We start from the raw sequence: 576,716 nt of genomic DNA, 5'->3' as shown, positions 1-576,716 counted from the left end.
AATAAACATACAGGCCTCTGTGGGTATCTGAAACCCAGCTCTTGTGTATGGCAGACAGAAAACTTACCATTATGCTATAGACCTGCCAATTTTGAAGCATTTCAGATACCAGATACCAACCTATTTATTTTAGTGAGTTTTGCTCCATTATATTTTAGTAACATTAACTTTATGTTTTATACATATATATATATATATATATATATATATATAGTCAAGTTATTATAGGTATGTACAGGGAATTGTGTATTCTTCACATACATAATATTAAATAGTAATACAGTTTAGTAGCTGCTAGGTACTGAAAATCCCATTCCAGCATTGGAATGTTTATCTATAATTATAGGTAAGACTTCTGGCTTTTTTTCACAAAAGATATAGGGTTCAATTCCCAGTACCTACCCGTGGAACGCTGATTTTTTATTAAAAAAATTAAGAATAACAGAGCAAAACTAATTTCTATAAATGTGTTTTTGTAGCTTCCTTACTAATAAATATCATAAAAGAGTATTTGGTAGCCCTGTAATCATAATAACCTGTACAAAATAGTGAACATGGTGATCGGTAAACAGCTCAAATAAAAATAGCACACATTTTCCCCCCCTTCATTTAACAATAATAAAAGTTGATAGAAATGAAATTCTTACTGATGTCTATAGAAAAATTGGCCTGACGTAATAAAAAAAAGCTATGGCTGAAATGCCTATGAATGTGAGAAGGCTTGGAGGAATCCACATGGTTTGTCTGTATGGAGTCCTAAAATTCCTGATGGTGTGCATATACCATCTGGACTGTTATTCCCAATATTTTGTCCCTCTACAGTCAAAAGGCCCTGGAATCTTGAACCTATAATATGTATTGGGCAGCTGAAGAGAGCATAACATTATAATAATAATGTTGTAAATTTAAAGCCCTCACGAGCAGGGCCCTCTGTCCTCCTGTACCAGTTTGCAACTTGTCTTGATCATGCATATTGCAATTGTCTGTATTATGTATGTATACCCCTTTTCATATGTGCAGTGCCATGGATGGCACTTTAATAATAATAACAATGCAGATTGTGTTTTGATTTATAGCTTTCCTTGCAGACAAAGAATAGGGAATAGCTAGATCTTTGTATATGTCTGAAAAGCAATATATTTGGTAGATCCCTAGAGAGGAGGACAGACAATTAACTGGAGTAGCTAAGGCTTATGAAACAAGTAAGCCACATATTTGACCACTATAGAGTATTACTAAAGCTAATTCAGTGGCTCTTTGTAGATTGGTTACTGCCAAAAGGCTTTTTTCTACCCCTGTTGTGGACTTATTACCCTAGGCGTCTGACTATAATACCATCGGTCCTGCCTTGATTATAGCCTTGTTTACCCATGAGGTACTGACACGTTCGGGTGTAGGAGGGAAACATCAGAACCAACATAGGAGGGAAAGAGGTGAGGGAATAAGGCCTGGAAAAAAGGGAAAGGATATAGACACCTCCTAGTAAAACCCTAATCAAAGTCCTGACTAACTAACAGTATGAACAGACTCTAGAGGTAGGTGAGTTCATACACCGGAATACCTAGTGTCCTAACTGACCCTATAGGACCCTGGTACTAATGTTAGGACTGAGATAACCTGTTCCTCCAAAAGGAAGGAATAACCCAAACAAAATACAAAAGGGAAAGAAAACACTATATTTCAAGTGGCTATGGCAGCACCAGGAACTCAGCCGAGATCCACAACTCCAACACAAGCTATAAACCGCATAGCATAGTGGGAGAAATAATAAATAGAGAAGGTTAAATGACCATAATAGCCACACCTGAGGAAAGAAGTTGTGGCAAGCACCAGAAACAACACAGATGTCATTTGATCCAAAGGGAAAACATGTCAGATCAAACCACATGTTGACAGTCTCACCAATCTCCTGCCACCTGTTGTGGGAAAGTCCGTGGAAGGTACAAAGCCTTGCACTTAAACAATGTTTCCAATATCTCACCCTGTTTTAGTGCTGGTTTATATTCTAACTACCCTCACACCACAAGAAGTAATACAAATATCCTGGAGAGAAAGTTAAGTGATTATGGGGTGTGCAAACTATCAACTGACCAGTGCTTGGGCCAACAAAGAGAGTTTAGTGGAATCAACCGCCCCTTTACTGTTAGTTCCATTGTTTTAACTTTATTATTTTCAGTAGATGACACCTTTTATATCCCTTCTTCCAACTTCCCACTCTATTTTACATGTATCTGTTCTTCTTTACATGGCACCCATTTATATCATTGAGGGCCACTCATTTGAATCCTCAAGAGATATAACCATTTTATCTGACAGTGTGGGTCCTTAGCAGGAAATCCACGTCCATAATACCTTTACCCTAATAAATGTTGAATCTCATGCGTCTTTCGATTTTCTTTTATAGGGAACCTGTCATGAAATGTAGTAAAATCTGTGGACTGCATGATATAAAGCAGATTGATATATAGTTTTGTAGGAAAAGATTTAGTAAAACTTGCAATTTATACATCAACCTCTTCTCTTTTTATGCATCTGAATCATTTGTGTGGTGCCACTCAGCAACCGATAGTTAGCTCTGTATGACTCAGCATACAGAAATGGCTCCCAGTCAGCGAGTAGGACCGCCAACATGACATCGAGATGCATAGAAAGAGCATACGTTTAAATGAATAGATTGCAAGTTTTACTGAATCATTTCCCATAAAACTATATATCAATCTGCTCAACTCCTCCTGCTCTATAACGATTCTCTTTAAGTGCAGTTTTGAGGGAGATCCACTGATCTAATAGCAGTTCACAGGGAATCTGTCAGCTCTATTTACCTCTATGGATTGCAGTACTACATTTAAAGGACTCATGCGCTTGCATTGGGGAGGTTGTCTCCATTATGTGACTGTGAACTCATAAGTTCTGGCAGTGTAATCAACTGGAGCTTTTTGATGGCACAGCGGGGAAACATTGAAAGTACCAATCGGAGGTCAGTGTAAGCAGTACTGCTCATATATGTACTGTGCTTCACATTAGTACATCAAAGCATTTTGTCTTTATATAGTTTTACATTAATTTAGACAGTGAAAATGTTTTTCCTCTAATGATAATGTACATAAATGCAGAACAAACCTTTTTTTTTTAGTGTAGTACCTTTATCTGTGGAACATAGCACAACCACCTCCTGCAGAGTCGGCTTGCTTTATCATGAATCAATATTCCTCTTAACAAACCAATACCCTTTCCAAAATGCATTAGATTCACTTAGACTTCTGTGCTAGGATTATCCAAAGAATTCTGTCCGCATTTACATTTTAGTATAGAGTCTATTCTTTGTAATGCCGTTGTGCTCCTAGAATATGTTCTCAACGCAATAGGTAATTATAGAGAAACAATTTAGGAGGAGCTGAAAAGAAATGTATAACTTGGTTGAATTTAATTTAAAGAGGTATTTCCATCACAAACATTGATTACACATTGTAAGGATATGCCATCAATGTCAGATAGGTGTGGATCCCACCCCTGAGACCCACTTCTAACTCCAATACAGGGCCCCAAAGTGAAGGAGAGCACACTGTGCATGAGTGGCTACCCTCCATTTACTGCTATGGGAGTTCTGAAAATAGACAAATGCTAGCTCAGCTATTTTCAGAACTCTCATAGCAGGGGACAAAGAGCATTTATTTGCCTATACGACATCTTATTACCTGATCTGAACTCAGTCTTGCTCAAAATGACTTAGAAATCAAATGTTTGCAAACCGCAAGTTCGCGGTGGGTCCCATTATTTAATGGCAGGAGAACCTGAAAAACCTTCAGCTCATTTTTGCAGCCAAGAAATAATTACTAGAAGTGCACAAATAGTCCCACAACATGGACAGTGACATAACAGATGTATTATTCAAATTTGCGATCTCCATTCATTATTTTTTTCAATGCAAAATATGGCCAATATAATTTTCTCGTAAGCGCATGCGCACACCAATTCGAATTATTTTTTCTAATGCCGTGTGTCACTGTGTGTAGCACAGGGAACGCAGCATAACAGCAAACCAATGCTGCAGTACCCAAATGCACTATAAAGAAAGTATATTATTGGTATATAACACCCCGCTTCCATCAGTTTTTTTGGGGGGGCGACTGGTATTTCACACCAGTTATAATTATTTTTTCCAGTACCGTTTGTCACTGTGTGTAACAGAGGGAACGCAACAAAACCGCTAACAAATGCTGCAGTACCCAAATGCACTATTAAGAAATTATATTATTGGTATATAACACCCCGCTTCTATCAGTCGTTTGGGGGGGCGACTGGTATATCACACCAGTTATAATTATTTTTTGTAATTGCGTTTGTCACTCTTTGTAGTTGTAGTATTGCTGCAGAACCGCTCACCAATCATCACCACATGCTGCACAATGCAAATCCACTATAATAAGTGTATTACACCCCTCTGTACTGCACACCTATCAATAGTACACCTATACCAGTCCTTAAAAGGACTTTTGTGGCCCTATTAGCTAGCAATTTGTGTCACTAACAGTCTGTCCCTGCTCCACACAGCAACCTCTCCTTACACTAACAAAACACTGAATGTAAAATGGCGGCCAGATCAGGTTTATTTATAAGGTAGGGGGTATGTCCATGTGCTGAAATGTCTCAATTGGCTGTCCTGTACCACCTGATGGATGTTTCATGGGTCAAAGTTCTTCACAATGTAAAAGAATATGGCGGGCGCGAATATCACCATATGTTCGCATATTCGGCGAATCGCGAACAGGCAAAGTTCGCCACGAACAGACTGCCGGGCGAACCGCAAGGCCATCTCTTGCTATCATCAGTCACTATATCGTACCAAAAAAATGTACAAAAATGGTAGCACTGCCTGTGTTGGTGAATTAGAAGGACCAAAGTGAGTTGTATAGAATTTGAAAATGTTTATTGGCAGGAATTACGTGTTTCACGGCCCAATTGTCAGATTCGTAGCCAACATATAACCAGTACGGCCTTGAAATGCATAATTCCTGCCAATAAAGATTTTTCAATTCTATGCAACTCACTTTTGTCCTTCTGACCCACCAACATGGACAGCGCTACCATTTTCTACATTTTCCTGTATCTACAGCTCGGTCAGCAGCCGTGGTGGTTCTATTGATGGGCTGTAGAGGATGTGGTGCCTCTAACATAACCATTTTAGGTGAGCACTTAGGTTTACCTTCTCAGTGTCCTCAGCATCACTAACTGAGATTTGTGTAATATTTGAAGAGTTTAAAGTAAAATCCATTACTGTCCTGCTTTTGAGGTGGAATATCAATGTACAGACAGTAAATTTAAACAAATGAAACCAACAGAGTCAAAGAGTTTCATTAACAGGATTAATCTGAGCACAAGGCACAACACTAGAGAGACAAGAGGGTGTGACGGAATGCCACCATAGAGGTCAGGCAACAGGTGCTAAAGAGTCACCCTAAGAAATACTGCTGGCATTTTGTGTGGGTTTGAGGGAGGCCAAAGTTAGTCAGCACATCCTGTAAAATAAATATGTGCGCAAGTAAATGTCACCATGGCTGAAAAAAAAAAAAAGTAGATGCAAGCACATTTTAACAGCACTCTGCAAATTTAGAATATATAAACTAATGCTATATTCATTATATAAAATGGATATGAGATACTACTTAGCAAATATAAATGATCACAATCATTTTGTGTCCATCTACCACTGCAAGGTGAACTCTTTTGAAAGAAAACCCCCTCTATTTCACCTCTCCTTGTGCCAACTGGTCTCAAATGAAGTTAGGGAGAACAGGCTCCAGCTATATACTGCACTAACTAAAGACAGCATGTAGAAAATATGGGTTTGTTAAGAGTGCATGACCAAGATGGAGGCAGCCACATCTTCAAATGCACACTAAACACAAAAGATAAAGTTAGTCAGCACATCTGTAAAATACAAAAGTAAAAGCAAACTCAATGCAACAGCACCCTGCAAACATAGAATATATGAACTAATTTTATATTCATTATATACAATGAATATGAGGTACTTAGCAAATATATTTTGATCGAAATAATTTGTGACCATCTACAACAACAAGGTGACCTCTCTGAATGGGGACCTGCTCTATTTGTTCCCTGAGTACCTGCACAATCACTTTATTTAACAGTATGTGCAGACTAACTTTATCATTTTTTTTTCTGCAGTATGAATTTGGAGGTTTATCTGCCTTTATTTTTGGTTGTGTACTAACAAACTCATCTTTTCCAAAGGCTACTTTTAAGTAGTGCAGTATATAGCTGGAGCCTGCTATTCCTGAATTCATTTGAACCCAGTTGGCACAAGAAGCTGTATTATATAGAGTAGGTTCCTATCCTAAAGAGATTGCCTTGCTGCGGTAGATGGGGCACAAATGATTTTTATCAAAATATATTTGCTATATGTACTTTATATTCATTTTATGGAGTGAATATATAGTAGCATTTGGTAATAAATTCTATATATGCAGAGTGATATTATATTTGCTTTTGCTATGGCATTTCCTACTATACATACAAGCCATAACTTACTGTTTCCTGAAAATGTAAGCTTGGGCACCACCAAACCGATGTAAGACTTAGTATGAAAGTTCAATGTGCAGGACTCTCCCCACGATTCCCTCCATTATTAAATCGGCGATGACGACCCTTATAACAATGATACCGTTCATGAATCTTTTTTGAAAATGTATTAAATTTCATGCAGCATATTTATGACAGCATCTCTTTAAAAATAAAAATGAGAAAAAAGGTCATTAAATTTCCTAGCAGCTAATGTTTGATGGACAAGACTTCCACTGCTAATTTATAGTGAACATCTTTCTGCATTATGTCTGCACTTCAGCAGATAACCATAAAACAGCAAAATTCATTAAACAATACACATAACCAGTAATTCACAGAGTTTGTCAACAGTACAGAAATTGTAAGTTATCAGTTCTTTTGCCATCAAGCATATAGCAGTTTTCTCTGGAGGATTACTTATTGAGCCAGCACTTTAAAGAGCTTTATTTGTTTAGTGAACTGTAAAAGAGATACCTTGCATCAGAATCGCCTGAATTCTATTATGAAGTAGAAATAGGATAATAGAAAAAATATCCATACAAAATACTCATTAAGCTATGTCTAATATACTTTTCAAAATCCCTGACGCTCACATTTTCGAGGTTGTTGGCAGTGTTTTGGAAGATCTCTATTAAATATAGATAGATGGAAGGACTTAAAAAGCTGTCAGTGATGCCCATAGTGATATATGTAATAAATTATTTGGCCAATGCATATCATGGTGTCTTGCTGAGAATGTTTCAGGCTTAGGGTGCCTCAAGGCTTTGCAATGCTTTATGTGTAAAACATCATACATGGGTAAACTAGCTGTCATTGCAAATTAGGTCTGCAATGACAGCTGACAGAGCATTGGAGAATTAGTTACAATTATTCTAATGTATGCATCAAGGAAGCTCTGGTCATGTCCTGTATCTAAAATATCAAGTCTTAGGTCATTTTATTAGAACTTTTTAAATACGCCCCCAAGAGGAAGCGAGTCAAAACGCGCGTCGGGGTGGTTTCTCCCTCCAGGTCCTGGTCAGTATTTTATTTCCTTCTACATCCATTGAGACTTATGTATTGCCTTTGTGTGTTTTGGGCTAACCATGTGGAGGTTTCAAACTTATACATCCTGTAAAGTGAATATATTTATGTACAGTGGGATGCGAAAGTTTGGGCAACCTTGTTAATCGTCATGATTTTCCTGTATAAATCGTTGGTTGTTATGATAAAAAATGTCAGTTAAATATATCATATAGGAGACACACACAGTGATATTTGAGAAGTGAAATGAAGTTTATTGGATTTACAGAAAGTGTGCTATAATTGTTTAAACAAAATTAGGCAGGTGCATAAAATTTGGGCACCACAAAAAAGAAATTAAATCAATATTTAGTAGATCCTCCTTTTTCAGAAATTACAGCCTCTAAACGCTTCCTGTAGGTTCCAATGAGAGTCTGGATTCTGGTTGAAGGTATTTTGGACCATTCCTCTTTACAAAACATCTTTAGTTCATTCAGGTTTGATGGCTTCCGAGCATGGACAGCTCTCTTTAAGTCACACCACAGATTTTCAATTATATTCAGGTCTGGGACTGAGATGGCCATTCCAGAATGTTGTACTTGTTCCTCTGCATAAATGCCTTAGTGGATTTTGAGCAGTGTTTAGGGTTGTTGTCTTGTTGAAAGATCCAGCCCCAGCACAGCTTTAGCTTTGTCACTGATTCCTGGACATTGGTCTCCAGAATCTGCTGATACTGAGTGGAATCCATGCGTCCCTCAACTTTGACAAGATTTCCAGTCCCTGCACTGGACTTACAGCCCCACACCATGATGGAACCACGACCATATTTTACTGTAGGTAGCAGGTGTTTTTCTTGGAATGCTGTGCTCTTTTTCCTCCATGCATAACGCCCCTTGTTATGGCCAAATAACTCAATTTTAGTTTAATCAGTCCACAGCACCTTATTCCAAAATGAAGCTGTCCAAATATGCTTTAGCCCACCTCAAGCGGCACTTTTTGTGCTGTGGGCGGAGAAAAGGCTTCCTCTGCATCACTCTCACATACAGCATCTCCTTGTGTAAAGTGTGCCGAATGGTTGAACGATGCACAGTGACTCCATCTGCAGCAAGATGATGTTGTAGGTCTTTGGTGCTGGTCTGTGGGTTGACTCTGACTGTTCTCACCATTCGTCACTTCTGTCTATCCGAGATTTTTCTTGGTCTGCCACTTCGAGCCTTAACTTGAACTGAGCCTGTGGTCTTCCATTTCCTCAATATGTTCCTAACTGTGGAAACAGACAGCTGAAATCTCTGAGACAGCTTTCTATATCCTTCCCTCTAAACCACGATGGTGAACAATCTTTGTCTTCAGGTCATTTGAGAGTTGTTTTGAGACCACCATGTTGCTACTCTTCAGAGAAAATTAAAAGAGGAGGGAAACTTACAATTGACCCCCTTAAATACTCTTTCTAGCATACTGTATATATAGAAGAGAGACAAACCTGTGGCAATGATCTAAATGGCCAATAAAGTGTCTGGTTTTGGCACCCACAGGAAAAAAAAATCAGCGTGTCCTTCTCTATATACTTTTCCTGACCCTGAGATTAATGCAAATCTTGATTGTTTGCTAATTTGTAGTTCTTATGGTGATAAGGGGTCCTATATCGGTTTTTGAATTCCAGTAGCAAAGAAGGTGGTACAAACATGGGCTAGCACACATTAATGCTAAAATTAGCAGAAATTGATGAAAGGTGGTTGATGGTATAATATAGCAAAATAAGCATTACTTACCTATTGAATGACCCACCACGCCAGTGCCGCCTTTCCAGTTCTCCATGCCAGTTTTTGGGTATCGGACTGCAACACTGACATCACTTGATCAACACCATCCCTTAACTATGCCCCAATTTCAGCTAATTTCATATAACCCCATCAAAAGGGTTGTCCGGGTTCAGAGCTGACCTCGGATATATCCCCATTTTCACCCAGACAGGCCCTCTGATATGAGCATCTGAGCATTTGATGCTCCGATGCTCTCCGTTGCCCTGCAATTTTTTTTTGTACATTCACGCACTTCATGCACTTCACGCACAAGCTTCTACCTAGCAGTGTTCCCGGTGATGCAATTGGCACTGATGGGCGGGCTTTAGCGCTGCTTTCCTATTTTACAGGCTAGGGCAGCGCTAAAGCCCACCAATTAGTGTTGTTTATGTCACAGGGCTCAGTGTTCGTTGGAAGCCTCCACCTAGATTTATCCATGGAGGGCCCAATACATCACCAGATCTAGATTGGATCACCAGATTGGTGCATGAAAATCTCAAATACTCATATCAGAGGGCCTATCTGGGTAAAAAAAGGGGATATGTCCGGGTTCAGCGCTATACCCGGACAACCCCTTTAATGATCTACTGTTCTTTCATCCCCTATGATAGATGCCATGATTTATTCTTCAATAGACCATGCTGGTCACCGGCAATAGCATATACATCTATCACATTTTTCCATTTGTAAAATATCCTGGTGCATCCCTTGGAACATACAGCTTAATTATGAAATTTATCATCTCTTTCTTACTAATCTCAAGGGCTCCTCTTAAGCAAGATTACACGATTGTAGTCAGCACTGAGTCTCATAATTTGGTTTTCTCTTTTTTTAAAATCAATATATAAACTACCTTCTCTTTCTGCGCAGATGGGGTTTTTGGTAATGAAAAAAGTAATTCAAATCTGTGTCAAGTAGGTCAGCCATTAGGAGAATATTCCTACAGTGTATTTCATTACTTTTATAAGGTCCCTTGCTTGTATATGACTTTCAGACTTATTTGGGCCACGAGGTCCCAGTTCAAATTTTAGTCTCTTTGGTTATTAATGTCATTAATTTACGACAGTTGTGTGTTTGCCCTATTAGTGATGATGAAATGATTAAGTTATCAAATACATGTTCGGTGGGCTGCTGTTAGGCTCTTGGGGGTTATTTAATTTATATTTGCACCTGCCAATCATTCCTACAGTAAAATTGTTTTGAAATATGCATTACTCTATAGACAGGTCTCATGCATAGGGCAAAATGTGTGCATAAATCCTGCAGAGCAGCACACAGACTCCCTATGGCCTCATATTAAGAAACCGTACACACTCCATATGCCACTGTTTCATGCCTATGAATGATAATTCTATTGTAGAGTGCCTGCATAATACTGATTTTGATAGAACATAACAAAAGTTTCCTATATGAAATCTTTAGACAAAACTTTTGTGTCTTCATATGGAATCAGTGGTATATAAGAGGTAGGGTATAGCCCCATAGATTTCTATAGGCATCATACTACAAAGCTGAATAACACTAGTGTGTAATGCAAGTGAGATGTAATGGTTTTTAATGTTTAGAAGAACTACGCTTTTAAAGGGGTTATGCTATGATTTTTTTTAAATAAAAAATGAAAACCTGACATCATATAGTACATGAAAATACCTTTCTAACAAAGCTCGAACTAGCCCTGTACCGCAAATGGATCCAGAGATCTCCACATTCACTGATCCAATTGCTCTGTTAGATTATCTTCAGCTTTGCAGCTTTGAGAGCTTGTCCTTTCTTCTCAGCTTTCTCCCTGGAACTACCACAGCATCTAGGATGGCGGAACCCATATAGCCTGAAAAATTCTTCCTTTTTAATTAATGCAAATAAGGGTTTTGATGTATTGGGAGTGAAGCTCTGTTTGATGCATCTTTCTTCCTCTCCGTCATCACTACCAGTTCTGAAATCTCAGGGACTGACAATGAAAGGTGGAGGCCACAATGGATTTATTGGCAGAGTGATAATGCATCACATTGAGCAGCCCTACCCACAGGGTACAGTACTTTTTTTAGTTTAAAAATAAGAAGACACATTTCTCTGAGTTAGAGGACCTGATTTTCACAGGAAAGTTAGGATTATGTTTCAGAGCAACTATCCTAAATGGTGGTATGCTTACTTTGAAGCAGATTCTATTGCTAACCAACTCTTTTTTTATGGTACAGGAAACTTCATGATGTTTTTCATTTAAATGTGCCACATAGAGATAAGTGTATTGCCTAAAATTTATTATGGGTGGACTCATCCAAATTGGCCAAGAAATTTGATTCAGGTATGAATCGATTCTACCCTAATTGAAAGCTCTTTATATACCTGGAAAAGTCTCTGAATTCCCCTGAATCAAATCTAAAGAGGATTAGAAGGGAATTACACAGACTTGAATTTGCGGTCCTACCTTCAAAGGGTACCGTCAGAATACAATTTAGATGCAGAATATACTTTTATTAGTATACATTTCTAAGAATATTTCAGAATTTATTTGCATTGAATTTTGATTCTAAAGAATCAACTCTCTCACCCCTTCGCTGCAGAATCATTAATTTATTTCAAAGACTATATAGGTTATTGGATTGTTAATCATTAGCATACACATTTATAATCATGTTGCTAGCAATTAATAATAAAAAATTAAAAAAATGTAATGTTTCTTCAATTTACAGATTATTATTTTTTTTTTATGAATGGCTTGTACTGTAGTTCGAATATGGGCATTCTAAAATAATGATGTGCTCCAAAGTGAATGTAACAATCTTTATGGTTGCTCTTTTAATTATATTCTTAATATAACGTTGCTATTAGAAATGCTTCCTTTAGCAAACTGAGCTTTTTATAATACATATACCATATATAATACATATACACTCACCTAAAGAATTATTAGGAACACCTGTTCTATTTCTCATTAATGCGATTATCTAGTCAACCAATCACATGGCAGTTGCTTCAATGCATGTAGGGTTGTGGTCCTGGTCAAGACAATCTCCTGAACTCCAAACTGAATGTCAGAATGGGAAAGAAAGGTGGGCTACAACAGCAGAAGACCCCACCGGGTACCACTCATCTCCACTACAAATAGGAAAAAGAGGCTACAATTTGCACAAGCTCACCAAAATTGGACTGTTGCCTGGTCTGATGAGTCTCGATTTCTGTTGAGACGTTCAAATGGTAGAGTCCAAATTTGGCGTAAACAGAATGAGAACATGTATCCATCATGCCTTGTTACCACTGTGCAGGCTGGTTGTGGTGGTGTAATGGTGTGTGGGATGTTTTCTGGGCACACTTTAGGCCTCTTAGTGCCAATTGGCCATCGTTTAAATGCCACGGGATACCTGAGCATTGTTTCTGACCATGTCCATCTCTTCATGACCACCATGTACCCATCCTCTGATGGCTACTTCCAGCAGGATAATACACCATGTCACAAAGCTCGAATCATTTCAAATTGGTTTCTTGAACATGACAATGAGTTCACTGTACTAAAATGGCCCCCATAGTCACCAGATCTCAACCCAATAGAGCATCTTTGGGATGTGGTGGAACGGGAGCTTCGTGCCCTGGATGTGCAGCCCTCAAATCTCCATCAACTGCAAGATGCTATCCAATCAATATGGGCCAACATTTCTAAAGAATGCTATCAGCACCTTGTTGAATCAATGCCATGTAGAATTAAGGCAGTTCTGAAGGCAAAAGGGGGTCCAACACCGTATTAGTATGGTGTTCCTAATAATTCTTTAGGTGAGTGTATATGGTATCAAATTCTCACTGGAAGACAAAGACCCTAGGTTGCAGGGGCTGATTGGCCATAAATTTTATAGGGAAATTTCCTGGTGGGCCGATACCCCAGGGGCCACCGAAGCCCTCTTATTCATGCTATGAGAATTGGAAACTCATTTATCCTACCAGCGACCACACATTCCCTCCAAATTCAATTTCAAATCATCTCCTAAGGCTCCTGCTCTATATTTTAATCAGAGACAACTGAAAGAGGACAGAAAATAGTATTTATTGTTGTCCACAACAGGACGACAGTTTTTTGGAAAATATAATATGCTGCACTGTGGTATTTGGGTCTGCGGGGATGACATTTTGCACTAGGGTGTTGCCTTGTCTTATGTAAATTTGGACCCCCCTACAACATGGGGCCACTTTTTATTTTATTTTTCCAGGGCCACTTTAAGTTTCCATTACGCCCCTGCTAGGTTGCAGTTTTCATCAGTCTATAGTCTACCACTGAACTCCTTATTTTAGCTTCCATGTTCACAAATGCAATTCTTGTCTTAGTAAATATATTTTTCTTCCCGAAGTTAACATATAGCAGAAAATTACATCCAACAATATATTGCCTACAGTGGCCTGCAAAGCATTATTTTATGGCATATAAATAATTCCATTCTAGGTGATATACCTATAGCTTAATGAAATTTGGAGTTGAAAGAAGTAATTTATAATATAGTAAAATATAATTCATTACAAAAAAAAGCTAATAAATTAAGATGGAAATAGTAAATTACCAGCTGGCACTCTATTTCTATGCTGACAGCACACCATTGATGTGTTTTTGGATGGTACCCTGTTGTGCAAGCATATCCTCCACATGGAGAGATAAATGGAAAAAAAACAACATTTCCTTGCAGTGCTTGATATTAAAATGTCCCAGATTCCAAATAAAACAGCGGAAGCAACTAGTGAAACTAGCTTGTTGTCACACAATATTAGGTTATTGTTTCTCTTCTGCCATAACTTGGAAAATTATTATTTTTATTTCTCGTTGGGTCCAACTCTGTGTCCTCCTTCCTGGGAGGTGGGAAGACTAATAAGTATTGTCGTGACTTGATTTAAGATAAAATTGAATAGAAAAGAAAAATAGGTGAAGTTAGAAAATATCTTTTGATTTGTGATCTTTTTAAAAATACCAATAAGAGGACTTACATAAAACAGAAATATTTTGTCCCACGTTATTTTCAATAGATCCACTGAGATATACTGTATGAAAGCCTTGAAAGAATATAGGCTGCCATAGAATGGGCATGACTTTCTAAGGCATGGGTGTAATTTGAAAATGTATTGTTGTAAATGTTCCCATTTATGATTGCTGCATTTGCTGAACGTACAACAATCATACCTTTATTGGCTACAGACAGTAGTCAATAAAGATTATTCACACTTTTGAATTTTTTATCTATTGATTCTCTGAAGAACAAAAAAATCAACCAACTTTGTAAACAGTTTAAAGAAAAATATCCTACATTTCCGTGTATACAGTTCCCTTGTAGAGCTATGTCTCTCTGGGGTAGTAGACCATATACAAATCCAGGATTGGGCTAGCTCAGCCTTGGGTTCACAGTCTACCACAATAATGTACCTGAAAAGTCCAGCAGAAGATAACCTCATTTAGAGTCAATGGGTTATTTTTCTTATGGGTTAGTTGACTCCTTTATTAGAGCTAATTGAATATATGTGCAAAAATATATTTAAAAAAAAGTTTATTAGGCCATTAAAATGGGACATGGGCAGTGATGTATTCTGTATAGATGTCCCATAGGACTCAAGTATGACATTGTAATGGTGCTTTGTCCCATCTTCTTGCTTCCATGCAGCATAAGATGGAGCAATTGAAAAAGAGCATTTGTTTTCTTGAAAAGATGTTTTATAAAAAAAAACATTGTTTCAGCCCTATGTATTGCCCCTGCCCCGATTCTAATCTGCTTTTATTTATTCTCTTCCTCTCATGCAATCATTTGTTTCCAGTGACTGCTGTGAAGAATAAAAGTAAAGGTGAGTTCTTTCTTAGCATAGAATTAGTGTCACATAGATTGTCTAAAAGTTAAATTATTCATAACAATGCTCAGTTAGTAGTGAAGGTTTCATATAGTAAACCATAGTTACAAAATTATAACAGGTGCATGAAGTAGGAAAGTACTTTTAGAGGTGATTTCAACCTTTGTGGTAGTGTTCAAGCAGTGCTAGTTCCAGATGTACAGTATATGGCCCATAGAGGCAGATTCACAGTAAGTGCCCTGTCTACTGTACCCTTGTCTTCTAGACTATGGTACACCATATTTCTCTAGATTCCCCAAGACCAGTAATTTCTTGTTTCTGGCCAAGGTTTATTCTGGCCCCTTTGTTAAATAATAAAAAAATAAATACAAAGCTATATGTTCATAATTAATAGTTATACATATGTTCTTCCTTACCTTTCTAAAGGAAGGGGGTGCCAATGATTTTTTAGGGCAGCCCCTGACTGACATAAGCTTCGAGGCTGCCATCATAAAAATTCCAGGTCCATATAACTTTTACAAAAAAAGTCAATAATGCATCAGAATACATTGGTTCTATATACATTATTTTATCAACTACAAATCTGTAGTAAAAGTTCTTAAAGGCACAGAGCTTTAGAGCTTTAAAATGCATTTTATTCAATAAAAGTAATTATATTGCCAATGCCATACAATATATTTGGCATGTCATTGGTTAAATGTGTTTACTGATATAAACATATACAGATTTAGCAAAGTGTAACTTGATATTTAATGTGTTTGCAATACACAGTTGTAGCAAATGTTAATGACTTTTTTTAAGTGGCTGAAAATGTCAGGTTAAACGTTCCATATCTGTATTATATTTATAAAAGTTGGATCATTGACCATAGAAGGTTGAAATTTCCTAAAACGTTTAGCAGATTTACACAAAAACTTTGCATTTAAAACAAAAACCTGGTACATATGGATATGTTTATGATTTTAGCTATCTGTTTGCATGGAGGAATCAGCATGTTAATGCATGTAGAGTTAGACATTGTACAACAATGTACATAGTGCAGGCTGCATGGAGTAATCTGTATTACATGATGCATGGTGGCTGACAATGTGAACTGCTGAACTAGGATATGCCAGGTGATGTTTGGGACCATATAAATATTTTTGAATTTTCTTTTTGGTTATGGAATACTGCATTCCTGAAGGATTTAGGTGTTTTAAGTGTTAGCATCTAATATTTCTAATAGCTAATGTAGATGCTCTAGGTCAGGAAAGAGTTAAAATCATTCTTAGAGGGCATTGGGTCCCTGGTTATCTGAACCAAACTCAAGTTCTGTAAAAGGTTTTTACATTAGAAAAAAAAAAATTAAGTTATTACCCTAAGTCTCGCTAGACTTCGTAAAGTAATAACGTTGACTCATCGGAGCTCCGTACAGTATTCTAACAAAGTTTTATGCAAATAAACTTTGAATGTTTAATCTGATGTCCATCCGATGTTTAAAATTACCTTTTTTTATTTTGCTTAAAAATTTATTTACTGGTAACAGAAAATAATGCAGTTTATATCATTATTAAACAAGATTCCACATAACACTAATATCACCAGGTAGATAAACTCTGGAGACTAGCAATTAGACTGAAACTCAGATGTTTTTTTTTTTTTCTCTATTCAAGTTTTTCTCTATCATTCTTGAAGTAAACTTGTTGTCATTTATAAAAAAAAGTCATGACATTTCTCTTAGTCTTCTCTGGATACAAGATCATGCAGCTTATTTACTCACAAGTATTGTGACTGGGCCTTTAGACTCTGCACACTTGTAGGTTGCCAAAGCAGGTGTCCCATACATGCTCAATTGAGAATAAATCCGGTAACTGGGCAGGTCAAGGAAGTGTTATAATCTGGCTGAGACATTTGTGGGACACCATTGCTGTGTATAGATGAGACTTATCCCACTGAAAAATGGCAGAAGCCCCGCCATGAGACGCAACACATTTGACCACAGGATGCTCTACATAATTAGCTGAACTGGGGTGACCAACTGTAGTATGATTTTGTTTTTCAGACCAGCAATTAGGGCAGTGTATCACCCCATAGCAAAAGTTAGGTTGAAGCACTTACTGTACGACAAGGCCTCCTTACTCAAACCTGACTGCTGTTGGATCTCAAACAAAACCTGGATTTGTTGTTAAAGATAATACAGTTCCAGTCTACAGTAGTCTAGGTTTCTCGTTCATGACACCACTGTAAACAAAGGTGACGGTGGGTGACTGACAATTATGGGACATGTGATGTGCACCCAAAATCTCCTTCTTGAAATAGTCCGGGCACAAACAGTTGTGTGCAATGAAGGTGTAAATCATAACTGTATGTCGAGTTGCAGATGTCGGCATTTCTATCTGGGTATGTTATTTTATTTTTCTCAATGAGTGTATTTCCTTATCCTGGGTAACCAAAGCTAATAGTTATAAGTAGCAGTGCTAAGTACAAGTAGAAAAGATGGTAAAAAATACTGAGAATACTGATAAAATTACTATTAAAATAATCATTTTGAAAGCTAAGAACTCTGAATCATGCATATACAGTACAATGCCTACTATAAATATCATGCTTATAACAAACAAAGCATGTGGCCTTAGTCTCTTAGAGCCTCCTGCATCATGCATGGACCTTCATATGGGATGCCGTGGGCCCTAAACTGAGGGTGCATGATGAAGGACATTATAATCATGGAATTTGATAGGACAACAGAGCTATGCTTGATCATAGGTGGTAGGATGAATGCATACAGATGTTAATAGGTTATATTTATAAAGCAGAGTTTTTACCAAGTTAAACTTTTTAGCAGTGTGACATCACATTTTTTTCACCAGGAAAGCCTAAAGAAATTCCTGCTAAAGTCCTTAGATTGATTTTAGTGGTGGCTGTGAAAATCCATCAAATGGCACTATTAATGTGAGTTATTGCAGGTAGAGCTGGCCTTGCGGTTCGCCCGGCAGTCATTTCCTGGCAAACTTTTCTTGTTTGCGATTTGCAGATCTTGCGAACATATGGCCATGTTTGTATGCACTATATTCTTTTGCTTTGCACCGAACTTTGACCCATGACACATCCAGCAGGTGGGACAGGACAGCCAATTGAGACGTTTTAGCACATAGACACCCCCACACCCTATAACAGAACCATTTTACATTCTGTGTTTTGCCAGTGTAGGGAGAGGTTGCTTTGTGGAGCAGGGACAGACTGTTAGGGGCACCAAATGCTAGCTAATAGGGCCACAAAAGTCCTTTTAAGGACTGGTATAGGTGTGCTATTGATAGGTGTAACATACAGATGGGTGTGATATACTTATAATTAAGTTTCTATCATAGAAAGTATATTATAGTGCATTTCTACTGTGCAGCAGTTGTGTGCGGTTCTGCTACGATACAGCAGCTATATAGAGGGACAAGCATTTTTGGAACAACTATTTGCAACGGGTGTGATATACCTATTTCCACAAAATACTGATTGAGGGGTGCGATATACCTGCTTCTACAAAATACTGATTAAGAGGTTCTATATACACGCTTCCACAAAATATTGATTGAGGGGTGCGATACACTGGCTTCCACAAAATACTGATTGAGGGGTGCGATATACCTGCTTCCACCAAATATTGATTTGGTAAGTCAAACCTTACAATGGCAGATACAAATCTGTTCTGCACTCCATTCTTGACCAGTGCAAGTACAAATATTGCAAACGTTGCTGCCCTTCATTATGGTTACAAAGAAAATGCACCTAAAATACCCAGACTACTATTCTTCTGGTTACTGATAGCCTGTACAGAAAATAATGACACCAAGTATTTTACTAATTTTGACAGTTTTGAACCCTATCACTTTTATATAAATAAATGACAATTATATCCAAATCATAAACTGTATAACATGTTTTTAACATTTCCCATATCAATTTTCTAAGTGTCCACTCTCAGAACACTGATATCTCAAAATTGTATGCATTAATTTTATTTTCAAAGTTCTTTTTAATAATACAAACCGGATTCCAAAAAAGTTGGGACACTATACAAATCGTGAATAAATACTGAATGCAATGATGTGGAGGTGCCAACTTCTAATATTTTATTCAGAATAGAACATAAATCACAGAAAAAAAGTTTAAACTGAGAAAATGTACCATTTTAAGGAAAAATATGTTGAATCAGAATTTCATGGTGTCAACAAATCCCTAAAAAGTTGGGACAAGGTCATTTTCACCACTGTGTGGCATCTCCCCTTCTTCTTACAACACTCAACAGATGTCTGGGGACTGAGGAGACCAGTTTCTCAAGTTTAGGAATAGGAATGCTCTCCCATTCTTGTCTAATACAGGCCTCTAACTGTTCAATCGTCTTGGGCCTTCTTTGTTGTACCTTCCTCTTTATGATGCGCCAAATGTTCTCTATAGGTGAAAGATCTGGACTGCAGACTGGCCATTTCAGTACCCGGATCCTTCTCCAACGCAGCCATGATGTTGTGATTGATGCCTTATGTGGTCTGGCATTATCTTGTTGAAAAATGCAGGGTCTTCCCTGAAAGAGATGACGTCTGGATGGGAGCATATGTTGTTCTAGAACCTGAATATATTTTTCTGCATTGATGGTGCCTTTCCAGACATGCAAGCTGCCCATGCCACACGCACTCATGCAACCCCATACCATCAGAGATGCAGGCTTCTGAACTGAGCGTTGATAACAACTTGGGTTGTCCTTGTCCTCTTTGGTCCGGATGACATGGCGTCCCAGATTTCCAAAAAGAACTTTGAATCGTGACTCGTCTGACCACAGAACAGTCTTCCATTTTGCCACACTCCATTTTAAATGATCCCTGGCCCAGTGAAAACGCCTGAGCTTGTGGATCTTGCTTAGAAATGGCTTCTTCTTTGCACTGTAGAGTTTCAGCTGGCAACGGCGGATGGCACGGTGGATTGTGTTCACTGACAATGGTTTCTGGAAGTATTCCTGAGCCCATTCTGTGATTTCCTTTACAGTAGCATTCCTGTTTGTGGTGCAGTGTCGTTTAAGGGCCCGGAGATCACGGGCATCCAGTATGGTTTTACGGCCTTGACCCTTACGCACAGAGATTGTTCCAGATTCTCTGAATCTTCGGATGATGTTATGCACAGTTGATGATGATAGATGCAAAGTCTTTGCAATTTTTCGCTGGGTAACACCTTTCTGATATTGCTCCACTATCTTTCTGCGCAACATTGTGGGAATTGGTGATCCTCTACCCATCTTGGCTTCTGAGAGACACTGCCACTCTGAGAAGCTCTTTTTATACCCAATCATGTTGCCAATTGACCTAATTAGTGTTAATTGGTCTTCCAGCTCTTCGTTATGCTCAAATTTACTTTTTCCAGCCTCTTATTGCTACTTGTCCCAACTTTTTGGGATTTGTTGACACCGTGAAAATTTGAATCAACATATTTTTCCTTTAAAATGATACATTTACTCGGATTAAACTTTTGATCTGTCATCTACCTTCTATTACAAATAACATATTGACATTTGCCATCTCCACATCATTGCATTCAGTTTTTATTCACAATTTGTTTAGTGTCCCAACTTTTTTGGAATCCGGTTTGTATATAGGTATTGGAACATGAATAACAATACATCATAACATTATTACACAGAATGCACAGCATGAATTATCTTGTAACAGAAGCTTGCAGTCTTATTTGGTGCACAATGAAACAGAATGCGTGTAGCACTACTGTGCTGCATTCACTATAAAACAGCAGAAGTGACCTCTGAAGAGAATTGAGATGGAAAAGCAATTCTAATTATAATGTCTTCCTTATCCCACTGCACAAATAGTTGTCCATGACAGTTTGTAGTCGAAGACATAGTAAAACTAACCATAGGCTGTGTAAACTAAAGTATATTGTCTTTAATGGGTGGAGGCCACAGTGGGCTTGGAATTAGTGATGGAAATTTATATCCATCTCGGAGGAAGTGTCAACCACAACTATTTCCAATTACTACCATTTTACACGACATGGCCTTTTCTAAGTTAATTTTCCTCCGGAACATGACCATTGAAGTGCAAATAACGATCAAATTTATAATGACTTATGCAGAAGCTGCACTTTTCTAGTAACACTACCATTGTTGTCTATATACTATGCCTGGTATTGCTGGTATTGCATTACCTGACCCAGTCCATGAACAAAATTTGTGCTGTTCTTTTTAATTTTTTTGTACATTTTTATCCTCACCCCTTAAATTCTCCATCTATGATTTATAAAGTTTAAAACAAAAAGTCCAATATATACCCCAACCAGGGAATTGTTACTCAAAGAGTAATTAGCTGGCATAAGCCTATGGCAAACTACCACATTACAAAACCTACAAAGACTGCCAGGCCGCTTATGATGTATTAATACTTTATTACAAAATTACATGTATTTACAAACATGATTAAAAAGAGTATGGTGCAAAGACAACGTCACTGGAGGATAAACACAGCGGATGCATGTCCATAAATCAGTCCATCTGTATGATGCATTAAAGGATAAAGTGCAAATGCAAACATGTCATATACAATCCAAGGACATAGAACAATTACCTATGCTGTGTCTCCTCCAGGATAACTCCAACCCCAATGCACGTTTCGGCGTACCTTCGTCTGGGGGTAGCGTTATCACTAGGGGAGAATAGATCAAATACACCAATCAGCCAATCACCACATAAGAGATAATGATCCTATTCTACGTCATCCCTGTGACTCAGGAAGTGAGGTATAAACATACAGGCAGCGCCAAGGAAATACATGTGATCTATATCATATCACGTGATCGCACCCACTATCACATGAAGTATTGTGAGTCCATGTCTCCACCATCATAGAACCATTGCGCATGTCAGATCTAATAGATGATGTCATGGGAGTAAGATAAAGCCTCAATGATACTGTAAATATTATATAATGACAAACATAAAGAAAATAAAAATAATAGAGAAGGAAGGGAAACAAAAGGGTGGCCGCCAAAATTAAAATTAGATGAAAAGAAGAAAAAGAACATTGAGATTGGAATATACATTTTTATCCATGATTCGAAAAAAGCTGTAAAAATAAATGTTAGTGAAAAAAACATATATCAATAAATGATTATACAAATTATTGATACTAAAATAAAGATGTGAAAATTGTGAAAGAATGTGAAACATGTTGAAAACATGATGATGATACTAAAAGTGAGAACATATCAATAACTTTATGTGTACACATCCTAAAAAATCCTTTAAGGTGCCCTACTGACCCAAAGGACGGGGCACCTTAAAGGATTTTAAACACTTTTACTTATACAAGCCATTGTGAGGCTACTTTCACACTTGCATTCGGGGCTCCACTTGTGAGTTCCATTTGAAGGCTCTCACAAGCGGCCCCGAACGGATCCGTCCAGCCCTAATGCATTCTGAGTGGATGCGGATCCGCTCAGAATGCATCAGTCTGGCACCGTTTGTCCTCCGCTCCGCTCAGCAGGCGGACACCCGAACGCTGCTTGCAGCGTTCGGATGTCCGCCTGGCCGTGCGGAGGCAAACGGATCCGTCCAGACTTACAATGGAAGTCAATGGGGACGGATCCGTTTGAAGTTGACACAGTATGGCTTAATTTTCAAACGGATCCGTCCCCCATTGACTTTCAATGTAAAGTCAAAACGGATCCGTTTGCACTATCATGGTAATGTTCATGGTAATGCAAACGGATCCGTTCTGAACGGATCTAAGCATTTGCATTATAGGAGCGGATCTGTCTGTGCAGACACCAGACGGATCCGCCCTGAACGCAAGTGTGAAAGTAGCCTGAGATTGTTTTCTTGTGACACATTGTGCTTCATAATAGTCATAAATTTGAGTCAATAAATTTCACCTTTATTTGTGAAAGAATCCCAAATTTACCAAAAATTTTGAAAAATTCCCAAATTTTCTAATTTCATTTCCTCTACTATTATAATAGTAATAAGATAGTAATACCTCATATAATAGTCATTACTTTACATTTCCCATATGTCTACTTCATGTCTGGATCATTTTGAAAATGGCATTTTATTTTTTTGGGGATGTTAGAAGGCTTAGGAGTTTAGAAGCAAATCTTGACATTTTTCAGAACATTTCCAAAGCCCACTTTTTAAGTACCAGTTCAGGACTGAAGTCACTTTGTGGGGCTTACATAATAGAAATCACCCAAAAATTACCCTATTTTAGAAACTAAACCCCTCAAGGTATTCAAAACAGATTTTACAAACTTTGTTAACCCTTTAGGTGTTCCACAAGAATTAATAGAAAATGGAGATAAAATTTTAGAATTTCACTTTTTGGGCAGATTTTACATTTTAATCTTTTTTATCCAGTAACAAAGCAAGGGTTAACAACCAAACAAAACTCAATATTTATTACCCTGATTCTGTGTTTTACAGAAAAACACCCCACATGTTATTGTAAACTGCTATATGGCAGCACGGCATTGTGCAGAAGGAAAGGAACGCCATATGGTTTTTGGAAGGCAGATTTAGCTGAACTGGTTTTTAGATGCCATGTCACATTTGTAGCCCCCCTGATGCACCCTTACAGTAGAAACTCAAAAAAGTAAAAAAAAATTGGAAACTACGGGATAAAGTTTTATTTGTACTATTTTTGGGTACATGTGATTTTTTATTGCTCTATATTACGTTTTATGTGATGATGTTTTGGCACTGTTTTTATTTTTTATAACATTCAACTCATAGGGTAGATCATGTGCTATTTTTATAGACAGGTTGTTACGAACGCAATGATATCAAATAGGTCTACTTTCTATGTTTGTTTGTTTCAGTTTTACATAACAAAGCATTTTTGAAAAAAATTATGTTTTTGTGTCTCCATTTTCTGAACTGTTTTTCTATTTTTCTGCCGATTGTCTTGTGCAGGGGTTAGTTTTTTGTAAGAAGAGTTGACGTTTTTATTAGTACAATTTTTGGGTACAAATGATTTTTTGATCATTCATTATTACACTTTATGGGGCAAGGTGACCAAAAATGGGGCAAGGTGACCAAAAATGTGGTTGTTTTGGCAAAGCTTATATTTATTTTTACAGCGTTTACCTGAGGGATTAGGTTATGTGACTTTTTTATAGTGCCGATCGTTATGGACATGGCAACACCTAATATGTCTTCTTTTTCTTATTTATTTAAGTTTTACACAATAATAGGATCTTTAAAACCAAAATAATGATGTTTTAGTGTCTTCATAGTCTGAGAGCCAAAGCTTTTTTATTAGTTGACTTATTGTCTTAGGCAAGAACTCATTTTTTGTGAAATGAGGTGACGGTTTGATTTGTACTATTTTTTTGGGGGTATATGCCTTTTTGATCACTTGGTGTTGCAATTTTTGTGATGTAATGTGACAAAAATGGCTCTTTTTTGCACAGTCTTTTTTTTTTTTACAGTGCTTACCTGAGGGGTTAGGTCATGAGATACTTTTATAGAGAAGGTTGTTACGGATGCGGCAATACCTAATATGTTACCTTTTTTATTTATTTCAATTTAACACAATAATAGTAGTTTTGAAGCAAAAAAATCATATTTTAGTTTCTCCATTGTCTGAGAGTTATAGCTTTTTTTTTATTTTTTGACCGATTGTCTTAGGTAGGGTACAGTTTTTTGTGGGATGAGGTGTCGGTTTTATTGGTGCTATTTTGGGGGACATATACCTTTTTGATCACTAGCTGTTGCAATTTTTGTGATGTAAGGTGGCAAAAATGGCTTTTTTAAAACAGTTTTTATTTTATTTTTTTACGGCGTTGACCTGAGGGGTTAGGTCATGTGATATTTTTATAGAGCTGGTTGTTACGGATGTGCCAACACCTAATATGTATTTTTTTATGTATTACACTTTAGCATAATAATAGCAGTCTTGAAAAAAAAAAATATGTTTTAGTGTCTCCATGTTCTGAGAGCTATAGTTTTTTTTTATTATTTTGGGCGATTGTCTTAGGTCTGGGCTAATTTTTTGCTGGATGAGGTGACGGTTTTGTTGATGCCATTTTGTGGGACATTTACACTGTTTTTTTTTTTTTTGTTATGGTGTTTATCGGTCAGTGTGGCTCAAGTGATATTTTTATAGAACCGGTTATTACGAATCAGCAATATCTACAAACCGGATTCAAAAATAGTTGGGACACTATTCAAATTGTGAATAAAAACTGAATGCAATGATGTGGAGGTGCCAACTTCTAATATTTTATTCAGAATAGAATATAAATCACGGAACAAAAGTTTAAACTGAGAAAATGTACCATTTTAAGGGAAATATATGTTGAATCAGAATTTCATGGTGTCAACAAATCCCCAAAAAGTTGGGACAAGGCCATTTTCACCACTGTGTGGCATCTCCCCTTCTTCTTACAACACTCAACAGACGTCTGGGGACTGAGGAGACCAGTTTCTCAAGTTTAGGAATAGGAATGCTCTCCCATTCTTGTCTAATACAGGCCTCTAACTGTTCAATCGTCTTGGGCCTTCTTTGTTGCACCTTCCTCTTTATGATGCGCCAAATGTTCTCTATAGGTGAAAGATCTGGACTGCAGACTGGCCATTTCAGTACCCGGATCCTTCTCCTACGCAGCCATGATGTTGTGATTGATGCAGAATGTGGTCTGGCATTATCTTGTTGAAAAATGCAGGGTCTTCCCTGAAAGAGATGACGTCTGGATGGGAGCATATGTTGTTCTAGAACCTGAATATATTTTTCTGCATTGATGGTGCCTTTCCAGACATGCAAGCTGCCCATGCCACACGCACTCATGCAACCCCATACCATCAGAGATGCAGGCTTCTGAACTGAGCGTTGATAACAACTTGGGTTGTCCTTGTCCTCTTTGGTCCGGATGACATGGCGTCCCAGATTTCCAAAAAGAACTTTGAATCGTGACTCGTCTGACCACAGAACAGTCTTCCATTTTGCCACACTCCATTTTAAATGATCCCTGGCCCAGTGAAAACGCCTGAGCTTGTGGATCTTGCTTAGAAATGGCTTCTTCTTTGCACTGTAGAGTTTCAGCTGGCAACGGCGGATGGCACGGTGGATTGTGTTCACTGACAATGGTTTCTGGAAGTATTCCTGAGCCCATTCTGTGATTTCCTTTACAGTAGCATTCCTGTTTGTGGTGCAGTGTCGTTTAAGGGCCCGGAGATCACGGGCATCCAGTATGGTTTTACGGCCTTGACCCTTACGCACAGAGATTGTTCCAGATTCTCTGAATCTTCGGATGATGTTATGCACAGTTGATGATGATAGATGCAAAGTCTTTGCAATTTTTCGCTGGGTAACACCTTTCTGATATTGCTCCACTATCTTTCTGCGCAACATTGTGGGAATTGGTGATCCTCTACCCATCTTGGCTTCTGAGAGACACTGCCACTCTGAGAAGCTCTTTTTATACCCAATCATGTTGCCAATTGACCTAATTAGTGTTAATTGGTCTTCCAGCTCTTCGTTATGCTCAAATTTACTTTTTCCAGCCTCTTATTGTTACTTGTCCCAACTTTTTGGGGATTTGTTGACACCGTGAAAATTTGAATCAACGTATTTTTCCTTTAAAATGATACATTTACTCGGATTAAACGTTTGATCTGCCATCTACGTTCTATTACAAATAAAATATTGACATTTGCCATCTCCACATCATTGCATTCAGTTTTTATTCACAATTTGTTTAGTGTCCCAACTTTTTTGGAATCCAGTTTGTAATATGTGTGTTTTTTTTGTTTTGTTTTTTATTATAAAATAAGGGGAAAAGGACATTTTTTTTCTTTTTTTTTTTACTTAAAAACGGTATTATTTTATTAAAAACACATTTTTTTTTAACTTTTTTCTTTACTTTATTTATGGGCGTCTGATCCCCTCTGCAATGCTTTACAATACATCTGTATTGTAATGCATTGCCTGCACTACTACAGTGAGTAGTACACTAAAAGGTTGCCTAGGTGAGGCTGGGTCTCCTGGGCAACTGTAGAAGCAGGTCCCGATGCCGTGCAAGGCATTGGGCAGCCTCTGCACGGAATCAAGCTGCCTTCTGACATATTGAGTCCACGTCACAGCAGCGTGGGGACTCAATGCGCTCCCTCACCCGACACAAACCCCTTCTATGTCGTGGTCAGCGCGGACCACGGAATAGAAGGGGTTAATCCGCCGGCATCTCCTTTTGCAGTGATCCCGGAGAGTACAGAACGGGCATGGCTACCAGGGACTGCCGGGCCCCTGCAGTGATAACCATGTACCCGCTGGATCACCATGACTTACTATTACGTCAAATTGTGGGAACGCAGTGGCTTCTATGACATAATAGTATGTCATGTGTCGGGAAGGGGTTAAATCTATCCACCTGCTGTTTGCTGTTTTTATAATTTCTTTGTCCTCCTCACTGAGACAGAAGCAAATGCTCAGTACCTTCTTTCAACTGCCACCAGTTGCACTAGAAAGGACACACCCCAAGAATAGACATAGCTAATAGCATGCAATAAATTTAGAAGAACAATTGGGGAGATCTGTGGATCCATCTGAGGTACAGAGCTTGTTCTAGCTTTGTTAGGAAAAAGTTGTCATGTACTAGATTATGTATGATTTTCATGTGTTAAATTATTCATTGGATAATCCCTTTAATACCTTCTAAACAGGTAATATCAGTCACTCATATCCTTCATAAATAAAATAACCTAATATAGCAACTTGTCCATAAATACAATAACCAGCAGTGTGATCTGACAGATCAATATGCCGCTTTTCGCTTATTTCAGGTAAACTAAACTGAAGGTCAGCTAATTGGTCCTTATGACAGACCTTGACTTTATTAGGATACTTTCAATAAAGGATTGGGAGTTTCAATGCACAGGGGGACATAGGCTACAATAAGATAATATAAATCAAATCCCCCTACAGTATTGTTTTATCAGAGACTAATTGGATTTCTGCAACCCTCAAGATACACTTAGAGATGACAAAGCTTTCAATATTCTTCTGACAGAAAACACATTTATTTATTTGTACCCAATTGTATGAAGAACTTCTAAAGCCAGAACACTTACTGTTCTATATAATTTTCTGCTATGTGACCTCCACCTTCAGTATTACTGTAGTGTAGCTTCATTAGTCCCATAGGAGAATATTTAGAATAATTAGTATGACATTAAAGATGGTCCTTTGTCAGTAGAAAAAATTGTTTTCATGTTATAATAGTCAGCACTACATTTAGGTTAAGACAATACCTATCCATATGCTCTGCTAGGCTATATGGACATCCTAATATGAACAAAGATGGGCTATAAAAATAGTTAAGGGTCTTAAAGTGAATCTATCCCCATGATCTTGGACTGTTATGTGGAGTAGCACATTAGTAGGAAAACTGAAAAATAATTATTCTAAAGATTCTCCCATGGCACTACTGTAGCTACAGTATGGTCTTTTGCTCTATAGTTAAATTGTCTTACAAGGCTAGCCGTTTATCTGAATAGTCACCAAGTGATACTACATTCCCGCAGCAAAACAACCGCTTTGGGGCACCACAAAATATACCCAGGTTGATCAGTTCATTGCTCTGGAGCTCTGGTTGCCTCTAGTGGGACAACCCCTTTAAGATGATATGCATATGTTGATATTTTTGCATGTAATGTTCCTAGTGATGAACGCTTTCAAACTTGCATCCAAACTTGGCTTAGGTTCCAAGTGCTACCTCAGAACCGAGGCCAAGTTGGGACCCAAGTTTATTCAAGTTTTTCAACAAAAATCTGAAGTTTTGAACGAAGTGACTTTGGATCTGTGATCCAAAGCTCGCATCGCTCATCACTTATCGTTCATTCATGGAAAGTAAACATGTGTAGCCCTATATTGTACATGTGATTCTAAGATTCAAACTTCACTGTCTTCAAACAAGTGTCCTTTTTCCTCAAGATGTGGGTATAGAGCTAAATCTTGATAACACGCGGTCCAGCACAGAAGAGCCAACCTCTGCGGTTACTACTCTGTTATGTGCTTTCATAGAAAAAAAAAACCACTAGTTTGATGACAGCAATGCTCAAATCTTAGATACCGGTGAGGACTGGTTCCAAAGAGGTGTGAAAAAGGCAATTTATGTCAACTGGAAAAACGAAAAATTGAATAGAGGTGGAAGGGTGCAACAACTATTGACTGCCACTTACACTGCTGTTCTAATACCTCTCCTGAGGCAGTTTAATCCCACCTAATAGTTTAACCCCTTAAGGACACAGGGCGTACAGGTACGCCCTTGTGCCCTGGTACTTAAGGACACAGGGCGTACATGTACGCCCTGTGCATTTTCAATCACCGCCGCGCGGCCGGCGGCGATCGGAACCCCGTGCCTGCTCAAATCATTGAGCAGGCACTTGGGGCAAATGCGTCGGGGGGTCCGGTGACCCCCCCATGTATGCGATCGCAAAAACCGCAGGTCAATTCAGACCTGCGGTTTTCTGCGTTTCCGGGTTATTCGGGTCTCTGAAGACCCGATAACCCGGAACAGGATGGTGATGGTGGTGTGATTTCACTCCACCAATCACCATCCAGCGATCCTGAGTGGTGATGGTGACATCACCACTCAGGATCGCTTTCTGATTGGTCAGGGGGCGGTGCGGCGGCAGATTCAAAAGAGGCAGGCGCCCCTCTCCTCCTCCTTTTGTGTTCCAGCGCCGGAGGAGAGAGGAGCTGCCTGCTTGTGTCCACCATCGCTGCCAGCACCCCTGATCTGTGCCCCCAGGACCCGATCTGTGCCCCAGCACCCCATCAGGTACATAGGGACAGCTAGGGAAAGTTTGGGATAGGCAGGGAAAAAAAAGGGAAAGTTAGTTTTTTTTTACTTTTTATTGCATCACCCTAGTTAGGGTGTCTGGGGTCCACAGCACAGCTGTGTGACCCTAGACCCCCCAGGGGTGCTGCCACTTGCCCCCCCCCCCCCGCCACTTGCCCCCCCCCCCCCCACCTTTTTTGGGGTGCTTTTTTTTTTTTTTTTTTTTTGAGTTCGCTGACTGTGACCGGCACTTAGCGTCCGGCCACTGTAAGCGCATCGCACACCCCACCGCTGATCAACTTCGGACGGTTGATCAGCAGTTTTGAATTTTTTTTCCTCACTTTTTTGCCCTTTTTTTAGTTAGTTTTATTTATTTTTTTCTGTTAGTTTTAGGGTGAGTTCGTGAACACCCGTGCCCCCTCACACACGCACACCAAATAAAGAGTTACACACACGCACATATACACGCAGACACACACTCCCCTATGGCCCGCCGGACGTTCTCGGCCGAGGAGGCATACGCCCAGCTTGCCTCCGAGTCCGAGAGTCCCAGTGAGGATGAGGATGACCCCACATTCCTGTTGTCATCCGCATCCTCCTCATCATCTAGCGATGATGATGAGCCCCCAAGGCGGCGGAGACGCCGCCAGGCGGAGCAAGGGGACCGCCATGTTAGGGACCCTGTGGCCCACACTAGTACGAGCAGCTCTGGGGCTCGTACTGGTTTCCCGGCCCACCAGTTAAATCCACCGGAGCACCCTGCCGGTGAACTTGTCTGGTGTAGCCCAGAGCGATACGAGCCCGTGATTCCTGATTTTGTAGGCCAATCAGGAATCCAGATTTCCACAGTGGGCTACACTGAATATGACTTTTTTTGTCATTTTTTCAGTGACTCACTGGTAAATCTGATGGTGGAGCAGACGAATCTGTACGCCCAACAGTTCGTCGCTCAACACCCGGGCTCCTTTTTGGCCAGGCCCGGTGGCTGGACGCCGGTCAGTGCAGCCGAAATGAGGACATTTTGGGGCCTCGTGCTGCATATGGGCCTGGTCAAGAAACCCAGTGCCAGGCTGTACTGGAGTGGGGACGTCCTATATCAGACCCCACTTTACAGTACGGTTATGACACGCTCCCGGTTTGAGGCCATCAGGAAATGTCTGCATTATTCCGATAATGCAGCATGTCCACCCCGAGGTGATCCTGCCCATGACCGTCTGTACAAGATACGGCCGGTCATCGATCACTTTGGGGCCAAATTCATGGAGGCCTATGTACCTGGAAGGGAGGTCGTGGTTGATGAGTCTCTCATTGCGTTCAAGGGGAGACTCATTTTCCGCCAGTATGTGCCTTCCAAGCGGGCGAGGTATGGCGTGAAGCTATACAAAATTTGTGAGAGTACCTCAGGGTACACTTACAAATTTCGTGTGTACGAGGGGCGAGATTCCCGGATTCAACCACCAGAATGTCCCCCCACTCTGGGTGTTACCGGGAAACTCGTGTGGGACCTTATGTACCCACTGCTGGATAAGGGTTACCACTTGTACGTGGATAACTTTTATACCAGTATCCCCTTGTTCCAGTCCCTTGCCGCCAGATCCACGTCCGCTTGTGGGACCGTGCGGAAAAATCAACGCGGCCTCCCTGCCCACCCCCTCCAGGTACCCATCCCCAGGGGTGAGACCCGTGCCCTTACCACTGGAAACCTGTTGCTGGTCAGGTATAAGGACAAGAGGGATGTCCTTATGCTGTCCACAATTCATGGTAACGGCATCACCCCTGTCCCTGTGCGAGGTACCGCGGCAACGGTCCTCAAGCCCGATTGTATCGTCGCCTACAATCGGTATATGGGAGGAGTTGATCTCTCGGATCAAGTCCTCAAGCCATATAACGCCATGCGCAAAACCCGGGCATGGTACAAAAAAGTTGCGGTCTACTTGGTGCAGGTTGCCATGTACAACTCTTTTGTACTATCCCGAAGCGCTGGCAGCACAGGGACATTCCTCCAGTTCTATGAGGCAGTCCTCAAGGCCCTGATCTTTTCGGACCGGGAAAGAGCAGGCCGGAGTACCTCGGGAACTGTAGGCGCCCGGATCGTCCCTGGCCAACACTTTCCAGGTGTGGTCCCCCATACTGGAAAGAAGGGACGAACCCAAAAAAAGTGCAGAGTGTGTCGCAGGAGGGGTATACGGAAGGACACGACTACTCAGTGCGACACATGCCCCGATCATCCGGGCCTCTGCATTGACGGTTGCTTCAGGGAGTATCACACTTCCATGGAGTACTAAATTTATATCCCAATTTAGGACTGACATGGGATAAAAAAAAAAAATGGTTCTCAGACTTGAGACACCCAAAAAAACTAAAATAATTTATTAAAAGTAGACATAGGTATTGCCGCGTCTGTAATAATCTCCTCTATAAAAATGCCCCATGACCTAACCCCCCAGATTAACACGGTCCAGAAAAAAAAAAAAGGTGCAAAAAAAGTTTTTTTTTGTCACCTTACATAATAAAAAGTTTAATAGCAAGCGATCAAAAAGTCATATAGCCCCCAAATTAGTGCCAATACAACCGTCATCTCATCCCGCAAAAAATGAGCCCCCACATAAGATAATCAGATAAAAAAAATATTTGAAAATGACCCTTAGACTTTAGAGATACAAACTTTTTTTTAGGGTATCAAAAAGGATAATATAGTCTAAAACCTAAATTATTGTAAAAAAAAAGTTGACTTATTAGGTATCGCCACGTCCGTAAGAATCTCCTCTATAAAAATACCCCATGACCCAACCCCCCAGATTAACACAGTAAAAAAAAAAAAAAAAAAAATAGGTGCAAAAAATTTTTTTTTTGTCACCTTACATAACAAAAAGTTTCATAGCAAGCGATCAAAAAGTCATATAGCCCCCAAAATAGTGCCAATAAAACCGTCCGCTCATCCCGCAAAAAATGAGCCCCCACATAGGATAATTGGCTAAAAGAAAATTAAAAAAATTACACTTAGACTTTAGAGATACCCAAAAAAAAAAGTTGTATCAAAAAAGATAATATAGTCAAAAACCTAAATAATTGTAAAAAAAAGTAGACTTATTAGATATTGCCGCGTCCGTAAGAATCTCCTCTATAACAATATCCCATGACCTAACTACCCAGATTAACACGGTTAAAAAAAAAACAAAAAAACGGTGCCAAAACCGCTATTTTTGGCACTTTTCCATTTCAGTCCGTTTTTTCCGGTAAGAAAACAAGGGTTAACAACCAAACAAAAGTTAAAATTTATTACCCTGATACTGCAGTTTACAGAAACGCCACATTTGTGGTCGTAAACTGCTGTATCCGTAAAAGGGAGGCTGCAAAAGGAAAGGACCGACATGGTTTCTGGAAGGCCGATTTTGATGGCCTTTTTTATTGACACCATATCCCTTTTGAAGCCCCCCTGATGCCCCCCTAGAGTAAAAACTCCCTAAAATTGACCCCATCTAAGAAACTACACCCCTCAAGGTATTCAAAAATGATTATACAAACTTTATTAACCCTTTAGGTGTTCCTCAACAGTTAATGGCAAATGGAGATGAAATATCAGAATTTCAATTTTTGGTAACCTTACCTCACAAAAATGTAATATAGAGCAACCAAAAATTATATTTACCCTAAAAATACTCCCCCAAAAAATGCCACCTTATCCCGTAGTTTCCAAAATGGGGTCACTTTTAGGGAGTTTCGACTCCAGGGGTGCATCAGGGGGGTTGAAACAGGACACGGTGTAAATAAACCGGTCCATAAAAATCAGCCCTCCAAAAACCAAACGGCGCACCTTTCACTCTACGCCCCGCTGTGTGGCCGTACAGTAGTGTACGGCCACATATTGGGTATTTCTGTAAACGGCAGAGTCAGGGTAATAAAGATACAGTCTTGTTTGGCTGTTAACCCTTGCTTTGTTAGTAGAAAACATGGGTTAAAATGGAAAATAAGGCAAAAAAATGAAATTTTCCAATTTCATCCCCATTTGCCAATAACTCTTGCGCAACACCTAAAGGGTTAACGACGAATGTAAAATCAGTTTTGAATACCTTGAGGGGTGTAGTTTCTTAGATGGGGTCACTTTTAGGGAGTTTCTACTCTAGGGGTGCATCAGGGGTCTTCAAATGGGACATGGTGTAAATAAACCAGTCCATAAAAATCAGCCCTCCAAAAACCAAACGGCGCACCTTTCACTCTACGCCCCGCTGTGTGGCCGTACAGTAGTGTACGGCCACATATTGGGTATTTCTGTAAACGGCAGAGTCAGGGTAATAAAGATACAGTCTTGTTTGGCTGTTAACCCTTGCTTTGTTAGTAGAAAACATGGGTTAAAATGGAAAATAAGGCAAAAAAATGAAATTTTCCAATTTCATCCCCATTTGCCAATAACTCTTGCGCAACACCTAAAGGGTTAACGACGAATGTAAAATCAGTTTTGAATACCTTGAGGGGTGTAGTTTCTTAGATGGGGTCACTTTTAGGGAGTTTCTACTCTAGGGGTGCATCAGGGGTCTTCAAATGGGACATGGTGTAAATAAACCAGTCCATAAAAATCAGCCCTCCAAAAACCAAACGGCGCACCTTTCACTCTATGCCCCGCTGTGTGGCCGTACAGTAGTTTACGGCCACATATTGGGTGTTTCTGTAAACGGCAGAGTCAGGGTAATAAAGATACAGTCTTGTTTGGCTGTTAACCCTTGATTTGTTAGTGGAAAAAATGGGTTAAAATGGAAAATTAGACAAAAAAATGAAATTTTCCAATTTCATCCCCATTTGCCAATAACTCTTGCGCAACACCTAAAGGGTTAACAACGAATGTAAAATCAGTTTTGAATACCTTGAGGGGTGTAGTTTCTTAGATGGGGTCACTTTTAGGGAGTTTCTACTCTAGGGGTGCATCAGGGGTCTTCAAATGGGACATGGTGTAAATAAACCAGTCCATAAAAATCAGCCCTCCAAAAACCAAACGGCGCACCTTTCACTCTATGCCCCGCTGTGTGGCCGTACAGTAGTTTACGGCCACATATTGGGTGTTTCTGTAAACGGCAGAGTCAGGGTAATAAAGATACAGTCTTGTTTGGCTGTTAACCCTTGCTTTGTTAGTGGAAAAAATGGGTTAAAATAAAAAATTTGACAAAAAAAAGAAATTCTCAAATTTCATCCCCATTTGCCAATAACTCTTGTGCAACACCTAAAGGGTTAACAACGTATGTAAAATCAGTTTTGAATACCTTGAGGGGTGTAGTTTCTTAGATGGGGTCATTTTTGGGTGGTTTCTATTATGTAAGCCTCGCAAAGTGACTTCAGACCTGAACTGGTCCCTAAAAATGTCGTTTTTGTAAATTGCTGAAAAATTTCAAGATTTGCTTCTAAACTTCTAAGCCTTATAACATCCCCAAAAAATAAAATATCATTCCCAAAACAATTCAAACATAAAGTAGACATATGGGGAATGTAAAGTCATCACAATTTTTGGGGGTATTACTATGTATTACAGAAGTAGAGAAACTGAAACTTTGAAATTTGCAAATTTTTCCAAAAATTTGTTAAATTAGGTATTTTTTGGTGCAAAAAAAAATATTTTTTTGACTTCATTTCACCAGTGTCATGAAGTACAATATGTGACGAAAAAACAATCTCAGAACGGCCTGGATAAGTCAAAGCGTTTTAAAGTTATGAGCACTTAAAGTGACACTGGTCAGATTTGCAAAAAATGGCCTGGTCCTAAGGTGTAAAAAGGCTGTGTCCCTAAGGGGTTAAGTCATGCAACATACAAACATCTTACCTACATGCTTTCCTTGAACTTGTGATGTTTATGTTGACTTAAGCAGGATTCACCAGTATTTAATGCTAGAGATTTCTTGTACAAGTTATTCTAATTAAGAACGCCAGTTGGATGCTTAGCAAAATATTGTAAAGAAAAATGACATTATTTTTATATAATTGCAAAAAGAATAGGCACAGGTTGCACACAAACTTTAAATTGTGCCTAGTCATATAAGAGCATTCCCCCTATTGGCTAATGGGTTTAAATATAGTGATATATACTTCATATTACAGACAAATGCACATAGAGTTCTGCAACTCAGGCTGATGTTTGAATGTGGAGACATCTAATTATTTTTGCATTCATGAATAGTTTTTTTTTTGGGTACAAATTGTGCATTGTAACTATATTTTTTTTATCCTGATCTGGTCTTGTCTTTTTATTTTATTAAAAGGGATATTATCTGGTCTGTTAATTCATATTAGATTAAAGCTAATATCCAACTTCTTGAATAAGCTGAATTCTAGGCGACTTAAAACATGTGATATAGACAAAACCGAAAAAAAATATCTAGCTTTACTACAGGAATTCCACCAAGCTAGCATTTAAATAGGATTTATACTGAAGAAATTACTTGAAGTTCAAGACCAATATTCTTGAATTTATGATGCCATGCATGGTACTAATATCATGCAATTTCTCCCACTGGTAACAATGGGTAATATTGATTGATGCCTGTGTATTGAATAGCATTGCAATTATTAAGAAGGCGAAGGACAATCTTTCTGCCTCCTGTGCTGGGTTAAAGCCATGTGTGAGCCTAGATTTTGTACAAACATTATGTGATCTTTATTCATTTAAGAGGTTTCTAGGTCAGGAGCAAGAATAAGTACCTACTTCTAACAATAAATCCTATTGGCCTCCTATTGCTTTGGCAACATAATTTCATGGTTGCCACAGGGAACACACTGCAAGGCTTTTCTATTTAGCAGTATCCATCTTTTTCATTTCTCTCAATATTGAACATTTTATACATTCATTTATTGTAAATTGTGTTGCTGTTAGATCATAAATAATCAGATTTCTTTCGAGTTCTGCAAGTATATGTGTTAGAAATGTCAGCTATTTATTGGTATTGTGATCTGATTAGTATTTTGTGTACATTGCTTGTCTGTTTAAAATAATTTATAAATCCATATACATTTTGTCCACCTTAATTGTTTTCATATATAATAGGATTTGGTATATGACCAATGTATTTTTAGAAATTTGAAATTTTTCAATTGAGTCAGAATTGGGATTTCCAAGGGACTTCAGTTATAGTTGACTTTGTCTTTACCTTTCCTCTTAGTCTGATATATCCCAAAATGAGTTATACAGGATGGCAATCTTTTTAAAAAATAGGCATAACCCAAAATATATTTTTTTTTTCAAAGCTGGTCATCGTGTGTCATCGTGTGTCATAGGCAACTCTATAATCAAGAATGGAGCACCATCAATTTGTATATAGCCCTGTAGTGATATTTCGAGCCCAGTCTTTATATACTGCATATAGGTCTATATTTGGGCGAGGATCAACTATAACTATATATAGAGCCCTATAGTGAGATATAGAATGTGGGAGTTACAGATGTGTCCACACTTAACTGATCACTTATCTTAACATGTCCTGAGATGTGTGTCACGAAATGACGTTATATCTAAATTGGATAAATTGCAATACAACGTTTAGACAGCAGGTTTTGCTTTGTGTTACCAGCTATACAACGTTCAGACAGCAGGTGGCGCATTGTGTTACTAGCTAAATACCTGAACTTAAGGTAAAGACCTGGTAATGGAATTATAATTGTGAAATTTGGCTGGGTTCACATCAGGTCTTTGTCTTACATTTAACATATATAAAAAATATATATTGTATACATTAAACAAGCTCTGAGAGAGCTGTACCTGACATTCCTCTGACTGTTATCACCCCAGAACTGGCCGATTTATTGTATGCCACAAGTCACGGACAGCTGCATCGTTTTGCACAAGCAATCTTCCAAGATCATGTGCCCCATGCGATGTACCTGACCTGGGTCAAGACAGTGAACTTTGATGGCAGTCGGGAAAAGAGAGCTCTGCCCAGCAGCTTGAAGGAGGATTTTATTTTCCTGATGCCGGAATAGGTTCAGGCTGGGACTAACAGAGATTGGCATTATCCGTGACACCTTGAATGCCTTGCAACAGATGCCCAGAGTCCAGCCATGGAAAAGCCATAAAGAACTACTAGCATCCTAGCAGCCATTGTGACTTTTTATTTATAAATTTGACAGTCCGAGAAAGTTGCAAGTTATTAGAGTCTGTAAATTAACAGTTTTATTTTGTGATAAGACATTACACAATAATTTTTTGAAGCAAGTTTTATTTTTTTTAAACAAACAGCATTTCTGCCATGCTACATAAGCATTTGCCCATTGCAAATATAATGTATATTGTGTGGTAATACAGAATGTACTTAGATTTGTGTGATTATTTTTGCTTGCGTTTTTGTAAGTAAAATATTTTTTAAAACTAAATAACCACATGTATCTGTTGGGTTTTATATTTTAATTGTAAAGTAAAAATATGACTGCAGGTACAATGCACACAGAAGGACAATAAATAAAATAATATAGAAAAAGGTATATGAAATGTACTTTACAATCAGAAGTGTAAAATACAACTTTGGGATTGTGAGTGATTTAACCCTTTCCAAACCTATTCTATATGGGGAGGAGCAATGGCATTAGTGTTTGCTCCTCCCAATAGTATGAAGGAGATCGCTACATGTAATAGCAGCTGTCTCCTTCAATAACAGCAACGCAACGATTCCCAAGTAATAATATCACCATAGTGCCCTCAGTATTTATAATGCCGCCCCTGTAGGTTCCTATGTATTTCTAATGCCCTCTGCCCTCTGAAGTGTCTATATATATATATATATATATATATATATAAATACAAAAATTGGACTGCACTCCAAGCAATTCTTTGAAAAAATCTGTGTTTATTCACCCATCAATGGCAAAGCGACGTTTCGGCTCCAACTGAGCCTTTCTCATATATATATATATATACTATAGAAGAATGGCGGCACTGACAAAAAAGTATCTCACAGTATGCACTTGTTGTTTGCTCGAGAAAGGCTCTAGTTCAGAGCCGAAACGTTGCATCACATGAGTGAATAAAGAAAAACCTTTTCTGTTGATTCCAGGAGTGCTGTTTGTTTATATATATATATATATATATATATATATAGCCTGGTATGTTAGCATTTAGCATTATAGCTTCTCCCAAATTTCCAATCATCTAAGTGTTTAAGGCCTCATATTTACTGCTTAAGTCAAGGTTCCAGTCTCCATGCCCTGTCTCTTTATTAGCTGTTTGTTTGCTCTGACTATTCACCATTGTATTCAGCTGTTCTTTGATTAGTCCCTGATTAAGTCTGTGAAGGTTCTCATTTATCCACGTCATGGTATATCTGTAAAAAATAAATCAAGGCAACTGGACGTACTGTAGATTTCTTGAAAATGTTTCACTCGTTCTTCCAACGAGCTTTCTCAATTCTGAGTGACTGTACAATAATTTTCTGGGAATAAATATGTAACTGAATTGACATCTTGTAATTATACCCAGCATTGGGTAAGCCCCTCCTCTATTGTTCACACCTAGAAGTTTAAATGTAAGGCTTTAGTTCTTCTGAGACATTGGTTTTCATCCAAAATCTAAATTACTAAGTGCACAAAATCAAATTATTCCCGAATTGTAACTAATGAAATATACACTGCAAACAATGTTTCTGCTTTGCAGAATTATTACCACTATTTTCCTGCACTGCAAAAATCCCTGCACCCAGCAAGGAACTTCTTATCTCTCCCTCCATCTGACCTCCTGCTTATATCTGTTCCTTAACATAAAACCTTCCTCTCTAGAGGGAATTGTAAGAATGATAGAGACAGAAAAACCTGGGAATGTAAAATGAGCCACTGTATCACACATAATAGGATTAGATACGCAGCTCAGCAGGCAGTATCACACATGATAGGATTAGATCCATAGCTCAGCAGACATTATCACACATGTTAGGTTTAGAAACACAGCTCAGCAGAAAGTATCACACAGGATAGGATATTAGATACACAGCTCAGCAGAAAGTATCACACATATTAGGTTTAGATACACAGCTCAGCAGAAAGTATCACACATGATAGGATTAGATACATAGAAACATAGAATGTGTCGGCAGATACACAGCTCAGCAGGCAGTATCCCACACAATAGGCTTAGATACACAACTCTGCAGACAGTATCACACATGATATAATTAGATACACAGCTCAGCAAGCAGTATCGCACATGATATGATTAGATACACAGCTCAGAAGGCAGTATCACACACAATAGGCTTAGATACATAACTCTGCAGACAGTATCACACATAATATGATTAGATTTGCAGCTGAGCAGACAGCATAACACATGATATGATTAGATACATAGCTAAGCAGACAGTATCACACATGATATTTGGATTCTGGATTTAGTGTCCCATTATTCTCATGTGTTTGACTTTCACACATTTAATATTCACAATAGATCTCACCAAATCTAGCTAGGTCTGCTGCTAAATATCTCATATTTGAGGCTAGCTTCTCTGCAGCTTAAGCAAAAAGCCAAATGTGGAGCACTCACCGCCCAATGGTTGTGATGTGTATTGCAGCTATTTAGAGCTTAGTTACAGTCTCGCAATATGATGCTGTTTTGCTGTCAGGACAAAATTGGCACCACTTCCAGTTTGGAGATCAGGTAAGAGAGGACGTATCTGTATATATACTGCATTTTAGTTATATATGGAGCACTATTAGTACACATACAGTTATATAGCAGTACATATATCCCTATATTTAAACCCATTAGCCAATAAGGGAAATGCTCTTATATGACCAGGCACAATTTCAAGTTGTGCCCATTCTTTTTGCAATTATATAAAACTAATGTATTGTGTATAGGGACGAGGAGCAGTACCAGTGATACCACATAGCATACTGACTGATGAGTGTGGAGTTGGCTGACTTAATGATATCATAACCCGACTGTCTCACCAGGGTTTTTCCTTGTAGAGACAATGACCAATAAAAAATATGTCAGACACATTTTACTTTCCAAACCACCCCCAACCACTAACCATAAGTCACTCTACTTTCTGGAGGTATACTTTGTATATCAAGCATATGTCTCATAAAAAAAATAAAAAAATACAAATGTTTTAACCCCTTAAGGACGTAGGGCGTACCGGTACGTCATAACTTTAAATAGAGATTCCGGCCCCGCGGGGGTTAATCGCAACGGGATGCCGGCTGAAATCATTTAGCCGGCATCCTGTCACAACGCCAGGGCGGTCATGTGACCCCCCGTATCGGCGATCGCCGCAAACCACAGGTCAATTCAGACCTGCGGTTTGCTGCCTTTTCTGCAGCTTCTGATCCCCGCGGTCCCTGACCGCGGGGATCAGAAACTTTAAAATGCCCAAAATGTCGATTTTGCAGCCCCCCCTGCATCCCTGCATGATTTAATGCCGGCGGGTTGCGGGCGGTGCGGGAGGCGGGCGGTGCGGCAGGCAGAATTGCGATCCCCTGCCCGCCTCCTCTTGAAAATTTGTTGGCGTCTAGTGGTTATACCAGGGTGTCAGCAGATCTGTTCAGACAAAGTGTAAAGTAAAATACAGTACAGCACCCTATATAGAGTACTGTACTGTATTATACAGACATCAGACCCACTGGATCTTCAAGAACCAAGTGGGTCTGGGTCAAAAAAAAAAAAAAAAAAAGTTTAAAAAGTTAAGATAAAAAAACACATTTATCACTGAATAAAAATTAAAAAAATTAAATACACTACACATATTAGGTATCGCTGCGTCCGTAACAACCTGATCTATTAAACGGTCATGTTACTTTCCCCGCACAGTGAACGCCATAAAAATAAAAAAATGTAAACAAAATTTAAATTTTGCCCACCTTACTTCCCAAAAAAGGTAATAAAAGTGATCAAAACAAGTTGCATGTACGCCAAAATAGTACCAATCAAACCGTCATCTCATCCCGAAAAAATCATACCCTACCCAAGATAATCGCCGAAAAAATGAAAAAACTATGGCTCTTAGACTATGGAAACACTAAAACATTATTATTTTTTGTTTCAAAAATGAAATCATTGTGTAAAACTTACATAAATAAAAATAAAGTATACATATTAGGTATCGCCGCGTCCATATCGACCGGCTCTATAAAAATATCCTAACCCCTCAGGTGACCATCGTAAAAAAATTAAATTTAAAACGGTGTAAAAAAAGCCATTTTTTGTCATCTTACATCACAAAAAGTGTAATAGCAAGCGATCAAAAAGTCATATGCACCCCAAAATAGTGCCAATCAAACCGTCATCTCATCCCGCAAAAAATGAGACCCTACTTAAGATAATCGCCCAAAAACTGAAAAAAACTATGGCTCTTAGACTATGGAGACACTAAAACATTTTTTGGGGTTTTAAAAAATGAATTCATTGTATAAAACCTACATAAATAAAAAAAATTGTATACATATTAGGTATCACCGCGTCCGTGACAACCTGCTCTATAAAATTACCACATGATCTAACCTGTCAGATGAATGTTGTAAATAACAAAAAAAAAAAAAAGTGCCAAACAAGCTATTTCTTGTTACCTTGCCGCATAAAAAGTGTAACATAGAGCAACCGAAAATCATATGTACCCTAAACTAGTACCAACAAAACTGCCACCCTATCCCGTAGTTTCTAAAATGGGGTCACTTTTCTGGTTTCTACTCTAGGGGTGCATCAGGGGGGCTTCAAATGGGACATGGTGTAAAAAAAAAACAGTCCAGCAAAATCTGTCTTCCAAAAACCGTATGGCATTCCTTTCCTTCTGCGCCCTGCCGTGTGCCCGTACAGCAGTTTACGACCACATATGGGGTGTTTCTGTAAACTACAGAATCAGGGCCATAAATAATTAGTTTTGTTTGGCTGTTAACCCTTGCTTTGTAACTGGAAAAAAATATTAAAATGGAAAATCTGCCAAAAAAGTGAAATTTTGAAATTGTATCTCTATTTTCCATAAAATCTTGTGCAACACCTAAAGGGTTAACAAAGTTTGTAAAATCAGTTTTGAATACCTTGAGGGGTGTAGTTTCTTAGATGGGGTCACTTTTTGGAGTTTCTACTCTAGGGATGCATCAGGGGGGCTTCAAATTGGACATTGTGTCAAAAAACCAGTCCAGCAAAATCTGGCTTCCAAAAACCATACGGCGCACCTTTCCCCCTACGCCCTACTGTGTGCCCGTACAGTAGTTTATGGCCACATATGGGGTGTTTCTGTAAACGGCAGAGTCAGGGCAATAAAGATAAAGTTTTGTTTGGCTGTTAACCCTTGCTTTGTTAGTGGAAAAAATGGGTTAAAATGGAAAATTAGGCAAAAAAATGAAATTCTCAAATTTCATCCCCATTTGCCAATAACTCTTGTGCAACACCTAAAGGGTTAACAAAGTTTGAAAAATCAGTTTTGAATATCTTGAGGGGTGTAGTTTATAGAATGGGGTCATTTTTGTGCGGTTTCTATTATGTAAGCCTCGCAAAGTGACTTCAGACCTGTAGTGGTCCCTAAAAATTGGGTTTTGGTAAATTTCAGAAAAATTTCAAGATTTGCTTCTAAACTTCTAAGCCTTGTAACGTCCCCAAAAAAGAAAATATAATTCCCAAAATAATTCAAACATGAAGTAGACATATGGGGAATGTAAAGTCATCACAATTTTGGGGGTATTACTATGTATTACAGAAGTAGAGAAACTGAAACTTTGAAATTTGCAAATTTTTCGAAATTTGGGGTAAATTAGGTATTTTTTTATGCAAAATTTTATTTTATTTTTACTTCATTTTACCAGTGTCATGAAGTACAATATGTGACAAAAAAAACAATCTCAGAATGGCCTGGATAAGTCAAAGTGTTTTAAAGTTATGAGCACTTAAAGTGACACTGGTCAGATTTGCAAAAAATGGCCAAGTCCTTAAGGTGAAATAGGGCTGTGTCCTTAAGGGGTTAATATCTGCTTGTAGCATGTGCAAACTAGCAATTTCAAGTCAAGAAGGTGAACATGCTAAGCAGACAAGCCGAGTTCTGCCCCTCTGTCTTAATTGAAATCCCTGATGGCAGGACATCATCATCAGTAACCTCATTGAAATCCTGATTCTTTACAATTGTACTCTATGGAGAATATGCCTGTGGTGTCTTTCCAGCCTATGGCACATGCACAAAGTGCCGCTGAAGTCAGTGCAAGTAAAACCTGCTTCTTTAAATATTTGGAACACAAGGGCGCATTCGCAGGATGTTGAGGGAAGTGTCATATTTAAATATATATGTATATATGCCTTGACATATATACATATATATTAGCGCTCGTCTATGGGCTTGTCCAGGTGGGATCTGTAGATATGCACAGAGATGTAGGTAGGCCCCTTGGCGACATACATCTCTGTGTATATGTATTAATGGGAGTAATGTTTTTGCCTGGTGGGTATGTGTATATTTATGGATGTGCCCCAAACATCCATGAATGTGCACATATATGTGGGCATACTTTATGTTGAATATATATATATATATATGGATATATATATGTGTATGGATGTGCCCCAAGCATCCATACACATATAGTATAAGACAAAATGTGCCCCCCCTCCTCCTGCATCTCTGCAGAGGGATGAGGAAGGTCACCAGATGGCTGGACAATCATGTCCAGCCTCTGGTAACCTCAAAAGGCATAGGATCAATAGAGATCCGATGCCTTTTGGTATTTAACTATCCCCAGCTGCTGGGGATAGTCAACATAACAGAGAGGGGGAAACAAACATCCCTCCCTCTGTTATCTGCATACCTCCAGCGCGATAATCATCGCACCGCAGGGTATGCAGAGGCACGACAGGCGGAGGATCAAAGGAATCCTCCGCCTGGAAGCGCGCTCTGGGAGGCGCGGGCCGGCGCGGTGACGTCATATCGCCGCGCCAGCCCACGTGTTCGGGCCGGCGGCGGCGTGCGTGCGCGCCGCAGGATGGGCTGCCTTGGGAGCGAGCGCTGCTGGACTTAAATAATCCGGCAGCGCTCCGCTGAGGCAGTCCGGACCACCACCCCAGCTGAAGAATCATCCCTGGACAAACGAGCCCCCCCTGGGCAACGAGCGAGAAACCATAAGTATCTACCCTATACCACCAACGACCCTCCTCTATACACCCTCCTATCTACCCTATACCACCAACGACCTACCTATACCCTATACACCCTCCTATAATCCTATATCACCCTCCTATCCACCCTGCTCTCATACCTTCCCCTGTTGTATACCCTCACCCCCTGTACCCATTGTTTACCCTATTACCCCTGATTACCTACCCTTACATTGTTTTACCCTAGTCCCTGCCTTGCTGTGCCTACCACCCTAGCCCCTGCCTTGATACCCTTACAGTGCCTACCACCCCTGATTAACCCCTGGTGGTTATCCCAGTCCCTGTTACCCTTGCTGGGATAAACCCCTATATTGTGGTATCCCTGATTAACCCTGTTCACCCCTATTACAGTTTATGGTTTGCTTACACCCCTGTAAGACCACCGTTGACCCTCGTCGTACCCCATAGGGATAGTATAGAACTAGGTGGGTGGGCTGTTAATATACTTGGATGTGTGAATTGCATAGATAGTTTATGGGTGGAATTGGGAACGTGTAGTGTAGTTTAGGATTGTATATTTAGTGCTGTATTGTTAGTGCATTGCGTGCGTAGTGTATTGTAGTAATAAATACTGTGTTACTTGTAACTATCTGTGTAACGTGTAATTATTGGCGATAGTCAGTTCAGTAAGGCGCATGCAGCTAGCGTAGCGATTAGTGTAAGGCATAGCGAAAGCATTGTATTGTTGTTATATATAGGTATAAATAGGCGGAGTCATCAATAGACGGCTCCTCCTATTTATGAATATTAATTATTGAAATTTACATAAATACCAATAATTAATATACCCTTTAACATTGGCGAGCCAGGTAGGAGACAATGTTAAAGGGTATATAAATTATTGGTATTTATGTAAATTTCAATAATTAATATACCCTTTAACACAGGATATTAGCAAGACTGAGGAACATCAATAATAAGGTAGGTGGAGGCATTTAGCACCTACTTCCTTGACTTATCTGTTAATCAGACCTACTTCATTGACTCTAAACTGCTAATTTGCATATGTTGTGAACAGGCATACAAAGATGAAAAGATGTTGTTCATACATGCAATATCAGCACATTTAAATGTTCTGTATTGCTATTAGTGTTCTAGAGATCAGCTAGTGATCTGGCAAGATAAGCAACAATTTATCATGAATCTTTAGTCAATACTTAAAGTAAGCTTATTGATTAACTTTTTTAGGTAATTGACCATTTCTGGCAAAGACTGAACATTCTTAAATTCATTTATAAAATGTGAATCATAAACTTGATAGATCAGTTCACTGAACTCTATTCCAATATCACACCAAAGGGAAATACTTTTGGTTTGAAATCTGCTGACTTGCAGACTAATCTAGTATTATATCAAAGTGTATTTCATCATATTAGAAATACTTTTGGGAATAAAGACCAATAAAGGTTTTCATATGACATAATTAATATAATGGCTATGAACATACATTTGATATACAGTATAATAGTTGTGCTACTTTACTCACTGGTTAGCACTAGCGCCTTGTAGCTCTGGGGTCCTAGGTTCGAATCCAACCAAGGACAACATTTGAATGGGATTTTTTATGTTCTTCTTGTGTTTATGTAAGTTACCTCCGAGTACCCCGGTTTCCTCTCACAATCAAAAGACATACTGATAGCTCATTTGGAGACAGCAAAGAATGATGTCTGTAAAGCACTGTGGAATATGTCAGCATTACATATGTGAGTAAAATAAAAATAAAAAAAACTAGTAACAGGTCTATTGCTTTTTGTATAGATTAAAATAATTCAATACTGAATAGAAGCTTTTTAATGATTATAACTGATTATAACTTATCATATGGGTATAGACTATATGGTCCATGGTATACATAATAAATGGTTGCAACATACAAATAGTCTCAACATATGACATACATGACACTGCAAGGGGTTAATCTATCACTAAGTTTTGCTCTCACTTTCCACTTACATTGAGCATAAATTACACCCAAGAAACATACTGCCACCACCTTGGAAACTCAACACATACTGTGCACTCTGCTCTCTAGCAGTCAAATATTCTTAGAAAGGCTATGGATTATTTTGGAGAATACAAGAACCACATTTTTAAGCTATAATAGGAAAAGATCCTGGTACTTACAAAAAGTAAATTGGTAAGCCAAATGACATAGAAGAAAACATGCAGAACATTAGCAAATAAAATATAGGTATAATATAACAGTAGACTTAACTTTTCTAAGCTTTTATCTCTTCTGCTTCCTTGGGGGTAGAAGAATAAGGGAACACACTTAGTATTGCTTGACTTTTGTTAAATTTGAGATCCATGCTTCATTTTTTTTTAAATATGTTTTTCACTTTTATTCTGATTTTAGAACTACCCAGTAATGTATTAGAAAAAAGTGTTGGTTATTACTGAACAGGAGGAAATAACGGGCAAGTACAGTACCATAAAAACTAAATTCAGGATCTCTCTTTGTCCCTAAAATAGTAAACAAGGGAATTTTGGTTTAGATAAACACATGTCCATCTGCTGGTTATTGAGGACTGCACCAACCAGATATACAACAAACAAGTCGCTCAGCTCTCTTTCCTATAACCCCTATGATCTAAGCTGCTATAATAGTTCTGAGTCAGTTCACAAACAACCATGACAAAAGTATTCATGAACTTTGAACACATCTTTCATTACTATATATGTAAGTGTACAGATTCACGAGGATGTCTAAGGAGTCCTCTTTAGTTCTTATAGGTTTTAGTGGTTTTATCATTTTCTTTTATTTTCTGCATTATCTCTTCTTTTAACTATTTGTAAATACATGTTTAGGTTTGCAATGTACATTTTTAATGCTAAAATAAATATATTTTTGCATATATTTTTGAGTTTTGAACTTTAAATAATCTAGTTCATACAATTGTGTCCACATTTAACTTATAGCAAAGATCATCTGTTCTTTTAAAGGTTACATTAGCTACAGTTCCCTCATTGAAATTATTTTAGAATTTATATGTTTCAAGTTTCTTTACGATACATGTTCTTAAATTAGTTATGATATCTTCACACACACGCTTTGTTGCATATATTTCTATGACTGAAAATTAGCTTCATTCCTCTGAATGGGGTTGGGTTCACTGCAAGCACATATATTGCCATAAACCCCATTCAAATGAATTAAACTGATTTCTAGTTTCAGAAATTTTAGCAGCAAACCCTATTGTTTGAACCCTTATAATTTATTATAATTGTCATCAAAAAGATAGAATAAAGTCACAAACTTAATTCTTATAATCTTGTGTAACAGATAGAATCTGCCACGCTGTATGAAATGTTCCAGATTACATACTGCATCTAATACAGAGTTTCATAATTTGAGATCAGAAAATTAGGACCCCATGTGAATTAATAATTATAACAACGGTGTGCACAGTATGTCTATGGATAATAAACCTCCATATACCACCTACTGAAGAAATATAGAAAGTCACTTTTCTCCAGCTGCAGTGGACGTAAAACAAAAGTAAATTTGAGTTAAACAAAGTTTAATACAAAAAAAAGTGGCACTTTAAAATTAAAATATTTATTTTAAATAGTGCTTAAAAACAAACACATAGAAACATTGGATATATTGCTGAATTCTTCCTCACAAAAAAATATTAACAAAAGTTGTCTAGCTGCTTTGTAGATGTACCTTTAGCTTAGGTACTAAAAGTCAATGTAAATGTACAGTATACTGAAGAAAACACAAGCAATAAATATGAAATTGCTAGCTCCAGGATACTGCTCCTATCTATGGGAAAGAACAGCCTCAAAGAAGCTCAACAAAGGTTCAAAGGTATATGTAAAGTATATAACACATGCAGTCCTTCCTGGGTAGTGCTGCCACTCATAGGCTCTTGATGTTTCAGACTGCATTGCTGCAGTATCCAAGATCTGGTATATGGCTGGAACATATATCTCCTACTGCTTTCTGTATCCTACACTAATTGTTCTTTAAACCACAGGTTCCTTTAAATGTCTGTATAGATGGAGGCACCCCAGCCTTCAGTTCAACTAGCAGGTTCTAGATCAACAAGTGCCAATTTTATTGGGAACAAATTAACCTGTCAGAATACTTTTGGAGTGTGGGATAAACATAGGGAAGCACAATAAATTAAAGAAAAAAGCAGCAATCAAAACCTAGATTCAATTTTCTAGAACTGGTTGAATTAAAAGGGATAAATATAAAAATGGCTCAAAATGATTAAAAAATTAACTAATACCTCATTGATCCCATGCTGCACCAAGTATTCCGAGTTCCCTCTCCAGCATATACAGTGCTGCCCATAATTATTCATACCCTTGGGAAATGTTGACTTAAAGTTACTTTTATTCAACCAGCAAGTCATTTTTTGACGGGAAATGACATAGGTGTCTCCCAAAAGATAATAAGTCGATGAACAAGAGGCATTATTGTGTAAATAAACCCATTTCTGAGCTTTTATTTACATTTGAGCAAAAAGTGTCCAGTCCAAAATTATTCATACCACTATAATAGAATTTCCCTGAATGTTCTTATTGATGATTGTTATGGACATGAATATGGACAATGGTTGTGAAATCACTGTTCCAAGCAACAGGCTTAATGTTGGTCCAAACCCTTAGGATGTTATTCTTGCATCTCCACGGTATTCATCCTTTAATACCTGAACAGGAATGTGGCTTTTTCTGCTGGTTAGCGACTAGACTGCTACCTCCTAGGATGCTGCCAGCAGGAGTAGATTGGCCATAGACCTTACAGGGAAATTTTTGGGTGGGCCGATGCCCAGGGGGCGGCCTAAGCCCGCCTCACAGCCGACCAGTGGAAGTTTTGGGGGATGTATTTTGTGCTGCTGGTAGAAGTATTTTGTGATGGACTGTGGTATTTGGCTCTGTTGGGGTGGTTTAATGCACCACAATATGGTATTGCTGGCCCTGCTTTCCATCAGTTTGGACCCAACTGATGGAAAGCACAGGGACAATTTTAGTATTTTTTTCCAGGGCTACTTTAAGTTCCCAGTCTGCCCCTGGGTCCCAGTATACTTAGTAGCTAACCACTGGGGCAGTAGTCAGAAGATCTCAGAGAAAGGAATCAAGATGTCCAAGCAGTTAAAATAGGACACCATTTAGACTAAAGACCGATCAAAAGCAAGACACACAAGAAACATAAGAGATATGAAATTCCTCAACCAGGGCAGGTTATAGCACACAAGAGACATCCATCAAGCTGACACAGAACTCAAGACTGTGTAGCAGACATAACAAACTCATTAGTCGAACAGTTGCAGACACACACATAAGCAAAATTCAAACCAAAAGTAACCAAGACCAGGGCACACAATGCAGTGGCAAATAGCCATACCAGGAGATGGCCCCAAATCACTCAAGCAAGCAGCCGATGCTGGGTTGGATAGGACAATGGTACCACCATTGTAAAAATTATGCAATATAACCTAATTATAGATGAAATTGTTTGGTGTGCATTGCTATATATATTATATATGTACCTGTTAGAAAAATAACATTTAAAAGTTCTTTGGGCTCATTTAAATTCATTTGGTTCATTCCCTGTATTCTAACTACAAAACTTTATAATTATTTCAGTTTTATATCCAATCAAGTTTCCAGTAGGTGAAGAAGATAACTCTTGTGCTACATTTTCTGTTAGAACATTAAGGTTCCTGTAGATCATTATGCTAGTTGTCAACAAGTTTAACAGTTCATCAGTTCTTGGCATGAAAAAGGTGTCAAAATAGGAAGCCTCATTGAAGTAATGAGAGTGTACAAAAATAAACTTAAAAATGTATACCTCTGTGTGGTAATAGAAAAACAGTATTCTGCTCTGAATATGATTATACATTTAGCTATAATCATATAACAGATCTATTTCATACAGAGGATAGCTTCAAATTGAATATATAACAAGACCAAAAAACTCTACATTGGACCTAAAGTACGAGTCAGGGTGGGTTCCCATCTGCGTTCCGGATTCCATTATGACTTTCCGATATAACATGATTATAACGGAAAATAACGGAATCCATAAGATGGAAGAACGGATCCGTTATACTGCCCATAGACTTGTATTATGACGGAATGCAAAACGGAAGCCTTTAAAAGGCATTCTGTCTTAAGAGAAGTCTATGGGAATTATAACGGACCTGTCCTGTTTCCGTTATGCAGAACTGAGAAAAAAGTCCTGTCGATAGGACTTTGTTTTCCGTCTTGCATAACGGGAACCAGACGGATCCGTTATGATTCCCATAGACTTCTATGAAGACGGATCAAGTGGAATGCCTCTTAAAGGCTTCAGTTTTTTCTTCCGTCTTATGGATTCTGTTATGTTCAGTTATAACCATGTTATAAAGGAAAGCCATAACGGAATCCAGAACGCAGATGTGAACCCACCCTTAAAATATAGATTCATTGAAATTTTATTCTGATATATACAGGTCATTTGTATATTTATAACTCATGTCATGTAGCATAAAATACAGTAAAAAAAAAAACTTGACATGAGATGTTAGATTGATCTTATCCTAATAACTTTTTATTAGGCTAATGGCTTACCCTTCTTTTAGTTGATTCTCTCTCAATTTTGGAATTATGCCACTTTTTGTATAACATAGAGCATGTCTTACTTCTGTTCCTTGATGTTGTCAGGAATACATTAACTACCCATTAAAGCTTGGACTACACTCCAACATTGTCCATGCAACATGTCAACCAACCAAATATCACAGTATCAGGATGCTACCTCACAACATAATGAAAGTAAATATTTTAAAAAATGGCTTGCGTGATCCAGCTCCTTAGTGATAAAACTTTTTAACTCGGGCTGGAGGATGCCATGGAGCTTTTAATATGTTGAATTAAAAGTTATTGCTAAGTTCCTGGATCATGCAAGTCTTTTTTAGAAGTTAATCTTAATCCAAGGTCTGGGGACTGATCCAAGCTGCCTGCAATTAGTCAGGAGATTTTTCTACAGTCTCCGGCTTTCGGGTGAGCTGTGCAACAGTTTTTTTTATTATTTTTGTATAATGAAAGTAAATGTGTTTGTGTTGCAACCAGAAAATGACAGCAACACATAAATCATAAATCTAAAATTTTCTGCACTTCTGACAACTTACAAGTCAGAGCAATATTCAATCACATTCACTTTCAGTATGCTACAATATAGCATCACTATGTGGGGGGATATATTATCAAATATGAATTTTAGTACTGCAGGATATTTAATTTCATTTTATTTGTATAGTCACTCTTAATCCCCTGTATATATTGACAATTCATGCAAACGCAATCTCCACTAAATATTAAACCCAATAAAAATGTTTTGCATTTGAAGGCTATGTAAACCTTTGGGGGCATTTTTATTTATTATTGCATTGCACCTATTTTTAGCTAAAAATCATTTTTTTTATTGGTCTTTATTAAAAATGTGATGACCATTTTTCTATTTATAGCTGAGATGCTCTAGTAGCAGCCTCTGGAATTTCTCTCTTTTCTATCATTTGCAGAGCTGAGGGGCTCCTTATCTCTGCTCTCTGACATTGTAAATACTAATTATAGCTCAGATCTTTCTGATAAGAATGCGGCTTAAATTAGTGTTTATGACCTATTAGTAGTTTAGCGATAAGGTTTATTAGATGCCCAGCACAAAGTGAAAGCACCAGTCACACAGTTAACCTTTTGTGACGAAATGGCTAAAATAAATAAATAAATAAAGGTCAATTAAACAATATCATTTTTATGGCCCAAAATTTTGAAGATGCAATCATAAACAAAAATCGCCAAATGGAAAAAAACAAATGGCAGATAAACCAGTAAGGTGCACAAAGAAGAAATGGCTACATAAAAATGTTCAAAATGGACTCCCATTATGGTGCAGGTTTGACTTTTTATTTCTGAAGGGCTTGGCATTTTTTCCAACCTCTGCAGCTTTCCATGGTCCCTTGGCCCCTGCTGCCATGACCTTTGTTTGCTAACTGTTCTGAAAAGGTTCTCTTTACCCAGTTTTTAAGAGGATGGGACAAACAAGGGTTTAAATTTCTCTCTGCAAAATCCCCATACCAGTTGCATGGGCTGTCTTTATGGTAGGTATTCTCTTTTTTAAAGGGAATCTATCAACAATGGCAAACTCACTATGGAACTGTTTGCATGGGAAAATAGCTGTAGTTCACCTGATTAAAGTGCAGTTTTTAAAGTCCTATTCACCTATCAAGAACAAATATAACTTAGGAACAGAGCCTTAGATAAAAAAACAAAACAAAAAAACTAACAAACAGCATGTTATTAAGGTGATTCACAGCTATATACCATATTTTCCGCCCCATAAAACGCACTCCCCCCCAAAAAATGGGGGAAAATGCCCCTGCGTCTTATGGGCCGAATGCTGACATTTTAACATCGCAGGCTTCGATGTATATGCGAGCGGGGAGGAACTGGGAGGAGCTGGGGTCTCATTCAATTAAAAGTGATTAAACATCCCCCCCCCACTTTTAATATTACCGTACATCCTAACTGCTTCTGTAGAATGCAGTTAGGCAGGCCGGGCAGGCAGCAGCGTAACTCCCTGATGTCACGTTTCTGCACCGCCTACTTTATGAATGAAGCAGGCGGCGCAGGCAAGTGACGTCAGTGAGTGACGCGCCTGCCTGCCTTGCATTGTACAGGATGTACAGTAATATTAGGAGTGAGGGGGCATGTTTAATCACCTTTAATTGAATGAGACATTTTATATTTGTATACTGCAGCACTGGAGCGGTGGGGGGTGGGTCTGTGGATAATAGTTTTATGGGGAACATCTGTGGATGGCACAGTTAAGGGGTGGGGGGTCTGTGGATGGCACATATATGACAGTGCCACCCACAGATCCCCCCATAACAGTGCCACCCACAGATCCCCCCTGAAACAGTGCCGTCACAGATCCCCCCTGTAACAGTGCCACCCACAGAATCCTCCTGTAACAGTGTCAGACACAGATCCCCCCATAACAGTGTCCGTCACAGATCCCCCCATAACAGTGCGTCATCCACAGATCCCCCCATAACAGTGCATCATCCACAGATCCCCATAACAGTGCATCATCCACAGATCCCCCAATAACAGTGTCCTTCACAGATCCCCCATAACAGTGCCATCCACAGATCCCCAGCAATAGTGCCATCCACAGACCACCATTAGTTCCAAACCCACCAAAAGCACACCTTTTGGTTAAAAATATTTTTTTTCTTAATTTCCTCCCCAAAAACCTAGGTGCGTCTTATGGGCCATTGCGTCTTATAGGGCGAAAAATATGGTATGTGTCCATGTAAATAGCGGAAAAGGAGTTTGCTGGTAACTGAGGACCACAATAAACTTCTGCATAAGAACCACACCTATGTATAAAATAACCTTCAACACTAAATGCTTGATGCAATTCATTGTAGTTTATTTAATTGATTTTGCAACTGTAATAGTGTATTGTTCGGCCATATGGCCTTCTTTAGACTAATGCCGCTTACAAGAAAGGGAAAGAAAATATGGAGAATGAGCACTGTGGTTAGGCAGCGTGTTGTGCACTCCACACCTAGTAACTAAAATATTAAAGGGGTTTTCAGAGATTTTAATAATGATGACCTATCCTCACACAAGGGTCCCCCTCCTATCTGTTGTTTGAGAAGGCAGCGGTGCTCACACTAGCGCCACGGCCTTCTCTCAGCGTTTCCTAGGTCAGTGATGACACGTTTATTGATAACATGGCCTAGGCGCAGCTCAGCCTCATTTAAGTGATTTGGGCTGAGCAGAACACCAAACACAACAGCTTATACAATGAATGGTGCTCACAGGAGGACCAGTGCCTTCTCAAACAGCTGATCGGCAGGGGTCCTTGGTGTCAGACCTCCTCCTATCAGACACTGATGGCCTATCCTAAGGAAAGGTCATCAGTATTACAATCTTGGAAAACCCTAGTCCCATATAATTAGTTTGTTTTAAAATGCAAAAAAATTCCCTGTAAATTATTCTCTTCCATCAATGTAAAATCACTAAGATTCATTTCCCATGCATATCATAACCAAATACTTCAATTTTAATGCAGATAAAAAAAAAATATGTGACCCAATTTTCCCATGATAATATTATAATCTATGAATTTCAGATTTTAGAGGATATCATTTAAACATCATTCATAAAGCTTTAATGGTTCGGATATTGCTTCGGCTGGATATTTGAATAGATTACATTATAAAAATGCAAAATAAAAAAAAATAAAAATAAAAGAAAATACTAGAGGGAATAGTGAAATAAAATTAAAAAAGAACATTTTATCCTGCTGAAAGGGAAACACGTTTACATGCACATGATTCAATATAATAATATTAAGATATAAGAAATATTGGCACCTTTTTCATTTCCCACCTAAATGACAGTAAGCTGTCACTGATAATGTGATTGTGCTGCCATCTTTCTTTGTTCCACCGGGAGAACAGGATGTTACAAGGTCATAGCAAAGGTAAGTGACATTGAAATGTATGGTAAGAGGACAAGGTAAAACTGTTTGTCAATGGAAGAGTATGCTTTAGCTAGCACATTATATGACATACACAAATATAAAAATATAAAATAATTATTTTTAAAAAGCATATAATAGTGCAGGACAAATGAAATAGCAAAATGCACAAAATCTTTAACTAAGACTAATACTCAGAGCTGAATCAGTCTATTCACACACAGCAGGCACAGAAAAGCTAAGCTCCATGTTCAATAATGTCCACATGCCGCATTTATGAAGCAAGAGGATTTATAATGAAGTGCTATCACATAGCTTAGGAAAAACAGCAACAAAGCTTAGTAATAAAGCCTTGCTTACATTTCCAGATAATGACTGTAATGCATAACTGTAAATAGTACAGTTCAACAAATTCAATGTAACCTGAGACACAGGTGCCCAGAAATATATATATACATATATTTTTATATATATATATATATATATATATATATATATCCAGAAAATAGCAGGGCAGCACTCCTAGCTTCAAGTAGTTCACGTGCCAGCGTTTTCCCCTTGGTCCTGGGGTCCAAACACAATCCAAATAAATATAACACAGCACTCATATGCTGTGAAGATACGAGATGTGCAGCACCTGAAACGAAGGATACTGGAAGCCTGTGCTAGCATTTCTCCTGCGGTGTTGCTATCAGTGTGTGAAGAGTGGGGGAAGAGGGTTGCATTGACAATCCAACACAATGGGCAGCACATTGGACACATTTTATAAGTGGTCAGAAACTTGTAAATAACTCATGAAAGAATAAAGTTACGTTAAAACCAAGCACACCATTGTTTTTCTTGTGAAATTCCCAATAAGTTTGATGTATCACATGACCCTCTTCCTATTGAAAAAACAAAAGTTGGATTCAAAATGGCCGACTTCAAAATGGCCGCCATGGTCACCACCCATCTTAAAAAGTTTCCCCCTCACATATACTAATGTGCCACCAACAGGAAGTTAATATCACCAGCCATTCCCATTTTATTAAGGTGTATCCATATAAATGGCCCACCCTGTAGTATTGACCACAACCTATACAACCCCCCGGAATACTTCCCGGTATATTTCACACATGAACATTTGCATACATATACTCACATATTAAAGTCTCTCTGTAATAATGGTAACGATTAATATTATAAGGTAACTGAAATGGATAAAACCTGGATAAGCGGTTTCTCCCGTAGGTGTCCACAACTCTCAATAAGTAACTGCGGAATATAAAAAATACCATACTTAAGTTGCACAATCCTTATATCATAATGTATCATATACAATGACTCCAATGTCGCCAGACACCTAGGTTGTGGCACATTGTGGGCCACCCACTACATACCTCAGTTAATCATTCCTGAGGTCACCCTAAATTCTATGTTTAACCCTTTAGGTTTAAGTGTGTCCAAACGATGGATCCACCTAAGTTCACATTTCTTTAAGAGGGACACCCTGTCTCCCCCCTCTTTGGCACAGCAACATGATCAAGTATCATAAATCTAAGGTTCTGTTCTTTGTGTTTGTACTCACTAAAATGTTTAGATACCGGGAGGTCTTTCCTCTCGTTTTTAATACTGAACTTGTGATTGTTCAGACGTGTCTTTAAGTCTGTGGTTGTCTCCCCCACATACAACAGCTTGCTGGGGCACCACAAGACGTAAATCACCCATGAAGAATCGCAGATAAGGTAATGTCTAATTACACATTTTTCTGGGTGTACAAGTTGCTGGGTATACAAATTCCTTCCCTTTTTGCATCAATTTACACAATTCAGGCAGGGATAACTGCCATTGTTTTTGATTTAAAAAAAGTCTGTCGTAGGCGTACTTGTTCTGGAACGCTAGTCCTCACTACTCTATCTTTAATTTTTCCTGTCCTTCTATAAGACATTAATGGGGCCTCTTTAAAAGCCAACATATTAGGGTATCCACTCTGTAGTATACCCCAGTGCCTCCTAATGATTTGCTCCACCTTTGAACTGTCCTCATTGTATGTAGATACAAATGGTATCCGATTAGGACTTTACTATATATGCACAGTCACTTGTGTGTTTCACTTGGCTTGATAATGGCTCTGTGAGAGAGTTGAAACGTTGCCATGTGTTGAATAAATATCACTTTTTTTTTTTACTTTTTACTCAAGGAGTGCTGCTTTATATTTATTTGGAATATATATATATATATATTTTTTTTTATATTAATCCATTAACCCTTAGGATACCAGAGTTTTTTTAGGTTTTGTGTTTTCATTTTTCTTCCCTATCTTCCTTCAGCGATAACTTTTTATTTTTCCATTCCCTTAGATGTATAAGGGCTTTTTTTGGGCCAAGTTTTACTTTCTAATGCCACCGTTTAATATGGCATACAATGTAGTGGGAAGCGTGCAAAAAAATCCAAATGGGGTGGAATTAGAAAAAATATGCAATTCCTCCACCATTTTATGGGTTTTGTTCAAACAGCGTTCCCTTTGTGGCAAAACTGACCAATGTCTTTTATTCTCTAGGTCAGTACAATTATAACAATACCACATATGTATAGTTTTCTTATGTCTAAATAGTGTAAAAAATTTATTTAAACTTAAAAAAAAAATCTTTTTACATAACCACATTTTTTATTGATATCATTTTGGAGTGTGTGTGACTTTGATAACATTTATAACTTTTTAGGTGGGAGAACCAATGAAAAAATGGCAAATTAGCCTTTTTTTTTTTATAAATTCTTTATTTTTCATTTTTATAGAGTTAAGCAACATATATGCATTGATATGGCAAAAGAGAAAGATGCGTTAATGATACATATTATATAGTCGTATCTTTGCAATCAAAACATGTTATTCAATTACGAGTGCATGTACATACATGAGTCTGATATATCATCAACAAGGAAAGTTGGCTTCCTTCAACACTCTGGTACATGTGTAAAAAGCGCAAACATTCTTCACTTCAGAGTATCTAGGTTGCCTTTTACTAAGACTCTGTATGAGGAATAAAGTAATAGATAAGATAGTTAGGAAATCGAGAGCAGAAGAATGAAAGATTAAGATAAAGGTGGGGAACTGAGAGAAAAAGTGTGAGGAAGAGGGGGGGGGGGGAGGTTAGGGATATCGCTATTCAAGTCCTAGAGTTAAAGTAAACGTCGGTCAAGGCTCAGAGCTCACCTTCGCCAGAGATCTCCAAGGACTCCATATTTTTTCGAATTTATCATGTGTCCTTTCAATCCATCTGGACATTTCTTCGAACCTACAAATTTGAGTCATCTTAGCCATAATTTCTTGTTTGGAAGGGGGGTTGACATCAAGCCAATGTAAGGGGATCAATGCTTTTGCTGCCGCTATAATATGTGAAACCAGATTCTTCTTAGAAGGGGAATATTGAGACGTTGGGAGTGCAAGTGCCACCATTTCTAAGGTGAGATTAAAACTGGGGGATGTAAGTTTTCTGATTAGTGATTCTGTTTCACTTCAATAGGTCTTGATTTTCTGACAATTCCACCAGATGTGCGAGAGGGAGCCTACTCCATCACCACATCTCCAGCATTCTCTGGTAGGCGCCAGGCCCCTTTTGTACAGAAAGTCGGGCGTTTTATACCACCTTGAAAGAAGCTTAAATTGGTTCTCCTGCAATTGGGAGCAACGGGAGAAACCATGAGAGCTTCTTAATATTCGCCTTACCTCTGCATCGGTTAACACCCTGTTCAGCTCCTTTTCCCAATCTTTGATGTATTGAGGTCTCGACTGTTCACCCTCACCTCCAACGACCGGGTAGAGATTCGACACTTTCTTTGCAGAGGAAAGAGGCGACAACACTAGTTTTTCAAACTCAGTTAAGGACCTCTGGATAGGGTACTTCGCTGTCAACTCCCCACACACAGCTTTGATATGAGATTTTGCTAGAAAAAAGCCTGGGGATTCAGTAGTCGAGCACGGGAGAGCAGCTAAGATGGAAGTTTCCATGTTTGGGGTGATTTCACCTAATTTGACCAATGTTAGGGAATTCCATAAATGCAGCTTTCCTAGGTTGTCATGATTTAGGAGATCCGGTAGTAGGCTCACTGGGAGCAGAGGAGATTGGTCAGGGGCCAGTTTCTCTTTCAGTTCTTTCCAGATCTTACTGAGGCTAAACATCAAAGGATCTATTGTTTTGTCGTTATGTATGTTTCTATCTGGTAGCCACAAATGTTTCTGAAAACATTTTCCTACACTATAGCTACATATTGCTTGGACATCTGGTTGTCTTTTGGAATCAACCATTTCAAGCCACCTATTAAGCTGTATCGCTTTGTAGTATCTGGAATTTATCTGGTACACCTAGTCCTCCTTTCTCTTTATGTCTAGTTAGTATTTTGTGTGATATCCTAGGCCTTCTACCATTCCATAAGAACTTAGAGAACATACTCCTAATACTCTGTAGGTAAGACTTAGGAAGCCAGATCGGTACCAATTGCATGGTATATAGGACTTTCGGCATTACATACGCTTTCAGGACGTTTTTCCTTCCCATCCAAGAGAGATAGGAGAGGTTATAGGTGTGTAGCAAGTGCTGAATGTCCTTCAAAAGTGGAATGTAGTTGTGCTGGTATAGGTCGTGGGTACTACTAGGTATTGAGATCCCTAAGTATTTAACTGGCCCTTTGGTCCATTGAAATGGGAGTCGAGCCCTCAAGGGGGCAATTTTGGAATTGGGTAGAGAAACATTCATTATCTCTGATTTAGAGTGATTAACTTTGAAGTCTGATAAAGAGCTATATTAATCTATTTTCCCTATCAGCGGGGTTAATCCCTTCTTAATTCCTTGGATTTCAGGAGATTGTCTGACCAGTTGTAAGAGTGACTCTGCTACTAGGATGAACAGTGAGGGGGACAGGGGACATCCCTGCCTAGTTCCATTAGTTATGTCAAAGGATAGAGAAAGCGTGCCATTTACCTTCAACCTGGCGTATGGGTTTTTATATAGCGTGAATATCGCTCTTATAAAAACTTCCGGAAAGGCGAAACGTTGTAGCGTCTGTTTCATGTACAACCAATTAACTCTGTCAAACGCTTTTTCAGCGTCAATACTTAACAGAGCTAAGGGTATCTTCTTTTTATGTACCAAGTGTATAGCGTGGAATATCCTGCGGGAGTTGTCTTTCCCTCCCGGCCCTGAACAAAACCAGACTGTTCCTGTCCTATCAAGCCAGGTAGCAACTTGCTTAGTCTGCAGGCTAAAATCTTGGTCCATAGTTTTAAATCCAAGTTCAAGAGGTAAATCGGGCGATAGCTGCCGCAATTCAGGGGGTCTCTACCCTCTTTAGGTATTAAGGTGACGTAAGATTCAAGCGTCTGCTTAGGTAGGGAATGTCCCTGCATGAGCGCGTTACATACATCTGTGAATTTGGGGATGAGGATGTCTTGAAACTTTTTATAATATAATAGAGGTAAGCCATCAGGTCCCGGGCTTTTCCCCGGGGGGAAAGTATTTAAGGTGCTACTTATTTCTTCAGCTGATATTGGTTTAACTAGGTGACTTGATTCCTCTGGTGTTATAGACGGGAGGTGGAGGGATTCTAAGAAAGTTTTTATACGTTTCTCCCTCTGGAGTTCCTCTTCTGGGGCACCCGCTTGGTTTAGGTTGTATAGTTTTGAATAAAACTCTTTAAAGGCACTAGCTATTTCAGGGGTGTCATTAGTCAGGTTACCATTTGGCTGTTTGATTGCGGAGATGTGGGTGACATTTCTAGCTTTTTTAAGCAAGGATCACATCAGTTTTCCTCCTTTCTCTCCATGAGCGTAGACCTTATGCTGGAAGTTCATTATTTGCTTCGCTACTCTATGGCCAAGAAGGTCTCGTAATTTAAGCCTGAGGTCTGTCAGAGTTTTTTGGTGATCATTACACAATGAAGCTTTATGCTTCCTTTCAATTGTCGCTATTTCTGCTAGAAGTGTGTCAACACCTTTTTGCTGTTCCTTTTTTACTCTAGAGCCTAAAGAGATAAAGCACCCTCTAACAGAAGCCTTGTGGGCCTCCCATACAATAGGTTGTGAGCTGTGTGTGGAGGAGTTAAGTGCAAAGTACTCTATAAGTTGAGTTCTAACCTGGTCCAAGTGGAGTTGGTTATACAGCAGAGATTCGTTCAGCTTCCAGCTCCAGTCTCTTTTTGGTAGAGAGGTGAGGGTGAAGGTTGCGCAGCATGGAGCATGGTCAGACAAGGTGATATTGCCTATGTTTGCCTTCCTGAAAAAGGGAAGAAGAGATGCAGAGGTTAAGACATGATCTAGACGTTGGTACGTCTTATGGGGAATTGAATAAAAGGAGAAGTCTTTACTAGTAGGGTGAAGGCTTCTCCATACGTCTATCAGACGTAGGTCCTGAAGTTTCTTGTGGAGTTTACTAAGGAGCCTTTGCGTCACCTGGGATTTAGCTGAGGATGAGTCTACGGCTGTATTTAAGACTAGGTTTAAGTCCGCTCCTAAAATTATCTGCCCTTCAGCAAAGAGTTTAAGTGTGTCTAAGGCTTTTAAAAGCCATTGTACAGGAGACTTATTTGGGACATAAAGATTTGCTAAAGTAAACTTACGATCTGCTAATAAGCCTTTGACAAAGAGAAGGCGTCCCTCAGCGTCTGTGTGCTGCTGTAGTACCGTGAACGGGATGGACTGGTGGATTGCTATAGCTACCCCTTTAGAGGCCGAAGTTGGTTGGACACTATGAAACCAATGAGCAAACGGACGCTTAGGAATCTTTGGCATTTTCTTCTGGCGAAGGTGAGTTTCCTGAAGGAACACTATCTGTGAACCTAATTTTCTGAGGGCTAACATAACTTGACCTCGTTTCTGTGGTGAGTTTAAACCTTTGACATTGAATGTCGTGACCTTTATATCAGTCATCTCAGTATGCAAGAAGTTTGCTGCTGAGGCAGAATTGCAATCTGTAAGATCTCCTTATGAGGCTTTTGTGGGCCTAATAGAGATATCTACGAGAGGGAGGAGGTGTGAGGGGGGGGGGTTAAAGAAGAAGGGGGGGTGAGTAAGGAAAAGAGATAAAAGAAAAAGAAGCAAGAAGAGGAAAGAAAGAAGGAACAAGCACTGGCTCTAATAGGTACCGGAGTTAAGACCGGTGAGTGTGCTATCAGAACCGGAGCAAACAGTTATGTGTGTAGACAGCAGTGGGGGAGAACACAAGTATATATCTAGCCTGTACGTGGTACCTAGACATCACAGCCATGGGGCATAGTACAATATTTGGTGACCTTAATCAGTTACTTAATGTCTAGATCTTATAGTCAGAAGTATAAATATTGGATATAACCTAAAGTATTTTGTAGTTAGATGAAAAATAGGGCCAAGGACCTGCACTGGAGTAGCCAGGAGGGTGGGAGTATACGTATATTGGGCTTGTTACATCGGGATTGGCTAACTACGAGCATAATTTACTGTTTGTCTAAAGCTTGGTAAGGGGAGATAAGTATCAGCATTTGACTCCTAAAGGCTAATACTCAAGTCGTGTTAAAAAAAGGGGGTGACCGCTAGTGGTCACTGTCTATTCCACTTCCCGGTCAGGTTGAGCACAGAAGCGTTAACAGTAAGTACATTCCTGTTTAACCTCCTATCATTCGAATAATCAACCTGTCTGTGTCGGTGTCGCCTACAACGCCCAGCACAATCAGCGAGCTGAGTGCGATAAGGAACCAAGACTTGTTTGGTAAGTCGGAGGCAAGGGACTCTAATCAGATACATATCTCGCGCAATACTCTGATCGCCATCTCATGGTAATCACATGTTAAGTTTTGACAGGGCTGTATTCGTTTCCTGACCTCATGTGTGAGTATTCGCATGTTAGCAGATAAGATAACGTTCTCTAGGTAACTGAGGACCCTAGCAAGAACAAGATCTAAAACAATCTACTGAGACCATATATATCTGAGGTCTTGAAAGATAGACCGCATAATAGTCGCATAGCTTATCCTATGCGAATAAGGAACATAATATTCACTTATTGTACAATAAACATAACAGAGTGAACAATGAGTACAACTAAGTGTAAAACATTAATAACATGGTAGGACTACCGCTAACGCCCGCCATGTTCCATTGATACTAGACCCGGAATTGACGAGTGAGTCTCAAGGTGGAAGGTCCATGGATCCCGTCAGATGTTTAGGAGATTTCCCGGACTTGGTGCGATTAATTCTTTTCCAGGGCTCTAAGCGCGGTAGGTTCGGAAGCTTTGTCGGATAATTCACTGGCAGCCAGGTGGGTATGTCGATGGGCTGGATACCGATGTGCTCCCATGCTTTATCCAAGTCGTCCGGTGTATGAATGATGATACGCTTCCCATTCTTGTTGATGGAGAGACCGAACGGATACATCCAGGTATAAGGGATTTTCTTTCCACGGAGTGAATCCAACAGGGGCTTCAGTATGCGCCTTTTCGCTAGTGTCGATGGAGCAATGTCCTGATATAGGGCAATTTCCGCATCTCCATACATAATCCGACTTCTAGCACGAGCCGCCTCCATCATCCGTGCTGTGTCCACAAAGGACAGTAGGCCGCAGACCACATCTCTCGGTCTCTCGTTCGGTTTCGGTTGGGGTCTTAGCGCTCTATGTATGCGCTCGATAACAATCGACGCAGCCGAGTCAGATTCTAAGATGTCTGCAAATATCTCCATAGCTACCTTATGTAGCGATTCAGCTGCCCAGATCTCAGGGAGGCCTTTTATATGTATGTTGCGCCGTCTGCTGCGGTTTTCCTGGTCTTCCAGCAGCGAAAAAGGCTCTATTGAGTTCCTCAGCATGGCCGGTAAGACACTCAGCCACTCCGTTGGCATGCGACCCCAGGTCTTGCGTCACTTGCTCCAGGGCCTCCACCCTGTGTCCCACTTGGGAGATCTCAGTTTTGATATCCGCTAGCTCAGTCAGGACTGGTCTGAGAGCTTTATCTAGTGCTTGGCTAAGCACTTTAGTGAGGAAGGATTTAGATACAGGTGCCGGATCTCGCTCTTCAGTCTCACCGCCATGTTCGCTGTCTTCTCCTGAATCCTCAGCTTCAGTCTCCTTCATGCGCACCGCCGCCATTTTGGCGCCAGCTCCCGGTGAGTGTGAGCTTCTCTTTTTCAAGAATTTCTGCATGTCTTGCTGGCCTTTGTGAGATCGAGGGGTATCTGGGGGGTCTAGTCCCCTATCTCTGCCATATTTGACCATTTCTGGTCTGGTCACCGCAATTTACAAGGCTGTAGATGCTAGTACGAGGAGGAGCAGGTCTTTCACACAGCCATCCACGCCAACGTCCAGGCTCCGCCCCCGCAAATTAGCCATTTTTGATCCTCCTTTCTGTTATGCCATTCGCAGTATTGGAAAAATATTTTTTTATTTTAATAGTATAGGCATTTTTGGATGTGATGATACCCATGATGTTTCTATTTTTTTCATTTATGTATTTATTTTTTATTCTATAGAAAGGGGTGACTAAAATTTTTATATATTTTTATATATTTTTAATAGTTTCTTTTTAACCTTTTTATGGTTTTGAAGCTTGCATTTGCACCTCCAAAACCCATTTTTTATATTCTGAACCTTCATGAGCCTTTTGGACCCATGATGAGAGGAAAATTGCTTATTTTTCATATTAGCCTGCTGAACTGCTGGCCAAAATAAAAATTGCATCTTCAATACCCTGAGTCTTTTCAAAGAGTCCCAGAGTATTGAAACTGATTAGGTTTTTCACTTATTAGACATTGTGATCACACTTGATCATGACATCTATAGGCCTTAATGACTGCAATCAGCATTATTTCAACTTGTGATCATTGGCTGCCAGCCATGACATCGGCTGCACGCTCAGGCAGGTGCCATATTTTCCCTTTTCTCCAGGACTTTTCATGGAGAGAGATGGTAGTAAAAGGGTTAAAGTAAATTGTAAGACATATATAAATAAATAGATAGTAGAAAGAAAGAAAGAAAGAAAGAAAGAAAGACCATATTCTAGATAGATAGATCAATAAATAGACAGGCATGCATAAAAAGCTTGTGATGCACAAATATATGGATGCCTGTGGTGGCCATATAGTTACCTATGATGTGCAGGTGATAGATGCCATGACAAAGAAACCTATATAACACAGAATTATTTTTTACTATATGGAGTAGTGCTGTGCACCGCAATATTTCATACAGCAAAAAAAAAAAAAAGAAGTAAACTCCATTATATACCACATAAATGGGGGACAAAATAATATTCTTTTTACTTTCTTTGTGTGAATGGGAGCATACTATATAGTTAACATGTCAGGAGCTTCCTCACAACAAATGCTAAGCATATGCTCCAAATTCTGTGTGAAAGAAACATAACACTTTATATAGATTTAAAAGATCTGAACAAAAAAAGTTGAGGAAATAGGCAAAACAAGAATGTACATATGTACATGGAAACAATTAAATATATACACAAAATACTCTGATGTAGATAGTAATGTTGAGTAAATAGAATTATCCAAAATGGACTTTGATCAGATTTTTAGCAAAAATGTTATTTGTTATTATTAAGCCAAATTTTCTCGCGCTTTGTGGTAATGCATAATTTTTTTCCTAAAATGGTGGCTGAGAGAAAAAATTATAATAATCACCTCATCCACTTGATCGCAGATAGGCCATTCACTCCTGTCCTAAATTAAGAAACCTGCCAAAGCACCTTTTATTATAGTGGTGACATCATCAACTCGCCAAAGGTTCTTTGGTGGGTTTTCTTCAATCAAGACCAGAGCAGATAGGCTCTGCACGAGCAAGTAGATGAGGTGAGACAATTTTTTTAACTCCTGATTAACTACTGAACAGCTTAATGTGAGTCACAGATGTGGCGATCAGCATTGAACGTGGCACCTGAGTGGTTTAATGGCGGCGGGCATCATTTGCGCCCGCTCCATTCACTGGAAAGTGATTTGTGACAAATAATTAGCAAACTTTTAGTATTCTGAAATATGCCTAAATTAGGCGCATTTCAGGCACAGATGGTGCAATGGTTAGTTGCACCACTATCTGCGACTTCTCTGCGCTCACAACAGGTCTAAAATTGTGGGTTTGCCGTGGGCAGGGTAGGGGACTGGCTGGTAGGCGTGGAAAATGGTCTAAATATAAGACAACTATTTACACTACAGTACTGTGTACTGTATGTTTTACATTCTTGTGTGGAGATATCATTGATTAGGCATCCAAATTATCATCCACATCAAGGTCAGATATGGATATTGATTTGTATCTATATAATTTTTCTAACGGAAGGCCAAATGGGCAGCCCACAGGAAGGAAGTGTTATCAGAGCATTGCAGTAAAGGAAATATTCTAAGCTGCTTTTATTGGTTCTTCTCTACAGATAATTTGGTAAGCCATCTAACATCTGTAAGTGAGTTATTAACCGTAGATAGAATTGTATTTTCATCTATTGTCACTGCCCAGCTATAATAATATAGTCAACAGTTTTAATAATCCTACATTCAGCATTTGCTTTGCCCTAAAATGTAAAATAAGTAATAGGAATGATCCAGGGTGGAGGATCGAAGAGCGGTATGGTTGTTTGTTACAGATAAGAGCCTCAAGCTATGTATCAATAAAAAGGTAAGATAAGGAATGGGAAACGATGTGGAGCATGAGAGTCTTTGGACGAATGGTTACATACAAAATATTAGCGAAAAATAAACAACTGTTATCTTGTTGTTGCTCACTCACAAGAGATAAATGTGAGTTTATCAACCCTTAGCACTGTTCATATAGTATAGGTTCTCTGAAATAGAAAAACTGCTCTAGGTAGGTTATAAGTAGAGATGAGCGGATCAAGTTGACGAAGTAGAATTTGATCGGAATTTCAGGAAAAAATAGAGTCACACTGAATCCGAATTTCCTCACGCTTCGTGGTAACAAATCAAATTTTTTCCTAAAATGGCTGCTGCATGTGTTTAGACAATGAGGGATTACCCACAATGCCATGCATGCAGCCAATCAGCAGCCAGCCAGCCCTGTGATGTCAAAGCCCTATAAATAGCCTCAGCCATCTTGGATTCAGCCATTTTCCAATGTGCTTAGTGCAGGGAGAGATGTTAACAGGCGCTATGGACAATGGTAGAAAAGACTTTAAACTTTTATTTTGCTATACAGAAGTTCAGGGAAAGGATAGGGAGGAATCATTCCACAATATTGAAGCAGAACAGGTTTCAGTAGGGGAGGTTACAGCCTGGGTAATAGAAACAATCATATTACACCTTGCTGCACTGACTGCGGATCCAAATTGAATCTGTATTCAGCGCACTCTGTATGGAGACTAACTGTAGGGTTCCACCCCCAGTAGATCCAATAAAAGTAAACAGCAGCCTTAGGTACTGATGCTTAGGTACATTTATTAATGTTAGTTTAAGTTTCACATGCGACAATATGTATAACGTTTCGGCATAAGAATGCCTTCGTCAGATACTATAGAAAGAGAATCGAAAGTCATATTAAACCAAAGGAAAAAGAAAAACAAAACATAAAAGACATAATACATGACCAGCGATCATACAAAAAAGATTGTACAAAGTCAAAATTCATTATGGCAAATACATCAGACATTGCAGGGACATCTGCAGACAATGAAGGTTTAAGTAATTCATATATCCGGTGCTGGAAGCCGTATATAGGTAAATGGTCCAGATAAGCGAGGAGGTCTCTACATAAATAGAGCCTATTGAAACACATTCTGTCATTTTATTGTTAAGGGAAAACATACGGTCATCACAAAAACAGAGCAAATGTACATATATGATAAAGCTATATAGCCACTTACCTATGCCGCAAGGTGAGGAGGCAGACAGGTAGAAGGACACTTATAGAAAATAGCATGTGTATAACATGCTCAAGCTAGGGATGCGGTCTGGGGGTGTGAGTGGTGGCCAAACATTTAAAAGAGGCGGCTGAATGCACGTGGGGGCGACGCAATCGAAAACGCCGATGCGTTCCAGCTTGGAACGCATCAGGCGCATGCGCCGTAGCGGCGGAAGTGCGTCACAGGAAGTGACGTCCTAGAGTCTCGGCAAGTGAATGTAGGCCCAGGAGACGGTGCTTTCCAGCGTGGAACGCACCGCGTCAGGCAATGAATAGCTGGTGGCAATGCAGAACAGGCATTGCAATGCACAATCGGCAGCTCTCTTAATATGTTGGCCATACTATCGCTTACATAACAGTGAGGTGGGAGTAAGAAATAGGAGATTAGAATAAAAGAATAGAAAATAAGAGAGTAAGGAAACAGAAGAATAAAAGAGAAGGGGAGCCAGAAAATAGGAACCATAACGGGAAGTGATACACAGATAAGAGTGAATAGAATAAACAATAAGGAAATCAGAAAAGAGAGTAAATAGAATAAACCAATAAAGATAACATGAGAAAGGATAGTTTAGCATTTAAAAAGTACAGTTAACGAACTGACATAGATACAAGGTAGAAACACCATGGGGGTGACATCTTAAGTATCGAATACCGTTACTACAGTGAATATAAGGTGAATTATAACAAAGGATACCCATCTGCGGCATGGAAGTATTCTAATGCGCCTAAAAAAAGGAGGAACAGAAAAATTAGAACCATTTCATTATCACAAATACACAGTATATATATGTCCTCATGGTTGTATAATATTCACATATTGTATATTAAATAAAGCTCTGAATTTCATATTCACGATTAAGGCCGTTAGGTGTTAGACTATCCAATCTATGGATCCAATATGCTTACCTAATTTTCAACAAGCAGATTCGATCGCCACCCCAGTCGTGGTAGTGGCACCTGTTCTAACACCTGGAATTTCAATTGTGCGATATTATGGCACATTTGGTGGAAATGGGCAGGGACCGTGAGTAGTAAGTTATTGTTTCGGATTTTGGATTTGTGTTGACAGATACGCTCCCGTATCTTCTGTGTAGTCTCTCCGACATAGATAAGTCCACATGGGCATTTCAACATGTAAACCACATGATCTGAGTCACAAGTAAAAAAATCTCATATGGGTATAGATTCTCCCGTGCGGGGATGTGAGATATGTGACTCTTTTTGTACATGTGAGTATTGCATACACCGCAGACACGGAAACGTACCTTTCTTACGTGTTCTCAGGAATGTTTGTTGAGGCGAGCTTTTTGTAGAACCCTCATCTGTGCGGACCAATAGGTCCCGTAGGTTTTTGGGCCGTTTATTACAAGGTAAAATAGGTTCTGCCAAAGTATTATACTTTCTGTTCTGTCTATTTAACTTCTTTGTTTGGGTGATTTTGTTATATTCATACTGAATGGCTTGATGTCACTATTTCACTGCTGAAATGCGTTGCTAAGTTGAGTAAAATAAACTACATCCATTGTACCACTACATGGTATACCATCATTATCTGGTGAGCCATCCTGCTCTGGTCTCATTTTCTTCACGTACTTATCAGCCTATATGGAGAAGTCACATACTACCGGTTCGAGCCGGCAGATGCCTTGCCTCTACTGTATACATACTATTCTCCAGTGTTGTGCGTGGCTGACACAGCCACCTAAGGTAATTTCCGGTCTTTGGGTTCTAATCAAGTGCTCCATTTACCCAATGATCTTGAGCTATCAGAGCACCCTTATGCTTTTTTCTATACTGCAGTTATAACATACTATTAGCACAGCAGACAGCTTTGCTTGACTTTTTTCTGTCCAACCATTCAGTGTGGCCAAAGAGTGAAGGCAGAAGAGTGACTCAATTAAATCATCACTTATTAAAGCTTTTTTAAGGTATCTTTATCTAGGCTTGTCAAGAAAACAGTACAGCTGTCATACTGTCATCCTAAATTCTATATCTATTGTTATATTACACTCACCCATAGCAGCAGGTAAACTGATAAGGGGTTACCTATCTTCTGTATATAGGAGTTTTATATTTTTATGCTGACTGCTACAAAAGGACATTTATTGTATTTAATTTTGAAATGAAAATGCAAAACAGCTAAAAAATAATTCTATGAATTTTATTTAGTGTTGAGCGAATGGGGTTCCGGCTACAGTATCGGAATCCAATTAGTTTGAAAACGTAATTAACAATAGAGCCGCTGTACTTCTGTAAAATATATGGGCTCCGCGGAGGTCTTGCCGATCTTGCTGCAAATATTGCGAGATTTGTATTGTCTTGCGTCTATAACTTGATACTTCAGTTATGTGCATAGATTACAGTGTCAAAATAAGAAGCTGAAGAAAAGGCATCATAAATCAGGGGCAATTGGCTGCAGCTTTCTGCTTTAGTAGTAGAATATTTGAAGGGGAAAGGAGGAAATTGTTGTGCAGTTCTGAAGTAGCTGTAACATTTTTAAATAGCATCAGGAGTACAGAAGTGCATAGAGGTCATAATATAAATGTACATAATAAATGCAAGTTAATATACAAGACAATATAGCATGGAAAATGCAGACTTTGAAATATCTGGTAATTTAAAATGTCCAGGTCAACATAAAAGCTCTTCCTATATTGAAAAGTACACTTTTTACAAAAATATGTCCTTCCCCAAAATCCTTTGAGATTCACTTTGAAGTTCCTTTATTAACTGGAGAAATGATTTCCCACCGGTGTGCACTCGAACTCCTTTATGGTCTATTACATTGTGACTGGGGTAGGAGAAAATTAACAGTGATACAATAACATACATACTACAAAGGTGAAGAAGGATGACGACAACCAGCTATAACAGATCACTGGTACATCATCTCTCTACTCCTTATCACTTGGTAAAAAGATATAATATCACTGTAAAGATAAAAGACCCCTAAAGCATCCAGAAACCAAAGTATTTTGAACTTACAGTTATAACATGTTTTGGCAGAGGAAACAATCTCTTAAAAGTGACCCAGGGACCTTAAATCACAACTAGATGTGCTTTATGGCCTTTTTATGACCAATCTCACCTCTATAACCTCTCTTTCTCCAACCGCTCATTTTTTGGTCATATTTTTTGGTCTTCATTTTTTACAGATATCATATTATTACATAGAGTTTATGACATTTTAATTATGATTAAAATATTGACTGTAAACTATTATTGATTTTTTTTTACTCAAGATGAGCCAAAAATTCATTTATAGCACATACTTCTTATCATAATAAGATGTCAATTGGAAATCGATATTTTCTTGTTATGACCTAAAAAAACATTCCACATTCAAATTTGAGTGATGGTTGGAGACACATTTATTGAGAAAATGGTGGGGAAACATTAAATTTGAGGCAGGTAAAGTTTTTTTTAGTTTTTTTTGTTTTGTTTTTAAATTGAGGCCTGGGTAGCAAGTGAACTCTCTACTTTATGTAGATATGTTAAATATATATATATATATATATATATATATATTTTTGTTTTTTTGTTTTACCCAAATGATGCTAATGATACCAAATTATTGCTGCAAAAGGCCTGTTTCCTAAAGGAACAATGTACCTTCAAGAAGAATATATATCAAGACTGGCATTCCCAAACACCAGTCTTGATATCCTATGCAATGGAGTAAGATGCACACAAGGGCTGGCGTAAACTTGAGCTACGATTTAGGCCAGTTTGTGGTAAAAGTTATTGTAAATCTGGTAGGCCACAATACGCCTATCCCTATGCTAAGCCCACCCCTTTATTGGCACTGTCTAAAAATGTCAAGAAGCTCAAAGAGGTTGCAAATCATGGTGCAAACATGGCATCCACCATAATTTGTGACTTTTTTTTTTACCCTACAATATTGGCATAAACGTATTGACTACTGCTCCTCACGGTGTCCAAAATATTGCTCTGCTTTATGACGTTCTTTGGATCACTGAATATGTACTTAATTCATCCAACTGTTTTAATGCCAAATGAAAAATCCTCCTTAGATCATCTTGTTTGCATTACAATATTCAGCAGTGTAGATGGGAACTTAAGCACAGCATCATTGAAATACCAAGTCTGAAGTATGGGGGGCCCCAAGTATGGTCACACAGTACTACTATTCAGTGCCTATATAATACCATCATGTAATGTTCAAAAAATACCTCTGTACAGTATGTATATATGCCTACATAACATTGCCATATATTTCTCATATCAATACAGCTGTTTAATGCAAAAATGAAACTGTCCTATAACAAATGAAATTGCTAATACGAATACTTCTAGTTGACTAAGGCAATACTGGGTTATTACTGCACATTTATAGTAGTACATGCAGGGGTGTAGCTACTGAGGGTGCAGAGTAACAGTCACTTTGGGGTCTAGGGACCTAAGAGGACCCAAAGACTCATCTGCCACACTTGAAGATTCCAGCACATGGTAGATGAATCTACAGGTTACACCTCTGATTACATGAAATGCAAACTAGTTTTATTTTATTTGTATTGTTTCATTGTTTGATGGTTAGGAAATGTCTGCAATGTGAAAGTTGTTTTTGTAGTAAGCGCATATGGTCAATAGTCCGGTCTAACATTTTTAGCCACATACTTTGGGGTCAAAGGCCATGGATTTTTCACCATCCATATTGTATTATTCATGCTATGACATTAGAGATGTTTGATAAATTCACTTTTTTTAATTCCTTTAAGACATTTACAGATAGGTTTAGTAAATATCTTACTAGAATAAAACAGAAATCCAATTAAAACAACAAAAATAACAATTGTTTAGTTCATATATAAATGATTAAATTCCTTCAATGAAAACATAAAACTTGGCCCACTGCCTCTAACCTTGGCATGCTATACAACCCAAACCATACATAATTAACACATGAAATCCAAGCTTCTTTGAAAGTAAATGAAAAGTTACAATGTAAGCCAGCTAAATGCAGAGGAGAGATATTGTTTTTAATATTTAGCTCTAGATTGTAATAAATGCCTCTAGAATTGGTGTATTTTTCTTGAGATAGCTACCATATATAAGAGTAAGTTTCAAGTAGAAAAATAAACCTTTCAAAGAAAAATGGTAATCATGGTTTTGAGAGAAGAAAGTATGGTAGTTCTAAAAGCTTTTAGAGAGTTGACCCATATACTTGAGCCATTTATACAGCAAAATTAATCATTTATTTTGGGGCTAAGTTGAGGTGTAATAATGTCTTAATCTCTGTAGCATGTCTATTTTGCACAAAAATGTGCTACTATTGTGATTTTACAGTGGCTTTTGACAATTTTTGAAAAGTGGGAGGAAAGTGTGCTTGATTATGTATGTTAATTAGGTGCATCTATTTGCTACAAATTATAGCAATGCAGAATCAAGAAAAAATGACTTCAAAAGTCCCCTTTAAGATAAACTACTTCACCCCTTATTTGTTTTGTTTTATTAAAGGTGGATGGATGTTTTACTTAGTTGTTGTTTTTTTTTAATCATGATGATTAGTGCTGAGTAGGGATGAGCGAACTCGAACTGTATAGTTCGGGTTCGTACCGAATTTTGGGGTGTCCGTGACACGGACCCGAACCCGGACATTTTCGTAAAAGTCCGGGTTCGGGTTCGGTGTTCGTCGCTTTCTTCGCGCTTTTGTGACGCTTTCTTGGCGCTTTTTGAAAGGCTGCAAAGCAGCCAATCAACAAGCGTCATACTACTTGCCCCAAGAGGCCATCACAGCCATGCCTACTATTGGCATGGCTGTGATTGGCCAGAGCACCATGTGACCCAGCCTCTATTTAAGCTGGAGTCACATAGCGCCGCCCGTCACTCTGCTCTGATTAGCGTAGGGAGAGGTTGCGGCTGCGACAGTAGGGCGAGATTAGGCAGATTAACTCCTCCAAAGGACTTGATTAACTGATCGATCTGCAGCTGTGGATCATTGAGCTGCTGATCCTCAATTGCTCACTGTTTTTAGGCTGCACAGACCGTTTGTCAGTCTCATTTTTCTGGGGTGATCGGCGGCCATTTTGTGTCTTGTGGTGCGCCAGCACAAGCTGCGACCAAGTGCATTTAACCCTCAATGGTGTGGTTGTTTTTTGGCTAAAGCCTACATCAGGGTGAAGCTGTCACACCAAGTGCATTTAACCAGCAATAGTCTGTTCATTTTTTGGCCATATACAAAATCAGGGGCAAGCTGCGCCTGTCACCAAGTGCATTTAACCCTCAATGGTGTGGTTGTTTTTTGGCTAAAGCCTACATCAGGGTGAAGCTGTCACACCAAGTGCATTTAACCAGCAATAGTCTGTTCATTTTTTGGCCATATACAAAATCAGGGGCAAGCTGCGCCTGTCACCAAGTGCATTTAACCCTCAATGGTGTGGTTGTTTTTTGGCTAAAGCCTACATCAGGGTGAAGCTGTCACACCAAGTGCATTTAACCAGCAATAGTCTGTTCATTTTTTGGCCATATACAAAATCAGGGGCAAGCTGCGCCTGTCACCAAGTGCATTTAACCCTCAATGGTGTGGTTGTTTTTTGGCTAAAGCCTACATCAGGGTGAAGCTGTCACACCAAGTGCATTTAACCAGCAATAGTCTGTTTATTTTTTGGCCATATCCCAGTCTAATTCTGTCACTAAATCCATACCGGTCACCCAGCGCCTAAATACTAGGCCTCAAATTTATATCCAGCTAAATCTGTCCCTAGTGCTGTAGCTGGGCGAGTTATTTAGTGTCCGTTCAAGCACATTTCTTGTTCTGGGTTGAAATACAATTCCCAATTTAGCAATTTCATAATTTAGTGGTTCCTGCTATATCAGAGCTATTTGAAATCTATCCCAAAAAGGGTATATAATATTGAAGGTGCACATTGGGTCATTCAGAATAACTTCACACACACCCGCTACTGTGTATTTCCAAGTCTAATTCTGTCACTAAACCCATACCTGTCACCCAGCGCCTAAATACTAGGCCTCAAATTTAAATCCCTCTAAATCTCTCGTTACCGCTGTACTGTTGTTGCTGGGCAAGATATTTAGTGTCCGTCAAAGCACATTTTTTGTTCTGGGTTGAAGTACAATTCCCAATTTAGCAATTTCATAATTTAGTGGTTCCTGCTATATCAGAGCTATTTGGAATCTATCCCTAAAAGGGTATATAATATTGAAGGTGCACATTGGGTCATTCAGAATAACTTCACACACACCCGCTACTGTGTATTTCCAAGTCTAATTCTGTCACTAAACCCATACCTGTCACCCAGCGCCTAAATACTAGGCCTCAAATTTAAATCCCTCTAAATCTCTCGTTACCGCTGTACTGTTGTTGCTGGGCAAGATATTTAGTGTCCGTCAAAGCACATTTTTTGTTCTGGGTTGAAGTACAATTCCCAATTTAGCAATTTCATAATTTAGTGGTTCCTGCTATATCAGAGCTATTTGGAATCTATCCCTAAAAGGGTATATAATATTGAAGGTGCACATTGGGTCATTCAGAATAACTTCACACACACCCGCTACTGTGTATTTCCAAGTCTAATTCTGTCACTAAACCCATACCTGTCACCCAGCGCCTAAATACTAGGCCTCAAATTTAAATCCCTCTAAATCTCTCGTTACCGCTGTACTGTTGTTGCTGGGCAAGATATTTAGTGTCCGTCAAATCACATTTTTTGTTCTGGGTTGAAGTACAATTCCCAATTTAGCAATTTCATAATTTAGTGGTTCCTGCTATATCAGAGCTATTTGGAATCTATCCCTAAAAGGGTATATAATATTGAAGGTGCACATTGGGTCATTCAGAATAACTTCACACACACCCGCTACTGTGTATTTCCAAGTCTAATTCTGTCACTAAACCCATACCTGTCACCCAGCGCCTAAATACTAGGCCTCAAATTTAAATCCCTCTAAATCTCTCGTTACCGCTGTACTGTTGTTGCTGGGCAAGATATTTAGTGTCCGTCAAAGCACATTTTTTGTTCTGGGTTGAAGTACAATTCCCAATTTAGCAATTTCATAATTTAGTGGTTTCTGCTATATCAGAGCTATTTGAAATCTATCCCTAAAAGGGTATATAATATTGAAGGTGCACATAGGGTCATTCAGAATAACTTCACACACACGCTTCTGTGCATTTCCAAGTCTAATTCTGTCACTAAATCCATACCGGTGACCCAGCGCCTAAATACTAGGCCTCAAATTTAAATCCCTCTAAATCTCTCGTTACCCACCGCTGTACTGTTGTTGCTGGGCAAGATATTTAGTGTCCGTCAAAGCACATTTTTTGTTCTGGGTTGAAGTACAATTCCCAATTTAGCAATTTCATAATTTAGTGGTTTCTGCTATATCAGAGCTATTTGAAATCTATCCCTAAAAGGGTATATAATATTGAAGGTGCACATAGGGTCATTCAGAATAACTTCACACACACGCTTCTGTGCATTTCCAAGTCTAATTCTGTCACTAAATCCATACCGGTGACCCAGCGCCTAAATACTAGGCCTCAAATTTAAATCCCTCTAAATCTCTCGTTACCCACCGCTGTACTGTTGTTGCTGGGCAAGATATTTAGTGTCCGTCAAAGCACATTTTTTGTTCTGGGTTGAAGTACAATTCCCAATTTAGCAATTTCATAATTTAGTGGTTTCTGCTATATCAGAGCTATTTGAAATCTATCCCTAAAAGGGTATATAATATTGAAGGTGCACATAGGGTCATTCAGAATAACTTCACACACACGCTTCTGTGCATTTCCAAGTCTAATTCTGTCACTAAATCCATACCGGTGACCCAGCGCCTAAATACTAGGCCTCAAATTTAAATCCCTCTAAATCTCTCGTTACCCACCGCTGTACTGTTGTTGCTGGGCAAGATATTTAGTGTCCGTCAAAGCACATTTTTTGTTCTGGGTTGAAGTACAATTCCCAATTTAGCAATTTCATAATTTAGTGGTTTCTGCTATATCAGAGCTATTTGAAATTTATCCCTAAAAGGGTATATAATATTGAAGGTGCACATAGGGTCATTCAGAATAACTTCACACACACGCTTCTGTGCATTTCCAAGTCTAATTCTGTCACTAAATCCATACCGGTGACCCAGCGCCTAAATACTAAGCCTCAAATTTAAATCCCTCTAAATCTCTCGTTACCCACCGCTGTACTGTTGTTGCTGGGCAAGATATTTAGTGTCCGTCAAAGCACATTTTTTGTTCTGGGTTGAAGTACAATTCCCAATTTAGCAATTTCATAATTTAGTGGTTTCTGCTATATCAGAGCTATTTGAAATCTATCCCTAAAAGGGTATATAATATTGAAGGTGCACATAGGGTCATTCAGAATAACTTCACACACACGCTTCTGTGCATTTCCAAGTCTAATTCTGTCACTAAATCCATACCGGTGACCCAGCGCCTAAATACTAGGCCTCAAATTTAAATCCCTCTAAATCTCTCGTTACCGCTGTCCTGTTGTAGCTGGGAAAGTTATTTAGTGCCCGTCAAAGCACATTTTTTGTTCTGGGTTGAAGTACAATTCCCAATTTAGCAATTTCATAATTTAGTGGTTCCTGCTATATCAGAGCTATTTGAAATCTATCCCAAAAAGGGTATATAATATTCAAGGTGCACATTGGGTCATTCAGAATAACTTCACACACACGCTTCTGTGCATTTCCAAGTCTAATTCTGTCACTAAATCCATACCGGTCACCCAGCGCCTAAATACTAGGCCTCAAATTTATATCCCGCTGAATTTGAATACAATACATTGGGCCAAATAATATATTTGTTGTTGTGGTGAACCATAACAATGAGAAAAACATCTAGTAAGGGACGCGGACGTGGACATGGTCGTGGTGGTGTTAGTGGACCCTCTGGTGCTGGGAGAGGACGTGGCCGTTCTGCCACATCCACACGTCCTAGTGTACCAACTACCTCAGGTCCCAGTAGCCGCCAGAATTTACAGCGATATATGGTGGGGCCCAATGCCGTTCTAAGGATGGTAAGGCCTGAGCAGGTACAGGCATTAGTCAATTGGGTGGCCGACAGTGGATCCAGCACGTTCACATTATCTCCCACCCAGTCTTCTGCAGAAAGCGCACAGATGGCGCCTGAAAACCAACCCCATCAGTCTGTCACATCACCCCCATGCATACCAGGGAAACTGTCTCAGCCTCAAGTTATGCAGCAGTCTCTTATGCTGTTTGAAGACTCCGCTGGCAGGGTTTCCCAAGGGCATCCACCTAGCCCTTCCCCAGCGGTGAAAGACATAGAATGCACTGACGCACAACCACTTATGTTTCCTGATGATGAGGACATGGGAATACCACCTCAGCATGTCTCTGATGATGACGAAACACAGGTGCCAACTGCTGCGTCTTTCTGCAGTGTGCAGACTGAACAGGAGGTCAGGGATCAAGACTGGGTGGAAGACGATGCAGGGGACGATGAGGTCCTAGACCCCACATGGAATGAAGGTCGTGCCACTGACTTTCACAGTTCGGAGGAAGAGGCAGTGGTGAGACCGAGCCAACAGCGTAGCAAAAGAGGGAGCAGTGGGCAAAAGCAGAACACCCGCCGCCAAGAGACTCCGCCTGCTACTGACCGCCGCCATCTGGGACCGAGCACCCCAAAGGCAGCTTCAAGGAGTTCCCTGGCATGGCACTTCTTCAAACAATGTGCTGACGACAAGACCCGAGTGGTTTGCACGCTGTGCCATCAGAGCCTGAAGCGAGGCATTAACGTTCTGAACCTGAGCACAACCTGCATGACCAGGCACCTGCATGCAAAGCATGAACTGCAGTGGAGTAAACACCTTAAAACCAAGGAAGTCACTCAGGCTCCCCCTGCTACCTCTTCTGCTGCTGCCGCCTCGGCCTATTCTGCTGCTGCCGCCTCGGCCTCTTCCTCCGCCTCTGGAGGAACGTTGGCACCTGCCGCCCAGCAAACAGGGGATGTACCACCAACACCACCACCACCACCTCCGTCACCAAGCGTCTCAACCATGTCACACGCCAGCGTTCAGCTCTCCATCTCACAAACATTTGATAGAAAGCGTAAATTCCCACCTAGCCACCCTCGATCCCTGGCCCTGAATGCCAGCATTTCTAAACTACTGGCCTATGAAATGCTGTCATTTAGGCTGGTGGACACAGACAGCTTCAAACAGCTCATGTCGCTTGCTGTCCCACAGTATGTTGTTCCCAGCCGGCACTACTTCTCCAAGAGAGCCGTGCCTTCCCTGCACAACCAAGTATCCGATAAAATCAAGTGTGCACTGCGCAACGCCATCTGTAGCAAGGTCCACCTAACCACAGATACGTGGACCAGTAAGCACGGCCAGGGACGCTATATCTCCCTAACTGCACACTGGGTAAATGTAGTGGCAGCTGGGCCCCAGGCGGAGAGCTGTTTGGCGCACGTCCTGCCGCCGCCAAGGATCGCAGGGCAACATTCTTTGCCTCCTGTTGCCACCTCCTCCTTCTCGGCTTCCTCCTCCTCTTCTTCCACCTGCTCATCCAGTCAGCCACACACCTTCACCACCAACTTCAGCACAGCCCGGGGTAAACGTCAGCAGGCCATTCTGAAACTCATATGTTTGGGGGACAGGCCCCACACCGCACAGGAGTTGTGGCGGGGTATTGAACAACAGACCGACGAGTGGTTGCTGCCGGTGAGCCTCAAGCCCGGCCTGGTGGTGTGTGATAATGGGCGAAATCTCGTTGCAGCTCTGGGACTAGCCAATTTGACGCACATCCCTTGCTTGGCGCATGTGCTGAATTTGGTGGTGCAGAAGTTCATTCACAACTACCCCGACATGTCAGAGCTGCTGCATAAAGTGCGGGCCGTCTGTTCGCGCTTCCGGCGTTCACATCCTGCCGCTGCTCGCCTGTCTGCGCTACAGCGTAACTTCGGCCTTCCCGCTCACCGCCTCATATGCGACGTGCCCACCAGGTGGAACTCCACCTTGCACATGCTGGACAGACTGTGCGAGCAGCAGCAGGCCATAGTGGAGTTTCAGCTGCAGCACGCACGGGTCAGTCGCACTACAGAACAGCACCACTTCACCACCAATGACTGGGCCTCCATGCGAGACCTGTGTGCCCTGTTGCGCTGTTTCGAGTACTCCACCAACATGGCCAGTGGCGATGACACCGTTATCAGCGTTACAATACCACTTCTATGTCTCCTTGAGAAAACACTTAGGGCGATGATGGAACAGGAGGTGGCCCAGGAGGAGGAGGAGGAGGATGAGGAAGAGGGGTCATTTTTAGCACTTTCAGGCCAGTCTCTTCGAAGTGACTCAGAGGGAGGTTTTTTGCAACAGCAGAGGCCAGGTACAAATGTGGCCAGCCAGGGCCCACTACTGGAGGACGAGGAGGACGAGGATGAGGAGGAGGTGGAGGAGGATGAGGATGAAGCATGGTCACAGCGGGGTGGCACCCAACGCAGCTCGGGTCCATCACTGGTGCGTGGCTGGGGGGAAAGGCAGGACGATGACGATACGCCTCCCACAGAGGACAGCTTGTCCTTACCCCTGGGCAGCCTGGCACACATGAGCGACTACATGCTGCAGTGCCTGCGCAACGACAGCAGAGTTGCCCACATTTTAACCTGTGCGGACTACTGGGTTGCCACCCTGCTGGATCCACGCTACAAAGACAATGTGCCCACCTTACTTCCTGCACTGGAGCGTGATAGGAAGATGCGCGAGTACAAGCGCACGTTGGTAGACGCGCTACTGAGAGCATTCCCAAATGTCACAGGGGAACAAGTGGAAGCCCAAGGCCAAGGCAGAGGAGGAGCAAGAGGTCGCCAAGGCAGCTGTGTCACGGCCAGCTCCTCTGAGGGCAGGGTTAGCATGGCAGAGATGTGGAAAACTTTTGTCAACACGCCACAGCTAACTGCACCACCACCTGATACGCAACGTGTTAGCAGGAGGCAACATTTCACTAACATGGTGGAACAGTACGTGTGCACACCCCTCCACGTACTGACTGATGGTTCGGCCCCATTCAACTTCTGGGTCTCTAAATTGTCCACGTGGCCAGAGCTAGCCTTTTATGCCTTGGAGGTGCTGGCCTGCCCGGCAGCCAGCGTTTTGTCTGAACGTGTATTCAGCACGGCAGGGGGCGTCATTACAGACAAACGCAGCCGCCTGTCTACAGCCAATGTGGACAAGCTGACGTTCATAAAAATGAACCAGGCATGGATCCCACAGGACCTGTCCGTCCCTTGTCCAGATTAGACATTAACTACCTCCCCATAACCATATATTATTGGACTCCAGGGCACTTCCTCATTCAATCCTATTTTTATTTTCATTTTACCATTATATTGCGATGCTACCCAAAGTTGAATGAACCTCTCCTCTGCCTGTGTGCTAGGCCTAAATATATGCCAATGGACTGTTGCAGTGGTGGCTGACATGAAGCCTGATTCTCTGCTATGACATGCAGACTAATTCTCTGCTGACATGAAGCCAGATTGTCTGTTACGGGACCTCTCTCCTCTGCCTGGGTGCTGGGCCTAAATTTATGACAATGGACTGTTGCAGTGGTGGCTGACGTGAAGCCTGATTCTCTGCTATGACATGCAGACTGATTCTCTGCTGACATGAAGCCAGATCCTCTGTTACGGGACCTCTCTCCTCTGCCTGGGTGCTGGGCCTAAATTTATGACAATGGACTGTTGCAGTGGTGGCTGACGTGAAGCCTGATTCTCTGCTATGACATGCAGACTGATTCTCTGCTGACATGAAGCCAGATCCTCTGTTACGGGACCTCTCTCCTCTGCCTGGGTGCTGGGCCTGAATATATGCCAATGGACTGTTGCAGTGGTGGGTGACGTGAAGCCTCATTCTCTGCTATGACATGCAGACTGATTCTCTGCTGACATGAAGCCAGATCCTCTGTTACGGGACCTCTCTCCTCTGCCTGGGTGCTGGGCCTAAATTTATGACAATGGACTGTTGCAGTGGTGGCTGACGTGAAGCCTGATTCTCTGCTATGACATGCAGACTGATTCTCTGCTGACATGAAGCCAGATCCTCTGTTACGGGACCTCTCTCCTCTGCCTGGGTGCTGGGCCTGAATATATGCCAATGGACTGTTGCAGTGGTGGGTGACGTGAAGCCTCATTCTCTGCTATGACATGCAGACTAATTCTCTGCTGACATGAAGCCAGATTGTCTGTTACGGGACCTCTCTCCTCTGCCTGTGTGTGTGCTGGGCCTAAATATATGCCAATGGACTGTTGCAGTGGTGGCTGACGTGAAGCCTCATTCTCTGCTATGACATGCAGACTGATTCTCTGCTGACATGAAGCCAGATCCTCTGTTACGGGACCTCTCTCCTCTGCCTGGGTGCTGGGCCTAAATTTATGACAATGGACTGTTGCAGTGGTGGCTGACGTGAAGCCTGATTCTCTGCTATGACATGCAGACTGATTCTCTGCTGTCATGAAGCCAGATTGTCTGTTACGGGACCTTTCTCCTCTACCTGGGTTCTGGGCCTAAATTTATGAAAATTGACTCTTACAGTGGTGGGTGACGTGAAGCCTGATTCTCTGCTATGATATGAAGACTGATTCTCTGCTGACATGAAGCCAGATTGTCTGTTACGGGACCTTTCTCCTCTGCCTGGGTTCTGGGCCTAAATTTATGAAAATTGACTCTTACAGTGGTGGGTGACGTGAAGCCTGATTCTCTGCTATGATATGAAGACTGATTCTCTGCTGACATGAAGCCAGATTGTCTGTTACGGGACCTTTCTCCTCTGCCTGGGTTCTGGGCCTAAATTTATGAAAATTGACTCTTACAGTGGTGGGTGACGTGAAGCCTGATTCTCTGCTATGATATGAAGACTGATTCTCTGCTGACATGAAGCCAGATTGTCTGTTACTGGACCTTTCTCCTCTGCCTGGGTTCTGGGCCTAAATTTATGAAAATTGACTCTTACAGTGGTGGGTGACGTGAAGCCTGATTCTCTGCTATGATATGAAGACTGATTCTCTGCTGACATGAAGCCAGATTGTCTGTTACGGGACCTTTCTCCTCTGCCTGGGTTCTGGGCCTAAATTTATGAAAATTGACTCTTACAGTGGTGGGTGACGTGAAGCCTGATTCTCTGCTATGATATGAAGACTGATTCTCTGCTGACATGAAGCCAGATTCTCTGTTACGGGACCTCTCTCCTCTGCCTGGGTGCTGGGCCTAAATTTATGCCAATGGACTGTTGCAGTGGTGGCTGACGTGAAGCCTCATTCTCTGCTATGACATGCAGACTAATTCTCTGCTGACATGAAGACAGATTCTCTGTTACGGGACCTCCCTCCTCTGCCTGGGTGCTGGGCCTAAATATATGCCAATGGACTGTTGCAGTGGTGGCTGACGTGAAGCCTCATTCTCTGCTATGACATGCAGACTAATTCTCTGCTGACATGAAGACAGATTCTCTGTTACGGGACCTCTCTCCTCTGCCTGGGTGCCGGGGCCTAAATATCTGAGAATGGACTGTTCCAGTGGTGGGTGACGGGAAGCCAGATTCTCTGCTATGGAACCTCTCTCCAATTGATTTTGGTTAATTTTTATTTATTTAATTTTTATTTTAATTCATTTCCCTATCCACATTTGTTTGCAGGGGATTTACCTACATGTTGCTGCCTTTTGCAGCCCTCTAGCTCTTTCCTGGGCTGTTTTACAGCCTTTTTAGTGCCGAAAAGTTCGGGTCCCCATTGACTTCAATGGGGTTCGGGTTCGGGACGAAGTTCGGATCGGGTTCGGATCCCGAACCCGAACATTTCCGGGATGTTCGGCCGAACTTCTCGAACCCGAACATCCAGGTGTTCGCTCAACTCTAGTGCTGAGCAAATAGAGCTTTGAATCATAGATCCGAAATCGATTTGTTCTAATACTTCGGTTTTAATGCTGTACGGAGACCTGTCTCTGTACGTCATTAATATGTATTGCCTACGTTGAGGGAAAATTATTTTCACCTATAGTCGTGCAAGACTTCAGTGAATGAATTCAATATTCAATTCTACATCTTTAAAAACATTTCAAATTTGCAATCCATAATCAGATTTAGTGCCGAGGTACCAGCCAGTACCAAACTCGTCTTCTGATTCTGAAACTGAAATGTTTTTAAAGATGTAGAACAGAATACCGATGCAACTTCGGGTGAAATGAATTTTGCCTCAATGAAGGCAATAGATTTTAATGCTATATGGAGACAGGTTTCCGTATGGCATTAAAATGAAGTGTTAGACCAATTTGACTTTGGATCTATGATCTGAATCGCTATTCCTTCAACACTATTGATGATATGACATATAAATATTTTATTTTTCAACAGGGCAGTTGTCTTCCAACTATGCATAGTTATATTCAGCTGCAGCAGATAGACCATCAGGGCTTGGAATAATAATAAAAAAAATACAAGTGATAAATGCTCCTCAAGTGCCAAGTGCATGTTAACTAATATCAAATAGTTGAAGAGGTTGCACAGTTGACAAACTTTTTTTATTTTTAAAAAGGTCAGTGTACCTTAAAATGAACACTTCTTCTGGAGTTGGCAGCACTCCTTCATAGGTCTTTGTATTAAGTGCTCATCCTGGGTGTCTCACTGTCTGAACACAGTAGCAATCCAGTAGCATGTCCCTGCTATACTACCAGCTGGCTTAAAAAAGGGATCCACCTGAAACATTGACACATATCTCCACTGGTGTCTTAAAAATATGTGTATTCTACATTGTATCATATGTTAATATGTGATTTGATAGAGTTTGTATGGTCTCACTGTGCTTGTGTTGGTTTCCTACCATACTCCACAGACATACTGATAATGAACTTAGATTATAAGACCAACTTGGGATAACAATTAATAAAAATGTCTTAAAGGGTTTCTACCACTTCGGTGTCACATATTTAGCTGTCAGACACTAGCGATCCGCTAGTGTCTGCTCTGTCCAACCATCCTAATATAATTGCTTTTGGGGCAGCCGTTTTGATAAAAAAAGAACTTTTATTAATATGCTAATGAGCCTCTAGGTGCTATGGGGGCATCATTAGCACCTAGAGGCTCCGTCTACCTTCAGAAACTGCCGCCGCCCAGCGCGTCCCTCCAGCCCGCCCATCTCCTCCTGAATGCGATCCTCCTTGTGAGCGCCTGTATTCCGCGCATGCGCAGTGAATGTCTGACAGCTTCCCTGCTCAGACATCTCCACTGCGCCTGTTCCTCGGAGCACTATGGCATCATCGCGCAGGCGCAGTGGAGATGTCTGAGCAAGGAAGCGGACAGACATTCACTGCGCATGCGCAGAATACATACGCTCACAAGGAGGATCGCATTCAGGAGGAGATGGGCGGGCTGGAGGGACGCGCTCGGCGGCGGCAGTTTCTGAAGGTAGACGAAGCCTCTAGGTGCTAATGACGCCCCCCATAGCACCTAGAGGCTCATTAGCATATTAATAAAAGTTCTTTTTTTTATCAAAACGGCTGCCCCAAAAGCAATTATATTAGGATGGTTGGGCAGAGCAGACACTAGCGGATCGCTAGTGTCTGACAGCTAAATATGTGACACCGAAGTGGTAGAAACCCTTTAAAAGCGCTGAGGAATATGTCAGTGAGCAAAAAAAATAATAAAACATCAGACTCATATAAAAAAAATAAAAAATAATCATACTTGCTGTCCCCCTATTTAAAGATTTCTGAGTCCCCTGCAGGTCTCTACTTCAACACGGAAATATATCTGATCAACCAATCATTGGCCAAGGAAGAACTTATTTTATTTTTAAGTAATCTTTACCTTTTTTTAATAAAAATATACCACATGGACAACTCCTTTAATTGCTAAAGTAGTCTACACCATGCTCAGGCTGTTCCTGGTTGACACATACTTGTTTACTTTCCAAAAGATAAAATTACCCATCTCCATAGAAAATATAGACCAATTTTCTGTGACCAATCATAAAGTGGATATAAAACTTTTGAGTTAGCTTGAGTGAAAATAAAAACCAAATTGCAAATATCTAGTAAGCACATTCAGTTTCAAGCACCAACTAGTTGATTTAGTTTCAAAATGCCATCTTGTGTTTGTAGTCAAAGCGACATTTATTAAATAAAGTGAAACAAAAATGTACATTTAATTAAAATATGTCAAGCAAAAACCTAAATACATATGGGGTCATTTATCAAACTGATTTATGGTAAACTGGCTTAGTTTCCCATTAAAAACAGATTCCACATTTCATCTTCCAAAAGAAGCTGGAATTTTCCATGCAAAAGGCTACACTAATAGTCTTGTCATAAGACTATGAAAGCAATAGATGGCACTGTTCATGAGTAGTGCAAATTTGCATAAACATGGGCATATGGGAAAGACATGCGATCTACACTACTCATGAACAGTGGCATCTATTGGTTTCATAGTCTTATGACAAGACTATTAGTGTAGCCTTTTGCATGGAAAATTCATGATAAAGATTTGCCATTAGAATATTTGCGATCTACACTACTCATGAACAGCTCAATTTATTGGTTTCATAGTCTTATGACAAGACTCACCTCTTAATGCTGTTTCCAAACCATTTTGATGGGGTTTGCATCAATTTTGAACTTTTTTTTGTGAACCCGATACCCTCTTCTCTTCCGAGTAGGGGGTGCCTCGGGTTCTCCCATTGACTTCCATTGTGCTCGGTAGAGCACACGAGCATACCGATGTGTTCGGCCCGAGCACACAAACACTTTGGTGCTCGATCAACACTAAATGCCAGATGTTCATCACTGATGCCCCCTTATACACACACAATTGGGTATTAGCAATTTGATGTACAAAATACCAATGCATACAACAGTATTTTGTCCTTTTTTGCTGGAATTTGTGACCTGATGGACCTTCCACCACAGATGTGAACCAAGTCTTATATACATCTTCCGCAACAATCCAGTTAAATATTCAATTGCATTTCTCTGCAAAGAAAAACAAGTTTTGGGTTATTTTATACTTCAAAAAGTTTTTGAACAGAAAAGTATGAACTAAGATACCAAGTAAAGAAATAGGTAAAATAAGCTCAAGAGTGGTTTTCTTAATATTGATGTGCTATCTTAGAAGTGTCTGAGTCGTATTTAGCTTTCTTTGTCTTTTCTCTGTCTAGCCAGTGCTATTTACATTACAAGATTGCTTTATTCTATGTAAGCCCCATACTTATTCGCTCTTCCTTTATCTTGCTCTAATCTGTTGCATATCCTTCTTCCTTTATGAGTCTCAGCATTCTCTGAAGAGCTCTTTCTTGGTCACAAAGCTGTGTCACATCAGAAATAATTTCCTTTCCTGTCTTTGGTATTCTTCCCACTAAGCTTCTCCCTTTTTTTAGTCCTAATTGAAAATATACTAAATTTTATTTTTTTCAAATACAAATTACTGTAGAATAAGAACCAGTGAATGGAAAAAAAAATCAGAAAATAACTGAAAGTAATCCTATTGCATCTGCATGGTTCCTACTTTTGAGACACAGTGGTAGGAGATGGTATTTAATGTTTATTGTACCATTCTTTATATCCATATGTGATTCTTCTGGTTTGTTTCACATAAAAAAAAAAATTAAGCATAAAGTTACTATAGGAAGCATAGACATGTATGTTTATTTTCAAAACATTTCCACATTAGTCATACTTAGATACAAAATAAATATCGTAAATGAGGAACATACTTTCACTGAAACACAAATAAATAAAATATAATGCAGAACATGATATATATGTTTTTGTGGGATTTTATGGTCTCAAAAAGTGTAGTTGACTATATTTAGATACAGTTAAAAAATATTCTATGCCAGCCAACATATACTAAATGCATACTCTTCCAGCACACTCAGCTAGAAAAACCTATGGATTCATTAAGATATACAGTACAGACCAAAAGTTTGGACACACCTTCTCATTCAAAGAGTTTTCTTTAGTCACCTGAAATGGTCTTCCAACATTCTTGAAGGAGTTCCCAGAGATGCTTAGCACTTGTTGGTCCTTTTGCCTTCACTCTGCGGTCCAGCTCACCCCAAACCATCTCGATTGGGTTCAGGTCCGGTGACTGTGGAGGCCAGGTCATCTGGCGCAGCACCCCATCACTCTCCTTCATGGTAAAATAGCCCTTACACAGCCTGGAGGTGTGTTTGGGGTCATTGTCCTGTTAAAAAATAAATGATGGTCCAACTAAACGCAAACCGGATGGAATAGCATGCCGCTGCAAGATGCTGTGGTAGCCATGCTGGTTCAGTATGCCTTCAATATTGATTTAAGGATTGTAAATTGACACTACAAAAATCTAAAGGGTACGGGGGTTGACTTTCTAAATGTTGAAAAGTACAGTCTAGAATGTATAGTCCCAAATGTCTTAGGATGGGTGAATAGAACATCTATATTTATGAATGGTGAATTATAGAAAAGCTTCATATGCATATTGACAGGATCTCTAAAGGACTAGTTTGGATAAAATAAGAAAAATTAAGACTTTAATAGGTATCAGAGATATAAAAGCATCACAGAGGATGGTCCGAATATATTTTGCTTTCTAACACAATTTATAAAATGCTAGGTCTTAGTGATCATCCAGAAAATGTTAATGTTAGTATGACAAAATGCTAAAGACTATAGGAGATTCCAATAAATATAGCTAGAGCTAATATTTCCAAGATACTGTATATTCCTGCGTATAAGACTACTTTTTAACACATGAAAATCTTCTCAAAAGTCGGGGGTCGTCTTATACGCCGGGTATGGCGGGTGCTGCAGTGCCGGGACGCCCGAATTATCAACAGAGAGAGCCCGGGCTATTGCCTTGTATTCCCAGCAGCTGAGAGCTGCAATGTAACCCACAGCATATGCCCCACCTGCGCTGTACCTTGTATACCGCCTCCTGCTCTGTACCTTGTATGCCTCCCCCCTGCTCTGTACCTTGTATGCTCCTTGTACCGCATCCTCCCGGCTGCTCGCATCTCGCTCCTACGCATGTGCGAGATTTCATGTGGCGAGCGTGGATACACGGGATCCTCACGGTCGCTCGCTCCTGCGCATGTGCGAGATCTCCGTGCGGCGTATCTAAGTGCGGCGCAGATGTGCATATGTGAATGTGAATATGAAGAATAACATAACAAAAACATGTTCAGGGTATAGGTGGCACATGTTTAGGGTCTGGGAGGCAGGGAGGGAGGACAAGGAAGGTGGTGGGATGCAGGGATGGTGGTGATACCATGGGATGGCGGTGGTACCTAGGGATGGTGGTGGGATGCAGGGATGGCAGTGGTATCTAGGGATGGTGGTGGGATGCAGGGATGATGGTGGGATGCAGGGATGGCAGAGGTACCCAGGGATGGTGGTGGGATTCAGGGATGGCAGAGGTACCCAGGGATGGTGGTGGGATGCAGTAATGTACTGCTGTGTGTTGAAAAAGGGGTAGTCTTATACGGCGAGTATATACCAAACTCTATATTTTCAGTGTAAAAGTTGGGGGTAGTCTTATACGCCCAGTCGTCTTATACGCCGGCATATACGGTATTTAAATAGACCATTTTATTCCAGATAGACATTTTCTTTATCATAAACAAGTTATAGGTCTTTATGGATGCAAAGTGCTAGACAGGGTTAGAATAGAGATGAACAAATATTTTAAAATTCATTCTGATTCTAATGCATCTTCCAAAAAAATCTATTTGGGTCTAAATTTGTTATACCATATCAACAGTCCAACAGTCCAATTACCCTGAAAATTGGTACATGACATTCAGAGGTCTCAAAGGAATCATAGGACTCATTTTTTTCTCTTTTATCTATCTATTTTTATTTTTATTTTCCCACTCCACCTCCTTCAAGGTCTTTCAACCACAGATAGCAATAGTAAATGTCAGAGTGACACAGACATATATCGTTTTGGGTAAAGGTATGGTTGATGATGTTAACAAGTAGCCTGTTTAAAAATCCATTTGTTGGATGTAAAATATAAAACTAAAAAGGTAAAAAAAAAAAAATCCTTTATTGGAGGGAGATGCCTGCAGGTGTACACAGTTGCTTGTTCTGAACAAGCCATCCAAAAATGATACCTTAACGGTTAAGGTATCATTTTTGGATGGCTTGTTTCAGTGTGTTTGAGTGGGCGCCATCTTTAAAGACCCAGCCAGTGCCATACTAGTACGGTGTGGGTCAGCAAAGGGTTAAGGCTTAACCCTTTGCTGACCCGCACCGTATTAGTATGGCACTGGCTGGGTCTTTAAAGATGGCGCCCACTCATGAGCGTAGCGCGTGCCATAGCCGTCGGTGGCCTGCTGTTTCTTATATCAGCAGACACCCGCAGCTAATGTCTGCAACCGGCAGTAATGCAGATTGAGAACATTTAACCCCTCATCTAAACACATGAAACACCCGAAGCACGCACTTTTGGTGATGCTCCGGGTCCCCTGTGAGCTCAGCAACACCAAAAGATCTGAAAGACCACGGAAAATAACTGTGATGGATGACCGAAGAATTCTTTCCCTGGGGAACAAAAACACCCTTCACAGCAGTTGGCCAGATCAAGAACACTCTCCAGGAGGTAGATGTATGTGTGTCAAAGTCAACAATCAAGAGAAGACTTCACCTGAGTGAATACAGAGGGTTCACCACAAGATGTAAATTATTGGTTAGCCTCAAAAACAGGAAGGCCAGATTAGAGTTTGCCAAACGACATCTAAAAAAGCCTTCACAGTTCTGGAACAACATCCTATGGAAAGATGAGACCAAGATCAACTTGTACAAGAGTGATGAGAAGAGTATGGAGAAGGAAAGGAACTGCTCATGATCCTAAGCATACCACCTTATCAGTGAAGCATGTTGGTGGTAGTGTCATGGCGTGGACATGTATGGCTGCCAATGGAACTGGTTCTCTTGTATTTATTGATGATGTGACTGCTGATAAAAACAGCATGATGAATTCTGAAGTGTTATCTGCTCATATTCAGCCAAATGCTTCAGAATTTATTGGACGATGCTTCACAGTGCCAATGGACAATGACCCAAAGCATCCTGCAAAAGCAACCAAATATTTTTTTTTAAAGGAAAAAAGTGGAATGTTATGCAATGGCCAAGTCAATCACCTGACCTGAATCCGATTCAGCATGCATTTTACTTGCTGAAGACAAAACTGGAGACAGTTGCAGTAGAGGCCTGGCAGAGCATCACCAGGATGAAACACAGCGTCTAGTGATGTCTATGCGTTCCAGACTTCAGGCCGTAATTGACTGCAAAGGATTTGCAACCAAGTATTAAAAAGTGAAAGTTTGATTTATGATTATTATTATTGTGTCCCATTACTTTTGGTCCCTTAACAAGTCAGATGCATATATGCAAACTGTTGTAATTTCTACACTGCTCACCTGATTTGGATGTAAATATTCTCAAATTAAAGCTAGCAGTCTGCATTTAAAGCACATTTTGTTTGTTTCATTTCTAATCCATTGTGATGGTGTATAGAGCCAAAAATGTTAGAATTGTGTGGATGTCCCAATATTTATGGACCTGACTGTATATGCTACTGGTGATGCAGGGAAATATGCCTATAAAACACTTATGAACTCTAGAATCTTCGCAACAATGTTTTTTTGTACAACAATGACTACCTCCTACACATAAAACAAATAATTTACTGTCTCTTTAACTCTTTCATGATATAAATAAAAGACTGAAATAATCATGTAAATGCAATGAGAAAAGTTTTATCAAAGTTTTTTTTTATTTTTTTTAAGTAGTAAAACATAATAAAACTGATAAATGTAGTATTGTCATAATCAATACTCCTCATACATACCAGGTGATCTCCTTATAGGGATTCTCCAGGAATATAGATTTTTTTTTTCAGCAAGCGCCCAAATTCATACTTACCTGCTCCCTGCCAATCTGGTCATCCACTATGCTTCCACTGTGCCCATGTTCTGGTCCTCGGCATGTTTTCTGTTGGTGCTGCAATGACATGGTCATATGCTCTGCTATAGACAATGGCTTCAGTGGTGACATAGCCAAAAGCAACAAATCACCAGTCATTGGCTACAGCCGAGCATATGAATATGGGCACCGAAAAAAAAAAAAAATAGCTGGGGACACAGAGGAGGCATTGTGGCAGAATAGAGTGGAGGGGAGCAAGTAAGAATTATTTTTATGTTTACAAATTATATATATATTTTTTAAATTAAAGAACTTTGCTTGTCTCTAGTTTGAATATATTTAGGCAATGATGGATATTATTTATGTTTTTTTGGAATTGTATACCTTTGACTTTACCCTATATTGAGAGATAATCTTTGCGGACAAGGATAGGCATTCTTACAATGGATCCACAAAAAAAGGATGCCATACTGACATCATCCTTTTTTTTTGCAGGATCTGCAATTTTCGGACCACAAAACACATACGTTTGTGTGCATGTAGGCTAAGAAATAGAAAAATTGATGAATTTGGCTTATGGGCTGTAATATAACTATATAGCCTATTTGAAAAGTTAAATAGATTAAAGTCAATCCATCTTTCTATCTAACATTAGTGCCCAAATGCATAACCAGCACATGCTGGGTAACACCTTTGCAAACGGCTATAACAGTCTGTTTAATTATACCAAACATTCCATTCTTTTCTCTTTTCATTATGTCCTTATTAAACCGTAAGTTTCCTAACCATAATTTCCAACTTGACAACTTTAATTACATCGTTATTGGTCTACCTTAGACAATCAATAAAGCATGTTACTGCAGAGCTATTCTCTCTCATTTGGCTTTTAATGTAACTCATGTGTTTGTCATGGATAAAAGACAGAACATTTAATATTTTTTAAAACACTATTGGGCTGTGTATTTGACCCTGTGTTGGACATATTGAGTGTTACTCATCTCTAGAAATGGCAAATTATTGAAAATTATTTCTTAGTAAACTCTCCTTTCAAATAGTTTTTTTTAATGCACCAAACATCCTACGTGTAAGGCCTCTTGCACACGACCGTATTTATTTTGTGCTCCACAAAAACGGATCCGCAAAAAAAGGTTATCATCCGTGTGTATTCTGTATTTTGCGGAACGGAACAGCTGGCCCCTAATAGAAAAAAAAAAACTATCTTTGTCCGTTATGCAGACAATAATAGGACAAGTTCTATCTTTTAGTGCAAAGGATATACGGAAATACGGAAACGGAATGCGCATGGAGTACATTCCGTTTTTTGGGGGGAACCATTGAAATGAATTGTTCTGCATATGGACCACAAACGGAAAAATAAAAACGGAATGGAAACGGAAATAAAATATGTTTGTGTGCAAAAGGCCTAACAGGTAGTATAAGGATAGAGCATGGGAAATGTAACCACCCTATAGAGGAGTCTAGATTGTTGGATGAGCTGGGGCTTTAACTATGTCATATAAAAATATGGGTTACCTCTCAAACCTGCAATTTCTTTAAATGTGCGCCATACTCTTAAGTTAAAAGAATGTATAAAATAAAAGGGGACATCATGTGGGGGAAGAACAAAAAATACCTTTAAATGAAATTGAATCCTTCTGTAATATCGTAATATTACTTGCTGCCTGTCCCAGTTTTGCCATACATCCTGGTGTGCTCTTTGTCCTCTCATTTTTTTTTTAAGGTGACCCGAGGGCTTTGTGCTGCCTGACCCAGCTTCCATTCAAATTTTTATGTAGTCTGCTGAGGCTTTGAACTGCATGTGTATGTGTATGATACACCACTTGGCTGTGTGCCTCAACTTGTATTCTATTCATGCTTTTCTTGATGTGCCAGTCATGAAAATCTTTTCAGCAAGATTGGTGTTTGGTGTCTTTTATGGGAAGTTACAAAACTGCAGCCTAGCATCAAATGAAACATCAGTAATTGTTTTAAAAGGTACAATGTATCTGCTAGTTTCAATAATAGTTATTAGGAAAAACATGATTTATGTTAAGTAAAAACCCAATGGAAGAATATAAGACCATATGGAATTAATTTTGCTATTACAGCTGGTACCTTCAGTATTTGCAATGTATATGCAGCATCTACAGACCGTAGGAGCAGCATTTTTTGTGCTGAACCAATATTCATAAGGATATTCCCTACTAGCCAATAATAAAACTGAGGAATAAGCCATTTTGTGCGTAGCTCTGTTATATTAAGGTCCAAATATTAGACCCTTAAGAACCTATGACGTACATGCACGTCATATCTGAACAGTGACATACATATATATCATGCTGATTGGGAGAGTGCAGAAGCTGCGCCCTCCTGATCAGTGGCAGAGGTCCAGCCGTCACTGATAGCCATACCCCTGCTGTATACGTCGGCATTGGTGAAAACACAAAGGCCAGCACATTAACCCTTGCACTACCGGGGTCAGTGCGGACCACTGCACGTGCGGGATCATTCCTTGTGCGGGGTGGCCATTGGGTCCCCGCGCAGCTGTGATGCTGTGACGGGAACCCAATGGGAGGGAAGGCAGCCCAATGCCTTCCTTAGGCATCGTGGCTGCCTTCCGTGACAGCCTGTAAGATCCAACCCCCTGGATCGAACAGTCAAGCAGGCTGCAGTGTACAGTATTACAGTGTGTAATACACTTACAGCCAATGCATCACAATACAGAAGTATTGTAATGCATTGTAAAGGGGATCAGACCCTCAAAAGTGGAAGTCTCAGAGTGGGACAAAAAGTAAAGAGAAAAAAGAAGTTAAAAAATAAAGTTTTACAAAAAATTTAAATTTTCAAATAAAAAAAAGTGTCCTTTTCCCAAAATAGAGTACATATTTATTTATTTTTAAATAGGGGGAAAAAAAATTGAAAAGTAGACATATTAGGTATTTCCGCGTCCGTATCGACTGGCTCAATAAAAATATCACATGACCTAACCTATCAGGTTAACACCGTAAAAATAATAATAATAAAACTGCTAAAAAAAACATGTTTTTGTCACCTTACATCACTAAAGTGCAACACCAAATGATCTAAAAGGCGTATGCCCCCAAAATAGTGCACATTTAACCGACACCTCATCCCACAAAAAAATTAGCCCCTACCTAAGACAATTACTCAAAAAAATAAAAATATGGCTCTCAGACTATGGAGACACTAAAACATTTTTTTTATTTTTTTCAAAAATACTTTTATTGTGTTAAATGTAAAAAATTAATAAAAAAGTAGACATATTAGGTATCGCCGCATCCGTAGTAACCTACTCTATAAAAATACCACATTCTATAATGAAATAGGCCAATGAACGCTTTTGCCACAAATAAGTGCACAAGTGAAGTGCGTATATTTTTTTCCTTTCTGTGCGCTTTCAACACGTATAACCGCCGACGTGAACTGTGAATATATTTTTCTTGTTTGAAAAGATATAAGCCACTAAAGGCTTTTCAACATAGCACTTTGACCACAAGAACAAATTGCTGGAATTAGAGAGCTGCATAATGGCTATTTGAATCCCCAAATTATCTTTCCCTGAAGTTGTAAATTGTGTTTCTAGCATTGTCCCTAGCGCCTTCTGGCGTCTCTCTCTGCACCAAGATGCTGTGAAATGATTCCCCCCTATCCTTTCAATGCACTTATAAATCATTTTTTCCATTTTTATTTTTACTAAGATGTTTTTACAATTGCTGTCCCTAGCTCCTTCTCATGTCTGTCCCTGCACTCAGAATGCTTGAAAATGTCTGACTCTAAGATGGCCGCCATATTTATAGGGCTGTGATTGGCTGCATGCACTGGCATTATGGGTCAGCCCGCCTTCCCAGAGTTCCTTGCCCTGTGCCCTCACACCTGTAGCCGCCATTGTAGTCACCATTTTAGGAAAAATTGTGTTTCACTACCACTGAAGCTCGAGGAAATTTGCATTCATTGCAAATCAAATTTTTCCAAAAATTCTGATCAAATTTCACTTTGTTGATTCGATTCGCTCATCTCTAATCTCAATATATATATATTAAACAACAAAAAAATGAATTCTGTAGATTTCATGCTGGCCACTAAACCTAATCATAGGCGTCACTTCTTGGTCTGTACAGATCGCTTTACTGTAATTATCTGTTAATCTGTCATTTTATTCCTGCCTGTAATGATATCACCTCTGTGTATATATAAGACAAGATCTACCATTCACAATAGGTGATTGTTAAAGCTTATCTAGTCTTTCCTTGTATAATGACCTCTCCCCAGGTCACAGAGCATACCCAGAAAACTATCCTATAGAAGTAAATGAGGTCCCCTCCTAACCATTGTGTCTATGGCCCATATGATCTGCAATAAAAAATATAATAATAGATTAGAAAATAGTATAAGTGCTACTATTTGGTTTGAACTGGCAGATAGCATTTTTGGTGACACATTTCCTTTAAGGGATGCATGATCCTTGGGTCTTTAGGGAATGAAAAGCTCAGGGAGTTATTCATTGGAGATGGTAGACAGGACCCAGTGCATATTAAGCACCATACACAGTCCTGTAGGTCCTTCATTATTCAATATGTTAATGGAGGAACATGTGACATGACCACCCATTGATGAGGTCTCTCAGAATCAGATACTCTGTGTGCCCAAGTTTAACACCACAGTAATCTCAGTCACAGTCTCTCAGAGTCAGAGTCACAGCTCTAGCTACAGTAACAACCTAGTGCCGTTTGAACCACCTACGATACGGTTGGCAAATGTTGGCAGATTTTCCCTCTTGAATGATTCTCTCAATGTCTTTTCCACTTAGTAGCTCTCATCTACCACCACTATGTGTATACAGAGTCATTTAGGGTCCATTCACATGTCCGTAAGTGTTTTGCGGATCCACAAAACAGGGACACCTGCAATGTGCGATCCGCAATTTGCGGCCCGCACATCACAGACACTATAATAGAAAATGCCTTTTCTGGTCTGCGGACAAGAATAGGACATGTTCTATTTTTTTCAGGAACGGAATTGGGGATTTTGAAAAAACGGATCCAGAAAAAACGGATGCGGATCCCGGAAATGCGGATTCGCACCCTTTCCAGCCCCATTGAAAGTGAATGAGTCCGCAAATTGCGTGTGAATGGACCCTTATAGTGCTCCAGGGGCACAATTTACTTCAGGAGATCTGTCCAAACAGTACCCCAGTTTGATGCTTTTTTTTCCCCTTTTCTAGGCTCTTGGCACTTTGCCTGAACCTGCTGGCCATGGACTAGGATGGTTCTCCCAGTGTCTTTTTGGCTTACTTAATGATATACCCCATCTATCGTTTTTTCCCCTGCACTTTTCTTTGCAGCTTTTATCAGCTGCTCCACATTCCTGCCAATGTGTGACTTGTTTGAGCTAGCTCACTGGGGCCTAGAGTCTGATATATTGCGTACACAGACCTCATGGGCACTCCCTGTGGTCTCAGCCTCATTCTAAGTTATTTACTGCTTGCAGCCCCCTTTTTATAGTCTGCAGTGCTACAGTGACATCAACTGGCAGAAAAGTAATATTGCAAGTCAACATTCAACACATACAGTAGGATTACATTTAGAGCGAATTGTAGATCACAATGCAACACAGTATACATAAACATAAAAGGGTATGCACATAAAAACTTGTGCCAGGGGAATAATCCCCATGTTTACATATCTGACAACCAGAAAACCAGGTATTCACATGTGGTAGATTTGTTGATGAAACATCTGTGACTGATAAATCCATTCATTTCTATAACTGACTAGGCTTGTTTTTGCAGCATGTACAAGGTGCTTGGATTTCTGCAAACTCCATTCCGATGCATGACTGTAGCAAATATTTCTGAAATAAATCTGGTACTCGTGAATATACCCCAATACAGGTTATAACTCAGGTTCAAGGGAAGTAGTGCAATGTATTTTATAACCTTAGTGTATATAGCACTTACATATTCCACTGCACTGTACAGAGATTGTCATCACTCAAATCAGTCACTGTCCGCATCTAAATTTTGAGTCAACCAGATAAAGTGCTGTACAATGGATAGATAGATAAATAGTAAATAAAAAATTATATATAATTATATATATATATATATATATATATATATATTGTACATATGATTATCCACACATTGGCTGCACAAATTACATGCCAATAAAAGGCCAATAAATAATTTTTCACCATAATCTCCCCAGGTGTGAACGAAAGAAAAACAGGGGTCTGAGGTTGTGTCTGGCGCACACTATGGAGAAAGTGTTTTATTGCGAAGAAGTGTGTATGAATAGATAGAGAAGTTCATGGCTGACACTTCTGTGACCTTCCTAGAAGATGCCAATTCACAACTGATGACAACATTGAGCGTGTTCGAGAAATGATTCTGTTGGACAGATGAGTTGCAAATCAGCCATGACTATGCAGAGAAGACAGCGGTGCATTCATGGCTCGCAGCTCAGCCTAAAACATTTTTAATTAGGGAATACAAAAGCTTGTTGGCAGATGGACAAAGTGTATTAAAAAGCTGGGAGAGAGAGAAAGACAGAGATGATAGATGACTAATAGATAGATAGATTAAAATAGTGTTTTAGATAAATTTAAGATGGTGTTAAGATCACACTAAACTCTTTGGCTCATGTTAAGTTCAAAATCAAACATTGACTTATATTAAAAAGTTTTTAGAAAGTGAATTGGCTTATATACTTGGAAATTCAGCCATAAATAAAAAAAAATGGATATCCCACTATTTAATATGTTCTGTGGTGAAACATTGCACTTCATGTCATGTACATCCACCACAATGTCCGCGTGTCTAAGAAAAAAAACCAAAAACAAAAACTGTTCTAATTCAATAAATGCCACTCACCCCGGATCATCATTACCTAGCTGTCATCTCTCCTTATGTCATTCATTTTTTTTTAGCAGCTAGGAACTTAACCAATGTTTTCTATCAGACATTCATTGATAGTGACAGAACTCATTCAGACAGAAACAGCTTCTGCAGTCCTAATTTATCTTCTCACGATATTGAGTGGCAATCATATTTTGCATATGTACCGGTATGTTCAATAAAACTACACAATAAACACAGTGTGGTTCCGAATGATTGCTCGGGCATTTTCAGGGGCTTCTGTTTATTTGATCTGCTTTATTGTAAGTCGAAGTACATTTACCGTAGGATCGTGAACATTGCAGAAATGTAAAGGTCCGCATGATACTGTCTGTATAGACTTCTAGAATTCAATACACTTTAGAAACGGCGGTTCTTTAAACTGATTTGCAACCGTCATTGTATGCAGCGTAGCAAGAACTACCACATAGGTCTGGAAGTAGCACAGCTCAGATTAATGGCTGACATGGGAACCCTTCTGGCAGGATATCCCACAGAGTTCAGACAAGGGTAGCTCAATATGCTTAGGCAGTATTAAAGTTAATTAGAAAAGATTCACCTGCAGCTATCCAAATCCATATCTCTCTTGGGTATCAGATTAAGAGCTAGTCTGTGCATAGACAGAATCAGATAGCAACACTCAAGGCTTCAGTGTCTAATAGGAGTGTTCAGTAGATTCGAGCTGCCAAGATATCTGTTTATTTGTTCACATTTTCCTCCAGCAATAATGCTTTTTGGAATTCTATAACATATTTCTCCCCAAAAAATGCTGCTTGTTTATTTACAACTAAATGAAAATGCTAATTATAAAATAGAATCACTTAATAGCATCTAAAAAATACCAGATTGACATTTTCCATATATCCATTATTAAATCTCATTGACTATAATCGTAAGAATTGCAAAAGAACACCAAACCAAGAAGTTTCTGAGCGGGCAGTGAAATAAAACAAATCAATAGAATTTGGTTGATTTAGGATTTGGATAGATGATAATACATATGCTGAAAAGGAACGTATGCAGCTGCTAAAGGCCACATGGGGGAGTAGATCCACTCTCGGGTTGGTTAAATTCTGGTTCCCATTACGTGGTAAGAACCTGAAAATACCTCTCCAGCTCCACAGGAACTGTAATATTACCAGCACAATGTCAAAGAACTAGTCAATGGATCATGATGGCCTTGTCTCCTACAAAGAATGAGAAGATGGTAGGAGTGTGGTGTGTTTAGAACCAGTACCAAAGGTATACCTTTGAAACTATCAATTTTTCCGTGATTATGAGAACTAGTACCAGAAGTAAGTATTTACACTTGAAATCTCATTACAGGTAACCCTCCATTCTATCATGCGTTGCAAAATTTTAGTCACAGCCAGTCTCCAACATCTGGATAGTGGAAAGTTGAGTGACGCATATCCAAATAACGCTAATTGTGATGGAAATCGGCAAATAAAACATATAGGGACAAACAGTGTAGTGATAAATGTGCAATGTTGTCAACAGGCCACACCAGGCTGCCTTCAAATGATGACAAGGACAAACATTTGTAATGTGCTTTTCTCACAGGGACACAAAGCAGTTGTGTGGCTGGAGCAACTCCCTGGGAAGTCAGTGGCTGCCATATACTGTAGGTGCTCAACCCCAACACACACTAGGGTCAATTTCATAAGGAACCAGTTTGCCTATTTTGTAGATTGTGGAAGGAAACTAGACTACCCAGAGGAAAACCATGCAAACACAGGGACACCTGGGAACTGTCCCTACCTTCTCTCTGGGTTGCCCTGCTGTCACTGATAGCGGGCAACCCGTTCTGCATCTGCATGAATAGCGTTCAAAAACATCCATTCAGAGATAGAGATCCACCTCCCTGACGTTTATAGTCAATGGGTGGACAGGAGGTGGTTAAAGAACACATTTTTTTAACTTCAGCCTATGGGAGTGCCGTGGAATTTCTATTATATGTTATCTTTGGATAAAGGATTGTCTCCATAGCCGCTGGCACACCATCTACCTTTTTTCTGCGGTGCTGCTTTAATTTCTTTTTTGTATATATCTATATATCTATCTCTCTCTCTCTATATCTATCTATCTATCTATCTATCTATCTATCTATATATATATATATATATATATATATATAATCTATCTATTATCTATCTATATTTATATATATTATCTATCTATCTATCTATCTATCTATCATCTCTCTATCTATTATCTATCTATCTATCTTGCATCTACAGTCAGGTCCACAAATATTGGGACATCCACACAATTGTAAAATTTTTGGCTCTATTCACCACCACAATGGATTTGAAAAGAAACAAACAAGATGTGCTTTAACTGCAGACTGTCAGCTTTAATTTGAGGGAATTTACATCCAAATGAGGTGAACAGTGTAGGGATTACAACAGTTTGCATATGTGCCTCCCACTTGTTAAGGGACCAAAAGTAATGGGACATAATAATAATCATAAATCAAACTTTCACTTTTTAATACTTGGGTTGCAAATCCTTTGCAGTAAATTACAGCCTGAAGTCTGGAACGCATAGACATCACCAAAAGCTGGGTTTCATCCCTAGTGAAGCTCTGCCAGGCCTCTACTGCAACTGTCTTCAGTTCCTGCTTGTTCTTGGGGCATTTTCCCTTCAGTTTTGTCTTCAGCAAGTGAAATGCATGCTCAATCGGATTCAGGTCAGGTGATTGACTTGGCCATTGCATAACATTCCATTTATTTACCTTAAAAAACCCTTTGGTTTCTTTTGCAGTATGCTTTGGGTCATTGTCCCGCTGCACTGTGAAGCGCCGTCCAATGAGTTCTGAAGCATTTGGCTGAATATGAGCAGATAATACTGCCCGAAACACTTCAGAATTCATCCTGTTGCTTTTGTCAGCAGTCACATAATCAATAAATACAAGAGAACCAGTTCCATTGGCAGCCATACATGCCCACGCCATGACACTACCACCACCATGCTTGGGGGTATGCTTAGGATCATGAGCAGTTCCTTTCCTTCTCCATACTCTTCTCTTCCCATCACTCTGGTACAAGTTGATCTTGGTCTCATCTGTCCATAGGATGTTGTTCCAGAACTGTGAAAGCTTTTTTTAGATGACATTTGGCAAACTCTAATCTGGCCTTCATGTTTTTGAGGCTCACCAATGGTTTACATCTTGTGGTGAACCCTCTGTATTTACTCTGGTGAAGTCTTCTCTTGATTGTTGACTTTCTCACACACATACACCTACCTCCTGGAGAGTGTACTTGATCTGGCCAACTGTTGTGAAAGGTGTTTTCTTCATTATGGAAAGAATTCTTCGGTCATCCATGACAGTTGTTTTCCATGGTCTTCCGGGTCCTTTGGTGTTGCTGAGCTCACCGGTGCATTCTTTCTTTTTAAGAATGTTCCAAACAGTTGTTTTGGCCACACCTAATCAATTTTGCTATCTCTCTGATGGGTTTGTTGTGTTTTTTCAGCCTAATGATGGCTTGCTTCACTGATAGTTACTGTTCTTTGGATCTCATCTTGAGAGTTGACAGCAACAGATTCCAAATGCAAATAGCAGACTTGAAATGAACTCTGGACCTTTTATCTGCTCATTGTAATTGGGATAATGAGGGAATAACACACACCTGGCCATGGAACAGCTGAGAAGCCAATTGTCCCATTACTTTTGGTCCATTAACAAGTGGGAGGCACATATGCAAACTGTTGTAATTCCTACACCATTCACCCGATTTGGATGTAAATACCCTCAAATTGAAGCTGTCAGTCTGCAGTTAAAGCACATCTTGTTTGTTTAATTTCAAATCCATTGTGGTGGTGTATAGAGCCAAAAATGCTAAAATTGTGTTGATGTCCCAATATTTATGGACCTGACTGTATCTATCTCTCTGCACTGTTCTGTGGCATATACCTTTCAGGTGTGAAAACTTAAGTTAACACTATGCCACATGATTAAGAAAGGTGCCATCTATTTTGTATCTTTTATTTCTTCTCAGGTAACATCAGAAGTTTCAGTTATGATTAAGAACTCACATTGGCTTTATAATGCATAAGTGGTTTCTGTTCTTGATGTGCACATCATGTTTTTAGATTTGTCTATGAATAAGCTGCCATGATTTTATCATTTGCATATGCTTTAATATCTTTGGATTTTTCAGATATCACCAGTGTGTATCTTCAGTATGAGTGGCACATGCCAAAATAAGTTTGGTTAGACTCTTTAGATTCCTAATCAGGATTTTAGTAAAAAATCTGTCATGCGGTTAATATAGAGTAGTATTCAAAGATAAAGTAGGCATGTCTAAGTCTATTCAGCTAATACATTTTAACCTCTATGACAATTCGCAATTACATTTCTTATATGACTGATGGATTTGTCAGATAGGATCTGTCACTACATCACACCCTGCTTCACCTCCCCCTTCTTCTTCACCTCCCAACCTACGCCTTCTACTACACCTCCCATCTCCTTACGTAAGTGAAATGTGAAAATGTATCAATGTGCCAGATATGATTGTAATACAAGAGTGACTTCTCTACTATAAAATAGAACAGAATAGAAACACAATTCTGAATTTTACCGGTAAATAAATAAAGATTTTAATATTTTTTTTGTAGTTTGAAGGTTCATCTGCAAAGGAATTCAGTGGAAAAATGTTGCCACAGATCCTTAGTGCTACCTTGCCATGGAAACTACATGATAGGATCAATCCTGATAAGTCACACATGCATTTGATGCTAATTTTCTGGCAACTTCATGACAGATTTCCCCATATGCAGAATTCCTGCTGTCAAATCTACTGCCTTAAAAAGCTCCCTTGTGTCCTTGTATATCCACAGAAATGTCTACACTTACTTTCCCAAAAGCTGTCCCATATAACGTGACACTGTAATTTCCAAGGTGGCAACCTGGGTTTATCATTTGGCACAACTCAACCTATCATTTTTTTAAAGATTGCAAGTAAAACTATATTAACTGAATACATCATGATCACTGACTATGCATACAATACACACCTGCTTCATCTGTTCCTAAAGGCCCTATTGCATGAGCAGATAGGGCAGATAATTGTCGGGACGGAAGCGTTCTCTCCATTCAATTGCCTGCTCAGCAAAGGAGGAGACTTCTGCTATTACATGCAGCAATCTCCTCCTTATGTATAAGGCCTCATGCACACGACCGTTGTTTGGGTCCGCATCCAAGCCGTTTTGGCGGCTCGGATGCGGACCCATTCATTTCAATGGGGCCGCAAAAGATGCGGATAGCACTCCGTTATTTACTTGTCCGCGCTTTGCGGACAAGAATAGGCATTTATATTGCCAGCGCCCGTTCCGTTCCGCGGTTTGCGGACCGTAAAAAACTGCACGGTCTAAGGCTGGTTTCACACAGGCATTGCGGGAAAAGGTGCGGGTGCGTTGTGGGAACATGCACGATTTTTCCGCGCGAGTGCAAAACATTGTAATGCGTTTTGCACACGCGTGAGAAAAATCTGCATGTTTGGTACCCGAACTTCTTCACAGAAGTTCGGGTTAGGTGTTCTGTAGATTGTATTATTTTCCCTTATAACATGGTTATAAGGGAAAATAATAGCATTCTGAATACAGAATGCTTAGTAAAATAGGGCTGAAGGGGTTAAAAAAATAATAATAATTTAACTCACCTTAATCCACTTGATCGCGCAGCCAGCATCTCTTCTGTCTTCTTTTTTGCTGTGCACAGGAATAGGACCTTTGATGACGTCACTGTGCTCATCACATGGTCCAATCACATGGTTCATCACCATGGTGAGGGACCATGTGATTGGATCATGTGATGTGACGTCACCACAGGTCCTTAGCCAGCAGCTCAACATTACAGAAGAAGACAGAGATCTGCAACTACGCGATCAAGTGGACTCGGTGAGTTAAATTTTTAATTTTTTTTAACCCCTCCATCACTATTTTACTTTGCATTCTGTATTCAGAATGCTATTATTTTCCCTTATAACCATGTTATAAGGGAAAATAATACAGATCGGGTCCCCAGCCTGATCATCTCCTCGCGGATGCTTGCGATTTTCATGCGGCCCCATTCACATCTATAGGGCCTGCATTGCGTGAAAAATGCAGAATATAGAGCTTTCTGCGATTTTCACGCAACGCACAAGTGATGTGTGAAAATCACAGCTCATGTGCACAGCCCCATAGAAATGAATGGGTCAGGATTCAGTGCGGGTGCAATGCGTTCAACTCACGCATTGCACCCGTGCGGAATACTCGCCCTTGTGAACGGGGCTTAAGGGTGAGCAATCGCTAATGCATCACTCATCCTTATACTGTGTCATTGTTTTCCAGCAGCAGGGCGCCAATTACACGGGGAGATCTGCTGCCGGCAAACATGTTAAAATATCCTGTTTACCCAACGAACGAGCTTTTGCTCTTTTATCGGATAAACGGCGGCAGTATTACACTGCCAGATGATTGCTAACGAGTGTTCATGCGAAAGCTTGTTAGTGAGCATACAAACAATAATCTGCCTGTGTAATAGGCAATAGCCAAACATATGCATTCAATGACTTCACAGATACCAGTTCTGTGATTTATAAAATGTATTTCTTCCTGTAGCCATGTGATGTCTTCTAGATATAGGCCTGAAATATAGCAATTATATGCATTCTGTCAGCGTCTGTTCATCCGATTTCCTTCAATGTTCTTCCTGATAAGGAAGTAATCATTAGCTACGGTAACTTGCAACCTTAGCAACTGATCAGACTACGACAATCTTAGCTTACATTGTTTGGGATTTATTGAGCTCGAGCAGTGCTGACAAGGACTGAGAAATGCAGCGCTCATAACAACAATTATGAAAACATTTAATGAGTTTTAGCGAAAATATGAAAAAAGTTGAGCCAGAATTGATTATTTATGCTACAGATGTGTGTGGGAGACATTATGTGTGGCTAATACATTTCAAAACATATGCTGAAATGTCTATTTTTCCATGTTAAAAAATATCTAAAAAATATATTTTCAAATATATGACTTTGGAAAATATATTTACATTTTTTTGAATCTATCTTAAAATATAATTGAGTCAGACAATATATTGTAAATATATGTCACACATATAAATTTATTTGCAAAATATATTTGAAATATATTTCTCTTCCATATCGGTAGCATCTAAGGTTTTAGGTCAGTATTATTATTACAAGTGAGTCATCTAATCCCCATAGAGGGGTATCCACACACATATACAATGTATAGGACTGGGCAATGGCTGCTCACTGCTGTGATACATATTGCAGGTGTTTAGAGCAAGTTTACTAAACACATGAATGGAAAATTGGAAACTGGTTAATAATATTTATATAAGCATCGCACACTGATGAGTATACATAGATGAGAGGCGCTACAAGGACACGCTGATCTCTTTCTGTAGTCTGTTACACATCACTTCTGCAGAGTTTCTTCTCTGGATTCATCCACTGACGTTCAGTGCTTCGTACCATTAGAAAAAGAGGTTCTGCAGCAGCCAAAGTGTGTATGCAATTCTGAGCATATTATTCAGCTCAGATGGCACAGGCCTTACAAAAATATGAGGATGCTTCCTATTAAAGTAGAGATGAGAAAATTGATTCTATATTAATTGGATTCATCACAAATTTCACAAAATTCTACTACCAAGCAAATCTAAAGTTTTGGTGATTTGCTTCAGGCACCGTGCCCCTGCCGTTTTATATTCAAAATTCAATACACTAGCGAGGGAAAAAGGGCAAAGAAGATGAAGACAGACAATCACATGAACTCAGGCAGCGCTGTCAGGCCTACCCACAATGCTCTGCAGTCAGCCTGACAGCCAATCAGGAGGGAGGATTATGGAAGGTCTATCAGGCTCTATGTTAGCTCTGAAGCACAGACTCCATTGTGAGCTCAGCCGCTGATGTGAGATACATGTCTGCCATGTCTATGACAAAGCAATAAGACACACATGGAAGCCATTTTGTGTAGGGACCAGGAAGATATATTTAGTTTGGACTCATGCAAATGAGCATGTATGCCCTTTGCCCGTATTGTGGGCCACAAACAGCAGGCCCACAATATATGGGCACCGGTCATGTGCACTCTGTGTGATAGATGCGGATGTATTGACTTGAATGGGTCCACCATCCTCAAGGTACACAGAGTGGAGGCACGGATCGGAAGCCCACGGAAGCACTGTGAATGGCTTCTGTGGGATTTCAGTCTGTGCTATCTATTTGCGGTGCAGACCGTCTCTTGCTGATTGCGGACCCATTCAAATCAATGGGTTTTCCGGTCCGCATGACCCCCTAGGTAGATTGAACTACTAGGTCAAGAGTAAGGTTTTATCACTAAGGACACGATAGGGGCAGTTAGTGTACTGTGTCTGTAGCCAGGGCTGGAGCTGTTCATAACCTCATTTATTGCACTTTACTAGACATGAGCTTTTTAAAGTTCAGGAGACTGTTTTTTTTTTTAAAATAAATAAATGCTTCAAAGCTTCTACAATATATTCATTAGAAATAAACATATTTTAGCACATCAACAACAGTGTACTGTATAGTTTGGCCAAACTCATGGGGTATGCTATTGCTCTTTTGTTTGTTTTTCCCCAAAAAAATCGGTTGCAATTTCCCTACCATGTATAGGTGAGCAACTGCAACAGTATTTAATTATTTCCACAACATGGTGCTTCTAAAAATTGTGTCAGCTTTTTTTCCTTTAAAGTGAGCAATCTAAAATGTACTACCAATGATCTATAAAGTAAATGTACATTTTTAGCATGTTCATTCAATTTATACATTTTCAATTTCAGTTTGCCTAAAGGGTATACTGGCTCAAAAAAGTGTTGACAGGTTATGTGAATATTGTCTATCACTAATCAGAGAACCAAATGGAAACCATTAAAGGAGTTTATTTAGAAGTGTGGCATTGGCTGGGTGATGATAGAATTGTCAGATTTGGCTATCATTTGCTTGCCGGGTGTTACATTACCTCGATGCTTTAAGCTCAATAAGTAGAGGTAGATTAATAATGGATAACGTATGCAGATTTCTCTTTTAAAATGTCATATGCAATTAATTTTATAGCGAGAAAATTAAGATGCATAATTGCAATGCAACCTATAGAAATCTCACCATTGCCACAAGAAAATGAAGATTGATTGCATCTAACTGTAGGTAGATGACAATTTTGTTGTCTGCAATTCTTCTTGATTATGTTGTGGGATTGTTTGCTGTCCATGCAGGGTGAACATCGAGTTGCTTGTCCATGTCAAAACTGTTGGGTAACCCCATCAATAGGAATTTTCAAAGTCTTGTTCAAAAAGGTTCTACATACTGCCTCATTTTATCAAACAATTATTCCAATGTTTAATAAAATACATGAAACATATTTACCCTAGATAGAATCTTCTATCTTCATTCAGCAGGACCTGCAGTGATGTCACCGCGCACGCCATGTGGTGAGCGCGGTGATGTCATCGCAGGTCCTTTCATAGGTCCTGAAGAAAGAAAACCAGCGCAATCAAGGCTGCACGATCAAGTAGATGAAGTGATAACCATGTTATAATGGAAAATAATAAAGTAAAGTTGGGTCCCCATTGACTTTAATGGGGTTCGGATTTCGGGGTCAAGTTCGGGTCCGGAACCCAAACTTTGACCTGATGTTCCCGGCAAACTCAAACTTCCACGGGGTCGCTCATCCCTACTAATGTATGAATAATGTCAGGAATACATCCAGTCAAACTACTATGCATTGCTGTGTTATGAGGGTTACTATGCCAACCAGTGAAGTCCCAGCACCACAACTTGTCAGTGTGACTGGCCAATCAGACTTCTGACTCTGTGTACAACCCCAAAGCTAGGAGGAGGATTAAGGACTGCTGATTCCTGATTGAATTGTCTGTATTTACATTGGGATCATGGCTCTATAGTGTGTGACTTCTAGAGATGAGCAAATCATCAAATTTTTCCTAAAATGCCGGCTACAAGTGTGAGGACTGAGGACATGGGGCAAGGAACTCTGGGAAGGCAGGACCACCCTGATTTACATGCCTGCATGCAGCCAATCAGCAGCCAGCCAGCACTGTGATGTCACTGCCCTATAAATACGGCGGCCATCTTAGAGTCAGACATTTTCCAGCGTTCGGAGCGCAGGGACAGACGTGTGAAGGCGCTTGGGACAGCAATTGGAAAAACCTGATTGTGGGAAAAAAAGACTGAAGAAACTATTTATAAGTGCAGGGAAAGGATAGGGAGGAATCATTTCACAGCATCTTAGTGCAGGGAGAGACGTCAGAAGGCGCTAGGGACATTGATAGCAAAGCAATTTACAAGTGCAGGGAACGATTATTTGGGGATCTAAATAGTCATTAAACAGCTCTGTCATTCCAGCTATTTGTTATTGGGCTGCAAGTGTTATGTTGAAAAGCCTTCATTGCCTTATATCTTAGTATCTTATTCATTACTACAAGAAAAATATATATGCATTTCACTTCCACAGTTATTTCTGGTAAAAGCGTATAGGGGCATATTTCAGTAAACAAAACAATATACACCATGCACTGTTGCCATTATTTCTGTTGAAAGCATATAGGGGCGTATTTCAGTACTACAAGAAAAATATATATGCACTTCACTCTTTACTTTTTCTCAGGTCAAAGCGTATAGGGTTGTGTTTCAGTAGAACAAGAAAAATATATTCTCAGTGCATTTCTGCTGTTAATGCTGGTAAAGGCATATAGGGGTGTATTTCAGTAAAAATAAAAAGATTCCATTATCCTTTCGTTGGTGAAATTTTATTGGGACAAGCTCTTGTTTAGGAAATTTGATGGGTGAATGTACACTTTCTTCCGTGTCAACCGAATTCCGTTATCATTTTATTGGTCAAATTTTGTTGGGACATGCCCTTTTTTGGTAAAATTTGATGGGTGAATGTACAATTTCTTCTGTATGAACCGAATTCCATTATCCTTTTGGTGGTGATATTTTATTGGGACACGCCCTTTTTGGGGAAAATTTGATGGGTGAATGTACACTTTCTTCTGTATGAACCGAATTCCGTTATCCTTTCATGGGTGAAATTTTTTATTTCAAAATAGTTTTTTTTTGGGGTGGAATTGATGGGTGACTGCAAAACTCCTTTTGCTGTATGAACCGAATGACGTAGTGGTGAATTTTTTTCTTTCAAATTAGTTTTTTGGGCTAAAAATGCTGGGTGACTGAAAATCTCCTTTTCTGTTATGGATCAAATGACATTATGTGAGTTATATATATTTTGAAACAACAAATATACAAAAAGTGCATAAAAACAATGACAACTTCCTGATGCTGCCACCACCTCCAGACTCATTGTGCCACTCGGTGGCCTTCTCCTGATGCTGTTGCTGCATCCGCCACCTCCAGACTCTGTCATTGTGCCACTCGGCGTCCTTCTCATGATACTGCTGCTGCATCCGCCACCTCCAGACTCTGTCACTGTGCCACTCAGCGGCCTCCTCACACTGCCGCCACCTCCAGACTCTGTCATTGTGCCACTCGGTGGCCTCCTCATACTGCTTCCATCTCCAAACTGTCATTGTGCCACTCTGTGGCCTTCTCCTGATGCTGCTGCATCTGCCACCTCCAGACTCTGTCACTGTGCCACTCGGTGTCTTTCTCATACTGCTGCCACCTCCAGACTCTGTCATTGTGCCGCTCTGTGGTCCCCTCATGCTGCTTCTACCTGACCACTATGTTATAGAGCCACTCTGTGGACTTCTCATGCTGTTTCCACTCTCCCCACTTCATGACTGGGCCAATACTGATGGATTACTAAGCAAATGCTGACCGAGTGAAGATGGATGCTCCACAGACAGGATCTGTTTTTTGGGGGTTATTGTTCTGACGGGTCAGAGGAAGGGCAAAATAATCAGCGACGTCAACAGAAACTTACTGCTGACACCCTCTCCACTCTGTTGGGGGGCTATACTTGTATAAGTGTTTAATAGAACAGGTTCTGTAGACATCTATGTGAAATCAGCTGACAACGGTGTAAACGGAGTGCGCTTGTTCTTGATGCTAACATCGACCTGTAAAGCTCCATACTTTACTTATTTTCTCGCTTTTGGCCCCGTGAATGCCCAAATAAGTGAAGTGTTCAGTGATTCTAAGTGCGACGCCTTTCATCTGCATGTCATACTGACTCACAGTATTATTTCACTACCAAAGCAGACTCCCTATGCGTGTTACTGCAAGGCACAGTATTTTACACCCCTATAAAGGCTCTTTGCAGCCCAGAAATATACGTTTTTTAACGTGATTCGCCGCAAATGAATTTGGATTGAAGAGAATCTTTTCCAAAAATTTGGTGAACCGGCCGAATCGAATTGTGACTTCCTATTTACTTTTCTGGTATACTGACTTCTGGCTTGTTCTGGATTTATTTACTAAGCAATTAAATGTCGCTAAAATGTAACTTTTATTTGGTATATTTTAAAATAATTGGGGAAAAAATCTCATAAAATATATATTGTCCAATCCCACTTATTCTAGGATGGTTCACCTAGGGGGAAGCCAGTCAGAGTGTGGGCACCGCTATCCCCCCTAGGGGTCAAGGTTGATGTGAGGAAAGAGGAATGTATGAGCAGTTTGGAGGGCAAAACACAAAAAAGTGGCCAATACTTTCTTACCACGTTGTGTGTGTCTGTCACTGATTCTATTCCCACTTGGTCAGTGAACAATGGTCTCTCTCACACTCTACCTTTCCGGATGTTCACCTCCAAAGATTTCCCCCCACCAAATACACTATAGTACTAGCTATGAACACATAGATTCTTGCTGTCTAACATAAGCTGTTTGCCCTTGCTACTATTAACTCTCGCTGTTGTTGTTGTTGTCATTCGCTCATGCACTCTGCACTCTACGCATTTCTGAGGCTTCTAGTGTACATTTGCCTCTTCATCAGGGGCACTAGTTTTGGCAACAGAGAAAAACATACAGAGATGCTGAACGCCATTAGAATCACGCGTGCAGAACATAGAGACATAGCCTATGGCACTGGGACGGCCGTAGCAAGGCCGATCAATGTGCCTGATTATGAAGATCAGTTCCCGCCTCCTCTGGGCTGTGCCAGCATCGCGGGATCCTATCAATGTGGGAGAGTGTCATACTCGGCACTCCCCCGTCCCACCTCTTCATCGCTTTAGTGCCAGAGGATAGGTAGGTAATTAAAGTGACTAGAGGCAGCTCCTACTCAATTCAGTGGTGATACGGCCCCCCCACAAATAGCTGGAGAATCATCCGGGGGCCCTGTGCATACATGCAACTCAAAATACAGTAGCAATTAACTAATACTGCACCACAGGTAAATGAAGGGATAAAATTATCATTCATAAGACCAAGAAAAGCGTGGTACGTGTGTCAACACCTTATCAAGGGAGATCCCTAAACATATTTACCACAAGCGAGGAGAACACAAATCTCATAGGAGGATGTATATATATATATATATATATATATATTGCATATAGGGAAACATATCTACAGCCAGGTCCATAAATATTGGGACATTGAAACAATTGTAAAATTTTTGGCTCTATACACCACCACAATGGATTTGAAATGAAACAAACAAGATGTGCTTTAACTGCAGACTGGCAGCTTTAATTTGAGGGTATTTACATCCAAATCAGGTGAATGGTGTAGGAATTACAACAGTTTGCATATGTGCCTCCCACTTGTTAAGGGACCAAAAGTAATGGGACAATTGGCTTCTCAGCTGTTCCATGGACAGGTGTGTGTTATTCCCTCATTATCCCAATTACAATGAGCAGATAAAAGGTCCAGAGTTCATTTCAAGTGTGCTTTTTGCATTTGGACTCTGTTGCTGTCAACTCTCAAGATGAGATCCAAAGAGCTGTCACTATCAGTGAAGCAAGCCATCATTAGGCTGAAAAAACAAAACAAACCCATCAGAGATAGCAAAAACATTAGGCGTGGCCAAAACAACTGTTTGGAACATTCTTAAGAAGAAAGAACGCACCGGTGAGCTCTGCAACACCAAAAGACCCGGAAGACCCCGGAAAACAACAGTGGTGGATGACCGAAGAATTCTTTCCCTGGTGAAGAAAACACCCTTCACAACAATGAATGCTCTCCAGGAGGTAGGTGTATGTGTGTCAGTCAACAATCAAGAGAAGACTTCACCAGAGTGAATACAGATGGTTCACCACAAGATGTAAACCATTGGTTAGCCTCAAAAACAGGAAGGCCAGATTAGAGTTTGCCAAACGACATCTAAAAAAGCCTTCACAGTTCTGCAACAACATCCTATGGACAGATGAGACCAAGATCAACTTGTACAAGAGTGATGGGAAGAGAAGAGTATGGAGAAGGAAAGGAACTGCTCATGATCCTAAGCATATTACCTCATCAGTGAAGCATGGTGGTGGTAGTGTCATAGCGTGGGCATGTATGGCTGCCAATGGAACTGGTTCTCTTGTATTTATTGATGATGTGACTGCTGACAAAAGCAGCAGGATGAATTCTGAAGTGTTTTGGGCAATATTATCTGCTCATATTCAGCCAAATGCTTTAGAACTCATTGGATGGCGCTTCACAATGCAGATGGACAATGACCCAAAGCATACTGCAAAAGCAAACAAAGAGTTTTTTAAAGGTAAAGAAGTGGAATGTTATGCAATGGCCAAGTCAATCTCCTGACCTGAATCCGATTGAGCATGCATTTCACTTGCTGAAGACAAAACTGAAGGGAAAATGCCTCAAGAACAAGCAGGAACTGAAGACAGTTGCAGTAGAGTTCTGGCAGAGCATCACCAGGGATGAAACCTAGCATCTGGTGATGTCTATGCGTTCCAGACTTCAGGCTATAATTGACTGCAAAGGATTTGCAACGAAGTATTAAAAAGTAAAAGTTTGATTTATGATTATTATTGTGTCCCATTACTTTTGGTCCCTTAACAAGCGGGAGGCACATATGCAAACTGTTGTAATTCCTGCACCATTCACCTGATTTGGATGTAAATACCCTCAAATTAAAGCTGATAGTCTACAGTTAAAGCACATCTTGTTCAATTTATTTCAAATCCATTGTGGTGGTGTATAGAGCAAAAAAATTTAGAATTGTGTTGATGTCCCAATATTTATGGACCTGACTGTATATTCATACATGAGCCTCATCCATATATCAAAGTGATTCTATTTTGCACGGATTTACCCTGTGGCTACTGTTCCTGCTTATATTGATTCTCCTGGTGCTGACTTTGGTCTGCCTTTGGATCAAACCTCTTGTGGACTGCATTGACCGTGTCTGTGTCATCTTGTTTTGAACCTTCTTGCTTACGTCCCTTTGTACCTTCCTAGTCATTCTGGTAGATTTGCCACTATTGTGCCCACGCCTGTTTTCTGTTATCAACTCTACAGATGTATCCTGGGTCCCTAGGAGCAAAGTTCATCCGGCTTTGCTGCGGGCTCTGGTGAAGAACCTAGGGGTGCCTTAGCTTAAGACTACTTGGATTGATTTTGGAAGAATGGTTGCAGTTTGGCAGTTCACTGGCTGAGGTTCAGACAATGACCTTACTACTTCCTAACAAATCAACTGACAATTTGGTGTTGCCATTTCTATTGTCAAAGGGATATGTCTGTACACATTGTCACTGTCTCAGTAACATCTAGTTGTCTAATTACTCAGAAAATGTATGAGATATAACAGGAGCAGAACAAGGCAGTGTTCTAAGAAAAGGCACTCCAGAACTGTTATTGTAAAGAAGACACAATTGCTTTCTAAAATAGACACCGCACAGCAATCCAAGGCAAAAGCCGTTTCACACTAAACAGTGCTTTGTCAAGCCTCCTGTGACGTGGCTGAGGGGCGTAGTAAATACCACACTCACTCTTCCACGTGACTGGTCAACAGGTGAGACAATTCCATGTCAATGTATCTGATGCAAATACTTACAATGTTAAAAGCAACATAATTATATAAAGACAGCCAGACCATTTTTATCATTCAGACCTAATGGTCCCATGGCATTAGTTTTAATAATCCACACAGCTTCTTTTTGTAATAGTTTGCGCTTTCTATCTCCTCCTCTCATGGGTAATTTAACTACTTCTATGCCAGCACATTTTAAAACCTTTTGATCTCCCTAATGTGGTGTGTACATGTTCAATGAGGCGGCTCACCACATTTTGTATTGCAGTGTCATGTTCCCTCTTATAAGAGCATGGAGGCTACAATGCTTTTATATATATATATATACAGACGTGGACAAAATTGTTGGTACCCTTTGGTCAATGAAAGAAAAAGTCACAATGGTCACAGAAATAACTTTAATCTGACAAAAGTAATAATAAATTAAAATTCTATAAATGTTAACCAATGAAAGTCAGACATTGTTTTTCAACCATGCTTCAACAGAATTATGTAAAAAAATAAACTCATGAAACAGGCATGGACAAAAATGATGGTACCCCTAACTTAATATTTTGTTGCGCAACCTTTTGAGGCAATCACTGCAATCAAACGCTTCCTGTAACTGTCAATGAGACATCTGCACCTCTCAGCAGGTATTTTGGCCCACTCCTCATGAGCAAACTGCTCCAGTTGTGTCCGGTTTGAAGGGTGCCTTTTCCAGACTGCATGTTTCAGCTCCTTCCAAAGATGCTCAATAGGATTGAGGTCAGGGCTCATAGAAGGCCACTTTAGAATAGTCCAATTTTTTCCTCTTAGCCATTCTTGGGTGTTTTTAGCGGTGTGTTTTGGGTCATTGTCCTGTTGCAAGACCCATGACCTGCGACTGAGACCAAGCTTTCTGACACTGGCTAGTACATTTCTCTCTAGAATTCCTTGATAGTCTTGAGATTTCATTGTACCCTGCACAGATTCAAGACACCCTGTGCCAGACGCAGCAAAGCAGCCCCAGAACATAACAGAGCCTCCTCCATGTTTCACAGTAGGGACAGTGTTCTTTTCTTGATATGCTTCATTTTTTCGTCTGTGAACATACAGCTGATGTGCCTTGGCAAAAACTTCGATTTTTGTCTCATCTGTCCACAGGACATTCTCCCAGAAGCTTTGTGGCTTGTCAACATGTAGTTTGGCATATTCCAGTCTTGCTTTTTTATGATTCGTTTTCAACAATGGTGTCCTCCTTGGTCGTCTCCCATGTAGTCCACTTTGGCTCAAACAACGACGGATGGTGCGATCTGACACTGATGTTCCTTGAGCATGAAGTTCACCTTGAATCTCTTTAGAAGTCTTTCTAGGCTCTTTTGTTACCATTCGGATTATCCGTCTCTTAGATTTGTCATCAATTTTCCTCCTGCGGCCACGTCCAGGGAGGTTGGCTACAGTCCCATGGATCTTAAACTTATGAATAATATGTGCAACTGTACTCACAGGAACATCTAGTTGCTTGGAGATGGTCTTATAGCCTTTACCTTTAACATGCTTGTCTATAATTTTCTTTCTGATCTCTTGAGACAGCTCTTTCCTTTGCTTCCTCTGGTCCATGTCGAGTGTGGTACACACCATATCACCAAACAACACAGTGATTACCTGGAGCCATATATATAGGCCCAATGGCTGATTACAAGGTTGTAGACACCTGTGATGCTAATTAGTGGACACACCTTGAATTAACATGTCCCTTTGGTCACATTATGTTCTGTGTTTTCTAGGGGTACCATCATTTTTGTCCATGCCTGTTTCATGAGTTTATTTTTTTACATAATTCTGTTGAAGCATGGTTGAAAAACAATGTCTGACTTTCATTGGTTAACATTTATAGAATTTTAATTTATTATTACTTTTGTCAGATTAAAGTTATTTCTGTGACCATTGTGACTTTTTCTTTCATTGACCAAAGGGTACCAACAATTTTGTCCACGTCTGTATATATATATATATATATATATATACACACAGTATATATCTATATATCTATTTCAGCCTCAGTTGTTTTATATTCTTGTATCTGTATTAAACTATTCACCCATTTCTCATATAGGAGTATACACAGTCCACTGTATCACAAGCTGCTGCGATATAACTTAGAGTTCACACTTTACATGCCTTTACAAATTCCATTCCTGGTAACTAATGTGGTAAATGCTGTGTGTACCAGTTCAACTCCCATGCAGCAGGAGTTCTGATATTTCATCCTCCTACTTATCTTTATCACTTAAGGGGGTATAAAATATAGATGAATGTTTTAGCTAACCTATCTTTTTGGACCGCACAACCTGCTGTATCCTTTAATGGATTTCCTACTGTGATGAATTTTAAATAACAGTGAAAGCCTTTTAAAGCCAGGCAAGATGCGATGAACAGTAAAATTCTGAAGTTTTCACCTAGGCCATAAGATTGGATTTGAATGGATCTACAATCATAATTATCATGATCATTATAAGCTTATTTACTAAATACTTTGATATGTCACTGAACTTAAGAGATCCACATTGATTTATGTGGTGAACGGAGGTTCCTTAGTGTATGTACCCCATTGAAAGAGTTGAATTGCTCTTAAAGTAGACATCTATTGTTGGAATGTATCACTGCATGTATGCCTGTTTTCTGGCATGCCAAATTCACACAATTGTATAAAAACCATCATTTTCAGCAAAAGTGGGGATTTTTAATTGTGATTGTCCGCCATTGAGGCCTCTTTAGTTAGACAGATTTCCTCTAATTTACACCAGAAACTGGTTTAAATTGGATCACAAGTTAAGATCAACTCATTGCTGGCATAGACTTGCTTTATTAAGAAGTCCATGCCTCTTAGTTATTTTGCCTATATTACTTCAGAGCACTTATTAAATGTGTAGGGCAAGTGGTTCAGATTATTTTTGCATCACACTTTATATATTGATTTTGTACTTTTTGTAGTATAAAGTTGCTCTAAAAATTGTCTTTTTGCATTGAGTTGTTATGGAAAACCTGTCTTCACTGTTCAGCACAGCACAGTGCTTAACAGTGAAGTCACTCCTCGATCACTGCTGCTGCCCTCACTGTCTCCCTCTTATATATTGCAAAAACGGTCCCTATCAGTACAGTGTCCATGGTGAGAACTGATGGTGTAAGTAACGGTCGAATACACACACACACACAGGGGGGAGGGAAGTGACCACGGCGCTCCACCCTTACCCCTGGCCCTGCCTACTTGCCTCACAAGTCCTAGTGACAGGGAACAACTGGACGGCAATCCCTGGCTTAGAATAAGTGCAGGGATGACAGACAGACAAACAACAGAACGTGAACGGACCGAGTCAATACCAGGAAAGCTACAAAGTACAAATGCAGCAAGCAAAGAATAGTCAGGAGAAGCCGGGGTCGTAAATACCAGGAGAGACGTGAAGTACCAAAAGAGTCAGCAGAGGATCGTCAGGAGGAAGCCGGGGTCAGAATACCAGGAGAGCAGCAAAGTACACAAGGAGCAGGCAGAGGATGGTCAGGAATTCAGCAGGAGGTAAGTACGCCAGAAAGACAAAATCACAGGTGGAACTCAAATTAACAGGCAACCTGTGGCCAGCAGGCTGCCTGTATTTATAGTGAGTGATGGCGATTAGAATAGAGAAAGGCGCTCATAGGGTGAGTATGTTCAAAGAAAAAAATCTACTGTAAGATGTATTATGCTCACCTATTGGGGTTGCACCAGTTTGGGCGCAACCGCAAGGAAGACTGAATAACAGGGAATTTCAACGGTTGGTGCAGCCTAGAATCGTCCGGTCGCCTTGGGCAGGAGCCACCCTGCCACTCGGGTAACGGTAGAAGAAATGAAACGGTGGACTTTACGTCCAACGTATGGACCTTAAAAGGCGCACTGACACAACCGATCGTAGACAGTGTTAGGGTTTCAGCTGTGTTTTTGCTTTATTCATAGACAACGCGTTTCGGGGTACTAGGGACCCCATTATCAAGTCTGGATCGGATCAGCAGAGCAATGCTGCTGCTGAATCCGAGAAGCACGAGGAGGACGCTGACCTCCTCGTGCTTCTCGGATTCAGCAGCAGCATCGCTCTGCTGATCCGATCCAGACTTGATAAAGGGGTCCCTAGTACCCCGAAACGCGTTGTCTATGAATAAAGCAAAAAAACTGCTGAAACCCTAACACTGTCTACGATCGGTTGTGTCAGTGCGCCTTTTAAGGTCCATACGTTGGACGTAAAGTCCACCGTTTCATTTCTTCTACTGTATTTATAGTGGGGAGTGAGGGTCATGTGACGTGGCCAGCGTCACATGACCGACAGACCAACCAGTCGAGCACCGAGTGATCAGCTCGGCGCTCAAGGCAGACTTAGGAGCAGGGAGCCACCCAGCTAGTAAAACCGCCCTGGGAACGAGGTCAAACACAGATCCTCACTCCCGAAGCTAAGCAGCAGGTCTGCGGCTAATGGGGGACCGAGTGCACCTTCGGAACCCTGTTACAGTGCTTATACTGTATGACTGGCATGCTGACTAACAAGCAGCCGGGCAGTGCAAGAGATCACAATATTTTTTTGTGTGGGAAGTTGTAATTTTTTTTATATCATTGTGGGGAACATGCAACTTTTTATTCCCCCCTACATGTCCTCACTCATATTTGTCTACAAACCTAGTCATGCTCTCCATTCTACCAATGATTTTTGACTAACATCCTCCATAATCTGAAACATCATCCATAATCTGAACCTCTCACTCTATCTCCAAGAATTTTCTTGAGATGAGCCAGGTTTGTGGAATATGTTTTCCCAATCAGGTTAATTCCTTGCAACCACAGTTTTAAGTGGACCCTAAAAACATATCTTTTTTAGGGTAGCCTATGACGTTCCCTAATCTAACTCTTTAATATTTACCCCCTTCCAATTTATTTGTCAGACCCTCTGACCCAACAGTATTTACCACATCCCATGCACTCAAAAACTCTCCATATACTGACTGATGGCTCATGTAGCTTTTTATGCCCTCCCCCTAGGTAGTTAAGATGGCTGGAAAATTGTACAAAACAATTAAGTTTTACCTTCTGTGCCACCTTGACTTAGTCATAGTTTGTAAGCTGTTGAAAACAGGACCCTCATTTCTCCTGTTTTAAGTATTTGGTTATATGCAATGTCCGATTTTGTATGTACATTTACACTCTGATTGTAAAGTGCTTCAAAATGTGTTGGTTCAATATCATTAAAGAATATTATTAGAATTGTTATCATTATTTATTGTGGTTGAACATATTTGTTAATTCATAAAATTCTGTGTGCCAACTGTCACCACTAGGAGGAGCTAATGATCTTACTGAATACTGTTTTGTCATTATTTTCCCCAAGTGGTTCTATGTAAAATGGGTTGTTCCAGACATTTTTCTCATGAAGAACATTCTTTGATTAAAAAGTATATTTGAGAGAGAAAAATGTATAAAGAATTGCAGCAGGCTGCCCAGCTAAAATGATCTCAAATGCCTTGAAGTGGCAGCCCAAACCTGAAAGAAGCAGAGAATTGCTGTTTGAATGGATCAGAGAGTAGCTAAAATTTCAAAAACTCAGCCACCTCCAGAAATAAGATCTGAACTTACCAGTGAGTACCGCTACAATCAGATGATTAAGTGAAGATAAGTTGCCAGCAAGAACTCCCAGTTGTCAAAAAATCATGTCCTGAATAGGTTAAAATTTGCCAAGGAACATATTGACTGGCTACAAGCGGAATGGAGCAACATTTTGTGGACTGATGGAAGCCAAATTGTTCTTTTGGGGTCTAGTGGCTGCGGACAGTACATCAGACAACCCCGAGCCCTGAATTTAAGCCACAGCACACAGTAAAGCATGGTGGTGCAAAAATAATTGTATGGGGACATATATGCAAAGAGGGTAATACCAGGGTAGGGGCCTATAAAAGGTTAGTCTTTCCCTTAATTGTTCGGTAAGATTTTTGCCAAGGTATTTTCAATCTAAATATACACCCTACCTATGGTATATGTTCCTATTTCTGATTACAAGTCTAAAGTTTTTTTTTTTGCAAAACTTTGAAGAGTGAAAGGAAGAGACTTACAATTATGTTTCAGTAAAGATAATGCAGTGTTATTTTTCAGCAAAGTCTATACATGTACAATACAAGGGGGCATGATTGATGTATATTGGACACGCGTTTGAATAGCAATGACTTACTGCATTAAATTTAGAAATAGGTATAGCTCAGTCAGTTCTCATTATCATATTGATGAAGGTGCTTTTCTACAGGAAAATGATTGACTTATGCTTTAATCTTGATAGCTCGAGCTAAAAAAAACTTTTTTTTCTCCGTTTTAGCGTTGTTTAATAGACTTTCTAAAAAAGTTTCAGTGTGCAGACTTATTTCTAATTCAGGTGCTTTATCGCATTATTTTACATAAATTGCAGTGTGTTTTCTGAAACTTAGGGCTCATGCACACAATTGTATTTTCTTTCTGTATCCATTCCATTTTTTTTGTTAACATTAGGCGGAACCATGAATTTCAATGGGTCCGCCCAAAAAAACCTGAAGTTACTCCATGTGCATTCAGTTTCCGTATTTCCGTTCCACAAAAAATAGAACATGTCCTATTATTGTCCACATTACGGACAAGGATGGGACTGTTCTATTAGGGGGCAGCTGATCCCCCTGATTTTTTGCAGATCCGTGTTTTGCAGACTGCAAAATACATAAGGTTGTGTGCATGAGCCCTAAGCCTGCATTTTCTTATTATGATTGGAAGCAGTAGTTATGTCATCATCTTTGTAATCATATTTCAGCAGAGTAAATACACCTTTAACTGTTTGGTGCTTCTAACTTTTTTTCTTGGCTAAGATAATAGGTGAAATTTTACTAAAAAATGCAATGGGAAAGTATACATGTTATCCTCCCTGTAAATAGGAAAGAGTGCTCTCTATGCCAAAGTTCTGACTTCATGGATGGTCTGCACTGAAGTCCTAAACATTCATTTAAAGGGATCTTTCACCAGGAAATACATTGAATGTAATATCTTTCATTTAGCGATCTGTGGCATCATCTTGGAGAAAAGTATCTATATGTGAATGAGGGTAAGTCCAAGCTACCCTGCGCACCCTTACTGCACCTGCTTCCTCTGCCACCTCCATCTTGATTGACAGGGTCAGGAGAGATGACTATGCAGGAACCTGGCCCTGTCAATTGAGATGGAGAAGGAGTGACTAGCAGAGAAAACAGGAGGAGCAAGGGTGCAAAGAGCTGATTGGGCCCACTTTTGGTGCACTTATCTGCTCATTTGCATATGGATTTCAAAGCAATTTTTCTCCAGAATGAAGCAACAGATCACTAAGTGAAAGATATCATTACATTTAGATTAGCTAGCCCTACATTAAATTTCCTGGTGACACATTTCTTTTGACTATAGTCACTACCAATCTCTCATTTAAACAATGTTATAGTTATGGGATGTTTAATTGGTCTGAAGAAATAAGGCCAGTGTTATATGATGTCTGATGGTGTTGTGTGAGATTTCTATACTTCCCAACTTGCCACTAAAAAAATATGACCCACTTGAAAGTGGTTGCCATGAAGTTGGCAAGTGGTCTTATTAGAGTTTATGCTAAGAACCTCATGTTCATTTTTATATATTTTACTCATGAGAGATCAAAGTGTGGATGTGCAGTTTATGTCTTTAGTGTCTTAGTGAAAAATTATGACCGTTGCAAATGTGACATTGCTTGATAGCTGACATTTTGTCTCACATGAGAAAACATTGAATTTATAGTAGAACTACATTTATCTTGCCGTTTTACGGTAGACATTGGCTATTGTCATGTTCCTGTGGTGTTGTCGCACAAGTGGTGCCTCTCTCTTCAATTGCATAAGCTGCATTAGCAGTTTTATGGCTAAACCACAATAAATATCCTGTGTCCAAATGACATACTAGAAAGTTGTATATTTTGTATTTTGTTATTTCAGATGTTTACCATTTTTAAACGTTTTTGCAGATGTTTCAAAAATCTCTCATGATACAACTTCAGTACAATATTGTAAAATCCCAGTAAAACCTTTGACAATCTGCAGTTCCCCACACAACCACTGATAGTGCATTACAAAAACTTTTTTTTTTATTCTGATCATCTTGACACATATATCAGGATATAGTGAACCAAATAAAAAAACATGAAAAAGACACATTCAGGGAAAAGGGAGCCTTGCTTAGAGGCAGTGGGCAGGACTTCAAGCCACCTACCACATTACTATAACTTTCACCAGAAAGTGTTGGAAGTTATAGTCGAAGTCAACACCAGCCTGTAGCAGCTGTAGACTTTGGTATCTGGCAGATGACCAGAGATGAGCCAAATTTATTAAGAAGCATCTGCTTCACCTTCTGTCAGTTTGGACTTGCCTATAACATGGAGCCGCTTTTATTTTTGTCTTGGTTTTTTTCACGGCCACTTTTAGTTCCCATTCTGCCCCTGGATGGATGGATAGATAGACTGGTATACGGATAGATAGATAGATAGATAGATAGAGGAATGTTGATCAGAAGACAAACTGTCAATTAATAATTGCTACATACATCCTTACAAAAACAAACAATTAAAACGTCTCAAAATATACTGTATGCGTTTTTATCTTGGCTGATGGGTTTACTTCCATCAAAGAGCTGAAGTGTTCTGCTCTCTAGAAGCAATATCAACCTATCAGCCGCAATTGTTGAAATATGTGAGTAAGGGTTATAGTCTTAACATTTAATTCCACAGCATTTACGGTGTATCATAAAGGTGTCACTTTCCTGGATAACATCTGTAATGCAAGATTAAACATGGATTGGACACTGGATTTAGATCATTGATTTCTTGAATTAGTAGTGGCTGGAGTTTGCTGTCTGACAGATTTGTTATTATCACACAATCAGTCACTTCTGTTTAACTCAACTGTTTGTTACAAAGAATAAGGTTAATGTAGGATACAAATACCTTTTAAAACAATCAAACAGATGCTGCCGATTTCACAATAATGCATCGGGGAATTTAAAATGCTTCTTATTAAAGTACTTCTCACATCGGCTATTTTACTCCAAGATCCTATTATTTTTTTACTAAATTCCAGCTCTTTGCATGAAGTAAATGGAGATTTTAGCACAGGAAAAATGAAAAATAATACATCAGGCAATTGTAAACTAAAGGCCTCTTTACATGGGCTAATGACTGGGGCAACAATCTGGAAGGAGGGTTCATAGGAAAACTACATCTAATTTATTGCCCTATGTAAAGGTGCCACCGTTTACCTGCTAAACAAGTATATGCTCATTCATAGGGTGGAAGCAATGTTGGTGCAGTCGCCTAGAGTAAGTCATCATTTCTGGGCAGCAAATCTTCTCTAAACAGTATACAAACCATGAATTTTCTGTGGGGACGAGCACCCACAGAAGTGATTGCTCATTCAAATACTGAGGAGTCACCTCCACTGACAAGCAGGGAATTATTGGGAATGAATGGATCCCTCTTGATATTTTTTTTTTACAATTTGACAATAATATATATTTTTCTAATATGTTTTTTATTCTGTCATCTGTACATGATTAGTGGTGGCCTTGCTGTTCGCCCTGCGGTCGGTTTGCGGCGAACTTTGCGCGTTCGCGATCCGCTAAACATGTAAACATATGGCGATTGCATTGCACCGAACTTTGACCCATGACTCATCCATCAGGTGTGACAGCACAGCCAATTGAGATGTTTCAGCACATGGACACCCCCCCAACCCTATTATAGAACCCGATCTGGCAGCCATTTTACATTATGTGTTTTGCCAGTGTAGGCAGAGGTTGCATTTTGGAGCAGGGACAGGCTATTTGGAAATTAGGGACACCAAATGCTAGCTAATAGGGCCGCAAAAGTCCTTTTAAGGACTGGTAACGTTGTGCTATCGATAGGTGTGATACACAGAGGGGTGTGATATACTTAAAATATACTTTCTAACATAGAAAGTATTTTATAGTGCACTTGTATGCTTCCAGAAAATACTGATTGAGGGCTGCGATCTATCAGCTTCCACAAAATAGTGATTGAGGTTTTCCATATACCTGCGTCCACAAAATTACTGCTTGATGGTAATATACCAGTTTCAACTAACAATTGATTGAGGCCTGCCATATATCAGCTTCCACAAAATTGTAATAGAGGTTTTCCATATACCTGCATCCACAAAATTACTGCTTGAGGGTGATATACCAGCTTCAACTAACAACTGATTGAGGCCTGCCATATATCAGCTTCCACAAAATAGCAATAGAGTTTTTCCATATACCTGCATCCACAAAATACAGATTGCGGGTTTTGATATAACTGCTTCAACTGACAACTGTTTGAGGCCTGACATTTATCAGCTTCCACAAAATAATGATAGAGGTTTTCCATATACCATCGTCCACAAAATTACTGCTTGATATTTATATACCAGCTTCAACTAACAACTGATAGAGCCTGCCATATATCAGCTTCCACAAAATAGCGATAGAGGTTTTCCATATACCTGCGTCCACAAAATACAGATTGTGGGTTTTGATATACCTGCTTAAACTAACAACTGATTGAGGCCTGCCATATATCAGCTTCCACAAAATAGTGATAGAGGTTTTCCATATACCTGCGTACACAAAATTACTGCTTGAAGGTGATATACCAGCTTCAACTAACAACTGATTGAGGCCTGCTATATATCGGCTTCCACAATATAGTGATTGAGGTTTTCCATTAACCTGCGTCAACAAAATTACTGCTTAAGGGTGATATACCAGATTCAACTAACAACTGATTGAGGCCTTCCACATATCAGCTTCCACAAAATGGTGATAGAGGTTTTCCATATACCTGCGTCCACAAAAAACTGATTGCGGGTTTTAATATACCTGCTTCAACTAACAACTGATTGAGAATATACCTGCTTCAACTAACAACTGATTGAGGCCTGCCATATACTGTATCAGCTTCCACAAAATAGTGATAGAGGTTTTCCATATACCTGCGTCCACAAAATTACTGCTTGAGGGTGATATACCAGCTTCAACTAACAACTGATTGAGGCCTGCCATATATCAGCTTCCACAAATACTGCTCTTCTCTAGGGACTTTGGCACAGGGACATTTTGAACATGACAGGCAGAGGAAGAGGCAGACCGTTCTGCAGGAGTGGTAGAGGTCAGGCAGGTGCACCAGGCCGGAGCCGAAGTGGGAAGTTGGAGAAGGTGCATGCGATTATGTCAAAGGACGCACCAGAGTTGGTTGAGTGGCTCACTCAGTCTTCTGCTTCTGCACCCTCCTCATCTTCTGTATCTGCACCCTCCTCACTCTCTGCTGTGTGCACCCCCAAAGACCCCACCATCACCACCATAGTGCCTCAACTCGAGCCAGAGGAATTATTTTCCCATCCATTCCCAGACCTTACAGATGTGCAGCCATTCTTGGCATAGGGTAAGAAAGAGGAGGTAGCAATGGCCGTCACCCAGATCAGCCCAAGGAGGGTGGTCCCCGCTGTTAGTGCCTACTCCGAGATCTTTAATGTCAGTAGTGGTCAAGGTGACGAGGATGAAGATGTGTCGATGGACGTCAAGTGGGTGACCACAAGAGAGGAAGAGGAGGGGAGTTCAGAGGGAGAGACGGAGCAGCAGATAGGGATGAGAAGGAGGAGAAGCAGGCAGATCTCGCAGTGCATAGGAGGCAAAAAGCAGACAGTCTCATCTTGCTTTCCCAGGACTCCGGCATATGGCTCCACAGTGTTGGCTTATTTTAACACGTCAGCTGCTAACAATAGTATTACCATCTGCAGCCTGTGCTGTCAACGCATAAGTCGCGGTAAGCCGAACACTCACCTAGGGACGACCGCCCATCACCGAGCCCAGTGGGAGCAACACCATCAGAACTAGAGACAGCCTAGCGGTTATCCCGGCGGTCGTTTTGCAGCGAACTTTGCTTGTTCGCTGTTCGCAGAACAGGCGAAGATATGGCTATGTCCACCGGCACCATATTCTTTGCATTGTGCAGAACTTTGACCCATGACACATCCATCAGGTGGGACAGGACAGCTAATTGAGACGTTTCAGCACATGGACACACCCCCTACCCAATAAATAAACCCAATCTGGCCGCCATTTTACATTCAGTTTTTTTACCAGTGTAGAGAGAGGTTGCTGTGTGGAGCAGGGACAGACTCTTAGAGAGTATAGAGTCACCAAACGCTAGCTAATAGGGCCACAAAAGTCCTTTTAAGGACTGGTATAGGTGTGCTATCGATAGGTGTGACATACTGAGGGGTGTAATATACTTATAATATACTTTCTAACATAAAAAGTATATTATAGTGAATTTATATTGTACAGCAGTTGTGTGCGGTTGTGCTGCGATACTGCAGCTATACAGAGGGACAAACACTATTGGAACAAATAATTGCAACTGGTGTGATATACCAGTTGCTGCTATAACAGTTGCCCCCCAAAAAATCTGATTGAGGCAGGTGTGTGATATACCTACAATATAATTTCTATATGGGTTCATTTGTATTGTGCTGCATTTGTGTGCGGTTCTGCTGAGATACCACAGCTATACAGAGGGACAAACGTCATTGTAACAAATAATTGCAACTGGTGTTATATAACAGTTGCCCCCCAAAAAATCTGATTGAGGCAGGGGTGCGATATACCTAGAATATAATTTCTATATAATGCATTTCTATTGTGTAGCATTTGTGTGTGGTTCTGCTGAGATACCGCAGCTATACAGAGGGAAAAACGCCATTGGAACAACTAATTGCAACTGGTGTGATATAACAGTTGCCCCTAAAAAAAAATCTGATTGAGGCAGGGGTGTGATATACCTATAATATAATTTTTATATAGTGCATTTGTATATTGCAGCATTTGTGTGCGGTTCTGCTGAGATACCACAGCTATACAGAGCGACAAACATTGGAATAACTGCAACTGGTGAGATATACCAGTTGCCCCCCAAAAAAGCCTAATTGAGGCAGTTGTGTGATATACCTATAATATAATTTCTATATACTGCAGCATTTCTGTGCGGTTCTGCTGAGATACCACAGCTATACAGAGGGACAAACGCCATTGGAACAACTATTTGCAACTGACGTGATATAACAGTTGCCCCCCCAAAAAATCTGATTGAGGCAGGGGTGAGATATAACTAGAATATTATTTCTATATAGTGCATTTGTATTGTGCTGCAATTGTGTGTGGTTCTGCTGAGACACCACAGCTATATAGAGGGACAAACGCCATTGGAACAATTGCAACTGGTGTGATATACCAGATGCCCCCCCCCCCCAAAAAAAAAAAAACTGATTAAGGGGTTCTATTTATCTGCTTTCACAAATACTGCTCTTCTCTAGGGACTTTGTCACAGGGTCATTTTGAACATGACAGGCCGAGGAAGTAGCAGGCCGGAGCCTAAGTGGAAAGTTAGAGAAGGTGCGTGCGACTACGTCAAAGGACGCATCAGAGTTGGTTGAGTGGCTCACTCAGCCTTCCGTTTCTGCACCCTACTCATCCTCTGTATCAGCACCCTCCTAACTCTCTGCTGTGTGCACCCCCAAAGACACCACCACCATATATCCTCCACTCGAGTCAGAGGAATTATTTTCCCATCAATTTCCACACCTTACCGATGCACAGCTATTCTTGGCATCGGATAAGGAAGAGGAGGTAGCAACGGCCGCCACCCAGCAGTCTGACGACAGTACCCAGATCAGCCCAAGGAGGGTGGTCCCTGCTGTTGCTGCCTACTCCGAGATCTCAAATGTCAGTGTTGGTGAAGGTGACAATAATGACGTGTCGATGGATGTCACTTAGGTGCCCACAAGAGAGGAAGAGGAGTTTTGCCTTCTGCAGCCTTTGCTGTCAATGAATAAGTTGCAGTAAGCCCAACATTCACCTAGGGACGACCGCCTTTAGAAGGCACCTGGCCTCCCATCACTGAGCCCAGTGGGAGCAACATTGTCAGTACCCCCAAAGCCACACTCCTCTCTCCTCCCATTTGTCCTCCACTCCACCTTCCACCTGTCACGGCTGTTTAAGGGTAACACGAGTATACACAGTAAAAAGAGCTACTGACCGGACCCAAACTAGGGAAGAGAAAGGGTGACCCCTGTCAGACCCTCAACACTCTCCCTATGCTGCTAAAGCACATGCCCGGATCCAAATGGTGGAACGAGGCATGCCCGCGTACCTTAGACTGATGAGCCCTGTAACCCCTACAATAGTGGAAGGGGCACGGCCTCCGATGCCCTGCACAGAATAAGGAGGGAACCGGGGCCACCTCAGATCCAGTCAGGAAATCACCAGGTACATAACAAAGTCTGCACACTTAGCTGATGGAGCTGCAGCCATAGAGAAGACGGATCCAAGGACCGCTGGCAATATCCGGAGTGCTTGCAGCAGCAGAACACAGGTCCAGAGAACTAGTAGCTAAAGGAGTGAAGATACTCAAGGCAGAGCTACAACTGAAAGGAGAAATATAATCCAGGCCTTGCAATAGGAGGAGGGGTGATTTAAAGGCATAGAAATCGAACGCAGGAGAGACAGCTGAGAGTAAGACTTCATCACAGGGGCGGAGAAACAGAACAGTGAGAAAACCTCCAACCCTAAGTGACATCATCACAGGGGTGGAGACACAGAGCTTTGAGAACGTCTCAAAGCTCTGGTAGTGACAGTACCCCCCCTTCTACGGGTGGACTCCGGACACCCAGGACCCACCTTCCCAGGATGAGCCCTATGAAATGCCCTGATAAGGCGAGTGGCTTTAATGTCCGACATCGGAACCCACATCCTCTCCTCAGGACCATAACCCTTCCAATGAACGAGGTACTGAAGAGAACCGCGGACAATGCGAGAGTCCACAATTCTGGAAACCTCAAACTCCAGATTGCCATCAACCAAAATCGGAGGAGGAGGCAAAGAGGAGGGTACCGTGGGCTGGACATATGGTTTTAAGAGAGATCTGTGAAAAACATTATGTATCTTCCAAACCCGTGGAAGATCAAGGCGGAAGGCAACAGGATTGATGACTGACAAAATTTTATAAGGCCCAATAAACTTGGGGCCCAATTTCCAGGAGGGAACCTTCAGTTTAATATTTCTTGTAGACAACCACACCAGATCACCCACATTCAGGTCCGGACCAGGCACACGTCTCTTATCAGCCACACGCTTATACTTCTCACTCATCTTTCTGAGATTACTCTGAATCTTTTGCCAAATGGTAGACAAAGACGAGGAAAATCTCTCCTCCTCAGGTAAACCAGAAAGAGCCCCTCCCGAGAATGTCCCAAACTGCGGATGGAACCCATATGCACCAAAAAATGGTGACTTATCAGAAGATTCCTGACGACGGTTGTTCAAAGCAAACTCAGCAAGAGGGAGAAATGAACACCAATCCTCCTGGTTCTCTGCCACAAAACAGCGCAAATATGTCTCCAGATTCTGATTGAGGCGCTCAGTCTGACCATTCGACTGCGGGTGAAAAGCAGAAGAGAAGGACAGCCGAACCCCCAGGCGAGAACAGAAAGCCTTCCAGAACCTGGACACAAACTGCGTGCCTCTATCGGAAACAATCTCAGAGGGAATGCCGTGCAATTTAACAATATGATCGACAAAAGCTTGCGCCAACGTTTTAGCATTGGGTAAACCAGGGAAAGGAACGAAATGAGCCATCTTGCTAAAACGGTCCACGACCACCAGGATCACCGACTTCCCCGAGGAACGAGGAAGATCCGTGATAAAGTCCATGGACAGGTGTGTCCAAGGACGGGAAGGTATGGGTAACGGGAGAAGGGAACCTGAAGGTCGTGAACGAGGGACCTTAGCGCGAGCGCACGTCTCACAAGCCGCCACAAAACCCTCCACAGACTTACGAAGAGCCGGCCACCAAAATCTCCGAGCAATGAGATCTACCGTGGCTCTACTCCCGGGGTGACCAGCAAGAACTGTATCATGATGTTCCTTAAAGAGTTTGTGACGTAGCTCAGGAGGCACGGACAACTTCCCGGAGGGACAACGGGCAGGTGCCTCAGACTGGGCAGCCTGGACCTCGGCCTCCAAATCGGAAGATAGAGCAGAAACAACTACCCCCTCCGCCAAAATGGGACCCGGGTCCTCGGAGTTTCCTCCTCCCGGAAAACAGCGAGAGAGAGCATCAGCCTTCACATTCTTGATCCCAGGGCGGAAAGTAACAACAAAATTAAATCTGGAGAAGAACAGAGACCATCTGGCCTGTCTCGGATTCATACGCCTGGCCGACTCCAGGTACGCCAGATTCTTATGGTCGGTAAAAACGGTGATAGGGTGCCTGGCCCCCTCCAACCAATGGCGCCATTCCTCGAAAGCCAACTTGATGGCCAACAACTCCCTATCTCCCACATCATAGTTTCTCTCTGCCGGGGAGAGTTTTCTAGAGAAAAAGGCACAAGGTCGCCATTTGGCAGGAGAGGGGCCCTGGGACAAAACTGCACCCACACCCACCTCGGAAGCATCCACCTCAACAATAAAAGGTAAGGAAACATCGGGATGCAGCAAGATGGGAGCAGACGCAAAACTCTCTTTAATCTTAGAAAAGGCTGCAAGCGCCTCCTCCGACCAAGAGGAAAAATCCGTCCCCTTTTTTGTCATGTCAGTAAGGGGTTTGACAATAGAGGAATAATTCAAAATGAACTTTCTGTAGTAGTTAGCAAAACCCAGAAAGCGCATCAATGCCTTCTGATTTTCAGGAAGCTCCCACTCCAGCACAGCACGGACCTTCTCCGGATCCATGCGAAAACCAGAAGCAGAGAGGAGAAAACCCAGAAATTGAATCTCTGATACCATAAAAAGACATTTCTCCAGCTTGGCATACAGTTTATTTTCCCGCAGTATCTGCAGGACCTGAAAAAGATGATCCTGATGAGTCTGAACATCAGGGGAAAAAATCAAAATATCATCAAGATACACCAATACAAATTTCCCCATTAAATGATAGAAAATACTATTAACAAAATGCTGAAAGACGGCCGGAGCATTCATCAGGCCGAAAGGCATAACGAGATTCTCGAAATGCCCGTTAGGGGTATTAAAGGCCGTTTTCCATTCATCCCCCTCTCTGACCCTGACCAGGTTGTACGCGCCTCTCAGATCCAATTTGGAAAACACCTTGGCCCCAACAATTTGGTTGAAGAGGTCCGGGATCAGAGGAAGGGGATAGGGATCGCGAATCGTGATACGGTTCAGCTCCCTAAAATCTAAGCAAGGTCTCAGAGAGCCATCTTTTTTTTTAACAAAAAAAAAACCCGCGGCAACAGGCGACTTTGAGGGACGAATATGCCCCTTCTCGAGACTCTCGGACATATAGGTTCGCATTGCGATTCTTTCTGGTTGTGAGAGATTGTAGAGGCGTGCCTTTGGCAGCTTGGCGCCGGGAATGAGGTTAATGGGACAGTCAAACTCCCGGTGAGGAGGTAGCTCCTGAACACCGCTCTCGGAAAACACATCCGAGAAATCAGAGAGAAATGATGGCAGAGTTTTAGTAGACACCTCAGCAAGAGTGGCTGTGAGACAATTCTCTCTACAAAAGTCACTCCACTCATTTATTTGCCTTCCTTGCCAATCAATAGTGGGGTTATGTCTAGTGAGCCAGGGTAGCCCCAAAACTAGAGGAGAAGGCAATCCGTTAAGGACAAAACAAGATATCTCCTCCACATGAGTGTCACCTACAGCTAGCCGGATATTGTGAACAATGCCTTTCAGAGATCTCTGCGAGAGTGGGGCAGAGTCAATAGCAAAAACAGGTATATCCTTTTCTAATGTACAAACCTGAAACCCATGCAAAGCTACAAATTGAGTGTCAATAAGATTGACGGCCGCTCCACTATCGACAAAAATCTCACAAGGAATGACCTTGCTCTCTAGCGCCACCCTGGCAGACAGGAGAAAACGGGAACTGCAGGTCAGAGGAAAAGCATCAATTCCCACATCAACTTTGCCCAAAGTAGCAGATGAAGCAGAACTTGATGATCCACCTCTTGAGGTTTTTCTCTTATTATCGCTCTTAGTACAGTTCAGGAATCTCCTAGACGGACAAACATTTGCCAAATGACCTATGCCCCCACAACAAAAACACACCATATTCTGAGGACTAAATCCTCTTTTATCAGGGGCAAGTCGGCCTAGCTGCATGGGCTCCTCCTCAGAGGGGAGCGAGACAGGATGAGACCCCTGCATACTGAATGAGTCCGCACCATTGCCCCTAGACTGACAATGGCTGGACGGAGAGGTCTTGTTTCTTTCCCTTAGACGCCTGTCAAGGCGTACCGCCAATGACATGGCAGACTCTAAGGATGTTGGTCTCTCATGGAAAGCAAAGGCATCTTTCAAACCCTCTGAGAGACCATGACAGAACTGACTTCGGAGTGCAGCATCATTCCAGCCTGAATCAGCTGCCCATCTCCGAAATTCAGAACAATAAAGCTCCGCAGACAGTTTGTTCTGGCATAGAACACGTAAGTTCGATTCTGCCAGAGCAACACGATCCGGGTCATCATATATCTGCCCCAGGGCCACAAAAAATCTTTCCACGGATCGCAGGGAAGGATCCCCTGATGGCAGCGAAAAAGCCCAAGTCTGAGCATTACCTCTGAGCAGGGAGATGACAATCCTCACCCTCTGTTCCTCATTACCAGAGGAGTGGGGACACAAACAAAAATGGAGTTTACATGCCTCTCTGAAGCGAACAAAATTCTCACTGCCCCCGGAGAACGTTTCCGGAAGTGAGACCTTTGGCTCGCAACAGACTCCATGAGCCGGAGCAGAGCCCAATGCTTGTAGCTGAGTCAGAGATTGACGGAGATCCGCTACTTCCAAAGAAAGACCCTGCATGCGGTCAACCAGGTCAGAAAGCGGATCCATGTCAACAAGGACGGTTTTGGTGGATTATAATGTCACGGCTGTTTAAGGGTAACACGAGTATACACAGTAAAAAGAGCTACTGACCGGACCCAAACTAGGGAAGAGAAAGGGTGACCCCTGTCAGACCCTCAACACTCTCCCTATGCTGCTAAAGCACATGCCCGGATCCAAATGGTGGAACGAGGCATGCCCGCGTACCTTAGACTGATGAGCCCTGTAACCCCTACAATAGTGGAAGGGGCACGGCCTCCGATGCCCTGCACAGAATAAGGAGGGAACCGGGGCCACCTCAGATCCAGTCAGGAAATCACCAGGTACATAACAAAGTCTGCACACTTAGCTGATGGAGCTGCAGCCGTAGAGAAGACGGATCCAAGGACCGCTGGCAATATCCGGAGTGCTTGCAGCAGCAGAACACAGGTCCAGAGAACTAGTAGCTAAAGGAGTGAAGATACTCAAGGCAGAGCTACAACTGAAAGGAGAAATATAATCCACGCCCTGCAATAGGAGGAGGGGTGATTTAAAGGCAGAGAAATCAAACGCAGGAGAGACAGCTGAGAGTAAGACCTCATCACAGGGGCGGAGAAACAGAACAGTGAGAAAACCTCCAACCCTAAGTGACATCATCACAGGGGTGGAGACACAGAGCTTTGAGAACGTCTCAAAGCTCTGGTAGTGACACCACCGTGCCGTCGTCATATTCATCTGGCACAAGGCAGGCTTTCGTGGCCAAAATGTTCAAACGTAATAAAATTAAGACGCCGGATAATCCTCTTGCCCAACGGCTGACTAGAGTCTTGTCGGAACTGCTAGCCCGCCAACTGCTGCCATATAAATTGGTGGAAGTAAATCTGGAAGTAAATATTTCTCCCAGAAGGACATCCCGGCAAGTTAATATATCTCTGGCACACAGTGTCGGTGCCAAGATACATCTGACCACGGACACGTGGTCTAGCAAACACGGGCAGGGAAGGTACATAACTTTTACTGCCCACTGTGTGAAGCTTCTGACGGCCGTCAAGCATGTAACTTGTGGCACCCGTGTGAATTTGGTGTTACCGCCATGGATTGCATGCAGGCCTGCCTCTTTTTCTCCACCTCCTGCTACATCCTCAGTCTCCTTCTCGGTTAACTCCTCCTTTTCCACTTCTGCCTCCTCTTCCGCTGCACCCCCCAAGCTCCCCAGAACCTATTTGACATGCCAGGTGAGATGTTGCCATGCTGTGCTGCGGCTGTTGTGCCTGGAAGCCAAGAGCCACACCTGTCGTGCACTGCTTTTAGCTCTGCGGTAACAGGCCGATCAGTGGCTAACCCCGCTCAATTTGACAGTTGGTAAAGTGGTGTGCGACAACGGTGCCAATCGGCTGAGAGCACTGAAACAGGGCAAAATGACACACATGCCTTGCATGGCACATTTTTCTGAACTTAGTCGTGCAGCTATTCGTTGCCAAATACCCCAGGGTCCAGGATGTCTTGTGGCAGGCCAGCAAAATCTCTGGCCATTTTAGAAGATCTTACTCGGCCATAATTCGCCTTGCTGACATTCAGCGGCTATACCACTTGCCCGTCAGACGTATGATTTTTGACTGCCCGACGCCCTGAAACTCCACCTTGTGTATGTTTGATAGGCTTCTCCAGCAGAAACTTGCTGTTAAAGACTACCTATAAGAACTCTGTGGCAGGACAGGTTCTGGGGAGCTTGTTATATGCGATGCATGCAGACTTCTGCAGCCATTTGATGAGATCACCAAACTGGTCAGTCGCAGCCAGGGTGCCATCAGTGACATCGTACCTTACGCCTTCTTTCTGGAGCGTGCATTGTGTCATGTCATTGATCAAGCCATCGAGGAGCAGGAAGATGAGGAAGTAGCAATGCTGGGTACTCCATCTGAGACAAGTCAGCAGGAGTTGAAGAGGAATCAGAGGAGGATGGTGCCTAGGGGAAGGAGGAGAAGCAATAAGAGCAGGCTTTAAACTTTTCTGGGATCCCTGGTGTTGTCCGTGGATGGGAGAGGAGACCGAGGATGACATTCTCCTGGGCGATGAGCAGGAGCCAGGGCGCTCCACCACTTCCAATTTAGTGCAAATGGGGGCCTTCATGCTCCAGTGTTTGAAAAGGAACCCCCGTATAAAAAGCATAAAGGGCAAGAACCTATACTGGGTGGCAACATACTTAGACCCCCGGTACAAACACAAAATGGTGGACATGTTACCAGCATCACAGCGGGCTGTCAGAATGCAGCATTTCCAGGCCTTTCTGCGAGAGGTGCTGCATTCTGCTGTTGCAGGCATTTCCACCCACAGCGAAACAGGTTTAGGTACCAATCCTACCGTGCCTGCAAAAAGAGGGCGGTTTGCAGATGTGTTGGTCACTTTGAATATGAGATCATTCTTGCAGGCAACCCATCGACAGCTGCTCTCTGGATCCAGCCTTAGGGAACGCTTAGAACAACAGCTGTCCGACTACATCATGTTAATGGCCAATGTGGACGCTCTGAAAAGGGAGGAACCCCCTTGACTACTGCGTGTGCAGGCTTGACCTGTGGCCAGAGTTGGCACAATTTGCCATGGAACTCTTGGCTTGCCCCTCCTCGAGTGTCCTGTCCGAAAGGACGTTCAGCGCAGTAGGGGGGATTGTGACTGTTAAGCGCACTCGCCTAGCTCACGACAGTCTGGACTAGCTCACATTTTAAAAATGAATGAGGCATGGATCTCAGAGGAATTCAACACCTATGATGAGCACGTGTAATGCCAGCCCAAACATATCCGCCATCACCCAGAACAAAGAATGGTCCTTACCTTATGTATATACAGCAGCATAAAAGGCCTTTTATGTCTGGTGAATGCCTAATTTTTGGGGCCTATTCTGGACGACAGTTACATATTTATCCTGTGACAGCCTAATGTACCTCCCGCCACAGAATTCAAAGTTCTTTGCTCTCAGGTCAATGCCTTTTGCCTAATTTTTGGGGCGTGTACTGGCCGAAAGTTACATATTTATCCTGTGACCGCTGTGGGGATTTGCTATGGTAGGCAGGTTAGCGGACGCAGTATAGAGGCAATTACAAGGTCTTTAACTTAAATAGTTCAGTGTTTATTCACAAAGAAGGCACAACAAAATAACAGTTTGCAGTCAACAGAACACAAACATTCACCTTGATAGCAGTTTTGCATCAGTGGTCCCCAGCAGGATTTAGGGTCCTGTTTTCCAGCATATGGCTCTCAGCCCTTTTGCACGGCAAACATCTACAGATCTCAAACCACAGAGACTCCACAGCTTCACTGTGAGATGGAGGATAATCCACACAACCTGATTAATGGTGACTGCTTTTTATAAGCCTCCCAAGACCCGGCCTGGAAAGTGGGGAGTATCCACCCACCCAGCACTTTGGCTGCTCCCAGTAAGAGCCATCCCGGATCGGCTTTACAGCCATACTAAACAGCTGATGTGTCAGACTGCAAAGCAATAATGACACTTCATGGGGAAAAAAAACGTCTCTTAACTCACTGAGGCCAGGAACCTTGGTGACACATACCTACCATCAATGATGTCCCCTTGTTCCTATTTACACCTCCCAGTTCTTTGCTGTTATGTGAATGCAAATTGCCTAATTTTTGGAGCCTGTACTGGCCGACAGTAACATTTTGTATCTCTAGCCACATAATCAGACCCTTGTGTTACTCCTCTGACTCTCATTCTGATGGCGTAAGAACTGCATTCACCATAAGGACCTTCTAATGTCACAGGGTGCAGTGCCCCTAGTCATTCCCTGTACTGTGCCCTCTCATATCATTTTATCTAGTCACGGTATGGCAATGTTATCCAGTCATTGTACAGAGGTGTTATCCGGTCAATATATGGCGGCGGTATCCAATAACTGGATGGCCATATCTGTATCCCTTTCTCTGCCCACGCCATCCTTTTATAGACCTGGCATGAGTGGGAAAAATATGCAGATTGCGGTGCTAAGGCCCTTTGCACCACAATCTGTGTCAGAAATATGCGTAAGGCTACTTTCACACTGGCATTTTGGTTTCCGTTTGTGAGATCCGTTCAGGGATCTTACAAGCGGTCCAAAATGAATCAGTTTTGCCCTTAATGCATTCTGAATGGATAAGGATCCGCTCAGAATGCATCAGTTTGGCTCAGTGTGCTGCACATTTGTATACATCAAACCGATAAAAAATAAAAACATTCCTAGGCTCCAGCAGGGCAGATTTTTGAGAGTTTCCCTTAAAAAAATGGCCCCTGATTAAAATACATATTTTTTGTAACATAGTAACCTAGTATATAAGGCCGAAAAAAGACATTTGTCCATCCAGTTCAGCCTGTCATCCTGCAAGTTGATCCAGAGGAAGGAAAAAAATAAAAACCTGTGAGGTAGAAGCCAATTTTCCCCACTTTAGGGGAATAAAAAATTCCTTCCCGACTCCAATCAGGCAATCAGAATAACTCCCTGGATCAAAGACCCCTCTCTAGTAGCTATAGCCTGTAATATTATTACGCTCCAGAAATACATCCAGGCCCCTTTTGAATTCCTTTATTGTACTCACCATCACCACCTCCTCAGGCAGAGAGTTCCATAGTCTCACTGCTCTTACCGTAAAGAATCCTGTTCTAATTTTTGCCAATGATCCCCCTCTGGTATATTACTGTCCATGTTTTGGGATGTGTGCACTTCTAGTAAGTGTTTGCTGGCTGCAAATATTCCCTGAATGTTTTTAAGGTTTGCCTGCCATAAAAGTGAATGGGGCCCGCCGCGATTGTGCGGTTCGTGAACATTTGATCGTTTGCGAATAGTCCTGGCCGATGTTTGTCCATCACAATACGTGATTATGGAAGGCAGTCATCTTGTCTGAGCTGCTATTAATAGGATTCAGAGATATGCTTTACAGTAGCCACACGGACCATACACATAAGTGCTCATTGACTTTTATGGGAGAGTTTCCTAGATGTGCTCTGTAATCTGTACAGAGGTCATTGTTAGAGGAGGGGGTCACAGGCAGGGGGAGTATATAAGCAATGATTTTAGTATTGTGACTGGTGGGTCCTGTGTTACCTATACAGAGGTGTTATCTTTCATTGTCATTTCATGACTTCTGAAATAAGATCTCAACAGAACAAGAAGTGTCACACTGTTATTAGGTTGAATGGCCATTGTGAACTGCAGGGTTTTAAAATTCATGTTTCAGATATAGATAATGACTTGAAAACTTTAACATAACATCACCCAAAATTCTTGGAAAGTATGGTTAATACTGCTATAGCATGATTAATATAAAAAAAATATATTACATAGGGGGTCATTTATTATCCAGAAATATTCCTATGTTAGGAATATTTCTGGTGCAGATTGTGGCAGATTGTGCAGCAATCTTAAACTTTTTCCCGTTCATGCCAGGTCTAAAAAAAAGTGGGCGTGGCATGGGTAGGGAACGGGACAGACCGGCAGGCCCATCTCTTTAATTTTTTACGCCTGTTTATGGTGTAGAAAATTGTCTATATGAAAGCCAGCTAGGAAACTGGCTTACATTTAGACTGGCTCTGGATGTGCCAAAGTAATGTAGAGCCCGGCGCCTCTTCATAAAATATATGGGTTATTAAGATCAGCAGCTAAATAGTATATAGAACATGACAGTCTCTAAAAAAAGATAAAACCAGCCCTGTACCTCACATGGATCTAGAGATGTCGACATTCACTGCTCCAATTGCTCAAACTGACAACTCGAGGGTTTCACAGGGGAGGGTTGGATTGTTAAACGTCTAATAAATGGCTACATGGAAATCCTAATGTGTAATATATATATATATATATATATATATATATATATATATCATTGTTAATTTGAAAGACTAAGTTGAAACACCAGAAACAAAATCTTTTTTTTTTCTCTGCAAGTAAAACTGTTCTGCTTCATAAAATAAGTCACTCATGTAGAAAACAACCTTATTGTGGAAATCAATAAAATTGGCTATTTATTATTTTACAGTAGATTAGACTGTTTAATTTTCTTTAAATCACCAACTGTTTTATTATAGCAATAATACAAAGCTATTATTTTGCCCTTGAAATATAAATAAATGTTTTCCACATTCCGCAAAATAAAAATTACAACAATTAAACATGGGATTTCTTACTCAACATGCAATAAAGCAATTATTAAAAAGCAATAAACATACTCAGATAATAAATGTGTTATACATTCAAAATGGATGCTTCAATATGCAAAGGACAAATAGGTTTTGTATAATATCATGTGTCATATTGTAGTATTTCTCAGTTGGTAATAATGTAGATAACCGCTGTCTAAGCTATTGTTAGATTATTTGTTGGATCTTATTCAAGGTCCATTGTAAGCTGGAAAAGAGCCAAGAACATGCTGTAATTAATAGATAGTTAATTAGCATTGCTGGGAGAAGCATGAGCCATGTATAAGGAGTGCCAAGGAGGTTGCCTCATAGTCACTTTGCCTTAAACCTTATTCACAAGTCAATGTTTTGGTCAGTAGTTTCCATCAATGATTGTGAGCCAAAACCAGGACTGGAGCCTCCATACAGATAAGGTATAAAGGAAAGATCTTCACCTGTTCTATGTTTAAAGTGGCTCTTGGTTTTAGCTCAAAATTACTTGTAATTTTCTGACCAAACACTAACTGTGTGACCAAGGTATTAGCCAGGACATTTAGTAACATAGAAAGTATAGCAAAGTAAACATTTGCCATTGGTGAAGGAACCCTACCTACAACTGTGCCATTTCCCAACTCAAGTGGAAAAATAAATAAAATAAGAGAACCAAAAAAGGTTTATGCACAAGTCAATGCATTGTGCCCTATGTGGTAACACATAATATCTTTATAAGCCTGTAATATGGACCCCTAAACATTTTATGAACCACCATATGGCACTGTATTCTCTGTAATACTGCAATCATGGAGGTACAGTATCAGACCAATGTATTTAATTGAAGCCACAATATGGATATTTCACTAGAGCAATTGGTTACCTTTCCTAAGTCCTTTACTTTACTTTCCAGGGATGACTTGCTTCCAAAATACTTATACAGATGATGGGTGTGGTTAATTGTATTTGTGTCAATATACTGGTGTTAAAATAATGAAAAAATGCTCAGTTTCATCCTTCAGCTGTCTCTGAGCTGTGATAGGGAGAGCTGAGACACGCCCCCTGAGCTGTGATAGGGAGAGCTGAGACACGCCCCCTGAGCTGTGATAGGGAGAGCTGAGACATGCCCCCAAGCTGTAGCAAAAAAGACACTCCCCTTGAGCTTTCAGCTTGTTATAAATCTAACAGAGAAATGAATGGGGAGATATATGGATCCATGTGAGGTACATGGCTGGTTCTACCCTTGTTAGAAAGAGTGTGTCATGTAATAAATGATGTCTGATTTTTATTGTTTACATTATTCATGGGATAACCCCTTGTCATATAGGAAGAGATCAGTCCTACACTGAACAAAAATGCAACACTTTCGGTTTTGCTCCCATTTTGCATGGGTTGCACGGTTGGAATGCACTTCCGGCTTCTGGGTACAGTGGACCAGAAGTCGGCATATCACTGTATACACGCGGTCCTCGATGGCTTTGTAAGCATGGGAGCATAGGATAGATAGGACTTGTCTTCTTTTTTATATATGTTTTATGTCTCTCCACCCAGTATTTTGGCCATCATTTTAATTTGTGTAAGAATGGAAAGCACTTCTGGTTCTGGGGTCACGTGACCAGAAGTGGACGCTCTACCACGAGGTAAAGCCGCCTCTCTTGCAGTTTAAATTCTGTAAGTACATGGTTGTATTTTTATTATGCATTGCTCCTGAGCAAGGGGTTTCATTAACATCCCAAAGCGCATCAAGCTTTTATTTTATTGAATAAAGAGTACCATGTATTTACGTTGGAGTCCACCAGGTCATCTATTTGAAGGACTACAAGGGAACTACCACCCTACTGGTGATCTCGGCGAGGGAGGGCTTGATCTTGCGCCACCCTCCCTGGTGAAATGAGTAAGACACAAGTATTGTGTGAATATTTTAATGGAATTGACATAGTTGATCATTTCAACAGTTCTTTTACCTATGTAATTTTATTGTTCTTTTACAATCAATCTAATACTTTCCACTTTCTGAATCCACTTCAATTGGATAATAGCTCTATCTCTGCATTACAAATCATCACCCATACCTTTGGTTCACAGTTCATTTATGCAGATATCTTCTACCCCTGGGCAACCAGTGACCTTTGTCTAAGTTCTTCAGGGGCCCCGTCCAATTATACTTGGACATCTACAGGTGCTATTTGATTTTTGAAAAAAAACTTTCTCTTTAGTTTCTTGGCGCTCCACTATTTTTGATTTTTCTCTTCCCCTTAGTAACATAGATTTAGACAGATTTGTGAACAATATTCGAGAGTAATGGAGTCTTTTGTGTATGTAGAAAATGTTTCAGATCTTTGAGTTCAGCTCATGCAAAATGAGAGCAAAAACGAAAGTGTTGCGTTTATATTTTTATTCAGTGTATAAAAAAAATGTAGCGAGGAGACATGGTTGTTGGAGCTTCAAGTTATACTTCAAAATATTTCATACTGTATATGTCCTTTGTGTTTTATGTAGGATTGTGCTGAAGCTAGAAACAGAGATTAAAGGGGCCACTAAAGCCAGAATAAAAAAAACCAAACAACCAAAAAAAAAAAACAGGCACTCCTATGACTCTGACAGGATATCTGTTTAACAGCTTTCTGCAGCAGTTTGCAGATGTTCATGAACAATGAACTGCAGACAAACTTTCCTGAACAGGAAAGCTAATTTAATATATTTTTTGGCCTACAATGCTCCTCACCTGTAGTCCGCTCCACATACTAGGGGATCTCCACAATGAGAGAGTGCCCCCAGACAACACATAGTTGAAAAACACATAGTGTAGTAGCATACTGTTCCCTCTCAACTTTTAGGGCTCATTCACAAGACCATATGAATGAGTCCGCATCCGTTCCACAGTTTTGTGGAACGGGTACGGACCCATTTATTTCAATGGGGCTGCAAAAAATGCGGACAGCACAACGTGTGTTGTCCACATCCTTAGTCCCATTCCACGGCCCTGCAAAAAAGATAAAGTATGTCCTATTCTTGTCCACAATCTTGTCTACAAGAATAGGCATGTTCTATCATAGTGGCGGCCATTGCAAAACGCACATTAGCCGGTATAAATGTTTTGCAGGTCCGCAATTTGCGGACCTCAAAACACTACGGTCGCGTGAATGTAGCCTAATACTGTATATTATACCTTTTTGGTATAATATAATTATATTAATCTAAAAATGCAGCCACTGATCAACACATGAACCATTCAAATATCATTATTAGCCAACATGCACACACTGTATTTGATATCCCTAGCATGCAATATGATGGCTCTGTGGTTAGCACTGGTGGCTTGCAGAACTGGGGTCCTAGGTTGAAATCTGACCAAGGGCAACAGCCTCATGGATTTTGTATGTTCTCACCATCCTTGCATGCGTTTCTTCCAGGAACTTGCATGCGTTTCTTCCAGGTGCTGTCTGCATCCGTGGCTCCGTTCCGCTGCCCCGTTAAAAAAATATGACATATCCTATTCTTGTTCGCGCTTTGCGGACAAGAATAGGCATTTATATTGCTGGCGCCCATTCTGTTCTGCAAATTGCGGAAGGCAACACGGGCAGCTTCCGTTTTTTTGCAGATCCGCGGTTTGCAAAAAACGGAACGGTCATAGGCAAATGGTATATGGAACAGGAAACTGAATAGATTGGATAAAAGGAGAAGTCAAAGACTTCTGTCCCTCCTGAAAGCTAACATTTGGCCTGGCATTAAGGGGTTAAGGGCTTTTTAATGTAGGTGATGGTTTAGCTTCACAGATTGCTGGAAAATACTATTTACTGAATTGCTTTTCCAGTTAACAATCTATAATGTTCATAATTTGGAATCAGTAAATTGTCAATTTCCTAGCCCAGCATCCATCCAATAATAAATCCTATGGTTGGTTGCAGGTAGCAAATTTGATAGGAGCATTGTCAGGGTTGAGTGTGTTGAGCATGTAAATGTCTTTCTAACGAAATTTCCGGATGAATCGAGAATGCCTTCACTGTGACTCTCATTTATTCATGAGTTGTTTAATCCAGGGTGGTCCTGGAATCAGTAGGATTCTGTACAAAGAAATTGTACTAGGTTTCATTTTTCCCAGCGCACAAGCCCTGCGGCTGTTTTAGGATTTTTTATTTTTTTGGGTTCTTCTCTAAATGATGTGTTTTGTTAATATCCACCATATATATGATGGTAATGGTACAGAGGTGAAGGTGAAGGTACACAGAAAATCGGACTCAGAAGATAGCCTGCCACAATGAATGTACTTGTAGCTTTATTTTCTTACTCACTGCAATCATTTACCAAGACAACTAGAAATGTAGAGAAAGATGTAAATATCCTGGTAAAATACGACATGAAATGATCAAAGCCCACGCTTGAGAGACAGATTCATCCTTTGTATCTGATAACGGGAATTTTTTTTTTTATTCAACATTTTATATTTGCGGACATTTTCCAATTACCCTAAGGGCAACTCCAGATGGTCTCTTTATAGTCTCTCTGTTACTACCATTGTTTTGAAACCTTTCCCCTAAAATAATGATATACTAATCTGCACAGGCATCCTATCCCTAAGGGAGCCTTAAAGGGGTTGTTTCACTTCAGCAAAAGGCATTTATCATGTAGACAAAGTTAATAGAAGGCACTTCCTAATGTTTTGTGATTGTCCATATTGCTTTCTTTGCTGGCTAGATTTATTCATTCAGTCAGTACAGAGATCACTCAAATCATCTATTTATATCCAGGGCTGTGACTGTGATGAGGGGACATCTTCTATGTCTAGAGTCGGGAAGGATTTTTTTTTAGGAAAATTGGCTTCTACCTTCAGAATTTAATTCTACATAAATTTGACCTTAAATGACATCAGATTTTCACATAAGTCATAAAAGTAGAAAAAGATTATAGACAACCAAATGAGTCAAAAATATTAGACCTCATTTATCTATTGAGGAAAATGACCCAATGTCACATGTCTGTGTGGTGTTTTCGATTACTGGGCTGACAATCAGGTGTGAGTGATTGACCTGTTTTATTATTTAGGCCCTGTCACCACAAAGTGCAATGCAATTTGCATGTTATAGAGCAGGAGAAGCATGGCAGATTGATACAGTATATATTTTTGTGTGAAAACATTCAGTTAAACTTATAAATTATATATTTTTATCTCTGCTTTTTTATGATCTAATGTCTGCCCCCGTAAATAGCTATCAGTTATTGACGGCTATTTCTGTATATCTACTTTCTGTACATAGACAATATACTTACATAGAAAATGAGATCAATTACTGATATCACCTCCCCATATAGAACTGAAGTCAGAAAATGTGGATATTTAAATGTGAAAAAATATAAGTTTTACTGAATCTTTCCCCCAAAAAATACATATCAATCATTAATGTGGAAGTGTATCATGGCAAGAAAAAAGATTTCTGAGGATCTCAGAAGAAGAGTTTTTGAAGGTTACAAAACCATCTCTAAGAGTCTGGACTCCACCAATCCACAGTCATAAAGACTGTGTACAAATAGAGTAAATTCAAGACCATTATTACCTTCCATAGGAGTGGTGGACCAACAAAGATGGCAAAAGCAAGCCTTGCAATAGTCATCAAGGTCATAAAGCAAACCAAGGTAACATCTAAGCAACTGTCACGGACGGTGTACAGGAAACAAGGCAAAGCAACATGTATAAACGACTCGCTGGATCCAAAAACTAAGGAACCAAGGGAGACCCCTGCAGAAGACCTGGCACTTTCCCTGGCTGCTCAGCCTATGCAAAGATCCGAATGGTGGAGGTTTGCATATCCACGAACCTTGACTATAAAGCCCTGAGCACCCTACAATAGTGAGGGGACACGACCACCGGCTCCCTACACAAGATACGGAGGGAGTCAGGGTCACCTGGGATCCAGCAAACAGAAAATAACAGATAAAGGTACAACACTTAGCTTTGAAGCAAACAGGAGAACAGAGTCAGCATGCACACACACTCCAGGAAGTAGTATAAGCCGCCCAGAAAAGCCTTCTGGGGAGGAATTTAAAGGGAAGCAATTAGTCCAACACATGACAGCTGAGAGAGGCTAACGAGAGGAGGAGCTGAATACCACAACACAGAAACTCAAGGAGGAGGTTCTGAAAGGCCTCTGTCAGAGCTTTTCAGCTGTCTGGTTGTGACAGTAACTGAAGCAATTTTATTACATTAGCTAATGTGTCTGTGAAGGTTCTCATTTATCTAGGTCATGGTATATCTGTAAATAATAAATCAAGGCAACTGGACGTACTGTAGATTTCTTGAAAACTTTTCACTCGTTCTTCCAATGAGCTTTCTCAATTCTTAGTGATTCACTCAGAATCACTCAGAATTGAGAAAGCTCGTTGGAAGAACGAGTGAAACGTTTTCAAGAAATCTACAGTAAGTGCAGTTGCCTTGATTTATTCTTTACAGATATTAGCTAATGTGAGTGCTCATTAGTTTACTGTCAGGAGGACACTGAACAACAATGGTGTGCATGGCAGGATTGCAAGGAGAAAGCCACTGTTCTCCAAAAGAACATTGCTGCCCCTCTGCACTTTGCTATAGGTCACCTAGACAAGCCAAAAGCGTGTATTGGGGACAGATGAAACTAAAATATACATTTTTGGTTTAGGTAAGAAGTTTTATGTTTGGAGAAAGTAAAACACTGCATTCCAGTGCAAAAAAATTATCCTATCTATGATAAATGGTGGAAGTAGTATCATGTTTTGGGCCTGTTTTGTTGTGACTGGATCAATGCGATTTGCCATCATTGATGGAACAATCAAATCTGAATTATACCATTACATTTTAAAGAAAAATATCAGGCCAAATTCTGTATGTAAGCTGAATTTCAAGATAATCTGTGTCGCACAGCAAGACAATGACCCAATGAACACAAAATAATTCTTCCAAAGAACAATTAAAGAAGGATAAAGTTAATGTTTGGAATGCCCAAATCAAAGTCCTGACTTTGATCTAATATAAAATCTTGTGGAAGGACTTGAAGTGAGCAGTTCATGGGAGGTAACCCACCAACAGAACAGAGCTGAAGCTGTTTTGTATGGAGAAATGGGCTAAGATTTGTATCCGATGTGCAGGAATAATCAACAATTAACAGAAATGTTTATTTGCAGTCATTGCTGCACAATAGAGTTACACCAGGCACTAAAAGCAAAGGTGAATAAAATTTTGCCCCATATGAAAATGTGGTATTAGATAATTTTCCTCAATAAATAAACAGCTAAGTCTAATATTTTTTACTTTTCTGTTTGATTTAGTTATCTTTTAGGACATCAAAATCTGATGTAATTTTAGGTAAAATTGTGTTCAGAAGATTTTAATTTTTTAGTTTATACCTAGTTGTGTGTTTTACTGTGAATTCTGAGATAAAATTATAATATATATTTCTTCTATGTATTTTCTCCATTTAAACTTTTAGCCTAAGACGGCTTCCAATACTACTTCTATGCTAATTACATTCAAATACACCTCTCTTCTCTAGATGCCATTTCCCTGCAATCCCAGTGTGTCTGTCAGCTATAACTTCTCCTCCCACTTCTTAACATTCAACATGGAGAAAATTCATCATCTTTCCATTATATCACTATAGTTAACAGCACCATACTTTCTCCAGTCCCAAAGGTTTGCTGCCTGTGGCTAACAGTTGATTCTGCCCTGTCCTTCAAGCCACACATCCACCTGCTGCTTTCAACTCAAGAACATATCTTATATCCTCTACTTCTTCACCCCTAAGACAACTAAAAAGCCAGTACATGCCCTTGTTATTTCCTAACTGGATTACTGCAACCTTCTATCTAGCATACTCACCCCCCCATCTATACTCAACTCTAGTGGCTGACTAATCCACCTCTCCCCTAGTTTTTACTCTTCTACTATCTGCCAATCCCATTATTGTCTCCCCATTGCTTAGTGAATTCAGTTTAAAATACTAACAACCACATTTAAGGCTGTTCACAATTTGTCCACTTCTCCTCCTCTTATACCTGCCTTCCAATCCTGCTTTATTATCCTCTTGTCTATTCTTCACACAGTTGTCTACAAGATTTCTCATATGACTCTCTCCCACTCTGGAATTCAATTCCCCAGCACATCCGACTTTCCCCTAACATCCAAACCTTCAAAAGTAACCTGAAAACCTTCAGCAAAGCCTACCACTTGCAATGTGCATGTTGCCACCACATAGCCAGAAGAACAGCTTTTACTCCCACCTACTGGATCCTTCCCCTTCTGTACCAGTTTATTAATAGTTTCATGCTTATTGTATTTGTATTTTATGTTATGTATGTATAACCCTCTCTTGATAGATAACATGATGGATTTAATGGTACTAATATATACAGTCGTGGCCAAAAGTTTTGAGAATGACACAAATATTAGTTTTCACAAAGTTTGCTGCTAAACTTCTTTTAGATCTTTGTTTCAGTTGTTTCTGTGATGTAGTGAAATATAATTACAAACACTTCATACGTTTCAAAGGCTTTTTTATCAACAATTACATGACATTTATGCAAAGAGTCAGTATTTGCAGTGTTGGCCCTTCTTTTTCAGGACCTCTGCAATTCGACTGGGCATGCTCTCAATCAACTTCTGGACCAATTCCTAACTGATAGCAACCCATTCTTTCATAATCACTTCTTGGAGTTTGTCAGAATTAGTGAGTTTTTGTTTGTCCACCCACCTCTTGAGGATTGACCACAAGTTCTCAATGGGATTAAGATCTGGGGAGTTTCCAGGCCATGGACCTAAAATGTCAATGTTTTGGTCCCCGAGCCACTTAGTTATCACTTTTGCCTTATGGCACGGTGCTCCATCGTACTGGAAAATGCATTGTTCTTCACCAAACTGTTGTTGGATTGTTGGAAGAAGTTGCTGTTGGAGGGTGTTTTGGTACCATTCTTTATTCATGGCTGTGTTTTGGGGCAAAATTGTGAGTGAGCCCACTCCCTTGGATGAGAAGCAACCCCACACATGAATGGTCTCAGGATGCTTTACTGTTGGCATGACACAGGACTGATGGTAGCGCTCACCTTTTCTTCTCCGGACAAGCTTTTTTCCTGATGCCCCAAACAATCGGAAAGAGGCTTCATCGGAGAATATGACTTTGCCCCAGGCCTCAGCAGTCCATTCACCATATTTTCTGCAGAAGATCAATCTGTCCCTGATGTTTGTTTTGGAGAGAAGTGGCTTCTTTGCTGCCCTTCTTGACACCAGACCATCTTCCAAAAGTCTTCGCCTCACTGTGCGTGCAGATGCGCTCACACCTGCCTGCTGACATTTCTGAGCAAGCTCTGCACTGGTGGCACTCCAATCCCGCAGCTGAATCCTCTTTAAGAGACGATCCTGGCGCTTGCTGGACTTTCTTGGACTCCCTGAAGCCTTCCTAACAAGAATTGAACCTCTTTCCTTGAAGTTCTTGATGATCCTATAAATTGTTGATTGAGGTGCAATCTTAGTAGCCACAATATCCTTGCCTGTGAAGCCATTTTTATGCAACACAATGATGGCTGCACGCATTTCTTTGCAGGTCACCATGGTTAACAATCGAAGAACAATGATTTCAAGCATCACCCTCCTTTTAACAGGTCAAGTCTGCCATTTTAACCCAATCAGCCTGACATAATGATCGCCAGCCTTGTGCTCGTCAACATTCTCACCTGAGTTAACAAGACGATTACTGAACTGATCTCAGCAGGTCTTTTAATGACAGCAATGAAATGCAGTTGAAAGTTTTTTTGGGGATTAAGTTAATTTTCATGGCAAAGAAGGACTATGCATTTCATCTGATCACTCTTCATAACATTCTGGAGTATATGCAAATTGCTATTATAAAAACTTCTAATTTCCAATATCTATGTAATTCTCAAAACTTTTGGCCACGACTGTATATATATATATATATATATATATTTATATAAAAAAAAAGAAAACCACCGGCGGCACCACCCTAAAAATGTTACGTAAAAAGTGGGTGCAAAATCCAAGTACGGCAGCAGGTGCTTACCCACTAGTAGAGATGAGAAAATAGGACTGCACTCCAAGCAAATCTTCAAAAAAAATCTGTTTTATTCACCCATATGCTTTGCCATTATGGGTGAATAAAACTGATTTTTTTGAAGATTTGCTTGGAGTGCAGTCCTATTTTCTCATCTCTCTCTCTCTCTCTCTCTATATATATATATATATATATATATATATATATATATTTAGCCATCCTGACAATAGAGAGGGAAACCTCTGTCGACCAGTTCTCTGGAACATGGCTGACACCCCATAGTAATAAATGAGAGATAGTCATATCATCTAACTAACTACCTAGCTCACTACATTACAAGGAATATCACAGTGTTAAAGGGAGAGACACAATAAAAATAACCTTGATAATACACATCATGGGAAAACTGAAGCAGTTAAGCATCTGTTACTGTATAGAAAGGAAAATCTGCTATCAAAAATGCTAAGGTGCCACCGCCAGTAGAATTATGGTAGACATGTTGGCTGTTACCCAATTTTTGCAGATGCATGCATAACTCAAGGATTTGAAATATATTTAAAATGATTTTTATCATTTTGTTTGGAAAAGGGCATGGGGATAAAGAGGCAGGAATCACACCAATGCTCTTGTGCTTAGAGACACAAAGGTGTCTGTACTACATACAGATATTAGTTTTATTAAGATTATTGTATTATAGATTTTGCATTGGGCCCAGCTGCTTCAAACTAGGCCTCTACACTTGTTCTTAAAAGTTTATTGTTAGAGTAATGAAAAATGACAAAACCATGATTCAAAATGGTGTCTACCGCTTTTTTATGACCATCTTTTGAGGCTATCTATTCTACACTTAGAAATAGATACTGTAGGATCTGCTTTGACTCCTGGTGCATTGTAAGTTGCAAAATGATTCTAAGTGGAATTGCTTTAATTATATTCAATTACTATATATGTTTCAAAGACATGTCTTACTATTTCCTCATACCTTGCCCGCAGAGAATAGACATTCTTTGAGTTGAAACCATAATCCTCTATTAATTCTCCAGGGGCTGGTGAAATTAATGAGGCGAAGGATGTATATTGAAAAATACCATGCTGATGTCACACGCTCTTACCCAATTCATAGGCTTGTTTGCCTTCAGCCAATAAAAAGGATGCAACCTCCACCAAAACTACAAGATAACTAGGTGTAATAACTAACTGCATAGTAAAAATATAGTAAAACGTATCCAGAATACGGCTGTGCAGGACAGTGACAGGTTAGAGGATAAGTCATGTCAGCAGTTAATAGTGTTCCTGGTAGTTCGTGAGGATTAATTAAGTAGTGTTCTGACTTCAGGCATTGCTTAATGAAATAGTGTAAGTTGTATATGAAAGAGACGCTGTCTACTGTTTTTAAATCATTATTTTTCCTTCACTTGAAAGGAAATGTTCTACTTTGATATATTACTGGTGTTACCGCACATACTCAACTACAATTTTTTCTTCTGCTTACCAATTTTGAGGTAGCAGAGGTTTATAGACCTTGATGCAAAATAGACAGCTCTACGAGGCATAGGTTGCAGTTCACATGGTACCAAGGAAGGATACTGCTTTTGTTGATAACAAATTAATGGTACACGCTGAGAGTCCTCTCCTGCATAACGGAAACCGGACGGATCTGTTATGCTGGCCATAGACTTCTATTATGATGGAATGCATAACGGAATGCCTCTAAAGGCATTTCGTTATGAATTCCATCATGGAATTGCGTTATGTTCCGTGGTAACGGAATCCATAAGGCAATTCAGCATATACTCGAATCCGAACTCAAACTTCAAAACTTGAAGTTCGCTCATCCCTACTGATAAGCTTCATGACCCGTGTAAAGGTGCCAAAGATTACCTGGTGAACAAACAAATTGCTTATTCATTGATTGAAATGATCTTTGCTGCAGACACCTCAATTTTCGACAATTAATCTGTTTGAAGACGAGCTACTGCAGTATCTATTGCTCTTACCTATACAGTTCTTTCCTCTACTGACGAACAAGCGGTTTCTTGAAAAAAACAAACAAACAAAAAAACATATCTATCTATCTCTCCAACATCTATTGGGATTCATCGCATAACACATTGTGAAGGGTGGCTTACTTACTTGCCTATCTCAAGTCACATTATTAGGCCTCTTTCACACGGGCGTCATGTTTTTTGCCCGGATAAGAGGCGGGTGCGTTGAGGGAAAATGCGCGATTTTTCTGCGCGAGTGCAAAACATTGTCATGCGTTTTGCACTCGCATGAGAAAAATCGCGCATGTTTGGTACCCAAACCCGAACTTCTTCACAGAAGTTCGGGCTTGGGATTGATGTTCTGAAGATTGTATTATTTTCCCTTATAACATGGTTATAAGGGAAAATAATAGCATTCTATATACAGAATGCTTAGTATAATAGTGCTGGATGGGTTAAAAATAATAAAAAAGTTAACTCACCTTCTCCTCTTGTTCGGGTAGATGCCGGTCTGTTCTTTAGCTGTGGGCTGAATGACCTGAGGTGACGTCAGATCACATGCTCCAATCACATGGTCCATTACCATGGTGATGGAGCATGTGATCTGACATCACCACAGGTCCTTCAGCCCACAGCTAAAGAACAGACCGGCATCTACCCGAACAAGAGGAGAAGGTGAGTTAACTTTTTTATTATTTTTAACCCTTCCAGCACTATTATACTAAGCATTCTGTATTCAGAATGCTATTATTTTCCCTTATAACCATGTTATAAGGGAAAATAATACAGTGAATAGACTGTCACCTAGAACCCATGCGTGAAAATCGCACCGCATCCGCACTTGCTTGCGGATGCCTGCGATTTTCACGCAACCCCATTCATTTCTATAGGGCCTGCGTTACGTGAAAAACGCACAAAGAGGAGCATGCTGCGATTTTCACGCAACGCACAAGTGATGCGTGAAAATCACCGCTCGTGTGCACAGTCCCATAGAAATGAATGGGTCAGGATTCAGTGCGGGTGCAGTGTGTTCACCGCACGCATCGCACCCGCACGGAAAACTCGCCCGTGTGAAAGGGGCCTTAATTTCTTTATGGTCTTGTTCTATACTGGCACTTGCAATTATTTCTGACTATGGTATGTCAAATCATGTAGTCTTATTTATATATTTAAATTACTGTGTATATGGATTTTCTATTATGCACTTCTATTCAGAATGTATTATTTTGTTTGCCCTATTTGAGGAGCCCAGGTATGAATTTTCATTGTGATTTATAGTAAATTGATTTATTATTGTTTTTGGGTATTTTTTAGTAGTCTACCCTTTCTGATATTATCATGTTTTATGCTATAGGTGTAGGTACTTTTATATGTGTTTTTGAGACCATTTTAATAGTTTTTGTCAATTTGTTTACAGAAAACGTTTTTTTATAATTATTAGTATGTGGTGTGCATCAGTCTTGGCATATATACTTTGCATTTCTCGGTAATCATTGTAATTGATATATGCAGATAGAACCTGGTGTTAATGACATTAGTTGTGCTTGTTCTATATTTATATTGGTTTTATCATATATCTATTCACCTACCTATCTATTTTGTTGACCCCCCCAAAAGATCACTCCAAAAATAGCACTGGTGCCTTGCAGCCCTAGGGTCCTAGCAGAAGCATAGCTATAGAGGGTGCAGAGGTAGCAGTCGCTACCGGACCCAGGAGACTGAATGGCCCAAAAACCCTTGTGCCACATAAGAAAACACTGGTATTATAGAAAGTGTATGCAGATCAAGTTACACCTCTGGATAGATGGAAGGGGTAAGGTCAAGAATTTGCCATTGGGGAGGTGCAGTTTCAATTTTTGCCTCGGGCAGCACGAAGGCTTGAGGGAAGAGGGGCCCAAGCTGAACTCTTGCACAAGGGCCCATGAGCCTTTACCTATGCCCCTGGATCCTAGGTTTGAATCTGACCAAGGACAACATCTGCATGGAGTTTGTATGTTCTCCCCATGTTTGTGTGGGTTTCTTCCGGGTACTTTGGCTTCCTCCCACACTCCAAAGACATACTGATGGTGACCTTAGATTGTGAACCCCATTGGGGGCAGCTTGATGCTAATGTCTATAAAGTGCTAAGTGGGGTATAGTAGTGCTAAATAAGTGCATAAAATAAATGTACAATGATTGAAGGGGTTGATAAGTATTTTTTTAAATACATTAAAGGTATGTTTGACACTGCTCTGATCATGACAATGAGAAGACCATAGGTGAGAATGGCATCATTCTGCAAGTTAAAATGCTGTACATTGTTATCACTATGTGAACACTAGTAGAAAAATTTTGATACCATAAGAGTCAAGTAAAAGAAAATGTCTGTGTTGCCAATAGCAACCAATCACAGTGAAGCTCTCATTTCTGAAAGTGCTCTTCAAAAATGAAAACTGTATTGTGACTGGTTGCTTTGGGCAACAAATATAGTTTTCATTAATCTCCTCCTTAGTGTCCTGCTCTTAAAATATCATGTACATAGAAAATAGTTTAAAAAAATCATGTTTTGTGCAGGAATATGACAGGTCCCTGTCACAGGCTCAGTGGTACTGGTCACTGGTCATAAAAGTTTAGCTTTGTCTAGAGTGAGGAGGAAAAACCATCTAGGGTGGCCAGACAGTCCAGCTTTCTGACTCCCGGTTGTCTTTCTGGCTCAAGGTCTGGATGGATGCCTGTGAGTCCTCCTTTTCTGTGGCTTGGTGTACTCAGACATTAGTATTACACTGAGCACAGGCTGCAGCCACAGACTAACTGAAGGAACAAGAACAGTGAGTACTGGTCAGGACATGCTCTGTATCTGCTGCACTGAAATACCTGAAGGACCTGTAATGATGTCATAGTCATGTGATCATTGCAGTAGGGTACAGAGCTCTGCAGTGGAGAGAAGAAGATATGGGTAAGACTGGTGATGACGTCACAGTCATGTGATCAGTGCAGGAAGGGACAGAACTTAGCAGTGGAGAGACGGAAATATGGGTAAGACTGGTGATGATGTCACTGTCATGTGATCAGTGCAGGAGGGGAGAGAGCTTAGCAGGGGTGATGATATCTTATGGTGTAGGACCTGTGATGATGTTACAGCGAGGAACAGAAGTATTTGAACACCCTGCTATTTTGCAAGTTCTCCCACTTAGAAATCATGGAGGGGTCTGAAATTCACATTGTAGGTCCATTCCCACTCTGAGAGACAGAATAAAAACATAAAAAAAAAACAGAAATCACATTGTATGATTTTTAAAGAATTTATTTGTCTTGCACTGCTGAACAGAAGTATGAGAAAATCAGTGTTAATATTTGGTACATAAGCTTTTGTTTGCAATTACAGAAGTCAAACGTGTTTTGTAGTTCTTGACTAGGATTGCACACACTGCAGCAGGGATTTTGGCCCCCTCCTCCACACAGATCTCCTCTAGATCTGTGAGGTTTTGGGGCTGTCGCTGAGCAACACAGAGTTTCAGCTCCCTCCAAAGATGTTCTATTGGATTTAGGTCTGGAGACTGGCTATGTGATTTGGGTCGTTGTCATGTTGGAAGACCCAGCCATGACCCATCTTCAATGCTTTGACTGAGGGAAGGAGGTTGTTGGTCAAATTCTCACAATAAATGGCCCAATCAATCCTCTCCTTAATACAGTTCAGTCGTCCTGTCCCCTTCACAGTAAAGCACCCCCAAAGCATGATGCTACCATGCTTCACAGTAGGGATGGTGTTCTTGGGATGCAACTCATCCTTCTTTCTCCTCCAAACACTTTGGTCTCATCTGACCACATGACTTTCTTCCATGCCTCCTCTGGATCATCCAGATGGTCATTGGCAAACTTCAGACGATCCTGGACATGTGATGACTTGAGCAGGGGAACCTTCTGTGCAATGCATGATTTGAAACCATGACGGCATAGTGTTCTACCGACAGTGACCTTTGAAACTGTGGTCCCAGCTCTCTTCATGTCATTGAACAGCTCCTCCCTTGTAGTTCTGGGCTGATTCCTCACCCTTCTTATCATCAGTGATACCCCACGAGGTGAGATCTTGCATTGAGCCCCAGTCTGTGGGAGACTGACAGTCGTCTTTAGTCTCTTCCATTTTCTAACAATTGCTCCAACAGTTGATCTATTTGTACCAAGCTGCTTGGCAATTGCCCCTTAGCCCTTTCCAGCCTTATACAGGTCCACAATTTTGTCTCTGGTGTTATTTGACAGCTCTTTGGTCTTGCCCATGGTAGTATTTGGCATCTGACTGATTATGGGTGGACAGGTGTCTTTAAAGAGCTCAGACAGGTGCTACTAAGTTAGATTAATGAGTGGAGTAGAGATATACATTTTATAGGCACTGTAACAGGTCTTTGAGAGCCAGAATTCTTGCTCATTTGTTCAAATACTGACAAATGCAAGACAAATACACTCTGTAAAAATCATACAATGTGATTTCCTGGTTTTTTTAATTTATTTTTTATTCTGTCTCTCAGAATGGGAATGCACCTACAATGCAAATTTCAGACTCCTCAATGATTTCTAAGTGGGAGAACTTGCAAAATTGCAGGGTGTTCAAATACTTCTGTTTCTCACTGTATATGAAATGAGGGGCAGAGTTTTGTATGAAGCAGAAGAAAAAGTTAAGGGTTTAGGTTTTTGCTCACCTTCTTCCACAGAGCCAAGGATATCCTGTAAGTTGTAGTTCTTTCCTATAATATAGTATTATAACAGTCTGCACATGCTGGAATTTGTAGTTCTAATCTCTGTTAACCTACAATAACAGCTTGGATATGTTGAAATTGGATAGTTCTCTGATATCCTAAAATAACAGGACCAGGAGCCAGGAAGACAGAAATCTGCCTCAGTTGCAAGTTTTAGGGTGGCCAGATGTCTGGGTTTCTGTAACCTGTACTGAATTGGGGTCTCGTAGCCAGTAATATCCTGTAATTTTTACTGTATGACGTTTCTGTAGTCAGGCCTATATAGGAGCTCTGTAGCCAGGACTGCATGGAGATCCTGTAGCCAGGATTGTATGGGAGTTCTCTAGCCAGAACTATATGAGTGTTCTATAGCCAGGACTGTATGGAGTCCTGTAGATAGTAATATACGGGGGTCCTGTAGCCAAGACTGTATGCAATTCCTGGTCAGTAGCAATCTCTTGGAGGCAACCAGGAAAGGAGTTAAATATCACAAGTAGGCGCCAAGTTTGGTGAGTAAAACTATTATTCATCCAATAGATTTTCTGATTAATTTGTCTGATGCTGATATATAAATTATGGTTTCTATTCTGTGTATTGAAGTGCCTCACGGTTATGATGTCCGCCTTTTGGGCGCATGATTCCTCCCGAGACCCCTTGTGACTAGCTCTTTGAAGAGATTGCGGTGCTCCAGTGGACTCTGTGGCCCTTCTCACAGCTTACCAAGCACAGCACCATCCAGCACCACAGCAGTGCTTGGTATTGCAGCTCAGCCCCATTAACGTGAATGGGACTGAGATGCGCCTGGGTCAGGGCTGGCGGATGAACTTAACATGACTGGCCTAAGAAGGGGCCACAGTTAGTGTTGAGCAAATTGAAATTCACAAAGTGGACTATGATCTGAATTTCTGAGAAAATTAGATTTGCTACAAAGCTGAATTTACTTGTGCTTCGTGGGAACAAATCAACTTTCCCTAAAATGGAGGTAAAACAAAAACAAAAAACATACTTAAAGGGGTTGGCCTCTCTTTAAATACTCTCCACTACAGTGTGGCAGGCAGGGAAAAAATGAAGTTCCTAATATACTTCATTAAACACACCTGCCTGCTTCTCTTTCAGTTAGAAGCCGCTCCCCCTCAGCCCTGCTCTACCTTGCAGCTGAGTTCGTCCATAGCTGCACGCGACATGGAGGAGCTTGAGAGGAAGCTTGTCCATGCGCATGTGCAGTCTGCTCCTGTCAGTGGTCGGCTCCCTGCTGCCCGCTCCAACTGTGACAGGAATCAGCTGCTTGTTCCCTCTCTACATTCCTTCCTGTCAGAAGCTGGCTGCAGAAGCTACTTAGTCAATCTCCACCCCCTCCTGCACTATCGCCACACAGCCGACCCGCTAAGCCACGCCCGCCGGTTCAGTTAGGCCACGCCCCTGCAACCAACATCGAAAGCAGGACATCTAGCCAAGAACTATGATTGTGTGTGTGTGTGTGTGTGTATATATCTATACCTTTACCTCGGAGTGCTGCCTGCTTTTTGGATTATATATATATATATACAAACATCGTGTCCACATGGGTGAATAATCTTTTTTTCTATTTTCATCTAATGAGAGTGCTGTTGTTTTGCTTTATATATATATATATATATATATATATATTTATATATATATATTTATATATTTATACACAAAATATAACATACGAGTTTAATATATTTATATGTGTATATACATTGCGGTCCGCAATGCATGGGCACTGACCGTATGTGTATATATATGTATATATGTGTGTATGTATGTATATGTGTGTGTATGCATTTATGTCTAAGGGTCCAGTCACACATCCGTGTGTGTTTTGCGGATCCACGAATCCACAAAACACAGACAGCGACAATGTGCTTTCTGAATTTTGAGGACCGCACATTGCCGGCTATTGCGGACAAGAATAGGACATGTTCTATTTTTTTCAGGATCGGAATTGCGGACCCCCGGAAGTGCGGGTCCGCAATTCCGGATCGGGGCCGCACGTTGTGTGGCCCCATAGAAATGTATGGGTCCGCAATTCCGTTCCGCAAAATGCGCAATGGAATTGCGGATTTGTAAATGGAGCCTAAGTATGTGTACATATAAATATATATATATATATATATATATATATATAAGAATATACATACACATATGTGTATATATACATATTTATATACATATATTTACACACATATGTGTATACATTGCAATGCATGATCGCCGACAGCGTGTCCACTGTCTGCAGACATGAACCCATTCATTTAAACGGGGTCTGAAATCTGCATCCGACTGTACTTTTTCGCAGTGCGGAGGCATAGACAGAAAACCCATGGATGCACTCCATAGGTTTCCGATCTGTGCTTCCATTCCAGACCACACTGTATCTTTCGGATTTCAGACCCATCACTTGATACGGTGCGCACACGGCTGGTGCCTGTATATTGCAGACCCCCTGTTCACTGGCCACGATATAGGCACAGGTAGGCTATGGTCATGTGCATGAGGCCTAAAGCCATACCTCCTTCCAGTATCCGGCAGGACAGTCCCGGATTCCAGTGGCGGTCCTGGGACGGGGGAGGTATGTCGAAAATGGATCAGTTTTGCCCTAATGCATTCTGGAATAGGATCCACAGTGCATCAATTTGCCTCCGATCAGTCACCATTCTGCTTTGGAGGCGGACACCAAAACGCTGTCTGCCTGATGAAACTGAGCCAAACGGGTCCGTCCTGGCACACAATGTAAGTCAATGGGGACGAATCCGTTTTCTCTGGCACAATAGAAAACGGATCCGTCCCCCATTCACTTTCAATGGTGTTCAAGATGGATCCGTTATGGTTATAGAAGACCTAATACAAATGAATCTGTTTATGATGGATGCATGCGGTTATATTATGGTAACAGAACCGTTTTTGCAGATCCATGACGGATTCGCAAAAAACACAAGTGTGAAAGTAGCCCTGGGCACGTAGTGTCCCTCTTCCTTCTATTCTAAAGTTGGGAGGTATGCTAAAGCACTGATGAAATGACACCTAATGTGCTGTGGTCACTATGGCATCACAAGTAGGCAGAGGTGTCATGTGACTGCTCCCCTGGAGACGTGTTGCTGTGATGCATGCTGGGATTTTTACTTTCACTTTGCAGCTGCTCCGCCCACACAGCCTCATTAATGGGAGCACGCTATGCCGAATGCAGTAGAAAAATGATATATATACAGTATATCTGTCATGATACAAATTCCTCTTTGCTTTAGTTATTGTCTGGGGCACTTTATTGTTTTTTATACTTATGATGGCCAACCCATTAAACTCATCCATTTGCGTATGAATAATACAATGCGTTACAATAATACAACCGCATGCATCCGTCATGAACAGATCCAGTTGTATAATGTCTTCTATAGCCATGATGGGACGGATCAGTTTTCTATTGTGCCACACTGATCCGTCCTCATCAGGACAGATCCGTCTGGCTCCACTTCGTCAGGCAGCATTTTGGTCTCCGCCTCCAGAGCAAAATGGTGACTGAATGGAGGCGAACTGATACATTCTGAGCAGATCCTTTTCCATTCAGAATGCATTAGGGCAAAACTGATCCATTTTGGACTGCTTGTGAGAGCCCTGAACGGTTCAAAGCACCAGTGTGAAAGTAGCCTAACCCATTAAGGGTTATCAAGTTATTTCAATCAAGTATTGTAATGATTTTTATCCCTGTAAACCCTGTACATTTTTAAATTTTAACTTTTATAAACTTTTTTTTTTACCATGATTTGTTTTGTTTCCTTTTCTCCGATCAGTTTTGTGAGAAAAATTCTGTTTTCCTGCACTACAAAAACAGTTTCCTTTCAATTTTGCAGGGATAGCAGACAGCGGGAGATTGTGTATTATCAATTTACTCCTGCAATAAGTCTGTGTAGCACAAATACTAAAATGCCTTGGGTGTATTCTACCACATAAAGGGGAATAAGGATTAGGTAGCACTGCTATATAATTCACAAGATCAAGCAGTACTGCATTGCCGGAAGGACGTGCGGTTTGATACTAAATATTATTTATAGAAAACAAAAATATATTCATGCAGTATAAGGACACGAAAAGTACAACTGGCTGTGCACCTTGAAGTTAGAAAGGTTATTAAAATGGAAAATATACACGGTTGTAGGAATTCACTGAGAGGCTTGAATTTATTAGTAGAAACCAAAAAGTACCATGTTGTATAGGGGAAAATACATTATTCAATGTCTGATGTGTATTGTATACAGCACATAGATACAGTACATACCTGCAAGGCAGAAGTCATACCTGCAGTACAGGGACTTCATTTACTGTATTTTCACCAATTGGGCCTTCTGGACTACCTAACCCTCTCAAATTAGAGGTGTTTTGTGCCAAGTTTTAAAGTTCTTCCATATCCACAAGATAGGAGAAAACTAACTGTTTGGGGTGGTCTGACTTCTGGCCAGGGTTGCCAACCAGAATGGTACTTTTATCCGGATAACTTATCCCAAAATTATGGAAAGCCAACATTTTTTAAGGACAAATTGAAAACCTTAATGAGAGATAAAGATTATAAAGTGAGACATGTACATAGGTCAATCTACTGATATGACCTCATCATCAACATTTATTATGAGCTGTAAAATTATGATGATTAATACCAAAATAATCTAGTTGAATACCAGGCTCAAAAAAATCACAGACTTATCTTTTTTTTTTTTCAGGGACAAGCTAAATAGCTGCCTAAATTTCCAGAAGGTTGGCAGCCCTGCTGCTGGGACCCCACCAATCCTGAAAATGGAGGTTACTTTCCCTCATCTGATAGATCCTCAGGTTGTTGCATGCTCCTTGCCACACCATTCAGTCTCTTTGGGACTGCTGGAGATACAGAGCCCATAGAGAATGAATCGAGCAGCAGAGGACACATTCGACCTGCCACTCCATCAGATCAGGGGAACAGGACCCCTGTTCTCAGGATCGGTGGGGGTTGAATTCCCAACAATCAGTTAGTTATCCCCCTATGTGGTATATAACAGAAAATCTGAAAACTTGGCACAATCTTTTGCGGGTAGATACTTTTTTTTCTTTTTCTTTTTTGTTGAGTTTCCAGCCAAATTAGAGTTTTTAAATTTTTGCTTGTGAGTTGAAATTATATGTACAGTATGTATGATCTCTATTAATCTATCTATCTATATGAATTTTGGTCCAAGTTTGTAGTATGCTGCATATATCTGTGATTAATTTACAATACAATGAATAACTTAGATACAAAAGCATAGCAGCCAGGGTCAAAATTCCCTGCACTGTTGATAAAAATGCAGTAGAAGACTTTTTCCAATATCTGTGAAAAACGAATGCTTCTTGCCATAGTTTTCTCAGAAGCCGGAGGAACTTGTGCAGGTGATCAAGACTATCATTTTATAGCTCACAGTCAATGTTGCTAATGTGCTAGTATTCTAGGCTATACACATATATCACATATCATCTCAATGATTTCTTAGTGATTTTTGCCCATAATAAATATTAGCTGTCTGTGATTTTTTTGATGACTTGTCAAGAAGGAAGAAATAATCAAGTTGGCTGCCCTATTAGCAGCCTGTATACTTTGGTACTGTGAAACAAAATTTGGTCTATCATCCTGTGATACTTTTCTGTCCTATGTTTAAATAGGATATTATTATTTGGATTCTTTTTGTAGTCCTCACATGGTGACAGCGTTAGGCTGGCAGTGTTTCCTGAGGTTGGCAATCTATCCATTCCACAACATCGTTCAGCTCAGGTGCTAAAGTGAAAAGACAAAAAGATGTGCGATGTCATCAGCTAATTTCTGACACAGGCATGAGCCCAGTATCCCCCAGAAAATAATACACCTTACCTAGTAATAGACAGAAATCAATGCCAAGTCCTTAAATGCAGAATTGATGGCTGTGACACATTTAGCACATCTATGGTACAAGACAAAATGTTTTTACTGCTCCCTGCTGTTGTTTTTATATTGTTTTTGAACCCAGATAGCTGTGTTATTGCCAATGTAAGTCAATCCTGCTTTACTCTTATATTCTGTTCAGTAAACAGAGACTCACCTCTCGTAGACTGAAAATGACACGGCCTCATACTTATAGCCCGCTGAAACACTGGGAAACATTTTAACAATTTCTCAAGAAATCGTAATTCTTAGAGCAAATCAAAAATGTTCTTCTCCATTGAGTCTCCTAATCTACTGCAAATCAGTAGTGCACAAATCAATCTACCCAATCTATTATTACTCGCTGTTGTATCTGAGTTAACCCTTACAGCTCCTGGGCATTTTGAGCTTCAATACCAGAAACAGTTGAACCAATTTACACATTATTTTTACAGCTTTGGCTTTTTTATTTGTTGGGCTACTGATGTCATTTTGGTGTTTTTTTAATACACATATTTTAGCATTTTTAGAATATTTAGAAACATAGTTTGAAAGCATAGTAAAAACACTACATTTTAGCTTTATTTTCTGGGGGGTCTAGTGGATTGACAATTTTTGGAGGGAGTTATTTTATGCATTGATTTAAATCAACTTTTTTTTTTTTTTTTTATAATTATCCAGTAGGTTGGTGTAGGTTTTAATTATTGATGACCTATCTTTAGGATATTCTATCTGTATTAGATTAGTGGAGGGTCTTACACATTGTACCCCATATATCAGCTGTTAACATCTGCTGTAGCTGCAGCTCTGAAAGTAGGTATCAGAACTACAAAGCTACCGTATGTCCAGTAGATGGAGCTGATTGCTGCAGCATTGCTCCCATTTACTTCATGGGCAGCTGCACTGCGGTTTCTATCTCTACCCACTACACAATGCACAGAACTGTCTAGTTCAGGTGTTGACTTGTGGCAGTTACAGGAGTTGTGTAGGTGAGAACAGAGGAGGCAGATGAGATGAAAACCACTGCTGTCTTCTCCCCTCGGTCTCTGTCTGCTGAGCACCCACGTTTTGGCACCCAAATCTTTCAGGCAGCCTGCTTAAAGAGGACCTTTCACCAGAATAAAACTTCTAAACTAACTATACAGACATGTAGAGCGGCACCAAGGGACCCCCCTGCACTTACTGTTATACCTGGGCACCGCTCCGTTCTCCCGTTATTGCCTCCGGTATCTTCATAGCTAGGCTCCACCCAGGGGAACCTGCTGGCATCCCATTCTCCCATGCTGTAGCGCTGGCCAATCACAGCGCTCAGCTCATAGCCTGAGAGAGAAAAAAGCCTCTCAGGCTATGAGCTGAGCGCTGTGATTGGCCAGCACTGCAGCATGGGAGAAGGAGGCGCCGGCAGGTTCCCCTGGGTGGAGCCTAACTATGAAGATACCGGAGGCAATAACGGGAGAACGGAGCGGCGCCCAGGTATAACAGTAAGTGCAGAGGGGTCCCTGGGGCCGCTCTACATGCCTGTATAGTTAGTTTAGAAGTTTTATTCTGGTGAAAGGTCCTCTTTAAACATCATAAATAGGGGTCAGCAAATTGTTCTTCGGATTCAAGATCCAAAGTCAATTTGTTCCCCAACTTCATTTTAATGCTGTAGAAAGACCTGTCTTTTAAAATGTATGGGATGTGCAGAGGCAAAATTTGTTAAATCTAATGTCTTGCGAGACTTCAGTGAATAACTTCAGTCTTCGATTCTACAACTTTATAAACAATTTAAAACAGACAGCTCTCCATAGATCCATCTTGGATCCGAAGCACAATTCACTCACCCCTAGTCATAAATGAACATTAGTTTATCTCTATGCTGACCACCCGCTGACTATATACATCCAAGTGGTCTTCATATACAGTATCTCTGCATGTACGTTTCTAAACATCTTTGTGTAGACACAGCTACATGTAACTCATATATATTTATATACAGCGCTTAAAGGGGTATTCTCATCTTGCTACTTCATCCTCAATTGCAGTCAGCTAGCTGTTCACTTCCTGGTTTTCTGCAGCTAAGGCTGGGCGGAGCTTAGGCAGCTAGAGTGAAGGCCGGCCACACCTCCTTATGACATCACACTGAGAGCTGAGTCCTGCGTGCTAGTTCATGTGGATAGTATCACTCATCAGTCTGGCAGCCTGCAGTGTGTGTCAGGCCCCTCCCCGTGCTGGGGAATCATCAGAGAGCCATGTGAAGTGAGCTCAGTGCACAGTAACATGTGGCTGTTCTGCAGTTTTACACACAAAATCTCGGTCTGATCTTTTACAAACCCATTTTGTGCATCAAAAACTATAATTCCATATTATACATTAGCTCAAAAGCTTGACCAACCCCCACCCACCAGCACTGATGCAGGTTTGTTTCCATTATAGCTGTACTCCAGTTGTGTATAAATCTTACACTATGTATCTTTATAGATGCATACACAGCTCAGCTACATGTGTCTTCTCCAGTCCCCTAACATCACTTATGCTGAATGGCTTCCTATACAGCCCTGCTACATCTTTATTCTACTCCCCCACTAGCACTGTGTCTGAAAAGCTTCATATACAGCTCTGCTACATCTGTTTATCTCTTCAACCAGCACTGTGTCAGAACAGCCGTATATTCAGCTCTGCTACATCAGTTTCTCTCTTTCACCAGCATTGATGCTGACCCAAAACATATACAGCTCTGCTACATCTGTCTATCCCCTTCCCCACTAGAACTATGGCTGAACAGCAGCATATTTAGCTTTGCTACATCCATCAGCCCCCAAGTGCCTCCATAAGCCCCCATCAGCCTCCATAAGCCCCCATCAGCCCCCATGTGCCTCAAACAGCCCCCCATTTGCCTCAAAAAGCCCCCATGTGCCTCAAACAGCACCCCATGTGCCTCAATAAGCCCCCATTCAAATAGCCCCCCAAGGGCCTCCATAAGCCCCCATTCAAATAGCCCCCCAAGTGCCTCCATAATCCCCCATTCAAATAGCCCCCCAAGTGCCTCTATATGCCCCCCAAGTGCCCCCATCTGCCCCCCAAGTGTCTCCATCTGGCCCCATGTGCCTCATACAGCCCCCATGTGCCTCAAACAGCCCCCAAGTGCCTCCATAAGCCCCCATTCAAATATCCCCCCAAGTGCCTACCTATGCCCCTATTCAAATAGCCCCCAAAGTGCCTCCATAAGCCCCCATGTGCCTCAAACAGCACCCCATGTGCCTCCAAGCCTCCATTCAAATAGCCCCCCAAGGGCCTCCATAAGCCCCCATTCAAATAGCCCCCCAAGTGCCTCCATAAGCCCCCATTTAAATAGCCCCCCAAGTGCCTCTATATGCCCCCAAGTGCCTCCATCTGCCCCCCAAGTGTCTCCATCTGGCCCCATGTGCCTCATACAGCCCCCATGTGCCTCAAACAGCCCCCAAGTGCCTCCATAAGCCCCCATTCAAATAGCCCCCCAAGTGCCTCCATATGCCCCCATTTAAATAGTCCCCCAAGTGCCGTCATAAGCCCCTATTCAAATAGCCCCCAAAGTGCCTCCATAAGCCCCCATTCAAATAGCCCCCCAAGTGCCTCCATCTGCTCCCCAAGTGCCTCCATAAGCCTCCATTCAAATAGCCCCCCAAGTGCCTCCATAAGCCCCCATTCAAATAGCCGCAAGTGCCTCCAAAAGCCCCCATTCAAATAGCCCCCATGTGCCTCCATCTCCCCCCAATCAAATAGCCCCACAAGTGCCTCCATCTGCCCCCATTCAAATAGCCCCCCATGTGCCTCCATCTGCCCCCATTCAAATAGCCCCACAAGTGCCTCCATCTGCCCCCAAGTGCCTCCATCTGCCCCCCAAGTGCTTCCATCTGCCCCCAAGTGCCTCCATCTGCCCCCAAAGTGCTTCCATCTGCCCCCCAAGTGCCCTAAACAGCCCCCCAAGTGCCTCCATAAGCCCCTATTCAAATAGCCCCCAAGTGCCTCCATCTGCCCCCAAGTGCCTCCATCTGCCCCCCAATTGCCTCCATCTTCCTCCCAAGTGCCTCCATAAGCCCACCACGTGCCTCCATCTGCCACCCCAGCGCCTCCATAAGCACACCATGTGCCTCCATCTGCCACCCCAGCGCCTCAATAAGCCCACCATGTGCTTCTATTTGCCACCCCAGCGCCTCCATAAGCCCACTATGTGCCTCCATCTGCCACCCCAGCGCCTCCATAAGCCCACCATGTGCTTCTATTTGCCACCCCAGCGCCTCCATAAGCTCACAATATGCCTCCATCAGCAGGCACCTACCAAACTTTTCTTCTCCCAGTCACGTCCGCTCTCCTGCGTGCTATGATCCTCTCTCCCCAGCTCTGTATCAGACGCGGTGTGAATGAAGAACTGCGCATGCGCGGCCGGCAGTGTGCGCGCTCATGAGAAAAAGACTGGCCGTCTGGGTGAAAATAAGGTCCTGTCTGCGCAAGCGTGGCCCATAGATGCGGCTCAGGAGCGGACCGTATCTATGGGAAACCAAAGGTAAACTATGGAAACTCTGAATGGAATTATTTGAAAAATGATGGAGGGCATTAGTTTAATCATATTACGCGTAGACTTTTTGAATAAAAGATTACCTTTATTGGTAACATTGGAGTATTGAGCTTTTTTCCTGCACCAGCGCCACCAAGAATGGTCTGAATTTTTCTTGTTTTTATAGTATATATCATATTAAATATGATCTTGAAGATGAGAATATCCCTTTAATAAGAAATTGGCAATCACTTTCTCCTCTGTTTAAGCATTTCATGTGATCCAGGGTATCTGGAGTCTTCGAAAGCTACTAGTTCTTAGCCAAACCAGATCAGCTCTGTAGTTAAGGTTGTACAGCTCTGTACAGCCTCTCGGGTGGCTTTTTCCCCCTGCAACTAGGGCTAATATGTCAGCCCCAGTTGTGGGAGAAATCAGCAATACATTTTTTATTTATTTTATGCAATGTTAATTGTACCCCAAAGGTCTTGAGTGATCAAATAAGGGGATTGGGGTGTAAAAAGTGTAAAAAAAAATGCCACCACACACCTCACAACAGCTCCTAGCCCCACCCCAAAGACCATAACCCAAACATATATCAAAATGACCATTATGAAAAGGGGGCATCATTTTTTTTTAAGTTGCATGTTGTGATAGTAACAAAAAATGCTAAAGTGTTTTTGTGTGTGTTGCTAGTTATAAAAAAATAAAAACAGACAATACTAAAATGAAGGACTTTTTTTTTCTTCTGAAAATATCAGATCTTAGACAGAAATGGCTAAAACAGATGCCAAATGTGCATAAGTGAGCATAACGGATGCTTAAAATGCAGGATCCATTTCATCCTTTATTTTGTGTTCTTTTGACGGATCAGAAATAAACGGTGATGTGAACCCCACCTAATACAAACCCTTAAACAAGACAAAACTAATTAGGTACATAGTAGTCTTGATACTATTACAAAAAAAAATCATTTGTATCTTTCATGTGATGCTTTTTTTGAAAGTGCATTGTCCTTTTTTCAGCTTTTTCATAAACGTCATTGTGTGTGCATTGCACAGGAGTATTTTATACAATATACTATACGTGGAGAGCTCTACCATCTGTCTGTAGCTGAACATTAATCCAGAGCTAGCTGGAAAACACTCATTTGGTTGTAAAGTACAGTCATATTGCCTTTACTTACTAAAGATTATCCATGACTAATATCTTAATCCATATAAACAGAACTGCAGTGTAGCACATTTTAACCATTCCTTCTTCTTATACAGACCTCATGCTCCCTAGTCATTCATGTAGATTTATATCTAGAATGCTATCAGTACGTTTATTAAGAGTCAAAATACAGAAAACAAAACAAATTGCTAAACTGGTAACTATAATTCATATGTTATCATGATTTCTGGGACAACTCTACAAATGATTACAACAATTTGTGATCCAGTTACTTATTCCTTGCAGTCCCTAAGTCAATCACTGCCCCCTAAGGTCCATATAGGCATATCATAGCATATCAGTTTTGTCTGGAGTTTTTCTTTAAGGCCTCTTTCACACGGGTGTCAGTTTTTTTGCCCGGATAAGAGCCGGGTGCGTTGCGGGAAAATGCGCAATTTTCCCGCGCGAGTGCAAAACATTGTCATGCGTTGCACTCGCGTGAGAAAAATCGCGCATGTTTGGTACCCAAACCCGAACTTCTTCATAGAAGTTCGGGCTTGGGATTGATGTTCTGAAGATTGTATTATTTTCCCTTATAACATGGTTATAAGGGAAAATAATAGCATTCTGAATACAGAATGCATAGTAAACCAGCGCTAGAGGGGTTAAAAAAATAATAATAATAATTTAACTCACCTTAGTCCACTTGATCGCGAAGCTGGCATCTCCTTGTGTCTCCTCTGCGCTGAGCGGCTGAACAGGACCTGGGGTGAGCTGCTCCATTAAATACAGGTTAAGGACCTTCGATGACGTCACTCCGGTCATCACATGGTACGTCACATGATCTTTTACCATGGTGATTCACCATGGTAAAAGACCATGTGATGACCGGAGTGACGTCATCGAAGGTCCTTAACCGATATTTAATGGAGCAGCACACCCCAGGTCCTGTTCATCAGCAGAGGAGACACAAGGAGATGCCAGCTTCGCGATCAAGTGGACTAAGGTGAGTTAAAAATGTTTTAATTTTTTTTAACCCCTCTAGCGCTGGTTTACTATGCATTCTGTATTCAGAATGCTATTATTTTCCCTTATAACCATGTTATAAGGGAAAATAATAATGATCGGGTCTCCATCCCGATCGTCTCCTAGCAACCGTGCGTGCAAATCGCACGGCATCCGTACTTGCTTGCGGATGCCATCCGATTTTCACACACCCCATTCATTTCTATGGGGCCTGCGTCACGTCGAAATCGGACAATATAGAGCATGCTGCGATTTAAACTGAACGCACAAGTGATGCGTTAAAAACAACGCTCATGTGCACAGCCCCATAGAAATGAATGGGTCAGGATTTAGTGCGGGTGCCATACGTTCGCCGCACGGATCGCACCCGCACGGAAAACTCGCCCGTGTGAAAGGGGCCTAAAGGGAATGTATCCCTACATGTAAGGCCTCATGCACACGACAGTTGTTTTTTGCGTCCGCAAAAAAAAAAAGGATACGCCATCACTAAATGAATACCCATCCTATCCGCAAGAAAAACGGAACGGAGGCCGAGAAAAACAACTGTTGTGTGCATGAGGCCCAAGTAAGAAGCTCAGATCTTCAACAAATGCTAAGGGTTATCTCATTTCATAAAATTGTTCATAAGGTTTATCTAAGCCTCCAAATCATTTCTGCTGCCTAGGTAAATTATTCTTGATATACTCCACATCATGGAGGGGAAGTACCTCATCATGTGATGCTTTTAAGGCCAATTGTGAGAGGCAGGTTTGTTTCTTTGCCATGTATTTGCTAAAAAGTTTACATGAATGTGACTGGCCACTTCTCCTGTTGACTCTTTAGGCATAATTTGTTTTGCCAACATTTTGATGAAACTTTTCTATTCTGTTCATTACAAAACAAAAGGGACTTAAGATATGAATCTTTCTAACAATTTAAGTTTGCATTTCTGTCTCTGTAATTGAAAATTCACTTTATCGCTAGTATTTATTTCAAACTAATTCAATCCCAAATGTGCATTTCCTACCTTTTCTTTTGACTCAACCAATTTTTTTTACAATTTTTTTTACAATCTTTTTAGTTTTGTTTTTTTTAAACATGGGTTTGTGCTACTGTGTCATGAGATTTGTGTCTATGTGCCACCACCCAGTGGGTGTGATTTCATTTACAGTCTGTTAAACATTTACTAGCAATGTTGTCTTAGTTTTTTTCAGTGCTCATCACCACCCTTTTCTAAGTAATAATAATATATTTTAATGATCTACCAAGAATAGTGTAGTGCAATGTATGCTATGAGCACCACCACTATATTACATTATCATTATACCTACAGTATATTACCAAAACATAGACCCTATGGACATAAATGTGGACCTAAATAAGTATGATGGGGATAGACATACCATGATGTAGCCCCAACCTACTATCGGCATTAATAATATAAGTTTTTTTATATGGCAGATTGGCTTTTTGGACCCCATGAAAGAGCAACTGCTGCCAGCCACCACACATTGTCAAGAGCTATATTTAATTTGCGACTAATTATAGTTTAAATTGGTTGGCCACTTTCTGGTTACTGTTTACCAATGTATTTATAAGATTATTATACAGCACTTACTAATCAAACCTTTTTTTTTTTTATTGTGTACCATTTTCAAAATTTCATAAGGTATGTCCCCTTGTCTTTTGCCATGTCTTTTGTGCTGTCTGCACATAGGTTTTGTCCAGGCAAGGCAATTTCCTCTTGAAGCATTCTGGTTCTCTTGCTCGTGTGCTCTGGTGCTCGAGTAGAACACTTCCTGATGCTCAGGTGCTCTACAGACACTAGGTACCCCCTACTCTGAAGAGGGGAGGGTGTCGGGACTCTAGTTCGGCATAGGAGTTCCTGCTCTGACTCCATATATAGCTAAGTCCATATATGGAATCAGTGCTTGGGGACACCCAGTGTATTTAAATCAAATTTAGCCTCTATTTCTGAAAAGTTTCTGGTGGGATTCGAACTCTGGCAGGATTTTATTATAATTTTATTAAGTAACTGGCCATGCAGCTCTATAGTGTAGTGGTTAACATTCTTGGCTGTAATGTAGAAGGTTGTGAGTTTGAATCCCACCAGAAACTTTTCAGAAATAGAGGCTAAATTCGATTTAAATACACTGACTTGAACAAACGCAATATTCGGCCTAGCATAGCGATGCTCGAGCCGAACTGGTGTTTGGCCGAGCATGTTCGCACAACACCACTGATGAACTAGAAAGGAGCCATCCTATTGAAGTGAATGGGGATGGTGATTATACCTGCTTGCTAATGCAAGAAACAGTGCCTTTAAACATGCTTATGTAGTAAAGCTAGGAACATAACTAAGCCATCCTCACATCTGTAATTTGCTCTTTCAGGCTAAAAGTCCCTTGTCAGAGCAAACTACGTGATGACTACTCTAGGCTAGAAAATGCTCCTCTTGATTTCTGGGAAAAAAATATATATCTGAAAATGATCATGACTAACATCTGCTGGAATCAGATAGGAAAGCTAATTTGAATGTCTTTCCTAGAAACCTAGAGGGTTGCTCTCTCTCTCTCTTTCTCTCTCTCTTGGTTCGCTTATCTCTAGTTGGGAGTTTAGTGTACTGTGTTTTGAAGAAGCTGAGTGATTTGACTGGTCACATGACCCTCCATCCACAGCCATTTTATGAAAAAGTTTTCTGTGTGAACAGCACAAAAAACTTGGTATACATAGTTATCTCACAAACACATTGTTCATTAGTGTCCAGAAAGGGGCCAACCCCTTTAAGTATATCAGATTTTTTATAAAGCCTTGTTGATATCCCCTTTTTAGCAGTTTAGGCCCTTGTCTTTCCCTTGCAGAGCACATATATTAGCTTTATAGCATATAATAAAGACACTGATTGTTGCATTATTTTACATTTCATTCCTAAAACCTTCTGCACTATACATATTTTTGTCATAATCTCAGTAATGTTCCTGCAAAGATCTATAGCTCCTTAGACATCTCTTTGAAAAACACATTGACCGGTATCTTTATACTGTGGTTGTGTTTTTAGTATTCATTTCAGTTTCTCCTCGTAAAGTAGGGACATATTTATCATGTTACTGTGTTTTATGTTTTCTACATACTTCACAAGGCTCTCTACATCCCATCTCTTCTATGATGCAATTTCGACAAGTGCAAAGTACTTAACAATGACAATGACCAGTTATATTAAGCACTGTAGAGTCCAACAAATCTTTGCTGAACGGAGTCAGTGTAGTAAGCAGAAGGTTTTCTTATTACTTTTGATCATTTGTGCTTTCAAAAAGATTTACTTTGTAGTGCCTTCAAACATCATGTCAATGTTTACCATCTTTGATGTAGAAGTCCTTTGTAGTTCAAAACCCCATTCAGTGTTGCAGTGCTCTAGGTAGTAAGATTCCTAAAGGTGATGTTTAAATAGATTTGATAAGAAAATAGCTATAGGAATTGCACTGGACAGAAATGTGTAGTATCAGGTTTAACATTCGTGAAGGCCATGGTTGAGATAAGTGAAGGTCATTGAAACTATACTACATAGTACAATCTTTGTGCTTCCTGAATATCTTATTACCAACGCATGGTCAGTCATAGAGTACTAGCCTACTTCTTAGATAAACTTTCCAAAATATAGTTGACTCAAAGGGTATTCTGGTCAGAAACATAGGATAGTTACAGTATAACTGCACAATGCTCCGCTATTTGCATTGATGCAATAGACTTTGAATAGATTGGCAGGGCACATGCTTCACCAACAGCAACTTATTTTGGGTGGGGGAAGTAATAGAGGACACTAACTTCTGTGGTACGGTAGTTATAACCTGTCCAGAGAATAGGTAATGATTACTTACTGGACAGAATACTCTTTCAAAAAGCTCTAGTCCATTCCTACAAGTAAACATTAGTAGAGTCAGACATGTATCATTATAATCAGTTATAAGATTTGGGCACATATGCTGTACAGTGAAGCCTGGTTTATTGCAATGAATCTGGGAGGCATTATAGAAATAAACACGGTGTTCTTCAGACAAACAAATATACATGTATGGTGGAAGTCCAGTATATAAAGACGGCAAGTGCAAGCGCTGTAGATGCCATAACCACCTGGTTTTTGCTGTTTTACATAGCTGTGACCTGGGGGTAATGTCTCAGTTTGGCTGTAATGCTGTTTTCAGATATTTAACCCCACAGACACTGTGGTAAAATGTGACCACAGCATCTGGGAGCCCTAAACCCAGGAGCCCGGCACTTCCTGGCCCGAGCTGCCTTCCCCTGACTGAGGCCAATTACTAGTATATTCCAATGCAGGTCTGTATTTGGCAGTGCTGCATTGGAATATATTGAATTCAGTATTTTACTGCATAGATATACAATACAGAATACAAGATGTTATTCAATGATTACATGTTACAGTCACTTAGGGTGACAAAACTAGTAAATACATTTTTTTAGAAAAATGTTTAAGTATAAAAAAGTACAAAAATTCTAATCATCCTCTTTCCCTAGAATAAAAAGACAAATATATAAACAAAAAATGAAGCATAATGGACATCCCTGCATCCCAAAACACTTGTACTAATAAAATATACACTAATCACAAAAAGTTAGGGATATTTGGCTTTCAGGTGAAATTTCTGGAAAACGTAAAAAGTTCACTGCTCCAGTGATATTATGACATGATAGTAGGGCATTTAAGTAAAATCATGCAATGGTGATTTCCTCATCTCAAACTATTTATTAAAAGACAAAAGCCATCAACAGTGGTAGGTATACCCCCGCAAAAAATGTCAATGTCTCAATAACTTGGCATGTGGCATTGGACATCAATTACAGCTTGACAACGACGTCTCATGCTGTTCACAAGTCAACTTATTGTCTGCTGAGGCATGGCATGTCACTGTTCTTAAAAAGCAGCCCTCAGGTCATTGAGGTTCTGGGATACAGAGTTACAAACCTCTACATGACAAATCAGCTGATCACAAAGGTTTTCAATGGTATTGGAGAAAGTGAAGGCCACTCCATTTGAGGTAGCATAGTCTGCAGCAGCCATTCCCTAATAATGCAACCTCAATAAGCTGGCACATCATTGTCCTTGAAGATGAAATTAGGCTTGTGTTGTTCATGCACAATAACTGGATTAATGATGAGGGCTTGTCACTGTACCTTAGGGAAGTTCTGTATCGACTAGACACACCTGCTTACACTGTAACACCGCCACCACCACCACCACCACCAAAGGCTCTTCTGGTGGCAACAGTGGCTAATGCATAGCGCTCTCCTTGACATATCCAACATTGTTCGTCAATTCTGCTCAGGGTGAATCGACTTTCATCAGCAAACAGTACTGAGGCCCATTGGTTCCTCGTCCATCGTAGATGCTCCCCGGCCCATGCAAGACCATGACACCTGTGTCTGGTGGTTTGTTCAGGTATCCTTGCAGGTCGTCTAGAACGTAGACCACACAAATATAAATTGTTTCAAGTGGTCTGACATGACACTTGGGTGCCTCTCACCTCCCTTGAATGTGCCTGGAGTTGTGTGGCATTCAACATCTGGTTCCGCAGGGCATTTTTCACAATGAAGTAGTCATAAGTGTGAGATGTGGCCAAAGGATGTCCACTTCTATGCCTTTCTCTGACTCTTCCAGTCTCTCTGTATCTCTGTTGCAACCTGCTGATGGCCACTGCAATCTGAGAACATCCTGCTAGAAACCTTGCAATGGCGATGCATTATTGATCAATTGTTAGTTGTCGTCTTGGTCTCATGATGTCAAAATGTAAACAGCATGATGAGGAGGACTGTTTAAATACAAATTCTAATAAAACAGGAAATTTATTGGGTGATTCATGGATCAAACACATGTTGTTAATTTTTTCCATTAAGCTCCTTCTTAGAGAAAAGCAAGTTTTGCAGAAAGTAATGAAACATTAAAACAGTTTATACACATTGGACATTTAAAACTTTAGAGAAGGTCACATTAAATTCACCTGTAAAGGTTAGAGTGCCTTTTAGATTCATCCTGAAATTTCTCCCAAAGTAAAATATCCCTAACTTTTTGTAAGTAGTGTAAAAATATTTATTCCATATGGTGAATGGTTTTGTCACAAGACGGGGGTGGGGAAAGGTGCAAAACTGACTCCACCCACACCTCTGTCCCTGCCTACTTGCACTTACCCGTCCTAGGTAATGAAGTGCAACTGGGCGGCGATCCCTTACCTGAATAAGTGCGGTAGAGGCAAACAAGACAGACAAACACAGAGTAGTCAAGCAAGCAAGGTCTAAACCAGGAGGTCAAGGCGGTACCAGGGGGCAAGCAAAAGCCAAGTCAGAACACAAACCAGGAGTAAATACCAGGAGAAGCAACCGGACACAAGAAGCAAGCAAGGGCGAAGTAAAAAAACAAGCCGATATTCAAAACAGGACTATCACAGAGGAAGATACACTCAGACTACTCACAGTAACCATGGGAGCGGAGGACGCCGGCCACACTAAGAAGGCGTGCGCGGCCAGTCCTCCCCGCCCCGCGTTGCTCTGGAGACGAGGACATAGCTCCGAACTTATCGCAGGGCGCCGGCGGCACTGAAGGAAAGGAGCGCAAAGCTGGCGCCCTGTGACAGGTTTAATGGGAAAAAATTGCAAAACTGACAATTTGCTATTTTTTGTTACTTCACCCCCAAAAAATGTTAATAAAAAGCAATTAAAAAGTCATACAAACTCCAAAATGGTATAAAAAAAATATAGATCATCCTGCAAAAAAAAAGATCCCTCTCAAACATAACTATGAAGAGTGCCGATGAAAAGAAAAAAAAAATTTTTTACAAAGTTATTTCATTATTAAATTACTACAACTTATCCTGCAACAAACAAGCCCTAATTAGCTATGTGAATGGATATTGTGTCTAAGACCGTCCATGCACAAGGTAAAGTTGTTTGCTGAACAAGATTTTTTGTCCAACGGCACCTCATACAAATGGCTGCTTGGCTCAACCAAGCAAGCATATGCTTTCAGTAAGATGTGTGGAAAAAGGCACTGTCAGACTCTTTTCCTCAAAAACAACTGCATCAGGTAGTTGAAATTCCCATCAGGGGAAAGTCAGGAGACCCCCACCTCATACAGATTAGAAGGTTGGCCCACCAAAATTCCAGGCAGGCTTAAGAAATGAATATCCTATGATTTTCATCATATAAAAACAAGAATGAAAATTCTGGAAAAATAACTTCTTCAAGGCAAGGTAAAATTTAAGAGTCCTCAGTGTATTATACCTTTAAATGGCAATTAACCAAAGACACTCCTTTAATTGCAGACTAAATCTTTGTTTTAACCAGATTCATTAACAAGTTTATAGTTAACTGAGGTCTCATCTAACTTTTCTCAGGGGGTACACGCAGGTCTATTACCAGCTTACCTGCATTTTTCTTGGTAGAAACAAATTGTTAGAGATGAAAGGTTTCTTCAAGATTGTCCTGTAATTAAGAAAGGTACATACAAATTGTTTTAGAAATGGGGCAGCAAATGAGGACGCTTTAAAGGAATATTGAGCCAAGTGTCTCACTATATGAATGCAGTCTGTGGCACTCGAGTTAATCACGCAGTGAAAGAGATGATATAAAAGGACTTCATTGATTTATTTATTGAATCTTTCGTCTCTGGAAGCCTCTTGGACTGATTATCACACCAAGAATTACAGCTTTGCATATAAACAATTTAGAAATGCAGATTAAATGTGCGTTATGAATGTTATTTACCCAGAGGACACAACTGATTTGACAGGAGATATACTGTATGTTTTCATAATGGTGAGATACAGAAAGTATGCCGCTGCTATCTCCTATATCCTTTATTCTACCATATTGGTTATATTAGCGCTCCAGCACATTCTAATTTATCACCCAATTGGAAAGTGCTTTATAGTGGCAATGATTCAACCCCCAGTGATTTAAAGAACAACATAGTAATACAAATTAAAGCTTCTTACCTCACAGTATTCCTTTATTTCTGCACACCTTATTTATTTATTTTCAGAATTGTATAGATGTCAGGTCACAAAGGATAATATTGTAGTTTTGTTGGAGAAATAATGTATATTATCAGCGATTTATTTCATTGTTGGCTACAAAGACATGCATAGTATTATCAGTTATGTGCTGTCTTCCAAGCAATATTCTACAGGACGAGAATTGTGTTGCTGTACGATCAATCTTGGTTATTTGGGCTAAGTTTAGGAAAACAGCTGCTAAGGTAAATACTGAAGGCACACTAATACCAAGTGAATGTTTACGTATTTCTAGAAAGTTCAGTAGTAGTTTAGTCCACCACCTATACAGTAGGTCAAGATTTTACTTTTCCAACCTAATTTTAGGTTTTGGCAATTATACAAGAGGAGTTACAGCCAAATGTGGAAATATCTTACTGAACTTTTTTTTTTTTAGGGTCTTCCTACTTGCATTGGGTTCAAAGAAGCTTTCCAATGCATCACAGCAAAAATAGTTCAATCTGTACCTCTACTCTTGAAGTCAAAGTGCCAGAGACCTAATAGAAGTTCAAACGGCTCGATTATAATTAACACTATAATCAACAAGGGCCAACATTATCCCCTTGGATCTGTCAGACATTGGATCCCTTACAGGGTCATGACTTTTTTCATATATGGAAGCCATGACACTAGTTGAAAACTGTTTCAGAAATATATACGATACTAATGCAAACAAAGTCTATCCAATCTTCTTTATTTTTTAAGGATTATTATTATTATGATTATTATTATTTAATGCAAACTAATAATAATAATAATACTATGACTAGTATTTTTTTATCTATTATGTCCAAAATCGAGTGATAGCTATCTTAGGTTAAGGCACTGTTCAACCAAGCATCATTACTTCACCTTACAAATGAGCCATGACAGCTAAGCTACATCTCTCTAAATTTGATACCGGAGACTCCTGATGCACCCCATTGTCTGTACTGGAGTGTTTTGAGACTCTATCAAGGTTCTAATGCTTTTGACCAGTACCCTGAAGTTGTGCTACTTATGCCATCAAAAATACCAGAAACCCACAAGGAAACTATTAACTCAAGTGTGTACAGAACTTTATCCTTTAGAGGACCATGTGATTTTCTATTTTTGCATTTTCATTTTTAACTCCCAGCCTTCCCAGAGCTATAACTTTTTATTTTTCCATTCACATAGCCTTAATTCCAAATAAAACAGCAGAAACCTGGCAGCTATGGTGCAAGCTGCACTTGTGAGCTGGCACCTTCTTTAAAGTGCCGACTTCCACCGTACATGTATGATGGAGGTCGCCAAGGGGTTAAAAACATGTAGTGCCTGGTACTCCAAGAAAAAGTTTGTTCCGAGGTACTACCATTCTTTCATTAGAAAAAAAAAAAACAGTTTATAATGTTTTCGCTAAGGGTTGTAGCAGGTCCCAGCATTTGGATAGCTATCAATTTTGAAGTGATGACCTACCATATACTATGAATATGCTGAGAAACCTATTTATTGTCACTCTACTTTCGAAAAGCCAAGTAAATACTGTTGTAAACATCAAGTGAAAGGCAGCCCTAGCAATTTTGAATATCTGCTATAAAATTTTATTTTTCGTGTGTAAGAGCACATCAGACAATGTCAATATGTCAAACATTACCACAAAATTGTTGACAGCTAAGAGCTTTTTTAGCATTACATGGTGATGACTAGTGTCTCAATATTCTCATTCAGGGGAGTTCCTCTGAGCTAGCTCAACACCTTCAATAACTGTAACTTTGCAAAAAGCTGAAAATACATAAAGTGCATTAAGCATATACTGCACATCCACATATAAAGAAAACTGTATTCTGATTCCTTTGTGCTGTAGTTTTACCTGTAAACTACAGGCAACACATTCTGATAATACAACAAATATTGCCAAGTTCCAACTGACTAATTCAGTTCTACTATATCTGTAGCTGTCAAGAGTTTAAACTCCACTGCAACAACACAGGAAATCGCAAAATGTGTTAAGTGCCAAATCCAAGGCCCTCAGCAAATGTATTTTTGATCTAGAAGTGAAACAAAGAAGTCATGTACAGAATTGATTGCCTTCTGTTTATTTCCCAGTGCTGTGTTTCCACTTGATTTTTGTATGTGTGTCGACCTGTAGCATGCTTGTGCTTTACATTCTGCTTTGTAACTTCCATGCTCATGTCAGTTATATATTTTCTGATTCTTCCTTTAGTAAGCCAAGGGCAGTTCCCAGCCACACAGAATGTGACAGCTATCGAAGGAGGAACGGTGAACTTAACTTGCCGTGTTGATCAAAATGATAACACCTCCCTCCAGTGGTCAAATCCTGCTCAGCAGACCCTATACTTCGACGACAAAAAAGGTAATTGTATTTTATCATTAGAAATGCTCCATGCTATGTTGTACTTTTGGCTTAAAATAATTTTATTCTCCACCATACTATGCAATGTGCCTATAATACACTGGTATATTTTAATCCTTACTTTCTATTCTGATATCTCCAACAAATACGGAGAAGGTTTCTGACTGTCGAGATGTACATGAAAAGCCTTTTTCTGTGAGGCTTTGTAGGTCTTATGAATAGATTCTTCACCGAGCTTTAGTTGAGAAATTCCTTAGCTGATGCTAGGAATATACCTCATAGAGAGAGTTTGTACTCTGGTCTAACAATAAGCTTGGTGGTTAAGATTGTGGTCTTTTTCTCTGTCAGGAAGAATTGGGAATTCTGCTGTAAGTGTTAAATGAAAAGCTGACATGCACGTTGTAGAATGCCCGAAGGCCTATAGGCTCTGACAATGTGAGAAATGTTAGGGTAACTTAGATAGACTTAGATTTCAGTATATCCACTCTTCTCTACCAGGCCAGAACAGAATGGTGAGTTTTAATACTGATTTCCCATGAAGTCTAGAGAGAGAGAGAAAAAATAGCAAACTCCCATTCATTTTAGCCAAACGGTTTGCACATGAAATTATTCCATTAAGGATTTTACAAGAAGCAGCATGGAATATGCTGGAAAGTTGATTTGGATCATTTATATGATGAGGTAAAATGGTGCTAATGTGTTTCTTCTCAACATCTGAGAGTTTGCACATATTCACACACTTCCTTTGCTTTTTGTAATGAGCTGTCAACACTGATATTTGAATTTGAATGTTATCAAGCATTTTGACTAAAGAAAATATTTTCCATTGAGTGGATGTTTCCAATAATAACACATTCAATTCTTCTTAGACAACCATGATAGGTTGTACTGTAGGATCTCCATGGAGACCTTTTAAGTTCCTCTAATAGTTTTTTTTTTGTAAAATCCTTAAAGGGAACCTGTCAAGTTCAACACAGAGCCCGATCTTTGAGCTCAGGTTATAGAGCAGGAGGAGCTGAGCAGAATGATGTATAGCTTTGTGTAAAACGATTCAGTATAACTTGTAATTCATTCATTTAAATTCCTTCTCATTTGGGCTAAAAAGTCTAGTGGATGGGCCTATCCATGATTGACAGTATTCCTTGTATAAATGTGCATACACAGTGATTAGGACTCCCTATAGGATTCCTAAGTCAAAATAAATAGTAATAGTAGTCTTATCAGTTGCAGTGTTATTATAATGTATTCAGGCTCCACATTATTACAGAGTTGTCTAGGACTACTAATATTTGTGGCCTGTCCTTATGATAGGTCATCAATGTCAGATTGGTTGTGGTCCAAGTCCCAGTAATTCACGCAATCAACTGTTTGAAGGGGCTGTGGTGCTCAGGTGAGTACTGAAGCCTCTTCACTGTTTACCAGGCATAGTGCCAAACACATGGGTGCTATAAGGAATTTCAAGGGCCTATAAAGGAAAACCACTTGGCCAAACTCATATTCATAGCTTTAACCACCATAACTTTTTTGTAGCAGTCATATATTTTTTTTCCTTCTGTCAGGCCATTTTCCCATAAACATGAGTAAGATTTCTGTCTACATTTTCATTTATTCAGTTTACCAATCACAATAAATAATGTATTCAATTCAATTTTATGGGTTATTATGAATACAGGAATATGAAAAAAATGTTTTGCATTAAATTTCAAATATTCATCACAAAACAAAAAAGAAAAAAAAAACTCTAGCACTCTCCCAAAATACAGGTACTTACCTTCAGAAATGTCTTTTCTGCCCCTTTTTACATACACAGGTTTTTTCATAGAGATACACCAATTTACCCTATCCACAAACTCTTAATATGTTGGAGGATACTTCCATAGGCAGTGATGTGCAATACGTTTTCTATATAGAATACCTCAAAACATTTAAACAATGCAAATTATGGCACATTTAAGTCCTACTCTACTCCTAATGGTAATGAGTAAATGACTATAAAAAAAAATCCTTAGCATGCCTCTTTTAAAATGATTAGGGAGAAACCTCTTCTATTGTGAGACTTGAGGGAAAAACTCACAAAACTAGAATGGTTCACAGTTATGATATTAGGACTGTGTCTCAGCTTCTAAATATAAATTAGAAGGATCCCATTCATTGAAAACAGAGATCTTGATGATGATAAGAAACTGAAGCATAACATTGCTACAAAGTTGTAGAACTTTTCATTATATAATAATTAACTGTCTGTTTTGGCAATGGGCATTACCTTGGTAGTTCCCTGGTATTCACCCTTTAACCTCTATACATAGATCTAGATTTCACTGCAGGGAATGCACCAGGCCACTACCTCTTGTAGTAGTCTCTGTGTGGTTGTCAGCTAAAAAGAGGCACCAGTGTGTAGCACTGAAGATAAGGTACGATTTCAATAGTCAAAGACTATAATTCCTGTTTCTGGCCTTTTCTCTAGTTTTTTTCTTGCTAAAATATAACTTTTATTTTTCTTTTAATAAACAATATAGCCACAAAAAAACATATAGATTTAAAACTCGATATGAAGGGCAAATTGTTAGGGGGCTATAGGCTTAAAACCCACTGCTCATCTATGAGTGAGCTAAGATCTTGGTTATCTCTTGCAAGGGATTGCGAAGTGCGTGTCTGTAATGTCAGCCGACATTAGACACCTTGCAACTATCGCTTTTGGGGTTAATGCCCTACCTAAAGTGCTTTATTAGACCGAGTGCAATATTGTATCTGGCACTCACAGCGGCTCCTACCGCCCACACTTTTACCTATTTGCTGACCCTATAGTGTACATATCTATGCGGCGTCTGCAGATCGCCGTTCAGTAGTCATTCTCTTGCCCTATCATAATCATTAAAAACTATTAGTGCAGCTCCACTAATAGCTGCACTAATAGTTTTTAATGATTATGATAGGGCAAGAGAATGACTACTGAACGGCGATCTGCAGACGCTGCATAGATATGTACACTATAGGGTCAGCTAATAGGTAAAAGTGTGGGCGGTAGGAGCCGCTGTGAGTGCCAGATACAATATTGCACTCGGTCTAATAAAGCACTTTAGGTAGGGCATTAACCCCAAAAGCGATAGTTGCAAGGTGTCTAATGTCGGCTGACATTACAGACACGCACTTCGCAATCCCTTGCAAGAGATAACCAAGATCTTAGCTCACTCATAGATGAGCAGTGGGTTTTAAGCCTATAGCCCCCTAACAATTTGCCCTTCATATCGAGTTTTAAATCTATATGTTTTTTTGTGGCTATATTGTTTATTAAAAGAAAAATAAAAGTTATATTTTAGCAAGAAAAAAACTAGAGAAAAGGCCAGAAACAGGAATTATAGTCTTTGACTATTGAAATCGTACCTTTGACCTCCTGGGTCCATAGGATCATCTGTAAATATTATTGCACTGAAGATAAAACTCATAGTTACAGGCTGAGCTCAGGGCAGGTAGAGTATGTGCAAGTATGTCAAATAGAACCAAGGTTATGGCAAACAGAACAGGGTCAGTACGGTACCATAAATCAGGCACAGGTCTAGTCAAGCAGCAGAGGATCGGAATGAGGAAATGGGCAGAGGTTAGTAGACAAGCAAACAACGGTAAACAACACCTTTGCAAGGAACTAGCAAGGTATGGGTCTTATTAGTCACGCACCTTCATACTGGGGTAGATGCTTTAAAAATCACCAGGTTGCCAGCCATTGGCTGGTGAAGATTGGAAGAGCTACGAACTGGCACTTTAAGAGCCAGAGGAGGGGGGGGTGTCTTTCCTGTGTTTGTAGGGAAGAGACTTACTGGTGAGCAACCTGGATCTTGCTGGTGAAGTGCAGTGGGAGGCAGGTCCGGCACACCGGGTGAATTTATCAGAACAGCACCATTATTTATATAAGATCAGAAATAACCTTTGGTGCCTGCTGCAACTTTCTCATTTTTTCACAAAATGTTTTTATTGTTGATAGTATCAAAAACTATTAGATGAAAATTAGATACAAAAGACTAGATAACTGGAAAAAGTTATTATATCAGAGAGTAATAGTTTTGTCTTTTTGGTAGTGTATGTGTGTTTTCTCTCCTCTACCAGTTTGATCATTGCATAACAGATATTATTATCCCAGGCTCTGCACAAGGAAATATATTACACTAGAAGGAAAATATATCACAACTAAAAAGACCCTAGAGATAGAAAAAGGAAAGCTCAGCTCTAGGAAATGCTTCATCCAAGTTCATGCTGTAATGTACAATGTTAAAAATAAGTAGGGGGATTTCCACTGTGTTTTAATTTCCCTGAAGGAAGGTTTTTACCTCTAAGAAATACATTGAGAAGCACCTTGGGGAAAAGAGACTTCCCTTAGCTAGGAATTGTCCCGCTCTTCACTGGAAGCTCCCAGGATTCCTCGTTTCTTAAAAGAGGAGCAAATCAAGATAAATTGCCTTACATTCTGCACTGTTAGACTTTCCTATGCCTCAGGGTGTACCTAACAATTGTGTTTTGTATGTGCATCTGAGTGCACATTTTTAAAGGTTGCTTCATATTAAAATATCATGATGTCTGGTGGTAATGCTTCTTGGGCACTGCTTAGAAATTAGATCTCCCAGTGCAGCATTACTATTCTTGAAATCAACTATACAATTTACTCTATTTGAAGAGGTATTCCCATCTCAGACATTGAAGGCATATTGCTAGGATCAGGCATCAATGTCAGATAGTTAGGTTCCCACCTCTAGGACCTGCTCCTATGTCTAGAATGTGCCCCCAAAATCAAGAAGAGTGCAAATGTGTCCAGCCACCCTCCATTCACTGCTAGGGGAGCTCCAAAAATTTCCATCAGTTCCATTGAGGTGAATGGAGAGTCGGACATGGTGCATATTTACAGCTATAGGACTTCTGAAAATAGCCAAGTGAGCTTGTTCAACTATTTTTGGAACTCCCATAGAAGTGAAAGGAGAGCACGCCGTACATGGATCTCCCTTACTTCAGGGTCCATCGTTCTGGAGATAGGAGTAAGTCCCAGAGGTGGGAACTAGTCAATAGTGATAGACGAACATCTGCCGGGGTGGTTCACGAACGCGATCGCGCAAACACGATCAAATGTTCGCGAACCACAAGTTTGCGGCGGGTCTCATTCATTTTAATGGCAGGCGAACCTGAAAAACCTTCAGCTCATATTTACAGCAAAGAAATAATTACTAGAAGTACACAAATAGTCCCACAACATGGACAGTAACATAACAGATGTATTATTTGAATTTGCGATCTCCATTCATAATTTTTTTCAATGCAAAATATATTAAATAAAATTTTCGCGTACGCGCATGTGCAAATGCACTATACAGTACCTAAATGCACTATAAAGAAAGTATATTGGTATATAACACCCCCTTCAATCAGTTTATTTGGGGGGCAACTGGTATATTACACCAGTAGAAATTATTTGTTCCAATAACGCTTGTCCCTCTATATACCTGCAGTATCGCAGCAGAACTGCACACATCTGCCGCACAATACAAATGCACTATAATATACTTTCTAACATAGAAAGTATGTTATAACATTGTACAAGGAAGGAAATCCATTAGAATATACATAAAGATAAAACGTAACCTTTAATAATGTTACTATGAGGGTCCATTCACACGTCCGTAAGTGTTTTTTGCGGATCCGCAAAACACGGACACCAGCAATGTGCATTCCGCAATTTGCAGACCGCACATCGCTGGCACTATAATCAAAAATGCCTAATCTTGTCTGCAATTGCGGACAAGAATAAGACATGTTCTATTTTTTTGCGGAAACGGAAGCACGGAGGCAGGAGTGCGGATCCGCAAATGCGGATGCGTACAGCATATTCCGGCCGCATTGAAAATCAATAGGAATTGCGCAACAGATGCGGACCCATTCTGCGGACGTGTGAATGGAAAAGGTATCCCTCAAAATGAAAATAAATTTAATTATTAAAGTTAAGCAAAAAGCATAGATGTGGTAGGCAATAAATAACAAGTGCTTGGCAGCATCAAATCAGAAACCATATCTCCTACCACAACCCGGGGGGTTCCAGTTCACATCCATGAATCCCGGAGGGAAAGCAAAAACCATCTAACCCTGGGCTGGGATGTGGTATTGAAGGACAGGGTGGGGAAAGAACTGTCCCTGATATTGCCCTACAGGGGGGTGCTTTTCTGGCCCTGATAGCCTAACCACAGACTTCCTTGATAAGAGCGACCCCGTCCGGAACATTACCCTACATAAAAATGGCCCTAGTAAGCCCCTAGCCCCTAGGCCCCTGACTTCCAGGTGATCACTATATAGCTCTATGTGTTTTTGACTCCTTATAAAAGTATATTGCACCCCTCTGTGTATCACACCTATCGATAGCACACCAATACCAGTCCTTAAAATAACTCTTGTGGCCCTATTAGCTAGTATTTTGTGTCCCTAACAGCCTGTCCCTGCTCCAGACAGCAACCTCTCCCTACAAAAACACTGAATGTAAAATGGCGGCCAGATTAGGTTTATTTATAAGGTAGGGGGTATGTCCATGTGCTGAAATGTCTCAATTGGCTGTCCTGTACCACCTGATGGATGTGTCATGGGTCAAAGTTCTTCACAATGTAAAAGAATATGGCGGGCGCAAATTTCTCCATATGTTCGGCGAATCACGAACAAGCAAAGTTCGCCGCAAAACGACCGCCGGGCGACCGCAAGGCCATCTCTACTAGTCAACAGTCATTGGAAGGGCTTTTGTGTAATTAAAAGAAGAAAAACTGCTACAAGAGGACATAGTTTTAAATTAGAGGGGCAAAGGTTTAAAAGTAATATCAGGAAGTATTACTTTACTGAGAGAGTAGTGGATGCATGGAATAGCCTTCCTGCAGAAGTGGTAGCTGCAAATACAGTGAAGGATTTTAAGCATGCATGGGATAGGCATAAGGACATCCTTTATATAAGATAGGGCCAGGGGCTATCCATAGTATTCAGTATATTGGGCAGACTAGATGGGCCAAATGGTTCTTATCTGCCGACACATTCTATGTTTCTATGTTTCTAATATTCAGTGCTGTATTAGTAGGTATTGCTATGTCAAGTTAGAGTTAAACGAGGGTGTCAAAAAGTGGGTCTTGCTTCTGAATGCTAAAGAACAAGTGCCAGGTCTATGGGGAAGTGTGTCACTCTCTGCCATCTGATCAGAACTATTGAGGACTATTCATTGGGTGCAACTGGACATAGCTCATCATTCTTAGGGTCTTTTACATATTTAATATTTGTAATTGCATCAGGTTACTGTCTGAAATGTAAGTCAGCTTTAATTCATATATTTTGCATGACTAGTGACTTGTTACTTAGACATAACATCCTAGTGGTTTTATCTATTGAAATTTGGGTCTAAGGCAAAGTTTATTATAGAATCTTATGGTAAGGTAATACATCTTAACGCAACGGTACAGGATCTCTGCAAGTGACCTATGCCTTTTAAGTTCCTCTATTCAGTTATAGAATAAAGTTCTTTGTATTATATGAGTGGACCAGTTATCAAGAATGATTGCCTTGAAGTTAACCTTGACTAGAAAAAATTAAAAAGCAAGATTAATTTATTTTTAGTCACCAAATGTGACTTTGAAAAGTTTATTATAAACTACAAAATGATACATTTTCAGTAAGCTAATTAAAAATACTTGCATTTCCATTATGTAATTATATAAAACTAACCAAACAATTGATATATACAGTATATATACACATAACCACACACACACACACGCACCAAGGCCACATTTTTGTAGCATTACATAATGTGTATTGTACATTCTGTTCCTCCTGAAAGGTTAATCTTAGTTTTAGACAATGGAGAGTTCCCTATTAAATAAACATACAATAATGGTGCAATTAAATAGGGCTTTCCAAAAGCAGAACAAACAGTTGTGATATCCCAACCTTTGGGGTGGACATCACTGCACGTTAGGTATAAAGTTGCTATTCGCAAGTCTTCTAATGCACATGTACTATTAATTTGCATTTGTCCCCTGCATAGGTGTTGTAAGGGTGGGCAGTGCCTCTACCACTCAGTGTGCAGTGCCACCTCTCTATGCCCAATGTTAGATCAGGAAGCAGATTGTAACTAGATGTACACTCAATGAAAAAAAATATAGCAGATGCCATGATAGATTTGTTGCTTTCAGTTTACATACATTAGGTGTTCTGTCCAATCACAAAAACACTAATTCTGAGATATCTAGTTAAAGGGGTTGTCCGGGTTCAGAGCTGAACCCGGACATACTCTTATTTTCACCCAGAAATCCCCCTGAGGCTAGCATCGGAGCATCTCATGCTCCGATGCGCTCCCTTGCTCTGCGCTAAATCGCGTAGGGCACAGGCTCTTTTGTTTTCAATAACCCACTGTCGGGCAGTAACGTCCGCCCGGCAGTGTGTTCGGTGACGTCACCGGCTCTGAGGGGCGGGCTTTGTGCTCTGCCCTAGCCGTTTTACTGGTGACGTCACGGGTTCCTGGCAGCCCCATTGAGAGCCTTGGTACTTCACTGGATCTCAAAAAAATGCCTTTGCCCTGCGCAATTTAGCGCAGGGCAAAGGAGAGCATCTGAGCATGAACTGCTCCGATGCTCATGTCAGGGGTGCTGCCGGGGTGAAAATGGAGGGATGTCCGGGTTCAGCTCTGAACCCAGACAACCCCTTTAAAGTAAATTAGATCCATTAGAATAAACCATATTTCTATTTTTACCCATTCAAAAATATGTTTCACAGATCACCATAAAAAGAAGTCCTGGTATAAAAGGACTTGAGATTGCAAGTAGCCTGTTATTGATGGATCTACTGACCTTTATTTCTCATAGCAGAGTTGTCATACATCAGGCATATATTGTCAATGCACATATATAGTCAGCAAACACAAATTTTATTTTGCGTAAGCAACGGCCAATAAAGTCTTCTCAAAAAAGTAAAGCTAATAGTAGAGGCTCCTTATGACATTCATCATTTTTTTCCACCATATTTATGACCTGGCTGTTAAATAAACCATAAAATGAACTGTTCTGATCCTTCTGAATAATTCGCTATAAACTAAGATTTTTATGGCAATATTGATTTCATATAATCTGACCCAAGAGATTAAACTATATGTATTGATTTTAGCAAATATCTCTACTAAACTTTAGTACGGTAAAGCATGGCTAAAGTGAAAATAAAATATTCTGCACACAGACCAAGATTTTATATGAAATATATAATTTTTCAATAGAATTAAAGTTGTTGTCAACACTTTTGTAAACACATTGACTCCAACTAGCTTTTTGGGTAAAATAATAATTTTCTACAAATACTGCATATAAGGTTACCAGATTGTCAGACATCTTCTGAAATCTTAAAGCCATCTGCTTTCATGTGAATCGTTGCAACAACGTGCTGACAGAAAACCAAACACATTGCTTTTCTTTATGTGGCCACCGCGTGTGTGGTTCCATCTGGCTTCACAAAAACGACCAAAATTATAGCTGGTGTCTGTTCTATTTGGGCATTTTAGATCATTGATGCTGCTAGTCAGAAAAGAAATGATATAACTTTTGCCATTGCTAACCAAGCTTTGTAGGTTGAATGTGTTGAATAAGGTTATGCAGCACTGAAATCCGTGATGAATTGCTTTATGGATAAAATTCTAATATGACGAATATTAGAATGTAGTAATGAACTAAAGCACAAGAAACGTCCATGGCAGATTTTGTAAACATTTATAAATGAAATTAAAGGGTATGTAAACCTTCAAGCAAATAGTCTGAATTAAAAAATATCCTAGGGGACATTTTTCAAAACGGGTGTAAAACTAATCTGGTTTAGTTGTCCATAGCAACCAATCAGATTTTACCTTTGAAAAATTAAATATTAAACCTGATTGGCTACTATTGGCAATTAAGCCACTTATGCTTTATATCAGTTTTTATAAATCCCCCCCCCCCCCCCATATTGGCTCAGAGGCTGACAGACAACCTGATCAGCGAATCAGGGTCAGGTCCTTTTGCTGAGAAAGCCATAGAATGCCATTCCAAACCGGTAATCAAGCTGTTCTAGGGACACTATAGGGATATATCATGGGTAGATTTTCAGGTTTTATCATGGAAAGCATAGCATAGAGAGTGAGGGAATGGTAACGCTGATGGTGTGTTTATTCATAATTCATACAGTTTGCTGGCAAGTTATATCCTGCATATATATATCTGTATATGGCCAGCCAGACAGCATTTTCTTGTGAAAACCTAATGTTTCTACAGTTCATAGGCTTATTGCAATCATTCTAATAGCATACATTCTTTCTGAAAATTCTGCTGCAATTTATCATTTGTAATTGGGCATTTTTAGCACATTTCAATACATCAATATGTAGTGTTAGTGAACACATGCAAGATAACATTCAGTTACAGCATAGTTGCAAATGCATTCTACTGCATACCCAGGTTAGTGAATGTACCGAGCAGGCCATGCACCAGATCATCTCAGCATGGAGCATGGATTGTTTTGGGGATAACTGCCAGAAAGAGATATCTGCCTGGTTTAAAAAGAAATGAAAAACTCATGTATTAGGTCAAAAATTAAAAAGGAGGGGCGTAGTCCTATGTAGTACTAAGATTCAGGCGTTCAGATACTGTATACTGCATACTCTGTGAATAAATGGGTGTAGTGTGTGTCACGTCTATTAACCCAACAAGAAAAGATACAGTATACAGGGGTCCATACACGTGCCTCAAGGATATTGGCAGAAGTGTAAATAACCAGTCATGGGTTGAATTAATCGGTCACTACAGTCCCTGTTCCAACCAAAAGCAGCTCAGGGTAGGTGGTGGCATACATGTATCACCCCACTCCTCTAGCAAGCTGTACGTATTGGAGCGCCACTAGTAATGGGAAAAGTCTGTATTGCTAGTCCCATTCAGAGAATCTGGCCCCCAATATAAATCTACACCCTTATTAGATGGAGCATATTCTTTTTGATACAAAGCAACTATCACATTTATATATTCGGCCAAAAATTTGCAAAGTATGGCAAATTTGAATATTGCCTATGCTGCTCATCACTATCGGGTGAGCTTGGCAAGCTGTATGCTTGCTTGCTTATGTACTGACAGGCATATCATTAGCATGAAGCAATCTGATGATAACTCAATAGCAATGCTTTTAGACCCTTGCTATTAAAGCAAAATGGCAGAATATTTTCTTGTTGCCAAAAGGCCAAATTGTTTTATTATCAAATTCCTTTATTGCTATCATTGGGTTAAAGATCTAAAAGGTGGGAGGGAGCTATCTGATAGTTATATATCATCATCCTTCTCTCTATAGCCATGCTATAACAATCCCTGTGTATTCTAATTTCCTGAATTACCTTTTTATGTATTTTTACAAGTAACCAAGATGCAAAGCATCAGATATGGACTTATGCACATACTATACCAGTAGAAGAATGATGAAAATAGTAAATGCATATATGAGTGACCACATTTTATGAAGAAAGTTAATTAGAATGCAATTCACTTAAATGGGTTTTCCTGGATTTTACTATTGATGGCCTATCCTTAGGATAGGTCATCAATAACCTGCTGAACAGCTTTTAGAGAAGGCAGCAGCACTACCATAAGTGCAACAGCCTTCTCCCTGCTTTCCCTAGGCCAGTGACGAGATGTTCATTGGCCATGTGGCCTAGGAGCAGCTCAGCCAATACCAAGCCCAGCCGCTATACTATGTATGGTGCTATGCTTCTATGCTTGGCACTCACAAGAGCACCAGTGCCTTCTCAAACAGTTTATTGGTGGGGTCCCGGGTGTCAGGCCCCTACCAATCAGATTCTGATGACCTATCCATAGCATAAGTCATCATTAGTAAAATCCTGGAAAAACCCTTTAAAGAGGATGTCCCACAAAAAATATTCTACAGTTTTCAAACCAGCATCTGGATCTGAAATCTTTGTAATTGTATGTAATTAATACATTAGAATAACCACTGAGTTATTCAATACAATGCATCTGTATAGTGGTAACTGCGGTTTGATTTTTTTCACCTTATTCCTTTGTCCTGTTCACTGAGATGGCCACACATGCTCAGTATCATCCTTTAATTGCCTCCTGAGTTGTGATAGGAAGAGCATGGACACACCCCCATTTGCGAAAGAATGAATTGTTCTAAAGAGCTCACTGAATTCCAGCGTGGTCCTGTAACTGCAACAAGTCAGCTTGTGAAATTTCCCTCCTAGATATTCCCCCACCAACTGGGAGTGGTATTATTGTAAAATGGAATGATTTAGGAACTACAGCAATTCAAACATGAAGTGGTAAACCTAATAAAGTCACAGTGCAGGGTCTCTGGATGCTAAAGTGCATAATGCATAAAAGTTACCAACGCTCTCCTGACTCAATAACTGCAGAGTTCCAAACCTCCTGGAATTAAATCGGTTCTCCAAGAATTTTATATTGATGATCTAGGTCATCAATATCAGATCAGCTGGGGTCAGACACCCGGGCCTCCGCCGATAAAACTATATTAAGGGGCCGCATCCCTCCTTGATTTCATATTAATATCCTGTCCTATGGATAGGATATCAATATAAAATTCAGCATAAAAGAGTGTGTCATTAAGGGGGTTTGAGTACCGATTGATGGGGGAAAACATGATTTCATACACAGTATATATATATATATATATATACACAGAAAACACAGTGAGAGAGAGAGCGAGAGAGAAGAGGAGGAGAAAGGAGTGGATAGGAGTAATATTAGCAAGAATGAAGGTTTTAGTTGTTACTCAATCTGACGCTTCCCTGGGCCATGCCCTAATGGAAAGGGTGCACCTTTCTTCCCTTCAGGAAGATGTCAAGACGTCTATTTTCTCCTCATACGGCACTTCACTAGCTGACTTTTGCATAAGCATCCAAAAATGGGGTGAAAAAATGCAGAGCAGAATGGCCTGTATAAAACCGATGGATGTGATGTCACTATAAATTTCTGAGCAGCGAACAGATGGGTTCACATAAGAGCAGTTCAGATCTTCATACAGGAAACATATAGACAATAAATGTGTAATGCAAAATTACATATTGCAGGACATTATCATTTATAAGATAGTAGTGTATGTCTTTGGACAGCCCCTTTAAGGAAAGGTTAATGTCTGTGTTGGAGGTTCCTTTAAAAATGCACTAGAATGCATTCTGTTCCGGTCTCTTTTGTTCCCATTCCAGACATTTTTGTGTGCGGCATGGGAAACTGAACAAGCCGGATCTGGCACCAAAATCCATATAAGTCAATGGTGCCGGCTCTGTTTTTTTTTCGGACACGGTTTCTTCATTTTCGATATACGGTAACAAAACCGGATCCGTTCAAAATGCATGCAGACAGTTGTATTATTAGGATGGAAGCGTTTTAATGTGGTTTTGAGATCCCCTATTGGATCTCAAAACCATATAGCAGTAACCCCAATGTGAAAGAAGCCTAATTCTGTTCTGATAAAAGCCTTATAGTTTAATTTGTTTTATACTTTCAGGAAGATTTCAGAAGGTATATTTTGCTTAGGATCACTCCTGGGCACTCTCTTGGCATATGAGATATTTTTTTTTGTCCATGTCACGTGGCCATGCCCTTTAAAATGTTAGACTGCGATGATGTTATGTACATAAGGACATGTCCAATGTGGCAGCTATTAGAGTACTGTACATAAGCAAATTACGTTACTTAGACTAAGTGTCACAATAACCAAAGGAGTGCCCAGGAGCAACATTAAAAGGAGGAAGATTTCTTAAGATAGCTATTAGAGATGAACGAAGTTCTTAAAAATTCGATTTGGCTGCTGCGCAAAATTTTACAAAAAAAATTGCTTTGTGACATATTATTTTGTCACGAAGTGCATTTGTGCATTTCTTTGTAAGTGACGGTGCAAAGACAGGAAATGGCAATTGCATCAGCCCCAGTAATTGAACCCCTCATATGCTGCATTCATCACTGATCATGACATCTGAATATTAAGGCCTTTAAGTGGTTGATTAATTTAAAAAAAATTATATTTACCTCCATTTGAGTACAAAAAAGATGCCTCTGCCAACTTGCTTGAAGATCCAATGCAAAATCTCGCTCAGTGGTGATGACATCATCACGCTGACCAATGAGGTGACATCACAGCGCACAAGAATTTGCACCGGATCTTCAAGCAAGATGACTGCAGCTGCTTCTTTGAGCTCAAATGGATGAGGTGAGTATGATTTATTTTATTTTTTTAGCGCCATTTTAGGGAATATTGATTCAGTACCACAAAGCACGAGAAAATTTGGCTTTGCAGTGAATCAAACTTTGCCTGACATTTAAGTCGAAGCCCACTTCAAGTACTTTGATTTGAAGTTTATTGCGAAATGTAGCCAACCCTTTTTTGAAAGTTCCTCTGATATTTGAAGATCATAGTACTAGAGCTAAAAAAGCAATATCTAGAGATTATTATTCACAGTAATTCCACCCATTTTCTACTGTTTTGAAGCTTTCCATGTTTATACAAGCATCATATCATGTGATGCCTATGTTTGACTCAATATCACTGCCAATAGCAAGGTTATCAAACTAATTTAATTTCAAAGTTTTGTTTAGCACCATATATCATAGAAGATCACAGGAGTTATGGTCTAGCAACAGTTGCAAACACTCGAAAAGATAATATGATTTATATCTGAATTTTAATAACCCTTTGCATGTTTGCCTTCAAGTATTATGAACTGGTGGAAGATATATTGATTTACCTTTTGCTTAAAGGCATCCTAGTGAAACATACTCTAGATTATTAAGACAGAAGATGAGGGTTTTATAATGATAGTGCTGATATGTGAGAGTAGGCAGTATTGTGTGCTGGAATGTAGGCGTTTAGAAAATCTCAGTCCCTTCATTCTTCTTTCATAACGCTAGAGTTCAATAGAGAATGAATCTGATGTGCTAAAATTTTGATGATGTGAAACAGTGATTATAGGTTTACAGCAAAAAGTAATCCTCCCTATACCTTAATTTTACACACACCATCAATTTTACTTTTTTTCTTTAAAAACAGTAGTGAAATTACAAGCAAAGACAATGTTTAGGTGAGTTTTAGATTGCTATGCTCAGCTGTCTTTAAGTAATGTGGGAAAATAACTCTTTTCTTTCATGAAAGTTGACAACATGTTAAAAAAAGATATCTTGTTTCCCCACATTCATTTTTTAAAATGTAATGTTTTGTATTTGTGATTAAATGATTTTTAGCAAGTTGGTATTCTGCAAAACTTGTGATTAAATCTTGGCAATGATGTATCACATTGTACAATATTGGCATAACATTTTTGTTTTCAAAGTTCTATGAAAGTTTAGCTCTACTGCAATCAATGGCATAAGCTTCGATAGACTGTCTAGACCAGGGATGGCCAACCTGAGGCTCTCCAGCTGTTGCAAAACTACAACTTCCAGCATACGCAGACTGCCTACAGCTGTCAGCCTACAGCAGGGGATGGTGGGAGTTGTAGATTTACAACAGCTGTAGAGCCTCAGGTTGGCCATGCCTGGTCTAGACCCACACCAGATTTTTCATAGTGGCTCAGGCTGGATGATAAATGTGGTACAGGGATAAAAACATTTGTCTAACTCTATACAACTAGTGGTTAGCTTAAATTGAGACAAAATTTGGCACTATAATTGTGGCACAATTTTGGCCAAATTTTTTTTATCAGACCATTCCACCGTTCCAACCAAGTAAGAAAAAGTGTGGAAACTTTGAATGCTCCAAATTGCACCAAAGTTACACCAAGTTGCACCATGTTTCAGACAGATTCTAGGCACAGAGATATTAACATATCTGGGCCAATATATATGTAGTTTAGTGTTGCACGCTTTTTCGCATAGAAAGGTCTTCTTAGACCAAAAATGAGTTATGGGCTCACTACCATCACATAGCTACACAACAGGAAAATAAATCCACACTCTGAGATAGTGGGCGGAGCAGCACCAATAGTTATTTCATGTTCCTAGTGCACAAATATGCAATGAGTATATATAGGCCATGTACAGATCCTTTTATTGTTTTCAGAGTATTAACTTTCATTCATACAAGATATGGAAATCATAACTCTGCAAAATAAGAGATTTGGTGATTCTTGCTACAGCTATACCAAACAGCATCTGCACACAGTTTGCTACTCTTTTTCAGTATCATGCGATGTATCATGCTATGGCATGCTATGCTATTGTACTGTGCATGGTATGGAATGGCATGCTATGCAAATAGTGTAGGTCACTGTGGCAGCATACTGAAATAGAGTAGAATGTTTTCTGTATAGGTGGCCCTTGCTACATTTGAAACTCATTTAGATAACTGTTTTAAATTTGGTGTTTTTATGTTGCCTAGAAACCACTTAAAATTGTTAAATCCTGTTTTCCAAGATTAAAAAAGTTGTTCTCAGTATTTATATTATGACTGTGGGTCTATAAATGCATCCAATGCATCCAAAAAAAAATAATAACATTACTATATAGATTAAACACCAGAGGACACCATTATAATGAAGTAAAAAGAATATCTCACAAATGAAAAAAAAAAAATTATATCTGTTGCCACTTGGGAGAAGAAGCCATAAAGAACCACTAGAGAAACACATATGTTTATATGTAAATTACAACAGCTGCAGGAAGCTAGCCTTTTTTCATTTAACTGTTTAGTTTTATAAAGGGAAGCAAGGAATGTGGCGTTCTCCATTCACTTCTATGGGAGTTTAAAAAATAGTTGAGCAAGTGCCCTTGGCTATTTTTGGAAGTCCCACAGCAGTGAATGGAGAGTGTATCACGTGGACTCCCACAGCACTGAATGAAAGGTAGCCTCGCTTGTGTGGTGCCCCCCATTCTAAAGATAGCTGGGGTTTCAGGGGTGAGATACCCCACATATCTGACATTGGTGGCATATCCTAGTGATAGGCCTCCATTGTTTGAGGTGAGCATACCCCTTTAAATTATTGGTTCCCGTATTAAAAATACTTAGCTGCTATATATTTACTACTTTATATATAAATATACATTCCATAAAGGGGAACCTACACTTAAGATTCAGGGTTATTTGTATTCAATCATACATAAATAACCAGCCTGATTATACTATAAGAGCAATGGTTATTATGGGAATGGATTGTTGGTGAGGATTTTTTTCCCACATGGATTCAGAAATGGTCACATCCTTCTTTTGTAAAGCAGATGGAGGGGAAATGGATTGTAAAGTGTGAAAAATTATTAGTTTAAAAAGTGTTGCAGAGTATTGTGTATTAGACTAAAGTCTGTGGCAAAAAAAATCATCCATTGCTTTTTGGGTTCACATGAAAACTGAAGGGTACGTGATGAAACTCTCTGGTGGGAAGAAGGGGCATTGTGCAATAAATTTTTTTGCAAAGCTGGAGATCTTCTTTAATTAAGATGGAAAAACAAATTACATTTTGTACTGAAAAATAGATTGAAACATCCTGCAGATATCAATCTTGTACTGCAGTACTTCTTGTGGAGTTCTTCTATCCATGCTTTGTAGGACAATAGCTCCAGCTACACAAAAGTTGCCATGAAAAGCATGAAATAATTTCCTTCATTTCAGTCAGACAGCATGATAGAAAATATCTGACATAGCTTTTACAATGATGGCCTAAAAATGAAGGATGGAACTGAAAGGAGGAAAGAATTAAGCTTTTGAGTTAAACCGCGGGGGATTTCTGGAATATTTACTGGTGTATTGGCTCATTGCTTAATCAGATGGCAGAAAGATTTTCACAGTATGACTTTTTTATCCTAATTTAAAAGACTATTAACCCAGAGTAAACTATATTCTTAAAGTTTTTTTTCCCCTCTTCTGGATGATTGACATTTTACGGTTTGTAATTCCAAGCCTCTCATTTTTTCTTTTTTTTGTAATCATTTTTTTTTCTTTTCTCCTACAACTAAACAGGGCAGGTCAATGCCCATAAGATAATATATTTTATTCAGCTGTTGTTCTTTTAGGGCATTTTCAAGGCCACATATTCCTATTTAGCACAAATGTTGAACAGTTTTTTTTTTTTTTACTATTAGTTATCAATTTTTTAACAGCACGGTGCAATATTTATCTTCAGTGACCATGTGAGTGTCATTATAAAGGACAGATTTAGGTTATGTTGTCCCATGGGTGAAGCAAAATAATATAAATTGGTGTTTCATTTAAATAATGCACTTCCATAGCTACTTGCCATTTACTAAAGAATCTGTAGAACTGTTCATGATCAGTATTATATTTTTAACTTGAATAAAAATGTAATAAAATTGGCATATTGGAACTAGCTACAGTATTCACCTTGGAATTTGACACAAATGACATTTGCAGTTGTCTCCTAAATACCTGCTCTACTTAATCAATGTGTCAGAAGACAGAGGAAATGAGACAATTTTTGACTATTGAAGGTAAAATATACTCTTAATAAATCTTAAGGCTATTTACCATAAAATGAAATAGAAATGGCTTTTATAGATGTGTTCTTTCTATTTATATTAACTTTGCTGAATACAGACGTGGACAAAATTGTTGGTACCCTTTGGTCAATGAAAGAAAAAGTCACAATGGTCACAGAAATAACTTTAATCTGACAAAAGTAATAATAAATTAAAATTCTATAAATGTTAACCAATGAAAGTCAGACATTGTTTTTCAACCATGCTTCAACAGAATTATGTAAAAAAATAAACTCATGAAACAGGCATGGACAAAAATGATGGTACCCCTAGAAAACACAGAACATAATGTGACCAAAGGGACATGTTAATTCAAGGTGTGTCCACTAATTAGCATCACAGGTGTCTACAACCTTGTAATCAGCCATTGGGCCTATATATATGGCTCCAGGTAATCACTGTGTTGTTTGGTGATATGGTGTGTACCACACTCGACATGGACCAGAGGAAGCAAAGGAAAGAGCTGTCTCAAGAGATCAGAAAGAAAATTATAGACAAGCATGTTAAAGGTAAAGGCTATAAGACCATCTCCAAGCAACTAGATGTTCCTGTGAGTACAGTTGCACATATTATTCATAAGTTTAAGATCCATGGGACTGTAGCCAACCTCCCTGGACGTGGCCGCAGGAGGAAAATTGATGACAAATCTAAGAGACGGATAATCCGAATGGTAACAAAAGAGCCTAGAAAGACTTCTAAAGAGATTCAAGGTGAACTTCATGCTCAAGGAACATCAGTGTCAGATCGCACCATCCGTCGTTGTTTGAGCCAAAGTGGACTACATGGGAGACGACCAAGGAGGACACCATTGTTGAAAACGAATCATAAAAAAGCAAGACTGGAATATGCCAAACTACATGTTGACAAGCCACAAAGCTTCTGGGAGAATGTCCTGTGGACAGATGAGACAAAAATCGAAGTTTTTGCCAAGGCACATCAGCTGTATGTTCACAGACGAAAAAATGAAGCATATCAAGAAAAGAACACTGTCCCTACTGTGAAACATGGAGGAGGCTCTGTTATGTTCTGGGGCTGCTTTGCTGCGTCTGGCACAGGGTGTCTTGAATCTGTGCAGGGTACAATGAAATCTCAAGACTATCAAGGAATTCTAGAGAGAAATGTACTAGCCAGTGTCAGAAAGCTTGGTCTCAGTCGCAGGTCATGGGTCTTGCAACAGGACAATGACCCAAAACACACCGCTAAAAACACCCAAGAATGGCTAAGAGGAAAAAATTGGACTATTCTAAAGTGGCCTTCTATGAGCCCTGACCTCAATCCTATTGAGCATCTTTGGAAGGAGCTGAAACATGCAGTCTGGAAAAGGCACCCTTCAAACCGGACACAACTGGAGCAGTTTGCTCATGAGGAGTGGGCCAAAATACCTGCTGAGAGGTGCAGATGTCTCATTGACAGTTACAGGAAGCGTTTGATTGCAGTGATTGCCTCAAAAGGTTGCGCAACAAAATATTAAGTTAGGGGTACCATCATTTTTGTCCATGCCTGTTTCATGAGTTTATTTTTTTACATAATTCTGTTGAAGCATGGTTGAAAAACAATGTCTGACTTTCATTGGTTAACATTTATAGAATTTTAATTTATTATTACTTTTGTCAGATTAAAGTTATTTCTGTGACCATTGTGACTTTTTCTTTCATTGACCAAAGGGTACCAACAATTTTGTCCACGTCTGTATGTATTGGGGAAATACATCCCAAAGGCTTGTTAGATGCTAGAAGATGTTAGATGTTAGAAGTTTTTCAGTCCTAATGTCAGCTTGACATATTCCTACACTTTTTGGAGAAGGCACTTCAACACTATGTCTTAATATAGTTCATACAAGACACAAATGTAGCAGAGCCAGGCAAGCCAGTACATTAGAAAGCTTGGCATGTCATGTAATACGATAATGTGTTACCAGGGTATTTCTTAGCTTGATAACTGATAAAACTGGTCAATGAAAAATTTAGCTTAGCTACTTCTAAAATCTATGCCACCAACATAATTTATTTATGCACACACACACACACATCATTTTTCACTCACTAACTAATATATAGAGTAAATGCAGCTATTATCATGCTAAAGAACTGCTTGTGAATGTCTCCTATTGTTTTATGCTAGGACTATTGAAAAATGCTTATAAGCTTGGAATGCCCCGAAGAAGTAAAATCTGCTTAGCACTTTTTTGTTGATGTTAATGACTGCACAGTTGGGTCTTTCCTCTGGTGGGTCCAGCAGAGGATAACACAATCATTTCCCAGGGCTGTTCTACAAGATGAATAGCATTGAGTTTTATGCCTCAGCATTGCCAGAAAGAAATGTAGAAACTCAAAACAAAGAATTAAGGAGCTCTCAAAAACTCTATATAGCCTTTTTAAAATTTTGTCGGCATGTCTTTACAGAATTTTTGTAGTTCTTACATTACGATATTTCTTCTCATTCTTCATCATCTTCTTCATAATAATGCTAAACAAAAACATATTAGCTGTTGCGGCAGTTTGGCACATTGGTATTAGATTGCAAACGTCAAACATTATCTACATGAATCTTTTATATTGTTCATTTTATAAGCTTGTTTTTGCCCTAGACATTGGTTCTCCTTACACTGTACTCATTTCAATCAATAGGCCGTGTGTGGCATTGATAGGCTTTCCTTCACCAAGGGCTGAGGATTCACTTTGGCATCCCTTCTGTCTAATACCTAACTCCAATCAATCCCACAGCAACAGTGCCACCACATAAGACAGTAAAAGTGTGTGTGTTCCATAACACTCTTAATACTAGGAATGCATAGTTTGCACTAGGATTATCCATCTTGAAAAACTGACATGCGACGGTGAACCAAACTATCCTATAATATAATATCATCTAAAATTCCCTTCATCTGGAAGTATGCCCTTATTATTGCCAGCTATGGCATCCAGGGGTGATAGTGCACCACAGGCCACAGCACATAGACACTCAGGCGGGGATTAGTAATGGTGATTTCCAGGCATTATCTTACTAGCCTCCGTTTTTACTGCACCTGGGGCATATGCCTGGTCTGTCTGCCCCTCCAGGTACGCCTGTGGTCTGTCTAATGCAGGACAGAATAACTCCTTTATAGAGTCATAAATGTAATTTCTGCTCAGTCTTTATAATGTTTTTTTTAAAACAAGACACTCCCCTTAATTGACTTTACATGCAACCCTTTTCATATTTGTGTAGCGAGAAGTAGGTGTTCCCATATTATTTTTAGATTTTAGGCTTAAAAATATGTTCACACTTACTTTATCTCAAGTTTGGTTAAGGACTTAGTTTCTCAATAAACCAATTCAACACAATATAGCAACAATCTAGTAAAACTCTTGTCATAGAACAATTCATATCACAACCATTGGACATATATGAGAAACACCTTGTTACACAATATTGCACAAATGTTTGCAAAAGCCTGATCATCTTGTGCCATATATGTCGGGATATGTCAAGCCAAAAGATAAATTCTGTTTGCCCCCAACCAATATTTGCTGAGGAGCTTAGAAACTTACTGCACACTGTTCATACATTGAACTCAATAATAAAACTGTATGCATAGTCATTGTTTCCATTAGCTCCCTAATTTCTATTCTCAGTGATGCCATGGCAAACCTGTTTTTAAGTGAATCAAAATTAATATGGTTTCATTCCATTGGATTTTAATGCAGACCTTCAGTTTTAAATAGCAACCAAAATCCAATAGAGGTAGCGCAAACAGACTTAAAAGTTGGACATTCACTTTATTTTGCCCTGAAAAAGTATAACTTAAAGAGGACCTTTCACCGATTTTTACACTGTGAACTAAGTATACAGACATGGAGAGCGGCGCCCGGGGATCTCACTGCACTTACTATTATCCCCGGGCGCCGCTCCGTTCTCCTGCTATGCCCTCCGGTATCTTCGCTCACTAAGTTATAGTAGGCAGAGATTTCAGTCACTAAGTTATGGTAGGCAGAGTCTGCACTTGTTCTGCTCTAGCGCTGGCCAATCACAGCGCAGAGCTCACAGCCTGGGAGGTTATTTTCTCCCAGGCTGTGAACTCTGCAATGCGATTGGCCAGCGCTACAGAAGAACAAGGACAGACTCCGCCTACCATAACTTTGTGACCGGAGATACCAGAGGACATAGCAGGAGAACGGAGCGGCGCCCGGAGATAATAGTAAGTGCAGTGAGATCCCCGGGTGCCGCTCTACATGTCTGTATACTTAGTTCACAGTGTAATAATCGATGAAAGGTCCTCTTTAAGCCTAAATATTTTGAATAGACATACTATTGTACTCTTGTATTTCAACTAGATTTTAGAGTTTTAGGAAATTAGCTTTAAGACCTACACACAATAAGCTTTTAAGCTTGCAATATTAATGTATTTTGGTTTAGCAGAAGTGGACTATAACTTTTAATTCTAACAAATATAAGATTTTCCTGAACTTAATGTAATTTACAGAGACAGAAAGCCTTAACAGGTAAGGTGAGTCATAGCCTCACAAATAAAATTGCTAATTATTGAAATTTCATTTATTTCTGGCCATCTAGTCTTAACGTTAATAACAACTAATTGATATGAATAATAATGAACATCTATTAGTCTATAGGGGTGAACATAAATAGGTGTAACATAAACCTCATATACCCTCATACAAACGTGATAGTTAATAGTGCATGCCTTTACATTATGAGACTGATGGAAATCACAGTCCCATCTTTTGCTCCTGCTTGCTATAATTGCAGATCTTTAATGTCACACTGATCAAGGGCAATAGGATCAGAGTTCTAGCTCAACAGGTTACGTTGGGAAGTCAAGTTTAATTTGCTAGTCTAAAACATGGAAATTACTTACTGTTTGATAGCAGTATGTGGCACCTTTGTACCTTATCACAAAGAAGGTCTTGTGTTCTACTTTATATCGGATCGAAATGAAATTTCACTCCAAGTGCTTAATGTGTTTGTAACAGTGTAATTGAAAATGAATGATTTTTTTTTTTTTGTTCCTTAGCATAACTGGTATTGGCAACTTTAGGAACAATTCAAGCAAAATATCTTCTAAGAGCTTTAAACACTTTCAAAATGAATTTGATAGATGCTGGTTACTGCTGTTTCTGCTTCCATATAGAGCTGATTTACTATTTCTAAAATGAGCCCTTTGTTTCCAAGTAAGTCACCTCATACAATGGGCACCTAACTTCCATTTTTCAGTTGAGAAAATGGTTTTCAAAGACAAATCATTTTTATATTATTAAGTACAAAAGGAAGAAGTCCTCCTGTAATAAAAGCAGATAAGCTGATGTCAAAATTGTGACAACAAAATCATTTGAGGAAATTGTATTATAAAAAAAAAACAACCAGAAATATGATTTTTTAAATTATTATATTTTGTCAAAAATATATTGAGTACTTTTTGAGGAAATTGCTTTTTATTAACATTTTAGAACAGAAACATAGTACCATGCAATATAAAATTTTGTACACAAAAAACAACAATCTGCTTTAATCTATCATATGACATAATAAAAATATAGCCTTCTTGCAGATTTTTTATGGGATCTTGGGAGTTAAAAAAATATATAATCAATAAACAATTGAGTGATCACCCTATATCTACAAAAAGGTGAATCTATTGATGTGTAGCTTTTAAATACAGTGACGTTTCAGCCAAGTGCACATCAATAATGATTCACCTTCTTGCTGTCACTACCAGAGCTTTGAGACGTTCTCACAGCTCTGTGTCTCCACCCCTGTGATGATGTCACTTAGAGTTTGGAGGTGTTCTCACTGTTCTGTTTCTCCGCCCCTGTGATGAGGTCTTTACTCCCAGCTGTCTCTCCTGCGTTTGATTTCCCTGCCTTTAAATCACCCCTCCTCCTATTGCAGGGCGTGGATTATATTTCTCTCTTCAGTTGTAGCTCTGCCTTGATTATCTTCACTTCTTAAGCTACTAGTTCTCTGGACCTGTGTTCTTCTGCTGCAAGCACTCCGGATATTGCCAGCGGCCCTTGGATCCGTCTTCTCTGCGGCTGCAGCTCCATCAGCTAAGTGTGCAGACTTTGTTGTGTACCTGGTGATTTCCTGACTGGATCTGAGGTGGCCACGGTTCCCTCCATATTCTGAGCAGGGCATCGGTGGCCGTGCCCCTTCCACTATTGTAGGGGTTACAGGGCTCATCAGTCTAAGGTACGCGGGCATGCCTCGTTCCACCATTTGGATCCGGGCATGTGCTTTAGCAGCATAGGGAGAGTGTTGAGGGTCTGACAGGGGTCACCCTTTCTCTTCCCTAGTTTGGGTCCCGTCAGTAGCTCTTCTTACTGTGTATGCTCTGGTTACCCTTAAACAGCCGTGACATTATAATCCACCCCACCAAAACCGTCCTTGTTGACATGGATCCGCTTTCTGGCTTGGTTGACCGCATGCAGGGTCTTTCTTTGGAAGTAGCGGATCTCCGTCAATCTGTGACTCAGCTACAAACATTGGGCTCTGCTCCGGCTCATGGAGTCTGTTGCGAGCCAAAGGTCTCACTTCCGGAAACGTTCTCCGGGGGCAGTGAGAATTTTGTTCGCTTCAGAGAGGCATGTAAACTCCATTTTTGTTTGTGTCCCCACTCCTCTGGTAATGAGGAACAGAGGGTGAGGATTGTCATCTCCCTGCTCAGGGGTAATGCTCAGACTTGGGCTTTTTCGCTGTCATCAGGGGATCCCTCCCTTCGATCCGTGGAAAGATTTTTTGTGGCCCTGGGGCAGATATATGATGACCCGGATCATGTTGCTCTGGCAGAATCGAACTTACGTGTTTTATGCCAGAACAAACTGTCTGCGGAGCTTTATTGTTCTGAATTTCGGAGATGGGCAGCTGATTCAGGCTGGAATGATGCTGCACTCCGAAGTCAGTTCTGTCATGGTCTCTCAGAGGGTTTGAAAGATGCCTTTGCTTTCCATGAGAGACCAACGTCCTTAGAGTCTGCCATGTCATTGGCGGTACGCCTTGACAGGCGTCTAAGGGAAAGAAACAAGACCTCTCCGTCCAGCCATTGTCAGTCTAGGGGCAATGGTGCGTACTCATTCAGTATGCAGGGGTCTCATCCTGTCTCGCTCCCCTCTGAGGAGGAGCCCATGCAGCTAGGCCGACTTGCCCCTGATAAAAGAGGATTTAGTCCTCAGAATATGGTGTGTTTTTGTTGTGGGGGCATAGGTCATTTGGCAAATGTTTGTCCGTCTAGGAGATTCCTGAACTGTACTAAGAGCGATAATAAGAGAAAAACCTCAAGAGGTAGATCATCAAGTTCTGCTTCATCTGCTACTTTGGGCAAAGTTGATGTGGGAATTGATGCTATTCCTCTGACCTGTAGTTCCCGTTTTCTCCTGTCTGCCAGGGTGGCGCTAGAGAGCAAAGTCATTCCTTGTGAGATTTTTGTCGATAGTGGAGCGGCCGTCAATCTTATTGACACTCAATTTGTAGCCTTGCATGGTTTTCAGGTTTGTACATTAGAAAAGGATATACCTGTTTTTGCTATCGACTCTGCTCCACTCTCGCAGAGATCTCTGAAAGGCATTGTTCACAATATCCGGCTAGCTGTAGGTGACACTCATGTGGAGGAGATATCTTGTTTTGTCCTTAACGGATTGCCTTCTCCTCTAGTTTTGGGGCTACCCTGGCTCACTAGACATAACCCCACTATTGATTGGCAAGGAAGGCAAATAAATGAGTGGAGTGACTTTTGTAGAGAGAATTGTCTCACAGCGACTTTTGCAGAGGTGTCTACTAAAACTGTGCCATAATTTCTCTCTGATTTCTCGGATGTGTTTTCCGAGAGCGGTGTTCAGGAGCTACCTCCTCACCGAGAGTTTGACTGTCCCATTAACCTCATTCCCGGCGCCAAGCTGCCAAAAGCACGCCTCTACAATCTCTCACAACCTGAAAGACTCGCAATGCAAACCTATATCTCCGAGAGTCTCGAGAAGGGGCATATTCGTCCCTCAAAGTCACCTGTTGCCCTTCCTCTGATCCCGGACCTCTTCAACCAAATTGTTGGGGCCAAGGAGTTTTCCAAATTGGATCTGAGAGGCGCGTATTACCTGGTCAGGGTCAGAGAGGGGGATGAATGGAAAACGGCCTTTAATACCCCTAACGGGCATTTCGAGAATCTCGTTATGCCTTTCGGCCTGATGAATGCTCTGGCCGTCTTTCAGCATTTTGTTAATAGTATTTTCTATCATTTAATGGGGAAATTTGTATTGGTGTATCTTGATGATATTTAGATTTTTTCCCCTGATGTTCAGACCCATCAGGATCATCTTTTTCAGGTCCTGCAGATACTGCGGGAGAATAAACTGTATGCCAAGCTGGAGAAATGTCTTTTTATGGTATCGGAGATTCAATTTCTGGGTTTTCTCCTCTCTGCTTCTGGTTTTCGCATGGATCCGGAGAAGGTCCGTGCTGTGCTGGAGTGGGAGCTTCCTGAAAATCAGAAGGCATTGATGCGCTTTCTGGGTTTTGGTAACTACTACAGAAAGTTCATTTTGAATTATTCCTCTATTGTCAAACCCCTTACTGACATGACAAAAAAGGGGACGGATTTTTCCTCTTGGTCGGAGGAGGTGCTTGCAGCCTTTTCTAAGATTAAAGAGAGTTTTGCGTCTGCTCCCATCTTGGTGCATCCCGATGTTTCCTTACCTTTTATTGTTGAGGTGGATGCTTCCGAGGTGGGTGTGGGTGCAGTTTTGTCCCAGGGCCCCTCTCCTGCCAAATGGCGACCTTGTGCCTTTTTCTCTAGAAAACTCTCCCCGGCAGAGAGAAACTATGATGTGGGAGATAGGGAGTTGTTGGCCATCAAGTTGGCTTTCGAGGAATGGCGCCATTGGTTGGAGGGGGCCAGGCACCCTATCACCGTTTTTACCGACCATAAGAATTTGGCGTACTTGGAGTCGGCCAGGCGTATGAATCCGAGACAGGCCAGATGGTCTCTGTTCTTCTCCAGATTCAATTTTGTTGTTACTTTCCGCCCTGGGATAAAGAATGTGAAGGCTGATGCTCTCTCTCGCTGTTTTCCGGGAGGAGGAAACTCCGAGGACCCGGGTCCCATTTTGGCGGAGGGGGTAGTTGTTTCTGCTCTATATTCCGATTTGGAGGCCGAGGTCCAGGCTGCCCAGACTGAGGCACCTGCCCGTTGTCCCTCCGGGAAGTTGTTCGTGCCTCCTGAGCTACGTCACAAACTCTTTAAGGTTGCAAAAAAGAAGAAAAAGAATACCGAAACGAGAGCCGCACATCTAAAATATAACAAATTTATTGGAAAAGACAGACACAACACAAAAATGATTAAAAATTGTCGTATACAACAAATCAAGGCCATGTAAACCATATATCAGTACATGCCATCCTGGCTCACCACAGGCATATGGACAAACCCCCACATCAATTAGTAGATAACAATAAAGTGCATGTAATCCATCAACAGGAATGAAAGATTCAAAATACTTATCATGAAAAGTATGTCATGATGGGGGGCCTGCGTGGCGGTCAGGAGAAGAGCCCAACGCGTATCGCCAGACTTGCTAGCTTCCTCAGGAGTGCCTAGTCTCAAATGCTCCATGACTATACACATATATACAAGATAATCAATTACTGATGATTTTTACCTGTGTGCCAGGTCGCCATGTGGAGGAAGGGGGCCGCAACCTCCTCATTAGCATGAAATAGGAGAGGGGGAGAGAGGAGAGGGGGGTGGGTGAAGATGTACAGAGTGCCAGCGTGCAGGCATTGTAACATATATAGTGAGCCACATGTATACAGCGTTCGGCTGTGTCGACCGCGCATGCGCCCAAAAGGGCAAGCGCAGGCCGCGTTCCAAACACCGGATACGATCGGCCACGCATGCCCATTGGACACCCGCTGCGTGTCAACAGCCGGAAGCTGAGACTCAGACCTGATTGCAGAACCAGGAGTGTGTGAGGAGCCGCGGGCTGCGCTCCAAACACCGGATGCGGACAGCCGCGCATGCCCATTGGACATCCACTGCGTGTCAACAGCCGGAAGTTGCGTCGCAGACCTGAATAAAGGATCAGAAGTGTATGGAAGGCCGCGGGCGAGTGCACAGCTGCGAAAAAATGAACTAACAAAGGATAAAATGTTGAAGAGTATAAATGTATAATACTGAAAATATGACTATTGCAAATAGCCTGGTACAAAATCTGCTATATTCAAGAAAAAAAGGTATACACATATATTAAAGTGAATTAGTGCATATCAAAAAAACACATTAAAACCCTCAATTATACTTATATTGTATCCCACAAACTCTTTAAGGAACATCATGATACGGTTCTTGCTGGTCACCCCGGGAGTAGAGCCACGGTAGATCTCATTGCTCGGAGATTTTGGTGGCTGGCTCTTCGTAAGTCTGTGAAGGGTTTTGTGGCTGCTTGTGAGACGTGCGCTCGCGCTAAGGTCCCTCGTTCACGACCTTCAGGTTCCCTTCTCCCGTTACCCATACCTTCCCGTCCTTGGACACACCTGTCCATGGACTTTATCACGGATCTTCCTCGTTCCTCGGGGAAGTCGGTGATCCTGGTGGTCGTGGACCATTTTAGCAAGATGGCTCATTTCGTTCCTTTCCCTGGTTTACCCAATGCTAAAACGTTGGCGCAAGCTTTTGTCGACCATATTGTTAAATTGCATGGCATTCCCTCTGATATTGTTTCCGATAGAGGCACGCAGTTTGTGTCCAGGTTCTGGAAGGCTTTCTGTTCTCGCCTGGGGGTTCGGCTGTCCTCTTCTGCTTTTCACCCGCAGTCGAATGGTCAGACTGAGCGCCTCAATCAGAATCTGGAGACATATTTGCGCTGTTTTGTGGCGGAGAACAAGGAGGATTGGTGTTCATTTCTCCCTCTTGCTGAGTTTGCTTTGAACAACCGTCGTCAGGAATCTTCTGATAAGTCACCATTTTTTGGTGCATATGGGTTCCATCCGCAGTTTGGGACATTCTCGGGAGGGGCTCTTTCTGGTTTACCTGAGGAGGAGAGATTTTCCTCGTCTTTGTCTACCATTTGGCAAAAGATTCAGAGTAATCTCAGAAAGATGAGTGAGAAGTATAAGCGTGTGGCTGATAAGAGACGTGTGCCTGGTCCGGACCTGAATGTGGGTGATCTTGTGTGGTTGTCTACAAGAAATATTAAACTGAAGGTTCCCTCCTGGAAATTGGGTCCCAAGTTTATTGGGCCTTATAAAATTTTGTCAGTCATCAATCCTGTTGCCTTCCGCCTTGATCTTCCACGGGTTTGGAAGATACATTATGTATTTCACAGATCTCTTTTAAAACCATATGTCCAGCCCACGGTACCCTCCTCTTTGCCTCCTCCTCCGATTTTGGTTGATGGCAATCTGGAGTTTGAGGTTTCCAGAATTGTGGACTCTTGCATTGTCCGCTGTTCTCTTCAGTACCTCGTTCATTGGAAGGGTTATGGTCCTGAGGAGAGGATGAGGGTTCCGATGTCGGACATTAACCACCTCAGGACCGCCGTACGCAGGATTGCGTCCTGCCGGCGGTCCTGCTCTTCTGGGTGGACGCATATACGCGTCCTCCCGCGAGAGCCGAGATTTCCTGTGAACGCGCGCACACAGGCGCGCGCGCTCACAGGAACGGAAGGTAAGCGAGTGGATCTCCAGCCTGCCAGCGGCGATCGCTCGCTGGCAGGCTGGAGATCCGAATTTTTTAACCCCTAACAGGTATATTAGACGCTGTTTTCATAACAGCATCTAATATACCTCCTACCTGGTCCTCTGGTGGTCCCTTTTGTTAGGATCGACCACCAGAGGACTCAGGTAGGTCAGTACAGTAGCACCAAACACCACACTACACTACACCCCCCCCCGTCACTTATTAACCCCTTATAAACCCCTGATCACCCATGATCACCCCATATAAACTCCCTGATCACCCCCCTGTCATTGATCACCGCCCTGTCATTGATCACCCCCCTGTCAGGCTCCGTTCAGACGTCCGTATGATTTTTACGGATCCACGGATACATGGATCGGATCCGCAAAAAGCATACGGACGTCTGAATGGAGCCTTACAGGGGGGTGATCAATGACAGGCGGGTGATCACCCATATACACTCCCTGATCACCCCCTGTCATTGATCACCCCCCTGTCATTGATCACTCCCCTGTAAGGCTCCATTCAGACGTCCGCATGATTTTTACGGATCCATGGATACATGGATCGGATCCGCAAAACACATGTGGACGTCTGAATGGAGCCTTACAGGGGGTGATCAATGACAGGCGGGTGATCACCCATATACACTCCCTGATCACCCCCCTGTCATTGATAACCCCCCTGTAAGGCTCCATTCAGACGTCCGCATGCGTTTTGTGGATCCGATCCATGTATCCATGGATCCGTAAAAAATCATGCGGATGTCTGAATGGAGCCTTACAGGGGGGGTGATCAGTGACAGGGGGGTGATTACCCTGATCACCCCCTGTCATTGATAACCCCCCTGTAAGGCTCCATTCAGACGTCCGCATGCGTTCTGTGGATCCGATCCATGTATCCATGGATCCGTAAAAAATCATGCGGATGTCTGAATGGAGCCTTACAGGGGGGGTGATCAGTGACAGGGGGGTGATCACCCTGATCACCCCCTGTCATTGATAACCCCCCTGTAAGGCTCCATTCAGACGTCCGCATGCGTTCTGTGGATCCGATCCATGTATCCATGGATCCGTAAAAAATCATGCGGATGTCTGAATGGAGCCTTACAGGGGGGGTGATCAGTGACAGGGGGGTGATCACCCTGATCACCCCCTGTCATTGATAACCCCCCTGTAAGGCTCCATTCAGACGTCCGCATGCCTTCTGTGGATCCGATCCATGTATCCATGGATCCGTAAAAAATCATGCGGATGTCTGAATGGAGCCTTACAGGGGGGGTGATCAGTGACAGGGGGGTGATCACCCTGATTACCCTGATCACCCCCTGTCATTGATAACCCCCCTGTAAGGCTCCATTCAGACGTCCGCATGCGTTCTGTGGATCCGATCCATGTATCCATGGATCCGTAAAAAATCATGCGGATGTCTGAATGGAGCCTTACAGGGGGGGTGATCAGTGACAGGGGGGTGATCACCCTGATTACCCTGATCACCCCCTGTCATTGATAACCCCCCTGTAAGGCTCCATTCAGACGTCCGCATGCGTTCTGTGGATCCGATCCATGTATCCATGGATCCGAAAAAAATCATGCGGATGTCTGAATGGAGCCTTACAGGGGGGGTGATCAGTGACAGGGGGGTGATTACCCTGATCACCCCCTGTCATTGATAACCCCCCTGTAAGGCTCCATTCAGACGTCCGCATGCGTTTTGTGGATCCGATCCATGTATCCATGGATCCGTAAAAAATCATGCGGATGTCTGAATGGAGCCTTACAGGGGGGGTGATCAATGACGGGGGTGATCAGGGAGTCTATATGGGTGATCACCCCCCTGTCATTGATCACCCCCCTGTCATTGATCACCCCCCCCCCCCTGGTAAGGCTCCATTCAGACATTTTTTTTGGCACAAGTTAGCGGAAATTTTTTGTTTGTTTTTGTTTTTTCTTACTAAGTCTCATATTCTACTAACTTGTGTCAAAAAATAAAATCTCACATGAACTCACCATACCCCTCACGGAATCCAAATGCGTAAACATTTTTAGACATTTATATTCCAGACTTCTTCTCACGCTTTAGGGCCCCTAAAAAGCCAGGGCAGTATAAATACCCCACATGTGACCCCATTTCGGAAAGAAGACACCCCAAGGTATTCCGTGAGGGGCATATTGAGTCCATGAAAGATTGAAATTTTTGTCCTAAGTTAGCGGAAAGTGAGACTTTGTGAGAAAAAAACAAAAAAAAATCAATATCCGCTAACTTATGCAAAAAAAAATAAAAATTCTAGGAACTCGCCATGCCCCTCATTGAATACCTTGGGGTGTCTTCTTTCCAAAATGGGGTCACATGTGGGGTATTTATACTGCCCTGGCTTTTTAGGGGCCCGAAAGTGTGAGAAGAAGTCTGGGATCCAAATGTCTAAAAATGCCCTCCTAAAAGGAATTTGGGCCCCTTTGCGCATCTAGGCTGCAAAAAAGTGTCACACATGTGGTATCGCCGTACTCAGGAGAAGTTGGGGAATGTGTTTTGGGGTGTCATTTTACATATACCCATGCTGGGTGAGAAAAATATCTTGGTCAAATGCCAACTTTGTATAAAAAAATGGGAAAAGTTGTCTTTTGCCAAGATATTTTTCTCACCCAGCATGGGTATATGTAAAATGACACCCCAAAACACATTACCCAACTTCTCCTGAGTACGGCGATACCACATGTGTGACACTTTTTTGCAGCCAAGGTGGTCAAAGGGGCACCTTTCGGATTTCGCAGGCCATTTTTTACACATTTTGATTGCAAGGTACTTCTTACACATTTGGGCCCCTAAATTGCCAGGGCAGTATAACTACGCCACAAGTGACCCCATTTTGGAAAGAAGACACCCCAAGGTATTCCGTGAGGGGCACGGCGAGTTCCTAGAATTTTTAATTTTTTGTCACAAGTTAGCGGAAAATGATGATTTTTCTTTTTTTTTCTTTTTTCCTTACAAAGTCTCATATTCCACTAACTTGCGACAAAAAATAAAAAATTCTAGGAACTCGCCATGCCCCTCACGGAATACCTTGGGGTGTCTTCTTTCCAAAATGGGGTCACTTGTGGCGTAGTTATACTGCCCTGGCAATTTAGGGGCCCAAATGTGTGAGAAGAACTTTGCAATCAAAATGTGTAAAAAATGCCCTGCAAAATCCGAAAGGTGCACTTTGGAATATGTGCCCCTTTGCCCACCTTGGCAGCAAAAAAGTGTGACACATCTGGTATCGCCGTACTCAGGAGAAGTTGGGCAATGTGTTTTGGGGTGTCATTTTACATATACCCATGCTGGGTAAGAAAAATATCTTGGTCAAATGCCAACTTTGTATAAAAAAATGGGAAAAGTTGTCTTTTGCCAAGATATTTCTCTCACCCAGCATGGGTATATGTAAAATGACACCCCAAAACACATTCCCCAACTTCTCCTGAGTACGGCGATACCAGATGTGTGACACTTTTTTGATGCCAAGGTGGGCAAAGGGGCACATATTCCAAAGTGCACCTTTCGGATTTCACCGGTCATTTTTTACAGATTTTGATTGCAAAGTACTTCTCACACATTTGGGCCCCTAAATTGCCAGGGCAGTATAACTACGCCACAAGTGACCCCATTTTGGAAAGAAGACACCCCAAGGTATTCCGTGAGGGGCATGGCGAGTTCCTAGAATTTTTTATTTTTTGTCGCAAGTTAGTGGAATATGAGACTTTGTAAGGAAAAAAGAGAAAAAAAAAAAATCATCATTTTCCGCTAACTTGTGACAAAAAATAAAAAATTCTAGGAACTCGCCATGCCCCTCACGGAATACCTTGGGGTGTCTTCTTTCCAAAATGGGGTCACTTGTGGCGTAGTTATACTGCCCTGGCAATTTAGGGGCCCAAATGTGTGAGAAGTACCTTGCAATCAAAATGTGTAAAAAATGGCCTGCAAAATCTGAAAGGTGCACTTTGGAATATGTGCCCCTTTGCCCACCTTGGCAGCAAAAAAGTGTGACACATCTGGTATTGCCGTACTCAGGAGAAGTTGGGGAATGTGTTTTGGGGTGTCATTTTACATATACCCATGCTGGGTGAGAAAAATATCTTGGCAAAAGACAACTTTTCCAATTTTTTTATACAAAGTTGGCATTTGACCAAGATATTTTTCTCACCCAGCATGGGTATATGTAAAATGACACCCCAAAACACATTCCCCAACTTCTCCTGAGTACGGCGATACCAGATGTGTGACACTTTTTTGCTGCCAAGGTGGGCAAAGGGGCACATATTCCAAAGTGCACCTTTTGGATTTCACCGGTCATTTTTTACACATTTTGATTGCAAAGTTCTTCTCACACATTTGGGCCCCTAAATTGCCAGGGCAGTATAACTACGCCACAAGTGACCCCATTTTGGAAAGAAGACACCCCAAGGTATTCCGTGAGGGGCATGGCGAGTTCCTAGAATTTTTTATTTTTTGTCGCAAGTTAGTGGAATATGAGACTTTGTAAGAAAAAAATAAATAAATAAAATCATCATCATTTTCCGCTAACTTGTGACAAAAAATAAAAAGTTCTATGAACTCACTATGCCCATCAGCGAATACCTTAGGGTGTCTACTTTCCGAAATGGGGTCATTTGTGGTGGTTTTCTACTGTTTGGGCATTGTAGAACCTCAGGAATCATGACAGGTGCTTAGAAAGTCAGAGCTGTTTCAAAAAGCGGAAATTCACATTTTTGTACCATAGTTTGTAAATGCTATAACTTTTACCCAAACCATTTTTTTTTTATCAAAGACATGTAGAACAATAAATTTGGCGAAAAATTTATTTATGGATGTCGTTTTTTTTGCAAAATTTTACAGCTGAAAGTGAAAAATGTCATTTTTTTGCAAAAAAATCGTTACATTTTGATTAATAACAAAAAAAGTAAAAATGTCAGCAGCAATAAAATACCACCAAATGAAAGCTCCATTAGTGAGAAGAAAAGGAGGTAAAATTCATTTGGGTGGTAAGTTGCATGACCGAGTGATAAACGGTGAAAAGAGTGTAGTGCCGAAGTGTAAAAAGTGCTCTGGTCATGAAGGGGGTTTCACCTAGCGGGGCTGAAGTGGTTAATGCCACTCGCCTTATCAGGGCATTTCATAGGGCTCATCCTGGGAAGGTGGGTCCTGGGTGTCCGGAGTCCACCCGTAGAGGGGGGGTACTGTCACTTCCAGAGCTTTGAGACGTTCTCACAGCTCTGTGTCTCCACCCCTGTGATGATGTCACTTAGAGTTTGGAGGTGTTCTCACTGTTCTGTTTCTCCGCCCCTGTGATGAGGTCTTTACTCCCAGCTGTCTCTCCTGCGTTTGATTTCCCTGCCTTTAAATCACCCCTCCTCCTATTGCAGGGCGTGGATTATATTTCTCTTTTCAGTTGTAGCTCTGCCTTGAGTATCTTCACTTCTTAAGCTACTAGTTCTCTGGACCTGTGTTCTGCTGCTGCAAGCACTCCGGATATTGCCAGCGGCCCTTGGATCCATCTTCTCTGCGGCTGGAGCTCCATCAGCTAAGTGTGCAGACTTTGTTGTGTACCTGGTGATTTCCTGACTGGATCTGAGGTGGCCACGGTTCCCTCCATATTCTGAGCAGGGCATCGGTGGCCGTGCCCCTTCCACTATTGTAGGGGTTACAGGGCTCATCAGTCTAAGGTACGCGGGCATGCCTCGTTCCACCATTTGGATCCGGGCATGTGCTTTAGCAGCATAGGGAGAGTGTTGAGGGTCTGACAGGGGTCACCCTTTCTCTTCCCTAGTTTGGGTCCGGTCAGTAGCTCTTCTTACTGTGTATGCTCTGGTTACCCTTAAACAGCCGTGACACTTGCATCACAACAGCTGGAGTTCTCTCTATTATTATCTATAGAGTAGAAACCTGACTCCAAGCATTTATTGGCAGAGTGCCACGAAGTTACACATCAGAAACTATATCTACAAATGCATGGCTGGTAAAGAACAAAAGAAGAACCAATGAGGCATGTGTTACCGTATTTCTTGGCCCTTAAGACATACTCCCCCCCCCCCCAAAGAGTCTTATGGGGCGAATACTAATGAGCACTTCCATAAAGCACTTATTAGTACCGGAGGATAGGGAAGCAGTGAATGCAGCACTCCCCGGGCTCTGTACTCACCTCTTCCTGGTCCTTTGTTGTCAGCTATGCCATGTCTGCACACAATGTAAGGGCACTCTGTGACCTCAAACTGTGCGTGTCAGGTCATAGTCTATGGTAGGAAGAAGAGAGAGAGAGTGCTGGAGTTGAGGAGCAGTGGCGTCCAGAGCAGCAAAAGTAAGTGGATTTTTTTTATTTTATGTAATTTGAGGCTGGGGGGTGATCAAATAAAGCTGATATTAGGCATGGGGTGGCTGATCTGAGGCATGAGGTCTGTTCTGTAGTATAGGGGTCTTATTTCTATTGGGGCTCTTGTCTGAGGTCTGATTGTGGGTCATTAAAATTGGGTCTGAGCTAAGGTCTTATTGGGGTCTTATTAACATTGTGGGTGTGATCTGAGGCCTGATTGAGGGTCTTATTAACATTGGGTGCTGTGAGCTAGGGTGTGATTAACATTGGGAGTCTGATTGCTGGTCTGATCTGAGGTCTAATGAAAAATATATTTTACTTATTATCATCCTCTAAAACCTAGATGTGACTTCTGGGCCGGTGCATATTATAGGGTAAAAAATATGGTAATTAATTAGTTATTAAAACATATAGATATGTATCTAGCTACACATACTGTTACCTGTCATTCAAGACAAGTTTCATAAATTAACATATACTTAAGAAGGCAAATTTATTATGCTAAAAGCTCCAGACTTCTGACTTATTTTTTGCCCCCCAAAAAATTGTGTTTATGCCTTATATCAGATATATTAAATGCCATATGTCAGTAGATGTATACCTTGGAAACTGGCTGACCTGTTGCATGTGCACTTAACAGCTAAAAGGATCTGTGGGGTCCCATGTTTATATGTGTCCTTTGCCCACATATGCCATACAGGACCAGTCATTATGATATTTTCACTGCATGGCCCTGTCAATAAAAGTAGGGGGAGTGAGTCAATTACAGAGAGATCATAGCCGCTAGGTGTAATGGAAATATGAAAATGAGATCAACACAGAAACCTTATGCTGCAAGAAAAACTTACAAATAAATATTATTGGTAGTCAATCTTGAAAGTTAACCTCAGAAATACGGGACATAAATCCCAGCGCAGTACAGGCGGGCGCAGCTTCTGCACCCGCCCGATCAAAGGCAGGGGTCTAGCTGTCACTGATAGCCAAACCCCTGCTTTATGCGTCGGCATTGGTGAAAACACAGATGCTGACACATTAATCCTTGTCAGCACTGACCTTCTTTAGGCATCGAGGCTGCCTTCCAGGAGAGCCTGTGAGATCCAGCTCCCTAGATCTCACAGGCAAGCAGGCTGTAAGTGTATTTAGGTATGTAATACACTTATAGCCAATGCATTACAAGTATACACTTGTAATAATACAGAAGTATTGTAATGCATTGTAAAGGGGATCAGACCCCCAAAAGTTGAAGTCCCAGAGTAGGACAAAAATAAATTGAAAAATAAGTTTAAAAAAATAACGTTTTCAAATAAATAAATTAAAAATTTAAAGTAAAATAAAAGCGTCCTGAAAATTAGGAAATAAAGAAAAGTTTACATATTAGTCATACACGTCCGTATCGACCGTATCTATAAAAATATCACGTGACCTAACCCCTCAGGTGAACACCGTCAAAAAATAAAATAAAAACTGTGCTAAAAACATTTTTTTTTATCAGCTTACATCACTAAAAGTGATGTCCAAGTGATCAAAAAGGTATATGCCCCCCAAATAGTACCAATCTAACCGTCACCTGATCCCACCAAAAATGAGCCCCTTCTAAGACAATCGCCCCAAAAATGAAAAAAAATATGGCTCTCAGACTATGGAGACACTAAAACATGATTATTAGTTTTTTGTTTCAAAAATGCTTTTAATGTGTTAAATGTAAAAAATAAATAAAAAGTAGACATCTTAGGTTTTGCCACATCCATAACGACCTGCTATATAAAAATATCAGATGACCAACCCCTCGTCTGAAAACTATATATTATTTTTATAAAAACTGTGTCAAAAACGCCATTTTTGTCACCTTAGATCACAAAAGTATAATATCAAGTGATTAAAAAGTCATACGCACCCCAAAATAGTACAAAACCGTCATCTCATCCTGCAAAAATGATACCCTATGTAAGACAATCACCCAAAAACTAAAAAAAAAAACTATGGCTCTCAGAATATGGAGATACCCAAAAAAAAATTTTTTTTATTTTCAAAAATGCTTTATTATGTAAAACAAAAAAATTTTCATATTTGGTATTGTTGCGTTCGTAACAACCTGCTCTATAAAAATAGCACAAGATCTAACCGGTTAGATGAACACTGTAAATTACAAAAAATAAAAACAGTGCCAAAACAGCAATTTTTTGTTACCTTGCCTCACAAAAAGTGTGATATAGAGCAACCAAAAATCATATATACCCTAAAATAGTACAAACAAAACTGACACCTTATCTCGTAGTTTACAAAATGGGGTTATTTTTTTGGGAGTTTCTACTCTAGGAGTTTCTAGCAGCTTAAAATTATCCCAGTGAAATCTGCTTTCCAAAAACCATATGGCGTTTCTTTCCTTCTGTGCAATGCCGTGTGCCAGTACAGCAGTTTACAACTACATATGTGGTGTTTCTGTAAACTACAGAATCAGGGCAATAAATATTGAGTTTTTTGGGCTGTTAACCCTTGCTTTGTTAGTGGAAAAAAATTGATTAAAATGGAAAATCTGCCAAAAAAGTGAAATTCTGAAATTTCATCTCCATTTTCCATAAATTCTTGTGGAACACCTAAAGGGTTAAAAAAGTTTAAAAAAATCAGTTTTGAATATCTTGAGGGGTGTAGTTTCTAAAATGGGGTAATTTTTGGGTGGCTTATATTATGTAATCCTCACAAAGTGACTTTAGACCTGAACTGGTCCATAAAATGTTGTTTTTGGAAATTCTTGTAAGACCCAAATTTACCTGTTTGTGGAATGTGGGAGAAAGCTGGAGTACTCTGAGAAGGCCCACATAAACAATGCAAAAACATACACATGCAATGCATTTGTTGATCCTGGTTAGATTCAAACCCAGGACCCCAGTGCTACAAAGCTCCAATACTAACAACAATGCTGCCCAAAGTTACTTATCTTGGCAGTCATTTTGCTAAAATTAGCTGGATCAGCTCCAGTATGAGTCGAGCACTGGAGTGCAATTTGCGTATTTGCTCAATACACTGAACAAGGTTGGGAGTCTTAAAAGAAAAGAAAGAGTGCTGTCAACTGATGGTGGGAGAGGGGAGAGCCAGGAGCTCATGAATATGAAGCCTTACCAGCATGTGCAGTGTAATGAGCAGACTCAAGCAGTCATGCCTTGTTTAAAAAAAGTGACCAATTATTTTGGTCTGGGTCTCTTTCAACAACTAAGGCTGTCCTCTGATTCACTTCCAAAGTCTTCTGTCTCTAACAGGAATTAGTCAACACTCTTTTTTATGTGAGAACATAGGGGGTCATTCAATAAGACCGGCAATTTTAGACTCAGGTCTTAATAAGCCCTATAGCTGGAGGTGGATTGCAAGAGTTATAAAGAGGCACCAGCCTCTTTATAACTTTGGTGAATCCAACAAAAATTCTAAATGTAAAGCAGGCTCCCTCCTGTCCCGTGCCATTGCCCACCAACACCCACTTTTTTAGTGTGAACGGGGAAAAGTTGCAGATTGCACTGCAACTAACTGTTATGCCAGCAAGATGCACCTGAAATATGCCTAATTTGGGGCGTATTTCAGCTTGATAAATGACCCCATAATTACAACAAGCAAGACAGGAAATTTTCTGTCATATCAGGCCATCACTGAAGATATACATGGATTCTCACTGGCAGCCTCTATAGAATGTGTGCTAAACAGTACAGACTCTAACTAAAACCATCTCTTCTTTGTATCAAGTACTGTCCTTTAACTTTATCCCTGGCTATTTTCTCATCCTAACCACAGTAGTTCCAGAAATTCTCCTCTAACATCATGGCAGCATGCCATACCACTTGTCAAAGCTTGGTTTTGAGTTGAGGGCAGCTACCTTACTTAGTATATAACCATTGCATTGCAGTTCAATACTGAATATTGATTTAAGAGCAGGTATTTCATAGTATATAAATTGCCGGTGTACAATTGGAATGTCGGTAGAAGGCCTGAGAAAGATTTTGCCCTTTGAAACTTGTAATTTTAAGCTTTGAAGAATAAGGCAATTTATTTTTTCCTGTGTCTTCCAAGAATCTATATTTTATTATATAGTTCATCCTTTGAACCACAGAAGAGGTGACTTGAAAGATTGACAATATAAGCCTTCAATACTATAACCCATTTATAATTTACTTTTTCAGTCTGACAATATTTAAAGGAGGAACATCCATAAATATTTGACAAAGCAAGTGTAGCAAGATTTCTCCATTTGATAAAATATTCTGCCATTATTTAGCACTGTTCTGAATTGACACAAATCCTTTATACTGCAATGATGTAATGGATTACCTTATCTTCTGCTATACTTAAAAAAAAATATTGTATTATTATAGCTCCTCCAAAAATCCAAGCTGTTTTGCATATCTTGTATGAGCATTTTACTCTTGAAAGAATTTGCATTAGGATCTTCAACAAGTCTGGGATTGAAATGTGCAGGTGTTCAGTGTACAATAAGCTATTCTCAATGATTAGCATGTAAAACTGCAGTATTAAAAATTCCCAATACTATGCATTTAACCTTGTACCATAATCCAAATTTAAACTGATAAATATTTTACATTTAAATTTATACATTAAATCATAATTACTTTACCTTACAGTGATTTTAGATGACATACTTAAAATCCATTTGGTGCTAAGGAAGATATTATTCTCCACTTTACATTCTAATAAGATACAAGAATTTTTGTATACAAATAATAATGTAGACTTATACAATAAATGAAATCCACTACTCAGTGATCAGGTAGTTCTCAATCAGGACATTGATTCTTTCTTTATTGGCATATTTCCAAGCTTGAGGGATTTTGCAGGACATAGGATCCTCATGAGATGGAGAGATAGCAGTGGTCAACGTATCAATATCCTGATTGATGACTACCAGATTGTAAGTAGAAGAGTCAATTTCTTGTACAGTTGAAATTAAAAAAAAATTAAAATATTGTGCAAAGTTCATTTATTTCAGTAATGCAACTTAAAAGGTGAAACTAACATATGAGATAGACTCAGTACATGCAAAGGGATATATTCCAAGCCTTTATTTGTTATAATTTGGATGATTATGGCTTACAGCTTATGAACCCCCAAAGTCACAATCTCAGGTACCGTTTGGTCAGGGGGTATGGATTAATTAGCTGACAAGAGTTTGACGCTTTGAGCCTAGAATATTGAACCTTTTCATAATATTCTAATTTTAAGTCACATTACTGAAATGAATGAACTTTTGCACAATATTCAAATTTTTCGAGTTTTAACTGTATATGTCTACGTTGAGCCTATTGTTTGAAACAGTTATAAAATGAATCTTGATGGACCCTATTGACTTTATTAGGGTTTACATTAAGTTTCTAATAATTTGTAAGTGCAAGTTGTGCTGCCAGCTATGAATGCTTAGTCCAACATAAGAGATTTCTACACACTTGATGTCTGTATAGTGGGGCATTTTTTAGACATACTGTATAAACCAGTGGACTCTACAGTATTTCACAGATTTAATTGCCGGTCATTCCTTAACCTTGAATGAATCCCTGATTTCATAGGGTCCCATAAAATCTTTTTCTTAACCAGTTAAGGTGGATATGGTCATATGCAATGGAAGACTAGAGTCTATCAATGGATAAATATATCCACATTTTCAGCCATTATCAGTATGTGTGGGAGAAAATATCAGTTGAGATACAGTATTATTCAGCCCCATAACTTTTTCTCGTATCTTTTCCATGCTATTTATTCATTGGGTTTCCAGTATTTGAGTATATCACTAATGCTATTTTCAGAAACAGGTATATTAAAGGTAATCTTAAAGGGGTATATTAAGCAGATCTGTACCTATGAAACTGGCTGACCTGTTACATGTGCACTTTGCAGCTAAAGGGATCTGTGTTTGTTCCATATTCACATGTATCCACATTGTTCAGAAAAATGATGTTGTAATATATGCAACTAATTGTCTAGGAGCAACTGGGGCATTGCTGTTATTCCTAAAGACTCTGCTATCTCTGACACTGCCACGTTCTCTGCACTTTGATTAACAGGGCCACGCAGTGTAAATGTGATCCCTGTCAATCAAAGTGCAAAGAGGTGTGACAATTAGCTAGAGAGGCTGAAGCTGTAGATGTAATGGTAACACCCCTTTTGCTCCTAGAGGCTCATTTGCATCTATTAAACCATATTTTTATTCTCAGCATATGAGCACAAATGTCTTCAGCTGCCAAGCGCACATGCAACATGGTCAACTAGTTTCATGGGTACAAATCTACTGTACAGATGGCCTTTAATATATCTGGTGTGAGGTATAAACACCAGTTTTTGGCAACAAATAAGTCAGAATTCTGGATGCCATTTAACACCTTGCTCACTAGGGTGAAATATCTTGTTAGCTTAAGATGAACCAGACTGACATTGCTTCCTATAATTTTGTCTAGAAGTACTTCAATCACCTCTAACTGCCTCTAAAAATGTCTCCCTTTTAGATTTTCTAAATTGGATTTTAGATATATGGTAAAAAAACGCATATTTATCAAGACTGAAAATAATTAAACAGCGATATTCCTGAAATATACCACTTATAGCATCCAGGTTTGAACAATAGCCATTTAGGAGTATTCTTTATCGGTGATCTTTTACTCAATATGTGGGGTCATCTATGCGTATCTGTTATAAAGTTGCCAAATTTTGTGCAATTGATATTTTGTGAAAAAAAATTGTTTTACACCGCTCTTGCCATGTTTTAAATCTTAGTGGAAGGGGTGAGGCCTTGGCTTGACATGCCTCATAAAATTTACACCATAAAACTGCCATAAATTACAACTCAGACCTATATCAACTCTTAGTTGGAGTAGGCTTTATTTTATGGCTCACAGAACTCACAGATGCTACAATTTCTTTTTTAAGAAGCATGCATTCTATAATAAATTACTTGCATCTTTTGCCCCATGTGAAATGTCAGTCCTTAGTAAATGACCCTAATTGTTTCCAATTAGAAATTGTGCTATCCAGGCCAACATTCTGTAACATGTAGCATATTTGAACATAAGGTATAGTATCAAACAATTAAAGAAAATGCATTTCCCATTAATCAGTCTGTTATGCCCTTTCCACTTCAATCCTCCACTATTAATGTCATGTTATACCAGCTATATTGCAATATTGATACCATTATATTAATACCAAAGTGAAGTAGGTATTGAAAACCCTGGGTGACTAAACAATACCCAGTAGATCGCTATTATTGTAGGTAAAGCTACTGGCAGAGAATAGTAAACTATTGGGATACCAGGAACAGGACAGTCTCCTACTACCTCGCCAGGAAGTGAAATCTTTGCATTCTCTAGATTATGGACTTCTAGGTGTAATCAAACATTTTAGCAAATGTTTGAAGATGTTTCAAACAGCCTATTCATTATGATTCCATACATGTATCAAGTTTTATAGTGGGATTTACTAAAATGTATGTAATATCATCAGCAAACAATGTGTCCCTTTTAAAAGGGAAAATTATGCAGGCGATTGTCAGGAAGAAACATTCCTTCCTGGCAAGTGCCTGCTTGTCAGTGAAGGAGACCATTGCCATTAAATGGGGAGGAGCGATCGTTAATGCCATTGCATACAGACTCGATTTCCTGCATCAGAGTATTGTTTAGACAGCATGATCTGCTGCCAGCAAACAATGATTTTGGTGCCTGTACAAATGAGCATATTACCTGATGACTGAGCATTTTGCTCGTTCATCGTTAGCTGCAAAAGTGGAGGGAATCTAGCTTTCAGGAATAAACTCCAATAACTTTATTTGAGACACATAGAAATGTAAAATACAAGTATTCTACGTGTTTCAAATGTGCAACATGCACTTAGCCATGACATGAAAGCTTATATGGACCCAAATCAATGGGGTTCTGTATGTTGACGAGCATTTTGCACACTCCAAACCACTAGGCAACCTGGATTTTAAATACCAGTATTGTATTATTTCCAAGTGATGGATGGTTGCCACTTTTACAGCTGTCTTTATGATAATTTGGTTTAACATGTAATAAAAGATTAAACAATGGCTGTATTCTGTGATTATATGTAAAATGTAGGCATAAATCATTCTCTATAACTGTCAGCATTAGCAGAGATAATGGGGAGGGGTCAGAAAAAGCAGTTCACCAAAGAAAAACCCTCCCATTTAAAAGGAACCTGTCACCAAAAAAACGGATACTAAACTGTTAATAGTACCTTATAGTGCTGCAGAGTAGGTTCCTAATGCACTTTTTGATCGTTTAGCCGCATCTAGCCTCCTGGAGAAATCAATGTTTTATTCAGCCGCTGCCCCCTGCTTCAAGTCAGGTTTAAAATCAAGGGGGCAGCAGCCTAGGCGTCTTGAATGCTGCTCTCCCCGCCTCCCGCCGCCTTTATTGACACGCCGGATCTCAGTGCCGGGACCGCGCTCCCAGCCCGCATGCGCAGTAAAGGGCTGCTGTAGCGCGATCCCGGCTCCGGCTCGTACACTCAGTCGTCTTCAGTTTCACTACTGTGCATGCGCCCGCCAGCCTTACATACTAGCGCAGTTACAGAAGATGCCGGGCGCATGTGCATTTGCGAAACTGAAGCTGGTTGAGTGTACGAGCCGGAACAGGGATCGCGCTACAGCAGCCCTTTACTGCGCAGCAGCCCTTTACAGCGCATACTATGAAACCATAGCTAGAAAACTATGGCACTGTTCATAACTCAAAAACGCCATGTACTAGTTTCATAGTCTTCTGACAAGTATATTAGACTATGAGACTTATGACAAGCTTATTAGTGTTGCCTTTTGCATGGAAAATTTGGAATACAACTACACTAGGATGATATCTGACACTGGGAACGCTGGGTAATAACTTAGTGATAAAATCTGACACTGGGAAAGTTGGGTAATAACTCAGTGAAGATGTCTCTCTGGTATCTTCAGATATCTGATATCTGAAGATACCAGACACCCTCTTTTCTTTAGAGCAGGGGTTGTCTGGTTTGATGCTCGGGTCTCCGGGCACTCGGATCTGCCAAGCATAGCGATGCTCGAGCCGAACAGCAGTTCGGCCGAGCATGCTCGCTCAACACTACTCATCTCTATTCTAGAACTCTACTAGCTATGAACACAATTAAGAAACCTATCCTCAAGATATATTAAGTTCCCACCCTAGTGTATGGCTTCTGCTGTATCTATGATAATAAAGTGGTAGCAAGAAATAGATATTAAAAACCTCAGAAATGTTAAACTTTTAGTGGAAATAAAAACACATGTATCAGAAGATTTGGCACAGCTTCTTGTCTGTCTGAGATCCTATCTTGGTCTTTCATACCTTTCTGATTTTCTATAATTGACCCTGGTGCCCAGGCAACAAGCAACTGATAATTTTAAATGTCTTTTGACACATCTTATTATCAGATTAAACTTACTCTGCAAGATACAAAACCTTAGACTTTTAAAGTTACATTAAAATAAATTTTGTTCAAGCATTCTTTTATTCCACCACTTATCCCAGTGATACAACTTTGAATTTATTAACATGTGGAAGATTCAGCTACTAATATAATAGGTACAATGTGGAAATTTTTCATATGTGATAACGTTTTGTCATAGGGTGCATTAGTTTATGAGATAGTAAAAATGGAGCAAATTACAACATATTATCAATAAAAGTGAAGAGTGTGGAACAAGGCGCCTGATGAAGATGGCCGCATAGCTCTGTGCTCTGTGAAGAGATTTGTCGCTGACGCCAGCTAAAACTAGCATACAGAGGCAGAGATGGTAAAAATCGGGAACCCCAAGCACAGTGACACTGCTGCTCCCTCCAAAACACAGAATGCTGGAGGAGACATGGAGAAATTCCTGAAGAAAGCCGCCGCAACGGTAGCCGCCAGGGAGCCTAAGATGGCGCCGACTCCACAGGCTAAAGCACCGAAGCGAGCTCCTGCACAGTCGGAGGGAGAGAGTGATTCAGACGCAGCGCAAGCCAGTTCTGACCTTCCGGTCACAAGAAAATACCTTGACCGTGCTCTGAGCAGGATTATGGAGCCGATCCTTGCAGAATTGTCTGCATGCAGGAACGAGGTGAGGCAAATTGGAGACCGCGTGGAGAACTTAGAGCTGCACCAAGCAGAGATACTGAACCACCAGTCCGCGGTGTCAGACTCTTTTCGCCGCTGCGCTTTATACTTAAACGACCTCCACTGTTCACTAGAAGATCAAGAAAACAGGGGGCGCCGAAATAACCTGAGATTCCGAGGAGTGCCAGAGACAGTCTCCTCAGGAGAGATTTCAGCCTCCATCATGGAAATATGCGGATCACTTCTGGGCCCTAACTTCTCACAAGACATAATCATAGAACGGGCGCACAGAGCCCTCAGACCCAAGCCTAAGCCGGCCGAACCACCCAGGGACATAATATGTAGGTTCCTGAATTTTCAAGTGAAAACTGCCATTCTGGAAGCCGCGCGCAACCATCCTGATTTCACATACGAAGATTTCAGGATTGATATATATCAAATTTGGACTCATCAGACCAAAGCACAGATTTCCACTGGTCTAATGTCCATTCCTTGTGTTCTTTAGCCCAAACAAGTCTCTTCTGCCTGTTGCCTGTCCTTAGCAGTGGTTTCCTAGCAGATATTCTACCATGAAGGCCTAATTCACACAGTCTCCTCTTAACAGTTGTTCTAGAGATGTGTCTGCTGTTAGAACTTTGTGTGGCATTGACCTGGTCTCTAATCTGAGCTGCTGTTAACCTGTGATTTCTGAGGCTGGTGACTCGGATGAACTTATCCTCCGCAGCAGAGGTGACTCTTGGTCTTCCTTTCCTGGGGCGGTCCTTATGTGAGCCAGTTTCTTTGTAGCGCTTGATGGTTTTTGTGACTGCACTTGGGGACACTTTCAAATTTTTTCAAATTTTTCGGACTGACTGACCTTCATTTCTTAAAGTAATGATGGCCACTTATTTTTCTTTACTTAGCTGCTTTTTAGTGTGCAAAGCAGTAATCAAAGCAAAAGGTGGCTACTTTAAAGAACCTAGAATATTTTCAGTTGTTTCACACTTTTTTGTTATATATATAATTCCACATGTGTTAATTCATAGTTTTGATGCCTTCAGTGTGAATCTACAATTTCCATTGTCATGAAAATAAAGAAAACTCTTTGAATGAGAAGGTGTGTCCAAACTTTTTGTCTGGACTATATATATTTATATATATAATTATTTTATTTTTTAAGTAACTGACCATGCAGCACTATAGTGTATTGGGTAAGATTCTTGGCTATAATATAGAAGGTTGCGAGTTTGAATCCCACCAGAAACTTTTCAGAAATAGAGTCTAAATTAGATTTAAATATACTAGGTATCCGAAAGCACTGACTCCATATATAGACATAGCTACTGTATATATTGAGTCAGAGCAGGGACTCCTAAGCTGAACTCGAGTCCTGACACCCTCCCCTCTTCAGAGCAGGGGGTGCCTGGTTTAATGCTCAGGTTCTCCCATTGACTTCCATTGTGCTCGGGTGCTCTGTAGAGTACCCAAGCATTGAGAAGTGTTCTACTCGTGCACCATAGCACCATCTATTTTCCTCTAGCTAGTGACTGGACAACAGTTAATTTAAGGCAACTTCCCCTAGGTGCCTGAGCGTTAGCTTTACTAGTTGGTAAATTCCCAATGAAAGTGTGCTGCACTGTTTGTCTACTCGTGTTCTGACCTCTGGCTGTTTACCATCCTTACCTTAGCCTGTTTATTGTATTGACGCTTTGCTGACTGTGCTGACCTTTGACTTGTTTCATGGATTTGCATATATGCTGGCTGCCATGACCACTTCCTGCTTCCTAACTATGAGTATTGCCTGACCCCGTGGTGCCTCTGTGGGTCAGTTGCCAATTCCACGGGGACTATCCCAAGAGGAAGTGTTCCCTTGCAGATATTCCAAGAGGAAGCAGACTGGTTGCTCCCCTGCAGCAAAGGTCAACCTGTAGGTGTTATAGAACTAGGGAACTGCTAGAATTATGGCCTTAGGTGTCCAACCGATTAGTTGGTGCAGTGGTTCAAGACCCACTGACTGTAACAAATGCCTTCCAAATGTCTTCCATTCTACTTTATACGATGTAAGACTATTGCTTGTAGTTGGATGGGGTTTGCACACTGCATAAGACATGCATACTACTGCAGAGTCTGCAGGCTCTGAAGTGCCTTAGATTTATATATATATGACTCTCCTTCATATTTAGTAGTTTCCAGAACTAATAACTATAGATAGGGATGAGCGAACTCGAACTGTATAGTTCGGGTTCGTACCGAATTTTGGGGTGTCCGTGACACGGACCCGAACCCGGACATTTTCGTAAAAGTCCGGGTTCGGGTTCGGTGTTCGTCGCTTTCTTCGCGCTTTTGTGACGCTTTCTTGGCGCTTTTTGAAAGGCTGCAAAGCAGCCAATCAACAAGCGTCATACTACTTGCCCCAAGAGGCCGTCACAGCCATGCCTACTATTGGCATGGCTGTGATTGGCCAGAGCACCATGTGACCCAGCCTCTATTTAAGCTGGAGTCACATAGCGCCGCCCGTCACTCTGCTCTGATTAGCGTAGGGAGAGGTTGCGGCTGCGACAGTAGGGCGAGATTAGGCAGATTAACTCCTCCAAAGGACTTGATTAACTGATCGATCTGCAGCTGTGGATCATTGAGCTGCTGATCCTCAATTGCTCACTGTTTTTAGGCTGCCCAGACCGTTTGTCAGTCACATTTTTCTGGGGTGATCGGCGGCCATTTTGTGTCTTGTGGTGCGCCAGCACAAGCTGCGACCAAGTGCATTTAACCCTCAATGGTGTGGTTGTTTTTTGGCTAAAGCCTACATCAGGGTGAAGCTGTCACACCAAGTGCATTTAACCAGCAATAGTCTGTTCATTTTTTGGCCATATACAAAATCAGGGGCAAGCTGCGCCTGTCACCAAGTGCATTTAACCCTCAATGGTGTGGTTGTTTTTTGGCTAAAGCCTACATCAGGGTGAAGCTGTCACACCAAGTGCATTTAACCAGCAATAGTCTGTTCATTTTTTGGCCATATACAAAATCAGGGGCAAGCTGCGCCTGTCACCAAGTGCATTTAACCCTCAATGGTGTGGTTGTTTTTTGGCTAAAGCCTACATCAGGGTGAAGCTGTCACACCAAGTGCATTTAACCAGCAATAGTCTGTTCATTTTTTGGCCATATACAAAATCAGGGGCAAGCTGCGCCTGTCACCAAGTGCATTTAACCCTCAATGGTGTGGTTGTTTTCTGGCTAAAGCCTACATCAGGGTGAAGCTGTCACACCAAGTGCATTTAACCAGCAATAGTCTGTTTATTTTTTGGCCATATACTACATCAGGGGCAAGCTGCGCCCGTCACCAAGTGCATTTAACCCTCAGTAGTGTGGTTGGTCAAGCTGTGACACCAAGTGCATTTAACCAGCAATAGTCTGTTCATTTTTTGGCCATATACTACATCAGGGGCAAGCTGCGCCCGTCACCAAGTGCATTTAACCAGCAATAGTGTGGTTATTTTTTGGCCATATCCCAGTCTAATTCTGTCACTAAATCCATACCGGTCACCCAGCGCCTAAATACTAGGCCTCAAATTTATATCCCGCTAAATCTCTCGTTACCGCTGTCCTGTTGTAGCTGGGAAAGTTATTTAGTGTCCGTCAAAGCACATTTTTTGTTCTGGGTTGAAGTACAATTCCCAATTTAGCAATTTCATAATTTAGTGGTTTCTGCTATATCAGAGCTATTTGAAATCTATCCCTAAAAGGGTATATAATATTCAAGGTGCACATTGGGTCATTCAGAATAACTTCACACACACCCGCTACTGTGTATTTTCAAGTCTAATTCTGTCACTAAACCCATACCTGTCACCCAGCGCCTAAATACTAGGCCTCAAATTTATATCCTGCTAAATCTCTCGTTACCGCTGTCCTGTTGTAGCTGGGAAAGTTATTTAGTGTCCGTCAAAGCACATTTTTTGTTCTGGGTTGAAGTACAATTCCCAATTTAGCAATTTCATAATTTAGTGGTTTCTGCTATATCAGAGCTATTTGAAATCTATCCCTAAAAGGGTATATAATATTCAAGGTGCACATTGGGTCATTCAGAATAACTTCACACACACCCGCTACTGTGTATTTCCAAGTCTAATTCTGTCACTAAACCCATACCTGTCACCCAGCGCCTAAATACTAGGCCTCAAATTTATATCCTGCTAAATCTCTCGTTACCGCTGTCCTGTTGTAGCTGGGAAAGTTATTTAGTGTCCGTCAAAGCACATTTTTTGTTCTGGGTTGAAGTACAATTCCCAATTTAGCAATTTCATAATTTAGTGGTTTCTGCTATATCAGAGCTATTTGAAATCTATCCCTAAAAGGGTATATAATATTCAAGGTGCACATTGGGTCATTCAGAATAACTTCACACACACCCGCTACTGTGTATTTCCAAGTCTAATTCTGTCACTAAACCCATACCTGTCACCCAGCGCCTAAATACTAGGCCTCAAATTTATATCCTGCTAAATCTCTCGTTACCGCTGTCCTGTTGTAGCTGGGAAAGTTATTTAGTGTCCGTCAAAGCACATTTTTTGTTCTGGGTTGAAATACAATTCCCAATTTAGCAATTTCATAATTTAGTGGTTTCTGCTATATCAGAGCTATTTGAAATCTATCCCTAAAAGGGTATATAATATTCAAGGTGCACATTGGGTCATTCAGAATAACTTCACACACACCCGCTACTGTGTATTTCCAAGTCTAATTCTGGCACTAAACCCATACCTGTCACCCAGCGCCTAAATACTAGGCCTCAAATTTATATCCTGCTAAATCTCTCGTTACCGCTGTCCTGTTGTAGCTGGGAAAGTTATTTAGTGTCCGTCAAAGCACATTTTTTGTTCTGGGTTGAAATACAATTCCCAATTTAGCAATTTCATAATTTAGTGGTTTCTGCTATATCAGAGCTATTTGAAATCTATCCCTAAAAGGGTATATAATATTCAAGGTGCACATTGGGTCATTCAGAATAACTTCACACACACCCGCTACTGTGTATTTCCAAGTCTAATTCTGTCACTAAACCCATACCTGTCACCCAGCGCCTAAATACTAGGCCTCAAATTTATATCCTGCTAAATCTCTCGTTACCGCTGTCCTGTTGTAGCTGGGAAAGTTATTTAGTGTCCGTCAAAGCACATTTTTTGTTCTGGGTTGAAATACAATTCCCAATTTAGCAATTTCATAATTTAGTGGTTTCTGCTATATCAGAGCTATTTGAAATCTATCCCTAAAAGGGTATATAATATTCAAGGTGCACATTGGGTCATTCAGAATAACTTCACACACACCCGCTACTGTGTATTTCCAAGTCTAATTCTGTCACTAAACCCATACCTGTCACCCAGCGCCTAAATACTAGGCCTCAAATTTATATCCTGCTAAATCTCTCGTTACCGCTGTCCTGTTGTAGCTGGGAAAGTTATTTAGTGTCCGTCAAAGCACATTTTTTGTTCTGGGTTGAAATACAATTCCCAATTTAGCAATTTCATAATTTAGTGGTTTCTGCTATATCAGAGCTATTTGAAATCTATCCCTAAAAGGGTAGATCATATTGAAGGTGCACATAGGGACATTCAGAATAACTTCACACACCCGCTACTGTGCATTTCCAAGTCTAATTCTGTCACTAAACCCATACCTGTCACCCAGCGCCTAAATACTAGGCCTCAAATTTATATCCTGCTAAATCTCTCATTAACGCTGTCCTGTTGTGGCTGGGAAAGTTATTTAGTGTCCGTCAAAGCACATTTTTTGTTCTGGGTTGAAATACAATTCCCAATTTAGCAATTTCATAATTTAGTGGTTTCTGCTATATCAGAGCTATTTGAAATCTATCCCTAAAAGGGTAGATCATATTGAAGGTGCACATAGGGACATTCAGAATAACTTCACACACCCGCTACTGTGCATTTCCAAGTCTAATTCTGTCACTAAACCCATACCTGTCACCCAGCGCCTAAATACTAGGCCTCAAATTTATATCCAGCTAAATCTGTCCTTAGTGCTGTAGCTGGGCGAGTTATTTAGTGTCCGTTCAAGCACATTTCTTGTTCTGGGTTGAAATACAATTCCCAATTTAGCAATTTCATAATTTAGTGGTTTCTGCTATATCAGAGCTATTTGAAATCTATCCCTAAAAGGGTATATAATATTCAAGGTGCACATTGGGTCATTCAGAATAACTTCACACACACACGCTTCTGTGCATTTCCAAGTCTAATTCTGTCACTAAATCCATACCGGTCACCCAGCGCCTAAATACTAGGCCTCAAATTTATATCCCGCTGAATTTGAATACAATACATTGGGCCAAATAATATATTTGTTGTTGTGGTGAACCATAACAATGAGAAAAACATCTAGTAAGGGACGCGGACGTGGACATGGTCGTGGTGGTGTTAGTGGACCCTCTGGTGCTGGGAGAGGACGTGGCCGTTCTGCCACATCCACACGTCCTAGTGTACCAACTACCTCAGGTCCCAGTAGCCGCCAGAATTTACAGCGATATATGGTGGGGCCCAATGCCGTTCTAAGGATGGTAAGGCCTGAGCAGGTACAGGCATTAGTCAATTGGGTGGCCGACAGTGGATCCAGCACGTTCACATTATCTCCCACCCAGTCTTCTGCAGAAAGCGCACAGATGGCGCCTGAAAACCAACCCCATCAGTCTGTCACATCACCCCCATGCATACCAGGGAAACTGTCTCAGCCTCAAGTTATGCAGCAGTCTCTTATGCTGTTTGAAGACTCCGCTGGCAGGGTTTCCCAAGGGCATCCACCTAGCCCTTCCCCAGCGGTGAAAGACATAGAATGCACTGACGCACAACCACTTATGTTTCCTGATGATGAGGACATGGGAATACCACCTCAGCATGTCTCTGATGATGACGAAACACAGGTGCCAACTGCTGCGTCTTTCTGCAGTGTGCAGACTGAACAGGAGGTCAGGGATCAAGACTGGGTGGAAGACGATGCAGGGGACGATGAGGTCCTAGACCCCACATGGAATGAAGGTCGTGCCACTGACTTTCACAGTTCGGAGGAAGAGGCAGTGGTGAGACCGAGCCAACAGCGTAGCAAAAGAGGGAGCAGTGGGCAAAAGCAGAACACCCGCCGCCAAGAGACTCCGCCTGCTACTGACCGCCGCCATCTGGGACCGAGCACCCCAAAGGCAGCTTCAAGGAGTTCCCTGGCATGGCACTTCTTCAAACAATGTGCTGACGACAAGACCCGAGTGGTTTGCACGCTGTGCCATCAGAGCCTGAAGCGAGGCATTAACGTTCTGAACCTGAGCACAACCTGCATGACCAGGCACCTGCATGCAAAGCATGAACTGCAGTGGAGTAAACACCTTAAAACCAAGGAAGTCACTCAGGCTCCCCCTGCTACCTCTTCTGCTGCTGCCGCCTCGGCCTATTCTGCTGCTGCCGCCTCGGCCTCTTCCTCCGCCTCTGGAGGAACGTTGGCACCTGCCGCCCAGCAAACAGGGGATGTACCACCAACACCACCACCACCACCTCCGTCACCAAGCGTCTCAACCATGTCACACGCCAGCGTTCAGCTCTCCATCTCACAAACATTTGATAGAAAGCGTAAATTCCCACCTAGCCACCCTCGATCCCTGGCCCTGAATGCCAGCATTTCTAAACTACTGGCCTATGAAATGCTGTCATTTAGGCTGGTGGACACAGACAGCTTCAAACAGCTCATGTCGCTTGCTGTCCCACAGTATGTTGTTCCCAGCCGGCACTACTTCTCCAAGAGAGCCGTGCCTTCCCTGCACAACCAAGTATCCGATAAAATCAAGTGTGCACTGCGCAACGCCATCTGTGGCAAGGTCCACCTAACCACAGATACGTGGACCAGTAAGCACGGCCAGGGACGCTATATCTCCCTAACTGCACACTGGGTAAATGTAGTGGCAGCTGGGCCCCAGGCGGAGAGCTGTTTGGCGCACGTCCTTCCGCCGCCAAGGATCGCAGGGCAACATTCTTTGCCTCCTGTTGCCACCTCCTCCTTCTCGGCTTCCTCCTCCTCTTCTTCCACCTGCTCATCCAGTCAGCCACACACCTGAACCACCAACTTCAGCACAGCCCGGGGTAAACGTCAGCAGGCCATTCTGAAACTCATATGTTTGGGGGACAGGCCCCACACCGCACAGGAGTTGTGGCGGGGTATTGAACAACAGACCGACGAGTGGTTGCTGCCGGTGAGCCTCAAGCCCGGCCTGGTGGTGTGTGATAATGGGCGAAATCTCGTTGCAGCTCTGGGACTAGCCAATTTGACGCACATCCCTTGCTTGGCGCATGTGCTGAATTTGGTGGTGCAGAAGTTCATTCACAACTACCCCGACATGTCAGAGCTGCTGCATAAAGTGCGGGCCGTCTGTTCGCGCTTCCGGCGTTCACATCCTGCTGCTGCTCGCCTGTCTGCGCTACAGCGTAACTTCGGCCTTCCCGCTCACCGCCTCATATGCGACGTGCCCACCAGGTGGAACTCCACCTTGCACATGCTGGACAGACTGTGCGAGCAGCAGCAGGCCATAGTGGAGTTTCAGCTGCAGCACGCACGGGTCAGTCGCACTACAGAACAGCACCACTTCACCACCAATGACTGGGCCTCCATGCGAGACCTGTGTGCCCTGTTGCGCTGTTTCGAGTACTCCACCAACATGGCCAGTGGCGATGACACCGTTATCAGCGTTACAATACCACTTCTATGTCTCCTTGAGAAAACACTTAGGGCGATGATGGAAGAGGAGGTGGCCCAGGAGGAGGAGGAGGAGGAGGAGGAAGAGGGGTCATTTTTAGCACTTTCAGGCCAGTCTCTTCGAAGTGACTCAGAGGGAGGTTTTTGGCAACAGCAGAGGCCAGGTACAAATGTGGCCAGCCAGGGCCCACTACTGGAGGACGAGGAGGACGAGGATGAGGAGGAGGTGGAGGAGGATGAGGATGAAGCATGGTCACAGCGGGGTGGCACCCAACGCAGCTCGGGTCCATCACTGGTGCGTGGCTGGGGGGAAAGGCAGGACGATGACGATACGCCTCCCACAGAGGACAGCTTGTCCTTATCCCTGGGCAGCCTGGCACACATGAGCGACTACATGCTGCAGTGCCTGCGCAACGACAGCAGAGTTGCCCACATTTTAACCTGTGCGGACTACTGGGTTGCCACCCTGCTGGATCCACGCTACAAAGACAATGTGCCCACCTTACTTCCTGCACTGGAGCGTGATAGGAAGATGCGCGAGTACAAGCGCACGTTGGTAGACGCGCTACTGAGAGCATTCCCAAATGTCACAGGGGAACAAGTGGAAGCCCAAGGCCAAGGCAGAGGAGGAGCAAGAGGTCGCCAAGGCAGCTGTGTCACGGCCAGCTCCTCTGAGGGCAGGGTTAGCATGGCAGAGATGTGGAAAACTTTTGTCAACACGCCACAGCTAACTGCACTACCACCTGATACGCAACGTGTTAGCAGGAGGCAACATTTCACTAACATGGTGGAACAGTACGTGTGCACACCCCTCCACGTACTGACTGATGGTTCGGCCCCATTCAACTTCTGGGTCTCTAAATTGTCCACGTGGCCAGAGCTAGCCTTTTATGCCTTGGAGGTGCTGGCCTGCCCGGCAGCCAGCGTTTTGTCTGAACGTGTATTCAGCACGGCAGGGGGCGTCATTACAGACAAACGCAGCCGCCTGTCTACAGCCAATGTGGACAAGCTGACGTTCATAAAAATGAACCAGGCATGGATCCCACAGGACCTGTCCGTCCCTTGTCCAGATTAGACATTAACTACCTCCCCATAACCATATATTATTGGACTCCAGGGCACTTCCTCATTCAATCCTATTTTTATTTTCATTTTACCATTATATTGCGAGGCTACCCAAAGTTTTATGAACCTCTCCTCTGCCTGTGTGCTAGGCCTAAATATATGCCAATGGACTGTTGCAGTGGTGGCTGACATGAAGCCTGATTCTCTGCTATGACATGCAGACTAATTCTCTGCTGACATGAAGCCAGATTGTCTGTTACGGGACCTCTCTCCTCTGCCTGGGTGCTGGGCCTAAATTTATGACAATGGACTGTTGCAGTGGTGGCTGACGTGAAGCCTGATTCTCTGCTATGACATGTAGACTGATTCTCTGCTGACATGAAGCCAGATTGTCTGTTACGGGACCTCTCTGCTCTGCCTGTGTGCTAGGCCTAAATATATGCCAATGGACTGTTGCAGTGGTGGGTGACGTGAAGCCTCATTCTCTGCTATGACATGCAGACTGATTCTCTGCTGTCATGAAGCCAGATTGTCTGTTACGGGACCTCTCTGCTCTGCCTGTGTGCTAGGCCTAAATATATGCCAATGGACTGTTGCAGTGGTGGGTGACGTGAAGCCTCATTCTCTGCTATGACATGCAGACTGATTCTCTGCTTACATGAAGCCAGATTGTCTGTTACGGGACCTCTCTCCTCTGCCTGTGTGCTAGGCCTAAATATATGCCAATGGACTGTTGCAGTGGTGGCTGACGTGAAGCCTGATTCTCTGCTATGACATGCAGACTGATTCTCTGCTGACATGAAGCCAGATTGTCTGTTACGGGACCTCTCTGCTCTGCCTGTGTGCTAGGCCTAAATATATGCCAATGGACTGTTGCAGTGGTGGGTGACGTGAAGCCTCATTCTCTGCTATGACATGCAGACTGATTCTCTGCTGTCATGAAGCCAGATTGTCTGTTACGGGACCTCTCTGCTCTGCCTGTGTGCTAGGCCTAAATATATGCCAATGGACTGTTGCAGTGGTGGGTGACGTGAAGCCTCATTCTCTGCTATGACATGCAGACTGATTCTCTGCTGACATGAAGCCAGATTGTCTGTTACGGGACCTCTCTCCTCTGCCTGTGTGCTAGGCCTAAATATATGCCAATGGACTGTTGCAGTGGTGGCTGACGTGAAGCCTCATTCTCTGCTATGACATGCAGACTAATTCTCTGCTGACATGAAGCCAGATTGTCTGTTACGGGACCTCTCTCCTCTGCCTGGGTGCTGGGCCTAAATTTATGACAATGGACTGTTGCAGTGGTGGCTGACGTGAAGCCTCATTCTCTGCTATGACATGCAGACTAATTCTCTGCTGACATGAAGACAGATTCTCTGTTACGGGACCTCTCTCCTCTGCCTGTGTGTGTGCTGGGCCTAAATATATGCCAATGGACTGTTGCAGTGGTGGCTGACGTGAAGCCTCATTCTCTGCTATGACATGCAGACTGATTCTCTGCTGACATGAAGCCAGATTCTCTGTTACGGGACCTCTCTCCTCTGCCTGTGTGTGTGCTGGGCCTAAATATATGCCAATGGACTGTTGCAGTGGTGGCTGACGTGAAGCCTCATTCTCTGCTATGACATGCAGACTGATTCTCTGCTGACATGAAGCCAGATTGTCTGTTACGGGACCTCTCTCCTCTGCCTGTGTGCTAGGCCTAAATATATGCCAATGGACTGTTGCAGTGGTGGCTGACGTGAAGCCTCATTCTCTGCTATGACATGCAGACTAATTCTCTGCTGACATGAAGCCAGATTGTCTGTTACGGGACCTCTCTCCTCTGCCTGGGTGCTGGGCCTAAATTTATGACAATGGACTGTTGCAGTGGTGGCTGACGTGAAGCCTCATTCTCTGCTATGACATGCAGACTGATTCTCTGCTGACATGAAGCCAGATTCTCTGTTACGGGACCTCTCTCCTCTGCCTGTGTGTGTGCTGGGCCTAAATATATGCCAATGGACTGTTGCAGTGGTGGCTGACGTGAAGCCTCATTCTCTGCTATGACATGCAGACTAATTCTCTGCTGACATGAAGACAGATTCTCTGTTACGGGACCTCTCTCCTCTGCCTGTGTGTGTGCTGGGCCTAAATATATGCCAATGGACTGTTGCAGTGGTGGCTGACGTGAAGCCTCATTCTCTGCTATGACATGCAGACTAATTCTCTGCTGACATGAAGACAGATTCTCTGTTACGGGACCTCTCTCCTCTGCCTGTGTGTGTGCTGGGCCTAAATATATGCCAATGGACTGTTGCAGTGGTGGCTGACGTGAAGCCTCATTCTCTGCTATGACATGCAGACTGATTCTCTGCTGACATGAAGCCAGATTCTCTGTTACGGGACCTCTCTCCTCTGCCTGTGTGTGTGCTGGGCCTAAATATATGCCAATGGACTGTTGCAGTGGTGGCTGACGTGAAGCCTCATTCTCTGCTATGACATGCAGACTAATTCTCTGCTGACATGAAGACAGATTCTCTGTTACGGGACCTCCCTCCTCTGCCTGGGTGCTGGGCCTAAATATATGCCAATGGACTGTTGCAGTGGTGGCTGACGTGAAGCCTCATTCTCTGCTATGACATGCAGACTAATTCTCTGCTGACATGAAGACAGATTCTCTGTTACGGGACCTCCCTCCTCTGCCTGGGTGCTGGGCCTAAATATATGCCAATGGACTGTTGCAGTGGTGGCTGACGTGAAGCCTCATTCTCTGCTATGACATGCAGACTGATTCTCTGCTGACATGAAGCCAGATTGTCTGTTACGGGACCTCTCTCCTCTGCCTGGGTGCTGGGTAGTGTTGAGCGCGAATATTCGAAAAGCAAATTTTTTTCGCGAATATCGCAACTTCGCGATTTCGCGAATATTTCGAATATAGTGCTATATATTCGTAAAAACGAATATTCGTTTTTTGTTTTTTCCCCCCCCCCCACAAAATTACAGTACACATATAATTGATTGTTTCCCAAAGGTCCAACAGCTCAGATCTTACTCACATTGCCTAGAAAGTGATTGAGGCGCGAATCTTCGTAAGGCGATTTTATTAGCGCACATGCGAATATCGGCACGTCCCAGAACAGAGGCAAAGGGCTTTGCATTCATACATTAGTGAATTGAGTTGCGAATCTTCGTAAGGCGATTTTATTAGCGCACATGCGAATATCTACACTTGTCCCAGAACAGAGGCAAAGGGCTTTGCATTCATACATTAGTGATTGAATTGAGCTGCGAATCTTCGTAAGGCGATTTTATTAGCGCACATGCGAATATCTACACTTGTCCCAGAACAGAGGCAAAGGGCTTTGCATTCATACATTAGTGATTGAATTGAGCTGCGAATCTTCGTAAGGCGATTTTATTAACGCAAATGCAAATATCTACACTTGTCCCCAGAACAGAGAGGCAAAGGCCTGTGCATTCATATAGTATAGCACCATATTCGCGAATACGTAGAACTTCGTAAAATTCGATTTACGAATATTCGTATTTTTTATTTTACTTTCCACCTTACAGATTACATTGATCTGTACTCTGTCAACTACTGTCATCACCCCCCACTGTATCTCGATTGATTCCCAAAAGTCTCACATTCCCTAGAAAGTGATTGAGGTGCGAATCTTCGTAAGGCGATTTTATTAGCGCACATGCGAATATCTACACTTGTCCCAGAACAGAGGCAAAGGGCATTGCATTCATACATTAGTGATTGAATTGAGTTGCGAATCTTCGTAAGGCGATTTCATTAGCGCACATGTGAATTTTGCATAGCATATGTATTATGCGATGCGAAAATTCGAATTATCGCATATGCGAAATAATAACGAATTTGAATAATCGCGAATATTTTACGAATATTCTTTCGAATATTCACAAAATTTTGCGAATTCGAATATGGGACATGCCGCTCAACACTAGTGCTGGGCCTAAATTTATGACAATGGACTGTTGCAGTGGTGGGTGACGTGAAGCCTGATTCTCTGCTATGACATGCAGACTGATTCTCTGCTGACATGAAGCCAGATTGTCTGTTACGGGACCTCTCTCCTCTGCCTGGGTGCTGGGCCTAAATATATGCCAATGGACTGTTGCAGTGGTGGCTGACGTGAAGCCTCATTCTCTGCTATGACATGCAGACTAATTCTCTGCTGACATGAAGACAGATTCTCTGTTACGGGACCTCTCTCCTCTGCCTGGGTGCCGGGGCCTAAATATCTGAGAATGGACTGTTCCAGTGGTGGGTGACGGGAAGCCAGATTCTCTGCTATGGAACCTCTCTCCAATTGATTTTGGTTAATTTTTATTTATTTAATTTTTATTTTAATTCATTTCCCTATCCACATTTGTTTGCAGGGGATTTACCTACATGTTGCTGCCTTTTGCAGCCCTCTAGCTCTTTCCTGGGCTGTTTTACAGCCTTTTTAGTGCCGAAAAGTTCGGGTCCCCATTGACTTCAATGGGGTTCGGGTTCGGGACGAAGTTCGGATCGGGTTCGGATCCCGAACCCGAACATTTCCGGGATGTTCGGCCGAACTTCTCGAACCCGAACATCCAGGTGTTCGCTCAACTCTAACTATAGACTGTAATTTTTACAATCAAGATGGCAGGCATAAACTAGATTATTTTATCTAAAAAAATAAATATATAACTATGTCAGAGGTAATTTGGGGAAAAGATGAGACTAACATCGGCCAGGTTAGGGGAAGTAGCAGTGGTTTGCCCATTTAGTATAAACAGTGTATTCCTATATGTATTATTTATTCCATACTATATCTACACTAATTCTGTACTCTGTTCTATGGTTGCTCATCTCAAAATCCTATTTTCACCACTCTGAGGAAACATTATTCTTAATAAATTCTTGTTGCTGCAAAATATGCTGTTTTCAAGTTCATTTTCTTGCTGCAAGGAGAATGAATGATACCGAGCTTTCATCACGTAATCTCCTTTATTGCATCTTTTTATATATTCACTGTGGATAAGTCATTTTACCTGATATTACTTCCACTTATTATGTCTCTTGATTTTTAATAATATCTACAATATCTAGATATATGCAAAGAGAAAATACACTGCATTTGAATCATTACTTCCCTGCATAGTTTGTCAATGTATAACTCAACATGTGGCAAAATTATTAGCTATGTCAGTGTAATTTCCTCCTGCTAAGGACATTTGAATATTTTAATATTGCACAAGGGTCTGGATATTTATCCATAGTTAAAAGTGTCTAGATAAAGGCTTCTATATGCAATAGTCACAGCATATGCTATGCACTAGTCACAAATCACTGGGGCAGACAATGTAAGCTCAAGCACTGATTTATCATTCCTTCACTGAAAATTTCTGGTGTCAAAAAGTTGCAAAATTGAGCATTTGCGACCTTTGGCGCACACATTTTGCGACTTTTAACATTTTTACTTAATTTACTCCAGTTTTGTAATGTAGGTGGTAAAATGGGTGTAGTTAGCTATATTAGTGAATTTCACTGTAGATTTATTATTGAGACTTTTTTTTAAAAGACGTAAAAGTTGCAATCTCACTTAATTAGGAAGGTGAAGTAGGAAAACTGGAGAAGCTTTTCTAGACAAAAGTGTTAAGATTAAGCATGTATAAGACAAATTTATCAAACAACCTAGTGACATTTTATAAATGTGGAATAAAGTACCAACACAGACTTAAACCTGACTGTTTGGCCGTACCCTTAAAAGTAATTGGACCTTCAATTTTTTTGAAAGTCATATTTCACAAAAAGTTGACCCAGACTTTCTGCAGCAGCCTATGCCAGCTGTCAGTGTAAGATGGCAATGCCTGGTTACTGGTTTTACTTTAATGGGGGCAGTAACCAGGCTTGTACCAAGCGGGCAGAAATATGTAGTTCAGGTAAATTGTGTAAGCAACTTAGCTCCTGCAAGCTGCTGATTGGTGGGGTGTTGGGAGTCAGGCCCCAGTTAATATGATATTGATGACCTGTCCTAAATATAGGTCATCAATACTTAAAGGGGTTATGTCATGCTTGATGTAAAAAATGAAAATAAAATATCATGAAGCATATGGGAATACTTTTCTAGCAAGGCTAGAACCAACCCTGCACCGCACATGGTTCCATAGTGTCACAGTACGGTTACCATGTAGGCTGGCTGTCCATTCTCTTGCGTACTGTTTGCTGGTTGCTTGTGTTATGCGTGATGGCTGCAGACTTCTGTGGGTGTGTGAACTGTTTCCTGTGAATTGTATGCTCTCTGTGTTCATTTTAGGGCTAATGTCTCCCATGTGGTCAGGTGTTTTAATTAACCTGCCTTTTAGATCTATGGTCTGTGTGCCAGGGAGATAAGTCTGTCTTCTATCTCCAGGAAAGCTGTATGCAGAGTATGTGCTGTCCTGACCAGAGTGTTTGTGACTCGACCCTGGCTCGTTTGGTCAGCCTGATTGTTCATCAATGTTTTTGTTATGTCTTTGGTTATTTTTTCACAGTGTGAGTATGCAGAAGTTCCCGTCCTGACCTCCCTAGCACTGACGGGGTCTTATAGCATTATATTGACTTATGGTGCTATGTAACCCTTAGAGATCTGGAATGTATAAGATAACACTGACAGCATTATGTCAGTGTTATTCAATACAATCCAGAACTGTAAGGGTTACATAGCATCATACATTAATGTATGATTGCGCCTTGTACCAATTGTTTCATAAAATGTTTGTTTTTGTATATTCTGTGTCAGTATGTCTTGTCTGCGAATGCTTGGGATATGTTCAGTGGTTTTCCTAACCCCTCAATATGACACCGAGATCTCTACATTCGCTTCTATAATTGTTCTGCTAGATTCCCTTCAGTTTGGTAGCTCAGGGGGTCTGTTCTTTCTGCTGTATCTCTCTACCTGTAACTGCCCCCCACTTCTAACATAAGATATGGCTTCTGACAGTTGAAGATTAAAACTGTGCACGTTTGACCAGCTCAGCGAGGAGGACAAATAATAAGGAATAGAACAAACAGTAGGTGGTGCTATGGAGATACATTTCATTGAATAGCTCACTGGTAGGGATGAGCGAACCCGAACTGTATAGTTCGGGTTCGTACCGAATTTTGGGGTGTCCGTGACACGGACCCGAACCCGGACATTTTCGTAAAAGTCCGGGTTCGGTGTTCGTCGCTTTCTTGGCGCTTTTTGAAAGGCTGCAAAGCAGCCAATCAACAAGCGTCATACTACTTGCCCCAAGAGGCCGTCACAGCCATGCCTACTATTGGCATGGCTGTGATTGGCCAGTGCAGCATGTGACCCAGCCTCTATTTAAGCTGGAGTCACATAGCGCTGCCCGTCACTCTGCTCTGATCAGTATAGGGAGAGATTGCAGCTGCGACGTTAGGGCGAGATTAGGCAGTGATTAACTCCTCCAAAAGACTTCATTCAGAGATCGATCTGCAGCTGTGGATGATTGAACTGCTGCTATTGAATTGCTCACTGTTTTTAGGCTGCCCAGAGCGTTTTTCAGTCACTTTTTTCTGGGGTGATCGGCGGCCATTTTGTGTCTTGTGGTGCGCCAGCACAAGCTGCCACCAAGTGTATTTAACCCTCAATAGTGTGGTTGTTTTTTGGCTAAATCCTACATCAGGGTCAAGCTGTCACACCAAGTGCATTTAACCATCAATAGTCTGGTTATTTTTTGGCCATATGCTACATCAGGGGCAAGCTGTCACCAAGTGCATTTAACCCTCAATGGTGTGGTTGTTTTTTGGCTAAATCCTACATCAGGGTCAAGCTGTCACACCAAGTGCATTTAACCCGCAATAGTGTAGTTATTTTTTGGCCATATACTACATCAGGGGCAAGCTGTCACCAAGTGCATTTAACCCTCAATGGTGTGGTTGTTTTTTGGCTAAATCCCACATCAGAGTCAAGCTGTCACACCAAGTGCATTTAACCATCAATAGTGTGGTTATTTTTTGGCCATATACTACATCAGGGGCAAGCTGTCACCAAGTGCATTTAACCCTTAATGGTGTGGTTGTTTTTTGGCTAAATCCTACATCAGGGTCAAGCTGTCACACCAGGTGCATTTAACCATCAATAGTCTGGTTATTTTTTGGCCATATACTACATCAGGGGCAAGCTGTCACCAAGTGCATTTAACCCTCAATGGTGTGGTTGTTTTTTGGCTAAATCCTACATCAGGGTCAAGCTGTCACACCAAGTGCATTTAACCAGCAATAGTGTGGTTATTTTTTGGCCATATACTACATCAGGGGCAAGCTGTCACCAAGTGCATTTAACCCTCAATGGTGTGGTTGTTTTTTGGCTAAATCCTACATCAGGGTCAAGCTGTCACACCAAGTGCATTTAACCATCAATAGTCTGGTTATTTTTTGGCCATATACTACATCAGGGGCAAGCTGTCAACAAGTGCATTTAACCCTCAATGGTGTGGTTGGTCAAGCTGTCACACCAAGTGCATTTAACCATCAATATTGTGGTTATATTTTGGCCATATCCCAGTCTAATTCTGTCAGTAAACGTATAACTGTCACCCAGCGCCTAAATAATAGGCCTCAAATTTATAGTCAGCTAAATCTGTGGTTACTGCTGTGCCTGTATTAGTGTAATACGGTGCCTAAATAGATAGCCAGATAGTGTTAGTTGTCTTTAAAAAAAGGCCTGAATTTGAATTCAATACATTGGGTCAAATAATATTTTTGTTGTTGTGGTGAACGATAACAATGAGGAAAACATCTAGTAAAGGACGCGGACATGGTCGTGGTGGTGTTAGTGGACCCTCTGGTGCTGGGAGAGGACGTGGCCGTTCTGCCACAGCCACACGTCCTAGTGTACCAACTACCTCAGGTCCCAGTAGCCGCCATAATTTACAGCGATATTTGGTGGGGCCCAATGCCGTTCTAAGGATGGTAAGGCCTGAGCAGGTACAGGCATTAGTCAATTGGGTGGCCGACAGTGGATCCAGCACGTTCACATTATCTCCCACCCAGTCTTCTGCAGAAAGCGCACAGATGGCGCCTGAAAACCAAGCCCATCAGTCTGTCACATCACCCCCATGCATACCAGGGAAACTGTCTGAGCCTCAAGTTATGCAGCAGTCTCTTATGCTGTTTGAAGACTCCGCTGGCAGGGTTTCCCAAGAGCATCCACCCAGCCCTTCCCCAGCGGTGGAAGAAATAGAATGCACTGACGCACAACCACTTATGTTTCCTGATGATGAGGACATGGGAATACCACCTCAGCATGTCTCTGATGATGACGAAACACAGGTGCCAAATGCTGCGTATTTCTGCAGTGTGCAGACTGAACAGGAGGTCAGGGATCAAGACTGGGTGGAAGACGATGCAGGGGACGATGGGGTCCTAGACCCCACATGGAATGAAGGTCGTGCCACTGACTTTCACAGTTCGGAGGAAGAGGCAGTGGTGAGACCGAGCCAACAGCGTAGCAAAAGAGGGAGCAGTGGGCAAAAGCAGAACACCCACCGCCAAGAGACTCCGCCTGCTACTGACCGCCGCCATCTGGGACCGAGCACCCCAAAGGCAGCTTCAAGGAGTTCCCTGGCATGGCACTTCTTCAAACAATGTACTGACAACAAGACCCGAGTGGTTTGCACGCTGTGCCATCAGAGCCTGAAGCGAGGCATTAACGTTCTCAACCTTAGCACAACCTGCATGACCAGGCACCTGCATGCAAAGCATGAACTGCAGTGGAGTAAACACCTTAAAAACAAGGAAGTCACTCAGGCTCCCCCTGCTACCTCTTCTGCTGCTGCCGCCTCGGCCTCTTCTGCTGCTGCCGCCTCGTCCTCTTCCTCCGCCTCTGGAGGAACGTTGGCACCTGCCGCCCAGCAAACAGGGGATGTACCACCAACACCACCACCTCCGTCACCAAGCATCTCAACCATGTCACACGGCAGCGTTCAGCTCTCCATCTCACAAACATTTGAGAGAAAGCGTAAATTCCCACCTAGCCACCCTCGATCCCTGGCCCTGAATGCCAGCATTTCTAAACTACTGGCCTATGAAATGCTGTCATTTAGGCTGGTGGACACAGACAGCTTCAAACAGCTCATGTCGCTTGCTGTCCCACAGTATGTTGTTCCTAGCTGGCACTACTTCTCCAAGAGAGCTGTGCCTTCCCTGCACAACCAAGTATCCGATAAAATCAAGTGTGCAATGCGCAACGCCATCTGTGGCAAGGTCCACCTAACCACAGATACGTGGACCAGTAAGCACGGCCAGGGACGCTATATCTCCCTAACTGCACACTGGGTAAATGTAGTGGCAGCTGGGCCCCAGGCGGAGAGCTGTTTGGCGCACGTACTTCCGCCGCCAACGATCGCAGGGCAACATTCTTTGCCTCCTGTTGCCACCTCCTCCTACTCAGCTTCCTCCTCCTCCTCTTCTTCCACCTGCTCATCCAGTCAGCCACACACCTTCACCACCAACTTCAGCACAGCCCGGGGTAAACGTCAGCAGGCCATTCTGAAACTCATATGTTTGGGGGACAGGCCCCACACCGCACAGGAGTTGTGGCGGGGTATAGAACAACAGACCGACGAGTGGTTGCTGCCGGTGAGCCTCAAGCCCGGCCTGGTGGTGTGCGATAATGGGCGAAATCTCGTTGCAGCTCTGGGACTAGCCGGTTTGACGCACATCCCTTGCTTGGCGCATGTGCTGAATTTGGTGGTGCAGAAGTTCATTCACAACTACCCCGACATGTCAGAGCTGCTGCATAAAGTGCGGGCCGTCTGTTCGCGCTTCTGGCGTTCACATCCTGTCGCTGCTCGCCTGTCTGCGCTACAGCTTAACTTCGGCTTTCCCGTTCACCGCCTCATATGCGACGTGCCCACCAGGTGGAACTCCACCTTGCACATGCTGGACAGACTGTGTGAGCAGCAGCAGGCCATAGTAGAGTTTCAGCTGCAGCACGCACGGGTCAGTTGCACTGCGGAAAAGCACCACTTCACCACCAATGACTGGGCCTCCTTGCGAGACCTGTGTGCCCTGTTGCGCTGTTTCGAGTACTCCACCAACATGGCCAGTGGCGATGACGCCGTTATCAGCGTTACAATACCACTTCTATGTCTCCTTGAGAAAACACTTAGGGCGATGATGGAAGAGGAGGTGGCCCAGGAGGAGGAGGAGGAGGAGGAAGAGGGGTCATTTTGAGCACTTTCAGGCCAGTCTCTTAGAAGTGACTCAGAGGGAGTTTTTTTGCAACAGCAGAGGCCAGGTACAAATGTGGCCAGCCAGGGCCCACTACTGGAGGACGAGGAGGACGAGGATGAGGAGGAGGTGGAGGAGGATGAGGATGAAGCATGGTCACAGCGGGGTGGCACCCAACGCAGCTCGGGCCCATCACTGGTGTGTGGCTGGGGGGAAACGCAGGACGATGACGATACGCCTCCCACAGAGGACAGCTTGTCCTTACCCCTGGGCAGCCTGGCACACATGAGCGACTACATGCTGCAGTGCCTGCGCAACGACAGCAGAGTTGCCCACATTTTAACGTGTGCGGACTACTGGGTTGCCACCCTGCTGGATCCACGGTACAAAGACAATGTGCCCACCTTACTTCCTGCACTGGAGCGTGATAGGAAGATGCGCGAGTACAAGCGCACGTTGGTAGACGCGCTACTGAGAGCATTCCCAAATGTCACAGGGGAACAAGTGGAAGCCCAAGGCCAAGGCAGAGGAGGAGCAAGAGGTCGCCAAGGCAGCTGTGTCACGGCCAGCTCCTCTGAGGGAAGGGTTAGCATGGCAGAGATGTGGAAAAGTTTTGTCAACACGCCACAGCTAACTGCACTACCACCTGATACGCAACGTGTTAGCAGGAGGCAACATTTCACTAACATGGTGGAACAGTACGTGTGCACACCCCTCCACGTACTGACTGATGGTTCGGCCCCATTCAACTTCTGGGTCTCTAAATTGTCCACGTGGCCAGAGCTAGCCTTTTATGCCTTGGAGGTGCTGGCCTGCCCGGCGGCCAGCGTTTTGTCTGAACGTGTATTCAGCGCGGCAGGGGGCGTCATTACAGACAAAAGCAGCCGCCTGTCTACAGCCAATATGGACAAGCTGACGTTCATAAAAATGAACCAGGCATGGATCCCACAGGACCTGTCCATCCCTTGTGCAGATTAGACATTAACTACCTCCCCTTAACCATATATTATTGTACTCCAGGGCACTTCCTCATTCAATCCTATTTTTATTTTCATTTTACCATTATATTGCGAGGCAACCCAAAGTTGAATGAACCTCTCCTCTGTCTGGGTGCCGGGGCCTAAATATATGCCAATGGACTGTTCCAATGTTGGGTGACGTAAAGCCTGATTCTCTGCTATGAAATGCAGACTGATTCTCTGCTGACATGAAGCCAGATTCTCTGTTACGGGACCTCTCTCCTCTGCCTGGGTGCCTGGGCCTAAATATATGACAATGGACTGTTACAGTGGTGGCTGACGTGAAGCCTGATTCTCTGCTATGACATGCAGACTGATTCTCTGCTGACATGAAGCCAGATTCTCTGTTACGGGACCTCTCTCCTCTGCCTGGGTGCCTGGGCCTAAATATATGACAATGGATTGTTACAGTGTTGGCTGACGTGAAGCCTGATTCTCTGCTATGACATGCAGACTGATTCTCTGCTGACATGAAGCCAGATTCTCTGTTACGGGACCTCTCTCCTCTACCTGGGTGCCTGGGCCTAAATATATGACAATGGACTGTTACAGTGGTGGCTGACGTGAAGCCTGATTCTCTGCTATGATATGCAGACTGATTCTCTGCTGACATGAAGCCAGATTCTCTGTTACGGGACCTCTCTCCTCTGCCTGGGTGCCTGGGTCTAAATATATGACAATGGACTGTTACAGTGGTGGCTGACGTGAAGCCTGATTCTCTGCTATGACATGCAGACTGATTCTCTGCTGACATGAAGCCAGATTCTCTTTTACGGGACCTCTCTCCTCTGCCTGGGTGCCTGGGCCTAAATATATGACAATTAACTGTTACAGTGGTGGCTGACGTGAAGCCTGATTCTCTGCTATGACATGCAGACTGATTCTCTGCTGACATGAAGCCAGATTCTCTGTTACGGGACCTCTCTCCTCTACCTGGGTGCCTGGGTCTAAATATATGACAATGGACTGTTACAGTGGTGGCTGACGTGAAGCCTGATTCTCTGCTATGACTTTCAGACTGATTCTCTGCTGACATGAAGCCAGATTCTCTGTTAAGGGACCTCTCTCCTCTGCCTGGGTGCCTGGGCCTACATATATGACAATGGACTGTTACAGTGGTGGCTGACGTGAAGCCTGATTCTCTGCTATGACATGCAGACTGATTCTCTGCTGACATGAAGCCAGATTCTCTGTTACGGGACCTCTCTCCTCTGCCTGGGTGGGTGGGCCTAAATATATGACAATGGACTGTTACAATGGTGGCTGACGTGAAGCCTGATTCTCTGCTATGACATGCAGACTGATTCTCTGCTGACATGAAGCCAGATTCTCTGTTACGGGACCTCTCTCCTCTGCCTGGGTGCGTGGGCCTAAATATATGACCATGGACTGTTACAGTGGTGGGTGACGTGAAGCCTGATTCTCTGCTATGACATGCAGACTGATTCTCTGCTGACATGAAGCCATATTCTCTGTTACGGGACCTCTCTCCTCTGCCTGGGTGCCTGGGCCTAAATATATGACAATGGACTGTTAGAGTGGTGGCTGACGTGAAGCCTGATTCTCTGCTATGACATGCAGACTGATTCTCTGCTGACATGAAGCCAGATTCTCTGTTACGGGACCTCTCTCCTCTGCCTGGGTGCCTGGGCCTAAATATATGACAATTAACTGTTACAGTGGTTGCTGACGTGAAGTCTGATTCTCTGCTATGACATGCAGACTGATTCTCTGCTGACATGAAGCCAGATTCTCTGTTACGGGACCTCTCTCCTCTATCTGGGTGCCTGGGCCTAAATATATGACAATGGACTGTAACAGTGGTAGCTGATGTGAAGCCTGATTCTCTGCTATGACATGCAGACTGATTCTCTGCTGACATGAAGCCAGATTCTCTGTTAAGGGACCTCTCTCCTCTGCCTGGGTGCCTGGGCCTAAATATATGACAATGGACTGTTACAGTGGTGGCTGACGTGAAGCCTGATTCTCTGCTATGACATGCAGACTGATTCTCTGCTGACATGAAGCCAGATTATCTGTTACGGGACCTCTCTCCTCTGCCTGGGTGCGTGGGCCTAAATATATGACAATGGACTGTTACAGTGGTGGCTGACGTGATGCCTGATTCTCTGCTATGACATGCAGACTGATTCTCTGCTGACATGAAGCCAGATTCTCTGTTACGGGACCTCTCTCCTCTGCCTGGGTGCCTGGACCTAAATATATGACAATGGACTGTTACAGTGGTGGGTGACGTGAAGCCTGATTCTCTGCTATGACATGCAGACTGATTCTCTGCTGACATGAAGCCAGATTCTCTGTTACGGGACCTCTCTCCTCTGCCTGGGTGCCTGGGCCTAAATATCTGACAATGGACTGTTACAGTGGTGGGTGACGTGAAGCCAGATTCTCTGCTATGGGACCTCTCTCCAATTGATATTGGTTAATTTTTATTTATTTTATTTTAATTCATTTCCCTATCCACATTTGTTTGCAGGGGATTTACCTACATGTTGCTGCCTTTTGCAGCCATCTAGCTCTTTCCTGGGCTGTTTTACAGCCTTTTTAGTGCCGAAAAGTTCGGGTCCCCATTGACATCAATGGGGTTCGGGTTCGGGACGAAGTTCGGGTCGGGTTCGGATCCCGAACCCGAAAATTTCCGGGAAGTTCGGCCGAACTTCTCGAACCCGAACATCCAGGTGTTCGCTCAACTCTACTCACTGGTTATACTACATTTTAAATTACATTTAATTACAACAGTATTCAGATCCAGGTTCTGGTTTGGAAACTGTAGCATATGTTTTGTTACACAACCCCTTTAAGTGCCAGAGAACCATTTTAAGGTACCTGCCATTATGACCTTATAAATAGATAGATAGATATGAGATAAACAGAGATAGATATATACAAACCGGATTCCCAAAAAGTTGGGACACTATACAAATCGTGAATAAATACTGAATGCAATGATGTGGAGGTGCCAACTTCTAATATTTTATTCAGAATAGAACATAAATCACGGAACAAAAGTTTAAACTGAGAAAATGTACCATTTTAAGGGAAAAATATGTTGAATCAGAATTTCATGGTGTCAACAAATCCCCAAAAAGTTGGGACAAGGCCATTTTCACCACTGTGTGGCATCTCCCCTTCTTCTTACAACACTCAACAGACGTCTGGGGACCGAGGAGACCAGTTTCTCAAGTTTAGAAATAGGAATGCTCTCCCATTCTAGTCTAATACGGGCCTCTAACTGTTCAATCGTCTTGGGCCTTCTTTGTTGCACCTTCCTCTTTATGAGGCGCCAAAGTTTCTTTATAGGTAAAAGATCTGGACTGCAGACTGGCCATTTCAGTACCCAGATCCTTCTCCTACGCAGCCATGATGTTGTGATTGATGCAGAATGTGGTCTGGCATTATCTTGTTGAAAAATGCAGGGTCTTCCCTGAAAGAGATGACGTCTGGATGGGAGCATATGTTGTTCTAGAACCTGAATATATTTTTCTGCATTGATGGTGCCTTTCCAGACATGCAAGCTGCCCATGCCACACGCACTCATGCAACCCCATACCATCAGAGAAGCAGGCTTCTGAACTGAGCGTTGATAAAAACTTGGGTTGTCCTTGTCCTCTTTGGTCCGGATGACATGGCGTCCCAGATTTCCAAAAAGAACTTTGAATCGTGACTCGTCTGACCACAGAACAGTCTTCCATTTTGCCACACTCCATTTTAAATGATCCCTGGCCCAGTGAAAACTCCTGAGCTTGTGAATCTTGCTTAGAAATGTCTTCTTCTTTGCACTGTAGAGTTTCAGCGGGCAACGGCGGATGGCACGGTGGATTGTGTTCACTGACAATGGTTTCTGGAAGTATTCCTGGGCCCATTCTGTGATTTCCTTTGCAGTAGCATTCCTGTTTGTGGTGCAGTGTCGTTTAAGGGCCCGGAGATCACGGGCATCCAGTATGGTTTTACGGCCTTGACCCTTACGCACAGAGATTGTTCCAGATTCTCTGAATCTTCGGATGATGTTATGCACAGTTGATGATGATAGATGCAAAGTCTTTGCAATTTTTCGCTGGGTAACACCTTTCTGATATTGCTCCACTATCTTTCTGCGCAACATTGTGGGAATTGGTGATCCTCTACCCATCTTGGCTTCTGAGAGACACTGCCACTCTGAGAAGCTCTTTTTATACCCAATCATGTTGCCAATTGACCTAATTAGTGTTAATTGGTCTTCCAGCTCTTCGCTATGCTCAAATTTACTTTTTCCAGCCTCTTATTGCTACTTGTCCCAACTTTTTTGGGATTTGTTGACACCGTGAAAATTTGAATCAACATATTTTTCCTTTAAAATGATACATTTACTCGGATTAAACGTTTGAGCTGTCATCTACGTTCTATTACAAATAAAATATTGACATTTGCCATCTCCACATCATTGCATTCAGTTTATATTCACAATTTGTTTAGTGTCTCAACTTATTTGGAATCCGGTTTGTACATAGATAGATAGATAGATCGAGAGATAATAGACAAGATATTGGGCAGCACTGCAGACAAAGTGGAAAAATGGAGTGCCAGCGGCCACGGAAACGATCCAACATCCAATCAATGTAAAAAAAAAAATAATAATCCACGGCACTTCCATGAAACAGTTGATGTGTTTATTACACCAGGTGCTCTCAATGGAACCGCTATTGCTTGAAAACGGTTCCATTGTGAGGACCGAAACGCACCTGGTGTAATAAACACATCAACTGTTTCTTGGAAGTGCCGTGGATTTATTTTTATTTTTAGATAGATAGATCGATAAAAAAATGGATGGATAGATCAATAGATATATAGATAGATAATAGATATGGGATAAACAGATAGATAGATAGATGGATGGATGGATGGATAAATAAAAGGATGGCTAGATCGATAGATCGATAGATAGATAGATATTTTTAAATACATTGTCACAGTTTTTACATCAGCAGATGGTACAGTCCAAGTACACAGTGCAATTTGCAAAGCAGAAAAGCTGTTTAACTAACTGAAAGCTTTTAGTAAATTCACTCGGCCTCTTCTTTCCTCTTATATCAACAGTAAATTGTATGTTTCATAGCATACTATAGTGCAATTGTGACAACTGAAAAAATATTCATTATGTTTTACTTGTCTGCTCTCAAACAGAAATAGGGTTTCCTGTATCAGTTCATATAACCAAAGAAAAAAACTGTGTATTGTATGCTGTAGCATTCTTTTTGATCCTATATTATATAGTATGTTATGTTGCTTCACTGCGAGTGCTCTAACATCATGGGGTCGACTGATCAGAATTTGCCTTAGGAAACACTGGCACAAAAATAGACTGGAAAAAAAATGTACTAAAATTATAAAATGAGAATGCCCTGTAGCTTTCTATTGAATTCATCTTCCTTAGTGGATATTTTCCTGTAGGGGCTTTAAATTTTATTCAAACACGCATGCAAAAAATTCAATTATTTTAGATAGCTAATACAAAATACTACTTTAGTATGTTTACAGTGAGAAAAATACACATACATGTAATATACCTGACATTATAACTACTACTGTAAAAAGATGCAATCTTACAGAAAAAAAATCTCTACCATTTTTGTGCATATTATTTTATTGTATGATAGAAATAGTGTGGGTGTAGCTTAATATTGTTATTTTGTCATTTCCAATCATGCTATTGTATTGCCAACCGGATGGTTTATGCTTTATACCAGGGATGGCCAATCTGCGGCTCCTCAGCTTTTGTAAAACTACAACTACCACCATGCCCTGCTAGTGGCTGATAGTTCTAGGCAATCTGGGCATGCTGGGAGTTAGAGTTTTGCTACATCTGGAGAGTCTCAGGTTGGCCATCCCTGCTTTATACTATGCCACAATCCAAGTCTGAACATAAAGTCTGATGGTTTGATGCTGCTGAAAGCCTAAGAGTCTCCATGATGAAACAGGTTTGCTATAAACTTCATTATACCACCAAGTGTGTTTTGGGGTTCCACAGACCCGTTTGTTAGACCACTGCCTATTTAATTGATGTAGGAGTTCAGGTGACTCTGAAACGGTATAAAAGCTATGTATTTGTAATGAACTCTGTCTTACATAATAGACTCATTTCCATGAAAGTATCAAAAGGTCCACTGCCATCTAATGGGCCAGGTTTAGAGTACAATGGCTATACATAACCAATTCAAAAAAATTGTATTAAAGAGGTTCTCCAGCAGATTGAAAGGCTCAGAATGGTATAAAATCATAAGACAAGTCATCCTCTCGTGACCAATCTTTCATCATCCTAATTAAATTGTATTATGTTACATCATTCTGAGTTTAAAAAAAATAAAAATTGCAATCTGATAGTCAACTCCTTTAACTGATTTCCAGCCATATTGATGATGGTAAATAGTATTATTTGAGGATAAATTTATTCAGTGGGTGTAGGGGATGGAGTAAAAAAACCTGGGTTGTGGTTGCTGTTTCTAGGATATAAACCAAAACTGCAAAAACATTCTGAGATTTTCATCAAAAAATCTGGATAATCCCAGCAGACGTTTGGTAAATATTGATGAAAAGGGAAGGAGTGGGCAAAGCCTTTATTCTCCCCACTAGATTTACAGTTAGTATGTTTTACTTCACTTCTAAAGCTTAACTCCATCTAATCAAATACCTTTTACACTTGTTCTTCAACCTCCAATAACCAATTTCTCATTCTAAGGGTACTTTCACACTAGGGTTTATCTTTTCCGTCAAAAGGGCTCAATGCCGGAAATGAACTGATCAGGTATATCCCCATGCATTCTGAATGGAGAGTAATCCGTTCAGGATACATAAGGATGTCTTCCGTTCAGTCATTTTGACTGATCAGGCAAAAGAGAAAACCATAGCATAGCAAAAAAAGACTAGGAATGTATTAGTGCCGGATCCGGCATTCAAAATACCGGAATGCCAGATCCGTTCTTCCGATCTACGCATTCATCCGTTTTGCCAGATGACACCGGAAAGACAGATCTGGCATTTCAATAATTTTTTTTGACTGATCAGGCATTTTTAAGACTGATCAGGATCCTGATCAGTCTTACTAATGCTATCAGTTGGCATACATTGGCGACGGAACTGCTTACCGGATCACTCTGCCTCAAGTGTGAAAGTAGCCTAAACCAGTATTAAAGCCCTTTTTATCTACATATAGTCATACTGGGGACTTTCTGTACTTGTGATTATTCTCTACCTTATAATTTCATAATCATTAAGACAGTTTCTATATGTTGACATAATCAAATCTATTTTCCATTTATTAAATGAATATATGATTTTTTTCTAAAATGATTTTCATTTTTTCATATATTCATTTTTGTTTTCTTCTTTGTATTTTTTTAATATGCATTTGGAATTGGTTACTCAGTAAAAACTAGAATTGATTTACAAAATTAATCGCCTCACAGGTTTTCTTAGGTCACAGTCCAATTTTTTTTCCCTAGTCTCCATGGATACTACCAAGAGCTTAAGTGTACCTTGTGGCAAAAGCAACATTGAATTATTTCAGCCCAGAGTAACACGAATATTGGATTCTGTCACTCTCTAGTTATGTTAAGACTGTATCTGTTGCAAATCTTTAAAAAAAATAACTGAAGACATCAATAATATGAGGCAGTTTATGTTAATAGATGTGATGCTTTTTATTTTTGCTATATATATATATAATTATTCAAGTCAGAACCTATATTCATCAGTTTAATCCCATTCCTCTTCCAGTTCTGCCACTCTGCTCATCCCCACTTGGTTGTTGTGATGACATGGCTATATATACTCTACATCAATGCTGCAGACAATCTGTGGCTTTAGTCATGGCCGTAAATTTTGGCACCCCTGAAACTTTTTAAGAAAATGAAGTATTTCTCTCAGAAAAGTATTGCAGTAATACATGTTTTACTATACACATGTTTATTCCCTTTGTGTGTATTGGAACAAAACCAAAAAAGGGAGGAAAAAAGCAAATTGGACCTAATGTCACTCCAAACTCCAAAAATGGTCTGGACAAAATTATTGGCACCCTTTCAAAATTGTGAATAAAAAAGATTGTTTAAAGCAGGCATGGCCAACATGCGGCTCTCCAGCTGTTCTAAATCTACAACTCCCACCATGCCCTGCTGTAGGCTGCCAGCTGTAAGCAGTCTGGGCATGCTGGGAGTTGTAGTTTTGCAACAGCTGGAGAGCCTCAGGTTGGCCATCCCTGGTTTAAAGCATGTGATACTCCTTTAAACTCACCTGGGGCAAGTAATAGGTGTGGGAAATATAAAAATCACACATGAAAGCAGATAAAAAAGAGAGAAGTTCACTTAGTCTTTGCATTGTTTGTCTGTGTGCGCTTCACTAAGCATGGACAACAGAAAGAGGAGAAGAGAACCAAAATTGTGGAAAAATATCAACAATCTCAAGGTTACAAGTCTATCTCCAGAGATATAGATTATAGATATAGATTTGCCCAAACAACCCATATAAATCAACCCCCATAGTGAAAAAATATATAACATATTTCTGCAAATGTTAACGAGCCATTAAAATTTACCTGCTCAATTTATGACAATGGAAGAATAGAGACCTACTCACAGTTGAATCATTTTCTATATAAGTCCTGGGATTGTGAAGACCATTTTAAAACCTTAACACAAGCTTATCCAAGAACTATAATGCAACCCCCCAACCCCCATATGCCCGGGTCCCTCACACAGATTGTACTTACCATGCCTTCTGGCACCCGTGTCACTTCTGATGCCGACACAGCCATCACTGCATCTCCCCATCGCGCGTTTGAAAACATCTGGCATCAGGAAGGGGGTCAGCCAATATCAGGCCGCTATGGGAACAAACCTCCTTAGCATCACCTGCGGAGCTAGGGAGGCTCATTCCCATTGCGGCCTGTTATTGGATTACCCCCCTCACCTGTCGCCGAATGTTTTCATCAGAGACGATGCAGGTGTCAGGGAGTGAGGTAAGTACAAACTCTGTGAGAATCCCAGGCATATGTGCGGGTGGTATTATAGGTCTTGGATAACCCCTTTTATTTTTCAACATTCACAAGCCTGGTATTAAGATATTTTTTATTAATATTTTATTTATGTATAACCAATCATTATACCAATTGTTATACATGACTATGTACTGCAACTCAGGATGTTGTCTATGGTGCCATTGAGTGGTGTGTAGGGGCAAGTTAAGTAAAAGACTAAAAAAGCACACTTTTGGTCATTAGATGCTGTATTTAACCATCCTTTTATTTTATTGTTTAAATATAATACTAATGATTTGTAATAAATAGAGCAAATATGGTTAATTTAATTGAATTATTTTCCATTATTAACTATCATACTGAACTTCAGTGATACACGTTAATAGCATTATGATATTGCTACCTAGAGCCTAGAGAGGTACCACCCCTGAGGGGGACCTCTGAAACGCTACCTGATTAGAGACATGGTTTCAATTTGCTTTAATGATCAATGTTAATAAGCCTGATACAGCTATAAACAAGTCAGAGCAAAGTACTCTGCACTTATTAGGTTGTATATATGTTACTCGACCAGTCCTAGAGGCAGAGTTGGGCAGAAATGGCACAGGTTGTATATAGGAAATCACGGTGTGGAGAGGGTGTTGAGCATCCAAACATAGCAGCTTACAAAAGCTGTAGATAGGGAGGAAAAAGCTCACAAGTCAGGGAGAAAATCACATACTGTTGGTCATGTACAAGTATAGAGTGAAAGCAGTGTACCCATGACATACTGTAGACAGGAGCAGGATTATACAATGATAGCATTAGTGTCTGTCAGCACAAGTGAGAGGAGATTGTTAATAAACTCTAGAAAGAGAAATCAGTATTAGAGATGATAACAGAACTAATGCAGACATTAGCATCCTGGACACACCAACCTTATAGCCTGTTGAAATTACTTCTATATATTATATAGCCTTTAAAAAGAATGAGTTCATCGGTTTCCTGGGTTCATATATTGGCAACAAATTGGAAATAACCCATACATTATTATAATAAGCCTGAACACTCCAACCATTTAATAAAATAGCTTTACTAAAAGTAAAAAAAAATGTTGCATTTGTGAACCAACATAACTTTTTTGCCTTAGCTACATTTTTCAAAAATCAAACTTTGATGTATAATTTAAGTTATCTATTTTCCTAAATGCCACGATATTTTTTTTACAACCACCTGCTATGAGTTTTCATTGTATTTTAGAAGTATGTCATTTAAACTTATTCATCCATACTCTACAATTTGTCAAAATTAGCTTTTCTGATAATTGTATATTAGCGTTCCTATTCTCTTGGCATTTCCAGTGTTTTAGAAATTGAATTCTAACCCCATGAACAATCAACTGTTCATTTTGCATTCACAAATGTCTAATTTCAAAACATGTTTATTTCATAACCTTTTTTGCTATTGTAATAATATTACATATCAAACTCTAGAACAGACTGAAATCCAGAAATTTAAACAATGTCTTTCTACATTATTTTCTACATTTATATTTTTACAGACTTCTTTCCACATTTGCCATATAATGAGGCTCATGTTTTATCTTTATAAAAGCTATGATTGTGTTTTTACTAGTGGTACCAAATGATTCCAATATACATGTGAACTGTTTTATATTCTCTTCAGTTTTTAAAATATATTCCACTGTTTCTATTCTATACTAGCCTGTAAAACAAAAATTGATTGCCATGACATCTCCATTAGAAGTACTCACTTACCCTTTGTCTATTCTCATTGATAAATATACCTAGTTAGGTGGTCAGTTAGATTTTTTTAGGAGTTTTAAAACTTAATGCAATGTGTGTTATGGCTACGATTAATGTTGAGCAAATCAAGCTTCGGATCCAAGATTCGAAGTTGATTCACTCACAACTTCATTTTAATGTTGTGACCCGTCTCCATTCAGCAATAAAATGTATGGCCTCTGGCAAGGTGAAATTTGTTATTACCGAAGTCTTGCGAGACTACAGTGAATACGTTTGGCATTCGATTTTTGAACTTGAAAACCATTATAAAACAAGAATTTAAAAGTTGCTTTGGTATCGGCTGGTACCTAGGCTTAAAATCATATGGGGATGGCAGTTAATTTTACCCCCTATGCCAGTTTTCTGGCATAAAAAATGAACAAAATCAGGTTTTTCAGCTTTTTAAATGTAATTGTGACTTTTTTAGTTGGACCTGAAATTTCTATGCAGTCTTTGTAAAGTAATTAAAACAAAAGAAGACAGTATACTGCTTTAGATGGATTTGGATAGATCTAAGGCTTGGGCAGAAAATTGGCAGATAAGGTTTAACACTGACAAATGTGAGTGTAATTCACGTGGGAAGGAATAGTGCAAGATACTAAATGTTAAAACACTGGAATTGTAGTGGACAGAAAGCTAAGCTATAGAAACCAGTGCCAGGCAGCTGCTGCCAAGGCCAATAAGATAATGGGTTGCATCAAAAGGGGAATAGACATCCTCTGCATCTGAAGGAAAGAAGTTTTGTACACAAACATAGAAGAGGATTTTTTATGGTAAGAGCAGTGAGACTATGGAACTCTCTGCCTGAGAAGGTGGTGATGGTGAGTACAATAAAGGGATTCAAGAGGGGCCTGGATGTATTTCTGGAGTGTAATAATATTACAGGCTATAGTTACTAGAGAGGGGTCATTGATTCAGGGAGTTATTCTGATTGCCCGATTGGACTCCAAAAAATGAGGAAAATTGGCTTCCACCTCACAGAGCTTTTTTTGCCTTTCTCTGGACCAACTTGCAAGATAACAGGCTGAACTGGATAGACAAAGTATTATTTTAGCCTTGCAAGCTATGATGATTTTTTAAATCAGACTTTTTTATCTTTTTTGTACAAGCCTGTATCGGGCCACATTTGAATCTGCATCCAGAAGTTTCTGTTGTTGCTTTTACATCTTACCACCTTATTTCAAAACTTAAAGTTATTGCTATTTGACTTAACAGTTAACACCTACCAGGCTCATACCAGGTAGGTATATACTTGTACAGTATATGCCCTCCTGTTGATACCTCTTAAGGCATTTCAGTAAGATGTAGGACATGTGTTTTTTGGACAAATAATATTTAATATATTTGCGAGATGAGAAGCTATAGCTCCCTTTCATGGATGCCTAATGTTATATGGCCCTTGTGCAATTCCACTCAATAGGGTACAGATGTAGCAAATGATAACCTGACACTTGAACATATTAAATACACTATTTCAGCAAACTAACCTAATTTTTTCAATGGCTTTTGTTGGGTTAAATATCAATTAAAGGTTTTTAGAACTAAGTTATAGAGCAAAGTATCTTGCTACGGTATGTATTACCAAAAGCTGTGACTCATGAGAAATTGCTTACAGTGGCATAATAAGAGCACATAATATCATAGTACACCTCATCAACAGAAATGTTTTGGGATAAGTGAATCCATTTCAAATGAATTTTAAATCTGTCAGGGAGCTACACTCGACAGACGATTAACGAATGTGCAAATAGTTCAACACTGCTGCACATCTTATGCAGCCATGGTAATCTTAGGCATGCATCATTACTGTGAGTATTGGCACATGCACAAATATAATGCCTGGACATGCAGATCAGCGATTGTGAAAAATTTATTTAGAAGCGAGTGCAAATTTAACATGTTAACATATCATTGCACATAAGCCAATATTCACTGTAATGGCACATGCATAAGATTAACAGTCATGCGAGATGTGTGGCCACATTAATCTGCTGGCTGAAGAAACATCCTGAGTAGTGTTGGGTAAGCATGCTCGGCTGAACACCATTTTGACTTGAGTGTGCTCGAGCACAATGCTCAAGTGTCCTCCCCGCATATCTGTTGGCTGCTATGCAGCCAATAAACGTGCAGGGAAGTACTGCCACTCACTGTAATGCCGTAGCTATGTTTGTTACTGGTATTACAGTGATAGGCTGGCAGGAAAGCGTCATCGGGTGCTATATAGCACCCGATAATATGTGGTTCGGCTTAGTCTTAGTCAGGGAGAGCTGAGGCAGAAGGGACAGATAGTGTAGGGACAGGAATTGTTTAGTTTTTTTTTTTTCAGGGAGGGTTTACTGTTGAAAGGTGCTAAAGAGGACCTTTCATCGGTACAAACATTGTAAGATAACTATCAGGCTGTGTTGAGTGGCGCCTTGGGATCTCATTGCACTTACTATTATTCCGGGGCGCCGCTCTGTTCTCTCGCTATGTCCCCTGGTACTTTTTCTGACTTGGTAACACTGGGAGGAGCCTGCCCTTTTTCTCCTGGGCGTCTCCTTGTCCCAGGCTGTAGCGCTGTCCAATTGCAGCACAGAGCTCACAGCCTGGAAGTTTTTTTTTTTCTCCCAGGCTGTGAGCTCTGTGAGCAACCTCACCACACCCAGCATGATCCGCCACATGTCATTAAAGCACCTTAAAAGGTGGGCCTAATGCCTGGGTTCACAATCAGTATCTGCGGGTCACACCACTGCCTCCTCTTCCCCTGTATTACGTGCTGGCCAATCCCCTGTCCAAGACACAGGCCTGGATGCTTCCCTCCCTGCACCTGGACCTTCGCAAGCACCATCAGCTAGCACATCCACGTGTGTGTCCCAGCGCAGCGTACAGATGTCCATATCCCTGGCCTTTGAACGAAAGTGCAAATGCCCAGCCACTCACCCACATGCCATAGCACTAAATTTGCACCTTTTCAAATTGCAGGCCCGGGAAATGTTGCCATTTAGACTTGTTGACACTGAGCCAAACAAGAAAAAAGCCTCACTTATAATGCCATAATTTAGGGCAAACAAGAAAACAACTATATAAACCTAAAGTGTTGTCTAAAAAACAACAAATGAATGCCCAATATATTTCAAAATATATATTTTATCTCATAATAATAAACAATTCATAATTATTGGGATATTTAAGATAACAAAAAAAAGAGTCAGCAGAAAACCCCGGATGCCGCAGTCCCCCGGCCGGTGTCTCTGTGACCCGCCAAAAGATGGAACAGATGTAAGGTATGTGTAGAGTATGCAGTATGGTGATTCACAGAAAAATGGAGTGGTGTAAAATACAAACCACAAAAAAATATATAATAACTGTGATCATCACCTTAGTGCATAGCCGCAGGATGAGTCTCAAGCGCTAGATCCTAATGTTTCACAAGTGGAAATATAAAATGAAGGCTGTGAACAAAACTCATCCGTAGATATCCGATGGAAAATCACAACATACCATAAGACATGATGGAGGGCAGAGACAGCAGGCACAGGACAGGCAAAAGACCCTGACGCGCGTTTCGCCTCAGCTTCGCCTCATGTTTGTTAGACAACACTTTAGGTTTATATTGTTGACACTGAGGCTTTCCACAGCCTGATAGCGGTAGTCGTCCCTCGTCCTTGTTACCCAGTCCCCAACCACCACAATTTTTCACGCTGTGCCATCCCCGACTTACACCAGCATGTGTCCCGTAACATCACCCGTGCCCTGACCAACGCAGTTATTGGGAAGTTCCATTAAAAACCTACACATGGATAAGTGCTTTTGGCCAGGGACGCTACATCTCCCTGACGTTATGGAGGCCAGGAGCGAGTCATACCCTGGGATGGCACAGGTGCTACCGACAGCAAGTATTGCAGGCCTTACTTCCCTTAGGATTTACGCCACCACCTACATTAGTGTCTGAAACCCCCTTCTGATGCTTCACCTCTTCTTCCTCTTCCACCTCTGAATTCTCATCTTGCAGCACCAGTGAGACATCCGTCAGTAGCTGGAAGCAGTGTAGCACTGCAGTAGGAAAGCGGCAACAGGCCGTTCTGAAACTAATTTGCTGAAAGTTCTACAGCTGACACTGGTCTGGCAACGCTGCAGCAGCGCTTGCAATTGCCAGCTCACCAACTTTTGTGCGACGTGAACACGTGCTGGAACTCCACGTTCCACATGTTGGCCAGGCTTTGTGAGCAGCAAAGGACAGTAGTGAAATACTAGCTGCAACTTGGCGCCTTTCCAGACAGCTATCGCTATTCAAAAGCGACGAGTGGGCATGGATATCTGACCTCTGTGAGGTTTTACGCAACTTTGAGGAATCAACACAGATCATGAGCGGCGATGACGCTATTATCAGCGTCATCATCCCACTTCTGTGTCTACTGAAACGCTCACTGTTCACAATGAAGGCGGACACTGTGCATGTGGAAGAGGTGGAAACGGGGGAAGACAGTACACAGGGTGATAGCCAGATCACCCTCAGTTCGTCTTCACAGCGTGAAATGGATAATGATGATGAGGAGGAGGAGCAGGGGTAGTACCCATAGCAGGTTTATTCCATCTGTTCAGCGTAAATAGCCCAAAGAGGAGAAATAGGAGGAGAAGATTGAGATTCATCCTCCTGAGGAGGACAGCAAAGTCTTGTCTGTTGGGACTGTCTTTATGTTAGCTGTCTTTCCCGTGACCCTCGCGTTATAAGCATTTTGCCCAACACCAATTACTGGTTGTTCACCCTTCTCGACCCCCGCTACAAAGAGAACTTCTCATCTCTCATTCCTGTGGTAGAGAGGACTAGCAAAATGGTGCAATAACAGGAGGTCCTTGTGGAGAAATTGCTCCAAAAATTTCCAACTAACAATGCTGGCGGCAGAGTATGTAGTTCCTTGGGCAACCGAAGAGGGGAGACGAGGGGGACAGCACCCTCACCCTGATGCGCAGGCTAGTGTCACAAGGAGGGAAACGTTTTGGAAGATGGTGAAGGAGTAATTAGCAGACCTTGTCAACTTCCCTCAGTGATCCCTCTGTGCCTTACAACTATTAGGTGTCCAATAGTGTTGAGCGAGCAGGTTCGGCCGAACTGCTCTTCGGTTCGTGCATCGCTATGCCCGGCATATTGTAGTGCTCGGCCGAATACTGCAGGTGCTTGAGTACAATTTAATACAATGAAAGTCAATGGGAGACTCGAGCATCAAACCAGTCACCCCTCGCTCTGAAGAAGAGAGGTTGTCTGGGTCACAAAGATAAAGGTTAGAATTTGATGGAAACCCCTCTAAATGGTTTGGAAACAGCATTAAGAGGATGGCTGTATGTGTCTTGGACTCCTATTATCTATGACATACAATAAACAACCACACAAAGGCTATATGCCAAAAACCAGATATGTGGAAGCCACCAATTTATCCGTGAGACAGATAACAGTCAACCTTACAATGGCAACCTTGTGCACTATGAGACATTCCAAACCAGCTCTCATCTGACTGAGAGCCAGTAAGCCTCAAAGTTGCTTCACATCTGTTGGATGGCTTGGGTGGAACTGCGTACCTAGATAAATATCATTAGGGTGACAAAAAGTTCTACACTACTCATGAACAGCGCCATCTTTTGGATCCATAGTCCTGTCATAATACTATGAAACCAATAGATGGTGCTGTTCATGAGTCATGAACAGCACCATCTATTGGTTTTATAGTCTTATGACAAGACTATTACCAATAGATGGCGCTGTTCATCTTGTTGGGGTGCTAGTAAGTGGGGCACCCTGTTTAACAGAGTCTACACACCGTGCGATTAGAATATTCGCGATCTACACTACTCATGAACGGTGCCATCTATTGGATTCATAGTCTTGTCATAAGACTATGAAACCAATAGATGGCTCTGTTCATGAGTCATTACACGCAGGGCAATAGTCCTCAGATACACCCTAGCAAGCTTATAATACTGCAATTAAAATGCTAGAAGATTTGGAGAATGATAACAGCAATCCGATATACACCTAAGCAATCCGGTATATACACCGATATACACCAATAGTGCCCTCTATTGGTTTCATAGTCTTATGACAAGACTACAAATCTTGTCATAATACTATGAAACCAATAGATGGTGCTGTTCATGACTCATGAACAGTGCCATCTATTGGTTTCATAGTCTTATGACAAGAGGAGTGTAGATTGCAAATTTTCCATGTAAAAAAAACAAGGCAGACTCTGCTCATTTGCATGGCTTTCCCATATGCCCATGTATATGCAAATTAGTTTTTACATGACAAAACTGTATAGAAAGGTTATTAAATATGATGTTAGGACAATCAGAAAACTTGTCACCCTAATGATATTGATCTAGGTGGGCAGGTCTACCCAATCCATCCAACAGATGTGAAGCAACTTTGAGGCTTACTGGCTCTCAGTCAGATGAGAGCTGGTTTGGAATGTCTCATAGTGCACAAGGCTTCTATTGTAAGGTATGGTGACTGTTATCTATCTCATGGATAGATTGTTGGCTTCCACATACCTGGCTTTTGGCATATACCCTTTGTGTGGTTGTCTATTGTATGTCATAGATAATAGGAGTCCAAGACTCATCCAGCCATCCTCTTAATGCTGTTTCCAAACCATTTTGATGGGGTTTCCATCAATTTCTAACCTTTTTTTTTTTGTGAACCAGACACCCGCTTCTCTTTTGAGCAGGGGGTGTCTGGGGTTCCCACAGTGACTTCAATTATGCTTGGGTGCTCAGTAGAGCACTTAAGCATACCGATGTGTTTGGCCAGAGCACGCAAGCACTTTGGTGCTCGATCAACACTAGTGTCCAAGCTGGACACGTGCCTTGAACCGGTGCTCTACGCCTTGGAGGTGCTGGCCTGTCAGAGCTGGGGAAATAATAACTGATAAGCGCATCCGCCTGTCAAATGAAAATGCTGAAAGGTTGACTCATAAAAATGAACACGGCCTGGATTGTCCCTGACTTTTCTACCCCACCAGAAGAATGTGGCTGAAGATAAAGGCACTTTAAATGTGGCTTTTATGGTGTATTGAATACACTGTATTCCCATGCACCTCTTACACCACAAAAAAGGGTATATGGTTCAATCTTCTATTTCTCGTCCTCCTCCTCCATCATATCAACATGCTTATTAGGCTGTCCTTGCTCCTAATGTTTTAGATAGTCAGCTCAGCAGCATACCCTCACATCTAATGTTTTAGAGGGTCACCAGCAGGCCCTAGCCCATTATGTTTTAGATGGTCAGATCAGCAGAAGGCCCTCCCTCCAATGTTTTAGATGGTCAGATCAGCAGCAGACCCTCACCCCTAATGTTTTAGATGGTCAGATCAGCAGCTGTTCCTCGCCTCTAATGATTTAGAGGGTCAGCTGGGCAGCAGACCCTTGCCCCTAATGTTTTAGATCAGGTATGCTTAACCTGCGGCCTTCCAGCTGTTTTAAAACTACAACTCCCATGATGCCCTTCTGTAGGATGGTAGCTGTAGGCTGTCGGGGAATGATGGGAGTTGTAGTTTTGGAACATATGGAGGGCCGCAGGTTTAGCATGCCTGTTTTTGATGGTCAGATCGACAGCAGGCCCTCGTCCCTATTTGAGGGTAACCAGCAGGCCATCAATCATAATTTTTCAAGGGTGTGTATGATACCCTTCTTTATGTGTAATAAAGGGTGTATTGGAGTGCCAGTTTATTGTAATTTTTGGCAGCCCTTTCACTTAATGCATAGACTTTGAGTGTAGGGGTCCCACTACCTGAACAATTGTACCACAATGTGAATGAGGCCCTCCTTTATGTGATATACCGGTTGTATTGGAGTACCTCTTCTTTGCAATTTTTGGCAGCACTTGCACTTTATATACAAGTAAATATATAGGAAAGAATGTTTCCTAACAATTTTTCTTCTAAAGTCGATTGCATCTTCGGTTTGGAGCGTATTATTGTTAGTCTGTAAAAGCGGCATACTACTCGGACAACATCATTCCCAGCAGAAACCTGGGAGTCCAAGATGCATCCAAACATCCTCCCCATGCTGTTCACAAACCATTTTAGTGGTGTTTCCATCAATTTCTGACCTTTCCCTGTAAACCAGATACCATCCCCTCTTTAGAGCAGGGGGTTCCTAGTTTAATGCTCTGGTTCTTCCATTGACTTCCATTTTGGGGAAAATTAATTCAGATGAGCGAATAGATTTGCTCATCCCTACAACAGACTTGTTTTATCACATTACATGACAACTGGCTGAACCTGTTTGGAAATATATTTAACCTCTCAAAACCTATACAGTTTTTGAGACGTGTGGGGGGGGGGGGGGGAAATCATTTTTGGTTTTGTGCATCATTTTGCTCACACAGACCAAGAAAAATACAAAAATATAAGAAAGGGTGATATTTGTGCGGTAAAGCTTTGGTAAGACTTTATACTGCATAACGTATGCTTGAAGTGCTTCTCAGGGTCTTCTATATTGATGACCTATCCTTCTCTATGCTCCTAATCGGGCATATGGATAATGGTTTTTCACGAGACAGAACTGTTTTTTATTGAAAGAAATATTAATCCAATAATTTAACAATTTATGATTTATTTCATGTCCAATATTTATGTTACAAAGAGCAAGCTACGTGCAGCATACAGGAATAAATCTACTTATAAGGCAGCATATAAAAGAATAAAGAAGTCCTTGCTCATTAGACTTGGGTGATAACTTATCTGCTATCAACATCACACATATTTAGCGTCTCCAGTGACATCTTAACTCTTGACACATCAGTCTTGTTATGCAAACAAGTCCTGACATACTGGATAGGAACTATGGACTTAACATTAAGTTGTTTCTAAAATAAATTTAATATAAACTTAAAATAAATGCTTATGGCAATAAAAAATACAATAGTTTTGAGTAAAAAACTATGCCTATATGCCTATTAACTGTACTAAAGTCTTGATTATCTCACCACTTCCAACCTTTAATAAACATCTATAGCCGGGCAGACCACTTTTATAACGAGCTTTAAAATATAACCGTTGCCGCCAGAGGCTCCTCGGAATAATGCAGCATGCAGCACTATTCTTTCTCTCAAAATTATGGAAACCAAAGCAGAGCCTTACGAAATCCATTGTAAAGTCAAAAGGGGAGATTTTTCAAGACTGCATATCTAAAACGATATGAAATGCACAGCTCTTAAACAATTTTTGTACCAGAAAACCAGTGTAAGTAACGATTAATGTGTCAGGACATATAGACCCCATCCATTCCAACCCATGCTCTGCCCACTATTTTACAAAACTGGCGAGTGGTAGAAAAGTGTAGTGGTGTGCAAATTCTTTGCTAGCAGAATTATGGTGCAGTGGAAAAGTCCCTCAATGAGTTTCATTACGTACTGGTAACACGGTACCAGACTTTTTCCTTTTTCATTACGCACTGGTAGTACTTTTGGCGTGACAGAAACAACCATCCAAGTGTGAAAAGAGCTTATAAGGATTGGACATTGGTGAATGAATTTGTGGATTAATTATTATAAACTGTTTTGATTAGTAAACAAGAATACAGTTTCATATAAATATATTTATAATGTAACATATATGTACTAGACAATTCAAAAGCCATTCAAGCAGAATATACAAAATAACCTTTTGACAGCAGATACTATTTAGTCTGAAAACAACTCTTGCCCACAATTATGTGAATTCCATGCCCAGGAGATATACAAACTGCCAGACCATGTTATTATTACATTATTTAACTGATCATAGTAGTTATCTATAAATAGTGACAAATATCATACTGTTAAAATCCATTAAAGGTGTTAGTAAGCTATATTATGGCCGAGAACCTGAGTTCCATGCTGTGCTTCATTTCCATTTGGGTTGGAGAGCTGCTGTTCTTTATTGCTCAAAATATAGTTTTCAGATATTTGTTTTTAATGGGGGGAAAAAAAATTACACTTCAAAATACAACGTCAAAGCAAAATTGTTCCTGTAAGGTTATTGCTTCACTTGTCTCTTCCTGGACTCTATGAAATTTTCAGGGAATAATTACTTTTTATACCATGCATAAACACAAAATGAAGAAATTGATATGCATAAGGAGTATGCTTAGTAAAAAGAAGGTTTAGTGGGTAAGCTGGGCTTAGTTCACACTGGTGTTATGTGTTGTTAAATTAATAATAATGATGTATGTTGTAAGAGAACGAAGAAGTATTCACCTTTTTACTACGCCCAGGTAAACAGGCATGAGCAACTCTTGGCTATTTTCCAGACCTAGAGACAGCAAGTATTATAGCTCGTGTCTCAATGAGATATGGATGGATTTACTGATTCACAGAGTGATGTTCCATCCTCCAACCACCACAGCCTTTCTTCTTACCTTGCTTCCTCTCTCTTCTTTTTCCTTTTTCTTACAGTCATTCATTCCTTTCTAAGGCTAGTTTCACACTTTTACATTTACATTTTCTGGTATTGAGATCCAGCAGAGGATCTCAATACTGGAGAAAAACACTTCCGTTTTGTCCTCATTCATTGTCAATGGGGACAAAACGGAACTGAACAGAATGGAGTGCTCCAAATGCATTCTGTTCCTTTTAGTTGTGTTCCCATACCGGAGAGCAAACCGCAGCAAGCTGCATTTTTCTTTCCGTCATGGGATGCGGAGCAAAACGATAGTCACAATAGAAAACAGTTCTGTTCCACATTGACTTTCAATGGTTTTCATGAGGGATCCATCTTTGTTATGTTAAAGATAATACAACCGGATCCATTCATAACAGATGCAGATGGTTGTTTTATGAATAGAGATCAGCAAATTTTTCAAACATTCGATTTGCCACTTCAACAAATTTTTGGGGAAAAATGCAGTTCGATCTGAATACATTTGCTGCAAATTACGTAAAAAAGGCTATTTCCTGGCTGCAGAGAGCCTTTATAGTGGTGTAGAACACTGTTCCTTGCAGTAACACACATAGGGAGTCTGCTTTGGTAGTGAAATAATACTGTGAGTCACTATGACATGGGGATGACAGGCGACTTAGAATCACTGCACACTTCACTTATTTGGGCAGTCATGGTGCCAAAACTGACCAAATAACTCAAGTATGAACTCAGCCTTACAGGTCGATGTTAGTATCAAGAAGAAGCGCACTCCTTTCATCGTCAGCTGATTCCACATAGTCTACAGAACCTGTTCTATTACAGTAAACACTTATACAAGTAGAGACCCCAGACAGAGTGGAGAGGGTGTCAGCAGTAAGGGTGGGTTCACATCTGCGTGCTGGATTCCGTTATGGCTTTCCTTTATAACCATGCCTTTAGAGGAATTACGTTTTGATCTGTCTTAATAGAAGTCTATGGGAATCATAACGGATCCGTCTGAGTCCCGTTATGCAAGACGGAATACTAAGTCCTGTTGACAAGACTTTGTTTTCCGTCTTGCATAACGGGACCTATGCTTTCCCATAGACTTCTATTAGGACGGAAAGCAAACAGAATGCCTTTTAAAGGCTTCCGTTTTGCATTTCGTCATAATACAAGTCTATGGGCAGAAGAACGGATCCGTCCTTACGTCTACGAAAACTATATAGACATGTTATTGAATATTATGTTAGGAAAATCAGAAAACTTTTTGTCACACTAATGATAATGATCTATGTGCGCAGGTCCGCCCAAGCCATCAGACATATATGAAGCAACTTTGAGGCTTACTGACTCTCAGTCAAATGAACTGGTTTTGAATGTCTGATGCACAGGGCTGCCATTGTAAGGTATGCTCACTGTATCTGACTCATGGATAGATTGTTGGCTTGCACATACCTGGCTTTTGGTATATAGCCTTTGTGTGGTTGTCTTTTGCATGTCATAGGTAATGGAAGTCCAAGATGCATCCAGACATCCTTCCCATGCTGTTTTCATCAATTTCTAACATTTTTTTGTGAGCCAGACACTCTCTGTTCTTCAAAGCAGGGGGTGCCTGATTTAATGCCCAGGTCTCCCATTGATTTTCATTGTGTTCAATTGTGCTTGAGCATACACAGTATTTGGCCGAACGTTGTGATGTGCCGCGCATGCTCTATCAACACTTTTGCTAATGCCAGAAAAAGCAGGAATGAATCCAAAACAGAGATGACAAGCAAACTGAATATTTGCAAGTCTTCTGTGTTTTGTACCCACTCCTGCTTTTGGCTAACAAATCATAAGCCAATTCTGATGGGACCATACAGGACTTACAGCTGCTACACAGAGAGGATCCATTGTGTGTCTCATTTTACCTTCCTTCAGACAGATCAGAGGAAGGGTCAAATAAATGATTATGTCAGCCATGCCAAAAAGGCTAAATAGTGGCCCAGTCATAAAATAGGGAGGTTGGGAACAGCAGGAGAAGTCCACAGAGTTGCCATAAGGCATAGATGTGAGGTGAAAGCATCATGAGGAGACCACAAAGTGCAAAATTACATAATGTGGAGGTGGCAGCAGCATGAGGAGAACACAAAGTGGCAATGTGACATAGTGGTCAGGTGGAAGCAGCATAAGGAGACCACAGAGTGGCACAATTACAGAGTCTGTAGGTGGCAACAGCACCAGGAGGCCACAGAGTGGAACAGTAATAGAGTGTGGAGGTGGCGGCAGCATCAGGAGGTCACAGAGTGGCAAGGTGACATAGTGTGGAGGTGGTGGCAGCATCAGGAGGCCACAGGGTGGCAAGGTGACATAGATTGGAGGTAACCGCAGCATCAGGAGATCACAGAGTGGCACGGAGACATAGTGTGGCGGTGGCGGCAGCATGAGGAGGCCACAGAGTGGCAAAATTACATAATGTGGAGGTGGCAGCAGCATAAGGGATCCACAGGGTGGGTAAAAAGTGGCAAGGTGACATAGTGGTGAGGTCGAAGCAGCATGAGGAGTCCACAGAGTGGCAAGGTGACATAGTGTGGAGGTGGCGGCAGCATGAGGAGGCCACAGAGTGGCAAAATGACATAATGTGGAGGTGGCAGCAGCATAAGGGATCCACAGGGTGGGTAAGGTGACAAAGTGGTGAGGTAGAAGCAGCATCAGGAGGACACAAAGTGGCTAGGTAACATAGTGGAGGTAGTGGCAGCATCAGGGGGCCACAAAGTGGCAAGGTTACATAGTGTGGAGGTGGCAGCAGCATCAGGAGGCCACAGAGTGGCAAGGTGACATAGAGTGAAGGTAGGAGAAGCATCAGGAGACTACAGAGTGGCAAGGTGACATGGTTTGGAGGTGGCAGCAGCATCAGGAGGACACAAAGTGGCTAGGTAACATAGTGGAGGTGGCGGCAGCATCAGGAGGCCACAAAGTGGCAAGGTTACATAGTGTGGAGGTGGCAGCAGCATCGGGAGGCCACAGAGTGGCTAGGTGACATATTGTGGAGTTGGCAGCAGCATCAGGAGGCCACAGAGTGGCAAGGTGACATAGAGTGGAGGTAGTAGCAGCATCAAGAGACCACAGAGTGGCAAGGTGACATAGTGTGGAGGTGGGTGGCAATACCAGTATACTCTCAAGATGTTGGGTGAAACAAAGATCACTTGGCATCAGATGTGTGGCATCAGGCGGGTGGCAGCATCAGAATAGTAGCTGAGGAAGGTAGCCAGAAGAAACCAGTCTATTTTTTCAAAGTGTTGGTGTGGCAACAGGGATGATCTAGTCTGATGCATCAGGAATTGGTGGGTGGAAATCCTGGTTGGTCCACTGATTCATTTTGACAAAGGTAAGTCTCTACCCATTTTGGGTGGACAGGCAAGTTCTTCTTATGCTAAACATTGCCCCCGCCACACTGAACACCTGCTCTGATGCCTACTGGCCGGGCAGGATAGATTTTTCTGGGCAAACTATGCCAGTTGCGGCCACAATCCCAGTTTGGCTGCCCAGTAGTCCAGCAGATCTTCAAGTTCGGCTGGCAGGATACACTTCAAGTATGCCACCACCTGCTGGTTCAGGTTCTTCTTCATGTCCGTTTGCCGCTGCAGCTCAAGGAGAATGTGATTTGTGGTGTACGAGTTGCTGAAGTGCATGCAAAGTTTCCTGGCCATTTTTAGGATGTCTTGCAGATAGGTGGAAGACTTCAGGAACCGCTTGACAATCAGATTGAACATGTGTGCCATGAAGGGCGCATGGCTCAGCCCTCGTTGACGCAGCACCGACACAATGTTCTTCCTTTGTCTGTTCCGATGGTTCCGATTTTCTGTTGTCCCGGAGAAGGCCAGAATTTCATTTCTTGCTGAAGGACATGCAGAAGTTCCTCCCCTGTGTGACTCCATTTGCCCAGGCAAATGAAGTGCAGAACAGGGTGACACCGCTGTGCCCTGCACATGTGCTATGCTGGAGGGGCACTGTGCATTCTCCCTGCAGTGGAGGCTGAGGACACAGTGGAGGATGAGGAGGCAGAAGCGGACATTGTTGCTGGACCAACGGCGGTGCAAAGTGGAGGCTGAAGCAGCGTCATGCAGCCAAGTTGCTGGTGTGGCTGTGCAGGAACCACATTCACCCATTGGGCTGTAAAGGACATGTATTGTCCCTTACCGGAGTTACAGCTCCACACAACGGCACAGCAATGCACTTTGGCAGACACCGACAGGCTCAAGGACTGGCCCACCTTCTGTTCTACATGTGTGTGCAGGGCTGGTACTGCCATTTTGGCAAAGAAATGATGGCTTGGGGCTCTCCACCTCGGCTCGGTACAAGCCAAAAGGTGCAGAGTCTTCCACTTGGAAAGGGAGGGACTGCAGCACCACCAACTTGGACAGAAGCACATTCAGCGTCTGCGCCGTTGGATGAGTGTACGCATACGGTTGTCTCTTAGAAATTGCTTTGTTAACAACTGGGATGCAATTTATAGTAGGGCCTTGGGGGGAGGCCGCTTGTTGCATGCTAATATTATGATGGGAAATGCCAATAGTCGGTTGTCTATACTGACTGGTTGGTTGTCAACCTCTGCAATACTCTTATATTCCCTGTGATAAAGAACTCCAGAATTTGTTGTCAGCATATTCTCACCAGAGGCAAACATCAATGACTAAGGGTCATTTTACATGTGTAGATGACTGGGAATGGAGTAGCAGTGCACACATTGGTCTACTATTCAATTTAGTTCTATGAGATTGACATCGCCAGGGGCAATATTCGAATTTGCAATATTTCGTGAATATTCGGGAAAATATTCATCATAAATTTGAGAATCCGAAAATGTCATATAATTTTCTTGATTGTGAAAATTGGCAATGTAATATGCGCGTATTGCAAGCGCAATACAGATGTGTGTGACTTTTTCTGCATTTTTTAATCTGCTAGAAGTTTCCTGAGACTGGAGAAAATAGTTGGCACAGCAGAACATTACAATAGCTTTATATGCAGATAGAATAACATAGTAACATAGTATATAAGGCCAAAAAAAGTCATAGTATATAAGGCCAAAAAAAGTCATTTGTCCATCCAGTTCGGCCTGTTATCCTGCAAGTTGATCCAGAGGAAGGCAAAAAAAAAACTGTGAGGTAGAAGCTAATTTTCCCCACTTAAGGCCTCATGCACACGGCCATGGAACACAGCTGTGAGCGGTCCGTGGTATCCCGGGCTGGCATCCTGCTGAGAGCAGGAGCACACGGCGTCATTGGTTGCTATGACCCTGTGCGCTTCATGCTGCCGCTGCACTACAGTAATACACTCGTATGATCTATATGAGTGTATTACTCTAGTGCAGCTGCGGCATGAAGCGCGCAACGTCATAGCAACCAATGACGCAGTGCGTTCCTGCTCTCAGCAGGATGCTAGGCCGGTGTTCCACGGCCGTGTGCATGAGGCCTAAGGGGAAATAAATTCCTTACCGGCTCCAATTAGGCAATCAGAATAACTCCCTGGATCGACAACGACCCATCTCTTGAAGCTATATCCTGTAATATTATTACACTCCAGAAATACATCAGAGGCCCCTCCTGAACTCTTTTAGTGAACTCACCATCACCACATTCTCAGGCAGAGAGTTCCAGGTTCCAGTTAGAACAAGGTTGGTTCGAAACATGTTAACCGAGCGATGGAGGGAGATCATGTTTGTTTAATTGGAATATAACCGAAGTTTAATTAAGAAGTTGGCAACATTTTATCCTGGATACTGGAACTTTTTCTTCTGTTCATATGCCAAGGACCGATTAAGTCTGTTTCGTGCAGAGGGATTTCATGGTGAGCTGGAATATTTTTCTTTATTAGAGAGTTCCATAGTCTCACTGCTCTTACCGTAAAGAATCCTCTTCAATGTTTGTGTACAAACCTTCTTTCCTCCAGACGCAGAGGATATCCCATCGTCACAGTCACAGTCCTGGGGATAAATAGATGATAAGAGAGATCTCTGTACTGACCCCTGATATATTTATAAATAGTTATTAGATCTTCTATTAGTTGTCTTTTTCTAAAGTGAATAACCCTAATGTTGATAATCTTTCAGGGTACTGTAGTCCCCCTATTCCAGTTATTACTTTAGTTGCCCTCCTCTGAACCCTCTCCAGCTCTACTATGTCTGCTTTGTTCACAGGAGCCCAGAACTGTACACAGTATTCCATGTGTGGTCTGACTAGTGATTTATACAGTAGTAGGACTAACTATGTTCTCATCACAGGCATCTATGCCACTTTTGATGCAACCTATTATCTTATTGGCCTTGGCAGCAGCTGCCTGACACTGGTTTTTATTGCTTAGTTTGCTGTTCACTAAAATTCCTAGATCCTTTTCCATGTCAGTGTTACCCAGTGTTTTACCATTTAGTATGTACTGGTGACTTGCATTATTCCTTCCCATGTGCATAACCTTACATTTCTCAGTGTAAAACCTCATCTGCCACTTCTCTGCCCAAGCCTCCAATCTATCCAGATCCATCTGTGATAGTATACTGTCCTCTTCCGTGTTAATTACTTTGTCATCTGCAAAAATTGAAATTTTACTGTGCAAGCTTTCTACAATATCATGAATAAATATATTGAAGAGATAGGGCCCAGAAGTGACCCCTGAGGTACTCCACTAGTGACAGTGACCCAATCTGAGTGTGTACCGTTAATAACTACCCTCTGTTTTCTATCACTGAGTCAGTTACTTACCCACATACAGACGTTTTCTCCCAGTCCGAGCATTCACATTTTATATACTAACCTTTTATGTGGTACAGTATCAAATGGTTTGGAGAAATCCAGATATACCACATCTATTGATTTGCCGCTGTCAAGTCTAGAACTTACCTCCTCATAGAAACTGATTAAATTAGTTTGGCATGACCGATCCCTCATGAAGCCATGCTGATATGGCGTTATTTGCTTATTTTCATTGACATACTCCAAGATAGCATCTCTTAGAAAACCTTCAAACAGTTTACCCACGACAGATGCTAAACTTACCGGCCTATAGTTTCTGGGCTCAGTTTTTGGCCCCTTTTTAAATATTGACACCTCATTTGCTATGCACCAATCCTGTGGGGCATTCCCTGTCAGTATAGAGTCTTTAAATATCAGAAATAAAGGTCTGGCTATGACATTACTTACTTCTCTTAGGATACTGGGGTGTATGCCATCTGGTCCTGGCCATTTGTCTATTTCAATCTTTTTGAGACACCGCTTTACTTCTTCCTGGGTCAGACAGGACACTTTTAATGGGGAATTAACTTTTACATTCTGCATTTCATCTGACAGTTTTTTTCGTCAGTGAATACAGTGTAGAAAAAAATATTAAATATTCATAGCTTTTCTTTTTCCTCATCGCTCTCTGCAACTCCCCCTCATCATTTTGTAGAGTGCTCCAATATATTTGCAATTGCGCAAATCAGCAATGAATGATTCACATATTTTGACGCAATAAGTACAACTTCACATTTTAGCAGGTCTGACTACATATTACTGATTGGTGCACTAAGTATTGTTGTGACATCACAGCACTATGTTGGTAGCATGTATGTATGGACAGCAGAACCTATCACACTACCTAACACACTACACCGCAACCTATCAGCTACATTATATATGTCATGGCCTTTGCTGTGTGCGCCGTGACACTTTTGGTCACAAAAGGTGACCACACCTAGTCAGGGAGTTAACCCTTACAGCACCAGACAGAGGGAGGCTACAACTTAAAGAGGAAGTGCACACAAAAGCATAAAAAACAACCCATTGCCGCAGGCAACAGCATGCATGGCAACCATGTCACAGCACACACAAAAAAGGCCGTGACACTGCCCCTGCATGCTATAACCAAAACATGTTGCCTATGGCAACTGCAAGCATGGCAAAATTGTCACTGCGCACACAGCAAAGGCTGTGACAATATCAGGATATAACCTACACTGACTATCTGTATTATATATATAAGCTATCAGAAAGCACAGAGCACAGCAATGACACTGCTCTCTCTCTCTCAGAACTTTCAAAAACTGCAGAAAATGGCTGCTGGGGAGGTTCTTATATAGTAAGGGGTAGGCAACTCTCATGTTGGTTGCTAGGGATGTTGCTAAGCTCAGACAAAGACATTGAAGCCTTCTCATTGGCCCATAAGAAAGAAGCAGGGAGGGTTCATGGGTTCAGATGAAAAAAAAATCTAGAATATTCACAAATACGAATATATAGCACTATATTCTAAATCTTCGGGAATTCTCGAAGTAGCGTTTTTCGCGATTAAAATTTGTGATTTGAATATTTGCGCCAAACACTAATAGATAGCTCTCCATCAGTCCCAAAAAAATTAATTAGTTAGACCGACATCTGCGCAACAGCTTCTGTCAGAGAGGAAACTTAAAGACCCCTTGTTCTTGGAGTTTCTACCGGTCTAACCCCACCCACACAATCTGATATGTATCACCTATCTCATGGACAGATGATAAATTATTTTTGTGGGATAACCTGCTTAAAGTTAATGGATCCCAGTGCTTAATCTATAACAGGGACCCACAATTACTATGTGCCATTTATATTATGGCCATCTTCTGATATGTTAGAGATACCAGGGCTTGGGTGCAGCTGCTATCTCTGCACTCCTACAGCTACTTTATTTACCCATTCATTCCCTCCTGTCTGCTAAATGCACTTTTTTTCCAAGAGCAAGTCTCAAATATTGCTCTCAGTGAGATCTGTGAATGTAGGAAATTAAAGTAAGTGAACTGTACACTAATTATGTTTATTACTGGTCTTCTCTATGTTGTAGATTTGATTTCAGACTTTGATTCAAGTATGTTATTCCTATTAATGCCAATGAATTTCTGTTAAGCATGAATGGATTTGGTGCTTACGGGATGCTGTAGGTAATTCCCTGGTGTTCCATGCATTGATGATCGAGGTCTTTTTCTTAATAAGATGCTGGATAGCAAACGTTTCGAGAAATTACCTTTTACATGCATTGCAGATAAACCGTTGACTCATAACTCCCAATCACTTAATCCACATTATGGAAAAGTGATATCATTATTTCAGCCGTTGAAATCATGTCCCACAATTTCTTGTCAATAATACTCAGTGCAAATTAGGTGCTCAATGTTTTATTGGCTAAAGCTCATAAAAATATCACCCTTTTCAGCATATTTGATAAGGCTCAATGCGGTTATTCATTTTGAATGTATGTATTTATGAGTATTCCTGGGAATAAATGGACATAATATGGGATTTATATTATTAACATAATGAGACTCATAAATTATATGAATATAATAGGGATTATTTTGAGGTCATGACGATGAATTTTATTGAGTAATTTCTGTGACAATGGTTCTTATAATTGTAGTAAGCTTTAATAATCCCCTTCCTCGACCTTTGATCAAAAAAAGTTTAATTTAATGTGTGCCGTTCTGAAATTGGGTAAACGGAATCAGGGACACGATCCATCTGATTTGAACTTTTGGATGAGGTTCTTAAAGAACGTGCATAAAGGGATTGTCCAAGGTTTGGAAATGAATTGGATAATCTCAAGATGGAACATCAATATAGTATCGGGGGGTTGACATTGTGCACTTTTTCTTTTTCTTTTCTTTTTTCTTTCTTTTTTCTTTCCTTTCTTTCCTTCTTTTCTTTCCTTCTTTCCTTCTTTCTTTCCTTTCTTTCCTTTCTTTCCTTCCTTTCTTTCCTTTCTTTCCTTTCTTTCCTTTCTTTCTTTCCTTTCTTTCCTTTCTTTCCTTTCTTTCTTTCTTTCCTTCCTTCCTTCCTTTCTTTCTTTCTTTCCTTTCTTTCCTTCTCTTTCCCTTTCCCTTTTCCCAAGAATAATGTGATTAATTTCATAGTACAGTTAAAGAGAGATAGATAGATAGATTAGAGATAGATAGATAGATCGGGCTGGCTCTTCAAAAATGAGTTTACAGCCGCTTATTTTTTTTTTTTTACTTTTTAAAAATACTGGGAATACATGTAAATAATCCTATCTCTTCTTAATATGCACATCAATATGGTCGTGAGTCATTGGCTACAGGGGTCATATGCAGGGATGAGTAAATCGATTGTAATGAATCAATTTGTCTCATTAGCATCCACAGGTGAAGAAACGCCCAACTGCCTGTTGATTGACAGGGCGAGTCATTCATCCGACCCTGACAATCTTGTGCCTGTGCTTCTTCCCCGAGTAGCAGGGCAAGCACAGAGACTCTGCTTCCACTTTGGGAACTACTCAGAGGTGTAGCAGTGCATGAACATTTACTGCTTCAGTTGCTACTCAGAGCAGCGGCACAGGTGCAATATCAGGCTAGATGTCTGACCTTGTCAATCAACAGGCAGGTGGGCGCGTCTTAACCCGTCACTTGTGACAAACCCTCACAAGTGAAGAACTCTTGCCAGATTGCTCATGTTGAGAAAGAGCAGGAGTTAGAGACTAATAGGAAGCCCAGGAAAGGTATAATGAAAGTTGTAGGTGAGTGTTACTTTTTATTATTTAAACTCACTCTGTGTTTTTTAGTTTTTTTTAAATCAAATGGTCAGGTACTCCATTTACTATACCAATGTTTACAATAAATAGGATAAGGGAAAAAAATAAATAAATATGTGTTTCTTTGCATATTTTATAGTCAATAAGCCATTCAATTTAATTAAAGAGATGTTATTTGTTTCTTTCAGCACTTAGGGACAACAGGATTGAACTGGTTCGGGCTTCCTGGCATGAACTGAGTATCAGCATTAGTGACATCACGCTTTCAGATGAAGGACAGTACACGTGTTCCTTGTTTACAATGCCTGTCAAAACGTCCAAGGCTTTCCTAACCGTTTTAGGTGAGTATTGCTGAAGTCATCAAATTCCATTGTTAAGTAAAGATGATGGAAGACATAAAAATGTGGTTATGATTAGATACATTATCTCAGCGTTGGATGTTCTACTTTGCAGCATTGATATCTACAGAAGTTTTGTTGAAATAATAATGATGTTCCACATTAAAATCCAGGCAGCCATGCCATAGACTGGCATATTCTATAAAAGTACCAATCAGTCAAACAGGGGTCTTTTATTTGGAACTGTTAAGTAGAGATGAGCGAATCAAAATTGACGAAGTGGAATTCGATCAGAATTTCAGTAAAAATCCGACTTGCACCGAATACGAATGTCCTGAAGCTTTGTGGTAACGAATCACATCTTTTCCTAAAATGGCTGCTGCACATATTAAGACATGGAGCAAGAACTCTAGGAATGAGAGACCACCCACAATGCCATGCATGCAGCCAATGACAAGCCAGCCAGCCCTGTGATGTCACAGCCCTATAAATAGCCTCAGCCATCTTGGATTCAGCTATTTTCCCGTATACTTAGTGCAGGGAGAGACATCAGCAGGCACTAAGGACAGTGGTAGAAAAGACTTTAAAACTTTTATTTTGCTGTATAGAAGTTCAGGGAAAGTATAGGGAGGAATCATTCCACAGTAACAACCTGGGTAATAGGAACAATCCTATTACACCTTGTTGCACTAACTGTGGATCCAAATTGCCACTATACAGCTTTGTAATTTCAGCAAAACTTTCTTGTTATTGGGGTGCAAGTGTTGTTTGATATAGCCATTCACAGGGTTTATTACAAAGAAATATTTCTATGTCTTATTTGCCCTTGTGCGCTGCAGTTATATGTTCTAAAGCATTTTTTGGCTTGTATTAGTGGGGAAAAACGGGCTTATTAACTGTTGTGTGGAGAAGTGAAAAAAATGTCATCCTTTTTGGTGTGTATTAGTGGCTATATATATATATATATATATATATATATATATGTATATATATATTATTTGCCGTTCAGCGGTGCAGTTATTATGTTCTAAAGCCATTTTTGCCGTGTATTAGTGGCAAAAAATATATATTATTTGCTGTTCAGCGGTGCAGTTATATGTTCTAAAGCATTTAGTGGTGTGTATACGTAGAAAAAAATAAGAGCCTATTTGTCAGAAAATTACAGCCCTTTTTGGCATGTATTAGTGGCAAAAAAATATATATTATTTGACGTTCAGCGGTGCACTTATATGGCGTAAAACCCTTTTTGGCATTTATTAGTGGCACAAAAAAAATGTTTTTGCGTTGTGTGGTGAAGTCAGAAAATTACAGACCTTTTTTCGCATATTAGTGTCACAAAAAGAAGTATTTGCCGTTGTGTGGTGAAGTCATAAAATTACAGCCCTGTTTGAAATTTAATAGTGGCAAAAAAATATATATATTTGCCGTTTAGCGGTGAAGTTATATGGTCTAAAGCACTTTTTGGTGTGTATTAGTGGCAAAATATATATATATATATATATATTATTTGCCGTTCAGCAGTGCAGTTATATGTTCTAAAGCCCTTTTTGGTGTGTATTAGTGGCATAACGTTATATATTATTTGCTGTTCAGCGGTGCAGTTATATGTTCTATAGCCCTTTTTGGCGTGTATTAGTGGCACAGAAAAAATGTGTTTGCCGTTGTGTGGTGAAGTGAGAAAATTACAGGCCTTTTTGGACATAACAGAGGGGGATCAATGGCAAAAATTCCCACAAAAAATATGTATTTTAATCAGGGGCTATTTTTATGGGTCTTAAAGGGAAACTCTAAAAAATCTACCCTGCTGGAGCCTAGAAAAATGTTATCTTAGGCCAGGGGCCAGTGAAGTACGGGCCCCAAAATTATGCATTCACCTGACAGAAAAGGACAAGTGATTATGTGGCTGAAGGTATATTAGACGGTCAGTGCATGACAATTTTATTGTAGGCCAGTGGAGTACAGGTCAAAAAAATGATGCATTCACCTGACAAAAAAGAACAAGTGATTATGTGGCTGGAGGTATATTAGGCCTAATGTATCTCCAGCCACAAAATCACTTGTTCTTTTCTGTCCGGTGAATGCCTAATGTTTGGGGCCTGTACTCCATTGGCCTACAGTAAAATTGTTATCCACTGAACGCCTAATATACTTCCAGCCACATAATCACTTCTTCTTTTCTGTCAGGTGAATGACAGGTTCCAAAAATTATGCATTCATCTTACAGAAAAGAACAAGTGATTATGTGGCTGCAGGTACATTAGGCTGTCACTGATTAACAATTTGACTGTAGGCCAGTGGAGTATAGGCCCCAAAAAATAGGCATTCACCTGACAGAAAAGAAGAAGTAATTATGTGGCTGGAGGTATATTAGGCGGTCAGTGGAAAACATTTTTACTGTAGGCAGGTGGAGTATAGGCCCCAAACATTAAGCATTCACCAGACAAAAAAGAACAAGTGATTATGGGGCTAGAGGTACATTAGGCAGTCAGTGGATAATAATTTTACTGCAGGCCAGTGGAGTACAGGCCCCAAACATTAGGCATTCACCGGACAGAAAAGACCAAATGATTATGTGGCTGGAGGTATATTAGGTGGTCATGGGATAGGAAGTTTACTTTAGGCCAGTGAAGTATAGGCCCAAAAATTAGGCATTCACATGACAGAAAAGAACAAGTGATTATGTGGCTGGAGGTATATTAGACGGTCAGTGGATAACAATTTTACTGTAGGCCAATTCTTTTCTGTCAGGTGAATGCCTTATTTTTGGGGCCTGTCATCGACTGGCCTACAGTAAAATTGTTATTCAGTGAAGGTCTAATGTATCTTTAGCCACATAATCACTTGTTCTTTTCTGTCCGGTGAAGGCCTAATGTTTGGGGGCTATACTCCACTGGCCTGCAGTAAAATTGTTATCTACTGACCGTCTAATATACCTCCAGCCACATAATCACTTGTTTTTTATTCTCAGATGAATGCCTAATGTTTGGTGCCTGTACTCCACTGGCCTACAGTAAAAATGTTATCCACTGAACGCCTAATATACTTCCAGCCACATAATCACTTGTTCCTATTTGTCAGGTGAATGACATGTTCCAAAAATGATGCATTCACCAGACAGAAAAGAACAAGTGATTATGTGGCTGGAGGTATATGCGGTTTTGCTGTGTTCCCACTGCTACACACAGTGACAAACGGTATTGGAAAAAATTATTATAACTGGTGTGATATACCAGTCGCCCCCCCAAAAAAAAGATTGAAGCAAGGTGTTATATGCCAATATACTTTCTTTATAGTGCATTTGGGTACTGTATAGTGCATTTGCGCATGCACGTCCGTGAAAAATATATTGCCGATATTTAGCATTGAAAAAAATAATGAATGAAGATCGCAAATTTGAATAATACATTTGGTATGTCACTGTCCATGTTTTGGGACTATTTGTGCACTTCTAGTAATTATTTCTTGGCTGCAAATATGAGCTGAAGGTTTTTCAGGTTCGCCTGCCATTAAAATAAATACGACCCTGAGGTAAATTAGGCAGTCAGTGGATAACAATTTTACTCTAGGCTAGTACAGGGCCAAAAATTAGGCATTCACCTGACAGAAAAGAACAAGTGATTATGTGGCTGGAGGTACATAACAAGTTTACTGTAGGCCAGTGGAGTATAGGGCCCAAAATTAGGCATTTACCTGACAGAAAAGAACAAGTGATTATGTGGCTGGAGGTTTGTTAGGTTTACTATAGACTAGTACAGGCCCCAAAAAATAGGCATGCGCCTGACAGAAAAGAACAAGTGAATATGTGAATGGAGATATATTAGATGGTTAGTGGATAACAATTTTACTCTAGTTCAGTATAGGCCCCAAAAATTTTGCATTCGCCTGACAGACTTGTGATGATGTGGTTGGAGGTACAATAGGCAATCACTGGATAAAGATTTTACTGTAGGCCACTGGAGTAGAGGCCCCCAAAATGAGGCATTCACCTGACAAAAAAGGCCTTTTATGCCTCTGTATATACATAAGACAAGAACCATTCTTTGTTCTGGGGGGTGGCGGATATGTGTGAGCTGGCATGAGGAAATTCAATTACATGTGGTCATCACAGGTGTTGATTTCCTCCGAGATTAATGCATCATTCATTTTTATAAATGTGAGGTAGTCCACTCTGTCTTGAGCTAGGCGAGTGCGCTTATCGGTCACGATCCCTCCAGCAATAGAGAATCGTATTGGATTTTTCGAATGGGTTCCTGCATTCCGAATGGTTTAAATCGTAGACACGATTTAATACTACCTTATTGATCCTTCTCATTTTTTCTTTCAATTTTTATTTTGTATATATAGTTATATACCATATGTTTTACATATTACCCTTTAACCTGTTTTTTTATGTATCTTATCTGGTTCTGTTATGTGAGGGTGTGGCTATGACTGATTGTGGCCACTTGTTTTGCGCTTTGTTGTGCTCCAGCTGGTCACTATTTAGTCTTGGCTCATATTATCCTCCTTTGTCAAGAGTAAGGATCTATATTGTTAAAAATCTGAAACGCGTAGACTGGATGTACTTGGTTATATTGCACTGTATCATTAAAAGATTCCGTTATTTGGAAGCTGGACCGTTTTCTTTTCTCTGAATATATGCCATCTTCTTGCAGGCGTAGTAGGCGTGGTACCCGCACCTGTATCACTGTAGGTGGAAATTCCTCTGCCAGTGCCTGCAACAACAGAATGCAGTATCTCTCGCAGCAGGGCCTGTAAATGCTGCATTCTGCCAGTCATCTGTGATGCTGGTAACATATCCGCCATTTTGTGTTTGTACCGGGGGTCTAAGTACGTTGCCACCCAGTACTGGTCCTTGTCCTTTATGCTTTTTATATGGGGGTCCCTATTCAAACACTGGACCATGAAGGCTCCCATTTGCACTAAATTGGAAACGGTGGAACGTCCTGGCTCCTGCTCATCGCCCAGGAGATTATCGTCCTCGGTCTTCTCCTGCCAGCCATGGACAACACCAGGGATCCCCGAAAAGTTTAAAGTCCCCCTCAAAGCCTGCTCTTCTTGCTCCTCCTCCTCCCCCCAGCCACCATCTTCCTCTGACTCCTCTTCAGACTTCTGCTAACTTTTCTCAGAAGGAGTAGCCCCCCTGGGAATTCATTCAGCATTGCGACTTCCTCATCTTCCAACTCTTGCTCCTCGAGGGCTTGATCAATGACACAACGCAATACACGCTCCAGAAAGAAGGTGTAAGGTACGATGTCACTGTTGGTGCCCTGGCTGCGACTGATCAGATTAGTGATCTCATCAAAAGGCCGCATAAGTCTGCATGTGTCGTGCATGAGCAGCCACTGGCGCGGTGAAAAGAAATCAAGCTCCCCAGAACCCGCTGCAGAGTTCGTACAGGTACTCGTTAACGGCACGTTGCTGCTGGAGCAGCCTATCAAGCATATACAAGGTGAAGTTCCAGCGCGTCGGGCTGTGACAAATCAGCTGTCTGATGGGCATTTTTTTTTGCCGCTGAGTGTCAGCAAAGCGAGCCATGGCCGTGTAAGATCTTCTAAAATGACCAGAGATTTTCCTGGCCTGCCGCAAGACGTCCTGGAGCCCGGGGTATTTCGCAATGCTGTATGACTAAGTTCAGGACGTGTGCCATGCACATGTGTGTCATTTTACCCTGTATCAATATGCTCAGCAGATTGGCACCGTTGTCGCACACCACTTTACCAACTGTCAAATTGAGTGGGGTTAGCCACTGATCGGCCTGTGACCGCAGAGCTGAAAGCAGTGCAGGACCGGTGTGGCTTTTGGCTCCCAGGTACAACCGCAGCACAGCATGGCAACGTCTCACCTGGCAAGTCGAATAGGTTCTGGGGAGCTTGGGGGGTGCAGTAGAAGAGGCGGTAGCAGTGGAAAAGGAGAAGTCAACCGATGAGGAGACGGAGGATGGAGTAGGAGGAGGAGAAGAAGAGGCAGGCCTGCATGCAATCCGTGGTGGTAACACCAAATCCACACGGGTGACACAGGTTACATGCTTGACAGCCGTCAGAATGTTCACCCACTGGGCAGTAAAAGTTATGTACCTTCCCTGACCGTGTTTGCTAGACCACATGTCTGTGGTCAGATTAATCTTGGCACCGACACTGTGTGATAGAGATATATTCAATTGTCGCTAAACATGGCCATATACTGTAGCTCTGGGATGCCGTTCTGGGAGAAATATTTCCTTCCGGGGACCTTCCCTTGCGGTGTGCCAAAGGAAACAAATTTTCTAAAGGCCTCCAAGTCCACCAGTTTATATGGCAGTAGTTGGCAAGCTAGAAGTTCTGACAAGCCAGCGGTCAGCCATTGGGAAAGAGGGTTATCATCAACTTTTTACGTTCGAAAAAGCCTGGCACAAGGCAGGCTTCCGTTGGGCCACGGAAGCCTGCCTTGTGCCAGATGAATGCGACAACGTCACGGTGGAAGTTGAAGTGGAGGACAAATGGGAGGAGAAAGAGAATAGGCAGGATGTAGAGAGCCGGGGGTGGGGGGGGGTGGCATTGTGGGTTCTGATGGTATTGCTCCCACTGGGCTAAGTGATGGGAGGCCAGGTGCCTTCTTAAGGCGGTCGTCCCTAGGTGAGTGTTGGGCTTACCGCGACTTATGCGTTCACAGCATAGGCTGCAGATGGCAACACTTTTGTCAGCAGCTGACATGTTAGAAAAAGCTCACATTGCGGTGCCATGTGCCGGCGTCCTGGGAGCGCCCTAATTAACCGTGCATGTTGGATGGCTCACTCCAGACACATTTGCATTCTGCTTTTTGCCTCCAGTGCACTGCGAGTTCTGCCTGCTTCTCCTCCTTCTCCTCCCTATCTGCTGCTCCGTCTCTCCGTCTGAACCCCCCTCCTCTTCCTCTCTTGTGGGCACCCACGTGATGACCATTGACACGTCATCATCGTCACCTTCACCACCACTGACATTAGAGATATCGGAGAAGACAGCAACAGCGGGGACCACCCTCCTTGAGCTTATCTGTGTGTTGTCATCAGAACGCTGGGTGGCGGCCGTTGCTACCTCCTCTTCCTGATCCGATGCCAAGAATAGCTGTGCATCGGTAAGGTCTGGGAATGGATGCAAAAATAATTCCTCTGACTCGAGTGGAGGGTCTATGGTGGTGGTGGTGTCTTTGGGGGTGCACACAGCAGAGAGTGAGGAGGGTGCAGATACAGAGGATGAGGAGGATGCAGAAGCAGAAAGCTGAGTGAGCCACTCAACCAACTCTGGTGCGTCCTTTGACGTAATTGCACGCACCTTCTGCAACTTCACACTTAGGCTCCGGCCCGGTGCACCTGCCCGATCCCTATCATCTCTGCAGAACGGCCTGCCTCTTCCTCTGCCTGTCATTTTCAAAATGACCCTGTGCCAAAGTCCCTAGAGAAGAGCAGTATTTGTGGAAGCAGGTAAATTGCAGGCCTCAATTAGTATTTGGTGGAAGCCAATATATCGCACCCCTCAATCTGTATTTTGTGGAAGCAGGTATATAGAACCCCTTAATCAGTATTTTGTAGAAGCAGGTAGATCCCACCCCTCAATCAGTATTTTGTGAAAACAGGTATATAGAACACCTGAATCAATATTTGGTGGAAGCAGGTATATTGCACCCCTCAATCAGTATTATGTGGAAGCAGGTATATAGAACCCCTTAATCAGTATTTTGTTGAAGCAGGTATATTGCATCCCTCAATCAGTATTTTGTGTAAACAGGTATATAGAACCCCTGAATCAATATTTGGTGAAAGCAGCTATATCGCACCCCTCAATCAGTATTCGGTGGAAGCAGGTATATCAAAACCCTTAATCAGTATTTTGTGGAAGCAGGTATATCGCACCCCTCAATTGTTTTTTTTGGGGGCAACAGGTATATCACACCCATTGAAAATAGTTTTTCCAATAACGCTAGTCCCTCTATATACCTGCAGTATCACATCAGAACAGCACACAACTACTGCATAATACAAATGGACTATAATATACTCTCTATGTTAGAAAGTATATTATAGGTATATCACAGCCCTCAATCCGTTTTTTTGGGGGGGGCAACAGGTATATCACACCAATTGCAATTAGCTATTCAAGTAATTGCCAAGAGACAACAGTATGCGTACACTCATCCAACGGCGCAGAAGATGAATGTGCTCCTGGCCAAGTTGCTGGTGGTGCATACTTGGACAGCACCCTGCCACCACTCATTGAAGATCAGCTGGACTAATGGGCAGCCAAACTGGATTTTTGGCTGCAACTGGCAAAGTTTGCTGTCTTACCCGGCTAGTAGTGTGGCATCAGAGTGGGTATTTAGTGCGGTGGGGGCCATAGTTACCCCAAGAAGAACTCGCCTTTCCACCCAAAATGTGGAGAGACTGACCTTTGTCAAGATGAATCAGGCGTGGATCAGCCAGGATTTCTACCCACCAATGCCTGATGCACCAGACTAGATTATCCATGGTGCCAAACCAACACTTTGACAAAAGAGACTGGTTTCTTTTGGTTACCTGCCTCAGCTACTATTCTGATGCCACACATTTGATGCCAAGTGCTCCTTCTTTTACCCACCATCTTCAGATGATACTGGTATTGCCACCCACCTCACCACACTGTCATAGGGTCACTCTGTGGTCTCCTGATGCTGTTGTCACCTCCACACTGTATTTGTGCCACCCTATAGCCTCCTCCTGATGCTGCTTCTGCCACCACCTCCACACTCTGTCATTGTGCTACTCTGTGCTGCTTCTAATGCTGCTTCTACCTCCACACTATTATTGTGCCACTCTGTGGCCTCCTGATGCAGCTGTTGCCACCTCCACACTGTCATTGTGCCACCCTGTGGTCTCCTCCTGATGCTGCTGTTTCCGCCACCTCCACACTCTGTCATTGTGCTACTCTGTGCTGCTTCTAATGCTGTTGCTACCTCCACACTATTATTGTGCCACTCTGTGGCCTCCTTATGATGCTGCTGCTGCCACCTCCACACTCTGTCATTGTGCCACTCTGTGGACTCCGCAGACTGCTGCTGCTAACTCCACATTGTCATTGTGCCACCCTATGGCCTCCTGATGCTGCTGCTTCCACCTCCACACTCTGTCATTGTGCCACTCTGTGGCCTCCTGATGCTGCTGCCTCCTCCACACTGTCATCGTGCCACTCTTTGGCCTCCTCCTGATGCTGCTGCCACCTCCAGACTCTGTCATTGGGCCACTCTGTGGTCTCCTCATGCTGTTCCCACCCTCCTCACTTCATGACTGGGCCACTATTTTGCCTCTCGGCCTGGCTGACATAATCATTTATTTGACCCTTCTTCTGATCTGTCAGAAGGAAGGAAAGATTTGATGCATTTTTCTGATCCTTCGGATCCTGTCTATGTAACAGCTGTATGGCCTGCATGACATGGTCCCTATTTTGCATCAGAATTGGCTTATGATTGGTAGCCAAAAGCAGGAGTGGGTAGAAAACAAAGACGATATGCAAATATTCCATTCACGTGTCATCTCTGTTTTGGATCCACTCCAATTTTGTTTTTGTTTTAGCAATACTAATGGATTACTGACCAAATGCTGACTGTGTGAAGGCGGATGCTCCACAGACAGGATCAGTTTTTGGGGGGTTATTGTTCTAACAGATTAGAGGATGGTAAAAATAATCTGTGACATCAACCCAAACTTACTGCTGACACCCACTCCACTCTGTTGGGGGGGGGGGGGGGGCTCTACTTGTATAAGTGTTAATAGAACAGGTTCTGTGGAAATCTATGTGGAATCAGTGAATATTAAGTTCACACTTGATTTATTTGGTCAGTTTTTGCCCTGTGACTGCCCAACTAAGTGAAGTGTGCAGTTATTCTAAGAGTTAATTAGAATTTAATGGTCACTAGGACCAGGCGTATTTCCACAACTCCTCTGACTAGTAATAAAACTAAATTTTATTTCAATATATTAAAATCAGTACTTTACTTGGGAGCATTGTTTAAAACTTTCAGGAGTATAGAGTATCAGGGTCTATTGCCACTTTTTCTTATACACTTCCTGTGCTTTACACCTTCATTTTATTAAAGGAACTAATTATGTATCATCTTTGATTCAGATGTAACTTCTTGACACCCTGAAAAACTCCTGCCTAAAAAACGAACGCTGTGTCCCTACATGTTTCGCCGACCCTGTCGGCGTCTTCAGGGGAAACTTAGAGTGACGCCTGTCATCTGCATGTCATACTGACTCACAGTATTATTTCACTACCACAGCAGACTCCCTATGCATGTTACTGCAAGCCACAGTGTTCTACACCAGTGGTCCCAAACCTTTTTTGCACCAAGAACCAGTTTCATGCAAGACAATTTTCCCAGATACCGGGTGGGGGGAAAGGGGGTGGGGGTTCTGGGGCGGGGCTTAGGGGGTGCTATTCCGCGCTGACTGATTCAAGCGCATAACTAAACACAAAGTGCATATTAAAATATATAACACTATATAACGACTATATAAACTGACTAGGGTCTCTGCTGCACAGGTCTCTGCTGCACAGGACCGTATTTTTTGCCCTATAAGATGCAACTAGGTTTTAGAGGAGAACAATAAGAAAAAAATATTTTCCATTACACCTCAGGTTAGACACGCAATCAGACCCCCAATGTTAATCAGACCTCTGCTGACAGCCCTAGTCAGACCCCAATGTCAATCAGACCTCAGATCAAGCCCCCAATGCCTCAGATCAACCCCCTAACCTTTATCCATCTATCAGCCTCCATGACAGCCATCAGCCCCCCATGTCAGCCATCAGCCCCCTATGTCATCCCCCAGCCCTTATGTCAGCCATCAACCCTTATGTCAGCCCTCATGTCAGAAGTCAGCCCTCATGTCAGCCGTCAGACCTCATGTCAGCCGTCAGACCTCATGTCAGCCATCAGCCTTCATGTCAGCCATCAGCCCCAATGTCAGCCAGCCATCAGCCATCAGCCCTCATGTCATCCATCAGCCTTCATGTCAGCCATCATCCCCCATGTCAGTCATCAGCCCCCCATGTCAGCCATTAGTTCTCCATGTCAGCCCATATGTCAACCACCAGCCCTCACGTCAGCCATCAGACCCCCATGTCAGCCATCAGACCCCCATGTCAGCCATCAGACCCCATGTCAGCCATATCAGCCCCCAGCCCTTATGTCAGCCATCAGCCCTCATGTCAGCCATTAGCCCCCATGTCAGCCATAAGCCCCCCATGTTAGACCCCAGCCCTTATGTCAGCCATATGTCAGCCCCCAGCTCTCATGTCAGCCATCAGCCACCCATGTCAGCCATAAGCCCCCCAATGTCAGCCCCTAGCCCTTATGTCAGCCATCAGTCCTTATGCCAGCCATCAGCCACCCATGTCAGCCATCATTTCCATGTCAGCCATAAGCCCCCCATGTCAGACCCCAGCCCTCATGTCAGCCATCAGGCCTTATGTCAGCCCCCAGCACAAATAAAATCAAATAAAACACTTACCTCTCTTGCTCCTGGACACCACCACTCCTAACCATTGCTATCCTCTTTATCCTGCTGTACACTGTGTATCGTGGCGCACAGTGTGAGGTCACAGTGCGCCCTCGCGCTGTGCACAGCCCTGCACAGCTGACAGCTGAGCCGAGGACCAGGAAGCGGTGATTACAGATCCTTCACCGCTTCCTGGTCCTCCTGTACTAATGAAGCGCTTCCATAATGGAAGCGCTTCATTAGTACCGCGTTAAAGATGGCCCTGATTACCGCGGCCCGGCAAACATTCTGCCAGGGCCCAGTCCTGGGCCACGGCCCGGTGGTTGGGGACCCCTGTTCTACACCTCTATAAAGGCTCTCTGCAGCCAGGAAATAGTCGTTCTTTAACGTGATTCGCCACAAATCAATTTGTATTGACTTTCTGTCAATGACAGATGTTGACAGAAGGCATACTCCCCTCTTCCCACTGAAATAAACATGCATGCTGGGCTGGACTGAGAGTACTTTTAATGATGTTAGTTGAAATACTGTAGATGTTAACTAAATGAAAATTCAGCCAACACAAAGCTGTCAAATGTGTAGAGCCAATCTAAGAAACAATTAGTGGGACACATTTATGGTCACCATTGAATGTTTACTAGAGGCACAGCAAATATTTTTTTTCTATATCCTACTGAAAATAGAGTCTTGATGTTACATGGCTCATAATTTTCAAATAATACCTACATATATGGCTTTAATTTGCACCAAAGCTATGATACGAGTTCCCTTCTCTATAAAATCATTAAGGGGAACCTATCACTTTGAAAATGGAAGCCTATCTAAGATCAACATGTTGGAGAGCAGGAATAGCTGAGCAGATTGATAGGTAGTTTTGTGGGAAAAAATTCTGAAAAACTTAGTTAATTTTTAGATCAAGTGATTAACAGATGTATGCACACTAACATGTTGTTATTCTCTCGGTGTCACTTACTCGTAAAGCTGACCAATCACGTGAGCGAACTCTTTGATGATAATCTCCTCATACACTTGTATGCTCAAACAAGCATTCATATATTGTGTATGGGATAGGGGATAAAGGTACAGCCAGGCATCTCTGGCAGACTGCTTATCTCACTGAGAACAAAAAGATAGGGTATGGTGTAAATGAGCTGACTTTTTCTTTCCATTATATTAGCCTTTGTAGGAGGGTCTGGAGGCCCTCCCACACATTGGAAATCCAGCAGATTTATACAGGCCTTCTTTAACCCAGAAAAATCTGAAATTTAAAGGAAATATATCATCAGTTTTGACCATGCTAAATTGCTGACAGCATTAGGTAGGGTCTGTGGACAGCAGGACAAACATACTTTTTGTGGAGCTTTGATTGTCAGTAGTAGTTTGATTATTAACATTCATTCTGTCAGGTTCTGTTTCATAAATACACTGGAGGTGGAGCATCACTATGTAGTCCACACTGCTCTACAAATGTAGCTGCTTCACAGCCCCTCCCCTCTGCTCTACGCAGCAGGTATAGCATTGAATGAGCAGACCAGTACATCTCAGAGTTGACTTCACAGTGAAGCTCCACCACTAGTGCATTTAAGAATCTGGCAAAACGAATGTTCATTTTCACACTACTCCTGATAATAAAATCTCCACAAAAGCTATGTTTGTACTTCTCTTCATAGCTCCTACCTATGCTGTCAATAATTTAGCACGGTCAAAACTGTTGACAAAGTCCCTTTAAATGTATAAAATGAAAGGCAATGTACTCCTTCAGTGGCAATTTTTTCTGATTGCATTTCTAAATGACTAAGAGGTCATAATCACTTATTTAAGCCACATTCTTCTCAGAAACATAATAATTGATAAGGAGCCCATCAAGTTAGCTGGCTGATGGAGCAGAGAGAGAATACAGATCCTGCTAGTTGAGCATCTCAGCTCTGTACAGAGAAAAGGACTCCATATTTTTAATAAAGAAAGACCAAGTGAAAAATTATTTTTTAGCTAATAATATGTACAATGCAATAATAAATAAATAAAAATGCTCCAGAAGGTGTACACAGCCTTTAAAGTTCTAGTCAATATTTCCCCACACAATAAAATTATGTTTAGTGTGACCCATTTGGTTACACAAATCATATATTAACCAATTGTATTTCTAAAAACTTTTTTTTTTTTTCATCACAACTTTTTATTGTATTCCTGTGTGCAACTCTTCAATTATGCTCAGGAGGCAGTATTTTGGTTATAGCCTAAAATATATAGTTGAAAGTTAAACCTTTCAACTATATATTCTTAAGGACATGGTCATAAAACTCTAAAATTAAGGAAAGTTTTATAGCTGTTTTTTTTCTGCCTTGTGTTTTTCTTGGTTCCTGTCATTTCTGCTGCAAACTATTAGATTTTTGTTGTTTTATTGGGATCACTTCACCATTTATACCTTATTCCCTAAATGATCTCTCCCTTTTTTCCCCTCTGAGGATTTCAGTGACACTAAAAATGAAAGAGATTCATGGCGAAAGCCGGGGAATAACACTTAAACTCAACACTTTATGAGATTCATTGAATGTCAGCAAGTGAATCAAATAAAATTGCTATAGTTTATTGCAAGCACGACTATGTTCCTAACCTGTTATACAATTTTAAAGATTTTTTTATTTTTTTTGGCCCCTGAACTTCACTTGTTTTAGAATATCAGGATTCTTCACGTAATAGGACTAATGCTGGATGCCAGTCATATTAAACTTAATCCAGCTAGTGAATTGGTTTTGTGCATAGTATGTGAAAGCTAGCTTTTTTCTAAGCCCCACAGAGACTATATTACAAAAAAAAAAATCTTTACAAGTTTGCTATTAAGGACAAAAACTACCCAATGTAAGCACAGTATTTCAGGATAATAACTTTCTCAGCTTAAGGCCTCTTGCACACAACCTTATGGTTTTTTCAGTATTTTGTAGTCCGCAAAATACGGATCCGCTAAAAATACGGATGACGTCTATGTGCATTCCGGAATAGCTGGCCCCCGATAGAACAGTACTATCCTTGTCCGTTAGGCCTCTTGCACACAAACATTTTTCTTTTCTGTTCACGTTCCATTTTTTGCAGTCATATACGGAAACATTAATTTCAATGGATCCGCAAAAAAATGGAAGGTACTCCGTATGCCTTCCGTTTCCGTATTTCCATTTTTTTGTTCCGTTCAAAGATAGAACATGTCCTATTATTATCCGCATAACAGGCAAGGATAGTACTGTTCTATCAGGAGCCAGCTGCTCCGTTCCACAAAAAAACTGAATACACACAGAAGTCATCCGTATTTTTTGCAGATCAGTTTTTTACAGTCATGTGCAAGAGGCCTTATGCGGACAATAATAGGACATGTTCTATCTTTGAACGGAAAAACGTAAATACGGAAACGGAATACTTCGCATTTTTTTTGCGCATCCATTGAAATTAAGGGTTCCGTATATATGGTCCGTATATGGAAAGCAAAAAAACGGAACAGAAATGGAAAAAAAAAAAAACATTCGCTTGCAAGAGGCCTAATGCTTTTCCAAGGAGACCCATCTTTGGATCCAAAGTATAAATGTCTTGCTAAATCCTCCACATGAACTGGTTATTCGGCATTATACAAGCATTGCAACGAAAATCAAGGTTTTTAATTGAAAAGCTGTTGACTGTCTGAATATGTTAAATATTATTAAAGTGATTTAGAAGCTTTTTTATAGCTACTTTTTTCCTTTCTTATATAGCTAAAAAAATATTTTTTTTTTCCTTATTGATAAGGCTTTTTTTTATTATTTGTACCTGTGTTTATAAACTCGGTATACTTAACATTTATACTTTTCTGTCATTTTTTAAAAATAAAATGTGATATCTTCTGTCTTCTGCTGTTTCGGCAGTTTTTTTTATAATATACAATATTATGAATTTTTCTTGTATAATATGTAATATTTGTATGGACTTGGTTAAGGAGTATTTGTATTTGTATATTGGTTTAGGAGTTCCCGAGAAGCCACATATTACTGGATATACATCCCCAGTTATGGAAGGAGATCAAATACGCCTGACATGTAAAACATCTGGTAGCAAACCAGCTGCAGATATTAGATGGTTCAAAGGTGACCAAGAAATAACAGGTAAGTTATGATTATACATTCAACATCTGATTGGTCAAGAAAAACAAGCAGCAGCAAATGTCAAAAAAATTAAATAATTATAATAATTATATATATATATATATATATATATATACAGTACAGATCAAAAGTTTGGACACACCTTCTCATTCAAAGAGTTTTCTTTATTTTCATGACTATGAAAATTGTAGATTCATACTGAAGGCATCAAAACTATGAATTAACACATGTGGAATTATATACATTACAAAAAAGTGTGAAACAACTGAAAATATGTCATATTCTAGGTTCTTCAAAGTAGCCACCTTTTGCTTTGATTACTGCTTTGCACACTCTTGGCATTCTCTTGTTGAGCTTCAAGAGGTAGTCACCTGAAATGGTTTTCACTTCACAGGTGTGCCCTGTCAGGTTTAATAAGTGGGATTTCTTGCCTTATAAATGGGGTTGGGACCATCAGTTGCGTTGTGGAGAAGTCAGGTGGATACACAGCTGATAGTCTTACTGAATAGACTGTTAGAATTTGTATTATGGCAAGAAAAAAGCAGCTAAGTAAAGAAAAACGAGTGGCCATCATTACTTTAAAAAATGAAGGTCAGTCAGTCCGAAAAATTGGGAAAACTTTGAAAGTGTCCCCAAGTGCAGTCACAAAAACTATCAAGCGCTACAAAGAAACTGGCTCACATGCAGACCGCCCCAGGAAAGGAAGACCAAGAGTCACCTCTGCTGCGGAGGATAAGTTTATCCGAGTCACCAGCCTCAGAAATCGCAGGTTAACAGCAGCTCAGATTAGAGACCGGGTCAATGCCACACAGAGTTCTAGCAGCAGACACATCTCTAGAACAACTGTTAAGAGGAGACTGTGTGAATCAGGCCTTCATGGTAGAATATCTGCTAGGAAACCACTGCTAAGGACAGGCAACAAGCAGAAGAGACTTGTTTGGGCTAAAGAACACAAGGAATGGACATTAGACCAGTGGAAATCTGTGCTTTGGTCTGATGAGTCCAAATTTGAGATCTTTTGTTCCAACCACCGTGTCTTTGTGCGACGCAGAAAAGGTGAACGGATGGACTCTACATGCCTGGTTTCCACCGTGAAGCATGGAGGAGGAGGTGTGATGGTGTGGGGGTGCTTTGCTGGTGACACTGTTGGGGATTTATTCAAAATTAAAGGCATACTGAACCAGCATGGCTACCACAGCATCTTGCAGCGGCATGCTATTCCATCCGGTTTGCGTTTAGTTGGACCATCATTTATTTTTTAACAGGACAATGACCTCAAACACACCTCCAGGCTGTGTAAGGGCTATTTGACCATGAAGGAGAGTGATGGGGTGCTGCGCCAGATGACCTGGCCTCCACACACAGTCACCGGACCTGAACCCAATCGAGGGGGTTTGGGGTGAGCTGGACCGCAGAGTGAAGGCAAAAGAGCCAACAAGTGCTAAGCATCTCTGGGAACTCCTTCAAGACTGTTGGAAGACCATTTCAGATGACTACCTCTTGAAGCTCATCAAGAGAATGCCAAAGCAGTAATCAAAGCAAAAGGTGGCTACTTTGAAGAACTTAGAATATGACATATTTTCAGTTGTTTCACACTTTTTTGTTATGTATATAATTCCACATGTGTTAATTCATAGTTTTGATGCCTTCAGTGTGAATCTACAATTTTCATAGTCATGAAAATAAAGAAAACTCTTTGAATGAGAAGGTGTGTCCAAACTTTTGGTCTGTACTGTATATATATATATATATATATATATATATATATCTTAGGGGTTGTCTTACTTCGGCAAGTTTCATTTATCTTGTAGATAAAGTTAATACAAGGCACTTACTAATGTATTGTTATTCTCCATATTGCCTCCTTTGCTGGCTAGATTCATGTTTGCATCACATTATACACAGCTCGTTTTCATGGTTATAACCACCCTACAATCCATCAGCGGTGGTCGTGCTTGCACACTATAGAAAAAAGCACCAGCCTATGTGTGCTCCCAAGGTCCCGGTCACCAGAGAGGCTGGGCTTTTTAATGTGCAAGCATAGCTACTGGATTATAGGGTAGTCGTACAAACAATGGAAAGTGTATAATTAGTGTTGATCGAGCACCATAGTGCTCGGGTGCTCGGGCTAAACACATCGGGATGTTCGGGTGCTCTACCAAGCACTCGAGTATAATGGATGTCAACGGGAGAACCCGAGCATTAAACCAGGCACCCCCTGCTCTGAAGAGGGGAGGGTGCTTGGTTTATAGGAAAAGGTCAGAAATTGATGGAAACACCACCAAAATGGTTTGGGAACAGCATGGGGAGGATGTCTGGATGCATCTTAGACTCCCAAGTGGCTACTGGGAACGATTTTGTCCGAGTAGTACGCCACTTTTACAGACTGACAATAATACGCAAAAAAAGGAAGATAAAATCGATTTTAGAGGATTTTTTTTTAGGAAAGTGCAAGTATATAAAGTGCAAGTGCTGCCAAAAATTACAAGGAAGAGGCACTCCGATACAACCTGTATATCACATAAAGGAGGGCCTAATTCACATTGTGGTACAATTGTTTATGTAGTGGGACTCCTAGACTCCTACACTCATAAAGCCTATGCACTAATTGAAAGGGCTGCCAAAGGAGGGCAGCATACACAGCTTTGAAAAATTATGATTGATGGCCTGCTGGTGACCCTCAAAAACATTTGGAGCAAGGACCTGCTGATCTGACCATCTAAAACATTATGGGTGAGGGCCTGCTACCACTCTGGTGACTCTAGAAAACCTACGCCGATCGCATCTCCCCGTGATGGCGACGATCCATTCGGATGTCTGGACTATCAACTTTTGATGTTATTGTCAGCACAAACCATGGTGACTACAGGTAATGGGGAATCAGGGTTCGATTCCGGAGAGGGAGCCTGAGAAACAGCTATGGCTACCACATCCAAGCAAGGCAGTATGCGCACAAATTACCTATTAGGTATAATTAGGTGAGGGCCTGCAGGTAATCTGACCCTGAAAAAGATTTTAGGTGTGGGCCTGCGTTTGAGCTGACCCTGTAAAAGATTGTAGGTGAAGGCCTGCTGGTGAGCTGACCCTGTAAAAAATTATATGCGAGGGCCTGCTGGTGAGCTGACCCTGTAAAAGATTTTAGGTAGGGGCCTACTGGTGAGCTGACCCTGTAAAATATTTTAGGTGCGGGCCTGCTGGTGAGCTGACCCTCTAAAAAATTTAATGTGAGGGCCTGCTGGTGAGCTAACCCTTTTAAAAATTATATGCAAGGGCCTGCTGGTGAGCTGACCCTTTAAAAAATTATATGCGAGGGCCTGCAGCTGAGCTGACCCTGTAACACATTATATGCGAAGGGAATTTATGCGAGGGCATTATATGTGACGAATAAGCATGTTGATATGATAGAAGAGGAGGAGGAGGATGAGAAAGGGAAGATTCAACCATATACCCTTGCTTGTGGTGGAAGGGGTGCATGGGAATACAATGTATTCTTTTTTTTTTTTTTTATTATAATCAAAAATAATAATTTACACATATCATTTCAACAATCTTAGTTCGATATCCATGGGAAATAGTTACATTTTCATTTTCTCCAGAACCGACTGCTTTTTCTGTACATACAAAATTATCTTTACTCCCCTTTTACCCACCCACCACCCTTGTGGGGAAGGGAGAGGAGAGGAACGTAAAAAAATAAAAATAAAAAAATAAAATATATATATATATAATAATAAATTATATATAAAATTTTCCAACAATACAGCCCTAAAGTATCCAGTTCTTCCAAACTTCATCAATACTTTTAGGTTTTTTATTATGGCCCTCCATCACCCGTTCTTCTTTAATCAGGTTGTCCACTGCTTTTCTCCACTGTACCACTGTTGGAGAGTCCACCCCTACCCATTTCTTAAGTATAAGGAGTCTAGCTTGGAACAGCACCTTACAGAGAACCGTTCGTATATCTCTATTTAAATTCAGATGTTCGGTTGCCCCTAGTATGCAAGTCACAGAATCTTCAGATATTTGAACCTTCAAAATTGATTTAACAGTCTCTACTATTTCTGTCCAATATCTGACCAATCTTGGGCATCTCCAAAAACAATGTATTCAGTACAATTTAAAAAAATACAATTACTGGATACTGGCATTACAGTGAGGGCAGTACAGTACTGCACCTTCATTGGCTGCATAGCAGCCAAGAAACGAGCGGGGAGGAGACTTGAGCATGGCGCTTGAGCGCATGCGTTATTTGGCTGAGCATGCTTGATCATCACTCTGTATAATGTGATGGAAAAGGGAATCCAGCTAGCAAAGGAGGTAATATGGATAATAACTATACATTAGTAAGTGCCTTGTATTAAGCTTTTTTACATGACACTTTTTGGTTATTTAGTTGCTTGTACAGTAGTTTATAATCCTTCTGATCTGTCTGTAGGGTTTGCCATAGGGATAACCTTAAAGAAAGCAGCTTATACAAATAGGTGGATCTTCAGCTCATACTATAGGAGTGGGACAACGTATTATTTGACTGGAAGTTAATTTCAAGATGGCCTAGATTCACTGAAGATCAGGATTTCTATTGGTCAACAAAACAGCAGAAACATATCCCAAAAATATATATATTTTTTTTCTTTTACTCTTTTTATGGGATCAGTTTCCAGTTGTCCCTCCAGTGCACAGCATGAGGCTACTGTGGTGTAACTGTCAATGTACTATCTGTAGCATTTTATGCATAATAGTAATTCAGTGACCATTAAGACATCTGTAGTGTTGACAGTTGCTAAGTATCGATCACAGATATTTTAAAGATTTCCTTTAAAGAGATTTTGATCACATTAACTGGGGAACAACAAGATCACTTACATGGTGATCTCCCTCTCATCTTTTCTGCACTTCTATCCTACCATCTAAGATGGCCACTTCGATGCTTCCCAGGCGGAATAACTGATTCATACTGTACACTTCTTGCTTGTCCATCCCTGATCTTGGATTGTCCAGCACTACTCAAATGAGCAGTGCTGATTAGGAATGAGTGAACACATGGAAGTTCGGGTTCATCAGGTTTGTCTGAACTTCAAGTTAAAGTTCAGGTTTGGGAGCTGAACTTGACCCAGAACTCAAACCCCATTTTAGTCAATGGGGACCCAAACTTCGCTTTATTATTTTCCATTATAGCATGGTTATAGTGGAAAACAATAGCATTCTTAAGACAAAATGCAAAAGATTATGGCCATTTAGGGGTAAAAATAAACATAAAACAACGCACCTCATCAGCTTGAACTCGCTGCTGCAGTGTCTTCTATCTTCTTTCAGAAGGACCTGCCAAAGGACCTGTGATGACATCACTGCGCTCACCATATGGTGGGTGCGGTGACGTCATTGCAGGTTTTTTGCTAGGTCCTGCTGAAAGAAGATAGAAGGACCTGTGATGATGTCACTGTGCTCATATGGTGAGCGTGGTGATATCATTCCAGCTCCTTTTGCAGATCCTGCTGAAAGAAGATAGAAGACACGGTGGCAGCACGATCAAGTGGATGAGGCTTTTTATTTGTTGTTTTTTTTTTACCCCTAAATGGCCATATTCTTTTGCATTCTGTCTTAAGAATGTTATAACGGAAAATAATAAAATCACCCAAACACTGAACCTGAACCTGGACTTAAGTGGGTACCTGAACTCATAAAGTTCGGTATGAAATCGAACTTTGTAATTCGGGTTCACTCATTCTTAGTGCTGACCAATTCGAGGGCAGCAGAAAGTGTCTTGTACTTCCAAAGGCACGGTATGCGCCAGGTAGTCTGAGAAGCGGTTCACCCATTTTGGATGGTGAAAGAGGGACACGGGAATAGGAAGATCTGCAGCTAAAAATATAAAAGGTGGTCACCATGTAAGTATTCTGTTCCCTCCATAGTCAATGTGATTTATTTCTGTTCATCTGGAGGTTTGCTGTAAAACAATGAAAACTATGAAAGAATTTAAAATCTCAAGCTGGACACTATTTTGTATTCCTTGTCATAACCTGCAGCTTGTGTAGTGGTCAAATACAGTATAGAGCTGTCATTATTTTTTGGGATTAATATAAGATTTCAGCTTTGACTAGATATTGTCTTTCATTCTATCTGTGTGTGAAGGGTCATGGCTTACTGAACCATTGTTACCAGTGCTTATTTACGTCTAATACTAGACACTTACTCTGGATAGTCTTAAATCTTTTATAAATCTATTGTTTAAAAAAAAAGAAGAAAATATTATATATGACATTTTACTTTTACTTTGAGTATACTACTTTCTACAAAAATACTGCTATAAGTAATTCTCTGTTCTTGCGTATTGTGAATAAAACTCTGCTATATTTAATGTGATTTAATAAGACTCATACAATACCTTTTGTCTGTCACAGAAGTAAAACCGCAGTTGGGAACGAAGCACTGTGTTTTCATACTGTTATAATGAACCTTTCCATGAACTCCTGACTTCTTTTTTATATAGATGTTGAGAAAAAACAAGAGAGAGATAGTAATGGAAAGACATTCACGGTTATTAGTGTCCTGGATTTCCGAGGGGAACGCAAAGATGACGGTGCAGTTGTGAGCTGCAGAGTGGACCACGAATCCTTAAATTCAACACCTCATATAGCAACGCAGGCCTTAGACATTCACTGTAAGTACAGAGACCCAATGTACTAGTGATTATAAGAATGGATGACTGCAATTCAAGTGCAATTACGGCCAACATAGTCGTTTTTGCTTTTTGAGTTGTGTAGGTTCTTTCCACTTTTGTACAATGTGCTTTGAGGCCTGATTGATTGTCCATTGTATGACGGTGATGACGGAACTGAGTTTTTTGTGATATGTTTTTACAGTTTTCAACTGATCGAAGTGGGTTGAATAGACCACGGCAAAGTGACATCAGTTTATATCAGCTATTATAATTGATCTTTTATAGATGTCACACTACAAAAGAGAAAAAAAAAATTCCTGACTGAAACTATCATGATGGTATTAATGAAGAATAACAAACTTAACCTCATACTTGTATCATATATTATTCTTCATTAGTTCTGCCATTTTTCTACCAGTTTGGACCACTTAAGGAGAAAGCAAATATATTACAAAAAGACCCTTTTGGATAAGGGCTCATGCACGTGACCGCACCGTGTTTTGAAGTCCCCAAATTGCGGATCCGCAAAACACGGATGGTGCCCAGATCGGAACAGGTCGCCCATAATAGAAATGCCTATTCTTGTCCGCAAAACGTACAGGAATAGGACATGTTCTATTTTTTTTTGTGGCCCCATGGAACTGAGCAACGGATGTGGACAGCACACGGAGTGCTGTTTGCATCTTTTGTGGCTCCATTAAAGTGAATGCAGATCCAAACAATGTTCCCGTGCATGAGCCCTAAAAGTGTTTATTTATTAATTTATTTATTTTTTGGGGGGGTTCTGTTTTTTTTAATAGTTTTTCTTTTGTTACCCAAAAATGTTGCATACTGATGTTAGTTGAATAATCTGCAGTGAAAATTAACATCACGACAGACTGTTCTTTTTTTTAGTGTGACATTTTTGTGTGTGTTTTGGAGCACCGGTTGAGATTAACAAATCACTCAAAATTCATTTGTGTTCAATTCAGCAAATCAGGTGACCTATTGTTTTGTGTTTGAATCAATTCTACCCGAATCGTAAATGCTCCAAATGGCCTGAAAATTTGATATGACACTCTGGGGTCTCCTCAAACTCTTGTTGCTTAGTTTTCTCTCTCTCTCCCAAAGTTACCTAAATTGAATCACCAAAAATTCAGATATGGATCTATGTGAATTTTTACAAAATTTTAGTTAAATCGGATTAGTTTAGATTCTATTTGTTCATTGCTAGCATTTCAAATGCAACATGCTCTAGTATACAAGCATATGTTAAAAATGTAAAGCATAGTAAAAATGACACCAAAAACTTAAAACTGCACACAATGTAGTGTGATCTACTCAGTGTAACTAAGACTACAGATTGTCATTTTGAACTGGTATTTTTTGGACCTACTAATGAAAAATATGTTGATGGTGCACTCTGTATCCATGGATATACCATGAACTTTTTAATTATCTCTGCAAATGCAAGACATAGCATCAACAAGGTCCAAAAGTATATACAGTATATGAAACAACCGTTAAGAAAGAAACCTTTTGTTGCAAGGGATTATCTTAAAAGTGATTTCCAAAGACAGTAACATTGCCTGCCATGTTTAACAATGACCCAAACATTCTACCAGTACCAAGGACTAAAAATGACTTATAGAGATATTTACATTTTAGGCATGCATGGTATTTCCAGACTGACCATAGATACAGGGAAATTTCATGGTGGGCTTATGCCCAAAGGGCTGCCCATGATCTGCTACTCCTGAATTTAACTGTTGTTGTCCTCAGGATGAACATATAGTATCATACTGTGGAATGGGTGGCAGTATTTTGTGCTGCACTGTGGTATTCTGTTCTGCTGGGGCAATGTATTGTGCTGCACTCTGGTACTTGGTTCTGCTGGGGCAGTACATTGTTCTGCACTGTGGTATCTGGTTCTGCTGGTGCTTTTTTATGCTGCACTGTGGTATCTGGTTCTGCTGGGCCAGGGTTTTCTTCTGCAGTACAATATTGTTGGCCCTGCCTACTTTTCTTGTCCCACCTTCTGTCAATTTGGATGCACCCACAACATGAGGCCACTTTTATTTTATTTTTTTCCAGGGCCATTTTAAGGTCCCAGTCCACCCATGATCCAGGTTACAAGTGATGGCTGGGTTTAAGTAAATCTGGTTGTATCCACCTATGGATACTTACATGTGAATGAGGTTGCTTTTGCCGTGTTTGAAACTTCTGCACCAAATCCGCCGCCCGTTTGCCCTAATAAGCTCAAGTTCAGCATAAATTTCATTCATACCAGTGATGAATAGATAAAATTTAACTGGTGCAAAGAGTTAAAGTACATTGTATTGTTCCTGGATGGTATTCTATTAATATGCAGAGGATAATAGGATTGGCATATAGCATAACTAAGTTGGTGTAAAGCTGCCCATGGATATAAAATCAGACCTTCCAGATGACAATTAAAATGTCTTATTTCCCTATTAACATGCTCGTTTGTGCCGCTCATTAGACGAGGACTGAATGAATTGCTTCATGACCATGTGATTGTAAGGTTTAGACATGATATACTATTAATAGGTCGAACAACACAGTCCACTATTCATCCAAAACAACATTCCGCAGAAGTCATCGTCTATGTCAATGTCTCAAGCCTTGGACATGATTTTACATTGTCTTTTTTTTTTTTTTTTTATTAATGAACTAAATAATAATAATATTCGGTCAAAATAGAATGTGAATGTATTCTCTTCATGAGCTCATTAAGAAAATGTGCATATTTTTTCTGACCATGGATTGCCTTGGGGGACATCATTTATTGAATAAAACAAGTGTTAATAGAGGGCAGTAAGTAGATGTTTTGATGGACTAGAAATAACCATTATATAAGGAATACTCAGGATTTTTTCTAATGTCTTCTGTATGTGTCACTGACTTCCTTTTGTTTGCTTTATTGGTTTATCAGTAAGTGTTTCTTCTTAATAGAAAAACATTAGTGTAGATAATATAAAAGCGTGATACTAGGAAACAAGTTATTCCACTAATAAATCAAGTATGGTAGGTCTGATTGCATCTATGACTGCTTCACACCTGACTACAGATGTCAGAGGGAAGTTTCATTCCCTAGAAGGACAGTTATTAGGAGATTTTATTTTATTTCATGCTCCTGATGCATAATCGGTGCCCTCCATAAGGAGACATAGCACCCCAATCAATGCCCCTCAGGCAGCCAAGTGTCACGGTGCTGTTCACTGTGACAGTTGTGGCCGTGTAGGCTGGCTGCAGGCTCTCTCGCTTACTGGCTGCAGGCCAAAACCTGTGTATGCTGGTTGCTTGGGGCTGCGTGCTGGCTGTGGTGTAGTGTATGAACTGTAGCCTGTGTTTGCGATTCCCGTGTCTGCATTTCTGTGGGGCCTGTCACCAGTGCCGTGCAGGCTGGCTACATGCTCTTTGTGTACTGGCTGTGGGCGCTCCTATACATGCTGATTCTGTTATTCATGCTGGCTGCAGCCTTGTGTGTGAACAGGGTCTCAGTATGGATACATTTCTGTTTGTAACACTGGTTGTTTGTGCTCTGGTGTACTGGTTGTGGTGGACTTAGTGTATGCTGGTTGCCAGGGGAAATGTCCTGTACTGCTACCTGTTTGTTCTATGGTTCTGGTACTCCTGTTCTGGTGTGTTCCTGAATGTGGCTTATCAGGTCGCCTTGTTATGCAGTTATATCTTTCTGTGAGCTGTGGGGCTTATGGTAAGTTTCTTCTGCCTTGCTGGGTGTTGCACCTTGCTTCTCACCCAGGAGTTCAGTGTGTCCTGTTCTTTACTGGGTGTAGCCCCTTGCTGCTGACTCAGGGGGTTTTGCCATCTGCCCTTGTTTGTGGTGTTGCCTGGTAATGTGTTGTTGTCAGGGGAGTGCTGGCAGCCTTAGTCCTGGGGAGCAAATCCAGTCAAGTAGCCCATTTTTATTTTGCCGACTTTTATTTTATTTTATACAGATACATATTGCATTTACTGCCCCCCAATGTGGCACATGTAGTGCACTACCAATTCTTTTGCCTGGCAATTTCTAAAAGCCCTGTAGGAATGGAAAAACTACCAGTAGTAGTAAAGCTCTGCATAATACCCCCTAGTAGTAATAATTCTCCCTATAATATGATAGTACATGAAATACCCCCGCTTAGTGCCCGCAGTTAAGCTAAAGTCCCCATATTGTATGTCAGTATAAAATACCCCTATATAGTGCCCCAGTAAATGCCCTCATAGTGTTCCTCTCCTTCGTCCCCATAGTGTCCCCCATAAGGTGCCAGTAAAAAAATGCTCCTTCTTAGTGCCACCAGATGCCCCAATAGTGCTCCACTCCCCCATAGGGCCCCCAAATAATGCCCCATAGTGCCACTCTCCCCTATACTGCCTCCCATAGTGTGCCAGTAAAAAATGCCCCGTTAGTGCCACCAGATGCCATAGTGTCCCCCATAATGTGCCAATTAAAAAGGCCCCTTTAGAGCCCCCACTTTCCCATATGCCCCTATGATAAAACAATCTCCTTATCATCAGGGAACAAAAAATGTAGTAATAAAAAAAAAGAAGTAATGAAAGGGGTGGTCCAAGTTATTTTTATTTATGACCTATCCTCAGGATAGGTCTTTAATATCAGATCGGCAAGTCTGACACCAGGCACCCCTACCAGTCAGCTGGTTGAAGGGTAGGAGCACGTTGTGGCAGCACTACTTTCTCTTCATTGCTTACCTGCTCGCCGTTACAACTGCAGTGGTCAACAGGTGTAATTACACCTAAGCCATCCCATGTGGTGGCTGTGTAGTATACACTTGTATAAGAATGAGCCATCCCATAGAAGTGAATGGGATGGCTTCTTGAAGTTACACCTTTTTCCTGATGCTGTTGCCATGGCGAGCAGGTAAACAATGAAGGTTTGGCAAACTCTAATCTGGCCTTCCTGTTTTTGAAGCTCACCAATGGTTTACATCTTGTGGTGAACCCTCTGTATTCACTCTGGTAAAGTCTTCTCTTGATTGTTGACTTTGACACACATACACCTACCTCCTGGAGAGTGTTCTTGATCTGGCCAACTGTTAAGGGTGTTTTCTTCACCAGGAAAGAATTATTCGGTCATCCACCACAATTGTTTTCCGTGGTCTTTCGGGTCATTTGGTGTTGCTGAACTCACCGGTGCGTTCCTCCTTTTTAAAAATGTTCCAAACAGTTGTTTTGGCCATGCCTGATGGGTTTGCTTTGTTTTTTTCAGCCTAATGATGGCTTGCTTCACTGACAGTGACAGCTCTTTGGATCTCATCTTGAGAATTGACAGCAACAGATTCCAAATGCAAATAGCACACTTGAAATGAACTCTAAACCTTTAATCTGCTCATTGTAATTGGGATAATGAGCGACTAACACATACCTGGCCATGGAACAGCTGAGAAGCCAATTTTTCCATTACTTTTGGTCCCTTAACAAGCGGGATGCACGTATGCAAACTGTTGTAATTCCTACACCGTTCACCTGATTTGGATGTTAATACCCTCAAATTAAAGCTGACAGTCTCCAGTTAAAGCATATCTTGTTCATTAAATTTCAAATCCATTGTGGTGGTGTATAGAGCCAAAAATGTTAGAATTCTGTTCATGTCCCAATATTTATGGACCTGACTGTATACAGTACAGACCAAAAGTTTGGACAAACCTTCTCATTCAAAGAGTTTTCTATATTTTCATGACTATGAAAATTGTAGATTCGCACTGAAGGCATCAAAACAATGAATTAACACATGTGGAATTATATACATAACAAAAAAGTGTGAAACAACTGAAAATATGGCATATTCTAGGTTCTTCAAAGTAGCCACCTTTTGCTTTGATTACTGCTTTGCACACTCTTGGCATTCTCTTGATGAGCTTCAAGAGGTAGTCACCTAAAATGGTTTTTACTTCATAGGTGTGCCCTGTCAGGTTTAATAAGTGGGATTTCTTGCCTTATAAATGGGGTTGAGACCATCCGTTGCGTTGTGGAGAAGTCAGATGGATACACAGCTGATAGTCCTACTGAATAGACTGTTAGAATTTGTATTATGGCAAGAAAAAAGCAGCTAAGTAAAAAAAAACGAGTCGCCATCATTACTTTAAGAAATTAAGGTCAGTTAGTCCGAAAAATTGGGAAAACTTTGAAAGTGTCCCCATATGCAGTCACAAAAACCATCAAGCGCTACAAAGAAACTGGCTCACATGCGGACCGCCCCAGGAAAGGAAGACCAAGATTCACCTCTGCTGCAGAGGATAAGTTGATCCGAGTCACCAGCCTCAGAAATCGCAGGTTAACAGCAGCTCAGATTAGAGACCAGGTCAATGCCACACAGAGTTCTAGCAACAGACACATCTCTAGAACAACTGTTAAGAGGAGACTGTGTGAATCAGGCCTTCATGGTAGAATATCTACTAGGAAACCACTGCTAAGGACAGGCAACAAGCAGAAGAGACCTGTTTGGGCTAAAGAACACAAGGAATGGACAAAAGCAGAAGAGACCTGTTTGGGCTAAAGAACACAAGGAATGGACATTAGACCAGTGGAAATCTGTGCTTTGGTCTGATGAGTCCAAATTTGAGATCTTTGGTTCCAACCACAGTGTCTTTGTGTGACGCAGAAAAGGTGAACGGATGAACTCTACATGCCTGGTTCCCACTGAGAAGCATGGAGGAGGAGGTTTGATGGTGTGGGGGTGCTTTGCTGGTGACACTGTTGGGGATTTATAAAAAATTGAAGGCATACTGAACCAGCATGGCTACCACAGCATCTTGCAGCGGCATGCTATTTCATCCGGTTTGTGTTTAGTTGGACCATCATTTATTTTTCAACAGGACAATGACCTCAAACACACCTCCAGGCTGTGTAAGGGCTATTTGACCATGAGGGAGAGTGATGGGGTGCTGCCCCAGATGACCTTGCCTCCACAGTCACCGGACCTGAACCCAATCGAGATGGTTTGGGGTGAGCTGGACCGCAGAGTGAAGGCAAAAGGGCCAACAAGTGCTAAGCATCTCTGGGAACTCCTTCAAGACTGTTGGAAGACCATTTCAGGTGACTACCTCTTGAAGCTCATCAAGAGAATGCCAAGAGTGTGCAAAGCAGTAATCAAAGCAAAAGGTGGCTACTTTGAAGAACCTAGAATATTACATATTTTCAGTTGTTTCACACTTTTTTTGTTATGTATAAAATTCCACATGTGTTAATTCATAGTTTTGATGCCTTCAGTGTGAATCTACAATTTTCATAGTCATTAAAATAAAGAAAACTCTTTGAATGAGAAGGTGTGTCCAAACTTTTGGTCTGTACTGTATATTGTGACACAGTGAGGGGTTGTGTCTGGCAAGGCAGGTGTTTTCCTCCCAACATGTGCAGCTGGGCTGATTTCCAGCCAGGTGAGGTCAAATACCGGACCAGAGTTTAAGTGCCGGTCCGTGTTTTGGCAGCACCTGGCTGTCCTTAAATAGGCAGCTGGGCTCAGCAGAGATGTCTCTATTTTTGGGATCTGAGGCTTTGCCATGCTGGAGGGTTAAGAGCTGCACGCTGGGAAACAGGCCACCATATAAATACACACCCACTTTATATAAGTGTATATATATATATATATATATATATATACAGTATATATATACACACACAAATATACAACAGACAGAAGCCACGGTTCATCGCTCCCTCCCTAAGGTGTTGCAGCACAGTATGTGTGATGAGTGATTATTACACTAAGAGTCAGTCACTCACACACAATGTGATCAAGATTGTTGCAGTAGACCTCCAGCCTTTGCTACTCACTGAGCTTGTCAATGTGGTGGTCACAGAGGCAGACACTGAGAGGGCAATATAGAAACTTATTTTGGCACCTGTTTCACATCCCTACAGTGGTGCGGGGAACCAGGAAGCACACACCTGCCACACTAGAGTTCAGATAGGATGATGCTCCCCCCAGTGGCGTGCCTAGGGTGTTTGGCACCTGGGGTGGGTCCTTTCTCTGGTACCTCCCCCCAATACTTTAAAAATAATTATACCGCCTCACAGTAATATTGCCCTCATTGTACAACCTTTACAATAGTTTCGTACAGATGTTTGCCCCCTCACAGTAGTTATGCCCACATTGTGCCATCTCACAGTAGTTATGGCCATATTGTGCCCCCTCACAGTAGTTATGCCCTCTATTTGCCCCTTTCACAGCTGTAATGCCCTCTTTGTGCCCCCTTGACAGTAATAATCCCCATTTTGCCCCCTTCCCAGTAATAGTCCCAATTATGCCCCTTCACAGTAAAAATCTCCATTGAGCCTCCTTCATAGTAATAATCCCCATTGTTCCCTCTTCATAGTAATAATCCCCATTGTGCCCCCTTTATAGTAATAATGCCAATTGTCCTCCTTCACAGCAATAATGCCCATTGTGCCTCCTTAATAGTAGCAATGCCCACTGTGCTAGTAATGCCCTCTATGCCCTCTCCATAGTAGAAATTCCCCTTGTGCCCCCTTCAGAGTAATAATGCCCACTGTGCCCCCTTCACAGTAATTATGCCCACTGTGCCCCCTTCATTGCAGTAATACCCTCTGGCTCTGTGCCCCCTTCACATTAGTAATGCCCTCTGTGCCTCCTCCATAGTAATAACGTCCTCTGTGCCTCCTCCATAGTAATAAAGTCCTCTGTGCCCACCTCCATAGTAATAAAGTCCTCTGTGTCCCCTCCATAGTAATAAAGCGGTGAATGACAGGACCCAGCTCCCTGTGCTCCAGCAATGAGCGCGTCCATCGGCACCAGGGGCGGACAACCCCCCCTTTAGTATGCCACTGATGCTCCCTTCCTCTGCCGCCATTGGCGGTACACCACTGTCTTCAGGATAGGCTATCATTGTCACATCAGCAGGGGTCCAAGTCTCAGAATCCTGGTCGATCAGCTGTTTCAGGGAGCCCCTGTGCTCACCGAAGCCATGGTCTGCTATGTGGACTTCCAAGCGCTGGAAAGTACAGTGCCGTACATTGTATCGTGGCAATGCTTGGTATTGCAGCTCAACCCTATTAAATTGAATAGGGATGAGCTGTAACTAGGCCATGTGACTTATGCACAGCAATGTAACTGGCCTAGGAAGAGGCTGTGGTGCTCAAGGCCTCTTCTAACAGCTGATCGGTGTCGCACCACTAGTACTGATGACCTATCCTGACAGCCAGTCATATCTGTTTTCCTGGATAACTCATTTAAGTGGTATAAATTTCTAACAATGTGAACCCAATGAATCATATAGTATGAGCCACAGTGCAAATGTGAGGCACCTTTGTGACTGTCTGATCTAGGTTAGAGATTATTCAATGTCCCTCAAGGTATATAACTGGCCATAATAACCCAATAGTATTCTGTATTTGACCTGCATAAAAGCATTTATATTATTAAGGGTCCATTCACACGTCCGTAAGTGTTTTGCGGATCCGCAAAACACTGACACCAGCCATATGCACATGGCCGCCGCTATAATATAAAATGCCTATTCTTGTCCGCTATTGCGGACAAGAATAGGACATGTTATATTTTTGGGTGGTTCGGAAGTTCGGGCCGCGGAATGGCAGTGCGGATGCGGACAGCACACTGTCCACATAATTGCGGAACCTATCCGGACCATTCATACGTGCGTCTGAATGGAGCCTAAGAAGAACCATAATGCCCTTGATCAGTAAAGTCCACTGAAGGGACTGCCATTTTTAGGATTGGAAAAATGTTTCCCTTTTCCATGCTGACAAGATACATCTCTATCTATATATTGTAATGTTCAATTTTCAGACCAACCCCCCCTATATTATTGTCATTTGAAATTTTTTCTGATGGGGGGGAATATTGACATATGTGACATAAATGTATTATTATACTGTATAACACTACTTATTCACAGCTAAACATGCACAATAATACAGGTCCTTCTAAAAAAATTAGCATATTGTGATAAAGTTCATTATTTTCTGTAATGTACTGATAAACATTAGACTTTCATATATTTTAGATTCATTACTCACCAACTGAAGTAGTTCAAGCCTTTTATTGTTTTAATATTGATGATTTTGGCATACAGCTCATGAAAACCCCAAATTCCTATCTCAAAAAATTTGCATATTTCATCCGACCAATAAAAGAAAAGTGTTTTTAATACAAAAAAAGTCAACCTTCAAATAACTATGTTCAGTTCTGCACTCAATACTTGGTCGGGAATCCTTTTGCAGAAATGACTGCTTCAATGCGGCGTGGCATGGAGGCAATCAGCCTGTGGCACTGCTGAGGTGTTATGGAGGCCCAGGATGCTTCGATAGCGGCCTTAAGCTCACCCAGAGTGTTGGGTCTTGCGTCTCTCAACTTTCTCTTCCCAATATCCCACAGATTCTCTATGGAGTTCAGGTCAGGAGAGTTGGCAGGCCAATTGAGCACAGTAATACCATGGTCAGTAAACCATTTACCAGTGGTTTTGGCACTGTGAGCAGGTGCCAGGTCGTGCTGAAAAATGAAATCTTCATCTCCATAAAGCTTTTCAGCAGATCGAAGCATGAAGTGCTCCAAAATCTCCTGATAGCTAGCTGCATTGACCCTGCCCTTGATAAAACACAGTGGACCAACACCAGCAGCTGACATGGCACCCCAGACCATCACTGACTGTGGGTACTTGACACTGGACTTCAGGCATTTTGGCATTTCCCTCTCCCCAGTCTTCCTCCAGACTCTGGCACCTTGATTTCCGAATGACATGCAAAATTTGCTTTCATCCGAAAAAAGTACTTTGGACCACTGAGCAACAGTCCAGTGCTGCTTCTCTGTAGCCCAGGTCAGGCGCTTCTGCTGCTGTTTCTGGTTCAAAAGTGGCTTGACCTGGGGAATGCGGCACCTGTAGCCCATTTCCTGCACACACCTGTACACAGTGGCTTTGGATGTTTCTACTCCAGACTCAGTCCACTGCTTCCGCAGGTCCCCCAAGGTCTGGAATCGGTCCTTCTCCACAATCTTCCTCAGTGTCCGGTCCCCTCTTCTCGTTGTGCAGCGTTTTCTGCCACACTTTTTCCTTCCCACAGACTTCCCACTGAGGGGCCTTGATTCAGCACTCTGGGAACAGCCTATTCGTTCAGAGATTTCTTTCTGTGTCTTACCCTCTTGCTTGAGGGTGTCAATGATGGCCTTCTGGACAGCAGTCAGGTCGGCAGTCTTACCCATGATTGCGGTTTTGAGTAATGAACCAGGCTGGGAGTTTTTAAAAGCCTCAGGAATCTTTTGCAGGTGTTTAGAGTTAATTAGTTGATTCAGATGATTAGGTTAATAGCTCGTTTAGAGAACCTTTTCATGATATGCTAATTTTTTGAGATAGGAATTTGGGGTTTTCATGAGCTGTATGCCAAAATCATCAATATTAAAACAATAAAAGGCTTGAACTACTTCAGTTGTGTGTAATGAATCTAAAATATATGAAAGTCTAATGTTTATCAGTACATTACAGAAAATAATGAACTTTATCACAATATGCTAATGTTTTTAGAAGGACCTGTATATAAAAAAGACAACTTATACATTATAAATAACTTGGTAATGCTGGATAGCAGCCTAAATTCTGTACTTGTAGAAAAGATCTCACAAGTTATTTTAAGGATGCTGTCAGTTTATCTGGGCTATAGTGTGTAGTGTAGGGAAAATCAGGTTTCACTGCGCTGGGCACTTTGGATGTAGCTTAATATGGTGTTTTCAGGCTGGGCAACTAATTTGTACAGTTCTTGCTTTCATGTTTTTATTCCCTTAAACCAGGCTATGGGTGCAGTCAATTTAAAAAATGCATCAAAAGTTTGCATATTCTATGTTTCTCCAATGCTCAGTCAGTCTCTGCACTGCAGGGGTGCCAATGGAATCAAAGAGAAAGGCAGCCAAGTCAGGCGTATTCCCTTCTTTGTAGGATTCAGGATTTGCTTATGTGATAGAGAGAAATGTATTTTTACTAAGAAACACATGTAAAAACTCTGATATTACAGCAATGTGTAAGAAAAAAAATTTCTAGTTGAATGTGTGGATGTGTATGCATTTTCCTTAAAATAAACATTACAGAAGAGGTTAATTAAAACTAGTGTAAAGGAAAGTATGTGCGCCTTAATTAATTTGAATATCTTTGAAAAGTTAGATCTATTTCAAGTGTTTATTTAAAAGGGTTGTCTCATCATGGACAATGGGGGCATATCGCTAGGATATGCCCCCATTGTTTTATAGGTGCGGGTCCTACCGCTGGGACCCGCGCCTATATCGAGAACGGAGCAAGTGAAGGAGGGCGCACTGTGCATGCGCAGCCGTCCTCCATTCATTTTCTATTGGGCCAGAGACAATAGTCGAGCGCTGGCTCGGCTATTTGCGTTGGCCCCATAGAAATTAATGGGAGAGGGGACCGCGCATGCACGCTGTGCTCCCATTCACTTCTATGGGGAGCTGGCTTGGTGGTGGCCAGACTGGAGTCCTCTAGCCACCACCTTGCGCGGCTCCGTTCTCTATATAGGTGCGGGTACCAGCGGTGGGACGCACACTTATAAGACAATGGAGGCATATCCTAGCGATATGCCCCCATTGTCTATGATGAGACAACCCCTTTAATGTTGATGATTATGGCTTACAGCTAATATAAAACCCAAAAGTCATTATCTCAGAAAATTCTTACAATATTAAATAAGATCAATTAAAAAAATGCTTTATAATTCAGAAAAACTGACCTACTGAAAATTATGTACAGTATATGTTATTTATTCGGGAACCTTTTGCATGAATTGAAGATTATGCTAGCGCTAGTGTACTTATAATCTTAATTTTAGTAATGACAGGAGGCGAGTATTTTGCATTAAACTCTCTTTACTTACTCCACAGCAGTAAAGAAACAGTTAAAACAGTAACCAATCAAAATGCAATAGGAGGTAATATATTCTGAGCCGTGAGACTCCTCCTCCTCTTTCGCATGCTACATCAGAAAAACTGGACAAACTAAAGTCAATGTCTCTTAAACCACGAACCACCGAACGAACTCCTTGTCCTGTAACTGTAAAGCCTGAAGAAAATCCGGAGTGAACTGTAACCGGAATCAAAAGACCTTCTGTCCGCACTCAGATCTCCGTGAGACGAAGTCCGATCGACACGAAGAAACTCCCTGAAGTTGGACCGGAAACCTCAAGCATTTATACTGAAAAACAATGTGAAATGGGTTAGGAACCGAAACTGAACCTGCTTGCAGGCATGACCCACATAAAATGACAGTAAATGACATCACTTAAAAGGATCTTGGCTGCTAAAACGCAAAAGGAAGTGAAACCATATACTTACCCACGAGCACTTACCAAGGGTGGGAAAGAGGTGGGAAAATACTCGCCTCCTGTCATTACTAAAATTAAGATTATAAGTACACTAGCGCTAGCATAATCTTCAATTTTACCACATGACAGGAGGCTTCGTATTTTGCATTTTTAACGCTTATTCACAAGACACATAGCCGCCCCCGTGCTTGGACGAAAGTAGAATGTCCTGAAGGTAGACTCCCTCGACCAGTCCGCCGAATGTAGGATGTCTGTCAGAGAAGCGCCTGCCGAGAAGGCCGAGGAAGCAGCTGCCGCACGAACTGAATGTGCCCCAAAACAGGGGTCCACGATCGCCGGAGACAGAAGCCACCGTATCCACCTGGCGAGTGTAGTAGTTGAGACGGGAACGTTCGGTAGGACACCAAAAGCTGTCCCGAGGCAGAAGTTCGAAGCGCGGAAGTGACCTCAACGTACCGAGTAAGGGTAGAAACGACCCAAAGTTGCGGTTCTGAGGCAAAGAAGGGATAAAAGACCGACGTAGAGTTGGACTTGGTACGTCTAGACACCCGAAAGGTAACTCCCTCCGGAGAGACCAAAAAGGCGTCGACGTCGAAAGCCCGTACGTCCGAAACTCGACGAAAGGAAACGAGGCAAAGTAACAAAGTCAACTTGGCCGACAGTTGTCTTAGAGAGAGGGAGGTATTAGTCGGCCAATCTCTCAGAAACTGAAGAACCAAGGCCACATCCCAGAGCCGAGAATATCTGGGGTCCGGAGGTCTCTGCAACCTTATACCCCTAAGTAAACGGCAAACAAGTGGATCCCTACCGATTGGGATACCAAGAGAGGGAACGTGCGCCGCCGAAATAGCGGAGCGCACCACGTTGAGAGAACGATAGGAGCGGCCCAAAGAGAACAAATGTGACAGAAAATTCCATATGGCGGTCACAGGTGCCGTAAATGGATCGAAGTCCCGTTCACAGCACCAAGAGGACCAGGAACCCCAAGCTGATAAGTAACATCTTCTAGTTCCAGGAGCCCAGGAGTCCCATATGAGGTCTCTAGCTGCCTGCGATAAATCGCTGGTCTGCCAGGCTCCCCGGAAAGAGCCCAAGCCACCAGAAGGAGACGGCCCTCGAGTACCAGGGGATGCGGATTCCCTTTCTGGTCCGTGAGGAGCATCGGGAAAGACGGTAGAAGCAACGGATCGATGTAGGAGAGCTCCAGAAGGTCCGGGAACCACGGTTGATTCCGCCAAAGCGGAGCGACGAGCAGGAGAGAAATGCGTTGATTCCTCAGGAATTGAATTGTCCGTGCGATCATGCTGAAAGGTATTCTGCCTTGAGTGAAATGTTGCAGGGAAGGCAGAAGTCGAAGATCTCCTTCGTCACCTCCGACAGTAGACGGGAACGGGCTCCGCCCAGGCGGTTGATCTAGCGGACAGCCGAGATGTTGTCCATCCGCAAGAGAATACAGCAATGTGACTTGTCCTTCGCCAGACTGCGGATAGCGAACGACCCCACCAACAGTTCCAGGCAGTTGATGTGGAGAAGACTCTCTTGAGCGGTCCAGGCGCCTCCTGTTGATCTGCCTCCGCCCGTCGCGCCCCAGCCCCAAAGGCTGGCGTCCGACTCCAAAACGACATCGGGAGAGCTCCCGAAGATGGCTCGGCCGTTCCAACGGTCCCGGGAGAAATGGGCTGAATGGAAGCGGATAGTAGACCTACGATCCGAGCCAGAGTACGGAGTGGAATGGAGAAGCAGCGGATGACTGCGCAATTCCTTCTTGATAGCCGCGATCTTCGTCGCTGATAAGCGTAGTGTGCTGGACCTGGAGTCTATCTCGAATCCCAGAAACTGGACAGTCTGAGTCGGGGACAACTCCGACTTCAAGAAGTTCACCACGAACCCTAGGGAGGTCAGGAAGTCGACGGTAAAACTCGTGTGCCGAGTCAGTCCGGACCTGTCGTCGCAAAACAGAAGCAGGTCGTCCAGGTATATAATGCACCGAATCCCTTGAGCACGAAGATGTGCGACCACAGGCTTCAGCAACTTGGTGAAACACCACGGGCTGAACTGAGGCCGAAAGGGAGGCACGTGAACTGCCATGGTCGACCTTGCCACAGGAATCTGAGGAAACGTCGGCAGGTCGAGTGGACCGGTACCGACAAGTACGCGTCTTTGAGGTCCAGTCTCGTTAACCAATCTCCGTCTCGAAGGAGGTCCCTCAGAAGGTGTATGCCCTCCATCTTGAAGTGCCTGTATCGCACGTAGGAGTTGAGCTTTTTTTAAATTTAAGACTGGTCTGAAATCCCCGGTCTTTGTCTTCACCAAGAAAAGATTGCTGAAAAAGCCTCCCTGATCGTGTGCGGGCTCCACCGCACCCTTGGAGTGGAGGTCTAGTAGCTCGTTTGCTATCAACCTGTAGTCCTCTGCGGAGCAGAGAAAAGGATGCGGCAGGATCGACTGGTCTGGACGTCACGAAGTCTATGACGTAACCCTGTACCGTCTGAAGTATCCATGCGTCCGACGATATAGCCGCCCAGTTCTGAAAACAAAGGGAAATACGACCTGCTGTATGAGTGAAGAGGTACCTGCAACCAGTGACGACTTACCGATGGAGTTGAAGCGAGCCCTGCCCCGGGCACGTGATCCACGAGCTCTGTCGGCTCCTCTGGTGAAGGAGAAAGGCTGTCTATAGCCTGTTTCTGGGTAGAACAGTTGAGGCCTTTGAGAACTGGGGCCCGAAGGCCAGAATCGGCTGGCTGCTCGGCCTCTGTGGCGGCCGGCCCTTCCAAAAACACCCCTTTGGGAGTTGGCTCGGAAGACCCGCTTCATGGAGGTCTGTGCTTTGTTAAGCGAGGTAAAGACATTCACATATTGAACTCCTTCAGAAAAGTCTCACCAAATAGCTTGCCCTATGCCAGAGGTCCTAGTTCTTTGGTGCCCAATTCCACCAATTTTCCGTCAAGACGGAGTAATGCTGCTTTCCTCCTCTCAGAAGAGAGGGCTACGTTGGCGTTGCCTACAAAGCAGAAGCACCGTTGAGCCCATTCTCTAATGTCGTGAGCCCATTCACGAACCATATTAGCGTCAAACTCCTCTGATCGCGCTAGGGCATCATCCGCCAAATACAAAATGCGGGAAAGTGGACCAATGGAGTCCAACAGCTTATCCTGCACGCCGTGGAATGCCTTCTCAACCCCTTTGCGAGGGTCCTGACCACCCCTAGACATAAAGGTGGTCATGATCTGGTCGAACTCCGGAGTTTGCGCCACGAAGTCGGGTAACAGAGGGCGAGGGCATTCGGATCGTAAACGGTTGCGAATCGTTTTGTCCATAGGTTTGCGTAGCCATAGGTGCATAAACTTTGCGAGGTGATCCGGAGGCGTCCAGTTCCCAGAACGTGGATGACGGATGTTTCTCGGATCGAAGAGACGTTGGCCGGAGGGGTCCAGGATGGTTTCCTCATCCTCCAGCTGTGGCGCCGAGTCGTCGGGTAGCTGGGCGGTTTCGAGAAAGGTGCCCTTTTGGTCACCGGAAAACGCGCCCTCATCTGAGCCCCAGGCGTCCTCCGGAACGTCGGAGTCCGCGGCCTGCCACGAGTCCAGAATATTCATGGACGGAGAAAGCTTATCCTCCTCGTCCGAGGAGTATTGATGTTCAGGCGAGGGAGCGAGAGGAGACGGTTTTTCGCGCTTGGCGGGGGCCTTGCCCCTGTCCGGATTAGCAGAGCCCTTCTCTCCTTTCCAATGGCGTTTTTGTGGCCGAGAGTCGGCACGAACCTGTGACTCCGAAGCCTCGGAATCGTAGTCCTGTTGCGGGACCTCAGCGAGGTCATCTGGCCTATCAGCCGCCGTCAGAATTCTGGAGAAAGCCTTCTCCATCGAGGCAGCAACTGCCTCATTAATCATGGCCTGAAGCTGTGCAGCGTTCTGGTCCATTGTCCAACAACACCCTGGCACAGGGTAGTATAAAGTATATAGAGATGGTACCAGCAGTACCTATAACCCCAGCAGGGTAAATTGGGATTTTTACACTGGGCAGCACCGAGGAATAGAGGATGTATAGAGATGGTACCAGCAGTACCTATAACCCCAGCAGGGTAAATTGGGATTTTTACACTGGGCAGCACCCAGGAATAGAGGATGTATAGAGATGGTACCAGCAGTACCTATAACCCCAGCAGGGTAAATTGGGATTTTTACACTGGGCAGCACCCAGGAATAGAGGATGTATGTCTGACACCTCTGTAGCAGCAGCAATTTCGGGGCGACACCCCAAAGCCCAGGGAATGAACCCTGCAGTGGTGAGGCCTGGACAAACGGCCACAGATTTGAGAGCCCTGCCTGGTCGTCTGACAGGCTTATGCAATCCGAGCTGTGAAGGAGGAGAGACACAGTGAGGGCTCTGACACGGAGCACAATATCAAATAGTAAGAGGAAATGGTTGTAATGGACTTACCGCAAAAACCGAGCACTGAGGACATGGAGTCTCTATCCAAAATGGCGGCCACAGTTCTCGCGAGATGCGAGTATAATTCCCGCCGTTGCCGCGAGCGAAAATGCGCGGCGAAAATTTTCGCCGAAAAATGCGCGACGAAAATTTTCGCCGAAAAATGCGCGGCGAAAATTTTTTGCCGAAAATTCACGGCAAAAAAAATCGCGACGCGATATTCGCAGATGGGGTGAACGTTACCCCTTACCATAATCCTTTGGGGGAGGGGGGGGGAGGTGCTAGTAAATAAATAAATAAATTGGCTAGTAAAGCTTATCCTCCACGTCCGAGTGAGAAGGCCAGACAGGGACGGGAGACCAAACTGAGGAGAAAATTTCTTGCTTGAGCCACAAACCCCCCAAAATGTAGTAGTAGACATTAAATATTACCACAAGGATAGATAGAAAAACATTCAAATGGAAATACGTAACCCCAAAAGCCTTATAATTGGGAGAGCAGAAACTCTGACCTGTCTGTCTGATGGAGCAGTAAAGAAAGAGGAGGAGTCTCACGGCTCAGAATATATTACCTCCTATTGCATTTTGATTGGTTACTGTTTTAACTGTTTCTTTACTGCTGTGGAGTAAGTAAAGAGAGTTTAATGCAAAATACGAAGCCTCCTGTCATGTGGTAAAATTATTGCATCAATGTGGCATGGTAGGGACGTGATCAGCCTGTGGCACCTGCTGAGGCGTTATGGAAGCCCAGGTTGCTTTGATAGTGGCTTTCAGCTCATCTGCATTGTTGGGTCTGTTGTCTCATCTTCATTTTGACAATACTCCATAGATTCTCTTTAGGTGTAGGTCAGATGAGTTTGCTGGCCAATCAAGTACAGTGATATTGTGGTTATTAAACCAGGTAATGGTACTTTTGGCACTGTGTACAGGTGCCGAGTCCTGATGGAAAATTATATCAGCATCTCCATAAAGCTTGTCAGCAGAGGAAAGTGCTCTAAAATTTCCTAGTAGACAGCTGCACTGACTTTGGACTGATGAGGGAAGGGTACCTGGTTTATAGGAAAAGGTCAGAAATTGATGGAAACACCACTGAAATTGTTCAGGAACAGCATGGGGAGGATGTCTGGATGCATCTTTGACTCCCAGGTCGCTGCTGGGAACGATGTTGTCCAAGTAGTACTCTGCTTTTACAGACTGACAATAATACGCACTAAACTGTAGATAAAATCGATGATAGAGGAAAAATTGTTAGGAAACATTCTTTCTTGTATATTTACTTGTATAAAAAGTGTAAGTGCTGCCAAAAATTACAAGAAAGAGGCACTCCGATGCAACCTGTATATCACATAAAGGAGGGCCTCATTCACATTGTGCTACACTCATAAAGCCTATGCACTAAGTGAAAGGGCTGCCAAAAATTACAAGGAATCAGCATTTCAATACACCCTTTATTACACTTAAATAAGGGCACATACACAATGAAAAATTATGATTGCTGGCCTGGTGGTGACCCTCAAAAACATTAGGAGCAAGGGCCTGCTGGTGACCCTCTAAAACATTAGGGGCGAGGGCCTGCTGCTGATCTGACCATTCTAAAACATTAGGGTTGAGGGCCTGCTGCTGAGCTGACCATAGAAAAAATTATGGTTGAGGATCTGCTGGTGCGCTGACTCTCAAAAATATTAGGGGCGAGGCCTTGCTGCTGATCTGACCTTGGAAAAAAATATTGGTGAGGGCCTGCTGCTAAGCTGACCATCTAAAAAATGTTGTGGGTGAGCCTGCTGCCGCACTGACCATCTGAAAAAAATTGTGGGTGAGGGCCTGCTGCCGAGCTGACAATCTAAAAAAAATTGTGGGCGAGGGCCTGCTGCCAAGCTCACCATCTAAAAATTTTGTGGTGAGGGTCTGCTGCTGAGCTGACCCTCTAAAACATTTTGGTTGAAGTGGTGCTGGTGACCCTCAAAAACATTAAAGGTGAGGGCCTGCTGGTGACCCTCTAAAACATTATGGGTGAGGGCCTGCTGGTGACCCTCTAAAATATTAGGAGCGAGGGCAGCCTAAAAGGAGATTGAACTATATACCCTTTTTAGTGTTGGAATAGGTGCATGGGAATGCAGTGTATTCAATACACCATAAAAGGCACATTTAGAGTGCCTTTATGTTCAGTCTCTTTCCTCTGGTGGAGTAGAGAAGTCAGGGGCTGGGTATTTTAGTTTTAGTTCAAAGGCGTGGGGTACAGACATCTGTACGCTGCGCTGGGACACAGAAGTGGATGTGCTAGCTGATGGTGCTTGCGAAGGTCCAGGTGCATGGCGGGAGGCCTGCATCTTGGACAGGGGATTGACCAGCACGTAACACTGCGGAAGAGGAGGCAGTGGTGTGACCCGCAGACACTGGTTGTGGACCCGGGTGTTCAGCCCACCGATTAGGGTGCTTTAATGCCATGTGGCAGATCATGCTGGTGGTGGTAAGGTTGCTAGTGTTCACACCCCTGCTCATTTTGGTACGGCACAGGTTGCAAATGACAATTCTTTTATCGTCCACACTTTCCTCAAAAAAGCTGTCAGACTGCAGAACACCTACCCCTTGGCAAGGGAGATTGCTGCAAGGGAAGTGCTTCGGGGAACAGTTGTGGGCCTGTTTGGTGTGGCCCGCCTTCTCCCTTTTGCCACCCCACCTGCGTCTTCCAGCCTGTTGCGGTGCTGCTGATCCCTCCCCCTCTGTACTGCTGTCCTCGCTCGGCTTGCCACCTTCTCAGGTAGGGTCAGTGACTTCATCGTCCAGCACCTTCTCCTCCACTTCCTCACTCTGGTCATCCTCCTGACTTGTTGACCTAACAGCAAACTCAGTTATTTACAACTGTGTCTCATCCTCATCATGAACCTCTTTAGACACTAATTGCGGTTGACTTATTGGTAACTCTGTCTCATCATCATCATCCACCTCGTGAACCACTAATTGCCGTTCTCCACCAGTCATCTTCTTCTGACTGTGGATGCTGCAGAGTTTGGGAATCAGGGAACAACATCTCCTCATGTCCCTCTTCAAGTGGGCTCGGCGAGAGACCCAAATTAAGGAATAGTGATGAAAACAGCTCCTCGGAATATCCGAATGTGGGATCACTTCTTTGCCAAGACTCTCCATGGTTAGTGGAAGGAGTACCAGGGTGAGGATTCTGTTTACCAGACTCTTGGCTACTGAGACTGGATTTAGTGGAAGACAGGGTGGTGCTTAACTGACTGGAAGCATTATCTGCTGCAATCCAACCGACCACCTGGTCTCACTGGTCTGACTTTGATCTGCGCCGCCCTGCAAACTGGGACATGAAGCTAGGTATTGTGGTTGAGTGTGTTTCTTGTGCTCTGGCAGCAGGCACAGTTTCACCACTCCCAGGGCCAGCAGCCTCTGCGTGCACCATCAGCAGCACAGCCACTTTCCCATTCCTTACTGCTCGCCTTGCGCATATTAAATGGCATATATTCTTGCAAGTATGTCGCACATACAGTAGTGCAGGTTTTGTAAGTGTATGGGCAAATTAAGTACACAGAATGTCACAGATATTTTTAGGATGCGCACACATTAAACAGGAGGTATAGCGCAAGTAATGTCGCTATCACCAGTAGCTAATAAAAAATTACACTGAATAAATGTCACTGATATTTAGGATGGGCAAACGTTATACAGGAGATGTAGCACAGGTAATGTCGCTGCCATCAGCAGCAAAAATTTTTACTGAATGTCACTGATATTTCGGATACACAATTGTTATACAGGAGATGTAGCGCAGGTAATGTAACTGTCCACAGCGGACACCGTCTACAGAAAAAGTACACTGGATGTCACAGATATTTTGAGGCTGCGCACGTTACACGGGAGATGTAGCGCAGATAATGCCGCTGTCACCAGAGGCAAAAAAATTACACTGAATGTCACTGATATTTTGGATACGCAATCGTTATACAGAAGATGTAGCTCAGATAATGTTGCTGTCTTCAGCGTCCAAACAATTGCAAGCTATTTAGCGCAGGTGGCACTAAAAATACATATTGCTGCCACACACAATAGTCCTTTAAAGGACTTTTAGGTCTCTAACAACAAATTTTTGCAATTTAGCACAGGTTGCGCTAAAAATATACTGTATATTGCTGCCACACACAACAATAGTTCTTAAAAAGTTTTGGGTCTATAACAAGTATAAAAGCTAAAATATTCTTATTTCACTCCCTACACTATTTCTCCCTTCTGCTCTCCAGCTCTCCCTGACTAAGACTGAGCCGAACACGTGTCATCGGGTGCTATATAGCACCCGATGATGCGTTCCGGCCAGCCAATCACTGTAATGCCAGTAGCCAACATGGCTACAGCATTACAGTGAATGGCAGTACTCACCGGTACGTTTATTGGCTGTGTAGCAGCCAACAAACATGCGGGGAGGAGACTCGAGCGTCACGCTTGAGCACACACAGTATTCAGCCAAACAACTCGATGTGCCGAGCATTGCGATGCTCGAGTAAAATTAGTGTTCGGCTGAGCATTCTCACTCAAGACTAATCAACACCAGCAGATGGCATAGCTTCCCAAACTATCATTGACTGTAGAAACTTCACACTGGACCTCAAGAAGCTTGGGTTGTGGGCCTCTCTAGACTTCCTTCAGACTCTGGACCCTTAATTTTCAAATGAAAATAAGACTTTGGACCACTGAGCAACAGTCCAGTCCTATGTCTCCTTAGCCCAGGTAAGACGCTTCTGATGTTGTCTCTGGGTCATGAGTGGCTTGACACAAGTAATGCAAAAGTTGTCACCCGTGTCTTGGATATGTCTGTGTGTGGTGGCTCTTGAAGCACTGACTGCAGCCACAGTCCACTCCTTTTCAATCTCCTCCAAATTCTTGTATGGCTTTTTCTTGACAATCCTTTCAAGCCTTTGTTTATCCCTGTTGCTTGTGTATCTTTTTCTACCACACTTTTTCCTTCCACTCAACTTTTCCATTCATATGATTGGATACAGCACTCTATGAACAGACAGTTTCTTTGGCAATAACCTTTTATGGCTTATTTAGCAATGACCTTTTGCAAAACCTTACAAACCCTTTTCAGGTGTTTTGTTTTGATGATTAGAGTGTGACACTATAAGTCTACACTATGAGTCTATAATATTGAACTTTTTTATTTTTTACAATATTGTAATTTTCTGAGATACTGACTTTTGGGTTTTCATTAGCTGTCAGCCATAATCATCACCATAAAAATAAAAAATAAAATGCTTGAAATAGATCACTTTTTCTGTAATGATTCTATTAAATATACGAGTGACAGTTTTTGAATCAAATTCAATATAATTAAATAATTAAATAAATTAACTTTTCAATGACATTCTTATTTATTGAGATTCACCTGTGTGTATATATATATATATATATATATATATATATCCACAGTGAAGATGAATCTCTCTATTTCTCTATTTCACTGGCCACAAGAAGAAATTCAGGCCGTTTACCCGCAGTTAAAGTGATTCTCCTGAGTTCATAAATTGAGTTCACTTAATGCAAAGCTATAATTTCCATTTCAAGTTGTATTCTGTCTCTAGGAACTGATCTCTGGAGATTTAGAATGTCCATAGATAAGTATTACATAGATCCTATGCTGAATTAGTTTGGTTCATCATGAACAAAGTACAAAAGTTACCTGACTGCATCTGCTGTTGTCAAGATCAGAACCATGAATGTGTGTGTGGTCTTTGTAGCTGCACATGGAGAATCACCTAATCCTGCATAAGGGGGCCCACTCTTGGTTTGCTGTCTGAGGCATGTGTCTACTACAATTATTAATCTTAACTATATAGCTGCATTATATTGACATTGTATAGTACTGTGAATTAGGTAGGCACTGCATGGAGTGCTATATCAAGGTATAGCATTGGAAAAATCACCCCCTCCATTTAAAGATCTCCACTGTTCCATTTCCTCTGGTTTAATCCTAAACATGCTGATGAAGTCTAATCTTACATTTCCATAGATTTGCAAACATCTTATGTATCCAGGTGACATTTATAGAAATATTTGCACACTGTATAGAACTATTATGTTGGCATTATTTGGCCTATATTATGGGGCACTGCATTGGTTGCACTGTTTTTACCAATGTGGGTGGCATCAGTCAGCAAATTTGTACCTATGAAAGTGGTTGACCTGTTGCATGTGCGCTTGGTCCCATGTTCATATGTGAAGACATTCCTGAAAAATAATGTTCTAGGAGCAATGGGGGCATTATTGTTACTCCTGGAGGCTCCATTTTCTCTGCAAGTGCTGCCTCATTTCCACTTTAAATGACAGGATCAGGTGTGATGACGCTTTTACTGTCCGACCCTGTCAATCAATGTGCAGAGGACGTGGCAGTTGCAGAGAGAGCAGGGCCTTTAGGTGTAACGGCAATGCCCCTGTTGCTCCTAAATGCTCATTTGCATATCATAAAACATCATTTTTCTTAGCAATGCGGGCACATATGAACATGGGACCAGCACAGATGTCTTTAGCTGCCAAGCGCACATGTAACAGGTCCGAAAGGTACAAATATGCTGACAGATTCCGTTAAAAACCACCACATTGGTAAAAACAGTGCAACCAATGCAGTGCCCCCATAATATGTCAAACAATGGTAGCAAAATTGTTTCAGAAGCATTATGACTCTATAATTCTCCTTTTCCTCTTGAAAAATGTATACTTATTTACCGTACTTACGTTATGTGAATGATAGTGCTCATCAGATAAGCACTAACAAAGTCTCTTATTTTATGTATTTTTTTATATTTTCAAGTAGTTATGAATATCTCTTATTTCTTATGTACCCTGTAGCGAGTAGTAGTAGTGTGTTTGCCCATATTTTTGCACCTTTAGATACTGTATACACTGGTTAAATCTTAAGTCTTCTGTTCTCCTGAGAAAGTTGACATTCCACGGAGACCATAATGGGATCATCTCACTTCAGCAAATGGCTAGTGTTGAGCACATCCGAGTGCTCGGCCGAATACGGCGGGTGCTCAAGTACAATTTAATACAATGAAAGTCAATGGGAGACCCGAGCATCAAACCAGGTTCCCCTGCTCTGAAGAAGTAGGAGTGTCTGGTTTACAAAAAAAGGTTAGAAATTGATGGAAACCCCATCAAAATGGTTTGGAAACAGCATTAAGAGGATGGCTGGATGCGTCTTGGACTCCTATTATCTACGACATACAATAAACAACCAGACAAAGGCTATATGCCAAAAGTCAGGTATACGGTAGCCATCAATCTATCCATGAGACAGATAACAGGCTTAGTCAGCATACCTTACTATAGCAGCCTTGTGCATTATGAGAAATTCCAAACCAGCTCTCATCTGACTGAGAGCCAGTAAGCCTCAAAGTTACTTCAGATCTGTTGGATGGCTTGGGTGGACCTGCGCACCTAGATCAATTTCATTAGGGATTGATGGAAACACCACCAAAATGGTTTGGAAACAGCATGGGGAAAACATCTGGATGCATCTTGGACTCCTATTACCTATGACATACAATAGACAACCACACAGAGGCTATATGCCAAATTCCGGGTATGTGCAATCCAACAATCTATCCATGAGACAGATACAGTCTGCATATCTTACAATGGCAGCCTTGTGCACTATGAGACATTCAAAACCAGCTCTCATCTGACTAAGAGCCAGTAAGCCTCAAAGTTGTGCACCTAGATCATTATCATTAGGGTGACAAAGCCTTTCTATACAGTTTTGTCATGTAAAAACTAATTTGCATAAACATGGGCATATGGGAAAGACATGCAAATGAGCAGAATCTGCCTTGTTTTTCAGCTGAAAAACCATTTGCATTAAAATTTGCGATATACACTACTCATGAACAGCGCCCTCTATTGGTTTCATAGTCTTATGACAAGAGTAATAGTATTGTCATAAGACTATGAAACCAATAGATGGCGCTGTTCATGACTCATGAACATCGGCATCTATTGGTTTGACAGTCTTATGACAATACAATTACTCTTGTCATAAGATTATGAAACCAATAGAGGGTGCTGTTCATGAGTAGTGTAGATTGCAAATTTTCCATTGAGATGAGAGCTGGTTTGGAATGTCTCATAGTGCACATTGTAAGGTATGCTGACTAAGCCTGTCATCTGTCTCATGGATAGATTGATGGCTTGCATATACCTAGCTTTTGGCATATAGCCTTTGTGTGGTTGTTTATTGCATGTCATAGATAATAGGAGTCGAAGACGCATCCAGCTATACTCTTAATGCTGTTTACAAATCATTTTGATGGGGTTGCCATCAATTTCTAACATTTTTTTGTTAACCAGAGACTCTCTTCTCTTCTAAGCAAGGGGTACCTGCGGTTCTCCTATTGACTTCTATTGTGCTCGGTAGAACACATGAGCATAATGGTGTTCGGACAGAGCACACGAGCACTTTGGTGCTTGATCAACACTACAAATGGCATTTATTATGTAGAGAAAGTTAATACAAGGCACTTACTAATGTATTGTGGTTATCCATATTGCCTCTTTTGCTGGCCTGATTCATTTTTCCATCACATTATACACTGCTCGATTGCAGGGGTTACGACCACCCTTTAATCCAGCAATGCTTGATACATTTGGCTTAAGGTGTAATACACCAGGTGTTTTTGCACAAATTCAGCAGCTATTCTGGCACATTTAAATTCGTATACACACCCCCATTGTGTCGAACCTGCATATTTTAGTTCCTTTCTTTCTTCTGTTGGACCTTCTGTTGATTTCTGCTTGCTTTCCTGATGTTGTTGCTTATTCTACTTATTCCTATAAACCTTTTCTCTAGCAGATTGAGTGATAGAGACTTCAGCTGTATCCATCACCTTCCCCACACATTTGCTCTCTTCTGACATTTACAGATATAACAATCTTTGACTGAACACTCATAACTGCATTAAATAAACAGCTGCAACAAACTTTATCTTCCGTACATTATACTCAATAACTTTTTTGGAGACAGATGGATTTTAAATATTTACAGGGGGCTTAGGGTGGAATTTATCTATCCCCGGACTTTGGTTTTCTACTGTAAAATTCTGTAAGCAAAATGTTGCTATTTTTGTGATTTGAAATCACTCTCGCCAATTTTAAAAAGCAGGTAGGTAAGTGGCTGTGGTAAGCCAAGTAAGGATGTGAATGCCAGATGTACAGTACCATGAAAAGCTTTAGGCAGGTGTGCGAAAAATGCTGCAAAGTAAAAATACTTTCATAAATAAGTGTTAATAGTTTATTATTATTAATTAACAAAATTCTAAGTAAATAAAATAAAGATAAATCTAAATCCAATCTATATTTCGTGTGACCATCAAAGCAGCGTCAATTCTTTTAGGTACTCTTGCACATAGTTTTTGAAGGAACTTGGCAGTCAGATTGTTCCAAACATCTTGTGGATGAAGGCTTGTGCAAATCCTTCTGACTCTTCATGTAATCCCAGACAGACTCTATGATCTATGAGATCGGTGCTCAGTGGGGCGATAACATTACTTCTAGGACATTGATTGCATGTTTGGGGTTGCTGTCCTTCTGTAGAATAAATTTAGATTTAAACTATTCATACTTCTATTTTTTAAAGCATTCTTTGGTTACAGAAATACATGGATAGGTTTATGCATGCAGTTTTGGAAGACAAAAATCAGGCGTGGATTATAAAAGGAGAGAAAGTATAAAGGACAGATGCAATATTTTTTCTATGTTGAATTTACTCCCAATTTACTCCCAAAACTTCCAAAACTGCATGTAGAAACCTGACTATGTGGCCTTAAACTAAGTTTGCATCATTTTTGACACATCTAACTAAAATGTTTGCATAGTACTGTGTCAGATATGTCAAATAGTCTCCCCCACAAAAAATGGCACAAAGTATTGGGTTGGCGGTGGAAAACTGGAGTAATATTTTGATATGTTAATGTTAAAAATGCTTTAATTTTTTTAAACAACACTTAATAAATTTGACACAATAAAGGCTTAAGTCAAACTAACTTCAAAAGTTCCTCTCATGATAAATCTCCCCTTTAGTTTCTATAGTTATGATGCGGACTATATCATTAGTTAGCTCACCCCGACTCAACTTTTTCTCTAGCTCTGTCCTTTTCTCCAAGGTGTTGCAATAAACAATAAAAGAATAGTCACAATCAGTTTCTCTTGTAATTTTTCATTGCAAGGGAGGTCTACAGTGCATTGCAGGTCATTGTGTTGTTGTATTAAAGTCCTTTCCAGCATCGATAGGGCTAAATACCCTTTGACATCATTTATTTCTCAAGCATATGGGTCATCACACATTTGGATGGTGTGGAGAGAGAAACTCTATAACATACAGTTACTTGCCCATTATTCTCTATGCAATCAAGCTTTTGAAAGAGCAGTGAAGGCATATCTGTAATTCCAACTGAAATTTGTGGTGCTGTTTTACAGTTGATTTATGCCCCACTCTTTGGCTTGAAAGTGTATTTTGAAGCATAAAATAGCTTTTAGCTGAGCACAGAAAGTAAAGCTAATTTATACTGTAGTTGTAACAATATGTTTCAGTGCTTTAAGTAGAACTTTAGTCAGAACATAGTGGCAATGGCTGGTATGAAAGTAATCTCTTTCCACAGTGAGAATGGACAAAAAAAAGGTCTGCTTATAAAAGGACAATACAAAATATTACTAGTATACACAGTACTTGTTTAGGGCCATGATGACCTCAATTTAAATTGGTTGTCAACTCTTTTCATGAAAATACACTTACCCCAAGGTGGCGCCTGTCACATGATCCGGGTGCGACTACCAAGGGTCAATCTATTTCATGCACTCAATCTCTCACGTCCTTAGGCTCCATTAACACGTCCGCAATTTTCCTTCCGCATCTGTTCCGCAATTTTGTGGAACATATGCGGATCCATTCATTTCAATGGGGGAGTAATTGCTGTCCGCATCAGCACTTCCGTGATGCGGTTCCGCAAAAAAAATGAAGCATGTCCTACTTTTGGCCGCAAATGCGGTCCGCGGACCCATTGTACTCAATGGGTCCGCAAAAAAGCGGATGACATGCGGAAAGACACCAAATGTCATCCGCATGTCATCCGCTTATCATCCGCATATCATCCGCATTACCCTATCAGCATGTATTCCTCCTTCCTTTTTTATTTCTGCGGAAACACGGAAACACGGAATGGATGTGGATGCACTTTTGTAAAAAACTGAAGGTTTTTACGGAGACACGGATCCGCAAAAAAACGGACCGTAAGGAAAATTGCGGATGTGTGAATAAGGCCTTACACACACACAACTCATATTGAACTTAGATCACACCCTGACACGGCCTCTCATGCTGCCACCATTGATGACATTTAATTCAATACACCAATTAATTAAGGGCTCATAGAAAACCCCACAGAACCCCACTTGCAAGCAGGCTCACAGTTGCACAGGCCACACTTATAGCAAATACATAGTAATGCAAACCGCACTCATACACTTAAAAATGGAGGGCACAATGCAAAACCATTAAAGATGTGCTTTAATGTACTAAAAGGTACAGTACTAAGTTATAAAAAATAAAGAAATAAGCAACATACTTAAACATACACAAAACAGTAAAAATTAAATTATAAAAACATATAGATTCTTATTACTCAACAAATTATTTGATCAGAGGCCGTTCTGGTTCTGGGGACAGGAGGACTTGGAGCACAACCCAAATCCCAAATTGTGTCATGAAAGGTTCCAAATCCCAAATTTGTATCCTCCTTTGGCAGAGGGTGGAGCTGAGAGAAGTCTCCCTCCCATCCTTGGCCTAGCCTTCTGGGAAGACCTTCATTATGGGTGTGTGCTCCACCCCTACTCCACAGCTGGCAAGCATAAAATATTATTAAAACAAGTCTTCCCGGTCACAGTAATGGATATTCAGCCACAGTCATGTTTTAATAACTTATGTTTCATCAGTCTGATCATTGTGATACCAAATATGAGCGGTTTAGGGGTCCCAGAATGAGAGTTCTCATTACGTGGGAATTATGGCTGTCAAGAGGGCACTGTTTGGACTCCCTATGATGCCTACATTATAAGGAATGTGAATATTACAATAATTAGGAGGTGAGTTGTATGATATATTTTCTTCATCTTCTGGGAGTCTATATAAAAAGCTTCTGTACCTCTGCCGGGGGAGGTGCCATTTTGTCTAAGTGTATGCTTTTTCAGGAAATATCTTTATTACCTCACGTTTGCAAACAAGTCTGAACAGTGGACAATGGAAGATTGGAAGCAGGTGATTTGGAGCGATGAGACGAAACTCTGGGCTCTGATTGTTGCAAATTGTTCTGGAAGAAGCAAGAGAAAAGGGGGCTAACTGATTGAAAAATTGAAGGAAATGTCAGGTTCAGTGGAGGAAGCCTGATGATATGGGGTTGTTTCATAGCAAAAGGCATTGGACACTTGACCAGGATTGATGATGGTCTCAATGATGAGCTATTAGTGAGTATCCTACAAGCAGAGTTACTTTGTGAACTCAAGTACTATGGGTTTGAAAAGGATGATATAGTGTTCCAGCAGGTTAATGACCCGAATTATGTCGATATTGGTAAAGAAATAGTTCAGTTACTAAAGTAGAGGTGCTGGAATTGCGCCCACAGTCCGCAGACCTCAACCCAATTGAACACTAGTTGGTGGAGTTGAAGCAAAAGCTGTACATTCGTACCCAAGTGAGTCGACCAGTATGCACTAACATTGGGAATGTGTAGACGAGACCTGGGAACAGATTTTGGTTGAGACATGCGTGAATATGATCGAGAGCATGCCCAGAAGGATTCAGGCAGTGTTGAAAGCCAAAGGTGGATTTACTAAATACTAACAAAATTAAAATTAAAATTTAGAATTTTAGGAGCAGAACAGTAATAATGCAGTTACATGACAATAATCTGCATAACTAATAGTATGCTAAATAGTTGCAAGTCCAATTTATGTATGAGATAGCCAAGATGATTGTCTATAAAATGATGGTGGTCTCATGTTCGAAGCTGGTGGATGGTGAGATAAGTAGCATGAAAGTCAAAAGTTCAAAACATTCTTACCCTTTTGCTCATCAGTGTATACCTACTTGATGTCTGCTAGACAGACAGATAGATAGTTCATAAATAGATACTAGAGGTCCAAAAACTGGTGTAGAAAATTATGAATGAAACAGATCTGCCGGCTCTTCATGCCAACTCTTCACGCATGCCACACTGCCATTTCTCAACATGTGAGAAAAGTAGCTCAAGCAGGGAAAAGTCACAGATTTTGCTGCAAAATGGCATGCAACAAAATCTGTGACTGATATAGGTTAATAATGTACCTGTTGGCTTTTATGTTTCTCTCCACCAAAATTGATTTAAAGAGGACCTTTCACTACAATAAAAAAATCTAAACTAAGTATGCTGACATGGGATCTCCCTGCACTTACTATTATCCCTTGGCGTGGCTCCGTTCTCCCGGTATAGGCTTCGGTATCTTCCGATTTTCGGCTTAACTGGGAGGAGGCTGCTCTAATTCTCCTGGGCGTTTCCTTCTCCCAGGCTGTAGCGGTTGCCAATCGCAGCGCTCAGCTCCTCCCAGTTAAGCCAAAAATCTGAAGATACCGGAGCCTATACCGGGAGAACGGAGCCGCACCCAGGGATAATAGTAAGTGAAGGGAGATCCCTGGGCACCGCTCTCCATGCCAGCATACTTAGTTTAGATTGTTAGTGTTAGTAACAAGTTTTGTATTAAATGAAGATTTGAGTGATTTGATGCAAAAGTAAACAGGGGCACTACTAAAGAAAATGCAGATATATTAGTTGTGTCTAGGCCATGGTGCCTGAGGGTCCCTTCTGCCACATAAGAATGCACCAGTATTATAAGTGCCTTATGGTAGCCATTTGCATGTTTAGCACTGGGGCCAGGAGCTTCAAGCGACACCTTCGATTTTAAAGTCTATTTTACAGAATAAATTAGTGGCTTTGATTTATCCTTTAGACATCATTTTGCTTTATTGGTCCCATAACTCACAAGTAAGATTTCCTCATTGTGTTACGGTATATCAAAAGAACATAATTGAAGTTCTGCCCTTTATAATGCATAAAGCTGATCTACAGCTAATGATGCTTAGATTAATGATGAACATTACCAATTAAAAAACCATACCGAAGTACCGTCTGATGTTTAAGAGTATGTTAAATACATTTATAGAATACATTATATATGAAAGATCAAGCAAAACATACTAAAATCTTAATATATAATACTTGGATTATTCATTTATTTTTTATTTTTATATATATATATATATTTTTTTTTATTCTTATAGCTATTGTTCAGCATGTAGAATTCAGTTCAATATAGGAATCATAGCCAGAGCTTAAAGACATAAAAAAATTGAATAAACAGAGATATTTTCATCATAGTCTTCAGTAAAGACTTACTGTATCTATGAAAATGAAGGTTTATCTATTTTTTTTATTACTTCATATGAGGACAAAAATGAATTAAAGGAGTTGTCCAAGTAAAATAAAAACTTGAGAAGTCCCTGTAAATGTGATAAAACAAAGTACTTTCTCACTTCTGGCACAGCAATCCGGCAGGCTGTTTTGGCAGACAACAAGCTGCAAGAATTCTCAGGATTCAGCATAGCCAGATATGGCCACGTGCCCACCAGACTGGAATCTGATGGGAATCCGGATGCTCCCTGGCATAAATGCTGAGATTTGCCCAGATGAAAATAGATACATGCAATAGTTTTTGTCCAGACGAATCCCAGAATTTATGCAAGGGAGTGTCCGGGTCCATGAGCTCCTGTCGTTAATGGCCAGAACCAAAAGTCCTCTGCTGGAACAGCTTGCCAGATTGCTTTAGTGCATGTGTGAAACTAGCCTAAGTGATACCTCTTATCTCACCTGCCTCTTCTAGCGCTGTGCTCTGGCCCTCCCTGCTGCTGACATCATCTTCCAGGCTGCAGCGGCGATGTTCCATGTACACAGGCCATCATGTAGCCAATGAGTGTCTGCATGGTTGCCTGTTTACAGGGAACATCACTGTGACAGCCAGGAAAACAGTAGCAGGGAGAACCAGAGTTTAGCACTGGAAGTGACAGGGAAAGAAAGGGTTAAGTATCTCTTATTTTGTTATTTTACACATGTGCAAGGGCCGCCCTAGTTTTATTTAACTTGGACAACCCCTTTAATGTAGCAGTTGCATAAAGAAAATTGTAGTGTAGCCATTGCCTAAGAGGACACCACATCATTGATGATCATGGCAAGGAGAAACTTAGCACTAGCTCCATCACACGGCCATGACTTAGTCATGTCTACTTTGAATTATGCTTTCTACTAGAATACCTGTTACCAACATGACAAAGTATTCTATTCTATTTGAACAGTAGTTGTTTTCATAGAGACACAGGAAAAGAACACCCTTTGAAAATGCTTTGTAATTTTACTGCTGATCAATATAAAATTCGGATTTTTATACTTCTAGTAGCATTCTTTTAATATTTGCTAAATGAGAACAACAGTTCCTATATATATATATATATATATATATATATACACTAGCTGAAGGACCGGGCTTTGCTCCTGTATATTTAATCTATTTAATTTAATGTTTGTGTGTGTCGTTAAAAGATATCAACACTATCCACTATAACAGTGACATCTACAGCACCCCGCCCCCAAAACAGTAACCTCTACAGCCCTCCACCCCTTAACACTGACCCCCCACAGTGCCCTGTCCCTTAAAATTGGACCTCCACAGCAGCGCACCCCCTTAACTTTGACCTTTACAGCAGCCTTTAACAGTGACTTTCACAGCATACCACCCCCTTGACAGTGACCTCCACAGGGGACCACCCCATTAACAGTGTCCTTTACTGTATCGGGGGCGTGTCCTTTTGAACAGCTCACTCTAAGACAGCAGCATTGAACTGTCTGAATGTGAGCTGCAGGGAGAAAGTCACCATCCCTCCCACACCTGCAGCTGACAGAAGTTGATTTTTACCTTCATTTTTTAAATCCCTGTTGGCTCAGGAGTGGGAGAGGGTGTGTCCTAACCAGATCTGGGCATGGCTTATTGGGACCTAGAAGTTGATTTTTAACTTCATTTTTTCAATCTCAGTTGGCTGAGGAGTGGGAGGGGGCATGGCCACATCAGGGGCGTGTCCTTTTGAACAGCTCACTCTAAGACAGCAGCACTGTGCTGTCTGACTGTAAGCTGCAGTGAGAAAGTCACCCTCCCTCCCACCCCTGCAGCTGACAGAAGTTGATTTTTACCCTCATTTTTTTCAATCCCCATCGGCTCAGGATTGGGAAAGGGCGTGGCCTAGCCAGATAAGACAGTGGCTTAGCGGGATCTGGGAGAGGGGTTTTAAGTCATTTAAGGGTGGACACATTGTGTCAGGGGGCATGTCTGGGCTCCTTCCTGCAAGAGTTACGCCCCTCTGGGCACCTTACTGGCTCATTTGCATACCAAATAAACTGGATTATCAGAGGGACAAAAAAACATAGATTCCTGGAACAAAGGCACCTCTTGAAATAAGGTACTAAGTGCTATTAGGCCATGGCTTTACTTCAATAGCAATTATCCTGGTGACAGATTTCCTTTAAAGCTGACCTACAGCAGTGAAGAAAAATGGCTGGGTTGTTATGGAAACCTGGAGTAAAACTGTGTATGTGAAGGCTGGAGGACCTGAGAGCTTCTATTGGCTGATAAGGGTCATGTGACCAAAGCTTCTATTGGCTAATGCATTTTTTGGGAATATCTCAGGAACGGTACGTCCTAGAGAGCTGGTCTAAAACTTTCCCGGACACCTGATGTACCTGTGTGCCAAATTTCATGATTATAAATGTGACGGTGCGGATTCCTTTAGCGGACATACATATATACACACACACACATACACTCAGCTTTATATATATATATATATATATATATATATATATTGTAAGGGATCGCTCTCTCAGGGAGTCTCAATCACACATTTCTCACAGACAACCAGATTAAAGTCCAAAAAATGCTTTATTTTCTAGCACTTTAGCACAATACAGCAACCAAAATAACTTCTGCCCATATAGGCACTACCTAATACATAATTCATTACCTGACTCACCTCTAAAGAACACAGTTCACACACATGATCAGATGCGGCTTTCTAAGCCCAAACAGTCCAGCAGCCTCCAGGCTGTGGCTACAACAACATAAGTACCTTTGGGGGACTGTGGCCCAGAAGTCCACCTGACTCTAGTCATGCAACGCTCTCTCTGTAAGTGTCGCTATGTCTCCAAACTCAGGGTTCCTCGGCCTTTCTCTCTCAGGCCTCCTGAGCCTTTCCTGTCCCCTGACTAACACACAGAGGGTTGGTTTTATGCCTCCTGATTATAGCAGGCCTCACCTGCGATCACCTCAGGTGAAAGGAATACCTGTGGTGGAATGGTGTGGACTGGCAGATCCCACTACCAAACCTATCCGCCAATCCAAGTAAAATCCTGCACAGAAGAAAATGTATACAAAACAGTCTCAGCAAACTATACTTTGCTGAGACCAATGCAGCTTTCCGGATTTTAGTTATCTCACCCAGCTGAGGTATCTGGGTGGGATACACATGCCTTCCCACACTGTCCACATTATCGCAATGTATATATATATATATATATATATATATATATATATACATATATTACATTTTTCCAGGGATATTATATCAGATAGGCCATCAATATCAAAACAACAGGGGTCAGACATCCTGCAACCCCATAAATCAGTTGCTCTTGAGTTGCTCCTGTGCGGGAACTGCACAGCTCTATCCATTGCATAGTGGACAGAGCTGGTTACTGCAGTATTCACTTCAATGGGAGCAGCTCTGCAGTAACCAGCTCAGTCCACAGTGGATGGAGATATGTAAGTTTGTAGTTCTGGTACTGTAGCTACGCCAAAACAGCTGATCAGCTGGGGTGTGAGGTGTCAGACCAGCAATATTAAAATTTTGGAATGCACTTTTAAATGTAATCATTCAGTACAGGATCTTCTGCCAAAAGAGTAGCACAAAACATATAAAGACAGATCTGATGCAAAATGTTCCTGAAACAATGTGTCAGTGTTTTCTATAAATGATAACAAATAGCAGAGTCATGTTTGTCACATTATACTTTCATTTTATATGCCGTTTACTGAATATGTAAGATACACAACAGGTAAACTCATATGTGGCGATTATAAGTCTTGGAATATATGGAAACAATGCCAGACTTATAGAATTCTTAACATAGGTAATATTCATTGATTATTCATCCAAATTCCCTGTCATTAGTTACAGAGCCTTAATTTGCAATGAATAGTGATAAATTACTGCATTTAGAATTGCAATTTTCTAGCGAACACCAGGAAGCTGGCTTTCTGCTCTCTGTGCATGTTTTATTCTCTCTAATATTGAAGCAATTAACACCTTTAAGGTCCATTCAAGTATTCCTAGTTTAGTTCTATAAAATTCACACAATTCCAAATTAACTTGTTGAAACCAATGTAGACTACAGGTATGTGGAAAAGACAAGCTATATATTTCTAATGTAATTAAACAAATGAATATTTAGATGTTTTCTTTCTCACTTTTGCTCTTGGCTCAGCATATCCTGTCGACCAGTTTTGGAAAAAAATAAGATTTTTTTGTGATGCTCTGTCACAATATGTCTGTCTATATGTGACCACTCATTAGTTGTGATGGGGATTACAGTCTGTCAATAGTTTTTTTTTTAGCATGTTGCGATACTGGTAGTCATTTATCAAAGACTAGCATTTAACGCCGGCCTTTGGTATCCCTTTCAATACAGGAGAATGTGCTTAAAGAAGTTGGCCACTTTTTAGCTACTTGTGAAAAATGTGTACATAAGGAGACCATATGGTTAGAGATGAGCACATTTTTCCAAAATTCAATTTGTCCGGTCCTCCCAAAAAAATGTGCTTTGATCCGAATTTATTCGCAGTAATTCACGTTAAAAAACTGTTATTTCCTGGCTGCAGAGAGCATTTTTTAGTGGTGTAGAACACTTGCAGTAACATGCATAGGGAGTCTTCTGTGGTAGTGAAATAATACTGTGAGTCAGTATGACATGCAGATGACAGGTGTCGCTCTTAGAATCACTGCACACTTCACTTATTTGGGCAGTCACAGGGCCAAAACTGACCAAATATGTATGAACTCAGCCTTACAAGTTAATGCTAGCGTCAAGAAGAAGCGCACTACTTTTACACCGTCGGCAGCTGATTCCACATAGATGTCTACTGAACCTGGTCTATTAAACGCTTATGCAAGTAGAGCCCCCCGACAGAGTGGAGAGGGTGTCAGCAGTAAGCTTGTGTTGACGTCACTGATTATTTTGCCCTTCCTCTGATCCGTCAGAGCAATAACCCCAAAAAAATGGATCTTTCTAATGCCAAAAAAACAGGAGTGGATCAAAAACAGAGATGCCCCTAGTCAACCATTCAAGAACTGCTGGGTTGCTGGTCAAGATATGACCGCTGGATGACACCGGGTGCTCAGGCCTCTCAGTGCGACTCCGGCTGCCACGCCCCCTTACTCTGCTGCGACCTGTTCCTGCCCCAGAAACATCTAGGCTTTTGCCACTCCCCTGTGCAGGGCCTGGCACTTCTCTGTCTAACATACTATTAGATCAGATACATAAATAAAAAGGAAATTAAAACACCCCAAAAATTTCTATAATTTTCTCACTTTACCACACAATGGCTAATAAGCCCTTTTTTCCACTAATACAAGCAAAAAAGGGCTATAATTTTCTCACTTCACTACAAAACAGCAAATACTTTTTTGTGTCACTAATACACACAAAAAAGGGCTTTAAAACATATAACTGCACCGCTGAACGGCAAATATATTTTACTTTTGCCACTAATACACGAGAAAAAGGGCTGTAATTTTCTCACTTCACCACACGACTAATAAGCCCTTTTTCTCCACTAATACAAGCCAAAAAATGCTTTAGAACATATAACTGCACCGCACTAGGGCAAATAATCTTTCACTGAACCTTGAGTAATCTTTCCCTTAACTTGTAAATCGTTTTTTTAGCACAGTTAAGTTTTTATCTAGCACTGTCTCTAACGTCTGGTGACGTCTCTTTCTGCACTAAGTACACAGGAAAATGGCAGAATCTAAGATGGCTGAGGCTATTTATAGGGCTATCACAGGTCTGGCTATCTGCTGATTGGCTGCATGCATGGCATTATGGGTGATCCTGCCTTCCCAGAGTTCCTTTCTCCATGTCCTCACACTTGCATCAGACATTTTAGGAAAAAATGTTATTCGTTACCACAAAGCGTGAGGAAATTTGGATTCGGTGCAAATTGAATTTTTACAGAAATTTGGATCGAATTTCACTTTGTCAACTTTGATTCGCTCATCTCTATATATGGCATTTAATTATATGGCCACTAATGAAAGGTCATGTGACCAGACACATGGCTCCACCTCTCCATTCTAACACATTGCACCAAACCCCCACCAGTACTAGCGCAGATGTCAGGTACAGAGTATGTGAATGGACAAGACATCACATGGAGGTGATTTGCTTGGTCGCATGACCCTCCATCTCTGTATGGACCGCACAAAAGACTTGGTCTAATAGCTTATTTGTGAATCAACCAATAAGGAATATTACTGGTAAATGACTAAATCCAAGGTCATCAAACTCACCTCCAATTGTTTGTTTCTGCTGGGGGGTAACTTTTGTGTTGGAGTCTGGGACCACCAGCACTGGTACTCCTGTAGGCTAATCTAGCCCTCGTCTAGCCATTGCATAACCAGTCATACCTCATTTTTCATTTTCTTAACTGAGTTGTATTTGACTATCAGTCAACAGTAGTTGTTTTCATAGAGACACAGGAAAATAATCCCCTTCGAAAAGGCTGATCAATATAAAATGGGATTTTTATGCTTCTAGTTGCATTCCTTTAATATTATATATAAATAATTTTTCCAGGGATGTTATATCAGCTAGACCATAAATATCAAAACAACAGGGGTCCGACATCCTGCAACCCCACAAATTAGTTGCTCTTGAGTTGCTCCTGTGCGGGAACTGCATGTTTGTCACATTATACTTTCATTTTATATGCCGTTTACTGAGTATGTAAGATATATAACAGGTAAACCTATATGTGGCGATTATAAGTCTTGGAATATATGGAAACAATGCCAGACTTATAGAATTCTTAACATAGGTAATATTCATTGATTATTCATCCAAATTCCCTGTCATTAGTTACAGAGCCTTAATTTGCAATGAATAGTGATAAATTACTGCATTTAGAATTGCAATTTTCTAGCGAACACCAGGAAGCTGGCTTTCTGCTCTCTGTGCATGTTTTATTCTCTCTAATATTGAAGCAATTAACACCTTTAAGGTCCATTCAAGTATTCCTAGTTTAGTTCTATAAAATTCACACAATTACAAATTAACCAATGTAGACTATGTGATAAAAACAAACTATATATTTCTAATGGAATTAAACAAATACATATTTAGATGTGTTCTTTCTTACTTTTGCTCTTGGCTCGGCATATCCTGTTGACCAGTTTGGGGGATTTAAAAAAAAAAAAATTTGGGGGGGATGCTCTGTCACAATATGTCTGTCTATATGTGGCCACTCAGTAGTTGTCATGGGGATTGCAGTCTGTCAAAAGTTTTTTTAGCATGTTGCGATACTGGGAGTCATTTATCAAAGACTAGCATTTAATGTTGGCCTTTGGTATCCCTTTCGATACAGTAGAATGTGCTTAAAGGGGTTGGCTGCTTTCTGGCTACTTGTGAAAAATGTGTAGATAAGGGGACTATGGCTAAAGTTGAGCAACTTTTTTAAAAATTTGATTTGTCCGGTTCAGCAATTCAAATTATTTTTTTTTGCTTTGATCCAAATTTATTTGTGGCGAATTGAGTTCAAAAACTGCTATTTCCTAGCTGCAGAAAACCTTTATAGTGGTGTAGAATACTGTCCCTGGCAGTAACATGCATAGGGAGTCTGCTATGGTAGTGAAATAATACTGTGACATGCAGATGACAGGCGTCACTGTTAAAATCACTGCACACTTCACTTAATTGGGCAGTCATGGGGCTAAAACTGACCAAAAAAAATATGAACTCAGACTTACCGGTCGATGTTAGCGTCAAGAAGAAGTGCACTCATTTTATACTGTCGTCAGCTGATTCCACATAGATGTCTACAGAACCTGTTCTATTAAACACTTATACAAGTAAAGTCCCCCCAACAGAGTAGAGTGGGTGTCAGCAGTAAGTTTGTGTTGATGTCACTGATTATTTTGCCCTTCCTCTGATCCGTCAGAACAATAACCCCCAAAAAACGGATCCTGTCTGTTGAGCATCCGCCTTCACTCGGCATTTAGTCAGTACTCCATCAGTATTGCTAATGCCCCCCCCAAAAAATAACAGGAGTGGATCCAAAACAGAGATGACTGAGTCAACCTTTTAAGAACCCCCAAAAAACGGATGTAGACACGACCGCTAGATGACACCGGGCGCTAAGGCCTCTCGCTGTGACTCCGGCTGCCATGCCTCCTTACTCTGCTGTGACCTGTGCCTGTGCCAGAAACATTTAGGCCTCTTCCACTCCCCTTTGCAGGACCTGTCACTTCTCTGTCTGACATACTGTTAGATCAGATAAATAAATGAAAAGAAAATTAAAACACCCCAAAAAGTCAGTAATTTTCTCATTTCACCACACAATGGCTAATAAGCCCTTTTTTTCTACTAATACACGCCAAAAAGGTCTTTAGAACATATAACTGCACCGCTGAACGGCAAATATATTTTTCTTTTTTACACTTATACACTCCACAAAAGGATTTAAAACATATAACTGCACCGCTGAACGGCAAATATATTTTTCTTTTGCCACTAATACACAACAAAAAGGGCTTTAGAACATATAGCTGCACTGTTGATCGAGTAGAACACCTCGGGTAGCTCGGGGGCTCTATCGAGCCCCTGAGCAAAATGGAAGTCAATGGAAGAAACCCAAGCATTAAAGCAGGCACCCACTGCTCTGAAGAGGGGAGTTTGTCTGGTTCACATGAAAAGGTCAGAAATTGATGGAAACACCACTGAAATGGTTCGGGAACAGCATGGGGAGGATGTCTGGATGCATTTTTGACTCCCAGGTCGCTGCTGGTTGCTTCTTTTTTCCACTTATACACTCCACAAAAAGGCTTTAGAACATATAAATGCACCGCTGAACAGCAAATGGGCCCTTATTTTTTCCACTTTTACTCTGCACAAAAGGATTTAGAACATATAACTGCACCCCTGAATGGCAAATAGGCCTTTATTTTTTTCCACTTATACACACCACCGAAGGCTTTAGAATATATAACTGCACCGCTGAATGACAAATATATTTTACTTTGCCACTAATACACAACAAAAAGGGCTTTAGATCATATAACTGCATCACAAAATGGCAAATATATTTTTCTTTTGCCACTAATACACGACAAATAGGGATGTAATTTTAGCAATTCACCACACAATTGCTAATAAGGTCTTTTTTTCTCACTAATACAAGCCAAAAACTGCTTTAGAACATATAACTGCACCGAACAAGGGCAAATAATATGTAGAAGTATTTCCTTGTGATAAACCATGTTAATGGCTGTATCAAACAGCACTTGCACCCCAATAACAAGAACGGTTATATATGGCATTTAATAATATGGCCACTAATGGAGGGTCATGTGACCAGACACATAGCTCCACCTTTCCATTCTAACACACTGCACTAAACCCCCACCAGTACTAGTGCAGATGTCAGGTACAGAGTATGTGAATGGAGAAGACATCACATGGAGGTGATTTGCCTGGTCACACGATCCTCCATCAGCAGACATTTTATGCACAAAACCTCTGTATGGGCAGCACAAAAGACTTGGCAAACAATGGGGCATACCTTGTGAAATATAGAGAATGGTGCAGCATTTCAACAAAGACTACATTAATAAGTGCCATGTAATCGTCTTACAAACACACTGGTCAACACTTACCAGAAAGTGGCCAACCCCTTTAATTTGTGATGAGGCACATCATCATAAATTAGCAGCATTGTCCAGCAGTTGAGGCACTTAGATTGTAATATACTCCCGCTCTTAGCTTCAGTAGATTTCAGTAGTCATTTATGCCAGGAAAGTGGTGTAAATAATAATGAACTTGCCAGGGCTAATAGCCCTGCCTCTGTCATCTATTCATCTCCACCATTCCCTAGTGGTGCGGGTGGTGTAGAAACATAGTGTGCACTTAAATTTAGGGACGCATGCATTCAAAAGTTCTCAAAACGGGGCTGTGCAACTTCTTAAAGCCAGTTCATGGTGTAGGTTTCATAATAAATGACCCATACTGTATTGAATTTGTTTAGTGAGAAATCAGACTTCTTAACTTTGGCAGTAGAGATGAGCAAATCAATTCTCAATGAATCAGAACCTACCCTCATTTTGTAAAAAAAATTGCTGAATTTTGGAGAGAGAAGTATGAAAAAAGATAAAAGTAATACAAAAATGTTTAATAAGAGACGTTAAAGAGAAAAATGAGACCTAGAAGACCTCAGAGTGTCATACACAAATCTTCAGGACAATTAGAGCACTTTTGATTTGGGTAAAATCAAAACAGTTTTAGATTGAATAGGTCTACTGATTCAATTGAATCAAATTTGAAACTAATTGTGAGTGATTTGTTCAAAATGTGTTTGTAGTTAATTAACATGCAGTGTGGTGTGGGGATGAATCAATGTTCATTTGTATCTGCTTTGCGCTCACACTGCAGTTGAGGTCTGCGGTTTTCAGCCCTCTGCAGTTAGATGAGCAACAGCAATCCAGATCTGCCTGTTTCACCCAGCTTAGCTTAGATCCAGTGATTCGTGTCTGCAGGGCCGATTCTTAGACATCCGTTTCACATGAACGGATGGATTCAATTGAGATCGGCTTCTGCAGGCAGATGTTTATCACTGGATTAGTCTATCCATAACTTTAGTCGAGGGATCCATGAGCTGGTAGTGATTCAGAGCACACTGACCGCACCTTAGTGCTTACTTCTGTGGAATCAATTAGCACGGCCCCATGGCCCTCTGCTTTCACTTGCAGTATAGCACTAGCCTGCGGCATTTCTAGTGACCCCATCCGCAGCTGCATTTACCGTGTATGCGGCTTATAGGTCCTTATATCGACCCTACACTGAATGGATGGTGTCCTAGAATTTTAATATAGGTTAGTCCCCCTTCCCTTTTGTTTTTCTGATTAATAAAGTAACAGTTTTAACAGAAATGTAGCGTTCCAAACGACAGTGATTTGATTTTGATAGGTGGAACGTATACCATATATCAGTTATACCAGTGAAATTTTAGTTAATTAACATGCACCCAATTTTTTTTGTTTGAATTGTAAGGTCATCATCTGACATGACATTATGATGTTGTAATTCTGATGCCTCTTTGTGGTAAAAGTCATCTGTAGTATTATATAAAATCCCCCAAAAAGTATTTATATGCTCCTGTTATGAAGATACATATGTACATAGAGGATTAGGATATTTTTCTACATTTTTCTAAAAAATATTTCAAGTATTTAATTTCCTTGCTCAATGACAATCTAACAGCTTGTAACTGAAAAGCAAGAAGCAAAAGAAAAAAAATGCTTCTTAAACATGAAAGCGGGAGGCTACAATCTACATGTTTAAATGAGATCAATTAGGTTAATGATGGATGGAGATAGGAAATTAATGATTTAAATGCAAAACAATTTAAAATGCTGCTTCACTGCCTTCGAAAATCTCATGCTGGAAAATAATAGAACTGGATTTCTAAAGGTTAATTGTGTATTAATACCCAATGGATGGAGTTTTTTTTTTTTTATGAGTTACCTAATAAAACACACATTTGAGGATCAATTATTTTTAATATTGTTATAATTATATCTATCAGAGTTATATTTACATTTTAACCCTTATGGTGATGAGGGCATGGACCCAATAAATCTGTTCTAGTGTAAGGGTCTTGGCTTAATCATATGTGATGCAACACATAGATAATTTTCTAACAGTTACTGCCACTTATGCTGACATTAGCATGCAGTAGAGTAGATCAAGTTAGATTCAAATGCAAAAGGCCACAACAATCTACTAATATTTAGCGTTGAGCACGAATATTCGTATAGCAAATTTTTATCGCAAATATTGCCACTTCTAGAATTTGCGAATATTTAGAATATAGTGCTATATATTCGATACATCAAATATTCAGCATTTTTCTTCATCTGAACACACGATTCCTCTCTGCTTCTTGCTTGTGAGCCAATGACAAGGAAGCAATGTCAATTTCACAACAATACTTAGTGCGCCAATCAGTAATCTGTAGTCAGACCTGCTAAAACGTGAAGTTGCACGTAGTGCGAAAAAATATTCTAATCACTGCAGATTAGCGCAATCGCAAATATATTGGAGCACTTGTCTCTATCTGCATATAAAGCTATTCTAATGTTCTGCCATGCCAACCATTTTCTCCAGTCTCAGGAAACGTATACCAGCTTGAAAAATGTAGCCAAAGCGACCCACGCCTGTATTTCACATTACATGATTTTTACATTGCCGATTTTTCACATTCAATAAAATAATCTCGAATTCTCGAAATTTGTGAATATCTGACGAATATTCTAAAAAATATTCGTGAAATATTGCAAATTCGATTATAACCCCTGCCGCTCATCACTACTAATATTTATGTTAATATGAACTTAAAGGTGTGGCATGAGAGTAGAAAGATATGGATTTTTTTTTTTTTTTTTAAAGAAACACTATCTTCATGTCCATGGCTGTGAGTGGTATGGCACATATAGCACATCCAAATTTCGAGAATTCAAGATTATTTTATTGAATGTGAAAAATCGGCAATGTAAAAATCATGTAATGTGAAATACAGGCGTGGGTCGCTTTGGCTACATTTTTCAAGCTGGTATAAGTTTCCTGAGACTGGAGAAAATGGTTGGCACGGCAGAACATTAGAATAGCTTTATAGCACATCCAGTTCCCTTGATTTTAACTTAGATGCAATCCCAGGCACGACCCATGGATAAGAGTGAAAGGCTTTTTAGAAGAAAACTTTTTTTCTTTTAAAACCTCACACAACCTCTTTTAAATAGAATTTGCAATGGTCTTAAATATGAATTATAACCTGTGTAGCATATTTTTTATATCCATCAAAAATATCAATGATTGAAGAAAAAACTGCATAATGATAGTTACAGGCCTCCGATTGGCTAGTCAATTTTGCCTGTGCCCCTGATAACACTTTTCCACTCTGTTGTCAGGCAGTTATGCATAATCTTTATGATTTTGGGCCTTATATCAATCAATCTTCTTTCATAATCTTACAATAAGTTCACACATTAAAAGGGTTATCCAACCACTATAATGCCCCCTCTAATGCCCTTGCCCTTCATACAGGTTGTACATATCTTGCTCCCCAACACCTGTGTCGCTTCTGATGCCCACACTGCCGCCGCTGCATCTCCCCATCACGTGTATGAAATCATAAGAGACTTGAGTGCCGGGAAGCAATTTAAGCACAACCTGTGTGAGGGGCCCGGGCATTAGAGGGAGCATTATAGGAGTTGGATAACCATGCCATGGGGAATACGCACCATAGTCTGCGTCAAATATATCAACAAACCTCATCTCATGCAAGTGAATGCATTTTCTGTGCACTTTGAATAGACTAATCCATGGCACTTCACTCTGCACATCTGAGCTAAACATTTTAGTGCAAGTCCAGATTTCTGCTTCTGTTCATGTAGCAAAATATGTTGGATTTGCAATATTCAAACTCATTTTTACAAAAAAATCAGATTCTACAGAAAGAGAGAGCAATTATTTTGCATGCAATCAGTGCACTTTCAATTTAGGTACAATTTATTGGAACCCAAATAAATTTGCAGTGGAGATTTGGCCAATTGGCATCAAGTTTGAGATTTCTATCAGACACTTCAAAATGTCCCATGTCTATCACACATGTCAACATACAGAGCTCTGTTCACATCTGTGGTGAGCAGTTTCTACCTAGGGCTTCAGCAAGTCTTCAGCACTATTGTGGCCAGCATAAATACCATAACCCTGACAGAAACCTGACAGGACCTACTATAAGTCCATCGTGTCCACTGGCATTTTTCGATATTAATTTTAAATTCTAAATTCTCATGGCTTTATTATAAGCAGAAGCAACAATGAGAATAAAGCTAGATGTCCCAATGTCCTTTATACCACTGAGCTGAGACAGCATTAAAACCTGAAGAGTGATTGTGAGGACCAAACTCTGAAGTACTTCTTTAAAACATACAGAAAGCTTTAACAGATTATTTTATTTCCTATGCTTACATAATTTAGCTCCAAAATAGTCAGCAGCACTGTAAACAGAGTATTATCACTCATATCAATCTGTCCCCTGTGAGATACATCATCTAAATTATCGGTCTAATACACACACACTAAGGACCCTTTTATGCAGGTTAATAGAAGGGGCAGTGATTAAGAATGAGGAAGTTCAAGTTTTCATTATTTGCTTTTTGGGAACAAACAATTGCTACTAGAATCTCTATTGTTTGTTGGCAGCACTTTCTTGTTTACAACGGGCAATATACTACCAAGAAATCCTAATTTTAGGTGATGAAAGATGAGTTCACCCAACAAATGAGTGCCCCATGATGATCGGTGACACAACCAATTAAGGCTACTTTCACACTTGTCATAGTTTTATTCTGGCCGCCTCTCGGCATGTTTGCCGTGCTTCCAACGGAATTCCGGCCTGCCCCCAGTATAGTCAGTGGGGCCGGAGCGGACCTCCGGCGGCACGCGTTCACTAGCAGCAGCATGGATCCGGCAGGCTGTTTACCCACCGGAACAGCCTGCCGAGGAAGGCTGCCGCTAGTGTGAATCTAGCCTAACAAGAGTTTATACAATAAATAGTACTAATTAGTACTAATTCCAATTTCATAGGAAGCCATTAAAAAGTTCAGTGCACCTTGTTTTGTTTACCTTGACATCTATTTATACCAATATTACCAGTGGTTAGCATATTTGTTTTGCAACATTGATATCTTCAAATCTGACCAGTACAATATTCCCTCTCCTATGGTGCCCATATTCTAGCGCTCGCTGGCCCTGTCAATCAAGTGGAGGAGGTGGCGTTTTTTCAGACCGAGGTTGTGGCGGCTACCAGCAAGTCCACCCAACTTGCTGGTAGTGAAGTAATTTGTATATCACAAAAGTAAGATTTTTAAGAAATTACAAAACAGACAGTGGTAAGAGGGGTATATATGGAACCTGCGTACATTAGCAAATATATTAAGTCCAAAACTGAAAATAGCTGTTTTGGGGGGTGACAGAAACCCTTTAAACAATAAAATAAAAACATCATGGGCATTGCCGTGTGCAAAAATGCCCATACTATTAAAATATAGCAATATTAATGGCATATGGAAAATGGCGTAATGGGGGGGAAAAAAACTGCCAATTTGCCATTTTGTTGTCACTTCAACTGTCGCATACACTTCAAATTGGTATCACTGAAAAGAACAGATTGTCCCGCAAAAAAAGAACCATCATACAGCCCTGTAAACATAACTACAAAAAAAGTTATTGGGGTCAGAATATGGTTATAATTATACTTTTTTTTTTTCTCAAAGGTTTATATTTTTTTGGTGTGGTATTGTTGTTGTAACCATACTGACCTGGAGAATGAAGATAACAGGTCAATTTTACAGCATAGTGTACAGTGTAAAAAATTTAAATTAAAAACCTTTATCAGAATTACAATTTTTTTTCCAATTCTGCCCCATTTGGATTTTTTTCCCCACTTCCTACTACATGGTATGCAACCGTAAATGGTGCCATTAGAAAGTACAACTTGTGCCGCAAAAAATATGCCCTGATAAAGCTATGCGTATGGAAAAATAAAAAAGTTAGGACTATTGGTAGGCGAGAGTGAAAAACAAAAACGCAAAAATTTAAAATCCCAGGGTCTTTAAGGGGTTAAAATCAAGACGTGTCAGGCAAATTCCAAGTTCATATTTGGAATCAGTGCGCTCATTTTAGTATAAGGCCTCATGTACACGGCCGTTGTTTTTGTCCGCATCCAAGCCGCAGTTTTGGTGGATCAGATGCGGACCCATTCACTTCAATAGGGGCGGAAAAGATCCGGACAGCACTCCGTGTGCTGTCCACATCCGTTGCTCCGTTCCGTGGTCCGAAAAAATATATATAACCTGTCCTATTCTAGTCCACGCTTTGCGGACAATATTAGGCATTTATATTAAAGGCTGTTCATGCCGTTCCACAAATTGCCGAACGCACACAGATGCCATCCGTGTTTTTCAGATCCGCGATTTACGGACCGCAAAATACACAATATTTGTGGGCATGTAGCCTAAATCACATGTTTTTCTCTCAGTAGCAAAATTATTGTTTCACGGTGTAATTAAAGTCAGAATAAGCCAGTTCCGGCAAACTATACTTTGCTAAAATCATACAGCCTTCTCGATTCCTTTTATCTCAGCAATCTGGGCAATATACAAACTCCCTCCAGTACTTTGCCAAATACATTGTTACAATATATAATGTCAGTGTCAATTTTGGAAATAATAGTTTTCTTTAATTAGCTTTTCCAGGAAATATTAATAGATAGAAGAAAATATTCACAAATCCTGTTACAAGGTTGATTCAATTGTTCATCAAAATATAACTTACACCATACAACATCCTCATGTTAAGGATATGGTGCTCTATACAGCTCTAACATGCTGCGCAATTGGACAGGTATAAGCTCGCTCATTGAAAAGCCTACAAATAAGCACAGTGCTTTCTACCACTGTTTAGTATTCTACTTTTGTTCTAGGCGTTCTCATTAATGTTAATGTAAATTGTTTCTACTTACATTAACAGTTGTTATATGTGGCTGAACAAATGTATTTGAATTTACATTTTTTCCCCAAAGTTCTAAAAATATTACCCAATTACCAAATGATGCACGGTTTTTCTCAAGTGAGAAACTGTATTTACTCACTTAGTCTTGGGTAGCTAAATGCATCCAGCTTGTAGATTAGTTGATGAAATACAATTTATCATTGGAGGCTTCTTCATTTGCGCAAAATGATTTTTAATCAAAAGGAATAAATAATATAAGAGGAAAAGACTATAAACTTCTTAAAGTCAATGTTTTTAAAGCAATCAACCTCTATTGGTGTATTTTAAAAATGTAATGTTTAAAGGGGTTGTTCGCCGATGTCCGCCGGCGCCATATTCTTTTACATTGTGAAGAACTTTGACCCATTACACATCCATCAGGTGGAACAGGACAGCCAATTGAGACGCTTTAACACATGGACATACCCCCTACCTTATAAATAAACCAGATCTGGCTGCCATTTTACATTCAGTATTTTGCCAGTGTAGGGAGAGGTTGTTGTGTTGAGCAGGGACAGACTGTTAGGGACACCAAATGCTAGCTAATAAGGCAACAAAAGTCCTTCTAAGGACTGGTATAGGTGTGCTATCGATACATGTGAATTACTGAGAGGTGTAATATACTTATACTTTCTAACATAGAAAGTATATTATAGCGCATTTGTATTGTGCAGTAGTTGTGTGTGTTTCTACTGCTATACTGCAGCTACACAGAGTGCCAAACGCTATTGGAGCAAATAATTTCGACTGTTGTGATTTACCAGTTGCCCCCCCAAAAAAACTGATTGAAGCAGGGGTGTGATATACCAATAATATATATATACTTTCTATATAGTGCATTTGGGTAGTGCAGTATTTGTTTGCGGTTTTGATGCGTTACCGCAGCTCACAGAGTGAAAAACACTATTGGAACAAATAATTTCTACTGGTGTGATATACCAGTTGGCCCCCAAAGAAACTGATTGAGGCAGGAGTATGATATACCTTCTTCCATAAATACTGCTCTTCTATAGGGAATTTTGGCACAGGGTCATTTTGAAAATGAAAGGCAGAGGAAGTGCCAGGCCATTCCGCAGGGGTGGTAGGGTTTGGGCAGGTGCACCCAGGCCGGAGCCTAAATGGAAAGTTGCAGAAGGTGCATGCGATTACTTCAAAGGATGCACCAGACTTGGTTGAGTGGCTCACTCAGCCTTCCGTTTCTGCACCCTCCTCATCCTCTCTATCTACACCCTCTTCACTCTCAGCTGTGTGCACCCCCAAAGACACCACCACCACCATATGCCCTCCGCTCTAGTCAAAGGAATTATTTTCCCATCCATTGCAAGACCTTACCGATGCTCAGCCATTCTTGGCATCGGTCAGTAAGAGGAGGTATCAACGGTCGCCACCCAGCAGTCTGACAACGGTACCCAGATCAGCCCAAAGAGGGTGGTCCCTGCTGTTGCGGCCTACTCCGAAATCTCTAATGTCAGTGTTGGTGAAGGTGATGATGATGACATGTCGATGGATGTCACGTGTGTGCCGACAAGAGAGGAAGAGAAGGGGAGTTCAGAGGGAGACACGGAACAGCAGATAGGGACGAGAAGAAGGAGAAGCATGCAGAACTTACAGTGCACAGAAGGCAAAATAGCAGACTGCTAATGTATCTGGAACGAGCCATCCACCATGCACAGTCACATCAGGTGTTCCCAGGATGCCGACACATGACTCTGCAGTGTGGGCTTTTTGAAACGTGTCTGCTGCTGACAATAGTGTTGCCATCTGCAGCCTGTGCTGTCAACGCATACGTCGCGGTAAGCTCAACACTTACCTAGGGACGACCGCCTTAGGAAGGCACCTGGCCTCCCATCATAGAGCCCAGTGGGAGCAACACCATCAGAACCCACAAAGCCACACTCCCGGCGCTCTACGTACTTCTTCTTCTCTTTCTCCTCTCACCTCAATTTTTTCCTCCACTCCACCTTCCACCGTGCCGTCGTCGCGTTCATCTGGCAAAAGGCAGGCTTCCGTGGCCCAAATGTTCGAGTGTAATAAGATGATGACGCCGGATAACCTCTTTTGCCCAACGGGTGACCGCTGGCTTGTCGGAACTGATAGCCCGCCAACTACTACCATATAAACTGGTGGACTCGGAGGCCTTTAGAAAATTTGTGCCATTGGCACACTAGAATGGAAGGTCCCCGGAGGGAAATATTTCTCCCAGAAGGGCATTCCGGAGCTATATGGCCACTTTCAGCGGCAATTGAATGTATCTTAGATACACAGTATCGGTGCCAAGATACATCTGACCAGAAAAACAGGCAGGGAAGGTACATAACTTTTACTGCCCACTGGGTGAACCTTCAGACGGCCGGTAAGCATGCATCCCGTGGCACCCGTGTGGATTTGGTGTTACCACCAAGGATTGCATGCAGGCATGCCTCTTCTTCTTCTCCTCCTCCTACTCTATCCTCTGTCTCCTCCTCGGCTGACTCCTCCATTTCCACAGCTACCGCCTCTTCCGCTGCGCCCCTAAGCTCCCCAGAACCTATTCGACATGCCAGGTAAGACGTTGCCATGCACATGCCATGCCAAGAGACACACTGGTCCTGCACTCCTTTCAGCTTTGTGGTCACAGGCCGATCAGTGGCTAACCCCGCTCAATTTGACAGTTGGTAAAGTGGTGTGCGACAACGGTGGCCCATCTGCTGAGCACGCTGAAACAGGGCAAAAAGACACACATGCCATGCATGGCATTGGCACACTTCCTGAACTTATTCATGCAGCAATTAGTTGCCAGATACCCCGGGGGCCATGGCGTCTTGCGGCAGGCCAGGAAAATCTCTGGCCATTTTAGAAAATCTTACATGGCCATGGCTCGTCTTGCTGACATTCAGCGGTGACACCGCCTGCCCGTCATCAAGACGAGTATGATTTGTGACTGTCCAATGTGCTGGAACTCCACCTTGTATATGCTTGATAGGCTGCTCTAGCAGAAACATGAAGTTAACGACCACCTGTACGAACTCTGTTTCAGGACAGGTTCTCGGGAGCTTGCTTTTTTTCACTGCACTAGTGGCTGCTCATGCGCGATGCATGCAGACTTCTGCGGCTATTTGATGAGATCACCAAACTGGTCAGTCGCAGCCAGGGCACAATCAGTGACATCGTACCTTATGCAATTCAAAGAACGGGGGCACATCAAAATTAGGATGAGAGTGCCGGCACACGGTATAAAAAGCACTATGTAATTCAAAAGGAAAAAGAATACCGAGATAATAGCCGCACATCTAAAAAAGTATCAAATTTATTTAGGACAACAGACACGACAAAGAATAAGTTAAAAACATTTTATACAATGGATCTGGGCCATGTGAACTGATCATATGCACATGCCCCCCTGACTCATTCTTGCAGCCAACCCATCGACAGCCACCCTGGAGCCAGCCACAAGGAACGCCTAGACCAACAGGTGTCCGACTACATCAGGTTAACGGCCGATTTGGACGCTCTGAGAAGCGATGAACCCCTGGACTACTGGGTGTGCAGGCTTGACCTGTGGCCAGAGCTGGCACAATTTGCCATAGAACTCTTGGCATTCCCCTCGTCAAGTGTCCTGTCCGAAAGAACGTTTAGCGAGGCAGGGGGAATCGTGACAGATAAATGCACTCGCCTAGCTCACGACAGTGTGGACTACCTCACATTTCTAAAAATGAATGAAGCATGGATCTCAGAGGAATTCAACACATGTGACAACCACGTTTAATTGAATTTCCTCATGACAGCCCACAAATATCCGCCACGACCCAGAACAAATAATGGTCCCTGTCTTAGGTAAATACAGCGGCATAAAATACTTTTTCTGTCCAGTGAATACCTAATGTTTTGGGCCTCGAAGGAATTTAACACCTGTGACAACCACGTGTTTCAACAATTATCATTAGGGTTTTTTTCAAGAGGGGGGGGGGGTTTGTTAGCCATGTTTTTAATCCAATTTCATATTTTTAGTACTTTTAAACATATTTATTTGATCTGTATTTGTACTGGACTTCAGTAAAATTTATATCCATTGACCGTCTAATAGACCTCCAGTCACATAATCACTTGATTTTTTCTGTATGGTGAATGCGTAATTTTTAGGGCCTTTAATACACTGGCCTGCAGTAAAATTGATATCCAATGACCGTGTAATCTACCTCCAGCCACGTACTTATTTGTTCTTTTCTGTATGATGAATACATAATTTTTTGGGCCTGTAGTACACTGGTCTGCTGTAAAATTGATATCCAATGACCGTGTAATCTACCTCCAGCCACATACTTACTTGTTCTTTTCTGTACGCTGAATGAATAATTGTTGGGGCCTCGGAGGAATTCAACACCTGTGACGACCATGTGTTATCAAAATTCAACTATTATCATTAGGTTTTTTTTATCAAGAGGGGGGGTTTTGTTAGCCATGTCTTTAATCCAAATTTATGTTTTTAGTACTTTAAAACATGTGTATTTGACCTGTATTTTTACTGGCCTGCAGTAAAATTGATATCCATTGAACGTGTAAAATGCCTCCGGCCACATAGTCACTTGTTCTTTTCTGTCCGGTAAATGCCTAATTTTTGGGGCCTGTAGTCCAGTGGCCTACAGTAAAAATGTTATCCATTGACTGCATAATGTACCTTGAGCCACATAATCAGAATTTATTTTATGTCAGATGAATGCCTAATTTTTAAGGGCCATACTCCCGTGGCCTAAAATAAAAAAATATATAGGTTCCGACAGGGCACATTTTAGAGAATTTCCCTTTAAAATGCATAAAAATGTCCCCTGATTAAGACACATATTTTTTGTCTTTGATCCCCCTCTAGTATGTCACTGTCCTTGTTGTGGGACTATTTGTGCACTTCTATTAAGTATTTGGTGGCTGCAAATATCAGCTGAAGGTTTTTTAGGTTCGCCTGCCATTAAAGTGAATGGGGCCCGCTGCGAACTTGCAATTCGCGAATATTTGATCGCGTTTGCGCGATCGCGTTTTCAAACCGTCCCATCCAAATGTTTGTCCATAACTAGTTGTCTCACTTCATCAAATATCATTTAGGAAGTTAAAACAAGGCACTTACTAATTTATTATGATTGTCTCCTTAGCTGGCTTGATTCATTTTTCCATCACATTATACATGGTTTGTTTCCATGGTTATGACCACCCTGCAATCCAGCAGCAGTGGTTGTGCTTGCACACTATAATAAGAAGCAATAGACTATGTGTGGTCCCATGGTCTCTGCCACCAGGAAAGTCGGTGCTTTTTCCTATAGTGTGCAAGCACGACCGCTGCTGATGGATTGCAGGGTGGCTGTAACCATCGAAACGAGCAGTGCGTAATGTGATGGAAAAATGCCAGCAAAGGAATCCATATGGAGAATCACAATTGGGGATGAGCCAATCGACTTCGGATGGAACATCCGAAGTCAATTCGCATAAAACTTTGTTTTAATACTGTACGGAGTGAGTGCTCCTTACAGTATTAGAATGTATTGGCTCAGATGAGCCGAAGTTATTACTTTGCGAAGTCTTGCGAGACCTCGGGTAATAACGTCAAAACTTAATTTCTACTGTTAAAAACCTTTTCCAGAACTCGAGTTTGGTTCCAAGTGGTACCTTGCAACTGAACCCAAGTTTAGGAAAAGATTTTTAACAGTAGAAATTATTTTTTGAAGTTATTATCCGAAATCTTGTGAAACTTCGCAAAGACTTTGCAAATATATCTTTTTAGTGGTAATTTGTTTAGGATTTTATGATACAATGCATCAATGCATCAAATCCCCTGCATATTGATATTGTAACATTTAGTCAAATGCAGCCAAGAGTAGAAGAAACATAATTACATATTATAAATGATCTTATTATTGAGTTAAAGGTATTACAGTATGCCATTAGCTCCTGAACTCCCCCTAGTGGTGATATCCAGCTCATTATATTTCAAATCTGTATCTAAGCAGGGTATTTGCATTACAGAGAACCTGTCCTATTGAACATATATTGAACATACAGTACAGACCAAAAGATTGGACACACCTTCTCATTCAAAGAGTTTTCTTTATTTTCATGACTATGAAAATTGTAGATTCACACTGAAGGCATCAAAACTATGAATTAACACATGTGGAATTATATACATAACAAAAAAGTGTGAAACAACTGAAAATATGTCATATTCTAGCTTCAAGAGGTAGTCACCTGAAATGGTTTTTACTTTATAGGTGTGCCCTGTCAGGTTTAATAAGTGGGATTTCTTGCCTTATAAATGGGGTTGGGACCATCAGTTGCATTGTGGAGAAGTCAGGTGGATACATAGCTGATAGTCCTACTGAATAGACTGTTAGAATTTGTATTATGGCAAGAAAAAAGCAGCTAAGTAAAGAAAAATGAGTGGCCATCTGTCACAACCAGACAGCTGAGAAGCTCTGACAGAAGCCTTTCAGAACCTCCTCCTTGAGTTTTCTTTGTTTTGAATTTCAGTTCCTCGTCTCGTTAGCCTCTCTCAGCTGTCATGTAGTTGGACTGATTGCATCCCTTTAAATTCCTCCCCATAATGCATTAGTGTGCGGCTTATACAACTTCCTGGAGTGTGTGTGCATGCTGATCCTATTTTCCAGCCTTCTACAAGATAAGTGCTGTACATTTATTTGTGATTTTCTGTTTGCTGGATCCCAGGTGACCCTGACTCCCTCCGTGTCTAGTGTAGGGAGCCGGTGGTCGTGTCCCCTCACTATTGTAGGGTGTTCAGGTGGTATATAGTCGAGGTACGTGGATATGCGATCATCCACCATTGGGATTTTCGCATAGGCTGAGCAGTCAGGGAGAGTGCCAGGTCTTATGCAGGGGTCTCCCTTTTGTTCCTTAGTTTTGGATCCAGTGAGTCATATATTCATTTTGCATTATCTTGTTTCCTGTACACCTTCCGTGACATTATAAGCCGCCAAAACCGTCTCAAGCATGGATCCGGTTTCACTTTTGACTAAACGCTTCCAGGGTCTTTCATTGGAGGTACCTGATCTCCGTAAGACTCTTTCTCAGTTTCTAGTGACTGGTTCAGCTTGCGTTCATGGAGTTTGTTCTGAGCCTAAGATCTCGCTCTCGGATACGTTCTCCGGGGGTAGTGAGAATTTTGTGCGTTTCAGAGAGGCTTGCAAACTCCATTTTCGCCTTCTTCCCCATTCCTCTGGTGATGAGGAACGGAGGGTGGAGATCATTATATCGCTGCTCAGGGGTAACGCTCAGTCGTGGGCCTTTTCGCTGCCGGTGGGGGCACGGCCCCTCCGTTCAGTGGGTGATTTCTTTTTAGCCCTAGGTCAGATATATGATGATCCGGATCGTGTTGCTTTGGCTGAGTCTAGACTACGTCTGTAATGCCAGAGAAAACAATCCGCAGAGATATACTGCTCAGAATTTCGGAGATGGGCAGCTGATACTGGTTGGAATGATGCTGCACTCCGAAGTCAATTTTGCCATGGTCTTTCAGAGGGATTGAAAGATGCATTTGCCTTTCATGAGAGGCCTATCTCCTTGGACTCGGCCATGTCTCGGGCCGTTCGTATTGACAGGCGTCTTAGAGAGAGAGGAGAGATCTCTCCTTCCTGTCATACTCAGTCCCAGGACAGTGCAGCGGTCTCATTCTATGTGCAGGGGTCTCAGTCACTGTCAGCCCCTTCTGAGCAGGAGCCCATGCAGCTGGGGTTGATTGCCTCTGACAATAGAAGATTCAGCCCGCATGGGAAGGTTTGTTTTTGTTGTGGAGGTATAAATCATTTGGCAAATGTTTGTCCCTCTAGGAGATTCAGGCAGTTTTCTGGGAGTAATAAAGAAACAAAAAGGAAAAAATCTTTTAAAAACGTTCCATCTGTTACTATTGGCAGGGTTAAGGCGGAAATTAAAGGTTTTCCGTTTGCTTGTAGTTCCTGTTTTGTCCTGCCTGCCAGGGTGGCACTAGAGAGCAAGAACATTTTTTGTGAGATTTTTGTAGATAGTGGAGCAGCTGTCAATCTCATTGATAATCATTTTGCGATAACTCATGGTTTCCAGGTGTGCACTTTGGGAATGGATATTCCTGTTTTTGCTATTGATTCCGCTCCACTTTCTCAGAAATCATTAAAGGGCATAGTTCACAATATACGTTTAATTGTGAGTGATGCTCATGTTGAGGATGTGTCATGTTTCGTCCTTAGCGGATTGCCTACTCCTCTAGTGTTGGGGCTACCCTGGCTCACTAAACATAACCCCACCATTGATTGGCAAGCGAGGCAAATAAATGGTTGGAGTGACTTTTGCAGAGAGAATTGCCTCACGACATCTGTTTCAGAGGTTTCTACTAAGACTGTACCACCTTTTCTCTCTGAATTTTCGGATGTCTTCTCTAAAAGTGGAGTTCAGGATTTGCCCCCGCACGATTGTCCTATTAATCTCATCCCAGGCGCCAAGTTCCCTAAATCTTGTTTATACAATCTTTCCCAACCTGAATTTTTCCCAATCTCGGAGAGTTTAAGAAAAGGACATATACGACCCTCGAAGTCACCTGTTGCCGCTGGTTTTTTCTTTGTTAAGAAAAAAGATGGTTCTTTAAGACCTTGTCTGGATTTCAGGGAGCTGAACAGTATCACTATTCGTGACCCTTATCCGCTTCCTCTGATCCCGGACCTGTTTAACCAAATTGTTGGGGCTAAAGTCTTTTCCAAATTAGATCTAAGAGGGGCATACCACCTGGTCAGGGTCAGAGAAGGAGACGAATGGAAGACGGCCTTCAATACCCCTGAGGGCCATTTTGAGAATTTGGTTATGCCTTTTGGTTTGATGAATGCCCCAGCCGTTTTTCAGCATTTCGTGAACAGCATTTTTTATCATTTAATGGGAAAATTTGTATTAGTGTATTTGGATGACATTTTGATTTTTTCTCCTGATTTCAAAACTCATAAGGAACACTTACGTCAGGTCTTGCTCATCCTGCGGGAGAATAAATTATACGCTAAATTGGAAAAATGTGTGTTTGCGGTTTCAGAAATTCAATTTCTGGGGTTTCTTCTCTCCGCTTCTGGTTTTCGCATGGACCCCGAGAAGGTCTGCGCTGTGCTTGAGTGGGAGCTTCCTGAGAATCAAAAGGCGCTGATGCGTTTTTTGGGCTTTGCCAATTATTACAGGAAGTTTATTTTGAATTATTCCTCTATTGTTAAACCACTCACTGATATGACCAGAAAGGGGGTAGATTTTTCTTCCTGGTCGGTAGAGGCGCGTAAGGTCTTTTCTAATATCAAGGGGAGTTTTGCTTCCGCTCCCATCTTGGTAAAACCTGATATTTCTCTACTTTTCATAGTTGAGGTTGATGCTTCTGAGGTGGGTGTGGGTGCGGTCTTGTCTCAGGGTTCCTCTCCTGCCAAATGGCGACCGTGTGCCTTTTTCTCGAAGAAACTCTCCTCCGCAGAGAGAAATTACGATGTGGGAGATAGGGAATTGTTGGCCATCAAGTTGGCTTTTGAGGAATGGCGCCATTGGCTAGAGGGAGCCAGACACCCTATTACCGTGTTTACTGACCATAAAAATCTGGCCTACTTGGAGTCAGCCAAGCGTCTGAACCCGAGACAGGCCAAATGGTCTTTGTTCTTTTCAAGGTTTAATTTTGTTGTCACGTTCCGCCCTGGGGTTAAGAATGTGAAGGCAGATGCCCTGTCACGTTGTTTTCCGGGAGGCAGGAATTTTGAAGACCCGGGTCCCATTTTGGCTGAAGGTGTGGTGGTCTCTGCTCTTTTTCCTGAATTTGAGGCAGAGGTGCAGGCAGCCCAGTCAGAGGCTCCTGATCTTTGTCCTCCTGGGAGGTTGTTTGTGCCTCTCGCTTTAAGACACAAGATTTTTAAGGAACACCACGATACGGTCCTTGCTGGGCACCCGGGGGCAAGAGCCACACTGGATCTCATCGCTCGGAGATTCTGGTGGCCTGCGCTTCGTAAGTCGGTTGAGGGTTTTGTGGCAGCCTGCGAGACTTGCGCTCGTGCCAAAGTCCCTCATTCACGGCCATCAGGTCCTCTCCTTCCCTTACCCATTCCTTCCTGTCCTTGGACACATCTGTCCATGGACTTCATAACGAACCTGCCTCGTTCCTCGGGGAAGACTGTGATTCTGGTGGTGGTGGACCGTTTTAGCAAAATGGTGCATTTCATCCCTTTTCCTGGTTTGCCCAATGCTAAGACGCTGGCGCAGGCATTTATTGATCACATTGTCAAATTGCATGGTATTCCTTCAGATATAGTCTCTGATAAGGGCACACAGTTTGTTTCCAGATTCTGGAAGGCTTTCTGTTCTCGCTTGGGGGTTCGGTTGTCATTCTCTTCTGCTTTCCACCCGCAGTCGAATGGCCAGACAGTGCACGTCAATCAGAATCTGGAGACATATCTGCGCTGTTTTGTGGCGGAGAATCGGGAGGATTGGTGTTCTTTTTTGTCCCTTGCTGAGTTTGCTTTAAATAACCGTCGTCAGGAGTCCTCTGATAAGTCACCATTTTTTGGTGCATATGGGTTTCATCCACAGTTTGGGACATTCTCTGGAGAGGGGTCTTCTGGTTTACCTGATGAGGACAGATTCTCCTCGTCTTTGTCTTCTATTTGGCAAAAGATTCAGGATAATCTAAAGAGCATGAGTGAGAGATATAAGCGTGTGGCAGATAAGAGACGTGTGCCTGGTCCGGACCTGAATGTTGGTGATCTGGTGTGGTTGTCTACCAAGAATATCAAATTGAAGGTTCCCTCCTGGAAGTTGGGTCCTAGGTTTATTGGGCCTTACAAAATCCTGTCTGTCATCAATCCTGTTGCCTACCGTCTTGATCTTCCTCAGACTTGGAAGATCCATAATGTTTTTCATAAGTCCTTATTGAAACCTTATGTTCAACCCATTGTACTCTCGCCTTTGCCTCCTCCTCCGATTATGGTTGGTGGGAATCTTGAATTTCAGGTCTCTAGGATTGTGGATTCTCGTCTTGTCCGCGGTTCTCTCCAGTACCTCGTTCATTGGGAGGGTTATGGTCCTGAGGAGAGGATGTGGGTCCCAGTGACGGACATTAAGGCCACTCGTCTCATCAGGGCTTATCATAGGTCCCATCCTGAGAAGGTGGGCTCTGAGTGTCCGGAGTCCACTCGTAGAGGGAGGGGTACTGTCACAACCAGACAGCTGAGAAGCTCTGACAGAAGCCTTTCAGAACCTCCTCCTTGAGTTTTCTTTGTTTTGAATTTCAGTTCCTCATCTCGTTAGCCTCTCTCAGCTGTCATGTAGTTGGACTGATTGCATCCCTTTAAATTCCTCCCCATAATGCATTAGTGTGCGGCTTATACAACTTCCTGGAGTGTGTGTGCATGCTGATCCTATTTTTCAGCCTTCTACAAGATAAGTGCTGTACATTTATTTGTGATTTTCTGTTTGCTGGATCCCAGGTGACCCTGACTCCCTCCGTGTCTAGTGTAGGGAGCTGGTGGTCGTGTCCCCTCACTATTGTAGGGTGTTCAGGTGGTATATAGTCGAGGTACGTGGATATGCGATCATCCACCATTGGGATTTTCGCATAGGCTGAGCAGTCAGGGAGAGTGCCAGGTCTTATGCAGGGGTCTCCCTTTTGTTCCTTAGTTTTGGATCCAGTGAGTCATATATTCATTTTGCATTATCTTGTTTCCTGTACACCTTCCGTGACACCATCATTACTTTAAGAAATGAAGGTCAGTAAGTCCGAAAAATTGGGAAAACTTTGAAAGTGTCCCCATGTGCAGTCACAAAAACCATCAAGCGCTACAAAGAAACTGGCTCGCAAACGAACCACCCCAAGAAAGAAAGACCAAGAGTCACCTCTGCTCCGGAGGATAAGTTCATCCGAGTCACCAGCCTCAGAAATCGCAGTTTAACAGAAGCTCAGATTAGAGACCAGGTCAATGCCACACAGAGTTCTAGCAGCAGACACATCTCTAGAACAACTGTTAAGAGGAGACTGTGTGAATCAGGCCTTCATGGAAGAATATCTGCTAGGAAACCACTGCTAAGGACAGGCAACAAGCAGAAGAGACTTGTTTGGGTTAAAGAACACAAGGAATGGACATTACACCAGTGGAAATCTGTGCTTTGGTCTGATGAGTCCAAATTTGAGATCTTTGGTTCCAACTACCGTGTCTTTGTGCGACGGAGAAAAGGTGAACGGATGGACTCTACATGCCTGGTTTCCACCGTGAAGCATGGAGGAGGAGGTGTGATGGTGTGGGGGTGCTTTGCTGGTGACACTGTTGGGGATTTATTCAAAATTGAAGTCATACTGAACCAGCATGGCTACCACAGCATCTTGCAGAGGCATGCTAATCCATCCGGTTTGCGTTTAGTTGGTCCATCATTTATTTTTCAACAGGACAATGACCCCAAACACACATCCAAGCTGTGTAAGGGCTATTTGACCATGAAGGAGAGTGATGGGGTGCTGCGCCAGATGACCTGGTCTCCACAGTCACCGGACCTGAACCCAATCGAGATGGTTTGGTGTGAGCTAGACCGCAGAGTAAAGGCAAAAGGGCCAACAAGTTTTAAGCATCTCTGGGAACTCCTTCAAGACTGTTGGAAGACTATTTCTGGTGACTACCTCTTGAAGCTCATCAAGAGAATGCCAAGAGTGTGCAAAGCAGTAATTAAAGCAAAAGGTGGCTACTTTGAAGAACCTAGAATATCACATATTTTCAGTTGTTTCACACTTTTTTGTTATGTATATAATTCCACATGTGTTAATTCATAGTTTTGAAGCCTTCAGTGTGAATCTACAATTTTCAAAGTCATGAAAATAAAGAAAACTCTTTGAATGAGAAGGTGTGTCCAAACTTTTGGTCTGTACTGTACATATTATAGAGAAAGGGATGCTGAGTAAATTGACAAAAAGTAATATGGAAAAAGATTTAGTATAGCTTGTAATTTATAAACTGAATCTTTGCTGATTGGGGGTCCAGTGACCATTCATAGTGATTGACATCTACCACTATATGAACCTCTTTCTATATAAGGATCTATATGAATAAATTACAAGTTGTACAGAATATTTTCCCACAAAGCTATAGATCAATCTGCTCAGGTTCTCCTGCTCTACAACATACTACCCATAGATTGATGCTGATTTGTTTACGTACCCTGACTCATGAGCCGTTACTCACAGTAACGGCACATTTTTTAAATTAACAAGAAGATGTGATCCCTAATTGTACTATATTTTCAAGTGGCATATTACCTTAAAAATAAGCTCCAAATGCTATAAATCATCAGAACATAATTTTAAACCTACAGTAATTAGATTAAATAAGACAAAAGGGTGTTTAAAGGTAGTCTGTCACCTACTCTGCACATTTTAGACCGCTCACATCACGTTATATAACGTTTCCCCCCATTAAAATAGTAGATCTTTTGTGTCTGTCCCATGTAGAGATCCTAAAAAAGTGCTTTACAAAGTTATGCAAATTAGGAGTTGCAAGTGCCCAGAGCGGAGTTAAGGCTGCAAGTTCCTAGGCTCTTCTGCTATGTGCCTATGTGCTCCCCTTGCAGTCCTCTGGCCCACCCTCCTCTCCTACTTTGTCCTCCTCCTCTGGCTTGGAGATCACGTGCGAGTGTCAGTCAATGTCAGTCTGTGCATGGGCACTGTTATGATCCGTGACTCTGCCTATAGTGGGCAGAGCAGTGTGCATGTGCAGGCCTGGGGGTAGATGGTGCTCGTGCAGGATCTCCAAAAGAGAGGAGGAGGATGAAGTAGGAGAGGAGGGTAGGCCATAGGACTGCATGGGGAGTGGTTATCTGGGCACATAGCTGAGGGGCTTGGGCATTTGCTGCCATAACTCTGCCCCTGGGCAATTGCAGCTGCTAATTTGCATAACTTTATAAAGTACTGTTTTTCAGGATCTCTACGTGGGACAGACACAAGAGAGGTACTATCATAATGGAGGGCAAATGTTCTATAATGTGATATGAGCGGTCTAAAACGCTCAGAGTAGGTGATGGATTATCATTAGAGATGAGCAAATCGATTTTGTAAAAATTGTAAAAAATTTAGTTTCATTGATTGGGTGAATTATATGAGGAAAGAAAAAAAATTAAAAATAAGAAAAAAAAAATGGTAGAAAAGTGAGTGACCAAAAAAAAAAAAATCCTGAGTCACCAAATTTCAGGCCAATATTTCTATACAAAATTAAAATTCTAAGTGATTTTTTTTTGTTTTGTTTTTCACTCGATTGTAAGGTTTGTGACTCAACCAATTAGACATTTACTGCTTTTTGTCATCATATTGTTCAAAATGATATGACAGATCTCACAGACGTTGACCATTTGAACTTCTGTTCTTTGTCAATTTCTTATATTTTCAAGTCATGGAACTTTTTTTTCTGTAATTTCAGTCTAAATGCTTACAAAAAAAAAAAGAAGCATTTGCAGTATACACCATAAAAGGACATATGGTTTATCAAGTGGGAGCCTGAACATCTGGATTATGTGTCATTTTCAGCAAATCTTTGATGAGAAAACTGAGCAACACATTTTCATGATCAGTCATTTAAAAAAATGAAGCACATTCAATAAGATGCAAAACAAACAGTTTTAGAAGGAGCATGTACAGTACCTTCTGGAGGCATGTGTGGCTTGTGGAAATGAGCTGCCTAAATCCTTTTCATGCTTTCTTGCCTTTCTGTCAAAAACAAGTTGTACAAAAAAATGCATTTATTTAAAGACAAACAGGGATAATTACTATTTAATTTGTGTTTAGCTTCCTGCTTTCTTTCCCTGTTGAAGTTGCCACTTTTGCTCTCTGCTGACAATTTCTGTTCATATTAATAACAGATTAAATTAAAGTGTGTTTACAGTTATTTACCTAAAGTTTCTTCTGAGCTTTACCTCCATGCATTATGATTCACAAAGCCAGGCAGGTGGGATAACATTTTCACTGTCTAACCCTGTCAATCAAAGTGCAGAGGGCGTGGCAGTTGCAAAGACTCTAAGAGTAACGGCAACGCCCACATTGCTCCTAGAGGCTTATTTGCATATATTAAGACTCTGTTGGTACAGAAACCCACCCTCTGAGCCACTTGTGAATGATTGGCCTGATAACCGTGGAATTGATCCCTCTTCATCCTCCTCTTCCTCCTGTGCCACATCCCCTTCCATTATCGCCCGAAGCGCTTTTTTCAAGGAGACATAGAAGTGGGATAGTAACACTGAGGACTGTGTCATCAGCACTGGCCAAGTTGGTGGAGTACTCAAAACAGCGTAACACGGCACACATGTCCCGCATGGAGGCCCACTCAATGGTCGTGAAGTGGTGCTATTCCTCAGAGCTACTCACCCGTGTGTGCTGCAGCTGAAACCCCACTATTGCCTTATGCAGCTCGCACAGTCTCTCCAGCATGTGCAAGGTGGAGTTCCTCCTTGTAGGCACGTTGCATATGAGGTGGGGAACAGGATGTCTGAAGTTACTATGCAGTGCAGACAGGTGAGCAGCAGCAGGGTGAGAACGCTGAAAGCGTGCACAGACGGACCGCACTTTTGCAGCAGCTCTGACATATCGGGTGATTTTTCAGAAACTTCTGCACCACCAAATTCAGCACATGCAACAGGCAAGGGATGTGCGTCAAACTGGCTAGGCCCAGAGCTTCAATGAGATTTTGCCCATTATCGCACACCACCAGGCCGGGCTTGAGGCTCAGTGGCACCAACCAATCATTGGTCTGTTGTTCCATGCCCGTCCACAGCTCTTGCGCGGTGTGGGTTTTTCCCCCCAAACAGATGAGTTTCAAAAACCTGACTGTGCTGAAGTTGGTGTTGAAGGTGTTGTGCTGACCAGATGATGAGACGGTAGAGGAGGGAGCGGAATAGGAGGAGGAGGCAACAGGCGACAAAGAGAAACGTCCTGCAATCCTCGGTGGTGGAAGGACATGTGCCAAACTGATATCCACCTCATGCCTAGCCGCTGTCAGCACATTGTCTAAAGAACTGCCATGCCAGGTAACTCCTTGGAGCTGGCTTTAGTGTGCTCAGTCCCTGGGTGCGGTGGGCAGCAGCAAGCGTACTGGCTAGGGGACAGCAACTCTGCTTTTGCACACTGCTCCCGCTTTTGCTGTGAGGCTGGTGCTGTGTGACCACCACCTCTTCCTCCGAACTTCACACGTCATTCGCATGAGCTTGATTCTATGTGGGGTCTAGGACCTCATTATCCTCCACATCATTTTCCACCAACTCTTCACCTTTGCCCTCCTTGCCGGTCTGCACACTGCAGAAAGCCTGTGTTTCGTCATTATCAGAGATGTGTTCTGGTGGTCCTCCCATGTCCACATCCTGAAACATAAGTGGTTGGGCATCAGTGCACTCAATCTCTTCCACTTCTGGAGCAGGGCTATGTGGATGGCCCTCGGAAACCCTGCCAGCAGAGTTATCAAGAAGCATAAGAGACTGCTGCATGACTTGGGGCTCAGACTGCTTGGCTAATTTGCAAGGGGGTGAGGTGAAAGACAGATGCCTATGGGCTGCAGGTGCCAATTCTGTGCTTGCAGCAGGGGACTACGTGGGAGACAGTGTGAAGGAACTGGAGACACTGTCAGCAACCCAATCTACTATTGCCTGTACTTGTTCTGGCCTCACCATTTGTACACTGGTATTCGGGCCTACAAAATAATGCTGAACGTCCTGTTGCCTACGTGCACCTGAGGAAGGTGTTTCATTTGGGCGTGTAGCTGTCACAGATCCACCACTTCCTCTCCCTGCAACAGGAAATCCACCAACGCCAGCAGCACCACATCCCTTATTTGATGCTCTCCTCATTCTTTGAGGTCACTCACTGAACTAACAGACAGATTAACTATATTATTTTTGCTGTCACGTATGCAGTTCAGGTATACTTCACGCAATGAATGGGAATATGACGCGCATTTAACTTATAGACAGATTAACTATATCAATTTCCCTGTCACGTATGCAGTACAGGTGTACTTCACGCAATAAATGGGTATATGACGTGCACCTAACTAACAAACGGATCAATTATATCAATTTCCCTGTCATGTATGCAGTGCAGGTGTAATTCACAAAATAAATGGGTATATGACGTGCACCTAACAAATGGTATAACTATTATATTTGCCTGTCAGGGGTACAAAGAAAAATGTTGCATTGCACCCACAAAAAAAATTGCTGTAGGTCACCCACAGAATTAACAACCAGATTTATGATTAGCATTCTGTGTCAGGGGTGCAAAGATGGTGTATTGCACCCACAAAAAAAATCACACTAACACTGTCCCTCACTGTCCCCCACTGTCTGCTTTCTGTCCTTTCACTACTGAGAGCTGATGGGCGGTGCTACTCGTGATCCAGCTTATATAGAGGCTGGGTCACATGATGCACCCGCTATTCACAGTCATGCCATTAGTAGGCATGGCAGTGTTAGCTTCTAAGGGCACACAGCTTAAAAGCTTGTTGATTGGCTGCCCTGCAGCCTTTCAACAAGCTTTATTAAATACCCGAACACCGAACTCGAAACCAAATTTTTCCGAAAAAAGTTTGGGTTCAGGTCCGGGTCCGGGTCCAGGTACCAAAAATCGTAAAGTTTGGGTTTGCTCAAAACTATTGGTAATGTAACAATTTCAAAATTTCAATAATGGGCACAATTGATTAGAGATCTTGACACCAAATACTAAGTTGGAACTGTAACAGACTAACCAGAAGAGAAATTTGTTTATATATAAAAGGACACTGACTGTTGATACATCTTGATACATCTTTAAGATACAATTGCTAGTTCAATTGGGAAGCAAACAATGGGAACTGTGCAAATTCTAACTGGACATATCAAAATACCAGCTGGTTAATCAAACAACTGCTGATTTGTTTCCAACTAATGCATACCATATGCTGATCTGGTTTACACAACCTGATTCTCCAGTGATTATATAAGGTGTACCAATATCCATTATTAAATTATATCAAATATATAAGGAACTGATCAACTATGTACTGAATGTTAGACACACTATATCAGAGTATGTGTATACATTAATGCCCTTTTTTAGCAATTTTTTTTTTAAATCTGTTTATTTGTTTTTATTATTTTTTTGAAAGCACTATTGATTTCAACTTTATGTATATATAGAATAAATGTCTTTAGACAAACATACGCTTCCTTGCAACCCCCAGATATTTTTGAGCACCCTCCTAATTCTTTATTTAACTTTTATTATACAGTATGCCAGACAGACAGGTGACAGGCCCTTCAAAGGGAACAGGCAGTGACCAAAATGTTTCTGTCACAGGCAACAGAAGAAGGGGGGTGGCAGCAGGAATCGCAGCGAGAGCCCTGAGCTCCCGGTGTCAACTAGCGGTTGTGTCTTGACGAGCAACCCAGCAGAGCTTGAATGGTTGACTTGGTCTTCGAATTTGTCGCAAGTGACATCAGACACCCCCAGCCAAGAGTCATTTTCAGTTCCCTCAGCGTGAAAACTATTATATGCAGTAGGCTCGGCTCCACCTTTCTGCAAGGATGAGCTATTAGAGGACAGTCAGCAGCTACTGCCTAGCCAAAACCTTGAGGAGACATCCACAGAAGACATGCAAAGATTCCATTCAAATGTCTTCTCTGTTTTGGATCCACTGCTGTTTTTATTTTTTTTATTTTTGCTTTAATAATACTGATGGATTACTGATCAAATGCTGACCAAGTGAAGGTGGATGCTCAACAGAGGGGTTATTGTTCTGATGGAAGAGCAAAATAATCAGTGAGGTCAACGCAGTCTTACACAAACTTACTGCTGACACCCTCTCCACTCTGTCAGGGGGTCTCTACTTATATAAGCGTTTAATAGAACAGGCTCTGTAGAAATCTATGTGGAATCAGCTGACGACAGTGTAAAAAGAGTGCCCTCTTTCACGCTATAGTAGGATCTTGGGCCTCTGCACGGTTCTTTATACCTGGAGTTTACACTTGGGTCATTTGGTCAGTTTTGGCCCCATAATTGTCAAAAGAAGTGAAATGTGTAGTGTTTCTAAGAGCGACGTCTGTCATCTGCATGTCATACTGACTCATAGTATTTTTTCACTTTTTTACTGCAAGGCACAGTGTTCTACACCACTATAGAGCTAGTAAATAGCTGTTTTTTAACATGATTCGTCACAAATAAATTCGGATCAAATCTCTAGTTTAAATCTGAACCCAAATTTAGGTCATTGCTTAGCAAAGAATAAAATTTCCTTGCTGATTTATTAGCATAGAGCTTAGTTCCGGCAAGCTTGATTAAGTGATGCAGGGGGGCTCCATTTCACAGCTTACCACCTGGATCCACTTACCCTTGTTAGTGCATGAAAAAATATAGACTCAGCAGGATGCAGTCAAACTGTTTTAGAAGAAGAAATGTAATATATTCTCCAAGTAAGTAGCAATAAGTGTTTTGGAACATTGCACTGCCCATTGCCGCCTCCAGATCTCAAAGTACACAAATCAGCTAAATAACATTATTGCAGATAGATATTTTCACTTAAAAAACAGGGTAAAGCTAAGATATTTTCTGTTTTTCTGTCCCGTACTACATTGGCATTTAGATTTAATCTACTATTATTATCAGATAACAGATTGTAATACATCTCTTACATTTAGTATCATGCACAGAATTATAAATGTAAAGAAAACATAAAAGGTAGCATTAGTACATAAATTCAATACTATGATTTACAGATATTGTAGAGTTGAATTTTCAAGATATGGCAGAGATTAAGCTTGATATATGGCACTACTCATGGTGAGCTTATATTACCTGTGTGGTTTTCTAAATGATTGAAAAAAAACGTACAGTGTTACCTGATAAGATCGTCACAACTACAACGGAAACTAAAAGTTAGGGATCAATGCCATGTACTGTAGGGTCCCCTATCCAAAACCATTGTCTATTAGCCAAAGCAAAGAATTACAAAAATGGGCATCTCTCTCTGTGTTACATGGCTGGCAGCTTAATTTAATAATTGCTTCTTTCTCCTACACTAGCACTTCAGGGGAATTCAACAGTCATGCGTAATGGCTGTTACAAATGAAGGTCAAAAATGACACCAGAAAATATTATATTTGGTGCAAATTATTAGAGTACTGATATTTGTCTTCTTATCACCTGGTGTCTTATTAAGAAAATAATGTATAAAAACTGATACAATATTAGTTACATATTTTCAATTTTCAATATACTTTTCTCATTTGCAGATACTCCTACTGTAAAGATTCTGCCCTCTACTCCTCTTCCTCAAGAAGGACAACAACTAATTTTAACATGTGAATCTAAAGGAAAACCTCTGTAAGTATTGTTTTATTTTAGCAAAGTTCAATAAAAACTGTGTTAAAATTAATGCACCAAAAAGTTAGTATGGCTTTATGCAAGTATTCAAAAAGGATCTGCTTTTTCTTCCAAAATATCCACACTTGTGTCCATGGTCTGTGCCTTGTATTGCTGCTCGAACTCACTCAAGGGAAATGTGGTTGACCTGCAATACCATACCTAACACAACTCAGTGACACATTAGTAAATGTGAGGTTTCCAGGCAGCTAGAAACCCCTCTCCTCTGATTAGTTCAGGAAAAATCTAAACTCTAGTTAAAGCAAATACAAATAGTTTCAAGCAAAGCAACAACTTTACATGTGTGTCGTTTATAGGTAAGTAATAACATGACTTCTAATCATTAAATTACTTCTATTTTCTAGCAGTTTACCACACAACAGGCTCCATTGATGATTCTGAGTCTTTCATGAGTTTGTCAGGGTTGGACTGGCCCAGTAGAGAACCAGAGGATCCACTGGTGGGCCAGGCTCTGATGCGTAATGGGTAGCAAAGATTCTGAAATAAACTTACTTCGCTGCTTTTAAGGTGAATAAAGGCTCTTTCACACTTGCGTTCTTGTCTTCCGGCATAGAGTTCCGTCATCGGGGCTCTATGCCGGAAGAATACTGATCAGGATTATCCTAATGCATTCTGAATGGACAGTCCGTCCTTCAGGATGCATCAGGATGTCTTCCGTTCCGGTACGGAACGTTTTTTGGCCGCAGCAAATAGCGCAGCATGCTGCGCTTTTTGCTCCGGCCAAAAATCCGGAACACTTGCCGCAAGGCCGGATCCGGAATGAATGCCCATTGAAAGGCAATCATCCGGATCCGGCCTTAAGCTAAACGTCGTTTCGGCGCATTGCCGGATGCGACGTTTAGCTTTTTCTCAATGGTTACCATGGCTGCCGGGACGCTAAAGTCCTGGCAGCCATGGTAAAGTGTAGTGGGGAGCGGGGAGCAGCATACTTACCATCCGTGCGGCTCCCGGGGCGCTCCAGAGTGACGTCAGGGCGCCCCAAGCGCATGGATCACGTGATCGCATGGATCACATGATCCATGCGCATGGGGCGCTCTGACATCATTCTGGAGCGCCCCGGGAGCCGCACGGACTGTAAGTATACCGCTCCCCTGCTCCCCGCTCCTACTATGGCAACCAGGACTTTAATAGCGTCCTGGGTGCCATAGTAACACTGAAAGCATTTTGAAGACGGATCCGTCTTCAAATGCTTTCAGTACACTTGCGTTATTCCGGATCCGGCGTGTAAATCCGGCAAGTGGAGTACACGCCGGATCCGGACAACGCAAGTGTGAAAGAGGCCTGACTTGCTAATAAGGTCTATTTCTATCACTCAAAAGCTATTAAACTTTATTGATAATTTAGGGATTGGACCTCGGGAATAATTTCCTCTGGTGGGCCCAAGAAACCGTAATCCAACACTGAAGCTAGTGGATGGAGATGTCTTTCTATAGAGTACAAATAGAATGTAGAGGAGATTCTATTATTTTGTCAGTATCTCTTATGTACAAAGAAGCACAAGCAGCATGGAAGACATTATAGATAAGTACTGTCACGTACCGGGGGCCAGACCAGCCCACCGCATCACATGACAAGGGTTGCCCAAGCCCTTCAGGACGATTTACCTCACACCCTTACACGCTGTTATGCCCTGCGGCGGGCCATAACTCGAGCTTAAATCGCCACCTGAAGCCTGCAAGCACACCCATGCAATAACACAAAACTTTTGCTTCCACCACCTGCCCATTATAAGGTCGACAGGACACCCCTGAGTCTTCCACTCGCAAGCAGACACACACACACGATAGTAAGCCTCACGGAAGAACAGCATACAGCCTCAGACTGCACACACACTCTTCATGGAGCTAACATGTTCTTAAAGGGAACCTGTCACCGGGATTTTGGGTATAGAGCTGAGGTCATGGGTTGCTAGATGGCCGCTAGCATATCCGCAATATCCAGTCCCCATAGCTCTGTGTGCTTTTATTGTGAAAAAAAAACAATGATTTGATACATATGCAAATTAACCTGAGATGAGTCCTGTCCCTGAGATGAGTCAGGGACAGGACTCATCTCAGATTAATTTGCATATGTATCAAATCGTTTTTTGGACACAATTAAAGCACAAAGAACTATGGGGACTGGGTATTGCTAGCGGCCATCTAGCAACCCATGTCCTCAGCTCTATACACAAAATCCAGGTGACAGGTTCCCTTTAAGGTTACAAGACAAACCATCAAAATTTAATGTATGAAAAATGGACAGTACTTGGTTACAAAAAATGATTAACAAGAGACATACATAAATGGCAAACAATTGCAAAATAAAAAGGAGAAAACATAGAAAGTTCTGATACTTAGCAGTTGCGTGGTAAAAGTAATTTCCTCCCAGGAGATTTGGGCAGAGTAATGGTGCACAAACCAATTCAATTGGATCTCCCACTTTCTAACACGAAATATCCCAGGGATTACATTTTTATGTTTTTCTCCAAGGGGCAGGTCTGAGAGGGATTCGCCCTCACACCTCTGACTTAACCCCTCTGTGCTGAGCATCATTACACATACAGCCTGCCCCTTGGTCATCTAGGGAACAGGTGTGAAAATATCCAAAATATATTTTCCCAGTTGCCCTGGTGAAGATACAGGCCCCAGCCCTTCTTCATAATTCATATCTCACCGTTCCAAGTCCTAGAATATCAAATGATACACGTCCAGACTCCAGGACACTAGGAAGGTGAGATCCTTCTTTTAGGAAGATGAAGGTGAGTTGACAAGCCATGTCTGGTGTCCATTAGATGTCCCCATTATTCCAGAGGTGATGAGCTAGATTTCGGAGACATCCGCCCCCTCCTGAACAAGTTATGAAGGACTATAGATTATTGTTCATTCTCTGGTTAGGAACCCCCCTGACATAAGGGGCTGAGAGTCTGCAGTCCCCTGTCCTGAAGTCTGATCAGCATCCTCGTTAGTAGTGATGAGTGGCAGGGGCAATATTCAAATTTGTGATATTTCGCGAATATTTGGGCGAATATTCATCATAAATTCGCAAATTCACCATTATTTTCTTGATTCTAAAAATCGTCAATGTAATATGCGCGTACTGCGCGCTCAATACAGGTGTGGGTCACTTTTGCTAGATTTTTTAAGATGCTAGAAGTTTCCTGAGACTGGAGAAAATGGTTGGCATGGGAGAACATTACAATAGCTTTATATGCAGATAGAGTGCGCCAATATTTTTGTGATTGTGCAAATCAGCAATTAATGATCTGCATATTTTGGCGCAATACATACAACTTCACATTTTGGCAGGTCTGACTACATATTACTGATTGGTGCACTAAGTATTGTTGTTACATCACAGCACTATGTCTGGAGCATGTATGTATGGACAGCAGAACATCACACTGCCTAACACCCTGAACTGGAACTGAATTCTGGATTTTTTAAATCAATTTAGTACTGACTTTAGTGCTTCAATTTAGTGCTTTAAATGCCTGGAAAATCTTTCTCTCTCTCCCATTCTCCTTATCTTTATCAGAATTATTTGAAAATTTGGGTTCAATTTTGATTCTAAAGAATCAATTCACTAATCTCAACTGTCAATTAGGGATGAGCGAACTCGAACTGTATAGTTCGGGTTCGTACCGAATTTTGGGGTGTCCGTGACACGGACCCGAACCCGGACATTTTCGTAAAAGTCCGGGTTCGGGTTCGGTGTTCGTCACTTTCTTCGCGCTTTTGTGACGCTTTCTTGGCGCTTTTTGAAAGGCTGCAAAGCAGCCAATCAACAAGCGTCATACTACTTGCCCCAAGAGGCCATCACAGCCATGCCTACTATTGGCATGGCTGTGATTGGCCAGAGCACCATGTGACCCAGCCTCTATTTAAGCTGGAGTCACATAGCGCCGCCCGTCACTCTGCTCTGATTAGCGTAGGGAGAGGTTGCGGCTGCGACAGTAGGGCGAGATTAGGCAGATTAACTCCTCCAAAGGACTTGATTAACTGATCGATCTGCAGCTGTGGATCATTGAGCTGCTGATCCTCAATTGCTCACTGTTTTTAGGCTGCCCAGACCGTTTGTCAGTCACATTTTTCTGGGGTGATCGGCGGCCATTTTGTGTCTTGTGGTGCGCCAGCACAAGCTGCGACCAAGTGCATTTAACCCTCAATGGTGTGGTTGTTTTTTGGCTAAAGCCTACATCAGGGTGAAGCTGTCACACCAAGTGCATTTAACCAGCAATAGTCTGTTTATTTTTTGGCCATATACTACATCAGGGGCAAGCTGCGCCTGTCACCAAGTGCATTTAACCCTCAATGGTGCGTTTGTTTTTTGGCTAAAGCCTACATCAGGGTGAAGCTGTCACACCAAGTGCATTTAACCAGCAATAGTCTGTTTATTTTTTGGCCATATACTACATCAGGGGCAAGCTGCGCCCGTCACCAAGTGCATTTAACCCTCAGTAGTGTGGTTGGTCAAGCTATCACACCAAGTGCATTTAACCAGCAATAGTCTGTTCATTTTTTGGCCATATACTAAATCAGGGGCAAGCTGCGCCCGTCACCAAGTGCATTTAACCAGCAATAGTCTGTTCATTTTTTGGCCATATACTACATCAGGGGCAAGCTGCGCCCGTCACCAAGTGCATTTAACCCTCAGTAGTGTGGTTGGTCAAGCTGTGACACCAAGTGCATTTAACCAGCAATAGTCTGTTCATTTTTTGGCCATATACTACATCAGGGGCAAGCTGCGCCCATCACCAAGTGCATTTAACCAGCAATAGTGTGGTTATTTTTTGGCCATATCCCAGTCTAATTCTGTCACTAAATCCATACCGGTCACCCAGCGCCTAAATACTAGGCCTCAAATTTATATCCCGCTAAATCTCTCGTTACCGCTGTCCTGTTGTGGCTGGGAAAGTTATTTAGTGTCCGTCAAAGCAGCATTTTTTGTTCTGGGTTGAAATACAATTCCCAATTTAGCAATTAAAAATTTAGTGGTTTCTGCTGTATCAGAGCTATTTGAAATCTATCCCTAAAAGGGTATATAATATTCAAGGTGCACATAGGGTCATTCAGAATAACTTCACACACCCGCTACTGTGCATTTCCAAGTCTAATTCTGTCACTAAACCCATACCTGTCACCCAGCGCCTAAATACTAGGCCTCAAATTCATATCCAGCTAAATCTGTCGTTAGTGCTGTAGCTGGGCGAGTTATTTAGTGTCCGTTCAAGCACATTTCTTGTTCTGGGTTGAAATACAATTCCCAATTTAGCAATTTCATAATTTAGTGGTTTCTGCTATATCAGAGCTATTTGAAATCTATCCCTAAAAGGGTAGATCATATTGAAGGTGCACATAGGGACATTCAGAATAACTTCACACACCCGCTACTGTGCATTTCCAAGTCTAATTCTGTCACTAAACCCATACCTGTCACCCAGCGCCTAAATACTAGGCCTCAAATTTATATCCAGCTAAATCTGTCCTTAGTGCTGTAGCTGGGCGAGTTATTTAGTGTCCGTTCAAGCACATTTCTTGTTCTGGGTTGAAATACAATTCCCAATTTAGCAATTTCATAATTTAGTGGTTTCTGCTATATCAGAGCTATTTGAAATCTATCCCTAAAAGGGTATATAATATTCAAGGTGCACATTGGGTCATTCAGAATAACTTCACACACACCCGCTACTGTGTATTTCCAAGTCTAATTCTGTCACTAAACCCATACCTGTCACCCAGCGCCTAAATACTAGGCCTCAAATTTATATCCTGCTAAATCTCTCGTTACGCTGTCCTGTAGCTGGGCGAAGTTATTTAGTGTCCGTCAAGCACATTTCTTGTTCTGGGTTGAAATACAATTCCCAATTTAGCAATTTCATAATTTAGTGGTTTCTGCTATATCAGAGCTATTTGAAATCTATCCCTAAAAGGGTATATAATATTCAAGGTGCACATTGGGTCATTCAGAATAACTTCACACACACCCGCTACTGTGTATTTCCAAGTCTAATTCTGTCACTAAACCCATACCTGTCACCCAGCGCCTAAATACTAGGCCTCAAATTTATATCCTGCTAAATCTCTCGTTACGCTGTCCTGTTGTGGCTGGGAAGTTATTTAGTGTCCGTCAAAGCACATTTTTTGTTCTGGGTTGAAATACAATTCCCAATTTAGCAATTTCATAATTTAGTGGTTTCTGCTATATCAGAGCTATTTGAAATCTATCCCTAAAAGGGTATATAATATTCAAGGTGCACATTGGGTCATTCAGAATAACTTCACACACACCCGCTACTGTGTATTTCCAAGTCTAATTCTGTCACTAAACCCATACCTGTCACCCAGCGCCTAAATACTAGGCCTCAAATTTATATCCTGCTAAATCTCTCGTTAACGCTGTCCTGTTGTGGCTGGGAAAGTTATTTAGTGTCCGTCAAAGCACATTTTTTGTTCTGGGTTGAAATACAATTCCCAATTTAGCAATTTCATAATTTAGTGGTTTCTGCTATATCAGAGCTATTTGAAATCTATCCCTAAAAGGGTATATAATATTCAAGGTGCACATAGGGTCATTCAGAATAACTTCACACACACCCGCTACTGTGCATTTCCAAGTCTAATTCTGTCACTAAACCCATACCTGTCACCCAGCGCCTAAATACTAGGCCTCAAATTTATATCCAGCTAAATCTGTCCTTAGTGCTGTAGCTGGGCGAGTTATTTAGTGTCCGTCAAGCACATTTCTTGTTCTGGGTTGAAATACAATTCCCAATTTAGCAATTTCATAATTTAGTGGTTTCTGCTATATCAGAGCTATTTGAAATCTATCCCTAAAAGGGTATATAATATTCAAGGTGCACATTAGGGTCATTCAGAATAACTTCACACACACCCGCTACTGTGTATTTCCAAGTCTAATTCTGTCACTAAACCCATACCTGTCACCCAGCGCCTAAATACTAGGCCTCAAATTTATATCCAGCTAAATCTGTCCTTAGTGCTGTAGCTGGGCGAGTTATTTAGTGTCCGTTCAAGCACATTTCTTGTTCTGGGTTGAAATACAATTCCCAATTTAGCAATTTCATAATTTAGTGGTTTCTGCTATATCAGAGCTATTTGAAATCTATCCCTAAAAGGGTATATAATATTCAAGGTGCACATAGGGTACATTCAGAATAACTTCACACACACCCGCTACTGTGCATTTCCAAGTCTAATTCTGTCACTAAACCCATACCTGTCACCCAGCGCCTAAATACTAGGCCTCAAATTTATATCCAGCTAAATCTGTCCTTAGTGCTGTAGCTGGGCGAGTTATTTAGTGTCCGTTCAAGCACATTTCTTGTTCTGGGTTGAAATACAATTCCCAATTTAGCAATTTCATAATTTAGTGGTTTCTGCTATATCAGAGCTATTTGAAATCTATCCCTAAAAGGGTATATAATATTCAAGGTGCACATAGGGTCATTCAGAATAACTTCACACACACCGCTACTGTGCATTTCCAAGTCTAATTCTGTCACTAAACCCATACCTGTCACCCAGCGCCTAAATACTAGGCCTCAAATTTATATCCAGCTAAATCTGTCCGTTAGTGCTGTAGCTGGGCGAAGTTATTTAGTGTCCGTTCAAGCACATTTCTTGTTCTGGGTTGAAATACAATTCCCAATTTAGCAATTTCATAATTTAGTGGTTTCTGCTATATCAGAGCTATTTGAAATCTATCCCTAAAAGGGTATATAATATTCAAGGTGCACATAGGGTCATTCAGAATAACTTCACACACACGCTTCTGTGCATTTCCAAGTCTAATTCTGTCACTAAATCCATACCGGTCACCCAGCGCCTAAATACTAGGCCTCAAATTTATATCCCGCTGAATTTGAATACAATACATTGGGCCAAATAATATATTTGTTGTTGTGGTGAACCATAACAATGAGAAAAACATCTAGTAAGGGACGCGGACGTGGACATGGTCGTGGTGGTGTTAGTGGACCCTCTGGTGCTGGGAGAGGACGTGGCCGTTCTGCCACATCCACACGTCCTAGTGTACCAACTACCTCAGGTCCCAGTAGCCGCCAGAATTTACAGCGATATATGGTGGGGCCCAATGCCGTTCTAAGGATGGTAAGGCCTGAGCAGGTACAGGCATTAGTCAATTGGGTGGCCGACAGTGGATCCAGCACGTTCACATTATCTCCCACCCAGTCTTCTGCAGAAAGCGCACAGATGGCGCCTGAAAACCAACCCCATCAGTCTGTCACATCACCCCCATGCATACCAGGGAAACTGTCTCAGCCTCAAGTTATGCAGCAGTCTCTTATGCTGTTTGAAGACTCCGCTGGCAGGGTTTCCCAAGGGCATCCACCTAGCCCTTCCCCAGCGGTGAAAGACATAGAATGCACTGACGCACAACCACTTATGTTTCCTGATGATGAGGACATGGGAATACCACCTCAGCATGTCTCTGATGATGACGAAACACAGGTGCCAACTGCTGCGTCTTTCTGCAGTGTGCAGACTGAACAGGAGGTCAGGGATCAAGACTGGGTGGAAGACGATGCAGGGGACGATGAGGTCCTAGACCCCACATGGAATGAAGGTCGTGCCACTGACTTTCACAGTTCGGAGGAAGAGGCAGTGGTGAGACCGAGCCAACAGCGTAGCAAAAGAGGGAGCAGTGGGCAAAAGCAGAACACCCGCCGCCAAGAGACTCCGCCTGCTACTGACCGCCGCCATCTGGGACCGAGCACCCCAAAGGCAGCTTCAAGGAGTTCCCTGGCATGGCACTTCTTCAAACAATGTGCTGACGACAAGACCCGAGTGGTTTGCACGCTGTGCCATCAGAGCCTGAAGCGAGGCATTAACGTTCTGAACCTGAGCACAACCTGCATGACCAGGCACCTGCATGCAAAGCATGAACTGCAGTGGAGTAAACACCTTAAAACCAAGGAAGTCACTCAGGCTCCCCCTGCTACCTCTTCTGCTGCTGCCGCCTCGGCCTATTCTGCTGCTGCCGCCTCGGCCTCTTCCTCCGCCTCTGGAGGAACGTTGGCACCTGCCGCCCAGCAAACAGGGGATGTACCACCAACACCACCACCACCACCTCCGTCACCAAGCGTCTCAACCATGTCACACGCCAGCGTTCAGCTCTCCATCTCACAAACATTTGATAGAAAGCGTAAATTCCCACCTAGCCACCCTCGATCCCTGGCCCTGAATGCCAGCATTTCTAAACTACTGGCCTATGAAATGCTGTCATTTAGGCTGGTGGACACAGACAGCTTCAAACAGCTCATGTCGCTTGCTGTCCCACAGTATGTTGTTCCCAGCCGGCACTACTTCTCCAAGAGAGCCGTGCCTTCCCTGCACAACCAAGTATCCGATAAAATCAAGTGTGCACTGCGCAACGCCATCTGTGGCAAGGTCCACCTAACCACAGATACGTGGACCAGTAAGCACGGCCAGGGACGCTATATCTCCCTAACTGCACACTGGGTAAATGTAGTGGCAGCTGGGCCCCAGGCGGAGAGCTGTTTGGCGCACGTCCTTCCGCCGCCAAGGATCGCAGGGCAACATTCTTTGCCTCCTGTTGCCACCTCCTCCTTCTCGGCTTCCTCCTCCTCTTCTTCCACCTGCTCATCCAGTCAGCCACACACCTTCACCACCAACTTCAGCACAGCCCGGGGTAAACGTCAGCAGGCCATTCTGAAACTCATATGTTTGGGGGACAGGCCCCACACCGCACAGGAGTTGTGGCGGGGTATAGAACAACAGACCGACGAGTGGTTGCTGCCGGTGAGCCTCAAGCCCGGCCTGGTGGTGTGTGATAATGGGCGAAATCTCGTTGCAGCTCTGGGACTAGCCAATTTGACGCACATCCCTTGCTTGGCGCATGTGCTGAATTTGGTGGTGCAGAAGTTCATTCACAACTACCCCGACATGTCAGAGCTGCTGCATAAAGTGCGGGCCGTCTGTTCGCGCTTCCGGCGTTCACATCCTGCTGCTGCTCGCCTGTCTGCGCTACAGCGTAACTTCGGCCTTCCCGCTCACCGCCTCATATGCGACGTGCCCACCAGGTGGAACTCCACCTTGCACATGCTGGACAGACTGTGCGAGCAGCAGCAGGCCATAGTGGAGTTTCAGCTGCAGCACGCACGGGTCAGTCGCACTACAGAACAGCACCACTTCACCACCAATGACTGGGCCTCCATGCGAGACCTGTGTGCCCTGTTGCGCTGTTTCGAGTACTCCACCAACATGGCCAGTGGCGATGACACCGTTATCAGCGTTACAATACCACTTCTATGTCTCCTTGAGAAAACACTTAGGGCGATGATGGAAGAGGAGGTGGCCCAGGAGGAGGAGGAGGAGGAGGAGGAAGAGGGGTCATTTTTAGCACTTTCAGGCCAGTCTCTTCGAAGTGACTCAGAGGGAGGTTTTTGGCAACAGCAGAGGCCAGGTACAAATGTGGCCAGCCAGGGCCCACTACTGGAGGACGAGGAGGACGAGGATGAGGAGGAGGTGGAGGAGGATGAGGATGAAGCATGGTCACAGCGGGGTGGCACCCAACGCAGCTCGGGTCCATCACTGGTGCGTGGCTGGGGGGAAAGGCAGGACGATGACGATACGCCTCCCACAGAGGACAGCTTGTCCTTATCCCTGGGCAGCCTGGCACACATGAGCGACTACATGCTGCAGTGCCTGCGCAACGACAGCAGAGTTGCCCACATTTTAACCTGTGCGGACTACTGGGTTGCCACCCTGCTGGATCCACGCTACAAAGACAATGTGCCCACCTTACTTCCTGCACTGGAGCGTGATAGGAAGATGCGCGAGTACAAGCGCACGTTGGTAGACGCGCTACTGAGAGCATTCCCAAATGTCACAGGGGAACAAGTGGAAGCCCAAGGCCAAGGCAGAGGAGGAGCAAGAGGTCGCCAAGGCAGCTGTGTCACGGCCAGCTCCTCTGAGGGCAGGGTTAGCATGGCAGAGATGTGGAAAACTTTTGTCAACACGCCACAGCTAACTGCACCACCACCTGATACGCAACGTGTTAGCAGGAGGCAACATTTCACTAACATGGTGGAACAGTACGTGTGCACACCCCTCCACGTACTGACTGATGGTTCGGCCCCATTCAACTTCTGGGTCTCTAAATTGTCCACGTGGCCAGAGCTAGCCTTTTATGCCTTGGAGGTGCTGGCCTGCCCGGCAGCCAGCGTTTTGTCTGAACGTGTATTCAGCACGGCAGGGGGCGTCATTACAGACAAACGCAGCCGCCTGTCTACAGCCAATGTGGACAAGCTGACGTTCATAAAAATGAACCAGGCATGGATCCCACAGGACCTGTCCGTCCCTTGTCCAGATTAGACATTAACTACCTCCCCATAACCATATATTATTGGACTCCAGGGCACTTCCTCATTCAATCCTATTTTTATTTTCATTTTACCATTATATTGCGAGGCTACCCAAAGTTGAATGAACCTCTCCTCTGCCTGTGTGCTAGGCCTAAATATATGCCAATGGACTGTTGCAGTGGTGGCTGACATGAAGCCTGATTCTCTGCTATGACATGCAGACTAATTCTCTGCTGACATGAAGCCAGATTGTCTGTTACGGGACCTCTCTCCTCTGCCTGGGTGCTGGGCCTAAATTTATGACAATGGACTGTTGCAGTGGTGGCTGACGTGAAGCCTGATTCTCTGCTATGACATGCAGACTGATTCTCTGCTGACATGAAGCCAGATTGTCTGTTACGGGACCTCTCTGCTCTGCCTGTGTGCTAGGCCTAAATATATGCCAATGGACTGTTGCAGTGGTGGCTGACGTGAAGCCTGATTCTCTGCTATGACATGCAGACTGATTCTCTGCTGACATGAAGCCAGATTGTCTGTTACGGGACCTCTCTGCTCTGCCTGTGTGCTAGGCCTAAATATATGCCAATGGACTGTTGCAGTGGTGGGTGACGTGAAGCCTCATTCTCTGCTATGACATGCAGACTGATTCTCTGCTGTACATGAAGCCAGATTGTCTGTTACGGGACCTCTCTGCTCTGCCTGTGTGCTAGGCCTAAATATATGCCAATGGACTGTTGCAGTGGTGGGTGACGTGAAGCCTCATTCTCTGCTATGACATGCAGACTGATTCTCTGCTGTACATGAAGCCAGATTGTCTGTTACGGGACCTCTCTGCTCTGCCTGTGTGCTAGGCCTAAATATATGCCAATGGACTGTTGCAGTGGTGGGTGACGTGAAGCCTCATTCTCTGCTATGACATGCAGACTGATTCTCTGCTGACATGAAGCCAGATTGTCTGTTACGGGACCTCTCTCCTCTGCCTGTGTGCTAGGCCTAAATATATGCCAATGGACTGTTGCAGTGGTGGGTGACGTGAAGCCTCATTCTCTGCTATGACATGCAGACTGATTCTCTGCTGACATGAAGCCAGATTCTCTGTTACGGGACCTCTCTCCTCTGCCTGGTGTGCTGGGCCTAAATATATGCCAATGGACTGTTGCAGTGGTGGCTGACGTGAAGCCTCATTCTCTGCTATGACATGCAGACTGATTCTCTGCTGACATGAAGCCAGATTCTCTGTTACGGGACCTCTCTCCTCTGCCTGTGTGTGCTGGGCCTAAATATATGCCAATGGACTGTTGCAGTGGTGGCTGACGTGAAGCCTCATTCTCTGCTATGACATGCAGACTGATTCTCTGCTGACATGAAGCCAGATTCTCTGTTACGGGACCTCCCTCCTCTGCCTGGGTGCTGGGCCTAAATATATGCCAATGGACTGTTGCAGTGGTGGCTGACGTGAAGCCTCATTCTCTGCTATGACATGCAGACTGATTCTCTGCTGACATGAAGCCAGATTCTCTGTTACGGGACCTCTCTCCTCTGCCTGTGTGTGTGCTGGGCCTAAATATATGCCAATGGACTGTTGCAGTGGTGGCTGACGTGAAGCCTCATTCTCTGCTATGACATGCAGACTGATTCTCTGCTGACATGAAGCCAGATTCTCTGTTACGGGACCTCTCTCCTCTGCCTGGGTGCTGGGCCTAAATATATGCCAATGGACTGTTGCAGTGGTGGCTGACGTGAAGCCTGATTGTCTGTTACGGGACCTCTCTCCTCTGCCTGGGTGCTGGGCCTAAATATCTGACAATGGACTGTTGCATTGGTGGCTGACGTGAAGCCTGATTCTCTGCTATGATATGAAGACTGATTCTCTGCTGACATGAAGCCAGATTGTCTGTTACGGGACCTCTCTCCTCTGCCTGGGTGCCTGGGCCTAAATATATGACAATGGACTGTTACAGTGGTGGCTGACGTGAAGCCTGATTCTCTGCTATGACATGCAGACTGATTCTCTGCTGACATGAAGCCAGATTCTCTGTTACGGGACCTCTCTCCTCTGCCTGTGTGTGTGCTGGGCCTAAATATATGCCAATGGACTGTTGCAGTGGTGGCTGACGTGAAGCCTGATTCTCTGCTATGATATGCAGACTGATTCTCTGCTGACATGAAGCCAGATTGTCTGTTACGGGACCTCTCTCCTCTGCCTGGGTGCTGGGTAGTGTTGAGCGCGAATATTCGAAAAGCAATTTTTTTTCGCGAATATCACAACTTCGCGATTTCGCGAATATTTCGAATATAGTGCTATATATTCGTAAAAACGAATATTCGTTTTTTGTTTTCCCCCCCCCCCCCCCCACAAAATTACAGTGCACATATAATTGATTGTTTCCCAAAGGTCCAACAGCTCAGATCTTACTCACATTGCCTAGAAAGTGATTGAGGCGCGAATCTTCGTAAGGCGATTTTATTAGCGCACATGCGAATATCGGCACGTCCCAGAACAGAGGCAAAGGGCTTTGCATTCATACATTAGTGAATTGAGTTGCGAATCTTCGTAAGGCGATTTTATTAGCGCACATGCGAATATCTACACTTGTCCCAGAACAGAGGCAAAGGGCTTTGCATTCATACATTAGTGATTGAATTGAGCTGCGAATCTTCGTAAGGCGATTTTATTAACGCAAATGCAAATATCTACACTTGTCCCCAGAACAGAGAGGCAAAGGCCTGTGCATTCATATAGTATAGCACCATATTCGCGAATACGTAGAACTTCGTAAAATTCGATTTACGAATATTCGTATTTTTTATTTTACTTTCCACCTTACAGATTACATTGATCTGTACTCTGTCAACTACTGTCATCACCCCCCACTGTATCTCGATTGATTCCCAAAAGTCTCACATTCCCTAGAAAGTGATTGAGGTGCGAATCTTCGTAAGGCGATTTTATTAGCGCACATGCGAATATCTACACTTGTCCCAGAACAGAGGCAAAGGGCATTGCATTCATACATTAGTGATTGAATTGAGTTGCGAATCTTCGTAAGGCGATTTCATTAGCGCACATGTGAATTTTGCATAGCATATGTATTATGCGATGCGAAAATTCGAATTATCGCATATGCGAAATAATAACGAATTTGAATAATCGCGAATATTTTACGAATATTCTTTCGAATATTCACAAAATTTCGCGAATTCGAATATGGGACATGCCGCTCAACACTAGTGCTGGGCCTAAATTTATGACAATGGACTGTTGCAGTGGTGGGTGACGTGAAGCCTGATTCTCTGCTATGACATGCAGACTGATTCTCTGCTGACATGAAGCCAGATTCTCTGTTACGGGACCTCTCTCCTCTGCCTGTGTGTGTGCTGGGCCTAAATATATGCCAATGGACTGTTGCAGTGGTGGCTGACGTGAAGCCTCATTCTCTGCTATGACATGCAGACTGATTCTCTGCTGACATGAAGCCAGATTCTCTGTTACGGGACCTCTCTCCTCTGCCTGTGTGTGTGCTGGGCCTAAATATATGCCAATGGACTGTTGCAGTGGTGGCTGACGTGAAGCCTCATTCTCTGCTATGACATGCAGACTAATTCTCTGCTGACATGAAGACAGATTCTCTGTTACGGGACCTCCCTCCTCTGCCTGGGTGCTGGGCCTAAATATATGCCAATGGACTGTTGCAGTGGTGGCTGACGTGAAGCCTCATTCTCTGCTATGACATGCAGACTAATTCTCTGCTGACATGAAGACAGATTCTCTGTTACGGGACCTCCCTCCTCTGCCTGGGTGCTGGGCCTAAATATATGCCAATGGACTGTTGCAGTGGTGGCTGACGTGAAGCCTCATTCTCTGCTATGACATGCAGACTAATTCTCTGCTGACATGAAGACAGATTCTCTGTTACGGGACCTCTCTCCTCTGCCTGGGTGCCGGGGCCTAAATATCTGAGAATGGACTGTTCCAGTGGTGGGTGACGGGAAGCCAGATTCTCTGCTATGGAACCTCTCTCCAATTGATTTTGGTTAATTTTTATTTATTTAATTTTTATTTTAATTCATTTCCCTATCCACATTTGTTTGCAGGGGATTTACCTACATGTTGCTGCCTTTTGCAGCCCTCTAGCTCTTTCCTGGGCTGTTTTACAGCCTTTTTAGTGCCGAAAAGTTCGGGTCCCCATTGACTTCAATGGGGTTCGGGTTCGGGACGAAGTTCGGATCGGGTTCGGATCCCGAACCCGAACATTTCCGGGATGTTCGGCCGAACTTCTCGAACCCGAACATCCAGGTGTTCGCTCAACTCTACTGTCAATCATTGAGTCACATCACCCATAAGGCCTCATGCACACGACCGTTTTTTTTCACGGTCCGCAAAAACGGGGTCCGTGGGTCCGTGATCCGTGACCGTTTTTTCGTCCGTGGGTCTTCCTTGATTTTTGGAGGATCCACGGACATGAAAAAAAAGTCGTTTTGGCGTCCGCCTGGCCGTGCGGAGCCAAACGGATCCGTCCTGAATTACAATGCAAGTCAATGGGGATGGATCCGTTTGAAAATTGAGCCACAGTGTGTCATCTTCAAACGGATCCGTCCCCATTGACTTACATTATAAGTCTGGACGGATCCGCTTGCCTCCGCACGGCCAGGCGGACACCCGAACATAACTTGAAGCGTCCCCATCACCATGGGAACGCCTCTACGTTAGAATATACTGTCGGATATGAGCTACTTCGTGAAACTCATTTCCGACAGTATATTCTAACACAGAGGCGTTCCCATGGTGATGGGGACGCTTCAGGTTAGAATACACTGCAAACTTGGTACAAGACTGCCCCCTGCTGCCTGGCACCACCCGATCTCTTACAGGGGGATATGATAGCACAATTAACCTCTTCAGGTACGGCACCTAAAGGGGTTAATTATACTATCATATTCTCCTGTAAGAGATCAGGGCTGCCAGGCAGCAGGGGGCAGACCCCCCCCTCCCCAGTTTGAATATCGTTGGTGGCACAGTGTGTGCCCATCGCCCCCCCCCCTTCCTCCCTCTATAGTTAAAAATCGTTGGTGGCACAGTGTGTGCCCATCGCCCCCCCCTTCCTCCCTCTATAGTTAAAAATCGTTGGTGGCACAGTGTGCGCCCACCATCGCCCCCCTCCATCTCCCCCCCCCATCATTGGTGGCAGCGGAGTTCCGATCGGAGTCCCAGTTTAATCGCTGGGGCTCCGATCGGTAACCATGGCAGCCAGGAAGCTACTGCATCCCTGGTTGCCATGGTTACTTGGCAATAGTACAATTGTAGAAGATTCATACTTACCTGCCTGCTGCTGCGATGTCTGTGACCGGCCGGGAGCTCCACCTACTGGTAAGTGAAAGGTCTGTGCGGTGCATTGCTAAAGAACTGTCACTTACCAGTAGGAGGAGCTCCCGGCCGGTCACAGACATCGCAGCAGCAAGCAGGTAAGTATGAATCTTCTACTATTGTACTATTGCTAAGTAACCATGGCAACCAGGGCTGCAGTAGCTTCCTGGTTGCCATGGTTACCGATCGGAGTCCCAGCGATTAAACTGTAGAGGGAGGAAGGGGGGGGGCGATGGGCACACACTGTGCCACCAACGATATTCAAACTGGGGAGGGGGGGGTCTGCCCCCTGCTGCCTGGCAGCCCTGATCTCTTACAGGAGAATATGATAGTACAATTAACCCCTTTAGGTGCCGCACCTGAAGAGGTTAATTGTGCTATCATATCCCCCTGTAAGAGATCGGGTGGTGCCAGGCAGCAGGGGGCAGTCTTGTACCAAGTTTGCAGTGTATTCTAACTAGAAGCGTCCCCATCACCATGGGAACGCTTCTGTGTTAGAATATACTGTCGGAAATGAGTTTTCACGAAGTGAAAACTTAGATCAGAAAAAGCTTTTATGCAGACGGATCTTCGGATCCGTCTGTATGAAAGCAACCTACGGCCACGGATCACGGACACGGATGCCAATCTTGTGTGCATCCGTGTTCTTTCACGGACCCATTGACTTGAATGGGTCCGTGAACCGTTGTCCGTCAAAAAAATAGGACAGGTCATATTTTTTTGACGGACAGGATACACGGATCACGGCCTCGGCTGCAAAACGGTGCATTTTCCGATTTTTCCACGGACCCATTGAAAGTCAATGGCTCCGCGAAAAAAAACGGAAAACGGCACAACGGCCATGGATGCACACAACGGTCGTGTGCATGAGGCCTAAAGCTAAGTTCCTCCTGCTCTATGAGATGATGGTGGATTCAGCAGATTTTGCATGCTAATGGGTCCTCTTTACATCCCAAACTACTATTGTAATAAAAAAAAATTGAATATAACTAGTCGATATATATTTTGTATAGAAGGAACATTTCTAGTAATATCTCCTATTTTTTTTTTTTATTGTTCTATACAAAATTCTAAAAGAAAAAAAAGACAACTTTGCACATCTGGGAAATTAAGCTCTGACAGTCATGTTTCTACTCTGCTCTACAAAATGTGTGTAATTGCCCTTCCTCTAGGATGTTTTTTGAGGCAATTCAGAAAATGTTGACATTTCACTTATTTTGAAATATTAATGCAACTTTTTTATAATTATGTTTAGCCTCTAAGGCTTAACTTCTGATTAAGAGCAAATTTAAAAGGTTGGTCCCAATTGATATATGTTTTAATGCAGATTTAAAATAATTAGATTTTGACTGAGGAAGCTGAATACAAATCAGCAACAGAATAAACCATACTGCAGTGTGAGGAAGCCTGGGAGCACAGGAGTTCAGTACATTCAGCAGCCAATCTGAAGAATAAAAAAATTATTCTGACAGTTAAAATAATAATAATAATTGTCAGTGTTCTGCATCACCATGCATCATTCTTCTACCTTGAAATTGCTATTTATTTTCGTATGACAAACATGTGCCTATGCAATTGTATTGACATGTTATAATTATCTAAAATACTGTACGTTTTTACGTAGCAAAAATTGTGGAGCAATAGGCAAAAACACATGTATTGAAGAAAATAAATGTTCTTTAAAGGGTGTAACGGGGTGCCGAAGGACCTGCTGCTTAGCTTCGGGAGCGAGGATCTGTGGTTGACCTCGTTCCTAGGGTGGCTTTGCTAGCTGGAAGGCTCCCTGCTCCTAGGTCTGCCTTGAGCGCCGAGCTGATCACTCGGTGCTGGCCTAGTCGGTCTGTCGTTAATGTGACGCTGGCCACGTCTCATGACCCTCACTCCCCACTATAAATACAGGCAGCCTGCTGGCCACAGGTTGCCTTGTTAATTTAGGTTCCTGGCAGTTGTTGGATACCTGTGCACTTACCTGATCCTGTTCCCTGACAATCCTTTGCCTGCTCCTCCTGTACTGCACATCCTTCCTGGTATATTGACCTCTGCTTCCACCTGACTATTCTTTGCAGACTCCTTTGGTACTTCTCGACTCTCCTGGTATTTATGATCCCGGCTTCTCCTGACCTTTCTTGGTTATCCCTCTGTACTGCGCTGTCCTCTTGGTTTTGACCCGATCCGTTCACTATCCGTTATTTGTCTTTTCTGTCCTTCCCGCACGTATCCTAGGTTAGAGACTGCCGTCCAGTTGTCCCCTGTCATCAGGACTCGTGAGGCAAGTAGGCAGGGCCAGGGGTGAGGGTGGAGCGCAGTGGTTACTATCCTCCTCCCTGTTTGTGTGTGTGTACGTGACCGTTACAAAGGGGTTATCCAATGAATAATGTGAAAAATTGAAATCCGATATCATATAGTACACGACAAGCTCCTTCTAACAAAGCTAGAACTAACCCTGTATCTCACCTGGATCCAGAGATCTTCTTTGCTCTGCTAGATTTATATCAAGCTAAAAGCTCAGGGGAGGGTCTATTCTGCTGCAGCTCAGGGTGTGTGTCCATGCTCTCCCTATTACAGCTCAGGAGGCAGTTGAAGGATGAAACTGAGCATGTGCGGCCATCTCAGTGAGCAGGACAAAGAAATAAGAAAGTGGCACTATACAGATACATTTTATTGAATAACTCAGTAGCTATACATATTTTTTTATCACATGCAAATACAAAAGCATTCAGATCCAGGTGCTGGTTTGAAAACTGTAGAATATTTTTCGTGGGACAACCCCTTTAATAAAAATATAAACTACTGTATTCTCTACTGGCCTGAGGAGTTCAATACAACAGTCATAGATATTCTTTAAGTTGGTTGTCTGGTATAAATGCCTGGACCATGTAAGCAGTGTCAGAATGAAGTCCTTTAGGCCCACCAAAGGAAAATATACTGCGAGCCCATCCTGTGTATATAGAACCTTAAGGGCTCTGTTTTGCTAGGGGCCCAATATTGCCAGAGATTGGGCCCACCGGAGTGAAAATATCATTAAGGACTCCAATTAGTCATGATATACTTCAATTCATTATTTTAATAAGCTAACAAAATCCTTTAGAGTCTGTAGTTCACATCACAACCACTAGGTGGTCACATATATACTTATAGTTAGACATATTTTGGCAGCATAAATTCCTGAGAAGTATCTTGGAACCAAACCTGAGTTCAGGAATAGTTTTTTTTACAGTAGAAATTAATTTATGAAGTTATTATGAGAAGTCTTGCGAGACTTCGCGAAGTAATAACTTCAGCTCATCTGAGCCAATACATTCTAACACTGTACTGAGCGCTCGCTCCGTACAGTATTCAAACAAAGTATTATGTGAATTGACTTTGGATGCTTTATTCAAAGTTGAATCACTCATTCTTGTGCTGACCATTTAGATAAAAAAGAGAAAATAATGATACTGTGTCACAAAATCTCTATCCCAAACATACTTATTTGTGTTCACACAGTGTTGTAAATTGTGGCTTGTCATGGGTTTTGCTAGCATCTCAAGATATTATGTTGATTCATGCAATAAATGAAAATCAAATATCATATAGTTTATTACAATCTCTTTCTAAAAAGCTAGAACCAGCCCTTGTACCTCAAATGGATCCATAGATCTCCCCATTCATTGTTTCAATTGTTCTGCTAGATTTATTTCAAGCTGGCAGCTTAGGCTACTTTCACACTAACGGCATGGACCTCTGGCAGGGCTGTTCCGTCGGGTGAGCAGTCTGTCGGATTCGTCCTGCCACTAGTGACCGCGTGCCTCCGGACTGCCGCTCCATCCCCAATGACTATAATGGGGGTGGGGGCAGAGTTACGGCGAGGTATGGCAGCGCACGGCGAGAGGCTTCCAGAATAAATGTCAGACATGTCGTAGTTTTTTTCCTGGCAGCCTTTTGCTATGCGTTGCCTTGCCTCGCCGGACCTCCGCCTCCATTATAGTCTATGGGAACGAAGCGGCAGTCTCTGTTCCGCAAAAAAATGCTATGCTAATTGGATGTGGACCAAAAATATATATATATTTTTGTAGAATACTACTTGATGCAAAGACCACACACCTTACCTTAGTAAACATATTAACCATGTACAGGGTGAGTCAAAAGTCTTAGGATACCTTTTTTTTGAGAAATGAAAGGGAAAATGACATATCTGATCCAATATGGCGACTTTCAAAATGGCGGCCATGTTCTGGCCCCCTCACCCATTACTTGCTGTGGTTTTCAGATATTTCATTTTTTGTTGGTTTTCTCCAGGTTCCTTGGTCTTTTCCCACATTCCAAAAATAGGTCAATTGGCTTTTTTAATAAATTACTTTTAGTACCGTATATGTGCGTGTGAGAATGGTCCAATTGATGATCAGTAACAATGTCAGTGATTGCAGAATATGGCAACCTGAAATAAAAAAAAGTTATAGCTTCCATGTCTCACTTTGTAGATAAAGTGCCCCACCACCACCTTCCTTAGGGGGAAAAAAAAGAACAGATCTCAAGCGCAAACTTCTGTTCTCACAAATGATGTGCAGGACAATCGAACAGGACCATGCAAAGTTTTGTGATTTGGGAGGAAATGTGCCTACAGCTATGATATGATTATTAATATTGTAGAAAGTGATTTTCTTTTGCCACCGCAAATAAACACAATACAAAAAAAAATCTGAATCCACAGGTATGCGGGTGACAGCTTATGTCAGGATCAAGATCATTTCTTTGGTGTTGAATATTGAATCACGTCAAAGTATTTTCATATTCAGTGTTACATAGTCATCATTTTATTTGCTACGTGTTTTTACAGTGTATTTGTTGCTATGAGAACACAAAGTTCTAGTCTCCTGCAAGTTTTGCAAAGCATTTCTGGAACAACAACAGTGTTTGTATTAAACTGATTTACTACAAACCATTCCTTGAAAGATGACTGAATGTTTTGTGTCTTATATTGTGTCCTATATTGTGCAGACACAGGCTCATAAAGGAATGGGTGTACAGTCAATCATTTTCAATTAAATATTTCAAAACATCAAATAAGAAACTCTAATGAGCCAAGGATTGAAGATAATGTAGGCACCAAGGCAAACACTTGATGGTTTTCTTTGCTTCAGATATATTATATGATAAAAGTCCAATTATGTTTAAGAATAAGATGTTGGTTACTTTATTACTTTCCAATTGTTAGACTACGTCATAACCCAAATACCCGTCTATTGACAGCACCCTCCAAAATGGTGAAAAAACAAAAGTTCTTTTATTACCTAAAATGGTTGCAATTAGGGGAGATTGAGATATGTCTCCGTAGAGCATTAAAATGTATGTGCCCAGCAGAGGCAAAATTAATTAAGTCCAAAGTCACGTGAGACTTTGGTGAATAACTTTGGACTTCTATTCTATGACATTAAAAACATTTAAAAAAAGAAATCCATAGTTGAATCGACTTCGAATCTTGGATCTGAAGCTCGATTCGCCCTACCCCTAGTTGCAATGTTTCAGCTCAGTATTAGAGGCTTTCTCAAGCAAGAAGGACCTTGCTTGAGGTCCTTGGATAACACTGACATAATGCTGTCAGTGTTATATAATACATTCCAGAACTGTAAGGGTCCATTCACACTTCCGGAATCGCGGACCCATCAATTTCTATGGGGCCGCACGATGTGCTGCCCGGATCCGTAAATGCGGACCGGGTCCGCATTTCCGTTCCCGGAAAAAATAGAACATGTCCTATTGCGGACAAGATTAGGCATTTTCTATTATAGCGCCGGCGATGTGCGGTCCACAAAATGCGGAACACACATTGCCGGTGTTCGTGTTTTGCAGATCCACGGATCTGTGGATCCACAAAACACACACGGAGGTGGGAATGGACCCTAAGGGTTATATAGCATCAGCGCTGGGAGGTCAGGACTGGAACTGCTGCATACTCAGCTGTGAGTCTGGAGCGTGGAACTCACTCATCTGTAAGGGGCCTTACTGCCATCCATGGTAGTGTTCAGTGAAGCAATTAAGAGGAGACGCGGTACAGATCAGAGCATTATGGCCCCTTCATGTTTGCAGTCGCTATGGCCTAGAGGTCATATCACCATTAATAACCCTAGCGATATGTTGCTACTTGCTGCCATAAAAGTCTACAAGGAAAAACACATAGCCCAAAATGATTATAATATAATCACATTCTCAATATAATTGGCTTTAATATCCTTCACTGTACCCTCTCTAAAGATGTTTCTGTCCTCCATGCATCTGTTTACATTCCTCCATGGTGACATGCCATATGCCACTTTGTCACGACGGGTGACGTGTCAGAACATTTTGTAGGAATGCAAACAGATACAGCGGCAATGGTGGTGAGGGAAGCTTTTTGAGGAATTTTATTGTTTCATTATTTTGAGCATGTTTGTGCCCAAAATGCGCCTTTAAGTCGTGTTGGTGGGTTTATGGTGGATTTGAAGTAGTTTTAAAAAGGCAGAATGTGTACAATGTGTAGAGTATGTTGATGGATATTTTAAATTAGCGCTTTATGCATTACATTGTCTGCAATGTCCTGTTGTCTCAGTCTAGCTGTATTGTTCCTTGTTTTAAATGATTACTCATAATAGCTGTCAAGTAGTATCTTCCATTGAGAAGAGTTCACTTAATGGGCACTTTGTCAATTACATAACCACTAAAAATGATCAGAATGGAACTGAGAGTCAAACATTTCTGTAATTACTGATGGATTCCTTGATTTAGCTTGAAATTAAAAAAATGCCATAATTTACCAGCCTTATTACATATGTTTAACCCCTTGCCGACAACCCATTGCCTATATAAGTCCAGGAGGTTGGCACACATTTTAAAATGTCCATGTAAAGAGTACAGATTCACACTAATCATGCAGCTGCCAGAGCTGGAAGCCACTCTCAGTGACAGAAAGGCTCCCTGTATAGATGGCAAGGATGGTTTTTTTTGCCATTCCTGCCTTCCACATTGCTCTATACACATTGCTATGTATCAGGATCAGGAAGCAGAAATGCTGCTTTATGCTTCAGTGCAGTGGACATGTTATTGCCGGGATCCAAGAGTCTGTGTGAGCTTTTGGGTCTTAGCAGAGCCAGATCAGCTCTGTAGTGAGGTTGTACAGCCTTATAAAACCTCTCTGAGGGCTGTATTTCCCCCATAACTGTGGCTACTATGTCAACCCCGGTTAGAGGACAAATCAGAAGTAACTTTTAACAAAATAAAGTTAAATGTCCTCTAAAAGTCTTGTATGACCAAATGTGGGCCCAAAGTGTAAAATAAAATGAAAAATAAAGATAAAAAAGTTATGGCTTTCATAGATAAACAAAAAAGAAAATGTGCCTGGTCAGAAAGAGGTGTAAATGGTCTTGGACTGGTTAACAATCTGATCTACTGCGAAAAGATTCCTACAATTTACCTTGTGCAAGATCATGTTCTTTATACCTTAAAACATTTTCTTTATACCTTACTAATCCCATATAACTTGTTTACATCCAACAGGTCCTCAAGAATCACAGAATCAGTGTGTATATCATCACAAAACCATTACTCTGATTCAGAGCTACCAATATTCATTGTGATTGTCATTTTTTTTGGCACCTATTGACTCTGATTCAGAATTAAGATTTTTGACAGGTGGACAATCTACCTGTATCATCTCACTTTACTTTTGACAAACACTAAAAACAATTACAATCATAGAAAATCAGAGCTGCCAAATTTTGGACAGAAAATTTGCTGTACAGCCCACGATCAACCAGTTTTATCATAAACTTTTAGCTATGACTAACTACTGGTTGGAAAAAATCCAATAGAATGGATCATAGAAAAATTTAGAAGGCAACACAGTACAGATGAGAGCATTATGGCCTCTTCATGTTTGCAGTTGCTATGGCCTAGAGGTCAAATCACCATTAATAACCCTAGCGATATAAAGCTACATTTTATAGTTATGTCCTGTATTTCAGTTCAATATAATTTACAAATTGGTTTGACTCCAATATCTCATGAAATCAAGTCAATACAATATCACAACATACTAGTGATACCCTCGTTAGGCTACAACTCACAACACAACCTCTGGGTGATGAAACATACTGTACTTATATTGGCTAGAAATATTTCAATAGACTTTCACAAAGTCATATTGTTTTTAAAAGCTGGTCATCTCATGACACACATATCAGGACATATCCCGCCAAGAGGAAGGGGATGGAAGGAATAGAAGCTGCAGTACCAGGTGTATCCACTATAACATGTATAGACCTTTATCTTGTAAACACTGCTTGTTGGAATAGTGCAGGTCCTTTAATTAGCTGATCAGCAATGGTGCTGGGAGTCAACAACAGATACTGTGCAGTGCCTGGTGTAAAGGCTATACTTTCTATAAGACAAAGCTTAGTACAGACATTGAGCCAAAAAGTAATGATGGCAGATTTCAGCTCTGAAGCCTTTAGAATTATGAATGCATCTCTGGACTATAATACAGACTGCAACTCAAGATCAGTACAGTCTAGGTAAATAAAAGTAGACATATGTTTTCAGCTGTAGTTCTCCTATATCTGAAATCTCCTTCCCAGCAAATTCAAAGTTACTCTTGATATTATAAAATGAGAGACTAAAAAACACAGAATAATAGAAGCTATATAAAGAAACACTTGTATTTCTTAGAAATGAATCTAAGATCTTGGGACATGATTATCATACAGAAAAATCTTTAGCAAAGTCTTGTCAATGCTCTGAAGTGACTATATTTGTTCTAACACCACATCAATGTACGGTATCTGTCAAATGTTGTCAATAGGTGATGTGATACAGAGAGAGATTTTCACAGCGGGCTGTGCTATTGACTAAGCTGGTAAATATGTGATATGGTCTGGTACATTGCAGCATGGTGTGCTGTCAATAAGAAAGGTCACATTCCCATGGTTTTTCTTTGAAAGCCATTTTCACCTTCTCTTCAACGGTGGTATACAATACGTTTTTGGTTCCTGCTTTTGCATGTCTATTCCAAAACCACCACAGGGTGATTGATACATAATGCTCTAGAAATGAAGCAAAACTGATGGAACAGAAAAGGATATTGTACTCCATCTAGGTTGGACCCATAGGTTCAGTAATATGTAGGTAGTAGGACATCTCAGCTTGACCTCTTTTCTGAGGCATCTGCTAAGTGGAGACGAATTGGGGAGAAACTCACAATATGTTTGAATGTGAAGCTCTTTTTTTTGGGACCAATTTCAGTATCATTAGGTATAAATGGTAGAACAAATTTTGCCATCCTAAAAGGGTTATCCCAGAATAACCGTAAAATGTAGAATCAGACATCGTACAGTACATGACTATCTCTTTCTAACAAACTTAGAACCACCTCACATGGATCCAGAGATCTCCCCATTCATTGCTCCAGTTGCTCTGCTAAATTTGTTTCAAGCAGGCAGGTCAGGGTTTGTCCTTTTTGCTGCAGCAGTAGATCTCTCAAAACTTCCAACAGTAGATAATGGCTGGTGGCAGTTGAAGTATTGAATTGAGCATGTACAAGTACCTCAGGGCTCATGCATGTGTCTGTAAGTGCTTGGTGGTCCGCAAACCACGGATACAAAAAACACGGATACTGGCCAAGTACATGTCACTTTTTCTTTTTTTTTTTACTCCTGCAGAAATGTCCTATCCTTTTCCGCCAAATGGACACAAAAAGGACATGTTCTATTTTTTTTGCAGGGCTTTTGCAGAGCACATGGGTTAGCTCACTATTTGTATTAGTACAAGCTTTGTGAGCTTTTTGTTTAAACATTTTTATCCATATTTGTTACAGTACTGTTGTCAGCCATGGAATAGATATAGATATCATTAAATGTACAGTAAAATACAGATCTCTATTGACCTCTATAGAAAACAAACATACTAACAACGTTGAAAAAAATACTTTGGATTAAAATAAACCTTGCACATATAGCACAAAAAGCAAATGTAATCTAGGCAATCTACTCTTTGTCAGTATTTTTGGAAGGCACAGTAGAGTACTGAAGCAAGTTAGCATAATGCCTAATAAAGAGTTAATTGTTTAGTAGAAGGAGGGTCAGTTAGCACCTCATATCACTGTTGGCAACACATAATGATAGCGCTAAAATATAGTGATATGATGTCAGTGCCAAAGGGCTGGCTAACACCTGCTGCCGTTGCGTGCAAAATCAATGATTAATTAAAATGATTACGATAATTAACTGCTACCTTGTGGTGTTCATGGTTATTGCCTATGTAATATTTATTCTGCATCAGTGACTGTAAAAAGCTGATAAAACAGTTAAAGATATGCTGTCCCAAGACAACTTTACAATGCTCGCATTAATTGTAACCTATTACAAAGGTAAGTCTTACACTATAATGCAGGGGTGCACAACCTGCAGCACGGGGGCCAAATGCTGCCCCCAACCATCTGGTAACAGACATGTATGTCTATGTCTGGTGGCTGCTCATATGTATCTTAAATACAGTATTTCAGTTAACACCCTTTTAACATTAACATTTATTTTTGGCCCTTGGTATTCTTTCAGTGACAATGTGGCCCCCAACCAGAAAAGGTTGTGCACTCCATCTATGAGGGATACAAAGACCACAGTCATACATGTGGACCCTAGTATCTAATGGGACACTGAAGCCCCCCTCCATGTAAATAAATATATACAAATGACACATGATAGATGGAGATGTAGTTTTGGTGTTTTACCTCTCTGTGGGTAAATTAGTGTATGGTGTACATTACATAGACAAGGTTAATTATCAAAGTGTATTTGTTAGTTTGTTCTTCATAGACTTCTATGTGCCTTGATGGATCTCTATCAAACTGATCCAACATAAAACACTGGGGGGTTGTTAAGTCCAGTCAACAGGGTTCTGGAAGGTTCTAATTGAAGTGAATGGGTCCCATTGAAGTGAATGGGTCCACTCCCGAGTCGCAAAACTGCGGCTCGAAAGCAGACAAGAACAACGGTGGCTCGAAAGCGGACCAGAACAACGGTCGTGTGCATGAGGCCTTAATGGCAGGTCTCATTTATTGCCATGTACATAAGTGTGTACTGACGTGCACCAATATTCATAGTTAATCCATTCTGTTAGCTGTAGAGTTACTGTGCATCAGTATTATAGGCAGGTGTAATTTATCACTGTGTACATCAGTGTGCAGTGCACAAATATATTTATAGCTAATCTGTTCTCTTAGCGATACAGCTGTTATACACTATGGCCAACAGACATTTGCCTGGGCCCTCCAAGGAAATGGGCAGTGGCAAAAATGATGCTGTAGCTGGCACAAGTAGCAGCAGAAGAAGGGGTGGTGGTATCAGACTGTGTCAACACATGGAGCATCATCATAAATTGGCATGGGAAAACCGTGCCACTCATTTAGTCTTCAAGCTTCATGCAGAAACCGCTGCATCTTCCATTGGCCTGCACCCTCTCATAAGCAGTCAGGGCTCGTCAGCTTCGGCAGAAGGAAGCTGTCATTCCTTTCCATCAACTTCAATGTCGCCTATTGATCTTGATGTTCTTCTCGTCACGTGTTTTGACAGCAATCGATCACCGAGGTGATTGCTAACCGACAGCAGTATGTGTGCAATCATCCAGTGGCGCAGAAGCTCAAAGTGCACCTGGCAAAGTTGCTTGTACTATAGTCCCTCCCTTTCCTTGTAGTTTACTCTGCACATTTCAGAGAACTGTTGACCTGTGCCCACCCAAAGTGGAAAATGCCAAGCTGACATTACTTTTCCCAAATAGCTGTACCAGACCTGAAAATGTAAGTTGAACAGAAGGTGGGGCAGTCCTTGGGTCTCTGGGTATCTGGTATAGTTTATGCTCTTATCCCCCACCTTGTCCTCACCTTGTCCCCTCTAGACACAGTTCACAGTGTTCCTCCATCATATCACCTATGCAAAGCTGGTATTGTCACGTGGTTCTGCATCTTGTCAGCTTGGGCTAATGGAACCACAGTCATCAATAAAGAAATCAAATGCTGACTGTCTCCTCACCAACTATAGATAGGAACAATGGCTACTGATAACGGGAAGAACGTTTTGTCTGTGCTGTGTCATGGATAGTGATGAGCGGCAGGGGCAATATTTGAATTTGCAATATTCTGTGAATATTTGGGCAAATATTTGTCATATATTTGCAAATTCGAGAATTTGCCATTATTTTCTTGATTGCAAAAATCGACAATGTAATATGCACGTATTGCGCACACAATGCAGGCGTGGGTCACTGTTGCTACATTTTTCAAGCAGCTAGAAGTTTCCTGAGACTGGAGAAAATGGTTGGCACGGCAGAACATTACAATAGCTTTATATGCAGATAGAGTACTCCAATATATTCACGATTGTGCAAATCGGCAATTAATTATTGTGCATGCACTTTAGCCACTCTTACCGTGCAAAAGACGCCCTCCATAAACTGTAAAGGCAAATTCCACTTCCCCAACTTCTCCTGGTATGTGATGTTTCCATCTGTTGGAACTCAACATTCTAAATGTTAGACCGCCTGTTCGAACTGAGAAGGGTGGTCAACAATTTTTTTTTTTGCAGCAGACGGACATTTTTACCCCCAGGTGTAATTTCCATCTTAGCTAGTCACAGCTCATGTGTGACTCATGCCATTTGCTCAGGCCGTTTGAGGAGGCCATTTTAATTTTCAATCAGCAGAACTACGGGATGGGAATGATGCCATTCCAGTCCTTAACTTCCTGGAGGGGATGCTGAGAAATATGATTGGTGAGGTGCCAAACGATGTGTTGCCTACATCTCACGGTCACCTGAGCCCTGAGGAGGATGAACTGGCAGAGGAGGAGGAGCCCAGGAATTTTGTATACACCTAGGTGGTTTATCTGCCAAAGGGCGAGGAGCAGGAGGAGCATGAGGAGCTGGAGGACGACAACGACACAGACCGACAGTAGCAGTATGCAGTGGATATGGAGTCCCTTGCGCAATAAGCATGATGCATGTTGTCATGTTTGCGTAGTGACAGCTGCATTGTCAGGATTCGGCAGAGGGATGACTACTGGCTATCCAAATTGCTAGACCCTCGCTAACGGTCAAAAATACGCAGCAATAGAAACATGCTGTGTAGTCAGTTGGTCACTCACTACGAGCACTATCTGCAGTCCTCAGGAAGGTCTGACCGGGGGGACCTTCGGAAGCTGTCTTACATTTAGAACTGGATGTGCCGAACTTATGGAGAGCCCAGCACTTCTACGTAACTGCGGATCCACCGCCAGTGCAAGGCCTTATTAAGACTGGCATCTAAAACGCAGATCTTAATAACTGTCCCCCTGTATTTTTTTATATGTATTAGGAGTATTTTGACATGGAATATAATATATATGATGACTGTGCCCCATATCTGTTCGGTCACCTTGTATCTGAGCACTTCTGCAAGGCAAATAAAACAACATTAAAATCAACTAATATTTGACCTGAATTACACAGATGACTGTCTGTTCAAATCCCATGAGATATAGTCATAGTTATTTTCTGCTTTGTTAACTTTTCTCATCGCTTCTGCAGTAGCTTTGCAATTATGATATAATTGGACACGGCCACAATAAAATACTGGCAATGCAGTAGAGTCCTTACAAGAGTCTATAGATACTATCGATATAACGGCATTAAATATACAGTACATCAAACTGTCACAACATTGAAACCACTGACAGGTGAAGTGAATAACATTGATTATCTGATTACTATGGCGCCTTGTCAAGGGGTGGAATATATTAAACAAAGGTGAAGTTGATTTGGGGGAAGCAGAAAAGATAGGCAAGTATAGGATTTAGAGGTTAAGGGTCAGAGTATCTATCTGATCCCATAGATGAGCTAAAAATAGTTCCTACTATAAGAGAAAGATAACATAGTTTCAAACTGATCTAATTATTCAGTCCCCTTACCCTTGTAACTCATGATTATCTGTATTCTCTACCAATTCTGAGGCCTTTTATCTTTTCACTGAAGAAGAATGTAGGAAATATGGTAATTAGGGGTGAACGAATCGCGGTTTGGATCCAAGAACAAATTTTTATTGCTGTGTGGAGTCCTGTCTCCATGTAGCATTAAAATGTATGCACTGCATGGATGCAACATTTGCTATGTCTGAAGTCTCACGAGTGAATAACTTCAGCCTTCAAGTCTACAACTTTAAAAACATTTTTAGGAAGCTGAAGTTTGCTTTAATACCGGCTGGTACTTCGAAGTTGGGGAATGAATCGAATTTGGATCTTTGATCTGAAGCGATTCTCTCACCCCTTATGGTTGTGATATAGGCTCTGTTATTTCCAACTTTTTCTTTTATTTTAAATTTACCTTTCTCTGCTTTTTCCATTCTTTGAAACTCTATTCTCCTCCTTTGATTGTTATTGTTAAATGGGGATTTCACCCCTTCATACGTGGATCAAAACATCTGGCGACGGAGTGGGGAGTGTATCAGCCAATAACAGAATGTGATAGGAACGTGATGCTAGGGAGGGTCCTCACCTTCGCGGTCTACAACTGGATGCCCCCCCCCCCCATGACTGGATGTTTTGATCTATGTGAGGGAGAGATATAGTGGCGGACGTGTGGATAACAAGTGCGATACGGGTGCCGGGGAGCAAGGTAAGTATAACCTGTGTGAGGGACCTGGGCATTTTGGAGGGCATTATAGGGGTTGGATAACCCCTATAAGGTTTTCTTATGTAAGCTTTGAAGCTAAAATCAGGAATGGGTCATAAAGAAAGAGTAAGTATAAGGGACAGATACATCATCACCTCCTTTTGGAATCCACACCTGGTTTTGGCTTCAAAAACTGCATGTCAAGCATGCCACTCACATATAAATAAACATGAATCCTACCAAAGTTTTGTATACTGTACTTGGGGCCTTGGATATTAACATAAAGGTAAGCTTTGGCATTAGTCTCTGATTTATGGAGAAAGCAAAACATACCAAGGAGCATACATTTTTGGTAGTCTGCAACAATCATTATGTCTAAGAAGTAATAATAAGAATTTCTCAAAATTTTATTTCAGTCTAATTTTGCTGAATCACCCATACAATTACATTTGGGTCTAAATAAACTCTACTTGAATCAAATGTGTTCTGATTGCCTGGAACTGTGTCTCTTTCTCTCTCTCTCTCTCTCTCTCTCTCTCTCTCTCTCTCTCTCTCTCTCTCTCTCTCTCTCTCTCGTTCTCTTTTTGGTTTTCTTGAATAGAATAACACAAAATGTAACATTTTTGAAAAATTTGAGACAAATTTATGACTGTTAAGTGGTCCCATAAGTTTGCCAGGAAACAGTACAGCTGTTACAATTCCTTGTTTCCTAGCAAAGTCATCTGCCTACAAAACAATCAATCTAAGGCCTCATTCACACGTCAGTGTTTTGTCAGTGATTTCCATCAGTGATTTTGAACCAAAACCAGGGTTGGAGCCTCCACAGACATAAGGTATGAGGGAAAGATCTCCACCTGTTCTGTGTTTAGAGCCGCACCTGGTTTGGGCTCAAAATCACTGATGGAAATCACTGACCAAAAACTGACGTGTAAATGAGGCATAAGAATCTTGGCGGGCACGTATGACAACTTTTTATATTATTGTATTCGCCAGGACTGCACGGCATGGTGGTGCCCTAGCCATACAATGGTTACTATGTATTAAGTATCCTATAATGATAGTTGAATGAAAACTTTGTTTTAATGGGGTTATCCCATTAAAATTGTTTATCATCTCTCCATGGCTGCATTTACTAAGGAGTCTTGGGGACCCTTTGCTCCCGTGAAACTGAGTGTTGTATACAACGATTTATCACTGCCTGTAAAAATGCTAAAATACATCTGTGTCTCTATATTGTTTAAAAGTAAAACTGGGCTCTAAATTGACCTACACCACTAGCATTCAGGATCATCTTGGTCCCACTGGTTGATCATCTATTCTGTGGTTTAGTGATTGATTATTTTTGTAGGATAACCGTTTTTATTCTTATTAGAATCAGAAACCACGGCACAGTGTCAGATACATTACCCTTCAGGTTCTTCCATGATGTGCATTGTTTGGACAGGAAGAATATGCTACCTAAATATTCCTGTTTGATATAAAAAATAAAAATATTTCAGTGATGAGGTTACTGATAGAGCTTCTGATACAGAGGACATATTCCCAGATCTTAAATTTAAATTTATTTATAGATAGTTTAAATCAATTGTTGTGTTCAAGGATCTTCGTCTTACCTTCATTATTGTATATACCCTTCTTAGTACAATAAGCATGGCAATGTCATAACCTTTTAAATCTAATAAAATGAATGAGCTTCTGACTGCTGACATTATTGTCTACTATGCACGTTCTTATAATGAAAATGATGTGACCAGACAAGACTGGATATATATCAGAGGAGACTGAAGAGAATTTTTATTATAGAAGATGACCAAATAGGCATGAAACCTCATTTGGGGAATATTTTTTTCTTTTTTTATATTTGAAGTGGCAGTATGCATTATTAGAAATGTAAATCTCTGAGACAAAGCAAAGATTGATGAACCTTTTATAGTTCTTCTGTATGACAATGGCTTTATAGCGGGGTTTTCTAATGTTGTAAATTGTTCTAACTGGAAAGGTGCCTTAAATAACAAAAGATGGCAAAAGTTCTAAAACAAAAATGTAAAGTTTCAGAAGTTAAATTTATTCCTGAGCTGGAAGCATGGAAACGTGCAGGCCAATCATAGAATTACAACTTGCAGCCATATTAGAGAGGAGTCCAAGCCAATGTTTATACTGGTTGGCAAGGACTCTCATTTCCATATTAAATGGAAATAAATGAGGTCATTTATTATTAAATGTACGCCAATTTTTTGGCAGATATCTGTCGTGGATTCAATTTCAAAGGAGATTTGCAGCTAAATCAGCAACTTTTCCTCACTTATGCCAGGACTAAATAAAGGTATTGTGGCGTGGTAGAGGAAGGGGACGGGCCGGCTGGCCCATCTCATTTATCATTTTCTGTTTTAAACATAGAAAATTATCCAAATCTATGCCAGCAAGGAAGCTGGTATAGATTTAGCTGTCAGTGGATGCACCAAAGTTATGTAGAGGCCGGTGCCTAAACCGGTGCCTTACCCAAAAAATTTCCTCATTGAGAGGGCAAAAACTTCCACCATAATTGGTGGACTTGTTTCAATTGATCCTTGTTGTGGAGTCCCTCTCTCTATCTAAGCCCCTGGTGTACAGATGTGTCCTTTCTTAAAGGGGTTGTGTCACTTCAGCAAATAGTATTTATTATGTAGAGGAAGTTAATACAAGCCACTTACTAATGTATTAGTAATGTATGTCCATATTGCTTCCTTTGCTGGTTTTATTCATTTTTCCCCTCACATTATACACTGCTAATTTCCATAGTTATGACCACCCAAAAATCCATTAGGAGTGGTTGTGCTTGCACACTATTGGAAAAAGGCACTAGCCTATGTGCGCACCCACGGTCCCGGCCACCAGAGTAGCCTATGCTTTTTAAAATAGTGTGCAAGCACGTCCACCACTGATGGATTGCAGGTTGGTCGTAACCAATGAAAATTAGCAATGTATAATATGATTGAAAAATGAATCCAGCCAGCAAAGGAGGCAATATGGACAATCACAATACATCAATAAGTGCCTTGTATTAACTTTATCTACATGATAAATGCCACTTGTTACACAACTCTTTTAACTTTCACTATATCTCAACATATACCGAGAGGATTGGTTTAATATAAAAAAAAGTGCATTTGGCCAAAGAATGCCTTGATAAATGCTATCAATCAACAAAGCCTGACTATGACTGTGTGATTAAAGATTTCTATGTGACATGAGTAGTGGTGCAAAATTTACCACACTGACCATTGTGCTTTTATTATTCTACAGTATGGTGGATGGATATTATATGTTGGCTGGTGGTTTTTGTGTGCCAGCGCTGCCTTTTAATATCACTTAGGCTTCATGCACACAGCCATGTCCGTTTTGCGATCCACAAATTGAGGAGCCACAAAACACGGATACTGGCCTTTTGCGTTCCATATTTTGAAGAATGGATCATCCAGCCCTCAATAGAGCAGTCCTATCCTTGTCAGTGATATGGACAAGAATAGTAGATGTTTTATTTATTTTTATTTTTGCAGGGCCGTGGTAAGGGCGTGTGGATGCGGACAGCACACTGTGCGCTGTCCGCATCTTTTGCAACCCCATAGAAGTGACTGTGTCCACATCAGACCCGCAAAAAATGCGGCTCAAATGCGGACCCAAACCACGGTCGTGTGCATGAGGTCTTATACTATACAATTATCAATGGGGCTCAAACTCTAATGCATAGCTAGTTCAAAGAAACCAGGCGCCAAGGTCCCTAAGGGTCATTCCCAACACAGTTCCTTTCAAGTGATTAGGGCTAAATTTTAGTTCCATATTCAATGCTGCTTAAGGGGGGGGAATTGGTGAAGGAACCACAGAACTTAACCAGCCCCTTTATGCTGAGAGCTGGATTTTCCTAGCCATAAGCAATTTATTTGGGTCCAATTTCTCTTAATCGGTCAAGAAATGTGATTCAGGTATGAATCGATTCTATCTGAATTAAAAATACTTTGAATGCCTGGAAAATTCTCTATCACTCTATCTGAATGTCTCCAGAATCAAATCTCAAGAAATTCGGATTCTGCCAAATCCAAATTGTTTCAAAAACTTGGGTTGAATTTTTTATTTTAAATAATTCATATATAGAGTCTAACAGAGTGGGTGGAAAGACAAGCTCAAAAATTATTGGATGGACAATCAAGTCAATATCATTACCGTATTGTACATTTGAACTTCTGAAATTTCCAATATACATATACTGTATAAAGGAAATTAAAAACCTTACCCTGGATCACGGGTGGTCTTCTGGAGCAGTTTCACTGTATTATGCTATGTTATAGTATGTTAATAGTTAGAGATGAGTGAAGTTATGGAAAATTCGATTCAGCTGCTTCACCAAATTTGATAAAGAAATTTGCTTTGTGACAAATTACTTTGACGCAAAGTACATTTCTTTGTATGTAGCAGGCACAATGACGGGGAATTGCAATTGCTCCACCCCCATCATTAAACCCTTTAGATGCCGCATCCATTGCTGAATGTGGAATCTGAAAATGTCATTGAGGGCTTTCTGGAGTTAATGTGGTAAAAAAATGAAAAATTCTCACCTTATCCATTTGATCGCAGAGAGGCCGTTGCACCCATCTTGATTGAAGACACCTCACAAAGGAATTTGGCATAGCAGCAAATCAAATTTTTCCTGAAATTCTGATCAAAGTCCACTTCAGATACTTCGACTCGCTCAACACTACTATTAGTATATTATTTTTTATGTGCATTAGAAAAATCATGTATTAAAATGATGATATGGTTACCTCTATAGCTTTGGATATCTATGCATATCTATTAGTGATGAGCGGCAGGGGCAATATTCGAATTTGCGATATTTCACAAATATTTTGCAGAATATTCGGTATATAATCGTGAATTCACAAATTTGAGATTATATTCTTGATTGCAAAAATTGGCAATGTATTATTTGCGTAATGCGTGCGAAATACCGGCGTGGGGTAGGCAACTTTTCTATTGGTTGCTAGGGATGTTGCTAAGCTGTGACAAAGCCTTCTCATTGGCCCACAAGCTAGAAGAAGGGAGGGATGACCACCTGATATGTACTGTGTTAAAAAAAATAAATAAATGAATATTCGTCATTACGAATAGATAGCACTATATTCTAAATATTAACAAATTTTCAAAGTGCCGATATTCGCGAAAATAATTCACTTTTTGATTATTCACGCTCAACACTAATATCTACCCAACTAAAATAAAACTCATATATAAACTTCTTCAAGAGGTTTAAACATTCATTTAAGTTCCAATACCTCTGATAAAAGCTAAAGAATCCTCAGTACCTAGCGATTTATTTCATTTTGAGGCCATTTACATGCATATTTATTAAGTCCATTTATTGCAGCAAGAGTGGTAAACATTGATTTGACATCGAGTATGAAACTTTTGCATTTTATTGAATTGCTATCATCTAACCACAGCATAGAGGTATAATAAAGCTATGTGCTTTGCATAATGCGTAGCATACAGCCTTTCCCCCTGGTGACATGACATCATCAGATTTTTTTATATGCTTGAAATTACTGTATTAACTTCTGTCTGGTGGAGTTAAATGAAATGTAAGATCTGTATGTAGACATTAATGTAAGCAATAAGAAAACTGGTAATCAATTTTCCATATTTTAAAAATTGAACTGGAATTAATATAAAACCATCTGCATATGTGTAAAGCTCTGGTGTGCACAGGGACAGGTGGGGCGCAGTGATAAATGCACAGGCTTTTCCTAAATTTGCTCAAGTTTAAGGAAAGTAATTGGATATAGATGAAATTGCCAAAATAATTTGAAAAGGTAAATGGTATGTTATTGTTGTGTTACTACTTGTATATTCTGGTTATGTTATAGACATATTTTTACCAGTCGCATGTTTTAATGAAAAAGCAAACATTTTATTTAAATGTATTGTAATTTAATGTGCAATATATTTCATTTAATACTTAGAATAGGAAAAATAAATACAAAAACAATTATAACAGTATAAAAATAATTAGAAAATATTCAAATATAAAGTAAAGTACTTATGGTAAATTAACTCATTTAAAATATACTATTGCAATTTCAAGAAGGAAAAGTCATGGAATTATGGAAATCACAGGATCCATAGGCATGCTAATGTAATGAAAACAAAAGGGCGACATTTATTACTATATATGCCTGCATAAATATAATGAAGAGCCCAGCTCAAAACAGCCACATGAAAAAGCCAAAAAGAAGAAAGAGCGAGCTGGAAGATACAAAAATAAAAATCTGATAATTTTATTAATGCAAAATGACAAATATATAAAAGATATACTGTATGGGTATACCTGTGTACTATTGGAGGGGAAAATCCCAACAATAAAGAGTGCACACTAACAGTGCGGTCCAAACATCAAATCACAAAGGGTATGTGTGAAAATGATCCAAGGAAACCAAATATAAACAACAAAAAATATGTCAAAAAGATCCCTTATCACCTATAGACATATGTGAAAGGCTACAGTGACAGAATATAATATACAACAATAAGCAAATGTAAAAAATTAAATGCATAGGAGCGATCGCTGAATGCCCTTAGTAGAATCACATGTATGACAGTATTGGATGGTGCATATTAATGTCATTGTGGTGTAGGATATACCTAAAGAGCATCTATGTAAGATAAATCATTAACCGGAAAGCCTACAGATAAGAAACGATCCTGAAAACGACAATCCTGGCTAAATCTGCGACCTTTCCCCCCTCACGGCAGGTCTAAGAAAAAAGGGGGCATGGCGTGGGCGGGGAAGGGAGCGGGTCGGCCAGACCGTCTCATTTATAATCTAGAAAATTATCTAAATCTAAACCAGCAAGGAAGCTGGCATAGATTTAGGCTGGAGATTGATGCACCTAAATTATGTAGAGGCCAGTTTTAATAATTGACCCCAAAATTATTTAAAAAAATTCTCTTTATTCATTATTGAGTATGGTCGCTACGCACTTACATACATTGGCATGCTATTAGTGAGGGAGTGTGGAATGGTCTGCCACAATAAATGAACTTGGGTACACAAATCATAAAGATCTGCTGGTGGCAGCTTCCTGTGCAAATAACGGCCAATGACTTGTGCTCGATGGGGACAAGTCTGGAGACGCTGCAGTCCATGGTAGCAGGTTTAGGCAATGTAAACTGCTCACCAGTGTTGATCACAAATATTTGAATTTCGCATTTTTATCGCGAATATAGGTACTTCTAAAATTTACGAATATTTTGAATATAGTTATATATATTCGTAATGTCGAATATTCGAGAGAAAAAAATCCCTTTTTTTTTAATTCAATTTTTTTTATTTTTATCAGTACACATGATCCTTCCCTGCTTCTAGCTTGTGGGCCAATAAGAAGGCTGCAATATACTTGACTTTAGGAGTAGTAGTGTTTGCGAATTTTGCTCTATATTTGTTTTTTTCGAATATTCGCTATAATGCTATATATTCTTGTTATAGCAATATAGCGAATATTCGGAAAAAAAATCGAATATAGAGCAATTTAGCTAACATAGTGCTATAATCTTTGTCTAATAGTTGTAAGTTGAAAAATTTGCAATAAAAAATTTGAATCCGAAAATTCAAATTACTAAAATTCGCATATTACACAATCATTACCTTGCCGATTTTTCGAGTAAAAAAAAATGGTAGAATATAACGAATATTCGCAAATTCGAATATGACCCCTGCCGCTCATCACTACTGCTCACAGTAGCATGAGCAACATGCAGCCTGGTGTTCTCCTGTTCGATAATGGCTCCTTGGAGTCTATGGCGAAATGGCCGTACCACTGGTTTCACAACCAGATCAATTTAATACAAACCTGTTAGTGTATCTGTAGATATTAGCAATACCTGCTACTTCCTCAGTAATCTTACACCTTGTCCTTCTTGGTGTTGCAATTTCAATGTTTGATCGCAGAGGAAGAATATTTTGTATACCACCGGTATATGTCCATATCTACATGTGCTGTCAATGAGGCCGCGGTGATATGCTGCAGGAAGACTTCAGCATCTAAAATTGTGCAATTAAGCCAAATCTTATATGTGAATTACAGATGTAGCAGAGTTGAACGTCACATTTATTTGAAGCTGCAATGCTTTTGAGAATGCCGCATTATTTTGTCTGGTAAAATGCCCGGTTGCATGATGAAAACCCAAATGTACACATTATAGTCATTGGGTCAATTGGTTCCAGTAATGCACCAGACGGAAATGTGGACAAAGCTTTAAATAGCTTTTTTTTTTTTTTTTTTTCTTTTATTTCCCACCAGAAATTATAATGTGCTGCACAAGCGTAATATTTGCTAAATACAGGCGGTGTGAGAAAGAAAGGCCACTCTGGGTTTCTGGACAATATTTATGTGTAGCCTGGCGGGTCCTCTTTCTCATAAAGGAGAGTGCCGAGTATGCATAGAACATGTGTGGAGTATTGTACGCCAGGCAATGCCCCTCTAGGTTTTTGGCAAAGATATTTAAATTAGCTTTCTTTAAGTGGTTGTGTCACTTCAGCAAATGGCATTCATCATGTAGAGAAAGTTAATACAAGGCACTTACTAATGTATTGTTATTCTCCATATTGCCTCCTTTGCTGGGTGGATTCATTTTTCCATAACATTGTACACTGCTCGTTTCCATGGTTACGACCACCCTGCAAACCATCAGCAGTGGGCCTGCTTGCACACTATAGGAAAAAGTGGCAGCCTCTCTGGTGGCCGGGACCGTGGGAGGTCACATAGGCTGGTGTTTTTTCTTATAGTGTGCAAGCACGACCACCACTGCTGGATGGCAGGGTGGTCGTAACCATGAAAACGAGCAGTATATAATGTGATGGAACAAATGAATCCAGCCAGCAAAGGAGGCAATATGGACAATCACAGTACATTAGTAAGTGCCTTGTAATAACTTCCTCTATATGATAAATACCACTTGCTGAAGTGAGACAACCTCTTTAAGACTATCTGATGTGAGCAAATGTAAGTAGTGCTAATTTTTATAGATTTTTCCCAGAAACCCAGATGAGTGTTGATTCGTTCACAATACTCCACATGCACACCCTGAATAAGGAGACATACTATCCCAAACAAGGCCTCTCGGGCAGCCAAGCAAATGTGCGTTGCTCAGCTCTGTTAAAGGGTAGTTACCCAGAACAAGCTGTGTTTCTGGTATGAGACATTTCCTGTCTTTTTGGAAAGCATAATAGCTTGCATGTGTCTTTTCCAGAGAAGCATTGTGTGGGGACACAAGCAAAGCAAAAGATAAAAAATATATATATAGTCTGAAAAAGCACTGGGAAAACTATTTGAGGAACAGTACTGGAAAAAAGGAAAAAATATTAGGAGAAAATTAATCCATAAAGCGGAATGATTGATATATATACGCTTGAGAAAGGCTCAGTTGAGCCGAAACGTTGCACCGTATGGTCGAGTAAAAGAAGCTTTTCACTTTCATTCTGCTGGAGTGCCGTCCTTTTTCTGGATATATATATATATATAGATAGTACATACTAGAGATGGGCAAATCGATTATATAAATTTGAAATTCATCTTCAGTTTTCCCCAAAAAATAATAAACTGGATTCTTACTAGAGATGACCAAATTTGTTTCTGGTCTGATTTGTCTTTTCTTATCAATTAAAAGTGGCAACAAGCTCAAAAAGTGAGACAGTTGAAGACATCCTGTGTTGCTCCCATGTTCATATGTGCCCGCATTGCTGAGAAAAATGATATTTTAATATATGCAATTGAGCCTCTAGGAGCAATGGAGGTGTTACCATTGCACCTAGATGCTCTGCTTTACTTGCAACTGCTGTACCCTCTGCCCTTTGATTGACAGGGCCAGGCATGATGACATTTCCACAGCCTGGCCCTGTCAATCAAATCAGAGAGGGTGCAGCAGTTGCAGTGAGAGCTAAGTATCTAGCAGTAACAGCAACCCCCCCATTGCTACTAGAGGGTTATTTACATATATTAAAACATTTTTATCAGCACTGCAGGTACATATGAACATGGGACCATGGGGTAAGCCTGTTTCAAATCCGTTGACAGATGCCCTTACATATGACCTGTCAAGAATCCTCTTGTGTTATGTGATGCATGTTATATTGCATTATCTATACCTCATATGCCGTAAGCCTCCCAGAGACATGATATATGTTACACAGCATTACAACTGTATCTATAATTTACAAACGCATAGAAGAATAGATGAAACTGTTGGAGTCATTTTAAAATGTAACAGGTGTCATGACATGCAAGTGTTAAATAAATGTATCATTAAAAACAAGCCAGCAAATGCAAAGCATGCACACCAGAGGCTATCTGCTCAGCCCAAGATTAAAAACAGCAACTTTATTTCATTTCTAATATATTTTGCTGAACTTGTTTATTGAACAAGATTTTCTGCTTATAGCAAACAAAATGAAAAATACATTATTGGCGAGGAATGCAATTTTGAATATATTGATATAACATATTGCCAAGCAAAATATTTCTGGGCATCTCCCTTACCAGTAACGAGAGAAAATGAAAGGCGCTAACCTATAAGAATGATCTTTTCTCAATCATCAACCACTGAGAACTTCCTTCCAATTAGTCTGAGTTTTACTTACATCAAAAGAAAGTAAAACTTTGTCTAGAACAGTGAGGTCACGATACCATAAAACAATGAGATAGACTATTTTCCTTGTTTTGTTCATTTTGCACAATACAGAATTTTTTTAAAGTTTTCACCCTTCAAAATTGAAATATTCTTAAAGGGATCTTGGCACCATGAAAATGCAGCATCTTATAAAGGAGTAACTGATCAGATTGATAGATAGCTTTGTAGGAAAAGATTGGATATAACTTGTATTATTTCATGGGCATAACTACCAGGTCAGCAGGCATAGCAGATGTCATGGGGCCCCAATAACTATTCAGTCAGTGATGTATATGGACAATAGAAGAGTGCATTACTTTTTGTATTAATTCTGCACATTCATTTCTCTACATCACCATGTGTATTCTCATACTGATGTCAGCATTATTGATGTACTGAAATATCATTATGCATATTATCCCACCATTGTGAGCATTAGCACTGGTGCTAATGCCAGGGTCCTTTGGAGATCAAGGATAGCATCTGCATGTGATAGATAGGTAGATAGATAGCTACTACTACTCACAGCAGCACAAATAAAGACATTAAAAAAGATTCAGCCGCAACGTTTCAGCCCAACATAATGAGACCTTTTTCAAGCAGTGAGAAGTGTACAAGAGATATACAGTTGTGTTCAAAATAATCAGTCAGACATCACTAACCTGATCAATCACTGTATTTGGTAGAAATTTTATTTCTACATGGCAAATAATTTTGCTAGCAGGTGTAGTAGAGTAATAGAAACCCAACAGATGATTCTCTATAATTCAATCACTAATTGAAAGGGGCATGTTCAAAATAATAGCAGTGTGGAGTTCAATGAGTGAGGTCATTCATTCTTTGAAAAACAGGTGGCAATTATTGCCCTTATTTAAGGAAGGAAGGCAGCAAATGTTGTACATGCTGGTTACGGTGCATTTCTCTCTGAAATTCTGAGGAAAATGGGTCATTCCAGACATTGTTCAGAAGAACAGCGTACCTTGATTAAACAGTTGACGGAGAGAGTAAAACATATAAAGAAGTGCAGAAAATGATAGGCTGCTCAGCTAAAATGATCGCAAATGCTTTAAAATGGGAACCAAAACCTGAAAGACGTGGAAGAAAGTGAAAAACTACCATTCAAATGGATATAAGAATAACCAAAATGGCAAGGACTCAGCCAACAATCAGCTCCAGGAAGATCAAGGAAGGTCTAAAGTTACCTGTGAGCACTGTTACAATTAGCTTGGCTTCACATAAGCGTCTTCTATCTGCAAGAAGCCCCCGCAAAGTCCCACTGTTGAAAAATGACTGAAGAGGTTATAATTTGCCAAAGAGCACATTGACTGGCCTAAAGAGACATTTTTGGGACTGATGAAAGTAAGATTGTACTTTTTTGGTCTAGTGGCCGGAGACAGTTTGTCAGACGACCCCCAAACACTGAATTCAAACCACAGTACACTGTGAAGATAGTGAAACATGGTGGCGCAAGCATCATGATACGGGGATGTTTCTCATACTAAGGTGTTGGGCCTATTTATTGCATACCAGGGATCATAGATCAGTTTGAATACATCAGAATACTTGAAGAGGTCATGCTGCCTTATGCTGAAGAGGAAATGCATAAAAGGATCTGGCACTGAAATTCAACATCACCAATATTGCTTGGCCTGAGATCATCAATTGCACACAAAAGTGTGTGATTGTTAGAAGCCATAATTCTGGAGTCAAGGGCTTGAAAAATTTGCCTCCATTGTTTCCTTTTTCCATAAACACTTGTGATTGGGCCCTGTCCGCTGTTCTTTTGAATGGGGCTGAGTTGCAATAACAAAATGTAACCAAAAGACAAGAGTGGCGCTATGCTGGGAAAGAAAGGCAGACCCTTTTCTCTAATGACCCATTTGAGCATTTAGTGCTGACACGGTTCATTAATGTTCCAAAAATCCCTGCAAATACTTTGTCTTTATTTTTTTAGCAAAACCCAGGCTACGAAGATTGTTGAAATATGATTTATGAACACCACTAATTAAGACAAAATTAATGTACTGTAGCTCTTTCTTTGTGTTTTATGATCTCACTGAACTCAGCTGTCCACCTTGGGAATATATATTTTTTTGGATGAGAAAACAAAAATGCGCTGCGGGTCAGTGGAATAGGAATCATTTAGAAATATTACACGGAGAAGAAAAACATCCAGCAGCTTTTGATTTAGAATAGCTGTCCTTTGAGCAATATGTTCGCTATCATAGCAGCTGCCGGACAAATGAGCCAGTGCTAATGAATAAACTGGATCTTCATATTTGGAGCTTGATATGTGAACTGTATTTAAAATAATTATTAGAGCACATTTAGGAGACTTTAATATGAAGTGGAAGCAGAAAATCACAGCCAATAAAATTCTTGTGATCAAGAAAATATCATGGGTCCCTTGAGGAATCCCTCTACAGCTTCATAGTGAGATGCTCAAAATATTTTATAGTCATCACATAATTACCCAAGTTACCATCTGCAAATAAAAAATATAGCAAATATATCTACAGGTATATCCTTAGTAGAGAAGTGTGCGCGTGAACTGCTCAATACCAGTTCAATACATTATTGCAACAGAGTGAGGGTGGCAAAACTCTTAGCATCCCACAATTCACATTACAACCACTGGGTGGCCACATATAGAAATCTATAGCACATCTCACGACTATTGTGAAATCAAGGGGTTTTCTTTTTGTTTGCTTTAGTTTTTTTTAATCAAAGCGGGTCTTTAGACAAGGGGAAAAGTTAAGTAGAAATCATTGCTAATAATAATACATTCTATAGTTTTTTTTATTCTTTATTCTACACAGTTAAAAATTATGTGATCAATTTCATAATATATTTTTTAAGAGGGGTGGACATCCATTTTTCATTTTCGTTACAGCGCTCTCAATCCCAATCCATCGAGTTAATGGATTTTTCTAGGAGTTTTACACTGATAATCTATCCTTTCGATAGGTCATCAATTATCAGTATCTGACAAGTGGATGGTCTGAGACCCAGGTCTTCTGCCGATCAGTTATTTGAGAAGGCACCGAAGCTTGCAGTAGCGTGCCGGCCTTCCCCAGCTTTGCTTAGGCCAATGATGGCTAACCTCTGACACTCCAACTGTCATGAAACTGCGACTCCCAGCATGCTCCATTCATTTCTCTGAAGTTCTGAGAACAACTAAGCAAATGTGTATCTTGGGATTTGTAGCTTTACCACAGCTGGAGTGCCGGAGGTTAGCCATCCCAGGCCTAGGCCTTGTGCTGTCACATTCATTGATCACATGGCCTAAACATAACACCGCCCCATTGAAATGAATGGGGCTGGGCTGTGATACCCAGCAGTCACTATACAATGTACAGCGCTGTGCTTGGTTTGCTGAGAGAGCACTCTACTGCGAACGCCAGTGCCTTATCAAACGGCTGATTGTGGGGATCCCAGGTGTCAGGCCCCCATTCGATCAGATACTAATGACCTATCCAGAGGATAGGTCATCAGTATAAAACTTCCAAATAACCCCTTTAAATTATATACAGATTTATAAAGCTCTCATTGACGTCAATAATAAATCCTTCTGTAAGGTCATAAGCTCTAGTGCGAAGATAAACATTACTAAACATAAATTGTTTTATTTTTTATTTTTAAACAGGCCAGAACCAGTATTATGGACAAAGGATGGTGGAGAGCTTCCAGATCCAGACAGGATGGTCGTGAGTGGACGTGAACTAACAATAACTTTCCTGAACAAAACGGACAATGGAACATATCGATGTGAAGCAACCAACTCCATTGGTAAAAACAGTGCAGAATACATCTTGATAATAAACGGTAGGTTTACTAAATATTTGTTAGAGTGATCATTCTGTATCATTGTGGGCCTCATTCATTAATGTCATATTGACATAGCAACACAATACGGGTGCAATGAAATTGCGACAAAAATGTCAGTGTGAATATACCCTACACGTTTCATCTTTCTAGTGCAGTGTGGTTAATTAAAGGAGAATATTGGTCAAAGATTGGGCAAAAATTGAGCTCTTAATACAACACTAAAGCTGGATTAACAAGGGGCAATTGTCCGACCAATTATAAGAAATGCTAGTGTAAATGCTTGTTCCTAAATGTGCAAAATGCTCATTCATCAGGTGGAATCATCTTTGATATGGACACCTAAATAATCATGAAAATTCGGTTTTTTACCTGTACTGATGAGTACAGATGAGCAAATCTTCCAAAATTTGGTCCGTTTTCCACATTCGCAAAATTTTTCAAAAAGTTTGGTTTCAAATCTATTTGTTCCGAACTAAAGTTGCTCCAATTGCCCTGGAAATTGATATATGATGCCCTCTAGTCCTCTAAAACACATATTTTTTTTAATGAAAAGTTCCTATCTTGTTTCACAACTTTATTACAATTTTTTTTCTTTTTTCCTTGCTCAGTCTGATACAGCATCAGGTGTAACTGTATCTACTTTTATCATTGCCACCGCAAACGGCAATTGTTGATGGCCGAAACTAACTGCAATTACCTCCTGACTGGCGGTGACAGAACGCTATTGATTGTTATGCTCTGGGCGTTGTTTTCCACGATTCGTCTAAATCAAACCAGAAAAGATTTGGGATCCATATGGTGCCTAAAAAATTTGAGATTCTGAACGAATCTCTGAATATCAGTTATCGGGAAGGAATGGTTTCGTCCGATAATTTGTGTAAATGTGCCTTAAAGAGAGTCTGTTACCTCCATATAGCCATATACAGTGCTTACATGGCTCTGTAGCACACCTATACAGGATTGTAACAGTATCTTTGTCTTTAGACTTGCACCAGCAGGAAAAACAAAGTTTAATTCATATGCAAATGATCACCTGCAAGTGCCCAGGGGCGGAGTTCAGTGTGTAGGTGCCCAGGCTGCTCTGCCTTCTTTTCACTTTACTCCTCCCCATCCTCTGCCTTTGCCCGCCCTCCAAGTCCAGACCTATCGATGAGGCAAGAGACTTGGAGGGCGGGCAAAGGCAGAGGCTGGGGAGGAGTAAAGTGAAAAGAAGGCAGAGCAGCCTGGGCACCTACACACTGAACGCCACCCCTGGGCACTTGCGGGTGATCATTTGCATATGAATTAAACTTCATTTTTCCTGCTGGTGCAAGTCTAAAGAAAAGAATAAAGGTACCGTTACAATCCTGTATAGGTGTGCTACAGAGCCATGTAAGCACTGTGTATGGCCATATGGAGGTGACAGACTCCCTTTAAGAATGACTAGATATTATCAGCTGCCCAATGCCCACCAAACGTCATTCAAATTTCATTTTTCAACTTCTTGATGTTCTTGATGTTATGCATATAACTTAACTATCTCACAATATTGTGCCATTTGTCATCATTGTTTTATTGTGACTGATTGTGGGTGATATGAGATTTGCTTATTAAAACTGATAATTAGCAAACGATAGCCAGGAATGCACATAGAGGTGTAAATGGCCGCCTTGTCACAGCACGGCAGTTATTGGCAGCTGTAATCTGATCCCTCAGTGAGTTTTCAGTTGTCTTGATCACTCATGATTGATTAAACAGAGAAGTCACAGAAAAGCCTGTTAAGTTGAGAAACAGAGAAACAGGCATTTACTATATATATATTTATATATATAATATATACAGTGTGTATATATTTATATATATTTATATATATATATAATTTTCTTTTTTTTCCTTCTGAAAACAATACCAATGTTATAGCTGACTATGCGTCTCTATGTTCTTTAAGGAGCCCCAAAGCATTTATTTGATATTCGCAGTGTCCCAACATAAAACTGAACTGTGTCAGATCTTTGGAGTTAAAAGGTTTGGAAAAATAGAACAAAAAAAAAAAAAAAGCAGTATGGGAATAAGAATGTGCACACCTACCAAATAATATTAAAAACATATATTTATTATTTAATCACAAAAAACAGACCATGTACAAACACAGAAAATTATTTAAAAACAACCTAGACACATAGAGGGTCTGTCATGTAAGGAACCCATCCATACAACATCCCCCACCACAGTTAAATACAGTGAAGTATATAGATTAAACACATATAGATAGTGCATATAGGCAATAATAGAAATAATCTGCGGCCCAAGAAGGGGGATGAGTTGAGCACCAGTTGAGCGCCAATTAGTCTGGCTTCATCAGGGGTGTCTAAGTGAATGAGGATTAGCTGTAATACCGCATACACAATTTGTGGGCCAGTGTGGCACAGATTTTTATATTTTTTTAAGACATAAGCCATATTTCAAATCCCACTAGCCCCTTTAAAGCCTAATTACCCACAAACAATCCCTTTCACCTAGCCCTATGGCCATGACCACATGTTTCCTGCTTATCTGCATTCTAACTCCTAGTTCAAGTCCTGCCTTCACCTAATTGAATACTGGAAGCCATCCCTCATATCTTCTTCATGGGAAGAGCCTCCCAAGCCTGTTCTCTCCTAAGCCACTCTTTGAATTATTTTCTGTGACCATAAAATGTAGTTCTTTGTGGTCAATGAGGCCAGGCACAATGTTATTTCATTGTCAGATGTAGACAGGAGGACATCATTTGGATCAGAAGAGGGCATCACACAGGAAAATGACTTTGCTTGTGTTCCCTTGAACATAACATGAACATAACTATCTGTTACATACTGTCAGATGTTGTGCATTAATGTCATTTTATTCTTCTCTATATAAAATATACACTGGAATCTATACAAATTGCAGGAATGTATTCGCCAATAACCTCAGTGGAAATGTTTGTGCTCCTAGAACACGTTAATAATTGCCATGTAATATGGGTCCACCCTATGGTGAAGCTGAAGAACCTGAAAGATATTTTTTCACCAATCTGTTTACATAAACTGGATAAAATATTCATAAGGATAAGCAGAGCCTCCAGAATGAAGGATTTTACAGCTATTAGTTTCCTATAATGCCGGCAGGGCCCCCTGTAGATCAGATTGTACTTCTAAAGAGTAGTAGACCTCCTCCATATTTCTCCAGTCTTTACTGCTTGTGATGTGAAAAAACAAGGCTATAGAAGAAAAGTTAATGTACCTGAGTGGTAAAATACCATTCTGCTCTAATAATGCTATCATTTAACACAGTCATAGTCACTTTATTTCTAACATGTCAAAAAATCTTAGACTTAATAAATGTACTGTTGTGCAGAATGTACAACTGTTAAGGCTACTTTCACACTCGCGTTAATATTTTCCGGTATTGAGATCCGTCATAGATAGAGTTGAGCGAACACCTGGATGTTCGGGTTCGAGAAGTTCGGCCGAACTTCCCGGAAATGTTCGGGTTCGGGATCCGAACCCGACCCGAACTTCGTCCCGAACCCGAACCCCATTGAAGTCAATGGGGACCCGAACTTTTTGGCACTAAAAAGGCTGTAAAACAGCCCAGGAAGGAGCTAGAAGGCTGCAAAAGGCAGCAACATGTAAGTAAATCCCCTGCAAACAAATGTGGATAGGGAAATGAATAAAAATAAAATAAATAAAAATTAACCAATATCAATTGGAGAGAGGTCCCATAGCAAAGAATCTGGCTTCATGTCACCCACCACTGTAACAGTCCATTGTCAGATATTTAGGCCCAGGCACCCAGGCAGAGGAGAGAGGTCCCGTAACAGAGAATCTGGCTTCATGTCAGCAGAGAATCAGTCTGCATGTCATAGCAGAGAATCAGGCTTCACGTCAGACACCACTGTAACAGTCCATTGTCATATATTTAGGCCCAGGCACCCAGGCAAAGGAGAGAGGTCCCGTAACAGAGAATCTGGCTTCATGTCAGCAGAGAATCAGTCTGCATGTCATAGCAGAGAATCAGGCTTCACGTCAGCCACCACTGTAACAGTCCATTGTCATATATTTAGGCCCAGGCACCCAGGCAGAGGAGAGAGGTCCCGTAACAGAGAATCTGGCTTCATGTCAGCAGAGAATCAGTCTGCATGTCATAGCAGAGAATAAGGCTTCACGTCAGCCACCACTGTAACAGTCCATTGTCATATATTTAGGCCCAGGCACCCAGGCAGAGGAGAGAGGTCCCGTAACAGAGAATCTGGCTTCATGTCAGCAGAGAATCAGTCTTCATGTCATAGCAGAGAATCAGGCTTCACGTCAGCCACCACTGTAACAGTCCATTGTCATATATTTAGGCCCACGCACCCAGGCAGAGGAGAGAGGTCCCGTAACAGAGAATCTGGCTTCATGTCAGCAGAGAATCAGTCTGCATGTCATAGCAGAGAATCAGGCTTCACGTCAGCCACCACTGTAACAGTCCATTGTCATATATTTAGGCCCAGGCACCCAGGCAGAGGAGAGAGGTCCCTTAACAGAGAATCTGGCTTCATGTCAGCAGAGAATCAGTCTGCATGTCATAGCAGACAATCAGGCTTCATGTCAGCCACCACTTTAACAGTCCATTGTCATATATTTAGGCCCAGGCACCCAGGCAGAGGAGAGAGGTCCCTTAACAGAGAATCTGGCTTCATGTCAGCAGAGAATCAGTCTGCATGTCATAGCAGAGAATCAGGCTTCACGTCAGGTGGTGGTGCAGTTAGCTGTGGCGTGTTGACAAAACTTTTCCACATCTCTGCCATGCTAACCCTGCCCTCAGAGGAGCTGGCCGTGACACAGCTGCCTTGGCGACCTCTTGCTCCTCCTCTGCCTTGGCCTTGGGCTTCCACTTGTTCCCCTGTGACATTTGGGAATGCTCTCAGTAGCGCGTCTACCAACGTGCGCTTGTACTCGTGCATCTTCCTATCACGCTCCAGTGCAGGAAGTAAGGTGGGCACATTGTCTTTGTAGCATGGATCCAGCAGGGTGGCAACCCAGTAGTCCGCACGCGTTAAAATGTGGGCAACTCTGCTGTCAATGCGCAGGCACTGCAGCATGTAGTCGCTCATGTGTGCCAGGCTGCCCAGGGGTAAGGACAAGCTGTCCTCTGTGGGAGGCGTATCGTCATCGTCCTGCGTTTCCCCCCAGCCACGCACCAGTGATGGGCCCGAGCTGCAATGGGTGCCACCCCGCAGTGACCATGCTTCATCCTCATCCTCCTCCACCTCCTCCTCATCCTCGTCCTCCTCGTCCTCCAGTAGTGGGCCCTGGCTGGCCACATTTGTACCTGGCCTCTGCTGTTGCAAAAAACCTCCCTCTGAGTCACTTCGAAGAGACTGGCCTGAAAGTGCTAAAAATCACCCCTCTTGCTCCTCCTCCTCCTCCTCCTGGGCCACCTCCTCTTCCATCATCGCCCTAAGTGTTTTCTCAAGGAGACATAGAAGTGGTATTGTAACGCTGATAACGGCGTCATCGCCACTGGCCATGTTGGTGGAGTACTCGAAACAGCGCAACAGGGCACACAGGTCTCGCATGGAGGCCCAGTCATTGGTGGTGAAGTGGTGCTGTTCCGCAGTGCGATTGACCCGTGCATGCTGCAGCTGAAACTTCACTATGGCCTGCTGCTGCTCGCACAGTCTGTCCAGCATGTGCAAGGTGGAGTTCCATCTGGTGGGCATGTCGCATATGAGGTGGTGAGCGGGAAGGCCGAAGTTACGCTGTAGCGCAGACAGGCGAGCAGCGGCAGGATGTAAACGCCGGAAGCGCGAACAGACGGCCCGCACTTTATGCAGCAGCTCTGACATGTCGGGGTAGTTGTGAATGAACTTCTGCACCACCAAATTCAGCACATGCGCCAAGCAAGGGATGTGCGTCAAACCGGTTAGTCCCAGAGCTGCAACGAGATTTCGCCCATTATCGCACACCACCAGGCCGGGCTTGAGGCTCACTGGCAGCAACCACTCGTCGGTCTGTTGTTCTATACCCTGCCACAACTCCTGTCCGGTGTGGGGCCTGTCCCCCAAACATATGAGTTTCAGAATGGCCTGCTGACGTTTACCCCGGGCTGTGCTGAAGTTGGTGGTGAAGGTGTGTGGCTGACTGGATGAGCAGGTGGAAGAAGAGGAGGAGGAAGCCGAGAAGGAGGAGGTGGCAACAGGAGGCAAAGAATGTTGCCCTGCGATCCTTGGCGGTGGAAGGACGTGCGCCAAACAGCTCTCCGCCTGGGGCCCAGCCGCCACTACATTTACCCAGTGTGCAGTTAGGGAGATATAGCGTCCCTGGCCGTGCTTACTGGTCCACGTATCTGTGGTTAGGTGGACCTTGCCTCAGATGGCGTTGCGCAGTGCACACTTGATTTTATCGGATACTTGGTTGTGCAGGGAAGGCACGGCTCTCTTGGAGAAGTAGTGGCGGCTGGGAACAACATACTGTGGGACAGCAAGCGACATGAGCTGTTTGAAGCTGTCTGTGTCCACCAGCCTAAATGACAGAATTTCATAGGCCAGTAGTTTAGAAATGCTGGCATTCAGGGCCAGGGATCGAGGGTGGCTAGGTGGGAATTTACGCTTTCTCTCAAATGTTTGTGAGATGGAGAGCTGAACGCTGCCGTGTGACATGGTTGAGATGCTTGGTGACGGAGGTGGTGGTGTTGGTGGTACATCCCCTGTTTGCTGGGCGGCAGGTGCCAACGTTCCTCCAGAGGCGGAGGAAGAGGCCGAGGCGGCAGCAGCAGAAGAGGCCGAGGCGGCAGCAGCAGAAGAGGCCGAGGCGGCAGCAGCAGAAGAGGTAGCAGGGGGAGCCTGAGTGACTTCCTTGTTTTTAAGGTGTTTACTCCACTGCAGTTCATGCTTTGCATGCAGGTGCCTGGTCATGCAGGTTGTGCTAAGGTTCAGAACGTTAATGCCTCGCTTCAGGCTCTGATGGCACAGCGTGCAAACCACTCGGGTCTTGTCGTTAGCACATTGTTTGAAGAAGTGCCATGCCAGGGAACTCCTTGAAGCTGCCTTTGGGGTGCTCGGTCCCAGATGGCGGCGGTCAGTAGCAGGCGGAGTCTCTTGGCGGCGGGTGTTCTGCTTTTGCCCACTGCTCCCTCTTTTGCTACGCTGTTGGCTCGGTCTCACCACTACCTCTTCCTCCGAACTGTGAAAGTCAGTGGCACGACCTTCATTCCATGTGGGGTCTAGGACCTCATCGTCCCCTGCATCGTCTTCCACCCAGTCTTGATCCCTGACCTCCTGTTCAGTCTGCACACTGCAGAAAGACGCAGCAGTTGGCACCTGTGTTTCGTCATCATCAGAGACATGCTGAGGTGGTATTTTCATGTCCTCATCATCAGGAAACATAAGTGGTTGTGCGTCAGTGCATTCTATGTCTTCCACCGCTGGGGAAGGGCTGGGTGGATGCCCTTGGGAAACCCTGCCAGCGGAGTCTTCAAACAGCATAAGAGACTGCTGCATAACTTGAGGCTGAGACAGTTTCCCTGGTATGCATGGGGGTGATGTGACAGACTGATGGGCTTGGTTTTCAGGCGCCATCTGTGCGCTTTCTGCAGAAGACTGGGTGGGAGATAATGTGAACGTGCTGGATCCACTGTCGGCCACCCAATTGACTAATGCCTGTACCTGCTCAGGCCTTACCATCCTTAGAACGGCATTGGGCCCCACCAAATATCGCTGTAAATTATGGCGGCTACTGGGACCTGAGGTAGTTGGTACACTAGGACGTGTGGCTGTGGCAGAACGGCCACGTCCTCTCCCAGCACCAGAGGGTCCACTAACACCACCACGACCATGTCCGCATCCGCTACTAGATGTTTTCCTCATTGTTACCGTTTACCACAATAAGAAAAATATTATTTGGCCCAATGTATTGAATTCAAATTCAGGCCTTTTTTTTTACAGACACCTAACACTATCTGGCTATCTATTTAGGTACCGTATTACACTAATACAGGCACAGCAGTAACGACAGATTTAGCTGAATATAAATTTGAGGCCTAGTATTTAGGCGCTGGGTGACAGGTATAGGTTTACTTACAGAATTCGACTTGGAAATGCACAGTAGCGTGCGTGTGAAGTTATTCAGAATGACCCTATGTGCACCTTGAATCTTATATACCCTTTTAGGGATAGATTTAAAGTAGCTCTGATACAGCAGAAACCACTAAATTAGGAAATTGCTAAATTGGGAATTGTATTTCAACCCAGAACAAAAACTGTGCTTTGAAGGACACTAAATAACTTGCCCAGCCACAGCAATAACCACAGATTTAGCTGACTATAAATTTGAGGCCTATTATTTAGGCGCTGGGTGACAGGTATACGTTTACTGACAGAATTTGACTGGGATATGGCCAAAAAATAACCACACTATTGAGGGTTAAATACACTTGGTGACAGCTTGACCCTGATGTAGGATTTAGCCAAAAAACAACCACACCATTGAGGGTTAAATGCACTTGGTGACAGCTTGCCCCTGATGTAGTATAAAATAACCAGACTATTGATGGTTAAATGCACTTGGTGTGACAGCTTGACCCTGATGTGGGATTTAGCCAAAAAACAACCACACTATTGAGGGTTAAATGCACTTGGTGGCAGCTTGGGCTGGCGCACCACAAGACACAAAATGGCCGCCGATCACCCCAGAAAAAAGTGACTGTAAAACGCTCTGGGCAGCCTAAAAACAGTGAGCAATTCAACAGCAGCAGTTCAATCATCCACAGCTGCAGATCGATCTCTGAATGAAGTCTTTTGGAGGAGTTAATCACTGCCTAATCTCGCCCTAACGTCGCAGCTGCAACCTCTCCCTATACTGATCAGAGCAGAGTGACGGGCGGCGCTATGTGACTCCAGCTTAAATAGAGGCTGGGTCACATGCTGCACTGGCCAATCACAGCCATGCCAATAGTAGGCATGGCTGTGACGGCCTCTTGGGGCAAGTAGTATGACGCTTGTTGATTGGCTGCTTTGCAGCCTTTCAAAAAGCGCCAAGAAAGCGACGAACACCGAACCCGAACCCGGACTTTTACAAAAATGTCCGGGTTCGGGTCCGTGTCACGGACACCCCAAAATTCGGTACGAACCCGAACTATACAGTTCGGGTTCGCTCATCCCTAGTCATAGAGTCTCAATACCTGAAAAAAAATGCTTCTGTTTTGTCCCCATTCATTGTCAAAGGGGACAAAATGTAACTGAACAGAACGGAGCGCTCCAAAATGCATTGTGTTACATTCTCATACCGGAGAGCAAACCGCGGCATGCTGCAGTTTGCTTTCCGTCCTGGGATGCTGAGCAAGACTGATCCGTCATGACCGACAATGCAAGTCAATGGGGACGGATCAGTTTTCTCTGTCACAATCTGACACAATAGAAAACAGATCTGTCCCCCATTGACTTTCAATGGAGTTCATGATGGATCCGTCTTGGCTATGTTGAAAATAATACAATGGATCCGTTCATAACAGATGCAGATGGTTGTATTATCAGCAACGGGAACGTTTTTGCTGAACCCTGCCGGATACAGCAAAACGCTAGTGTGAAAGTAGCCTTCGGCATGTGCAGTATATATTTAGCTTAAAGGGTTTTTCCAGGACTTACCTATTAGTGACCTAGCTTTAGGATTGGTCATTAATATCAAAACAGTGGTGGTCAAATTCCTGGCAATCTGCTGCATTCACTAACTGTAACACCAGAACTAGGTACAGTAGCAACACTGCTTCATACAGAGTGTAGCGAATGTGTCTTGTTACCGCAGCACTGCCAGATCCTTACACTGCACAGTGGTCGTGCCTGGATACTGCTTCACTGCCAGATCCGTACACTGCGCAGTGGCCGTGCCTAAATACTGCTGCACTGCCAGATCCGTACACTGCGCAGTGGCGGTGCATGGATACTGCAGTGCTGCCAGCTCCGTATACTGTGTAGTGTTTGTGCCTGGATACTGCAGTGCTGCCAGCTCTGTATACTGTGTAGTGTCTGTGCCTGGATACTGCAGGGCTGCCAGCTCCTCCGTATACTGTGTAGTGTCTGTGCCTGGATACTGCAGTGCTGCCAGCTCTGTACACTGTATAGTGTCCATGCCTGGATACTGCAGTGCTGACAGCTCAGTACACTGTGAAATGGCGTGCCTAGATACTGCAGTGCTGCCAGCTCTGTACACTGTGCAATGGCCATGCCTGAATTGCAGTGCTGCCAGCTCCATACACTATGCAATGGCCGTGCATAGATACTTGCAGTGCTGCCAGCTCTGTACACTGTGTACTAACCGTGCCTGGATACTGTAATGCTGCCAGCTCCGTGTACTGTGTACTGGCCGTGCCTTGATACTGCAGCACTGCCAGCTCCAAACACCTTGCAGTGGCCGTGCCTGGACACTGCAGTGCTGCCAGCTCTGTACACTGTGTAGTAATCGTGCCTGGATACTGTACTGCTGCCAGCTCCATATACTGTGTAGTGGCCATGCCTGGATACTGCAGCAATGCCAACTCCAAACACCATGCAGTGGCCGTGTCTGGACACCGCAGTGCTGACATCTTTGTACTCTGTGTAGTAATCGTGCCTGGATACTGTAGCACACTGAAGCATATAGCACGTTTAGTTCTCTGGGGCCGTACACATCTGTATTTATTGCAGGTCTATGTGAATATTCCACTAATTATAGAAAATGTCCAATTCTGCTCCACATTGCAGGCTAGAAAAGTCATTTCTATTGATGAGTGAGAGAAATGAGAAATGCACACAGAAGCTATCCATATTTTGTGGATCTGTGGTTTGCAGACAGAAACACAGACATGAGGCCTTAAAGGGGTTGTCTCACTTCAGCAAATGCCATTTATCATGTAGAGAAAGTTAATACATGGAACTTGTTCATTTATTGTGATTGTCCATATTGCCTCCTTTGCTGGCTTTTTCATAACATTATACACTGCTCATATCCAGGTATTACGACCACCCTGCAATCTAGCAGTAGAAGTGGTCGTGCTTGCACACTGTAGGAAAAGATGCTGGCCACCTCATATCTCATAGCTGCAGTGGTCGTCGTAAATCCTAGATACGAGCACTGTATAATGTGATGGAAAAACTAATCCAACCAGCAAAGGAGGCAATATGGAGAATCACAATATAGTAGTAAGTGTCTTGTATTATGTTCGTCTATATGATAAATGCCTTTATTGAAGTGAGACAACCACTTTAAACTTAGAAGTCTAGGACAAGTCACATGAGATTGGCTGCAGACAATACTGTAGCTACGAAACTGTTATAAGAGAGAAAAGAGACAGACATGGCCAGTGCACTCCACAGCCTCAGCATTAAAACTCAGCATGTCCGGGGATATTATTATTAAGTGTTCTTGCATGGCAAGACCCCTTACTGTTATCTCACATATATATTCTTATTATTATAGTCAAATTTACCACCCTAACTCCTCCCACAGTTTTTACACTACATAGACAGTAATATACCGAAACGTGCGGCTTGTTCCCGATTGGTGTGCTATTACTTTGTGGTATGTTTTGCAGAATTTATGAAATATCTGCATTTTTGTGGCGAAATTGGTCCCATAGGAATTAATGGCGGAATGTTCAAAACTAGAGTGGGAGTTGACAAAAGCTAGAGTGTGAGCTGAAAAATCAGGACATGATTTCTATACTGCCACCGCACCCTCATTTTCAAGCCCACCTACACAAATCTTATATCAAAATGCTATCCCTGCTGCCACTAAAAATGTCCACAGCTAAACGATAGCCCTAATAGTTTTCACAATATGACCATTTGTTTGCAATTCACACCGCCCATTGTCATTCATTGAAACTCCACTCTAGCCACCTCAAATTTTAAGGGCAATTTCTAAACTGCAACTGTGCCTTCATTTTTAATATTTCAGAGACATACTATGTAGGTCTGGGTCTTGTGATTCTCAAAATATAAAGCATTTCCCTGTAGGATTTATAATTTTTAAGCTACAGCCGTTTGAAGATGGCAACCTCCAGTGAAGTGAGCAAGTTGGAGCAGTTTGTTTTTAACCGCTCTTCTCTGCCCTTGCTATAGAGTGAGTTGCCAAAGGAACCCAGGTGTGTGAGCAGCCAGCAAAGTGACAAAAGCTAGAGTGTGAGCTGAAAAATCAGGCCATGATTTCTAAACTGCCACCATTCCCTCATTTTCAAGCCCACCTACACAAATCTTATATCAAAATGTTCAGCTATCCCTGCTGCCACAAAAAATGTCCATGACTAAGCCATAGTCCTGATAATTTTCACAATATGACCATTTGTTTGCAACTCACGCCGCCCATTGACATTCGTTGAAATTCACTCTAGCCACCTCAAATCTGAAGGGTAATTTCTAAACTTTGACTGTGCCTTTTTAAATATTTCAGAGACATACTATGCATCAAAATGTAGGTCTGGATCTTCTGATACCCACAATATAAATCTCTTCGCTGTAATTTTTAAACTACAACCATTTGAAGATGGCAACCCCCAGTGAAGTGAGCAAGTTGGAGCAGTTTGTTTTTAACCGCTCTTCTCTGCCCTTGCTGTAGAGTGAGTTGCCATAGGAATATATATATATATATATATAATATATTCTGTTCTTCGCCAGAAGCGTAAAATCTGCAATATTATTTTTACACACAATGAGTTACTGTTTAATTGCTAAACAGAATTACAGCCTCTGATGGGCCCTCTTTGAACCCTACATTGGCCAACCTCTGCTCTGCTACATCTTTTTGTCAAGCCAAGTATACAATTTGCTTTGCTTTGTGTTTCATTTATTTTTTTATCCCTCTAAATATATCCCCTGTATCTATTTTCTAAGAGTCTCTGCTTATAATTCAAGAGGAATATCTGGGAGGAAGAGTGAAGCTACTTATTAATTCCGAGTAGCAGTGGAAGTTACGATAACGCTGAACGGTAGCGGGAGTTACAATGGACTGGCAGTGCAGGAAGCTTTATAGCTCTGTACTATTGTTTCCAAGCACAGCTGTGTGTGTACATCAGAGCAAGGGAAATATGTCTAATTGTACTGCGTAATGTACAAAGTGTGGGACAGAAAGTCATTGGAACAGTGCATGCTTTATGACCAGATATTCAGTATTACTGCTGGAAAGTCGTTGTAAATCCAGACCGGTATGCATAATGCGTAATGCGGGTGGAAAATATGATGCTTGCATTTATCATCGTAAAAAGTTCACTCTAAAATTGAGTTTTTTCTTCCCCCCCTTTTTAATTTTATAAATCTGATGCTGCTTTAGTGTGAAGGAGAATTGAAAGACATTGATAAATGTCTTGGCAAGTAAAGAGAGGCGTCTTGTAGAATTTATTTTCAGATCACCTCCTTTTTAGACTCAACAGCTCAGATAAATGTTCATTTGCGCTAATGCAGAGGTGACATGCTGCGGTAACAACCAGCGGACGACATCAGTTTGTATTTCCTATTAATATCCTGCTAGAAACATAATATTGCAGGTCACATTTTCAATCTGAATCATCTCATTTGAAAGTTAGAAAGCTAACTATGAATTATTTATTAAGTTCAGATCTGCAGCTGTGCCAAGGTCCCCATGAAGAGCGCTGCCTAACGAACCTAATCCATGTTGTGCCATCTTGGTCTCAGTGTGAGACGCGTAGCTGAAACTTTGTATGTGGCTGTTCATCAGTCACCGAGTAAATTGTTAACAAATGGACCTCAACGCTGGTTTTCTTGGGTATATAGTTAAAAAAAAGTACAGTGTAATACACTTTAGAACATAGCTACGTGGTGGATACAGTGCAGCTATTATCACCAACAGTTAAAAGGCTGAGAAGATATTGTCATCATCATCAACATTAGTGTCATCCCCATCTTTTTCCACCAATCGTTATTGACATCAGCACAATCAGATCATAGATTTAAGGGTTGAGATGCAACCCACCTCATGAACCAACTTCTGGAACACCAAAGGTTACAGTAAAACTATTATCTTCAAGGAAACTTCTAGTGCTTAAATACCACACATACAGTATTAAATTGGCACAATTTTAAGGGGTTATCTGGTAATTAATATTGACCTATCCTTAGTATAGGTCATCAATATCAAATCCATGCTGGTTTGACACCTGGAACCATGAGCACCATGTGGCATCACCGTACATAAATCACATGGCTTAGTTGCAGTTCAACCCCATTTAAGTCAATAGGGCTGACCTATATTACCAAGTACAGCCACTATACGATGTATAGTGATGTGGTTGATAAGCATCTGCTCACCAGAGCTCCAGTGAGTTTTGCAGCTTCCCAAATCAGTTGATAGTCCGGTATACCCGGACTTGGATCTCCGCCAATGTGATATTGATGACCTATCTTCTACCATCCTATTGATGACCTATCCTCTTTCTTAGAAAGATATTGTCATGCTCTTATTATGTCTGATTTTCATTTTTTACATTAATTGTGGGATAATACCTTTAATTTTGCAACTTTAGAGGTTGTAGACATAGCAGTAAGAGCCTTGTGACCAATTGTCCTCCCTGTCCCATAAGACCGAAGGACAGCAAGAGGACCTTCTGAAAGCATGATGTGAAGTAAAATAATACACACAATGCATACTTGACATGATGTTCTACAGTACAGTACATGTCATCATTGGCTACGATGAAGTGAAGATTATACCCTTGGTATATAGTTAAACTGGATCTTTAGGCTTAGTATGTTATCCTATGTAAGGGCAAATAATTACAGCTAGCCAAATTTGGCTAGGATAATTACAGCTGGTCACAAATTTGGCTAGGAGCACTGAAAGAATATACTGAGCATATAAGTTATGAGTCTGGTGTATTCAATGCTATATTACAATTCTCCCTGCCTCCCCCTGTTCCTCATATGGTGCATACAGGGCAGCTTGTCAATCACCGCATGGAGGGGTGGAGTGAGGTGAGCCAAACACTCTCCTTATGAATACACTGGACTAAACTATGTCCCCAACATATTCTTTCAGTGGTCCTTGTAGCAAAACTGCAAAACATTTCAGTGGTAGTATGGACTTGTAATATTCTACCATTACATAAAGCAGCATATAAAACTAACCAAAATCAAAACTATACCCAGAGTTGCTATTAGACTTTTTGTAGCTTGATAAGTTCAATGGAATTCCTATCCATACAGTGGATGTAGGATCCACTTCACCATGCAGGGTTAGGTTGAATATATGCCACCAGGGTTGGCAAACAGAATTTTAAACATTTCTGGGCAACTTATCCCAGAATCATAGACAGTCAACAATTTTTAATAGACAAATTGGAAATTCACAATGAATGATAAAGATTATAAGTAATAGAGGTCTGTAGCTCAATATATTTAATATTTATATAAAAGCTCATCACCAACATTTACTGGGAGCTGTAAAATGATGATAATTACAACCAAAATAACCTGTTCAAGTACCACCAGCCTCATAAAAATCCCGGACAAGTCATTTTTTTTCCACGGACACAGGAAAAAAGTTGCTTATTTTTACGGACTGTCCATAAATTTCTGGACAGTTGTCAACCCTGTTTGCCACAAAGGTAAGGGTGTCACCTAATATAATGTTCTCACCTGGCCTTATAGATGGTGCAGTCCTTCTGTTGACATTCACAGTTTATTAGTCTTGTATAATATGGAATAAAACTTTTTGATGTAGGAAATTTTAATTTCACTTTTAGTGCATAAAACATCATAATAATCTTTTATAATGAAATCCACTGCTGAGACTCTGTTCTCCTTTCCATTGTCTTAGTGAGGCTACTACAGGTTAATGTTTTCTACAATTTAGCATGTAGAGAATGATAACGGAGTAATATTAGAAAACAGTTTGCTGCTTGCTGTCCTGCATGGTGAAGTGGATGCTAAATGTGCTGTGCTTAGATCCATTATCAGAATTCTTTGTGTTGTCTTACTATTGATTAATCAGAAGGAGCCCAAGCCGATGTAATAAGTGCACATAAACAAGCTCTCGATTCCTAATCCAGCACCATTTCAAAGATGAGCACCACTTACCGACCTGCCGCATAGCAGCATATCAGAGAGCACAGAATACAGAAGGCAAGGGACGTCTTGTCTCTTCAGATGTTTGTTTTTCTGTTCTGTGGATTTGGAGTTCTACCCAAAAACTATTACTGAAAAAGAAGCAAGACAATGGCATGGATGAAGCCTGTTACTGCCAAATGGAGAGTTCACCCATCAACCAATCACAAATATAATATGGAATTTGTATACCTAGGGTTTAATTCTATCTATCTATCTATCTTTTTATCTATCTTTCTATCTATCTATTCTATACCTATCTGTCTATGTATATTTATCTATTTACAGTATTTATCTACTTTTTTTTAATGCCAATAATGTGTGACTGTTACAACTCTATATAAATAGAGATAATATCTACAGTGCAATAAGTTTCAACAATATGCACTTTGGAGAAAAAAAAAGAACACACCAGAACAAGAATGTGTGAATGCAATTATGAGATATCTAAGTGATTAGAATATTAGAACAAAAGGTTGTTTATTGGGGAAAACTGTGTACAATTGAGAGGAGGCTCTAGGACCATGGATACAAGAAGAAATACAGTGTGGCATGGAGGCATACAGGCTCAGTATGGTATCCTGCGACCCATTTGCCCACAGATGTTGCAGCTGGGTCAGTATAACCTGCACACCCGTAGGTTGCTGAAACTGACGTCCCGACTGGTGCCATATGTGCTTGATTGCGGACTTGCTGTGTGTGGTCATGCATTATCCTGCTGAAAAATGGCAGTTGGAAACCATACCATGGCAGGTAACACATCTTACCTTAGGATATCCTGCACATATCGCTGAGCTGTTAGTGTCCCTCAAATCACTGCAAGGGGAGACCAACTGTCATATGCAACGGCTCTCCACATCATCACATCAGCAGTTGGGGCAGTGTGTCACTCCACAGCAAAGACAGGTTTGCAGGGCTCACCCCGAGCCCTTCATACACAAGCCCAACCATTGTCGTATCCAAAATAGAATATCTATACATCACTAAAAATATAGCAGTCCTGCTTTCTTGGTCATGTCATTACTGCAAACAAAGGCAATGTCAATGGCAGGACAAATAAGAGGTGCAGTGACACCAAATTTCATTTTGCTATGTTCCTGGAAATGGTGTTCGGAAGAGACAGCTCTGTGGTAAAGGTACCACCGGAGTCTGGATGGTGGACATCAGAACTGTTGGAGCTACTTGTGCTTATCAGTGTATTAAACAATCCTGTCCTGTCCAGAGTCTGTTCAGCATGTATGCGTGCCCTCTCATAACCACTGCTCCCAACCCCTAGTACCAGCTAGATTAGGACAGCCTAGATGGTGAGAAATTTGTCAAACTGACCATCCTGTTCTCTCAGTCCAATGGTCCAAAGTCTGTCTATTAGGCAGAATATCTTTGAGTGCACTATAGTGGCATAGCAGGCAAAAATATCTCACCAAGAGGTACACTAACTAAAAGTAGCCTCTGAAAGCCTTGTAATCATTTATATATCTGCATGAGAAAAATTTGGCCAACCCCTTTAAACTAATTGTCCTTCCTCCAATAATGTTTTTACAACATGAGCAAAGGTTGTGCTAATTAACTGCTTTATAAATTTTGCATAGCAGCTGGAACCTTTTCTTTATCATACAAATTTTGCATAGACATAGAGCCACCACCAAAATCAGTTTCCAAGTAACCATGCCATACATTCATGTAGTAAAGGTACTCTGGAACAGCCCCTCCTTTATTTGCACCTGACTTTGTGTTATAAATACCAGCTCAGAAATCTGAGGAACTGTCAATCAAACAAGAGGGAGAGATGATTTGTAGCATTAGGCATGGAGGAATGGAGCCTCAAATAGAGCGGCCTCACCCTTGGTGAATAATAAGAAGCATTTCTCAGGATTAGACGACCACATTTTTACAAGAAAGGTATGGGTATGTTTCAGGGTGTCCACTCTACGTGCCAGAATTTTACTTTCTAACCTTTTTTGAAGGTGACTAACTCCCTTTAAATGGTAAAACCAGCTTAGTGCCTACTATGAACTAAATGCACAGAAAAGCCAACACCTGCAGCCAGGACTTAGCTTAGCTTACCAACATCTTAATGGAACCTGCTGACTAGAGATGAGCGAATTTCTTAAAAGTTTGATTTGGCTGATTAGCTGAATTTCACAAAAAATTGGCTTCGTGACAAATTACTTCGTCACAAAGTGTGTTTTTTTGTAAGTAGCGGGTGGAATGAGAGGGAACTGCTATAGCACCTCCCCCGTCATTGTACCCCTCAGATGCCGCGTTCATACATGGTCGCGGCATCTGAATGTAAAATTAACAATAATAAAACTTACCGCCTCAATTTGCTCACAACGGGCCGGCCGCCACCATCTTGCTTGAAGATCTCAGGATTACGTCATCACGCCGGCTGGCGTAGTGACGTATGATGTCATCAAGCTGGCCGGCGTGGTGATGTAATCTCACGCCATACGGGATTTCGGCTGAGATCTTCAAGCAAGATGGAGGCTGGAGGCCCGTAATGAGCAAATGGAGGAGGTAAGTTTGATTTTTTTATATTTTTTTGGGGGGGTTTTCATACTATTTTAGATTAAATCGATTCACTGACACAAAGCACGAGGAAATTTGAATTCTAGGTGAACTGAATTCATCCTGAACTTCGTGGGATTCGATTCACCTATCTCTACTGCTGATTCTTTGGGAAGAGAAAGTAGGTTCAGCAGACATCATTCTAATGTATATGGTCTACTTTAGCCTAGCCTATCTTCTCTTTTAGAATCTTTTCTTAGTGTATCTTTTAGAGTACTATACTTCAGGCTGGCAAGCAACCATTGGACATCTTTGTGACGACTATATTGTTACGTGTGGTCCTATGTACAAAAGTGATCTCTTGAATGCTCATCTGACTCAAGAAACCACGGAAGACACATACACATTTAATAGGCTGGAAGTTCTGGAGAACTTTTTGTGGCCACAAGTTGCTCCTCTATATTCAGTAGCAAGGGGACATCTATTGGCTATAATAACAAAGCAGCCAAAACTCAATCAAAGGATAGCTTTCAGAAGCCCAATAAATAATATATCTGCTAAATTATAGGGCATAAAACATTAACACCTCAGTGGAGCGCTGTCCTTTGATCCCTCCTTTGATTGTTTGTTTGCCCGTATTATTTTATTCAGAACCTCTAATGAATTATACACGGGCCGCCAGCTTTCTATTCACTTTCCAGAACATTCTGTTAGTTTAGACAAATGAAAAAGTGTGAAGCCAGCAGAAACTACAATGCAATATTGTTTGATCTCTAATTGCCTAATCTAGATATGGAATGTCTCCTAGAACAAGGTCATCGGCCACCACTTTTTTGTCAAGTGCATGTGAGAGATGAAAGACAATATACTTTTTATGTTAGCCGCACAGATGATAGTTAGAATCGATACAGATATGAGCAAAATGATTACAATTCACCTGTAACTGTTACTTTCCACCATCGTCAAAACAGCCTGCAATATTATTTCCATTTTTCATTGATGTATGGGGGGGGGGGAGGTGGCTGTAAAAGAGCTTATGTAGTTTTGGTCGAGTGAAACAGATCAAACTGTTAGGATTCTCTGTGCTGCATTTGCAGAATCAATACAGCTGCTACTTTCATTTGTCTTGGCTTTTATTGTTAATAATAAATGTCAAGAAAACACTCTCAGAAACCGGAAGGTGTTCCCAAAGTCAGAGATTATGGCAACAGCACAAAGACAGGAGCTATCGTGCACTGGAAATACATTCATATCATTTAGGTAGAGACGGGTCCTTGTCCTCTACATTCTAACTGACCTGCCTAGAAAGTACAAATATATATCATGGGGATACAGCTTGTGTTTTGCAGTGACTCACCGGGTTGTTAACACGCTGGGTTGCTCACTGAATCTTTTTTTTTTACTAACCCAAATATGTATTATTGTGATTTCCTTCAAGTTCATGTCTGGTTTGTGCCTGAGGAAAGTTTGTTTTATAAAAAAACAAACAAAAACTAACTTCCAGAGCATTCTCCTGTATGCCAGTGAACAGTAGATTCTCTATGAACAGTAAATTCTCTATTCAGTCACATCAACTGAATCAAAACGGTGCAAACAGCAAAATGTTAGAAATCCAGATGTATGATGACAACATTTTGGATTAAAAAAACTAACTTTTTTTTAAGTCATATACGCATAGGAATAAGAAGAATAGGAATAAGAAGAACCAATATGAGTGGGATAACTCATGAAAGATGAGGCATAGATAGATTGAAAGAGATGACTGCAGTGTAGGTATAAAATGCATACAAACTGCTATGAAGCATCTACATAGGGGAAGTAGCCAAGGTTAGAATACAATTGCATATACATAATAAAAAAGCATAAGCATGTGGATAGTGAGTTGGTGCTATAGTGGAATCCAAAGTGTAGAGCAAACAAACAGCAGCTAGCCAGATACTGTCATCGCGTTCCGGTGCATGATAAATTATGAAAAAAAGTGATAATCGAGCAACAGGATCATAAAAAATATAGACTTTATTTCAATTCTTAAAAATGATATTAGGTACAAATGCAATGAGTGGGAAGCTCCCGGCATGCACTCCCAGAGCATACGAGGAGAGAGACAGGGAAAGTTACTAGGTAGCCAGGACGCCAATGACCTGGTATATGCAGTCAAGGCTGTGATCTGCGCCTGCGCTGAGAGGAGGGAAAACCCTGGAGCAGTGATGGCTAACCTCCTGCACTGTGGTGAAACTATGACTCCCAGCATGCTCCATTCATTTCTATGGAGTTCTGAGAACAGCTAAGCAAGTGTACATCCTGTGAGTCATAGTTTTACCACAACTGGAGTGGCGGAGGTTAGCCATCACAGCACTAGAGGGGAATAGCCTAAGATGAAGGCAGATGTGCCATGGGAGTGTATGGAGGACCATAAGAGAATGTAATAGGGGAACAATATGGGATAAGCAACGTGAGGGAAGCTTATATGAAAGGGTATGTGATGAGCTAATGTTATTGAAGTACAGCAGTTGTCATAAGGAAATAAATGGACTACTAAATGTGGTAAATATGGAAAGTATGGGAAATATGAATGAGAAAATGTTAAATAAAAGAAAAGGAAACCAAAATTAGGTTAAATCATGTCCAGCAATATTAAAAAATGTTTATTTTGTGTTTTGCATTCTAACAATAGCTATTCTTCTTCTTCTTCTTCTTCTAATTATTATTATTATTATTATTATTATCAAGTAAATATAACAAAATATAAATAAGAAAACTGAAATGCCAAAATATTACTCATTAGTATAAGAGTAGTGAACCATGTGAGGATATATAGATGTAGCAGGGCTGGGTTCTTAGGTTGAGCTTGTAGTATTCGACTGCACTGGGATAGATAAATGTAAAAGGGCTAGGTTCCCTAATTTAACGGGTTGTTAAATATAGCCAAATCAGATCCAACAAATCTATTTGTCTCATTAGCAAGAGTTCTTCATCTGTGAGGAGCTGTCCCATCTGCCTGTTGATTGACAAAGCTAGACATCTCACCCAGCCCTAACAATCTTGCACCTGTGCCTCTACTCCTTCTCTCACAAGTGTAACAGCGCATGCACAGTGTCTGCTCCAGTAGCTGAAGCAGGACCTATGCATTTGCACCACTACTTGCAGTCAAGAGATTGTTAGGGCCGGACGATATGGGCTCTTACATTGTGTCTAGTATTATACACACATCATACACAACCTGTGGACAGGGGTGGTGCTGGCTGTAGGTGAAAACAGCCATGACTTTGTAATCTTGGAGAGCTCTGTGGTATATTGTATTTTTTTTTTTTATGTTAAAAAGGACCAGTCCCCTCTCCTGACATACCTGTTTTTTAACAATGTGCATTCCCCTTATAAAGACAATTCTGGACCATTTATTATTATGACTCTATGTTGTGCCATTCTTTTATTATTGCTGCTAGAAGTTTACAAATTACTAGCAGTCTGCAGTAAAAGTACTGCTGGGTTTTACCAGTAACAGGTGTGTCTGTCTCTATCCAATCAGTGCTGCTGGTGTCAAACTGTGCAGGGACACACCCCTAACAGGTAACACCCATATGTTCCCTTACTGCAGACTTCTGGAAATCCATTTATATACTTCTAGTACAAATAATAAAACAATGGCACAACATAGAGTCATAAGAATAGATGCTCCAGAATTATTTTTTACATGAATAATGCAAGTAGTTACTGCATTATTAAAAAACAATCAGGCATGTCAGAAGAAGTGACAGGTCCTCTTTATATAGCAAACATAAAACTGCTACATTAGTACGTTGTAAAACCACTGTGGGGTTTCGCTCTGGTAGATAGGGTAAGCGGGCGCAGTACAGAGGCAAAATACAATTTCTTAACTCAAGACGTCAGTGTATATTCACACTAGAGGCAATTGCACAAAACAACATGTAACTTTGCAGTCTTGGTGTTAATTCACACACAATGGAAAGTTCATATGACACAAGTCACCTTGCTGGCAGTTCTGCCTCCAGTAGTCCACAGCAGGCTTTAGGGGGTCTGTTTCCTCAGCATGTGTCTCTCAGCTCTCGAGCATGGCACAAAGCCTCAGATCCCCAAAACAGAGACATCTCTGCTGAGCACAGCTGCCTATTTAAGGACAGCCAGGTGCTGCCAAAACCCGGACCAGAACTTAAATTCTGGTCTGGTATTTGACCTTACCTGGCTGGAAACCAACCCACCCCACATGCTAAGAGGAAAATACATGCCTTGCCAAATACAACCCCTCACTGTGTCACGCCACCTAGAGGTAAACCCCTTGTTACATTGCATAGTTACAGTGCAGTATATCTCCAATTCTAGCGCCGTCATGGAAATATTGTAATTAGATACTTTACAAACTTTACGGCTAAATATACTGAAAGCAGAGCTGTAGTTTAACATTTTCTGAGCAGCGGGGAATAAAGTTGTTTAACTGCTGGTTTCAGCTTTTTGACAATATTTTCAACATGTCATTATATGTGGAAAAATGTCGTTTCATAATCCACCACTGCATATTACAGAATATTCAATCACTTAGAATCAAATTTAACTTTTTTTTCACTGTAAAGAGTTCTAGATTTTTTTCCCTCATGTTTTTTTAATAATTGTTTCCTGGCGTACAGATTATGGTTATTAATGACTCACCTGGAGACTTTAATGTACCGTATCTGCCTAAACAGGGTATGGTATTCTTGAATTTCATATATTTAAGTCATAAAGCCACTGTGCCCTAACTCTACAGTAATACTTATCACTTTACAGCTGGGGGCAAGGAGGTAGTCATTTAATCTGTAATATCACTATCAGGATTACAATGAAAATAAACATTTAGAGGTAGGTACATTAACATAGGATTAACAATAAGTGAGGAGGATAGCACAGCTCCTGCCCCTTTTTCCACCTTGTTACACAGTGATCTTTGTACGGAGCATGCCCACATCATGCTTCTATATCAGTCAATAAGCCAGTTTCTTATGTTGATGTGCCTGCTGTAAAAGGGGTTATCCCATGACTAATGTAAAAAATATTAGAAAATCAGATTCCATGTAGTACATGACAATCTCTTTTTAATAAAGCCAGAACCTGCCCTGTACCTCTCATGGGTACAGATATATCCCCATTCATTGTCTGTTAGATTTATATCAAGCTGACAGCTCAAGGGGAATGTCTTATCTGCTGCAGCTCGGGGGGGGGTGTCCATGATCTCCCTATCACAGCTCAGGAGGCAGTTGAAGGATGAAACTGAGCATGTGCGGCCTTCTCAGTGAGCAGGTCAAAGAAACAAGAAAAAAAAACAGCAGGTGGCGCTATACATTTTACACGAATAACATTTACATTTTACATTTACATTTTATTGAATAACTCAGTGGCTATAGAAAACTTTTAATTATGTGCAATTACAAAAGTATTCAGATTCAGGTGCTGGTTTGAAATTTGTAGAATATTTTTCATGGGACAACCCCTTTAAGAAAATTTCTGAAATAGCAATTCCAGCAGCTCACACAAGATGGCTGCACCCATGGTCCTGTCGAGAATAGAACAACAAAATACACAATCAGAAAATAAAACCAAGAAATGAGAGCATGAACTTAATTTTCATTTATTTACTCGTGATCGTGATTTAAGCATTAGCACATTTTGTAATAACACGTTTCTTTTAAAAAGAACCTGTCACATTGAAAGTGCGGTCCAATCTGTAGACGAGTTTTAGAGAGGGAGATACTGAGCACAACAAAAGCATGGACAACCCGAGCCTGGACAATTGTTGATGAACTATGCAACCACTAGACTTCCATCTAGTGGTTGCATAGCCATGAAATGTGATATAATTACTTATTTGGCCGCTCAAAGAGAGTCAAGTTGCCAATGTTGCAGTTTCTCATAAGGGCCAACAAAATATGTATTCTCTCATTTCCTATCTTGACTCAAGTTACTAAGGACCAGGCTTGTTACTAAGGACCAGGCTTGACCTCCTTGAGTTTTTTTTTTTTTTTTCTCGATGTTCAATGGGACTAACAGTAAATCATCTCTTCTGGAGACTCTTCATTAAGTACAATTGTAGGCTGAAGTTCTCCACATTGTTACCAATGATTAGAGCTCGATCAGTGAGGGTTCAGCTTTTAGGACCCCCGCAGATCAGTACACTGAGGGGAGCATGGTGTTTAAACAAGTGGTAGGCCCTCTTTATTTTATACATAGGCACATGGACTTGTTTTTACAAGTCCACATACCTATGTTTTAACAAACACCTAGTAAAACAGCTTGCTCCATTCAGTACAATTCAAATGTATGGGATGAGCTGCAGTGCCAGTGAAGCTGCTCATATAGGCTGCTATATCTCTGCACCGAGCTGCTATATCTCTGTACAGAGCTGCTATATCTCTGCACCGAGCTGCTATATCTCTGTACAGATCTGCTATAACTCTGTACAGAGTTGCTATATCTCTATAGATTGATGCAGTGCCCATAGTCACAGCGTAGCTTCTTCAATTTAGTGATCAGTGGAGGTCCTAGAGCTTGATAGATTATAGATGTTATGGTCCTCAAGAGCCTCTCTAGTGGATGCCCTGAATATATGAAAATAATTGGACCATAGTTTTTTTTTTTTTTTTATAGTATTTTTGTGCATAATATTAATTCTAACATCCAAAAACCATCTAGAAACTTACGAGAAAGAAGCAGTCATTTTTCCATGTGTTCTTTTACCACTTGCCTGAGCTCAAATGTTTTGGTGCAGAATCAGATTTAATATGTTCAGTGCTGGATGTTCACGGGAGCACCTCCAACTCAAGCCTTCGAGCCTGCCATGCATTAAATGTGAAAAAAGAAAACATGAACAAGGGTTAACAGTAGCATGCTCTAAAAATGATCTTTCGTTCCAAATGGAATTACACCTGGTGATCTGTAATGGATTGTATTTCATGCTGACACTTTCATTCTTCTGCTGTACTGCTTTTGAGCATCTTCTTTTGTAAGCTGTTTCACTCAAAAAGATAAACAGACAAAAGCATGGCAAGAGAGAAAGGAACAGAAAGGCAGCCATGTGGAGAGACATGCTGCCTAGTAACAACCTAGCTCTGTGGCGGCCATATTCATTCGCTGGTAGGAATCGTAGGCTGTGCTCTGCCTGCATTGGCACTAAATATGAAAAAATAAATATATATAATATATGTATATATATATATATATATATATATGCATACCTTGGGTTAACTTATTTATAGGATGTCTTCGGTGTAGCACTATAAGTATTTGTAGAAATAACTGAATGTTACATCTATGCAGATTGTGCCCAAACTGGATTAGAATCCATGAGGTTAATACTAAAAGTTAATTGTTTTCTATGTTTACCAGGCATCTTAAACTGCGGCCCTCCAGCTGTTACAAAACTACAACTCCCAGTATGCCTGAACAGCCTACAGGTATCAGCCTACAGCAGGGCATTGTGGGAGTTGTAGTTTTACAACAGCTGGAGGGTCGCAGTTTGAGGATGCCTAGTTTATACAAATAAAGCTTAAAGTCTAGCTTTCCTTTGGGTTTATTTTTAACACTGTGTAAAGACAGGGATGTTAAACATTTTTGTAATATACTTCATCAGGGAAAGATGTTTCTTCTTTCTAGAAAATAGGGTGGAAAGAGTCTTCTTAGCAAAGGAGTGTCTGTCTTCAGTCTTCAGCATTTTACTGAGTGCTGAAGAAATCTATGTGTAACATGCAGAGACTTCCAGTCTGTTTCTGTTGCTCCTCAGTAGAGATGGCCAGTTCGCAGTGTTCGCCAGCGAACACATGCTGGCTGCCATCTTAACTGACAAGTCCGGCGAGGCACAGGTAAGTCCTTACCTGTGCCTGTGCGCGAGCCAGTCTAAAATGAAATGCGGTCTCCGGGAGTAGGCAGTTCCGAGAACAGCCCAATAAAGGCCCCCGGAGGCTGTTCTCAGAACTGCCTGCTCCGGGAGACCGCATTTCATTTCAGACTGGCTCGCGCACAGGCACAGGTAAGGACTTACCTGTGCCTCGCCGAACTTGTCAGTTAAGATGGCAGCCAGCATGTGTTCGCTAGCGAACACTGTGAACTGGCCATCACTGCCCCTTAGTCCCTGACTATGTATATGTGCCCTAACTATCACTGTCCATCACCCTGCCTATGTGACTTGCTACACAGTGGCATCTTCAATGTTCACTAAACCGTTGAGGATTGAAGACAGATTCTCCTTAGCACCATTTAGTGAGAGCTTTAAACTGAAACAACACTGACACTGGGACCTCTGGGACCCGTGCCTACTTTGGAATGGGGATCCATACAACCTTGATTGGTATCCACTGTTTCCCCCCTATGTTAGCATAGTAAGGCTGCCCAATTCTTATGTGACTGCACTCACCTCTCCAGCTGGATGCAATGACCAGAGACCATGTCACCAGGCAGGAAGAGATCCAGGGACCCTTGTTTAGGAGATGGGTGCAGGACCTGCATCCATCAGACATTGATGGAGCGAATCGACTTCGGATGAAACAAGTGGTACCTTGAAACTGAACCTGAGTTCGGGAAATGCTTTTTTAAAGTACAAATTAATTTATGAAGTTATTGCGCAAAGAAAGAGCCCCTGCTGCAATCCGTACAGTATTAGAATGAAGTTTTATGCAAATTGACATTGAATGTTTCATCCAAAGTCGATTCGCTCATCCCTAATTAATAGTGTTTCCAAGTCTCGTACCCACCTTGAGCGCTGCTGATGACAAGTCTACTCTTGTTGCAACGAGGAGTAGAACATAGCGTCAGTGTGACAAAAATCAGCACTCATACCATTGGTGGGTTATCTCATGATGTAATGTAAAAATGAAAACGAGACATATTGTAGCACATGACAATTTCTTCCTAACAAAGCTGGAACCGGCCCTGCACCTCAAAGAGATTCAGGCATCTCCGTTTATTGTTTCAATTGCAATGCTAGATTTAATTCATGCTGCTAGCTCAGTGGCCATTTCCTTTCCTGGGGGCATGTCCTTTTTTCTTCCCTGTAACTGTCACACAGAACAGTAAATAAGGCTTGTGGCAATTAAAAGATTGGAGCTGAGCATGTGCGACCACCTCAGTGATGTTACTGAGGTGAACAAAGAAATGAGAAAAATAATATACAGCAGGTGGCGCTATACAGATACATGTTATTGAATAGCTCAGAGTTATATTAAATTGTTTGCGGCATTCCGTTGCCATTTTTAGACTCAAGGGGTGATTTCATTTGAAAAATATAGAATCATCTTTGTGGGACAACCTTTTTAAGTAACACTTTTTATAGTAGAATAATAGTTAGACAAAAATTCAGCATCTACCTGAAAATATCTATATTTCACTGTGCTCTTTATTGTATTATTAATGCAATGCAGCAATACCATCAGCTGTACGTTCCCATGGAAAAGAATTACTGACTTATTTTTATTCAGGAACTTTTTGCATAAAATATTCCGGTTTATGACAACTCATGTCTCCATTTGATGAGAGTCTGGCATCTAACAATAATGATGTGATTTTCAAGCGGTCAGTAATAGCCCAGCCCAGTCATACGGCAGCCTCTCAAGTACAATTACTGCTCTAATAAGTATGAAAGCAGTTTATTTCCAGCAGAGAACTCAATGGGAAACATAAATAACAGATTAACAGCAAAACACAAAACATGTTCACCAAATAGATGATTGCGAGCAAATAGAGTACATTTCACTCTTTAGCATTTATGGTAGGCTTCTGTTCAAGGAATTTAGGAATTGTTTTCTTATAAACATTTTCTCGGTCTGGTGTTCAAGTAATATGCATATAAATAAAGTAATTTTTTCCAGATCAAATGAATTAGTTTGGACATTTCTTTTCTTAATCTACCAATAATTTTATAGGATAGGTATTAAAGGGGTAGTAGGATATTGGTGACCTATCCTCAGGATAGGTTATCAATATTTGATCGGTAGGGGTTTCACACTTGGCACCCCTACCTATTAGTTGTTTGAAGAGGCGATGGTGCTCCAGCGAGCGTTGCAACCTTCTCACAGCCTACCAAGTACAGCACCGTACACTGCATAGTGGCTATGCTTGGTATTACTGTCCAGGGCCATTCACTGGATTAAGCATAATTAATACATCAGTGTTCCACGTACGTGTGCTGTACACATTCTCCACAGACAGCACACGTCCTCATTCATTTTAATGTGAGTTTTTTACCATGGACTGGGGGGCCGTGTTTTTAGCATGGAAGCATGCTCTATTTTGTTTGTGCTCACTGATCCATCACACCCATTATAGACTATGGGTCCATAAAAACCATAGATGTAACACAGATTCCATCCGTGTTTCACGAATCATTAGGAAGATATGCTTTGAAAATTATTTTTAAGCTGTGCAATGTCTGTAATACACAGATGGCACATGGAAAGCAAAAAAACTGACACACGGATATATAACGAACATCTTCAGGGAGGCATCACTGACAACCTTTTTCATGGATTTAAGCACGGACGTGTGAATAAGGCTTTAGAAGTGAGCTACACATAGGCCATGTGGCCAATGAACTTGAAATAATAATACCTTGAAAAATCTGCAGTCAGTAGGTAGTCACTAGATAAACATTTTACTGTAGGCCACTGGAGTAGAGGCCCCAAAAGGTAGGCATTCATCTGACAGAAAAAGCCTTTTATGCCGCTGTATATACATAAGACAAGGACCATTATTTCTTCTGGATGGTGACGGATATGTGTAAGCTTGCATGAGGAAATTCAAATACACGTGGTTGTCACAGGTGTTAAATTCCTCAGAGATCCATGCCTCATTCTTTTTTAGAAATGTGAGATAGTCCAAACTATCGTGAGCAAGGCGAGTGCCCTTCTCGGTCACGATCCCCCCTGCTGCGCTGAACGTACTTTTGGACAGGACACTCGACGAGGGGAAAACCAAGCGTTTCATGGCAAACTTACCAGCTCTGGCCACAGTACAAGCCTACACACCCAGTAGTCCAGGGGTTCCTCGCTTCTCAGAGAGTTCACATCGGCTGTTAATCCGATGTAGTCGAAAGCCTGTCAGTCTAGGCGTTACCTGAGGCTGGATCCGGAGGGCGGCTCTCGATGGGTTGGCTGCAAGAATGATCTCATATCCAAAGTAACCAACACATCTTCAAACCGCCCTCTTCTTGCAGGCACGGTAGGATTGGTACCCACACCTGTTTCACTGTGGGTGGAAATTCTTCTGCCAGCGCCCACAACAGCAGAATGCAGCATTTCTCGCAGCAAGGCCTGGAAAAGCTGCATTATGACAGCCCTCTGTGATGCTGGAAACATGTCAGCCATTTTGTGTTTGTACCGGGGGTATGTTGCCACCCAATACTGGTGCTTGCCTTTTATGCTTTTATACGGGGATCCCTCTTCAAACACTGGAGCATAAAGGCCCTTATTTGCACTAAATTGGAAGCGGTGGAGCGCCCTGGCTAATCCTCATCGCTCAGGAGAATGTCGTCCTCGTCAAAGCCTGTCTCCCGAAGTCCCCCTCAAAGCCTGCTCTTCTTGCTCCTCCTCCTCCCCCCAGCCACCATTCTCCTCTGACTCGTCTTCAGACTCCTTCAGACTTGTATCAGATAGAGTAGTTTTCCCTGGGAATTTATTCAGCATTGAGACTGCTCCTCAAAGGCTTGATCAATGACACAATGCAATGCACGCTCCAGAAAGAAGGCGTAAGGTATGATGATCTCATCATCATCGTATGGTGATCTCATCAAATAGCTTCAGAAGTCTGCATGCATTGCACATAAGCAGTCACTGGCACGGTGAAATAAAACCAAGCTCCCCAGAACCTGTCCTGCTGCAGAGTTCGTACAGCTAGTCGTTAACGGCATGTTGCTGCTGGAGAAGCTTATCAAACATATGCAAGGTCGAGTTCCAGCGGGTCGGACTATTACAAATCAGATGTCTGACGGGCAGATGGTGTCGCCACAGAACGTCAGCAAGGCGAGCCATGGCCGTGTTTGATCTTCTAAAATGGCCAAAATTTTTCCTGGCCTGCTGCAAGACATCCTGGACCCCAAAGTATTTGGCAACAAATCGCTGCACGACTACGTTAAGGACTGTGCTGTGCTATGTGTCATTTTGCCCTGTTTCATCGCGCTTAGCTGATTGGCAATGTTGTCGCACATCACTTTACAAACTGTCAAATTGAACGGGGTTAGCCACTGATCGGCCTGTGACCACGGAGCTGAAAGCAGTGCAGGACCAGTGTGGCTCTTGGCTTCCATACACAACAGCCGCACCACAGCATGGCAACGTCTCACCTGGCATGTCGAATAGGTTCTGGGCAGCCTGGGAGGAGACGGAGGATGGAGTAGAAGGAGGAGAAAAAGAGGCAGGCCTGCATGCAATCCATGGCGGTAACACCAAATCCACATGGGAGCCATGGGTTACATGCTTGCCGGCCGTCAGAAGGTTCATCCAGTGGGCAGTAAAAGTTATGTACCTTCCCTGCCGTGTTTGCTAGACCACATTTCTGTGGTCAGATGTATCTTGGCACTGACACTGTGTGCCAGAGATATATTCACTTGCAGCTGAACGTGGCCATATAGCTCTGGGATGCCCTTCTGGGAGAAATATTTCCTACTGGGGACCTTCTATTGCGGTGTGCCAATGACCACAAATTTTCTAAAGACCTCAGAGTCCACCAGTTTATATGGCAGTAGTTGGCAGGCTAGCAGTTCCGACAAGCCAGCGGTCAGCCGTTGGGCAAGAGTTTTATCCTGCGTCATCAACTTTTTATGCTCGGACATTTTGGCTACGGAAGCCTGCCTTCTGCTAGATGAACGCATTGATGGCACGGTGGAAGGTGATGGGAAGGATAAATGGGAGGAGAGAGGAGAAGGAGAAGAGGCAGGACGTGGAGCGGCAGAAGTGTGGCTTTGTGGGTTCTGATGGCATTGTTCCCACTAGGCTCGGTGATGGGAGGCCAGGTGACTTCTTAAGGTGGTCATCCCTAGGTGAGTGTTCGGCTTAATGCCACTTATCTGCTGACAGCACAGGCTGCATATGGCAACACTATTGTCAGCAGCTGACATGTTAAAAAAAGCCCACACTGCAGAATCATGTGCCGGCGTCCTGGGAACGCCAGATGTGACCGTGCATGGTGGAAGGCTCCCTTCCAGATACATTTGCAGTCTGCTTTTTACCTCCTGTGCCCTGTGAGCTCTGCCTGGCTCTCCTCCTTCTCCTCCCTCTCTCTCGTTACCTTTACCACAACTGCCATTTGAGATCATGGAGTAGGCAGCAACAGCGAGGACCTCCCTCCTTGGGCTGATCTGGGTTCTGACATCAGACCGCTTGGTGGTGGCCGTTGCTACCTCCTCTTCCTCATCCGATGTCAAGAATGGCTGTGCATCGGTAAGGTCTGCGAATAAATGGGAAAATAATTACTCTGACTCGAGTAGAGGGGCTATGGTGGTGGTGGTGTCTTTGGAGTTTCACACATCATAGAGTGAGGAGGGTGCAGATACAGAGGATGAGGAGGTTGCAGAAGCAGAATGCTGAATGAGTCACTCAACCAACTCTGGTGCGTCCTTTGAAGTAATCGCACACGCCTTCTCCAAATTCCCACTTTGGCTCCTGCCTGGTGCACCTGCCAGAACCCTACCACCCCTGTGGAATGACCTGCTTCCTCCACTTCCTGTCATTTTCAAAATTACCCTGTGCTTAAGTCCTTAGAGAAGAGCAGTAGAAATCAATATTTGGTGGAAACAGGTATATTGAACCCCTTAATCAGTATTTTGTGGAAGCAGGTATATCAGACGCCTCAATCAATATTTGGTGGAAACAGGTATATTGAACCCCTTAATCAGTATTTTGTGGAAGCAGGTATATCGCAGCCCTCAATCAGTATTTTGTGGAAGCAGGAATATCAAACCCATTGAACAGTATTTTTGTGGAGCAGGTATATTGCAGGCCTCAATCAATATTTGGTGGAAACAGGAATATCAAACCCCATAATCAATATTTTGTGGAATCAGGTATATTGTAGCCCTCAATCAGTATTTTGTGGAAGCAGGAATATCAAACCCCTTAATCAGTATTTTGCGGAAGCAGGTATATCGCAGGCCTCAATCAATATTTGGTGGAAACAGGTATATCAAACCCCTTAATCAGTATTTTGTGAAAGCAGGTATATCGTAGGCGTCAATAAATATTTGGTGGAAACAGGTATATCAAACCTTTTAATCAGTATTTTGTGGAAGAAGGTATATTGCAGACGTTAATCAATATTCGGTGGAACAGGTATATCGAACCCCTTAATCAGTATTTTGTGGAAGCAGTTATATCGCAGCCCTCAATCAGTATTTTGTAGAAGCAGTTATATAAAACCCCTCAAATTATTTTTTTTTGCCACAACAGTTATATCACACAACCCTGTTTATTTGGGGCAACAGGTATATCGTAGCCATCAATCAGTATTTTGTGGAATCAGGTATATCACACCCCTCAATCAGTTTTTTTGGGGGAAACAGGTATATCACACCCGTTGCAAATAGTTTCTCCAAAAGCGCAGCAGAACCGCACACGACTGCTGTGCAATACAAATGCACTATAATATACTTTCTATGTTAGGAAGTATATTATAAGTATATTACACCCCCCAGTATATCACACCTATCGATAGCACACCTATATCAGTCCTTAAAAAGACTTTTTCATCCCTATTAACTAGCATTTGGTGTCCCTAACAGCCTTTCCCTGCTCTACAAATAAACCTCTCCCTACACTGGCAAAACACAGAATGTAAAATGGCGGCCAGATCGGGTTCTGTTATAGGGTGGGGGGGTGCATGTGCTAAAAACGTCTTAATTGGCTGTCCTGTCCCACCTGATGGATGTGTAATGGGTAAAGGTTTGGCGCAATGCAAAAGAATATGGTGCCGGCGGAAATTTGTTCGCATGTTCGGCAAATCGCGAACGCGCAAATTTCACCGCGAAACTACTGCCAGGCGAACCGCAAGTTCATCTCTAACGATAGGGTCTTGGTCTTTGCAGCTCACCATTGTCTTGTGTTACAGTTATAGAATGACTGTTGAGTTCAGGATGTAAAACATTAAGATATCTGCCTCTTAGTTTTCACTTCAATAGACCAGACGAAAGCAATGCAGGTGAAACCTTGTCTTTAACATGTGATTTTTATGTTTTTAGCATGTTATTATTTGCTTGTCTCTCACTTTTATCCAGCATGTTGCTTTATCCACATTTGATCTCCACTGCGCAATCCATTGTATGTGGCATGGGTAAAAGCTTTATTCTTGCCAGCTCAATTCACTCTCCATGCAGCAGCTTCGGCCAATAATTTATTTTCAGTACCCTGCAATTGAAATGCAAGAAAGCATTTTATAGAAATTCCTACCAAAATTAATTTTAAATCGAGAGTGAATTCATATATTATAAAACGACCAAGTGATCACTTTACTTTAAGCATGCCTATGTTAATATGCGTCTACATCACCCAGATTAACCATTGTTATGATTTTTGTATGCTATGATTTTGTCTTTATGTTTCATGTCTCTTTTTATGTTTTCCCATTGACCAGAATCTTTATTTACAACCACAATCATCCCCCTTTTCACCACTGCAACAGTCAAAACCTCTGTTACCATAACACCCCGTTCAAAATCATCCGTCTCTGGCACTGAAGGTATGTTCGCTCTATCATACACCTTGTGCACTAGTCTGCTACCTATGTCAATAACTGAGATGTGATAATTGAAGCTTAATGGGTAAACATGACAATATTCAGCTGGATTGGATACCTGCATTGATAACTTAGTTTTGAAAGCTATTCCTCCTGATCCCCATATACACATGCACGCTCAGCTTAGCCATGCATTCATGTGTTCTATATTGGAAGAGAAAGGATGCTGCTAGACACCTTAGACATTTCCCCTGACAGCGAAAGTATTGGGCATCCCCTGATAGCCTGAAGTCACACGAAAGGTGGAATACTGCCTTACTGTCTCATTAAAATAACCAGTTTTGACTAAAGGTGGTTTTACACTGTCCAACTGAGCAGGCAATTATTAGGATTTCGGGTCCCCATTGACTTCAATGGGGTTTGGTGTTGGGGGTCAAGTTCGGTACCGATCGAACCAGAACATACACGGGGTCCACTCATCCCTAGACCTTTCCTTCGCAATAATTGCCTGCTCATCAGAGGCAGAGAGAACTGCATTGACATGCAGCAATATTCACCTCTGTATGCAGACGAGCAGTCGCTACTGTCATTACTCGTCCTCATATAAGTTCATTGTTTCTGGGCAGCTGATCGATGTTAGACCAGAAGGATATACTGTCTACAAATTATGATTTAACGTGCTGTGTGAAAGATCATTTCACCCAATGGACAAGCGTTTTACTCTTTCATCAGGTGATCGGCAGCACATTTACACAGATTATTGGGAACTAGCATTTGTAGTAATGTAAGTTCCCAACAATTGGCCGACAATTGTGTAGTGTAAATCTGCCTCAAAGGGATTGTTTGGTTTCTGCTATTGATGACCTATCCTCAGGTCAGGTCATTGGTATCAGATCAGTGGGGTTCCGACTTCTGATACCCCTGCCGATCAACTGTTTGAAGAAAAAGCAGCACTTGTGCAAGCACTGCTCTCTCTTCCCTGTTTACCTGCTTGCCATCCACATTGCAGCACTGAGCAGTGTCATTACAGATCCTCCATCCCATTCACTTCAATAGGATGGAGAGGTATAGTTGTTGTTATTCTCTGTCCAATTAAAGTGAAGCTGTAATTACACCTACCTGCTGCTGTAATGACAAAGAAAATACAGCGCCTTCAAACAGCGGCAGATAGGCCATCAATATCAGAAACCAGTAAACCCTTTTAAGAGTAATCGAATGTGTATGGACAGATTTCATTTTCTTGAATATTATTTGTTTCTACTTCCATGTAAATGCCTAAAGCTCCAACTATAAATTGCCGAGATTGTGCTTCCATCTTAGACCAAATCTAACTATTGGTATTTAAACATTTTACTCTTCTGGCCAGGAAAGAGCATAGTCTGGGCAAAATGAGGTCCATAGGAAGGTATATTCCTCTAAATATGATCTGGAAAACCATTTTATGATGTTTAGTTTGGTTGTTGGATGAGCCTGGATGCCTTGGAAGTATTAATTACAAGTTGGGATTACCACATTGCTGGAGGTGTAGGAAATGGCATATTTATAATCAGGAGGAAAATAGTTTTCTGCATTAAGATGGATTTGCCTTTTTCTGGATGAACATTTCAGAAGAATAGATTGTACTGGATTGAATTACTGTACATCTTTATTCAACCTTATTATGTTAGGGGCACATGAAATGCAGAGTATTTTATCAGCTTGTTGCCCAGACCTCTGGGATAACAATGGAACCATTTGCCATGACATTTGCCCTATAATTACTAAAAATACATTTTTGGATTGTTGACAACCAATTGAAAAATAGCAAGGAGTGGATTTTAATGGCACCTATAGATGCTTATAAGCTACAGCCTATATTAGCAACTGCATAATTCTCTTAGTGGCATAATGCTCTTAGAAGCTACATATACAGATACCACATATACAGGGTGGGTACACCAGACTGAGCTAAAACTCTAAAGGCTGTTGTTCAACCAATAAATGAATTATAAATTAATTTCTTACTATGTATGAATCAACAGAATGCAAAAATTAAATATTTAAACCAAGATACAAACAGATATGGGTTAATCCTTGAAAAATCAATTGCTTCTGTGTTTTTCAAATAGTAAAAATGAAAAATTATACAGTTCACTTTTCCTTATATCAAATCTAACTCCATTAAGTAGGTTTGCCAAGTTCAAATAAATAAAGCTTAAATCATAGTTTTTTTTTGTTTTGTTTTATTCGGTGAAACAGCGGAATCAAATTTTTAAGAACTTTTCTCATCTCTTATCATAGCATATAAATTAACTCTCCTCCAGAAGGAAGAAAACTTCTTCATAACAACCAAATCAGATATTCCTTCATAAGGAAGAGACATTGGAGGTCATTTATGACACTGAAATACGTCTATATTAGCCGTATTTCAGGCGCAGATTGCGACTTCTTCCTGCTCAAGCCAGGTCTAAAAAATGGGTGTGACGTGGGCAGGGTCTTTTCATTTACCATTTTATACACCTGTTTCAGGCATAGAAAAAGGTCTAAATGTAAGACAGCTAGGAAGCAGTATTACATTTAGAAGGAGCTGTGGATCCGCCGAAGGTATGAAGAGGCCAGTGCATCTTTATAACTTTGGCAGATCCACCATCATCTTAGGGGTTTTTTAAGCCTTAATGAATGTGCCCCATTGTTTTTTGGAGAAGTCTCTGGTTTGGCTGGTGACAAGTAGGTTTCCTCCTTTTGGAGAAAAGCTGATTAGCATATTTATTTCCCATGGCATATTTATTTTCCATGGCCCATTGCCTGTAAATAATTTTCCATACACTATTGGTTATCTTCAATGAGAAAAAATGGCTTCCCATCCACTACAGAACATCAAAAGTCCTTGTGAAATAATTTCTGTTTCAGCTCATCTCAAGATCTCTGTTTCTTGTGACTGAAAGGAACTGTTTACATTAAGAGAGTGAGAATGTGTCTTGGCATTGATAATGAGTCTTGACAATCATCTATCAGCAAAGCACAGCAGTACAAATATGACTTCACATCTAAGCTGTAGATGATAATTAAAGGGGTTATCTAACCCATATAATGACCCCCCCCCAATGCCCAGACACCTCATATAGTTTATAGTCAACCCACTCTCTGGCACCCACAAGCTCCTGATCCACACACGGCCACTACTACATCTCCCCGTTGCATGGGTCAAAACATCTGGCAGCGGGGGGAGAAACCAATAGCAGGCTGTGACAGGGATGAGCCTTCCTTGCATCGTGGGTGACGCTAGAGAGGCTTGTCCCCGTCGCAGCCTGCTGCCAACTTTTAACTGGGAGAGGGAAAAGAGCTGATTCAATCATACAATACCTTTTTTGCACCTCTGGTTTGGTATCATGATGTTTTTACTGCCTGGCCCTTTCAATCAAAGTGGAGAGGAAGCTATAGCCACAGAGAGCAGAGCCTTTAGGTGTAGCAACAATGCCCCCATTGCTCCCAGAGGCTCATTTGCATATATTAAAACATCATTTTTCTCAGCAATGTGGACACATATGAACAAGGGACCAACACAGATGCCTTCAGCTGTCAAGTGCACGTGTAACAGGTCAACCAGTTTCATAGGTACAAATCTTTTGACAGGTGCCCTTTAAGACTGTATGAAGCTTAGTTGATTTGTTGGAGAAATTACTGAAATTGCCTCAGATATGTAAGTGAGCGATCAGGCCCTATGGAGATATAAGAGAGTGGCTTCAGGACCCAGTTCACCTGTGCCTCTGAAATAGCTAGAAATATACTGATTCAGGCTAGAAGCATAAATCTAATTTCTTTTATATAATTGAGTCCATTTAAGGCTTCTAAAATGCATCTACCTCTACTGCGATCTTCATAAATCCCATTGGCATGCCTGCATTTGTGAACTTTTTTTTTCTTTTTGCTTAAAGTAAAAGAAACTTATCTTAGGGAAGGCAGAGATCATCTGTAGGAAAGACCCAGCTGGATGTCCATCTTTTTCTCGCTTAGAATCATAAACTGTTTGATCCAAGGGTTCTTTTCCATTGCTGGCTTAGATAGAAGATTGTAGAAACCTAAAAATAGATGTCATTAGGTAGTATGGGTGATAGGCCTGTCGGGCAAAGGGAACAGTATTTGCAAATTCTCAAAATGTTGTTAGAATTTGTTAGAATTAGTAGTTGTTAGAATTATTACGATAGTATTGAAATAGTAATATTGGTAATGTTAATGTATAAGCATTACATTCTAATGTCAGAACTTTACAATTGCTAGCATTGCATAGATGCTACTGATCTCTTACTGCTGAAGCAGTATGTCACATACCACCTTCATAGGAGCTCCTTCTGTGCACCCACCCAACAATGGCAAATAATGCTCTTTCACTCCACAACAAAAGGCTCTTCAGCAGCAGCTGAGGATCATTCACTAGTTGAATGAATGCTCCCCCATACTCATATTGGCTAATTACCAATAATTACCTTAGGACTGCCTTCTCTAGAAGAATTGTGTTAGCAATTTAGCAAGCAATGGGTGCGAAATTAGCCCAAGGGTCATTGAAAACGTATAGATGTTGAAACAAACACCATGTCTTTTTTACTTTGGTTCCAAATTCCCACAACATAATGGGGACCTAGGTCAAAGGGCTAGTGTAGCCTGAAACATGTCAAAGTTATTATCTGCTTGTATCTTCTATGAAAATATAGAATCTGGTTTTAAATGTTGGCAGTGCTGGATCGTTTTCTCTGTTTTCAATTGGAGTTCCATCTCACCATGTCATGCCAATTTTCAAGTGCCTGCAAAGCCCCACTCCTTTAATTGCCCACAGTTCAAAGGATACAATGGCACTGTTTATATTTTTAAGCTATTGAGAAGGACTGCAAAATCCTGTGGTATGGAGGCAAAATAGTGACAAAAGCTTTCAATAGAGAGAAGCAAATTTCTTGAAAATTTGCCTGGTGTCCAGTTCATCTGAATCGGCCTTTTAATTTAATTTGAGTAAAAATTGATTCTACTCAAGTAGGAAGTAGCTTAAAGGTGTTGTCCAGGTTCAAATCTGAACCTGGACATACCTCCATTTTTACCCAGGCAGCCCCCTGACTTAAGCATCTGAGCAGTTCATGCTCCAATGCTCTCCTTTGCCCTGTGCTAAATCGTGCAGGGCCAAGGGATTTTTTGAAGATCCGGTGACGTACCGGGGGTCTCCATGGGGCTGCCAATAAGCCTGGTGACATCACCAGGACTGATGGGCAGGATTTAGCGCTGCCCTAGCCAGTAAAATGGCTAGGGCAGCGTTAAAGCCTACCCATCAGAGCCGGTGACGTCACCGAACACACTGCCGGGCGGAAGTTTCTGCCTGGCAGTGTGTTATGATAAACAAAAGAGCCCGTGCCCTGCGCGATTTAGCGCAGGGCAAGGGAGCGCATCGTTGCATAAATGCCTGAAAAAGTTTCTTTCTAGCAACATTTGCCCTAATCAAATCTCAAGAAATTCTGATTTTAACAAATATAATTTTTTTAAATGTGGGTTGAATTTTGATTTTTAAAAAATGTGAAAACAGTGACAAGAGCTATAACTAGAGTGGAACACATTTCTTAAAATTTGTTTTGGGTCTTAACCGTCTGATTAGTCTGAATCGATTCAATTCAGGAAATAACCAATTCTATAGGAAAAAAAAGTAATTTGAATCTCTAGAACAGTCTGCCTGTTAGGTCTGCAGCCCGTTCCTGCCACCCTGCTGCCCCATGCAGGTGTGGAATCCACGCAACTTACCATGTAATCTGGTGTCCTTGTCACCAATGTTCTCTCCATGATGCTGCCTCCTTGCTCTTGTCTTATCCTTAAAGGGCCAGTGCACATGATCCCAAATCCTTCCTCAGAAAATGGCTGAGAGTCTCTGAGTATTTAAAGCATCCTCTCTAAGCAGAAAGGTGTCTGAACTTTAGGTTCCCTGGTAACCAGAAAAGGTGCTTGATAGTGTAGTGCTATTGTGATTATCCTGAGTTATCTCTTGCCTGTATTCCTGCCTTCTTTCAAGTGTGTGCCTTCCTACATGTGTGCCCCTGTACTTTCAAGTTCAAATTCGATTTGTATTTAAAGGGGTTGTCTCAATTCAGCAAAAGGCATTTATCATGTAGAAAACATTTATACAAGGCACTTACTAATGCATTGTGATTTTCCATAATGCCTCGTTTGCTAGCTAGATTAATTTTTTCCCATCACATTATACACAGCTTGTTTCCATGGTTATGACCACCCTGTAATCCAGCAGCAGTGGTCATGCTTGCACCCTATAAAAAGGTGCTGGACTATGCGCACTCCCACGGTCCCATCCACCGGAGATGCAAGTGATTTTCCATATACTGTATTGTGCAAATACAGCCACCACTGCTGGATTACAGGGAGGTCATAACCATGGAAACAAGCAACGTACAATGTGATGTAAAAAAATAATCAAGCCAGCAAAGGAAGCAATGTGGACAATACATTAGTAATTGTGTTGTACTAAATATCATTTGCTGAAGTGAAACAACTCTTTTAAGTTATCACTGTCTGTCTACCCTGTGCCCAAGTCAAGTCCCCAGCCTGCCGACCTCGTGTTTGCCACATCACAGCTCCACACACAAGTTTTTCCTGTGTCTGCATTAACAGTTCTCTGCCTGGATCTCTAAAAAAAATTGGATTCTAGTCTTGGTGACTGTTCAGACTGTTCTTGCAGATTTCCAGCATTTTAATGCTTTTTATGTACCCTGAACTTATGTTGCTTGCCGCCGTGTCTCTTATGCCAATGAGTCAGCTGTCACACCAAGACTATTACACCAAGACTATCTCAGAAGGTAGCTATCTGGTTGTTTCCCCGCAGCAAAGTCTAGGAATTTGTTAAAAAGAGAATACCAGGGGAGCACCAGAATAATGCCCTTAGGGATTATCTGAAAGCCAAATTGGTTAGTTGGCACAGTGGGGTCATACTCTTTCTCAAACTCTCCCTTCATAAATTTGCCTAAATTGAATCTCAAGAATTCAGAGTGTAATTTATAAAATAGAATGTTGACTCTAAAGAATTGATTTGCCTTTTCTCTATCCTTGGAGCCATTAGCATTTTGGTTACATGTAGAAAGTGTTATTTCTTTTTTATCCACTCCAGTTAAAAATTGCTCTCAGCAGAAACATTTTAATACACAGTATATTATGAATTATTGTATGTTTGTCAAATTTATAGACTTACCTTAGATTAGATCAAGGTTCTCCAGGGGAGGGATTGAATTAGAAAGGGCTCAGAAAAAAGGGTCACTCGTCCCCCTGGAGCTCCTTTTCAGATCTTTACCAGGTTCCAGCTGGTTTTTGCTTCCTGGTCCACTCTTGATAGACAGGAAATGCCTTGAGATGCCTACTCAGCCAGTCACTGGGGGTGCACAGTGTTGGAGTGTTGGAAGCATAGATCAGCAGTACAAGATATCTTCAATCAGTAATGAATTGACTGCATCATAAAACACTAAGATGCAGTCAATTCAGTGGAGCCAAGGTCAGCCAAGCAGATTCCGCAGAAACATGAACAGTGTTTCCTGGGGTGATCTCGGTCATGTGCACGAGCCCTAAAATTGATAGCTTATCCTTAGTATAGCCCATCAACACCAAATCAGTTTGGGTCTGACTCTCGACTCTTTTAAGGGTCACTTGTGCTCCAGTGAGCGCAATATCCCCTTTGTTGTTAGTCAGGTACATCTCTATATTTTTTAGCAGAGGCAGTGCCTGGTATCACAGTTTATAACAGATTTGTCCCATTGAAATGAAAGGGATTGAGCTGCAATAACAGACAGATGCTACTGAACGTATGGTGATATGTCTTGCAGACAATGAAGTTGATGCAGTACTTCACAAAGCACAGTGGCCCCTTTAACTAACAAATCTGTGGGAATTCCAAATGCCAGCCCCCCTTTGTTCTAATGTGTTCTTATTTTGATTACCTATCCTAAGGACAAACCATACATTCTAAAGAACCAGATAACTCCTTTAAAAATAAAAAATAGCCATAAAAAAACTTAATTAGGATATTTCCTTCCAGTAATCAGTTATTGGAAACTGATACAATCCGTCTTTCTCTTGTAAGTACTTTGGATTGTTCTAAAATGTTCTTTGAGTGCCATCTGAGTAAGTCCTATTGGCAAGTCTGATTTGGATGATATTTTGTGAAATATAAAGCAACATATCTCAAGGACCATAGAGAAGTTCCTTAGGAAAGAGACAGCTAGTAGTCCATCTTACTTTGACTTCTGATGATGAAACATTTGATCATATGGCCTCTGTCCATTGCTGACAGTAGAAAATAAGTTTGAAGAGATTTTAAGTCTTAAAGATAAGTGGGTGATTGTTCAGATAGATTTCTCAGACGAAAGTCATCATTTTGCATGATTTTTCTAATAAGGCAATGATGAGATGATAATTTTTTTGAAAGTATAATTAGGAAATGCATGTTTGCTTGTTAATATAAAAATTCAACGTAGTCTCTTAACAATAGAAGCAATAACATGTTTGACTTTTTTTTTTTCAATTAGTGGCAGGGTGTGAATGCGGATGAGTATGGCTTTTTTTATATTTTTAATGCCCTATAAGCCATTCATTTTTTTTTTATTTAATACATTTTTATTTAGGAAAATGCATAGTTAATCATTTGCATTATAATTCTTATCCCTCATTTTTTTCTCTATTCCCAACCCACTCAACCCAAACCTACTCTGCCTCTTTTGCGATGCGTTTCGGAAATAAAAAAATAAATGAAGAGAAAAGGAAATGAATATGGAAAGTGTGTGGGGGGGAGAGGGGAACAAAAACAATAAAACTACTACTTCCAACCTCCGCATATCCTAGACCATTTTTCCTCAGAATTTCTTTGGTTATATAGAACATTCTCATATCTCTTGACCTTATTAACCAAATATAATCACTCATTGAGCTTTGTAGCATTTTGTGAGATTCAGACTCGAATAATCAACAGTCTGGCTAAAAACATAATTCTAATCAAAATAATCTTTTTGTACTTATCCCAGTTTACCTTAGCTAGGTCACTAAGCATCCAGAACTCAGGTGTAAACGGAATAACTACCCTCACCCTTTTGGGTGATAAAATTCTGGATTGAACCCCAATAAACTTTAAGATCTGGACACAACCAAAGCATGTGCAGAAAATCTGCCCACTGTACATCACACCGTGGGCAGTTCGAAGTTTCTCTTAAACCACATTTATTAAGCTAACCTGGTGTGATATACACTCTGTGTAAAATATTAAACTGTACCAATATGTAATTTAAATTATGTGATACTAATCTTAAATAAGCAAATATATTTCCCCATTCCTGTAACATAACCATTGGACAATACATTTTCCAAGCCCCCTGACTCAGGGAGACAGTCTTATTAAATAGTGCCTTAACTAATACTTTATATAAATGGAAGATCTTGCCCTTCTGGCCTAGACTCCCTATCACAACATTCAAAGGTGAAGAAGTGACTATCTCCAACAATGGAGCTTCTTTTACATTAAGGAGTGCTGAATATATCTGAAAATACCTAAACCAACTTAAATTACGTAAGTTCCCTGTTTGTGCTAAATCAAAGAAGGGAAGTACCTCTCCATTCCTCACCACCTGTGAAACATAGATAATGTTACTTTTCTGCCAAAACTTATCCCCAAGTAGTTTATCAACATCCTGTAAATAAAAATTATGCCAAAGAGGAGTGCGAAAAAGAGAACCCTTTATTCACATCCATCTTCTAATAGTGGTCCAGGATCTAGAACATAGCTTTCCAGACACTCTGTATTCTTGTTCAACATTAATCGCCCATATTCCAACAGAGAAAAATATTTTCAAATGTCTTACACAAAGCACTTTTCTTCCATTCACAAAATAACCATAACTGCCCAGCTAAAAAATAGCCCTTACAGTAGCTAAGATTCAACCCTCCCTGCTCCAACGGAATATAAAAATAAATGAATAGAGATGGGACGACTCACTCACTATATAAACACGGATTGGTGCCTATGTCCAAAAATGAATCACCCCTTCAAAACAGTGAAAATCTAAATAATATTGGACCGGCACTCAAACAAATGGCTTCACGCAGAGGGTCAGTATGGTAAGGTAAAATAGTACAATTTAATAAGATATAAAATACATAAAAACAAACATACACGTAATAGTGGGATGGATAAGGTGATAGTTCAAATGACTCACATAAAGTCCATATATTATATATTGTTACAGTCAATGTCCCATATTTGTACAGATATTATTGGAAAATCGATTGCAAACTCTATCCAGAAAAATCGATAGGATAAAAATCGATAGGAAAATTCGATAGTACACAGTCTTAAACTGTAATGAGTATAGTACTCACTTTTGCGCAGTCCTGTGGCGTCCCACGTCTAAGAGCGCTTACCTTGGTGTCGGTTTAGTCCGATACAAACGGCAAAGTGTGATTACTTAACTGACATCACAAAATCGGATCTCCTTATGATAGCTTCAATTATCGCTAGATAAGCTGTTTCTCTTCTTTCTCTTTCAAATGGTACAGACTCTATCACTCGCAGTTGAAATTGTAGTGAAGCTTCGATCTTTTAAATCCTCGATAATTGTCAGTCACCAGCCGTTGAATAAAATCGACCACCAGAAATTTTGCTTACTTTTGTTTCAGATGATAATTTCCTAGGTCTTTTTCAATATTGCATGGCCATGCTTCAAATTTCGGACTCTTTATGAATATCCCATAAGTCTCATACGCATTTCGAAATAGATCCCTATTTCTTTCTCAGTGGGGTTGTTGATATTCAAGAGTCCAAGACCTTTTATACTTGTCTGTTGATTGCTGGGGCGGAACCCAGAAAATCAAGCAAAAGGCACAACACATGTGTCAGGGGTGGGTCAACATATGATTACTTCCTCTTTTCTGTCAAAAAATTGCATTGTGGTAATAGTGCGTTTTTGATGCTGTTTTTTCGCATACATGCGGTTTTTGGAGAATAGTTGCAAATCAACTTATTAATAACAACCAATGTTTCAAAATCGCAATCCCACTTTCAGTTTTCAAAAAAATGAATTAAATACAATGATTTGCACATGATATTATATGATATCAATAAAATCAATATATGCACTTATGCCATACTGGTTTACAAATGTCCTGCATGCAATAAAATGACCTCCATACAGTAAAATAAAGTATAATAAAATACTCAAATTTATTAACATTGGAGTCGGTTCTAAGATGCAGGACATTTGTAAACCAGTATCATCCATCCCACTTTTAGGTGTATGTTTGTTTTTATGTATTTTATATCTTATTAAATTGCACTATTTTACCTTACCATACTGGCCGTCTGCGTGAAGCCATTTGTTTGAGTGTCGGTCCAATATTTTTTGGATTATAAAAATAGTCAAATTTTAACCTCACTCGCTTTCTTCCTAAAGAAGATCGTTGATCAACCTCTCAATGAGTTAAAAAAAAAATTGTCCTCCGTCCTGATTGGGGAATTCCTAAGGGTATAGAAAAGTTGGGGTAAAATCACCATCTTAACTAAGAAAATTCTGTCATCTCTAGTTAGAAATAGTCAAAGCCATATCGTGATTTTTTATCTCAATTTAGTTAGTAACCCATAGGATATCAGCACCGTGCATGTACGGCGCAGAAATGCGGGACAGAAATCCCAGAACAGTACAGGTACGATGCGCTGATCAGACGGGTGCAGGAGCTGCGCCCGCCTGATCAGAGGCAGGAGTTCGGCTGTCACTGATGGCCGGACCCTTGCTGTATGCGCCGGCATTGAAATCACGTGTGGTATCCTCATGGGTGCCGTTGTCCATGGGGTCCTCTTGCTGCTGCAATGGTGACCCCATGGCAGGGAAGGCAGCCTGATGCCTTCCTTAGGCATCGTGGCTGCCTTACGGGAGAGTCTGTGAGATCCAGGCCCCCTGGATCTCACAGGCAAGCAGGCTGTAAGCGTATTACAGTGGTAATACACTTACAGCCATTGTATTACAATACAGAAGTATTGTAATGCGTTGTAAAGGGGATCAGACCCCCAAAAGTTGAAGTCCCAAAGTGGGACACAAATTAAAGTGAAAAAAAGTTAAAAAACAATAAAGTTACATTTTTTTTTTAAAGTTTCAAGTAAGAAAAAAGCGTCCTTTTCCAAAAATAATGTTACATATTTTTTTTTAAATAGTGAAAAAAAGAAATGTAGTCATATTAGGTATTTCTGTATCCGTATTGAGAGGCTCTATAAAAATGACACATGACCTAACCCCTCAGGTGAACATCGTGCAACACTAAGCGATCAAAAAGGCATATCTCCCCCAAAATAGTACCAATCTAACCGTCACCTCATCCTGTTGCTTCACAACTGCTATTATTGTGCTAAAGTGAAATAAATAAAAATAAATATACATATTAGGTATTGCCGCATCCGTAACAACCTGCTCTATAAAAATATCACATGACCACTCAGGTGAACGGCATAAAAAAAATGGTGTCCCAAAAAAATTTTTTTGTTACCTTATATCACAAAAAGTGTAATTCCAAGTGATCAAAAATCATATGCATCCTAAAATACTACCAATCAAACCGTCATCTCATACTGAAAAAAATGAACCCCTAAATAAGACAGTCTCCCAAAATGTAACCCTTTTGCTACCAGCGCCGTACATGTATGGCGCTGGTAGCGCTGTGCAAGCATGACACCCGCTCGCGCGTGCAGCGTGCATCATGGCCGGCAAGTCTCTGCTGTTTTAAACAGCAGAGACCTGTGGCTAATTACCACAACTGGCAATAATGCCGATCGCGGTAATTAAATACTTTCGATGCCATGATCAAGTGAGATCACGGAACTTGAATGCTCAAAAAACGCTCACGCTTCCGCGCTTAGTACTGAAGCCCGTGCAGCTAATTAGGACCTCAGTACATGTGCAGAATGCTCTGAGTCTCTATGAAGAAATTCAGAGCATTAATGCTGCAATTCTTATTTTGGCCACAAGATGGCAGGCCAACATAAGAAATGAGCAAAATGCTAAGAAATTTAAAGTTTTTTAAATCCATTATAGGTCAAAATTAAAAACTAAAAAACATTATTTATAAGGTCATTTATGAGCCTTAAAATGATGATAATAATTTTTTTTTTTGAAGTAAAAATATATATAATAAAATATATATATTTCCATATAATAAAAAAAATACATAAATAACAATAAATATAAACATGCTGGGTATCATTGCGACTGAAAATGCCCATAATATTAAAATAAATAAAAAATCCAATACGGCGAATGACGTAACGAAAAAAGGGTCAAAATGGCTTATTTGAAATTTTTTCATTGGTTTTCTTACCCCAAAAAATGAAATAAAATGTGATCCAAAAATCTTTCACACTCCAAAATGGTATCAATAAAAACTATGAATTGTCCCACCAAAAATTATCCCCTGAACAGCTCAGTAGACATAAGTATATGTATATAAGTTATGGGGGGTCAGAATATGATGTTGTAAAGTTTAAATTTATTTTTACACTATTTACACATGAAAAATCTAAATATATATGGTATATTGTTGTAATCGGACAGACCGAGAGAATGAAGGGCATAGGTCATTTTTGCCGTAAACAAAACGCTGTGGGAACAAAACCCCTAAAACGGTGGAGGGATTGCATTTTTTTCCAATTCTGCCCCATTTGGAATTTTTTTTTACCACATCTCACTACATTTTATACCATAATTAATGATGGCATTAGAAAGTACAACTTGTCCCGCAAAAAATAAGCCCTCATACAGCTATGTGACTGGAAATATAGAACAAATATGGCCCACGGAAAATAGGGAAGAAAAAAAAAAAACCGCAAAAAACGATTTTTTTTTATCTATGGTAGCCAAAGGGTGGCTTTCAGAATATGGAGACACTAAAAAATCTTTTTTAGTATTGTCGCGTCCGTAACAACCTGCTGTATAAAAATACCACATGATCTAACCTGTCAGATGAACACTGTAAATAACAAAAAACAGTGCCAAAACAGCTATTTTTGTTACCTTGCCTCACAAAAAGTTTAATACAGAGCAACCGAAAATCATATGTACCCTAAAATAATACCAAGAAAACTGCTACCTTATCCCATAGTTTCCAAAATGAAATTCCCAAGAAGTTTGATGTGTCACATGACCCTCTTCCTATTGAAAAAACTAAAGTTGGATTCAAAATGGCCAACTTCAAAATGGCCGCCATGGTCACCACCCATCTTGAAAAGTTTCCCCCCTCACATATACTAATGTGCCACAAACAGGAAGTTAATATCACCAACCATTCCCATTTTATTAAGGTGTATCCATAAAAATGGCCCACCCTGTACACAATTCCACACCAAGAAAGACATTGGGCTCATCTAACATTTGCCAAAAAAAAAAAACATCTGGAGGACCGCAGGGATTTTAAGATAATAGTCTGTGAACTGATGAAAGACATGGGTCCTGTTACGTCTGTTGTAAAACTAGTGATATAATTCATCATAAGAACATCATATCCAGCAGCCAAACATGATGGTGGTAGTGCAATGCTTTGCTTCCCAGGACTTAAATGAATTGAATGAGAGGAAATGGATAAACTCCTTGCAATCATACATGGCACATGTATGACACTGGTCAGTAGCTATATTGGAATCCATGCAAGAATATCCTGGTGCCTAGTCTCCACTGAACGGAACTTCCTGTAGTTTAAGGGGCATAAATCACATGGGTACAACAAATTTCAAGTGGTTGTTCACTGTGACGATCCTTCTTTATCCAATTATAATTAATTGATCATGGAATAGAACATAATCAGCTGTAATCTGTGTGGGAACCCAGTTACAAGTGTTGGGTCCCTCTGCAGCATTCCCACAGCAATCAGCTGGTGGTCCATGAAATGCATAAACATTCAGCGTGATATTAACTATGGCTAATTTATAATTTCCTATAAAGCTATAACATTTTTTTACGGCAAATCAATTTTTATTGATTTTACAAAGCTGCAAAAATTTACATACATGGCAACAAAGTGGTTATGGGCATAAACATGGCATTCTGAGAAATGCAAAACAATCATTCTAAAATATTAATTGAAACATAGGTGTTGGCCAAACTGCCAAGGAGTTTGGCCAAAATATACAATTATAAAATAAAGTCTACAGTTGGGAGGTAGAGAGTAAAAGATAAAAGACAAAATAAGTGGTGCGGGTAAAGGAACAGAACAAAAAGGAGCCCTCCCTAAAATATAACCTGTATTAGTACATTAGAACAATAAGTAACGCCTACAGGAATCAGCTTACTAAATAGTAAAGTAGGACCCTCAAAATGTAAACAGCATATACAGGCAGGGAGAGTATCCCATGGGTAGCATGGATAATAACTGTCCAGGGATCGGCTGACCCTGAGAAAACCCTACCTGAAGTGAAATAACTCATCCCACTGCCTTTGGACCTATCCTTAGATTAACCTAGCCTGGCAACTAGTAGAAAGAAGTGGGATGCCCTAATCTAGTATATATAGGGTGGCAGATGGGGAGTGGGACCTATATAGAAAAGTCTTATAACGTTGAGCAGTACGTTCAATGTATATGGCCCACCAGTGAGGTAATCAAACAAGCCCTAGTCACAATTATATCACATTATAAAGCCCAATCAAGATGCGTTTCCCCCGTAGTGTTTCCGAGGTTCATCAGCGGCAAGTAAAGTAATAAATAACATAAATAAAGCAAAAAGGTCTTAGTGAGAAAAAGTACAGTGATCCCCAATTGAGACAGACACAGAATGTCAATATATGACCAGACATATAAAGCATATGGTTCCAGAGGGACAGTGTGTTGTCTCATAGCAGTCAGCATCACATACCTGGAAAATCTCTAAAAACATACCAGTGATACCAGAGTCTGAAAATGCAGCATAGATCTTAATTTCTATTGCCACCAACTCACCTATTTTGCCATTTTTTTTTCTTCAGCAAACTCCAGTCTTAAAGGGAACCTGTCATCAACTTTGTGCTGACCGTACTGATGGCAGTATAAAGTAGTGACAGAAATGCTGATGTCAGCGGTGGGTCACACATCAGCTAAAAGTAAGTGGTTGCCGAAAACCAGCATCATAATCATTGCAGCCCAGGCCTTGAAAAGAGTCACATCAACCTGAGAAGAGTCCTGGTTATTCATGAATTCCTGTTCTCCCGCCCATCTGCTGATGACTGACCATCTTCTACCAAGTTTTCTCCCTTTCTATCTAGGAGAGAACTGCAAATCATCAGCAGATGGGCGGGGACAGCAGGAGATTAGGAATAACCATGACTCTTCTCAGGTAGATTTGACTCTTTTCAAGGCCTGGGCTGCAATGATTATGATGCTGGTTCTGGACAACCACTTACTTTTAGCTGATGTGTGACACAGCGCTGACATCAGCATTTCTGCCACTACTTTATACTTCTCTCAGTACAGTCAGTATAAAGTTGAAGACAGGTTCTTGTATAGACTTCTGGCACTGGCCTAGGAATTACATCCCTCACAACTATCAGAAAATGCTTTAGGAACCTTTTCTTAGTATTTGCTTTTTTAAAAATAAAACCCCCATTAAATGTTCTTGCTTGTTACAAGCTTACAATAAAAATGTACAATGTGAAAAATCTGCTCAATGTTTAGTTTAATAATATACTTAAAAATTCAATATATATTTATTGCCATTACTGCATAAGTTATATATTTTGAACATTCTTGCAACACAAAAGCACACATCAGTACTTTAAAATGTGAAATTTCAAACGTCAAATAAAAAAATAAAAAAAGATTTGTTCACGCCATAAAAAATGCATCAATTAACTGTGCTAACAAAACGAGTCCAAAAACTGAGACAACTAAGCTGAATGATTCATGCTAGAAGCAGCACTCAGGCAGACTTGCCAAATGGCTTACTCCACATCACTTGGTGGCCAAAAAACATGGCACTTTGGAATTGGTTGTACAGCCCCAGGTTAGTATTACTGCAACATATGCAAAAGTTTATATAATCCAACAAATTATTCTTGGTCTCAGAAGTGTAAATGAAAATTTAATTTGAATTCAGAATTATGATTAAAAATGCTAAACTGTATTTACAATTTAAAGACATCAATATGTTTGCTCATTTTGTTAAATAGATTTGTATTAAAAACTACAAAACAAAAATTATATTCAAGGGATTAATGTCTGAGTCTTGGTTTGTTCTTAGGTTATACATTAATAATTTATATTAGAGCATCATTTATTCTCTTCTACCATTTGGAAGAATTTAGAGATCCCTAGAGGAATGCATAGTCCTGATCTTGTAAGAGTCTTACTACTGAAAAAGTGAAACTTTACTTTTTTCAAAAAAACAGATAAGGCTTCTTTACATGGATGAATATTATGTACTCCAAAATCTTGGAGGCCTAAGAGAAGCCTTTATTTTTACAGTATGTGAAGATCCAATATTGAGCAGATATCCTTCCAGTGCTGCACATGCCCTAGAAAGTAAGGGTTTAGGGGCAAGATCTGGTTGACCTCCCATTTTCTATTGGGTGGCAACTACCTATATGTACTACCCCTCTCCACAGGAACTGCTCTAGTAAAGGGGTGGGGAATTGGCCCAAGTATCTTGGAAAGGGCAACCACATGCATGTTAATGCATGTGGCAAAACCTGCCATTATAATGGGGGGCCCATTTTGATGTTTGCATTTGTGGCCTCTCTCCTGTATGTAATCAACTGGTACAAAGCACCAAAGTTGAGTGCTCAAGATGATCAATGATAAAACATTTGTATCACAGTGATATATAGTACACAGTTAAGTCCCATTATTATGACCACCTTCTACTGTCATATCACTCAATGTTGTTTAAAAGTGACAATTTATCAGTTGACATAAGGGTTAAGTATTGGCTTTCGGTCCAGGATGGCAGTATTTCTGAGACTGTGTAGTTTGTGAACTGTTTGCATACTGCTGTGGTGAAAGTGTATTGTGAGTGGACAACTGGTACCATTGTGAATAAGCGACCCTGGAACTGCAGAGAACCATGTGTGATTAATGTGAGGTGAATGTCAGGATGGAGCAACACACTACATTGGAGCAGCTCACTGCAAAAATGAACTAGGGGGCTTCTAGACATGTGTCTAAAACAACAGTTCAGTGAACCCTACTGTGTATAGGTCTCTGAAGCAGATGGATGGTCACTGCACCTCTGCTGACAAAGTTGCATCCACAGGAAAGGCTTCAATTTTTGTGAAAGTATCAGAAATGCACCTCTGATGATTGGCAAAGGGGTGCTGATGAGTTACATTTTCTGCTTTACCGAACGGAAGGACATGATGTGTCAGGCAAGAAACATCAGAGAACAAACACCCTGAAACCACTGCTGGAAGAACACAAGCTGGTGGGGGCAGTGTTATGGTCTGGTGAATGTTTTGTGGCATTCTCTAGACCCACTCATCCATGTGTAAGCTACCTTATAATTTTGGTATGAATCTCTCCTTGCAGATCACGTACACCCACACATGTTTATTGTCTTCACTGGGGTGGATGGGATCTTCTAGCATGACAATGTGAAATGTCACACAGCTAGAAATGTCTGCCATTGGTTGGAAAAGCATGGCCAAGATTTCCAAGTACTACCCTGGCCCCCTAATTCCCCAGACTTGAACCCAACTGAGTATGTGTGAAACCACCTCAATCATCATGCTCACTCTATGGATTCTCCTCCACGCACCCTCCAGCAGCTGTGGGATGCACTGCCGGCAGCATGGTTTCAAATACCTGTGATAACCCTCCAGGACCTTACTGAGTCACTCCCAGCCTGTCTAGCTGCTGTCCGTGCTAAACACGGAGTGTACTCTGGGTATTAGCTGGTGGTCATAATAATGTGACTTGACTGTGTATGTTTAAAAAAAAAAAGAATAAATGGAAGATGATATTAAAGTTTATATTCGGTCAAGGCCTATGAATGTTTATATATGGGAACTAAGCATGCTTTTTCTCTTTTGCGGTACAGTTCTGAATTTGAACTGCCCCTCATTGGAGATGTAGCAAAACCTTCCAAATTCACTCTCCATAGCAACAGAAGGAGTCAACTTATTTTAGAACACTGTTTTATAGTGTTTATAGTGACTGTATTATATTTATCAGTTTTTCTCTTCTTTTGGTCATTCATCTATTCTGGTGGTTAGGGCATACTGGCAACAGTAGACAGATTGATTTGACTAGACAGGCTCTCTGTCATTCACAAAGCCTCAACAACAGTCTGGCAGGTCAAATGAAAAATGAAATAATTTTTCAAAATAGTTAAGCACAGTTTTTGCAGCTGTCAACGCTGTTTAAGAAGTTTAACGTTCCGCTTGAGTCTATGTCTTTTTTTTATGATATCGGGTAAGTTTGACTGTTTATTTCATGTATGACTTTACTTATAAATAAAGCTATATAGAATGAATTAAGGTATAAACCTTATTGATCACTGGCCCCTGAAAGATCCAGTGGTTCCGTATTTAGAAAATCCTGCCTATGTAGACACTCCATTAACCTGTATGTATTTTGGGAAAACATGTGCTGGAGGGATGATAACTTTATAGGTGCTAATGTGCAGTAATGGGATTCTCCGGGGACTTACAGTACAGTATATACCACAATGATCATCAACAGGACATTCTCAACATAAACAGTTAATAGTTTTTAGTCTTCCTAATGCACACAGGATAATGCACACAGTGGTGTCACAGTGCATGGACAATTTACATAGTGCCAGAATAATGAACACATTATTACCACAGTATAGGTATAATGTACATAGTGTTTAGTGTTGAGCCAAACATACTCCCCAAAGTGTAATTTGATCCTAATTTCAGGGAAAATTTGATTTACCATGAAGTCGAATTTCCTTCGTGGAAATACATTTTTCCTGAACGGCAGTAAAAAATTTAAAAAAATCCTACTTACATTCATGTGAAAAAATTAGGACACCCTTTGAAAGCATGTGGTTTTTTGTAACATTTTTAATAAAAGGTTATTTCATCTCCGTTTCAACAATACAGAGAGATTAAAGTAATCCGACTAAACAAAGAAAACTGAAGAAAAGTCTTTTCAAGATCTTCTGTAAATGTCATTCTACAAAAATGCCTATTCTAACTGAGGAAAAAGATAGGACACCCTTGCCCCTAATAGCGAGTGTTACCTCCTTTGGCTGAAATAACTGCAGTGAGACGGTTCTTGTAGCCATCTACCAGTCTTCGACATCGGTCTGAGGAAATTTTACCCCACTCCTCAATGCAGAACTTTTTCAGCTGTGAGATGTTTGAGGGGTTTCTTGCACGTACAGCCCTTTTCAAGTCACCCCACAGCATCTCAATGGGATTCAAATCTGGACTTTGACTTGGCCATTCCAGGACTCTCCATTTCTTCTTTTTCAGCCAATCTTTGGTTGATTTACTAGTATGTTTTGGGTCATTGTCATGTTGCATGGTCCAGTTCCGCTTCAGCTTTAATTTTCTAACTGATGGTCTCACATGTTCTTCAAGCACCTTCTGATACACAGTAGAATTCATCGTGGATTCTATGATGGTGAGCTGACCAGGTCCTGCTGCAGCAAAGCAGCCCCAAACCATGACACTTCCACCTCCATGCTTCACAGTTGGTATGAGGTTCTTTTCTTGGAATGCTGTGTTTGGTTTACGCCAAACATGTCCTCTGCTGTTGTGTCCAAATAATTCAATTTTGGACTCATCTGTCCAAAGAACATTATTCCAGAAGTCCTGGTCTTTGTCAACTTTATTTCTGGCAAATGTCAGTCTGGCCTCGATGTTTCTCTTGGAAAGCAAAGGTTTCCTCCTTGCACACCTCCCATGCAAGTTAAACTTGTACAGTCTCTTTCTGATTGTAGAGGCATGTACTTCTACATCAACAGTAGCCAGAGCCTGCTGTAGTTCTCGAGATGACACTTTAGGGTTTTTGGAGACCTCTTTTAGCATCTTGCGGTCTGCTCTTGGGGTGAACTTGCTGGGGCGACCAGTCCTGGGCATGTTGGCAGTTGTTTTGAAAGCCCTCCACTTGTAGACTATCTTCCGGACAGTGGAATGGCTGATTTCAAAATCTTTTGAGATCTTTTTAAATCCCTTCCCAGACTCATAGGCTGCTACAATCTTTTTTCTGAAGTCCTCTGACAGCTCTTTTGCTCTCACCATGGTGCTCACTCTCACTTCAACAGTCAGGAGCACACCAAACTAAATGTCTGAGGTTTAAATAGGGCAAGCCTCATTCAACATGCAGAGTAACGATCTACTAATTATGTGCACCTGGTGTGATATACCTGTGTGAGATCTGAGCCAATTTAAGAGGGAATACATGTGAGGGTGTCCTATCTTTTTCCTCAGTTAGAATAGGCATTTTTGTAGAATGACATTTACAGAAGATCTTGAAAAGACTTTTCTTCAGTTTTCTTTGTTTAGTTGGATTACTTTAATCTCTCTGTATTGTTGAAACGGAGATGAAATAACCTTTTATTAAAAATGTTACAAAAAACCACATGCTTTCAAAGGGTGTCCTAATTTTTTCACATGACTGTACCTCATCCATTTGAGCGTGAAGAGCTGAAGAGATCCCAAGTGAAATCCCGTGCACAGTGATGTATGAAGTCACCACGCCAGCCTTTGTGATGATGCCATCACGTGCCGAGCGAGATTTCATGCTGGATCTGCAATTAAATGGATGAGGGTAAATATGATTTTATAATTTTTTTATTTTGTAATATTGATACCAAATGTCACGAGGGGTACAATGAGGGATTGCCCCCTGTCATGGCACCCACTACTTACAAAGAAATGCACTTCATGAAGAAATAATTTGTTACAAACTAAATTTTTTTGTAAAAATCGTCAAAGCAGCCATATCAAATTTTCCAATACTTCGCTCATCACTAAGATTGATATCACATTGCCATAAGAATGCACTGTGATGTCACAGAACATGAGTCATTTACAAAATGATGTCACAGTGCTAGAATAATGCATACAGTGATGTCACAGTACGTGGATAATTTACATAGTGATGTCACAGTACATGGATGTTTCTATGTTTCTATATCAGGATTATTTGCATAGTGATGTCACAGTTCCAGAATAATGCACACAGTGCTGTCACAGTACAGGTATAATGTGCAATGTGATGTCACTGTATATGGAACATTTACATAGTAATGTCACAGTTCAACAATAATGCACACAGTTATGTCACAGTACAAGTATAATGAATATAATGATCTCACAGTACACATCCTGTAAGGAAAACACAAGAAGGGAGCACCCCCTAGTGTGATACCCTCCATGGTATAAAAGTAGTCCCAGAGAATAAATGTACCTTACCGAATCTTGTTGTGCAGGACCAGACACAAAACTAGTGAAAACTGGACTTTCTCTCCTCCGGGAGAAGAGCCAGGCTGTGCGGCAGTGATCCAGACACATCATAGGGAATTCCAGAAGGAGAATGAAGAGGAAGAAGCTCCAGAATAGAGCCAATAAAAAATAGCGTGCTGCACCCGATACGTCGGTAAAAAACTACTTATTAAAATCATAAAAACATAAAAAAACATGAGCATTGTTTTTATCTTCCTTTCCCTGTTTCCCTCGCTAGTGGACTGAATTTTAAAATGGTTGGCACCTCTGTCCTAACCAAATTGCCAAAGTGGGAAGTGGGAAGAATTTTTGTGAAATTTGTGACTCATCTGATTTGTTTAGAATTGAATTTCTTATCTGTAATTGGTATATTTTAAGTTCTGAAAGTTGAATATAATGGCAATGGTGGATTTTTTTTATTATTTTTTTTGCCACTAAGTATTGTCAACTGCATTGTCAGCCAAGTGTTAATGGCTTATGTGTAACACAAACCAAATAATCTTCTATATTATAAATAGATGAGCTGCTTACATGAATTATAGAAAATGCTGGACTGAAACAATCTATGCCTATTAATATTTGAGTGCACAGTGATGAACACATTGGCACTAGAAAATATTTATTGCTACATTTTGGACCTAAGAGAAAACCCAGATCGTATTCAGTGTATTACCAGAATAAATCTTTGAGATGAATGGGCCGTGATATGGACGTTTTCAATTGTTGAAGGAATAGGAAATCTCCATGCATAATGCAGTCCATTATCTATCTTTTTCTTAAATCCCATGAGTAATGGAAAAAAATACCAATCATATATCATATAGTACATAATATTATCTTTAAAACCAGCCCTGTACCACGCATGGATCCAAAGATCTGACCAATTATTGCTGCAATTGTTTTGCTAGATTTATTTCAAGCTGGCAGCTCAATGAGCGTGTGTCCTTTCTGCTGCCTCCGGTGGCAGTTGAAGGATGGCACTGAACATCAACCTCAGTCAGCTGGACAGAGGGTTTAGAAAAGGGTAAACAGCAGGTGGCGCTCTACAGATAGAGATTAGTGAATACCTCAATGGCTATAAAACATTTTAATCACATATCATTGCAAAAATATTCAGATCCAGGTGCTCATTTAAAAAATGTCAGATTTTTATTTTATTTATTTTAATGCGCACAGGTGTAAAATAATATTTTACTTTAACTTTAAAGGGATGTCCATCTTTAATTCTATGGATAGGTCATCAATATCTAATCTGCAGGCCGCCGATCAGCAACACTCGCAGTTGCACCATGGCCAGTGATTCCATGACTATTGGTCACTTGGTCCGGGCGCAGCTCAGCCCCATTGTTAGGGGTTCAGCTTTGAACCCGGACATACCAACATTTTCACCCAGGCAGGCCCACGTCATAAACACATAAAGAAGCCAGGAATGGTCAGTACCCTCTATTTGTCTGCACCCATACATTTATTTTGTCGCCAGGAGACAAATGATAATCATCATATCTAAATATAATAGCTGACAGACTAATTATTCAGTCTGCAGGTCCCCCCCCCCCTTTCTTTACAGTATAATGTTGTAGCATTTTGTATAATAGCACAACTACCCCCAACTGACAGATGGAGCTCATTATGGAGTTCAGTGAGGTGAATTCTTCAATTACTTAATACTTCAAATTAACATTGATTTTCTTTCTGTCCAATTTAGTGTTCACAAATAAGAATTACTGTTAAATGACTAATATCATATAATTCATTGTTTTAATTGTGTTTGTTCATCAGAAAGATAGATAAGCAGATAAGAGCTAAACAGGCAGGATACACAGACTAGATAGACTGATAGATAGATAGATAGATAATAGATAGACTGATAGATAGATAGATAGATAGATAGATAGATAGATACAGTAGATAGATACGATATATAGATAGGAGATAGATACATTAATAGATAGATATGAGATAGATAGATAATAGATACATAGATAGATAGATAGATAGATAATAGATAGATGATAGATTTTAAATAGAGAACTGAATTAGTATCATATCATAGTCTTCCTACATATTGTTAGTAGAAGCTCCATTTTGTTGGGGCATGTTCACATGGTGGATTTTCATTTAATAAAATGTTGATTGCAGAGCATAAAAATGCACCAAAATCTGTATAAAAAAATCCACCATGTGAACATACCCTAAAGGGCACAGCTTCTGTTTGCAGTATAACCCCATGTAATCTTTGGTGGAGCGTCAGAATAAGCTTGGAACGTACCGGTAACAATTGCCCCTCTTTTGCAGAGATAATGTACTGTATGTTAAACTGTGGTCTTGTTTTATCATGTCCCCGGGTAATGTCACTTGGGCTACAAGCAATTTCTGGCTTTCATCTAGAAGTGAAGCATGAGGCTCCATTGTACAATGAATATCAGAGTGTGTGAAGGTCGGTCAGAAATGTTCTTTCATTGCTAAAACATCAACATTCAAGGAGAAGCGGCAATGAAACAATCTAGAACAAAGTGAATCGGGGACGCCTTGACAGGCACTATTTTATGGTGTATGCAGATTAGCTACAACTGAAAATAAGCAAAGCAGGAGGCACTTTGAAGGTAACTGTATGCAATGAAGTTCTACATGAGGGTGAGTCAAAAATTATTCACACTCTGACTGTAGAATTTATTTTAATCAACTTTCAGAAAAGACAAAATCATTTTTTTTCTACTTTATCTCCCCAGTCACTACTGTGCAGGTTTGAAGTGTTATATCAGTTCATTTGTGACTGTTGCACAATAAAAATTAATTTGTCACAAAGCACATTCGGCAGAGCAGCCAAATAAAATTTCCAATAATTCGCTCATTTCTAGTTGTCATCATCCATGGACAAGCATCTGGCTTCTTCTTCATGGATGATACATCTGCGACCTTCCTTGAACTTCTCTATCCATTCATACACAATTTTTCACGACAAAACATTTTCTCCATACTGTTAAAAAAGTCTTCGATAAATATTGGCACCAGACCCCCCCCCCCCCCCAACCGCTAAAAAGGAATCACTTCACCCTGCTCTTCTTTCATGCATAAGACAAGTGGGGTCGTCATTGTTTCCTGTACCACAGTCACACATGAACTGTGACTTAACAGATGCAAACCTGCAGAGCAGTGAATGGGGAGATTATTATTATTTATTTTTTTTTAGAAAGTTGATTAAAATAAATTCTACAGTCATAGTGCGCACAATTTTTAACTCCTCCTCACGAAAATGGGCTTTTGGAATATATATATATATAGTTATAGTTTTAATTTCTTCACAATTTACTCCATTTGAGACTAGTAAATGAAAACATTCTTGTTTACATCTATATAGATGTTGTGACGGCATTTCACTAGTGCCATTGTATTGTGGGCTTCTTGCCAGCTTCTTGTGGGTTTGAATTTGGCAGTTCTTGTTGCTTCCTGGCCCTAGTTAACTGTGCGTGTGCGAATTAGTGCCGTTGAGCTATGTTTCTCTCCTCTTTTCAGTGTTTTGTAAATGAATGTTTCTTGGTCTTGTTTGTGCATATGTTTGACTGACGATTTTAGTCTGCTATACAGTATACTTTGTGAGTTGTTACCTTGCTATAGATTTCCTGAGGTTTGTGTCCTGTCCCTGGCTGTGCAAAATTAATTCTGTTGGATCTTTGCACCTTCTGTCTGTGTCCGTCTGTGCCTGTTTCTGATGTTTGTTTGCATGTTTGTGGTCTGAATTCTGTCCTAGTTCTGGTGGTCATGCCTCTGTGTCTGTTCCATGTATTTTGCCTGTAAATGTCTGAATTCTGTTCTAGTTCTGTTTTCCATATTCTTGAGTCTGTTTTTCCTTGCCAAGTTTCCATATCTAGAACTGCTATGTCTGAACTGTTCCTTGGAGTGCTGTGCCTCTTCCGTGTTGTTGAGTTGTCTGAACTGTGTCCTGAAGATTTGCATGTTCTCTGCCTGTCAATAGTCTCAATATTCAATTGTGTTCTTCCTGTCAGTCCTTGCCTGGTTCTGTGTATGGTTCTGTGTTCTTGTCTGGCCTTCTGTTGCCTTGAACTGTTCCTTGGAGTGCTGTGCCTCTTCCGTGTTGTTGAGTTGTCTGAACTGTGTCCTGAAGATTTGCATGTTCTCTGCCTGTCAATAGTCTCAATATTCAATTGTGTTCTTCCTGTCAGTCCTTGCCTGGTTCTGTGTATGGTTCTGTGTTCTTGTCTGGCCTTCTGTTGCCTTACATTGGTGTTTCTGACCTAGTGTGTCAGCTGTCAACTACACCAGGACTATTCTAAGATGTAGAGTCCTGGTGTCTCCCTTGCAGCAAAGGCCATATCACTGTACAGGGGTTAAAGGGTGAAAACCTGGTGATACCAGGATAACGTCCTCATGTCTAGCCCAGTGTCAAACTGGTTAGTTAGCACAGTAGTTGAACAACCATTATCTGTAACAGTAGGTTGTATTATCTGTCATGATAATGTTCATCTGACACAGATGAAGGTGCGGTACACATAGCTTTACTAAAATAGAAAACATACTAAAAAAATACCTTGGTATTAACATAAAAACTTGATTAAAACAATAGGCCATTTTCTGGTCACACATTCCTTTCAAGTGATTTATATTTGAGCTGTTATTAAGTAAAGTGCACCACCATATACAGTAACGCCTCTTTGAGAAACCACAATCTATAAACCTCCATAATATCAGATAGGAAACAAGCAACCATTTTTTCTCAGATTCTGTATGTAAAGCATATGGACAGAAGCACTTGCTGTGCAGAGAAAAAAGAAACTAAAGCTCTGCAAATTAATTCTCAGGATCAGAGGGTTGTAGAGGTCAGATCACCACCCCTGTGGCATATCCTAATGATATACCTTAACATAACATGGGGATAGCACTTTAGGCATTATTTATAGAAAATATCCATTAAATCAAACCTTATACGTAGCACTTAATAAGCTGATAACAGGGAGAAAATCACTGATGCTTCAAAAGCTTTTCTTCTGAAATATCTTTTCCTCTGGAAGTCTTCTACGCTTGTTATTCATGGTGAAAAAGTCTAATGTAGCTGCAAATCAGTCTTTTGGGGATGGCAGCTCCTATATTATATAGTCAACATATGTGATGATTCATTATTTTAGACTGACTGGGATGCGTCACAGATGGCAGCAAGGTATCAGCAGAAAAAAATGTAAAAGTTTGAAGAAAAATATCATTTGCTAGCTTAAATACTCTTTCTATAATTATTAATACACTGGGGATTTTCCATCTCTGCTACTAAAATAACCTCCATTTGGTAAAGAAGCACCGCAAGTGTAAAGACTGCAAACTGTTACAGTATGGAAAGTTCAGGCTGTTCTTGTTGGAAGGAAATATTGACAATTGATAATTTGTGATGTCGGCAAGGAGAACGCTTTGAGGATTACATGGGAAATTCCATAATAACTGGTACAAGCTATAAAAGGTCAGGGGGTGGACTGGCTCGATACTTCCTTAGGTAAGATATCACATATGCTCAGTCCAGCCTGTTCTATAGATAGGAATGCTACCATAGACTATTATTATTATTATTATTATATTATTATTTATTATTAAATCGCCATTAATTCCATGGTGCTCTACATATAATAAGGGGTGCACATAGATAATACAGACAATTACACTAAGCATGAACAAGACAAGTTACAGACTGGTACAGAAGGAGAGAAGGCACTGCCCGTGAGGGCTTACAATCTACAAGGTATGGAGGAAGGACACAGTAGGTGATCGTGCAGCTGGTCATGGTGGTATAGCAGCAGCAGGGTCACTGAAGGTTGTAGGCCTGCCTGAATTGGTTGGGTTTCAGGTTCCTTTTGAAGGATTCCACTGTAGGAGAGAGTCTGATATGTTGGAGTAAAGAGTTCTAGAGTATGGGGGATGCACGGGAGAAATCTTGGAGGCAGTTATGAGAAGAGGTAATAAGAGGAGAGGAGAGAAGGAGGTCTTGTGAGGATTGGAGATTATGTGTGGGGATGTATCAGGAAAGTAGCTCAGAGATGTACGGATGTAGTAGGATTAACAAACATGCTTTATGAGACGTTATCTAAACTAAATGCAACTAAATGTGTTAAACAATTGCTTTTCAATGGCTTTTGTTTCAAGATAACGCAATGAGTTGAGTTGAGTGTGTGTGTTACCCCTGCTACATCTATATGAAGGGTACAGGTTGTGGACAGCCTTGTACAGATGGCCATACTGTGCTTCTGGGAAGGGGCCATAATATAATATACCTTGAATAAATGTCTCTTCATATCATCAAGAAAGTCAGTGCCGGTCCTTTTTCACTATAAACTAGTGGCACGCCTTCACTGGACGCGTGCACCACACCACGTGCAAACTGCAGTGCCGACCCATTTTCTTCAAAAGGATCAGAACAAGATCTAAAGCTATAGAATCAGAAAAGGCTTTTTTAGTGAAATAGGACAGAGTCTGATGCCTTACTTGGTCTAAAAAAGCAGCTTTTGCATGTCATGTAAAATGGGTCTAAGACACTTCTCTCTTGGTGCTTGAAAGGGTTGTGTCACAAAACATATTCTACATTTTTGCAATTGCGAAAAACTAGAGCAGGCACTCGCACTAACCAAGCAAAATGGGCATATGCTAGTGTTGCAAATATATTTATTAAACGCAAATCCACATAGAAAATACTCAATAGTAATAAATAAAAAATGGCAAATAAAAGAATAAGAAAGGAGTCAAAGAAAATAGTAGCTGTTGCTATATACCTTTGATTTAAATATATAATTGGGTGTAATATCAAACTATATCAATATTATGTAGTATGGCCTGACAAGTAATAGATAATGAGAAAATATCACTATACACATAATCAAGAGATAAAGTCAATTTTGCTAGCAATCTTCCTAAAGAAATAGTTGCCGCTGGGCCTATGCAGCATAAGTAATTATAATTGTAATTGCATGTCATTAAAAATTTAGTGTAGCCAGTGAGCTATTCAATAAAATGTTTCTGTATAGCGTCACCTGCTGTATCTGTATGTATCTGTATAGCGTCACCTGCTATTTTATGTTCGTTTCACTGAGCTGGTCGAACGTGCTCAGTTTCAAGTTTCAACTTCCACCAGCCATATGTTCTTTTAGAAGCTGTTGCAGCTACAGGGAGAGAGCTGCAGAAAAAGGATATGCCGCTTGAGCTGCCAGGCTAAAGATAATCTAAAAGAGCAATTGGAGCAGTGAATGTGGAGATTAGAGATGAGTGAATCGAAGTAGACAAAGTGGAATTCGATCTGAATTTTAGGAAAAATTAGATTCACACCGAAACCGAATTTCCTCACACTTCGTGGTAACGAAACGCATTTTTTCCTAAAATGGCTGCTGCACATGTTAGGACATGGAGCAAGGAACTCTGGAAACGAGGGATTGCCCACAATGCCATGCATGCAGCCAATCAGCAGCCAGCCAGCCCTATGATGTCCAGCCCCATAAATAGCCTCAGCCATCTTGGATTCAGCCATTTTCCAGTGTATTTAGTACAGAAAGAGATGTCAGCAGGCGCTAGGGACAGTGGTAGGACTTTCTTGTGCTAAAGAAACAATTTACAAGTGCAGGGAAAGATTATTTAAGGTGTAGGGAAAGGAGAAGGAGGAATCATTCCACAGCATTTATGTATTAAAGGGTTAAGGGTTCAGTAGGGGAGGTTACAGCCTGGGTAATAGGAACAATCCTATTACACCTTGCTGCACTGATTGAGGATCTAAATTGCCATTATACAGCTCTGTAATTCCAGCAAACCGTTCTTGTTATTGGGATGCAAGTGCTGTTTGGTACAGCCATTAACAGGGTTTATTACAAAGAAATATTTATATGTCTTATTTGCCCTTGTGCGGTGCAGTTATATGTTCTAAAGCATTTTTTAGATTGTATTAGTGGGAAAAAAGGGCTTATTAGCCGTCGTGTGGTGAAGTGTCAAAATGACAGCCCTTTTTGACGTGTACTAGTGGCAAAAAATATATATATTTGCTGTTCAGCGGTGCAGTTATATTTTCTAAGGCCTCATACACACGACCTTTCCATTTTTTGAGGTCCGCAAACCGTGGATCTGCAAAAAACGGAGGCCCAATGTAGAAATGCCTATTCTTCTCCGCATCTTTTGCGGCCCCATTGAATTTAATGGGTCCGCATCAGAGCCGAAAAAACTGCGGCTCGGATGCGGACCCGAAAAACGGTCATGTGCCTGAGGCCTAAAGCACTTTTCGGCGTATATTAGTGGCAAAAATATATATTTTTTGCCGTTCACAGCAGTTATCTGTTCTAAAGTCCTTTTTGGCGTGTATTAGTGGCACAAAAAAAGTATTTGCCGGTGTGGTGAAGTGAGAAAATGACAGCCCTTTTTGGCGTGTATAAGTGGCAAAAAAATATATATTTGCCGTTCAGAGGTGCAATTATATGTTCTTAAGCCCTTTTTTTGCATGTATTAGTGGAAGAAAAAGGGCTTATTAGCTATTGTGCGGTGAAGTGAGAAAATTAGACTTTTTTGGGGTGTTTTAATTTTCTTTTTATTTATTTATCTGAAGTAACAGTATGTGCCAGGCCCTGCACAGGGGAGTGGCAGAGGCTTTAATGTTTCTGGCGAAGGCAGAGGTCGCAGCAGAGTAAGGGGCCGTGACAGCTAGGGTCGCTTCGAGAGGCCTGAGCTCCCAGTCTCCGATAGAGGTCATGTTGTGACCAGCAACCCAGTGGTTCTTGAGTGGTTGACTCGATCTTTGACTTTGTTGTAAGTGACATCAGACACCCCCAGCCAAGAGTCTGTGGGTTTGTCAGACACAACCCTTAGTTGGCATTGCCTGGGAGCAGGCACTGTGCACTCAGCTGTCCTCAACCTGCCTCCGTCCTTTTCTGTTCCCTCAGCCATAGACGTTTTGTATGCTGTGGGCTCAGCCCCACTATACATCGAGGACGCGCTACTAGAGGACAGTCGGCAGCTACTGCCCAGCCAAGATGTGGAGAAGACATCCTCCACTTCCACCACTAGGCGGGCAAGTAGTGATGAGGAGAGTGGCTTGGGAGCTGGTGTTGCAAGCGGTGAGGCTCCTGACCCAGAGACCGTTGCGGAGGACATCAGTGACGTGCAGACAGTACTCAATAATGATGATGTAGCCGATTGCACTTGGGAACTGGGTGAATTATGGCTGTGAAGGTTCTCATTTATCCAGGTCATGGTATATCTGTAAAGAATAAATCAAGGCAACTGGACGTACTGTAGATTTCTTGAAAACATTTCACTCGATCTTCCAACGAGCTTTCTCAATTCTGAGTGACTGTACAAAAATTCTGGGAATAAATATGTAACTGAATCAACATCTGGTAATTATACCCAGCATTGGGTCAAAGGTGTTGATTCCATTATCCTAATTGGAGTCAGTAGGTGATAAATACTTCCCAGAAAAAGGTGTCAAGACAGCATTGTATGTGGCAGACAATAGATGTCTAACCCCCCACCTCTATTCAAGCTTGGCTTCTCCATTTTTACGTAGACGGCCTCCTTCACGCCTCGTTTGTACCAATCGGCCTCCTTATCCAAAACACGTACTTGACTGTCTTCAAAGGTGTGACCTGTTCCTTTTAGATGTAAGTACACGGCTGAATCTTGACCAGAGGTTTTGGCTCTTCTTTGTTTCACCGATATACAGTTCTGAACATTCCTCATTGCACTGGACTGCGTACACAATGTACTCAAGTACGTGTTTTGGATAAGGAGGCCGATTGGTACAATCAGCCTCCTTATCATAAGGAGGCCATCTACATAAAAATGGAGAAGCCAAGCTTGAATAGAGGTGGGGGGGTTAGACATCTATTGTCTGCGACATACAATGCTGTCTTGACACCTTTTTCTGGGAAGTCTTTATCACCTACTGACTCCAATTAGGATAATGGAATCAACACCTTTGACCCAATGCTGGGTATAATTGCCAGATGTTGATTCAGTTACATATTTATTCCCAGAATTTTTGTACAGTCATTAAGAATTAAGAAAGCTCGTTGGAAAAACGAGTGAAACGTTTTCAAGAAATCTACAGTACGTCCAGTTGCCTTGATTTATTCTTTACAGATATGGGTGAATTATGGGCTTCATCATCATCAGGAGAAGAGGGTGGCAGCTTGCCCGTAAGGCAGCCGGGGAGCCAAGAAGTCGCTAGCGTGGCCGGGAGTCTGCAGGGTGGCAGCAGTCGGAGGTCAGTAGCCAAACGTGCCCAGGGTAGACCACCTGCTTCGCAGGAGCCTACCTTCTTGGAAAGTAGTGGTGCACGGGTCCATGGAAGCAGCAGCAGTAGCAGTCAGTTGGTGTGTAGTGTTGGTTTTAAAATCACCTACTTGGTGGTGTGGCAGTTTTTTGTTAAGCCGCCGGAGGATGTTAACATGGCCATATGTAGAATCTGTGGGCAGAAGGTGAAGCATGGCCAGGGTGCCAATGTTGGCACCACTACTCTGCGTCATCATAAAGTGTCCTGGGAGAGCCGTGGCTCTCATGTGGTGGTCCAGCCTACCGCAGCAACCGCTGCATCACCCAGTGGCACGCACCCGGTTTCAGGCAGTCAAGGCTCCACCACCTCAGCCAAAGGGAGCTGTCTGTCCTTCCCATCATCTGATGGTCCTGATGCTCCTGCTCCTTCTACTCCTCATCAGTCATTTTGTCAGCGATCGATTAATGAAGCGATTGACAAGAGACAACAAAATGTGTGCATTCATCCAACGGTGCAGACACTGGATGTGCCCCTGTCCAAATTGCTAGTGCTGCAGTCCCTCCCTTTCCAAGTGGTGGACTCTGCACCTTTCAGAGTACTGATGGCTTGTGCCGAGCCGAGGTGGAGAGTCCCAAGCCATCATTTCTTTGCCAAAAACACAGTACAAGCCCTGCAAACGTATGTAGAACAGAAGGTGGGCCAGTCCTCGAGCCTGTCAGTGTCTGCCAAAGTACACGGCAGCGCCGTGGAGCTGTAACTATGGTCAGGGACAATACATGTCCTTTATGGCCCACTGGGTGAATGTGGTTCCTGCACAGCAACACCAGCAACTTGAACAAGTGACATAACTTCCGCCTTCATGTTCTCACGCCATTGGTCCAGCAACAATGTCCACCTCTGCCTCCTAATCCTCCACTTGGCCTCAGCCTCCACTGCAGCGACAATTCACAGTGCCCCTCCAGCATACCACATGTGCAGGACACGGCAGTGTCATGTTGTTCTGCACCTCATTTGCCTGGGCGAATGGAGTCACACAATGGGGGAACTGCTCTGTGTTCTTCAGCAAGAAATCAAATCCTGGCTTTCTCTGCGACAACTCAAAATTGAAACCATGGTGACCAACAACGAGAAGGACATGGCGTCAGCGCTGCGTCAAGCAGGGCTGAGTCATGCGCCCTGCATTGCACGTGTGTTTAATCTGGTTGTGAAGCAGTTCCCGAAATCTTCCACCCATCTGCAAGACATCCTAAAAATGGCCAAGAAACTTTGCATGCACTTCACAAAGCACACCCTCATTGAGCTACAGCGGCAGAACAGCATCTCCCAACATAGGCTGATATGCAACGTTTCCACCCATTTGATTTCCACCCTCCATATGTTGGACCGACTATACGAACAGAGAAAGGCCATAAACAATTTCTTGAACATCAAAGCGGACAGGAGTACTCCCCTGTGTAACTTTGTTGTCAGCCAGAGGCAGCTCATGCGTGACACCTGCCATTTGCTTAGGCACTTTGAGGAGGCCACTTTATTTGTTAGTCACCAGGACTACGGGATGAGCAACCTCATTGCACTGCTTCATGTCCTGGAAAAGATGCTGGTATATCTGGCTGGTCATGGGACTGGAGACGTGGCGCCTAGATCTCACGGCCACATGAGCCCTGTGCGGGGCTAAACTGGAGAAGGAGAACATTGGCGCACAAGCAATATATAGCGAAATAGGTGGTTTTTCTATGCAGGTGACAGGAGAAAAGGAGCAGCAGCAGCAATAGAAGCTACGGTGATGAGGAAAAAGAGGCAGAGGACCCAGACACATCGTGGCAGTATGCAGTGGAGCTGGAGGCAGTGAGTCCCTCCAAGTCACTTGCACAAATGGCCCCATGCGTGCTCAGTTGCTCACTTGCTTGCGTAGTGACAGCCAAATTGACACCATTCAGCAGAAGGATGACTTCTGGCTCTCCACCTTGTTGGACCCTCGCTACCAATCCAAAATGGGGGCCTTTTTTACACCAACTGAGAGGGAGGATAAACTGAACTACTATAGAGACATCCTATGTAGTCAGTTGGCCGCTGCCTATCTGCGCAATTGTCCATCCTCTCGCAGGTCTGACTGGGGGCCCTCTATGCTCATGTTCCTCTACCATGGCTGCTGTGGTAGGGTGAGGGGGTAGGAGAAGTTCCAGCTCCATCAGCAGCAACTTGAGTCTAGAGTCGCTGATGAGCATATTTCTTCACTCACCTAGCAAAGAAAGTACTCAACAGTAACAGCTAGACCTGGAGCAGGACCTGAACCAGCAGGTGGTGGCATACTTGGACAGCACCCTGCCATGCCCACATGGAGATCCGCTGGAGTACTAGGCAGCCAAACTGGATTTGTGGCCGCAACTGGCAGAGTTTGCCCTGGAAAAGCTGTCCTGCTCGGCCAGTAGTGTGGCATCAAAGCGGGTGTTTAGTGTGGCGGGGGCCATAGTTACCCCAAGAAAAATTCACCTGTCCAACCAAAATGTGGAGATACTGACCTTTGCAAGATGAATCAGGAGTAAATTAGTCAGGATTTCCACCCACCAATGCCTGATGCATCAGATTAGCTTATCCATGGTGCCACACCAACACTTTGACAAAAGAGACCGGTTTCTTTGGCTACCTACCCCAGGTACTATTTTGATGCTGCCACCCACCTGATGCCACACATCTGATGCCAAGTGCTGCTTCTTTCACCCACCATCTTCAGCTGGTACTGGTATTGCCATCCACCTCCCCACTCCGTCACTTCGTCACTCTGTGGTCTCCTGATGCTGCTGACACCTCCACACTATGTCACCTTGCCACTTTGTGGTCTCCTGATGCTGCTGCCACCTGCACACTGTCATATTGGCACTCTGTGGTCTCCTGATGCTGCTACCTCCTCTACACACTGTAACCTTGCCACTCTGTGGTCTTCTGATGCTGCTGACACCTCCACACTATGTCAACTTGCAACTTAGTGGTCTCCTGATGCTGCTGCCACCTCCACACTGTCATATTGGCACTCTGTGGTCTCCTGATGCTGCTGCCTCCTCTGCACACTGTAACCTTGACACTCTGTGGTCTCCGATTGCTGCTGCCACCTCCACACTATGTCACCTTGCCCCTCTGTGGTTTCCTGATGCTGCTGCCACCTCCACACTATGTCAACTTGCAACTCAGTGGTCTCATGATGCTGCTGCCACCTTCACAATGTCATATTGCCACTTTGTGGTCTCCTGATGCTGCTGCCACCTCCACACTATGTCACCTTGCAACTCTGTGGTCTCCTGATGTTGATGCCACCTCCACACTATGTCACTTTGCCACTCTGTGGCCTCCTGATGCTGCTGCCAACTCCACTGTCATTGTGCCACCATGTTGCCTCCTTCTAATGCCGCTGCTGCCTCCAACTCCACACTCTGTCATTCTGCCACTCTGTGGCCTCCTGATGCTGCCGCCATCTTCACACTGTTATTGTGCCACTCAGTGGCCTCTTCCTGATGCTGCTGCTGCCGCAACCTCCACGATCTGTCATTGTGCCACTCTGTTGCCTCCTGATGCTGCTGCTGCCACCTCCACTCTTTGGCCTCTTTCTGATGCTGTTGCAACCACCAGACTCTGTCATTGGGCCACTCTGTGGTCGACTCATGCTGCTTATACCTCACCACTATGTCATAGGGACACTTTGTGGACTTCTCATGCTGTTCCCACCCTCCCCACTTCATGACTGAGCCACTATTTTGCCTTTCGTCCTGGCTGACATCATCATTTTTTTTACCCTTCTTCTGATCTGTCAGAAGGAAGGAAAAATGAGACGCACAACGGATCCTGTCTATTTAACAGCTGTAAGACCTGCATGACATGGTCCCTATTTTGCCTCAGAATTGGCTTATGATTTGGTAGCCAAAAGCAGGCGTGGGTACAAAACACAGAAGACATGCAAATATTCCATTCATATGTCATCTCTTTTTGGATCCACTCCTGTTTTTTGGGGGGCTTTAGCAATACTGATGGATTACTGACCAAATGCTAACTAAGTGAATGTGGATGCTCCACAGACAGGATCAGTTTTTGGGGGTTAATGTTCTGACGGATCAGAGGAAGGGCAATATAATCAGTGACATCAACACAAACTTACTGCTGACACCATCTGAACTCTTTCGGGGGGGGGGGGCTCTTCTTGTATAAGCGTTTAATAGAGCAAATTCTGTAGACATCTATGTGGAATCAGCTGACGGTGTAAAAGGAGTGCGCTTCTTCTTGACGCTAACATTGACCTGTAATGCTGAGTTCACACTTGAGTTATTTAGTCCGTTTTGGCCCTGTAATTGCCCAAATAAGTGAAGTGTGCAAAGATTATAAGAGCAACGCCTGTCGTCTGCATGTCATACTGACTGACAGTATTGTTTCACTACCACAGCAGACTCCCTATATGTGTTACTGCAAGGCACAGGCAGTCAAGGCACCACTATAAAGGGTCTCTGCAGCCAGAAAATAGCCATTTTTAAACGCAATTCACTGCAAATAAATTCGGATCAAACCCACATTTTTCAAAAAAATTGGCAAACTGGCCAAATCAATTTTTTTTTAAATTCTCTCATCTCTAGTGCAGATCTTTGTACCCATGTGCAATAGTGGCCTGGATCTATCTTTGTTAGAAAGGTATTGTCATGTACTATGTGATGTCTGAGTTTCACTTTTTACATCAATCATTGCATAACCCCTTTAAAGTGAGGGTTTTAAAATGTGTTCCTCCAGTCTTGGTCCCTGAAGTGATCCATCCTTCAATAAGCATGTTAGTGATGCCATAGGTGGCCATCTATTAAACCACCCACCTCTCGTCTTAGCCTTGATTTTAATGCCTGTAAGTTTGATTTGCATGGACATAAAATAATATATTTTATTAGATTGAACATTAAGTGTGCTGGCCAATAATATTTCCAGTTATATGTTGTTCATCTAAGCATGAATCACTTTGGTCATGTTGACCAATCCTTCAGGTACGTCATAAAATTGAAATGTGTCTCTGTTAAATGTGTAAAGAAAAATCTGATTTTCCTATAAGGCGTACTGAAGAACCATGGGATGACAGCCTCTCCTGCACAGTTTAGCTGTTTGACATTCACTGACATTTTTACCCTCAGGCAGATTGTGTACAGTGAATTTAAGAGCTATCTGTCCTGAGCGTACAAGAATTCAACTTTTTTTCCCTTTACCGCGCCTTCTGCAGAGTGAAATTTCACACCTCTCGGTAATCTTCGAACAGCCCACATACACTCCTTCAAAACTCAATCTGCGCTCACTAGGCACACATTCATTCTCATAATTCACTCTATGCATAGCTCCCTATTTCATTTGCATAACATATGCAGAAACATTTTCTATTTCCTTACACCATCTGTGAGGCACATATTCCCCCTCTGTTGGGCTTGTTAAAAGCAATGATTTTACATGATTGTCCATTTGATATTAAAGCTTAAGGGAAAATATTCCGAAAAAACAGGCATGTAATATGATTAAGATAAACAGTAATACAGTAGTATGATATTATTTTAGATTACATTTTTCCGTATTATTTCAGATATTAATTACTCGGCAGATGGGGCAATGTGAAATATGTTAATGATTGTTTTTTTATTTAGAGATTAGGATGTTGAACAATTTTCTAATATACATTTATGTAAAGTGGTTGTTTGCAGACCTTTATTATATCCACACAGTAGCCTTTCTCTAAAGAAAAAAAAGTTTGGCGCATTTTAGCCCTCCAATTAGAAGCCATAGGAACACTGAGTAGGGCTAAACATGGCGTCAGTCATATAATCCTTCATGTGACCCTCACAAGTATCATGTGACTGGGAAGTTTAATAAATATAGGAAATGTCGCACTAGATCGAGATATGGATCCAATAGAGGTGCACCCACTAGCAGACAGCACCCAGTCTGGTATAAAATTTGTATAAAAAGATGGAAGTGGGGCACACTCAAAAGGTAGAGGGATCTTTATTGAAACACACAAAAATAATCACAATAATAACAGCTGGTGAATAATATCAGCAATAAAATATCAGCAATATGGGCAATAAAATTTCAACAATAAAAGAGCAGATTAATTAATTATTCGAACAATATAAATAGTGTTAATAATAAAATGGTGCCAATAGAAAAATAATAAGAAAAAGAAATGGATAAAAAATACATTAAATTTGAAAGTGTTGGTATAAATAGGATCCCAATAAATATAGGAGTAAATACTCAATGTTATTCCTCCGTGTGCTGAAGCTCACTCCGGTACCAATCCTTAACACAAATGTTGAAAGGTCAGGGTCCCAAGCGTATACAGCTATGTCAGTTTGTTTGGACAATGTGTTTGCTGTTTATACGCACAGCGGCGTCCCGCTGTATTGAAAGCGATCGCTGAAGCTGGGCTATGCAAGTTCTTACCCGAGGACTTTTAGTGCTGGATGATGACCCCTCCACTTGGCATGTTGTATGCAATCTCCAGTCTCAAGGGGTAATGTTCAAGTTTGAATTTGGCGCCAGTGAGTTGTTTGTTCCACGTGGTTGCGGACCGTCTCACGTGTAATGGCGCATATATTTGCCGGTAATTCTCCGCTACTTGAATAAACTCCAGATTTCCTCGGACTTGCAGACCCTCTTCGTTTTAATAGGGGAAGATACCAAACGCGTTTCGGGGATTTACAGGAAAGACCCCTTCTTTCCTGAAGAAGGGGTCTTTCCTGTAAATCCCCGAAACGCGTTTGGTATCTTCCCCTATTAAAACGAAGAGGGTCTGCAAGTCCGAGGAAATCTGGAGTTTATTCAAGTAGCGGAGAATTACCGGCAAATATATGCGCCATTACACGTGAGACGGTCCGCAACCACGTGGAACAAACAACTCACTGGCGCCAAATTCAAACTTGAACATTACCCCTTGAGACTGGAGATTGCATACAACATGCCAAGTGGAGGGGTCATCATCCAGCACTAAAAGTCCTCGGGTAAGAACTTGCATAGCCCAGCTTCAGCGATCGCTTTCAATACAGCGGGACGCCGCTGTGCGTATAAACAGCAAACACATTGTCCAAACAAACTGACATAGCTGTATACGCTTGGGACCCTGACCTTTCAACATTTGTGTTAAGGATTGGTACCGGAGTGAGCTTCAGCACACGGAGGAATAACATTGAGTATTTACTCCTATATTTATTGGGATCCTATTTATACCAACACTTTCAAATTTAATGTATTTTTATCCATTTCTTTTTCTTATTATTTTTCTATTGGCACCATTTTATTATTAACACTATTTATATTGTTCGAATAATTAATTAATCTGCTCTTTTATTGTTGAAATTTTATTGCCCATATTGCTGATATTTTATTGCTGATATTATTCACCAGCTGTTATTATTGTGATTATTTTTGTGTGTTTCAATAAAGATCCCTCTACCTTTTGAGTGTGCCCCACTTCCATCTTTTTATACATCATGTGACTGGGCCTTCAGTTAAAGGGATTGTGCAGCCTGTTAATAGTGATGATCCATCCCCAGTATAGGTCATCAATACCTGATTGGCAGGGTTCCGACACCTGGCACCCGCACCCATCTGCTGTTTGAAGAGGAGGTGGAGGTCAGTGCAAGACTGCTTCCTCTTCATTACACTGCACATTGTCTCCCCTGTAGCAGAGACGTATTGTAATTACAATTATTTGCTGCATTCAAGTAAATAAATAAATTACTTGTAATTACACTGCACTTCCCAGATGACAGGCAGTGTAAAGAAGAGGAAGCGGTGCTCACATGGGGCAGCACTTCCTCTTCATACAACCGATCGGCGAGGGTGTCGGTTGTCACAACCCCAGAGATCTGATATATAGGTCATCAATGCAAACAGGCTTCACAACCTCTTTAACAGGTGAATAATAGTGTATTGTGAAGCAGAACATACAGTATATACAGTATTACTACCTTTATCAGCATCTTACAAGGCTTGTCAGTGTCTGTGTAAATATACAGTAGATGTCTGTGTTTGTTTGTTTTTTAACACTAAACTTTATTAACAACATTACAACATCACCTAGAGACAGGCAGTCCTTTTACAACATCACCTAGAGACAGGCAGCCACATAAATACACAAAGAAATTTAGCTACTGTAATAACAATATAAAAATCATCATTCTATTTACATATCACACAAATGTGTCTCGTGTGCCAACTCAGCATGTTTGTCATGTAAAACTGGTGCATACTGAATGTCATGGATCATTTGATGTGTAGAGTGTCACATGACTTATGCCATGTTTCAGTTAGGTCATGGATACATTGCACAGGATTGATATATAAACTATGCATATAGGGTTAAACTGCCTGATATAAGAAATATATGTACTGTATGCAGAATGTTAAATGCATGTAAGTTAGAAAATTGCATGATTTCTCATTATATAAACAAATAAATAGAAATAATTAAATAAAACTGGAATATGGCTTTAAAGTATAGGGTGTTTTAGGGGTTAAAAATCATTTTAAAATGGTGGAAAATATATGGTTGCTCATGAATATTTATTAAGGGTTCAGCCTCTGCCCGTTCCTCATAATACATCATATATTAGTTTCCTCTACATGCCGCATTCGCCTTATTGGTCTGTCATGTGACCTCACCCTCACTACTCTGGCCACTGGTACAGCAACCATCCCAAAAAAGACTGCCCTACAAACTTGATTCTTATGGGGCCTACTTTACTCCTACCAATTCAAAAATAGTTCAAAAATATCCAAAAAGTTTCCAAATCGCAAATCATCTTATATCATCATATATGGTGGAGCCAAATTTATACATGGTGTTCTGCATTATTTTTGTGCACAATATTGGTGTGAAATCAAGCCAGCCAAGAGGTGTCAATGATGAGAAAAGTTTATAAAAAGCCCTGCACTAGGCATGAAACAGAACATTGCATTTGCCTGGAGTGATTTATTTTTATTTTTTTATGGGCTTGGATCCCCTTTCTGTTTGGTGTCCATGTTCTCCTTTAACAGCCATCCAAAAAAAAGTGCACCCAACATAGTTTGGGAAGCTTCTTACTAATGCCCTGTATGCATCTACGGTGGAATGGATGTTTCTAATTAAGTCTGCTGGGTTTTTCCGTGTGCAGCTTAATTAGTTGTACTTTACTAATGGGCTTAAAACAGATGAGGATGGTGGTTAATGACTGACATTAGCTACATTTTCTCTTAGCGCTAGATAAATAATCAGCCTGCTGGTCTGTTAATGAAGATACCGGCGATTTCATCAAATCTATTGTCCATGCAATAACCTGAATTACACCCAGCAGATGGCCATTTGTGTATGGATTAGGAACACTGCATTGTAATGTATCCTCTTTCCCACAGATTTGCTTTCTTCGGGTGACACATGAACTTGGTATATGTTGATGTTTTAGGTTACAAGACTTATCGGTCCGAACAATAGCTGTCTCTTACTTCCTTTCTTCCAGACAGACCTCTAAGTGATGACTATGCTGATTTCTCTTTCTGTTTTTAATTTGTGTAAAGTGTAAACGTGACTTTCAAGAAGGAAACTGTCAGCAAGCTGCATTTGACAGACAATAGTGTGTTACGGTGTCCTGATGTGAATGGTATTTTAATCAGATTGGCTCCTTACCAGCTTAGGCAATTTGCTGTCTGGTGCCTTTTTAGATATGAAAGAATTTGTAAATTCGATTCGACTGTTTCACCAAGTTTTGCTTAGTGATGAATTACGCAAATTAACCTGACATGAGTCCTGTCCCTGAGATAAGTCCAGCGTGAAGAAGCCCAGCACCGCCCCGCATCCTCCAAATCTCCTCCTTGCTCACCGATTTCACAAAGCTAGAGCACCGTAATCTCGTGATGCGCGAGCTAGCGCATGCGCAGTTCCTTCCCTGAGGCTGATGCCAGCAGAGGTAAGGAACACTATGCCGACACTGCGCAAGCGCTAGCTCGCGCATCGCGAGATTACGGCGCTCTAGCTTTGTGACGTCTGTGAGCAAGGAGGAGATTCGGAGGATGCGGGGCGGAGCTGGGCTTCTTCACGCTGGACTCATCTCAGGGACAGGACTCATCTCAGGTTAATTTGCATATCTATCAAATCGGTTTTTTGACACAATAAAAAATGAGAGAGCTATGGGGACTGGATATTGCGGACGTGCTAGCGGCGATCTAGCAGTCCATGTCCTCAGCTTTATTGCCAAATTCCAGGTGACAGGTTCCCTTTAAGGAAAAAATAATATCCAGAATACAGCAATGTAGGTAACATGTTATTGTTTTTTTTGTTTGTTTAGTTTTTTTCTTGCCCATCAATGCAGTCGATAAATTTAATATGAATCGAAAGTTTCCCCATGAAAAGTCTTGCATGTCTCTGTGAACTGTGTCTAATCTCTTTCAAGATCTTTAACACCAAGACAGCATTAGTATAGTAATGTCAAAGGGCCAGCAACATATATGGCTATAGCTGAACTGGTGGATTTATTTTTTTTCAATTAAAACTAGCTCAAACAATATCCCTTTTTTTTTTTTTTAGAGCAGATGCCTCCCCTATTTTCTAATCTGTAAATTTGTAGCCACCATTTTTAGTGACTTGTGGACAAATCACTAAATTTTATTTTGGGAAATTTATAACAAATTTGATTTGTGTAGAAACCATTTACTCATCTGTATCCAATACATGCTGCTATTATGCAACTTGGAGATGTATTAAGGAACTTCTTGTATTCCGAGAAGCCAATTGGTTGGAAAATAAATAATAAATAAATATGTATAGAAATAAATGAATAAATAAATAAGATATGTCAGCCCTTATTCTACCTCCTGAAAACTTCCAGATATAAAGAAAAAAGAAAAACATACACATCTAAAACAGAGGGAAAATTTTATGAAAATCTTAATAAAGATATAAATATTTTGGCTTTTATTTTTAACACAAGGATGTAGCTTTAATGACTGCAGAAGCAACAGTTTCACTATGGCTCGAAGAATAAGAGGGTCAAAACAGCAGTTTGTTAATGAGGGTTCCTGTTGTGGCCCATGAACCTTGTTCATCTTCTGGGGGTCTTTCAGCATGAACCACTTTGGACAGACCTGCAGAGGAAGCAGACTTACCTGCTCCGTGCCTCTGAGTCCAAACTCCTTCACTTCCCTGACTGTCAACATCTGACTGTCAACAACAGGCGAACCTGAAAAACCTTCAGGTCATATTTGCAGCCACCAAATACTTACTAGAAGTGCACAAATAGTCCCACAACAGTGACATACCAGAGGGGGATCAATGGTAAAAATTCCCACAAAAATGTTGTATTTTAATTAGGGGCCATTTTTATGCGTCTTAAAGAGAAACTCTCAAAAATGTGCCATGCTGGAGCCTAGAATTTTTTTATTTTTATTTTAGGCCACAGGAGCACAGGCCCCAAATATTAGGTATTCACTGGACAGAAAACATCAACTGATTATGTGGCTGGAGGTATATTAGACGGTCATTGGCTATCAATTTTACTGCAGGACAGTGGAGTACAGGCCCCAAAAATTATTTATTCACCGTACAGAAAAGAACAATTGATAATGTGGCTGGAGGTACATTATTCGGTCACCGTATAACAATTTTACTGTTGGCCAGTTAGATTACAGGCCCCAAAAATTATGCATTCACCGTACAGAATAGATCAAGTGATTATGTGGCTGTAGGCAGGGCCGGCTCCAGGTTCATGTGGGCCCTTGGGCGATAAATCCCAGTGGGCCCCCATGAGGCATTTTTTTACATTGACATGTCCCCCTGTGACTCCCACACGGTATAATGACCCCCAGTGGCCCCTATACAGTATAATGACTACTAGTGGCCCTTCACACAGTATAATGACTACTAGTGGCCCTTCACACAGTATAATGAACCCCCAATTCCCCCCCACACTGTATAATGACCACCTGTGGCCCTGCATTCAGAATAATAACCCCCAGTCGCCCCCATTCAGAATAATGACCCCCAGTAGCCCCCACACTGGGAGAATACTGTTTGGAGGGGGCTCTGGGGGTCATTATACTGAATGGAGGGTCATTGGTGATCATTATACTAAATGGGGGACACTGGGGGTCATTATACTATGTAAAGGGCCCTCACAGTATAATGACCCCACAGTGACACTCCATTCAAAATAATGACCCCCAGTCGCCCCCACACTGGGGGTTATACTGTATGGAGGGGCACGAGGGGTTATTATATTTAATGGGGGCTCTGGTGGTCATTAGGCTAAATGGAGGGTCAATGGGGATCATTATACTAAATGGGGGGCACTGGGAGTCATTATACTGTGTAATGGGCCCTCACAGTATGATGAATGACCCCCCAGTGGCCCCCTCACATACCTATCATTGCAGGGGAGCTGGTGGTCCTGTCATTCACTAACCGCAGCTCCCTGCGCTCCTTCTCTCCGGCGGCCCGCTGCAGCAGTGAGCCAGGCCTGGAGGAGAGAAGGAGATGTGCAGTGATGTAGCTAGAACTGACTGGACCCCACAGCAAATTTTTGTACGCCCCCCTCCCCCAATGTGTGTTCACATCACATTTTTCCTATCGGTTTGATGTATACAAATGTGCAGCACTCCACGTTTTTGTATCCTGCAGAGTCAAGTAAAAAATGCATACGTTAACGTATATGTTTTTTTACAATGGTGAACGGACGCCACTGTACGGCATCAGTCTGAGGCATCTGTTACCGCATACATTTTTGGTATACATTAAATGGATGGCACAAATGGGATGTGAACCCAGCCCTACTGTCAGAATAAGCCCCAGTACACAGCGGAGCAGCGTGGCGGAGAGGGGAGGCCGCCATGTACTGACAGAGCGCTAACTGGTCCTGGTGGTCAGGGATGAGGACTGTGCTTCCCAAGGATCATTTTCTACTGGTAAATACAGGGCACAGTATAATACACTAGAATCTATATAATATAAAGATATTAGCCCTACCCCCGAATAATAATACAATTAGGGGGTCATTTATTATATAGAAAATGTTAGGCGTATTTCTGACACAGATTGTGGCGCAAAGGTCCTTAGCACCGCAATCTGCATCTTTTCCCGCTCATGCCAGGTCTAAAAAAAGTGGTGTGGGCAGGGAAAGGGATACAGTTATGGCCATGCAGTTATTGGATACCACCGCCATATAGTGATAACACCGCCATACAATGATAAACCCACCATACAGTGACTGGATAAAAGGGTATAAGAGGGCACAGTACAGGGAATGACTAGGGGCACTGAACAGGGTGTGGTAAGAGGGCACAATGCAGGGTATAAGGAGGCACAGTACAGGGTGGGGGGCACAGTCACATGACCCTGTGACGTTAGAAGGTCCTAATGGTGAATGCTGTTCAGATGCCACCATAATGAGAGGCAGAGGAGTGAGACGGGCCCTGGATGGACAGGAGGGGTGGACACAGCAAGTAGGTTGAAGGGGCTCTGAGGGGGATTCATACAAGAAGTAGGGGCAGGAGGTCTGTGCAGCGCAGCAATAGGAGATAGGAGGATGAAACAGGAGCTCTGGATACATGAGGGAGGAAAGGAGACAGCAGGGGCCCCATGAGGATGAGATAGGACAGGATATGTGGGGTGGGGGGCAGGTGTCATGGAGGCAAACGGCTTAATGAAACAGTAACACAACTAAATAGAATGAAGCAGCAGCCGATCGAAGAGTCCCCCCCTTCTGTTCCACAGACAAGAGACAGTCACAGTGCAGACTCACTCACAGACTGTCTTCACACTTCTCTGCTCCCTGCGTCTCTCTCCTCAGACAGCATGTGTCCTGTGTAGAGGGGGCGTGTCCTGTGTAGAGGGGGCGTGTTCTGAGTCTCTGCAGCTCAGAGGGCCCACCAGGGGGGTACTGCGTGAGTGAAATGACAGCAGTGAGAGCTCCCATCTGTATTTATGGAAGTGCTCATAGCAGCTCAGTGGGCCCCCCCAGGAGCATTGGGCCCCGGCACTTGCCCGGGGATGCCGGGTTATGACGCCGACCCTGGCTGGAGGTATATTAGACGGTCGATGGATATCAATTTTACTGCAGGCCAGTGGACTACAGGCCCCAAACATTAGGCATTCACCAGACAGTAAACATCAACTGATTATGTGGCTGGAGGTATATTAGTTTATCATTGGTTATCAATTTTACTGCAGGCCAGTACAAATACATGTCAAATGTTTAAAATAACTAAAAATATAAAATTGGATTCAAAATATAGCTAACAAATCCCCTTCTCTTGAAAAAAAAAACCCTAATGGTAATAGGTGAAATTTAATTAAACGTGGTCATTACACTTGTTGAATTCCTCAGAGATCCATGCCTCATTCATTTTTAGAAATGTGAGGTAGTCCACACTGTCATGAGCTATGCGAGTGCGCTTATTGGTCATGATCCCCCCTACTGCGATGAACGTTCTATGGCAAATTGTGCCAGGTCTAGCCACAGGTCAAGCATGTAAACCCAGTAGTCAAGGGGTGCTCCTCCTCCTCCCCCCAGGCACCATCCTCCTCTGAATCCTCTTCAGACTACTGCTGACTTGTCTCAGATGTAGTAGCCCCCCTGGGAATTCATCCAGCATTGTGACCTCCTCATCTTCCTGCTCCTGCTCCTCTACGGCTTGATCAATGACAATGCACGCTCCAGAAAGAAGACATAACTTACGATGTCACTGATGGTGCCTTGGCTGCGACTGACCAGTTTGGTGATCTCATCGAATGGCCGCAGAAGTTTGCAAGCGTCGCGCATGAGCAGCCACTAGCGCAGTGAAAAAAAAGGCAAGCTCCCTAGAACCTGTCCTGCCGCAGAGTTCGTACAGGTAGTCATTAACTGCACGTTTCTGCTGGAGCAGCCTTTCAGGCATATACAGGGTGGAGATCCAGTGCGTCGGGCAGTCACAAATCAGACGTCTGACTGGCAAATGGTGTCGCCACTGAACGTCAGAAAGGCGAGCCATGGCTGTGTAAGATCTTTTAAAATGGACAGAGATTTTCCTGCCCTGCCGTAAGACATCACTCACTACAGAACTCTCACTACACTTACGCCAGACACTGCGTTAGCATGACATAATATTGATTTATGAATGTTTACCGTGTGAACTCTTTATCACATGGCACTTATATGTCTGTAGCTGTTGCACAATTTCATATTTCCCAGTGTTATGATTTCTGTTTTCCTTTATTATTAGTTGTGTTTCAAGCTAGTCCAGCTTTCCATTGTCAGCCTGTTATTAAAAAAAAAACTGCTATTAGGTCTCAACTAACATGGAGAGATAACTAAATATTTCAAGCTTTCATGGCAAAATGGTTTACCTAATCATAATTGATTTGTGCCCTTTTGCCCTCACCTTTTCTTGACTATTCCTATGCTTTGTGGTTGCTTGGAAACACCAACGTGTTGCGATACATTATTGGCTATAAGAGGCTATTGCTTTTCTGAGTTGCTGCGCAACCAAGTTTAGTTAAAAGCTGAAATACACATCTCGTAAAAGACATCTACAGGTGGATAAATAAGCGGTTTACTAAAATGTTATATTCTTATTTTAATCAGTAAATTATATCTTCTTCATGTATAAGTACGGTCCACCTTTGAACTGTGTCTGTACTGTGCAGATGAGTCACAGAAAATATTAATAATTGCATATGTTTCACAATTATTTCTAAATAATGAAATGTTAACTAGAACCAGGGATTGGTTTAATACTTGAGTGCCACGAAATAGCAATTCCTGAACATCTTTTATCACAACTGTTGTGTTATTTCGCTTTTATTCTTCCTGGAAAAGAATGTTACCACACCCCTTAGCAATGGGGCATTTCCATTCATACTCTGACACTGTCCAATCAGTGCTGATATCAGACTGTGTTGGGACACGTATTGTTGATAAGAGAATTGCAATGTCCCTGCATTATTCATAGATTTCACGGGAGACTAAAAGATGAAGGGCCTTACATATAGTTGCTAAGGTATTGTTATTGTAATGTTTTACCTAAATAGATAACACTAACAATTAGAAAAACCATCATACTGAAATAATAAATAAAAATCACATTCTAATGACTTATTAATTGCCACATAGGGAATTGTCATATAATGCTCACTCTTTACTATAAGTTTCCAATTTAATAAAGACAGTACCATTGAAAGTTGACACCTAGAAACAGTAGGAAATATAGACTTTAACGATATTACAAACTTGGTTATGGGTCCTTTGGGCATACCAATGGCAGCGTTTGGTGGTTGACAACCTACATATGCTACTGTGACTAATCTAATTGAATGCTTTAGGAAACCATAGGCAACCAAACAATGGCTTTACATAGTGTCTCTCAATCTGGAAGACCCTCTTCATTCATGCATTACAAACAGTACATTTAGTGATGAATGAATTGGACTTTGATCTGAATTTCAGGATAAATTTGATTCTCTGTGAAGCAGAATCTCCTCGTGCTTCAGGGTAGCGAATCAATTTAACCTGAAATAGTATAAAAAAAAAAAAAAAGATCCTATTGCTCGTGATGGCCGCCGTCATCTTGCTTGAAGATCTCGGTCAAAATCCTGTGTGCAGTGATGGATGACGTCACAAGTTGGCAGACGTGATGACATCATCTCAGGTCGCACAAGATTTTGCGCAATACCTTCAAGTATGATGGTGGTGGCCGGCCTGTCAAGAGAAAATGGATCAGGTGAGTATTATTTATGTTTTTTTTTTTTTTTTTTTTTACACTGTATTATTCCTATCAGATGCCGCAATCAGCTATGAACGTGGCATCTGAGGGATACAATGACGGGGGGGCGGCACAGTCACAACTTCCTGTCATTGCACCCACTACTTACAAAGAAATCTGCTTCATAACAAAGTAATTCATCACAAAGCAGATTATTTTGTAAAATTCATCAAAGCAGCTCAATCAAATTTTACAAATTTACAATTTGAATAGGAACATTGTAATACTTCTTTTTTTCCTGTGGGAGTGCTGCAGCTAAATTGAACACTCGCTGCTCGTTCCCGCTGCAGATTATAGCTGCTCGCTGGGGATTAAAGAGACAGAACACTCAGCTTCTGTTAAAGCTTCCTCTTACAAAAAAGAAGAAATAAACATTAAAATACTGCACAAAGGGGAGGAAACATAATTTAATTAAGTGATAAATAATTCATAAAATGAACATTTAACATTATGCTAAATATTGTTAGATTTCATTAAATAAGAGCAATTATTGCCTTCAAAAGCTTATTCTACATTACGGGAGATGGGTTGCTTCAATGAACGCTGTTCTACAAATTATTTTGTCAACAATAATTTGGTGGTTGGCCCCCCCAAAAAAAAAAGAAAAAAAAAAAGCTTTCAGGAAAATGATCAGTCTCCAGACTGGCAGATTAGGAAGTTCTGGCATGGTAGATAAGGAGGACTCTTCTTCTGCTGCCTTGTCCTGGGGAACTACAATGCATTACAAGTTAGAAACAAATCAACATTGTATTATTTGCATCTGTTCTGTTTAGTTTATACATTTTGTGCATAAGCATAAAAAAAATAAAAAAAAATAGATGAGCACTTTTAATGATAACCAATAACTGAACTAAGTGACATTCCCTATCAATAATTGTAATTTATTCAGCTGGGTATTGACTATAGGGGCTAGTTATGTAAAATAGTATATATTATTAAGTCCAGTATTGTATATTACAGTAACATAATCCATTTCACTGTTAGAGTACAGAACGGAACATCTGAATTTTTAATTACCAAAAATAATAAGCTGCTTTTTGAAAGTAAATCAACCTCCCAAAGTGGAGCGTGGTGTTAGATAATGCAATTCTTCTTCAAGTTATAATGTTAATTTATTTTATTTTGACTACACATGAGTGAATCGATTTTAAACAAAACAGATTAGTTATAAACTTCAGAAAAAAAATCAAAAGAATCTGAAGCTTTGGCCATTCCATTTAGGCTACTTTCACACTGGCATTTTTGCTGGATCCGGCAGGGTTCAGCAAAAATGCTCCCATTACTGGTAATACAACCATCTGCATCCGTTATGAACAGATTTGGTTGTATTATTTTTAACATACCCAAGACAGATCCATCATGAACTCCATTGAAAGTTTATGGGGGACGGATCCATTTTCTATTGTGTCAGATTGTGTCAGAGAAAACAGATCTGTCCCCATTGGCTTGCATTGTGGGTCATGACGGATCCATCTTTCCCTGCATCCCAGGAAGGAAAGCAAACCGCAGCATGCTGCGGTTTGCTCTCCAGTATAAGAACAGAACAGAATGCATTTTTGAGCATTCCGTTCTATTCAGTTATGTTTTTTCCCCACTGACAATGAATGAGGACACGGAAGCGTTATTTTCCGGTATTGAGACCCTATGACGGTCTATATCTACTTTCACCCTATAACACTAGTGTAAAAGTAGCCTTAGACTAATTAACCATTTTACAATTTTAATTCTGTACACTAGTGAGGGAAACAGGGCAGGATAGAAGAAGATGGAGGATCGCATGAGCCAGGGGGCTTGCCCCCAGTGCCTGGAAGTCAACCTGACAGCCAGTCAAGAGGGAGGATATCAGGCCGTTTGTTACCTCCTACGTGGAGACACTTTTCAGGTTTTAGAAAAATTGCATTCCAGTAAAACTATCCATAGAGGTTTTGAACAACTTTCTAATAAAGAAACTGGGATACAGCCAGAAAAATTGCAATCATTTTAGAGGGGTTGTCCCACGAAAAATATTCTAATTTTTTTTAACAAGGACCTGGATCTTAATCTTAATACTTTTGTAATTGCATGTAATCAAAATGTATAGCCAATGAGCTATTCAAAAAAAAAAATCTTTCTGTATAGTGCCATCTGCTGTTACTTATTTCTTTGTCCACCTCAGTAACATCGCTGAGGTGGACACATTCCTTCATTTCCATTATATAACTGACACCAGCTGCGACATTTAGAAACTGTGACAGTTGCAGGGAGAGAACTGCAGCAGAAAGGACATGCCACCTGAGCTTTGACAGAGATAGATCTTCAGCAGAAAGGACATGCCTCTGATATGTGAAGGTGTTGAGCAGCAGCAGAAAGGACACACCTCCTGAGCTGCCATCTTGAACTTAATCTAGTACAGCAATTGGTGTAATAACTGTGAAGCTCTGGATCCATGTGAGGAGCAGGGCTCATTTTAGCTTTGTCAGGAAGAGATTTTAATGCACCATATGATGTCTAATTTTCATTTAGCAGATTCAGTAATGGGATAACCCCTTTAAGAGAGGAATGAATACTTTAGATAAACAATTGCTAAGCACCAACACTTTTTCCTAGTACACAAAGGTTGAGGCAGTGAATTTAATATTCTTCTATTTTGTCACCAATCCTTCCACGGATTTACAATTTCTATTAACAGTCTCCTACAAGCAGCTATTAAAAAAAAAGATAATACATAGATAAAACAAATATATATTGTTTGAAGTCAATATATAGTATTTGAGATGAAAGAATGAACCAAGACAATGCAGTAGATAAAACTCAGTTAAAATATGTGAAGCGATTATACATGAAAGGTAGACTAGGGTTTGTCTGCATCAAGAGTTCTTTATCTGAAATAGTAGAAAGGGAACAAAAATAACCCAAATAGTATCAAAGGAGAAGTGACCTTGAAGTTCTACTAACGCCTCATCAATGTCCCCCTGGATGGGGAGGAGGCTATACATTTAATTCAGAAAAGTAGAATAGTATGACAGAATGTCTTCCTGCTAATGAAATGTAATGAAACGATAAAGATGAACATAACTGATGCACAGCTGTAGGCCCTTCTATGAAGCAGATGGGCTGTATGGTGGCTCAGTAGTTAGCACTTGGGTGCTAGGTTTGAATCCAAACATCTGAATGGAGTGGTATGTTCTCCCTATGTTAGTGTGGGCTTTCTCGAGATACTCTGGTTTCCTAGCACACTACAAAGACATACCTGATAGGGAACTTAGATTGTGAGATCCTTTGTGGACTTCAAGTGATGAAAATGTCTGTCAATACTATACAAGTGAATAAAATAAATAATTTGAGATATTACAAATTATTATAGTATATTAAAGGGATTGTCTGCATTTGACAATACTTTTTTTTTTTTTTTTTTTGCTATAAGGATCCCCAAGAATAATCTGATTGCAGAGAATCCCCAGGACTGCTTGAGATCAGCTGGGATTTGTGGGAAAAAACTGGCAGCAAAGTTAATCTATTCCTATAGCACCACCAAGAGTAAATGAAGCCAGGGTTGGACTGGTCATAGATAAATTTCTGGGTGGGCTAATGACCTAGGGGGCCACACAAGTCCTCCTCTCTGCCCCTGGCCAGGTTCATAATGAACGGTAATGTAACTAGCCAGCAAATGCCATAAATGTAAACGATTTCCAGCCACCGGTATTGGTGAAATCCATTAAACTTTATTTTTTCTCCATTAAAAGCAGTTACAAAAGATAAATACGAAACAGGCCTCACATCTCTCTGACGCGTTTCGGATACACGCTTGTAGCACCCTTAATCATAGAGTCACTAGATGACTACACCAGTCAGATTTTATGGTGGAAAGGGGGGAAGAAGACACAACCACTGGGTGTGATAGGCATAGAGGAATACTAGCCACTTCCAAATTAAATCCTTGACCACCATAGGAAACTAGACTGTATGTGAACAGGACCCTAAAGCAACATTACCAAATGAACATAAAATACACCAAAGCATTACCAGCATTAGCCAGTACATGACCTCCTGGATTCAACTACTGTGGCCTGCATCTCAACTCTTAATCACCCTGCTCCACATCTTAATCAAAAGGGGACTGGAGAAGATGGCCACAACAATTTAGCTATTGATGGCCATCACAGAGGGATAGGGGAGTAGATTGTGCTGCACTGTGGTATTTTGTTCTGCTAGTACTATATTTTGCGCTATGGTATTGCTGATCCAATCTATTAATGTTTCCCCGCCATCTATCAATTTGGACCCACCTACAACATGAGGCCACTTTATTTATTTATTTTTCCCAGGGTCAATTTAAGTTCCCAGTCTGCCCCTGAATGAATCATTACACAGTTCCTATTGAAATCATTGGGCTGTCCAAGTAAAATGCAGGCGTGCTTGGGCCTCCAGAGCCAGAGAGACTCTTTTAAGGTGCTTTCAAGTCTGGTTAATTGATAAGAGTTCTCTAATAGTAAGTGTTTATTTTTTATTTTTATTTGTTAGGATAGGGAGAAGGCTAGAACAATAGAAACAGGTCTAAAGGGAGGGAGTTGCTGATACAGATAGATTGCTATGCTGGAAGATTTCAGAGGACCAAATCTCACATGTCCACCAAATAGGAATTAAAGTGTCTCTTTTCTTCGAGCATAGGTCTAAGTTATTGAGTTTAGCAAAGTCTGCACTTTTACATCACCTAGATCAGGGATGCCCAACCTGTAGCCCTCCAGCTGTTGCAAAACTACAACTCCCAGCATGCACAGAAAGCCTACAGATATAAGGGCATGTTGGGACTTGTAGTTTTGAAACAGCTGGAGGGCCAAGGGTTGGACATCCCTGACTTAGATGAGCCCTTGTAGCCCTTGCATCAGGATGTTTTGAGGAAGCAGCAATAATCTGTGTGGATGTGCAAAGATTTGTTTAAAACCTTTCCCAAAGGCAGACAAAGAAAAGGGGGCTGGGTGTATTTTTAAGAGGAAGTTTCACATAGTTCTGTGAGATAACCTTAATTACATAGAAGGAGGCTCTTTTTACATGGATCAAAGATTGGGTGGATTATCAAGGGTGGGCATTTGTATAAACATTTATTTCCAGTAACTGCCCCATGTACATGTGCAGCCGAGTGTGCTCATTCATTGGGCGATCCGATCTTTCATGTGGCACATAAAATTATTGTTTATCAGCAACTCAGCACTCTGTGTCAACAGGTATTTGCTAATAGCTGCCATGAATCTGTATAGGGTTGAGAGATTATAATAGGGATCCTTCATCCTCAAACAAAGGAGATGGTTGCTGCATGTAAATGTAGCTATGACCTGTGCACAAGATCAGGCAATTATCAGGAACATTTTGGTTAATTCTTGATGATTGCTTAGGTATGAACCCATATGAAGGGGCCTTTAGACTTAAAACCATGAAATAAGTCTTTGGAAGGATGAGATTTTTCATATTGTAAATAAGGAGGATCTGACAAGAAGAACATTGGATGTGAGAGGAGGAGGTAGCTGTTGAGAAATAAATACTATTAAGTACTGTTAATTAAACAGTCATGGTCATCAAGTAGATGAGCTGTGGGAGTTTATCATTTATTTAAGGATACGGTCCCTAAGGGCAGAATGACAACCCCAAGACATCCTACATTTAGATCAATAGAGTAGGAAAGATGAGTGTATCAGTACAGGCCAGAAACTATGTATATGCCTAAAAGGGAATCTGTCACCAACATTTGACATATAAGTAATGCTTCAATGCAGTTGTGCAGTCAGGCATGGTTTACAACTTTTTTTTTGAGTACCCATTTTAACAATGTCCATTCTTGTCCACAAAACGGGCAAAAATGACCATTGTTACAATGAGTCCACTGAAAATAAACAGATGCAACGCGGACGTCACATGTACATCATCCGTATCTTTTGTGGATACGTGTTTTGTGGACTGCAAAATACAATAGGTCATGTGAATGCACCTTAGTGCATGTCATGCTATTTTGTACTTACAATTGTCAGGTTTTCTAACAGAAACCATTTGCTACTGTCACTTGATTGCTCCAGATTCTATACCAGATCAGAACAATGGAATCTGTAGTGTTGGTAGCTGGTTTACACGGCTTGAGGAGCAGCCGATTATTGGGAAGGAAGCATTCCTTTCGGATTAGTGGCTGCTTGTTCAGTGGGGGTAAATCATTGAATTTACATGCAGCGATCACCTCCACAGTATGAGAATGAACAATCTCTATTGCAACCGCACGTCCTCATGCAGCTGCATTGTTTCTGGGCAGCAGATTGGTGTGTAGACAGCATGATCTGCTGCTCAGAAATGATAATTAAACTTTCCTGCATGAATTAATGTTTTACCCGATGAACGGGTCTTTCGCTTGTTCATCAGGTGATTGGCTGCACCTTTAGATGGTGAGTCATTTTTAACGAACCTTCATAGGAACATTTCTCGACGATAATCTGCCCCACAATCGGGCCTTGTAAACCAGCCATTAAACAGGGAAGCACAAGCGAAACTGTTTGTACAAGATGGGGAAGGGCAAAACACATTGTACATTATATGAAAATGGGGTTTCTAAACCAGAGAAACTTATCAAGACACATAGACAATGCAGTCCCAAAAAGATAAAGGACAAGTTTGGCTCCACTTTGTCTGTAAAATACTTTCTCAAAGCTTTTAGACATAAAACATAGTTAGAAAAACCTAATAAACAAGTTTGCTAATTCTTTCACCTACTTCAAGTACAACTTTGTAAAGCTCTTATGTCATTAATCTGTACATAAATAATTACCAGCTGCAGATCCTAATCAGACGCGTTACCTGTGGGGACATTTATCTGGAGGCCAGGTTGAAGTTACACAAATAGTCTTCTCAAATGTACCTTTCACTGCATGTTTTGCAATCGAGAACATTTTGTAGCTGTCAGCCAAAAAGCTTTATGTTGACCACCGGGAACTATTCTGAATTTCTAATTGTCATTAAGACATTACTTGAAAAGTGAGGCAAAGCAGACCATTAAATACCAATGAAATATCTAATTTGATTATGCCAGTGAATACTTTTGGGATAATGCAAGTTTTAAAACTGCCTAAAGGCAACCACAGGCAACTGCAATGTAGTCGGATACAAATATGTGGTCCCGGGAACAACCTTCACACTAGTCAGAGTTTTTTTGTTTTGTTTTTTAAGGTAGAAGATTAATTCTAATGATCACAAATCAGTGAGCATTTAGTTAGTGTGGGGAAAGCTTACAGATTTTGGACTACACAGCAACCTTTAAATTGTCTTTATTTGAGTAGAATATGTTGATGCTGTTCTCTCCTTTTGAGACTTAAAGAGGTTGTCATGTTTAGGTAACTCAATTTGAAATACCTACCTTAATAGGTTAATATCTAATTTGGAGCAAGTTAGTAGGCTACAACAGTGTGTGTCTACGTAAAGTGTCTCTGTCCTTCTGGAGGATGACACATTTCATGGTTGGCACACTAGTTTGACTGGACAATATGCAATGCTTCACTTCACCTGTGATGGTGTTGAGGGGACTTGAACACTTTCTGCAAGCTTCCCCGTTGGTTACAGGGGAGCACTCTATATGATCTTTTTTTTTTTTTTTTGCTTTTATAACAAAAGTTATTTTGTCCAAGATTGGAAGAAAACTAACTTAATGAAGGTAATGCCACAAGATACACTATTGTCATCTCATAAATCTGCTTTGGTTCCAGCACCTTGACATTCTCCTTTATAGCCTTTGTTTAGCTTGCTGCAGTGATTGCATACCTATACCTAAGCCAATCTTGGGTCTGAGTTGTGCATGGCACAAGACTCCAAAGTTCAGTAATTGGCTGCAGTGGTCCTGTTGGTAGACAGGCCTGCTAGCTGCAGCAAAGTAAGCAAATATGGAAGCACCACATTTATCAAGTGAGTATAGGTGCTTATATTATTTTATGCCATTTTCTCAATTTAATTTTCTTCTCTTCTTGGAAAAATCAATTTCAAGTAAATGTCCTGCTTTGTGCCAAATATTGTGTCTTTGGACATATGAGTGGGTCACTATCCTTACTCCTGAGGGCAGTTAATTGAATCCATGGAAAAGTACTGCAGCCCTACTGTTTTAAGAGTCAATATGTGCCTCAACAAAACCATGGTTAGAAGAAATTGTTCACATGTACTTTAAGGGTTGCATGCTCAAGCAGCATTTCCACATTATGGCAATATACTGCACATTCATTTGTCATAGTTTTGACATATGGTTTTTGGCCACATGGTTTTTATGGGTAAGACAAGTTTACAAAATGTTTTTCAGTTATATCAACAAGGCAGCCAAACATTGATTCTCAAATATCAAACAAATGCAATTGAGTTTGCAATATGGTAATTGGCAGGACACTACTGCAACATGTAAACCCAGCCTCAGCATCTGGCTGTTTTAGGACACATGGACAGTATACACATGGTTTGGGAAGCTAAAATCATGAGTGGATCATAACAGGAGAGAAAGTATACAGGACAGATACGACTTCTCCTCTTCTTTAAATTCACTCCTGGTTTTGGATTCCAAAACTGCAACAGGAAACCTTACTGTTTGGCCATACCCTTAAGGACGTGGTCACCCATTGACTTCATATGTGCCATGTGAGGCTATGTTCACACAGTTAAAGAGTAACTAAAAATGTTTAACATTTTTTGATATGTCATAGGTACATTTAAGAATTGTTGATCGGCAGGGATGGCAACTCTGAGACCCCACTAATTGCTAGAATAATGGGGTCAGAAGCGCTCAGCAGAGAGCAGCTTCTACTCGGTGCTGAGACTTTCTATTGAGTTCATCTACAGTCTCGTGTTCATCAGTGAGGAGAAGCTGCACTCAACTGAATGCTTCTGAGCCCTTGTTCAAGCGATCGGTGGGGGATCTCAATGCTGGGACACCTGCCGATCAACACTTCTGATATGATCCTATGACACATCAAAAACTGAAAAAAATATATATTTTGACATTGTCAAAAATCAACCACCTATTCTAGAGCTGAAACCGTTGCGGTTTCTGCCTCAGTTTTCTAGTTTTGCTGCTGTTGAGCTGTTTGAGGTTTAGCTCCATTGGATGGAAAAAAACCATGAGCAGATTGCCGCCTTGCATTCTTATAGTGTATGTGTGAAATCCTCTTCAAGAATTGACATGCCCATGGCATGGACTCCTATTAAATAAATTGGAAAGGGTTTCAGTGTGGCTGCAGCAATATTTTCGACAAGGGATGAGTGCTAAAATCTGTGGCATGAACACAGCCTAATACTCGTTACTTATAGGACTGCACGAAAAAACGCCATGACATCATAACATTTTACTAGAAAAAAAAAAGCTAAATCAAAACCATTTCATAAGTTTGGATTCTTTTCCAGACTCAATTCCAATTTAATCGAAAACAACCAGGCAATGAAAAATATATATTTTTCTCTCCGAGAATAAATTGGAAAAGACAGGACGCTCGAGATGAATGTATTCCACTTCATCCTCTCCCTCACTTCTGGAATCAAACTCAGATCTCATTTTAAATAGAAAAATTAAAGATCACTATAACCATGTAGAAACAGCACTTGAGAAATAATTGTATTATGATAATTATTCATCACTGTTTGTACATCGCATGATTTACTTTATTGCCCTTGTTGTCACTTTTATGAGGAATAAAATACCATCTCAGATAGGTGAATTAAATAAATGCACGCTGGCTAGATGCAATCATACCGACATAATAAAAAAAAGCTTTACAGCTGCTTACATGAGCAAATAATAGCCTCTCACGAGCGTGAGAATATTCAGTGAATTAATGGTGGTGTATAAAGGCTTTCAAAGCAAGCACAAGCCTAAGAGGCAAAGATTAGAGGAGGCAAACTGAACCTGCCGAAGAAGAAAAGATGATGGGATTATGAAACTAGTTATTTTACTTGTTTATTTCTAAGTGCTAAAAATCACACAGGTAGAACAATCAAGGCTTCAGTGATAGCTAGGGATGAGCAAATCGACTTTGGGTGAAACATCTGAAGTCGATTCGCATAAAACTTTGTTTCAATACTGTACGGAGCGAGCACTCCTTACAGTATTAGAAGGTATTGGCTCCGATGAGCCAAAGTTACTTTACTTGGAACCGAACCCGAGTTTGGGAAATGTTTTTTTACAGTATAAATCAATTTCTGAAGTTAATATGCAAAGTCGATTCGCTCCTCCATAGTGATAGCGTTTATACATCCCATTTTTTATGACTTCATTTTGGATGGAGCTATAATAGAGCCACAGTTTTTTGTTTTTTTTGGCATATACCATCAGATGCTTTATGTCATTAGGTGTTGTTTTTATACACGGAGTATGATGTGACCTATAGTGCAGCACATGGAGGCTGTATGGCTCTATTCCATAAAACTGTTCTGTTCTTCATACAGCAGAGGTGAGCTTATAATTGGCCCTGGTCCTCTCAATTAAAGTGCAGAGGATGCAGAAGTTGCAGAGAGAACAGAGCCTCTAGGAGTAATGGGAACACCCATGTTGCTCCTAGAAGCTGTTTTGCAAATTTTATTTTTCTACAAAAAACACGGGCACAGATGAGGATGGGACCAACACAGATACCTTCTGCTGACCAGCATACCTTTCATGTCAGCCTGTTTTACTGCTATAAATCTGGTGACAGAAGCCCTTTAATATAATCAATGACAGTGTATACAGAAGTAATGAACCATTAGCATAAAAATATGTTCTGTATGTTAAATAGACTAAATGCAGATGGTATGAGAAAATATGCTTTATAACATTACCTTCCTGGCCAAGTCTTCAAACAGGTTACCATAGCAACCAATAAAGTCACAGTACATTGTGTTACAATAGCTTTTGTCATGACAAAGTAATGATCTCATCTTAAATAATTAGGAAAATGTTGGCAGTGCACAAGAAGGACTGAGCATGGCTGTGAGGATCAGGAGGATAATGGACCAGTACATTGTACTTTATCCTGTAATGCAAAATAGTGTTCCTCAAGAAAGAAGACAACTTTTCCCCAGAACAACGTATAAGTCAATGTCTGTCCCCTTAAAGGCGCTGAAACATGTATAAGGCTAAGAGCCAAACAGACGACAGATGCTTAAAGGGGTATTCCAATCTCAGACAATGGGGACATATACCTAGGATATTCCTCCATTGTCTGATAGGTGCAGGTCCCTCCTCTGGGACCATCACCTACACTGAGAATGGAGTGGGGAAGGTGGTGGCTGGATGACTCCGGGTTTTCTGGGATCCGGCCATCACCAAGCGACCTCCCCATAGAGGTGAATATTAGTGCCACCGATCCCATTTATTTCTATAGGGCCGACGGAAATAGCTGAGCCAGTGCTCGGCTATTCTCGGCGGCCCCAAAGAAATGAATGAAGGATAGCTGCGTATGCGCAGTGCACCCTACACAACTTTCAGGGATCCGTTCTTGATGTAGGTGTGGGTCTCACAGGTGAGACCTACACCTATTATAAAATGGGGGCATATCCTAGCGATATTCCAACATGGTCTGAGATGGGAATACCGAATATTGTTTGAGATGGGAATATTCACACGTCCACAACAGTTTTGCGGTCCGCAAATTACGGATTTGCAAAACACGGACACCAGCCATGTGAGTTCCGCATTTTGCAGAATCTTTTGCGGGCATCATCTTTTGCGGCCCCATTGAATGCTGACCCATTAGGCGGACGTGTGAATGGATCCTTAAACATATCTTACCAATACAGTAACTCCAAAGTTGCTGCAATTCTTGGGCTCCACCAGTAGTTCATACCTGATTTGAGACACTGGTGACATATTAGACAGCACTGTTACTGAGATGAAGATGCTTCTACCCAGTAGCTCTTCAGGAGTGCCTTCCGGTATATTAGTTTTGACCCAGCATCCAATCTGTCAACTGCATCTCCTGCCATCTGATTTAAACTTGTAACAGAAAACAAAGATGGCAGCACCATTGACATCAAGCTTGCTGATCATCTGTCTGAACAGGTGTGTCCCACAGCTTCCTTGCAGATTACTAAGCATAGCTCTTATGTATTGGATAGCAGCTGTAATTGGTATTACATTTCAGCCCCATTCACTTGATTAAAAATGAGCTCCACCTAGGCCATGTCACCAATGAACGTGACCTCACTGGCGTAGGAAGAGGCCTCTTCAAACAGCTGATCGGCAGGGTGTGCTAGGAGTTGGACTGAATTCATTACATATTGATGACCTATGTTGAGGTCAGGCCATTAGTATTTAACACTCGGACAACTTCCTTTAACCATAATAACTAATAGCACAACAGAGCAAGCAACCAACAAGAAAGACTCATAAAATGTACCAATTTTTCTGATTAATATGCAGTAATTAGTGTTGAGCGAATTGAAGCATTTGAAGTGGAATTCAGTCTGAAGTTTAGGAAAACTTCAATTCACAACGGGAGCCGAATTTCTTCCCACTTCATGATAACGAATTAGGTCTTCCTAAAATGGTGGCTGCACATGTTAAAAAGTGAAACTAAGAAGCCCAGGAACATGAGATCACCCATAATGCCATGCAGCCAACTAATCCGCAGGTAGCCACCCCCTGTGATGTCACATCCTTATCCAGCTCACCAGTTGTAGACTACCTCTTGCAGTCTCTAATGCATGGATGGAGCTCTTGTTTTTATTTTTATTTTTTAATCAAATTTCTCTCTCTGGGATTGATATCTGGAGAGTTTTCAGTTTCCTAACTATGGACCCAAATTTCAATGTCTTTTTCACCAAGCCATTTAGTTATCACTTTTGCCTTTTGACATGGTGATCCATCATTCTGAAAAAAAATCATTGCTCATCACCAAATTGATTCTGAATGTTTGGGGGAAGTTGCTCTTGGAAGATGTTCTGCAAACTTGTGAGTCAGCCCACTCCCTTGAAAATTTTTTATAAAATACATACATCAACGGTCTCAGGATGTTTAACTATTAGCATGACAAAAGATCACCTTTTCTTCTTCAGGCCATCATTTTTTGAGATGTCTTAAACTGGGCTTCATCAGAGAAAAATAACTTTACCGGAGTCCTTTGCAGTCCAATCCTTGTACTTCCTGGAGAAAGTCAGTCTGTCCTTGATGCTTTTCTATGAGAGAAGTGGCTTATTTGCTGTTCATCCTACAAAAGTCTTCACCTCACTGTGCATGCAGATGCACTAACACTTGCCTGATGTCATTCCTGAGCAAGATCTGCACTGGTGATGACCGATTTCTTAGTCTGCACTGGTGATGACCGATTTCTTAGCTCAATACTCTCTAGGAGAAAGTTCTGGCATCTGCTGGACTTTCTTGGCTCCCTGGAGCCTTTTTTTCACAGCAATTCTCTCTTTTTAAAGTTCTTGATGATCCATCAAATTGTTGATTTAAGTGCAGTCTTACAAATAGCTATTTATTTGCCTGTGAAACACTTTTGATGTGAAGCAATGATGATTACACATGTTTACTAAGAGGTTACCATGGATAACAAAAGAAGACAATGATTTCAACCATCATCTCCCTTTTAAAGCAACCTGTCTGCTCTTCTAAACCAATCAGCATGACAGAGTGATATCAGCTGCCTGGTCCTCGTTAACACGGGCTAATAAAAAGATCGATGAAATTATGTTAGCAGGTCATTTTGTGGCAGTGCTGAAAAGCAGTGTATTTATTTTTTTTATTTTTTTTGTGATTCAGTTAAATTGCCTGGCAAGGAATGACTTTGTAATTAATTGCAATATATAAGAATTTAGAGTAAATGCAAATTACCTTAAAAACTGAAGCAGCATATTTTGTGAAAAACAAGATTTGTGTCAGTCTCAAAACTATGGGCCACATGTATACAATTCTTACACTCACGTACAATAATAACATGACATGAACCTGTTTTTCTTGAAGTGTTAGAAAACAAAATTGAGAAAAGAGCCACTTATCCCACATTTTTCCAGTGTCAAACACGTTACCTTGAATTACACTTTCTACATTAACTATACTTGGCAGTGTATTGACATTACTACTGTCTATCCCTCTAAATCCCTGGCTGTTCTGTAGTTTTCAGAAAGCAGAATTTCATGACAGCTGTGCCCTTTTTGAGAATTTTCTGTCAGTTCTATGCCAACACCACTCTAAAAGGGCTTTAAAGTCAATTTACCCTTTGAGTGCTCTTAAGAATAGTCATCCATTAAGTCAACAAGGGTGGGCAGACGAGGAAGTTCAGTGTGCTAGTGTTCATGCAATTTCAGCTAGTTTTATTGAAAATGTATTTTAGCGGTTGCTTTGTATCTCTTAAAATTTTCTATAAAATTCTCTATTACTATTGTGTATTATCTAATCAGACCTTGTAGAAACGAAACCTTTGTATCTAGGTTTAATAAACCCGTGCTTGTTTATTAATGAATTTTACTTATATACAGGGGCGTACATAGAAATCACTGGGCCCCATAGCAAGAACTGAAATTGGGCCCCGATTCCCCGTTTATAGCCCCTCCCACTACCCATTCCATGAACTATTCTTGCTGCTGCGTTTTATAATTTATGCCTTCAGGGCCGGATTGGGATTACAAAACAGGCCTGGCACACAAAATAGGTATAATAGATGCAGTGTGTACAGATGTATAGAGTAAATACAGCAGTGTACTGTTATGTGAGGTACGAGGTATAATAGATGCAGTGTGCACAGGTATCTAGTATATACAGCAGTGTACTGTTATGTGAGGTACGAGGTATAATAGATGCAGTGTGCACAGGTATCTAGTATATACAGCAGTGTACTGTTATGTGAGGTACGAGGTATAATAGATGCAGTGTGTACAGGTATATAGTATATACAGTAGTGTACTGATATGTGAGGTACGAGGTATAATAGATGCAGTGTGCACAGGTATCTAGTATATACAGCAGTGTACTGTTATGTGAGGTACGAGGTATAATAGATGCAGTGTGTACAGGTATATAGTATATACAGTAGTGTACTGATATGTGAGGTACGAGGTATAATAGATGCAGTGTGTACAGATATATAGTATATATAATATATACAGCAGTGGACTGATATGAGGTACGACCTGTAATTTATACCTCATACCTCACGTCAATACACTGCTGTATTTACTCTATACCTGTACACAGTGCATTTATTATACCTCGTACCTCACATATTACACTACCGTATATACTATATACCTGTACACACTGCATATATTATACCTCTTACCTCACATATCAGTACTCTGCTGTATATACTATAAAACTATACACATTGCATCTATTACACCTCCTACCTCACATATCAGTACATTGCTGTATATACTATATATCTGTACACACTGCATCTATTATACCTCGTACCTCACATATCAGTACACTGCATCTATTATACCTCCTACCTCACATATCAGTACACTGCTGTAGATACTATATATCTGTACACACTGCATCTATTATACCTCGTACCTCACATATCAGTACACTGCTGGATATACTATATATCTGTACATATTGCATCTATAATACTGTGTAATATATGCAGTGTATGTGTATATGCATATATATCTATATATATATATATACACACACACACACAGAGCAGTGTATTGATGTGAGACATACAAGGTATAATACTATAGATGCATTGTTTACAGAAATATGTGGTCAGTTATTCATTATGGTCACTGTGTGTGTGAGGTACATGAGGTAGTGGTCACTGAGTGAGCAATGAGTAAAAACAGGGCATGGAGGGGGGGGGGGGAATGATGAGAAGTGGAGGGCCTCTCTTACCATTTCATTCCATTCCTGTATGGATCAATGCAGAGCTGATTGTGAACTTCTAATACTTGCTGTTAGGGGTTGAAGGACATGTGATGATGTCATCATAGGTCCTGGGAGATGTACCTTTCAAAACTAGGAACTACACCATTTTTGGTGCAGTTTCTTTGCTACATCCTGCAGGACCTGTGATGTTGAAGATTATGTCATCACAGGCCCTGGCAGATGCACTGTTCTAACCTGGGAACTACACTTTACACTGTGCAGTTCCCTTACAGGAACTGTAATGACATCATCAAAGGTCCATTAGCTTTAGAAAGATAGACAGAAGTAATTAGGGGGCGGGGCCTCTCCTCTGCTGCGGGCCCCTCTTCCTCATGGGCCCCATAGCAGCTGCGTGGTCTGCCTATATGGTAGGTATGCCACTGCTTATATACATCTTTTATTGAAAATGTACATGAGAGTGATCGATTTGAGACCACCAGAAAAAAACTAACTATTTTGAGGGAGCACCCTCCATCTCCATGTCCACTTTCAAATCCATTGTAAGCTTCTCTGTCATTGTGTAGACAGGACATACTGTATGACCAATAAGGTCTTCCCACAAGAACTTCACCTTAGTGCATACAAAGTCAGCTCCCCTAGGGTTCTCTTCTGTTATGTTATATCAGAACATGGGTGCAAAAGTAAAAGCCTCTGGTACTCTGGAGGGCTAGGTCAACACTTGGCATCATCTAACAAAAGAACAAACCAATGTACAAGAAACTTAATGGATTATCTGTATAAAATTTATGGTTTGTCCTTCAGCTATCACTCTGTACACTAAAACACAGGCATATAACGTTTTGGGTACTGCTTTGAAAGGGCATCGACAATCTATCAAGCGACTAATTAATGGCTGTCTTAGGGTATTGGCCACTACAGATCACATTGATGGCCTGTTGTAATCATAAGCCATCAGTTTTAAATCCTGGGAAAAAAAACTTGAAATTTGAACAGCAGATTACTTTAAAGGAACTTATAATATACTTTCTAACAGAAATTATATTATAGTGTATTTGTATTGTGCAGCAGTTGTGTGCGGTTCTGCTGCGATACCGCAGCTAGATAGAGGGACAAACACTATTTTAGTAACTAATTGCAACAAGTGTGATATACCTGTTGCCCCCCAAAAAACTGCTTGAGTGCTGCAATATACCTTCTTCCACAAAATACTGATTGAGGTGTGCTATATACCAGTTTCCGCAAAATACTGATTGAGGGGTGCTAAATACCTGTTTCGGCCAAATTCTGATTGAAGGGTGCCATATACCATCTTCCACAAAATACTGATTGAGGGGAGCTATTGCTATATAGCTTCTTCCACCAAATACTGATTTAGGGCTGCGATATACCTGCTTCCACAAAATACGGAATGAAGTGTGCCATATACCTGTTTCCACCAAATACTGTTTGAGGGGTGCTATATACCTGTTTCCCCCAAATATTGATTGAGGGGTGCTATTGCTATATACATTCTTCCACCAAATACTGATTGAGGGCTGCAATACACCTGCTTCCACAAAATACTAATTGAGGGGTGCCATATACCTGTTTCCGCCAAATACTGATTAAGTGGTGCCATATACCTTCTTCCATTAAATACTGATTGTGGGGTGCTATTGTTATATACCTTCTTCACCAAATACTGATTTAGCGCTGCAATACACCTGCCTCCACAAAAAACTGATTGAGAGGTGCTAAATACCTGTTTCTGACAAATACTGATTGAGGGGTGCTATATACCTGTTTCTACCAAATACTGATCAAGGGGTGCCATATACCTTCTTCCACCGAATACTGATTGAGGTCTGCAATACACCTGCTTCCACAAAATACTGATTTAAAGGTGCCATATGCCTTTTTCCATTAAATACTAATTGAGGGGTGCTATTGTTATATACCTTCTTCCACCAAATACTGATTGAGGGCTGCGATACACCTGCTTCCACAAAATACTGATTGAGGGGTGCCATATACCTGTTTCCTCCAAATACTGATTGAGGGGTGCTATATACCTGTTTCCGCCAAATAGTATTGAGGGGTGCCATATACCTTCTTCCATAAAATACTGATTATGGGGTGCTATTGCTATATACCTTCTTCCACCAAATACTTATTAAGGGCTGCAATACACCTACTTACACAAAATACTGAATGAGGGGTGCCATATACCTGTTTCCGCCAAATACTGATTGAGCAGTGCCATATACCTGTTTCCGCCAAATACTGTTTTAGGGGTGCTATATACCTGTTTCCCTCAAATACTAATTGAGGGGTGCTATTGTTATATATCTTCTTCCACTAAATACTGATTGAGGGCTGCGATACACCTGCTTCCACAAAATACTGATTGAGGAGTGCTATCTTCCTGTTTCCTCCAAATATTGATTGAGGGGTGCTGTACACCTGTTTCTGCCAAATAGTGATTGAGGGGTGCCATATACTTTCTTCCACAAAATACTGATTATGGGGTGCTATTGCTATATACATTCTTCCACCAAATATTTACTGAGGGCTTCTATACAGCTGCTTCCGCAAAATACTGATTGAGGGGTGCTATATACCTGTTTACGCCAAATACTGATTGAGGGGTGCTATATACCTGTTTCCGCCAAATACTGAATGAGGGTGCCATATACCTTCTTCCACTAAATACTAATTGAGGGGTGCTATTGCTATATACCTTCTTCCACAAAATACAAATTAAGCGCTGCAATACACCTGCTTACACAAAATACTGATTGAGGGGTGCCATATACCTGTTTCCGCCAAATACTGATTGAGGGGTGCTATATACCTGTTTCCGCAAAATGCTGATTGAGGACTGTGATATACCTTCTTCCACAAATACTGCTCTTCTCTACGCAAAGGGTCATTTAGAAAATGAAAAGTAGAGGAAGAGGCAGACCGTTCCGCAGAGATGGTAGGGGTTGGGCAGGTGCACCAGACCGGAGCCTAACTGGGAAGTTGGAGAAGGCGCGTGCGATAACTTCAAAGGGCGCACCAGAATTTGTTGAGTGGCTCACTCAGCCTTCCGCTTCTGCACCCTCCTCATACTCTATATCTGCACCCTCCTCACTCTCTGCTGTGTTCCCCCCAAAGCCACCACCACCACATCACCCCTCCACTCCAGTCAGAGGAATTATTTTTCCATCCATTCCCAGACCTTTCCGATGCGCAGCCATTCTTGGCATCGGATGAGGAAGAGGAGGTAGTTAAGGCCGCTACCCAGCGGTCTGACGACAGTACCCATATCATCCGAAGGAGGATGGTTCCCACTGTTGCTGCCTACTCCGAGAGGTCTAATGTCAGTGGTGGTGAAAGTGACGATAATGAGGTGTTAAAGGACATGACGTGTGTGCTCTCAAGACAGGAAGAGGAGGGGAGTTCAGAGTGAGAGACGGAGCAGCAGATAGGGAGGAGAAGGAGGAGAAGCAGACAGAACCCACAGTGTACAGGAGGCAAAAAGCAGACTGCAAATGTACCTGGAGCGAGCCATCCACCATGCATGGTCACATCTTGCGCTCCCTGGATGCCGACACATGGCTCCACAGTGTGGGCTTTTTTTAACGTGTCAGCTGCTGACAATAGTGTTGCCATCTGCAGCCTGTGATGTCAACGCATAAGTCACGGTAAGCCCAACACTCACCTAGGGACGACTGCCTTAAGAAGGCACCTGGCCTCCCATCACCGAGCCCAGTGTGAACAATACTGTCAGAACCCACAAAGCCACTGTCCCGGCGCTCCACCTCCTGCCTCTTCTCATTCTCCTCTCTCCTCCCATTTGTCCTGGCACGCATCCTGAACTTAGTCATGCAGAGATTCATTGCCAAATACCCCGGGGTCCAGGACATCTTGCGGCAGGCCAGGAAAATTTCTCGCCATTTTAGAATATCTTACATAGCCATGGCTCACCTTGCTGACGTTCAGCGGCGACACCACTTGCCCATCAGACATCTGATTTGTGACTGCCCGACGCGCTGTAACTCCACCTTGTATATGCTTGATAGGCTGCTGCAGCAGAAATGTGCCGTTAACGACTACCTGTACGAACTCTGCGGCAGGACAGGTTCTGGGGAGCTTGTTTTTTTTTCACCGCGCCAGTGGCGCATTCAGACTTCTATGGCCATTTGATGAGATCACCAAACTGGTAATTCGCAGACAGGGCGCGATCAGTGACACCGTGCCTTACATCTTCTTTCTGGACCGTGCATTGCGTCTTGTCATTGATCAAGCCGTCGAGGAGCAGGAGCAGGAAGATGAGGAAGTCACAATAATGAATGAATTCTCAGGGAGGGCTACTTCATATGAGACAAGTCAGCAGGAGTCTGAAGAGGAGGGGGATGGTGGCTGGGGGGTCGAGGAAGAGCAGGAGTAGCAAGAAGAGCAGGCTTTAAACTTTTCGGGGATCCCTGGTGTTGTTCGTGACTGGGGGGAGGAGACCGAGGATGACATTCTCCTGGGTGATGACTAGGAGCCAGGGCGCTCCACCACTTCCAATTTAGTGAAAATGGGGGCCTTCATGCTGCAGTGTTTGAAGAGGGACCCCTGTTTAAAAAGCATAAAGGGCAAGGACCGGTACTGGATAGCAATGTACTTAGACCCCCAGTACAAACACAAAATGGCGGACATGTTACCAGCTTCACAGAGAGCTGGATAAATTTGACATGGAATTATTGGCTTGCCCCTCGTCGAGTGTCCTGTCTAAAAGGACACTGAGCGCAGCAGGGGGGATCGTGACCGATAACCGCACTCGCCTAGCTCACGACAGAGTGTACTAACTGACATTTTTAAAAATGAATGAGGCGTGGATCTCTGAGAATTCAACACCTGTGATGACCAAGTGTAATTGAATTTCCTCATGCCAGCCCACACATATCTGCCACCACTCAGAACAAAGAATGGTTCTTTCCTTATGTATATACAACGGCCTTTTATGTCAGGTGAATGCCTAATTTTTGGGGCATGTACTGTCCGACAGTTACATATTTATCCTGTGACCGCCTGATGCATCTCCAGCCACAAAATCCAAAGTTCTGTACTGTCAGGTTAATGCCTATTGGCAAATTTTTGGGGCCTGTTCTGGCTGACATTTACATTTTTATCCTATGACCGCATAATGTACCTCCAGCTACAGAATCCAAAGTTCTTTACTGTCAGGTGAATGCCTATTGGCAAAATTTTGGGGCCTGTACTGGCCGACAGTTACATATTTATCCTTTGACCGCCTAATGTGCCTCCAGCCACAGAATTCAAAATTATTTGCTGTCAGATGAATGCCTATTGCCAAATTTTTTGGGCCTGTACTGGCCGACAGTTAAATTGTTTAATCTATAGTCACATAATCACACCCCTCTCTCTCTCCTCTGCCAATCATTATGGGGGGCATATGAACCACATTCACCATAAGGACCTTCTAATGTCACAGGATCACTGTGACATTATTACACCCTGCATTGTGCCCTCTTACCACACCCTGTGCAGTGCCCCTAGTCATTCCCTGTACTGTGCCCTCTTATACCCTTTATCCGGTCACGGTATGGCGGTGTTATGCGGTCAATGTTTGGCTGTGGTATCCAATAACTGGCTGGTCATAACTGTATCCCTTTCCGTGCCCACGCCATCCTTTTTTAGACCTGGCATGAGCCGGAAAAATATGCAGATTGCGGTGCTAAGGACCTTTGCGCCACAATCTGTGTCAGAAATACGCCTAAAATAGACGTATTTCTATATAATAAATGACCACCTAATTGTATTATTATTCGGGGGTAGGGCTAATATCTTTATATTATACAGATTCTATTGTATTATACTGTGCCCTGTATTTCCCAGAAGAAAATGATCCTTGAGAAACACATTCCTCATCCCTGACCACCAGGACCAGGTAGCGCTCTGTTAGTAGTGTTGAGCACGAATATAAATAGCAAATTTTTATTGCGATTATCGCCACTTGGAGAATTTGCGAATATTTAGAATATAGTGGTATATATTCATTATATTGAATATTCTGCTTTTTTTTTCCAACACATGATTGCTCTCTGCTTCTTGCTTGTGGGCCAACGAGAAGGAAGCAATGTCAAGTTCACAACAATACTTAGTGCACCAATCAATAATCTGTAGTCAGACCTGCCAAAATGTGAAGTTGCACGTAGTGTGAAAAAATATTCTAATAACTGCCGATTAGCACAATTGCGAATATATTGAAGCACTTGACCCTATCTAAATATAAAAAGCTATTCTAATGTTCTGCCGTGCCAACCATTTTCTTTAGTCTCAGGAGAAACTCATGAAACTTCTAGCAGCTTGAAAAATTTAGCCAAAGTGACCCACACCTGTATTTTGCATGACGAAATTTGCATTACGTGATTTTTACATTGACGATTTTTCGCATTTAATAAAATAATCTCGAATTCTCAAAATTTGCGAATATATTTTGAATATTCGGCAAAATATTTGTGAAATATCTAAAATTCGAATATAGCCCCTGCCGCTCATCACTATCTGTTAGTACATGGCGGCCTCCACTGTCCACCACGCTGCTCCGCTGTGTACTGGTGCTTATTCTGACACTAGGGCTGGGTTCACATCCTATTTTTGCCATCCATTTAATGCATACCAAAAAGAGCAATGTCGTACAGTGGTGTCCATTCACCATTCACTTCCATGGTAGAAAAAAAAAATTACCTTAAGGTATGCATTTTTTTTATGGACTCTGCAGGATACAAAAACGTGGAGTGCTGCACATTTGTATACATCAAACCAATAGGAAATAAAATCTTTCAAGGCACATTTTTGAGAGTTTTAAAATTGCCCCTGATAAAAATACATATTTTTTGTGGGACTTTTTGCCTATAACCCCCTCTGGTATATCACTGTCCATGGTGTGGAACTATTTGTGTACTTCTAGTAAGTGTTTGCTGGCTACAAATATGACCTGAAGGTTTTTCAGGTTTGACTGCCCTTAAAGTAAATGGAGCCCGCCGCGAACGCGCGGCTCGCAAACATCTTCCCGGCCGATGTTCATCCATCGCTAGTGATTGGTTCATTTTTTCCTAAGAATACCTATATGGAGGTTTTGTTCTGTTGTACTCCATATAACCCCAACCAAAAAAAAGTCAGAAATCAAAAGACTATGGAGGTACAAAAACTTAGGATACACTACTGCAGTGCAGATTTTTAGTCTTCAAAGGATGGACAAAACCAGAATATACCATAGTTGTGAGCTTTATGATAAATATTTTGGGTGTCTGTTTCCATAATCTCTCAAATTATATATAGGAATCATGTGCTGCAGAGACCTGGGTTATAAAATACCCAATGATTTCTACTTTATGCCTTCTTACAGATGCGAGATGTATTGTACTATGTACTTGGGTATACATGAATCCTAAATGGATGAGCTTGTTACTGAGAACAATGCAAAATATACAAAAGAAATTCTTGACTACCTCCATGTTCATGAGCCATTGCTACAGGCCAAGAAATAAGTCATGTATAGCACCAGGTGTTACAATAACCTAGCTCTCATTTGTACAATGTAACAGAAAATGATTCTGTAATTAAATGCCACAAAGCATATTTCCAGCCACACCAGTCACTCGTTTGTACTAATTTTATAGCATAGAATATTCTCTGCCTGACACATCATAATGCGTCCTATTTCTAACTTGTCTTCTTCTGCTGCTTAGAATTGCTAATCAATAGGAGCAGGCTCCATTATAACCCACCTACTTGATTTGGCATATTTACTCTAGAATTACAAACCTGATATGTTAAGATTGATTGCTGTAAACCCTTCCACCATCTGCAATTTTGCAAGGTGTCAAAGATGTCTAAGAGATGATAAATGTCTATTCACATGATTACAGATTTTTTTTTTCTAGTCTTTTAATAAAATTTATGTCGAGTCTGTGGACGTTTGCTATGTGCGTCTGTCTCTCTATGTGTGTGCCTTTGCTTGTGTGGCATTGTGTATTTGTTTAATGTAACCATATCAATTAGATTGGTTTTGCATGTAAATAAACCTTAATATACGGTAGAATGAAAATCTATGTAATTTCTCAATAATTGATATTTTTCATAGTTGACTATTTGATGCAATGACATATTGGAAATTCTCTGTCAGTAAAACAGTCTGAAACTTTTTACTTGCCCTGATACATTGCAGAATTCTGTAGTAACAGAAGAAAGACTGGTGCTGTTGATGGGCTAGCTTACAGAGGATCTCCTAAACATTATATAATTGTAGCAAATTTTAAAGGGTTTCCTAGAGTCGAGTGAATCGAATCCAACGAAGTGTAATTTGATCCGAATTTCAGGGTACTTTGATTTGCCGCAAATCCGAATTTCCTTGTGATTTGTGGTAGCGAATTGCTTTAACATGAAATAGTGTAAAAAAAATTAAAAACTCATGCTTACAAAGCAAATTTTGGGAGGAAATTCCGTGAAGTAGTCAAATTGAATTTTGAATTTTTGAGATAGATTATCAATATGAGATCGGTGGGAGTCCGACTCCGGTGAGCGCGTCCACATTAAATGGGGTTGTAGAAAGGTAATGACATCATGAGACCACTTCAAGTCACGAATGGTTTTAAGACATTTGTCTACTCTGGGAAAATATAGCAGAATATTTTGGTGCTCTTCTCACAACATCAAGAGACCTCTGAAGACATTCACTTGTTCCTCCCTGGGTCCACAGCACTGGGAGCGTCTATATTCCATTTAAATACACATACTGTACAATTACCTATAATTTTCTTATGAATATACTCTAATGAATGAATGCTGCCCTTAGACAAAAACATGTTAAATAGAAAATAACTATTGAAATTTCCCCAATTACCATTCGATATTAAAACATTCCTGAATACATTCTCATAGGGTATGGCCACTAAGTAAGGTTTCCTAATGCAGTATTGGAAGTCAAAATCCGTAATGGATCATAGAAGGAGAGAAAGTATTAAGGACAGATACAACTTCTCCTCTTTTTTTAAATCACTCCGGGTTTTGGCTTCCAAAACTGCATGCAGAAAGCTGTCTGTGTGGCCTTACCCATAGGGTCACAGAAGGCAAATCAATTTTTTCAAGTTGTATACAAAAAGTAGTATACAAATCCTTAAATTTGCTTCAGCACATTTTCTAATTCAGCGTTTTTATGATAAAATTCTTTCAAGTGTGACTGACAAACCCTTGACCCTTGTGAGAATTGTTATTTTTATTTATTTTGGACGATAAATGGTCCTTGTGGTCTTTAGTGCACTGTTTTTTAAATTCATTCTGGTATCTATTGATTGAAAATCATATAACTCTGAGTTTTACAGGGGAAGAGAACCAGCAATTATACAGAAAATTCTTGATCTTGTGCAAAGGTTGTACAGGGATACCGTCTCACCCAATCTGGCAAGTGGTTAGGTCAGACAGCTCTCTGATTAAAAGCAAGTACTGGCACTGGTCCCGTTAATTATGAGAGATATATAGATAGATAGATAGATAGATAGACAGATCTATAAGGGAAGCATTGGAAATGTCTGCTTTGGGGCCTAAACACAGAAGGGGCCCATGCAGGAGGAGGGCTTATAGATTTTATTTTCAGGGCCCCCTCAACAGTATTCTGCAGTGTCGGGCCTCATCTGAGAGCTGGATCTTGACTAACCACAGGATAGTGCATTACACCGCTCACAGAACGATGAATATCCTTTATAATTTATATTAGGGGAACACATCTCGGATGCTGCAAAATCTCCTTTTGAAGATTAGGGGAAGACTCCCATCCATAGTTGATTGATTGACATGAAATCCTTTCATGCTTTTCTTTAAAAAAAAAAAAAAGTTTGTACTGTAGCATCTAAAGCAGGGGTGCACAACCTGCGGCCCGGGGGCCACATGCGGCCCTCAATACCATTCTATGCGGCCCCCAGCCATCTGGTAGCAGACATGTATGTGTATGTCTTGTGGCTGATCACATGAATCTTTCATGTATTGTCCCATTAGATGGTAGTACTAGAAGTGTAACTAGACATTTATAATAATATATACTGTATGTTCAATATGCCGTAAACATAGTATTTCACTTGATAATACCCCTTTAAAGTTTATTTTGTCCCTTGGAATTAGTTTAGGTTGACAATGTAGCCCCCAACCAGAAAAGGTTGTGCACCCCTGCTCTAAAGTGTGTATTCTGATGTTGTGCTATAGCTGGGACCCAGCAGTGTATAATAATAAAAAAAAAAAAAAAAAATACCAATGCTAAAGAACATCTTTTTTTTTGTTTTTTGTTTTTTTTACAGAGGACCTCTCACCACAAAATGCAATGTAGGCAGCAGGTTATAGAGCAGGAGAAGCTGAGCAGAGTGATATGTAGTTTTATGGGAAAAGAGTCAGTAAAACTTCATTGTTCATGGGGGAGATGCTATTCTTGAGTAAATTCTAAAAGAAAAATCTTCAGCACTCTTTAAAAACACTTCTTTATTGGACAATCCTTAAAAACAACAATCAAGTCATACTATGTCTGATACGCATAGGTATGTTTTTTTTTTTATCGTTTTACAAAATGTTTCTAAGGATTTTCCAATAAATAATTGAAGTTCTTACCGAGTGCAGGAGATTTTTCTCTTTGAATTTGCTCATTGTGGATACACCTTTTTCCGGCTCAGGACATCTCCTAGCACCCGTTATGTGGACATCCAGCAGAGACAAGGCGGTGAGTGTAATCAGTTTTCTTCTGGTTATCTGTGAGTGACAGCTATCTCGGTGTGCACACTTACTCAGGAAATCACTGATAACACCTCTCCCTGGAACAACTAAAATCAGATATACCAGAGATTTAAATGCATAAATACAAGTTATACTGAATCTTTTTCAACGAAAAAATATAAATCAATCCACTCAGCTCCATATCATCTATAACATGCTGCCTGTAGATTGCATTGCATTTGATGGTGACAGGTCCCCTTTAGTCCTCTTTAGCGAGCACTACTTATCAGCCAATCAATGACTGGCACAGTTTCCCTGCAGATTTCTTCTGCAGTAAATGCCCATTTATAAAGATCGACTGAGCGGGCAATTATTGGGAAGGAACCATTCATTACTGATAATTACCTGCTTGTCAGAAGAGGTGAGAGGTGCAATTACATACAGCAATCAACTCCACTGTATGGGGACCAAGTGATCACATTAGAGATCACTCTTTCCCATACAGAGTCATTGTCCCTGGGCAGCAGATCTTCTTCCCAGAACCAAATGTAGGGTGCTTTCATCAGATCTACCTTTACATAAGCCGGAACGTTTATTCCAGATAATCAGCCCCATAATCGACCTTCAGAGACAAGCAACGCATATAGAGTGCCACCCATCTTTGTCTAATCTTCGGGTTATGACATCATATACAAATATCCTCTGCAGATACTTTTGGGCTTCCAAGCAATCTCATTTTTAATTAATGAGAAGAAAAAAGAGACAAGTGCTTTCAGATTTGCTTAAAGGACTCATTTCAATCAGTTTTTGGGGAATAGAAAAAGGAGTATGATTGAATGTCCGGGGAAAGCTGCTACAGTATGAAAGACTATGGAGGTTGATTTATGATCAACCAGCGTTTTATGCCGCTCTATGGTATCGTGTGCGCTGCCGGCAGATGCACCTAATTTATGATGAGGTGCACTTCTTATCGTAAATTTGGTGCATCCTCCAGCGATCCTTGTGCTAAATTGAAAACAATACCAACTTGGAGGTGGCATAGATTTCAGTTTTATACCAGAAAACTAGTGTAAAAAAATATCAATAGGCTGGGCCGACTGGCCCAGTCCCCTCCTCACCCTTACAATGCCCCTTCTCAGGAGAGTAGAGAGGACTGCGGAGATATGCCACTTGCCCCTAAATTTAGGTGCAATTAATGTTTAGAAAGTCACAAACACATAATGTGTGACTTTTTATGCCATAAAACTGACCTGGGGGAATGATAACTACATCCCCTTTGTCTCCGTGCTGCAGATTATCTGGGATGTGTTGGTAAAATATCTGTATTATGTGTTATTTTATGCAGTGTAATCACATGCATTTTTTTGTTTTTGTTTTTCTCTCTAGCGTATAGTATTGTCTGTCATGTACAGTGAGGAAATGGCTTTGTTGTACAGTGCACCCTGGATAAAGCATTATGTGTAGATTAACCAACTGGGCAGCTGTATGCCACATTTCAGGATAATTACTTTCAGAGGAAAGATGCAGTAGATCTCTTTTTTTCTACATATTCTGATTAGGTTGCAAATAAACAAAATGAAACATTTTACAATGAAAGTTCTATTATAAAGACTGCAAATCTCCACCGCTGTGCCATGTAACAGGATAAATTTACTCTAGTATGGTTACAATGCAATTTCAGCTGAACTTTTTTTTTTTTTTTGTTTACAATAATCTCACTGCTATAATTTTACTGCAACCGGGGGGAATGAAAGTGGACACAAATTGAGTTTGGAATCACTTTCTATGATATCATTGGAAGATAACTAGCACACAATCAGGTCCTTTATTTTCTGGGTTTTAGGCATATAGATGGCCTGAATTTCCTATTCTGTTCCTGTTTATTTAGTAGTAACATGTTACATCTTGAAAATCTTGTTTATATAAACGACTGAGTGGTGTGTAACAAATTCAGACCAACCTCCCTCACTTGGTATCGGTAAACACCCCATCCCAAACAAGGAATGCACTCTACTACCACTTCCTGTTCCTCGTAATAAAAGAAGGACACCATAAACCAGAGGCCTAACTTTGTAGCCAGTTTTGGATGGAGTCACAGTATGAGTCAGTAAAAATGTATTAACCCCAACTTTAGCTTCAAAATAAAAAAATTCTATATTTTATATGATTAATATCATATGATTAACTTAGTAGAGGCATGGCTTGCTTGCATATTTAGTTTTGATATTCCATTTTAGTTTTAAGAATTTAGGAAATGTTATACATAATAGTCATATAAATATTCATTATATTCTATCTACAGCCTTTACTTTCCAAAATATAACTCAGAGTATTATAATTACAGAGTATTGTCAGAGTCAGTTTTGGGTGGTTGGAGTCGGAGTCTAAGTGGGATAAAATAGTGGAGTCAGAGATGGTAGTTTGGCTTACAGACTCCACAGTCCTTCTGGGTGTGATTACTACCTCTGTACCTGCTATGGTTATGCTTCAAGGCCAATTCCACTTCTTTTTTGTTTGTGATGCCAGTGGATATTGAAACAATGATGCTCTTATCATAAAAGCAGCTCATATGGCTGTAGGGGCCCCCTAAAAAGAGCAATCCCAGCAAAGGTTGGCTGCAACCTTTAGGCCTCTTTTACACGAGCGTGTCCGGATATGGTCCGGATGCGTTGCGGCAAACCCGCGCGAGTAGGTACGCAATTGCAGTCAGTTTTGACAGCGATTGCGTTCCGTTGTTCAGTTTTTATTGCGCGGATGCAATGCGTTTTGCATGCACGTGATAAAAAACTGAATGTGGTACCCAAACCCGAACTTCTTCACAGAAGTTCAGGTTTGGGTTCCAGGTTGTGTAGATTGTATTATTTCCCCTTATAACAAGTGGATTAAGGTGAGTTCAATTTTTTATTTTATTTTTAGCCCCTCCAGACCTATTTTACTTAGCATTCTGTATTCGGAATGCTATTGTTTTCCCTTATAACCATGTTATAAGGGAAAATAATAAAGATCGGGTCCCCATCCCGATTGTCTCCTAGCAACCGTGCGTGAAAATCGCACCGCATCCGCACTTGCTATGGGGCCTTCGTTGTGTGAAAAACGTGCAAAATAGATGCGTAAAAATCAACGCTCATGTGAACAGCCACATAGAAATGAATGGGTCCGGATTCAGTGCGGGTGCAATGCGTTCAACTCATGCATTGCACCCGCGCGAAAAACTCACCTGTGTGAAAGGGGCCTTAATCTAAAGGGTTTTGAGAACAAGGGCTTAGATTCTCCCACCACAACCAATATACCATTAGGGGAATGAGTCCTAATAGAAGGGAGAGGGGCACAGACAAGCAACAAGTCCTACTGTCCCCGATGGTTCAGGATGCAATGGTTTTTTACCAGCACCAGAAGGGAAATGTTACCTCTGTGTACACCTCTGAATTGGAGACACACTGCAGATTCAAATTATATTAGGATATGGGGGAGAAGACCAATCTGGGGGATCCCTCTGTCAGTGGGAACCTCCATGATATATAAACCTTTTATTCTTTGACAATTTAAATAGAATATAATTTTAGGATACATTGTAGCAAAGCAACATGTGTCAATTAATTCTTTGGAGCTTCATCATGTGTGCATTGAGATAATTATTAAGAGTTTATTAAGATAATTAATACAGGAGTTTTCCCTGCAGTGATATGTTACCTTATTATATTACACTAAGTTATACTAAATGATAAATCACCCTAATACTACTTGTAACTGAACTCATTAACACATCAATCTCTTCTGCTATCAGGCTCTTTAACGAAAGAACATTAAATTCCTCCTTATAGCATAGGAGTAACACACAACTGTGTTACATTTTCCTGAATTCATTAGGCAGATGCCCCCAATATACAATGCCAAAGAGATCATTAAGGAGACATTAAGGTGAATCAGGACCACAGTCTACTTAAAACACTTTCACCCTTGTGCGTTCAAAATACTGAAAAAGTACTTTCACACTAGCGTTGTTGGATTCCAGCAGGCAGTTCCGTTGCCGAAAATGCCTGCTGGATCCGCCTAAACGGATGAAAATGGATAGCTCCCCCCCACCGATCCGTTGCCGGAAATACCAACCAGATTCGGCAAACCTTATGGAAACAGAGATCTGGCAGAGGGACGGGGAGGATTGCGGCGCTGAGCTGTAGAAGGTGGCGCAGAAGACAGGGAAGGCAGAGCTGGGCACCGGACGGCAAGGGGTGCTGCTGGGCACCCTGTATTAACGGACCTCCCCTTGGGCATCTTAAGTAAATGATTGACAGGTTATAAAAACCTGTGTTTTTGGCAAATAGAGCCATAGTGAGGTTTAATAAGGCCAGCTTAGGATTCTTCTTATTAGTCTGGACATGAGCAAATGTTTAGGTTAGAGGGGTTAAATCTGATGACAGAATTCCTTTAAATACTGTATACTTACGGCACTAATCCCGTTGCCTGTCTCTGAGGTCATCCCAATTTGGCACAATGGCCTCACAAAACTCGTGCCACAGGAGCCGGGTTGCTTGGTGGTCTGCGTTGGCGGCGGTCGGTGTGGTCTTTCCTCCACCATCTGGATAAGGAAGCATTGTCAATTAAAAAACTGCCGACGTCCTCCTGATCTATCTCCTCATCTATTCTGGTGGAGAACCCTGGTCGGGAACCCTAAAAAATAAAATAAAAAAATAAATAAAATTAACATAATATTTTAAAGTTTAAAAATTATAAAGACTTTGATTTAAAATACTCACACAACCCCAACCGCCGCAAGCTGCCCGCCCTTATCTGGCAGAGGCTCGACGACCTCTCTGAGGGGGCTCTCTGGAGATTTTGCATTGGATCGGTAGGGATTGCAGAGTATTGTATTTATTTCTTTATGTTTTTATTTTATTTTATTGTGTAATAATTACTTTTTTATAGTCAGGAAATCGCAATGCTTATGTAACCAAAATCAAACCATTTTATGTTTCAAAATTTTCCAGCCAATTTTACTCAAAGCTGGAGCATCATTTTCAAAATTCAAGACATATATTCCGTAAAAATACATGATTTGTCCTTATCCTCTATGTTTTTCCTTAACCTTATGTGATTTAGTCATTTTTATGAATTGATGTTGTCTTGCTCTAATTATACAGTAGTATAATTATACAGTAAATCTGTCAATGTCCTTGGTTTGCATTGTGGTTTTATCATTTAACAGTTCTGTGTTCGTGTTTGATTAGTGTTATCTTCCTTCATGGAAAACTCAAAACATTGATAGAAGCAAATTTGTGTTTTCTTTTCTTATTTTTTTTTACAACCAAATATTTAATATTTGCTATCTTTATTATTTTATATGGGGATTTTTTTTTCATCAATATAATTTACACAGCTCACAAAATTAAGTCCTAAACAATGAAAATATGTTTTATTTTCTTAATTTTGTGCAGTCCATTTAGACTTTCTCTATAAATAACCCCCTCCCCCAAAAAAATAAAAAATAATAATAATAATATTTCTACCTTATATTCCATATATTATTGCTATTAATTGGAGGTTCAGAGCTCCTGTAGTTCAAAAGAGCAGATACTCATTATTTAGTTGATAATATAATTCAGTTTCAAACCAAAGTTATGCAGATGTGTTCCTTCATAACTATATATTGATATGCAGCATGTTCACATGACAGGTTACTTTACATTTATGACATTACTGAAGGTGCCTGTGCAGTAGGATTAGTGAACTACAGTTTTTGACTAGATGCACATCATGCCAGCAAAGCTGTGTCAGTTTGCTGCCATAGCGCTCTTTGCACTGTATATGTATATTCCCATAATCTAATATATATAACCTTAATTGAAATTCAATAAAAGTTAGAATTTTCTCAAAGTTTCTCGATTATGATATTCAGCCCTCAGTGATAACTGAAAACAGAAGCCAGCAAAAATTGAATCTGCCTTCAAATACTTTCAGTATTGCTGTAATTTGGTAAAATAAACATGGCTCCATTATTTTCTAATGACTAGCCAGATTAGAACACATCTCATATTCCCCCAGTGGGCAGTACTTAAGACGTGAGTAACATTTCTGTCTCCCGTAGTCAAGAAATCCCGAATGGAGGCAATTGATGGATCTGCATTAGGGAGCCATACAAGAGATGTATTGTAATATGTCTGTCGAAATCAGTGCCTTTGCACATTTGATCAACAGCCAGATGAAAGCTTTTATCACATTTATTTAATTTGCAACTTGAGTTAGTACTTACATTGGACCCTTGATTCTGGGCCTTATTGCTCTCTGCAGGGAATAAAGGAAATTACTTTTTCAGTTCAGATGTAAAATGTAGTTGCCTTAGTGAAATTCAGATATATTGCAGTTCTTTATTTCTCTTTATATAGACCATTTCCAACTAGAATCCTGTCAAGTACAGTATGTGATATGAGCATTGAAGAAAAAAATAAATAAATCAGTTTGTCATATGATATTCTGGGTTTTTTAACCTTTCAGAGAAAGGTTATGAAGGTACTACTGATCTGCATTAAAAATGACTGCGGGCGGTGGATGGGAACTATTTGTAACAAGTATAGGAGTTTTGGGACAATATATGTTTGTAGAAGGTTTTTGCGCCCTATCTAAGACATGGCAGTGATAAAGAATGTGCAACAAAATTCAAGTGGAAAAGATATATCAAAATATCACTTTATTCTCAGATATAATAAATACGGGAAAGGACAGGATGGAAAACAGTATACAGGGAGCCGTAGGGCAATATAAACAATACGGGATCATGTGTGTCCACACAAATAAGCATGGACAGCCTACAGGTAAAAATTATTATGGTGCACGGATAATCAATCCTGTATAGAAGATATAAAGAGAAATATAGTTATTAGGGCTCCCTAATGTTTGTAGAAGGTTTTTGCGCCCTATCCAAGACATGGCAGTGATAAAGAATGTAACTGGTTTTTAATCTTCTTCAAGAGGGGGAGATAGTTGGATTTATATAGACTTGTAGGGTCATTGGTGAGTGCTATTCCTAGGTATGGCAAAGAGTTGGAGCTCTATTTGAAAGGGAAAGAGGATTTAAGAGTGTGGACCGTCTGAACCGAGAGGGAAACACCCATAGCTTCAGACTTGCAATAGTTTATCTTAAATTTAGATAATGAGCCAAATGTAATAAAGAGATCCAGAATATGTGGGAATGCCTGTGTAGGATTTATAATTAGTAGAAGGTCATCTGCAAAAGCAGCACATTTATGTTCCACTTTGCCTACTTTCAAATATTTTATAAGAGGGTTGTCCCTGAAAGCTTGTAATAGAGTTTCCGTCACCAGGATGAATAGAGAGGGGGAGAGTGGGCACCCCTGGCGTGTCCCATTAGTGATATGGAAGTATCGTGACAGGGTTCCATTCACTCTCACTCTAGCACTAGGCAGATGGTATAGGGACATAATTGCTTGGATAAAGGAGTCAGGTATTCCAAATCTGTGCATCGCATGCTGCATGTAAAGCCAGTCAACTCTGTCAAAAGCATTTTTGGCATCAGTACCTAGAAGAACAAGGGGAAGAGCTTGTTGCTTGGCCCATGTAAAGGCATTAATGAGTCTACATAATTGATAATTTCCCTCCCGGCAAAAGACAAAGCCGGTTTGTTCCTGGTGGATAATTTTGGGGGTGAGGGCATTAAGTCTAGATGCCAACAGTTTGGCCCATATATTATTTTATGTCCAGATTAAGCAATGAGATGGGTTTATAATTGCTACATTCCTTGCTGTCTTTACCTTTTTTGGCAATGATAGTGGTGGTATAAGAAGAAAATATGGTTTCAGCACTTGTAATAACTCAGTTGCCTTTATTTCTTTCTCGTAGCATGTAACTCACATGGACACAAACCTTCACCTCAGCATGGTTGATGCATTTCGATCACCTCTGTTTGAAACGTGTCAACCATACTGGGGTGAAAGTTTGTGTCCATGAGAGTTACATGCCACAAGAAAGAAATAAAGGCAACTAAGTTATTACAAGTACGGGAACCATCTTTTCTTCTTATATTCTACAAGAGTGATCTGCTTGGCTCGTTCCGTGCACAGGGCTGTGGATTGTAAGGTGAGCTGGTTTTCATTTATGGATAGTGATGGTAGCCTCAAGAGCTTGCATCGGGAGGGGTTTTCCTTTAGCGAGAGCCTGGCACTAACTGGTTATACGGGCAGCTAGTGTGGGAAGATTTTTTTTTATAGTATCTCGCCGGGAGACCGTCTGGTCATGTGGCCTTGCCTATGTGTGGCCTTCCTCCGTAATGGGGACCAGTAGAGGTGAGCATTCGCCAGAATTTAAATTAGGGTGATTAAGGTTGTTTAGGAATAAATATTTATGTTTTTTTGCTTTGAGTTTCTTGTACAATTTGGTGTAATAAGAGCAAAACTCTTCTGCTATGTCTTTTGTGAATGAAACATTCGATCCCATGTTTGTTTAATGGTAAGAATGTATCGTGTTTCATTATGTTTTTTAATGAGATACGTCATCAGTTTATTTCCTTTGTCTCCATGTATGTATTGCTTGAATTTGACGTACTGATTTTATGTTGAGAAGCTCCTTCAGTCTTTGCCTTAAAGAAAGAAGTTCTTCTTGGGCTAGTGTCACTTTAGATCTTTTCTGAATAGTTTCTATGGTTGCAATTTGGCATAGCAGGGAATTTTTAGGTTTTAAACCCGATGCTATGAATTCTCCACGTATGAATGCTTTGTGCTTTGTGGGCTTCCCAAACTATGGTCTGGGAGGTATCAGATGGTTTATTGTCTTGGAAGTATTTAGATAAGTGTTTATCTGTATCTAAAAGGGTCTCATTTACATGCCACCTCCATTCTCGAGGGGGAAGATTGGCGAAGGAAAGGGAGATTGTTACTGGGGCTTGGTCCGAAACAGTAATAGGGCCGATAGTGGATCAGCATATCATATCTATATGTGTCTCTGATAGCAATATGTAATCTATCCTCTGGTATGATCGATGGACTGCTGAAAAGAATGAATAATTGTCCGTCTATTTTTACGTAGATGGCCTCCATTACGCCTCGTTTGTACCAATCGTCCTGCTTATCCAAAACACGTACTTGACTGTCAGTCAAGTACGTGAGATTGACAGTCATGTACGTGTTTTGGATAAGCAGGCCGATTGGTACAAACGAGGCGTGAAGGAGGGCATCTACGTAAAAATGGAGAAGCCAAGCTTGAATAGAGGTGGGGGGGTTAGACATCTATTGTCTGCCACATACAATGCTGTCTTGACACCTTTTTCTGGGAAGTCTTTATCACCTACTGACTCCAATTAGGATAATGCAATCAACACCTTTGACCCAATGCTGGGTATAATTACCAGATGTGGATTCAGTTACATATTTATTCCCAGAATTTTTGTACAATCACTCAGAATTGAGAAAGCTCGTTGGAAGAACGAGTGAAACGTTTTCAAGAAATCTACAGTACGTCCAGTTGCCTTGATTTATTCTTTACAGATATAATCTGTAACGTATACATTAGTAGTTTTCTAGTTGTGCCAGGCTCCACATTACATAGCAGAAGCCATAGCAGAAGGTGTTGATAGTAGGAAAAAGGGATAATGCCGAAGACATATACAATGAAATATTGATAGTTCAGTTCACAGATACCTGTGGTAAGACTTCTGCTGCTGGTAGCAGATGATCTGTGTGTGATTCTGTATGTAGCACATAGAGGAGTCTATAAAAAAGTCATTGTAGGTAGCTGTCCAGGTCCCAGACACCAGCATGGATGGATGAAGTGCCTAAGGTAATTCTCTGCTGGACAGCTGGGCATGGACACCACAGAGCTCCCTGTGTATTCTTCAGACACTCCATTATGTATGTGGGTGATAAAGCTAGAGGACCTAGAAATATCTGAAGGTGTTTGGCAATTCTTCAGAGGTAGCATCAATAAAACAAAAAGGGGTCTGATTTGCATGATTGGACTCCATTAATACCTATATCCAGTGCATGAGGTAACAGGGAAAGGGGGTAAGTGTCCCGTCAAACACTGTGAGCAGTTCTACTAGTGTGAAAAGTGGCGAAGAGGTGATACCTCCAACTTCTGCTGGCAATGGAACCATGTAGAGACAGGAGAGTGATTGTAGTACACTCCAGGCATCTCTTGCTGTTGGAGGTTTTGTGTTTAGAGACTACCGTCCAGGGCTGGTCAGGTAGTGGCTTGAGGGCATGGCGCTTGGCTAATGTGGAAGGGGCCACATCCTGATAAAGGAGAGCTAGTGAGTCACCATACCTTAATTCTTTATTTTCATGGGAAGCCTGCAAAATGGCTGTCATCCCGCATATAACATGTCTGGGTGGTTCTCCTTGTCTAGGCGTGGGATGGAGAGATCGGTGGATCCTCTCAATAATAATAGTTTCTGCCCTATCATCGCCCAGCAGGTCCACAAATAGATTCATGGCAGCAGGTTTCAGCTGCTCTGACAACACCAACTGGGACAATCCATTTATCCTGACATTATTTTGTCGGCTTCTGTTTTCTTGGTCCTTGATCATGAGGTATGCATTGTTGTGCAAACTGATCTGGGCCTCAAATGAATGTACTAAAGTCGCGCTGTGTGCTACTACTAGGCCCTGGTTGTTTTCCAGCTTGTCTACTAGATGCCCCAGAGCCCTTATGTCTTGCCTTAATTCTCTTATTTCTTGAATCAGCGGGGCTAGTGCACTGTTGTCTTCAGCTTGCGTAGCGTCTCCAGGGCCAGGGTGCAGTCTCCTTCTCCCTCCTCCTCTCCCTCAGAGTCACATACATATGTCTGGACGCTGCCAGATTTTTCCTAAGAAATATGTCCATCTCAGCTTGATTTTGAACTTTTGTTTGGGTGTTCCAGGAGCTTCCCTCCCTATTTTGACCATTTTATAAATGTCTCCGGCGAGTATTAACTGAGAAGCAGGGGTCTGTGAGGCAGGAGCTATCTCTCCAACCTCTGTCTTGTTCAGCGGTTAGGTTCTGCCCCCCATAAACCAAACCTTTCTATCTATCTATCTATCTATCTATCTATCTATCTAATCTATCTGTCCATCTATCCTATCTCATATTTATCCATCTGTTTTTATTTATTTATTTATTTGAAAGGCCATTAATTCCATGGCACTGTGCATCAAAGGAGGTTACATATACTTAATATAAAACACAAAGATAAATGCTAATAAAACTGGTACAGAGGGGGAGAAGACTTTGCCCTCTTCAAGGGAAGGGGAACGACACAGTAAGTGAGGGTAAAAGCTGGTCCTCTGGTTGTGTGGTGGCAGCATGCTAATTGTAGGTGGTAGGCTTTCTGGAAGAGGTGGGTTTTCAAGTACATACTTTGGAAGGTTTGGATGTTGGGGAAGACACTGATATCCAGGGATAATGAGTTCCAGAGTATGGTGGATGCACATGAGAAATCTTGTAGACAATTGTATGAAAAACAGGCAATAGGAGAACAAATAAGGAGGTCCTGTGAGGATTGGAGATTATGTGTAGGGATGTACAGTATCTGAAAAGCAGGTTAGAGATATAAGTAGGGGACAAATTGTAGATGGCCTTATACTGTATGTAGTTGTTAATATTCTGAACTGAATTTTCTGGGCAAGGGGGAGCCAGTGAAGGGATTGGCAGAGGAGAGAGGGAGAAGAGGAATGAGGGGAGTAATTGATTAACTGGGCAGTGGAGTTTAGACTAGATTGGGAGGTCAGAGAAAAGGATATTGTAGAAGTCCAGGCAGGAGATGAGGTTAGCTTCGCAAGTGAAATGTCCTTGTTTCTGAGTCTTGGCAGAACTATTCCAACTCAAGACTTCAGAAGTCCTGACCTTTTGTAAATGAACCATAAGACAGACCAACACACTTGCTTAGGTGAATGAGAGCATTGGTGATGTCTCCACTGATTTTAGTTGTTCACGTTCCTGTTTTTCTCCATTTAGTCGAGATTCCAGACCATCATGTGCAGACATATTTGGTCCGGGATGTGCAGCCCTTTTTTGTGATTGCATGGTAAAGTCCTTTTTTCTGGTCCTAGGGATAGGGATAGAACGCAAGCCAATTTTGATTGAATCCTCAAATCTATCTCATATCTATCTATCTATCTATCTATCTATCTATCATGTATCTGTCAGTAATCCATTTAATGATTTGCATATTTATATTTTAACATTGTTCAAATATTTAATTCTGTTTCTGGATGGGCAGCTGGACTATATTGGAACGCATGTAGCAAGTACCATATGTACAGATTATGCACTGTTTATCAGATTATTGTGCCACAACATGTTACACTCTTTGCATGGTGTACCATTCTAATACCAAGCAAATTCGGCTGCCACACTGTACAAACAGCATAGTGAATCATCTTTATACTGACTTAGCAAACTTAAAGCTTAATATGCTAAATGTGTTGAAGAAACAAAAAATAAATTGACATTTGCCATGACATCTATAATTCACAATGTCAAGTTAAAAAGCTAGGCAGTAAATTGAATATTGTAATTTGCAATTTATTGTGGGTGTTTAAATAGGAATAAATTAATAAACCTAATAAAACTTTGTATTCTCAATCACCCAGGCTATTGTCTATTCATTAAGTTCCACCCCTACAAAGCATGGCATGAAGCCATAGTCAACTAAAACAAAAAGGGATAAATTATACATTTAAGTGACAGTAGGTTGCTTTTCTCTTTCATGTTACCATTTAAAATAAATATAACTTCAACAAAGTTTCTGAAAAGATGTTCCAGGTTCTAAAATTGCATAAAATTCAGGAAATGTATTACATAATTTCTATGCCAAAACATACAGTGATTGTTTATTCCCTGTGTATTATATTATTTTAAGATCATTTTAAGATATTTTAAGATAACAATGTTTCAATGGTTAGCACTGGTGTCTTGCAGTGTCGGGGTCCTTGGTTCGAATCTGACCAAAGACAACATCTGCCTTAAGTTTGTACGTTCTCCTCATGTTTGCGTGGGTTTCTTCTGTGTACTCTGGATTCCTCCCACACTGCAACAATATACTGATTGTGAGCTCTATTGGGGACAGAAAGTGATGATAATGTCTGTACAGCCCTGAGCAATTGAGTAAAAAAAAAAAAAAAAAGGTAACACAAAAGTATTCTACTTAATATCTTATACATATTAGGCTACTTTTACAAATAGCTACTTTGACATTTGTCTTGTATCTGCACAAACGGATCCGCACAGATAATGCAAACGCTTGTATCTGTTCAGAACCGATCCGTTTGCATTATTCTTTTAAAAAAAAGTCTAAGTCAAAACGGATCCGTCCTGACTTACATTGAAAGTTAATGGGGGACGGATCCGTTTTCAATTACACCATATTGTGTCAGTGAAAACTGATCCGTCCCCATTGACTTACATTGTAAGTCAGGGCGGATCCGTTTGGCTCCGTATCGTCAGGCGGACAACAAAACGTTGCAAGACCTAAACCATCTCACATGAAAAAGCCTCACAGAACACACCATCACCCACACTGCCTACATTAAATGATTCAAACTACACAAACCATAAAAGAATCAAGTTATAGTTTGTTGCACATAAAGTGTCAAGTCAATGTTTGCTACATTTGTAAGTATAAATGGCGAGTTAAATTGCTCTGTAACCTTGATGGTATAAATTTCCTTTATGGTATGGTTGTTGTGCAACTGCCGACTACTAGAAACTACAGGATAGCATGGCATGGAATCTAACATATTGCATTGTGACTTTTGTATTTGTTCCCTAAGTTGCACTACATAATGTTTGTTTTTCATCTTCATAAAATGTTCATCATCCTCAGAAGTACTTTTATATAAAGCTGAAGACCCAAAATAACTCAAGGAAGTGACAATCTGGCAAGCCACCAATAATTTTGGCCCATCCTACTTATGCACTTAAAATTTATCATTAAAATAAGCCTCCGGTCCCTACCTTACTTCTGAGGGAAGTATATTCACCTGATTGCCATGGCATGAAAGTATAAAGTCAACCAGAAACTATATACATACATAATACCGGAGTCACAAGCTGCAACATAAAGTAAATGAAGCATTTTACAACATGAGTACCTTGCACCCTTAAGGAGACAGTAAAATACACAGCACAAAAAAGCAGTAGAGAGGCACATTACATAAAAATGATGAGCAACTAGTAAGCATCGAAAGTTAAAATATTTCCAGGGACGAAAATGAGAGTTTTATCGTAAATAAGTTCATTTAGGTTGGAGAAATGCATGTTTCTCTTTTTACGATGCAGTTTGGGAACTATCTCTGCTTTGATTGATACTTTCATGCAATATTTTATTTTATTCTTCTCATAAATTTAAGAGGAAAATCCTGAAAATCGAACATGTGAACATAGCAAGATTTTCACAATTCACAGTCTTTTCCATTAGAGGTTTCTGAGATGTTTAATATGGCATAAAGTTTTACTACAGCTATTATACCGCAACCACGGCCAATGGAAATTGCCCCTGCATTTATTTCTACTGTGAATTATAAGTACGTAAATGACCATGAATAAGAGTCATTTTATTAGGCTTCGGCTTAGGTATAAAATGAGTGCTATTAATAAACTATGAGCTATAAAAGCACACTGGCAATTGTTTGGCATACTATAAACATAAAAAATTTAAATGAGAATAAACTAAAAGCACAAATTTCATCTTATAAAGCAAAATATGTAAGTGAAACTGCATAAATAAGCATTTTAAAGTCATAATATGTAATGCATATGGTGGCAGAGCAAAAACGCTAAAGAAAAACTTTCTGAGTGATTTGTCAATATTCACAGTACGGAAACAAGCAGAGGTCAGGGCAAGCCAAATATGTGGAAATCCCTGAAACTAGTCTCGCAGGCAGCAAAGGGACAATACTGTAAACAGTCCATGGTCAGGTCAGACAGCAGGGTGTCTGAGCCAGTAAAAGGGCAGAGATCTGTACACAGGTAGACAGAATAGTTCACACTCACTGGGAACTAGCAAGCTAGACAACCTAAAGCTCCGAACATCCTCACATAGGGAAAGGTGTCTGAAATACCCAGAAGTGCCCAGCCATTGGCTGAGGAAGACTAGTGTGCGTGCAATGCCAGTGGTCAGGCCCGTTGCTGATAGCGAGCGGGTCTGGACTGTTTGGCAGCAGAAGGGACAGTTGGGTGAGTGACACCCACACATGCCTCCAGCATAACAGCTTTTACCACTCTACCACTTATTGTTGTCATCTCTACTTGTTCCTTGCATGATGGTAGGACAGTACAATTCTCTTGAAGGTATCGTCATCCCTAGTATGTTAATATTACAGTTCCTATGGAAAAGAAACCTCTTGTGTTGTGGAGATTAAAGGGGCATGCCATTATTCTATTATTCGGGAAATTAAAGGGGTATTTCAACCAAAGCCAAAAGCATATTAGATGTTTCTGTAGACAATGCATAAGTGAAGAGAACAAATCTCCTCTATTTCCCCACAATTTGGTCACAGAACCACCATTATCTTAGTAGTTGGTGGTCCTACAAATAGGACTTTCACATACATTTTCATGATACCCTTTCTTTTTCTTAATGGCACTTACCTAGGTCCTGTCCCCATTAAGTCCTATTACAAAGTCAAGAATTTATTCCTGATAACTGGCCAGTTACACCTACAGATAATCGCTAAGATCATCGCTAATGAGCATTTATATAAACGCCTGTTAGCAATGATCCAGCAGTCTAATACTACAACCGATTACCCGTTGAACGAGCAAAATAGTTGTCAAGCTATTTTCAAGCTATGATCAGTAATAAATGGTCAATCTATGATCAGTAATAAATGGGTTATTCCCAATCCTTGCCTTGAATATTGGCCATCCAAACATATTAATGTGGTAGCATGGTACTTAAACATGCCTCTTTTTTAACCTTCTGATTTGGTCAGTTGACCCAGGGTTCCTAGTAATGCTTTATAAGAAGGAGTTATGACACTCCCCAAGTGGCCAAACCTTGGTAAGACTATTTGAAGATTACTGTAATTGAAAGCAGAAATGTTCTGTAAGTATACAAAGCAAACAGAATAAAATAGTGGCCCCCAGTAATACATTGTTTCACAATTAATTATCTAAAATATATTAGATGGAGAATCCCTTTAAATATATACAGTAGATAGGTGTTACTCCAGAAATCACATTGCACGCCAGTTATGGATAAAGAGCAAACAACCTTAAATTTATTTGAAAAATTACATATTGTAAATATTGCAATGGGAGTTTATATAAAAATTACCAAACTTAATTGGAAGGTGGTAGTGTTAGGCACCATTATTCGAATTGCGAATTTTAATCACGAATATCGCCACTTTGAGAATTTGAAATACGCGCATATTACATTGCTAATTTTCGCAATCAAGAAAATAATCGCAAATTCGAGAATTCTCAAATATATGATGAATATTCACCCAAATATTAGCAAAATATAGCTAATTCAAATATTCCCCCTGCCGCTCATCGCTAGAAGATGGTAGTGGTTTTCAGCACTTTACCTACGATTATCACAGAATTAGCCATCTTCTAAGCAGTGCTGGTCCTGAATTACCTGCTGACATGACTGACTCTGAACGATTACTTGAAATCAATATGATGGTGCCTTCAGATTGCACCAACAGAAGATCTATATAATGCCAAGCAGCAATTCTGATAAAAAATGCACAGGAAGGAGTTTTATAGCTCATGGACATGTTAATAAATATACAATGCAAATAAGATTTTATTATTGATTTTACATTTGTCAAAACTGCAGCACAAACATTTTGATAATTTACCATTTATGGAGCATCATCCCAGTAGATGTTAAATAAAAATAAATTACAATAATTTCCCAAACTCCAGTTACTTTATTAAAGAAGTCCTTTTATACAAAAAACTGTAAAATATGATCTTTCTCTACTCAATAGGGTGTGACACTATAGAAACAGGAAGTCAAGGTGGAACTATAGGTAGGCAATGTATGCAGTTGTCTAAGGAGCATCCAGGAGCATTGAGGTGGGAGGGTGCTTTTTTTTTATAAATAAAAAGCAAAAACATTTTTCACATGCTAAGCTCGCAGTTAAAGTGGAGAATGTATTAGGATGGATGTTTCTCATACCAGTTTTAATAACAAAATCCAGTAGCATACATAATTCAAAGATAAGTCTGGTCCATTGTCATGAGTGTTGTGAACCAGAAAAACAAATCTACATCAGTAAGAGAAATGATGTAGATGTATAGTCTAATGTGCATGTTTTCTGGTGTACACATTGTTAAATGAGTGAGGCAACAGGGTTCCTTCCAGTGGCCCACCTACTCCTGTTCAATTTTTGCAAAAGTGTCAGGGGTTGTGTAACAGTGAAAAATGTCAACATTTTGGTGCAAAATATAGCTTGCACCAAAAATTTTATGCCAGAGAAATGATATATTCCTCCAACAGAGTGACTGTGGGAGGAATATATCACTGGTATCACTGGTATGACTGGTTTCATTATTGTCCTATCATAGAGAAAGTTATAGAGAAAGCCTGTGAGTCTTACTTTCCCCATTCTCACACAGTGTACAATGGTTCTTGCTGTATACATACTAATTTAAAGGGGTTGAGTCAAGTTTATGTTATCCCATATCTACAGGATATTGAATACATAGCTGATCACTGGGGATTCCAGTGCTGGGACCCCCACCATCCCAAGAACGTGGGTCTCTTTCCCCCATTCTGATGGAGCGACAGGTCAAGCATGCCAGTCCATTCATTCTGTGTATTCAGCTATCACTGGCGCTCCCATAGAGAGTAAATGAAATGTCAATGCGTATACACAACCTGCTGCTCCATCAGAATAGGGGAGCAGGACCCTTGTTCTCAGGATCATGGGATTCCCAGCGTTTAGACCCACCAGTAAGCTAGATATCCCCTGTCCACATAAACTTGACACAACCCTTTTAAGACCGAGTAAACTGGATTTTCTGGCTTTCTCAATGCATCCTAGCATTCAAGCTGCATTTTATTGAACCAAATCCTAACAAAATATATCTCATCAAGCTCAGTGTCTCCTACTTTATTGTATTCTACCCTGAGATACTGTAGGAAACTTAACAGATCAACTTACTGTAGGCAGGAAGGATCTGGACAGTTATGTTATTGGCATGACTAGATCGCCACAAGCTGCCACTTCTACTGATATACAGTTGCAAGAAAAAGTGTGTGAACCCTTTGGAATGATATGGATTTCTGAACAAATTGCTCATAAAATGTGATCTGATCTTCATCTAAGTCACAACAATAGACAATCACAGTCTGCTTAAACTAATAACACACAAAGAGTTAAATGTTACCATGTTTTTATTGAACACACCATGTAAACATTTACAGTGCAGGTGGAAAAAGTATGTGAACCCTTGGATTTAATAACTGGTTGAACTTCTTTTGGCAGCAATAACTTTAACCAAATGTTTCCAGTAGTTGCAGATCAGACATGCACAACGGTCAGGGGTAATTCTTGACCATTCTTCTTTACAGAACTGTTTCAGTTCAGCAATATTCTTGGGATGTCTGGTGTGAATCGCTTTCTTGAGGTCATGCCACAGCATCTCAATCGGGTTGAGGTCAGGACTCTGACTGGGCCACTCCAGAAGGCGTACTTTCTTCTGTTTAAGCCATTGAACTACCGGCTAAAGGACCTGTGGTGAACTACCAGCTAAAGGACCTGTGGTGACGTCAGATCACATGCTCCAATCACATGGTCCATCACCACGGTGATGGACCATGTGATTGGAGCATTTGATCTGACGTCACCACAGGTCCTTTAGCCGGTAGTTCATCATTAAAGGAGTAAATAAGAGACCGGAACTACGCGATCAAGAGGAGAAGGTGAGTTAATTTTAATTTATTTTTTTAACCCTCAATTGATCACCTACTAAGCATTCTGTATTCAGAATGCTATTATTTTCCCTTATAACCATGTTATAAGGGAAAATAATACAGTGAATAGAATGTCACCTAGCAACCATGCGTGAAAATCGCACCGCATCCGCACTTGCTTGCGGATGCTTGCGATTTTCACTCAGCCCCATTCACTTCTATGGGGCCTGTGTTGCGTGATAAACGCACAATATAGAGCATGCTGCGATTTTCACGCAACGCACAAGTGATGCGTGAAAATCACAGCTCATGTGCACAGCCCCATAGAATTGAATGGGTCCAGATTCAGTGCGGGTGCAATGCGTTCACCTTCCGCATTGCACCCGCTCGGAAATCTTGCCCGTGTGAACTCAGCCTAATACATTATTTTTTTTGAGCCATAGCTTTTTTGTGGCGGTCCTATAGTTTGTCTTACCCTTTTCAGTTTTTCTTAGTCATTTGATCAAGAGGGGTATAAACATTGTCAGTGTTTGAGAAGTGAACAATGTGCAGAAGAGTTTATGACTTACTTTATTTCAGTAGAATAGATAATTGAAAGAATCATTCAACATCAAAAGATTGCTAGAAATGAAGTGCACATCCTGTAATTTGTCTAACACTAGGTATGCCCAAACATAAAAGCTTCTTTCCTCTTGCACATTTATTCGACTGAGTTTTGCACAAAATGGATGAGACTAAGGTAAAGCCGCTGTATTCCAAGCCTCCTGGTAGTTGATCAATATAATGCATTTTCTTGTCAGCAGATTTAACCTTTTAGGTTTTTTTCCGTGTGTTTGTTCTGCTCTCATTTTTTATTTTATTTTATTTTTTTTAATCTGGAAACAATATGCAGCATAAATATATTGTAAAAATTTTTTCTATGCTGATAAGTATGAAAATGTCTCCTGGAATGATAACAGAGGCAGACGAATTTTGTTTTTGTGCCTTGATGTTTCCCACAGATCAATAGATACTAATAGAATTTGGTGGTCTGCAAAGCATGGCAGATCTAATTCCATACAGTATGTGTTTTATGCAAGATAATGCACTACAGTGAGGTCCTCGTGGTTCAAATTGGAAATGAGAGTCTACAATAAATCACAAATGTCAAAGAAAGCCATGTGTTCTCGAGTTCTGGTCTTTTATTCTGCTAAATTTCTTCCTTAACCCCTTAGTGACCAGACTACTTTGGGCTTTACTGACCAAGCATTTTTCTTCTTTTTTTCATCGTCGCGTTCCAAGACCTATAACTTTTTTTATTTTTCCGTCTATATAGCTTTATGAGGGCTTGTTTTTTTCGGGACAAGTTGTAGTTTTTAATGGGGGTACACATAACTTTTTGGGTACACATAACTTTCTAATTCACTTTTATTAACTCTTTCTGGAGGGAGATAGGAAAAACAGCAATACTGCCACAGTGTTTTTACGGTGATCATTTTTCACTATAAATAACATAATATCTTTATTCTCTGCATTGCCGCTTCCCAAGACCGATAACTTTTTAATTTTACTTTCTATAGAGTTGTGTGAGGGCTTGTTTTTTGTGGGACAACTTGCTTTTTCATTTGTATCATTTTGGAGTAAATGGCGCTTTTTGATTGCTTGTTATTATGTTTTTCAGTGTCAGCTAAGAATAAATTAGTAATCCTTTTTTATTTATTTTTTTACGGCATTCGCCATAGGGGATAATTTACATGATATTTATGTAGTCCGGGTCATTACAAACATGGCAATACCAAACTTATGGGAAAGATTTTTTTTTCAATTTTTTTATTGAAAAGTGTATTTTCAAGGAGGAAAAAAGCACAATATTTTTATGGTATTTTAAAAAATTTTTTTTTTAATTTTTTATTTATCACTTAGTAGTCCAACAAGGGGACTATAACAGACAGCTTTTTGATTGCTTTTAAAATCCAATGCACTATCCCTACAGTGCATTGCATTTTAAACGCCTCCGGACCGCCTAACGCAGATCTGCGGTCCGGAGGCGGCAGCTCTGCGCAGAGTGACGCATATACGCGGCATCTCGCGAGAGCCGTGACTTCCTGTGAACGCGCGCGCACAGGCGCGCGCGTTCAATGGAACAGAAGGTAAGAGACAGGATCTCCAGCCTGCCAGCGGCGATCGTTCGCTGGCAGGCTGGAGATGTGATTTTTTTTAACCCCTAACAGGTATATTAGACGCTGTTTTGATAACAGCATCTAATAAACCTGCTACCTGGTCCTCTGGTGGTCCCTTTTGTTTGGATCGACCACAGGTAGCTGTGTAAAGTACCACAAAACACCACTACACTACACTACACCCCCCCTGTCACTTATTAACCCCTTATGAACCCCTGATCACCCCACATAGACTCCCTGATCACCCCCCTGTCATTGATCACCCCCCTGTCATTGATCACCCCCCTGTCATTTTTACGGATCCACGGATACATGGATCGGATCCGCAAAACACATACGGACGTCTGAATGGAGCCTTACAGGGGGGTTATCAATGACAGGCGGGTGATCACCCATATAGATTCCCTGATCACCCCCCTGTCATTGATCATCCCCCTGTCATTGATCACCCCCCTGTCAGGCTCCATTCAGACGTCCGTATATTTTTTACGGATCCACGGATACATGGATCGGATCCGCAAAACACATACGGACGTCTGAATGGAGCCTTATAGGGGGGTGATCATCAATGACAGGGGGGTGATCACCTCATATACACTCCCTGATCACCCCCTGTCATTGATCAGCCCCCTGTCAGGCTCCGTTCAGACGTCCATATGATTTTTACGGATCCACGGATACATGGATCGGATCCGCAAAACACATATGGACGTCTGAATGGAGCCTTACAGGGGGGTGATCAATGACAGGCGGGTGATCACCCATATAGATTCCCTGATCACCCCCCTGTCATTGATCACCCCCCTGTCAGGCTCCGTTCAGACGTCCGTATGATTTTTACGGATCCATGGATACATGGATCGGATCCGCAAAACACATACGGACGTTTGAATGAAGCCTTACAGGGGGGTGATCAATGACAGGGGGGTGATCACCCCATACAGACTCCCTGATCACCCCCTGTCATTGATCACCCCCTGTAAGGCTCCATTTAGACATTGTTTTTGGCCCAAGTTAGCGGAAATAGATATTTTATTTTAATTTTATTTTTCTTACAAAGTCTCATATTCCACTAACTTGTGTCAAAAAATAAAATCTCACATGAACTCACCATACCCCTCACGGAATCCAAATGCATAAAAATTTTTAGACATTTATATTCCAGACTTCTTCTCACGCTTTTGGGCCCCTAAAATGCCAGGGCAGTATAAATACCCCACATGTGACCCCATTTCAGAAAGAAGACACCCCAAGGTATTCCTTGAGGGGCATATTGAGTCCATGAAAGATTGAAATTTTTGTCCCAAGTTAGCGGAAAGGGAGACTTTGTGAGTAAATACAAAAAAAATCAATTTCCGCTAACTTGTGCCCAAAAAAAAAACTTCTATGAACTCGCCAGGCCCCTCATTGAATACCTTGGGGTGTCTTCTTTCCAAAGTGGGGTCACATGTGGGGTATTTATACTGCCCTGGATTTTTAGGGGCCCGAAAGCGTGAGAAGAAGTCTGGGATCCAAATGTCTAAAAATGCCCTCCTAAAAGGAATTTGGGCCGCTTTGCGCATCTAGGCTGCAAAAAAGTGTCACACATTTGGTATCGCCGTACTCAGGAGAAGTTGGGCAATGTGTTTTAGGGTGTCATTTTACATATACCCATGCTGGGTAAGATAAATATCTTGGTCAAATGCCAACTTTGTATAAAAAAATGGGAAAAGTTGTGTTTTGCCAAGATATTTCTCTCACCCAGCATGGGTATATGTAAAATGACACCCCAAAACACATTCCCCAACTTCTCCTGAGTACGACGATACCAGATGTGTGACACTTTTTTGCCGCCTAGGTGGGCAAAGGGGCACACATTCCAAAGAGCACCTTTAGGATTTCACAGGTCATTTTTTACACATTAGGGCCCCTAGAATGCCAGGGCAGTATAACTACCCCACAAGTGACCCCATTTTGGAAAGAAGACACCCCAAGGTATTCCTTGAGGGGCATGGCGAGTTCCTTGAATTTTTTATTTTTTGTCACAAGTTAGCGGAAAATGATTATTTTTTTATTTATTTATTTTTTTCTTACAAAGTCTCATATTCCACTAACTTGTGACAAAAAATAAAAAATTCTAGGAACTCGCCTTGCCCCTCATTGAATACCCTGAGGTGTCTTCTTTCCAAAATGGTGTCACTTGTGGGGTAGTTATACTGCCCTGGAAATTTAGGGGCCCATATGCGTGAGAAGTAGTTTGAAATCAAAATCTGTAAAAAATGGCTGGTGAAATCCTAAAGGTGCTCTTTGGAATGTGTGCCCCTTTGCCCACCTGGGCTGCAAAAAAGTGTCACACATCTGGTATCGCCGTACTCAGGAGAAGTTGGGGAATGTGTTTTGTGGTGTCATTTTACATATACCCATGCTGGGTGAGAGAAATATCTTGGCAAAAGACAACATTTCCCATTTTTTTATACAAAGTTGGCATTTGACCAAGATATTTATCTCACCCAGCATGGGTATATGTAAAATGACACCCAAAAACACATTCCCCAACTTCTCCTGAATACGGAGATACCAGATGTGTGACACTTTTTTGCAGCCTAGGTGGGCAAAGGGGCACACATTCCAAAGAGCACCTTTAGGATTTCACAGGTCATTTTTTACACATTTTTATTTCAAACTACTTCGCACACATTAGGGCCCCTAGAATGCCAGGGCAGTATAACTACCCCACAAGTGACCCCATTTTGGAAAGAAGACACCCCAAGGTATTCCGTGAGGGGCATGGCGAGTTCCTAGAATTTTTTATTTTTTGTCACAAGTTAGCGGAAAATGATGATTTTTTTTTAGATTTTTTTTTTCTTACAAAGTCTCATATTCCACTAACTTGTGACAAAAAATAAAAAAATTCTAGGAACTCGCCTTGCCCCTCATCGAATACCCTGAGGTGTCTTCTTTCCAAAATGGTGTCACTTGTGGGGTAGCTATACTGCCCTGGAAATTTAGGGGCCCATATGCGTGAGAAGTAGTTTGAAATCAAAATCTGTAAAAAATGGCCGGTGAAATCCTAAAGGTGCTCTTTGGAATGTGTGCCCCTTTGCCCACCTAGGCTGCAAAAAAGTGTCACACATCTGGTGGGTGAGATATTTATCTCACCCAGCATGGGTATATGTAAAATGACACCCCAAAACACATTCCCCAACTTCTCCTGAGTACGGCAATACCAGATGTGTGACACTTTTTAGCAGCCTAGGTGGGCAAAGGGGCACACATTCCAAAGAGCACCTTTCGGATTTCACTGGTCATTTTTTACAGATTTTGATTGCAAACTACTTCTAACGCATATGGGCCTCTAAAATGCCAGGGCAGTATAACTACCCCACAAGTGACCCCATATTGGAAAGAAGACACCTCAGGGTTTTCTTTGAGGGGCATGGCGAGTTCCTAGAATTTTTTTTTTTTTGTCACAAGTTAGTGGAATATGAGACTTTGTAAGAAAAAAATAAAATAAAAAGTTCTATGAACTCACTATGCCCATCAGTGATTACCTTAGGGTGTGTACTTTCCGAAATGGGGTCATTTGTGGGGTGTTTGTACTGTCTGGGCATTTTAGAACCTCAGGAAACATGACAGGTGCTCAGAAAGTCAGAGCTGTTTCAAAAAGCGGAAATTCACATTTTTGTACCATAGTTTGCAAACGCTATAACTTTTACCCAAACCATTTTTTTTTACCCAAACATTTTTTTTTTATCAAAGACATGTAGAACAATAAATTTTGCGAAAAATTTATATATGGATGTCGTTTTTTTTGCAAAATTTTACAACTTAAAGTGAAAAATTTCATTTTTTTGCAAAAAAAACTTTAAATTTTGATTAATAACAAAAAAAGTAAAAATACAATGAAATTTTGATTAATAACAAAAAAGTAAAAAGCAATGAAATACCACCAAATGAAAGCTCTATTAGTGAGAAGAAAAGGAGGTAAAATTTATTTGGGTGGTAAGTTTAATGACCGAGCAATAAACGGTGAAAGTAGTGTAGTGCAGAAGTGAAAAAAGTGGCCTGGTCATTAAGGGGGTTTTAGCTAGTGGGGTTGAAGTGGTTAATGGCAATGCTATTCTAACATTGACCAGCAGGCTGCGCCAGAGAGGAGCAGCCTGCTGGAAATTACTGAAGGCTGGTCTGGGGCCTACATCAGACCCCAGGCAGCCTTCACAGACATCGTCACCCCGCAATTGCATTTTCAGGGTGCCGATGGGCGACAGAGGGAGTCCTGCTCCCTCTGTCAGCACTTTACATGCGGTACGTGCCATTGCCCGTGGCATGTAAAGTGTTACCCAGCCCACATCAGCACTCCTGCTGGTCTGGGCTGTTAAAGCAGGGCCGCGGCTCTCATGTGAGAGCCGGGTCCCCGCTCCCCTCTGCACTCCCCTCTAAACTGTATTTAGGATTTTTTTTTATATCTGACATTCAACAAATTAAGACCAACTGAGATAGTAAATTTAAGGCTGGATTCAAGTGGACTATACCATGTGAGGTAAATGTTTTCTGCAGACCCATTCATTTGAATCAGGGTATAATAAGGGAAAATCAAAGATAGAAAATGCTGCCATTTTCTCTGCAAGGACAGATGGCCCATGTGGAAAATAACTCGTATGAATATTCCCATTCAGTTGAAAGGGTCAGTGTTTAGTGTGGGTGCTATCAATGCCAACTCGGACAGCACCTGACTAAAAACTTTGCTCATCTGAAAGCTGCCTAAAAGGTGGCTAGTGCCCAAATATTGTGATATGTGAGCTATATAAAGGACAGTTCTGGTTTTTATGATAAATACTGTTTGAAGGAGTCATGAGCTTAAAATTGATATGTAGGTTAGTGCCTACAGGGGATGAATACATGCTTTTTTTCGGCAGATCTTGATGATTGGCTGCGTTATGGACAGTGGATGGAGAACCACTTTAGGTTAAACTTTAGGCTAAACCTAAGGGTGCTGTCCTGTCTGTGCCCTGGTATTTACCCTTTAACCCTCATACAGGCATCTTAACTTCGCTACTGGGAACTAACCAGGCCGCTACCTTCTGGTGTAGTCCTGATGTAGTTGGCAGATGACCCACAATATACATAGTCAGGAGACAGGTCGAGGTCAGGAGGGGAGCAGTGGTAGCAGAAATGGGAGTAGTAGTAGCTTTTGGATAAAGCTGATCCTTTGGATCATAGCTGTAATCTATGACTACAGTTTAGCTACAGTATTTACGGGGAGTCTGAGACACACCCCTGTCTCATCATTGGTTCAGTCTGTTGATCTCTCACTCCCTCTATAGCTCTGGCTCCTCAGATCGGCCACTGAGCATAAACACAATCTATCACAAACTTAACAGCATTATTGAATGGCGGGTTCATTTCTATCACAGTAAAAGGAACTCTAGTAGTGATCTGCACAATCCATGAGTTTGTCCATATATACAAAAATGTTTAATGCGTTTGATGTATTTCCAATTAAAATTCTGTGCATAAATTTGAGATTAGATCAGATGATGATACCATTATTGTTATATTATGTATGTCATAGTAAAGTAGTGTATGCAACTTCTGAAGCTCAGAGAAAGTACTGCAGGAATGGCATAGAAATGATGAGGATGTGTTAGGGATTTCCCACAGAGAAAAAGCTGTATAAGCGATGTATTATTCAGACAGAGTTCTGCCAGTGATATCTGATCTCTAATTCTCAATTCCTTTTATTTTTTTTCACCAAAATAGCTAGGATCATATTTTCCAATTGAAATACCGGGGCAGCTTTATAAAGGAATGTCAGCGTATTAACCAGCATTGTTCAGTTAGGGGAATATAGCTGTATGTGCTTTAATGTTGGCTGAAAAACAACTCTCCAGTTAATATGACAAAAACATTTGTCAATTTTCCTAGTATATCCTGTTATATTATTTTCTCCATGAATAATGCTCTGTGTGGCCCCAATGAAAAATCTGATAGGGTACCATAACGATTGCATGCTATATCTAGCTCTATCACAATAGGCTATTGGTTCCTTTGGGCCCCAAGACTGCAACCTCTGTATCCCCTATTGTTATATCCCAGGACAGATCTGTTCTTTATTACTTTTACTGTACATTTTAGGTGTTTTTATTTTTATTGTATAATTTTGGGCAATTCTGTTTTATAATGATATTACATTAAATTTGCTTTACAGATCCCAACGCATATCCTGGTCAAGCAGCAACTGACCACGCTCTTATAGGAGGGATAGTAGCAGTAGTCGTTTTTGTCACATTATGTTCAATTATATTGCTTGGGCGATACTTGGCAAGACATAAAGGTATGCTCCCTGCAATTATTTTTATATTAATGCTATTGCCATTCCATTTTACTTTTCATGTTAATTATTATTGTAAATTTCCAACTATCACAAGGTCATTAGATGATTTGTTCAATGTTAGCCTAGTAATTGCTGGACTACAAGTAATGTTCTCTACCATATGGCAATGAAATAATATATTTTAGCATCCCCAAGTGGAAAAAAAAATAGAAGTATTTTTACCATTTCTACCTCTAAAGAAGAGTTGGTATTCAGATGTTCATTAACCCTATTTAGATACCAACAAGTAAATGTAAATAAAAACAATACAAGGATCTGACAATATTATAAACCCATATTTTATTCACAATAGAACACATATAAGATGTAAAAAATACATATTTTACTATTTCATGACATTTTTTTACTCATTTAGAATTTAATGGCAGCAAAACATCTCAAAAAAGTTTGGAAAGGCTGTGTATACCATTGTGTTGCATCACCTCTTAACAACAGTCCATAAATGTCTGGGAAGGGAAGAGACCAATTTCTGGATGTTCTATATTGGTGAAAGGTCTGGACTGCAGGCAGGACAGTTTAGCACCTGGACTCTTCTTCTGAGAAGCCATGCTTTTGTCAAGGAGGCAGTATGTGATTTAGCACTGTCTTGCTGAAATATGCAAGTCCTTCCCCGAAAGAGACGCTGTTTGGATGGGAGCATATGTTGTTCTAAAACCTCTATCTACTGTTCAACATTGATAGTGCCTTTCCAGATGTGTAGGCTGCCCATACCATAGGTATTAATGCAACCCAATACCATCAGAGATGCAGGCTTTTAAACTATGTGCTGATAATATGCTGGATGGTCCCTCTCCTCTTGTCTCCAGAACACTGCGTCTGTAGTTTCAAAAAATAATTTCAAAATTTGCTTAATCTGACCACATGCACAGTTTTAGAATTTGCCTGAATCCGTTTTAGATGAGCTTTGGCCTGGAGAATATGGTAGCATTTCTAGATTATGTTGGTATATTACTTTTTACTAAATGCAGTTTTAACTTGCATTTGCGGATTGCATGATAAACTGTGCTCACAGACAATGATTTCTGGAAGTGTTTCTGAGCCCATGCAGTGATTTCCAGTACAGGATAATGTCTCTTTTTAATTCAGTGCCACCCGAGGGCCCATAGATCATAAGCATCCAATACTGAATGTTGGCCTTGGCCCTTGTGCACATGGATATCTCAAAATTCTCGGAATCTTTTATGACGTACTGTACTGTAGACAGTGGTATATTCAAAGTCTTCACAATTTTATGTTGAGAAACTTTTTTTTAATTGTTCTACAGTTTTTAGCCTCAGTTTGAAGATTGATGAACCTCTGCACATCTTTTAATCTGAGAGACTCTGCCTTTCTAACATACTCTTTTTATAGCCAGTCATGTAACTTAGTAGAAAATTGATCCGTCAGCTCTTTTTTTTATTAGTACTAATTACTTTTCCATTCTTTTGTTTCACCTGTTCCAACTTTTTCTGAAATGCGTTGCTGCCATCAAGTAAATTTTTTTTTTTTTCATGAAATGGTAAAATATCTAACTTTCAACATGTGATATATGTTCTTTGTTCTACTGTGAATAAAATATGGGATCTATGAGATTTACAAATTATTTATTGAGTTTATTTCTCTTTTTACATTTTACACAGCACCCCAACTTTTTGGATTTGGGGGTGTGTTATGCTTAGTAACAGTAATATAGTTTCCATTTACAGAACTAATGGCAGATGAGTGATATGGTCTGTTAAGACCTAGATATGACTAAATCATAAATATATATTTGACACATAGGAATATGCTCACCTGAGTCAGTTGTGCAGCTGGCTCAAAACAGCCACACAGGCATGCAAAAAAATACAAAGCTTGCTCCTTGGGATTGAAGCCGTCATCCAAGTATTGCTGGTGTTAGAAAATGCCAGTCAAATGAAAGAATAATCCCTTCTTAGCGGTGCTTCCCTCTTCTTGTGAATGACATGAACAAATTTGATGTAGTCATGAATATATCCAATATTCCAATATTGTATTGCGTTTCAAGACTGAACCACACTGTTCCTCAGATTAAGTGCACATATTGTGTACTGGTTAAGCATTGAAACCTGTTATTTCTGTACACTAAATAAAAGTAATTTCGGAATATTTATGAATACAAAAAGAAACACCACTACAATTTCATTGTAGCAGAGGATAAGCACCATACATGCAACTTGAAGCTTCTAGGCCTTGAATATGCGGCCAATATGTCCGTATTAGCACCCCAAACATTACTCCTGTCCTTATATTATTAGGTCTTTGGGTCCCATGGTGGTAGAACACATATGGGTTCACAAGATTATCTAAAATCCACAGTCGATCTGCTTTTTGAAGGGGTAGTGCTGCATGTGCAAGCCCTGCTTCCTCTTCAAAATTACCTGTGCACCATCTACTTTGCAGCAGTGGAACAGTGTAATTACAACTGCTTGTCCCATTCACTTTACACTGCATTGCTTCTACAAGCAAGACATTTTGAAGCATAAGCAGTGCTTTTACAAGTTCCTCTAACTCTTCAAAACAGCAGATTGACAAGGGTGCCGGGAGTCAGACCCACGCCGATCTTATATTGATGACCTATTCTGAGGATCAATATCTTTGCACTACACTACCCGTTTATCAATAGGCAATTGTGTTACCAGCCAGTCCCTAATTATAGTTCTTATTAAAATCATAGACATTATAATGTATTGTAAATTTCACCTATATCCTGCTTACAGATGCTTGTGGGAACACTGAAAGAGTTTTAGTTCTAATTATTCTATTATGTTAGGATATAATTCAGTTTCCTAATATAGAGTATAGTTAACAGGTCCCCAAAATTGAGCCTATACTTTAAAGGGACACTTCCATCAGAAAGGGATGTTTTTTTTTTTTTAAAACATGATAAAACAACATATTAAAACATTTTGTTTAAAATTTTGGCTGTTAATATTTTTCATTTTGGCAGCACTATACCATTGAAAATGGCATATAAAGTATTTTTCTTCCCACAAATGATAAAACCTCCTATATAGATAATCAATAGTTAGTTTACTGCTGCTGTGAGGGAAAGATGTTATCTGCAAGGCAATTCTGATTGTAATAGAAGGTGTAGAACTATGATAACACTATAGTATCTCTATTGTTCTCCTGATAGGCCTCGATAAATATGCATACAGAAAAGCATTGCATTTTTTACTATAATGTGTGATGCTCTAATTGACTCGCTACAGGAGGACTTTCTCTGGATGAAATCAATGGCTGTCTGAGAAAGTCAAGCAAGGCTGTTTGCTTTGCTAAAAGTCCAAACAAAAAGGAAGTTATATAGGCTTCAAAAATATTATCTAGAAAATAATCCACCCACCCAATACATTGAGTAATCACATATACTGTAAGTTATTAGTATGTGAGAAAAGACAATTTTGATGGACGTGTCCTTTTAAAACTTCGAGTAGATGTCCTCAGTGGTTTTCATGTGACATCATATGTCCTTGTGTCCTGTAGCTTCTTCATGGTGAATTATCTGAAATAATTGAGGTAAAATATTTTCAGCGACTGGTTCCTTTTGGACAAAGTAAGTGGTTTACTGACCTGAGAATCATTTAAAAGCATCACTCTGAAATCTCTAGGTCTAGCAATTTACAGCTGTGATTTCAAGAGCAGGTTTAAAATCACCATTAAATTGCTATGTAACTGTAGAGCAAAAGTGTCTAGTAAAAATGTTAGCAAATTTCAGGTGAGGAAAATCTCACTTGCCAAATAATTAGTGTGTCAAATACCTCTGAAGCAGCATAGACTAGGTGGTTGGTTGATTGTTGTACCTTGCTGGGAAAAATATTGTTCAGTTGTTTGCAAACGTAAAAGAACAAAATGTACTAATATACTCTAATTTTCAAAATTTCACTAATTGCCCAATTTCACCTATGGTCAAGCTTTCTCGAAAGTCCAGAGCATTTCCTATAAACTGTGATGTTCAAACAAAGCAGGTACCCTCCTCACTGTGTGTTTATCTCCACATCAGCCACAAAGAATAAAAGGATTGGCTTGGCTAATAAACTGAACTAGACAGCCAGCACCTTCATACACATAAGTGATATACAAGGAGTGGGAGGAAGTTCCTTGTGTTACAGCAAAACAGTTGCGGGAGTAGCCCAAAACTGTTGAGTGACCACAGGCCATCTGTGAAGATTTAAAAATCAGAGTATATTAGAATGTTTCTTTATTTGACACTTGGAAACCATTAAGTATGTATTGGACAATCCCTCTCAAACAATTGGTCACTAATGAACTATAAGGATAGGTTAGTAGAAGATTATGTCACAAACACAATTTGAAATTACAAAATAGAAAACAGGCAGGATATACACAAAATAGTGGTGGCTACACAAAGAATATGGCATCTCCCTTTGGTACTAGTTGACAAAAATATTATCTAATCACATTGCTTGCTTGCCCTAATTTTTTTCCCTTGATCATAGTATTGATTCCCAACTATTTCTAACCATGAATGGAGAGGAGATATCAATACATGTTCTCATTCAAAAAAGAGTGAGGACACTCACAGCTGAATGCATCTCTAGGGGTCCCATAAAAACTATAAGGGCTGACTCAATACTGTGAAGCTCTGTTATTTCTCCACCATAACCCTGTTTCTACTGGTGCTGAGCCAGTGTCACACTTAGGGTTACTTGGGCCCACCAGAGGAAAGTATTTTTATGGCCCAACCCCCATATCATTGATAAACTCAAAAAGGTTTTGAATCGAAGTAATAGACTATAGTGGCAAATGGGATTTTTCTCCTGGGTCTTTGGGGGCCACTGGAGGATCCCCTGGTACTCTTTTGGGCCAGTCTAACTCTGTACTGAGCCACTGAACAGTAATTAATTGGTACTGAAATATGTTTTCTAAGTATAGTTGCCCAACTATACATTAAATAATCAGTGTGACTGCATGGTCATGGTGCTCCATAGTATGCATTTGACCACATGGTGCCTCGATGTCCATTGAGCTTCATGACTTGACCACATGATGCCTTCAGCTTTATCATATATTAGGCAACTCATCTTAATACAGTGTGGTGTCATCTAATAAAAATAAAAGTTGAGTACCATAATCTAGATATTCCTACTCATAGATTTGCTTAGCTGATATCCGGTATGCACATATTAATATATACAAGCTTGACTAACTAACCCTGTATTTATCAGTACACTTGTATTGTATTGTAGACACCACAGAATGCTATATATTTTTTTTCTTTTGCCCTCATTATTCCTCAGAGACAGTGTACGTAGCTGAGAGCAATATTAAAAAGAAGAGCATGTCTAGTCCATCCAATACATGCAGACATTCAGCATGCAGATACCACATTAATATAATCTGATGTGGATCAGAACATTGTATATAAATGATATGGTAATGCATTATAAGCAGCTTTGCCTTGCATCAATCTGTAAATGAAACAATAGACAGTCAACGACAAGCAAAATTTCTAACAACCGTTTTTTATAATCTTGATCTCCGTAGGGACATATTTAACAAATGAAGCAAAAGGAGCTGAAGATGCCCCCGATGCAGACACAGCCATTATCAATGCAGAAGGCAGCCAAGTGAATGCAGAAGAGAAGAAGGAATATTTCATTTAAATGCAAACCTGGTTACTGCGAGTTTTACTTATCAGGCTGACTGCTGGAAAAAAAAAACTGGCTATCTTTTTTTTCCCTCCAAAATTCATTCCCACCATTTTCCGCTCCATTTTATTAACTCCTGCTATCAATAGCCAGCTTATGCCAACAATCAGCTGTTGACAGCATCATACCCTAATTGCATTTCATAATGCAGGACTTTTCTGACTGCAGAAATCATATGAAAAATAATAAAAAAAACATGTACATTGTTTTGTTAAAAATCCGATCATACAGTGCTTGAATATACAGCCTTAACAATTTTGTTCTTTATTTTTCTCATTGTTACACAGCAAGCATTATTTTTTTATGTTTACACAAAAAACTTCCAGGCTGCCCTCTTGTATATCCCTCCAGCACACATACAAGTACATAAATACACAAAAATGTATTATAGTCCATGTTATTGAACCTATCGGCAGTTCCATGATTACTATATTCCGTACTGACCCACATATAGACGCCCATTAATGTCCTTTAGGATATTGAGCAACAGCATCCCGTGTGGCTGGGTGCGGTATTACTAAATAGTCTGCAATAATCTGGGCTGCATGTATAAAGACCTGATTGGAATCAATTGAATAACTTACACTTAAGGATCAATACTATTTTCTACCTTTCATTATGACTGGATGATTTCTTTTAATAGTGATGTACTACAAACGACCTGAACATAGTAACATTGAGTATACAGATCGGCTTTAATAACAGTCAGGGCAAAGTAATGTATGGCATTGAATACAATGGACACGCTCAATGTAGGCTTAAACAATACAAAGTCAATTATACATATAGGGAATGTTCACCCATGGATACCATTTTGTTTTTTTGCCTAAATAGGCTTAAAAAATGGTGCTGATTAACCTCTTAGCAGAGCTCTAAAACTCCAGCAGTGACATAAATTTGAAAAGTAATATTCTGTTTCCCTGCATCCACCACTAGAGGGAGCTTAGGAGTTTACTGCATACTGTTTATACATTGAATTCAATATTAAAACAGTATATGGCAAGTTCCTGAGCTCCCCTTGTTGGAGACTACAGGCAGCCAGCATGTCATCTTTAAATCTGTGTCCATGAATGTCGATTGTGAGCTATGTCAGAAAAAAAGGAGAGCTCCAAATACAATAAAGATATGCTAAGAAAAAATAAGCACATCATTTTACCTAAAATGTGGAGATTAATTTTAAGCCCATGGCATATTAAATAGTACTTCCATGTGTTTTTGTCTATATTATGTTTTACTTTCTCCCCCATACCCCTATTTTTTTTATGAATCAGCGTGTTTATTTAATGTTCTAGGTCTATCCATATTTATTGTTTCTATGTGGATTTTTTTTTCTTTAAAAACAGAAATTTTCAGAATTTTTGTGCATTTCTGTATCTTGTAAATAGTACATGTATTAAATCAAGTTGAACATTATTTGATACATATTTAACTTTTTGGATGTAAGCAAGTCACAAGTACCCATTTTCTAATGCTCTCCCCCCTCTTAGATATGAACCCAAAACCAGTATTCCGTGTAGATAATGTGTTTGAATTTCTGTCTGTATGTCCTAGCACTGTTCAAACTTTTCTAGACCATCTTAATTTTTATCTGTTCTACAATGGAAGCACAAATGTTAAAGGAAAGATACTTTAATCTAACAACCAGTGCAGAGCCTCAGGTTTTCAAGTTCAACCATATTTGACTACAATTCTAATTAAGAATTATTTTACTGCTTAGCTTTCTAGGACTTTTTCTTTCATGGTTTTCAACGTATTTTTTTTTTTTTTTTTTTACATTTAGCTATTTGTTTCACCTTTTATTAATTTACCAAATACCAAGAGCAAAGTTGCATTGCAACAAATACTACACAGTGTATGTATACTGTAAATGAACTTCTTCTTCGAGATTCCTGTCTATGCATTTGTGAGGTATAACCTATGTCACAGTAACTGATACAGAATTTCTGACACGCTTTGAACTGCACAGTGAAAGCTTCAGTCTCAATTTATCCACAAGCCATGATACATTTCCAAACATGTCAGTGAAGTTTTGATGATCAAAAACTCACTCAACTAATCATAGACTCAATATTCCGGACCTGTTGGCTTGATTTTCTTTCCTTTCCTTCAGCCTATAATAAAGATTGTTATATTACATTTCCAGCATTGATTCCCAAAGTCAGAGAATGAGAATCGCTCTAAATTATGCTTTGCCTCAATATACCAGGCATTGTGCATTTGAATAGGTATTTTAACAAGGTAGCTCCACTAGTGAAGTGTGTGAGGCTGACAGATTTATGTCTACTGTTATTTATAGAATATCAGGAAAAGAAGACACATTGAAACTTCAACTTAGAATAAATATATATATATATATATATATACTACAAAGATCATCTCAACTTCAGTAATACTCGTGGAAAACTCTCATTTTTTCTGTAATACTTTGGGGTTGCCTGTAGCGCTTCACCCTATTTTTCCATAATATACCAAGTATGAAAAAAAACATGACATGGTTGAGTGTTATCATAATAAAAAAAAAACATATACGGTATTACATTTTAAAGAAGTATGTCTTCATTGGTGTGGCTGCATGCTTGTTTTACAATACGCACCATAACATATGTGAAAAATGCAATAATACGTTAAACTATAGTAAATATGATAGTAAGACAACAGGGGTACTGTAGCTGCTAGAATTATGATGAAAACTGTACGGTTTTTGCAAAATAGATCAATCCTATGCTTATGTACTAAGGAGCCATGGGAAAAGGGACGGTCAGGCGGTAGTGGGACACAAGGGCTTGCGAAGATATTATGTCAAACGGTCTAATCCCTGATAGTATATTTTGTGTTCTGCTAGTGCTGTCCAACTAGATTGGCGATGCTCCAGACACATGATAATGAGCCTTTCCAGATGCCCTAGTCACATAGTCACAAAATGATAAGATATTTCTTGTACCCTAGGAATCAGATATCATTAGTCCTTCATTCTGAAAATTAAAATAAATTAAAAACAAACCCAACATGGGATCAGTGACAAATATGCTGTAAATTAACTCTTTAATTTACATGTAAGGTGTGACACTACCACCCTATAGTTGTGCCCACTATTATAACATGGGCAAGGAGCAGATTTCGTTTTTTGGAATGCTCTTTGATACAAGTATGACATGTCATACATTACTCTCCCCAAAAAACTGACGAAAGAACCCTATTTCTAATCAATACTGTAAAATCCAAATATGTATTCTGTGCGGAGCTATGCTTTTCCATATACCCCCCCCCCAATGAACTGTTATTCTTACTAGTATTGTTATTAGCTGTTTCTAATAGATGATACATTAAATATAGTATAGTAACCATGTTATCCACAGTGGTTTTTTTTATTAGATTTTTATAATATTTTCTTTTTCAAAGAGTTCATTGCATCCAGAGTTGCCAGCTATGAGCATATTTACTGACGGCCAATAAATCCTAACATAAAAATACTGTCTAGAGTAAAGGAAGTGAAAAGAAACAATTGCATTGGAATATAGAGGACGATGAATCCCACAGATGTGTAATATTAGGAAATGGTAGTGAATGTCATAGCTTCCATCCTATTAAGGATATAAAAGACAGTTTTGCATTGGAGCCTATAGAAGAGTTTTCCACATACCTCAGCCAATGTCAGCAGATCTGCAGTTTTCACATACATAACAACTCTAGACGTATAGAGTATTGTAGCTCTAGTATATACAATTTTTATAAGACGTACTATATAAAATGGTCAGTAAGATATTTAGAAAAGTTGGCAGCTCCATCTTCTTTGCTTGGAGAGTTCTTCTAAGGGTCTCTCTCTCTTTCGCTCTTCATAACACGGTGTCTTAAAGTGATACATTCCTATAACCTCCATAGGCAGACAGCGTTGGTAAATGCATAAAGTGTGTTGAGGAGGAACAAATTTTTTTCAGAGTACGATTGTGTTTCCAAATTGATAAAAATAAAAAATATAAAAACAAAAAATGTTCTGTAAACTTTTGAACTGCATGTTTGTGGAATATATGAACCATTAAGCACCATCTGGATTCCAGTGAAATATTTCCATGCATTCATTCTTTTTAGAATTTTAAAATAATTTCCTTTTTGCCTCACATAATATTTCAACAGATTTACAGAAATGATAACTTATATTAGCATATCAATTTAGCATCTTGCATTATTAGATCTACAGTAACTATATACAAAAGAAAAGATATTATTCATTTACTGTTCCCTAAACAATTTGTGGCATAATAATCTGACTCCACAAAGAAATAGCTAAAATAAATAAATAAAAAATACTATAGGAACGTTACCTGAATGATGGGTAGATACTTCTGTTGATAGTCTTCCCTTACCCCCCTCTCTGAAAGAAAAAATCCCTGCAGATTCTTCCACTGATAGCCCACTGATACAAACCCTGTCATGATTCCGGACATGTCTGTTTTAGTGAAAAATTGCCTTTTTCATGGAATGACTGTTCTGGTACATATTTTCTTCTTTATATTGTGTTGTTCCCATGTCATTCCTCCTGGAAATATATGAAAAATTTTTGCATCTCCATTTCCCTTATCAATGGATTGTGTATCCAACACACATCATTCAAGCAGTGCTGACAGTGTTAAATTGTGAATGGGCACAAACTATCGACAAGGGACTAGTAAAGCCCAATTGTCAATTTTGTTATATATATTTCTAGCAGGAATAACAGAGGCCAAGGAAAAAATATGATCCAGAAGGGATATTTTATAAGGTAATATATATACTGAACCAAAACAGGTATGTCAAGAGAGATGATGGGACATCTTTAAACGCAGCTCTGCTTGTAGTCACAGTCCCCGACATCAGATCTCAGGGACCCGAATGGGACACAATATGTTACAAAGCTTGAGCATGTCCTGCAGAACTCCTTCAATGTACAATTGTGCAATGATCCTAGCCTGACAAGACATGCTGGTGATCAAATTATAATTATATATTAAAAACTGTGAACAGCAAAGAGGGGCCCCTATTATACTTTAACCAGGGGCCACCTCTGGCTTCTAATCTTCTCTTCATTACACCTAATGTCTTTGCAACGTTAAAACTGTTAGGCCCCCTAAAATATATTGGTCTAGGAACAATAAAATGTTCACATCCACAAGTCACTGGGAACTAGCATGCATTTGTACTTGTGAGGATAGATGGTCTTACTGTAGCATATTTCTGCAATTGTACAGTTTATGGTGTCTATTAATCATTGTTGTAATCACAAATATACAATATATTTTTTTTTCCAGAGAACTGAATTGTTTATCTTTAAATATGTTGTCACTAACAATATTGCTTCCTATAAATCTGTTTCTTTGTCAGCGCTGCATCCAGAAATTGGCCAGGAATTGTGATGAGTAACTGACTCACCGAGTAAAAAATAAAGAAATAATGTCACACATTTCAAATGTTTATGGGATGGTAAATTTTGCATTAAGAGTAAATCAGTAGTTCATACCGAAAGCAAAAAATAAAATAAAAATGAAAATAAACAGAAACAAAACTTTTTCTAAAAAACAAAACAAAGAAAAAAATGATGAAATTATGAATAATGATGAAAGTAACACCTCATGTATTTTCATTTCAATGTTTAAATAAACAAAAATATATTGGTGAAAAGAAACGTGTTATGATGTAATTCACAAATGTGAGGGGGTTGAGTTTACTCTGTTCACGCGTGCATAAGCGCGCCTTGTAGTTACATGCTCTTCCATGTAACATAGCAGTTGTAGTGTAATTTAGTGCCACTTATCTGTTACCAAATGAAAATACCTGTACATATGCTTCTTTTTCCCTGTTAAAGGTGAGATGAGCATCTCTCATGTGGGACATTTCTATTTCTTCAATAAAAATTTAATGAAGTAAACTAAGCTTGTGGGCTTACTGTGTATTAGTTGATGTGATGTTAATTGGATGGCTCTACCTGTTGTGAAAAAGGTTTCATAAATGATCAACTATAAACACTATGAGTTAAATAACATTAAATGTGTTACCTTTTAATCAACTGTTAGAAGAGACCACAGCACTCATGCAAATGATGAGCTCTCATAGTAACATTAGTAACATAGTATATAAGGCGGAAAAAAAGACATCTGTCCATCCAGTTTAGCCTGTTATCCTGCAAGTTAATCAAGAAGAAGGCAAAAAAGAAAATTTGTGAGGTAGAAGCCAATTTTCCTTATTTTAGGGGAAACAATTCCTTTCCGACTCCAATCAGGCAATCGGAATAACTCCCTGGATCAACGACCCTCTCTCTAAATAGATGATGGGAGAGATCTCTGTACTGACCCCTGATATATTTATACATAGTTATTAGATCTCCCCTGAGTCGTGTTTTTTTCTAAAGTGAATAACCTTAATTTTGATAATCTTTTTGGGTTCTGTAGTCCAACCATTCCAGTTGTTACTTTAGTTGACCTCCTCTGAACCCTCTCCAGCAATGTTATGTCTGCATTTTTCACATGAGCCCAGAACTGTACACAGTACTCCATGTGTAGTCTGACTAGGGATTTTAAAGTGGCAGGACTATGTTAATATCACAGGCATTTATGTGTCACGGTGGGGAGTGAGGGGAAACTCCCCACCGAATAATGAGGGGTAGACGGGAAAGCAACTAAGCCTGAATGCAAGGATAAGGGAGAAGGACACCAACTAAGCATCCTATCCTGTATGAGCTGCCCTCGATGGTAGGGGGTTCATACTCTATAACCTGGGCCCTACTGACCCTATTGGTCCCTGCAATATGGCGTCAGAAGGTGGGGACTACTGATTCCTCCACGACACGGCGGTACCAGAGTCTCCAACAGGCCTAGCAACAAAGGGGATGAAAGCAGTCAGCAGCGGACAACATGACAGGTAAGTGTTCTGAGGCAGAAAACACCACTGCCAACAGGACCAACATGGACACCTACCTGCCACTGCTGCAACCAGGAACTCGAGCCGTCCACGCCGCTACCACTGGATCCTGGTAATGCGCATAGGCCCCACACACAAAAGGCAGGACCCAGCTTGAACACCAAACACAGAATCCAGTAGCAACTAACTGGACCACCATGTGGCATGAACCTCCTGGGAACTCCAGGGACCCCCTTCTGGAAGAGAGGGCATACCATGGATATGTCTGGTATCCATGCTAACCTGAAACACCAAACAGGCCAGACCTGAAACACCAAACCAGACATAACAACAACCCCAAACATAAACCCACACCAAACATACAACAAGTGAGGTAGGGTAGCAGAAACAGACACAAAGGGGTGACATTAGAAGACATCAGGTGACATTGATGTCCCATAAGGTGGCCCTCAAGGACTGGGCAGATGGAATAGCACCAGCTCCTCAAGACGCTGAAGACAATCTGACCTCAAGCTCACAACTCCAGAACATAAGAGCCATGAGGCCACACCCAGCTCCACCTTACATACCTCTTAACCCGTGCATACCAGAAAGGGAAGGAAGAAAGCTTTAACGGGGAAGTGCACACTCATGCTCAACAAACAACACGTTGCCACTGGCAACATTCAAGTGCTGCGAAAGTGTCACTGCAAAGCCGTGACAATATGCCCCTTTTTATGCAACCAATTATCTTATTGGCTTTGTCAGAAGCTGCCTGACACTGGTTTCTGCCTTTTCCATAAAATGTCTACGCCTTCCTGCATGCCAACATTTTTTGAATGACTTCTGAGTATTGCAACATTGTCCCATTCAGGTGTGGTCTCTTCAAACAGCTGATCAGCTTGGGTTCCGAGAGTCAGACCCCCACCAATCTAATATTAAAGACCTGTTCTGAGGATAGGCCATCAATATTTGAAATCTGAATAAACTCTTAAAATGGAAAGGATGTTAAAATCAAAATGATGGTTCTGTCTGGTGATGATTTTTGCCAACATATTCTTTGCCTATCCCAAGACATGAAGGGTTGTTCTTTTTTTTAACTCATAGTGAAAAATAAACAAAGGGCCTCTTAATCCACGGATTAAGTTTTCCTCTTATGTTGAGAATGGTAGACCTGTACATCCTCAAACTATCAACAGTCTGGGGTGCAGCTATAGGGATTGCATACATAGCAGTAGCCACCAAGTTCTAATACCTCAGAAAAACAAATGCTTTTTTGTCACATAAAAAAAAACACCTCTGACTGTGATAAATGAGTAGACATTCATCACTGTTTGGTCATCTATCTTCACTGACCTGATCGCTATTGATGAGGTTGCCTTTATGATACACATACTGTGTTTTATGACGACTGTAGCACAGAATTTTTGTGCAGTTGATCAGTTACTCCATAGTTTTCTCTTTGAAATTAAAGCTGTGCATGCATATGTATGAAGGTTTACTACCATTCAAGGTTTAAGCATTTGTTTTGAAGACTTCCAATAAGGTTTGCATGTGGATATATCTACCCTTACTTTTCCACAAATGAAAGGCTATGTACACCTTTGGGGGCATTTTTTTTATTATTGCATTGTACACATTTTGAGCTAAAAAATTTTTTCTTGTGAATATATATATATATATATATATATATATATATATAGTACAGACCAAAAGTTTGGACACACCTTCTCTAGTTTTCTTTATTTTCATGACTATGAAAATTGTAGATTCACACTGAAGGCATCAAAACTATGAATTAACACATGTGGAATTATATACATAACAAAAAAGTGTGAAACAGCTAAAAATATGTCATATTATAGGTTCTTCAAAGTAGCCACCTTTTGCTTTGATTACTGCTTTGCACACTCTTGGCATTCTCTTGATGAGCTTCAACAGGTAGTCACCTGAAATGGTTTTCACTTCACAGGTGTGCCCTGTCAGGTTTAATAAGTGGGATTTCTTGCCTTATAAATGGGGTTGGGATCATCAGTTGCGTTGTGGAGAAGTCAGGTGGATACACAGCTGATAGTCCTACTGAATAGACAGTTAGAATTTGTATTATCGCAAGAAAAAAGCAGCTAAGTAGAGAAAAACAAGTGGCCATCATTACTTTAAGAAATGAAGGTTAGTCAGTCCGAAAAATTGAGAAAACTTTGAAAGTGTCCCCAAGTGCAGTCACAAAAACCATCAAGCGCTACAAAGAAACTGGCTTACTTGCGGACCACCCCAAGAAAGGAAGACCAAGAGTCGCCTCTGCTGCGGAGGATAAGTTCACCCGAGTCACCAGCCTCAGAAATCGCAGGTTAACAGCAGCTCAGATTAGAGACCAGGTCAATGCAACACAGAGTTCTAGCAGCAGACACATCTCTAGAACAACTGTTAAGAGGAGACTGTGTGAATCAGGCCTTCATGGTAGAATATCTGCTAGGAAACCACTGCTAAGGACAGGCAACAAGCAGAAGAGACTTGTTTGGGCTAAATAACACAAGGAATGGACATTAGACCAGTGGAAATCTGTGTTTTGGTCTGATGAGTCCAAATTTGAGATCTTTGGTTCCAACCACTGTGTCTTTGTGCGACGCAGAAAAGGTGAACGGATGCACTCTACATGCCTTGTTCCCAACCTGAAGCATGGAGGAGGAGGTGTGATGGTGTGGGGGTGCTTTGCTAGTGACACTGTTGGGGATTTATTCAAAATTGAAGGCATACTGAACCAGTATGGCTACCACAGCATCTTGCAGCTGCATGTTATTCCATCCGGTTTGCGTTTAGTTGGACCATCATTTATTTTTCAACAGGACAATGACTCCAAACACACCTCCAGGCTGTGTAAGGGCTATTTGACCATGAAGGAGAGTGATGGGGTGCTGCGCCAGATGACCTGGCCTCCACAGTCACCGGACCTGAACCCAATCAAGATGGTTTGGGGTGAGCTGGACCGTAGAGTGAAGGCAAAAGGGCCAACAAGTGCTAAGCATCTCTGGGAACTCCTTCAAGACTGTTGGAAGACCATTTCAGATGACTACCTCTTAAAGCTCATCAAGAGAATGCCAAGAGTGTGCAAAGCAGTAATCAAAGCAAAAGGTGGCTACTTTGAAGAACCTAGAATATGACATATTTTCAGTTGTTTTACACTTTTTTGTTATGTATATACTTCCACGTGTTAATTCATAGTTTTGATGCCTTCAGTGTGAATCTACAATTTTCATAGTCATGAAAATAAAGAAAACTATTTGAATGAGAAGGTGTGTCCAAACTTTCAGCAAGGGCTGAAAAGTTTAGGCAGCCAACTTTCTCCCTCTTCTCAGACACCAAACTGACGCAGACGCTGAAAAACACCTACTTCCTGTCTTTAAATTCCCTGAGTGTTGCTTAGTTACAAGCGTGAAAAACGCAACGCAACGCATGGTATCCGGATGTATTGCGTTTTTCTGGCAGCCTTATTCACTTCTGAGGGGCCACGTTGCGTGAAAAACGCGCAATATAGAGCATGCTGCGATTTTCACTCAACGCACAAGTGATGCGTGAAAATCACCGCTCATGTGCACAGCCCCATGGAATTGAATGGGTCAGGATTCAGTGCGGGTGCCACGCGTTCACTTCACGCTTCGCACCAGCACGGAAAACTCGCCCGTGTGAAAGGGGCCTTAGTCAGTGGTTTTCTTTTTCAGTAAAAGACACTGATACATAGACAACACTGGGGATTCTCCTAATTTAGGCTGGTTTCACACGGGCGTTGCGGATTGGGGACGGATGCGTTCAGGATGCGTTCAGTGAAACTCGCACTATTTTGCAAGCAAGTTAAGTCAGTTTTGTCTGCGATTGCGTTTAGTTGTTCAGTTTTTTCTGCACGGGTGCAATGCGTTTTGATGCGTTTTTCACGCGCGTGATAAAAAACTGAAGGTTTACAAACAACATCTCTTAGCAACCATCAGTGAAAAACGCATCGCACCCGCAATTGCTTGTGGATGCAATGCGTTTTTCACGCAGCCCTATTCACTTCTATGGGGCCAGGGCTGCGTGAAAAACGCAGAATATAGAACATGCTGCGATTTTCACGCAACGCAGAACTGATGCTTGAAAAACAACGCTCGTGTACACAGACCCATTGAAATGAGTGGGTCAGGATTCAGTGTGGGTGCTATGCGTTCACGTCATGCATTGCAGCCGCGCGGAAAACTTGCTCGTGTGAAAGGGACCTTAAGGTTTCAACTGTTTTAAAAATCTGTATCTAAGGTTGAAAGTGACCTTGAGGCTTATTCTCAACTTTAACCTCTGACAGACAAGATCAAAAGTGGTATTCTGGTTCTTTCAAGGCAACTTAGATCTGCACATGCAAAAATCTATCAACTCTTTCATTTTTTCTACCGTACCCTGCTTCCCAAATGGCAAAATTGGAAGTGAAACCCATATTTGACAGAAGAGGGAACAAAAACATGGCTTGGATTCAAATATTCGGCTTGTCCATCTTCCCCACTTCGCTCTATATGCAACCTGCAAGCTCAAACTTCATCTAGCTAATGACAATGGCTGAGTTAGATCTGACCTGCGCTGTGTCCTCCTGCAGGCTGCAGCCTGCTTGTCAGTCAGCATCTTCCATGCACCTGGTGCAAAAAAATATTTGCCGTTCCTGGCCGCAACTATATGTTCTAAATCCTCTTTTTGGCATCTTTTAGTGGGAAAAAGAAAAAGTGCTTATTAGCCGTTGTGTGGTGAAGTAAGAAAAATTAAAGCCCTTTTTGTCATACAAGCCCTTTTTTTGCCACTAATACATTAGTGGCAAAAAAAATAAAATAAAATTATTTGGCATTCACGGCCGCAGTTATATATGCTAAAGCCTCTTTTTGGCGAGTATTAGTGGGGGAAAAGAAAAAGGGCTTATTAGTAGGGATGAGCGAACTCGAACTGTATAGTTCGGGTTCGTACCGAATTTTGGGGTGTCCGTGACACGGACCCGAACCCGGACATTTTCGTAAAAGTCCGGGTTCGGGTTCGGTGTTCGTCGCTTTCTTCGCGCTTTTGTGACGCTTTCTTGGCGCTTTTTGAAAGGCTGCAAAGCAGCCAATCAACAAGCGTCATACTACTTGCCCCAAGAGGCCATCACAGCCATGCCTACTATTGGCATGGCTGTGATTGGCCAGAGCACCATGTGACCCAGCCTCTATTTAAGCTGGAGTCACATAGCGCCGCCCGTCACTCTGCTCTGATTAGCGTAGGGAGAGGTTGCGGCTGCGACAGTAGGGCGAGATTAGGCAGATTAACTCCTCCAAAGGACTTGATTAACTGATCGATCTGCAGCTGTGGATCATTGAGCTGCTGATCCTCAATTGCTCACTGTTTTTAGGCTGCCCAGACCGTTTGTCAGTCACATTTTTCTGGGGTGATCGGCGGCCATTTTGTGTCTTGTGGTGCGCCAGCACAAGCTGCGACCAAGTGCATTTAACCCTCAATGGTGTGGTTGTTTTTTGGCTAAAGCCTACATCAGGGTGAAGCTGTCACACCAAGTGCATTTAACCAGCAATAGTCTGTTCATTTTTTGGCCATATACAAAATCAGGGGCAAGCTGCGCCTGTCACCAAGTGCATTTAACCCTCAATGGTGTGGTTGTTTTTTGGCTAAAGCCTACATCAGGGTGAAGCTGTCACACCAAGTGCATTTAACCAGCAATAGTCTGTTCATTTTTTGGCCATATACTAAATCAGGGGCAAGCTGCGCCTGTCACCAAGTGCATTTAACCCTCAATGGTGTGGTTGTTTTTTGGCTAAAGCCTACATCAGGGTGAAGCTGTCACACCAAGTGCATTTAACCAGCAATAGTCTGTTTATTTTTTGGCCATATCCCAGTCTAATTCTGTCACTAAATCCATACCGGTCACCCAGCGCCTAAATACTAGGCCTCAAATTTATATCCCGCTAAATCTGTCCTTAGTGCTGTAGCTGGGCGAGTTATTTAGTGTCCGTTCAAGCACATTTCTTGTTCTGGGTTGAAATACAATTCCCAATTTAGCAATTTCATAATTTAGTGGTTTCTGCTATATCAGAGCTATTTGAAATCTATCCCTAAAAGGGTATATAATATTCAAGGTGCACATTGGGTCATTCAGAATAACTTCACACACACCCGCTACTGTGTATTTCCAAGTCTAATTCTGGCACTAAACCCATACCTGTCACCCAGCGCCTAAATACTAGGCCTCAAATTTATATCCCGCTAAATCTGTCCCTAGTGCTGTAGCTGGGCGAGTTATTTAGTGTCCGTTCAAGCACATTTCTTGTTCTGGGTTGAAATACAATTCCCAATTTAGCAATTTCATAATTTAGTGGTTTCTGCTATATCAGAGCTATTTGAAATCTATCCCTAAAAGGGTATATAATATTCAAGGTGCACATTGGGTCATTCAGAATAACTTCACACACACCCGCTACTGTGTATTTCCAAGTCTAATTCTGGCACTAAACCCATACCTGTCACCCAGCGCCTAAATACTAGGCCTCAAATTTATATCCCGCTAAATCTGTCCTTAGTGCTGTAGCTGGGCGAGTTATTTAGTGTCCGTTCAAGCACATTTCTTGTTCTGGGTTGAAATACAATTCCCAATTTAGCAATTTCATAATTTAGTGGTTTCTGCTATATCAGAGCTATTTGAAATCTATCCCTAAAAGGGTATATAATATTCAAGGTGCACATTGGGTCATTCAGAATAACTTCACACACACCCGCTACTGTGTATTTCCAAGTCTAATTCTGGCACTAAACCCATACCTGTCACCCAGCGCCTAAATACTAGGCCTCAAATTTATATCCCGCTAAATCTGTCCCTAGTGCTGTAGCTGGGCGAGTTATTTAGTGTCCGTTCAAGCACATTTCTTGTTCTGGGTTGAAATACAATTCCCAATTTAGCAATTTCATAATTTAGTGGTTTCTGCTATATCAGAGCTATTTGAAATCTATCCCTAAAAGGGTATATAATATTCAAGGTGCACATTGGGTCATTCAGAATAACTTCACACACACCCGCTACTGTGTATTTCCAAGTCTAATTCTGGCACTAAACCCATACCTGTCACCCAGCGCCTAAATACTAGGCCTCAAATTTATATCCCGCTAAATCTGTCCTTAGTGCTGTAGCTGGGCGAGTTATTTAGTGTCCGTTCAAGCACATTTCTTGTTCTGGGTTGAAATACAATTCCCAATTTAGCAATTTCATAATTTAGTGGTTTCTGCTATATCAGAGCTATTTGAAATCTATCCCTAAAAGGGTATATAATATTCAAGGTGCACATTGGGTCATTCAGAATAACTTCACACACACCCGCTACTGTGTATTTCCAAGTCTAATTCTGGCACTAAACCCATACCTGTCACCCAGCGCCTAAATACTAGGCCTCAAATTTATATCCCGCTAAATCTGTCCCTAGTGCTGTAGCTGGGCGAGTTATTTAGTGTCCGTTCAAGCACATTTCTTGTTCTGGGTTGAAATACAATTCCCAATTTAGCAATTTCATAATTTAGTGGTTTCTGCTATATCAGAGCTATTTGAAATCTATCCCTAAAAGGGTATATAATATTCAAGGTGCACATTGGGTCATTCAGAATAACTTCACACACACCCGCTACTGTGTATTTCCAAGTCTAATTCTGGCACTAAACCCATACCTGTCACCCAGCGCCTAAATACTAGGCCTCAAATTTATATCCCGCTAAATCTGTCCCTAGTGCTGTAGCTGGGCGAGTTATTTAGTGTCCGTTCAAGCACATTTCTTGTTCTGGGTTGAAATACAATTCCCAATTTAGCAATTTCATAATTTAGTGGTTTCTGCTATATCAGAGCTATTTGAAATCTATCCCTAAAAGGGTATATAATATTCAAGGTGCACATTGGGTCATTCAGAATAACTTCACACACACCCGCTACTGTGTATTTCCAAGTCTAATTCTGGCACTAAACCCATACCTGTCACCCAGCGCCTAAATACTAGGCCTCAAATTTATATCCCGCTAAATCTGTCCTTAGTGCTGTAGCTGGGCGAGTTATTTAGTGTCCGTTCAAGCACATTTCTTGTTCTGGGTTGAAATACAATTCCCAATTTAGCAATTTCATAATTTAGTGGTTTCTGCTATATCAGAGCTATTTGAAATCTATCCCTAAAAGGGTATATAATATTCAAGGTGCACATTGGGTCATTCAGAATAACTTCACACACACCCGCTACTGTGTATTTCCAAGTCTAATTCTGGCACTAAACCCATACCTGTCACCCAGCGCCTAAATACTAGGCCTCAAATTTATATCCCGCTAAATCTGTCCCTAGTGCTGTAGCTGGGCGAGTTATTTAGTGTCCGTTCAAGCACATTTCTTGTTCTGGGTTGAAATACAATTCCCAATTTAGCAATTTCATAATTTAGTGGTTTCTGCTATATCAGAGCTATTTGAAATCTATCCCTAAAAGGGTATATAATATTCAAGGTACACATTGGGTCATTCAGAATAACTTCACACACACCCGCTACTGTGTATTTCCAAGTCTAATTCTGGCACTAAACCCA

General features: G+C 41.1%; 1 protein-coding gene across 1 annotated transcript; it reads left to right on the top strand.

The window, feature by feature from the left end:
* Positions 1-179,795: 179,795 nt before the first annotated feature.
* CADM2 (cell adhesion molecule 2) lies at positions 179,796-561,352 on the top strand. The gene is made up of 8 exons (XM_044285938.1): positions 179,796-179,985; positions 280,479-280,631; positions 296,106-296,243; positions 302,731-302,901; positions 371,954-372,044; positions 417,800-417,978; positions 555,403-555,528; positions 561,094-561,352. Exons 1-8 carry the CDS (start codon positions 179,796-179,798, stop codon positions 561,210-561,212), a joined length of 1,167 nt encoding a protein of 388 aa, XP_044141873.1. The 3' UTR covers positions 561,213-561,352.
* The last annotated feature ends 15,364 nt before the right edge of the window (positions 561,353-576,716 follow it).

The sequence above is a fragment of the Bufo gargarizans genome, chromosome 3 (assembly GCF_014858855.1).
Source record: "Bufo gargarizans isolate SCDJY-AF-19 chromosome 3, ASM1485885v1, whole genome shotgun sequence".
NCBI lineage: Eukaryota > Metazoa > Chordata > Amphibia > Anura > Bufonidae > Bufo > Bufo gargarizans.
The sequence above is the reverse complement of the archived record's forward strand: the minus strand, read 5'-3'. Positions and strand labels throughout refer to the sequence as shown.

Coding starts and splice junctions, on each gene's coding strand:
- CADM2 (XM_044285938.1), top strand. CDS start 179,796: ATGCTCATGTCAGTTATATATTTTCTGATTCTTCCTTTAGTAAGCCAA. Junction 372,045..417,799: donor GAATCTAAAGGAAAACCTCT/GTAAGTATTGTT, acceptor ATTTTTAAACAG/GCCAGAACCAGTATTATGGA. Junction 417,979..555,402: donor ATACATCTTGATAATAAACG/GTAGGTTTACTA, acceptor TTTGCTTTACAG/ATCCCAACGCATATCCTGGT.